Source organism: Symphalangus syndactylus, chromosome 9, assembly GCF_028878055.3.
Source record: "Symphalangus syndactylus isolate Jambi chromosome 9, NHGRI_mSymSyn1-v2.1_pri, whole genome shotgun sequence".
Taxonomy (NCBI): Eukaryota; Metazoa; Chordata; class Mammalia; order Primates; family Hylobatidae; genus Symphalangus; species Symphalangus syndactylus.
Genome location: NC_072431.2, coordinates 122,188,476 through 122,765,191, shown reverse-complemented (window position 1 = coordinate 122,765,191; position 576,716 = coordinate 122,188,476). Strand labels below are relative to the sequence as shown.

The window sequence follows — 576,716 nt, the reverse complement described above, 5'->3', positions numbered from 1 at the left end:
GCAAAGAAGCCAGTCTGAATCCTAAAACTGAAGAACTTGGAGTCCAATGTTTGAGGGCAGGAAACATCCAGCACGGGAGAAAGATTTAGGCTGGGAGGCTACACTCTTCTCTCCCTCTCTCTCTCTTCGTGTTTTTCTGCCTGTTTTATATTCATTGGCAGCTGATTAGATTTTGCCCACCAGCTTAAGGGTGGATCTGCCTACCCCAGTCCACTGACTCAAATGTTAATCTCTTTTGGCAACACCCTCACAGACACACCCAGGATCTATACTTTATATCCTTCAATCCAATCAAGTTGACACTCAGTATTAACCAACACAGTTGGGTTGCATTTATTAAAAGTTTATAGAAAAATAATCATATGTATTCTTATTTAAAATCTGGTTTCTTTCCCTCAGCATAATTATTTTATGATTTATCCATGTTGTAGCATGTATCAATATTTATTCCTTTATAAAACTGAGTTACTCTATTCTGTGACTATACCACAGTTTATCCATTTGCTTGTCTATGCAGATGTTGATGAATGGACATCTGGGGTTCTCCACTTTTTGGCTGTCATAAATAAAGCTCATCTGAACATTTGTAGGGACATATGTTTTCATATCTCTTGGGTAAATAACTAGGAACAGAATGGCTGGGTCATATGGTAGATACGTGTTAACTTTTTAGGAAACTGCCAAACTGTTTTCCGCAATTTTACGTTTCCAATAGCAGTATATTAGAGTTCCAGTTCTACAGAAGAAATTCCTCAAATAAATTAAATAGAGAATTACTATATGATCCAGCAATTCCACTTCTGGTATATACCCAAAAGAATTGAAAGTAGGAACTCAAAGAGGTGTTTATAAACCCACGTTGATAGCAGCATTATTTGCAATAGCCAAAAGGTGGAAGCAGCACAAGTGTCCATGGACAGATGAGTGGATAAACAAAATGCACACACAATGGAATATTATTCAGCCTTAAAAAGGAAGAAAATTCTCATACCTGCTAAAACATGGACGAATCCTGATAAATCAGTCACAAAAAGACAAATACTGTACGATTCCACTTACTTGAGGTTCCTAAAGTATTCAAATTCATAGAGACAGAAAGAAGAATGTTGGTTGCCAGAGGCCGAGAGGGACCAGGGAGTTGTCTAGTGGATATAGACTTTAGGTTTTGCCAGATGAAGAGAGTTCTGAAGATTTGTGGTACAACAGTGTGAATATACTTAACACTGCTGAACTGTATACTTAAAAACGATTAAGGTGGTAAGTTTTATATTATGTGTATTTCGCTACAATAAAAAATAAATACAATACAATTGCAGAATTAATAACTGGCTATCCATACAGGAGGAAAACCAAACATCCCTGAAACCAAGAAATTGGCCACTGATTTCAATTGATGGCACTTAGTTTGAAACACCAGGTTTTAACTTATTTCAGTTTACTGAAGGTAGTGCACATACCCACAAGGGTTAAGGCTGTACCAAGAGTATTAAGGAGAAAACAAACACAAATGCAACCCACAAGACTTTATAGATTAGTCCAAAAAGCAACATTAAATAATGTCTAAATGGCAATAAAGATGAAGTATTCAGAGATAAACAAAAAACAAACACTAGAACTTTGGCCACAGCCCCTCCTTTGTTGCTTTTTAAATGTTAAGCACCTCCTGGTCTTCTACTTATTTCTGTTATCTGTCTACACTCTTCTATTAGCTCCTTCTTCTCACTCTACCACACTTCATTGTCAAAGACCCTGCTGCCCACCATTCCTCCCACACGCACACACTCTACATATCCACACATGTATGTAGCTCCCACCCTGCACACTATCATGGAAGTTCCCCAGATGTGACTAGTAGTTTCATTGTTCCTTTGCAAATACTGTTCCGTCCATCAGAAATACCCTTCCCTAACCTGTCCAGTGGATGATCCAGCTTGCCTTTCTACCCACAGCGGAAACATCTCTTCTGTGAAGAGCGTCTTTTGCATGTATAACTAATGTTATATAAGAGGTCATACTTGTGGAAAGCATTTATAGAATACTAAAAAAAAGTATATACTTTTGAGTCATTATTCCATTATAGAATTTAAAGAGGAAAAGACATATAAATGAGCATAATTTTAACATATTTCTCTAACAAAGTATATGCTTTTTTTTTTTTTTTTTTTTTTTTAAGATGAGGTTTAACAACATTGCCCAGGCTGGATTCAAACTCCTGGGTTCAAGTACTCCTCCTGCCTCAGCTTCCCAAGTAGCTGCACCACTGCACCTGACTTAAGATATGTGCTTTTAAGAAGATGTTTAAAGATAACACCTCAGAAGAAAATAAGCTGTCATCCTAAATCATTGTTCCTCAATAATGTAAACAATCTATACACCATGGAAAAAGTCACTTAAAAACCTGCTAGCAGCCTCACATAACATGAGAATTAATAGAAAAAATCCTGTTAGATTAGGACTATTTAAAAGAAGAATGTTTGGAAACTAAAAAAATCAAACATGCGTTCTAGAACACGATGAAACCACCATGAAGATAAATGAAAAATCAGAAGGGCAAAGTACTAATGTAGAAAATATGCTAACGTGAATTCATTTTTCTGGACACCTCCTATTTAATAGCCTTCTTCTGAAGTCTTTCATTCAGCTCATCCACTTTGACCATAATTCTACCCTAAAAGATTTCCAATTGCCAGATTTGGAAGATGGAATTGGGGGAATGTGGCCAAATAAAGGTATACGAGGTATTTGGTTACTTTGCACCTAATGTGTTTTTGTTAAATAGTTGTTAAATTTCTTATTCCCACTGCTTTACTCTGGATTCAGCTGGTTTATCCCCAGGGCATGACTAAACTGGAGCAGTGTTCCTTGGGTGTGGTTTTCTTACTCTGGATGAACTTCAAAAGGAGCAGGACTTACCAGTGTGGGGTTGAATCTCTTTTTAATCATGACACCTTGGAGCAAAGAGACTTACCATTTCAAACAGCTAAACTTTTAGAAGAATTACCAGTTATTGTCTTTGAAGGAATGGTTAACAAGAGGATTGATGATATATTCTGGGTGTGTTGGTTGAATATTTAGGATACTGTTATTTTGAAGCTATTACAAATAGCAAATGCTTTTAAAGCCTTCAGACCTGGCCCCAAATAAAATTAGTAGGAAGTTCACTATCATTAGTTGAACAAACAATTAAGTGCCAGACATTGTACATCTCTTATTTAATCCTCCAAATTTTTGTAAGGTCAATAGCGTTACTTTATTTTTTTGAGACAGAGTCTCACTCTGTCACCCAGACTGGAGTGCAGTGGTGTGATCTTGGCTCACTGAAACCTCTGCCTCCCAGTTCAAGGAATTCTGCCTCAGCCTTTCAAGTAGTGGGGGCTACAGGTGCGTGCCACCACACTCGGATAACTTTTGCATTTTTAGTAGACAGGGTTTCACCATGTTGGCCAGGCTGGTCTCAAACTCCTGACCTCAGGTGATCCTCTCACCTCGGCCTACCAAAGTGCTGGGATTACAGGCGTGAGCCACCGCACCCGGCCTTTATTTTTGAAAGAAAGCAAAGTAAGGCTAAAGAAACTTAGGTAAGTTAACCCAATTAGTGGCAGAAGGGTAACTTTACCCAAGCCTCTCTGAGTCTCGTTCTTTTCTACTTCACTATGATGGCTCATCGTCGGTATGTCTCTTGGGGAGCCTGTGAACTTGCATATATATATATTTAAAGCTCCCATAGTAATTATAATGTTTAGTGGAGTTTGAAGAGAAGTTTTCTATTACTGAGGACATTGATTCAACTAAGATGTGAAAGATTTAATGTGCTAGTCCTGCCAGGAATACAATATAATATTTATATTTCGAAAGGCAAACACTGGGAATTGCCAGTGTTTAACATAAAGGAATTTATAATGCAACAGTAAGTTTCACTCACTGAAGAGATTTTCCTGGTGGACACCCAAAGACCCTTACAAGCTGTCCTCAAATCATACCAGAGGCAGATTTCTTTACACTTTCCTTTCCTTTTCGTGTGCTCCATTCTTAAACTATGACTTCTCAAACTCTATTAAATTTCTCTATCCACTATCAACTTTAAGAAATAAATTTAAATTTATTTGAATTTAACAGAAAAACAATAAATGAAAATTCCAAAGTTTAAATAAATATTGTTTCAAAACAAAATATTTTAGTTTCTTAAAATCCCCCTTCAGTTTTCAAATAATGAAAAGCATTAAAATTATGGAGATTTTTAAAAAATGACATTTCTTAATTGGCATAGTTCACCTTTTCAAGTAGGATACGTTCCTGTTTTTCTTTTTGTGCTCTGAGTTCAGAAAGTCTAGAAAGTCTAGCAGTTTGTGCCTTGGAGGCTCTTACAACAGATGTCCGGGTTGCAGCCAGGCCTGCCTTGGCAGTCATAATTCTCCATCATTTCTTCAGTTCAGAGAAATGATAGTTAATGACCTTTTACTGTTGTTTTAGATGATTTCTTTCTTTTTTCTTTTTTCTTTTTCTTTTTATTTTTTTTGAGATGGTGTCTCACTCTGTTGCCAGGCTGGAGTGCAATGGTGCGATCTTGGCTCACCGCAACCTCTATCTCCCGGGTTCAAGCGATTCTCCAGCCTCCCGAGTAACTGGGATTACAGGCACACGCCACAAAGCCCGGATGATTTTTGTATTTTCAGTAGAGACGGGGTTTCTCCATGTTGGCCAGGCTGGTCTCGAACTCATGACCTTAGGTGATCCACCCGTCTTGGCCTTCCAAAGTGCAGGGATTACAAACGTGAGCCCCTGTGCCTGGCCTCTTTCTTTCCTCTCATTTTCTTCTTTCACTCTGGGGCATCTTTGAGATGGATATAGAATGTCTAGACTCTATTCTTAGGTCTTGTAGCTGGTATCTCACCATTTTTGTCTCTTTATGGTAAGTGCTAGAAGTTTTCCTGCACTTTCTCATTTCCTATTATTGTTTCCTTTGGGGTCATTCTGTTTGTTCGTGTCTATCTTTTTCTTTCATGCCATTGATTTTCCTCAAATGACTAGTGATCCTGTCTACACAAATGAAGGACTCAGTTGATAGCTGAAATCACTGGGGTGCATTTTTCTCTGTAGTTGTTTTAGTTTCCCAAGTATTTTCCTCCCTCAGATAGAGTGAGTATCTCTTGTCAATAGGTCTGCAAAAAATCTGGAGATTGCTGGACCTTCTGGGTTCTCTCTCAGCCTTTCTGTGCCAAGAAGGTGGGATGTTGGCCCTAGTTCTTCCCAATCTCTTCTCCTTAGAGTGCAGATCTTGCTTCTCTACTCCATCTGGACTAAATTTTCTTTTTTCTACCAGCTTAGATGTTTTCTAGTCTCTGCCTTATGCCTCTCTGGCCCTAACTGTGTTCAGGATCCCTCGAGCTGACTCTTTCTGGATGTCAAAACTGTGTGTGCTTAGCAGCATAAACTCAAATTTAGGACTGGAGGAACTGGAACTGATCTGATGTCCCTGTATTTCTGGATTCTCTCTGCTTTCTCCACTTCTTTTCTCTTCTCTAGGCTTGATCATAAACCTCTATTGCAGCATGTGAGGGGTTAATCATGATACAAGCCACTCATTCTCACTGAGCCTGTTTTCTCCTCCATCACACTGGAAAATATCTGTGTCCGCTTCCCATGGGTTAGGTGGCAAGTATATAAATGCAATTATAGACTCTAAAGTGTTCTATAAGGGAGAAACTGACTTATGAAAGAGTTATAGAATATGCAGTCTATGCAAAGCATTTTTCTAGAGTTTTTAGGAACAAACAAAAGATATAATAAACGACTATAACCAAAGTCCACCTTCTTTAACTTTCTCCATATCAATTAACATCAACTTCCAAGTTCAGATTGTAAATCTTTTCATCACGCAGATGAAGATATTAGCTAAGCCAAATTCACTGCAGAAATTGTAGACTTAGCAAGACCATATCAGCCCTACTTAGGAAGCTAGCAAACTTGGAGCTCTAGAAAACTATGATCATGTCTATGAAAACCATACATAGAGGAGTACCTGACTTTAAGACCTGTATTTAGAGCCAGGAACAGTGGCTCATACCTGTAATCCCAGCACTTTGGGAGGCCAAGATGGGTGGACCACCTGAGGTGAGGAGTTCGAGACCAGCTTGGCCAATATGATGAAACCCTGTCTCTACTAAAAATACAAAAATTAGCTGGGCATGGTGGCAGGCACCTGTAATCCAAGCTACTTGGGTGGCTGAGGCAGGAGAATCACTTGAACTCAGGAGACAGGTTGCATTGAGCCAAGATCACACCATTGCACTCCAGCCTGGGCGAAAAAGTGAAACTCGGTCTCAAAAAGAAAAAAAAAAAGACCTGTATTTAGGAATGAGAGAAAATATTTGCAAATTACCCGTCTGACAAGGGATTAATAACAAGAATATATAAGCAGGTCAAACAACTGTATAGGAAAAATATCTAATAATCTGATCACAACTGGGCAAAAGATTTAAATAGACATTTACCAAAAGAAGACATACAAATGGCAAACAAACATATGAAAAGGTACTCAAATCATTGTTCATCAGAGAAATGGGAATCAAAACTACGATGAGATTTCACCTCATCCTGGTTAAAATGGCTTATGTCCAAAAGATAGGCAAATGCTGGCAAGGATGTGGAGAAAAGGGAACCCTTGTACACTGTTGGTGGGAATGTAAGTTAGTACAACCAGTATGGAGAACAATTTGGAGGTTCCTCAAAAAACTAAAAATTGAGCTACCATATGATCCAGCAATTCCACTGCTGGGTGTATACCTAAAAGAAAGGAAATCAGTATATCGAAGTGATATCTGCACTCCTATGTTTGTTGCAGCACTGTTTACAATAGCTAAGATTTGGAAGCAGCCTAAATGTCCATGAATGGGGATAAAGAAAATGTGGTACATATACACAGAGGAGTACTATTCAGCATAAAAAAGAATGAGATTCAGTCATTTAAACAACATGGACGGACCTGGAGATCATTATGTTAAGTGAAACAATCCAGGCACGGAAAAACAAACATCGCGTGTTCTAACGTATTTGTGAAAACTAAAAATCAAAACAATTGAACCTATGGACATAGAGAGTAGAAGGATGGCTACCAGAGGCTGGGAAGGGTAGTGGAGGGCTGGTGGGGAAGTGGAGATTGTTAATGAGTAAAAAAAAAAAAAAAAAAAATGAGAAAGAATGAGTAAGACCTACTATTTGATAGCACAACATGGTGAGTATAGTCAATAACAACTTCATCATATGTTTTAAAATAAAGAGTGTAACTGGATTGTTTGTAACTCAAAGGATGAATGCTTGAGAGGATAGATACCCCATTCTCCATGATGTGCTTCTTTCACTTTGCATGCCTGTATCAAAACATCTCATGTACCCCATAAACATATACACCTACTATGTGTCCACAAAATTTTTTTAAAAGACCTATATTTAGGCCTGTTGCATCTTATATATACTAACAGCTAACATTGATTGAGTGCAAACTATGAGCCGGATACCTGTTTAAGTGCTTTACAGTTACCACTTCATGGAATTCTTACATTAATTCCATGGGGTAGGGACAATATTTTTACAGCCCAGCAGGTTTTTCTTGCCTGCTGCACAGAAAAAAGCCAATACACTGAAACAGCGGGTATTGCAGCAGAGAAGGAGTTTCATAATCACAAGGCATCTGAATGATCTGATCTGATCTGATCTGATCTGAAATGCCAGTCTTAAGTTTCACAATAACAATGTTACCTATAGGAGGAACTGGGGAAGTTACAGATCTTTTGATCACTGGCTATGTGACTCCTGAGCAGTAAGCAATTATAAAACAGCAAGTTAGGGAACAATGATTGGTTACTGTTTAACTATGCCTATATCTTAGCAGAATTCAGACCCCTATTATAGTTCTAATATTATGACCTTACATTAGTTCCACAAATGCAGTTTCAGTCCCTAACAAGGGAAAGGTTAGTTTGGGGAAGAGACTATAATCATTCTTGCTCTAAGGTTAAAGCATAAACTAAATTATTCCTATAGTTATCCTGGCCTATGTACAAGAATAAGCAAAGGTGGTTAGCTTGTGGGGTTAGAAGCAAAATGGAGTCAGCTAATTAGGTTTCTCTCATTCTTATAATTTTTCAAGAATGGTTTCAATATTACCCTCATTATTTTGATGAGAAAGTTGAGGCATGGAGAAGCCAAGTAACTTGCCTAAGGTTTCCTACTTGATAGGGGTAATAGGGAGATGGAAACCTGGGAAGTCTGATACAGAACACTTAATTTTGACCATTATGCACACTGCTTCTCACTAGTCATGCATAAGACATATAATGCTGGAAAGACTTTCACACACTTAGCTCAAAATGTAAATTACATTTATGCTTAAATGTAATTTACATTTTTTGGGATTTAGTTATTTGTAACCTATCTTTATTATTCCTTCAATAACCTTACTCCATCTCTTAATTTAATACAAAAGCTAATGCAACCCCTCCCTTTTTGTTCATAGAATAGGGTTCAAATTTCTTTTCAAAATAATACTTAACATTTACTGAGCTCTGAACTAGTCAAGTGCTCTGTTGAGCATTCTATAAACATTATTTCATTTAATGCAACAAGCTTATGAAGGAGCTTCATAATTTTATTATTTTATTGATGAGGACATCTACTTAACATGCCCAAGTTCCAGAGATGGTTAATAGTGCTGTCAGAATCTGAAGCCTTGGTTAATCTCTAGAGCCTGTGGTAGACAGAATTTTAGATGGCCCATGTGACCTTTGCTCCCTGGTGTTATTCCCATGATTATGATATATGACATGGCCAAATAAATTTTGCAAATGTAATTTAAGTTTCTAATTAGTTAACCTTAAGAGAGAAATTACCTGAGTGGGATGAGCCTAATCACACAAGCTCTTCCAAGGCTGAGAATTTTCTTTGGCTATTGGCAGAAGTCACAGAGATTCAGCGAGGCAGAAGGACTTTGTGGATTGCTGCTCTAAAGATGAAGGGAGGCACATGGGAAGAAATGTCAATGGCCTGGAAGAACCAATGGTAACATCCAGCTGACAGACAGCACGGAAACAGGGACCTCAGACCTGCAGCCCCAAGGAGGCAGATTCTGCCATCAACCTGAAAGAACTTGGAGGAAATTCTTCCCCAGCACTTCCCAGCTGACACCTTCTCTCTGGTCTTCTGAGACCCTGAGTAGAAGAACCCAGTTGAGCCATGCTGGATTGATTGATTGATTGACTGATTTTTAGAAACAGAGTCTCACTCTGTCACCCAGGTTGAGTGCAGTAACATGATCATAGCTCACTCCAGCCTGGAACTCCTGGGCTTCCAGTATTTGTGAACTCCTTTCTCAGCTTCCAGAGTAGCTGGGACTACAGATGTGTGCCACCATATATGGCTAATTAAAAAAAATTTTTTACTCTAGGCGTGGTGGCTCACACCTATAATCCCAACACTTTGGGAGGTGGAGGCGGGCAGATCACAAGGTCAAGAGATCAAGACTATCTTGGCCAACATAGTGAAACCCCGTCTCTACTGAAAATATAAAAATTAGCTGGGCGTGGTGGCACACACCTGTACTCCCAGCTACTCAGGGGGCTAAGCCAGGGGAATCGCTTGAACCCAGGAGACAGAGGTTGCAGTAAGCTGAGATCGCGCCACTGCACTCCAGCCTGGTGACAGAGCGAGACTCCATCTCAAAAAAAAAAATTTTTTTTTTAGACATGGGGTCTCACTATATTGCCCAGGCTAGTCTCAAACTCCTGACCTCAAGCAATCCTTCTGCATCAGCTTCCCAAGTAGTTGGAATTATAAGTGTGAGCTACAGTGCCTGGTCAGACCTACAGAAATGTGAGTTAAAATATGGTTAGTGTTTTAAGACACCAAGTCTGAGGTAATTTGTCATGTAGCATAGAAAACTGATACAGAGCCCATGTGATTAACTCCAACAGTAACAGAGGCCTCTTCCTCCTTAAGACCCCATATGAGGTGGCTCTCACCTCATCTTGTTGTATGTCCATATGGCTCCTTATAGTTCTCCTGTTCTCCACTGCTGTGGCTTTTGCCTAGGTGTTGGATGCACCTCATGTCTTCTAAGCTTAGGATGGATATTGAGTTCTCTTCCTCAATCCATTCCCTCTACCTGGCCAACTCCTTTTCATCCTTTGCAATGGGTTTAAAATAGTGCTTCCTGCAAGAAAGAGTTGTTCGATGCCTCAGACTAGGTCAGGTGCTCTCGCAACACCTAGTATGTGGCCCTCTTGGCTCTTAAACCATTTATAAATATATTTGTATGAGTTCTTTTGATAATGTCTCAGTCGGTCTCCCATTTATTCTCAATATGGTCCTGTTCAGGATTCAAAACCAGTAAACAATTTTCTGAATATTTATCTTTATATTGAGTTATTTGTTTTCCTTTTTATCATAGGCCTTCTCTACTTAGACTCTAAGTTTGTTGAGGAAAGATACTATGTCAATGTGTCAACATTGTTGGCATTTAATAACCATGTTAACTAGTGAATGAGGAAACTGAGAACTATGAAATTTCCACTTGGCTGATACTAATTTCTCTCTCTCTCTCTGTCTTCTCATCACCACTCTCCTCTACCCTCCCCACCTACGCACACACAGACACACACACACACACACACTATTGCCAACTGCTACGGAGCCATCTATGAATTCATCTGTGCATTCACTCTTTGTTTTGAATTGTTTTTCTGCCAATTTAAAAAAAAACTTGCAAAAATAGTGGCTAAAAATAAATAAAATTTTTTGGAATAGTAAAACCAACAGGTTAGCTTTAAACACTTTTAGAAAAGGGGCTTAAATTATAATCATAGAAGAAGTCTTAAAGAATATAAAATATATAGTAGGTTGGAAACTGGGAAGACTGAATTGAAACTCTGGATGAGCTGAAACTATTATTAACCTCTCAGGGTCTACTTGTCAAATTAGAGTTTGAGACTAGATGTATATGAAGTCCATTTTTAAATCTAATTTCCCTAAATTGTACACCTATGAATGCTTAATTTGGCAGTACTACTTTGAAGTTACTATGTCATGGAAGTAACTGTATATGTTTAACAAAACAATCTATAAGGCTAATAATTTTAGACAACACCTCCCCTAATAGTAAAGAATAGATGAGTTTCTAGCAACAATGGCATTATGAATTTTTATTAAGCAACTGCTTTTCCTTCATCTCTACTGGCAAATTACAGATATAACTCACTAGAAATGCCATCTCAAATAATATGAATGATTACACTAAAATATTAATGCTATGTTGAAATAAAATAAATGAAAAATATGCAATACTATTTTTACATAAATGTTCATTCTTAGGGAATTTTCAATTCCTTAAGAAGTTCTATCAGTCTGGCCCATTTTTTTCATCAGTCTCAAATTACCTTACCCCATACCGCTTTCAACTGAAGCAATTCCCAATATCTCCCCATAACAAATGTTTTTCCAGTCTCTTTTGCTTAACTTTTCCTATTAATCCCAACACACTTGAATAATCTGTTTATTAGTTGCATATCTGACAGACATTTATTGATGTTCTACTTTTTGCCAGGCAAAAGAAGATAAGAACACATCAAAAGGAACTGCTTACTTAGTCATATTTATTTATTTATTTTTTCTTTTCAAAATAATTTTCTTCTTACTGCCAATAATGGCTAGGTATGGGTCTGACACTCCAGTATCATCCCTTTACAGGGCTGGTTGATTTGGCAGGTGAGTTGTTGCACAGTCCTTAGTGGATTCTGACTTCCATGCAACCATCCTGGTAAACTTGGTCATAGTCACCCTTCCTGTGAAATATGCTCTGAGACTTGTAGCTGTCTCCTGCCAGGCTATATCTGACAGTCATCAGGAAATGCATAGACTTAGAAATGTTGTTGCATTTCCAGTATTAGCCGAACTCATGAAGTTTGGTGAGCTGGACATTTCAGCCAATAATTAGATGTTGATCAGAAGATAGTAGAATAAACCCCTCTCTCAGTTCAGTGGTGTGGTTTAGGCTACTTATGGTTTCAAAAAAAGAAAAAACTCTGTAAATTATCTTGATCTAATTTGAGCAAATAAGGAGGAATTTGTTAGAAGTCATGTGAAAGTGGCTCACAGAATCTAAGAGCAGAAATGCAGCTAGGCCCAGACATTTCTGGAACCAAGGCCTGGAAAGATCATCAGGACTTTCTCCTCCTCTGATCTCTGCTTCTTTCTGAGCATCTGTTTCACTACTGGCTTTCTCTTTTTTACAGTCCACATGTTAGGGCAATGGCCTTTACAGCCAGCTCTTCAGTGCTGTGGCACAGGTCAAGCCACATGGGAACCTAACTGATTTTATCCTGTTTTCAGTTCCACTTTCTCTGTCAAGGAAATTTGACCAGCTCAGGTTGTGTCTGGTGTCTTCCTCCTGCCCAACTGATTGAGAACCATGAGGAAGCCGTGCTGTACCATATGCTTGCTAGGGATACACTTCAAATTTGTAGGGACAAAGTGTAGGGAAGTCTAGGCAGACGTACAGTAGGTGTTGACAAGGGGGACTCCTGGAGTAAGAAACTCACAAATTTCATGTAGTTAGGGAGAGAGTTAGGGAGTATCTTCGGTTAGCAAATATGCCTTGCTTAACATGCAGGCATTGCCTGTGACTTGTGCTGTGATCATCCTGATAGAGTAGGTGAGGACAAATGGAGATGGAAAAGATGAAGAGAAGAGGTGTCCAGAGCCCTAATGCAGTGGGAGGATTTGGCTGACAGAGAGGAATGAACTTGATGAGGAGAGTAAGGGTGGAAATGGGAAAAAAAGGACACGCTACATGATCTCTTCTGCGTTTCTCAGGGGTTCTTCTACCCCTAGGTGAACAGTGGCCCTTCATTTGAGCATTTCCTTTCTAAATAGTAATGTGAAAGAGTGTTTCCAGATTAGTGTGTATATGTGTGAATGTGTGTGTGTGCATGTAAGTATAAAAGTGAATATATATTTTAAGGAATTGCAAATTGCATATTACAATCAGACTACATGCTATTTTAATTTTCTATATGACAACTTGCTTGTGATCACTTTTAATTCAGTGGTTATTTTCTGTGTTGTTATTCTGTATAGATTTTTGGAGGAAATATTCTTCAAATTAATATATATTCCCTTTTATTCTTATATTTACTTATATGAAGCCTGTTAAGTTTATTTACCTCCTTTCTTATATTCACTTCAGACCCCTTTCCTAGACAGTGTGGAATTCTTTGGAAAGTGTTAAGCTTGTACTTAGCCTGTGAGAATTACTATCTCAAGTTTGCGAGGAGAAAAATGTAATTTTAAGAAGTTTAATGTTTCAACTCTTTGTTACAAATCAAAGAAACTGGAATTCAAATGCATAATACATAAGAAAATAATGTGAAATGGCTTGTGATGTTCGAACTGGAATAGTCACTGGGCTTATGTTCTATAAGGAAGTAAGTCCCTATCAGTGTTCACTGTGGCTTACTGAACATAATACTGAAAAATTATGGCTGGGTGCGGTGGCTCATGCCTGTAATCCCAGAACTTTGGGAGGCCGAGGCGGGCAGATCACGAGGTCAGGAGATTGAGACCATCCTGGCTAATATGGTGAAACCTCGTCTCTACTAAAAATACAAAAAATTAGATGGGCATGGTGGCGGGTGCCTGTAGTCCCAGGTACTCGGGAGGCTGAGGCAGGAGAGTTGGTTGAATCTGGGAGGTGGAGGTTGCAGTGAGCTGAGGTTGTGCCACTACACTCCAGCCTGGGTGACAGAGCGAGACTCTGCCTCAAAAAAAAAAAAGAAAAAGAAAAATTATGGTTAATATTTGTTCTCTCTAAAGAGAATGTATGAAAGAAGTATGAATTTGTTGGTTGGAAACGTTTTTCAGTCCAACAATCTCCTCTACACTAAAATTAAAATCTTTATTAGCTGGCCATGGTGGCGCGTGCCTGTAGTCCCATCTACTCAGGAGGCTAAGGCAGGAGAATCACTTGAACCTAGGAGGCGGAGGTTGCAGTGAGGCGAGCTCATGCCACTGCACTCCAGCCTGGGCAACAGAGTGAGACTCTGTCTCAAAAAATATGTTTTTAAATAGAGATAATTCTACAATAAAATCAATGTATATACATTGTTAAAATTTCTGAGAGTATAAAAAAAAAAGGAAGAAGGGGAAAAGAACCACATGGACCTTTTATGTTTGGGTTCAACCCAGCAAGCTTGTCACATCTGAAATTTAATAAAGGCAACAGCAAAAACCAAAAGGGGTGTGATTTGCATCATCTATGAATCACTTATTGCAAGAAACACTCCTTCAAGGAATCGTAAATTGATGGATGTAGTCTTACATTCTGTTTTCATTTTCTATTTGACAAAATGTTGTGGTTGCTCTTTTTTTCAGTGGTTGCTCTTTTTTTTATGTGTTTTTCCTGCCTCTCTATTGATTTTAGAGAAAATGGTCTTTTAGACAGCTAAGTAAATACAAAGAAATATTTGTATAGTAAAATGCTATAGTGTAATAGGATGTGAAGGCACTCCGCCTGTAAGAAATACTTATGAGTTGCCTCACTAGTGGCCAAGATGTGATTCACAGAGCTGGCTGAGCAGGCATGAGAGCTCTGGAAGCTGGTTAAAGAGAAAAACCTGGTACTCCAGCACATTTCAAGTCATGTTCTTCTGTAAATTTCAGCTATATGGTGAGTCTCCACAGAAAGCCTATATGCAAATTTCTTTATAGTCATTTATACTGTAACTTAGGCGTAAAGTTGATATAAATCAAGCATAAGTTATTTTTGTAGCAATTATAGTTTAAAATTTTTAAAATTCAGCTTCTCCTTTTATGTTGATTTAGTAATAAAACCAAAACTCAATAATTAACACACAACTTAAATAAATCTCGTGTGTAGTCATCCTTTCAAATTCAAAGACATACCAAGATGCGTGAACTTTGGATTTGGGCATATCTATACCCCTGAAGTAGCTGAACTACAGATTTTCAAACTGTCTTTTGGAAAGAGTTGACAGTAAGTGAGAGATTTTGTTGGCTAAATTTTGTCACAAAGTCATTTTCTAAACCTCTGAGTTTATAACTGCCAGAAACAAAGAGTAATCAGAAAAGTGCTGATGACAGAATAATTTACAAGAGGGGTATATGGGGGCTTTTTAAACTACAACACTGAACTGGGAATTAGGAATCCTGGGTATCTCATCAGTCCTGCCACTAATTCTCTTTGTAACCTTGGGTGAGTCACTTGACCTTTGTTGTGGCTTGACTGCCCATTGGTGCACTCAGAGAGAGAGAAAGAGAGAGGCCTTAAAATAACGAGATGGAAGGTGCTTGGAAGGTGCTAGGAAGGTACAGAGTATCACAGCCTTTCCATGACTCTCTGATTTTACTTTTCATGAAAATTATTAACATTTGGCAAAGAGTCATTACTCAACAATTTATTATCCTGTTCAAATCCAGGTAGGTTAAAAGTTTAAACTTCTTTATACCAAAAGTCAAGTCTCTTGTGCTTTATAGAAACCCCAGATACCACATGGTAAAAAAAAAAAAAAAATTAAAAAGCTCATGAAGTTCATTTGAAAAGCCTCTTTTCTGGCACATAGGCTCTGCATTATAATGAAATATTCCACTGAAACGTCTGCTCTGGCACCACGAACGGAGAAAAGTCTTGTGTTTGTATACTCTGTGAAGTTGAACAACAATTTCCAACATATGTTAGGAGAGGCTGCCCTCTTTGGAGATGGGAAAGTGGATAGCCCCAGAGGGAAAAGAAAACTGAGCGCTGAAAAGTTTTTGTTAATCTTTTACTGGTGAAACAGAGCTGGGAGCAGAGCAGCCTGTTGGCTGCAGAGAAGGCTGGAGCCAAAAGGCCCAGCCCACAGGAAATGAATGCTGTCCTCCTCAGCGAGGCTACTTAAGCAGAGAGAAAACATTTACAATACTTGTAATTACGATGGTTTTCGGCACCTAAATTGTCATAAATCACATTTATAAAAGCCATCTTCGCACCAGTCAAATTTTGAAAGCTGCAAAATATATTCAGCTGGTGGGTAGTTTGAAACGGTGGTACATATGTTTGGAATAAATACATGTTATAATTATGGTTTTTAATACTGGGAGCTTTCTTATGAGGATTTATACTCACATACTGATGATAATGGAGTACATTGTGAACATAATAAAGTGGTGATGGGTGGTATTTGTTCCAGCATTTCTGCAAAATACTACTTCCAACTCTGAGGGGTATGTTCCTATGTAAATCCCCATACATCAAGATAAAAATATACTTCTCAGTGTATTTCCTGGAGCAAACTACCTAGAGAGAAAATACCTGCATTTTCACAACCAATTCATGGATCTTAAAACATAATTATGTCTTATTGCATTGTTGATCCCAGAGCAGTATTTGAATTAAAAAGGAGTGCCAATAGAATTGGTAGAAAGTAAAAGAGCTCTATTTTATAGCCAAGAGCATGGTGGAGCGAAATCTAGTTTTAATAAAAGACTAGTATCATAATAAGCAGATGAATCTAACTGGTAATTAGAGTTTTTATTACATATGTATTACCTAACACCAAAGCCCATTCTACCAAGCAGAAAATGAAGGGGAGAGATGGGTAATGAATTATATAGTCTGGTAGGGTCAAGGAGAAATCTGAATTAACTCTTTGCACAGTTCTGATACATTGGACAACTGTACTTTGGACTGGGAACCTGGTCTGAGATATCTTTATAGTAATCTTTCATTCAATCATTTACTCATTTGACAAATACTTGCTAAGCACCCCTTGTATGCCAGACACTAGCCTAGACGCTGAGGGCAGAAAAGAGTAAGTCAAGTTTCTCCCTTAAAAGTTTCTGCCTTTGAGAGAAATAGAGCCATAAACAAATACAACAGAACAGATTATATGCACAGATAGAGATATAAATAGTAATTTTTGTCTGGGCATGCATTTTCACTGTAAACTCTATAATAGATGACATATATTATGGGTTTCTTGTTGCTGAGCACTGGTCAGAGATCGTAGCAGTCTAGGCAAGGAACTTGTTTAAAACTGAGCTTGGTGAGCAGATTCAGGGTGATATCCTACAGCTCGTAGTCTTGCTTCATTTCCATAAGCATTTTAAAAGTGTGGATCTCTGCTTATTGCTAAGGTATATATTCCACAGGATCCCTTTTCTGTTTTGAAAGTTTCTGTCTTAGTCCAGAAAATGTGATTAGACTGATGAGTTTACAGCCTACTGTGGGAATGCAGGGCCTTATCATAGGTAAAATAGGCAGTAATCGGGTACAATAGCAGAGTTTTGCTCCCTCTCTAAGTACATGTCTGTTTCTACCCTCATACCACTACCACGTCAGAAAATTCTATTGTAGAGGTTTCATTCCATTAGCTTAAATTTTCATTTTTGCTTTGTTGTAATTCACCTCTTAGTGTAATTGAACAACAGATTCTTCCTTTAGAACAAATTATAGAAATGAGATTAAGAAGAATATAGGAAGGAAGAAGGGGTTATGTTCAATGGGGAGCCTGCAAAAGTACATCAACTGGACTTCATAAGGGAGGCAGGAGATTATACTGAAGAAGCTATATGACCTAGCTAGCTGCCGGTGGCTAGGGAAGATCTTCGGGATTGGATTTTGAAGGCGTTTGATCAAGGGAGCCAATATGTATGTATGAATTCATTGACTTCAGGACACAGGATTTAACATGATGGCATGAACCCCAGGGAGTAAGACAAATTCACGGCAACCATGGCTCTTAAAAGTGTGGAGAAAGTGATGGTTAATGCTGAGTGAAAGAAAATGCCTAAATTGTGCCAAAAGATGATACAGGAAGGAATAATGAGGCTGGGGAAACTAGTCATGCTAGAATGGATATATTTTGCCAGGTCAAAAGACTTACCAGAGGATTATACTCAACAAGAGGACCCAGAGGACACACCACTTACCAAGGTCATCAGGAATGAGCTGATGAGGCAACCAGCATCACTAAATGTTTAGTGGTGACAAATCCCAGTGGGAGAATTGCAATTCAGGACCCTGGGGTTCTGGAACAAGGCCATGCCATTTGCAGCAGCAGATAATTATATGCCTTTTGATAAACATCCCCTGGTGTGTTACTGTGCCCTGGTAAAGATGAAACACTTGACCAAAGGATACTAATTGTCTGTGCACGTAGAACTGCCCAATATTGGCTGTGTTCTCTCAGACCCACCAAGTCAGGAAGTCACATTGGCCTAGCTGCAGTCAATTGTCCATTTTAAGATGGAAATGGTACAGCCTGGATGGGCTGCACAGGCAGGTGGCCTAGATCCCTTGTCACTCACCACAGTTAGAGTAACCCTCTCACTTACTCACACCTATGGCTGTATGCGGGTGGGGGGAGAGGTCCTGTACAACCAGCTGAAGGAGGAGGAGAAAGCCATAGTTTGGTTTACAGATGAGCTGACTCAGTATGTGGGTGCAAACCAGAAATGACTGGTAGCTGCATTATAGCCACATTCAGTGGTGTTCTTCAAAGACAAGGAAGAGGGAATGTCTTCTCAATAAGTGGAGCTACAGTCACTATGCCTGTTCATCCAGGTGCGGTAAGTGCTTATTTGATGTTCAGTGAATGAATGAATCACTCGATGAATGAACACAGAGCACAGGAGAAACTGAACTCCATAGATCATTTCTGGTCATGTTTCAGTTGGCAAGAAAAGGATCAAATGGTTGCAGAAGCTGGACCTCTAGAACTTCTGGTCTCCACTAGTTAGAACACTTAAGAAAGGAAATTTTTGTCCAACCTCTATTATGCTAATTCCAGACAGAGAGGACTCCATCTGGACTATCAGAATGTTTCTTTGAACATGAAGTGATTTTTGTTAGAATAAATTATAGAATAAATATTAGAAAAAGTTGAACAAAAAGGCTACATTGAAAGCCAGTGTAGGAAATATGTTGTGTGGGAATCTACTTGTCTACAACTCAGAGCAAGTATTCTAGACAACAATAGAAAGGAGATGAGAGAAAGCTCATCCATGTTAAAAAAAAAATCTACCTGCCTAAGAAATACTTTGCAAAGTAGTACAGCTATGTGGTCAATGGCACATTTATCTCAACAACACTTTAAATAACATTTTTGGTAATTAGGCACCATTTAAAAATAGTTTGCACTCGACATTTGTCAAATTCTATCCTCTTCCTTTAAAATAAATGCTGCTATAAGGAGAATGTTGACAAATATGGTCCTGTCTGACTCATTTGTAGGGAGTAAAAAGTCTGTCTTTAAATTATACCAAATCAAAATAAATAAATAAACAAAACCAAGATTCAGACTTACATATGCCACATCATAAATTATTATTATTATGCTGCTATCTTTTTAAAATGTACTTTACCCACATTAGAATAAGAAATATGCTTCTGGTATGTATTAAAGAAAAGTAATATTATAAAGTGTATTTTGCCCTATAGCAAAACCTGGTGACATTTCTTGTTGGATTATTGTCACAAACTAAAAACAAAACAAAATGACAAAAAAACCGGAAAACACTGGTTAGAGTATTCCTGAGCTCTCAGAGAAAAAGCATTCCATAGGAAGCCAGGAAATATAATTTTAGTTGCAGTATAATTTTCCAGCTGTTGCAAGTAGGCATATTTTGGCATGTTTCAGAACTAGTGAAATGTAAGGAAATATTAACCAGATGATGGTTGAATCTGTTTTTATTTTTAACTGCAGGGAGACAAGATTTACAAGCCGCCGATTCTTATCTTATTTCACAGTACCTTTGCCACAAATAAAGCCAATAACTTAGTGTCATAAAATCCTAATGACTCTCTAAGATCCTTGGGGCATGTGCATATAAAAATGACTTTCGGGGATCTGGACACATCTCCTTATTTTTCATATTACTTTTTGAGATCAAGAAAAGATAAAATGTTAAAGTGTTCTCTTTCATTCCACATTTCAAGTAAAAATCTCATTAAGTGAGCAACAGCTGAATATGAACCAAAATCACCTACAAGTCTAAAACTGATCATATTTGCAGAAAACAGCCCAAATTAGACCCATCTGAAAAAGGGTCCCATCTATTCACAGTCCCAATCAATAGGACCTTCATCCATTTCGTAATAGCTGAATATAACACCACTTGCAGAGGGTAGAGCAAACCCATTTGGCAGTTTGTTGAAGTCTCTAGTTTTCTTCTCAATGTTTTCAATTCCCATTTAAAGCATGTTTATGAAGAATTTAAAAAATATATAATATTGCAAAGGAAATCAATTACAAAAATATAGCCATCAAAATGTTAAAAAACAATTTTGTACAGTAATGTGCTTTCTTATTAATGCATTGAATAACAAGATCTAGCAGCAGGTCTAATAACTACCATAATTTCAAAATAGTAATGAGTATAAACAATATTTTTTAAATACACTAGCTGTGTTGTGTTATGAAAGTATCTGTGATTTCTCTTAGTGTCAACATCACAGCTACTGTATATGCTAATATTGCTTACCTGTATTATTTAAGAAATGTGACTTTTCAGTTAGAGGTTAGTGAAAATAATAACATATTAGTCTTTCTGTTTCAATTTACCAATGCCCTGAATTCGAGCCCTGGTATAGAGAATGGACCTAATATTTCAGTTAATTTCTCTGTGTCAGGCACTGTGTCAGGCCCTATGCGTTCACTTATTTCATCTCACAGAAGCCCTTTGAGCTGAGTAACATTGACCCCATGTTACAATGAAGGAATCTGAGATTCAGGTTTCTTGCCCAAAGTCTGGAGTTCAAACCCAGGTGTGATTGGTTCCAAATCCGACTGGTCGCATGATCTTTCTGTTTTACTATCCTATTTCCCAGTAGAAAATCTTTTTTTCTGATTAATAATCTCAGGCAAAAGCTTTAGCTCCTCTGCAGCAACTACCTAGCTCTTTGTTTTATTAAAATGAAACATGTGTGTGTTTCTTCTAAATAAGCGTGACACCTCTGTGGGAGTCCATAGATGATACATGATAAACTAGTTACGTGTTTATCAATGTCCTAACTAAACCAAGTTCCAGCTTTCTGGGCTATGGCGTTTTATTTCCTTCTTCTCTATTTCTAGTCTGTGTTATCTAAATGGAAATGAAGTTTGGCATTTCTATTCCCCCAAATGATGAACTTCCTTACCTTATGCTGACAAAAAGCTCTTTCATTTCATTCTCCTTCAATAACCAGCTCTCCATTTGCAATGTGAGTGGGCAGCTCCGCCCCATGAAGACCTCCACCTTCCCCAAGCCAGAAAGGGAGCCAAGAGCTGCAGCCCCATCCTCCCATAGTTTCCAACCTCAGCCTAGCCTGGAAGACTGTACTCCTTCTAACAAGAGGCCATTCAGTCTCCCTGGGCTCATGGGGAGGCTCCTCCTGATCAGAGGCTGCGGGTTCTAAACAGCGCCAAATTATGTGGGGTGGTTTTCCTTACTATGTACTACTGTCCACTGGGGATGGAACTGAGACCACTAAAATAATTCCACGTGGTAGTCTAGGTCTAACTCATGTTTAAGAGAAATATTTGGATACTTGGTGTATTTTAACTTCTGGATGGTAATCTTAGCAATTCCCTGATGAAGTAGTTTATGTAACTTAGAGGAATTCTAAACATGATAAATGTTTCACACACACATCTTGATGTCAAGGATAGAATTTATCCAATATAAGAGCAGACAAGTTTAATAAACCACTTAAGTGTTATAAGGCATGCTTCATACTGCAATGAATTATGTCCCTATCTGTGGTTCAATGTGTATGTTCTATCATTTTGAATATTGAATTAAAAAAACCTGTATAAATAATGTGAAAGGTCTGATTTAAAGCAACAAATGCTAATAAAATCAAATTGAAGGTTGACAGATCTTCAGTAACTCACAGATATTGCTTAAGAAAGGTATAATAGGGAGGATATTAAAGAGGGTGTCTTGGTATTTTCCTTAATAAGTCTGTTTGAAATCATGTTGAATATCCAAATTTTTCAAAGGCAAATTCATTCAATTTGTAGAACTTTAAACATCCACAATTATATCTGGTTCATGGCACCTGTTTTAATAACTAGGTTTTTCCATTCCTGTTTTCCTGAAAATATGTATTTCTAAAAAATTGATCCTTTAATTGAGTTTTCATATGACAGCACTAGAGATATTCTTTACACTTATGGAGAGTTATATTTCTGCTAGAAGTTCCTGTAAGAAAAATTATTTAAATCAAGCCATTCTGATTTTTTTTCATATTGAATCAATAGCACAGCCATGTTATACTGGTTGAGAACCTGAAGCCCAGCTTCTTAAGGAAATGATCTTAGGTAAAATTTATTTATTAGAATACCTTTAACAAATTGGGAGTTAAGAAAACATCTAATCAGAGTCAAGATTTGAGAAAAAAAATATTTCCTTGATCACAAGCAATTTTGAGAATATTTTTGAGAGACCCAGGATCATTTGATAAATTTTCAGGAAATAGATTCAGCAACATCAGTTTTGTTGCCTTCTTGTTACTATCACAAATGTCCCTGTGGCTAGCATGGGCCTTAGGGGACAAAGTGTCAGTCCTTTTACTGCCTTCAAGAAACAAAGTCTTTCTGCTCTCTGAAACTGCCACCTCAGCACCTGCTGCTTCATCTTGCACCCTGACGTTATATAAAGCATCACTACCTTTAAAATGCATGAACCAAGCCTTATTTGCATTGAACTTTTCAGCCTTTGATCCTTCATCACAATGTTGTTTCACCATGTAGAAAAGCTTCAAAGCTTTGGCTTGAGTAGTAGCCAAACTCAAAGCTAAATTAGATCCTGACTTCACAAAATCTTAAATCTTTTCCCTCTTAGCCTCAAATCTTGCAACTTTATCTGAATTAATAATGGACAGCAACCATTGCTAAACTACTTTCAGTCATTTTAAGGCCCACGTCTGTAGTATGAATACCAGTTTGAACTAGTGAGACTAATGTTTTCAAGAAATGGAACAGAATGGACACTTACAGAAAGGAGTGTTACTCTGGAAAGTAATCTCTTTGGGAAGTCATATACTTAGTTCAATAATGATCTTATTTCTCAAAACATTTTTGGAGTTATTCTTTTGGCTTTCATAGAGAGAGTACTGTTTGCAAAGGTAAACAAGTTTTATTTCTTTATAGCCAAGCAGGTAAAAGTCTCAGGCTGCAAAATCCGCTGTGCAAAAAACAAATATAACATTATTCTCTAACTGAACTTAATTTCAATCATATTCAACTCAGGCTACCTTCGGTCAATTATTTATTAAGTCTGTTCAGGAGTTTTTTTCCTTCACTGTTTTCTCCCTGCGTTGCCTCTAAGTTCTGGGGCCTTAAGTCATCATACTTTGATGTCTATCAGGAGGGGGACCTTTGTCCTCAGAAATTCTTGTTTATTTGCGATGGCTCCTATTGGCTTCCAGGCATAGTGAGCTATCCTTGCTGGTATCCTCAAGATGGCCTTGTTCTCCTCTGGACTCTTGTTTCCAGTTCATACAACTTGCAAGACTGCTAGGCTGTTTGAGGTCACCCCAGCCTTGTCTTTTGCATCCCTCTTGAGGTGAGAGGACAGGGAAGCACAGGAAATATTTGGATGCCTTTTTGTGCTGCTCTGGAGCTCTGGGAGACTTGACGGAGCTATGCCATGCCCATTCTGCTCTGACGTGCTCAGCAGGCCCCACCTTTACTTTCTCTGCCTGTGACTGGTGGAGGTATAGAGGGAGAGCAAGGGGAGGCTTGTTGCCCCCTCGGTTCCACTAAGGAAATGAGGCACAAGTCTCACTTTGTTTGGATCCCCACACTACCTGGGGAATTCAGCATTTCTTTGGGGGTATGACACACCTTCCACTTAGATCGTCATGCATCATTTTTCTAAATCTATTGCTATAGCATTAACTTTATGCTCAGAGTCTGTCAGGATTTCTACTTTTGTCTTTCTGAAACCTTTCTCTCAAACTCTTCTCTGCCATGAGTTTCAAGGCATCACAGTGTAGTGGTTAGGAGCATGGACTCTGGCTCCCCGTGTGCTGGGTTTGAATGCTGGCTCCACCATGCACTGGTTTTAGGGTCCTGGACATGAGTCTGTGCCTTGGTTTCTTCATCTGTAAAACAGGGGTGATGATAATAGTGCTTACCTCATGGAGCTGTTATAGGAATTAATGAGTCTATATTTATAAAGCACTTAGAACAGTGCCTACCCACAATCAACATTGCATATTATTAGCTGCATTTGTAAAATAAATCCATAAACCTCAAAAGCTGAATATTAGCTCTTTTTTCCTTTGGTGCCTAATGCTGCCTGAGTGGGAGAAAGGCCAGGGGTAGGAGGAAAATTTGAAGAGTGATACTGTGATGGTTAATTTTATATGTCAACTTGACTAGGCCATGAGATACCCAAATATTCAGTTAAACATTATTCTGGGTATGTCTAAAGGTGCTTCAGGGTGAGGTTAACATTTGCAGCAGTTGACTGAGTAAAGCAGATTGCCCTCCCCAAGTGTGTTTAGGCTGCATCCAATCCAGCGAAGGCCTGAATAGAGTACAAAGGTGGAATAAGAGAAAATGTGCTCTGTGTTACCATCTTCTCCTGCCCTTGCATTCAAACTTTGACTGGAGCTTGAGTCATTGGCTTTGCTGGTTCTCAGGCCTTTGGACTTGGACTGGAACTGTACCATTGGCTCTGCTGGGTCTCCAGCTTGCCCACTGCAGAAAGTGGGACTTCTTGGCCTCTCTCTCTCCATATGTGTGTATGTATATATTCCTATGGGTTCTGTTTCTCTGGAGAGCCCAGATAGATGTATAAAATAATATTTCAAAATATCGACCAGCCTCAATCATCTCAAAAATCTCTCTGCCTCTCACCCTGTATCTCCTTATTCCTCTCTCCTACCCTCCTTTTGCTTCATTTTCTTCTTTGCTCAGCTTAGTTTAGCTAACTCAGGCTAAGAGGAGTAATAAATGAAGGAAAGCCAGTCGGGCCAGACTAAGTTGGAAGTTTGAGATCACTCATGACACAGGTATCTGTAGCTTATAATGGACATGGCCTGACAGGATCTTATCCCTGAAAATTGTGGATGTCATCAGTTTATTACATAGGAGGCAATAGGTTGTGCCTAGTCAGAGTTATCACCATACCCAGCATGATAAAAATTGATTGTGTTAGGCATATATTAATTTCTGATTTTTGTATTATATATTTTTTACTAAATAGATTTATTTTCAGCAGACACTTGAGATAAATTATGTGATTTATTTAAAATAGACATTTATTACTGGCAATTTCAAAATTGCTCACATTACAAGTTTCAGGTTCATGAGATCCTATTTGTCAGAAAATATGGTATCATGTATTTTATCTTGCTTCTGTGATTTACAATGAAGACTAAAATTCAGAATCTTCAGTGTCCTAACCCTCTTTCTAGCACTTTATCTTGTTATGGTGTTCGGCATGTCACTTAATCTCTCCTGGACTCATATTCCCCATTGGTAAAATGAAACCATTAATAATATTTGCCTCCTACAGAATGGTTGTGAAGATTAGTCAGTTAATGTTTGTAAAAATTCTTTAACCATGGAAAGAGTGTTATCACTGTGCACCATTAGAAAGGGCACTGCCCACGTTTTCCTTCTATAGAATGGTCGCTCTTTAAAATGTCCTTCAAGTGAGCCTTGCAGATCAACAAATTTAGTGTCTGTGTACTCTAAGTGGCTACTTTAAAAACTGTTCGTAAAATTTTTATAAAAGAATTCTTGCAGAAAAAATTTCAAAGAGTTCCAGTATATTGTTATATTCTCCTTTTAAAGATTTTTTTTTTGTGGTGCTACACATTTATACTCACATGTACACACACACTTACACATTCATGTATTATGTAGGTGAACGGTTTTCTGTTAATATTTGTAATGTACAGTGTGGCTTTATGTAGATTAGCAATTTTAGTTATTTGCCTTACATGTGTGGTACCCAATTTTTCCAGAACCCATAAAAGGGGATTGTTAATTTGAACTTTTTTGCCTTTTTTTTTTTTTTTTAAGACTAGGACCTATAGGGACAAAATGAAATAAAACATATGTTTAGGTCTTTGATACAGGGAAAAAATGGCATGGGTGACTATTACTCTGTTCAACCTAGAATCATGTAAAAATAACAATATAGATGAAACTCTCTAAGACAGGTTTTGTACTCGGATTATCGCATTCCATTGGAAGATACTGCTAGATTTCAGTGGACAATGTACAAGAGTGTTAATTTTTTTATTCCACAGAGGTTTTTGAGTATATAGGGGAGATTGAAATGACAAACCCAATAGTTTCCCTAATTCCATTATTTACTGTTTTTCTAGTCCACTACATCGAAGCATCCATGCAGCATGTTTCCATCTACATCACATCAAATTAAATCAAGGAGGCAGCAGGGGCACATCATATTTTCCCACTGATAAACATGATTATAATTGTCCAGTGTTTATCGAAAGGAAAATTTTCAATAAAATGTCAAGTAATACTAGCAAGTGATCACAATGTCTTGAGTTTGGAAATGAGGAAATCTGGATAGAAAAAAATACTGAGCAACCACTTTACTGCTAAGTATATTTTTCAAGGTAAGAAGATAAGAAGGATTTTCAGTTTATAAATGATACTGAGAAAAGGTTGGAAGACATCCACTGCTATAAAACCTCTGGAAGGATGAGTCTGAAACAGAGAACAAGTGAAGAGTCAATGGCTTGGAATATGGATGTGGCCTAGAAGGGGGTGGTGGTAAGTGACATTCTTTCCTAGGTGACTGGCAAAGTAAGAATTACTTATTTGAACGTGGGAGTCTACAGTATGCCAACTTTTATATGTTTCCTGGAAAGTTTAAGAAATAACTGGATGAAATCCTTTCTTCATTCAACTACAAATCCCGGAGATACCAGGCAAGAATGAGGCGAGGAAAGGAAACAATATTTGAATTCTTTACTCTCTGGGAGACCACTGATCACCTTCTGAACATCCTTGCTCCTTTCCTCTCATTTTCCATCGTTCAGCTTAGATACTTGGGGAATGGAGAACCATGAGTATTATTTAAAAAAATCCTTTTCTGGCTGCTTATCCCACTTTCCCTGCGAAGTTTCTCATCCTTTCCTTCCCTCCCTCCCTTTGTTGTAGGAAAATCTGGGTTCTTGTCACACGAACAGCAAAGATTAGGCTCACAAACGCTTTGAAGGGTGGGGGGATGGAATTTATTGGGCAAAAAGGAAAAAGGAAAAGCAGTGCAGCACAAAGTGAGAGAAGGGTTCCTGTTAACAGGACCTCATCTCATAGCTTAAATCCCTGGTTCCCACACAGGAACAGGAGGGACCAGGCTCCTTCCCCCTGCAAACAGCATGAACTTCCGTGGCTCCACCCTGTTCTCCCCATGCACAGGCCAGTTGGAGGTTCTCCAGGGACCCCTTTATACTTAGGTGTCTCGCCTGCCTGCCCTGCCTGCCCTGCCTGCCTCCTTCCCTCCCTCTTTCAAAAAATCATTACTATTAGTTTGAGTACATACATACAAATATCCCAGAACCTGCCAAAATGCAGTATAAATGTTACCTAAATGTCCCATCTTGAAAGGAACTTTAGAGAATTAAACTTTAACATGGTTTTCTATCAACTGTGATTTCCTTTTTAGAGATTAGCCTACTCTTCTTACCTGAAGTTTTCATGGTATTTTTTAAACCTTGACCTTGGAAATTGATTTCTACCCTGCTTGAAATAATGTAAAACTTAAAAACCCGCTCACAAATTTTTGAAACTCAAAAATCAGGAGTTTGATCTGATTCAACTCTTCTACAATACAATAAATTTTTAGGTGAAAGACTGATAAGGAGGAAGATGTTGTTTCCAGGTTGGTCAGAACTTTAAGAGGATGTATTTACTGCATTTTTCTACCTATACTCATGTCAGATATACACACATACATGAGACTAGTAAGTGAGACCCGTCAGAAGAACTCAGAGAAAAAGAGTAGTCCTTCCCTTCAACGTGGTTTCTATCAACCAAGATTTCTTTTTCAGAGATTAGCCTACTCTTCTTACCTGAAGTTTTAAAAACATAAACAGAAGACCACACTCCCTGAAAACAATTGCCTGACACTGATTATTTTTTCCTGAAACATAAGTCTGTAGGAAAAAAACCAAAAACCAAAAAAAAAAAAAAAAAAAACAACAAAACACAACACTCTCCTCATCTCAATTCTAAAGAACAGTCTGTGCGTTGGCTCGGAATTCTGTAAGCTCAGCGTCCTCCAGGCCAGACGGAAACATGAGGCTTCAAATGTTTCTAGAGCTGGCTTGGGTCTTAAGAGTCAAATAAGTCTCTCAGAAGTGGAATAATTAAGAACAAGTACTTTGAGAGTGCATTCACATCTTTTATCACTTAGACGTAACTAACCGTTCCTTTACAGAGCCATCCTTTTTCTTTTCCTGAACGTGTAATCTGACATTCATTAGGATGAAAAAGCTTAAAATGTGTTCCTGAATGAATAGCGGTTCAGAATTCAGAAGAGGAGACAGGCTTTCACAGAAATGTGCTGATTGTTTAGTTGTAAAATAATGAGTCAAGGGAACAGGGACATATACTGTTCAGTCCAGCTCATAGCGTGTGGCTGCCAGCTCACCAAAAGAGATCGCATAGTTTGGCCCGGCAAAGGACCAGACCACAGCCAGGGACTGCAGGGGTAGTGAGGAGGGCATGCGGCTGAAACATACCAGCTCCATCTCTGCAGAGCCCAGCAGCGGGATCTGGGAGACGCTGCCGGACAAAGAGTATTCATTACCTTGCAGCCAAACCGCTCTGTGCTCCTCGGAGCCAGCCTGCTTCTGAGCAAGGCCCTTAACACCCCTTCTTGTTGAGCTGCCTCTGCTCTCCCTGGATCCTCTTGGCTTAGCACCTCTCCAGCCCCTCCCAACTGGACCACTCCTGGGACAGCATGTGCTCTGCATGGAATAACAAGGTTAAATGGACAAGGCTGAATGGCCCTGTGATGGGGAGTGCCTTCAAGCCACATGACGGAAATGAAACAGGAGCCATAATGACCATGACTGGAGGAGAATCAGATTCTGGCCTGGCCTGGTTCCGTGAGATACCTCAAATCATCCTTTCTATAGCATCCTTTAAATGTGGGTAGAGAGAAGGAGAGAGTTAAGTGTGGGTGCAGTCATCCTCAGGATGGTTGATCTCTAAATCTATTCTCGGGCAAAAGTTTAGAGAAAAGCTGAATCACTCAGCCCAGAGGAGGCCTGAGGAGGCATAAAGAAGTCTTGGAAATCCCCTGAAAAAAAGGATCAGGTAGAGTTTGATTTTTGTCTTTGTTGTCAAATTTTTGGCTCAGTCACAGTTGCAGCAGTATGAGAGGTTCCAGGCAGAAAGGAGCAGCCAGTTATTAGGAGGTGGAATTTTACACATGGTAAAACCTGGTGTGGAAGCTAGAAAAAGGAGAGCAGGCAAGTCTAAGGAAGTGCTCCGGTCGGGGAAATCAGAGGGGAGCCCCAGCATGGGCCAGTGGGTCACCGTTCTCAGCAAACGGGGGTATGAAACTCAGAAAGTGGTTAGGTGTACAAAATCACCTTAGTGAACTAACCTGCAGGCAGGCAGCCTCAGTGAGGCTGCTGAAGAGCTTGAGTATTGGAAGGCAAGGCAAGGCAAAGCAGTTGCTCAAAGCAGACTCCAGGAAGCTATAAATGCTGTAACAGAAAAACAAAGTGGCAAGTCACAGACCCTGCAAGCTTTGATAAACCAGGTGATCGGCAAGAACTAAAAGCTGGAAACTGATGTCAGGTCCAGATTTAGGGAGTGACTGGGAGTGACGCCCAAGGCAAGCTAAGCTGCAGACTTTTGGTGGTTCTTCCAAACAGGAAGATCTTGATCCGGAGGCAACTTTCACTCCAGCTAGGAAGCCTCCTAGACAAGATAAGACTATTCCTTTTTTTTTTGTTTTTTTTTTTTTAACAACAAATATGCTATGCAAATAAGTTTTGGGAAATGATACATTATTCTCTATAACCTCTTACCTGGACTATTGCAGCAGCTTCTTATCTTGTCTCCCTGCATTTGTTCTTCCTTCCTGAAAGCCCTTTGCTCATACAGCTGCCAAAGCCATTCTTCTAAAATACAAGTCTGGTCATATCTCTCTGTCTAAATCTTTCCACTGGCTGACTATTGTCATAATTTCCCAAAGTGCTTTGGTGAATACAAGTTCTGTGAAAAGCATGTGAAATAATTAGCCAAAGAAGGGTATGTAGTCAAATAAGTTGGGAACTCTATAGGTTGTATTCTTTTTCTTAGAGATTTCCAATGGAGATATGCATTTTAAAGGCTCTGAGAAGTCCCATAACAACTTGTTGAATGGTAAATGTTTCAACAATTTGTTGAAAGTAATTAAAACCCAATACTTTAGAAGCAGTTTTAACCATGGGGCACCTTCTTTTTTTTCTTTTTTTCCCATAAAGTTTATTAACATTGATTGGAAATACTCTGAGAAATACTGAACTATGGTGGGGGGTGGGGGATCCATCTTGCTTAGCATGAAGTATATACAGGTCTTTTTGATCTGGCCTCTCCCTGTCTGTCTATGCTGTTCATCTCTCATCCATCTTCTTCTTGGGTTTTATACTCTGGAAAAACAAAGCAGACTATTGTTCTCACACATATCACTATGTTTCAAATGTTTATTCTTTTTAACAAAAACATTTTCTTTGCATCTTCTCTAACCCCTATGAGTAAAATGTTTCTTATTCTTCAAAATCCTGTTCAGATATCACCTCCATAGGAAGCTGTCTCTCTGCTTTAGAGCAAGAGTCAACAAACTTTTTCTGTAAAGAGCCAGATAGTGAGTATTTTAAGCCTTGAGACTCACACAGTCTCTGTTGCAACCCCTCAACTCTGCCATTGTAAAGCTAGAGCAGCTACACACAATCCATACATAAACGGGCATGGCTGTGTTCCAATAAAACTTTGTTTACACACAAAGGCAGCAGGCTTGATTTGGGCATGGCCTGTAGATTATTGATCTTTGCTTTAGAGTTACGCTTTATACATTTATCACTGAGGCAAAAGTTAAGTCTCTAGATATGAAAAATCCAAGGCTTCTAGGTGAGAGCAGTATATGGATGTAGTTAGTTAGACTGGACAGAAGGTTGGTGATACAGGTGAATCTGCCTAATGTAGCATATGATACTGCTTAGAGTTATTTTATTTTTAATTAATTTATTTATTTATTTTTGCGACAGCGTCTCACTCTGTCACCCAGGCTGGAGTGCAGTAGCGCAGCGATAGCTCACTGCAGCTTTGACCTCCCTGGCTCAAGTGATCCTTCCACCTCAGTCTCCCGAATATCTAGGACTACAGGTGCACACCACCACACCCAGCTAATGTATTTTTGTGTGTGAATACAGGGTTTTGCCATGTTGTCCAGGCTAATCTCAAACTCCTGGGCTTGAGTGATCCACCCACCTCCACCTCCCAAAGTGCTGGGATTACAAGTGTGAGCCACAGTGCCCAGCCTAGAGTTGTGATTTTAGATTCTTGTCATCCCAGTTAACTGAAAGAACTGCCCGCTAAAGGTAAGGTAAAATTAGAGACTCTTCTGTAATGTTGGTTTAGGAATCAGCCCTTGAAAAATATTGCTAAAGGCAAAAATGTCTATTAAAAGTTGGCTGAGATACTATTTTAAGGGAAAAATTATGTCTAAAGTGCTAAGCCTTTATTAGCTCCTTAAAGAGAAGCTCTACTCTTCTGAACTGCTGTCTGGAAAATAAAGTGAACTAGAACTGGTACATTAGCAAGAGAGAAATGTAATGGGCCCAGTGAAACGTATTGCCCCATCTGGGCCACAATGCAGGACTGGCTGATGGGGATTGTCAGTGTTTGGGGGACAAGAACGGGGGTGAATCAGAAAGCTGGAAGAGAGGTGGATAACTTTCCTGGAATGGAAGTGAACAGAAGGCATGACCAGGGGCTGTTCCTGGGGAAAATAGTAGGTAGGAATCTCTGGTTAAGTAAATGCAGGAGGTGAAATTCATTAGATGTCTGAGATTAAAACCTGACAGGAACAAACAGGCCATAGTAGGGTTTAGACAGAGGGGATTGCAAGGCATTGCATCAGAAGGCTGAATCCCTTTGAATGGCAAGAGTTTCAACTCCACAAAATGCTCCTTTTTGCCTTCTAGTCCTAACTTTCTGTATTGCCTGGTAATGGTGAAAATTGTGAATGGCTAGCTATACATTAAATGTTCAGGCTCCCTGTCCATGGTATCCATGGTATAGAATTATTACGGAAACCTAATTTCCCAGCCTTTCTTGCTCATAGGTGGAGATATGAGAGTAAGTTCAGACCAATGGAATGTAGGTGGAAATGAATTACATCTCTTGGGCCTGACCCATAAAATCTCCCACTGGCTCCTCCACTGTTTCTCTACTGCATCTGCTGACTAGATTTGGGCAACTTCAGATATCATGTGTTAAAGGCAGCAAAGATTCTATAAAACTCAAGTCTTTGATGGATTCTGTGGAACAGAAAGAATCCCCTATCTATTCAAACACGTAAAACTACCAGCATAAACTTCTATTGTGTTAAGCCATTGAGATTTCAGAGTTTATCTATTATGGGAGGTAGCATCTACTTGAAATGTACAAGCAGAAAATGAGCATTGCTGTAATAATTAAAGGAGCTCCACTCTATAAAGCAATTCTAGGTAAGAACATGGAGTCCACTGAACCAGAAAACATAAGAAAGACACATTTTCAAATATGCCATCGTTTCCGATTTTGAATAAGTGTCACTTGCTTTTACAAATCACGTTTTGGAAATAAATTTTTACGTGTGTCACCATCTCTACTGTCAAATGAATCAACTGAAATATGATACTTCTTCTAGAAGCATTAGGAAACAAACACCCAGAGGAATAAAAGTTTTAAAAAACGTAAAACCAAACAAACATGAGGAACATAGATGCCTCATTGCTCAAACCCAAAAAATAAAGTTAAGCCATTTATTTCCAGGTAGAAAATATCAGGAATAAGCCATTTGAACAATATGAGAACACAATTTGCCAGACCAATTATATTGTCTAAGGGGCTGTTATCAGCAGGTTGATTTAGAAAACTACTCAATTTGCTTACCTACCTGCCAAAAATGTCGTGGTGAAACTCATTTGAAAAGTAATTTAAATTTTTTTATTAAAAAATTTTATCTCTATTTTTTCTTCGTAAAGGGGTCATTGGAACAGCGTGATTCTTGAGGAAAGGTTTTCCTAGGTAAGACTATGTTTGTATCTTTATCATGAAGAAAAAAAAAAACAGAATTGTTCATAAACAATCTATGTGATATAAAATTCAGTTTGATCATTAAAGACAAGCTGTTCAGTTATAAATAATCAATCTTAGCTTATTAGGCCACTCTAGATAAACACAACTTTGAAATGTCAATTACATAGGTTTCCTAAGATATCCATCATTATAATGACACTAAAAATTATGATCATTTTCCAGGATTGAAACAGCGTAGTGTGGTGGTTAAGAATATAATCACTTTTGTTCCTCAGGACACCTTTACAGAAGCGAAAAGGCAAAAGAGAGTAATAAATGATAATTATGGCAAAGGACTATTTAAGATATATATTTTCTTTTTTTTTTTTTTTTTTTTTTGAGATGGAGTTTCGCTCTTGTTGCCTAGGCTGGAGTGCAGTGGTGTGATCTCAGCTCACTGCAAACTCTGCCTCCTGAGTTCAGGTGATTCTCCTGCCTCAGCCTCCTGAGTAGTTGGGATTACAGGCGTGCACCACCATGCCCAGCTAATTTTTTGTATTTTTAGTAGAGACGGGGTTTCACCATGTTGGCCAGGCTGGTCTTGAACTCTTGACCTCAGGTGATCCACCTGCCTCAGCCTCCCAAAGTGCTGGGATTACAGGCATGAGCCACCGTGCCCAGCCAGGATATATATTTTCTAATAAAGGATTTGGTACAAACAATTTATTTGGGATATATAAAGACTTTTAAAACTCAGCAAAAGATGAACAACCCAGTAGAAAAATGGGCAAAAGAGGCCGGGCACAGTGACTCACGCCTGCAATCCCAGCACTTTGGGAGGCCAAGGTGGGCAGATCACGAGGTCAGGAGATTGAGACTATCCTGGCTAACATGGTGAAACCCCGTCTCTACTAAATATACAAAAACAAAATTAGATGAGTGTAGCAGTGGGTGCCTGTAGTCCCAGCTACTTAAGAGGCTGAGGTGGGAGAATGGTGTGAACCCAGGAGGTGGAGCTTGCAGTGAGCCAAGATCGTGCCATTGCACTTCAGCCTGGGTGACAGAGTGAGACTCCATCTCAAAAAAAAAAAAAAAAAAAGAAAGAAAAAGAAAAATGGACAAAAGATTAAAACAAGGCTGGGTGCGGTGGCTCATGCCTATAATCCCAGCATTTTGGGAGGCCGAGGGCAGGAGGATCACTTGTGTCTAGGAGTTCGAGACCAGCCTGGGCAACACAGTGAGACCCTGTCTCCACAAAAAGACACAAAAATTAGCTGGGCATGGTGGTGCATGCCTGTAGGTTGGTAAGGTGGGAGGATTGCTTGTGCCTGGGAGTCAGCTCCTTGGGAGGCTGAGGTGGGAGGATTGCTTGTGTCTGGGAGGCTGAGGTGGGAGGATTGCTTGTGCCTGGGAGGTCAAGGCCGCAGTGAGCCATGATTGCACCACTATATTTAGCCCGGGTGACAGAATGAGACCCTGTCTTAAAAACAAAGCAAAGTGATTTGCTTAACATTGCTGGTTATCAGAGAGATGTAAATCTAAATCACAATATTATTATGCATCCAGCAGAATGGCCAAAAATAAAAAGGCAAACAATAGCAAGTGTTGACGAAGATGTGAAATAACTGGACCTCTCATATGCTGCTAGTAAAAGTGTAAATTTGTATAAACACTTTGAAAACAATTTGATGTTTTATAATAACATGAACATACGCATGCCCTATGACCCAGCAATTATACTTTGAGACATACGTAATATGCTCAACAGAAAAATGTACATGTGTGCACCAAAATACATGAATAAGAATCTTTATGGTAGAATTATTTTTCATAGCCCCAAACTGGAAACTACTCAAATTTTCTTCAGCAGTAGAATGAATTGTGGTCTAGTCATATATTACAGTACTATGCAACACTAACAATAACATGGCTAATTCTTTACACGTGGCAGGTTAACTTTTAAAATCATAATGTTGAGTAAAAGAAGCCAGACCCAAAAGAAAAAATACTGTGTAATTCAATTTATAAAAAAAATGAAATTAACCTGTGGTGTTAGGAGTCAGGATAGGACTTTTTTTCTGGGAGGGGGTAAAAACTAGCAGGGGCACAAATGGGGGTTCTGGGGGCTGTCATGCCCCATTTCTTGATCTGGGTGCCAAGTGGGCTTACTTTATGAAATTTATGAAAATTAACTTAGCCCCACACTTAGGATTTGTGCACTTTTCTCCATGTTGATTAGAAAAGAAGGAAAGAGACTTTAGTGTCAAATTGCCTGGTTTCATATTGTAGCTTTACTCCTTACTAATCAATGTCCTTGGGAAATTTATTTTACCTTTCTTTGTCTCGGGTTACTAATCTGTGAAATGGGGATTATATGATTACCTTCGTTTTAGACTATTAGAAGGATAAATGTGACCATGTACCCAAAGCTCACAGAAAAGTATTGGGCACATGTTTAGCATGCAGTAAGTGTCAATTGTTGTAATAATTATCATTAACTCTCAAGAAGACTGGTTGATAAATATTATCTTACAATGTCACTTGTTCCAAGGTAAGAATAATTAGAATAACACAGGAAACCATTCAACATTTTTATTTTGCATTAGTGTTTTTTAACTCCTTGACCTTCAAAAATAGGGAGTTTCTCAAAACCAACATGGACAACTCCCAAAGCAAAAAGAAAATTCATTTGAAAACTATGGTGTAGTCTGTCTCAACTAATATAAATATTATTGCCACACAAAGGACATCTGTAAGTAGGTAAAGTGCCTGAGAAGAAAAAAAAAGATCAGGTTTCAATTACGTAAGGCATGAATTTTTATTTTAAAAGGGTCAGTAATACAATGCTCATACCTCAAGATGGAAGGAATTAGTCAATTTATCCTTTTGTACAATGGGGCGTGATTTTTTATTACGTAGATTTTAAAATTCATTAATAACATTTTAAATTTGTACCCTTCTGGTATACTAAGTTTTTTACGCCAGTATATAATCTAATATTTATAAGATCTCTACTATATTTTTGTATTAACCCCTGATCTCATTTGTACACAAATTCATCCTATATTTGCTTTTGTATAAAAAATTGGTTTAGAAAATTAAAACCCCAAACACCAATATTAGGTTAGGAAAGTCAGACCATAACTTGGACTTTTTGTAATATTAGTACTTGATTTAGGGCTTTGAAATACTGGTGTCCATATTTAAAATTAGGAAATTTAGTGTTATATTTCTATACTAACCATGAGAAACTTAGAGTAAAAAAAATCTCTTAGGCTTCGTGTACTTCCATCTTCCATCATATGCACTGTGTGATAACTGTGTTTGCTTCAAGAGTTTATAGTCTGGCCGGGCGCGGTGGCTCATGCTTGTAATCCCAGCACTTTGGGAGGCCGAGGCGGGCGGATCACGAGGTCAGGAGATCGAGACCACGGTGAAACCCCGTCTCTACTAAAAAATACAAAAAAATTAGCTGGGCGTGGTGGCGGGCGCCTGTAGTCCCAGCTAGTCGGGAGGCTGAGGCAGGAGAATGGCGTGAACCCGGGAGGCGGAGCTTGCAGTGAGCCGAGATCGCGCCACTGCACTCCAGCCTGGGCGACAGAGCCAGACTAAGTCTCAAAAAAAAAAAAAAAAAGAGTTTATAGTCTGTTACTATTTTTCACTTTCTGTCAATTTTTATTTTCTAAGTGGAAAACCTCAAGAGGAAGGGATCATGTCTGTATTATCAATTGTTATATTACCAGTGGTTAGAACAGTGCCTGGAACATAGTAAGTGTTGAGTAGATATTTCTGGTAAAAGTGAATTAGTGTGAGAATGGGAACCATTCGGCCAAAATTGTTAAAGGGCACATGGCTCAAAAATAATAAATTGAAAATATAAAATGAAAATAATCAGGATTTTGAGTTAAGATTGATTTGTATAGTCTGGTGCTTTAATCATAGGAAAAACAAGGAAATTACTTCAAACGGTTCACAGATGTGGGATTTTCTTCCTACTCTGATCTCTTTAATGTGACCCGAATAAGAGACTTGATGTGAAATAATCCACCAAAGGACCTTGGCTCACCAAAGAGAAGAGTGAAAGGCACCTTTTGTCTTTTATTCCAAGTCTGGAGGTGTCATTGTGGACAGACATAGGAAGGATGGCTTCACAAAGAGTGTTTCCCCAGGGTAGGCTGTGACAGCGTGGGGCAGGGAGTGGCCGGGAGGCCCTCAGTGAGGCTCTTTCAGAACTGCCTGTCATTTCCTATGTCAAGAAAATGTGGGCATGCTCACCAGAAGGATTTTCTGAACAAGGGCTATAATAAAAGAAAGTTTTTTGAAATTATAATGTCTTGATATTATCTAATTCTAGGATATTGTGTCTAATCAAGGATTTCTGGTAGATTTTAAAAGATAACTTTGGAATTATATTATCACAGTGTTTCTGGTGTCCCAGGTAGTTCCAGTTTTTCCAACAACATAACAAAGTTACTTACGACCACTCAGGTCCTCTCCTCTCTTTCCCCATTTCCCACTCCACTTTGGAGAGAGAATCAAACACCTATCAGAAATATGCAAAAATAGTGCAAAGTGTTGCCATTTCTTTAAATTTGTTGATATTTATCCTTTTTCCCTGGAATTTATCTTGCCCTTCCATTATTTTTATTGAGGCATAAAATACATAACATAAAATTCATCCTCCCAACAATTTCCAAGTGTACAGTACAATAGTTAACATCATGCACTGTATTATATAACAGATCCCCAAAGCCCCCCATCCTGTGGGACTGAAATTCTATATCCACCAAACAGCTCCACTCCCCTCCCCAGCCTCTGGCAGCTGCTAACATCTTTTTTTGTGGGAAGTAAGAAAAAAGAAAAATTAACTAGCAATGAATTTTTAAATTTTTTTTTTTTTTTGAGATGGAGTTTTGCTCTTGTTGCCCAGGCTGGAGTGCAATGGTGCGATCTCAGCTCACTGCAACCTCTGCCCCCTGGGTTCAAGCGATTCTCCTGCCTCAGCTTCCCAAGTGGCTGGGATTACAGGCGCCCACCACCATGCCTGGCTAATTTTTCGTATTTTTTAGTAGAGATGGGGTTTCACCATGTTGGCCAGGCTGGTCTTGAACTCCTAACATCAGGTGATCCACCCTCCTTGGCCTCCCAAAGTGCTGGGATTACAGGGATGAGCCACCATGCCCAGCCTAAAATTCTGTATACATTTTCTCAATTATGAACATAATATATGCTGGTTTTGATAGTTCAAATAATACAGATGTATATAAAGAAATGTTAATAATCTGTCTTATACTCCTCTCATCTAAGCCCCTTGAAATGGACTCAGTTAACAGCTTAATATGTAAATATCTTTCATATATTTCTCTATGCTCATAGAAAAAAGTTTATTAAATATATAGGGGCTTTCCTATTTCTTAAAAAAAGAAATAACCCTATTTACATTTCTCTGCAACATTTTTTCATTTAATGTAACATGGAAATCTTTCCAGGTTGATATACAAGACCATAAGTTAATATTTTAATAGACATGTAATACTACAAGTATGAAGCTATTGTGATTTATTCAACTGTTCCCCTATTAATGGATATCCAGGTTGGTACCAGATTTTTGGTCACTGCCAATGATGCCATAATAACTGCACAGACACACCCATGCCACACACACCCAGTTTCATGTATTAGTCCTTTCAGTGTTTCAAGATAGATTCCCATTGTTACATTGCTGGATCAAAAGTTGCACACACTTTTAGTTTAATAGATCATGTTGAGTTACCTTGCAGACGGCTGCAGCAATTCACAAACACATCAGAAATTCCTAAAAGTGTTGCTGATCATTAAAGAATAAGAAATGAAAAAATATTAGCCAGGCGTGGTAGTACACGCCTATAGTCCCAGTGCCTCAGGAGGCTGAGGTGAGAGGATCACTTGAGCTTGAGAGGTGGAAGCTGCAGTGACCCATGATCGCACCACTGCACTCCAGCTTGGGTGACAAACTGAGACCCCGTGTCAAAAAAAAAAAAAGTAAAAAAAGATATACCACTATTATTCATGTTTAAATTGCGAGATATATATATACAAAAGAGAATTTATAATGCAAATGTACCATTAAAGGAGTTATTATTTTCAGAACTGTGTGCTCCCACCCAACTTGAAAAATAGTTCAGATTCTAAATGAGCTTCAGCACCATCTCCCAACCTCCCTGATGGAGTTAACACTACTCTGATTTATTTTCTTTTCTCTTATACTTCTTCATACATTTTACCGTATATGTATGTATCTGTACATAGCATGTCATTTAGTTTTGCACATTTTGAGTTTTATACACATGGAATAATTTTGTATGCATTCTGTGACTTGCTTATTTTACCTGACATTATCTTTGTGGTATTCATGCGATGTGTGTAACTATAGTTCATGGGTTTTCACTGTTGTATTATGTATGAACGCAACCTATCTCAAATTGGTGGACATTTGGGATGTTTATACATTTTTGCTATTGCAAACAGTAGCACCACGCACATTCTTGCCTATTTCCTGGTGCTCAATGTCCAAAAAGTTTTCTATGGCAATAGTTCTCAAACTTTTTGGTCTCAGGGACACTTTATACATTTAACAATTATTAAAGACTCCAAAGAGCTTTTGTTTATGTCAGTTTATTAGGTTGGCACAAAAGTAATTGCGGTTTTTTTGCCATTACCTTTAATTTAAAAATATTTATTAATTCATTAAAAACATAAACACATAACATGTGAACATAAATATTTGTAATTTAAAAACAATCCGTATTTTCCAGAATAAAAATACTTAATGAGAAGAGTGGCATTGTTACAAGTTTTTGTGGATCTTTTTAATGTCTGGCTTAATTGAAGACAGCCGGTTTCTGTTATCAGCTTCTGCATCAGTCCTTTGTTGTTTTGGTTGAGATGTAGGGAGAAAATCTGATCTCACACAGACACGAAATTGGAAAAGGGAGGAACATTTGAATAGCCTTTCCATATAAGTGTGGATATTCTTGTCTGTCCAAAACTTGATAAATGGTAACTTCTTAAAGGCTAGATACATTATAGAATTTGAAATAATATGAATGAGTATTTATACTCTTTTATGTTGAAATCCATTGATCTGTCTTGTACTTTGAATGAACATTTTACCCATGCTTGATTTCGTAACATCTTATGTTGGTCAAAATATTGGTTAACTGAGTAGTTATGCAAGTCTTCTCAATGTTGACGTAATTCTTTATACAATATCAAAAACCACATTTATTAGTGTTATTACCAATCTCAATAGCAGGGCCAGGACTGGGGGAGGCAACTGAAGGTGCAGAATTAAGGAGGAACACACTCTCAGGGTCGTGTAAGTACTAACCCTGTGCTTGTGTGACCCTGTAAGTGAGGCCTCCTTTAGAATGACCTTCCTCCCCAAGAGTGAAACATCTTTAAATTTTGTGCCCAGACATCTCTCTTGCTTTACTCCTAGGCCTGGCCCCACTCGGCAGAAATATCTTTAAGAATGGGGAAGCTGTCATGGTCACAGTGGTACGCATTTCAAAAATTCTAAAATTGTCTTAAATACTTGAATTTTATCGTTGACAACAAATAGTTGTTTACCTTAAAATGACAGGCTCACTTTGTTCATTTTTGATAAAATGTCTTCCAAATACCCAAGTCTGAAGATAATAGTTTGTCTGTGAGTCACACTTTCGAGAAAAAATGGTGTTCTATGAAAGCAAAAAACAAAAAGTGGCTAGTTCAGCTTGCAACTCAAATAATTTCACAAGTAATTTTCCTGGAGATGATTATCATGCTTCTTATTTATACACATGCTAAGAAAGTGTTTTATGCATATTTTCCATCTTGTCATACAGACTATTAAAAAAGATCTGCTCAAAGGTCAAGTTTAAAAATATTAATAATATTTACTTCATCAAGGGTATTCTTAAGTGAAATTGCCTTTGGTTTTTAACTTCAAGTGTGAGGTTGGTGAAGAATACAATAACTGATAGTACAATTTCGTGCCACTGCAAATGTCAACATAGTTGTTCCAGGCTAGATGAAGGGATTTTAAAAGTTATTTGACACTTTGGGTATTTTAGCACAACCGGTCTCTACTCCCTAGCATGCACATAAAATAAGATGTTCGACGTTTGGTTGGTGCCAATACTGGACAGATACAAGCAAAACAGTCACATTTGTAGATTCATCAATTTATATGACAAAAGTACACTTTGACAAAGAGTAACCCAATCTTCATATTTCTAACTGAACGATTAATTCAATGAGTTACTGTTTCAGAAGAAGGTGGCAGTGTCATGAATCAATTTTCAAGTTTTTATCCAGCAGGCGTTCAGCAATTCAACTGTTCCAGGATTTATTTGTTCTCAGTTATTGTGTGGACTCCAGCTCGTGTTGTATGATGACTTTCCCTGTAAGATACCTCAGGAGCTTTTTAATTTCTGGTTCAAAATGCTTTGTCAAACAGTTTTTGGCTTTCAAAGTGTTTCATTTATTTTTCTTTACACTCTGATCGATTGGTCTTAAAATGAGGCTGCAACCAGCCGGGCACAGTGGCTCATGCCTGTAATCCCAGCACTTTGGGAGGCTGAGGCAAGTAGATCACGAGGTCAGGAGATCGAGACCATCCTGGCTAACACACGGTGAAACCCCATCTCTACTTAAAAATACAAAAAAATTAGCTGGGCGTGGTGGTGGGCACCTGTAGTCCCAGCTACTTGGGAGGCTGAAGCAGGAGAATGGTGTGAACCTGGGAGGCAGAGCTTGCAGTGAGCTGAGATTGTGCCACTGCACTCCAGCCTGGGGGACAGAGTGAGACTCCATTTCAGAAACAAACAAACAGGCCACAACCTAACTTGCACCAAAATAGTATTTTAAAATATTCTATTGCCTAATACATAAAGAGGTAAACAATTACCACCTGTACAGTGGAGGGAAGGGAAGATAGTTTCATTATATATATTTTTTCTTTCTTTCTTTTTTTTTTTTTTTTTTACAGTTTCTCTGTTTCTTTGGTGTAGATATTCTCCTTTCTATGAGTAAGACAGCTCTCTGATATGACAGTCTCATATTTTTCAGCATTTCAAGTCATAGGTGGTGCAAATGTGGATTAAATAAACAAGCCCTTTAATTTGTGTTTTTATTTTTATTTATTTTTATTTTTTATTTTATTTATTATTATTATTATTTTTTGAGATGGAGTCTCGCCCTGTCGCCCAGGCTGGAGTGCAGTGGCGCAATCTCGGCTCACTGCAAGCTCCGCCTCCCAGGTTCACGCCATTCTCCTGCCTCAGCCTCCCGAGTAGCTGGGACTACAGGCGCCCACCACGACGCCCGGCTAATTTTTTGTATTTTTAGTAGAGACGGGGTTTCACCGTGTTAGCCAGGATGGTCTCGATCTCCTGACCTTGTGATCCGCCCGCCTCGGCCTCCCAAAGTGCTGGGATTACAGGCGTGAGCCACCGCACTCGGCAATTTCTGTTTTTAAAAAAATGCTGGTAAAATACACATATTGTAAAATTTGCCATCTGAACCATTTTTAAGCATTTGCATTAGTAGGATTAAGTAAATTCACATTGTTGTGCAACCATCACCACCATCTGTTTTCAGAACTCTTTTCATTTTGTAAAACTGAAACCTGTTAAGCAATAATTTCCCACTCTCCCTCCTCCCAGCCCATAGCAAACCCCCATTCCACTTTCTGTCTCTATGAATTTGACTACTGTAGGTATTTCATAAGTGGAATTATACAGTATTTGTGCTTTTGCGACTGGCTTATTTTACTTAGCTTAATGTCCTTGAGGTTCATCGATATTATCACATGTGTCAGAATTTCTTCTTTTTAAAGCAGAATAGTCTTCCATTGTATGTATGTACTGCATTTGTTTGTCAATTTATCTGTCAATGAACATTTTGGTTGCTTCCGTCTTTTGGCCATCATGAATAATGTTGCCATGAACATAGGTGTAGAAATATCTCTTTGAGCTCCTGCTTTCAAGTCTTTTGGGCATATACCCGGACGTGGAATTGCTGCCTCAAATGGTATTCATATTTTTAAGTTTTTGAGAAACCACCATACTGTTTTCTGTAGTAGCTGCAATATTTTACATTCTCAGCTGCAGTGCACAGAGATCAGTCTTTTCATACCATTGCCAACATTGGTTCTTTTTTTCTTTTTATTTTGATAGTAACCATCCTAATGGGTGTGGCGTGGTATCTCATTGTGGTTTTGATTATCATTTTCCTGATGATTGGTGATTTTGAGTATCCAAGTGCTTGTTGGTCTGTCTACTTTAGAGAAATATCTGTTAAATTCCTTTCAATTGGACAGATACTGAAATTGACAATTTTTAAGTGACAGTGGAAAACATCACTTTTTAAACTGGATTGTTTATTATTGTTGACTAATTCCCCTTTTTAAATCCAGTGATCCATAATAAATATTGTAACATTTGGAAATAGTAACACTTTCACATAAAATTAAAACCTATAAAAAAAGCTTTCAAAAACAATTTTACATGCTTTTATGAAACAAGACAACAAAATATCCTTATTATTGTTATCTGCATAGGCACTAGGATAATTTTGGAATTTAAAAATAACAATTTATTGGATGATAGAGGATAACAAGGTTTTAGAGATTATAACAGATATAACTGAAGCTAGCTGGTAAGAGTGCAGTAGAATTTTGGGCATGAAATTGAGTTAATCTCTGACACTCTATACTTTATATCCTAACTGGCTACATTAGAAAAATTAGAGGACACATAAATATCCAATCACAAATTCCATTAGTTGTGACAGCAAGCATGTTTTTACACATCATGAAACCACTCAAAACACCAATGTACATTCATGAGAAAATGACAGTCAAAAATATAGTATTATTACAAAAATAATTCTGACCTTTACAGACCCCCTAAAAGTGTCTTAGTGTCCTTCAGGTTTCCCTGGAACACATCATGAGAACCACTTTTCTTTTTCTTTTTTTTTTTTTTTTTGAGGTAGAGTCTCGCTCTGTCACTCAGGCTGGAGGGCAGTGGCGTGAACTCGGCTCACTGCAAGCTCTCCTCCTCCCGGGTTTACGCCATTCTCCTGCCTCAGCCTGCTGAGTAGTTGGGACTACAGGCACCTGCTACCACACCTGGCTAATTTTTTTTTGTATTTTTAGTAGAGACGGGGTTTCACCATCTTAGCCAGGATGGTCTCGATCTCCTGAGCTCATGATCCACCTGCCTCGGCCTCCCAAAGTGCTGTGATTACAGGTGTGAGCCACCGTGCCCAGCCGAGAACCACTTTTTTAGGTTATCTACCTAGAAATGGAATTTCTATGTTGTTATGTTATATACCTCTTCAGCATCATTACAAGATGCCAACATTTTTTCCAAAGTAGTTTTACCAATTTATAATCTGAAGAGCAGCATAATATTGTTTATATTTGCTTATATTGTTATTTTGTGTTATTCTGTGTTACTCTGGGTCTTCTCAGAAGCAGATGTCAAGAAAAGATTATAAATTCAAGATATATTGGGTAACATCTGTGAAACATAATGGAGAAGAAACAGGAGAAAGCGGGGAGAACTTTTGCACCGTGATGCAGGACAGGCACCTCAGAAGGAGAGTGGGAAGGAAAGAGGATTGAGTAGGAAAAGCCTTAAATTTCAGCACCATTCTAAGAAAGCTTCAGCAAGACTGTTGGGTAATCCTTGAGCCAGTGACCAGTTAAGAGTTCTGCACATCACGGTAATGAACTTGCATTAGTGCCTCCATGGTGCTTTTAATCATCGGCTGGCTGCCACCTGGGAAAACTAGGCTTTTGTGGATCCAGAGGGCCACCAATTGGCATCATGAGTCATTTATGCTCCCCACAGATGAGATCTGACCATTTCATGGCCTCCAACCCTTGGTCAAGTTGAGGATCAGATTATATGATATTGTCTGTTTGCACTTCATATTCTGTAAATTTCCTATGCATTTTCTTTTCCCAGATTTCTATTAGATTGACTTTTTTCTTTCAAATTCATAAGGGCTTTGTGTATAAAAATACAAACTCCGTATTTTGTCATATATACCACAAATATTTTCTCTCAGCTTACCATTTATCTTTAGATTTTGTGTGTGCGGCATATTTTTTTGTTTTACAACTTCTTTAACATTTTGGGCTGTTTAAAAATATTTCCCTAACTTTTCCCCCTAAATCATGCATTATACAAAATATTCTCTTAAATTTTCTTCCAATGTCTTACACTTTTGTTTACATTTATATCTGTAATTCATTTGGATTTTTTTTTTTTTTGGTGTGTGTATACCCAATAAAGTAGGAGCTTGAATTTGTTTTCTTCTAGCTGGATAGCCAGCATATGAGTATTACTTGTTAAAATATCACTCTTTTCCCATGGTATTGGAATGCCATCTTTATTCTGGTTAAGCTGAGATTCCCTAGGAACATGTAATTTTGATATCCTTTAGTACAAATATTCATTTCAGTGCCTGGAAGAGAACAAAACATTCAGCTCTTTCTGAGAAAACAAATGATACTAGGTTGATACTTGTGTGAAGCAAGTGCCAATTCAAGTGTTAGTATAAGATTACCAGGCTTAATATAGGTACTGTTTCTATTTCTTTAAAAAGAAAGTAAAAGTGCTGCATCCAAGTGGTATCACAATGATGATTTTAATGGTGAATTTGACTATATGGTTTTTTAGAAAAGAAGGGAAGAATTGTAGCCAAAATATATGGGATGATGTAAGTTCTCGGCTAAAGAAAGTTTTTAACATGTTTGCTACTTCAAAAATGTAAATATTCTAATAATTAGTTTATGAAAAATTAGATAACTATAGTAATATATAAATTCCCTCCTTACTGAAACAGTGATCTGAGTTCTGATCATGGGTTTATTATTTACTAGTCATATAACTTCATGCAAATGTTATCTTTTTTTTTTTTGAGGCAGAATCTTGCTCTGTTGCCAGGCTGGAGTGCAGTGGCATGATCTCGACTCACTGCAACCTCTGCCTCCCTGGTTCAAGCCATTCTTCTGCCTCAGCCCCCCGAGTAGCTGGGACTACAGGCGCACACCACCACACCCAGCTAATTTTTGTAGTTTTAGTAGAGACAGGGTTTCACCATGTTGGCCAGGATGGTCTTGATCTCCTGACCTCGTGATCCACCCACCTTGTCCTCCCAAAGTGCTGGGATTATAGGTGTGAGCCACTGCTCCCGGCCAAATTTTAGCTTTTCTAAAACTCAAATTTGAATAGTCAATTGTGATGAATGGTAACTGTAATGTCATCAATAAAATCTCCCTGTGCTAAATCTTTTGATCCTAAGTGCTTAGATGATATACTTTATCATGCCATTTATAAATTCTTAGACTTCTGAGACAGTGATGAATAAAATATGCTACCTCCTACATCAATCTGCAGAGGCAAGTAAATGCTGACAACACTACCTACCCGATACTAATTTTGGATATCAGTCTCTAAATGTTTTCCCCAAATTTTGGCTATTACTGGAGAAGCAATTTTCTCACCAGTGGAATGATCACTCTTGAAAGCAATGCACACTTAATTAACTGAGTGTGAAGGAGCAACCTTTTCAAGGAAATCCCTAGGGATGGGTTATTTTCCTAACAAGTAGAGATCAGGTAATGGTGGTTTCTCAACTCACTGGGAGACTCTTGGCCAAATGAAAACTTGGAAGTTGCGGTTTGCAAGGGTGTGTGCAAATATCAGCATAATAGATCCTCATCTGAGTATCTGAACATAGCATGACTACCAGTATAATTGTTTTATGGGTGAAAATACAAAGATATATATCTTAGCAACAAACAGGAGCTCGGGGAAAATCAGGCTAAACCCTGAAACGGCACAACCCTGAATGTTGATGTCATTCCTAAAAAGCATTTTAGTATTCTCTTTAAAGCTACACACAAATGCTGCCTGAAAGTTTCATGAATGCAACTCTCTCTCATGTGCTCCTGGCCTGTTATTGAACTAATGCCACAGCTTAGCCTAAGTACCTTTGAATGTTTGAAGAAAATAGGGATTTTCTAGTATTAGAAAGGAGAACTTAGCCCTTTGAAAGTGGTAATGACTATCATTTCAAACTTCATTATTTCCATGCTTTATTCACTGTTAATTTTCAATCCAAACCATGCCATGGTAAATGGAGAACAAAATTCAAAATCAGACTCTTTTTTTTTTCAGGGCTATGTGTTTTGGGGATCTAACATAAAATGGTATTTACATGTTGTATTATGCCGGTGACATACATTGTCTCACAGGGATCATTTTTCCTGGCTATTCTTTTCATTTTTGGTGTTTCTTACAAAATTTTTCAGGTAAAGATCATTTATGTATGGAAACTTGACTTTGTAGCCGCCTCAATTTTAGGTAGAGTAAATGTATATTTCTGCCAATCAAAACATTCTCTTCTCATCACTTAAATACTTTGCAATTTTCTATAAGCAGCTTCATATGTACCCTTACTTTGTGATTTAGCAAAATTTGCACATAGCAATTAGACCTGACAGGCCATATTTATATAATAAAGTGTTACTTAGCACTTACAATAATATCAGAGAGTAGGAGAGAGGAGTGTTAAACTAACCTCTGAAAAAATGAGGTTGGCAAAATATTTGGAAATTTTATTGTTAATATGTTTGGCTGCTCCAGTATTTGTAATAGAGGTTCCATTTGAGCTCCTATTTTTCCTGCACTTTAAGGAAAGCACAAAGAACTCCAGGCATTCTCACCTCTTTTGGAATTTTATTGAGAGGACTCCTTGAAGTCAGGAAGGGTCAATGCTCCATGTTCTATACCATTGAGAGGACTATGCACAGAGATTAGTCAATATGTTTTCTCCTTTACTCCATATCTGCTTTCAATCACTACCTCTGTTTTTAACATGGAAAATTTTTTGTCTGGCTTTAGAAAAGAAGACTGGCTCAGGTGTGGACAGTCACTCTTCCACAGGTTTATTAATCCCAGACTAGAGTGTATTCTGGGCCCTGAGGTTATATGTTATATGAAGTTATATGCCCATGAGGTTATATGTTGTAACTGACATAAAGAAGGGCTTTCTATCTCTTGCCTAAGGCTTTTTTCTCTTAGTAAGTACCCTTTCCAAAGGAAATATAATTCTGAATCCTCTAAAGCCTTGCAAAATAATGTGTTTCTACTAAAGTATTTTTTAAAGATACTGCAAAGGGACAGAATTACATCTTACAGCACTAAGTAAAGTAAAACTTCCTAAAAATTCATATTATATTGTTGTCTCCTTAAAGGTTCATTGTCTTAGAGGTAGCTTGTTAGCTCTTTTCCATATCTTTCTGAAAACTCTGGCTAGTACATAGTCTCTGTTGACTCTCTTTGTAGATTTTTCCCTCCTGGGGTGGCTTGATGCCCTTTCCTGTGTGTATTACTCTGCAAATCTACTCCCTGCTTCTGGTGGCTTCAATTCTGCAGCTCTACCCATTATTACAATTATTAAAACAGAGGCCCTAGCCCTGTAGTATGTCAAATAACAAAGAATATTTTCTTCTTGGTAGCAGAAAGGGGGCAAATTATCTATTTTAAAAGTTTTGTCCGTGTCATATATGTTGCTGGGTATGTGTATATATATAATGAAACCTACAGTAGATGCCTTCTGGAAGATGACCTCTTATGTACTCAAGATAGCCCAGCAGATCAGGAATGAACCAGCACTAGGAAAGTTAATACCTACAGTTTACCAATCATGATCAGAAATTATACAGAAGTGTAGCAAGTTAACAGAAAACTCTGATATTATCTGGAAACACTGAAATCCATACCAGATTTTCAGATGTATAATGAAAGCATTAAAATTTGGGAGAAACCAGAAAAAAATGTACACTTTAGGTAAAAATGAGGCAATAATTGGAATTTTGCACTTGGCTTCATTGGCTGCCAACACTCCGAATGGTGCACAATGAAATCTATAAAATGTGTTGCCAAATCTCTGGTCAGTTAAAACTGCTTCGTTTCATTCTTCTCTGGTACAAATGTCTTAATTTTGGTCATGTGATGTTATTTGTCTCATCTGGTTTCTTGGAGACTGAAGGTCTCTTGTTAACTGTAGTAATAATTTCCCCCAGTGTCTTTGCAGCAAAGACACTGGGGGAAATGATCCAGCAAAAACACCCACTGAGGTCACCGTGGAGGTGATGACTGGTGACTGGAGGCCCCACTGAAGGTTCAAGAATAAGGAATGTGGAGCTCTTTTAAGATTGAAAACTAACTGGCAGACTGGCTGGGAAGGAAGGGTATGGGATGCGGTAGAGGGTGCTTTGGAATCACACGAGACAGTGTGGCCTTAGGCAAATTTTACCGATCCTCTCTGAGCTAGTTTCTTCTTTATTTTATTTTATTTTATTTTTAAGAGAGAGAGTTTCACTCTGTCACCCAGGCTGGAGTTTAGTGGCGCGATCGCAGGTCACTGCGGTCTTGAACTCCTGGGCTCAAGAGATCCTCCTGCCACAGCCTCCTAAGTAGTTAGTTCTACAGGCACGCAATACAATGCCTGGCTAATTTTTAAAATAATGTTTTTGTAGAGACAGGGTCTTGCTATGTTGCCCAGGATGGCCTGGAACTCTTGGCCTCAAGTGATTCTCCCACCTTGGCCTTCCAAAGTGCTGGGATTACAGGCATAAGCCACTGTGCCTGGCCCAGTTTCCTCCTCTCTAAACTCGGAATTTTAATGTCAAAGCTCCTCTGCCTGTGAACTTGCAATTGAACACATTTGATTGCTTCTAAGATGTCCCCACTTTCCCCCCTCATTTTAACATCTCTGAAATGGAGTGTGTTTTATAGTCAATAGTTGCCTACAATAACTGTTGCTTGAATGCAGTTATCATTGCCTGTATGTGTGTAAACATCGAAACTGTAAAATTGCCGAAGAAGGCTTGGAAGAAAATTGCAAGTGTAGAGAACGGTGGAACATTCTTTTCACTTTTAGAAACTGAATGATGATACGGAGGGGGTGAAGAGGTAATGAATCAGAAGTATGTAGCAGTATCTCCAAAGCTGTAGTCAAAGTCAGCTAACTCTACATAATTGCAAGGCAGACTTAAGAACTCAGAACCAGTGGTTTGATTCTTTTATGGGTTCTTTCAAGAAATGCATCACCAACACTGTTGATGTATAGAGGATAGTATTGCTTTGAAAAACATGGGCAACAAGAATTCTTAGTGAGTAATTCAGAAAACTCAGCCTCTGAATGTGCAGCAGGTTTAGGACACTTTAACCAGTCTATTTCACTTATATTGTCCTCTGTATGTGTGCAGAAGAGTGATATATGGTTTAAAAAGGCTAAGACTGAAGGAGCTGTTTCAGTAAGTATAAGATGAACATTGTAAGTGACAAAGTGTAGTGTTTCTATTTAATTAGAAATACTTTTTGCTTTTTTATTCTTAAAATATTCCTATTTGAAGAATGTCTTAATAGCAAGTATCTTAAAATTTTAAAATGTCTTAATAACAAGTTGCCTTAGATTCAGCATATTGCAGTATATGAATCCAAATCTTCCTGTAAAAGCCAAAGCTCATTCATGCTGCCTAACACCAAGAGATGATGTTAGTGGACACTTGTAGAATAACTCTCTTGGTTCTATAGCCAAAAGAGATTGGAAAATACACTGTGGAACCTATTCATAATTAGAAGAGCTTTGTAGCTTCTTCATAGGGTTAATATGAGAATTATAAGCAATTTGTAAAAAGATCCTTCTCCGGTTTCTGTACAAAATATATTCTCAATAAATAATAGTCACTGTTATTAATAATAATAGGCTTATATTTATATGTGTACAAGCAAAACAAAGCGACTTGGGTGAATAAACCAATTATACACTTGTGTGATTCACGTTTAGTTTTAGGATGGTAAAGTGACTTACCCAAACCATATAGTTTGCTATGCTAGAACCAGGACTAGTATTGAATTCTGTCTCTTTTTAAAAAATAAATTTTATTGTGTATATTGAAGGTAAACAGCATGATATTGTGGGATACACATAGATAGCAAAAAGGTTACTGTAGTAAAGCAAATTAACATATCCACAATGTTGAATAGTTCTCCTCTTTCGGTTTTTGTGGCAGGAGCAACTAAAATCTAATTTAGCGTGAATCCCAAATGTAGCATAATTTTATTACCTGTAGTCCTCATGTTGTTCATTAGATGTCTAGACTTGCTCATCATCCTACACGTCTATTACTTTGTAACCTCAGACCTACATCTCCCCATTTCCTCCCCACCCACCTTCTGCTCCTGTTCTCTATCTCTGTATATTTGATTTTTTTTTAAGATTCCACATATAAGTGAGATCATGTAATATTTTTCTTTCTGCATATGGCTTACTTCACTTAGCCATGTTCTTCAGGCTCATCCATGTTCTGGCAAATGGCAAGATCTCATTCTTTTTAACGGCTGGGTAATATTCCATTAAGTATGTGTACGTATACATGTATGTGTATATATATATGTGTGTGTGTATATATATGTGTGTGTGTATATATGTGTGTGTGTGTATATATATGTGTGTGTGTATATATATGTGTGTGTGTGTATGTGTGTATATATATATATATGTATATCGTAGTGTCAGTTTTTTCCCCATCTGTCTGTTGACAGACACTTAGGTTATTTCCGTCTTGGCTGTTGTGAATAACACTGCAATGAACTTGGGAATGTGCATATCATTACAAGGTAGTGACTTCATTTCCTTTGGGTATACGCCCAGAAAAGGGATTGCAGGATCCTAGGGTAGCACTATTTGTAATTTCTTTCAAAACCTTCATACTACTTTCTAAAATGGCTGTACCAATCTACCTCCTCACCAACAATGTTAAGTGTTCCCTTCTCTCCATAACCTCAACAACATTTGTTATCTTTTGACTTTTTGATAATAGCCATCTTAACTGGTGTGAGGTGGTATCCCACAGTGTTTTTGATTTGCTTTTCTCTGATGATTAATGATCTTCAGTGCCTTTTCTTATAACTGTTGGACATTTTTTTCTTCTTTGGAGAAATGTCTATTTAGCTCTTTTGCTCATTTTTTAATTTCTACAATTGAGTTATATGAGTTCTTTATAAATTTTGGATATTAACCCCTTGTCAGATATACATGGTTTGCAAATATGTTGTCCTAATCCAGTCTGCCATTTCATTTCATTGTTTCCTTTGCTGTGCAGAAGCTCTTACTTTGAGCTCTCTTGATTCCATTTATTTTCATGTTTGTTCATTTGCTAGTGTCTACTGTCTGCAGGCCACCTCACTGGGTCTGTGGGTGATACAAAAATGTCTATAGTGCAGTCACATTTCATGTGCATTTACCTTACCCCAAATCAACTAAGGCCCTGGGAAATGTGGGAGAGAACACAAGGGAACAGTTTAAACAGAGCAGCTAGTTCTGCCTACCTTCCTACCAATAAGCACAAGTCCAGAGTGAGTGTGGGATGGGAGTTGTGAATATTTCTTTCCCTCAATAGTCTCAGTTCTCAAGTGCTTTTCATGATGTGACCATCTCACATCACTGCAGATGATCACCATATTTAAACATACACATTTTCCACACAAGATAGCCCTTAAACGCAAAGTCAGCTACCCCACTGAGTCTTCAACATGAAGACAACAATGTGTTCTAATGCAAGGAGAACAACCAACTACTTTGGGCTTACCAAGAGATATAGATTAAGTGCACTTATGTTTGCTTGCTAGTATGCTTGCATATATAGTTTATACAGTGCTTCATAGGCCAAGATATTTAAGAAATTTGCAAAGATAACCTTGAATGTATTTTTAATATCTCAGAGCTTGAAGTGAAGGAAGAATACAATAATGGGTTTGTGGATGGGGAATTGGCAAGATGGACCAAAGAGGTGAAAGACTGAAGCAGGGGAACCAGTTAGGAAACTCTCACAATACTTCACACAAATGACAGCAGGAGTTTCAACCAGGACAGTGGCAAAGGAACAATGGAGAAGATATAAAGAAGGCAGAAACAACCAGTAGGCAATGACTAGCGAAGGAATCGTCTAGAGAAGGAGGGGTTAAAACTTACTTTGAGTTTTCTAGTCTGGTGAATTAGGACAATGATTAGGATAAAAATGACAACTTCCACAGGGAACATACAACATGGATCATTTTATCAGTTTGAGGGAAGGTTGGGCAGCCCAAATTATGGGGTCTGTTTTGGATATATTGAGTTGGAAGTATTTGAGTGACATCCTGGTGAAGCTGTCCAGCAGGCAGAAAATATGAGACTTGTATTTAGGAGGATTTAGGGCTCCATATTTTGATCTAATGAAAATACAACATGCCTTTACTAGGCTGAGATATATAAAATGCGATAGTATTGAATTTTCATGTCCCAAATTACACTGGCTCCAGCCCTACTGACTCACTGCCCAACCACAACTCCACTTTGTCTTATTCTTTGTTCCCCAGAAAGTAAAGCCCGAGACAAAACCTTGTGAGGACTTCTTTGTTAGGGACCACAACCCCAGGTAACAGAAGTGAGGCGATGGGGGAGTGAGGCCGGAAAGGTAAGGAGACCCCACGAGGGTGCGCTACTGAGCTTGCCACTCTGAAGGGAGACTGATTACCCCATCTTCTAAGAATCCGTATAAAAATTAGTTCCCAGGAGAATGCAGTGCGAGGAATTGGGATGAATCTGTTCCCTGGCTCTATTTCACATAGGTCAAAGGTTTGCGATATGGAGTATCTTCCTTGTACTTACAGGTGACGCGTGCATAGGTACTGTGGGGTCCCACAGCTTCTAAAGCCCCGTGTCAATAAGGAAGCTCTGGGGCAGAAGGCAACATGTGGCAGATGTGGCATGGGGTGAGGGACTGTTGCGTTTCACTCACAGACTCATGGCTGGTCACCACAGCAATGTCTGGGTGGGAACAAGTTGCTTAAGGCTACGAAGATTGGGAAGGTCAAGCTTACCTGAGGGGCGAATCTCCAATGTGCCCTGGTAAATTCCGAGTCCCCAAAAGGATGCCTGCTATGGGGCCACAAAGCAGCTTTCCCACTTCATCTAGCTTGCTCCCTCCGGTGCGGCTTCCCCAGCTGCTGCTGCTGCCCTGGGTTGAGCAAGGAGACAGCACTGCATCTGCTGATGGCGGTCCCCAGGAAACAGAGATTTTCTGACGCTGCCACAGTCTTCTCTTTGGGGTGCCAGAATTGTTCTGGGACAATGTGGAGGATGGAAAACAGGGCAGGGGAGAAGAAGCCAACCTCTAACCTCCCACCACATTTCGTCACCAGCCCCTGAAAACTTTGCTCTCACTGGCTCCATGAAGTCCCCAGGGAAGCTTATTTTTCTTTTCTTTTCTCTTTTCTCTTCTCTTCTTTTCTTTTTCTCTCTTTTTTTTTTTTTGAGACGGAGTCTCACTCTGCCACCCAGGCTGCAGTGCAGGGGCATGATCTTGGCTTGCTGCAACCTCCACTTCCCAGGCTCAAACGATTCCCCTGCCTCAGCATCCTGAGTAGCTGGGACTACAGGTGTGTGCCACCACGCCCTGCTAATTTTTGTGTTTTTAGTAGAGATGGGGTTTTACCCTGTTGGTCAGGCTGGTCTTGAACTTCTGGCCTTAGCTGATCTGCCTGCCTTGGCCTCCCAAAGTGCTGGGATTACAGGTGTGAGCGACTGCACCTGGCCAGAAAGCTTATTTTTCTATTTCTTTTCTTTTCTTTTTTTCTTTCTTTCTTTCCTTTTTTTTTTTTTTTGAAATGGAGTCTCGAAAATCTGTCTCTCAGGCTAGAGTGCAGTGGCACAATCTTGGCTCACTGCAACCTCCGCCTCCTGGGCTTAAGCGATTCTCATACCTCAGCCTCCCAAGTAGCTGGGATTACAGGTGCCCACCACCACACCCTGCTAATTTTTGTTTTTTTTTTTTAGTAGAGACAGGGTTTCACCATATTGGCCAGGCTGGTCTTGAACTCCTGACCTCAGGTGATCTGCGTGCCTTGGCCTCCCAAAGTGTCAGGATTACACGTGTGAGCCACCACACCCAGTCTTGAAAAGCTTATTTTTCAATGGACCCTTCCATTTCTCATCTTCTTCAAACCATCCCTCTCCCTCTACATGTCTTTATTCAGGATTCCTGCAGGTGATCCAACAGAGAAGCCGATTATGAGAAGCAGGGGATGCCTGTTAGGGAGCCACAGTGAGGTGCTGTGGTTGCACCAGTGTGAACCTGGTCAACGTCTGTGAGCACATGGTCATCATATCATTGGCTGGAGGAGAGAGTGGAATTGAGAGGATCTGAGGGGGACAAAAAAGAGGTGCCTGACCCAGTGAGATTTCCCCAATCGAGCAGGGAAGAGAGATGAGGCCCAAGACCTGCAAACACTTGGGAGGCTGAAGAAAGACAGAAGGGGCTGAGAAGAGACCAGTGAAAAGGCATCAGAGAGGTAGGAGAAAAATACAACGGTAGTAAATATAACCGCTAAAGCCGTAACAACAACTCTAGCAGTAGTAGGGATAGTCATAGCAGTGAGCACTGTATAAATGTGGGCTCTGCGGCAGGCACTGTTCTAAGGTCTTTATATATGTTAACTCGTTTAATACAGCTGTATGAGGTGGGCACAGTTATTTCCAGTTGCACATGGAGTCACCAAGTTATGAGACATTAAGGTTCACAACTCAGGATTTGAGTCCAGAGCCTCTACTCCTAACCACATCACCCTGTGGACCCAAAGAATATAAGGTACCCCTGAGGCAAGGGAGGACGAGAGTCACAAGGAGGGAACAGGCAAGGGGATCTCTGCTTCCTAGGGAGAGAATGAAGACTAAAGAAAGGAGGAAAGGCCATGTGATGTGTGAACAAGAAGAAATCAGTCACTTTGGAAAATGTAGTGTGAATTGGGTGGTGAGAACTCAGACTGCAAAGGGCTGAGGACCGTGTGGGGCCCAGGTCAGTTTCTGAAGTCCTTTGCTAGTGAAGGGAAGTCAGTGTCCTGTTTTAGTGTAATACTCTCAAGTCCTGGTTTCCTAATGGAAGAGAGGGATCCGGTATCTGGGGAAGGAGAGTGTCATCAGCAGGACCTTAAATGTTACTACGCTTGAGTTGACACAGTTCTCTGAGGTCCAGAAAATGTCCTCAGGTGGTGTCTCTCATGCTAAATACCATTTAAAAAAGTGAAGAAGCAACACAGGGCTCATTAGAGACTGAGGAAGCCTTTGAAGACAGGAATAATGAGCATATTTTTACTCTCATTCTTTGCCATTTCTGGTTTCCCACAAAATGGCAGAAAGGGACACGTTCTCTTGCCAACCTTCTACTTTCCCTCCTCCTGCCTCATTATCTGGGCCCAGTCATTATACTACATTTTCTGTGTGTTTGGATAGAAAAGCCAGCTCTTCAAACCATAACATTGGCAGCAATTTTCTTCCTACAGTTTGTAAAAATTAAATCACAAATCAAAAGAATATGAGCCAAACATGCCGCAGCCATTTGGAGTTACATAAAAGGGAAGCCATCAACACCTCCCTATCTTGGCTGATGAATGTATCTGATATTTCAGACTTATTTCTTGGTTCTTTCATGACCACAAGACCAAAACTAATCAGTCCAATTAGACAAACTTCCAGATTATAGCTCTGAAGTCAACTCAACAAGTAACATATCCAACAATATAATTTGCCAAGTGTAATTTGCAGGATGCAGGGGTGGGGTGGGGTCAGGGGGAGGCAGTTCCTGATTTATCACAGCAGCTAAAGCCATATTCTAGTCTGAATACAAAATAGACAAAGAATGAGAAAGTTAGATTGGGGCACTGAAACTACTGATCGTCGTGTTTTTCCGATATTAAAAAATAAAAAGAAAAGAAAAGCTGAGGTTAAGAACACCATCCAGTAAAAGCCCTCAAAACAGTTACAAAAATATGTAAAACACATTCCAAAGGAATTAAATGTAAAAAAAAAATCAAACTCAAAGAGAACTAGAAGAATATATAGATATTTTTCTGATTATAATGGTAGGATGGTCTTTCCTAGCATGCAAAGAAAAAAAAGCCCATGAAGATTAAGAGATTTTACCACATGAATATTTAGTTTTTCTGTACCCCACAAAAACCACCATAAACAAAATCAGGCCTAAGACAAATACTTGTAACCCATATGCTAGAAAAATGATTTATATTCTCAGCTTTATTTTTAACTGATTTTATTGGGATATAATTTACCACTCCATTCACCCATTTAAAATGGACAGTTAATGGTTTTTAGATATTCACATAATTGTTCACACATTACCACAATTAAGTGTATAATATTTTTATCGCTTCAAAAAGAAACTTTTGTACCCACTAAAAGTCACTCCCCATTTTCTCCCAACCCCCTAGCCCTGGGGGGTTTCTATTTTCCATCTCTGTATATTTGCCTAGTGAGAATATTTTATGTAAACGGAATCATACAAAAAATGCTCTTTTTGTGCCTGGCTTCTTTGATACTAGGAGGGAATATACAACTTTCCTGTAGAGTAATTTAGGCATATGCATAGTTTCAAAGTTATTTATAGTGGTTATGCGGTAATTCTTATTTCAGGAATTTGTCTTAAGGAAATAACAAGAGATGTACATAATAATTTATGTACAAAGAGGTTAATAAAGCATTATTTGTAATAGAGAAAAATGGAAAGAATTCAAATGATCAATAATGGCAAAACAGATAGATCCATATCCATACAATGGAATGCTACACCATCATAGATAATTAATTGCTACAAATGTGCAAGGTCATAGGAATATGCTCATAATATATTATTAAGTCTATCTACCTATTTGTCCATTCATCCTCAGTATTTTATTGCTGGATAGGGAAATGTAAATCTGAGTGATTTGTTCTGTTCTTTATACCCCTTTGTTTTCTCCAATTTTAAAATTTAATTAACATGTATGACTTTTATAACAAAAAGCCGTCATTAGAACAACTCACTGAACTTTCGAATCACCTCATCTAGCTCATTGTCTAACACTTTGGCATTCCTTGTATCAGTTAGATTCTCTGATAGAAAACAGTTACATTATAGAAAGGCATGCAACTCAAACTGGCTTAAGCAAAAAAAAGTCGATTGATTGTCATGACTGAAAAATTCACTGGCAGTAATGGTTTCAGGCATAGCTGGATCCAGGGGCTAAAATGTATCATCAGGAATCCATCTTTCTCTTTCAGCTCTTTGTTTTTGTTTTCCTCTATTTGGTTTTATTCTTAGAGGGGCCTTTTTTTTTTTTTTTTTTTTATGGGTTGTTCCTAATAGCTTAGAAACTGCATAAGAGGGAAAAAATTTTTCCTTTAATAATTTCAGCAAAAGTCTCAGAATTTAATCTGACTGGACCAGCTTGGGTCATGTGCTTATCCTGGAATCATTACTGTGGCCAAGTGGATAAGATGACCTGGATAGCTCTCCACCCGCAAATTATCTGTTAATTCTTTTAGCCAGGGAACAGTTTCACCTTAACTTTATGAACAGAGAGAGGTGAAAGAATGGTTCTCCGAAAGAAAATCAGCATGCTATTGCCAGAAAAGAGAATGAGTGCTTTGCAGCAAAAAAAAAAAAAGTCTTTAATTTCTCTGATCTGTAATACATGGTATCCCTACATCTCCAGTGTCTGAAGCAGTTAGCTCCATTGAGTTCACCTGGGTTCATTTGCGTTCTTCCTTACACCAATCCAATATCTACCTCCTGCTAAGTCCACCTGATATGGTTTGGTTCTGTGTCCCTACCCAAATCTCATCTCAAATTGCAATCCCCACATATCAGGGGAGGGATCTGGTGGGAGGTTGTTGGATCATGGGGGGTGGTTCTCCCACGCTGTTCTCATGATAGTGAGTGAGTTCTCATGAGATCTGATGGTTTAAAAGTGTGTGCCTTTCTTTGCTGTCTCTCTCTTGCTGTCATTAAGATGTGCCTTGCTTTCCCTTTGCCTTCTGCCAGGATTGTAAGTTTCCTGAAGCCTTCCCAGCCATGCAGCACTGTGAGTCAATTAAACCTCTTTTCTTCATAAATTACCCAGTCTCAAGTAGTTCTTCACAGCAATGTGAAAATGGACTAATACACTACTCTCTGCCACTCTCAGTAATTTCTTTGGTCCATATGAATAAAAAAAGATGTACCCACCATCTCTTCTTGGAAATTAAACTGACAGTGGGTTTTGTTTCGCTTACACCCACCTCCAGGAGCTGATTACCACTCCTTAATAAATCTCTGCTTCTAGTGAAGCTTCTCTAGTCCTCGAAACAGACAGCCTTGTTGCGAAGTGGCCTGAGGCCCTGACCCTGCCCACAGTTGGAGGGAGATAAGAATGGGGAGCCCGTGAGAGGATATAGTGTGGGAGCGGGATGAAGGTTTTGCATCTTGGGAAAGGAGGGAGTCTGTAGCCTGAGCTAAAGGCAGAGCAGTATCCTGGCCATTCTAGCTCAGGTTCTGGAGGAAATAGCCAGCAACATCTTCAGCAGCTGGAGGGGAAATGACAAGAAAAAGAAGCAAGCAGTGTCTTTGACTACCTCCCATCCCAATTCATTGTTACTCAAAGTATCATCTTCAGCCCAGCAGTGATCTCACCATGAACCTCTAATCAAAAAAGAAAGTTGTTTCTAAACATCTTTAAGAGTGAACATTCCCATAAGCCTTTATTTATGCTTATGAATAAGTGCTACTTATTGACAAATTCTAATTAAGTATTACTAAAATATGATAAGAGAATGAGCTATTAAGGAAAAATATCCCACATTATTTTTGTTTATTTTATTTTATTTTTTGGTTTGGGGTTTGGTGTTATTTTGGGGTTTGTTTTTCTCCAGCTGTAGGCTAACCCAAGAAGAATAAAGCGTCTGCTTCCCTGACATACTGCTCCCCCAAAAACAGACTGCCAATATGATTCCAAGGTTCTTAGCACACTGTGTATTACCTCACTCCTCCTACAGGTAAGTAGAAGTTCAGGGCCACTAAAGAGATTAATAAGGGCTGTTGGGAGCTGGAAAAGTCAGAATGGACTGAACTAAAGTGAGAAGGCAGAGGCTGAGAAAGAGACAGTCTTGGGGATTTGTGAGCCCAGCAGAAGCTCAGGTTAAATTTGTTTACTCATGAGATGCCTGCATGGTACACTTCATGAGACTGGAAGGCAAGGCTGCCTAGGAGCTACATGAGACTTGGGTGTCTATGTTAGACCTGAAGGACTGGAGACACCTGCCTTCATTCAAAATGGACTAGGCTGCCTTAGACAGTGTACATCTCAGCAGTGACAATGATGGACCAAAGACCCTCTGTATAAGTTCAAAGACTCTCATTGGACCCTACAAGTAGAGTGAGCCTGCTCTCCTGTAATGATTTCGGGCATCTCATTAACCTGGAAAGTAGGGACTTAGAGGTCCTCATTTTAAAAGTGATAAAATTTTTCTTGTACGGAGTGCTGTGGCTTGGATTCACATCATCCTATTTGGCAGTCATAAATCAAAATTATTAGTGTTTGCAGAAGACTAGTTTGGCATTTCACTTATAAGTTTAGTGGACACAATAATCTGGCTTTTACTCAGTGAGATACTAGGAATTCCTGCCAGAATCATCAGTTTTGATTGGAGTTTTCCATGGTTTTCAACTACGAATATTCTAGCTTTTTAGTTACAAGTTATTATTAGTTTTGCTTCATCTTTATCATTTTAATTTGCTGTGGTTTGCCCAGTTAGCCTGTGATAGTATATATTTTCATCAACAGAGTTTTACCCTATAACTTCCTGATATATAGATTTTTAGATATCTGTTGATAGCTTGAATATCATTCAGTCCCTACTGTTCATATAATCAATGGCACCCCCCATCAGCTTCTAAAGTGGTATTTTATTCTAATCATCATTTTTTTTTTTTCTGCTAGAAACTTTGAATGAGTGGGGTAAGTGAACTAAGGGGTTCTCTGCTTAGCTAGTGGGCCTTGATCGTAGTTTGGCAATTGCTACTCAGAGGCTATAACATCCCTGTAGCCTCTGAGGCCCATGGCTTCCTCCCCACTTATTCTTTTCCTTGCCTTTTATCTTTGGAAGCTCTAGGAACAAGAGATGAAATCCTAGTTTATCACTTTCATTGTTGGAACCATATATTTTGCAGTTGTCATATGAAGATACAAAGAAGTACTTGATGATTTAGATACACTAAAAAAGAGTTTTGATGTGTCGGCAGCAAAAATACAGTAAACTAAACTACCTTTGATGATAATTTATATAAGATTTCATTTCTTCCTTGCAAGTAGGCTGTTTTCTAGTATTGATGTTAAATTAGATTTTTGTGGTAGTGTTTTAAAATTAGGAAAAAGACTTTTTAATACTTAAACATTCAGAAACTAGTGTCATCAATGCCATTGTGCCCACCATTCACAATGAATAAATGTTAACATTTTATAATATTCCCTTCATTTATATTTGTAAAACTGAAATATTACTGATCCGGCTGGAGCCTCTTTGTACCTGGTCCTATTTTCCTCCTTCTCCAGAGACAACCGTGCTCATAATTTTGGTTTGTATCTAACTTCTAGTATATGCTTCCATACTTTGACTACACAGGTATTTATCCCTAAACAAGTGTTGCTATTGTATGTTTTTAAACTTACTTAAATGGTACCATAATGTATACATCAGTGTGTAACTTTGATTTTTCATTTAGTATTATGATTTTGAGATTTATCTTTACATTCATTTCATCTAGTTTACTCATTCTAGGAGAGAAGGACACATGTAGAGTATTTCTTTAAATAAATATTCTCCTATGCATGGGCCAATTAAAATGTACAGTATAAGTTATCAGCTTAGCTATTGTCTCTTGCTGGAAGCTTTTTCTGTTTCTGCCTTTCTCTCACCATTAGATTGTGGTAGAGGCCCTTCCTCTTCCTGGTCGCCTGTGCTCATGTGTATTATAGACTCCATCACATGTTGTTGAAAAATGTCCTCCTTTGCCTTAGACTGTGGACTCATCAACATCAAGGACCTGTAATCTGTTCATAACGTTCATGGCATAGCCCCCAGCTCAGCACTGTGCAGGAGACAAGGTTGGCACATTTTGATGAACAGATGAATGGATGATTCTATGCCATGGAGTAAGCTATGTCAGTGATTTACTGATGTAGCTTAAAATCAAAGTCCCAAGTAAGTACTTCTTCTTTTTTTTGAGACAGAGTCTTGCTCTGTCACCCAGGCTGGAGTGCAGTGGCATGATCTCGGCTCACTGTAACCTCCACCTCCTAGGTTCAAGTGATTCTCCTGCCTCAGCCTCCCGAGTAGCTGAGACTATAGGTGCGTGCCACCATGCCCGGCTAATTTTTGTATTTTTAGTAGAGATGGGGTTTCGCCATGTTGGCCAGGCTAGTCTCGAACTCCTGACCTCAGGTGATCCACCACATCAGCCTCCCAAAGTGCAGGGATTTCAGGTGTGAGCCACCATGCCCAGCCTAATTTTTATTTTTTTTAATCTTACTTTAAGTTCCGGGATACCTATGCAGAACGTGCAGGTTTGATACATAGGTATACATGTGCCATTGTGGTTTACTGCACCTGTTGACCCATCCTCTAATTTCCCTTTCCTTGTCACTACCCCCAACAGGGCCTGGTGTGTATTGTTCCCCTCCCTGTGTCCATGTGTTCTCATTGTTCACCTCCCACTTAAGAGTGAGAATATGTGGTGTTTGGTTTTCTGTTCCTGTGCTAGTTGTTGAGGATGATGGCTTCCACCTTCATCCATGTCCCTGCAAAGTACATAATCTCATTCCTTTTTATGGCTGTGCAGTATTCCATAGTATATATGTACCACATTTTCTTTATCCAGCCTATCATTGATGGGCATTTGAGTTGGTCCCATGACTTTGCTATTGTAAATAGGGCTGCAGTGAGCGTACGTGTGCATGTGTCTTTATAGTAGAATGATTTATATTCCTTTGTGTATATACCCAGTAATGGGATGGCTGGGTCAAATGGTAGTTCTGGTTATAGGTCCTTGAGGAATCACCATACTGTCTTCCACAATGGTTGAACTAATTTACATTCCCACCGACACGGTGAAACCATTCCGATTTCTCCACAGCCTCACCAGCATCCATTGTTTCTTGACTTTTTAATAATCACCATTCTGACTGGCATGAGATGGTATCTACTTATAGTTTTGATTTGCATTTCTCTAATGATCAGTGATTTTGAGCTTTTTTTCATATGTTTTTTGGCCATGTAAATGTCTTCTTTTGAGAAGTGTCTGTTCATATCCTTTGCCCACTTTTTGATGGGGTTGTTTTTTCTTGTAAATTTGTTTAAGTTCCTTGGAAATTCTGGATATTAGACCTTTGTCAGATGGGTAGATGGCAAAAGTTTTCTCCCATTCTGTAGGTTGCCTATTCACTGTGATGATAGTTTCTTTTGCTGTGCAGAGAAGCTCTTTAATTTAATTAAATCCCATTTGTCAGTTTTGGCTTTTGTTGCATTTGCTTTTGGAGTTTGTCATGAAATCTTCGCCCATGTTTATGTCCTGAATGGTATTGCCTAGGCTTTTTTTCTAGGGTTTTTATGGTTTTGGGTTTTACATTTAGGTCTTTAATCCACCTGAGTTAAATTTTGTATAAGGTTTAAGGAAGGGATTCAGTTTCAGTTTCCTGTGTATGGCCAACCAGTTTTCCCAGCACCATTTATTGAATAGGAGATCCTTTCCCCGTTGCTTGTTTTTGTCAGATTTGTTGAAGATCCGATGGTTGTAGATATGTGGTATTATTTCTGAGGGCTCTGTTCTGTTCCATTGGTCAATATGTCTGTTTTGGTACCAGTACATGTGGTTTTGGTTACTGTAGCCTTGTAGCATAGTTTGAAGTCAGGTAGCATGATACCTCCAGCTTTGTTCTTCTTGCTTAGAATTGTCTTGGTTGTAGGGTGTCTTCTTTGGAATCAGAGATCTTGTTCAAAAATCTTAGTTCTATATCTGCTGTGACTTTTTGTAAGTAACTTAATATTTCTGAGCCTTGTGACAGGAATGAGAAAAGACACTCCTCATAGGGTTGGTAGAAATATTAAATAACATAAAGCATGTGGAGTTTATATGTTAATGAGAGTGAACATTGTTACCTGTATGATTATTGTCATAGATGGTGGAAAAGGGGTTCGTAAATAAGCAGAGAAACTTCATTCCTGAGCGAAGTCCCAATGGGGAGCTGTAGTGATGCTACAAGTCCATTTTTTGTTATTGCTTTCTTTCTTTTTTTTTTTTTTTTCCTTGAGATGGAGTCTCACTCTATCACCCAGGCTGGAGTGCAATGGTGTGATCTCGGCTCACTGCAACCTCCACCTCCCAGGTTCAAAAAATTCTCCCGCATCAGCCTTCTGAGTAGCTGGGATTACAGGCGCCCACCACCACACCCAGCTAATTTTTTGTATTTTTAGTAGAGATGGGGTTCCACCATGTTGGCCAGGCTGGTCTCGAACTCCTGGCCTCAGGTGATCCTCCTGCCTCTGCCTCCCACAGTGCTGGGATTATAGGCGTGAGCCACTGCGCCTGGCCCGGTTATTGCTTTCAACTATACTGGACCATAGGATGTTGATTTTTTTTGACTTTATATGCATATGACTGGTCTCCAGACTCTGACCCAAAGCTATCCCTAGATGGAAATCTGGGGATATATGGCCTCTAGCCTGGGGAATCCTATGCTGCTTTGGAGATCAGCTGATTGGCAGTGACTCACGGAGGGAGGCAACAGATGAGGGAGGTGGGGTGGGATGAAAATACCTGAGACTCCAGGTGTGTGATCTCTGTTTGTCCCCCACCCATCACCACCACCAATCAGAGAACTTTACCTAGACCTCCCAGGTTTGCTTCTTTGGGTTTCCTCTCTTGTCCAGACCAGTTTTTCACTTTATTCCCTTAACAGCCCATCTAGAATTTCCCCCAACAATAAAAACTATTATTAACAATTTATTTGGGCTGTATAATTTTACTGAGAATGCATATGCCTATAACTAATTTAGCTAGACTTGTGCATAATTATTCCCTAAGCCATCTCTGACTGAGTTGAAACACAGTAATAGTGCCCTCCTGTGCTTGGCACCATCCTAATTCTGTAAGTCTATTTACCCATTTAATTCTGATCACCTCCCTAAGAGGCCAGCACTGTTGTCACCACAGTTTTACTAACAGGGAAACCAAAGCAGAGCAACACAAAGTACTGTGACCAAAGTCCTGTTATTAGTCAGCAACAGAGCTGAAATTTGAACCTGGCAATCTAGGACCAAAGTATGTGCTCTTAATGCAAATTAATGCCCTACTGCACCTATAGAGAAGTCAACCAATACCTGTATACTTGGTGTTTAAGGACAAAGGTAAATTTTATGTGGGTCAAAAAAGCCACTTTCTGGCCTGTACTATGAGCAGGTTTTAGCTATACCCTAAATAACTTATTTTGTCTGAATCTTTCATTTGGTGCCTAGAGTAAAAGAAAAAGAAGATCCTGGCTGAGCACAGTGGCTCACACCTATACTCCCAGCACTTTGGGAGGCCCAGGCAGGCGGATCACCTGAGGTCAGGGGTTCGAGACCAGCCTGGTCAACATGGCGAAATCTTGTCTCTACTAAAAATACAAAAATTAGCTGGGCATGGTGGTGGCGTGTGCCTGTAATCCCAGCTACCCAGGAGGCTGAGACAGGAGAATTGCTGGAACCTGGTGGGGCGGAGGCTGTAGTGAGCCGAGATTGACCACTGCACTTCAGCCTGGGCAACAGAGCAAAAAAAAAAAAAAAAAAAAAAAAAAAAAAAAAAAAAAAAAATCCTAAGTAGGTCAAGTAGGTCAATATGTGACTGGCTTGTTTTGGTATTCCTGTAGCTCTCAGTTTTCTAAGATGACTCCTTGGCTTCAGCAATTTTCTGGCACAGTGTGAGGGCATGTACTCAGTCCAGCAATTTGATAGAAAGAGAGAGGACAATGAGAACACAGGTAAAGTTAAATATCAAGTGGAGTGAAAGTTGTAGCAACAAAGTGATCAGACCTAAAAGTGTAGAGTAGGTACAGAATTTATATGCCTTTTGAAATCACAGATATATATATATATATATATATATATTTTTTTTTTTTTTTTTTTTTGAGACAAAGTCTCACTCTTTGCCCAGGCTGGATTGCAGTGGTGCCATCTCGGCTCACTGCAAGCTCCACCTCCCAGGTTCACGCCATTCTCCTGCCTCAGTCTCCTGAGTAGCTGGGACTACAGGTGCCCGCCGCCACGCCCGGCTAATTTCTTTGTATTTTTTAGTAGAGACAGGGTTTCACCGTGTTAGCCAGGATGGTCTCGATCTCCTAACCTCGTGATCCACCCGCCTTGGACTCCCAAAGTGCTGGGATTACAGGCGTGAGCCACAGCGCCTGGCCGAAAACATTTACATTTTAAAAAATTTAGTAGCAATTAAAATAAAGACCTCAAGAAAAGATTAAAAAGTGAGTGTTAAGCAGATTCGGGGAGGTTGCCCATGGCTACCACTTTATCAATGTTCTTTGGAGTCTCCAATGGCTTGCTTGATCATTTAACTAATGTCTTCTCATCTCTTTTCCAAATAGTCACCCTGAACACATTAACACCAATAATGGTGAGGCCCAGCTGATTCAAACTCTATATATTATAGAGCAGGATATTTTGTTAAGGTAACCAGTAATAAATCAATTTTTAAAAGCCATTTTAGTTATCTGCAAAAATAAGTGGTTTTAGGTTTCAGGTATCAGTTTTTCAACATACACATTATCTTCTTAAATATAATTTTATCTTGGGAACTTTTAAAGTAAAATTTGTAAGGCTGGAATTACCCAATCGCAAGAGAATCCATTAAAGCAAAGAAAGGGAAAAGCAAATCACGTTCTCTCAATATCTGGCCCAGTTAGGTTGCCAGTTATTGATTTAGTCTGGGATATACTAGCATTAAATCTTCCTCATTATGCAAGTCCTGTATATCCTCTTAGCTTCTCTACCTATCCTTTAATCTCTGGGGGCAAACCTAAGTGCAACATGCACAAACCATTTTAATATGTCTTGTGTCACTGGGAATACATTTATTCAGAAAATTCCCCCCACCATTATTAGTTGGTTTGGTTTGGAAGGGAATCCTCTTAATAATTAAAGCATCCCATTGTTCACACAGTGACCTGAACCGAAAGCCATTCTAGATCACAATGATTGTGTTTGTGACTTCTTCTTTGGAGCAATAAGAAGAACACTAAGAATGTTCTCCTTTGGAACAGCCTACATTTTTGAAATCCCCACTGTGAATTATGCATAATAACCTAGGTCAGAGTGACTCCTTCAAGTCTTCTAGGGCTTGCTACTCAAAATATGGTCTGTGGACCAGCCCCATCAAAAATGCCAAATCTCAGGCCCCACCCTCAACAGACCAGATCAGAATCTGCCTTTTACAAGAGAATCACTTGAACCTGGGACGGGGAGGTTGCAGTGAACCAAGATCACGCCACTGCACTCCAGCCTGGGTAAAAGAGTGAGACTCCACCTCAAAAAAAAAAAAAAAAAAAAAAAAAAAAAAAAAAAAAAGGATCTGCTTTTTAATGATCTCCAAGTGACTGGTATGTGCATTAAAGTTTCAGAAGCTCTGCTCTAGTAAGTGGGTACAGAGGATAAGATCAGTAATTCGGAGCTAATGCAACTGGACAAAGAAGGTATCTTCCTGCAACTCACCCATACAAAAATAAAGGAATTATTCGTAGGCAATGCTTATACAAGTTATTAGTTTCCAAACAAATTGCATTCTTGAGCTGCAGTTGTGTTTATTTCTGGACAGAATAGCATGAAGGTGTTAAAGAGGATGAAATGATAAGGTAGTGGGTTAATTTGACTGGAGGAGGTTCAATCTGACCAGGTGTGAGGATAAAATCAAGTCTTATCTTTAGCACACTGATCTACTGGCTTTGGTCTTTATCTGTCACTTTTATTCATCATTTTCTTAACTCCCATTGACAACTCACAGATCACCAGACATGATTAGCTGTTAATTGTTTTGGCAAGATGCTTAATATTACCACTTTGACTGTTAGTAGCATTGATCTAGGAACAATTTTTATTTCTTCTTAAAGCGTTTCCATGTCATTTTGTAGACTTTCTTTGTCTAGGTCATCATAATAAGGAATAAGGCAAAAGAAAGATATCTGTGAATAATTTGGTTTTGTAAATATACTTCATATGTTACATGTGGGCATTGACTTGAAAATATTCCAGAAAAATCGTTTAAGTTGCTAGATTTATGATCATTAATATAATTCTGTCTACTGGACTATAAGCATAATAGTTATAGGGACTATATTTTCTGGATCCAAAATTAAAACAATATATAACCAAGAGCAAAGTATTTAAAATTATAAGTGTCCTTAGAAATTTCATGAGTAGGTTAATTATTATTCACTAATACAAAAATGATTCTATAAAAATTTACACATGACAGGATCACAGTTGATTTAAATGAAACTCTTTATTTTGGGGTTACATCTCTAATCTTTTTGGGGACACTAAATAATGTATGTTATGGCTTACGTTATTAAGACTTTTAATTGAAGTATAGTGCACATGGAGAAAGGTACATATTATCCTGAGTATATCACTTCATACGTGTTCACAGAACAAACACACTCATCAAAAAACGGAATAGAATCAGAACCATGGAAGCCTTTCTTGTGCCCCCTTGTGTTTTTTCTGCTTTTCCTCCTATGCAGGTAACTTCTATCATGCCCTTTAACAGTACAATTTAGTCAGTTTTGTACTTTTATATAAACAAAATCATACAGCATATTCTTTTTTGTATATAGCTTTTTAATTTCAATATTGTTTTTGAGATATATCAAATTGCTGTATAGAATTCTACTGTGTGAATATACTACACTATGCCTTTTAGTTGATGGCTATGAAGGCAGTTTTAGTTTTGGGATATTACAATCAATGCTGTTCTGAACATTCTAGTACATATTTTTGGGTGAACATAGATAGGTATTTTTGTTAGGTGTCTGTCTGACAGTGGAGTTTCTGGATACGCAGTGTTTCACTTTAGTAGATTCCACCAGCTAAAGGGGTTATATCAATTTACATATCAGTGTATGAGAAATCAAGTTTTCCCACATCCTCTCCAGAAGTTATTATTTTCTGACTTATAAAAAACTTTAGCCATTCTGCATGTCTAGTGATATCACATTTAGATTTTGATTTGACTTTTGATATGGCTTACATTTAACTGAGGTTCAAGGAGACTCATGTTGAATCTCTATTATAAATCCCTGGTTGTGGTGCTGCAATTGCTGGTCGATTGGGATAAAACTAGGCATGATTTGTGAAATCTAAAATGTTTATTTGCTTAAAAAAAATCTACTCTATGAAGTTTTACTTGAAATTTTTATTATTGACACTTACCCTTCAAGCTCTTACGCAGCTGTGGACCTCTTACCTGAGGTAGATAATTATGCAGCCTGTAGAAATTACTTAAGTCATAACTGAATATATTTAATTTGATTAACTCATCACCATTATTTATCATGATGGTGAGAAGATCCTTGAAAAGTAGTATGCATGATTTTATTGAAGAGTGTTAGTTAATGGAACAGGGAAAGTGGTAGGTGTATGAGTGGGCAAGGAAGTGCAGAAGTGTCAAGCTCATGGTACTAAATAAATATGTGGAGTCTTTGGGAGGTTGGGATGGCCAAGGGGCCTCCCATCATGGGGGACAAAGAGTAACCCAAGAATGTATTATTGCTTTACTAGTCTAGACCATAAACAAATTAGACTTTTACCCCTGATTGGCCCTGACTGCAATAGACAGGTGCAGATTCTTTTGTATAAAGAGAAAATAGCCGTATACTCCTAGACAGCAAATGTTCATCAACTTCAAATTACACCTCAAATGCTGCTGGTTGTCTGGACCATTGATGGATGAGCTAGGTCTTTCCAGGTCTAATGCTGAGTAATGCAAATTAGATTCTCTTGAGTTATGCCTAGTGCAGCTGTAAGGCACAAAATAGTTGCCAGGGACATATCTCCATGCCAGATTCTTGCCAATGTTGTTAATAGTATTGTACCCTGTACATGTGCAAGCACTCTTAGTTTTATTAATGACGATACTATACTTTTGCCCTTTCTTTCACCTTTTAATTTTTGAATAGAGAATAACTTTGGTTTCATCCTGTTTGGAAAGTAAATACTAAACTGAAAGGCGTGCCCACAGCGCATTCTCCTACTAGGCAAGCAGCGAGTGGGATCAGCTCATTTAAACAGCTCTGCTGTTTCTTGTGGATTTGCATGCTATGGGGAATGTAGGATGTAGAGAAGAGACAGAAAAATGCCTAGGTCTCCTAGCAAGAGAAGAAAGCATCTTCATGGGCAGGAATTCCATTTCTGTGTTTCTTAGGGTTTGTGGCTGGCCATCAGTTCAACTCAGCCCCTGTCCCCTGATCCAGCAACATTTCTGTAACTACCCTCTAGAAGTCATGCAAAGAGAAGTGATGACCACAGAAGCCATGCTAATCACTTGTTATGAGTGAGCATATAGCAGAAAAAGGGAGAAGATTATTCTCCCTTCTACAGTAAGAACAGAAAGATGGCTCTAGATTGAGTTGCTCTCGTGCTATGGCATGTTAGTTTGCAAGCTATATACGAAAGTATCTGTTAAAATATATGTTACACTGTGATAGCTCTGATAGATTTTTTATGTATGTTTATCATGTGCTTCAAAAGCTCTGTTTAACCACATCAATTCAATCCAAGTAGTCTCCCCCAAAACATGGGATTACTGGCAAAAATGTGTAATGTTTTGTAGGTAGTATTACAAAGATGTACTCAATTTGCTTCCCTCAAATCTTGTCCTACATACTTTATTTAGGTTTCATTTATAATCTTAGAAAGATATTGTGTTGTCAAAAAAAATTCTCAGCTGTCTATGGTATACAAACATGTAAAAAGAAACAGTGCTCTAGTAGAACCTCAGGTGGAACCAATAGCACTGAGACCCACCTAGTCATGCTAACCACTAGAGGGCAATATTGGCCATGTACTTTGGGCTCTAACTCCACTGAGGAGAGCAGTGTAGCGATAGAACTCAATACATACAAATAGTCTTTGTTGAACATCTTATATGTGCTGGAATATTGGCTTGTGATGCCCTTGTACATGAATAAGACTTCATTCTTAATCTTGAGGAATACATGTTAAAAAAGAAGAGATTATAATCACATATCCATTATGATGAAACCATGTATTTCAAATTTTGTTTCCATACTAATTGATAGATGATGCACCAATTCAATGCTGTTATCATTAAACAGAGATACAAATATTGCCACATGAAAACTATTCAAAGCATAAATGGAATTAATTTGGAGGACAGAATGATCTGTTTTTATTATTCACTATAGAATGATCTAATTTAAATAAACATATCTTGCTGATTTTTTAATAGGTCAATGATTTATCTTGTAGTATAGATAGACCATCTATTTTCTGTTAGTAGGACTCATAATTTTCATTAGTTTTACCAGTGAAAAGATGAGAGTAAGTTCTTACTGAATTATCTATCGTTCGTCTCCAGAATTAAGTATTATTTTGTAATTTAAATAAAATATCAGCTTAACTGGTTATTTCATAGGTTAAATGAATGCTGAAGTCATTCAGGGTAAAGCCACAATCTTACTACTTTATTGGCTCTTCCATTAGCATAAAAATGGTATGTCAGGAATATCAGGTATTAAACACCTCCTAGATACTTTGTAAAATTTCATCAAGTGTAAGTTCTTAATTTTTAACAAATAGCAGACACAATCTTGGTATATTAATGTGATGTCAAAAAATTAACCATTTCAGATTAAGACAACATTTGTTTTGTGTTTTTCTTAAACATTAAAGATAAAAACATGTAGTACCATTAAAGCTGACAGCTTTTCAGTCAACATTGATTAAATTAAGCCCCGTTTGGAGAATAGGAAATGAAGAAACCAGACTAGAGCAAATAAAAAAGTCTCAATTAACAACATTACAGTTGTGACATGTGGACAAAAGCCAGATTAAGCAGATGCTATCATCAATTCATTTGTTGCCATGTTTGCAACGTGGCAACTGGCTTCAGAGACAGAAGATATTCTGGAAGTGGTGCATCCTGGGATGCCGTTTTTTGTTTACTCCACAAATGATCATCAGTCATAATGATGCAGTGCTATTGGTCCTCACATCAGGAACTGTCAAAGGAAATCAAGGGAGACCAAAGCATTAGTTCTTATTCTTTAAAAAAAAGAAAAATCTCAAATATTTCTCGATTTTCCCTAAAGGAAAACAAACTCTCCTTTTCCCTAAAAAACAGAATCTATAAGCATTTTTAATATATTTAGGAACTTATTTATGACATGTATACCTTAGGTAGCTCAACAGACCAAAATTCCATCAAGTGAAGAGATAAGCGTGCATTACATGGCTTCTTTATTTAATTACAAAATACAAAAGCCCATTAGCAGAATAGCCTGTTGGCCTGGAGAGAGGATGCTGGCCTGCAATGTGGTGGACCTGCAGTTTTCTCTCCTGCTCTGGCTTGCCAAGTTGGCGGGGGCTTGGAGAGGAGTCACTGTGTGCAGAGTCAACATCAAGAAGGAAATGTATGATGATGCTGAACTCTGACCACTTCATTGTCTTCACATTAGGGAAATAAGCATTAAATTCCCACAAAATATGGTTATAAAAGGCCTTTTGTAAATGTTTTATTTATAATTTGAATTTGAACCAAATATCTCTAGAAAACATATTAATGAAATTATAAATATAAACCTATATTCTAGTGTGGATTCTGTTACCAGCTATGCAATGAGGGAGAAATCATTTTAAATAACTTGAAATGTCTGGTTTTTGTATTTGCTTTGTATTGGTAACTGACCTGACTTAACAGTAGGAAGTGTATGTGGATCAAGTGACACTAAGTATGTGAACAACACCATGTACATTGGAAAGCAGAAGTCCTTGTTCTGGCATTCATGGCTGGTTGTAAGGCCTTCCCTGAAGTGACATTAGAAGTAGATGTGAGTGCCCTTATGTTTACTAGGAGGGCTTACATCTACTTCTCAAAAGTGTTTTTGACCCTGAAAAAGATTTGAAGAAAAATCACTGCTGTAGATGTGAAATATTTGTAAGTTATCTTATTTTCACTATTATTCCATTAAGTGATTCATTTTAAAATCTCTTAACTCTTTTGTTATTTCAGAGTTGAGTAGTAATTTTAATTTCACCATTGATAATTCGTTCCCCAGTTTACACAGATGCATCCTTCTAAAATGCAAAGAGAAGACAAATCAATGCTCTTGATGGGAGACTATCATACTTTCAGGTCGAGACATTTTTTAATGTAATTTTTTAAAGCCTGTAATACCAGATGTTCACTGGGAGGAGGAAAAAAGGCTTGGGAGTAGACAGAAGTGCCTCAGAGAGTGGGGATAGCCCCTCTCCAAGGAGAGCATTTGACAAGGAGAGAAGAAGGGGCATCCCCATTGGCTGGATATCTATCAGGCTTTCTTTTATTTTTATTTTTATTTTTTTGAGACAGTCTTGCTCTGTCGCCCAGGCTGGAGTGCAGTGGTAGCCATCTTGGCTCACTGCAACCTCCGCCTCCTGGGTTCAAGAGATCCTCCTGCCTCAGCCCCCTGAGTAGCTGGGATTACAGGTGCCTGCCACCACATGCGGCTAATTTTTGAATTTTTAGTAGAGACAGGGTTTCACCATGTTTGCCATGCTGGTCTACAACTCCTGATCTGAGGTGATCCACCTTGCTCGGCCTCCCAAAGTGGAGGGGTTACAGGCGTGAGCCACTACACCTGGCCCTTTCTTTTATTCTTTAGTCTTATTCTGTTTATTTGAAACAAAAAATTAACACTGTTTTTAAATGATAAAATAGTACCTGTTTATGGGAATTTCTCAGATAACACAGCCTTGCAGAGTGAAAAATCCTTCATCACACAGTCCTCAACTCTGCAAATGGTAACTTTTATTAAATGCAAAACAATTTGTAACATTCTAAGTTACAAATTGGATATTATTTATATCTAGAGTTATTTTTGGATATTATTTGTTCTATAAGTATTTATGGAGTGCTAACTGTACCTAGCTCTCTGCTTGACTCAGGGGCAAGAAAAGTGAACAAGATGGGTGCAGCTACTGTCATCATAGATGTGCCAATCATCAGGGGCCACAGAAAAGCAAGTAGGTGAGACTCCGTCTCCAAAAAAAAAAGAAAAGCAAATAGGCAATGACAATGCTGTTAAAGAATACTATGAGAGGCTGGGCACGGTGGCTCACGCCTGTAACCAGCCCTTTGGGAGGCGGAGGCAGGCGGATCACCTGAGGTCGGGAGTTCGAGACCAGCTTGACCAACATGGAGAAACCCCGTCTCTACTAAAAATACAAAAGTAGCTGGGTGTGGTGGCGCATCCCTGTAATCCCAGCTACTCGGGAGGCTGAGGCAGGAGAATCGCTTGAACCCGGGAGGAGGAGAATGCAGTAAGCCGAGATCGTGCCATTGCACTCCAGCTTGGGCAACAAGAGCGAAACTCCGTCTCAAAAAAAAAAAAAAAAAAGAATACTGTGAGAAATTACAGGAGGACCATCTGAATGGGAAGTGAAGCTAAGCTGAAATTTAGAGCAGGAGTTGGATGGCCAGTTGGTAGTGGCAGGGGAAGGTAGCAGAGCAGTCATATTTTATTATAGGACATGTACATAAGTAATTTACTCATATAATCAATTTTAGCAAATCTTGTTTTGTAGTCTTTCTGTAAACATCTTACCTGCTCTGTTCAATCACTGGCTGATGTGATGGTTGTTTTATAAAATTTTCTCCACCTACACAAAATCCAAATTCTATTCCCTTTCAGTGGCACCAACCACAGTACCAACTCACCTGTCAAAGCTCCCTAATCATTCAAATTCACATCCACATTCACCAAGTAAAACAGAATTGAATTAGAGATAGTCATAGACTTGTTCTCTATTTCATATGCACAGATTTATTCTTCTCAAATAGACTTCAAGCATATTAGGAGCAAGAAATATGTATTCTTCTATACTGTGTAGCACAGTATTACTCAATATTTTGTACTGGAACCCACAGAAAAAAATACAAATTATGTTGAGATTCAGTATGTACACATGTAATGCACTCTGATATTTTCTATTCAATTTGATTTCATTTTATTTGTAAACAAAATGCTGGTTGAGACCCACCGAAATGATTTTATGACCCTAAATTGATTTCCTTATGGGTTTCAACCTACAGTTTGAAAAATACTTAGGTAGAATTTATAGTACAAGTTGGGCACAGTTTTAGGGGTCAATTAAAAAAAACACTTGCTAATTGATCTGTTTAATCAGAATGTTTCTTTCAGCCACATAGGAGGGAAGACCTTTGAACTTATAACTTATGTTACCTGGCACAAGGAAGATAGGAAAATTAAAGGGAGCAGGACCATTCTTCCCGGGATTGTGATTTTTATCAGTCTAAGATCGAATTCCTTTTTGTTGTTGTTTGAGACAGGATTGCACTCTGCTGCCCAGACTGGAGTGCAGTGGCGTGATTGTAGCTCACTACAGCCTCAACCTCCCAGGCTCAGATGATCCTCCGATCTCAGCCTTCCCTGTAGCTGGGACCACAGGCATGTGCCACCATGCCCACCTAATGTATTTTTCTTTATGAAGACAGGGTTTTGCCATATTGTTCAGGCTAATCTCAAACTCCTGGGCTCAAGTGATCCACCCGCCTCTGCCTCCCAAAGTGCTGGGATTATAGGCGCAAGCCACGGCACCTGGCGAGATCTAATTCTTTTTATCCCTATCATGGAGTAAAACACAAGGAGCAAAATGGGGAGGTGAAACAGTTGTTGTCATGAGTCACATCTTCACAGCATCATTTCTTTTGTATTGCTTGAAGTGTTTTGCTGGAGAACAGTCAAATGTAGATGACATGACATTATTGGTTATTCTGTTTTATTTTCTGAGTATATAACAAAAATGTCCAGAGCTTGGGGAACATAAAAAGGAAATGATTAATTCTGTGAGAGTTGTGGATAGGTGTGGAGGCTGCGGAACAAGAATGGTGGTGGTTTAGGAAGGCTTCACAGAATAAATGAGGAACTTGTTGATGTGAAGGAAGGGAAGCAGGCATTGTAGAGACAACAGTATTAGCAAAATCACCATATAGGGTAGTACCAGGAGGATAAGATGTTGTGACTGATAGAAAAAGAGCCAAAAAAGAGAATAATCAATGATAATGTCTTCTACAATTAAGTGACTTGATGACAGGAAAAAGGAACTCAGAAAGAACAGGGCTGAGAAGTTTGAGGAAGATAACGCATTTGTCTTTAGACATGCCAATGTCAGGGTTGATTTAAAGTAAACTATTTGGGGAAAAATTTACAAAATCAATAAAAAATGAAATACAGTGAAAATTATATAATCTGTTTTAAAATTGTGCTACTGCAAATTATTTTCTATACCGTTTCATGAAATTACTTATGAAGCTAGTTCAAACTGGCTGGAATAAGACTATTGTCACTGGTATTAAAAATTGGCTTTGGCCGAGCGCAGTGGCTCACTCCTGTAATCCCAGCACTTTGGGAGGCCGAGGCGGCAGATCACAAGGTCAGGAGATCGAGACCATCCTGGCTAATATGGTGAAACCCCATCTCTACTAAAAAATAAAAAAAATTAGCCGGGCCTGGTGGCGGGCGCCTATAGTCCAGCTACTCTGGAGGCTGAGGCAGGAGAATGACGTGAACCTGGGAGGCGGAGCTTGCAGTGAGCCAAGATCACACCACTGCACTCCAGCCTGGGCAACAGAGCGAGACTCCATCTCAAAAAAAAAAAAAAATGGGCTTCAAGGATTTAACATCAGTAATGATAAAAGGCAATGTATTAGATATAGGGAGTTGTCTAAAGGTGTGGTTGCTACAAAGGCTAGCCTTGTTTAACACATTATTAATGAGCTAGAAGAGGAATTTAACATATGATATATGGGAAGATCAGAAGAAGAAAAATGGATCGATGGGGATAAATTTAAATTATATTTGAAAGATGAATATATTTGTGGTTAATGAAAAAACACAAATATTCAGTGGCTAGGGGAAAAATCTGTAAGGTTACAAGAACAAAAGAGGTATAGTGTGCAGATAGGCACCAAATTAAACTTATTCACAATAAGACGTAACAAAACTGAATGTAGTCCATTCCATTACAAAGCGTTGTTTTTTCTTTTTTTTCAAAACATTGTGGTAATAGTTTTTTTCCCCACAGCCTTTGGGAATCTTAGTCTATGTCATATGGAATATTAGTAACAATTGGTAAGGGATATGAAATAACAGGTAACAAAAACCTGGTCAGCTAGGCTGATTAGGAGTTTTCATATCTTTGAAAAATTATACAAAAGGCACCATTTTACATCATAATGGTGTGGCTCTGAAATGAAAATAAAATATAATTGAATCTTGAAAACTAAGGCTCTTCCTTTTTTTTCTAGCATTTTAGATAGCCGTACGGGTCCAGTGAAATGTTGCTAAAGATGAGGACTATTGTTTGTGGAAGTAAATTTTCCTCTCTGAACATGTGCAAGAGGAATTATTTCTAGAAGTATTTAAAGAAATCTGTTTCATTTAAAATTAATCTTGGGGTATAAACTAAATGGATGGCCTTTTTTCATCTTTGCTCTATTTTCCTTTTTATGCGTATCTTTTTCTGATTACAAAGTAGTGTTTATTGTAAAAAATGATTTTAAAAAAGCACAAATAAGTGATTTAAATTATTCATAATATATCATCATTTAGGGCCACCCGGAGTTAACCTTTTAGTGTTTATTCATCCAGTCTGCTTTCTATGCCCATAGAAACAAAATAAAATTGAGAACACATTTCAAATAGTGTTTTGTAAGCTTCTTTTTCATTTAATAATAAATGATGAAAAATTTCCATGCTGTTAAATTGTCTCCTATAACATGATTTTAATGGCTACATAGTGTTCCATCACATGAACGTGCCATATTTTATTTAATAGCATTTTATTTTGCATATGAGTTGTTTATGATTTTTAGCTGTTACAAATAGCAGTGATGATCATTCTTTTATATAAACCTATGTTCACCTGATTTATTATAACTAAAGGATATAATATAATTCCTAGGAGTGGAACTGTTGGATTAAAGAGTATTAATGCTTTTTTAATAGCATTGAATATGTATTCCCAATATTCCTTCCATAAAAGTTGTACCGGGCATGAAGTGCCTATTTACCTCTTCCCCTGCCTAGAAGGCTACTCAAGGATGATATGTTTACACACAGATAACACAATAATAATGTGTTTTATGTGTTTAGTGTTTGCCTTTTTCCAAAGTATTTTCTAATTTGATTCTAATGAAAACTTACACAAAGTATATTACACATCATGGCCAATCCTGGAAAGCTAGTTAATGTTTTTTGTAGGGAAGAACAATATTTAAGTGAAAGAAATTTCCATATTTGACCTACCTAGAAAATTTATGCGTCTGAGCCAGGGTCATGTAGTTACAGGGTTACAAATTTGTGATAGAAGTGAAGCCCAAGAATATTAAGTGATGCTAAGAGAAATCAAAGGTCTGGTGTAGGAAGTACACTGACGGGTCAGATCATCAGCACGTACCTGGCAAAGGTCAAAGTAATGCAGGAAAACATAACTCAGGGAGTTAATCAGAAATTAAAATATACAAGGTACATCTACAGAAAGCATAATATAGGATGGCAGAAGTGAACTGGACATTTCGGAACCACATTCTGGAATGGACTTGGAATGCTCAGGAATTGGAACATCTGGATTTGAGTCCTTGTTCGGCTCCTTATTTATTAAGTGATCATGTTTTTCTATAAGCCTCATCTTTCTCATCTGCAAAATGGGTATCATCATAATAATAACACAGGCTGCAAGTATTGCTCTGAGGATTAAATGAGATAATTTGGTGATACTTTATATGTTTTAAATTACTATAGAAAGATCAGTTATCATTGGGATGAAGGGAAATTCAGTGAAGGAGGTAAAAAATCTGGGATGAAGGATGAGTTCATGTCCTTTGCAGGGACATGGATGAAGCTGGAAACCATCATTCTCAGCAAACTAACACAGGAACAGAAAACCAAACACCTCGTGTTCTCACTCAAAAGTGGGAGTTGAACAGTGGTAATATATGGACACAGGGAGGGGAACATTACACACCAGGGCCTGTTGAGGGGTGGGGGGCAAGGAGAGGGATACCATTAGGAGAAATACCTAATGTAGATGATGGGTTGATGGGGGCAGCAAACCACCATGGCACGCATATACCTATGTATCAAACCTGCATGTTCTGTACATGTATCCCAGAACTTAAAGTATAATAAAAAAAAAATCTGGGATGTCAGAAGTTAGGAGACACATCAGACAGCACCTAAAGGACTTCAGAAAGGCAAGGAAAAGCTCCTATGTCATCATTTCTATTTTTTTATTTTTAAAATAATGCCTATAAAATGTATTATTTTGTGATTACAGAAGTCCTACATGCCTACTACATAACATTTAGGAAATTTGGAAAAGCCCCCCAAAAAACATTATAAACCACCTTTGCTTTCGCCACCCAGTGACAACTGTGTAAAATGCTTAGTTCAGATTCCAATTCTGTCTTTTACTAACAATATGACCTTGATTAAATTACTTAGCCTCATTTTTCTCACATATAAAAGGGAGACAATAATAGTTATAATGGTTAACACTTATTGTACACTAAACATTGCTAGTCCCGCAATCAGTAATTCATTTAATTTTTTTTTTTTTGAAACAGAATCTCACTCTCTTGCCCAGGCTGGAGTGCAGTGGTGTGATCTTGGCTTACTGCAACCTCCGCCTCCCAAGTTTAAGCGATTCTCATTCCTCAGCCTCCTGAGTAGCTGGGACTACAGGCACGAACCACCACGCCTGGCTAATTTTTTGTATTTTTAGTAGAGATGGGATTTTGCCGTGTTGCTCAGGCTGGTCTCAAACTCCTGAGCTCAGGCAATCCGCCCCCGTCGGCCTCCCAAAGTGCTGGGATTACAGGCTTGAGCCACCGCACCAGCCAGTAATTCGTTTAATACTTCCATTGACCCTATGAAGTAGACCCTTAGAATTATCCCCGTTTTACAGAAGAGGAAGCTGAGGCTTAGAAAGGTTCAGTAATTTCCCCGAAGTTACACAACTTGTAGGATCATCAGGAAATAAAATGGGGGCATAATTACTTGACATTAACAATCATGTGCAACCCAAGTGCATGGACAGGACATGAGTATGGAAATACATATAACCATTTGACCATGGCTAAGAAAAGTTTTGGAAAGTGTGCATAGAGTAGACTTAAGAAATTATGGTCTCTAAGTAATGCCACAGTGTTTCCTGATGAACTAAAGTATAGTAAATACATGTTATGTAAGCAAGGAGTACCCCTCCTACACATACATGGTAAAAATCACTCACTGAAAGATTGAAAGCAGGCTGGGCACAGTGGCTCAGGCCCGTAATCCCAGCACTTTGGGAGGCAGTGACGGGCAGATTACCTGAGTTCAGGAGTTCGAGACCAGCCTGGCCAACACGGTGAAACCCCATCTCTCCTGAAAATACAAACATTAGCTGGGTGTGGTGGCACATGCCTCTAATCCCAGCTCTTGGGAGGCTGAGGCAGGAGAATCACTTGTACCCAGGAGGAGGAGGTTGCAATGAGCCGAAATTGCACCATTGCATTCTAGCTGGCTACAAGAGCAAAACTCCATCTCAAAAAAAAAAACAAGAAAGGTTGAAAGCAACAGAGTTTTCTAGGAACTTGTACTCCTAGAACCCTTCTGTATTAGTCAAGATTCTCCAGAGAAACAAAACCAGTGGGAGATTCTCTCCCCTTCCCTCCCCTCCCCTCCCCTCCCCTCCCTTCCCCTCCCCTCCCTTTCCCCCTCCCCATTTTTTCTTTCTTTCCTTTCTTCTCTTTCTTTCCTTCCTTTTTTTCCTTCCTTCCTCCCTCCCCCCTTCCTTCCCTCCCTCCCTCCCTCTCTTCCTTCCTTCTCTCCCTCCCTTCCTTCCTTCCTTCCTTCCTTCCTTCCTTCCTTCCTTCCTTCCTTCCCTTTCCTCTCTCTTTCTCTTTGTCTCATCTATTTGATCTGGCTCAGTGATTATGAAGGCTGAGAAGTCTCATGATCCACTCTGCAAGCTGAAGACCCACGAAAGACAATGTTCTAGTTTGAAGGCCTGAAAGCTGGAGAGCTGATAGTGTAAATCCCAGTCCAAGTCTGAAGGCCTGAGAGCCAGGAGCACCAAGGGCAGGTGAAGATCGATGTTCAGGCTCAAGCAGTCAGGCAGAGAGCCAGCTAATCCTCCCTTTCTCCATATTTGTGTTCTATTCAGGCCCTCAAGGGAATAGATGATGCCCAACCACAAGGGGCAGGGCAATCAATCTGCTTTCCTCAGTCCACTGATTTAAATGCTGATCTCTTCTGGAAGCATAGAAACACCCTCACAGACATACTCAAGGTAATGTGTAACAGATATCTGGGCATCTTGCAATCCGGTTGAGTGGACACATAAAATTAACTGTCACACCTCCCCAGCACAGTGAGCCAGAAAACCACTTCTCAAATGATCAGAGTTAAAGCATGAGATAAAACTTGTTTGCCTTTCTGGTGAAGATACCATGCATCATAACATTTCAACTTATTAGGGCAAGAACTGGCAAATGTTTTCTGTAAGGGGCCAGATAATGGGTCTTAATAGGGTTCCATTCAGATCTCTTCTACTTCACATGTTATAAATTGGCATTTCCATCAGCCTGATGCATTCTGCTGTGTTTCTTAGAGATGTTATCTCATGCTTTCAGTCATGTGGGCAGTGCTCTTCCTTTCTATCTACAGCTGATATATATCAAGGATGTTTTCCTATTTTCATATTCCTTCAGTGACTTCTATATGATTTTGGGGGTGGAGGAGCAGTTGAATGCAGTTTAAAATTTAGGTTTAGTCTACCACTTTTCTAAGGAATCTGAAGAATGATTTTAAGTTTGAGGCTGGGTGAACTACTAGCAGAGCCTATCCAAGCATTCCCTATATCCCCTTTTTCATAGTTTTCTGTCAACCTCTGCTTGAAAGAAACGACCTGCTTCCCAGTGGGTGGTTAAATCTAGATCCAGGCTAACCTAGAAAAAAACACAGGATTAGGAATGAGACATGATTTCCAGTCTCAAGTCTGTCATCAATTATTTATATGACCTCAGGCAAGTCACAATCTCTCTAGGCCAGGTTTCTCATCTATATATTAAGAGGTTTGGTCTAGATTGATGGTTTTCAAACCAAGATCCTGTGCAACATGCATCTGTTACCAGTGTAACTGGGGTTTTTGGAACTTGATATGGGGTAATGGCCTGGCTTTTCCTAACTCTCAAAAAAATAAGGTACTGCAGAGACTTTTTTTTTCTCAATTTAAGGCCCTTTACCCATAAATCTTTTTTTAAATTTATGACTATTTGGACTAGCAGATGAAAAGTGTATGTGATCTCCTGACCTCGTGATCCACTCACCTGGCTGACACGGTGAAACCCCGTCTCTACTAAAAATACAAAAAATTAGCTGGGCGTGGTGGCAGGCGCCTGTAGTCCCAGCTACTTGGGAGGCTGAGGCAGGAGAATGGCATGAACCCGGGAGGCGGAGCTTGCAGTGAGCCGAGATCGTGCCACTGCACTCCAGCCTGGGTGACAGAGCGAGACTCTGTCTCAAAAAAAAAAAAAGTGTATGTGGAAAACTAGTAAATGATTCTCACTTGAAATATTTGGAAACAACCATTCAGTTTTGAGGAAGTATTTGCTTGTGATAGTGACTTTTTTTTTTTAATTTTTAAAATTTTATTTATTTATTTATTTTGAGTTGGAATTTTGCTCTGTTGCCCAGGCTGGAGTTCAATGGCGTGATCTTGGTTCACTGCAACCTCCACCTCCTGGGTTCAAGTGATTCTCCTTCCTCAGCCTCCTGAATAGCTGGGATTACAGGCACCCACCACTGCACTCAGCTAATTTTTGTATTTTTAGTAGAGACAGGGTTTTGCCACGTTGGCCGGGCTGGTCTTGAACTTCTGACCTCAGGTGATCCACTTGCCTCAGCCTCCCAAAGGGTAGTGACTTTTATATTGTACACATAGAGTCATGTTATGTTTAAGTGAAATTGGTCTCAGTTCACATGGTATTCAAATATATCAATATTGTATTCTGAAAAGGTGCTTCCCATGTGAGCAAGTGAGAGAACTGCTGTTCATATGTGTATTTTGGGACTTAGTATTCAATACATACAATATAGCTACATTTTCTTCTGGCAAAATTATTTTCAATTCACATGAAATTAAATATATCAGCACTTCATAATATATAGAAAAGAATGCCATGGATTTGCAGGTGCTTCCCATCTGGACAACTTTGAGGATGATGAAATGTTGTATAAGGTTTCTCCCAGATCTTGGAAGCTCTTCATTTTAAAGAGTGTCTCCTTAAGTTATGCTTTCTTCTCACCCTCCCTTGCCCTTTTTTATTTGTGTGTTTTTTCAACCAAACATCAGCTCCTTCAGTATCCTGCTGTTATCTGTTCTCTACACATCCAACCCGGGAGAGTTGTTTTGCTAAGAGCATAGCACCAATGGGAAGAACTGCCTGTTTTCCAGAACATCAGTGCTGTTATACCATTCTGCCATTTAGCCCTAGGCTTAGGCCTTGCAGTTTGATTGACAATCCCAAACAATGTGTCAGTGTAGGTTTCACACAAACAGGTTGAAAATCAATCCATAATGGGACTTGTTTTTTTGAGGTCTAAATGGGAGACAAAGATAAAGACTAGATGTCCTGGAGGTACCTTCGGGGCTTATCTCTGCCTTATGATCTTTGACAGCAGTGGGATACTACCTTGTTGTGGTGGTTTTGTACCTTGTTAACTTGGTTAGGTTGGAATTATTTTCCCCTGAATCTCTTTGCCTGTGTGTACTGGGTTAGGGTTGGGGACAAGAGAAATTTGCACAAGATTTGGGAGGCAGCCGTTATATTCCAAAGGCTGGTGCCTGGCGCCGGGAGCTCCTGCAGCTTGTGCATGCGGTCACTGGTCTGCTGACTCCCATGTGTCCTCTCTGTTTCCTGTGTCACATCTAGTATATCTTCCCAACTGCTGGGCCTACTGACTGACAGTGGCTTCAGGCAGATACAGAGGCCACATCCTTCCATAGATTCAGCAGCTCCCACAATTATGTAGGTTCTAATTCCTATAATAAACTCCTAATTCCATAGTGATCCTGCTTGCCCAACGGAACTCTGTGTGATACACTTGCCAATGGCACTGTTTGCTGTTGCAACTTTCCTTTACTGTAAAGAGGTGTGGAGTGGAGGAAGGAACACATACATGCCTTTTCTTTAGTTGATTCTGTTTCTCTGAAGAGCACTGCTGGTTGATAATAACTCAGAGCAGCACTATTTTAAGGAGACATGGAATGGATAAAATGCATAAAAAGATGGAAAGAAAACACATCCACTGAAAGGTCATCTCTGCCTCTGGCATCAAATTTATGGCTCGCCTCCACTGATTTTCAAGATGTTGCTTGAGTTTGGTTTTATAATTTCTGTGGTCCCTTAAACCTCAGAAACCAGTGTATGTTATAGATAAGTCAATGTTTATTTGCACAACTCACTCTATTACTCTATCCTAAATGGGACTCTGCTTCTTACCTGTGCTATCAGGAAAGAGTTGAAGTTTTGATGCAAGGTTCATGGAGGTCATTACTGCTTTTCCAAGCAAACAACCACAGAAAACAGGACTCTCTCCTCAAGTCCCCGTCACCACCCTGAAAATAGGTCAGGGCTGTGACTCTCTACCTACATGGGAAACCAGAGACCAAATACCAAAAGTGATTTACTTTCAAGGAAGCCTAGAGTCTAGAGATTCCTTTTATTATTATTATTTTTTTTATTTTTTAGCTTTTAGGATTAGTGCTAATGTGTTACTCTGACACTTCCAGTTGTGAGGTCCTGAAGTCAACCTCCTTGTGTCAGATCAGTGTTTTACAAAGTTCACTCATTTGTGTACCCACCTTCATAATTTTATACACTGGGACTATTTATTAATTTAATAATGTTTACTTAAATATATTTACCATATTTTTTGAATCTTATGTACTATATACTGTAAGATGCACCCTTATCTTTTTTTTACCTCCAAAACAGAAAAAAAAAAACCTGCCAACAAAATTATAACACAATGCCTTCTTATCCTAGGAGTTTTACTTTTCACTTACTGAAAAGGCTCACTGGCCAGGTGTGGTGGCTCACGCTTATAATCCTAGCACTTTGGGAGGCCAAGGCTGGTGGATCACCTGAGGTCAGGAGTTTGAGACCAGCCTGGCCAACATGGCAAAACCCTGTCTCTACTAAAAATACAAAAATTAGCACGCACCTGTAATCCCAGCCACTCGGGAGGCTGGGGTAGGAGAATCGCTTGAACCCAGGAGGCAGAGGTTGCAGTGAGCTGAGATTGTGCCACTGCACTCCAGCCTTGGAGACAGAGTGAGACTCCATCTCAAAAAAAAAAAAAAAAAAAAAAAAAGCCTCACTTAGACTTCTCCTTAGCCCTGGATGAGTTTCTGAACTATTTCCCAGTCAATTTTTTAAAAGTCTTTTTGGTTCTGCGTTGAAAGCTATGAATGTTAATAGAGTCATGGCCTACTGCTTTGCACCAGTCTTGTCCAGTGTAAAATCCCTGAGTTTTTAGTCCAGGGACTCCTGGTCTTGGGTTCAGGAGAGAGGTGAACGGGACAAGGAAACTGTATGGACTGGACCCAGGAGGGTTGGGGAGGGGAGTTGCTGAGTACATTTTTTTGTTGTTGTTGCTTGGGTCTGCTCTGTGGGGCAGCCAGAGACAGTGAAAGCCCAAAGATTATTAGACATTTCTTGATTTCAGAGATATCAAAATATGGATGGGAAAAGTTCAACTGAGACTGAACAGTATCACTTCTTAAAAAAGAAACTTTATATTGCCATCCAAACTAGAAAGCCAGTATAGCTTGCCAGAAGTATAAATGGAAAATAATACAATAAAATATATGATATTACATTCTAGCTGGATTCTATGACTATGGAGGGCTCTCCACCTGAGGCAGGCTCCAAAAGGGGAAATTTGTCAGTGTTGGATAGGTTTTAAATCATATTAATATCTAACAGAGACTTTCTTCTTTATTGAATCAGAAGGATTGGAGAGTGTTAATTAATGCTAGGTCCAGGAACCATCTAAAACCATGTTAGTAGATACCACCAATAGTTATACTTTGGAAAACATGGTGTAAGTAAGTACTGCCCTTTTTTTTTTCTTTTTAAACAGAGTTTCCCTCTTGTGGCCCAGGCTGGAGTGCAGTGGTACAATCTCGGCTCACTTCAACCTCTGCCTCCTGAGTTCAAGTGATTCTCCTGCCTCAGCCTCCCAAGTAGCTGGGATTGCAGGTGCTTGCCACCACACCTGGCTAATTTTTGCATTTTTAGTGGAGCCGGAGTTTCACCATGTTGGCCAGGCTGGTCTTGAACTCCTGACCTCAGGTGATCAACCTACCTCACCCTCCCAAAGTGTTGGGATTACAGGCGTGAGCCACCATGCCCAGCCTGACCTTGATGTATTTTGCTTTTTTATCTGCTGGCAAGAATGCAAATAAGTAGATCAGGAAAGGCCAAACTAAAGGTGTAAGTCAGGTATAAGCAAGGAAGGGTGGATAAACAGAGATAAGTCAGAATTGAAAAACAAATAAACAAAAACCGAGTCTTTCCATAAAGTCAGAATTGGCAGAACAATCTGCCAATCTGAATGTTCAGAGGCACTGTTTCATAAGTTTTCTATCGCTTCCTAACAAATTACCACAAGCTTAGGAGTTGAAGACAACACCTGTCTGTTAGCTCCGTTCTGTGGTTCTGTGGGTCAGAAGTCCTGCAAGTTTCCATAGAGTTTTTTGTTTAGGGTCTCTCACAAGGTGCGAATCTTGCTGAGCACTTATCTGAACTCTCCAGGGAAGAATTTGCTTCCAGGCTCATTGAAGCTGTTGTTGGTATTCAGTTCTTTGTGATTGTGGGATTGAAATCGCTATTTTCTTCCTGGCCATGGGCTGGGGGTCAAGTTCAGTTCCCAGAGGCCTCTCCTTCTCTGATCCTTGCACAGGGCCCCTCCATCTTCAGTGCTAGCAATGGCATGTCGAATGCTTAAGCTTTGAAGTCCTCTGATTTTTCCTTCTGCCACTTGTCAGAAAATTCTCTACTTTTGAAGGACTCGTGTGATTAAATCAGGATTTTCCATCTGCAAAATCCCTGTACAATAGTACCTAGATTGGTGTTTGATTGAGTAATGAGAGTCAGGATTCTTGGTGGGCCATCTTTAGAGTTCTGCCAACCACAGTTTTCCTCCAGAATCAACCTTGATTGTACAGAAATGAAATGGAGACCCTTGAGAACTTTCAGTAGTAATTCCAGAGAGAATTAAAGGACCTTAAACTAAAGTCTGCCTTCTAGTGGATCATGTTACATTAAGACTCCAGAGTAAATCTCCAACCATAATAAATACAGAAGAGTTAACCTTCTGTGTATTTTTTCCTGAATGCAAGCCATTTCATGGTAATCCATAAGTGAATTTCACTTAAATATAACAATTTGACAAAAAGATAAAATGTCTAACCTCGAAACACTGAGATACACTTAAACGCGAATAGAGGTTTTATTTTACTTACTGAATTTTGTTGTTAAATCTTAAACAGGAAACAATTTTATAATCAAGTTAATTCTCTCATCCTTTTAAAACTAATGTATGGGTTGAAAATACTGATATTTAAATATGTGAACTACATACACACATACGCACTTTTATCTGATTCTGCTTAAAAGTTAGAACCATCAACTGCTGACTCCCACTTTATTATTCAGAACTCAATCACTGTAGGAAGGCAGATAAGTTCAAAGATACAACAGGATTCTGGAGCCAAAATACACTAACTTCTTCCTACTGAAAGGAGACAGTTGTGTCCCACTGAGATGATGGAGTTCAGGCTGCAGTGAAAGTTCAGGCGGGCTGGCTGTAGCACCTCCCCGCTCTGCAGCGTGCAGCTTCTATCTGGCGCTCTCCGGAGCTGGGAATTTACCACAAACACCACCTTGGGGAACAGTGTTAACAGCTGAGAAACTGCAGAAACAAGCTGCTTCTCAGCGACTCCCAGATACTATCAGAATGCTAGAAAATAATTAAAATCCTAATTAAGTAGTTTCTCATCTGGCTCATTTGAAGATGCTCCAAAATGGTCAGATTTAAGGCCTGGTAAACAGCTGAAGTGTTAAATTTGCTTGGTAGTTAAAACCTTTGTTAGAGGTCAGGTTTACATAAAGAATGTGAAATGGAGAATGAGACAGTATCTGCATAATTCAAATGCAAAACAATTTTGCTTGAGTTATTTGTATCTTTCAAGCACAAACCTATCTTTTATTTTACTTTTTTGGCATCAATACTGGTTCCTTCTTGTTTTTAGCATAGTATTGTGCAAAGAATAAATTTCATATTATAAATAATATAGAAAATATGGGAGACAGGTTGAAAAAATCCTAAGAATACAATGAGATTTTAAATAATAATTAAACCTGTTTAAATTTTTCTAGTTTTGACTTTTATTACATATAGAATTACAAAGTTGTATATGTTTTACTACCTGGTATTAGTTTTATGCAAAAAAGCTCATATAAAATATATAAAATCTATGTACATTTATAAATGAAATTTAATTTTGGCTTTGTATTTTGGAAGATAATTTTCTTCTGATTACCTTCTCTCAGGTTTATTTTACTTTCCTCTTGTATGGATCTAATAAGGACCAAACATTACTGTGTTTTCCAGAGATACAGTTTGTCAGGAGACATCTGTTAAAATTATAGCATAAAGATGCATCCAAGTCTACACATACTAAACCTTTGAGCTCTGTGTGTGGGTGTGTGTGTACACATACTGTACAGATTACTCAGTAGTCATTTGTTATGTTATTATTTTAAAATTGCTATTTAGAAGTGACATGCGACTGGGCACGGTGGCTCACACCTGTAATTCCAACACTTTGGGAGGCCAAGGCAGATCACTTGAGATTAGGAGTTTGAGACCAGCCTGACCAACATGGTGAAACCCTGTCTGTACTAGAAATATAAAAATTAGCTGGGCATGGTGGCGCGCGCTTGTAATTCCAGCTATTTGGGAAGCTGAGGCAGCAGAATTGTTTGAACCCCGGAGGCGGAGGTTGCAGTGAGCTGGGATCGTGCCATTGCACTCCAGCCTGGGTGACAAGAGCGCAACTCTGTCTCAAAAAAAAAAAAAAAAAAAAGTGATATGCACATACCAGTACCCAAATTTTTAAGTATATTGATATCATAATTAATGTTAGCTTCGGGCAAATTTTTAAATAGAAGTATGTGTCCCCTATGATTCCCACCCTTTTCAGACTTCAAACCCACCCTTTTGCATGTTTTGCTGCTGCCAGACTTTGCATCTGGGACTCTTATTATTTCATTACCTGCTTTCCTCTGTTTCTTCCTCCCAATCTTCCTCTCTCATCCAAACCTTTTGATTGGAGAAAAGTGTGGCGCTTGAAAGTGTTAACTTTGGAACTGGACTGCCTGGTTTGAATCCACCCTGTGCCACTTACAAGCCATATGATATTGGGCAAGTCACTTAATCTCTTGTGCTTGTTTTCTCAATAGGAAAATGGGAATAATATTAGCATTTACCTTATAGGATTATTTTGAGGAGTGAATGAATTAAAGCACATAAATAGAATGCCTTTAATAATTATATTATTTCCATTACACTATTATTTCTGGAACCTGATCTACCTTAAACAAAACCTCCTACTTCCTTAGCCTTGACATATCCTTTGCCTGTTGGCCCCAGTTGAAACTTAAATTTTTTTCTAAGGACAATTCTAATAACCCAAGCAAAGGTGGCCTTTCTCCCAAATCTAGCTTTCCTCAGTCACTTCCAATCTAGTATTCTTGACCTATAAGCAAAATTTCCTCTTCATTTGAAGCTTCTATCAGTATTTGCCTTCATCTACCTTCTTTCTACTTAGGCTTCCACATTTATTGAGAATTTGACACTTAGGTCATAGTTTTCCTTTCTTCTGCAAGTCAACATACTAGCTAATTTCAGTGTCCATGCAGAAGACCCAGCCAACACTCCAGTTTCCCAATACAGTCCGCCCCCTCTTATCTGTGGTTCACTTTCCATTGTTTCGGTTACCCATGGTCTACTGACATCCAAAAATGTTAAATAGAAAATTCTAGAAATAAGTTTTAAATTGTGCACCGTTCTGAGTACGAAGATGAAATATTGCGCCATCTCGCTCTGTCCTACCCAGGACATGAATCATCAGTTGGTCCAGCATATTGTTGCTGTATACACTCCTCACTCAGTTGTCATTGTCTTGGTTATCAGATTGACTGCCACAGTGTCACAGTGCTTGTGTTCCAGTAACCCTTATTTTACTTCGTAATGGCTCCAAAGTACAAGAGTTGTGATGCTGGCATATTGTTATAATTATCTTCTTTTATTATTAGCTATTATTAGCTATTGTTGTTAATCTCTTACTGTGCCCAATTTATACATTAAGCTTTATCACAGGTATGTACGTATAGAAAAAAACATACGATATACGGGGTTTTGTATCATTCATGGTTTCAGGCATCCACTGTGGGTCTTGGAATATATCCCCTGGGGCTTAGAAGGGACTAATATAATTGCTCTCCTTATTCTGATGACCTTCACCTTCTTAACCCTCCAGTCCCACCCTAGACAGTATTCTCCTAGGTCTGCTGTATCTCAGAAATCATATACTTAGATATCATATTGTTTGACCACAATGATGGTCAATGGAAAATGCTGAATGAACGACTGCTCTACTTAGACTGTAAGTTAGATTCTTTACAATAAGGCGTGGGTCTCTTTTTTTTTTTTCTTAGAGTTTTGCTCTGTTGCCCAGGATGGAGTGCAGTGGTGTGCTCTCAGCTCACTGCAGCCTCCACCTCCCGATTCAAGAGATTCTCCTGCCTCAGCCTCCCAAATAGCTGGGATTACAGGTGACTGCCACCATGCCTAGCTAATTTCTGTATTTTTAGTAGAAATGGGGCTTCACCATGTTGGCCAGGCTCGTCTCAAACTCCTGACCTCTGGTGATCCACCCACCTCACCCTCCCAAAGTGCTGGGATTATAGGCGTGAGCCACCGTGCCCGGCCAAGGCTTGGGTCTTATGCTTGCTTATATGTCTTCCCCACAAATCACATAATAGGAGATTTAGGTCCTGTTTGATTGGCTTATTTATTGAAATCTTTCCAAACCTACTAGAGTAAACTGATACCTATTCTCTTTCTTTTTCTTAATGGAATTGGAAATAGAAGTTCTTATTACAGGCAGTCCATATTTAGTAATAGAGACTATTATGTCACCTGAATATAGGTGTGGGCAATACTTTCTGAAGAACTGAACTATATTTTCATGGAAATATTCTGATCTCCTTTACTAACTGTCACTGCAGAATTTCCAGACCAGTTAGATTACTTTCAGATAATTCTTGTAGCTAGTCACAATTCTAGGAGAAATTTATTGGAAGGGATAAAGGCCAAAGAGATTATATGCTTGAAGACTATTGTTACAGAATATTGTAGATTAAACGTAAGAAATCTTATGTACATTTGTAAAGTTACACACCAACAGCGTCTTAGTTTTCAGAATCCGAATTGTAGGACCATATCCTTACCTGTATTTTTTGTTCTTATAATAAATTTTTGTATTGCAAAAGCAATACATGATTATTTTTTAAATATTTGAAAAAAAGAAAAGCAATGAGGAGAAAGAAATACCACCTGTGATTCCACATCGTATTATAACAATATAAATATCTGACCGGGCGCGGTGGCTCACGCCTGTAATCCCAACACTTTGGGAGGCCGAGGCAGGTGGATCACGAGGTCAGGAGTTCGAGACCAGCCTGGCCAACAAAGTGAAATCCCATCTCTACTAAAAATAAAAAAATCAGCTGGGCACGGTGGCAGGTGCCTGTAATCCCAGCTACTCAGGAGGCTGAGGCAGGAGAATTGCTTGAACCCAGGAGGCGGAGGTTGCAGTGAGCAGAGATTGCGCCACTGCACTATAGCCTGGGTGACGAAGCGAGACTCCGTCTCAAAAAAATATATATATATATCTTTCAATGTAATAGCATAAATGTCTTTTGCTGGGTACTTATTAATATATAATACAAGCAGATATGCATGTTCTCTTTTACAAACAAGGAATTATTAATACTTCGCATGGTATTTTGTAACCCTTTTCCTACTTAATAATATACAGTCAGCTCTCCATATTCTATGGGTTCCACATAGGTGGATTCAATCAACCGCAGATAAAAAAATCTTTGGAAAGGCCAAGGGCAATAGCTCACACCTGTAACCCCAGCACTTTGGGAGGCCGAGGTGGCTGGATTGCCTGAGTGCAGGAGTTCGAGACTAGCCTGGGCAACATGGTGAAACCCCATCTCTACTAAAAATACAAAAATTAGCTGGGCATGGTGGCAGGCACCTGTAGTCCCAGCTACTCAGGAGGCTGAGGTGAGAGGATTACTAGAACATGGGAGGTCGAGGCTGCAGTGAGCCATGATCATGCCACTGTGCTCCAGGCTGGGCATCAGAGCAAGAACTTGTCTTGGAAAAAAAATTGGGTCTGTAGTAAACATGTACAAACATTTTTATCTTGTCATTATTCCCTAAACAATATGGTATAACAACTGTTTACATAGCATTATATTGTATTTGGTATTATATGTAATATAGAGATGATTTAAAGTATACAGATGTGCAGAGTATATAGGCAAATACCACATCATTTTATATCAGGGACTGGGACATCCACAGATTTTGATATTGCAGGAGTTCCTGCAATCAATCCCTCATGGATAGTGAGGGACAGCTATATATTTCATTTCCTTCCATGTTAATAAACAATATAGTTTTCTATAACATAATTTTTAATGAGCCTGTGGTATTCCACTGAATAGATGTAATATACCTTAACCAAACTACTATTGTTGAACACAAAGGTTGTTTCAAGAATGCTATATTGAAGTCTTTTAAAACTTCTTTTACTATTTCTTTGGGCTACATTCCTAAGTTAATTCCTACATCAAATTGCATATACTTTAAAATATTTTCTCTTAAACATTACACAAAGAATACATGCTAGTTGTTTAAAAAAATCCAATTCAGGGAGGCCGAGGTGGGCGGATCATGAGGTCAGGAGATTGAGACCATCCTGGCTAACACGGTGAAACACCATCTCCACTAAAAATGCAAAAACATTAGCCAGGCGTCGTGGTGGGCACCTATAGTCCCAGCTACTCGGGAGGCTGAGGCAGGAGAATGGCATGAACCTGGGAGGTGGAGCTTGCAATGAGCCGAGATCGCACCACTGCACTCCAGCCTGGGCGACAGACCGAGACTCGGTCTCAAAAGAAAACAAAAAAACAATAATTTCAATTCAACAATGTATATATTCAATGTGTATTTGTCTAGTCACACTCTCCATATTAAATATTGCTGGAGTGAAATTTTACAAAAATGGAATATTTTTCTTAGACTAATTCCTAATGGCATGTTGCCGAATCTCAGGATACGCATTTCTAAAAGCTCTTGACATACACTGCCAAATTGTCCTCAAGGAAGGATGTATGCTTTTGGCCGTGTAGGAGAGTCCTGCTTTCTTATGATACAGTCCAGCACCAGATATTATCATTACAAAAATCTGTCAGTTTGGTAAGTGAAAAATTGTAACTCTTTTTACAATTTTTCACTTAACCAAATTACAGTTTGGGAAGTGAAGTTGCAGTTCGCAAGTGAGTTGCAGTTTTGAGACTGGGTGCAGTGGCTCATGTCTGTAACCCCAGCTCTTTGGGAGGCCGGAGGATGGCTTGAGGCCAGGAGTTCAAGGTTACAGTGAGCTCTGACTGTGCCACTGCATTCCAGCCTGGGCAACAGAACGAGACCCTGTCTAAATAAAAAATAAATAAATAAAACAAAATTTGCATTTTTGATTTATGATGATGTTAAATGCCTTAAAATAATGATTGGTTTTACTTCATTTAAGTTTTCATATACTTCGTTTCTTTTTCTATTGACTCATGCTTCAGGAACTGGCTAGTTGTTCAACTAAACTATTTCACTTTCCTCAGAAGCACACAGCTAGACCACATTTCCCAGCCTTCCATGCACTTATAAATCTGGCGTCAAACTGTCATAAACCTCTGTAGGTTACAAATCCTCTGCAAGTCTAACCAGGCTAAAATAAAAGCATCAGTAGATTGTGTTCTTTTCTGAAGTCTATAGAGGAGAATCTGTTTCTGTGTTCATTCCAATTGTTGGGAGAATTCAGTTCCTTGTGGTTGTAGAATTAAATCCTGTTTTTTGCTGGCTCTGAGGTGAGGACTGTTTCTAGCTCCTCAAGGCCTCTTGCATTTCTTGGCTTCAAAGCCAGCGGTGGGTCTAGTCCCTCTTACGCTATGAATTTCTCCTGCTTTATCTTTCTGACTTGTGATTCTACCTTCCTCTTTTATTTTAAGGACTTCACTGGTGCCATTCAGGGACAATTTCCCTACTTTAAGGTCTACTACTTAGCAATCTTTATTTTATCTGCAACCTGATTTACTTTTGCAATGCAAGGTACCATATTTATAGGCATACACACTAAGCCAAAGATAATAAGGGCCAACATTCACTGACCATAACACTCTCTTTTTCGATGTTTCGAATACGATGTTTAGGACAGACGTGGTTGATATTCGTATTCCTTAAGTTTAGACCAGTGATTGGCACAAGTAGTGTAAATAAGGCTCTACTGATAATACAGGAACAAAATTTTCATCCAATAACCTGATTAAACTGTACCACTAAGCCTCCATTCCAATATCCTTATATTTGAGTGCCTGTTCCAGGTGGCTTTAAATATTTCTGTGAAGAAGATTTTGGCATAAATAAATAACATCTATCTTCTGAAACATACCATTAACCTTTTTCATAATGCCATTTTCCCTTATTTTGTATGTTATTTTCTACACTGACCTTATTCTTCTTAATAACTCCTTTCATTTTCCTTCTGCAAGCCTTCCGTGGATGTGGAAAATACAACCACTGCCAAGTGGGAATTGAGGTATAGAATATTTATGTGATTCTCAAAGATAAGCACCTTGTATAGACAAGACTATAATGACTGCACAACTAATTCTTTGTGGGTATCCTCATCATGGAACCAAATCTCTCTCTTTTTCTCTTATTGCTGTAAAATAAATGTAACACAAAATTTGCCATTTTACCCATTTTAACTGTGCAATTCAATGACATTAACTGCATTCACACTGTTGTGCAACTTTTTCACCAGTTTCCAAACTTTTCCGTCACCCCAACATCACTCTACCCTTAATCTCTTTTTGAAAATCTCTTTAGTTAACTAATTTCAATATTTACTTATTTTGTGAAATTTAAATATTTCTACTCCTAAGAAAAATCAATGCCATTTTGTTGTTAATTCAGAGTAACCTCAGCTGGGTGTGGTGGCTCACGGCTATAATCCCAAAGCTTTGAGGGGCTGAGGCAAGAGGGTCACTTGAGGCCAGGAGTTCCAGACCAGCCTGGGCAACACAGCAAAACCCTGTCTGTACAAAAAATTTGAAAATTAGTTAGGTGTGGTGGTATGTGCCTGTATTCATAGCTACTCAGGAGGCTGAGGCAGGATTGCTTGAACCCAAAAGCTTGAGGTTACAGTGAGCTAAGATTGAGTCACTGCACTCCAGCAGGGTGACAGAGCCAGATGCTGCCTCTAAAAAACCCAACTGTAATAATAATAATAATAATAATGATAATAATAATAATCTTTAGCAATTTAAATATGGAGATGATAAAATTTATTTTTTCCCAGATTCTTCTGTACCCCAGGTAATTTTTTCATTAATATTCTTGAATAGACACATAATATTCTCTAGGCAAATTCTTAGAAAACAACTATTTTTAGCTAAACGAACACAACAGAAAACAGTATGTATAAGGCTTTTAAATATATTTCTAACACTAATGGCCAGAGTACTTTTAAAAAATCATTTGATAAGTAGATTTAGAACACGTTTGCCTGGCTATCACCCACAATATAAGTACAAGTGACATAAACCTCAATATAACTTCATTTATTAAAGACAAATTTCAATAAAAGTATGTTCTACTTACATGACATTTAACGGATTTAAATTACAAAATTGCTGTAAGAATCTCATTATAAGCTTGTCTTTCCCATATGAAGGCTCCATGATTTTCTCAAAAAAGATCTGGTGAAATTAGAAATGCTAATTGTACGTAATTATTATAAATACAGTACTACAATTACTAGTGTAAAAGTAATTTGTGGTAGAATGATTAATTATAAATAATTTGAACTAGAAAATTATTTCCTACCTAGTAATTTGAGAATTCAGTAATAAGATCTCATCTCATTGTTTCTTTTTCAGAAAAATTTGACTGTAAATATTTTTCTACACATATGCAAACGTGTGCACATACAAGGTAATGAATCTGAATCTTTGGATTAATCGTAGTTTGAGTAGTATAATGTCTCTTTGTGTTTTATCCTTTTAGAATAGTGTATTATTATTATTTATTTTGATACTTCTTGAAAGAAGATCGAACTTAGATTTTACTTTTAGAACGATGATCCTGGCCGGGCGCGGTGGCTCACACCTGTAATCCCAGCACTTTGGTAGGTCAAGGCAGGTGGATCACCTGAGATCAGGAGTTCACGACCAGCCTGGCCAACATGGGGAAACCCCATCTCTACTAAAAATACAAAAAATTAGCCAGGTGTGGTGGCACATGCCTGTAACCCCAGCTACTCAGGAGGCTGAGGCAGGAGAATCGCTTGAACCTGGGAGGTGGAGGTTGCAGTGAGCCGAGATCGCACCATTGCATTCCAGCCTGAGCAACAAGAGTGAAATTTGGTCTCAAAAAAAAAAAAAGTTTTAAGAAAGATGATTCTTACGACTAGTTTAACAAAAACAATTTCTTTACATGTCTAGAATACATTTGAAACTTGAAAGTATTTAAATGGTATGATTTTGTAACTTTTCTGTTATAAAGGCTTCTTCTTGGGGTTCTATTTATAAAAACGTGGTTGTTAAGGTTTTTTGCTTTTAAGTTTAATTTTTATGTTTTTTGTATATTTTTCATTAACTTACCCAGGCTTGTTTATTTTTTTAAGGTCACCTTTGAATGGCATTACAGTGATCATTATTAAGTAATTCAAATGGGGTATAATACAATAGGTTGTAATTATTATTATTTGCACTACAATTCTGGTTAGTTTACATTTAATACATGAATTATGACATCTTTTGCAAGGGATTTGATATGTTATAAATTCCAATATGTTAAATATAACAGTATAATTCCCTTGTAGTATTATTAATATTTCTAAATCATGAAAACATGATTTTTGACTCAATAATTTGTCAAATTTACTAAGGTTAAAAAAACTTAAAGAGAATCAGAAGAGAAAATGGGTTTCTCTTCACAAACTGATCTTCACCCAATATACCCCAATATACTAAATAACTTACACAGTTTATTTTAGTGAACTGAGTTCTACTATCTGTTACTCTGGAGTAATAGTCACATTTAATTTGGTTTATTAAAGCGCACTTTAGTTTTAGTTTACTTACTGATGGCTCTTGAAACAAGATATTAGTTGATTCATTTGAATGAATCTGATTAAAAAGCTATGATTTAGAAATGCAAGTGAGAGAGTCTTTTTTCCCCCTAATATGTAGACTTTATTAATGTCAGAAATCATTGTGGAAGGATGTGATGCCATGAAAGGAACATTTAACATGTAACTTAGCAGAAGAATAGAAGTAGTTTTATCTGCAACAAAATGTTCTTATTTATTTACCTAACTAAATACACAGTGGATAGCTTTCCATGACAGTCGGTGATCACAGTATAAAATTCAAGAATTCACAGATATTTGGAATAGGTAAATTTGATAAAAGCCTTTTTTGTTTTAACCATATGCCTCCTGAATTGTGTTATCTCAATATATTTTCTATCATGATTTTGAAGCTATCTTCCTATGAAAAATATTTTAGTCCAAATATGTAATAACCAAAGATTAACAAGCATAAAAGAAAATGTCAAGACAACTTTCTGATCAATATTAAATAAAATATTTAGAGAAACCACAAAGAGACTGGAAATGGAAATTATTAGAACTTGTACAGGTTGGAATCAGAGAGAGAATTAGAATAGTCAGTTTTGGGATAATATGAAATTTGTACTCCATAAACAGCAGAGAATCAGGATAGGGTGTTGACGTTTTCCCACCTACCTCCCACTGCCATTTTCTTGTACTGCTGTTAACATTCATGTAAATTTTGTAATCCTTCCTTAATCTTCACCTGTTAATGGAGAAAATGTTTGTTGCTTTTATAATGTTAAAGAATTATAAAAACATTCTCCAATTCTGCCTTCTTCTCACTCTTAATTTAGGGAGATAATATCAAAACCTTGAGGAAAAATCAAGGAAATCTGTTTTCTTTTTTTAAATTCAATATTATTGACAGGGATTAGATTTAAAATTGTTTTCAGGGAGACCTCAACATTGTGGACAGTGGATTACTAGTAAATCAAATTCATTTACTAGTTTGGGTTACACGATGTTAAAAGTATGGATATTTAGTTGTTATCTGTAACAAAGTGTATGTATATCTGGAAAAAAATCTTTGAGTATATTGAACAATGAAAAGGTAAAGTTGTTTCTTAAAATAATGGACAAGCTTCATTTCATAAAGTATGAGGAGATGGAATCTGGTGGCATTAAAGAAGAAAAACCCATTTCATTCCAAATGCAGCTAACATTTGAAACATAAACTGGCTCCCTCTCTCCACAGATGCCTCCTTGGAGTCGGAGGATGCGACATAAATGGGGGTTTTGGTGTTAGGAGATGATGGATGAGGGTCTCTTCTGGTTGCCAGAGGATCTGTGACCAGCACAAAAACTGCTTGGTCTGGGTTAATTAATTGCAGGAACAGTTTATTCAGATGCAGGGCAAGCACCTTGGCTAAAATCTCAGCATCTGTGTTGATTAAAGATCTGAGGCTGAAGAAAGCACATAGTTGGGGGTCTTAGATAGGTTTGGGAGCCATATGGGCTTCTTTTAATGAGGGAGGGCTTTTGCAATCCAAGTCTCAAAGCTGTGTTGTTCGTATCAGCATTAATGGAATATCTCCTGCCCAGCACCAAGTCACTTCACAGTACTATCAAGGCAATATTTTTTCCCTGGTTATTTGTTTCAATATTTTATTCAGAATCTCACCATTATTTTTCATTTCCTACTGACCTGGTGATAAAACACGGTGCAAAATCTTGCTGGCTTTGTTTAAGTCCAGGGCAGACTGAACAAAAATTTATTTCTTTTAAAGGTCATTGTCAATGAAATGTCCACAAGGCTATTATGACACCTTTAGGATGTGAGTTGTAGAATGTGTATTCTCTGGAATTTTATCTTGCGGATATTATGTCTGTAATCAGTTTTTCTTGGCTTTGACTTTCTTTTTATTATAGCCATGGAAATTGACTCAGAGGTTCAAATGAAAAGGGAATAATCATAAAAATGGAAAAATATAAGCTGCATCAAAAACTAAACTTCTTTAGGCTGCTACTTTGGACATTATAATTTGGACATTCATAATTTGGTAATATTATGGTCCCATTCCTTACAAAACTGTGGAGTTTATCGAAGGATCTCTCAGAATTATAAATTTACACTACCCAAGGATCATAAGTCAGTTGCAAGTTTAGGCACTCACTTAGGGAAACAAAACTTGGGTCTTGAGCAGTAATTTTTCTCAGGTACTTTGTTCCTTTTACACAGTTTGATATTCAGAGATTCAAGTCAACTGCCTGTCTTAGAGTCTATTCATTTGGGTCGTGAGCGTGACTCACATTTTATCCTGCTTTTGTTATTTTTAAACTTTTAAATTATAAAATATATCATAAATATGTGGAGACATATAATGTACAGGTAGATTTTAAAAATAACAATAAAGTAAGCATCTGTTTCCCCCTCATCTTAAGAATTAGTACATCAGTTCTTCCTGGTGCTCTTTCAAATCTCTCTTCCAACTCCCCTCAAAGGTAACCACATTATACATTTACTTGATACTTTCCCTTCTTTTGCTTTTAAATTTTTAACCTACATATGTTTCTACGCTATATATAAGTTGAAGTTATATTGCATGTTTTGTTCTGCAACTTGTCCGTTTTGCTCACTATTATACTCCAGCAGTTCATCCATGTGGATGTGTACAGTTGTGGTTCATTTATTTACAATGGTGTTGAGGAATTCATTAAATGAATATACCATAATTTATGAATTCATTCTACAGATGAAGTTTCTTTGCATGGTTTTAATTTTTGCTATTAGAAAGAGAGAAGATAAGAACATGTCTTCTGGTACAAGTGGGCAAGAATTTCCGTAGATAGACCAAGGAGTGGAATTACTGGATCATGAAGTATGCATGCACCAAATTCAAATTTCTAGTTATGCCTAGTTGTTTCCCAATGTGAATTTCACCAATTTCCACACTCACCAGCAATGTATGAGAGTTCCTGAGGCTTCTAAGTCTTTCCTAATGTTTGGTATGGTGTGTGCCTGCATGTATATATATATACCCACACATATATATTTTTTATATATATATATAATTTGTAATCCTGTTGTTATGCTGTATTGTTATAATTTTAATTAGAATTTTGCTAGTTAGTAATAAGATGCAGCACATTTTTATATATTTATTGGTCATCTGTCATCTTCTGTGAAGTGTCTGCCACTTTTCTATTGGGTTGTTGATCATTTTCTTTCTTATTCTTTACAGTCTCTATATTAATCCATTGTTACTAAGACAAATATCTTCTCCTGGTTTGTGCTAATCTTTTCACTGCCCTTTTTGTGCCTATTGATGAATAGGAGTGCTGAATATCTTAAAAGTTTCATCTTGAGTTAATTTTAGATTCACATACAGTTATAGGAAATAATACACAGGGATACATATACCCTTCACTCAGTTTCCCACAATGGTACCACATGGCTTAACAATATCACAACTAGGAAATTGACATTGATATAATTCATCATCAAGTTTATTCAGATGTCACCAGTTTTGCACACACTCATTCGTGTGTGTGTGTGTATTTAGTTCTATGCAAATTTTTTTTTTTTTTTTGAGACAAAGTCTCGCTCTGTCACCCAGGCTGGAGTGCAGTGGTGCGATCTCAGCTCACTGCAAGCTCTGCCTCCTGGGTTCACGCCATTCACCTGCCTCAGTCTCCCAAGTAGCTGGGACTACAGGCACCCTCCACCACGCCCGGCTAAATTTTTGTATTTTTAGTAGAGACGGGGTTTCACCGTGTTAGCCAGGATGATCTCGATCTCCTGACCTCGTGATCCACCTGCCTCGGCCTCCCAAAGTGCTGGGATTACAGGCATGAGCCACCGCACCCAGCCAGTTCTATGCAAATTTTATCACCTGCTGTAGCTTGGTATAACTACCACTGTGTTCAAGATAAAGAACTGTTCCATCACAACAGGGCTCCCTCGTCTTTTTAAAAATTTTATGTACAACGATCTAACATGGTTTCTTTCATTGGGTAGGTGGCTTGGATATTCCATTTAAGGAAGGTCACTTTGTCCAGCTTCATAAAACCTATGTCCTTTGCATCCTGATAGAAACACTGGTGGCACATATTGAGGCCCTATTTCTGGATCAGACCAGGCTGGTTTGAGCAGACCAGAGTGAGAGTCCTGGCCAAATTTTTGCAGGTGGCTCCAGTAGAGCTCAACTTCTTTATTGCCATGTTCACCACCTTTCTTCCACCATCCCTAACTCCTGGTAACCACTCATCTTGTATCCATGTCTACAGCTTTGTCATTTCAAGAACATTATGTAGAGCCATACAGTGTGTAACTTCTTGAGATTGCCTTTTTTTTTTTTTTAACTCAGCGTGATTCCCTTGATATCCATCTAAGTTGCATATGTCAACAGTTTGTTCTTCTTTGTTGCTGAGTATAAGTCCAAGACGTCGATGTGCCATGGTTTGTTTACCTGTTGGAGAACATTTGAATGTTTCTGGGTTTTGGCTATTACAAAGTTTAGTAAGAATCTGAATTGCAAGCAAAGTTTTGTGAGAACACTTAATAGACTTTATTTTATTTATTTATTTTTTTGAGACGGAGTCTTGCTCTGTCACCCAGGCTGGAGTGCAGTGGCATGATCTCAGCTCACTGCAAGCTCCCCCTCCTGGGTTCACGCCATTCTCCTGCCTCAGCCTCCCAAGTAGCTGGGACTACAGGCGCCCGCCACCACGCCCGGCTAATTGTTTTCTATTTTTAGTAGAGATGGGGTTTCACCATGTTAGTCGGAATGGTCTCGATCTCCTGACCTCATGATCTGCCCGTCTCGGCCCCCAAAGTGCTGGGATTACGGGCGTGAGACACTGTGCCTGGCCTAGACTTTATTTTTTAAAGAAGTTTTCGTTTTACAGAAAAATGTGCAGAAAGTACAATGAGTTCCCATATTTCCCTCCTCCCCCTATAGTTTCCTCTTTTATTGACATCTTACACTACTGTCCTACATTTGCTATAATTGATGAGCCAATATCGATAACAGTAATATTAACTAACATTATAGTTTACATTAGAGTTCACTCTTGGTGTTGTATATTCTATGGGTTTTGACCTATGTGTCACGATATGTTTCCACTATTATATTAGCATAGAGAACAGCATCACTCTTCTAAAACGTCCCAGTGATGGACTTATTCGTCTCTTTTCCCACTTCCCCTGAACCACTTATCTTTTTATTGTCTCTGTAGTTTTGGCTTTTCCAGAATGTCGTATAGTTGGAATCAGAAAAGATGTAGCTCTTCAGATTAGCTTCTTTTATTTAGCAATATGCATATAAGCTTCCTTCGTGACTTTTTCTGATTTGATAGTCCTTTATTTTTCTTGCTGAATAATGTTCCATTGTATGAATTGTACCAAAGTTTATTTATCCTTCATCAACTGGAGGAGATCTTGGTTGCTTCCAGGTTTTGGAAATTATAAATACCACTGCTGTAAACACTCATGTGCAAGTTTTTGTGTGAATTTAAGGTTTTCACTCATTTGGGTAAATGCCAAGTAGCACAGTTGCTGAGTCCAATGGTAAGGATATATACATTTTTGTAAGAAACTACCAAACTGTCTTCCAAATTGGCTTTACTGAACCCAAGTTTTTATTTCTCTGAGACAGGTTCTCAAGAGTACAATTGCTGTGTCATATGGCAAGTACATGTTTATTTTGATAAGAAACTACCATATTGTTTTCCAAAGCAGTTGTATCACTTCACATTCCCACTTGAGTAAACCAGTTTTTCCAGCTCTTCAGCAGCATTTAATGTTATCACCATTTTTTGTTTTACCCATTCTTATAAATTTGCACTGATATCTCATTATGATTTTAATTTGCATTTCTCTAGTGACGAATGATGCTGAGCATTATTTCATGTGTTTATTTGTCTAACAACTCTACTTCATCTAGGTACCCAAGATTTTCTATACCTTTTTTCTTAAAGTTTTATAGTTTTATTTTTACTTTATTATTATTATTATTATTTTGAGATGGAGTTTTGCTCTTGTTACCCAGGTTGGAGTGCAATGATGCAATCTCAGATCACTGCAACCTCCGCCTCCCAGGTTGAAGTGATGCTCCTGCCTCAGCTTCCCAAGTAGCTGGGATTACAGGAATGCACCACCACACCCGGCTAATTTTGTCTTTTTAGTAGAGACTGGGTTTCACCATGTTGGTCAGGCCGGTCTTGAACTCCTGACCTCTGGTGATCCACCCATCTCAGCCTCCCAAAGTTCTGGGATTATAGACATGAGCCACCATGCCTGGTCATTTTATCTTTACTTTTAACTCTATCATTTACTCTAGGTTTTATTTAAGGTATGAGGTTTAGGTTGAGTTTTTTCACTCACCATGGATATCCTATTGCTCCACTACCACTTGTTGAAAAGGCTATGCTGGATTTTAATGTAGAAAAAAGTATAATTTTTTTTGTGGTTAGTGGTTTTAACATTTTACTAAACATCATGGTAAAAAACAAACAAACAAAAACTCCTATATTTTCAGCTAAGTATCTTAAAGGTTTTTTAAAAAATTAATGAGATAAAACATATGTACAATAAAATGCATACATTTTAAGAGTACTGTTAGATGAGTTTGACAAATGAATATTCCTATGTAACCATCACTACAGTAAAGGTATTGATCATTCGTATCATCCCCAAAACTTCACTGTCCCATTTGCAGTTAACCCTCTGCCCACCCTCAATCCAAGATCAACTACTCTTATTTCTGTAACTATAACTTAGTTTTTCCCACTTTATGTCTGATTTCTTTTGCTCAGCATAAAGTTTTTGAGATTCATTCATGTTGCTGCATGTATCAGTAGTTCATTTAATTACCAAGCAGCTTTCTATTTTAAAGAAACACCAACATTTATATTTCCATTGATACATTAATGGACATTTGGATCACTTCCAATTTGGGGTTATTGTTAATAAAGGTGCTATAAACATTTGAATACAAATCTTTGGGTGAATCTATGTTGTTTTAAATAGTTTTTTTCCATTTTATTTAAAAAGAAGTTCCAAGTAACACTAAACAAAGTTAAAAAAAATCAGCTCTTGCAGGCCAAACGAGGGAGAGTGATACTTACGAAGGTATAAATAATATGGACTCCAGAGATGACCCAAGCAGACAGTAAGCACCTGCCCACAGCAGGGAATTCTATTCAAGGGTTCTTATCTTTCTGTGGCAGGGTTGCCTTTGGCAGTCTGGAGAAATCTATGGACCCCCTTCAGAATAATGTTTTGCTTTTTTCCTATGTTTGTATTTCTCAGGCTGGGTAAACATGCACAAATGAAAATAGTGGATCATGTAGTAGATGTATTTAACTTGACATATGAAACTTTTAAAAATTTCCAAAGTAGTTGTACCATTTTACATTTCACCCAAAAATATAAAAAAGTTACCTCACGTGCTTGCTGGTGTGGTTAGTCTTTTTAATTTTAACCATTCTAGGAGGTGTATAGTGGCATCTCATTGTGTATGTTTTCTAAAACAGACTTTTATTTTTAGAGCAGTTTACTGCAAAATTAAGCAGAAAGCAAAGAGAATTCTCCTATAAGCCCCCTGACTTACACACTCACAGCCTCCCCCACTATCAACATCCCACACCAAAGTAGTATACTTGCTACAATAGATGAACCTACGTTAATACATCACAGTTACTCACAGTCCATACATGACATCATGGTTCACTCTTTTTGTTCGACCATCTATGGTTTTAACAAATGTACAATGACATGTATCTTTCATAGTAATATCACATCAGTAGTTTCACTGTCCTAACAATATTCTGTACTCTGTCTATTCATGCTGTCCTCCAATCTAACCCCTGGAAACTACTGATCTTTCTACTGTCTCTATAGTTTTGTCATTTCCAATGTCATATACTTAAAATCATATAATATGTAGCCTTTTTAGATTGGCCTCTTACGTTTATAATGCACTTAAATGTCTTATCTGACATTTAGGATAACTGTCCTAATAAATGTCCTAAAGTTTGAATAAATATCCATGTCTTTTCATAGCTTAATAGCTCATTTCTTTTTATATCTAAATAATATTCCCTTCTATGGGTGTACCACAGTTTAGTTATCCATTCACCAACTGACGGACATCTTGGTTGCTTCCAGGGTTTGGCAATTGTATTAGATTGTTTGCATCACAGTCTATGTGATGCAAATCATTTATGCACAAATAAGGTTTATGCACATATCTATGCATCACATCGCTATAAAGAAATAGCTGAGGCTGGGTAATTAATAAAGAAAAGAGGTTTAATTGGTTCATTGTTCTGCAGGCTGCACAAGCATGGCACCAACATCTGCTCAGCTTCTCATGAGGGCCTCAGGAAGCTTACAATTGTGGTGAAAGGCCAAGAGGGGGCAGGCATGTCACATGGTGAAAGCAGGAGCAAGGGGCACGGGGAGGTCCCAGACTTTTAAACAACCAGATCTCCTGTGAACTATCTGAGCAAGAGCTCACTTATCACCAGAGGGATGGTGCTAAACCATTCATGGAAGATCCGCCTCCATAATCCAGTTACCTCCCACCAGGCCCCACCTCTAGCAATGGAAATCACATTTTAACCTGAGATTTGGAGGAGACAAACATCCAAACTATATTAGCAATTATGACTAAAACTGCTATAAACATTTGAGTACAGGTTTTTGTGTCGATTTAAGTGTTCAACTCATTTGGAAAGATACCAAGGAGTGCGATTACTTGATCATATGGTAACAGTATGTTTCATTTTGTAAGAAACTGCCAGACTGTATTCCAAAATAGCTGTACCACTTTGCATTCCCATTAGCAGTTAATGAGAGTTCCTGTTGCTCCACAACTTGAAAGCTCTTAGTGTTGTCACTGTTTTGGATTTGGCCATTCTAATAGGTGTGTAGTTATAGCCTGTTTTAATTTGAAATTCTCTAATGACATATGTTGTTGATCATCTTTTCATAAGCTCACCTGCCATTTATTTTCTTTTTTCTTTTTTTTTGAGATGAATTCTCACTCTTCCTGTCACCCAGGCTTGAGTGCAGTGGCACCATCTCAGCTAACTTCAACCTCTGCCTCCAGGGTCCAAGCAATTTTTCTGCCTCAGCCTCCAAGTAGCTGGCGATCACAGAGGTGTGCCACCATGCCTGGCTAATTTTTGTATTTTTAGTAGAGGTGGGATTTCACCATGTTGGCCAGGCTGGTCTTGAACTCCTGACCTCAAGTGATCCACCTGCTTTGGCCTCCCAAAGTGCTGGGATTACAGGCATGAGCCACTGCGTCCAGCCTCACCTGTCATTTCTATATCTTCTTTAGTGCATGTCTGTTCAGATCTTTTGCACGTTTTTTAATTGGGTTGTTGATTTTCTTATTGATGAGCTTAAAGAGTTACTTGTATATTTTGAGTAACAGTGCCTTATCACATATGTTCTTGCAAATATTTTCTCCTGGTCTGTGGCTTGTCTTCTTATTCTCTTAACTGTCTTCCACAGAGAAGTTTTTAACTTTAGTGAAGTCTAGCTTATCAATTATTTCTTTCATGGATTGTGCCTTTGGTGTTGAATTTAAAAAGTCTTCACCATACCCAAGGTCATCTAAATTTTCTCCTATGTTATCTTCTAGGAGTTTTATATTTTTGCGTATTACATTTATATCAATAATTAATTTGGAGTTAATTTTTGCTGAAAAGACTAACTTTTCTCCATTGTATTACCTTTGCTTCTTTGTCAAAGATTAACTGACTATATTTATGTGTGTCTATTTCTGGGTTCTCTATTGTTTTCCATTGATCTGTTTGTCTATTCTTTCACCAATGCCACACTGTGTTGATTATCATAAGTTTACAGGAGTTTTTGAAATCAGGTAGTGTTGTCAGTCCTATGACTCTGTCTCCTTGACTAATGCTTTGGCTATTCTGGGTCTTTGCTTCTCCATGTAAACTTTAGAATCAGTATGTCGATATCCACAAAATAACTTGCTGTGAGTTTGATTAAGATTTATTGTGTTTGTAATTTGCATAGATGTCTAATAATATTGAGCATCTTTTCATGAGTGTATTGCCATTAGTATTTCCCTTTGATAAATTATCCTCAAAATTGTTGCCTATTTTTAGATTGAGTTATTTGATTTCTTACTGAGTTTAGAGAATACTCTTTTCTGTCTTGAAGTACTTTTTTGGTACATTTAGTCAGGTTTTCCAGAGAAACAGAAGCAGTAGAGAGATAAAGAGAGGTGTGGAAAGAAATTGATTATGAGAGATTGACTCGTGCAATTATGGAGGCTAAGTAGTCCCATGATTTGCCATCTGCAAATTGAAAGCCCAGGAAAGCCAGTGGTATAGTTCCAGTTCAAACCCAAGGCCTGAAAACAAGGCACATCGACATCTCAGAGCAGGAGAAAATGGATGTTCCAGCTCAACCACAGAGCAAATTCACCCTTCTTCCAGTTTTTTGTTCTCTTCAGGCCCTCAATGGATAGGCTGATGCCTATCAAAAATGACGATGGCAATCTTCTTTACTCTGTCTACCCATTCAAAGGCTAATCTCTTCGAGAAACAGCCTCCCAGACACACCCAGAAATAATGTGTCATGTTGTGAATCCCTTAACCAAGTCAAGTTGACATACTAATAAAATTAAGTGTTACAGTTAGATATGTGATTTGCAAATATTTTCTCCCAGTCTCTAGCTTGTCTTTTCATTCACTTAATAGTGTTAGACTAAAAGTTTTAAATTTTAGTTTAATTTACCAATTATCTAGTAATGGATAGTGCTTTTTTTTTTTATCATATTTAAGGACTTTTTTTTTTTTTTGAGACGGAGTCTGGCTCTGTCACCCAGGCTGGAGTGCAGTGGCGCGATCTCAGCTCACTGCAAGCTCCGCCTCCCGGGTTCACACCATTCTCCTGCCTCAGCCTCTCCGAGTAGCTGGGACTACAGGCGCCCGCCACCACGCCCGGCTAATTTTTTGTATTTTTAGTAGAGACAGGGTTTCACCGTGGTCTCGATCTCCTGACCTCGTGATCCACCCGCCTCAGCCTCCCAAAGTGCTGGAATTACAAGCGTGAGCCACTGCGCCCGGCCTATTTAAGGACTTTTTGCCTAACAGAAGGTCACAATTATTTTCTCCTAAAAGATTTATGGTTTTATATTTTATATTTAATTCTATGGTAGTTTTTCAGTTAATTTTTTATATCATATGAGGTATTGGTTGAGTTTCTTTTTTTTTTTAAAGTGTATCTTTGATGAGCAACATTTATTGAAACGACCATTCTTTTTTCACTGAACTGACTGTTCATCTTTATCAAAAGTTGATTAATGGTCTGATGTAGTGGCTCATGCCTGTAATCCCAGTGCTTTGGGAGGCCAAAACAGGAGGATTGCTTGAGGCCAGGAGTTTGAGACCTGTCTGGGCAACATAGAAATACCCTGTCTCTACAAAAAATTTAAAAATTAGCTGGACATTGTGGCATGTGCCTGTAATCCTCGCTACTTAGTAGGATCACTTGAGCCCAGGAGTTTGAGGTTACAGTGAGCTATAATCATACCAATGCACTTCAGCCTGGGAAACAGAGTAAAACCCTGTTTCTTAAAAAAAACAAAAATCCATATTTACATAAGCCTATTCTGGATATCTTTTCTGTTCCTTTGATCCATGGTCTGTGTTTTCTCCATTATGACACTGTCTCCATTATTGTAGCTTTGCATTAAGACTTAAAATCAGGGAGTGTGAGCCTTCCAATTTTGTTCTATTTTTCATAATTATTTTGTTTGTTTGGTCTCCTTTGCCTTTTATATAAAGTTTAGAATCAGCTTTTCTATACCCACAAAAATGTCCTACTGAGATATTGCTATGGTTTAAATGTTCCCTCCCAAACTCATGTTGAAATTTAATTGCCATTATGATGATATTAATAGATGGAATCTTGGCTGAGCACAGTGGCTCACGCCTGTAATCCCAGCACTTTGGGAGGCCAAGGCGGGCAGATCAGAGGTCAGGAGATCGAGACCACCCTGGCTAACATGGTGAAACCCCGTCTCTACTAAAAATACAAAAATTAGCTGGGCGTGGTGGCGGGCGCCTGTAGTCCCAGCTACTTGGGAGGCTGGGGCAGGAGAATCACTTGAACCCAGAAGGCGGAGGTTGCAGTGAGCTGAGATCATGCCACTGCACTCCAGCCTGGCGACACAGCGAGATTCTCTCTCTCAAAAAAAAAAAAAAAAAAAAAAAGATAGAATGTTTACCAGTGATGACGTCATGAGAGTTTTGCCCTCATGAATGGATTAATGTTATGAGCATTCATTCCCCCTTTTCTCTCTCTGTCTTGTGCATGCACTTCTGTGCTATGTGGTGCTTTCCATCATGTTATGATGCAGCAAGAAGGTGAACTCCCTAGCCTTCAGAACCATTACCCAAATAAAGGACCATTTTCTAATTTTATTTGTTTATTTATTTAGAGATAGGGTCTCACTTTGTCGCTCAGGCTGGAGTGCAGTGGCATGATCATGGCTCACTGCAGCCTCTACCCTCCTCTCCTCACCAGGCTCAAGTAATCCTGCCACCTCAGCTTCCCAAGTAGCTGGACCACAGGTGCATACTACCACACCCGGCTGATTTATTTTTATTTATACTTTTTGTAGAGACTAGGTCTCCCTATGTTGCCCAGGCTGGTCTCAAACTTCTGGGCTCAAGTGATTCTCCCACCTCAGCCTACCAAAGTGCTGAGATTATAGGCATGAGCCACCAGGTCATCCAGCCTTTTCTCTTTAAATTACCCAGTTTGTGGTATTCTGTCATAGCAGCAGAAAGTGGCCTGAGACCAACATTGACCAGGACTGTGTTAAATCTGTAAAGTTTGGGCATTGTTGACAGAGTAAGTAAACTGAATCTTTTAAATCATGGGCATGGTATTTTTTATTGGTTCGTTTAGATCTTAGAATTCTTCAATTAGCATTTTATAGTTCTTAGCACTTACCTTGTACATATTTTTTAAGATTCTTACGTAAGCATTAATTTTTTTCAACTATCTTTAATGGTATTGTTGTAAAATTCTGGTTTTCAATTGTCTGTTGCTAATATATAGTTACAGAATGGATTTGTATATGTTTTGTTGTCTTTAGAAAATTTTGGCCGGGCACTGTGGCTCATGACTGTAATCCCAGCAATTTGGGAGGCCAAGGCGGGCAGATCACCTGAGGTTGGGAGTTTGAGACCAGCCTGATCAACATGGAGAAACTCTGTCTCTATTAAAATACAAAATCAGCCGGGCATGATGGTGCATGCCTGTAATCCCAGCTACTGAGAAGGCTGAGGCAGGAGAGTCATTTGAACCTGGGAGGCGGAGGTTGCGGTGAGCCAAGATCATGCCATTGCACTCCAGCCCGGGCAATAACAGGGAAAGTCCGCCTCAAAAAAAAAAAAAAGAAAAGAAAAAATTCCCCCAGCTTCATTTACAAATAATTAGCTAATTAAAGTTGTATATATTTAAAGTGAATAACATGTTTTCATATAAGTATACATTGTGAAATAATTACTGCTATTCAACTAATTAACATATCAGTCACCTTGAGTAATTACTTCTTTATGGTGAGAAATTTCTTTGGTGAGAATATTTAAGATTGATTGTCTTAGAATTTCATTTAAAAATTTAATAACAATTTGGTCAGGCGCGGTGGCTCACGCCTGTAATCCCAGCACTTTGGGAGGCCGAGGTGGGCGGATCACGAGGTCAGGAGATCGAGACCATCCTGGTTAACACGGTGAAACCCCGTCTCTACTAAAAATACAAAAAAATTAGCCAGGCGCAGTGGCGGGCGCTTGTAGTCCCAGCTACTCGGGGGGCTGAGGCAGGAGAATGGCGTGAACCCAGGAGGCGAGCTTGCAGTGAGCCGAGATCGCGCCACTGCACTCTGGGCTGGGCGAAAGAGCGAGACCCTGTCTCAAAAAAAAAAATTAAATAACAATTTATTTCACTTTAAAAAAATTAAATGTTTTTCTCGTATTATTTTATAATAAGAAAAAAGAAATGAAGAAAGATCTTGTAGCATTTCAAGTATACAGTATAATATAGTTTTTTAACTGTAGACACTATTCTGTTAGATTTCCAGAACTTGTTAATCCTGCATAACTGAATCTTTGTACCCTTTGACCAACATCTCCTTGTTTCTCCTAACTCCTAGCCTCTGGCAACTGTCATTCTGTTCTCTACTTTTGAGTTCTGCTTTTTGAGATTCCACATGTAAATAAAATAATGCAGTATTTGTTTTTATGTGTCTGGTTTGTTTTCCTTTATGTAGTGTCCTCCAGTTTCATTCATGTTGTTGAAAATGACAGGATTTCCTTGTTTTCATTTATTTTATTTTTTAAACTTTTGTTTTAGGTTCAGGGTTACATGTGCAGGTTTGTTATAGTGGTAAATTGCGTGTTGCAGAGGTTTGGTGTATAGATTATTTCATCACCCAGGTGATAAGCACAGTACCTGATACATAGTTTTTCTATCGTCACCCTCCTCCCACCCTCACCCTTAAGTAGGCCCTGGTATCTATTGTTCCCTTCTTTGTGTCCATGTGTACTCAATGTTTAGCTCCTACTTATAAGTGAGAACATGCAATATTTGAGAAACAAACAATATTTCTTTCTTTGTTAGTTCATTCAGGATAATGGCCTCCAGCTCCATGCATTTTGCTGCAAAGGACCTTATTTTTTCTGGCTGTGTAGTATTCCATGGTGTATATGCACCACATTTTCTTTATCCAGTCTACTGTTGATGGACATTTAGATTAATTTCCTTATTGTTGCTATTGTGAATAGTGCTGTGATGAACATATATGCATGCCTATATCTTTATGGTAGAATGATTCATATTCCTTTGGGTAGATACCCAGTAATGGAATTGCTGAGTTGAATGCTACTTATGTTTTAAGTTCTTTGAGAAATTGCTACATTGCTTTCACAGCGGCTGAATTAATTTACACTCTCACCAGCAATGTATAAGCATTCTCTTTTCTCTACAACCTTGCCAGCGACTGTTATTTTTTGACCTTTTAATAATAGCCATTTTGTCTGGTGTGAGATGGTATATCATTGTGGTTGTGATTTATATTACTCTAATGATTAGTGATGTTGAGCATTTTTTATATGCTCTTTGGCCATATGTATGTCTTCTTTAGAAAAGTGTCTGTTCATATCCTTTGCCTACTTTTTAATGGGCTTGTTTGATTTTTTTTACCTGTTAATTTAATTTTTTAAATAGATTTCGGATATTAGACCTTTGTCGGCTGCATAGTTTGCAAATATTTTCTACCATTAGTAGGTCGTCTGTTTACTCTATTGATAGTTTCTTTGGCTGTGCAGAAGCTCTTTAGTTTAGTTAGGTCCTATTTGTCAATTTTTGTTTTTGTTGCAATTGAATTATTTTCTTTGTCATGAAATGTTTGCTAGGACCTATGTCTAGAATGGTATTTCCTAGGGTTTTTATAGTTTTAGGTTTTATATCTGAGCGTTTAATCCTTCTTGAGTTGATTTTTGTATATGGTAAAAGGAAGGGGTCCAGTTTTGATCTTCTGCATATGGCTAGCCAGTTATCCCAACACCATTTATTGAACAGTGGGCAGTTTCCCCATTGCTTGTTTTTGTCGACTTTGTCAAAGATTAGATGGTTTGTAGGTGTGTAGTTTTATTTTTGGGCTTTCTATTCTATTCCATTGGTCTGTGTGTCTGTTTTTGTACCAGTATCATGCTGTTTTGATTACTGTAGTCTTGTAGTATAGTTTGAAGTTGGATAATGTGATGCTTCCAGCTTCTGCTTGCTTAGGGTTGCTTTGGCTGATTGGGGTCTTTTTTGGTCCCATGTGAATTTTAGAATTTTTTTTCTCATTCTATGAAAAATGTCATTGGTAGTTTGATAGGAATTGCATTGAATCATAGATCGCTTTGGGTAATTTGACCATTTTAACAATATTGATTCTTCCTATGCATGAGCATGGAATATTTTTCTTTTTTTTTTTTTTTTTTTTTTTTTGAGACGGAGTCTCGCTCTGTCGCCCAGGCTGGAGTGCAGTGGCGCAATCTCGGCTCACTGCAAGCTCCGCCTCCCGGGTTCATGCCATTCTCCTGCCTCAGCCTCTCCAAGTAGCTGGGACTACAGGCACCCGCCACTACGCCCGGCTAATTTTTTTGTATTTTTAGTAGAGACGGGGTTTCACCGTGGTCTCGATCTCCTGACCTCGTGATCCGCCCGCCTTGGCCTCCCAAAGTGCTGGGATTACAAGCGTGAGCATGGAATATTTTTCTATTTGTTTTTTTCATCTCTGATTTTTTTCAGCAGTGTTTTATAATTTTTGTTGTAGAGCTCTTTCACTTCCCTGGTTAGCTGTATTCCTAGATACTCTATTTATTTATTTTTTTCTGGCTATTGTGAATGGGATTGCATTCTGGATTTGGCTTTCAGCTTGGACGTCGTTGGTGTATAGAAATGCTACTGATTTTTGCATATTGATTTTGTATCCTGAAACTTTGCTAAAGTTGTTTATCAGATCTAGAAGTTTGGGGGCGGATATTGTGGGGATTTCTAGTGTAAAGTCATATTGTCTGCAAACAGAGATAGTTTGACTTCTGCTTTGCCTATCTGGATGCCTTTTATGTCTTTCTTTTGCCTGATTTCTCTGGTTAGGACTTCCAGTACTATTTTGAATAGGAGTGGTGAAAGTGGGCATCCATATGTTGTTTCATATTCAAGGGGAATGCTTCCTGCTTTTATCCATTCGGGATGTTGCTGGCTGTGGGTTTGTCATAAATGGCTCTTATTATTTTGAAGTATCTTGCTTTAATGCCTAGTTTATTTTTTACATGAAGGGACGTTGAATTTTATTGAAAGCCTTTTCTGCGTCTACAGAGATGATCAGGTGGTTTTTGTTTTTATTTCTGTTTATGTGATGAATCAAATTTATTAACTTGCATGTATTGAACCAACCTTGCATCCCAGAGATAAAGCCTACCTGATTGTGGTGGATTTAACTTTTTGATGTGCTGCTGGATTCAGTTTGCTAGTATTTTGTTGAGGATTTTTGCATCTGTGTTCATCAAGGATATTGGCCTGAAGCTTTCTTTTCTTGTTGTGTCTCTACTAGGTTGTGGTATCAGGATGATGCTGGCCTCATCTTCTTTTTAAAGGCTAAATAGTATTCCATTATGTGTGTGTGTGTGTGTGTGTATGTGTGCATGTGTGGGGTGTGTGTGCATGTATACATTCTCACATTTTAAAAATTCATTCACCCCTTGATGGACATTTAGGTCGAGTCCATATGTTGGCTATTGTGAATAATGCTGCAATGATTGCAGTGATTATGGGAATGCATACATTTCTTTAACATACTAATTTCAGTTCCTTTGAATATATGCCAAGTAATGGGATTGTTGGATCATATGTAGTTTGATTTTTAATTTTTTGAGGATGCTCCATATAGTTCTCCATAATGGCTGTATCAATTTATATTCCCACCAACAGTAAATAAGGGTTCACTTTTCTTCACATTCCTGCCAACACTTATCTTTTTTTGAAAATAACCATTGTAAAATGTGTGCAGTGATATCTCATTGTGGTTTTGACTTGCATTTCCCTGATGATTAGTAATGTTGATAATTTTTTTCATGTACCTGTTGGCTATCTGTATATCTTCTTTGGAGAAATGTGTATTCAGTTCCTTTGTCTATTTAAAAAACTGAGTTATTTTCTTGCCAGTGATTTGTTTGACTTTCGAATATATTTTGGATAATAGCCCTTGTCAGATATATACTTTGCAAATATTTTCTCCTATTCCGTAGGTTGTTTATTCATTCTGTTTATTGTTTCCTTTGGTATACAGAAGCATTTTAGTTTGATGTAATTCCATTTGTCTATATTTGTTTTTGCTGCATGTGCTTTTGGGATCATCTTCAAAAAGTCTTTGCCCAAACCAATGTTAAGAAGCTTATTATATTTTGTTCTTCTAGCAGTTTTATAATTTCAGGTCTATATTTTATTAATATTGAGTTGATTTTTTTTTTTTTTTTTTTGAGATGGAGTCTCGCTCTGTTGCCAGGCTGGAGTGCAGTGGCACCATCTCGGCTCACAGCAACCTCTACCTCTGGGGTTCAAGCGATTCTCCTGCCTCAGCCTCCCGAGTAGCTGGGACTACAGGTGCACGCCACCATGCCAAGCTAATTTTTGTATTTTTAGTAGAGATGGAGTTTCACCATGTTGGCCAGGATGGTCTCAATCTCTTGACCTTGTGATCTGCCCACCTTGGCTTCCCAAAGTGCTGGGATTACAGGCATGAGCGACCACACCTGGCCTTGAGTTGATTTTTATATAGAGTGTGAGATAGGGTCCAATTTCATTCCTCTGCATGGGAATATACAATTTTTTCTAGTACCATTTTTTGAAAGACTATCCTTTTCATTGTTTGTTTTTGGCAACTTTATCAAAGATCAACTGACTGTAAATGAGTAGATTTATTTCCTGGGCTCTCTATTCTGTTTCATTGGTCTATATGCCTGTGTTTCTGCCAGGTTCATGCTATTTTGATTATTATAGGTTTGTAGTATGTTTTGAAATCACATAATGTGATGCCTCCAGTTTTGTTCTTCTTGCTCAAGGTTGTATTAGCTCTTTGGGGTGTTCTGTGCTTCCATATAAACTTGACCATTTTTTCCAGTTCTGTTAAAAATGCCATTGGAATTTTGATAGAGATTGCATTGAATTTGTAAATTCCTTTGGGTAGTATGGACATTTTAACAACATTATTTCTTCTAATTAATGAACATGAGATATCTTTCAAGTTATTTGTGTCTACTTCAAATTCATCAATTCATTTTTCAAATAGTTTTCAATTGTAGGTCTTTCACTTTCTTGGTTAAATATTTTCTTAGTTTATTCTTTTGATACTATTGTAAATAGGATGATTTCCTTAATTTCTTTTTCAGAGAGTTTGTTAGTGTATAGAAACAACTGATTTTTTAATGTTGATTTTGTATACTTAATTTTACCAAATTTGCTTATTACTTCTCACAGTTTTTTCCTGGAGGAAATCTTTAGGGTTTTCTGTATGTAAAATCATGCCATCTGTAAAGAGACAATTTTACTTTTTCGTTTTCCAAATTGGGTGGGTTTTATTTCTTTTTTTGCCTAATTGCTCCGGCTCAGACTTCCAGTAGTATATTGATTAGAAATGGCAAGATTAAGTGTCCTTTTGTTGTTCCTAATCTTAGAGGAAAAGCTTTGAGCTTTTTAACATTGATATGATATTAGCTGTGGGCTTGTATATGTGAGCTTTATAATGTTAAATTTCATTTCTTCTATACCCAATTTGTTGAGAGGTTTTTATCATGAAAGTATACTGAATTTTGTCAAATGCTTTTTCTGCATCTATATCAATGATCATATGGTTTGTATTCTTCAATCTGTTAAAGTGGTATATCATTTTTTAAATTTTTTGAAACATCTTTGCATCCCAGAGATAAATCCCACTTGATCATGGTGTGTGATTCTTTTAGGAAAAGACAAAAGATTTATATGATCTGAAAAGAAACCAGGGTATCATAGTGTATGATTCTTTTAATGTGCTGGTAAATTTATTTTGGTACTATTTTATTGAGGGATTTTGCCTATATGTGTTTTTTGTGGTTTTATAAATTTGACAATCAGAAGTTAGCTCTCATCTACACTGACTGTAGATTTTTACGAGTGGTAACAGGTACATAGGTAACCAAAGTATAGAGCTTGTTTGGTGAAACTTCATCTTCAGTATATTTTCTGGACAAGCACACAGTGATATGATATGGGAAATTTCTTATTCCTTCTTATTTCTTATTCAGTGCATACATCTCAAGTCTCTATCTCCATCATAGCATATTTCTGGATCATTTTGTGTGCCCAAGGGCCACACTTTTTGAAGTGAAATCCATAGATGTACTTGTAAATATTGGTTGTATTTTCTTGGGTAGGTACCTCAATAATGGCAGAATAGCTCTTCTTTGTCTTGCTACCTTTGTAGGACCCAAGTTGGAAAGAGAAGTATGAGGGATTGTTTCATCTATATTCATCAAGGCTATTTTACAATAATTATTTTTTCTTGTAGTGCTTTTGTCTGGGTTTGGCCCTGTAAAATGTTGGCCTTGTAAAATGAGTTCCAAAGTGTTCTTCCTATTTAATTGTCTGGGAGAGTTTGAGAAGGATTGGCATTAATTCTTCTTTAAATGGTTGGTGGAATTCACCAGTGAAGCCATTTGGTCCTGGGCTTTTCTTTGTGGGGATGTTTTTGATTACTGATTCAATCTCTTAACTTTAGTCTCTTCAGATTTTGTATTTCTTCATATCTCAGTCTTGGTAGGTTGTATGTATGTAGGAATTAATCTCTTTCCTCTAGATTATCTTTTTTTGGGCATATAGCTGTTCACAGTGTGCTCTTATGGTACTTTGTATTTCGGTAGTATTGATTGTAATGTCCCCTCTTTCATATCTGATGTTATTTATTTGTCCTTTTTCTTGGTCTATCTAAAGATGTTTTTTAGATCTTTTTATCTTCCCACAAAACGAACTCTTAGTTTCACTGGTTTTTTCTATTTACTTCTAGTCCCCATTTCATTTATTTTTTTCTCTGAACTTTATTATTTCTTCCTTCTGCTAACTTTGGATTAGCTTGTTCTTTTTCTAGTTCCTTGAGGTGTAAGATTAGGTTGTTTATTTGAGTTCTTTCTTCCTCTTTGTAAATGGTTATTGCTATAAACTTTCCTCTTAGAACTGCTTTTGCCGCATTTCATAAGTTTCATTCTGCTGTGCTTCCATTTTTGTTAGTCTGAAGATTCTATTTTTGTTTCCTTTTTGATTTCTTTTTTGACTCATTGGTTGTTTAGAAGTGTGTGGTTTAATTTCCACATATTTGTAAATTTTCCAATTTTCTTCCTTTGACTGATTTCTAGTTCCATACCATTGTGTTTGGAAAACATGATTTCCAACTTCTTAAATTTGATAAGACTTGTTTTGTAGCCTAACACATGATCTATTCCAAAGAATGTCTGTGTGTGCTTGAAAAGAATGTGTTTTCTGTTGCTATTGGATGGAGTGTTCTACATGTCTGTTAGGTCCATTTGGTCTATAGTGTTGTTAAAATCTGCTGTTTCATTATTCAATTTCTGTCTGGACACTCTGCCTATCACTGAAAGTGGGGTATTGAAGTTCCCTGTTATTGTTTTATTGCTCTCTATTCCTCCCTTCAAATATGTTAATATTGTTTTATATATTTAGTTACTTCAACATTGGGTACATATGTGTTTACAATTGTTATATCTTCTTAATCAATTGACTCCTTTATTATTATATAATGACCTTGTCTTCTGTAGCAGTTTTTGACTTAAGGTCTAGTTTGCTTGTTGTAAGCATTAACTATTCCTGCTTTCATTTAGTTATCACTTGCATAGAATATCTTTGTTAATGAATTCTTTTCTATTTTATGTGTATCTTTAAAGCTAAAGTGAGCCTCTTGTAGGCAGCAAATCATTTGATCTTGTATTTTTAATCCATTCAGCCACTGGCTTTTGATTGGAGAAATTAACATTTACAACTCAGGTAATTATTGATAGGTGTAAAGACTTATTACTGCTATGTTGTTAATTGTTTACTGTTTTACAGTTTTTGTTCTTTTTCTCCTCTCTTGCTGTCCTTGTGATTTGATGATTTTTTTTTTATAGTAGTATGCTTTGATTTCTTTATCTTTTGTGAATCTACTACAAGATTTTCCTTTTGGTTACCACGGCACTTACATAAAACATCCTCTACTTATAACAGTCTATTTTAAGCTAACAACTTCAAATGCATACAAAAACTTTTGCTTTAACTTCTCCTCCCCCTTCATTTTTTGTTATTGATGTCACTAATTATAGTTTTTACACTGAGTATCTATGAAGACATTATTATATTTCTAGTTATTTTAATTCTTTTGTTCTTTAACTCTTATACTAGAGTTAAAAGTGATTTATGAACCACTACTGCAGTGTTGGAATTTTCTAAACTTTACTATACTTTAAATTTTACAGTGAGTTGTATACTTTTACAGTATTAGTTAGCATCCCTGTATTTCAACTTGAATAACTTTCTTTAACATTTTTGTAAGGCTAATCTAGTGATGGTAAACTCCCTCAGATTTTGTTTGTCCGGGAAAGTCCTTATCTCACCTTTATTTCTGAAGGATAGCCTTTTCAGGTATAGTATTCTTAGTTCACAGTGTTTTTCTTTTATCAATTTGAATATATCATTCCACTCTCTTTTGGCCTGCAAGATGTCTCCTAAGAAATCTACTGATAGTATTATTATGGGGAAGGTATACTTTTGTAACTAGTTTCTTTTCTCTTATTCCTCTCAAAATTCTCTGTTTTTGACTTTCAAGAATTTGATTATAATGTGTGTCAGTGAACATTTCTTTATGTTTAATCTGTTTGAGGTTTTTCAGGTTTCATGGATCTGGATGTTTCATTTCCCACTCCAGATTGGGATAGTTTGCTGTCATTATTTTAAATAAGCTTTCTACCCCATCTCTTGTTCTTCTTTTTCTGTTACTTCCATAGTGTGTGTATTGGTTCTGCTGATGATGCCCCATTAAGTTCTGTAGACATTCTTTAATCTTTTTCATTCCTTTTTCTTTTTGTTCCTCTGACTGGGTAATTTCAAAGGACTCAGTTTCAAGTTCACTAATTCTTTCTTCTGCTTGATCCAGTCTGCTATGGAAGTTCATTTGTATTCTTCAACTCCAGAATTTCAGTTTGGTTCTTTCTTACGGTTTTTATCTTTTTGTTGAACTTCTCAATTTCTTCATATAGTGTTTTCTTAGTGTTATTGAGTTGCCTATCTATGCACCCCTTTACCTCATGTGGACCCCCATTTGTTTAAGGTCGGTTACTGGTGCTTTATTTTATTCCATTTGTGTTGTCATGTTTCCCTAATTATTTCTGATCCTTGTGGCGTTGAATTGGTGTCTTTGCATTTGAGAAAGCAGCCACTTCAAGTCTTTGTAGATTGGCTCTTTATACAAGGTCATTCACCAGTCAGCCCATCCTGAGATTCTGGGCAAGCCTGTTCTTTGGGTCCGCTGGTGGGTGTGTCTGGCACCTGAGTCCACAGGGGCTAGTCTGGTTTCTGAGTCTATGGAGGCAGGCCTGGAGCTAGGTCCACTGTGGGGGGAGCTTGTGCGTGTATGAGTAGGCCTGATGCTTGGGGCTATGGAGGCCAGCCTGACACTAGAGCCTGGAGGCTGGGTTGATGCTATGGTCTGTAGAAATGTCAGGTGCTCCCTTGACTCTCCTTTCCCCATGTGGGAAGTATAAGCATACCTCATTGTATTGTATCTCACTTCATTGTGCTTCATCGATATTATAGTTTTTACAGATTGAAGGTTTGTGGGAACCCTGCATCAGGCAAATCTATTGGCACCATTTTTTCCAACATCACATGCTTACTTTGTGTCTGTGTCAGAATTTTTTAGCAATAAAGTTTTTTTGTTTTTAAATAGGGAATGTACATTGTTTTTTAGACATAAAGCTATTGCATACTTAATATACTACAGTATAATGTAAACATAACTTTTATATTAACTGGGAAACCTAAAAACTTGTGTGATTTATTTTATTGTGATATTTGTTTTATTGCAGTGGTCTGGAACTGAACTTGCAATTTCTCCAAGATATGTCGATATCTGTCTCCATGCTGTGCTGCGTGGGCTTTGGGAGGGGTGATGTGGATAATTTGAAATTATCCTTGCTGCCTCTTTAATGCGTATTTTTATATTTATATGCTCCACTCAAGTGTGTGGTCTCTCAACTGCCTTCTTTTTGTTCTTTAGCTTTTATGAAGCTATTTTCAAGTGTGAGTAGTTGTTCAAATTCATGTTTCTTGAGGGAACAAGTGACTTGTTTGTAAGTTGACTTGTATATCTTTTTATAGCTGAGATTTTATCCTGTGATCTTACAAACTCAGGAATTTTTTGGAGATTCTTTGCAGTTTTCTAAGTAGAATAACCATATTATATTTATTATTATTTTCCTTCTTACTTTGGTTTTAATTTGCTCTTTTTTTACTTGTTTTCTGAGATAGAAACTTAGGTTATTGATTTGATACCCTTATTCGTTTATAACATATGCATCTGATTGTATAAGTTTTTCTCTAAGCACTGCTTTAGTGCATCCCACAAATTTTGATATGTTGTATATTTTTTCTTTACTTTAATATATTTTCTTATTTTCTTTTGACTTCATCTTTGACCAATGAAATATTCAGAAATGTGTAATTTCTAAATATTTGGGAGATTTTCTAAATATTTCTCTGTTACTGCTTTCTAGTTCAACTCCACTGTGGTTAGAGAACACACTTTGAATGTTTTAAATCTGTTAAGATTTGTTTTATGACTTAAGACACAGTTGGTATTTGTGAATGTTTCATGTGCACTTGTAAACAATGTTTATTCTGCTTTCATTAGGTCAAGTGGTCTAAAAATGGCGTTTAAGTTAATTTGGTTGATAGTGATTTTCAGGTATTATATATCCTTCCTGATTCCTGCCTAGTTATTCTAATGATTACTGACAGAAGACTGTTGAAATCTCCAATTATACTATTATTTTTGTATTTCTACGTTTACCTCTATAATTTTTGCTTTAGTATTGTCACAATATTTTGTTAGGTGCATACCAATTTAGTATAGCTATGTATTTTTGGTAGACTGGCACTTTTAACCATTATACAATGTCCCTCTTCGTCCTTGGCAACTTTCCTTCATGGGAATTCTACTTGTTTTGATATTAATACGACAATTCTAGCATTCTTTTGGTTAGTATTTGCATGGTATATCCTTTTCTATTATTTAGCTTTTAGCCAAGCTGTGTGTTTTTATTTAAAATGAGTTTCCTGTGACTAAAAATCTTCTAATCTTATTAGATTATCTAATAACCTAATTATCTCTCTATTGGCTGAACTTAGTCATGGGATAGAACCTACTTTCAGGGAAGGTTGCATATTATAGTCCTTTATCTGGCCATATTGCCTCCACACTTAAATGCAAACGTACACCTATACACACATTCACATATATCTGTGTTTTGTTTCTAAAGAAAAGGTGAGAGTGGGTGTTTGTATAAGCATCTAGCTATTTCTGCTTTAATATGCTTTTGGTATTTGTAAACTGTCTTTACCTATAAAATAAGGACATTTCTAACCATTATTTCCCTTCTAGAATAATTAATTTATCTGATCATTTTATTTAACATTTTAAGTGTCTTGTTAATTTTTTGTTCAAGTTATTCAATATGTATTGAATATGAAAACACATCATTCCTAGTAAATTACAGAGAGATAATTTTGTCTTTGTTTAAAAAAAAAAGCTTGCTTTCTCAAGCGGGGCTTAATATTTCAAATTTCATAGCAGCCATTTATTGTCAGCAACTTAAAGACTGTTTCTGTTTTAAGAATACATTTTTCTTCGAAATAAAGTCAGAAATTGGAGCATCAGCCATATTACATATCTCCCCATGCAGTATAAATTAATTTCCAGACTTTTAGGGACAAACTTTCATCCTAGAAGACCAGAGTGTCAGCAGTGAGCTAGGGAGAGCAGTGGGCTGTTACATGACGCCACTGTTCGAAGTGTCAGGTCACATGTAGCACTTTACGAGTTCCCCCTTTCCTGACTGAAACAAGCTATTTTAATACATTTCTAAAAAAGCCAAAAAATACAAAATACTCTTTTAATACAACATGCATATATGTTTACTACAACTAAATATATTATGCATCTTCCTGCCAACCAGCATCCAATGTGGTGAAATGAAAAACAATAAATCTGGGCTGGGTGTGGTGGCTCACGCCTGTAATCCCAGCACTTTGGGAGGCCAAGGTGGGTGGATCACCAGAGGTTGGGAATTTGAGACCAGCCTGACCAATGTGGAGAAACCCCGTCTCTACTAAAGATAAAACATTAGCCGGGCGTGGTGGCGCATGCCTGTAATCCCAGCTACTCGGGAGGTTGAGGCAGGAGAATTGCCTGAACCCGGGAGGTGGAGGTTGCAGGGAGCCGAGATGGCACCATTGCACTCCAGCCTGGGCAACAAGAGGGAAACTCCTACTCCAAAAAAAAAAAAAAAAAAAAAAACAGTAAATATTATATATCAGCCTTTGTGATATTTATTCCTTCTGTTTAGTTATTTGCCTCTAGATTGAAGCATTCAAAACAGAAAATTATATTCAGAGTAAAAACTCTTAGCTGGATGATGGAACCTATCATTTTAAGTTTTTCCTATATTTCCTAGAAATACCTATATTAGGTATATTTTTTCCAATATTACTTCTTATCTTTACCTTAGTTCCCCTTCATTTTTGATTGTCATTGTACTCTCAGCTACACCTGAAAATTTCTCTGATTTTTCCCAAGTTGGGAAATTAATCCACTTTAAATTCCATTAAAGTTTGAAACTCTTTTTCCATTGTCTTCTTGTTTTATTTGTATATTTTAATTTACTGTAATTTTAAAATGTTTCTTTCTAGTTTTGACAAATGTCATACTTTTCCTTGGAAAATTAACATCTACCAAAAAATTACTTCTTAAGGTACATTTTTATATCATATATATATATATATATATATGGTTCTTAATAGTAAAGAAAGATATTTGGTTAATAACAGATTTACACATTTTCTAAAACTGCTCTAAACAAATGTATAAATATGAACTAAGTATAGTGATTTAGATGGGGGGGATGTTTACAAGAAGAAGGCAAGAAATAGGCTGGGCGCAGTGGCTCACGCCTGTAATCCCAGCATTTTGGGAGCCTAAGGTGGGTGGATCAGGAGGTCAAGAGATGGAGATCATCCTGGCCAACATGGCAAAACCCTTTCTCTATTCAAAATACAAAAATTAGCTGGGAATGGTGGCGTGCACCTGTAGTCCCAGCTGCTTGGGAGGCTGAGGCAGGAGAATCACTTGAACCTAGGAGGTGGAGGTTGCAGTGAGCCGAGATCACTGCACTTCAGCCTGGTGACAGAGCGAGAATCCGTCTCAAAAAAAAAAAAAAAAAGATGCAAGAAATAAACCCCAAACAGTCATAAACAGTCATTTCCAAGACTCACAGGTTATTACCAAAATCAATGTGTAAAAAGAAATTCTTGTTTCCATTTTAAATTATGCCATTTTATATATTTTCTTCATACATAGAGATAAAATGCACAAAATAAAGATACAGTATGTAAATCTGAAATAAATTTTCTGTTCTGAAGATGTAGAATGATTATTAAAGGTAAGTGAGATGCTTGAAATTTCATAACCTGGAATGAGAGATAAGCAAAAAAATAAGTGGTTGACAGAGGACTACTTACAGCTATGGCCTCAGCCTCTTAATATTATTTTCAGTTAATAAAATTCAGACAGAGGCAGAAATTTTTAATTTAGACCATAGAAACGAATCAAGTGGCATAAAACAAATGTCATACAAAATAATTATTGAATGTCATGGCAAGTAAAAATTTTATGAGGCTCTGAATTGACTCTGACTTAAATAAACACAGGAGGATATAAAAAAGGAAAGTCCAAGAGAAAGTGATCAGCACGTAATTATTATAAAAGAAGGGCAGACTTTCAAATAATTGCCATGCCATGAAGTAATTTCCATTATTTTACAAACATTTAATTAGTATTTTCCCTAACATGACAATAGGCCTATAATGACTGCCTTATACACTGTTATTTTGTTTGGGCTAGACAGTAATTATGAGAGGTAAAATTTCACCCAACATGATAAAAGTTTATTCAGCTCAAATTAAATAACAATGCTGTTAAAGACTTGCTTCTGGAAAATGCCAAAGCCGAGAATGTCTAGACAAATCTTGAAAGAACACGTAATTTTCTGTAATTTTGCACATGCACAGCAGAGGGCACTAATATAATTATAGTAGTTAGTCCTTATGGGAGTAATTATCTGTGAGTCTGGGATTCACCGGAAGTAGTAAACTAGAAAGTTTTTCTCATCTTTATCAATGAATAGTTTCCTCCTATCTAAATAGGGAAATTCTGTGCATGAAATTTACTTAATTTTTATAGCTGAAGGGCCATAATAATAGAGAGTTAATGTTGATTATTCCCTAAGAAATCAACAACACAATGAGTGATCTTTGAGCATCGTAAACCAGCTTCCTCAGAAGGCCAATAACACTCTATCAACCTTTCTCCCTCTTCCTCTTGCTCTCACATAGCTACACTCACCTAGCTATATTTTCTCCCAAAACACCATCCCAGAAATCTGAAAGTGGAAAAACTTTTGGCTATGTTAGCAGCTTTTTATGATACAGTTGAAGCACTGTTTGTAATGATCTCCACGAGGTGATGGAAACTTTGAGACAAGTGGAAAAGAAAAAGACCAACGATTTGCTGTTACAAAAGAATGAGAAAGCTAACCAAAGTCATACTCAAAAATGTTGTTTCATCACAAAGTGGGAGAACAGATGGTCAAAACAGTTTCTCATTTTCCAGGTTAAATTAATAGAAAAATTGCTACCCTATGCAAAGCATAGAGTGTGTATAATAGAGAAAATTATCACTTGATTTATTAATTTAAGTGTGTTAGATGCATGGTAATACAGATGTGACCATAGCAAGTGCCTTGCTTTCCAGAACTGAAAGTCTAGTGGTAGAGAGCAGACATACTAACACATACTCACTTATAAATTAGGTAAAATGTGGTGAGTCCTGAGAGTGCGGGGAATAAAGTATGACTCTGGGAACCTCTAGGAGCCAGAAAGGGCCTGCAGAAACAATGACATTTAAATTGGGCTTTAAAGAATGGGTAGGCATTTTATTAGCTAAAGAAGTGGTGGAAAAGTCTACCAGGACGGTAGAAATTGCTCGTGCCAAGGCTTAGAGGCATGAAAGGCTAATCCCAAAATAAACACATCTCTAGTTTTCAAGGGGACACCCAACTGGAAGCCACGATTGTATATTAGGTAGAAAGTAATTTTATTATGCTATTAAAGTAATTCACTGTGGATGTTTAAGAAATTTAAAAGGGGAGTTAGCTTTGAATTTTAACAGAAGACTTTGTTATTCCCGGAGTGTCTTTAATTGTATGTGGGTATATGGAAGTAGGGAGAGTATTTGTTTCAGTGCTTGCTTCTTACTACAGCATTTTCCTATTTTGAGAAGCTGACAGGAGTCAGGAACTTGGCAGCTTGTTTCTGAAAGATTGTTGCTCTTGATTCTAGAAATCTCTGATTACTATCACTTAGCTGGTGTTGTGGTACATTGACTCTGGGAAACATTTTATTTTATAACCAGAAATTGTAGAGGTAATATACATTATTTTTGTTTGTTTTTTATTCTGGTTACTGCATTACTGTTGAAAAATTAGTTATGGTCAGTTATATGGTCAGAAGCAAGTGTCCTAAGAAGATGAAAATGAGAACTATTTTGAGATCAAGAATTACTATGGAGCCAATTACACATATGATTATGGCCTGTGCATATTTAAGAGCCTATAAAAATATTTGAGACCTGAAAAATAATTTATTGGCCTTAAAATACTAAAAAATGGCAAAATAAAAAGTAATATATATCTAATTAAGTGTACCTAAATACGACTAACCGCTTAGCTTCATCTTAACCCTTTCCTAGCTATCTAAAACATTTTAATGTGGGATCTAATGCATTTTGTATGTTTGATGTGGTTTTGAGTAAGGCCTCTAAAATTAAATGGTCTTCAAGCTCTTCATATTTATATATCTCTGCTCATTCTATTCATTGCATCCATATCATTTTACATTTCCATACTGTTCCAGGAAACCTAAATTACAAGTATCTACCCAATTGTTTCTAGGGAGACAGCAGGAGACCGCTCCTGTCACAGAAGCCACAGGCCCCAACACTTGGCCTTGATCCCATTTCATTTTTGTTAGTGGGGGCTGGTTAACAGTAACCCAGTTCCCTATGACACTGCTTAGCCCAGGAATCATGTCTGGTTCTGGGAGGTCAAAGAACCAAAAAATGTCAATGAATAATATTTCAGTTTACAGATAAATTTTAAGTTATTTCATAGTAGATATGTATCAGTTGCCAGCTTACATGTTACCTACAGTATGTTTCTTTTAAATTTGCTTTCTAAAGCTTAGAATTCAATGAAACATATTACATGTTATTTGTAATAGAAACGTGTTACAAATCGTTAGTAATTTTTTAGTTTGACCCATAAAATCTCATGGATACATAACATATCTGTATTAGTCAGAGTTCTCTAAAGGGACAGAACAAATAGGAGATCTATCTATCTATATCTATATCTATATCTATATCTGTATCTATAGATATATCTATATCTGTATCTATAGATATATCTATATGTATATCTATATCTATATCTGTATCTGTATCTATATCTATATATCTATATCTATATCTATATATCTATATCTATAACTATATATATATCTATATATCTATATCTATATCTATTCTGTATCTATATCTATATCTATAGATATATCTATATCTATATCTATAGATATCTATATCTATAGATATCTATATCTATATCTATATCTATATCATCTATATCTATATCTATATCTATATCTATATCTCTATATCTATATCTATATCTATATCTCTATCTCTCTCTATCTCTATCTCTATATCTATATATCTATATCTATATCTATATATCTATATCTATATCGATATATCTATATAGATATATCTATATCTATATCTATATATCTATATCTATATCGATATATCTATATAGATATATCTATATCTATATCTATATATCGATATAGATATATCTATATCTCTACATCTATATCTATATCTATATCTATATCTCTATCTATATCTATAGATATATCTATATCTATATCTCTATCTATATCTATAGATATATCTATATCTATATCTCTATCTATATCTATATCTCTATCTATAGATATATCTATATCTATATCTCTATCTCTATAGATATATCTATATCTCTATCTCTATAGATATATCTATATCTCTATCTCTATCTCTATCTCTATCTATATCTATTATCTATAGATATATCTATAAATCTAGATAGATATACATATATCTATAAATAATAGCTATAGATATATATCTCAATATCTATAATAGATATATATTATAGATATATAAATTATAGATATCTATTATTTATAGATATATATCTATTATAGATATCTATTATTTATAGTAGATATTATTTATAGTAGATAAATTATAGATATCTATCTATAAATCATTATATATCTATAAATTATAGATAGATATCTATAAATAATAGATATAGATATAGATATAGATAGATATAGATATATAAAGTGGAGTTCATTAAGTATTAACTCACATGATCACAAGGTCCCATACTAGGCTGTCTGCAAGCTGAGGAGCAAGAAAAGCCAGTCTGGGTCTCAAAACTGAAGAACTTGGAGTTCGATATTCCAGAGCAGGAAGCATCCAGCACAGGAGAAAGATGAGACTGGCAAGCTGGGCCCATCTAGTCTTTTCACATTTTTCTGCCTGCTTTATATTCTGGCCATGCTGGCAGCTGATTAGGTAGTGCCCACCCAGAGTAAGGGTGGGTTTGCCTTTCCCAGCCCACTGACTCAAATGTTTTTGTTTTTTTTTTTAAGAATCTTGATATCTTTATTCAAGATGATTCTGAACATTCAGATTAATACATTCATCTACTTTAAGTCCTAGTTCCTCTTTTATAATTTGGAATTTTTTTTTTTTTTTACCTACATTTCTTTTTTTTTTTTTTATTATACTTTAGGTTTTTGGGTACATGTGCACAATGTGCAGGTTTGTTACATATGTATCCATGTGTCATGTTAGTTTTGCTGCACCCATTAACTCGTCATTTAGCATTAGGTGTATCTCCTAATGCTGTCCCTCCCCCCTCCCCCCCACCCCACAACAGTCCCTGGAGTGTGATGTTCCCCTTCCTATGTCCATGAGTTCTCATTGTTCAATTCCCACCTATGAGTGAGAACATGCAGTGTTTTGTTTTTTGTCCTTGCGATAGTTTATTGAGAATGATGTTTTCCAGTTTCATCCGTGTCCCTACAAAGGACGTGAACTCATCATTTTTTATGGCTGCATAGTATTCCATGGTGTATATGTGCCACATTTTCTTAATCCAGTCTATCGTTGTTGGACATTTGGGTTGGTTCCAAGGCTTTGCTATTGTGAATAGTGCCACAATAAACATACGTGTGCGTGTGTCTTTATAGCAGCATGATTTATAGTCCTTTGAGTATATACCCAGTAATGGGATTCCTGGGTCAAATGGTATTTCTAGTTCTAGATCCCTGAGGAATCGCCACACTGACTTCCACAATGGTTGAACTAGTTTACAGTCCCACCAACAGTGTAAAAGTGTTCCTCAAATGTTAATCTCCTTTGGCAACACCCTTACAAACACACCCAGGATCAATACTTTGCATCCTTCAAACCAATCAAGTTGACACTCAGTATTAACCTTCACAATACCTAATTTATTTTAACCACAATTTCACCATTGTTTAAAATATAATTTCTCCCAAAATAATTAAAAGCAGAGGCTGAAACATCTACTTAAACACCAATGTTCATAGCAGCATTATATACAATAGGCAAAAGATGAAAACAACCCAAATGTCCATCAGTAGGTGAGTAGACAGAGAAAATGTAGTGTATAAGGTAACGGAATGTTATTCAACCTTATAAAAGATTGAAATTCTGATGCACGCCACAACATGGATGAGCTTTGAAAATATTATGCCAATTGAAATATATCATACATCAAAAGACAAATATTTCATGATTCTTCAAACACGAGGTACCTGGAATAGACAAATTCAAAGGGGCAGTAAGTGTAAAACAGTAGGGGTTGGAGAAAGGGGGTAATGGGGAGTTAATGTTTAATGGATAGAGAGTTTCTATTTGGAATGATGAAAAAGTTCTGGAAATTGATCCTGGTGATGGTTGCGCAATATTGTGGATATACCTAATGCTACTGAGTTGCACACTTAAAAACGGTTAAAACTGTGAATTTTGTATTAGATATGTATCCTACCACAGTAAAAAAAAATTAGTTTCCAAAAAATAAACTCTTTCTTGATTTCCATCTCCAAAAACCAGGAGCCTAGCTTCCCAAATATGGAACAGGGAAAGATGCTTCCAGCAATTGCAGTGATAGTAGGGTTTGGTATGAAATAGAATTTTACATTTTTCTGATTCTGTATGTTTAAAGAAAATGTTATAATTTACACCAGAATTAGAGTTCATACTTTATAAGCTTAGCATCCAGAGCCATGCCCCATGCTAGCCCTACAGTCTCCTTTCCCAGTGCCCTCTGCTTCTCTCCCCGACATCACTAACACTGTAAGAAAGAGTGGTTGCTCCTACCTGATTAAGTGGGAAGGGCAGGAAAAATGGAGTAATGGGAAAGCAAGGCTATGGCCAGGACAACGTGTGAGCTGTTATTTGAAGGAGCGAACTGCCCCTGCTTTTGTTGTTTATTTAGTGTTGGAAAGATGGAGGCAAAATCATGAATTAGAATTTTAAGTAAAATTTATTTGACTGTGTGTGTTTGATACTGTTGGTTGCCAATTGTAGCACACTTTAGGCTATCTTGCTAATATGGCCACTCCTCCTCTTTCTTATTAAGAGAATACTAATTTTTGTTCTAATGGGATCATAATGTGTTCACTTAAAAAAAAACTTGCTTTTCCATCTCTCTTTCAATTAGGTGTGGCCTGATAATGTAGTTTGGTTAATGAGATATAAGTGGAAATCTAGAGAATTTGGGGAAAGCTTTTGCTTTTATGATATGAGTACATGCCCTTCCTCTTCCCCTTTGTCTAGCCAGGCATGAAGGTGTAATCCTAACGTTATAACAACTTGTTTTCATTAAGATGGAAGTCATTTGCTCAGTTCAGTGGAGTAGGAATTTAGAAGGAGCCAGCCGGTGTTCTTTGTGATGTTGAGTAGTGTGGATTCCCTAAATCTGGGCATCTTGTAAGGTGAGAAAATAAACACCTATGTGTTTAAGCTACTAGTAAGTAGAAGTGGCATGCATCTATTGGGGAAGGGCAGAAATTCCAGATGGAAGGAACAGAATCCCAGAGATTGGAAGTAATGGCTATGTAGGGTAGAGGGTAGGGCTGTAAAGTAAGTGGTTTATTTTGGTTGCAGCATAGAGTATGGAAGAGAAAGTAGGTGGAAATAATATTAAGAAACAGTGTTGAGTCAGAAAGTAGTAGAAGGCCTGACATACTACGTTAAATAATTGGATTTTGTTATGAAGGCAACAAGGAACCACAGAAGGTCTCTGTATTAGTCGTTCTTATGCTGCTGTGAAGAAATACCTGAGACTGGATAATTTATAAAGAAAAGATGTTCAATTGACTCACAGTTCTGCATGGCTGGGAAGGCCTCAGGAAACTTACAAGCATGGCACAAGGCACCTCTTCATGGAGGGGCAGGAGAGAGAATGAGTGCTAGCAGGGGAACTGCCAGATGCTTATAAAACCATCAAATCTCATGAGAACTCACTCGCTATCACAAGAACAGCATGGGAGAAACTGCCCCCATGATTCAATTACCTCCCCCCAGGTCCCTCCCACAACACGTGGGGATTATGGGAACTATAATTCAAGATGAGATTTGGGTGGGGACACAGCCAAACTGGATCAGTCTGTGTTTTGCAGAGTGCCATGCTGAGAGCTATGCTTAGTTAAGCAAGGATTGGCTGTAGTAGTTCAGTTGGGTGAGAACAAGACTATTTTACTAATCTAGGTTAGAATGAATGAAGGTCTGAACTGGGGCAGGGGTAGTAGGAATAGATGGGAAGTGTGAGTAGTGGGTAATATATTTAAGGCAAAGTGGACAGATACTGATATGTGGAGTGAATGGAGGGAAACTTGCCTACTTCTGACTTTCATATTTTGATAATTGAATAGAAAATATACAGGTTGGCTTGGCATCCTGATTTCTTTCTTTTAGAATAAAATGGGAAACAGATATTATAGTTGAAGATTTCTTTCTAAAGACGGAAACCCTGATATACCTTTTTTGTTGTTTTTTTTTTGTTTTTTGTTTTTTGTTTTTTTTGAGAGGGAGTCTCGCTCTGTCGCCCAGCCTGGAGTGCAGTGGCGCGATCTCAGCTCACTGCAAGTTCTGCCTCCCAGGTTCTGCCTCCTGAGTAGCTGGGACTACAGGCACCCACCACCACGCCTGGCTAATTTTTTGTATTTTTAGTAGAGACAGGGTTTCACAGTGTTAGCCAGGATGGTCTCCATCTCCTGACCTTGTGATCCGCCCGCCTCAGCCTCCCAAAGTGCTGGGATTACAGGCGTGAGCCACCGTGCCCGGCCGATGTATGGCCTTTATTTGTCTTCCTCCTGGTTTCAAAATTACCTTGGTCAAGATTTTAATGAAACAAATCCTTTGGAACATAGACTACAAGAGGTTAGAGATGTTTTCTTCACTGCTGTTTCTCCAGCACCTAGAAGAGTCCCTGGCACATAGTAGGCCTTCAAAAAGTGTTTGTTGAATAAATTAATGGATGGATTATTCATTATCTTTGGAAATTTCTTAGAAATGCAGTTGTTTTTTATTTAATGATATTAGTGATTTTTAGATCAGAAAAGGACTCTAAGGATTGCCTGACCTAGTCTGTTCATTTTAAACAAAAGGAACTGGATTCACAGGGAATTATGGTACACAGATGTCGTAGTTTTGCTTGTGTATATGTGTTACATTTCTAGGGACCAGTAAACCAAAAAGAGAAAATAATCAATACCTATGTGCCCATTTTGTTTAGGACCATCTTCAAATTAATAAGTACATATTTCTTAGCTTCTGTATTTCTAATACTGTTGAAAATGCGATAAGATATTTTAAAAGGATACTGAGACCTGATTCTTATCTTCAAAGAAATTACAGTTTAGTTAGGGAGGTAAGATTAAGGCATATGAAATATCTAGAATGCAATCAAGAACTATAATTGGGTAGGAATGGGTAGGTGAGTTCAGGAAAGGGAGAGATTAATGTGTCTTACAAACTGTTCTGTAAAAATTGTAAAAATATATTTATATAAGAACATAAAATGATGACATTTATCAAATAACCAGCTAGCACAGTAGCTAGCTTAATAGGAATTTCATTATAGCTAATATTTATTGAGCATCTACTATGAAACAGGGAAACAATAAAACAGTATTTACTGACATTGTTGCTTTTGATCCATAATGCACCATGAAGCTTGTTTTAATCCTTATTCTTAGGTTAGGTAATGTTCAAAATGTTAAATAATAGATAAGTCATGAATCCATGCTTCAAATTCAGATTTAGACTCCTACCTGCTACTACGTCACACTGCCTCAATAGCTTTAAAAAGGATAAATGTAACCTTCTACATTTATATATTTAGTATGAAGCACCTCATCATTTTGGGGTACAAATATGGTCATTTATCCTTATGATAATCAAAGTAAATATTCAAGACCCCACCAGCACAATTAACATGATGTTCATTCTCTGTTTTGAAGCTTCCCCCTTATGTTGTCTAGAGTCTAATTCTGACTAAAGAGGCTCATTATGATTCCAACAGTAAGAGGAGAAGAGGTCTGGTGATGTTCCTATTTTGAAAGTTCTGATTTCCAACTGTCATTGCTTCCGTGGCAGCTTTGTCTGTGGCTGAGAACTGACCCTGCACAGTTGGATGCGACTTTCTTGTCTGAAGTAGTAATGGCACCCTTACTGGTACAGAACCCTACACAGGTCACATCCATTCCCTTTAAGGGGAGATTATCCCACACTCTCCAGCTGCATGCTGGACCAAGTGCAGTTACCCTCGAACTTCCAAGTTTACAGCTCTTTGGTTTACATTCAACTGCTCAGCCATTGTCCTCAAACAGATATGGGGGAAGTTAATTGACAAACAAGTAAGCAACTTAACACCAACATAGAGAATGTAATAAGTGCTAAAAAGGAAAGAAAAGGGTGATGTGACGGAGACTGGGCAGGTACTACTTTCATTAAGTCAGTTAAAGGGGGCTCTCTGAAGAGGTAGAATGTGAGCTGAAATCTGTAAGATGAGAAGGAACCAACTATTCAGAAAGTCTAGGGTGTGAATGGAAAATACAAAACACCAGAGGTACAAAGTTGCTTGGTATGTTCGGTGACAAGAGTCAACTTGAATTTCCAGTGTAAGTCATGCACTATGATCAAAACTGGCCCTCACTCTATAAGCTCTTTCAGTCAAGTACTCCATCTGGGCTACTAACCCAGACTTTCCCTTCTCTCATGGGCCCATTTTTACCACTCGGCCTCAGTCAGGACCATCTCAATTCATTAGATCTAAAACAATGTTTAGACTAAGCACGGTGGCTCACATCTGTCCCAGCACTTTGAGAGGCCAAGGCAGAAGGATTGCTTGAATCCAGGAGTTCAAGAGCAGCCTGAGTAACATGTCGAGACTTCATCTCTATAAAAAATCCAAGAGTTAGCCAGGTGTGGTGGCATGTGCCTGTGGTTCCAGCTACTCAGGAGGCTGAGATGGGAGGATTGCTTGAGCCTGGGAGGTTGTGGCTGCAGTAAGCCATGATTGCACTACACCACTGCACTCCAGCCTGGGTGACAGAGTGAGACCCTGTCTCAACAACAACAACAACAACAAATAAAACAATGTTAAATCTCCAAGAAGAAGAGGACTTGATGTCTTTCCTTAAAAACACTCTGGGTCTCATGCATATTTATCTAACTACTATATAACAGTGAGTTCTACACACCTTACCGGACATATGCTGATGACTTCCAAATATATTTTGACATCAGAATCTCTTCCAAGAAGTTCATGTTTGTGTGTTATTTTGCCTACTCAACATCCCTAGTTAGAAGTTCAAATTCAAATTCAAATTCAACAGTTCAAATTCAGTATATCTCACAGGAAACTTTTTTTTTTTTTGAGACAGGGTCTTGCTGTATAACCCTGGCTGGAGTGCAGTGGCTCAATCTCAGCTCACTGCAACCTCCACCTCCTGGGTTCAAGTGATTCTTTTGCCTCAGCCTCTTGAGTAACTGGGACTATAGGCACATGCCACCATACCCAGCTAGTTTTAGTATTTTTAGTACAGACAGGGTTTCACCATGTTGTCCAGGCTGGTCTTGAACTCATGACCTTAGGTGATCTGCCAGTGCCGGCCTCCCAGGGTGCTGGGATTACAGGCGTGAGCCACTGTGCCTGGCCTCAAAGGGAACTTTTGATTCCCTGCTTCTAATCCTGTTTATCCAATAGTCTTCACCATCTCAATTTATGGTACCTCCCACTATTCACGTTCCCAAACCAAACTCTGGCAGTCAGACCGGATACTTCCTTTGCCCTCTTCTTTCACACCCAATCCATCAATAAGTCCCATCAGCTTAACCTTTGTAATCCATCCTGAATACCACCATATCTCTCTTTTCCCCTGCAAACACCCTGGTCCAAGCCATCATTACCTCTTGCTTAGACTGGTCTTCCTGCTTCTATTCTCCATCCCTCAACCCCAGAATCCATTCTCTCCACAGCAGAGTGGTTTTTCATTAATATGGTGAAATAATATCTCTCCTCTGCTTAAAATCTTTCACTCATTTCCGATTAGTCTTAGAATAAAGTCCAAACACATTCCTTCATCCTACACCATATTTCCTTTCACCCTTTCTAATTCTAGCCATAGTTACCTTTTTTCTGTTTTTAGAACATACCAAGGAACTTTGTACCTCTGGTATTTTGTATTTTCCATCCACACCCTAGACTTTCTGAATAGTTGGTTCCTTTTCAACTTTCAGATTTCAGCTCACATTCTACCTCTTCAGAGGCCTCCCCCTTAATTGACTTAATGAAAGTAGTACCTGCCCAGATAGTTTCCGTCACTTCACCATTTTCTTGCCTTTTTAGCACTTATTACATTCTCTATGTTGTTGTTTGTTAAGTTGCTTACTTGTTTGTCAATTAACTTTCCCCACATGAGTTCATGAAGGTAGGAACTGGTTGGCCTTGGCTTTTCTGTACCTCCAGTGTTAAGCTCCTAGCACATATTAGGTATGCCACACATAATTTTGTTAACTACTGACTAAATAAATAATTGCATGACATCTTTTGTGCATCCTAGAAGCACAAAAGCATGGGATATTTTTTGACAGCTTAACTCAGTGATTCTCAATTCTGGGTGCATGTTAGACTCATCTGGGGAACTCTTTTTTTGTTGTTTCTTTGTTTTTTTTTTTGAGATGAAGTCTCGCTCTGTCACCCAGGCTGGAGTGCAGTGGTGCAATCTCGGCTCACTGCAAGCTCCGCCTCCCAGGTTCACGCCATTCTCCTGCCTCAGCCTCCCAAGTAGCTAGGACTGCAGATGCTGGCCACCACACCTGGCTAATTTTTTTTGTATTTTTAGTAGAGATGGGGTTTCACCGTGTTAGCCAGGATGGTCTCGATCTCCTGACCTTGTGATCTGCCCGCCTCGGCCTCCCAAAATGCTGGGATTACAGGCCTGAGCCACTGTGCCTGGCCTCATCTGGGGAACTCTTAAAAATAAAATAGCAATGCTGGGTCCCACACAACATCCATTGAAACATAATCTCTGGAGATGGGGCCCAGGTAACATTCTTTTAAAAGCTCCTTTATGTGATTCTTATCTACAACCATCACAAGGGAACCAGGAGTAACCATCATTCCTTTTTCTTTAAACCCCAGGTCAGCTTCTTTATCTTATTTAAGTCTTTCTGCATGATTTATATTTGGGATTTTCTTGTGGATAACAAAACTTGTTCCTTTGCCATGTGGGTATTTTATCCACTTGGGGATCAGCTTCTTTGAGATTGCAGGATAATAGGCATTTCTTGGGAAATGGCATGTAAGAATGTGTTATCCCTCACAATCTATAAAGCGCTACAGTGTTCAGATTTCACTCAACCTTTTGATTTACATTCATACCTTCAATGTCCTTGTTGTCTGATAGTCTCCCAGATATTTCCATGGTGTGCTTCCCAGTCAGTTGAGGTGCTTGCTTAGATATTCTTTATTAGAAATGCTTTTCTTGACTAGTCTACCTAAAATGGCACCTTACCACTGTTATTACTCACTGTTCTTCCTTGCATTTTAAAGTATATAACATCACTAGTTAACAATATATTTATCTGTTTATGATATGTTTTCTCCTAGTAGAGTATAAGCTCTGCCACAGCAAGAATTGTGACTGTTTTGTTCATTGCTGTATTCCTAGAAGTGTTCAATAAATAGTTGTTAAAAGAGTTAAGGAATGAGTAAAGAACAGTGTTCTGGCAAGGGGTCCCCAGATTGACTGCATTTATCCTTTTGTGCCTTTTTCTCTTCCCAAGGAATTTGCTGTAGAAGTTTGCTACATCAGAAAACATTGTTTGGGAAAAAGAAATTTTGGTGGCACCAGGAATCTTTTTTTTTTTTTGAGACCGAGTCTCGCTCGCTCTGTCACCCAGACTGGAGTACCGTGGTGCGATCTCGGCTCACTGCAAGCTCCGCCTCCCGGGTTTACGCCATTCTCCTGCCTCAGCCTCCCGAGTAGCTGGGACTTCAGGCGCCCACCCCGACGCCTGGCTAATATTTTGTATTTTTAGTAGAGATGGGGTTTCACCGTGTTAGCCAGGATGGTCTCCATCTCCTGACCTCGTGATCCACCCACGTCGACCTCCCAAAGTGCTGGGATTACAGGCGTGAGCCACCGTGCCCGGCCACCAAGAACCGGTGTTTCTTAACGATTTCATTTCCCACCAACAGTAGTTAGCATACTGCTACTATGTGATCAATTTATCTCAAATATTAATTTTGATATCCGATACTCCACAAAAACATTCTCTGTTCATAGCAAAGCACTGTCTACTAAAGTGAGATATTAGTAACTACCATGAGGAATGTCCATTAATTGCTGAAGGCAAGAATTTCTGTGGCTTATAAAAAGCTAGCTGATAGACATTTATCAAGTGCTTCCTGTGTTAGGGCATTTTGATAGGTATCATCAGTGATAAAAAACAATCATTTTCTTCCATGTAGGATCTTATAATCTCTAAATATATATAAATATAGAGCTACCAATCACATGTAAATGAAATGTGAGAAGAATTATACAATTATAAAAGGGATGCAAAATATAAAATTAATGCAAAAGAAATCGAGTACCTATTATCTTGGAATATATAATATTTAGGATAATCAGAATTACCTAGTGTAGTCTAGACCTTCTGGAAACTGGGTTTAATGAAGAATATGAAGATGATAAAGAAAGTACATAGACACATTCCCTTTGGTGCCTGTAGAGGGGTTTCTGTTTAAAAGCCTGACTCTTTGCCTAACTCTTGCCTGAATTCTGTTCCCTCTACTTTGTAGTGTGTGATTCACTATTTTTTCTATTTTGTGGGCTTGTTGTAAATTAATGTCCAACCAGCTTCCATGAGAACAACATAAGAGTTGTTGCTTTGAATCATTTATTGTCTATAATAGGATGCAATTTGGGCCACATCCCAATTGTTGCTTATTAGACTACCTTGGCCTCTTGAACTAGATATATCACGTTTGCCCCTCTAGATTGTTTCCTGATGTTTCCCACCCTGCTCTACGTCCTGGTGGGCTGACCTGTAAGAACTGGTTGGGTTCAGCAAGTGGGGAGCACAGGAGGAGGTGGGTATGAGGGAAGAAGGTGGATCATTTGTTCCCCTGGCTCCGAATTTCCAGAGTCTGTGCCTCTCACCAGACAGCTATGTGTACCCAGCCCTTCTGTGTCCTAGTACCATTAGCTGCACTTTCTCTCAACCCTTCAAGCCTAGGGTGCCAACATTTCCCATCCTTTAAGAAGCCTCAGGGTGGCCGGGCGCAGTGGCTCACCCGTGTAATCCCAGCACTTTGGGAGGCCGAGGCGGGCGGATCATGAGGTCAGTAGATCGAAACCACGGTGATACCCCGTCTCTACTAAAAATACAAAAAAAAAAAAAAAAAAAAAGCCGGGCGTGGTGGTGGGTGCCTGTAGTCCCAGCTACTCGGGAGGCTGAGGCAGGAGAATGGCATGAACCCGGGAGGTGGAGCTTGCAATGAGCTGAGATCGCGCCACTGCACTCCAGCCTGGGCGACAGAGCGAGACTCCGTCTCAGAAAAAAATAAGAAGCCTCAGGGTATGGTGTGTTTCCCTCAGTCCTACTCTTACCTTTGTAATTAGTCCTTGTTTCAACTATTCCTTGAAGTACTCAATGAGTTGCCATTAACTTCGTGTTGTACTCTGATTGATCACCTCACCAAGCAGAAAGGGAACTGACCCTCTGATGGTAAGATGACATGTATGTTCTCATCCTTGCGACTGGAATCAGTGCCTCTGTGTGCGTTACTTAAACACATTCAGTAGAAGTGGGATTTTGCCATTCGATATTGCTGCGATCTCCTAGGCCATTTGATAAAATTTATCTCCTATTGCTAACATGGAAGATGAGGATAAAACAGTCAACTACCAGTAGGGACTAAGAAAATCAGAAAGTTTGGAATTGGCTGCTGCTATTAAAAAGTTTGGAATTGGCTGCTGCTATGTGTCATAAGTGGGTATGTGACACATCAGGATGATGTCGGGTTGGGGAAAAGTGCTTTTTCTCTGGTTATAGAAGCCCCTTGACTAAGGCAAAGAAGTGGTGGTGACTGAAGAGATGGCATTCTGGATCTTCAACAGGCAAAACGCTTGTGTGTGTGTGCGTGTAAGTGTGTGAGACCACCGTAATGTGGAATAAGTAAGAATCTTCAAGACAGAAATGTCAAACCAGGTCATTAGCAGTGGAAAAAGAAGGCCTTCATGTTTAGGTTAAAATCAGGGGAGAAAAAGGGCTGGAAGAACTGAAGTACTTTTGCAATACTGCCTTGACGATAAACAATATTCTAAAAATACCTAGGACCATGGGTATATAATCCGATCTATTAGGGAGGAGGAAATTTAAATATAAATGAGAAGGCTGAAAACGTAGGGTGTTGCCTCACTCTGGTCAGGTGTTGAAATGAAGAGCTGAAACTATGCAACCCTGTGTTTTGTGGAACCAGCTGAACTTCTCAGGGAACCTGGGACTATATCCCAAACTTTTCTGAACTAAATAAACTGATACAAGTTATTCAAATCTAAGGCTTACAGGTTACTTCCCCCGTGCCCCCACCGAACAACACACACACTTAGAGTTGGGGTTCAGTGGAGATAATTTTTGCTTATAATTAGAAAAAACGACAGATGTTTGAACAGTTTTGGACAGTTTGACAATCTTTGGAGATGAAAATGGAAAATGAAATTCTGTCATAGCTCTGTTGGGTCATAATTTTTGAACAGGAACTGATGATGTCTCCTTGTATACCTATAATTGTGACCTAGAGCATTCTCAGGACTGATCAGGGGATCAATAGTTGCCTGGAATTGCTCAATCAAAATTGCAGTAATTGAAAGCACAAAACAATCCTCTTTATTTACTTCTACTAACTTCTGGATTGAGATTTGTCCACACTAGGCCGTCATGATGCATCTACTACTGATTCAAGCATCATATTGGCACATTCTAGCTTATGGATTTTTCTTTTGATGCTGAAGCAAGTGATTCTTGATTTAAATCTCTAGGACATGGCAAACACTAAAAACTGAGATAAATTCCTAAAATGATATGAAAAGAAAACTAAGATGTTTGAGGTCTTACCAATACCTAATAATGTTTTAAAACTGAATTAAATTATGCTGACCAAATAAAGATTACACAAAATTGGTAAAGCAGAAACACACGGATTTTAAAATTCTGCATTCTTTCTGGAAACAAACATAAAGGCTGAGAAACTGCTAATACATTTTTTCTCTTTTAAAACAGAAGTTAAAAATAAATTTTAAAAATTAAAGTAAAAGAGGCAATTTAAGTACCATATTAATTTGCACATTTCTTTCATTATTTCCCAATATTTCAACTATACAATGAGGATATTGAGAGAATTATGCATTTCTCTATTCTAATATACTTAATCCTCAGCAGACTTCATTATGTATTTCTTCAGAACAGACACTATCACTTTTAAATATTTGGACAAAGAGTTGAACAGGAAAAACACCTTGGTTTGCATGTTTTTATTCACATAGCAGTGCAGATATGTAACTTATCCTTCCGAGTCATCAGTGTTTGTATTTCACATTTCATCCATTTCTGTCATTTCAGCAAATAACTAATACAAGAAAGAACCCCTTATGCATACTTCTAGAAATGTGGACATTTCTTTTCTTAAAAATTGTCTGCCAATAAAGAACTTTTATAACTCTACAACAAAGACAAATAACCCAATTAAAAAATAGTCAAAGAACTTGAATGAATAGATATTTCTCCAAAGAAGAGAAACAAATGTCCAACAAATACATGAAAATATGCTCATTGTCATTAGTCATGGGGAAAAATACAAATGAAGACCACAAGGAGACAGCACTTTACACCCACTAGACTGGCCATAAAAAACAAACAACACTGCATGTTCTCACTCATAGGTGGGAACTGAACAATAAGAACACTTGGACACAGGGTGGAGAACATCACACACTGGGGCCTGTCGTCGGGTAAGGGGAGTGGGGAGGGACAGCATTAGGAGATATACCTAATGTAAATGACGAGTTACTGGGTGCAGCACACCAACATGGCACATGTATACCTATGTAACAAACCCGCACGTTGTGCACATGTACCCTAGAACTTAAAGTATAATTTTAAAAAAGCAAACAAACCACACAAAACAAAAACAAAAAATAAGTGTCGGTGAGGATGATGAGAAATTAGAATGCTAATACGTTGCTTATGGGAAGGTAAAATGACACAACCACTGTAGAAAAGAGTTTGGTGATTCCTCAGTAAATTAAACATATGACCTAGGCATTCTACTCATAGGTATATAAACAAAAAATTGAACATAAATATTTAGACAAAAACCTGTACATGAATGTTTATAGCAGCTCTATTCACAATAGGCAAAAGGCAGAAAGAACCCAAAGGTCCATTAACAGATGAATGGATAAATAATATGTAGGATATCTATACAATGGTATATTTTCAACTATAAAATAGAATGAAGTACTAATACATGCCATAACATAGATGAACCTTGAAAACATTATGCTAATAAAAGAAACCAGACACAAAAGGCCACATATTATATGGTTCCATTGATATGAAATATCCAAAACAGGCAAAACCATAGAGACATAAAGGGAATTAATGGTTGCTTGGGGCTTGGGGGTGGTGAGAATGTGGAGAGACTAAGGTGGGTATGTGGTTTCCACCCCCGGTGATGAAAATATTCTGGAACTAGATAGTGGTGGTTGCCTAACATGGTGAATGTAGTTAATGCTGCTGAATTGTTCTTTATTTGTAGCCATTTTATTTATTTATTTATTTTTTGAGACAGTCTTGCTTTATCACCCAGGCTGGAGTGCAGTAGTGTGATCTTGGCTCACTGCAACCTCTGCCTCCCGTGTTGCAATGATTCTCCTGCCGTGTCCTCTCTAGTAGTTGGGATTACCGGCATGCACCACCACTCCCTGCTAATTTTTGTATTTTTAGCAGAGATAGGGTTTCACTATGTTTTCCAGGCTGGTCTCGAACTCCTGGTCTCAAGTGATCCACCAGCCTCGGCCTCCCAAAGTGCTGGGATTGCAGGTGTGAGCTACCATGCCTGGCCTATTTGTAGCCATTTAAAATGGCTACGATGGTAAATTTTATGTTGTGTTTTTTGTGTATTTTGCTCCAATAAAGACAAAATTTAAAAAAATGCCTAGTCAAAGAGTCAGGATATTATCCTTTTGGGAGGTCACATATACATATTTATACCACTGCTTTTCAAAAGAATCTTTTTATGATCAGGTGAAATGATGTCCTTTTGAGTGAATGACATACACCAATTAAAAATGTGCATTAATACTGATTTGGGGCCAAACATGTAACTTATGTGGTTAGACTTCCCAGTCTTAGGTCTAGTGAAATCTCACAGGCTATTAAGACCAAATGTTGTATTTCAAGTCACAGGTGTGGAGACAGGGTAGTGATCAAAGTACAGGTTTTCGGAGTTAAGTGGAATTCAGTGAATTGAAAGCCTAGCTTTTCTGATACCAGACATGGAACTTCAGAGAAGTTACAGTAACCTCCCAAGTCTGTTTCCTCACTAGTAAAAATGGAGATCCATAGTAATCTAATTGAAGGTGACATATGTATTAAGTGAGTTCATATATGAAAAGTGCTTAGCACTGGACTCAGCATATGGTAAATGCTCAGTAGGTTAGCTAGTTCTAAGACAGGCTTATAAACATACTTTTTCTAATGTACCCTTTAATAAATTTTTGTGAGGAATTCACCTTCAGTTTGAAGGAAGTCCACTTATCTTGCTTGCTTTGGCAGGATTCTAATTGGGAGGGTGTCTTTTGGCATCCTGACTAGATTCTCATGCAGAGATGGTGATATTTTGATTAAATGAAGTTAACAGTAAAGTGGTCATCTCTCTATTTCTACTCTCAACCCCCATCTCAGCTTTCCCCAAGTATTCTGGAACCCTTTCTGAAGAAGAGGGCAGTTCTAACTTTCAGGGATGTTCTGGTGCCAGCTCAATATGCATCTCCTTATTAATCTTATCAATAGTAACAAAGTATTTGGAGGGCAAAGAAAGATAAGATTACTACCTATTTGAAGTTTATAAAGACAGCCAGACGAAAAAGAAAAAAAAAGAGAACAAAAGATAAAGTAGGTCTTGTTTCTTCAACCACGCTCCAAATTACTGATTTCAAACTGCTCCAAGGACCCAAACTGTTCAGCAATGTGGGCTACACTTCCTCTGATATCCAGCCAATGCATAAGAAGCTGACATAAAAACTCAAAGGAAATCATGACTCTTGCAAAACATAAGACCAAGGGTGTACAAAGGAACATCATTCAAGTTGGAAACCTGCTTGATAGTCGCAGATCAGCATAAGGCTTTCCACATCTCCTTGACATTAGTCAGCTGGATGTCAGCTGTACTAAAGCAGTTTTGCCAAGGGGTGTGAAGAAAACACTTAAGTGTAAAACGTATTCCTTGATCCTCAAGGAGCTTACAACAGGGCTGGAGAGATTAGCCGTGTAACTGACACTCCAGGGCGGTCAATGAAACGTGACACACGAGTTGGCAGGCGCCTTGAAGGAGAGGGATTTCACAGTTAAGGATCATTTGGGGCTGGGGGCTTGTCAAGGAAGGCTTTAAGAGGTGGGATGTCAGTGGCAGGCAGGGCTTTAGGTGGGCGGGAAATCCAGGCGATCCTGGCCAAGGACTCAGGCATAGGACGTCGGGATGGCCTGCCCCGCGGACTGGCCTCACCCTTTCGGGCCACGGCGCGTGCGTACCCCAACGCTCGAGCTGGGCGCACTGCCCGCGGGAAGCCGGCCAGGACGAGAGAACACTGGACACCGCGGGCCAAGGCGGGAAAAGACTCGCGCATGCGCGGTTCGGCGTTCCGGGCTCGCCGGGTTGGCGAAAGGGAGGTGGAGTTTCCAACAGGGAACTTGACCCGTTAGCAGCAGCAGTCATGGCGGCGCGTTCGCCTCCCTCACCGCACCCTCCGCCCCCAGCGCGACAGTTGGGCCCCAGGTCCCCACGTGTTGGGCGGGGAGCTGAGGTACACGCAGTGCGCAGCGAGGCCTCGGGTTTTGCCGGCGCAGCGCGGGAGGTTGTCGCGGACAAAAGTGATAAAATCTGGCTGGGCGAAGAAGGGTCAGGGGGCCGGCGAGGGCCTGCGGGGGCAGCTCCGGCTCATGCTCCCCTCCTCAGCGCGCCCATGGGGTCCAGACGGCTAGAGGGCATCTCGGTAGAGGAGGCGATGGTGACCCGGACGCAGCTGCTGGAGGAAGAGTTGAGCAGCCTAAAGGAGGAGTTGGCCCTGTGTCAGGTATCGAGGACTCTAGCAGCCGGCCTTTCCCCACCACAGCGGGGCCGGGACCCGTGGGGAGGCGCGCCCTTCTCCCTCTGCCTTGGGACCTACCCAGCCCCGCCCAGCGACGCTCCCTGGCGGATGCACACCCTGTTTCGCCCGCGGCCGGGGGCTGGAGGGACGCGGCTGCGCCCCGCTCCCCGACCCCGGGCCCCTGCCCGTTCCCGAACAGCGGCCAGACAGAATTCGCCTCCGCGCCCGGGTTTGGTTTTGGTCACCTGGATACTCGCAGTCGCATCCTCTCCCCTTCCCCCAAAGCGCAAATTCTTGGTGGTGACTGTAGCTGATACCTGCCGGGGGCCCAGGAGTGACATGCGGTCCACTAGTTGAAATGAACAGGAAAGTGTAAACACTTTTGTTAAAGTAAAATCCATCGATGAAGGAGCCTGTTTTAAAAATTTCAAACCCACACTTGGCTTTGTTTTTACCCAAACTTAAGTTGTAAACACAGACGAGTAACGTTTAGAAAGTCTCAGAGTCGGGAACTTACAACAGATGATGGTTGGTACTTGTTTATTAACCAGCTATAGTAATTTCGCGGTCCTTGAGTGAGAAATCCCATTTTCATGTGATCTTGCCAGTGAAAAACATTTGCTAAATCAATTGCATTAACATTACTTTCCTGTTTGTGGATGGACTTGACTATACTCATGTTCAAAGAGATTGAATTTTCCTTTAGTTTTGCATCCTTACCATCATCTCTTCTTGTTTTACCAGAACCTTTAGATAGGGTTGGGAGATTGGATGTGGGAAACTCACTGAACAGTAGATCTTTAAGTCACTCTGTCTTCAAGGTGGAAACCAATTAGGAACTGCTGAACATCAAAGTAACTTTGTGAACAGTATCATCAGTTTAATAACACAGTTCATGAAATTCATTCTCTGTCGCCTAGGCTGGAGTGCAGTGATGCAGTCTCGGCTCACTGCAAGCTCCGCCTCCCAGGATCACGCCATTCACCTGCCTCAGCCTCCCGAGTAGCTGGGACTACAGGTGTCCGCCACCACGCCCGGCTAATTTTTTGTATTTTTAGTAGAGATGGGGTTTCACCGTGTTAGCCAGGACAGTCTCAATCTCCTGACGTCGTGATCTGCCCGCCTTGGCCTTCCAAAGTGCTGGGATTACAGAAATTCATTCTCTCATAGTTTGTTCTGTTGGATTCTTTTGCCCATCTTATAGGTCCTTGCTGAGTGAAGGATGTAAAAACGGGACCATCTTCAAATTGAATGTACTTTTGGTTAAACAAGGTTGGGACATTTTATGTGGTGCCCTCTTTTCGTTTTACCATTTTTCTGTTCTTCGTTGGATAAGGAGCAAAGGGATAAATAAATGACAACAATGAATTGAAGCATTTGTCATCTGCAGACCTCACCCTTTGGGGAGTTTTAAGATGTGAACCCATGATAAAGGCCTTTGATACTCTGAGTCCTAATCTAAGACACTCTTTGGCATATTTTCCACACTCTTTCCTCCCACTTCTGCCTCCCCACATAGTTGGGCCTTTAGCTGGCTATAGAGCTAAGATACTTTTTTATGACCGACTTGGTTAAGGAAGTCAGTCTATTGGAAACAGCCTGATGAACCTCTTCGCACAAATACATTCTTTAAAAATGTGGCTCCAAACATGGTGTTGACTTTTGTGACCTGGGACATATATAGACCAGGAAAATGATTGACCTACTCTTGGCAAATGTAAGAATACAGAGATGGTCATAATAGTCTAGAATGATGATCTCTTAGATTTTGTAATATTAATACTCTTATATAATTGTAGGCAGTATCCCGCGCCATAAAAATATTAGTCAAATCAGACTCCTGCTCTTGGGGAATCTTGGGGGAAAATAGTAATTGAACTCCCAATTGTTTTGTAGAAAAGCATTTAGGTGATTAAATATTCACTTTTATATCTTTTAAAGTATATTCTCCCACTTATTTATTCAGCTGGAAATCACAGTACCCAAGAATACATAGCATTAAAACTACTGAAAATTACAACTCGAAGTAAAATTTTGTATCTCAACCTAGTAAGTACACACATATACATACATATATTTTCAGAAAGAATACATACCCTAACACTGTGTGGGCCGATATTTTTTCAGTTCTATTCCTTTAAAAAATGCTGTCCAGATCTAAATTAATTTCAGAACCCAGCAATGCTTGAAACATACAGTTTAGGAAAAAGAACACTGCTAATTAGTCCATGGTCGTAAGTAGTAGCTTCATTTGATTTGTTTTGCTTTCACATTCAACTTATGGGAATTCAATGATGTGTGCTTGGTGAAGTTTGAGTAATTCCCCATACCATTCTGCGTCGTTGGAATGCCTCAGAATAAGCATGTGATAGAAAGCAATCAAATGTTTCTCTTAATTTCAGCATCTCATCCCACTCTAAGTGATTGTATTATCTAATTAAACTTTAAAAAAATATGGCCCCCTGATTAGCAAGTGAACTATAAATAATGCTTATCTGAAGAAAAAGTGATTAATTTCAATGAGGGAAGAAAAGCTGTCTGTATTGGACTTACTGAGGGTAGTAGGTTAGCTTCCAAATGTAGCTTTTTCCTAAGGAATTTTTCAAGGGTGTTCCAAAGGGTAATTTTGCATCCATGACATTTAATGCCCTATTTCACTAATTCAGAACCTAACTCCACTACACTTTTAATTTTGATTATATATTTCAAGAATGTGTTCTGTTTGTGATAAAGGATGCTAGGGCATGTGTATTTGTACATTTATCACCATTTATAGAGTGAGATGAGAAAAAAGTGTTATGTTTACATAGAAAGAGTAATACGTTTATAAGCATTTATAAAGCTTATTTTTTGGTATCAGGCAAAAATATTGACTACACCTATAAGCCAGTTTTAGGAAAAAAATTAGGGTATTTAAATGAAATGTGAAATTAGTTTCATCATTAAAGCTCATCAACTTTAATGATGAAACCAACTTATGAAGCAGGCGATGTTGGAATCGTATGTGATCAGAGAAGTCAGCCAGTTATATTTTATGTTAGAAATTTAGATGTGTTGAAACTTCATTTATTCACAAAGAAAAACAAATTTGAGAACTTACTGTGTAATTCCACCAGTTGTTTGTAGTTGTATTCTACTTAGCGAATCTTTTTGTGAAATTATTTTTCATGCTAATAATTTACTAAGTGGCTACTTGGTGCCATATTTTGTAAGTAAACCCTTGACATCGTTTGCCCTGAGCTCTGATGACCAAATATTTGTTTAGATTTAGGAAACAGTTTCAAGTGTTTGTTGAGTTCATTCCTCCAGTAGAGGTCGATTGAGGGCTTAATATATTGCCAACACTAAATTATTTTTTGTGGGACTAGGTACCCAGTGAAAAATGGCAATTTGGGATGTCTGTGTTTGTATAGATGGTATCTATTTCCATGTCAGTTGATGAAAGACAAAACCAATCCACCTCCAGGGAAATTTAGACCTAGTATTTAATATTTCGTCAACTGTTTCCTAGCCCAAGTTTAATAAACTTTGTGAAAATGATTAGGAATTTTTATTTTTAATTTTTAAAAATTATTATTTGATTCTGTTTGGAAGTTCTGTAGTGAGAAAAAAGAATTTTTTTTTTTATTTTTTAGATGCAGTCTTGCTTTGTCACCCAGGCTGGGGTGCAATGGTGCAATCTGGGCTCACTGCAACCTCTGCCTCCCTGGTTCAAGCTATTCTCCTGCCTCAGCCTCCTGAGTAGCTGGGATTACAGGTGCGTGCCACCACGCCTGGCTAATTTTTGTATTTTTAGTAGAGACGGGGTTTCACTGTGTTTGTCAGGCTGGTCTCGAACTCCTGACCTTGTGATCTGCCTGCCTTGGCCCCCCAAAGTGCTGGGATTACAGGTGTGAGCCACTGCGCCTGGCCTGAGAATAAAGAATTTTATAATGACGGTAGTTTGGGAGGCTGAGATGGGCGGATCACTTGAGGTTGGGAGTTTGAGACCAGCCTGGCCAACATGGTGAAACCCAGTCTCTACTAAAATACAAAAATTAGCAGAGTATGGCAGCATGCACCATTAATCCGAGCTACATGGGAAGCTGAGGCAGGAGAATTGCTTGAACTTGGGAGGCGAATGTTGCAGTGCGCCGAGGTTGCGCCACTGCACTCCAGCCTGGGCAACAGAGTGAGACTTTGTCTCAAAAAAAAAAAAAAAAGGAATTTTATAGTGAGTAATCTTAGGTTTTTATTTTTTGTTTTCATTTTATCTGTGACAGTCTCCCTCTGTCACCCATACTGGAGTACAGCGGTGCAATCATGGGTCATTGCAGCATTGACCTACTGGGCTCAAAGGATCCACCCACCTCAGCCTCCAGAGTAGCTAGGACTACAGGTGTGTGCCACCACGCTAGGCTAATTTTTGTATTTTTTGTAGAGATAGGGTCTCTGTCTCCCTGTGTTGCCCAGGTTGGTCTCAAACTTCTGGACTTAAGCCATTTGTCCATCTCAGCCTTATAGGGGTGAGCTACCGCACCTGGCCAAGGTTATTATTTTTGTTATTTAAAAAGAACATCTTTAAGTGTCTGAAGGAAGGGAAATATAAAGAGAATATGAGTGATTGATAATAGTTTCCTTGTATTAATGTCTGGAACAGTTTGGAAACTAGTTCTGTGTTTTTTTTAGGGGGGGGACTTTATTTTTTGTATATGAAAGTTTTTTTAGTAATTCTAGGTGTAATCCAAATTGAACATAGTATAGCATTTAAATAACTGAAAAACTCACAAAACTCATACATAACATAGTTCCACAATCCACTTGTAACATTTTATTGTTCATAAAGGAATTTACTGTTTTTCATATCACCAGACTTACTGTACAGCATGGTGTTATGGTTAATAACAATAGATCGTGTACTTGAAAATTGCTAAGAGAATAGATTTTAAGTGCTCTCTTCACAAAAAAATGGTGGGTGTATGAGGTAATGGTTGTGTTTTTTTCTTTGTTTTTTTGAGATAGGGTCTTGGTCTATCGCCCAGGTTGTATGGTGGCATGATCATGGCTCATTGTAGCCTTGACCTCCTGGGCTCAGCAATCGTCCCACCCTCAGTCTCCTGAGAACTACAGGCGTATTCCACTATGGCTAGCTAATTTTTAAGTTTTTTGTGGCGATGGGGGTCTCACTATGTTGCCCAGGCCAATCTCAAACTCCTGGACTCAGATGATCCCCTCCCATCTTGGCCTCCCAAAGTGCTGGGATTGCAGATGTGACCCACTGTGCTTGCCCTAATGGTTATGTTAATTAGCTTGATTTAGCCATTCTAAAATGTATACATAAAACATTATGTTGTATGCAATAAATATATGCAATTTTTATCTGTCGATTAAAAAATATTAAAAAACAAAAATTCCAGAAGAAGAAATGGGTAAATATGTTTCTAATCTTGAAATAGAGAAGGCTTTTCTAACTGGTACATAAAATCCATAAGCCATAATTGAAAAGATGGATACATTTGAGTATGTAAAATTAATAACTTGCTTTTTCAAAAAAATCATCCTAAATAAGCAACAACAGACTGGGAAGAATATTTCTAACAATGGGTAGGCACGTCTAATTTTAAGATTTCCTTCAAGTTTCCAACAGCACTTATATTTCATTGACAGAACTTAGTCATATAACCCATAAGGCAAGAGAGGTTGGTCTGTTACTTGGGCAGAATTGTTTCTGTAACTAAAAAGAGAGAATGGATGATGGAGACAGAAATTGAGATATCTGCCACACAAGTAAAACCAAATCACTAAACATACAGGATTATTAAATGAAGTGTGCTGTGAAAAAAAATTGTAACTGGAAAAGGGGTTACTAGAGAGTTGGGGGTATTGGTGGCTATGATAGTAGTCAGGGAAGAATTCACTTGAGCTATTATTTAAGCAAAGAATTGAATGAAGTGAGGGAATACTCTATGTGAAAATGTGATGGATGATGCAGTATGTGCATTGGTCCTGGCTCAAGTAGAGCAAGTAGAATAAGAAAGTCTGTGTGAACAAGGAGGAAAGTGACAGATGAGGTTGGGGATGTGTATATGGGCCAGGCCATATGGAGTCTTGTAGCCTTGACACAGAGTTTGGATTAGTTTCCTAATTTGATGGAAACTCAATGGAGAGTTTTGAGTTGTAAGGCTATGAGACCATGATAGATAGCTGGGCAAGAGATGGAATTGACTTGGACTAGGGTGATAGTGGTAGAAGTGGTGAGAGTGGTCAGAATTTGCCTATAATGTAGATAAGGACAGTAGGGTTTATTGATGATTTGGATATGAAGTGTGAGGAGAAAAGAATAACCAAGATTGGCCTGGCACGGTGGCTCATGCCTGTAATCCCAGCACTTTGGGAGGCCGAGGCAGGTAGATCATGAGGTCAGGAGTTTGAGACCAGCCTGGCCAATATGGTGAAACGCTGTCTCTACTAAAAATACAAAAATTAGCTGGGCGTAGTGGTGCGTGCCTGTAGTCCCAGCTACTCAGGAGGCTGAGGCAGAAGAATCACTTGAACCTGGGAGGCAGAGGTTGCAGTGAGCCGAGATTGCGCCACTGCACTCCAGCCTGGGCGACAGGGCAAGACTCTGTCTCAAAAAAAAAAAAAAAAAATAAGATTGACTCCTGAGTTTTAGATCAACCTAACCCTAACACCCGGCCCACGGGTGGGCCGCATGCAGCCCAGGATGGCTTTGAATGCGGCCTAACACAAATTCTTAAACTTTCTTAAAACATTATGAGGTTTATTTTGCAATTTTTTTTTTAGCTCATTAACTATTGTTAGTGTTAGTGTATTTTATATGTGGCCCAAGATAATTCTTCTTCTTCCACTGTGGCCCAGGGAAGCCAAAAGATTGGACACCACTGTTTTAGATCTTTGAATAAATGAATAGATGGCAGTATCAGTTTCTGGGGGGGAGAAGGGCAGATTTGTGAAAGGGTAAGGAACCAATAATTTTATTTTGGACAAGTTAAATTTAAGATATCTATTAGGTTTTCAAGTGGAATTATTGAATATGCAGTTGGAGATACAAGTCTGGACCTAAGAGTAGAGGAAATGGCTCTAGATAGAAATGTGCGAGTCTCAGTGTAGAGTTGGTATTTAAAATCATGGGCTTGATGTGAGGTCACCTAGGGCAGTGGTTCTCAACCCAGAGTGCCCAGATTCACTCGAGGCACTTTTAAAACATACTGATGCTTGGCTCTAACCTAAGGCCAATTAATCAGAATCTCTAATTCATCCCTGTTTTTTAAAAGCTCCCAAAAGAGATTCCTGTCAGCCAAGGTTAATAACAACTAACCTAGGTAATAAGGACTGAAACTACCCATTGTCGTTTGGATTTGGCAATATAGAGGACCTTGAATAATGATTTTAGCATAGTGGTGGTTAGGAAAATCTTACTAGGAAGCATTATAGAGTGAATGGGAGGCAGGAAATAGACATAGTAATTACAGGCAACTGTTTCAAGGAGTTTTGATAAAAGGGGAGCTGAAAATGGGCAGCAGGGAGGGAATTTTCCTATTAGAGCAAATTTAACTAGATATTTAGCATTTCAACAGTTGCATCCCAAAATATAGGTGATAGAAATAGTAAAAGTGAATGTGGATTATCTGTGTAATAACTTTTTAAAATAAAGCTTTACCCCATTCCTTTAAAGAGAATCAGTTGATGTAGCTATACAACTAGGGATCAAGTAATTGTTTTTTCATTTTAAAATTTAATGTAGTATCTTATTTCACTATCACTACAGCAATGCATCTAAATTCTCTTTTATTTCTTTAAGGCTGATAAAGAATTTGTATGGTCTTTGTGGAAACGTCTCCAGGTTACAAACCCAGATCTCACACATGTGGTCAGTTTGGTTGTGGAAAGGTGAGCTCTCAAATTATTTTTTCATGAGTATTTGGTGTGTTGAGTTTGTTTCTCTTCATTATTAAAGTTAGTACTTATCATTAATCTCCTAAAGAGATTCATTTAATTTCTAAATAAATGTGGAGCTGAAAATTACAATTGTTGGGTTTATTATGAAGGGTGCCAGTTCACCAAGTACAGGTAGGCCCTGTTCCTGTTCATATTCTGACATATTTGGAGAGTGTGTAGCTAAGAGATAAAACTATGTCTTAAATACTGTGTGTGTGTGTCTTGGGCTGTTACAGTTCAACCTTAAAAATTGGCGAAGTCCCTGTTGTTTGACTTTTTACTCCACAGACTGCCTCTATAGGGAACTTACTAGACGTGACTCAGTTTTCCCCTAAGAGAATTGCAGTGTGTAATTGAAAGCCTGAGATGACCTTGCCAGTGTAGAGTAAGTGTTCTGGAATAGGTTAAAGGATTTTACTTAGTGCTCCATATTATCCTGTAGGAACTGCCCAGTCATTTAACTGTAGATTGTTGGGCCTCTCCTTGGTTATTAGAAACAGTGGAATGATGCTGGGTTCTCCCTATCAAACATTTGGTATACAGTATTCCCGTGACACTTAGCACAGTAATTAAAACATTTGCTTTCATAATAAATGGATTTCATTATACTTCTTAAATGAGAAGCTAAGCATATGGATACCTTTTCCTTTTTTAAAAATTGGAATCATGATCCTAAAATCTGAATATCATTTTTTATTACTTGAATTATGTTCACCCTTGTAGTCTCTAGTCCTGGGATCATTCCAGTGTTGTCTGAGATTTGACTTGTTAAAAATCTGTGATACATGCCTGAGTATGTCTAATTTTACCATCTTTGGTTATTATGAACACTTAAAATAGTATAATCAGTTTCTTCTCATGTTGCTTGTATGTCTAATTCATCAATCATTTTTTTTCCTTCTGATGATCAGAATTAAGTCTTTTGTTGAAGTACCCTTGTTACTTCCTCAATCATTTTTGAGATGAATGTGATCACTCTCAGACTCCCTCTGTTTTTTTAGTAGAATAAGCCTTCTAGAGAAGCCTTGGGACTTCAATTGTCATTTCCATGATTCTTTATTCTCCTCTCCTTTTATTTGTTATTTTTTAAAACTTTCTAAACCTATCCATAATTTTTACTTTTCTCTTGGTTAAACAGAAGCAGATATTAAATTATTGTTAGGTCATTTTCCTCATTCTTTACAATGTCCATTTTTCATATTTATAATATACAAAGTATATATTCATATAACATACAATCTATAAATAAACATACATATGTATATTAGAGGTAGGTGTTCAAAAGTCTTTTGTTGATAAGGTGTAATGAGAAATTTTGGAGATTACTGCTTTATAACTATGCCTCTCAAAATTTAGTGTGCACAAGTTATACTTGGAGAATTTATTAAAATGAAGATCTCTGGACCTTTCACCTGATCTACTGAATCTCTAGGGATGGGATCTAGGTTTAAAATAAAGTTTAAAATAACATTTCCAGGTAATTCTGATGTCTGTAGATTACACTGTGAGATACTTTGGATTTTGAGTTTATTTTTGAAATTGGAAACGATAAGTGGCATTTATAATTTTATGACTATGTAAATATTTCCTAGAGAACCATGTAGTATGTTCACATCCATTGAGAAGTGAAAATGATACACTGAATATTCAACCTATGTCTGTTAAAAAGAATATTCTAAATATCAAGGTCAAATAGATGATCTTTCTGTGTAGTCCATTAGTTATCCAAATTATGATCCATTTAGGTCTGTTTAATTTTTAAACCGTGGACTTCCTGGACAGCATTTCCCCCCTGGAATTTCTCATTGCCTTTCTCTTTACTTTTTCTTATAAGGAATGTCTATGTTCTTTGTCAGACATTTGTATAACAGGCTGAGAACATTTTTCGTTGTCCTCTTTGGCTTATGGTATGGATTTGGTCAAATTACTTTCTAAACTTACTCACGTTTGTCATCATAGGTTTTCTTTTCGTTGTACAGCTGAACTTAGTACACGGTTTCTGCCAGATTGTCCTTTTCTTTTTTGTCGGATTATTTTCAAGTATTTTTTTTCTCAGAAAGGATGGACAGGTGGTACATTTTCTGACTCCTTAAATGACTGAAAATGTCTTTCTTTTGCCCTTAGGCTTAGTTGGCACTTCAGCTGAACATAATGTTTTATGTCCATGTATTTTTGCCTTGGATTTTTGAAAGCATAGTTCTGTTATCTAAATTGAGCATACAGTAACGCTACCAAGGAGCCCATCAGTGTAATTCTTGTTTCTTCCTAGATACTTGCTTGAAGCTTATAGGATTTTCTCTTTAGGTGCGCTATTGTAAAATCTCAATATCATCTGTTTATTTGGGTCCTTTGAAAATTTATCCTTCTTAGGCTTTGGTGGGCCTTTCCATTTCAAGAGTAAGATTTTCTTTTGATTGATAAAATGTTCTCATATTTTTTCTTCATTGTGTTCTTTGTTTTAGCACTCTGTTAGAGGTTGGATCTTACGGATTTGACCTTCTTTTCTCTTTTCTCTCTTATCTCATGTTTTCCATCTTTTTATCTTTTGTTGTATCTCCTCAGTGGCCTTTGTACTTTTTGTTCCATCAATAAGTGGAATTCTTCTGTTGCTCTATGCTATGATCTGAATGTTGGTGTCCCCCCAAAATTCATATGTTGAATCCTGATACCCAATGTGATAATATTGATGAGGCCTTTTGGAAGTGATTACATCATGAGGGCTCGGCCCTCATAAATGGGATTAGTGCCCTTATAAAGGGGTTTAAGGAGCCTCCCTTCTCTTCTGCCATGTGGGGATACAGAAGGTGTCATTTACGTGGAACAGACCCTCACCAGACACTGAATCTGCTGGTGCCTTGATCTTGGACTTTTCGGCCTCCAGAGCTGTGAGCAATACATTTCTGTTGTTTATAAATTACCCAATCTAAGGTATTTTGTTATAGCAGCCCAAATGGATGAAGATTCTCTTTGATTATTTGAATTTTAAAATTTTAGAAATCAAATTTTTACTTCTAAAAATTACTTATTTTTTAATTTTTTCATTTTTCAAAGTAGCTTTCTTTAATAGAATAATTTTTTAATCTTTCTGATTATAATTTTTGAGTTCTTTTCTGTTTCTTGCATTATCTTTGTTTTCTCTTGGGTAACTTCTGTTTGTTCTTCCTAGTCTTTCTCTTTTTTAAATTAAAAAAAATTTCCTTGTCTTTCTCTTTGATGCTGTTGATTTTCTTCAAGTGTATAATGAACCTTCACTGCCTTGCTTTATATAGATATGTTGCTCATATGGGTTTGCTTTGTGTTTTTTGTATATCTGTTTACCAGAAGGTTTCTTCTTTGAATGTAACGATTGCCTATGGGCTTTTTGTAAGGCTTGGGGAAGGGCCTATCCACAGGCTTTCCTGAAAGGTGTGTAGTAGATAGACTTCATTGTAGTGAATGAGAGTTAGGTCCCTTAAGTCAGGCCATTTTCTAATTCTGTTGCTTGCCCAACACTGTGAGTAGGGATCTTTGCTGGACAAATGGTTTTGAATGCAGTTTTTGGCCATTTGATGTAGGCAAATGCTGCAGGTACCTGTTCTGAACATAGATGATTGGGAGGCTCAGCTTTTTTTGGTGAATGGTTTCTTAATTAATTGTTTTGATTCCTGTGGGCTTCTGCTCTCTGTACTTACTAGTTAGGTACTTATAGCCTTTCTGGGGCCTCTTCTATGAAAAGCAGCATCCTCTTCTGTAGACTTCTATTTAGGTTTTGGATTATAATTTTTCTCCCTCAATTTATTTGTCTCTATGAGTCTATGCTTCTGTTTTTAAGATATTTGTCAAATTTATAGTTCATTTATGGCTGTTTCTCTTGTTTCCCATGCTGATAAGGATTTATTTAATGTGGTTTGACTTGGGATTGTCAGTGTCATGTTGTTAGCTCATCCTTTCAGAAAGAAGTATAATATCATTTTTAGGGTTATAGTATATTCTATTATTTGGATATAGCATATTTGTATTTAACCACTGTAATTTTGTTGTACATTAGGGCTATTTTTAAAAATAGTATAATAATGCCGTGATGAATGGCTTTTTGGATAAAGTTTGCCCTGTATATTGGTTTCAACCAGTTGTGCTACCGACCTAGTGAATAGAGGCTGAGATTGCTAAACATCTTGAAATGGAAAGAATAATCCTGCCCAATTAAAGAATTATACTACTCTACTTCATATGCCAGTAGTACCCATTTGGACTGTCTGTGTAGTTGTGTTTTGTGTATATGCTTTACTTTTTATTATGGAAAAATTTTAATTAGATGCAAAGACAGAGAGAATACATTATCGAACACTCATGTGTACCCATCACTCACCTTGAACAGTTATCAACACACGGACGACCTTGTTTCATCTATAAACCTCTATTCTCTCCTTCTACCACTAATGGATTTTGAAGCAAATCCTAGATATCATGCTATTTTACCTACAATTACTTTAGTGTTTACAGACAATTTTAGTTATTAACAGTAATGTTCTGTAAAGTCACTACAAATACTTAATTAGCTAACACTGAACTATTTCTCCTAGAGGAAGTAAGGGGTTAGGTTCCTGTGAGCCTCTGGTCACGACAGTTTTGTCAACTGATCAACACATGGCCTCATTTTATGTGTGTTTCTGTTTAAAGGTACTTCATTTATTGTTGATTCATTGATGTTGAACTCTTGGCCAACAGCACTGTAACTCATGCCTGAACAAAGCTTATCTAACACATTGTTTTCTCCCTATGGCGTGTCACAACCTTCTTATACTTAGGAACACTAGCCAGCACTTCAGCACTGTGCTTGATGGTCATTTGAAGGACTGAAGTCATCAAAAACAAGCACCAAAATGTGACAAATGTGGTACTAAATAAACCGTGAAAAGGAAACTTGTGTTTATAGTATAAGAGCTGAAGCAGAATGTCACCTTATTGGACATCAGTTGGAAACATGTGCATTGTGTGACTCAAATTTTTTGCCACTTTGTGTGTACCTGCAAGTGACTACAATAGTGCCACAATTATTTTTTTATTTTTATTTTTATTATTTTTATTATTATACTTTAAGTTCTGGGTTACATGGGCAGAACGTGCAGTTTGTTATGTAGGTATACATGTGCCCTGGTGGTTTGCTGCACCCATCAACCTGTCACCTACATTAGGTATTTCTTCTAATGTTATCCTTCCCATAGCCCCCACCTCCGACAGGACCCAGTGTGTGGTGTTCCCCTCCCTGTGTCCATGTGTTCTCACTGTTCAACTCCCACTTATGAGTGAGAACATGCAGTGTTTGGTTTTCTGATCTTGTGATAGTTTGCTGAGAATGATGGTTTCCAGCTTCATCTATGTCCCTGCAAAGGACATAAACTCATCCTTTTTTATGGCTGCATAGTATTCCATGGTGTATATGTGCCACATTTTCTTTATCCAGTCTGTCATTGATGGACATTTGGGTTGGTTCCAAGTCTTTGCTATTGTGAATACTGCTGCAGTGAACATATGTGTGCATGAGTCTTTATTGTAGAATGATTTATAATCCTTTGGGTATATGCCCAGTAATGGGATTTGCTGGGCCAAATGGTATTTCTAGTTCTAGATCCTTGAGGAATCACCACACTGTCTTCCACAATGGTTGAACTAATTTGCACCCCCACCAACAGTGTAAAAGTGTTTCTGTTTCTCCAGATTCTCTCCAGCACCTGTTATTTCCTGACTTTTTAAAATTTTCTTTCTTTCTTTCTTTCTTTTTTTTTTTTTTTTTTTTTTTTGGAGACCGAGTCTCGCTCTGTTGCCCAGGCTGGAGTGCAGTGGTGTAATCTCGGCTCACTGCAAGCTCTGCCTCCCAGGTTCATGCCATTCTCCTGCCTCAGCCCCCTGAGTAGCTGGGACTACAGGTGCCCGCCACCATGCCTGGCTAATTTTTTGTATTTTTAGTAGAGACGGGGCATCACCATGTTAGCCAGGATGGTCTCGATCTCCTGACCTTGTGATCTGCCCTCCTTGGCCTCGCAAAGTGCTGGGATTACAGGCATGAGCCACTGCGCACGGCCCTGTTTCCTGACTTTTTAATGATCACAATTCTAACTGGCATGAGATGGTATCTCGTTGTGGTTTTAATTTGCATTTCTCTAATGACCAATGATGATGAGCATTTTTTCATATGTCTCTTGGCCGCATAAATGTTTTCTTGTGAGAAGTGTCTGTTCATATCCTTTGCCGATTTCTTGATGGAATTGTTTTTTTTCTTGTAAATTTAAGTTCTTTGTAGATTCTGGATATTAGCCCTTTGTCAGATGGATAGATTGCAAAAATTTTCTCCCATTCTGTAGGTTGCCTGTTCACTCTGATGATAGTTTCTTTTGCTGTGCAGAAGCTCTTTAGTTTAATTAGATCCCATTTGTCTATTTTGGCTTTTGTGGCCATTGCTTTTGGTGTTTTGGACATAAAGTCTTTGCCCATGCCTATGTCCTGAATGGTATTACCCAGGTTTTCTTCTAAGATTTTTATGGTCCTAGATCTTATGTGTAAGTCTTTGATATATCTTGAGTTTACTTTTGTAAAAGGTGTAAGGAAGGGGTCCAGTTTCAGTTGTCTGCATATGGCTAGCCAGTTTTCCCAACACCATTTATTAAATAGGGAATCTTTTCCGCATTGCTTGTGTGTGTCAGGTTTGTCAAAGATCAGATGGTTGTAGCTGTGTGGTGTTATTTATGAGGCCTCCATTCTGTTCCATTGGTCTATATATCTGTTTTTGTACCAGTGCCATGCTGTTTTGGTTACTGTAGCCTTGTAGTATAGTTTAAAGTCAGGTAGCATGATGCCTCCAGCTTTATTCTTCTTGCCCAGGATTGTCTTGGCTATGTGGGCTCTTTTTTGGTTCCATATGAACTTTAAAGTAGTTTTTTCCAATTCTGTGAAGAAAGTCAGTGGTAGCTTGATGGGGACAGCATTGAATCTATAAATTACTTTGGGCAGTGTGGCCATATTCACAATATTGATTCTTCCTATCCATGAGCATGGAATTTTTTTCCATTTATTTGTGTCCTCTCTTACTTCCTTGAGCAGTGGTTTGTAGTTCTCCTTGAATAGGTCCTTCACATCCTTTGTAAGTTGTATTCCTAGGTGTTTTATTCTCTTAGTAGCAGTTGTGAATGGGAGTTCACTCATGGTTTGGCTGTTTGTCTGTTATTGGCGTATAGGAATGCTTGTGATTTTTGCACATTGATTTTGTATCCTGAGACTTTACTGAAGTTGCTTATCAGCTTAAGGAGGATTTGGGCTGAGACCATGGGGTTTTCTTTTTTTTTTTTGAGACGGAGTCTTGCTCTGTCGCCCAGGCTGGAGTGCAGTGGCGCAATCTCGGCTCACTGCAAGCTCCGCCTCCCGGGTTCACGCCATTCTCCTGCCTCAGCCTCTCCGAGTAGCTGGGACTACAGGCGTCCGCCACCACGCCCGGCTAATTTTTTGTATTTTTAGTAGAGACGGGGTTTCACCTTGGTCTCGATCTCCTGACCTCGTGATCCGCCCGCCTCGGCCTCCCAAAGTGCTGGGATTACAAGCGTGAGCCACCGCGCCCGGCCTGGCCGGGGTTTTCTAAATGTACAATCATGTCATCTGCAAACAGAGACAAATTGACTTCCTCTCTTCCTATTTGGATACCCTTTATTGCTTTCTCTTGCCTGATTGCCCTGGCTAGAACTTCCAATATTATGTTGCATAGGAGTGGTGAGAGAGGGCATCCTTGTCTAATGCTGGTTTTCAAAGGGAATGCTTTGAGTTTTTGCCCTATCAGTATGGTATTGGCTATGGATTTCTCATAAGTAGCTCTTATTATTTTGAAATATGTTCCATTGATACCTAGTTTATTGAGAGTTTTTAGCGTGAGTGGGTGTTGAATTTTATCGAAGGCCTTTTCTGCATCTATTGAGATAATCATGTAGTTTTTGTCATTGGTTCTGTTTACGTGATGGTTTTGTTTATGTGATTACATTTATTGATTTGCATATGTTGAACCAGCCTTGCATCCCAGGGATGAAGCCAACTTGATCATGGTGGATAAGCTTTTTGATGTGCTGCTGGATTTGGTTTGCCAGTATTTTATTGAGGATTTTCGCATCGATGTTCATCAGGGATATTGGCCTGAAATTTTCTTTTTTTTGTTGTGTCTCTGCCAGGTTTTGGTATCAGGATGATGCTGGCCTCATAAAATGAGTTAGGGAGGAGTCCCTCATTTTCTGTTGTTTGGAATAGTTTCAGAAGGAATGGTACCAGCTCCTGTTTGTACCTCTGGTAGAATTCGGCTGTGAATCCATCTAGTCCTTGACTTTTTTTGGTTGGTAGGCTATTAATTACTGTCTCAATTTCAGAACTTTTTATTGGTCTATTCCAGTATTCGACTTCTTCCTGGCTTGGAATTGGGAGGGTGTATGTGTCCAGGAATTTATCCATTTCTTCTAGATTTTCTAGTTTATTTGCATAGAGGTGTTTATAGTATTCTCTGATGGTAGTTTTGTGTTTCTGTGGGATCAGTGGTGATATCCCCTGTATCATTTTTTATGGCATCTATTTGATTCTTCTCGCTTTTCTCCTTTATTAATCTGGCTAGCAGTCTATCTGTTTTGTTGATGTTTTCACAAAACCAGCTCCTGCATTCATTGAGTTTTTGAAGGTTTTTTTGTGTCTCTATTTCCTTCAGTTCTGCTCTGATGTTAGTTATTTCATGTCTTCTGCTAGCTTTTGAATTTGTTTGCTGTTGCTTCTCTAGTCCTTTTAATTGTGATGTTAGTGTGTCAATTTTAGATCTTTCTTGCTTTCTCTTGTGGGCATTTAGTACTATAAATTTCCCCTAAACACTGGCTTAGCTGTGTCCCACAGATTTGGGTACGTTGTCTCTTTGTTCTCATTGGTTTGAAAGAACATCTTTATTTCTGCCTTCATTTCGTTATTTACCCAGTAGTCATTCAGGAGCAGGTTGTTCAGTCTCCATGTATTTGTGCAGTTTTGAGTGAGTTTCTTAATCCTGAGTTCTAATTTGGTTGTACTGTGGTCTGAGAGACTGTTTATTTTGATTTCTGTTCTTTCGCATTTGCTGAGTAGCGTTTTACTTCCAATTATGTGGTCAATTTTAGAATAAATGTGATGTGGTGCTCAGAAGAATGTATATTCTGTTGATTTGAGGTGGAGAGTTCTGTAGATGTCTATTAGGTCCCCCGGTCCAGAGCTGAGTTCAAGTCCTGAATATCCTTGTTAATTTTCTGTTTCATTGATCTGTCTGATATTGACAGTGGGGTGTCAGACTTACCCACTATTATTGTGTGGAAGTCTAAGTCTCTTTGTAGGTGTCTAAGAACTTGTTTTATGAATCTGGGTGTTCCTGTATTGGGTGCATATATATTTAGGATAGTTCACTCTTGCTGTATTGATCCCTTTACCATCATGTAATGCCCTTCTTTGTCTCTTCTGATCTTTGTTGGTTTGAGATCTGTTTTATCAGAGATGAGGATTGCAACTCCTGCTTTTTTTTTGCTTTCCATTTGCTTGGTAAATATTCTTCCGTCCCTGTATTTTGAGTCTATGTGTGTCTTTGCACGTGAGATGGTTCTCCTGAATACAGCACATTGATGGGTCTTGACTCTTTATCCAATTTGGCAATCTGTGTCTTTTAATTGGGGCATTTAGCCCGTTTACATTTAAGGTTAATATTTTTATATGTGAATTTGATCCTGTCATGATGCTAGCTGGTTGTTTTGCCCATTAGTTAATGCAGTTTCTTCATAGTGTCGATGTTCTTTACAATTTGGTATGTTTTTGCAGTGGCTGATACCGGTTGTTCCTTTCCATGTGTAGTGCTTCTTTCAGGAGCTCTTGTAAGGCAGGTCTGGTGGTGACAAAATCCCTCAGCATTTGCTTGTCTGTAAAGGACTTTATTTCTCCTTCGCTTGTGAAGCTTAGTTTGGATGGATATGAAATTCTGGTTTGAAAATTGTTTTCTTTAAGAACATTGAATATTGGCCTTAACTCTCTTCTGGCTTGTAGGGTTTCTCCAGAGGGAGATCTGCTGTTAGTCTGATGGGCTTCCCTTTGTGGGTAACCCAATCTTTCTCTCTTACTGCCCTTAACATTTTTTCTTTCATTTCAACCTTGGTGAATCTGATGATTATGTCTCTTGGGGTTGCTCTTCTCGAGGAGTATCTTTGTGGTGTTCTCTGTATTTCCCAAATTTGAATGTTGTCCTGTCTTGCTAGGTTGGAGAAGTTTTCCTGGATAATATCCTGAAGAGTGTTTTCCAACTTGGTTCCATTCTGTCCGTCACTTTCAGGTACACCAATCAAATGTAGATTTGGTCTTTTCACGTAGTCCCATATTTCTTGGAGGCTTTGTTTTTCCTTTTTATTCTTTTTTCTCTAATCTTGTCTTCTCTGTTTATTTCATTAAGTGGATCTTCAGTCAATGATATATTTTCTTCCACTTGATCGATTCAGCTATTGATACTTGTGTAGTCTTCACAAAGTTCTCGTGCTGTGTTTTTCAGCTCTGTCAGGTCATTTGTGTTCTTCTCTACATTGGTTATTCTAGTTAGCCATTTGACGGACCTTTTTTCAAGGTTCTTAGCTTCCTTGCATTAGGTTAGAACATGGTCCTTTAGCTCAGAGTTGTTTGTTATTACCCACCTTCTGAATCCTACTTCTATCAGTTCGTCAAACTCATTCTCTGTCCAGCTTTGTTCCCTTGCTGGCGAGGAACTGTCATCCTTTGGAAGAGGAGAAGTATTCTGGTTTTTAGAATTTTCAGCCTTTTTGCGCTGTTTTTTCCCCATCTTTGTGGGTTTATCTTCCTTTGGTCTTTGATGTTGGTAACCTTCAGATGGGGTCTTTGAGTGGATGTGCTAATCCTTTCTGTTTGTTTCTTTTCCTTCTGACAGTCAGGCCCCTCTTTTGCAGGTGTGTTGGAGTTTGCTAGAGGTCCACTTCTGACCCTGTTTGCTTGGGTATCACCAGTAGAGGCTGCAGAGCAGCAAAGATTGCTGCCTGTTCTTTCCTCTGGAAGCTTCGACCCAGTGGGGCACCTGCCAGATGCCACCCAGAACTCTCCTGTATGAGGTGTCTGTTGGCCCCAACTGGGAGATATTGACAGGTGAAGCCAACTGGGCTTCTGGGTTGGGTGGGTACTTGGAGAACTTTTCTGTCTAGCTAAAGGATTGTAAAGACACCAATCAGTGCTCTGTGTCTAGCTAAAGGTTTGTAAACGTACCAATCAGCACTCTGTTAAAACAGACCAGTCAGCACTCTGTAAAATGGACCAATCAGCACTTTGTAAAATGGACCAATTAGCAAGACGTGGGTGGGGCCAAATAAGGGAATAAAAGGTGGCCACCTGAGCCAGCAAGGGCAACCTGCTCCGGTCCCCTTCTATACTGTGGAAGGTTTGTTCTTTCGCTCTTCACAATAAATCTTGCTGCTGCTTACTCTTTGGGTCTGCACTACCTTTATGAGCTGTAACACTCACTGCGAAGGTCTGCAGCTTCACTCCTGAAGTCAGCGAGACCACGAACCACTGGGAGGAACAAACAACTCTGGACGTGCCACCTTTAGGAGCTGTAACACTCACTGTGAAGGTCTGTGGCTTCACTCCTGAAGTCAGCGAGACCATGAACCCACTGGAAGGAAGAAACTCTGGACACATCTGAACATCTGAAGGAACAAACTCCGGACACACCATCTTTAAGAACTGTAACACTCACCGCGAGGGTCCGTGGCTTCATTCTTGAAGTCGGCGAGACCAAGAACCCACCGGAAGGAACCAATTCCGGACACAGTATCTCCCAGTCAGTATACATGGGAGTCAGGGACCCACTTGAGGAGGCAGACTGACCGTTATCAGAGCTCGAACGCTCTGCTCTCTTTAGAGCTGTCAGACAGGGACGTTTAAGTCTGCTATAAGCCCCTGACTGGGGCTGCTGCCTTTTTTTACAGAGATGCCCTGTCCAGAGAGGAGCAATCTGGCAGTCTGGCCACAGCAGTTTTGCTGAGCTGCAGTGGGCTCTGCTCAGTTCGAACTTCCTAGCAGCTTTGTTTACACTGTGACCGTAAAACTGTCTACTCAAGCCTCAGCAATGGCGGATGCCCTTCCTCCACCAACCTTGACTGTCCCAGGTGGATTTTAGATTGCTTCTGCGCTGGCAGCAAGAATTTAAAGCCAGTAGATCTTAGTTTCTTGGGCTCCGTGGGGGTGGGACCCGCTGAGCCAGACCACTTGGCTTCATGGCTTCTCTCGCTTGTGTTCTGGGCGCCACTAGGGTATGGAAAAAAAAAAAAAACCTCCTGCAGCTAGTTTGGTGTCTGCCCAATTGGCTGCCCAGTTTTGTGCTTGAAACCCAGGGCCCTGGTGGGGTAGGCACTTGGGGGATTCTCCTGGTTTGCGGGGTGTAAAGACCGTGGGACAAGCATGGTATCTGTGCCGGAGTTCCTCGGACTCAATCCTTCATGGCTTCCCTTGGGAGGGGAGAAAATTCCCCCACCCCTTGTGCTTCCCAGGTGAGGTGGTGCCCCACCCTGCTTTGGCTAGCCCTCCGTTGGCTGCACCCACTGTTCAGTGAGTACCAGTGAGATGAACCAGGTACCTCAGTTGGAAATGCAGAAATCACCCACCTTCTGTGTTGATCTCGCTGAGCTGCAGACCAGTGCTGTTCCTATTTGGCCGTCTTGAATCTCAGTAGTGCCACAATTATTGAGTTTCGTGTTAACAAATAAATTTTATTGAGTAAGCCAGTTTACAAATTCTGAATCCATGAATAAGGACTATCTCTAAAAGATAAGGGGTCTTTTAACAGAATCATCGTATCATCATCATGCTTTGAATTCTATAATTATTCTCTTTTATAATTAAATATCTAGTCCGTTTTCACATTTCTCGGATTGTCTAATACCTTTTTTAAAAAAGGTTGGTTTGTTCCTAGGAGGATCAAACATACATAGTCTACCTGCTGAATATATAGGCTTATTTTTTTTCCTCTTCCATCTTTCTCTTACTCTTTTTTTTCCTTGCAATTTATTTTTGGAATAAATTGGGTTATTTATTCTGTAGAGTTCCCCAAATCTGGCTTATTGTAGTAGTCTGTACCCTATAGTTGCCATAAATAGGAGCTTATTCAGATTCATTTTTGATATTTTGGCAAAAATAATCCTTTTAGAGATTACTATTTACAAGGCTTACCGTGGAGATTTTACAGGTTCAGTTCCAGACCACTGCAATAAAGCAAATACTGCAATAAAGCAAATATTACAATAAAGCAAGTCACACAAACTTTTTAGTTTCCTATTGCATATAAAAATTATATTCAGAATGATTTATAATTGAAATAATAAAATAGAATTGAAATCACTCTATATTAGCTAGCCTATGGACTTAATCCCTTGGGAAGCAATGTAATTGTGTAAAGTAGCAATTAATGTTGCTAGGTACAAAGTTGTATTTAAATTTGTAATTATGTAGAATTGATATCACACTATGTAGAAAGATACTGGAGGCTGAAGTGGATGCCACAACAAAGAATATTAGTAATAACACTGTCTACTGTCTCCTGGATAGAAAATAAAGAAGAGAAGGAGAATGCAGCAAAACACATTAGGGTCTTGGTTGAGTGTTAGCGTTGTTCATTGAGCAACTTCAGCCAGCGTGTTTTGAGAAGGCTCTTTTTCTGATACCATTTGGCTTGAATCCCCATGCTTCAGTCATAGTGTCATGACTTACCATGTTTCAAAACCATAGCCTAATATATTTGCTGATAACAATCAATGCATACCAAATGTTAGTAATGATTTATCTTTTTCCATTAGAGAGGCTTCAGGATTATCCTTTGCTAATACCATTACTTTTTACTAAAATTTCATGTACTTTCCTGAGAAGATGTCTGAAGAATGAGAAGGTTGAAGCAAGGTGAAGGTAGAGAAAGGGGGTGGGGTAAGAGGAAGAAAGAAGAGAAAAGAGCATTTCCTCAATGTGAAAGTTAATTTTAATTGTCAATTTGAATGTGCCATCGGATGCCCAGATATTTGGATTAACATTAATTTTGGATGTGTTTGTGACAGTGCTTCTGGAAGAGATTAGCGTTTGAATTGATGAACTGAGTAAAGCAGACTGCCCTCTCCAATGTGGGTGGCCATGATCCAGTCATTTGAGGCCTGAATAGAACATGAAGGCTGAGGAAAGTTGAATTTGCTCTCTGCTGTGATAATATGTCTTTGCCAAGCATGCCAGACATGTATGTCATATTTTTTACTTAGTACTTATTTGTGAATAAGTGTAAGAAAATGATCGCTTATTAGTAGTGCATAAATTTAGATTCAGGAAGGATAGTGATACAAAGCACAGGTTGTCCACATGGGTAGCTGAGATAGTGACACCTTTGCTTCCTGAGGGATCAGTGTTCACAAACATTGTTTTAAGCACAAAATTATTAAAAAATATTAATTAAAACTACCTTCAGGCTATGTATGTAAGATATATGTTAAACAGAAATCAATTTTGTGTTTAAGCTTGGCTCCCATTGCCCAGATAGCTCATTTATGTATATGAAAATATTCTGAAATCCAAAATTTGAAACACTCCTGATCCCAACCATGTCAGATAAGGCATACTCAACCTGTATCTTTTCTGTCTATTGAGATGATCATGTGATTTTTCTTTTGTATTCTATTGATGTGACGTAGTACATAAATTGATTTTCATATGTTAACTCAACCTTGCATTTCTAGGATAAATTCTTGGTCATGGTATATAATTATTTTTATATGTTGCTGAATTTGGCTTGCTGGTATGTTGGTGAGGACTTTTACATATCTGTTTATAAGAGGTACCAGTCCATAGTTTTCTTGTAATGTCTTTGCTTTTTATATGAGGATAATAGCCTTGTAAAATGATTTGGGAAGTGTTTCCTTATATTTTATGAAGAATTTTTGAAGAATTGGTATTAATTCTTTTTTAAATATTTGGTAGAATTCAGTAGTAAATCCATTCAGGTCTAGGCTTTTCTTTGTGGGTAATTTTATAGTTATGAGTTCATTTTCTTTACTTGTTATAGGTTGATTCAGATTTTCTATTTTTTCTTGAGTCAGTTTTGGTAGTTTGTGTCTTTCCAAGAATTTTCACATTTCTTCTAGGTTATCTAATTTGCTGGGTATAGTTGTTCATAGTATTTCTTACATTTTTATATTTTTCTAAAGATTGTTAATATCCCCCGTTTTATTTCTGATTCTGGTAATTTTAGGCTTCTCTTTATCATGATCAGTCTAGCTAAAGGTTTGTCAATTTTGTTGATCTTTTTGAAGAACCAGCTTTTGGCTGTATTGTTTTTTCTCTTCTGTTTTTCTTTTCTCTATTGTATTAATTTCTCCACTAATTTTTATTATTTCCTTCATTCTGCTTGCGTTAGGTTTAGTTTGCTTTTATTTTTATTGACTTGAGACTTTTCCACTTCGTTGATATAGGCATTTATAGCTATTCCCTTCCATCTTAGCACTGCTTTAGCTGCATTTCGTAAGTTTTTATATTTTGTTTTTATTTTCGCTAATCTCAGAGTGATGTCCTCTTTGACCTGTTGCTTATTTAGAAGTGTGTTGTTTAATTTCCACTTATTTGTGAGCTTCTCAGTTTTCCAATTTTGATTCTGATTTCCAATTTTGTTCCATTGCATTAAAATGTATTGACATTTGTTTTATGGCCAAGCATATGGTCTATCCTGACTAGAACTTCTAAGCTTGAACTTTTCTACACTGTGTTGCAAATAAAGTCAGTTTCTTTGGAAAGAGATTAGGCCTTGTTTTACATACTGCTTTTCCTTTCAAGCAAAGTCTCTGAGTCAGGCCTCTGGAGCTGAGGATGTGAACAATATTATGCTTCTCTTTGAGTGACCCCCCAACTCTAGGAGCTGATTGCTTAGTGGAAGGGAGGCAGCAGCCTAAGGTTCTCTTGGCTTGCCTCTCCTGGCATGACACCCGTGCATCACAAGCTGGGGTCTCAATATGCTACACCCAAAGTAGAGCCTATATTCCATAATTTGGAGCTGGACAGAAGAAAGGAGTACCCACTGCTCAATTGCACTTGAGTTGGACTTAGCCTCAGCAGCAGTTAGCTGGGAGCAGGATGAGAATTGTTGATATCCTGTTCTTCATGGGAAGAAAACCCTCCAACTGGGAACAGGAGGAAGAGGGTGCCCTGTGTTCTTGGCTGCAGCTGTCTGCAACGGAGTCTACACCGTGTTGAGCTGGAAAGGTGGAAGGAGGCAGTGGTTTTGGTTTAGATACCACAAACATTGCCTTTCATACTGATTGATAGATTTTCTTGGATAGATGTTTCTTCATTTGCTGTTTGATCTTAGGACCATTTTTAGAGGCTTTAGGTGATTGTTGTTAATAATTTTCATCAGTTTCACTGGAGAGTGGGTCAGGAGAGCTCTTCAGTCATCATCTCTCAATGTTTGTTGTTTTAAACTGCTAAATTTTGGGGTAATTTGTTATACTTCAATAGATAAATACTGGATCAAAAGATACAATGGCAATTGTGATAGAGATTGTGAAATCACTGACTTTAGAAGTTGTACCAACTTACACTTCGACCAGAAAATATAAGACGGTACTTATTTTCTCTACATTCCTGGCCATCATATTGTTTTTAAACTTTTTAATTTTTTTATCTGAAATGTAAAAAATGACATCCCGAAGTAGTTTTCACTTGCATTTCTCTTATTATTTGTAAGTGAACTCTAAGGGCCATTTTATATCCTTTTCTGTGGGATTTTCCTTTTATATATCTTTGTATATCCATTGTTGTGCCATGTCTAATTCATGTCCTATGGTGCCCTTCAAACTCGCTATATTATGTAAAGAACTTATTGGCTTCTTCTTTTAGTTATTTTACTACCTAATTTTCTCACTATCACAGGCATGCCATTTTCTTCCTTTTCTTTAAATTTCACATCTTGAGGGTAATCTTTGATACCTTTTGGACTCTTTGAACAGAAAATCAATGCCCAAGTTCAGTCACTTCCTCTTTTGCAGTGTCACTCAAATTTAGTAATTCCTCTGTGTCCTTAACTTTCAAATCCTCTATCTTGGTTCTCAGTAGCTCAGCTCTGAACATCTTATTGATTTCTTTTCCAAACATCAGTTCTGTTTTACATCTTTACTTTGAGACAAAGGAAGATATAAGCCACCAAAGAAAATAATTTGTAAAATTCAAGTTAAAGGTAGCCAAGGAAAAGTCTAGGACTTTCTTAATGGATATCTGGAGGAAAAATGTAACCTTTAAGCTTGGATGCCTAGAGGATACCTCACGTTGCAAAGAAACCTGGCTGTGAGATTTAGACATGCATGGTCATCATTAAAACAGATATTTCCACCACATTTACCCATTCATCAGGTATCAATTGAATGTCATTTGATTGTCAGACACTCTGAAAAAATTAGAGAAAGAGATAGCTCTGCATTTAGCTATTAAAGAATACTCTCTAATAGGAAAGACATTTGTAGAAAGAGATAATTTATAATAAGAATTTGGTAAATACTATAATGATATTCATATTAATGTAATTATTTGATCTCTGGAAAAAGTTAAATAAGTTCTCACTCTCACTAATTCTAAGTAATTAGAAGTTTGTGTTGTTGAAAATCAAATTTTGATTTCCTTAGTAGAATAATATCATACTAGAAAATATTTTTATAATATGATTTTATTCTTATAAATTTGTAGAAAATATTATTTTCTATGATATGTAGATATTTAAGTTTACCTGTCACTTTTTGAGTTTATTATAAATTACTACTGGAAAAGGACATTTTGAATATATCATTTGTTTATTAGCTCTACAAATCTAATTTCCTTGCTATTACATATAAACTCTCACTTTAGATTATTGGTATCATAAGAGTACAGCCACTGTATTTTATCTTTAAATGCATAAGGAAACATAATCTCAGGAGGCAGGAGTAATAAACATTGAAGAAACAGTAACATGGAGTTTCATAGAAATATTAATACATTAGGAGCCATAAGAGCTTGAACTGTTCAACTTTTCTTTGAATAACTGCAAATGTGTGCCAAACTCCAGTATCGTTGCCTTAGACACAAATTTCATCCTGGCTTTAAAAATTAATATTAGTAATACATTATTTTTTCCATAAAGAACTTTGAATTTGGAGTAAAGCAACAGCAACTGCTATTATTTGCCTGCTAAAATTATATTGTGAATAATTTTGCAGACTTAGCCAACAATGTGCTGTCCTGCATTTCGTGTAACTGTAGGTACTGCAGCTTGTAATCCACCTACTATTACAAATAATCTCAGGAAGTGAATTGCTGTGTTTCTTTTCTTTTTTCTTTTTTTTTTTTTTTTTTGAGACGGAGTCTCTTGCTCTGTCACCGAGGCTGGAGTGCAGTGGCGCGATCTCGGCTCACTGCAAGCTCCGCCCTCCGGGTTCACGCCATTCTCCTGCCTCAGCCTCCTGAGTAGCTGGGACTACAGGCGCCCACCACCGCGCCCGGCTAATTTTTTTGTATTTTTAGTAGAGACGGGGTTTCACCGTGGTCTCGATCTCCTGACCTCGTGATCCACCCACCTCGGCCTCCCAAAGTGCTGGGATTACAGGCGTGAGCCACCGCGCCTGGCCGAATTACTGTGTTTCTTTGCTGCTGCAGGTCCATCCAGAGTTGAGCTATTAATCTGTTTCCTCCAGTCCTTTTTTTTCATTACATTTGCTTCTATGGTTAATCTTTTTTGTGTTACTTTCTGTTTTTTCTTTTCTATCAATAGTTATTTGACATCTATTTGTCTTAGGGCAGTGATCTCAGTATCGTCTGTCTGAAGACCTGTGCTAATAAGGAGAATGTGCCAGAATGTATATCAACCTTGTGCCCTCTTCACTGAGAAAGCTTTGATACTTGTCTTTCTTTATTTCTTTTTTCTTTATTTTTGAGACAGAGTCTCGCTCTGTCACTGAGGCTGGAGTGCAGTGGCACGATCTCGGCTCACTGCAAACTCCGCCTGCTGTGTTCACGCCATTCTCCTGCCTCAGCCTCCCGAGTAACTGGGACTGCAGGTGCCCACCACCGTGCCCGGCTAATTTTTTGTATTTTTAGTAGAGACAGGGTTTCACTGTGTTAGCCAGGATGATCTCCATCTCCTGACCTCAGGATCTGCCTGCCTTGGCCTCCCAAAGTGTTGGGATTACAGGCGTGAGCCACCGCACCCAGCCTTGTCTTGCTTTCTTTTATGGCCAACTAGTAACAACCAATTAACAGTCCTGCATTTTGAATAGCATTGCCTTAAGTTCCTATGCTTTGTTACACACTACCTTCACTAGAGATACACTAAGCTTTGTTGGTAGAAGAGAATACTGTATGAAGAGAACTGGAATAGTGGTCTTCAGGGAATCACCAAATGCTCTTGAGGACCTCATTAAACATATAGGTGGTATAATTAATTATTTTTCCATCTGGATGTTTCCTTGAGTTGTTGCATTTGCTTTACTTTTATTGCACCTGAGGATGGAGGGAGTGAAGTGGTTTGGTGGGCAGGAGGGTGCACAGACTATGGGGCATAGAACAGTTACCATAAAGTCAGTCAGTGGAAACATTTCTAACTGGGCAGGGTAAAGCTCTTTTTATTTTGGTTTCAATGGATGGAGTGACTTCTCGCATTAATTACTGATTTGGAATTAGATTGGAGGATGCTAACTGTATTTTTAGGTAGACTTCTGGTTTTGATGAGGTATTAGTCTGTTCTTACACTGCTAATATAGATGTACCTGAGACTGGGTAATTTATAAAGAAAAAGAGGTGTAATTGATTCACAATTCCACATGTCTTGGGAGACCTCACAATCATGGCAGAAGGCGAACAAGGAGCAAAGTCACTTCTTACATGGTGGCAGACAAAAGAGCATGTGCAGTGGAACTAGCTTTTACAAAACCATCAGATCTTGTGAGACTTGTTCACTATCATAAGAATGGGGTTGGGGGGGTAAGATTCCTCCCTGTGATTGAGTTACCCCCACACTGGGTCCCTCCCACCACATGTGGGGATTATGGGAGCTACAATTCAAGATGAGATTTCGGTGGGGACACAGCCAAACCATATTACATGATATATGAATGTACTAATGCATTGTTTTATTGTTATGATAATTATGCTCTTCCCTCCATTTTCAGAAATTATTCTAGAAATGAGAGTATAATAAAGTACAAGTTGATACTGCGTTTTTGTGATTCATTAGATATCATTAGCAAATCATGCATAGATAGATTCTGCTTATTCAATAGTCTCTTGAATATTGCTTTAACAGCATTTATATTTCATTGTAATTATTTCTGTGTGTCAGTTTGTTGCCTTTTCCACTGAACAGTGGGAGGACCATATTGTGCATATTTTCCACAGTGCTTATTACAGTCCCTGGCACAAAGGCACTGAATAAATGAATGAATAACTGAACAAGCAGATGCATGATATTATAACACAAGGTAGTGGAAACTAGTATCTTGAAGATAAGAATAAATAAGTGTATTTGCATATTAAAAAACGTTGATCTGGCTGGGCACAGTGACTCATGCCTGTAATCCTAGCACTTTGGGCGGCTGAGGCATGTGGATTGCTTGAGCTCAGGAGTTCAAAACCAGCCTGGCCAACACAGTGAAACCCTGTCTCTACAAAAAATACAAAAATTAGTTGGGTGTGGTGGTGGACATCTATAGTTCCAGCTACTTGGGAGGCTGAGGTGGGAGGATAGCTTGAGCCCAGGAGGTGTAGGTTGCAGTGAGCTGAATTCATGCCACTGCACTCCAGCCTGGGCAACAGAGCAAGACTCTGTCTGAAAAAAAAAAAAAAAAATGGCCAGAAGCGGTGGCTCACCCCTGTAATCCCAGCACTTTGGAAGGCTGAGGCTGGCGGATCACTTGGGGCCAGGAGTTCAAGACCAGCCTGTCCAACATGGTGAAAACCCATCTCTACTAAAAATACAAACATTAAACTGGCATGGTGGCACATGCCTGTAATCCTAGCTCCTCGGGAGGCTGAGGCAGGAGAATCACTTGAACCCGAAAGGCAGAGGTTGCAGTGAGCCAAGGTTGCCTGACTGCACTCCAGCCTGGGCAGCAGAGTGAGACTCTGTCTCAAAAAAAAAAAAAAAAAGTTGATCTATTGAAACGATCTTTCATTCTTTCAAAAAAAAAAAAAACAAACATTTGTTAGCTTTAATCGAATATGTATAAGACCAAGTCTGGATTTAACATCAAATTTATAGAACTCCTTATTTTTATCTTTTTTTTTTTTTTTGAGGTGGAGTCTAGCTTTGTTGCCCAGGCTGGAGTGGAGTGACGCCATCTCGGCTCACTGCAACCTCTGCCTCCCTGGTTCAAGGGATTCTCCTGCCTCAGGAGAATCCCAGCCTCCCGAGTAGCTGGGATTACAGGCGTGCTCCACAACAGCCAGCTAATTTTTGTATTTTTTGTAGAGACAGGGTTTCACTATGTTGGCCAGGCTCGTGTCGAATTCCTGACCTCAGGTGATCCGCCTGCCTTAGCCTCCCAAAGTGCTGGGATTACTGGTGTGAGCCACTGTGTCCAGCCAAGAACTCCTTATTTTTTTATTTTTATTTTTTTTATTATTATTATGCTTTAAGTTTTCGGGAACATGTGCACAATGTGCAGGTTTGTTACATATGTATCCATGTGCCATGTTGGTGTGCTGCACCCATTAACTTGTCATTTAGCATTAGGTATATCTCCTAATGCTATCCGTCCCTCCTCCCTCCACCCCACAACAGTCCCCGGAGTGTGATATTCCCCTTCCTGTGTCCATGTATTGTTCACTTCCCACCTATGAGTGAGAACATGCGGTGTTTGGTTTTTTGTCCTTGTGACAGTTTGCTGAGAATGATGGTTTCCAGTTTCATCCATGTCCCTATAAAGGACATGAACTCTTCATTTTTTATGGTTGCATAGTATTCCATGGTGTATATGTGCCACATTTTCTTAATCCAGTCTATCACTGTTGGACATTTGGCTTGGTTCCAAGTCTTTGCTATTGTGAACAGTGCCACAATAAACATACGTGTGCATATGTCTTTATAGCAGCATGATTTATAATCCTTTGGGTATATAAACAGTAATGGGATGGCTGGGTCAAATGGTATTTCTAGTTTGAGATCCCTGAGGAATCGCCACACTGACTTCCACGATGGTTGAACTAGTTTACAGTCCCACCAACAGTGTGGAAGTGTTCCTATTTCTCCACATCCTCTCCAGCACCTGTTGTTTCCTGACTTTTTAATGATGGCCATTCTAACTGGTGTGAGATGGTATCTCATTGTGGTTTTTATTAGCATTTCTCTGATGGCCAGTGATGATGAGCATTTTTTCATGTGTTTTTTGGCTACATAAATGTCTTCTTTTGAGAGGTGTCTGTTCATATCCTTTGCCTACTTTTTGATGGGGTTGTTTTTTTCTTGTAAATTTGTTTGAGTTCATTGTAGATTCTGGATATTAGCCCTTTGTCAGATGAGTAGGTTGTGAAAGTTTTCTCCCATTTTGTAGGTTGCCTGTTCACTCTGATGGTAGTTTCTTTTGCTGTGCAGAAGCTCTTTAGTTTAATTAGATCCCACTTGTCAATTTTGGCTTTTGTTGCCATTGCTTTTGGTGTTTTAGACATGAAGTCCTTGCCCATGCCTATGTCCTGAATGGTAATGCCTACGTTTTCTTCTAGGGTTTTTATGGTTTTAGGTCTAACATGTGAGTCTTTAATCCATCTTGAATTAATTTTTGTATAAGGTGTAAGGAAGGGATCCAGTTTCAGCTTTCTCCATATGGCTAGCCAGTTTTCCCAGCACCATTTATTAAATAGGGAATCCTTTCCCCATTTCTTGTTTTTGTCAAGTTTGTCAAAGATCAGATGGTTGTAGATATGTGGCATTATTTCTGAGGGCTCTGTTCTGTTCCATTGGTCTATATCTCTGTTTTGGTACCAGTACCATGCTGTTTTGGTTACTGTAGCCTTGTAGTATAGTTTGAAGTCAGGTAGTGTGATGCCTCCGGCTTTGTTCTTTTGGTTTAGGATTGACTTGGCGATGCAGGCTCTTTTTTGGTTCCATATGAACTTTAAAGTAGTTTTTTCCAATTCTGTGAAGAAAGTCATTGGTAGCTTGATGGGGATGGCATTGAATCTGTAAATTACTTTGGGCAGTATGGCCATTTTCACGATATTGATTCTTCCTACCCATGAGCATGGAATGTTCTTCCATTTGTATCCTCTTTTATTTCATTGAGCAGTGGTTTGTAGTTCTCCTTGAAGAGGTCCTTCACATCCCTTGTAAGTTGGATTCCTAGGTATTTTATTCTCTTTGAAGCAATTGTGAATGGGAATTCACTCATGATTTGGCTGTCTGTTTGTCTGTTATTGGTGTATAAGAATGCTTGTGATTTTTGCATATTGATTCTGTATCCTGAGACTTTGTTGAAGTTGCTAATCAGCTTAAGGAGATTTTGGGCTGAGACAATGGGGTTTTCTAGATATACAATCATGTCATCTGCAAACAGGGACAATTTGACTTCCTCTTTTCCTAATTGAATACCATTTATTTCCTTCTCCTGCCTAATTGCCCTGCCCAGAACTTCCAAGACTATGTTGAATAGGAGTGGTGAGAGAGGGCATCCCTGTCTTGTGCCAGTTTTCAAAGGGAATGCTTCCAGTTTTTGCCCATTCAGTATGATATTGGCTGTGGGTTTGTCATCGATCGCTGTTATCATTTTGAGATACATCCCATCAATACCTAATTTATTGAGAGTTTTTAGCATGAAGTGTTGTTGAATTTTGTCAGAGGCCTTTTCTGCATCTATTGAGATAATCATGTGGCTTTTGTCTTTTGTTTATATGCTGGATTACATTTATTGATTTGCATATGTTGAACCAGCCTTGCATCCCAGGGATGAAGCCTACTTGATCTTGGTGGATAAGGTTTTTGATGTGCTGCTGGATTCGGTTTGCCAGTATTTCATTGAGGATTTTTGCATCGATGTTCATCAAGGATATTGGTTTAAAATTCTTTGTTTTGGTTGTGTCTCTGCCCGGCTTTGGTATCAGGATGATGCTGGCCTCATAAAATGAGTGAGGGAGGATTCCCTCTTTTTCTATTGATTGGAATAGTTTCAGAAGGAATGGTACCAGCTCCTCCTTGTACCTCTGGTAGAATTAGGCTGTGAATCCATCTGGTCCTGGAGTTTTTTTGGTTGGTAAGCTATTGATTATTGCCACAATTTCAGAGCCTGTTATTGGTCTATTCAGAGATTCAACTTCTTCCTGGTTTAGTCTTGGGAGGGTGTATGTGTCGAGGAATTTACCCATTTCTTCTAGATTTTCTAGTTTATTTGCATAGAGGTGTTTGCAGTATTCTCTGATGGTAGTTTGTATTTCTGTGGGATTGGTGGTGATATCGCCTTTATCATTTTTTATTGCATCTATTTGATTCTTCTCTCTGTTCTTCTTTATTAGTCTCACTAGCGGTCTATTGATTTTGTTGATCTTTTCAAAAAACGAGCTCCTGTATTCATTAATTTTTTGAAGGGTTTTTTGTGTCTCTATCTCCTTCAATTCTGCTCTGATTTTAGTTATTTCTTGCCTTCTGCTAGCTTTTGAATGTGTTTGCTCTTGCTTTTCTAGTTCTTTTAATTGTGATGTTAGGGTGTCAATTTTGGATCTTTCCTGCTTTCTCTTGTGGGCATTTAGTGCTATAAATTTCCCTCTACACACTACTTTGAATGTGTCCCAGAGATTCTGGTATGTTGTGTCTTTGTTCTCGTTGGTTTCAAAGAATATCTTTATTTCTGCCTTCATTTCGTTAGGTACCCAGTAGTCATTCAGGAGCAGGTTGTTCAGTTTTCCTGTAGTTGAGCGGTTTTGAGTGAGTTTCTTAATCCTGAGTTGTAGTTTGATTTTACTGTGGTCTGAGAGACAGTTTGTTATAATTTCTGTTCTTTTACATTTGCTGAGGAGTGCTTTACTTCCAGCTCTGTGGTCAATTTTGGAGTAGGTGTGGTGTGATGCTGAAAAGAATGTATATTCTGTTGATTTGGGGTGGAGAGTTCTGTAGATGTCTATTAGGTCCACTTGGTGCAGAGCTGAGTTCAATTCCTGGGTATCCTTGTTAACTTTCTGTCTCGTTGATCTGTCTAATGTTGACAGTGGGGTGTTAATGTCTCCCATTACTATTGTGTGGGAGTCTAAGTCTCTTTGTAGGTCACTCAGGACTTGCTTTATGAATCTGGGTGCTCCTGTATTGGGTGCATATATATTTAGGATAGTTAGCTCTTGTTGAATTGATCCCTTTACCATTATGTAGTGGCCTTCTTTGTCTCTTTTGATCTTTGTTGGTTTAAAGTCTGTTTTATCAGAGACTAGGATTGCAACCCCTGCCTTTTTTTGTTTTCCATTTGCTTGGTAGGTCTTCCTCCATCCCTTTATTTTGAGCCTATGTGTGTCTCTGCACGTGAGATGGGTTTCCTGAATACAGCACACTGATGGGTCTTGACTCTTTATCCAATTTGCCAGTCTGTGTCTTTTAATTGGAGCATTTAGTCCATTTACATTTAAAGTTAATATTGTTATGTGTGTATTTGGTCCTGTCATTATGATGTTAGCTGGTTATTTTGCTCATTAGTTGATGCAGTTTCTTCGTAGCCTTGATGGTCTTTACATTTTGCATGTTTTTGCAGTGTCTGGTACCAGTTGTTCCTTTCCATGTTTAGTGCTTCCTTCAGGAGCTCTTTTAGGCCAGGCCCGGTAGTGACAAAATCTCTCAGCATTTGCTTGTGTGTAAAGGATTTTATTTCTCCTTCGCTTATGAAGCTTAGTTTGCCTGGATATGAAATTCTGGGTTGAAAATTCTTTTCTTTAAGAATGTTGAATATTGGCCCCCACTCTCTTCTGGCTTGTGGAGTTTCTGCCGAGAGATCCGCTGTTAGTCTGATGGGCTTCCCTTTGTGTGTAACCCGACCTTTCTCTCTGGCTTCCCTTAACATTTTTTCCTACATTTCAAATTTTGTGAATCTGACAGTTACGTGTCTTGGAGTTGCTCTTCTCGAGGAGTATCTTTGTGGCGTTCTCTGTGTTTCCTGAATCTGAATGTTGGCCTGCCTTGTTAGATTGGGGAAGTTCTCCTGGATAATATCCTGCAGAGTGTTTTCCAGCTTGGTTCCATTCTCCCCGTCACTTTCAGGTCCACCAATCAGACGTAGGTTTGGTCTTTTCACATAGTCCCATATTTCTTGGAGGCTTCGTTTGTTTCGTTTTGTTCTTTTTTCTCTAAACTTCCCTTTTCGCTTCATTTCGTTCATTTCATCTTCCATCACTGATACCCTTTCTTCCGGTTGATCTCATCGGCTCCTGAGGCTTCTGCATTCTTCTCGTAGTTCTCGAGCCTTGGCTTTCAGCTCCATCAGCTCCTTTAAGGACTTCTCTGCATTGGTTATTCTAGTTATCCTTTCGTCTAATTTTTTTTCAAAGTTTTTAACTTCTTTGCCATTGGTTTGAATTTCCTCCTGTAGCTTGGAGGAGTTTGATCATCTGAAGCCTTCTTCTCTCAACTCGTCAAAGTCATTCTCCCTCCAGCTTTGTTCCATTGCTGGTGAGGAGCTGCGTTCCTTTGGAGGAGGAGAGGTGCTCTGCTTTTTAGAGTTTCCAGTTTTTCTGCTCTGTGTTTTACTCATCTTTGTGGTTTTATCTACTTTTGGTCTTTGATGATGGCGACGTACAGATGCGTTTTTGGTGTGGATGTCCTTTCTGTTTGTTAGTTTTCCTTCTACCAACAGGACCCTCAGCTGCAGGTCTGTTGGAGTTTGCTAGAGGTCCACTCCAGACCCTGTTTGCCTGGGTATCAGCAGCGGTGGCTGCAGAACAGCGGTGGCTGTAGAACAGCAGATCTTGGTGACCTGCAAATGCTGCTGCCTGATCGTTCTTCTGGAAGTTTTGTCTCAGAGGAGTACCCAGCCGTGTGAGGTGTCAGTCTGCCCCTACTGGGGGGTGCCTCCCAGTTAGGCTGCTCGGGGGCCAGAGACCCACTTGAGGAGGCAGTCTGCCCGTTCTCAGATCTCCAGCTGCGTGCTGGGAGAACCACTACTCTCTTCAAAGCTGTCAGACAGGGACATTTAAGTCTGCAGAGGTTACTGTGGTATTTTTGTCCCCAGAGGTGGAGCCTACCGAGGCAGGCAGGCCTCCTTGAGCTGTGGTGGGCTCCACCCAGTTCGAGCTTCCCGGCTGCTTTGTTTACCTAAGCAAGCCTGGGCAATGGCAGGCGCCCCTCCCTGAGCCTTGCTGCCGCCCTGCAGTTTGATCTCAGACTGCTGTGCTAGCAATCAGCGAGACTCTGTGGGCATAGGACCCTCCGATCCAGGTGCGGGATATAATCTCCTGGGGTGCCTTTTTTTTTTTTAAATTTTTTTATTATTATCCTTTGGTTTTAGGGTACATGTGCACAGTGTGCAGGTTTGTTACATATGTATCCATGTGCCATGTTGGTTTGCTGCACGCATTAACTTGTCATTTAGCATTAGGTATATCTCCTAATGCTGTCCCTCCCCCTCCCCCCACCCCACAACAGTCCCCGGAGTGTGATGTTCCCCTTCCTGTGTCCATGAGTTCTCATTGTTCAATTCTCACCTATGAGTGAGAACTTGCGGTGTTTGGTTTTTTGTCCTTGCGACAGTTTACTGAGAATGATGGTTTCCAGTTTCATCCGTGTCCCTACAAAGGACATGAACTCATCATTTTTTATGGCTGCATAGTATTCCATGGTGTATATGTGCCACATTTTCTTAATCCAGTCTGTCGTTGATGGACATTTGGGTTGGTTCCAAGTCTTTGCTATTGTGAATAGTGCCGCAATAAACATACGTGTGTGTGTGTCTTTATAGCAGCATGATTTATAGTCCTTTGGGTATATACCCAGTAATGGGATGGCTGGGTCAAATGGTATTTCTAGTTCAAATTTACAAGAAAAAAACAAACAACCCCATCAAAAAGTGGGCGAAGGACCTGAACAGACACTTCTCAAAAGAAGACATTTATGCAGCCAAAAAACACATGCAAAATTGCTCATCATCACTGGCCATCAGAGAAATGCAAATCAGAACCACAATGAGATACCACCTCACACCAGTTAGAATGGCCATCATTAAAAAGTCAGGAAACAACAGGTGCTGGAGAAGATGTGGAGAAATAGGAACACTTTTACACTGTTGTTGGGAGTGTAAACTAGTTCAACCATTGTGGAAGTCAGTGTGGTGTGCCGTTTTTTAAGCTCGTTGGAAAAGTGCAGTATTAGGGTGGGAGTGATCCGATTTTCCAGGTGCCGTCTGTCACCACTTTCTTTGACTAGGAAAGGGAACTCCCTGACCCCTTGTGCTTCCCGAGTGAGGCAATGCCTCGCCCTGCTTCGGCTCGTGCACAGTGCGCTGCACCCACTGTCTTGCACCCACTGTCTGGCACTCCCTAGTGAGATGAACCCGGTACCTCAGATGGAAATGCAGAAATCACCCATCTTCTGCGTCGCTCACTCTGGGAACTATAGACCGGAGCTGTTCCTGTTGGGCCATCTTGGCTCCACCCCTCCAAACTCCTTATTTTTATGTAGGACTTTAACCTCTCTACTAGAAAAAAAGTCCAGATTCTTAGAACATTTTTCTTTTTTTTGAGACAGAGTCTCACTCTCTCGCCCAAGCTCAAGTGCAGTGGTGCAGTCTCGGCTCACTGCAACCTCTGCCACCCGGGTTCAAGCGATTCTCCTACCTCAGCCTCCCAAGTAACTGGTATTACAGGTGCCTGCTATCATGCCTGGCTAATTTTTTTTGTATTTTTATTAGAGATGGGGCTTCACCATGTTGGCCAGGCTGGTCTTGAACTCTTGACCTCGTGATCCATCCACCTTGGCCTCCCAAAGTGCTGGGATTACAGACGTGACCCATCGCGCCTGGACTCTTAGAAATTTTCCTAAGTGATTTTGTTAAAATAATTAATTTCAACCTTTGATCCCATGTATTAAGGAGAGAGTACCACATTTTTTTTCATGTAAAGTGAAAATTTGAAACTATGACAGTAGGAATTTAGGTTAAATGTGATGGGTTAAGCATAAGTATTTATCTTTACCTCCTCCCCAAATCCCACTAAAATGACTAGTAGAATTTTAAAAGTGTAGAAGCACCTAAAGAGAAGTAGAGAAAAGGTGACAGTGGATGACAGTTATGAGTAAATTCTAGAATGATGTAAGGTGAATTGATAAGTGGTAACTGACTTAGCAGAATGGGGAAAGTTGAAATACATAGAATGTAGAAATTTCTAATAATAGGTGACATCAGTGACCTGTGATGGTTGGAGTGAAGAATGAGGCTACAAAATGGGAAAATTGAATTAAAGTCTATATAAGAAGCATGTAGACTCTCTGGTCCTCCTTCTCTCATTAAGTCAGGAGGCAGGAAGTTTATTTCCTTGAAAAATTGAAATAAGTATCTTCTGGACTTAGGGACCTCAGGCATATCAAGGTACAGGATTAGCTATTATGAAAACTGGGGGAATAAGTGAATGCCTATTCTACTGAATAATGGGACACTAACTGAATTATTCAGCCTCAGAGTTGCTGGAAGCAGAGTCCTGAACTATCCAGGCATAAGACAAAATAATTCTTCTCTGGAGAAACTAAGCATCCCTAGAGAAACAACAGAGACACACTGACAGGTCCTAACAAAATGACACTTCCCCCACACTGTTAACTATAGAGACTTTTGGGCAAGCCCTCCACCCCCATCCTAGGCCAAGTAAAACTATCAAACATCATTTTTAGTTCCTCATTCTTAAACATGAATGTGAAACAAATAATCATAAGACATTTGAGTAAAACTTTTAATATGAAGGATAAGAAACCAGAAGTAACAGAAAAATGGAGTTCAGAGAAGACAGAGATATGCTGAATAAAACAAAGGAAAAAACTCCTATGATTAATATTGTAAGACATGTAAGGGACAATTTGGTGTATGTGAAACATGAACAGGTGACAAAAAAAAGAGAAAGAGTACTTGGAAATTAAATAAATATAACAATAAATGATTATCAAAATAAAAAATTAACTAGAGGGGCTAGAAGACGAGGTTGAATAAATCTTCCAAAAATTATAATGGAGACAAAGGAGTAGTAAATAGGAGCAAAAGGAAAAGAATAAGAATCAATATAGGTGCTGTAACAGTGATTAATAGAAATTTCAGTAGCAGAGAACAGAGAAAAATGGACATGTTAAAGGAAGTAATTCAAGAAAATTTTCAAATTCAGGCTGAAGAGTTTTGGATTGAAAACATCCATTGATTGTCTGGCACAAAGAACTATTGCAAGGCACATTATTATGCAATTTTAGAATGTTGGAGATAGTGAGAAGATCATAAAACCTCTTAGAGGGGAAAAAATACAGCCACATACATAGAGTTAGCAATTAGAATGACAGTGATTATCTCAACTGCTAGAAGCTAGAAGACATGGAGCATGCTTTCATAATTCTGGGAGATAAGTTATTTTCAACCTATAATTCTATAACCAGCCAGGTATTAATCAAGTTTAAAGTAATAATAAAGACGTTTTCCATAATACATGGTCTCACATCTCCCATGTACATATTATTAGGAGGCCAGTAGAAGATGCGTACCACCAAAACGAAGAATATACCAAAAAAGGTAAAAAGTTTGGATTGAGAAAATGTGAGATATAACACATGAATAATATAAAGATATTCCAAGGTGAAGATAAAAGAAGATGGAGAAGACTTGGTAGCAGTAGTTCTCAATGAAGCAGGACTACAATAGTTCTTTAAGAAGGATGACTCTGAAAAAATTAGCACTGATAGATTGTAATATTTTTGAGAAAGATATTTCATAATTTCTGAGAATTTTAGAAAGGATTAGTGATAAGTAAACAGAAAACTGCACAAATAAAAGTGACATAAATTTTGTTTTTTAAAAAAGGAAAAAGAGCTTTATTAACATTTCTCTCCATTACATTAATTAACACAACTACTAAATCGTCACTTCCTTTTAGGATTCCAAATATGATGCCATATTGATTGTAAGGGGTATGTGTAAGTTTCTTGAGAGTTCCTACTCTAGATGAGTTACCTTTAAAAAAATTCTTTTCAGTATCCTGTTCTTTCTCATCTCTCAGTTTTGCCTCTTATCTTTCACATGAGGAATTAGAAAAGCTGTCTTTACTGATTTTCTTTCGAGATCCACACACAATTCAAGGACCAAAAGGTCAGCATAAATTTATGCTTCTCTTAGCAAGCATGTGTTTAATGTCAGAAGGAAGGGAAGGTGCATAGGCTGTTAAGGCCTGATAGAACCTAAAAGGAAGAATGTACCAAAGGTATTTGTAGGGGCACTAGAAAGCAAGCAAGACGTTTTCTGCTCTGATGTTAACAGTTGTCAGTAAGTGAAAAATTCTGCAATGAGGTATAACATATGTATCTTCACAGTGACATTAATTCAGTCAGCTCAACAGTGAGGTTGTTAATAACAGAGTGATGCAATTTTTAAGTGTTCAGAGAAACAAAACGTTATATATGAAAGGAAATGTCATCATAGTACACCATGTCGCTTAGCTGTGAACCATACATAATAAGTATGTTAAAAAACTAGGGCCGGGCGCGGTGGCTCAAGCCTGTAATCCCAGCACTTTGGGAGGCCGAGGCGGGCGGATCACGAGGTCAGGAGATCGAGACCATCCTAGCTAACACGGTGAAACCCCGTCTCTACTAAAAAATACAAAAAAAATTAGCCGGGCATGTTGGCGGGTGCCTGTAGTCCCAGCTACTGGGGAGGCTGAGGCAGGAGAATGGCGTGAACCCGGGAGGCGGAGCTTACAGTGAGCCGAGATGCGCCACTGCACTCCAGCCTGGGGGACAGAGCGAGACTCCGTCTCAAAAAAAAAAAAAAAAAAAAAAAACTAGACTAAAAATCAGGATTTACACCTGCCATGTAAACACTGGTCAGACGGCACAGCCCCCAGAAGTGCTGGGGTAGTGTACCCTGAGGAAAACTCACAGAGAGGGGCTCCCTGGCAAGTGTGTAGGTACTCCATTGTCCTCTTCCCTCTGGCGCAGTATAAAGGAGTCTGACAAGATTACACATGTCAGACTCTGGGAAAATTACCCCGTCACTTCTGGTCTGATGAGAGACTGGGAGACACATTATAAAATGTATATAATAGTTTTTGCTATTCAAATATGTTATTTCCTGAGTGTGACTAGTAAAAAGTTATATAATAAGGCATGTTGAGTTATTGGAATCCTCTTTTGATTCTATGTGTTGGTTAGCAGATAGCAAATATTATAATAGCAAAAGATACTAGCCTTCTCAAACATACAAAAGAAAATCTATCTAAATGTGTTTAGATCCAAGGGCTATCAATGTTGGGAGGAAATGGGTAAGAAGGAAAAATATTATGTTCCTGTCTTTCTTGATGTTAGCAAAGAAAGTAAAAAAAAAAAAGTTATGTCCCCAAATTTAAGAAATAAGTAATATATGACCTAACAAATACATTTATGGATGGTACTTGGGACTGCTTTTTTGGTGGTGGTGGTTGTTTTTTGGTTATGTCTTAATAACTGTGTTTACTTTGAAAAAATAACGTGTAACTTGGATGATATTAAGAATTAAATAAAAATACGTGACTATTCATGCTGATTCTGTACATGATCTTTGATTAATTTGAAAGTTGCATATAAGTTAGCATAGCAGATTTTTAGGCTATTTATTATTTTGAAACTCTTAAGTTTACTTGTTGAATAAATGTCCTGTATAGCAACATTTATTAACCACAGGTATCTATTTATTTTGTTATACTTTATATACCATTTATGATAAAGACCTTTTTTTTCAGTTTTGGTTTATTTGAAACCATAGATGGCTCTTTTGAATAAGGATTATGAATAAGAATGGGTTATAGTAGAGTAGGGTGATGAATTGTGAAGTTTTGTGTTGGTTCTAGTGAAGGTGATAGTTTTACCAAAAGACCAGGTCAGCAACAAATTACAGGGGCAGGAGTTATGGAAAGTTTGTTCAGTGCCATAGTCTGGCATCCATTTTTTACCTTTTAATTGAATAGATTAACAGTCTTTTTATTTTTTAAGTGACTGCATCTTGCTTTGTCACCCAGGATGGAGTACAGTGGTGTGATCATAGCTCACTGCAGCCTCGAATCTCTGGGCTCAACTGATTCTCCTGCCTCCGCCTCCCAAGTAGCTAGGACTACAGGTGTGCACCCAACATGTTTGTCTAATTTTTAAAAAATTTTTTACACATGGGGTCTTGCTGTTTTGCCAGGCTGGTATTGAACTCCTGGGTTCAAGCATCCTCTTGCCTCAGCCTTAGAAAGTACTGGGGTTATAGGTCTGAGCCACCACACTTGGCCTTAGAATCTTGGGTAATCCTAAACCTGATAGAACATAATGACAGCCTTGTGAATATTTGGGGTCTCTTTTGATTGCTCCAGATGTCCTTGGTACATTCTTTTGAATTGTTGAATATGGTTCTCACTCTGGTTCTATGAATTGAAATCAAATATTAAACTGGAGATTACAAAATCATTGACAAGACCAATGTCAAGGAGCTTTTCCCTATTTTTTTTCTAGTTTTGTGATTTCAAGTCTTAGGATTAAGCCTTTAATCCATTTTGAGTTGATTTTTGTGTATGGCATAAGATAAGGGTCCAATTTTATTCTTCCACCTGTAGCTATCTAGTTTTCTCGGTACCATTTATTGAAGAGACTTTCCTTTGCACATTATGTGTTCTTGGCACCTTTGCTGAAAGCTAGTTGACCATTTGTGTATGGATTTATTTCAGGTTCTCTATTCTGTTCAGTTGGTCTGTTTATCTGTGTTTATGCCAGTACCATGCTGTTTTGATTACTATAGCTTTGTAATCTGATTTGAAATCAGAAAGTGTGATGCTTCAGCTTTGTTCTTATTGCTGAAGATTGCTTTAGCTACTCATGATCTTTTGGGGTTCCATATGAATTTTATGACTTTTTTCACTTGTATGAAAAATGCCATTGGAATTTTGATAGGGATTGCATTGAGTCTTTAGATTGTTTTGGGTAACATGTATATTTTAGCAATAACCATCCTTTGAATCCATGAGCTATTTTTCTAGTTATTTGTGTCTTTAATTTCTTTCATCAATGTTTTATAGTTTTCAGTTATAGATCTTTCATGTATTTGGTTAGATGTATTTCTAAGTATTTATTTTTGATTCTGTGTTAATGGGATTGTTTTATTAATTTCTTTTTCAGAGAGTCTGTTTTAGTGTTTTAGAAACACAACTGATTTTCGTATGCTGATTTTGTATTCTGAAACTTTACTAAATTTGTTTACTAGTTTCGAACAGTTTTTTGTTTTGGAAGGAGTCTTTAATTTTCTTTATATAAGATTGTGTTATATAAAGACAGTGGCAGTTTTACTTCTTCCTTTCTAATTTGGATGGCCTTTCTTTCTTTTTCTTGCTTAATTGCTTTGGGTAGGACTTCCAGTAGTATATTGAATAAAAGCGGCAAGAATAGGTTCTCCTGATGGTGTTCCATAAGTACTGTAGGCTTTCTTTACTTTTACATTCCTTTTTACATTCTTTCTGTTTCTCTAACTGGGTAATTTCAGATTATCTGTTTTTGAGTTCACAGATTCTTCTGCTTGATTAAATCTGATGTTGACACTATTTCATTTTGCATTTCATTGTTAAATTCCTCAGCTTCGGAATTTCTGTTTCTTTTTAATGATTTTTATCTGTTTTCATTCTTTTGTTCATGTATTGTTTTCTTTAATATCATTTAGTCATCCATCTGTGTTCTCTTGTAGCTCAGTGGGCTTCCTTGAAACAATTAGACTCATTTTCCTCATTACAATGTTTTGGTCAATGATGGGCTACATATCTGATGGTAGTCCCATAAGATTGTAATACCGTATTTTTACTGTACTTTTTCTATGTTTAGAAATGTTTACATGCACGAATACTTACCATTGTGTTACAGTTGCCTATAGTATTCAGTACAGTAACATGCTGTACAGGTTTGTAGCTTAAGAGTTATAGACTGTACCATATAGCCTAGGTGTGTAGTAGTCTATATCATTTAGGTTTATGTGAGTACACTCTATGATATTTGCACAAAGACAGAATCACCTAATGATGCATTTCTCAGAGAATCCTTGTTGTTAAGTTACACGTGACTGTATTTTGAATTCTTTGACAATTCAAATATCTGCATTTCTTTGGGATTGGTTGCTGGAAAATTGTCATTTTGTTTTTTGGTGACATCTTGTTTTTGATTTTTCTGTGTTTGTTGCCTTGCATTGATATCTGTGCATTTGATGGAGCAGTCACTTCTAGACTTTACACACTGATTTCAGTGGCCAAAGACTTTCACCTACAGATGGGTACAAGAGTGCTGGCTTGATGAGGTGCCATGGTTCCAGCTTTGGTGAGGATACAGTGGTATAGTCTCCATGCAGTTTCAGCTGAAGTCAGTATCTGCTAAGATTGTAGGAGTCCTCAGCAGCCAAGGCTGTGTGTGTTACAAGGTGTCTGCAGGGGGAGTGAGGGCTTTTGGGTTCTTTGATGGCCAAGGCTGCTGAGGTCTTCCTGATCTCTTTTTCTCTTGTGCAGTAAGTTGTGGTTGAGGGTATCCCTCTTGGTGCTGGGTCTAGCTTAGCACAGTGCCTATGGAGTGGCAATGGAGCTGATGTTTGGAGCTCCAGCATGTGTGGAGGGAGGGATGGTGACTCCAGGGTCTGGGGTAGCAGTGGTTCTAGTGTCCAGGGCACAGGCACCCCCACCAGTTTGGTAATGGCGTATGCAGTATGGGTGCTCGTGGAATAGCTAGGGAGCCAGGGTCCAAAGTGTGGTTACGTGCAAAGTTATAGGTAGCTCCAGGGTCCAGGACATTGTTACCCTCCCTGTGGTGGTGGCTCCAGTGTCCTAGGTGCAAGCACATTAGAGTAGCCATGGAGCCAGGGTCCATAGTGCAGTTGTGTGCAGAGTGAACCGTGGCTTTAAGATCTGGGCACAGGCTAGCCTGCTGTGTTGGTGGCTTCAATGTTTGAGGCATGGATACTCATGGATTGGCCATTGAGCTGGGGTTTGGAGTGCAGGTGAATAGTGCAGCTGTAGTTCTGGGATCTGTTGCATATGTGAGGTTGCGGGGGGTGGCAGCTTCTTCTAGGGGGTGGTTATTATGGCTGCTGTTTATCTCAGTGGTGAAAGCTGCTGGTGTCCTCTGAGGGGCACGTTGCTGGAGTTCGTACCTATGAACACTAAGGAGACAAAATGCAGGGAGTCTGTGACTGCTTTTGGGACTGTTAAGCTCCTTAGCAGTAATGGCTGCAAGAGTAATCTGCAGAGTACGCTGTTGGGGACCATGGTAGCACCTGCTGTGTGGCTGATACTGATTTCCCTACACTTCTTCTTTGTTCCTAGTTGTCCCCAGACATTTTAGGTATTATGGAATACCCCATCCATCCTTTCTGTGCAGTTATTCACCAATTTTTCCTCCATTTTTGTTGTGTAGATTCTTAATTAGACTCTTGAGACCTCTTTGGGCTATTTTGCTTATGGATAGCTTTCTAGTTATTTTTGGGGGAGGAAGATGAAGGCTGGTGTTTCTTACTCTGTCATCTTGCTGTATACTCCCTTTAAATAATATATTTTTCATAATTGTAACAAGTTTTAATGCCTAACATTTTTCTATTGTCATTTTTATTTCCTGGATATTATTCTAAAATTGCCTAATTTAAAAAAAGGGAAATTTTACTTAGAAACGGCTGAACTTAGTAAAATACACAGTAGGTCAAATATAAACTTCTAAGTTTCAGTGCACTTTATTGCTAAGTCTCCTTATAAGTGTATACACATTCCTCCATAAACTATTTGATCTGACAAGCCTTTAATCAAGGCCTCCAACATGATTAATATCATATTTATTTATGCTGATGTTTCATCTTTGATATCATATACTATAAGGGAATCACTCCGGGAAACCTGAGGGAAAAGCTTTTTGAATTTTGGAAAAAATAATGGTTATATCCTGTTGGAAAATTTCTACAAATTTTTGTGGAGAAAAGGAAAGTTAATGGCTTCAGCATCAGTGAAGACCAGCCATATTAATTTCAAAGAAGTCACTGTCAAAAAGAACTAATGGTACATCTTTTATCATTTAGTGGAAAGCCAGAAATGTTGAGTACTACCTAAACATTATGAGTATGAAGTTATAGCTATAGTGATGAATAATAATATCTAATATTTGTATATTACTTTAATTTTAGTGTAAAATATCTCATTGGAAATTTCATGTATTCTAACCTGATAGATGAATAGTAAACAAATTAGGGTGTAAATTTTCTTAATCACCAGTGTTATGAAGACAGATTTGTCCTTTAACATAATAACTTTATGAAATACATGTGCATATGCATATTTAATTTTAAAAATAGTTTCTACCATTTGATACCCTGATGCCTTTTATTTTAAGGAAACAATTTATATAAAACTTGTTTTCTTGTTTCTGCCATAGTCTGAAAATAGGGGTATTGTAGAAGCGTGGACAGATGCTTATCACTCTTGAGCTCATAAGGGTTAATCTGTGGCTGAAATTATGGTATTAAAAGTTTTCAACATTCTTATTCCTGATTTTTTTTTCTTAAATTGGAATTGTAACAGTGATTCACAGTAATTAAATCAGAAATTTGCTTTCTTCTCATCAAAACAAAGAAACATTGTTGGAGAAGACTAGTGGAAGACTTAAAGGGTGTTTTCAATTGATTTTAGGGTCAGCGATTTTTTAAGGAAATAGTAGGTAGCCATTTTTTAAAAATTAAACTTTTCATTTTGAGATAATTGTAGATTCACATGCAGCTACAGGAAATAATACAGAGATTTGGCACACCCTTGAACCATTTCTTTCCAATGATAGCATCTTGCAAAACTATAGTACAGTATGAAGCCAGGATATTGACATTTATACATTCAATGCAGAACAATTCTGTCACCATAAGGACCCATTTTATAATCCCACTCACTTATCTCTTTATGCCCCACCACCCTACCCTGTTTGTAACTCCTGGCAGCTGCTAATTTGTTCTCCATTTTTGTAATTTTATCATTTCTAAAATGTTGTATAAATGGAATCAGACAGCATGTAACTTTTTAGTATAGGCTTTTCATTCAGCATAATTCTCTGGTGAGTCTTTCTAATTTTTGTATATATCAGTAGTTCATTTATTTTTATTGCTGAAGAGTGTTGCATAGTATGGATGTACCGTAGTTTAACCATTCATTTGTTGAAGGATATCTGGGTTGTTTCCAGTTTTTGACTATTATGAATTAGTTGCTATGAATATTTGTGTACATACTTTTTTGTTGTAAACCTAAGTTTTTATTTATCTGGGATAAATGGCCAGGAGTGTAATTGCTGGGCCATATGATTGTTATAGACTTAGTTTGTTAAGAAATTGCTGGCTGGGTGTGGTGGCTTATGCCTGTAGTCTCAGCACTTTGGGAGGCCGAGGTGGGTGGATCACCTGAAGTCAGGAGTTTGAAACCAGCCTGACCAATATGGTGAAACCCCATCTCTACCAAAAATACAAAAATTAGCCGGACGTGGTGGCGGGTGCCTGTAGTCCCAGCTACTCGGGAGGCTGAGATAGGAGAATTGCTTAAACCCGAGAGGCAGAGGTTGCAGTGAGCCAAGATCGTGCCACTGCACTCCAGCCTGGGCAACAGCGCAAGACTCTGTCTCAGAAAAAAAAAAAAAAGAAAGAAATTGCCAAACCGTTTGTCAGAGTGTCTATACCATTTTACATTTTATCCAGCAATGTGTGAGTGATTTGGTTTATCTGCTTCTTCACCAGTATTTGGTGTCACTGTTTTCTTTTAGCCATTCTGCTGATGTATAGTTATACCTCATTGAAGTTTTAATTTGCATTTCTCATGGTTAATGATGTTGAACAGCTTTTCCTGTATTCATTTGCCATCTGAATGTCCTCTTCAATGAGGACATGTCTTTTGCCCATTTCCTATTTGGATTTTAGAAAATTACTGTTGAGTTTTGAAAGTTCTTTTCATATCCCAGATACTGGTCTTTTGTCAACTATGTGGTTTGCAAATATTGTCTCCCAGTCTAGCTTGTGTTTTATCCTCTTAACAGGGTCTTTTGTAGAACAAAATTTAAAATTTTGATGAAGTCCAATTTTAATTTTTTCTTCAATGAGTGTGTTTTTGGTGTCAAATTGAGATTTTGTTTTTGCCTAGCCCTAGAGACTCAAGATTTTCTCTTATTTTTTTCCTAAAAGTTTTATAGTTTTATGTTTCGTACTTGAGTTCACAATCCATTTTGAGTTAATATTTGTTTAAGAAGAGATTTAAGGAGGTCAAGTTTCTTTTCCTTTTTTGCCTGTGAATGTCTAATTCTTCTAGCTCAATTTGTTAAAAGTACCGTCCTCTTCCCATTGAACTATTTTGCATATTTATCTAAAATCACTTGGGTATATTTGCATGGGTGTATTTCTTGGTTCTTTATTCTGTTCTATTGATCTATGTGTCTGTTTTCTGTCAATACTACACCATCTTGATTACTATAGCTATATAATGCATCTTAAAATCTGCTGGAATGATTTCTCCTGCTCCTTTTCAAAATTGTTTTAGCTATTTTAGTCCTGTGCTTTTCCATGAAGTTTAGAAGACTCTTGTCTCTATTTTTAAAAAATCTTGTTCAGGTTTTGAGTTGAACCTAGATATCAGTCTGGGGGAGAATTGGCATGTTTGTTGACTCCTAATCCATGGACATAAGATATCTCTCCATTTATTTAGATCTTCTTTGATTGCTTTCACTACCATTTTGTAGTTTTCAGCATGCAAGTCCTATATATCTTTTGTTAGATTTACACCTATGTATTTAAACTTTCTGGTATGATGGTAAATGATACTGTATTTTTGTGTTTAATGTCCATGTTTGCATTACTAGTATATAGAATAAGGATTTCCGTGTGGACTTATTATTTCTAAGATTTTTTTTTTTTAATGATCCCTTGATTTTTCTACATAATCATGTTAATTGTAAGCAAGTGGAGTTTTATTTCTTCCTTTCTAATCTGTGTGCCTTTTATTTTATTTTATTTTCCCTTATTGTGCTGGCTATATTTTCCAGTACTATGCTGAGTAAGAGTGTTGAGAGTGACCATCCTTGCCCTGCTCCTATTTTAGAGAGAAATCACTTTCACTAAATGGTCCCTGCAAGTTTTTTGTAAATTTTGTTTATCAAGTTGAGGAAATTTTCTGTTCCTAGATTGTTGATAATTTTTTTTTTTGTCATGAATGGGCATTTGATTCCATCAAATGCTTGTACTGCATCACTTGATATGACCAGGAGATTTTTCTTCTTCAGACTGTTGATATGGTGGAATACATGGATTTATTTTTGAATACTGAACCAGCTTTGCCTACTGGAATAAATTTCACTTGGTCATGGTGTACAATTATACATTGCTAAATACTATTTGCTAATGTTTTGTTAAGGATTGATTGCATCGCTAATCATGAGGGATATCGGTGTATAGCTTTCTTTTATTGTACTATCTTTGGTTTTTATATTAGAGATAAGTAGCTTCATAAAATGAATCAGGAACTGCTGCTTTCTCTTCTGTTTTCTGGAACAAATCCTGTAGAGTTGATGTTATTCTTCTTCAAATGTTTGATGGAATTCTTTAGTAAATTATCTGCACCTGGAGAGTTCTTTTCTGGGAGTTTTCAAATTGCCGTTTTGCTTTCCTTAATAGTTATAGGATTGTTCAGTTATCTATTTCATATTGGTGAACTTTGGTAGTTTGTGCATCTTGAGGAATTGGTCAGTTTTTCTAAGTTGTCAAATTTATGTGTATAGCATTGTTCACAGTTTTTTGTTGTTATGGTTTTATGTCTGCAGTGTCTATTGATAATCCTGTTTCTTGATATTGATAACAGATGTGTCTTTTCCCTATTTTTTCCCTTGTCAGTCTTGCTAGAAGTTTTTGAAAAGTGTTGCGCTTCCAAAAAGTCCTTAGTTTCATTGATTTTCTCTATTATATTTCTGTTTTCTATTATGTTGATTTCTGCTTTTTATTATTTCCTTTTTGTTGTTGTCTCTGTCAATAATTTTCAGTTTCTTGGCTGGGCGCGGTGGCTCACGCCTGTGATCGCAGCACTTTGGGAGGCCGAGGCAGGCAGATCATGAGGTCAGGAGACCGAGACTATCCTGGCTAACATGGTGAAACCCCGTCTCTACTAAAAATACAAAAAATTAGCCAGGCATGGTGGTGGGCGCCTGTAGTCCCAGCTGCTCGGGAGGCTGAGGTAGGAGAATGGCATGAACCTGGGAGGTGAAGCTTGCAGTGAGCTGAGATCATGCCACTGCACTCCAGCCTGGGCGACAGAGCGAGACTCCATCTCAAAAAAAAAAAAAAATTATTTTCAGTTTCTTGAAGTGGAAGTGTTTCCAGAATTGGTGGGTTCTTGGTCTCACTGACTTCAAGAAAGAAGCTGCGGACGCTTGTGGCGAGTGTCACAGTTCTTAAAGGCGGTGTGTCCAGAGTTTGTTCCTTCTGATGGTCGGATGTGTTCAGAGTTTCTTCCTTCTAGTGGGTTCGCGGTCTCGCTGGCTCAGGAGTGAAGCTGCAGACCTTTGCGGTGAGTGTTACAGCTCTTAAGGCGGCACGTCTGGAGTTGTTTGTTCCTCCTGGTGGCTTTGTGGTCTCCATGGCTTCAAGAGTGAAGCTGCAGACCTTCGTGGTGAGTGCCACAGCTCATAAAGGCAGTGTGGACCCAAAGAGCGAGCAGCAGCAAGATTTATTGCAAAGAGCGAAAGAACAAAGCTTCCACAGTGTGGAAGGGGACCCGAGTGGGTTGCCACTGCCGGCTCGGGCAGACTGCTTTTATTCGCTTATCTGGCCCCACCCACATCCTGCTGATTGGTCCATTTTGACAGGGTGCTGATTGCTGCATTTATAATCCCTGAGCTAGACACAAAAGTTCTCCACATCCCCACTAGATTAGCTAGATACAGTGTCAACTGGTGCATTCACAAACCCTGAGGTAGACACAGGGTGCTGATTGGTGTGTTTACAAACGTTGAGCTAGATACAGAGTGCTGATTGGTATATTTACAATCCCTTAGCTAGACATAAAGGTTCTCCAAGTCCCCACCAGATTAACTAGATACAGAGTGTCCATAGGTGCATTCACAAACCCTGAGCTAGACACAGGGTGCTGATTGGTGTGTTTACAAACCTTGAGCTAGATACAGAGTGCTGATTGGTATATTTACAATCCCTTAGCTAGACAGAAAGGCTCTCCAAGTTCTCACCAAACTCAGGAGCCTAGCTGGCTTCCCCCTGTGGATCCTACACTGGGGCCGCAGGTGGAGCTGCCTGCCAGTCCCGCGCCATGTGCCTGCATTCCTCAGCCCTTGGGCGGTCGATGGGACTGGGAGCCGTGGAGTAGGGAGCAGCGCTTATTGGAGAGGCTGGGGGTGCGCAGGAGCCCATAGCAGGGCGGGGGGCTGGGGGACTCAGGCATGGCGGGCTGCAGGTCCTGAGCTGTGCCCCGCAGGGAGGCAGCTAAGGCCCTGCCAGAAATGGAGCACAGCAGCCAGCTGCTGGCCCAGGTGCTAAGCCCCTCACTGCATGTGGCCAGCTGTGTGGCCGGCAACTCCAAGTGCGGGGCCCACTGAGCCCACGCCCACCCGGAACTCGCGCTGGCCCACAAGGGCTGTGCGCAGCCCAGGTTCCCGCCCGTGCCTCTCCCTCCACACCTCCCTGCAAGCTGAGGGAGTCAGCTTCAGCCTTGGCCAGCCCAGCAAGGGGCTCCCACATTGCAGCGGCAGGCTGAAGGGCTCCTCAAGCGTGGCCAGAGTGGGCACCAAGGCCGAGGAGGCGCTGAGAGCGAGCGAGGGCTCTGAGGGCTGCCAGCATGCTGTCACCTCTCAGAAGTGTAGATTATTGATTTGAGATTTTTCCTGTTTTGTAATGTACATGTTTAATTTTATAAATTTTTCTCTCAGCTGCTTTAACTTCATCCCCCATATTTTGATATGCTGCCTTTTTATTTTTATTCAGTTCTATGTATTTTTAACTTTCCTGTGAGACTCTCTGTATGACCAAGGATTATGTAGAAATGTGTTATTTAATTTTCAAGTGTTTGGCGATTTTTCCTTTGCTTAATTTTTAGTTTGATTTCATATGGTCAGAGAATGTACTCTGTGATTTAAATTCTTTTAAATTTGACAAGGTTTGTTTTATGGCCCAAAGTATGGTTTATCTTTGTATAAATCTATGGGCATTTGAAAATAATATATATTTTGCTGATGTTGGTGGTTTGTTCTATAAATATTGATTAGATCCTATAGGTTGATTTTGTTGCTGAGCTCTTCTGTACCTCTGATAATATACTGTCTAGTTCTATACATTGTTGAGAGAGGCATTTTGAAGTTGCCAAACATAATTATTGATTTATCTATTACTCTTTTCAGTTCTATCAGTTTTTTTTCTGTGTATTATTTTGAGCTCTAAAGTTTGGTACGTACACATTTAGGATCACTAAGTCTTCTTGGTAGATTCTTTTATCAGTGTAATGTCCCTTGCTTTCCATAGTAATTTTCTTTGCTCTGAAGTACACTTTATTCAATGTTAATATAACCACTGTTCTTTTTTTTGAAGAATGATTACATATCTGTTTTCCTTCCTTTTACTTTCAACTTACCTATATTGCCATATTTGAAATGAGTTTCTTTTAGTTACTATATAGTTGCATCACATTTTAAAATCTACTTTGTTGAGCACTTTTAATTTGTATATTTTAGATTATTTATATTCATCTTGATTATTGATATGTTAGCATTTACGTGTGTCATTTTGCATTTTTTTCTGTTTGCTATCTCTGTTTTTTTTTTTTTTCTGCCTTCCTGTTGGCTATTGGAACACATTTTAGAATTTCATTTTGACTTATCTGTATTGGTTTTGGTGGTATCTCTTTGTATATATCTTTAGTGGTTGCTCTAATTATTATATTATATATACATAACTTAGCACAGTGTACTGGTATCAATATTTTACTATTTTAAGTGACATTTATAATAGAAACCTTTCTATTTTCCTTTTCTCTCCCCCATATAATATAGTTACCATGAATATGTTTTGACCCACATTTAGAACCACATAAGATATTATTATACTTTTTGTTTCAGCCGTCAAACCTAATTTAGAAAACTGAAGAAGACAAGGAAAGTCTATTGTATTTATGCAGATTTTTGCCCTTACTCTTTTCCTTCTTGCTTCTTGATGTTCCAGGATCCGTCCATTTAAAATTTCTTTTCTATTTAGAAAACTTACTTTAGCTATTCTTTTTTGTTTGTTCTCATGACAACCAATTCCTAGATTTCCCCCTCCTATTTTTTAAGAGTGTCTTGATTTCCTTTAATTCCTAAAAATTATTTTCACTGGTTATATTATAGAATTGTGCATTGATTCTTTTTTTTCTTTCGGTGTTTGAAAAATGCCGTGCCCCTTCCTTCTGGTTTTGGTGGTTTCCAGCAAGAAATCTGCTGTCATCTGAATCATTGTTTGTTTTTAGGTAATAATGGTATTTCTGTGACACTATCTTGAAGATTTTTTCTTAGTTTTTAGATTTTGGAAGTTTTTGTATGATATGACTTGGTATAGATTTATTTGAGATTATTGTGTTCGGGTTTGCTCAGCTTCATGAATCTGTATGATTATGTCTTTTGCCAAACTTGATAAATTTTTAGTCACTGTTTCTTTGTGTATTTATTCACCACTGCCTTCTTTCTCTTCTACCTAGGCTCAGGTGTTGTAAATATTAGATCTTTGACAGCCTTCTGAGGTGGTGTTCATTTTGTCTATTTTCCATGTTGTTCATATTTGGTAAATTCTGTCATTCTCTTTTGCTTTTCACTGATTGTTTCCTGTCCTCTCCAGTTGCCTGTTGAGCCCATCTATTGAATTGGGTTTTGTACTTTGCAGGCATAATATTTGCATTTGTTTTTTCTTTGTATCTTCTGTCTCTTTGCTTAGACTTTCTGTTTCTTTGCTGAGGCTTCCAATTTGTTCCTTTTACCTTCATAACTGCTCATTGAAGCATTTTCATTATGGCTGCTTTGAAATTGTTGTCACATAATTCTGACTTCTCTGTCATCTTGGTGTTGGCATCTGTGGATTTTTTGACAATTCGAGATATTCCTGGTTCTTGGTATAACAAGTGATTTTCTGATTGAATCTGGATGCCTTGGGTATTACGTTATGAACTCTGTATCTTATTTAAACCTTCTATTTTCTCTGGCTTTCACTGATGACATTCTATCAGAGGAAGAGTTAGCCCCTCCTATTTACTGCCAGAAGAGTTTAGAAGTTTAGGTTCCCCTCTGGTCTCTGAAGACACCTGAGGAATATGATGCTCTTTTTTATTGCTGGATGGGTGTATTCTCACCCTTTATTAGGCTTTCACTAATGCCACTCTAGGTGGAAGGGGCAGGAATGTCTCCCATGTGGCTTCCACTGTCATCACGGGAGGAAGGGAGCCTTGTTATTGCTGGGCAGAGGTGAAAATTCTGACTCTTCCCTGGCCTTCTCTGACACAGTTCCAATGGGGAGCAGGGGCTGGAGGAGTGGATAACCTCATTATAGTATCGTGAATATGAAAGTCCTGGCTCTCCACTTGTCCTTCTCTGAAATTCTTCTGGCAGCAATTAGGGGAGGCTGGGGAGCCTCATTATATAGACTTGCAAAGATTGAAGTCCAGGCTCCTCTCGTGGCCTTTGCTAGCACGAGTGGTGGTAGGGCCACATTTTTTTTCCTTTGCTACTTGTCAGGAGTAGAGTGGTTAATGTCTAAAAGTTTTTTTGTTTACTAGGCTACCCATTTCCTGGTCGTTAGGGTAGAGAGCAGACTTTTGTTGGGGCTTTTTTCTTTCTGTACTTACTGGTGTTTCTAGGTTGCCAACTTTTTCTGTTCCATATCTGCTGTGCATGAGGCAAAAGGAAAACCCAGGGAACTTATTGCTGTTTAATAACAAGATCCCAAGGTCTCTAGTCAATCTGCCTTTTTTCCCCCCACTTCAGAGTTTTCTCATGTTTATTTTATATGTAATATTCAGGGTTTTTAGTTGTGTTCTGAGGGAGGAATCAGGAAAATACTTCTAATCCATTTTCCTGGGAATGGAAGCTGACCATGCTTTAGAAAATTTATTTTGTCATTGTATTTGGTGAGTTAATTGAAGTAGGTAACTTGACATTGTTGACATTTACTCTTCAGAGTAAGATTTAAAAAGTTTGATAGATGACGAGTTTACCCTAGAGGGAAGGTGGGAAATACCTGATCCTTGTGCCACTTCTCTTACCCTTATATGCTGTAGCAGTCTTTACTTACTGTTCTCCATTCTTCTTCCTGTTGAGTCCTGAATTAAAACAGCATTCCAGATAGCACATTGCTAGAGTTTTGCAGGGAAGAGAAAACTTATTTGCCATACTTGCCATGGAGCTGTATTCAGTTGGGCATAATTAGTCATGTGAATTCTAGTGGGAGGGGCCCAGTTGAGATAGATTCTAGTGCATGCAGAATTGATGCAGTTTCTCATGAAAACAAGTGAAACAGTTTATTAGTTGTTACTGGAGGTCTGTGTCTCCAAAGTGTGGTATCTGCATCTGTGTGTAGATAATAGTATGATAGAATCTGTATTTACTAATGATTCTAGTAGTTAAGTGTGGACTTCAAGTTTTGTCATAAGGAATTACCATTTACATATTTTTTTTGAGGGGAGATAAATTTATAATTAGTAACCCAAAATGTTTTAAAATTCATCCATAAATCTAAACCATCTTATAGACATGAATGGGACATATCCACTCTGTCATCTGGAATATCACAGAATAATTCTCATTCTTTTAACAAATTTGTCATTTTATAAGGCTATTCAGGAGAATAAACCTAGGAGAAAAGAGTGTCCACAAAAACTCATTGAGTAGGATTGCAGTCTTATATGTAGACTTCTGAAAAACTATCTTGTTGCATTAAAAATTACTTTATGAACACTTTTTTCTGTTTGTTTTTTTTTTGTAAAAAAGGAGAAGAATATAAATGTTTAAATAGAATTGCAAGCAATAAAAACTGTAGTTATGGTAACTTTAAAATGTTCACGTGAAACGCTAATAATAATCTTTGGCCATTCGGTAAGACTGATAAAGTCTTGCCTATTCCTTTCAATGCCTTTGGTTAATTTTTATGTTATCATCAAAAATAAATGTTTCAAAGGCAAATGAACTAGATATAATTATATATAAACAATGCTGAGATCAATAGTATTTAAAGTAGTTGGGAAGTATACTAAACATGAAATACACTTCTGCATCCACTTATTTGAAAATACCTGGAGGCCTTTTCTTATCCCAAAGGCATTTCTAATTTGCATAGTAAAGATAATATTATTTATATTTTCCTTTAATATTCAGATATAGTTATATTCACCAGATAAGAAATGTACCTACCCTGTGAAAGGTAGTATCTAAATTTGTTCTTAAGAACCAGTCAAGTGTAAAGTAAGTAACTTCTGGTTGAAGTGGAAAATAGTGAGCTTTTTGAAGTTTCACATTGAGGTCATGAGATAACCTGATTTATGATAGCATATGAGAAGCAACAAATAATCCGAAATGTTCATCCTACACTGTAGATTAAACTGAGTTTTTATAGATATAACTAATTTTGAGAAAGATTTTTGTGAAATAGCTTTAAAGTATTTGGTGATTTTTACCAACAAACGGACTTATTCGAATCATAAATGAATTTAATTATTTGAAAATTATCAAGCATATATATGTATAAAAAATTCTTGCTGTTTTGGAATTTGAATTTTCAAATTATGTAAATGTGAATATTTGTTATAACATATATAGCACATTTTTGTAGTACTATTTCAACAAATTTCAAGCGTTTTTATTTTACTAGTTAAAATCAGAAGCAATTTTATTTTAACGTGCAATACGTATGATAACTAGCTATTTCAAAATTATACATTATGCATAAGATGTTACTTTTCAAGAATGAACATTAATGTAGGGAAGAAATACTATGAAAAGATAAAACCAGGCACTCTTCCACTTGAGAATGTGGATAGATGTGAGGTAGGAATTTGCTTTTAGAATTATGAATTGTATTGGGGGAGAAGTGGAGAGTTATTACTATGATCATGACTACAGTTGCCATTGCCATTATGAATTGGCTTCATTAGGGTTCAATCCAGCCATTTTAGCAGAACTCCTACTAGCATAATTGCTATTGCAGGATTAATTCGTTAAAATAACAATAGTAACACTCACACAATAACCATATTCAGAAAATTAACCCCTTTGAAATAAACATGTCTTTATTCAAAACCTGATAAGGATTAAGAGGATCACTTAGGCAAAAATTTGAAATGGTAGAGGAAAGTATCCATAAATTATTACTGTATTTTTCTAAAGGATTGTAGGTTTGAGTGAATTATGATAAAAGCAAATCTGGTATTAAAACTAAACTCACAGTGTATCTTTTGGATATCCTCTAATTAAGTCTTAGAACTTTATAAAAGCTTTAGCCAATAACATTTAATTTATCTACTCTTGAAGTCCGAATAGAATATTCTAGCCAAATGCTCCTTTGTTAGAGATTCTTGAAGTTAAGCTGGTATGAATGTTTTCATTTTATTGGAAAATAGAATTCTTTTGGAATTCTAGAGATGAAATTTTCTGTTGAAACCTGTCTTCTGGCAAAACATTCAAACACATTTACAATTTATATTCCAAGGTGAAGTGTGTATTCTTTAATTTCCAAGGAGGTTATCAATTTTATTGCAATAGATAATATGTCTAAAACATGATTAAATCAAAAGAAAATCAAAAGTCATTCAACTTCTGGTACATGTTCATGATTTTGCCAGAAACTGGATGGCTCCAAACAAACATGACATTTACTTTCAAAGGGTTTATTAAAAGATAATACATTCCTAACTAGCATATTGGCGCAGCATTGTTTCTAAGATACATCACTATTTGTCACAGCAAACGTTTTCTTTTTAATTGTCATTTGGCTCAGATCTTTCTGTGATTGCTTTTAAATATATGCTAATTCTTTTAGTTTACTTTTTTTTTCTTCTAGTTTACTTTTCCCTGTTAATATCTCTTGGTTTGTGAGTTTGTGAGTGACGGGTGGGATCTACTATAAGGGTTCCTGAGAGCACTGAAGAGGTTTCAGAGACCAAGGAGGTGAGGGAGATGCAAAACACATGGAAAGATCTTTCCTATCTATGCCTTGCACATTTCACTCTGTTAGAAAGGCTTTTCTCTCCTTCCTTTGCTTTTTGAAGTGTTTCCCATATGTGTGTGTGTGTGTGTGTGTGTGTGTGTGTCAGGGTCCTGCTCTGTTGCCCAGGCTGGAGTGCAGTGGTGAGCTCATACCTTACTGTAGCCTCTACCTCCTGGGCTCAAGTGATGCTTCCACCTCAGCCTCCCGAGTAGCTGGGACTATAGGTGTGCACCAACACACCTGGCTAATTTTTAAATTTTTTGTAGAGGCAGGTCTCGCTATGTTGCTTAGGTTGGTCTTGAACTCTTGAGCTCAAGTTATCCTCCTGCCTTGGCCTCCCAGAGTGCCAGGATTACAGGTATGAGCCACCGTGTCAGCCCCTCTCATTGTTTAGTTATCAGAATAAGCTGAGGATAATTTATTTCATCTTGGACTTTGTTTATAATTTTCTTATAGGATTTTCCATATTCTGCCACGTGTTCATGCACACTGAGTACAGATGAATTCCTTGAAAAGGATATTCATCTTTGAATCACTGGTAATAGTACATCATTCATGTTATGTAGTGTCTGTTCAGTGCTTTTTTAAGAGTTGCTCTCAGCATGTCTCTTTAGAAACTGGGTAGTTGTCATGTTAAAAGAATCTCAGCAACAAAATAGGATTCATGTTGGTAGGCATTAGGAAGTATTGGGAGCATATGGTAGAATTCATCTTGATTTTCTCAGTTGAGGACATTTGTTAACTCTAAGGTTATCAATCTGTTGTTCAAAAATATTTATTGAATATCTACATTGCATATGATTTTGGATTAGAAATCCTTGCCAGGCCACCTTGCTCACTGTAGTTTAATAGTAGGTGCTCACTTCTCTATCTCAAGGTTGTAGCTGTTACTAGTTTTTTTTCCTTGTTCTTGTGATTCTTAGTTTATAGCACACTTTTAGCTGCTAATCATGTGTATATATTTAGGTTCTGTTACCATTTATAAGGCACACTAAGCAAACATTACGTTATTTAATTTAGATACTTATTGCCTGAAATGTTTCAGAATATCATTTGATCCTCCATATATGGATAGTTCTGATGAGTAGTTTCTTTTTCATATTTAATATAAATATTACTATCCTTTCTATATAATGTTTGAGTCATACATTTTCTACCCTTCCAGACTACCTACTTAATTTTTTATATGCAAAACCGAATTTGATGGAATAAGATTCCTATGTGAGATTTTTGGATGGAGTTGCAAATTGTTTTAGTTTTAGAGTTGTGTCTCTGATGTCTGGATTGTTTGGTTCTTGATAATATTATATATATTAATACTTTACCTTGACCAGCAACATGATTTCTGACCCCTGATCTACCTGCATTTTCAGAAAGATTTTGTCATAAGATGGAATGAGCCCATATATGGAATTAAAAACATGTTTGAATTTTGGCTTTGTTACTTATTAGCTTTCATTTTGGGTAAGTTACATAACTTCTAATTATTATAAATTTCCTAATCTGCAAAGACAAATATCTGCTTTATCTACTTTCTGTATTAATAGGAGCTAATTTGAAAATGTCAAACTCTTTTGTAAGTTATTACATACTCTATAAGTTTAAGTGGCTGCCAATATTCCTTCTACCTGGTTCATTTGATAGCAATCTTAGTTTATTCCTGCGCTTTCATGTTTTTAAGGATGAGAAAATGAGAGTGTCAGAGGAGGGTTTAATTTTTTTTATATGAAGAAGTAGTAATGGGGTCATTATAGAAAATTTGGGAAAATAATCGTAGACCTACTATCTAGGGATAAATCACTTCTCTAATAGTTGCCATATTTTCCCCTAGTATTTTTTCTGTGCAAATAAATTATTTACTTTTGTTTTATAAAAGTTGGATCCTGTTTTTGTATTGTGCTAATATGACTAGCACTTTCTTATTTTCCCCCTGCTTTGAAAACTTTATTTTTCAATGCCTGTGTAGTATTTCACTTTACGAATTTAACATAATTTATTATTATGTTATTGTTTTGATATTTATAGAGTGTCATATTTTTACTGTTAGAAATATTGCAACGATGAATGTATTTGAACATAAGTCTTTGCTTGAAAATCTCGAGTCCAATATTAGAACTTTAAAAGAACCTATATAATATGTAACCAGAAGCAGTTTATGAGACCTTTTGTGGCATCCTCTCCAGCTTTGTGTGAGTTTTATCATGAAATATTTAGAGTGTGTGAAAATGTATAAGGAATAATTTAATATTTGGATACTCTCTACTTTGCTCAATAATTATATATACACTATATATATACACCATATATATATATACACACCATATATATGTATATATATAAATTGTAGTTTCCTTTGAATTCTTTCCCACTCCATGCTTTTCCTCTGCAAACTTTCATACCTGAAGATAGAAAGAATTAACAAAGTGTAATGTCAGTTTTTTTTTTTTTTTTTTTGAGACGGAGTCTCGCTTTGTCGTCGCCCAGGCTGGAGTGCAGTGGCGCAATCTCGGCTCACTGCAAGCTCCGCCTCCCGGGTTCACGCCATTCTCCTGCCTCAGCCTCTCCGAGTAGCTGGGACTACAGGCGCCCGCCACCACGCCCGGCTAATTTTTTTTTGTATTTTTAGTAGAGACGGGGTTTCACCGTGGTCTCGATCTCCTGACCTCGTGATCCGCCCGCCTCGGCCTCCCAAAGTGCTGGGATTACAAGCGTGAGCCACCGCGCCCGGCGAGTTTTAAATAAACAACTTGCTAGATTTTTAAAAAGAATTCTGAAGGATTATTTCTATAAAATATAAATGTCTCATTAATGTTTGTGAGAGAAGGCATGGAAAAAAATCACATGTTTAGATTTGTTGTTTGTATTTCTGTGTGAAATTCTGAAGATTAGCCCAGTTCTACCATGAGGGTATATCATGGAACATATTTTTCATATTGAAGGCAAAGATAGTTTTCAAAAACTATAACCCTTACATTTATATTGACAACATCTGTAGACCGTAAAAAAGCCCATTGTCTTTTTCTGGCATTCTTTGCAAAAGACTTATTTTACTGATAAGAATTGCTAGTGACCCAAATGAATATAATATTGTTTAGGCAATATTGTTTGAGAAAGACTATGATCCTCATTTATAAAGCAGTATTTCAGTGAAAGGATCTTAGGCAATGGGAAGCAAATAATTCAACTCTAGTTTGAATAATTTTTATTCAGTGGTTTCAAGTTTTCTGATATTTTCTTCTGTACTGTTTAATCTGCTGTTCATCCCTTCTAGTATATGTTTCATATAAGATTCTATATTTTTTCATATCTAGAAGTTCCATTAAAAATATGTATTCACTTTCTTTCCATTATGTTCATGTTTTCTTTTAAATTATTGAGTATCTTTTAAATATTTATAAAAACTGTTTCAAGGTTTTTGAATTCCTTAATTTCATTATCTGAGTCATTGACTTTTTTTTCCCTCCAGATTATGGATTATGTGTTTCTACTTCTTTGCATACCTAGTAATTTTTGGTTTGATACTCGACATTATAAATTTTATCTTACTCATTGTTTGATTTTTGTTTTATTTCTTTAAGGAATTATGGATTTTTTTTCTTCCATGCAGTTAAGTTACTTGTTAATCAATTTGAGCTTTTTGGGACTTAGTTTTTTTTTTTTTTTTTTTGAGTTGGAGCATCCCTCTGTTGCCCAAGCTGGAGTGCAGTGGCACGATCTCGGCTCACTGCAAGCTCCGCCTCCCAGGTTCACGCCATTCTCCTGCCTCAGCTTCTGGAGTAGCTGGGACTACAGGTGCCCGCCACCACACTGGCTAATTTTTTTGTATTTTTGTAGAGCCGGGGTTTCACCATGTTAGCCAGGAATGTCTCAATCTCCTGACCTCATGATCTGCCTTCCTCAGCCTCCCAAAATTCTGGGATTACAGGCCTGAGCCACCGTGCCCGGCCGGGACTTAGTTTTAAACTTCATTAGTGCAGGCTTAGAGCAATAGAACAGCTTTTTTTCTAATCTAGGGTGAATTTAATCCCACTATTAGGCTTTTTGTTGTTGTTGTTTTTGTTTTTTTTTTGAAACACATTCTCGCTCTGTCACCCAGGCTGGAGTGCAGTGGCGTGATCTTGGTTCACTGCAACCTCCGCCTCCCGGGTTCAGGCGATACTCCTGTCTCAGCCTCCTGAGTAGCTGGGATTACAGGTGCCCACCATCACACTTGACTAATTTTTTTTGTATTTTTAGTAGAGACGGGGTTTCCTTATGTTGGCCAGGCTGGTCTCGAACTCCTAACCGCAAGCTGTCCTCCCGCCTCAGCCTCCCAAAGTGTTGGGATTACAGATGTGAGCCACCGTGCCTGGGTTCAGTATTAAGATATGATCGTTCTGGGGACTCTACTTAATTTCTTGACTATTACGAGGTCTTTTCCCTCTGACTGATGGGAACACAAACTATTGTAAGCCCTCTGTTACATCTAGGAATTTTTCAGTGTGCTGTTTTCCAATGACTCCTTTCCTTTGTCTGGAGTAGCTTTAATCTCAGGCGTGGACTGATTAATACTCAGAACTTCCGGAACTCTCTCTCTCAATACAGCTCCATCCTCTAGTATACTGCCTGGCAAATTCTACCTGCCTTGACCTTCCTTACTCCAGTCTATGTCTGCACAACTTAATGAGACCCAGAGCTGTTTGAGTCTCTTCTTCCTTTGCTGTAGCTGGAACACTGTCTCTATCTAGTAAGCTGGGGGCAGTCATAGAACTTACTTCATTAATTATCTTTCTTCAGGGATCACAGCCCTTTGTTCCCTGTTGTACAGTGTCTGATAAGAATTTGTATATTTTGTACAGTTTTCAAGGTTTTTTAAGGCAGCAGGATAAATCAGGTTCCTGTTACTCCCTTATGACTAGAAGTTAATTCAGCTTTGTATGCTGAGGAATGGCTCAGAACTTTCAGATAATTTAATACATATATTGCATTGTGAACAGATAGTAAATGACTTTAAATTGTAATTGTGCCATGAAAGGATTTTTTTATCTTGTGAGTTTATAATTTTCACATGGCTATTAAAATTTTTCATTTAAATTACCAGATATAAAAAGTTTAGCACATTTTTGTTGTTGTTATAGTGAGAGTTTCAAATATCTGCCTCCTAATGAAGTTGATTGACAGATATAGGTAGTGATCTTTATATCTGGAATTTCTTAGTGGTCAAAAATTTATGCAAAAACATCTCTTTTTAAACTTGAAGGTATGTGACTTATTTCTCATTAACCGAGTTGTCATATTCTTATGCCCTTTGATTTTAGACTTGAAGAGGAAAGTATGAGTCTGATGAAATGCTGAAAATGGTACAGGAAGAAGTGAGATTAGGAAGAGTGAGGCTGTAGGAGAGTTATAATTACAGCAATTAAGAACTACTAGGGAGTTGAAAGACTTTTTGGTAAAGACCTCTGTTACCATAAATGTTGCAATTAATAACTATTCACATATTATAATTCATAGTCATTTATATAATGGATCTGTTTTCTTTAACTCAGGGATTCCTAAATATTTTCAGTTCATAATGCCCTTACTACCTCTAATTTTTTCATGATGCCTCAAGGCAAAGAGAAATACCTAATAGTTCCGTGGATTAAATATTTATGTCCTAACAACTTAGTAGCCATTAAAAGTATATGTATAAATTAAAAGAAAAAAATTATTTTCTTCTTAAACAGCCATAACTATTTACTAATAGGATATGTGAGCCTTTTGGATACTGGACAGCTTATCATACTTTGAAATCACATTGGACACTGCCAACCTCATTTCCTGTTTTATGTTGCTTTTTGCTCTGTGTTTGCTTTTTATCACAGCAGTTGTTAAATACCCAGCTTCACGATGCCATGCAAGGAATGTAATGCAATCTAACATTGAAATCCTAAACTTCCTTTTGCTAGTAGTCTGTGCAGTGTCCAATCGATGTCAAGTATTGCTGTTTTTCTCAAACCCTTACAGTGTTTCACAGTGCCCCTGTGTGTCTGCTACAGCACCCCTGGGAAACTGGACACACATTCTGGGTACTGTGGTATTAACTAATTTTCTTCTATTGTTTATCACTGTTTTATATGGCATTCTGGCATGATTAAGGTCCTAACTAATTTCTGTATTTTGGAATAGAGAATCTTTTTTGATACAGTTTCTTAAGAACCTGAGTTAGTAATGGTGAAATTAAGGAATAATATATGACATTTTTCTTGATGGAAAAATGCTTACAGCAGAGGCTTCATGGAAAATTATTGAATAAGTTGGTTTTGTGTAATTTTACAAAAAATCTGAAAATATGAAGAGAAATAGTGAGTAAATATTGAAATATGACATTTAATAGGATAAAAATGAAGGAAGATGAGGTGGGATGAATAAACAGAAAAGAATAACATGAATTTTATTGTGAGGATGTGTAAGAGAAAGTTATTAAAACTATCTGTGCTATTATTGGGTTTCTTGGCATCAATTATTGTCTTGTAATGGACTAAGGATGTTGCTGATTGATCCTTACAGATATCTGCCCACTGAACTGTACTAAGCTGTTTTTTTGACTCAAAATGATTTTTTAGAATGATACATTTTACAAAGAAGTATATTCTATACCTTGTGGGAAAATATTCCTATATATTATTATAAGTGTACATTTGTGATTCCATGTGTTCATAGTTTAACGAATTATAGAACAATCATAATGTTAATTAATGGCTAATATATATTGAGTATTTATTATGGGCCATACACAGTTCTTAGTGCTTTCCATATACTGACTGAATTCTTGCAGTAGCCCTCTGAGGTAGGCCCTATTCTTTTTTTTTTTTTTTTAAGACGGAGTCTCGCTCTGTCACCCAGGCTGGAGTTCAGTGGCGCCATCTCGGCTAACTGCAAACTCTGCCTCCTGGGTTCAAGCGATTCACCTGCCTCAGCCTCCTGAGTAGCTGGGATTACAGGCGCCCGCCACCGTGCCTGGCTAATTTTTGTATTTTTAGTAGAGACGGAGTTTCACCACATTGGCCAAGCTGGTCTTGAATTCCCGACCTCGTGATCCACCCACCTCAGCCTCCCGAAGTGCTGGGATTAGAGGCGTGAGCCACCATGCCCGGCTGAGGTAGGCCCTATTCTTATTTTCATTTAACAGATGAAGGAAGTGAGGTACAGAGAACATGAGTAACTTGCTCAAACTCACAGAGCTAATGAATGGTGGAGTCAGAATTTGAAATCTTGCAGTATGGTTCCAGAGCCCCTTGTTTGTAATATACTACCTAAGGGGAGAATTAGCATTTACCTAAGTGTCAACAACGAAACAGTAGTCAGGAAAAAGAAGACAACAAGTGAATGCAATTTAAATTTATTGTAAGATCCTAGACTTATTAAAATCTTCTATTAATAAATTTATTCAAGGAAAAGAAGCTGTAGTAGTTTGTTTTCAGGCTGCTGATAAAGACGTACCTGAGAATGGGAAGAAAAAGCGGTTTAGTTGGACTTACAGTTCTACATGGCTGGGGAGGCCTCAGAATCATGGCGGGAGGCAAAAGGCACTTCTTACTTGGTGGCAGCAAGAGAAAATGAGGAAGATGAAAACGTGGAAACCCCTGATAAAAGCATCAGATCTTGTGAGACATATTCACTACTGTAAGAATAGTATGGGGGAAACTGCCTCCATGATTCAGTTATCTCACCGGCTCCCTCCTACAACCTGTGGGAATTATGGGAGTACAATTCAAGATGAGATTTGGGTAGGGACACAAGGCCAAACCATATCATTCCACTCCTGGCCCCTCCGCATGTCATGTCCTCACATTTCAAAACCAGTCATGCCTTCCCAACAGTCCCCCAAAGTCTTAATTCATTTCAGCATTAACCCAAAAGTCCACAGTCCAAAGTCTCATCTGGGACAAGACAAGTCTCTTCCACCTATGAGCCTGTAAAATCAAAAGCAAGCTAGTTACTTCCCAGATACAATGGGGGTACAGGTATTGGGTAAATGTAGCCATTCCAAATGAAAGAAATTGGTCAAAACAAAGGGGTTACAGGGCCCATGCAAACTGAAATCCAGTGGAGCAGTCAAATCTTAAACCTCCAGAATTATCTCCTTTGACTCCAGGTCTCACATCCAGGTCACGTTGATCAATGAGGTGGGTTCCCATGGTCTTGGGCAGCTCCACCCCTGTGGCTTTGCAGGGTACAGCCTCCCTCCCAGCTGCCTTCACGGGGTGGCATTGAGTGTCAGCGGCTTTTCCAGGCAAATGGTGCAAGCTGTTGGTAGATTACCATTCTGGCATTTGGAGGATGGTGCCCCTCTTCTCACAGCTCCACTAGGCATCGCTCTAGTAGGTGCTCTGTATGGGGGCTCCGATTCCACATTTCCCTTCTGTGCTGCCCTAGCAGAGGTTCTCCATGAGCGCCTGCCCTGCAACAAACTTCTGCCTAGGCATCCAGGCATTTCCATATATCTTCTGAAATCTAGGCGGAAGTTTCCAAACCCTAATTCTTGACTTCTATGCACTTGCAGGCTCAACACCACATGGAAGCTGCCAAGGCTTGGGGCTTGCACTCTCTGAAGTCATGGCTCAAACTTTACGTTGACTGCTTTCAGTCATGGCTGGAGCAGCTGGGACACAGGGCACCAAGTCCCGAGGCTGCACACAGTACAGGGACCCTGGGCCCAGCCCACAAAACCATTTTCTCCTAGGCCTCTGGGCCTGTGATGGGAGGGGCTGCTGTGAAAACCTCTGACGTGCCCTGGAGACATTTTCCCCGTTGTCTTAGGGATTAACATTCAGCTACTAGTTATTTTTGCAAATTTCTGCAGCCAGTTTGAATTTCTCCTCAGAAAATGGGTTTTTCTTTTGTATCACATTGTTAGGCTGCACATTTTTCTAACTTTTATTCTCTGCTTCCTTTATAAACCTGAATGCCTTTAAGAGTACCCAAGTCACCTCTTGAATGCTTTGCTGCTTAGAAATTTCTCCCGCCAGATACCCTAAATCATCTCTCTCAAGTTCAAAGTTCTGTAAATCTCTAGGGCAGGGGCAAAATGCCACCAGTTTCTTTGCTAAAACCTAACAAGGGTCACCTTTGTTCTAGTTCCCAACAAGTTCCTCATCTCCATCGGAGACCACCTCAGCCTGGACTTTATTATCCATATCACTATGAGCATTTTGGTCAAAGCCATTCAACAAGTCTCTAGGAAGTTCCAAACATTCCCATATTTTCCTGTCTTCTTCTGAGCTCTCCAGACTGTTACAACCTTTGTTACCCAGTTCAAAGTCACTTCCATATTTTCAGGTATCTTTTAATCAACCCCCACTCTACTGGTACCAATATACTGTATTGTCTGTTTTCACACTGCTGATAAAGACATATCTGAGACTGGGAAGAAAAAGAAGTTTAATTGGACTTAAACAGTTTTACATGGCTGGGGAGGCCTCAGAATCATGACAGAAGGCAAAAAGCCCTTCTTATGTGGCAGCGACAAGAGAAAATGAGGAAGATGCAAAAGCGGAAACCCCTGATAAAACCATCAGATCTCGTGAGACTTATTCACTACCATGAGAACAGTATGGGGGAAACTGCCCCCATGATTCAAATGGTCTCCCACCGGGTCCCTCCTATAAAATGTGGGAATTATGGGAGTACAGCTGAAGATGAGATTTGGGTGGGGACACAGCCAAACCATATCAGAAGCTAAACAGAAAACTTTGAAACTTTAAAGATAAAGTAATATGTTACTTTGTGTTATTTTATTTCATTTATGTCATGATGAATTCAAGATTAAATTGGAAGGTGTTTCATGATGAGCTCAAGGAATTGGATTATAAAGCAAGTACTTACTGAAAGCTAAGTCAGTTTGAGAGTCATACTAATGATTTGGGGAGGAAGCAGAACCATGCTTAATAATAATTTGACCTATAATACTGCTGGAAATGAAAGATATTTGGTTAGTGGGTCAGCAGTGTTATCTTTTCCTTGTGTCTTTTGCTTCTTGATGAAGACTATTGTTTTTTTCCTTTTTGATAGACTTTCTCATCTTAGAACAAATACCAAAACATTCAATTATTATCTGGTTTTATTGTCTTGAGTCTCCTTGGAGCTTGTTTTTATGAGTTTTTAAGTTCTAGGTTTATGTAGATTATAGTACTGTTTGTATACTTATAGGTACTTAATAAATACTTCTCAATTAATTCAAAATTATTTACTGAATGGCTAATATGTGCCCAGCATTCTGCTAGTAGCGTGCCTGGAGAGAGAATCAGGAAGGAAAAAAGATAGCCCTTTTTGTGAAGGTGGTATTGGTAAAAAATGTAATCATTAACTTAAGAGTGGTCTTCCTTGACATCCCTTATTGACTAAAGAAACTCTCTTCCCTGCATTTATTCTGTCTCCACTTCCTGGTTTTATTTGTAGTACTTATTAAATTAAAAGGGTACTTTTTCTGTGATGAAAATTTTACTGTGCATGGTAATTTATTATAGCTTTACATGAAATCAGAACTTTTGGTGATCGACATAAGGTTAAATTTTATTGTAAGGAATTTTGAAAATGATAGTAAAGATGGTTAGGAGCACAGAATTAAAAGTCATATAGATCAGAGTTTTTTATTATTTTTTTTTTACTTTTTTGAGATGGAGTCTTACTCTGTCACCCAGGCTGGAGTGCAGTGGCGCCATCTTAGCTCACTGTAACCTCTGCCTCCCAGGTTCAAGCGGTTCTCCTGGCTCAGCCTCCTGATTAGCTGGGATTACAGGCGCCTGCCACCACGCCTGGCTTATTTTTCTATTTTTAGTAGGGACAGGGTTTCATCATGTTGGTCAGGCTAGTCTCGAACTCTTGACCTCAGGTGATCCACCTGCCTCGGCCTCCCAAAATGCAGGGATTACAGGCATGAGCCACCTGGCCCGGCCTAGATCAGAGTTTATATCCTTAAATATTTCTGATTTCCTTATTCTTTAGACCTCAGTTTTCACATCTTTAAAAGGATTTTATAAAGGGATTTTTAAAGGATTAGAGAATATATACATAAAAATTTAGTCTAAAGCTTCTCTAGTAGTAGGTACTCAAAAATGGCAATGATACTTTAAAAGTTATCTTGACTGGTCAGAACTTTATTAGGAGATATGTGAGGAATGACATTTATTTTTAACCACTGAAGATTTTAAAAAATAAGACTTATGTGAATATTTTCTTCACTGAGTTGTGGATTCACTTAAGATTTTTAATTTTAAATTAAATTAATATTTTTAATATTTATATATTTTATATTTTATAATAATACATTTTAATATTATTTTTAATATTAAATATTTTTAATTTTTAATTTATGTGGGTACATAGTAGGTCTGTTTATCTATGGGATATATGAGATATTTGGATGCAGGCATACAATGCATAATGATCCCATCAGAGTAAATGGGATGTACCCTACCTCAAGCATTTATACTTTCTTTGTGTTACAGACAATCCCATTATATTATTTTAGTTATTTTAAAGTGTACAATAAATTATTGTTTAGTCACCCTGTTGTGTTATCAAATGTTAGATCTTATTCAGTCTATCAAAGTGTATAGTTATGCCCATTAACCCCCTCCCTTCCACTACCTTTCCCAGTCTCTGGTAATCATCATTCTGTTCTCTGTCTCCATGAGTTCAATTGTTTTAATGTTTAGCTCCCCTAAATATATGAGCAAATTACTTACACTCACTGTACCTCAGTTCCTAAATCTGTTAAATAAAAAAAATAATAGGGCCTACTTCACAGGGCTATTGTATAATAAGAATTCAGTCAGTATATGGAAAATGGGGTATTTAGTTATTTTCATATATTGACTGTTCTAATTTACATGTTCACCAACAGTATACAAGAGTTCCCTTTTCTCCACATCCTTGCCAGCATTTGTAATTGCCTGACTTCTGGATAAAAGCCATTTGACTGGAGTGAGATGATATCTCATTGTCATTTTGATTTGCATTTCTCTGATGATCAATGATGTTGAACATCTATTTATGTATTTATTTATTATACTTTAAGTTCTAGGGTACATGTGCACAGCGTGCAGGTTTGTTACATATGTATACATGTGCCATGTTGGTGGAGCACCTTTTTATATACCTGTTTGCCATTAGTATGTCTTCTTTTGAGAAATATATATTCAGATCTTTTGTTCATTTTAAAATTGGATTATTACATTTTTTCCTATACAGTTGTTTGAGTTTCTTATACTCGAGTTATTAATCCATTGTCAGATGAGTAGTTTGCAGATATTGTCTCCTATTCTGTGGCTTGTCTGCTCACTTTATTGATTGCTTCCTTTGCTATGCAAAAGCTTTTTAACTTGATTTGATCCCATGTATCCATTTTTGCTTTGGTTGCCTGTGCTTATTGAGTATTACTCAAGAAATCTTTGCTCAGTCCAATGTCCTGGAGAGTTCCCCCAGTGTTTTCTTTTAGTAGCTTCATAGTTTGAGGTCTGAGATTTAAGTGTTTAATCTATTGTGATTTGATTTTTGAGTATGGTGAGGAATGAGGGTCTAGTTTCATTATTCTGCATATGTATATCCAGTTTTCTCAGCACCATTTATTGAAGAGACTGTCTTTTCCCCAATGTATATTCCTGTTGTCTTTGTTGACAATGAGTTCACTGTAGATGTATGACTATATTTCTGAGTTCTCTATTCTGTTCCATTGGTCTATGTGTCTATTTTTATGCTAGTGCCATGTTTTGGTTACTATAGCTTTGTAGTATAATTTGGAGTCAGGTAATATGATCCATCCAGTTTAGTTCTTTTTGCTCAGGATATCTTTGGCTATTTTGGGTCTTTGGTGGTTCCATATAAAATTTAGAATTTTTTTTTTCTATTTTTGTGAAGAATATCCTTGGTATTTTGATAGGGATTGCATTGAATCTGTAGATGGCTTTGGGTAGTATGGACATTTTAATAATATTGATTCTTCCAATCCAAGAACATGGAATGTCTTTTCTTTTTGCCTTTTTTTTTTTTGTATTTTTCTTCAGTTTCTTTCATCAATGTTCTATAGTTTTAATTGTAGAGATCTTTCACTTCTTTGGTTAAGTGAATTCCTAGGTATTTACTTTTATTTGTAGCCATTGTACATGGGATTACTTTCTTGATTTTTTTTAAAGGTTATTTGCTGTTGGCATATAGAAATGCTACGGAGTTTTGTATGTTACTTTTTTTTTTAAGTTCTGGGATACACGTGCAGAATATGCAGGTTTGTTACATAGTTATACATGTCTCTCTCCCCTTGCCCCCCACTCCCCAACAGGCCCCCGTGTGTGATGTTCCCCTTCCTGTGTTCACGTGTTCTCATTGTTCAACTCCCACTTATGAGTGAGAACGTGTGGTGGTTGGTTTTCTATTTCTGTTTTAGTTTGTTGAGGATGATAGCTTCCAGCTTCATTCATGTCCCTGCAAAGGACATGAACTCATTTTTTTTTGTGGCTTCATAGTATTCTATGGTGTATATGTGCCACATTTTCTATATCCAGTGTATCATTGATGTGCATTTGAGTTGGTTCCAAGTCTTTGCTGTTGTAAATAATGCTACAGTAAACATACATGTGCATGTGTCTTTTTAGTAGAATGATTTATAATCATTTGGGTATATACCCAGTAATGGGATTGCTGAGTCAAATGGTATTTCTGGTTCTAGATCCATGAGGAATTGCCACACTGTCTTCCACAGTGGTTGAACTAATTTATACTTCCGCCAACAGCGTAAAAGCGTGTCTATTTCACTGAAGCCTCGCCAGCATCTGTTGTTTCCTGACTTTTTTTTTTTTTGAGACAGAGTCTTGCCCTGTTGTCCAGGCTGGAGTGCAGTGGCACAGTCTCGGCTCACTGCAACCTCTGCCTCCCGGGTTCAAGCAATTCTCCTGCCTCAGCCTCCCGAGTAGCTGGGACTACAGGCATGTGCCACCACACCCGGCTAATTTTTTGTGTTTTTAATAGAGACTAGGTTTCACTGTGTTAGCCAGGATGGTCTCAATCTCCTGAACTCCTGATTCACCCGCCTCGGCCTCCCAAAGTGCTGGGATTACAGGTGTAAGCCACCATGCCCAGCCTCCTGACTTTTTAAAATAATCCCCATTCTAACTGGCATGAGGTGGTATCTCATTGTGGTTTCGTTTGCATTTCTCTAATGACCAGAGATGATGAGCTTTTTTTCATATGTTTGTTGGCCACATAAATGTCTTCTTTTGAGAAGTGTCTTGTCATATCCTTTGCCCAGTTTTTGATGGGGTTGTTTTTTTCTTGTAAATTTGTTTTAAGTTTCTTGTGGATGGTGGATATTAGACTTTTGTCAGATGACTAGATTGCAAAAATGTTCTCCCATTCTGTAGGTTGCCTGTTCATTCTGATGATAATTTCTTTTCCTGTGCATAAGCTCTTTAGTTTAATTAGATCTCATTTGTCAATTTTGGCTTTTGTTGCAATTCCTTTTGGTGTGTGGTCATGAAGTCTTTGCCCTTGCCTATGTCCTGAATAGTATTGCCTTGGTTTTCTTCCAGGGTTTTTATGGTTTTGGGTTTTACATTTAAGTTCTTAATCCATCTTGAGTTAATTTTTGTATAAAGTGTAAGGAATGGGGCCAGTTTCTGTTTTCTGCATATGGCTAGCGAGTTTTCCTGACACCATTTATTAAATAGGGAATCCTTTTCCCATTGCTTGTTTTTGTCAGGTTTGGCAAAGATCAGATGGCTGTAGATGTGTGGTGCTACTTCTGAGGCCTCCATTCTGTTCCATTGGTCTACATATATGTTTTGGTACCCGTACCATGCTGTTTTGGTTACTGTAGCCTTGTAGTATAGTTTGAAGTCAGGTAGGGTGATGCCTCCAACTTTGTTCTTTTTGCTTAGGATTGTCTTTGCTATAAGGGCTCTTTTGGTTTCATGTGAAATTTAAAGTAGTTTTTTCTAATTGTGCTAAGAAAGTCAGTGGTAGTTTGCTGGGAACAACATTGAATCTATAAATTACTTTGGGCAGTATGGCCATTTTTACGATATTGTTTCTTCCTATCCATGAGCATGGAATTTTTTTCCATTTGTTTATGTCCTCTCTTATTTCATTAAGCAGTGGTTTGTAGTTGTCCTTGAAGAGGTCCTTCATATCGCTTGTAACGTGTATTCCTAGTTATTTTATTTTCTTTGTAGCAATTGTGAATGATAGTTCAGTCATGATTTGGCCCTCTGCTTGTCTATTATTGGCATATAGGAATGCTTGTGATTTTTGCACATTGATTTATATCCTGAGACTTTGCTGAAGTTGCTTACCAGCTTAAGGAGTTTTGGGGCTGAGCTGATGGGGTTTTCTAAACATACAATCATATCATCTGCAGAGACAATTTGACTTCCTCTCTTCCTATGTGAACACCCTTTATTTATTTCTTTTGCCTGATTGCCCTGGCCAGATCTTCCAATACTATGTTGAATAGCAGTGGTGAGAGAGGGCATCCTTGTCTTGTGGTGGTTTTCAAAGGGAATGTTTCCAGCTTTTGCCCATTCAGTAAGATATTGGCTATGGATTTGTCATAAATAGCTCTTGTTATTTTGCAATATGTTCCATCAATACCTAGTTTATTGAGAGTTTTTAACATGAAGGGATGTTGAATTTTATTGAAGGCCTTTTCTGCATCTATTGAGATAATCATGTGATTTTTGTCATTGGTTCTGTTTATGTGATGGATTACGTTTATTGATTTGTGTTTGTGGAACCAGCGTTGCATCGTAGGGATGAAGCCGTCTTGATCGTGGTGGATAAGCTTTTTTGATGTACTGCTGTATTCAGTTTGCCAGCATTTTATTGAGGATTTTCGTATCGATGTTCATTAGGGACATTGGCCTGAAATTTTCCTTTTATTGTTGTGTCTCTGCCAGGGTATCAGGATGATGCTGGCCTCATAAGATGAGTTAGGGAGGAGTCCCTCTTTTTCTGTTGTTTGCAATAGTGTCAGAAGGAATGGTACCAGCTCCTCTTTGTACCTCTGGTAGAATTCGGCTGTGAATCCATCTGGTCCTGGGCTTTTTTTTGGTTGGTAGGCTATTAATTGCTGCCTCAATTGCAGAACCTGTTATTGGTCTGTTCAGGGATTCGACTTCTTTCTGATTTAGTCTTGGGAGGGTGTATGTGTGCAGGAATTTATCCATTTCCTCTAGATTTTCTAGTTTATTTGCATAGAGATGTTTATGGTATTCTCTGATTGTAGTTTGTATTTCTGTGGGATCAGTGGTGATATCCCCTTTATAATTTTTTATTGTGTCTATTTTATTCTTCTCTCTTTTGTTCTTTATTATTAGTCTAGCTAGTGATCTATTTTGTCAGTCTTTTAAAAAAACCAGCTCCTGGATTCATTGATTTTTTTTTTGAAGGGTTTTTCAGGTCTCTGTCTCCTTCAGTTCTGCTCTGATCTTAGTTATTTCTTGTCTTCTGCTAGCTTTTGAATTTGTTTGCTCTTGCTTCTGTAGTTCTTTTAATTGTGATGTTAGGGTGTCGATTTTAGATCTTTCCAGCTTTCTGATGTGGGCGTTTAGTGCTATAAATTTCCTTCTTAACACTGCTTTAGCTGTGTCCAGAGATTCTGGTATGTTGTCTCTTTGTGGTCATTGGTTTCACAGAACTTACTTATTTCTGTCTTAATTTTGTTATTTACCCAGTAGTCATTCAGGAACAGGTTGTTCAATTTCCATGTAGCTGTGAGGTTTTGAATGAGTTTCTTAATCCTGAGTTCTAATTTGATTGCACTGTGGTCTGAGAGACTGTTTATTATGATTTCTGTTTGTTTGCATTTGCTGAGGAGTGTTTTACTTCCAATTATGTGGTCAATTTTAGAATAAATGTGATGTGGTGCTGAGAAGAATGTATATTCTGTTGATTTGGGGTGGAGGGTTCTGTAGATGTCTGTTAGTTCCCCTTGGTCCAGAGCTGAGTTCAAGTCCTGAATATCCTTGTTAATTTTCTGTCTCATTGATCTGTCTAATATTGACAATGGGGTGTTAAACTCACTCATTATTATTGTGTGGGAGTCTAAGTCTCTTTGTAGGTGTCCAAGAACTTGTTTTATGAATCTGGGTGTTCCTGTATTGGGTGCATATATATTTAGGATAGGTAGCTCTTCTTGTTGCATTGATCCCTTTACCATTATGTAATTCCCTTCTTTGTCTTTTTTGATCTTTGTTTGTTTAAAGTCTGTTTTATCAGAGCCTAGGATTGCAACCTCTGCTTTTTTTTTTTGCTTTCCATTTGCTAGGTAAGTATTCCTTCATCCCTTTATTTTGAGCCAATGTGTGTATTTGACCATGTGATGGGTCTCTTGAATGCAGCACACTGATGGGTCTTGACTCTAACCAATTTCCCAGTCTGTGTCTTTTCACTGAGGCATTTAGCTCATTTACATTTAAGGTTCATATTTTTATGTGTGAATTTGATCCTGTCATCATGATGCTAGCTGGTTACTTTGTGCGTTGGGTGATGCAGTTTCTTCATAGTGTCATTGATCTTTATATTTTGGTGTGTTTTTGCAGTGGCTGGTACTGGTTTTTCCTTTCCATCTTTAGTGCTTCCTTCAGGAGCTCTTGTAAGGCAGGCCTGGTGGTGACAGAGTCCCTCAGCATTTGCCTGTCTGGAAAGGATTTTATTTCTCCTTCACTTAGGAAGCTTAGTTTGGCTGGATATGAAATTCTGGGTTGAAAATTCTTTTCTATAAGAATGTTGAATATTGACCTCCACTGTGTTCTGGCTTGTAAGGTTTCTGCAGAGAGATCTACTGTTAGTCTGATAGGCTGTCCTTTGTAGGTGACCTGACCTTTCTCTCTGGCTGCACTTAACATTTTTTCCTTCATTTCAGCCTTGGAGGATCTGACAGTTGTGTGTCTTGTGGTTGCTCTTCTTGAGGAGTGTCTTTGTGGTGTTCTGTATTTCCTGAATTTGAATGTTGGCCTGTCTTGCTAGGTTGGGGATGTTCTCCTGGATAATATCCTGAAGTGTGTTTTTCACCTTGGTTTCATTCTGTCACTTTCCAGTACACCAATCATTCGTAGGTTTGGTCTTTTCACATAGTGCCCTGTTTCTTGGAGGCTTTGTTTGTTCCTTTTAATTCTTTTTTGTTTTGTTTTTGTTTGTTTGTTTTTTGAGACAGAGTCTCACTCTGTCGCCAAGGCTAGAGTGCAGTGGTGCGATCTCGGCTCACTGCAAGCTCCGCCTCCCGGGGGTCACGTCATTCTCCTGCCTCAGCCTCCTGAGTAGCTGGGACTACAGGCGCCCGCCACCACACCCGGCTAATTTTTTGTATTTTTTAGTAGAGACGGGGTATCACCATGTTAGCTAGGATGGTCTCGATCTCTGGACCTCGTGATCCACCTGCCTTGGCCTTCCAAAGTGCTGGGATTACAGGCTTGAGCCACCGTGCCCAGCCAAGATTAATTCTTTTTTCTCTAATCTTGTCTTAACGCTTTCTTTCAGTAAGGTGATCTTCAATCTCTGATATTCTGTCTTCTGCCTGATCGATTCGGCTATTGATACTTGTGTTTGCTTCATGAAGTTCTCGTGCTGTGTTTTTCAGCCCCATCAGGTCATTTATGTTCCTCTCTAAACTGGTTATTCTAGTTAGCAGTTTTTGTAACCTTTTATCCAGGTTCTTAGCTTCTTTGCATTGGGTTAGAACATGCTTCTTTAGCTCAGAGGAGTTTGCTATTACCCACCTTCTGAAGCTATTTCTGTCAATTTGTCAATCTCATTCTCCATCCAGTTTTGTGCCCCTGGAGGTGAGGAGTTGTGATCATGGAATTTTCAGCATTTCTGCCCTGTTTTTTCCTCATCTTCGTGGATTTATCTTCCTTTGATTTTTGAGGTTGATGAACTTTGGATGGGTTTTTTTTTTTTTTTTTTTTTTTTTTTTTTTTTTTTTTTTACGTGGGGGTCTTTTTTGTTGATGTTGATGTCGTTGCTTTCTGTTTGTTAGTTTTTCCTCTAACAGGCCCCTCTTCTGCAGGTCTCCTGCAGCTTGCCGGAGGTCTATTCGAGACCCTATTTGGCTGGGTATCACCAGCTGAGGCTGGAGAACAGCAGTGATTGCTGCCCGCTCTTTCCTCTGGAAGCTTCATCCCAGAGGGGCACCAGGCTGATGCCAGCAGGAGCTCTCCTGTGTGAGGTGTCTGTCAACCATGTTGGGAGGTTTCTCCCAGTCAGGAGGCATGGGGGTTAGGGACCTAGTTGAGGAGGCAGTCTGTCCCTTTGCCGAACTAGTGCACTTTGCTGGGAGAATCACTATTGTCAGGATCAGCTGCTCGCTTCAGAGTTGGCAGGCAGGAAAGATTAAGCCCGCTAAAGCTGAGCCCACAGCCGCCCCTCCCCGCAGGTGCTCTGTTGCAGGGAGATGAGAGTTTTATCTGTAATCCCTTGACTGGGACTGCTGCCTTTCCTTCACAAATGCCCTGCCCAGTGAGGAGAAATCTAGAGTAGCAGTCTGGCCACAACCACTTTGATGTGCTGTGGTGAATTCCGTCCAGACCAAACCTCCCAGCCTCCTTAGCGCTGTCAGGGAAAAACTGCCTAGGAAAGCCTCATTCATTGCAGGTGCCTCTCCCCTCACCAAGCTCGATCATCCCAGGTCGACTTCAGACTGCTGTGCTGGCAGTAAGAATTTCAAGCCGGTGGTTCTTAGCTTGCTGGGCTCCGTGGGAGTGGACCAGCAAGCTGGGCTCCGTGGGAGTGAGACCACTTGGCTCCCTGGCTTCAGCCCCCTTGTTCTGTGCGGGAAATGTAAGAGGGGAGAAGAAAGGGCACACACACAAATACCTTTAAGGGTAAACAAGCTTTATCCCATGTAAATGGCAATGCAGATATAATAAGCAAATGATATAATAAGCAAATAAACATGATAAGCAAATTGATATAATAAGCAAATGATATAATAAGCAAATTGCACTGGGAACAGGAGAAGGGAAAAGACATATATATATTTATGCTTACCAGACTGGAGGATTCACCAGCAGACTGGGAAGCAACAGCCTGGGCTCCAGAGTCGGACACCGCACTCACCAGACCATGATGTCTTTATGAGGCCTGAAATTCCTATTATGACTTGGGTCATGAGTTCCCCTAAAACACAGCAGTTCTGATGAAGGAAGCAGTGGGAGCAGCCAGCTGGCTGAACTAGTAGTGGTCCTCTGAGCTATTCAGGAGGAGGCCAGAGGGATTTGTCACGTGTATACCAACTCTTGGTCAGTAGCAAATGGCCTTACTACTTGGATGCCCCAATGGCAACAAAACTAATGGTTAATCGGGAGTAAAGAGGTTTGGGGAAAACAATACTGGGAAGATATCTGAATCCTGCTGTATACTACCATTATCACTGTTTTCCATGTTGATGCTCATGGATCTCTGCTTTTTCTTGATGGACTATTTAATCAGCAGGCAGATCAACAGGCCAAAATTCCACCGTAACTGCAAACTTAAATGCAGATGAATGGATTACAACATGTTCAAGCCTTGCAATGAGAGGCATTATAATGTATGATGGTATAATTAATGAGAATAACCTGTCTGCTAGTAGTAAGTACATGGGTCATTATGTCTGAGGCTGAGAATGAGTTCATCAACTGGGTAGCCACCACTGCAGCAGGAGCCAACTGCTGTCAGTGCTGGGTATGCCTCAAGTTGCCAGAGGCTGCCAGGAATGGGCTACCTTGGAGAATCGTCCCTGCTAACATTTCTGGATGGATATGCCGATACCAATGGGGGTGGGGTAATAACACTTGTAATCCAACCTGGACTTTTTTTTAACCAAACCAAACAGTCTATTTTTGCCTAAGTCCTAACTAAACACAGCACCATTGTTACTTAAATTACACATTACAGCAATAAGCTACATGTAGAAAAGCTCTTAATGATAGTATCACTGGACTTATGTTATCAGATGAATTTGCTCAGCTGCGTACTGTTGTGTTGGAAAATCGGATGACATTAAATATGCTTACCACAGCCCAAGGAGGGGTTTGTGCCTTACTGCATACTGAATGTTATGTGATATACCTAACAAATCTCACAATATTACTCTCCTTGCAAAGCCATGGTGGGTGTGGTTTTTATTAATTGTGCTTTTAATTCTCCTGTGCTTATCCTCTATCTGTAATCTATATCAACTGTGCCTTCCCCATGTATCTGTAAGGGTATTTTCCTACAATTGAGTATCAAATTGAGGCTGAATGTGGAGGTAAAGTTAAATATTAAATTTGAACTCAATTGACCATGGACACAAACAGTGGTCACCAAGTCCTGGAATGGGTTGTGTGAGTGAGCCCCTTTAGGTGTTCATCCAGTGTTGTTTCAGAGAAATCTCTATTTCAATCTATTCCTATATGTTAGTCATTGAAAAACAATAGACAGTCACAAAAACAAGTTGACCTTTTTGTGCTCCTTGAGCCCAGTTGCAAAGGACCCTCATGACTGGGCCTCATGCCAAACAGCTTGTTAAAAAAGAGCTAGGGTCCCAGACTGCACTGACGCTTCATGAGACCTCTCCTCGTCTGTGCACTGATGAGTGGTGGACTCTCGAGCCCAGGCTGCTGCTTCCCAGTCTGGTGGTGAATCCTCCATAGTCTGATGAGTGCGGTGTCTGACTCTGGAGCCCAGGCTATTGCTTCCCAGTCTGATGGTGAATCCTCCATAGTCTGGTGAGTATAAATGTGTGTATCTATTTTCCCTTCTCCTGTTTCCATTGCAATTTGCTTATTATATCAATTTGCTTATTATATTAATTTGCTTATTATATCATTTGCTTATTATATCTGCATTGCCATTTATGTGAGATAAAGCTTGTTTACCCTTAAAGGTATTGTGTGTGTGCCTTTTCTTCTTCTCTTGCGCGTTTCCCGCACAGAACACCCCTTGCCAGGGTAGTGAACCGTTTTGTCTCACTGGGGTTGCAGGCCCTACTGGGTATGAAAAAAACTCCTGCAGCTAGCTCGGTGTCTGCCCAAACAGCAGCTCAGTTTTGTGCTTGAGACCCAGGTCCCTGGTGGTGTTGGCACACGAGGGAATCTTCTGTTGTGCAGATTGCAAAAACCGTGGGAAAATTGTAGTACCTGGGCCTGGTAGCACAGTCCCTTATGGCTTCCCTTGGCTGGGGGAGGGAGGCCCCCCAGTTCCTTGTACTTCCTGGGTGAGATGGTACCCCACCCTGCTTCTGCTCACCCTCTGTGCTTTGTACCTACTGCCTAACCAGTCCCAGTGAGATGAACTGTGTCCCTCAGTTGGAAATGCAGAAATTGCCCACCTTCTGTGTTGGTCTCGCTGGGAGCTGCAGACCAGATCTGTTCCTATTTGGCTATCTTGGCCCCTCCCTTGTATGCTGACTTTGTATCATGCAACTTTACTGAATTTATCAGTTCTAACAATTTTCTTGTGGAGTCTTTAGGTTTTTCCAAATATAAGATGATATTTTCTCCAAACAAGGTGAATTTGACCTCTTCCTTTCCAGTTTGGATGCTCTTTATCTCATGCTCTTGTCTGATTGCTCTAGCTAGGACTTCCAATACTATGTTGAATAACAGAGGTGAAAGTGGACATCCTTGTCATGTTCCACATCTTAGAGGAAAGACAGTTTTTCCACATTCAATATTAATACTAGCTTTTGGTTTGTCATTTATGCCTTTTATTGTATTGAGATTTGTTTCTTTTATACCCAGTTTTTTGAGGGTTTTTATCCTGAAGCAATGTTCAATTTTATGAACTGCTTTTTCACCATCGATAGAAATGATCATGTGGTTTTTGTGCTTTATTATGTTGACAGGATATATCCCATTGACTGATTTGCATATGTTGAACTATTCTTGCTTCCCCAGGATAAATCCCACTGGGTCATAATGAATGACCTTTTTCATGTGTTGTTGAATTTGGTTTGGTACTATTTTGTTGAGGATTCTTGCATCAATGTTCATCAGGGATATTGGCCAGTGGTTTCCTTTATTTGATGTGTCTTTGTCTGGTTTTGGTATCAGGGTAAGACTAGCCTTGTTGAATGAATTTGGAAGTATTCCCTCCTTCTCTGTTTTTCAAACTACTTTAAATATGATTGGTATTAGTTCTTTAAATGTTTGGTAGAGTTCAGCATTGAAGCCATTGGGTGCTGGGCTCTTCTGTGCTGGAAGACTTTTTTTGTTATGGCTTCGATCTCATTACTTGTTACTGGTCTGTTCAGGTTTTGGATTTCTTCATGATTCAATTTTGGTAGGTTGTATGTGTCAAGGAATTCATCTATTTGTTCTAGATTTTCCAATTTATTGGCATATAGTTGCTCATAGTAGCTGCTACTAATCCTTTGAATTTCTGTGGTATTGGTTGTAATGTCTCCTTTTTCTTTTTTTTTTATTTCATCTTTTTACTTTTGTTATTTGTTTTTTTATTTTTATTTTTATTTTATTATTATTATACTTTAAGTTTTAGGGTACATGTGCACAATGTGCAGGTTTGTTACATATGTATCCATGTGCCATGTTGGTGTGCTGCACCCATTAACTTGTCATTTAGCATTAGGTATATCTCCTAATGCTATCCCTCCCCCCTCCCCCCACCCCACAACAGTCCCCAGAGTGTGATGTTCCCCTTCCTATGTCCATGTGTTCTCATTGTTCCGTTCCCACCTATGAGTGAGAACATGCAGTGTTTGGTTTTTTGTCCTTGTGATAGTTTACTGAGAATGATGATTTCCAGTTTCATCCATGTCCCTACAAAGGACGTGAACTCATCATTTTTTATGGCTGCATAGTATTCCATGGTGTATATGTGCCACATTTTCCTAATCCAATCTATCGTTGTTGGACATTTGGGTTGGTTCCAAGTCTTTGCTATTGTGAATAGTGCCACAATAAACGTATGTGTGCATGTGTCTTTATAGCAGCATGATTTGTAGTCCTTTGGGTATATACCCAGTAATGGGATGGCTGGGTCATATGGTATTTCTAGTTCTAGATCCCTGAGGAATCACCACACTGACTTCCACAATGGTTGAACTAGTTTACAGTCCCACCAACAGTGTCAAAGTGTTCCTATTTCTCCACATCCTCTCCAGCATCTGTTGTTTCCTGACTTTTTAATGATGGCCATTCTAACTGGTGTGAGATGGTATCTCATTGTGGTTTTGATTTGCATTTCTCTGATGGCCAGTGATGATGAGCATTTCTTCATGTGTTTTTTGCCTACATAAATGTCTTCTTTTGAGAAGTGTCTGTTCATATCCTTTGCCTACTTTTTGATGGGGTTGTTTTTTTCTTGTAAATTTGTTTGAGTTCATTGTAGATTCTGGTTATTAGCCCTTTGTCAGATGAGTAGGTTGTGAAAGTTTTCTCCCATTGTGTAGGTTGCCTGTTCACTCTGATGGTAGTTTCTTTTGCTGTGCAGAAGCTCTTTAGTTTAATTAGATCCCACTTGTCAATTTTGGCTTTTGTTGCCATTGCTTTTGGTGTTTTAGACATGAAGTCCTTGCCCATGCCTATGTCCTGAATGGTAATGCCTAGGTTTTCTTCTAGGGTTTTTATGGTTTTAGGTCTAACATGTAAGTCTTTAATCCATCTTGAATTAATTTTTGTATAAGGTGTAAGGAAAGGATCCAGTTTCAGCTTTCTCCATATGGCTAGCCGGTTTTCCCAGCACCATTTATTAAATAGGGAATCCTTTCCCCATTTCTTGTTTTTGTCAGGTTTGTCAAAGATCAGATAGTTGTAGACATGCGGCGTTATTTCTCAGGGCTCTGTTCTGTTCCATTGATCTATATCTCTGTTTTGGTACCAGTACCATGCTGTTTTGGTTACTGTAGCCGTGTAGTATAGTTTGAAGTCAGGTAGTGTGATGCCTCCGGCTTTGTTCTTTTGGCTTAGGATTGACTTGGCGATGTGGGCTCTTTTTTGGTTCCTTATGAACTTTAAAGTAGTTTTTCCAATTCTGTGAAGAAAGTCATTGGTAGCTTGATGGGGATGGCATTGAATCTATAAATTACCTTGGGCAGTATGGCCATTTTCACGATATTGATTCTTCCTATCCGTGAGCATGGAATGTTCTTCCATTTGTTTGTATCCTCTTTTATTTCACTGAGCAGTGGTTTGTAGTTCTCCTTGAAGAGGTCCTTCACGTCCCTTGTAAGTTGGATTCTTAGGTATTTTATTCTCTTTGAAGCAATTGTGAATGGGAGTTCACTCATGATTTGGCTGTCTGTCTGTTATTGGTGTATAAGAATGCTTGTGATTTTTGTAGATTGATTTTGTATCCTGAGACTTTGCTGAAGTTGCTTATCAGCTTAAGGAGATTTTGGGCTGAAACAATGGGGTTTTCTATATATACAATCATGTCATCTGCAAACAGGGACAATTTGACTTCGTCTTTTCCTAATTGAATACCCTTTATTTCTTTCTCCTGCCCGATTTCCCTGACCAGAATTTCCAAGAGTATGTTGAATAGGAGTGGTGAGAGAGGGCATCCCTGTCTTGTTCCAGTTTTTGCCCCTTCAGTATGATATTGGCTGTGGGTTTGTCATAGATAGCTCTTATTATTTTGAGATATGTCCCATCAATACCTAATTTATTGAGAGTTTTTAGCATGAAGGGCTGTTGAATTTTGTCAAAGGCCGTTTCTGCATCTATTGAGATAATCATGTGGTTTTTGTCTTTGGTTCTGTGTATATGCTGGATTATGTTTAATAATTTGCGTATGTTGAACCAGCCTTGCATCCCAGGGATGAAGCCCACTTGATCATGGTGGATAAGCTTTTTGATGTGCTGCTGGATTCGGTTTGCCAGTATTTTATTGAGGATTTTTGCGTGGATGCTCATCAGGGATATTGGTCCGAAATTCTCTTTTTTGGTTGTGTCTCTGCCAGGCGTTGGTATCAGGGTGATGCTGGCCTCATAAAATTTGTGATGGAGGATTCCCTGTTTTTCTGTTGATTGGAATAGTTTCAGAAGGAATGGTACCAGCTCCTCCTTGTACCTCTGGTAGAATTCGGCTGTGAATCCATCTGGTCCTGGACTTTTTTTGGTTGGTAGGCTATTCATTATTGCCTCAATTTCAGAGCCTGTGATTAGTCTATTCAGGGATTCCACTTCTTCGCGTTTAGTCTTGGGAGGGTGTATGTGTCGAGGAATTTATCCATTTCTTCTAGATTTTCTAGTTTATTGCATAGAGGTGTTTATAGTATTCTCTGATGGTAGTTTGTATTTCTGTGGGATCGGTGGTGATATCCCCTTTATCATTTTTTATTGCGTCTATTTGATTCTTCTCTCTGTTCTTCTTTATTAGTCTTGTTAGCGGTCTATCAATTTTGTTGATCTTTTCAAAAAACCAGCTCCTGGACTCATTGATGTTTTGAAGTGTTTTTCGTATCTCTATCTCCTTCAGTTCTGCTCTGATCTTAGTTATTTCTTGCCTTCTGCTAGCTTTTGAATGTGTTTGCTCTTGCTTCTCTAGATGTTAGGGTGTCAATTTTAGATCTTCCCTGCTTTCTCTTGTGGGCATTTAGTGCTGTAAATTTCCCTCTACACACTGCTTTGAATGTGTCCCCGAGATTCCGGTATGTTGTGTCTTTGTTCTTGTTGGTTTCAAAGAACATCGTTATTTCTGCCTTCATTTCGTTATGTACCCAGTAGTCATTCAGGAGCAGGTTGTTCAGTTTCCATGTAGTTGAGCGGTTTTGAGTGAGTTTCTTAATCCTGAGTTGTAGTTTGATTTTACTGTGGTCCGAGAGACAGTTTGTTATAATTTCTGTTCTTTTACATTTGCTGAGGAGTGCTTTACTTCCAACCATGTGGTCAATTTTGGAATAAGTGCAATGTGGTGCTGAGAAGCATGTATATTCTGTTGATTTGGGGTGGAGATTTCTGTAGATGTCTATTAGGTCTGCTTGGTGCAGAGCTGAGTTCAATTCCTGGATATCCTTGTTAACTTTCTGACTTGTTGATATGTCTAATGTTGACAGTGGGGTGTTAATGTCTCCCATTATTATTGTGTGGGAGTCTAAGTCTCTTTGTAGGTCTCTAAGGACTTGCTTTATGAATCTGGGTGCTCCTGTATTGGGTGCATATACATTTTGGATAGTTAGCTCTTCTTGTTGAATTGATCCCTTTACCATTATGTAGTGGCCTTCTTTGTCTCTTTTGATCTTTGTTGATATAAAGTCTGTTTTATCAGAGACCAGGATTGCAACCCCTGCCTTTTTTTGTTTTCCATTTGCTTGGTAGATCTTCCTCCATCCCTTTATTTTGAGTGTATTTGTATCTTTGCACGTGATATGGGTCTCCAGAATACGACACCCTGATGGGTCTTGACTCTTTATCCAATTTGCCAGTCTGTGTCTTTTAATTGGAGCATTTAGCCTATTTACATTTAAAGTTAATATTGTTATGTGTGAATTTGATCCTGTCATTATGATGTTAGCTGGTTATTTTGCTCGTTAGTTGATGCATTTTCTTCCTAGCCTTGCTGGTCTTTACAATTTGGCATGTTTTTGCAGTGGCTGGTACTGGTTGTTCCTTTCCATGTTTAGTGCTTCCTTCAGGAGCTCTTTTAGGCCAGGCCTGGTGGTGACAAAATCTCTCAGCATTTGCTTGTGTGTAAAGGATTTTATTTCTCCTTCACTTATGAAGCTTAGTTTGGCTGGATATGAAATTCTGGGTTGAAAAATTCTTTTCTTTAAGAATGTTGAATATTGGCCCCCACTCTCTTCTGGCTTGTAGAGTTTCTGCCGAGAGATCCGCTGTTAGTCTGATGGGCTTCCGTTTGTGTGTAACCCGACCTTTCTCTCTGGCAGCTCTTAATATTTTTTCCTTCATTTCAACTTTGGTGAATCTGACAATTATGTGTCTTGTAGTTGCTCTTCTCAAGGAGTATCTTTGTGGCATTCTCTGTATTTCCTGAATTTGAATGTTGGCCTGTCTCGCTAGGCTGGGGAAGTTCTCCTGGATAATATCCCGCAGAGTGTTTTCCAACTTGTTTCCATTCTCCCCATCATTTTCAGGTACACCAATGAGACGTAGATTTGGTCTTTTCACATAGTCCCATATTTCTTGTAGGCTTTGTTTGTTTCTTTTTACTCTTTTTTTCTCTAAACTTCCCTTCTCGCTTCATTTCATTCATTTGAGCTTCAGTCACTGATACCCTTTCTTCCACTTGATCAAATTGGCTGCTGAAACTTGTGCATTCGTCACGTAGTCCTTGTGCTGTGGTTTTCATCTCCATCACGTCATTTAAGGACTTCTCTACACTGGTTATTCTAGTTAGCCATTTATCTAATCTTTTTTTAAGGTTTTTAGCTTCTTTATGATGGGTTCAAACTTCCTCCTTTAGCTCAGAGAAGTTTGATTGTCTGAAGCCTTCTTCTCTCAACTCATCAAAGTCATTCTCCATCCAGCTTTGTTCTGTTGCTGTTGAGGAGCTGCATTCCTTTGGAGGGGGAGAGTTGCTCTGATTTTTAGAATTTTCAGCTTTTCTGCTGTTTTTTCCCCATCTTTGTGGTTTTATCTACCTTTTGTCTTTGATGATGGTGATGTACAGTTGGGGTTTTGGTGTGGACGTCCTTTCTGTTTGTTATTTCTCCTTCTAACAGTCAGGACCCTTAGCTGCAGGTCTGTTGGAGTTTGCTGGAGGTCCACTCCAGATCCTGTTTGCCTGGGTGTCAGCAGCAGAGGCTGCAGAACAGCGAATATTGCTGAACAGCAAATTTGCTGCCTGATCGTTCCTCTGGAAGCTTCATTTCAGAGGGGTATCCGGCTGTGTGAGGTGTCAGTCTGCCCCTACCAGGTGGTGCCTCCCATTTAGGCTACTCGGGGGTCAGGGACCCACTTGAGGAGGCAGTTTGACCGTTCTCAGATCTCAGACTCCGTGTTGGGAGAACCACTACTCTCTTCAAAGCTGTCAGACAGGGACATTTAAGTCTTCAGAGATTTCTGCTGCCTTTTGTTTGGCTATACCCTGCCCCCAGGGGGTGGAGTCTACAGAGCTTGGCAGGCCTCCTTGAACTGCGGTGGGCTCCACCAAGTTCGACCTTCTTGGCTGCTTTGTTTACCTACTCAAGCCTCAACAATGGCAGGCACCCCTCCTCCAGCCTTGCTGCTACCTTGCAGTTGGATCTCAGACTGCTGTGCTAGCAATGAGCGAGGCTCCGTGGGTGGGTGTGGGACCCTCTGAGCCAGGCGTGGGATATAATCTCTTGGTGTGCCGTTTGCTAAGACCATTGGAAAAGCGTGGTATTAGGGTGGGAGTGACCCGATTTTCCAGGTGCCGTTTGTCACAGCTTCCCTTTGCTAGGAAAGGGAATTCCCTGACCCCTTATGCTTCCCGGGTGAGGCGATGCCTTGCCCTGCTTTCGGCTCATGTTTGGTGGGCTGCACCCACTGTCCTGCACCCACTATACGATACGCCCCAGTGAGATGAACCCATTACCTCAGTTGGAAATGCAGAAATCACCCGTCTTCTGAGTCGCTCACGCTTGGAGCTGTAGACTGGAGCTGTTCCCATTCGACCAACTTGGAACTGCCCCCCAAGCTATTTTTAATAATTAGTGGTTAAGAACACAAGTTATTGAGTCAGGCAACTGGATTTGTAATCCTGGCTTGCTAGTTGTGTAAATTTTGGAGATGTGGTTTGCTTTCTTTTTAATATACTGTACTTTTTTTATAGACTTGTTAATACTTTTTGCTTGTGCTCACTTTCTATTTTCAGTTGTTTTCCTCCTCCTTGTGTTTGGTAATGAAAACTCAATTCTGGAAAATTAGAATGGTAAAAGGGAATAAAGTCAAGATAATTTTTAGATTTTACTGACATGTTTTTATTGGCCTATTTATTAAGGTTTTACTGACACGTTTATCAAGGATGTGCGTGCTATATCCTTGGTACACTTGTGTTCAAAGATTTAATTTCATAGTAAAGGAGAGATTATCTTATTTTTATTTCTATTTCTTATTTTATTTCAATTTTTAGAGTTAAAGTTTAGGTGTTTGCATGTTTGATAAGGAGACTGTTTCTATAAGGTTATGTTATATTCTCTCACCACTGGGACCACCTCCCTCCTGCTTCTTTCCACTCCAAAGCACATGGGTTACACAGCTGCTATATGGTTGTACCCTGTCCCATGTGTGTTAAGCCAACATTGGCTGCACAGGGGTTGCAGTTTGGAGCATGGTAGTAGCATGGCTGTTTGGAGACCCCAGAACTGTAGCTGCCAGAATTATGCCATCTGGTAGCAATGCTGCCAGGCAGTTCCACCCAAGGCATAAATATGTTTTTGCTGAGCACTTTTCCTGTTGCAACAGCCATGATTGCCTAGGCAGGGATGTGGATGGATGGTCATGGGAACTAACTGAATGGTGTTTAATTGGAACCACTCTTATGTCCAAGGTGAGAGTACTTGCAATAAAGCATGAATAATCACATTCAAACTTTTACAATAGATGCAGGAAGCTTAACCAAATAGTCTTTTAACTTTTATGAAGATTTTTAAATTAAATAATTGTGAGATTGTAGTGAGGAATAGTTACTTTAAAAATTTAATCTTTATACACATGGCAGAAGGTGGTACAGAAACATAGCTTTTGTTTTTAAGGTAAAATAATCGTGATCACCTTTATTTGGTGAGAGTTTATTTCTATTTTCTTAAAAATTCCCAGAACATTGAACATAACTCAACATTCCGTGGAGAAGAAAGTATTATGCAGCTTGCATGTGTGCATATCTGCATATAGGAGCACAAAATATTGACATGATAATTGTAGTCAAGCCTGAGTGAACAGTGGCCTGTGGGAATTCAGCTGGTGTTGTACCAACTGGATGGCTGCTCAGGACACAGTTTGAAATGCAAGGTGCAAGTTAGCACTTTATTCAGCACAGGCAGGCATCATTTAAAAATCCTTGGGGGCAACCCTGGTGATGTGCAGATGTTAAAACAGTCTGTTCTGAAGTGCTGATTTTTGAACACTGGAAGAAACTTCTAGATTCTGGGTGAAAAATATTTGCACAATCATATAATGCACAATCATAAAAGGCATGTAATGCACAATCTTTTCCTTCTCTTTTATGTTATTTTACGTAATAAATGTTGAGTATATGCAGAAATATCTGGACAAATAGTTAAAAGAGACGAAATATAAGAAAATCAGGAAATAGTCACTTAATTTCTAAGTATAAAACAGAAAAAGGTTTTGTTTTGAGTTTCAGCTTTGTATATTTAGAAATGGTGTTGAATGAGTATCTGATACATAAAGAGTATCTGATCTTATTTAGTAATATATTTAATATAAGCAGATGTGTTCTTTTGAATTGTTGCTTCTTTGTTTAAAGAGTTCATCTGTACTCCATAATTTACAGATTCAGATTCACATCTTAACCTGATGAATCTTAGCCTTCTGCATTGTAGTCTGATTGAATAAGGAAAAAAATGTCAATCATTTGTCATTTGCCAACTTCTCCAGCACAAGTTTTGGCTTTCAAATATAATTTTAAACATGTATTTTATACTGGAAATTAAATATAATAGTTCTAAATTCTGGATTATAGAATAAAAAATCAGTTTTGTATAAAAATAAAGTAGATATATTAACTACACTTGAGCCTTTAAAACATTTTATATCAAAGTTTTTACATGTATTAGGATCTGTTGAATTATTTTTATTCCACATATGAAAGTTTTCTTTTTTTAAATAGTTGCTTTTACTGTGGAGTAAAATGTGTTTCTACAATATTTTTGCAACCTCTTTTTCAAGTTTTATTATTGGTATATTGTTTATAGATGCCATTCCAGTAATTCACTATGCATATTCTTAATAAGAAAATACTTTTAAAATAGTTCATGAATAAATGGATAATTTGATGATGGCATAACTTTGATTTCTCTAAACTTCTATTAAGTCTTACTGTTTTAGAATCTTAATGTTTACTAGAAATTGGGAATTGTTTAAATTGCAAGCCATCGATAGGTACAAAATCTGCATTTTAATAGATTCTCTACTCAAATGAAAGAAAACGTTAGTCCAATAAATAGCTTTTTTTGGTGTATTATTTATGCCTGTAAATCAAAAATAACCAACTTCAGTAAGTTTAGCTTTTTTATTTTGTTTATAAATTCAGACCAATATCACTACCTCATTTATAGTTAAATGTTTTTTTAGACTCTAATATTTCATTTTGACATCTCATTAAAAGTGGGCTCAAACCCAGAAAATATGATCCTGTGTAGTGTATAATATATGGCATGGTCTATAACGTAATAAAATTTTGTTTCTTAATGATTCAGAATAATTTCTCAGATTTTTGAGTTTAGAAAAGTGGCTGAAAGTTAGCGTGGTAATTCATGTGGCTAAGTACAGCATTGTTAAATGTTTAAATGGGAAGTACTCTTGGGAAAAATGATTGGTGCTTAAAACTTGTACAGATTTGACAGCCTCTCTTCGCTTCATTTTTCATCCTAAAGAAGTCTGCAAATATTCTTCGCTCACATCATTATTGCACATCAGTGGTTCTAATTAGCTAAACAGGAGTTTGTCTCAGTCATTGATCATCATCAGCTCCTGGCAGTGTCTTTTTTTTTTTTTTTTTTAAGGAACCTTTTTTTTTTTTAGGTCTTGTAAGTACATAGAAGTACATGTATTAATTGAATTGACCAGATTGGTTGGTGACATATTATAAACTTGAAACAATATTTAAAAATTTTATTTTTTCAAGTAGAAAATATTGTATTCCTGTTACAGCGCCATTTTTTCTTGGGAGTATTTTCCTGTTATGAAAATGTTAGACATCTCATACCACCAGGAGGAGCTGCTAGACAAATTGCCATATTTTGAGTTTTGATTATCTTTCAATTTCACAATTATAACATATTAGTCAATTTTGGAGGTTTTTGGTTATAAGATATACCATTCAGGTATATTTTTGAAGTTTTTATTTTATATGGCACTTTATGACACATTTTTTCAATATTATGTCACTCAGATTAATCTATTGGGAACTGTTATTGTTATTTTGGTGACTCTCACACTTTAGTGTGCATCAGAATCGCTTGAGATCTTGTGTTTTAGTCAGTTCTGGCTGCTAAAACAGAATCCTGAGTGGCTTAAATAACAAACATTTATTCTCTTGGTTCCAGGAGCTGGGAAGTACAAAATTAAAATGCCAGCCAATGTGGTTTCTGGTGAGGGCTCTTTGCAGATGGCTGCCTTTTTGTTGTATCTTCATATGACAGAGAGAGATCCTCTCTCTAGTGTCCCCTCTCATTAAGGTGCTATTCCCATTCATGAAGGAGTAATCTTCATGACCCTAATTGCCTTCACAGGCCCTACCTCCAAATACTATGACATTGGTTATTAGGGCCTCAATATATGAATTTTGAGGAGCCACAAACCTTTAGTCCATAGCACCTTGTTAAACACAGATTGCTGGGCCCCCACTCAGAGTTCTTGATTCAGTCCATCTGGACTGGGCTGAAGAACATGCATTTCTAACCTAGGTGATGATGATGCTAGTGCTCTGGCAACCTAACCACTAGTTAGACTGTGAGTATGTGTACATACTTGTGTCATAGGAGATAATTAGCCTAGTATCAAGCTCATTTGGAAGCTGTAATAATGCTTTTGTTTGGGTTTGGTGGCACATAATCTAATATTATCCGTATCTCATTTAAAAGGACCACCAGAATTCATTCGGACATTAGTGGGGATCTTAAGCTTATTATAGAAGAGGGGATTATAAAGACTAACTGTACAGTTTTTTTTTAAAACATTTAAGTTTAGGTGTACGTGTGCAGGTTTGTAATATAGTTAAATGTTTTTTAGGTAAACTTTAAAGGTAAACTTGTGTCATGGGAGTTTGTTATACAAATTATTTTATCACCCAGGTATTAAGCCTAGTACCCATCAGTTATTTTTCCTGATCTTCTACCTCGTCCCACCCTGCACTCTCTGATAGGACCCAATGTGTGTTGTTCCCCTCTGTGCAGCCATGGGTTCTCATCATTTAGCTCCCGCTTATAGGCGAGAACATGTTGCACATGCAATATTTGATTTTTTCTACCTGCATTAGTTTTCTGAGGATAATAACCTTCAGCTCCTTCCATGTCCCTGCAAAGGACATGATCTTGTTCTTTTTTATGGCTTTGTAGTATTCCACAGTGTATATGTACCACATTTTCTTTATCCAGTCCGTCATTGATGGGCATTTATGTTGATTCCATGTCTTTGCTATTGTAAATAGTGCTACAGTGAATATATGGGTGCATATGTCTTTATATGGAATGATTTATATTCCTTTGTAACCTCATAAATGAAACTAACTCCTGGACAGTTAAAAATAGATTCATGGTATATCTGGAAAAGAACTTACAAAGGAACTATCTGACTGTAGTTAATGCTTTGACTTTCATGATCTGGGTCTTTGTCCCTGAGTAAACCCTATCATGCCCTAACTTTTGGGATCTGGTTATTTTCCTCCTAATGTATATACCTCTAATAGATTTAGTATTCTTTTGCAGTACTTCTGATTTTATAATGGTAAGTTAAACATTCAAGTGATAATTTGAGATAATATATTAGTGACAAATTATAGGTAAAGTGCATATATTTTAACATAAAATAGTTGTATAAATCAATAAAAACACTAAAATATAAAATGGAAGATATATTGACAGGCAACTCCAAAACATAAAATAAAAAGGGGCAGAAATTCATCAATTTCTGAAAGTACATTATATTTTATTATTAATGTAAGAAACAAAAGAAGGCCTAGTTGTACATAATGGATTGCAATTATGTATTAAATGTGCTATTAATGTATAGTAAGTAGAAAACAAAATAATAAAGCAAGATAAAGTACAAATGGTAAAAATAAATCATTGTAATATACGTGTTTGCAAAATTTCCTATGTGGTTTATTTCAGTTCTCCACCTTTTGTGTGCCTGCATCCAAAGGGCTAAACTTGGCTTGAGAAAGACCCTGAACCATGATGACAATGATCTTGTATAAATTTATGACCACTAATTTTAAGTGGTCCTCAGTACTGCCTGGTCATCATCCTATTTTTTCCTGGCCCACTTACTATCTCAGTATCCTAGAATGTTTTGTTTCTCTCTTCTCAACTTCCAACACTTCTTTTCCCATTCTTACTTTCAGCTGTTGGATACCGTTGCTTTCATATACCATTGAGAAAGTGGAAACTCTTAGAAGGGAACTTTTATTCCTTCCCATAACTGTATCTACCAACATATCTGAATCTGTTCTCATATTCTCTCTTTTTATTTCTTGGAAGAACTGTTTATATTTACCTAAGGCCAAACAAACTGTATGTACGCTTCAAGCCTCAAGGAGTCAAAGATGTTGGACTGCATTTCTCTTTTCTGTCCTGCATTATCAGTGTCTCTCACTGCCCTGGATCATTCCTGTCCGCATACACACAGGCTGTCTTATCTCCCATGTTTAAAACAAAAACAAAAACAAACTCTTGTGATCTCATATTTCCCTTGAACTATTTTGCCATTTCTCTGCTCCTTTCTGTGCAAAATTCCTCTGAAGAGTACTTTTCAGTATTTCTGTGTTTTTCTTTCTCACTTGAACTCACTCTAATTAGGCTTTGTAATCACCATCCTCCTAAAATAGTTCTTGTCAAGATATCACTACTGACCTTAATTGATATGATTAGGCTCTATGTCTCCACCCAAATCTCATCTTCAGTTGTACTCCCTTAATTCTCAGTGTGTTATGGAAAGGACCTAGTGGGCAATAATTTGAACCATGGGGGCGGTTTCCCCTGTACTGTTCTCGTGGTAGTGAATATCATGGTATATGAAAGCAAGGGAGATCTGATGGTTTTATCAGGGGTTTCTGCTTTTGCATCTTCTTCATTTTCTCTTGCCGCTGCCATGTGTAAGAAGTACCTTTCACCTCCCGCCGTGATTCTGAGGCCTCCCCAGCCATGTCGAACTGTAAGTCCAAGTAAACCTCTTTTTCTTCCCAGTCTCGGGTATGTCTTTATCAGCAGTGTGAAAATAGACTAATACATTAATATTGCTAAATCCAGCAGTCATTCCTCAGTCTTTAGTGTGTTTGCAGCATTTGATATACTTGATCATTCCTTTCTACTAAATTCTATTCACTTAGCTCTTTCTCTTGATTCTCTTAAATTACTGGCTCATCCTTCTTAGTTTCATGTGATGTTTTTTCCTTACCTTACCAATCTATAAATGTTGAAATGCTCCAGGACTGAATCCTCATACTTCTTTATGCAAAATCACTCCCTAGGCGAACTTATCTACCCTTATGGTCTTAAAAATACAGTAGTCTGCCTTATCCATGGGGGATATGTTCCAAGCCTCCCACCGGATACCTGAAACCTGGATAGCACTGAACCCTATGTACACTATGTTTTTTCCTACACAGTAATAGGCAGGTAGTGTTTATAGCATGGATACTTTCAACAAAGAGATGATTCATGTCCTACGTGAGTTGGGAGTTGGACAGTGCAAGTTTTTTCATGCATTCAGAATAGCACTGCAATTTAAAGCTTATGGATTGTTTATTTCTGGAATTTATCATTTAATATTTTTGGATCACAGTTGACTGCTGGTAACTGAAGCCATGGAAAGTGAAACTGAGGGTAAGGGGGAACTACTGTATTTGGATGACTCCTAAAGTTGTATCTCCAGCCTTAACTTTTTTACTGATTCCAGACTTTTTAATCCAACTGCCTACTCCTCTTAGATGTTGATTAGGCATCCCAAACTTATTATGTCCACATTTGAAATCCTTGTGTCCACCAAACTTCTTCTCTGTGTCTCAGATAATGTCTACTCCATTCTTCCAGTTGTGTAGGCAAAAGCTTGGGAGACATTCCTGACTTTTCTATCAAGAAATCCTGTTAGCTCTACCTTAAAAATATCCAAAATTTAATCACTTCTCAATACCACTGCATCTGCCTATCTCGTACAATTCACCTTTCTTTTTTACCTGGCTGTTTCATTTGCTTTCTAACTTGTCTTTTTGCTTTCTCCCTTGACCCTTAAGGTCTGTCCTCAACCCACCAGCCATTGATACTCTTAGAATGTTATATGTTATTTCTCTGCTCATTACCTTCCCATTTTACTTCAGATCCAAATTTCACAGGGCCTAGAAGGCCACATATTATTTTATCCCCAGTGATTTCTCTGTTCTTAGCTACCATTTCCTTATCTACTTTACTATAAATATATGTACTTCTGTGCTGTTATTTGAATATACCAATTGCTCTTGCTCTTGTGTCTTTGCTCTTGCTACTAGTTCCATGACTTGACTTGGAAAACTCTTCCCTAGGGTCTTCATGACTCTTCCTTCCTTCCTTTAGATCTCTCCTCAAATATAATATTACTTTTAAGGAGAGTTACATATTAACTATTCTATATAAAATAACAACAACCTTTGTTTCACTCTCAACTTCTCTAGGACTGGGAATTCCTTTCTTCGTTACCCTAATTTATTGTCCTTATTATACTGATAGCAATTTGACATACTATGTATTATTTATCTTCATTATCTATGTACTAAAATGTTAATTCCATGAAGGCAGCACCTTGGTTTATTTTGTTCCCTCCAATATCTCTAGTCCCTAGTCCAATGACTGTCATATAATAAATGTGCAATAAATACTTGAATGAGTGATGGATTAATGTATTAGATGTGGCTTTCTTTTATTTATTCTGGTAGGTATTCCTTCAATCCGAGAACTTTATTTAATTCTAAAATATTCTCAGCAGTTACCTCCTGAAATATTGCTTTATTTTTCATCCCATAGTTATTACTTCTGGAATGTTGTAGGCATATGTTAGAGTTTCCCAAAGAAACTTGTCTCAACTGTGTTTTCATGTTTTTAATCTCACTATTTTCCTGTGTAGTGTTCTGGATGAATCCCTCATTACTATCCCTCGTTTCACTAATCTCTTTTTGTGTCTAGTTTTGAGCTTAGTCCATTTAGTTGTTTTTTACTTCAGTGATTATAATTTTTTATCTTCAAGATTTTAATAGCTTCTTTACATCTACCTGATTGTGTTTCATCTCTCATCTTTACTTTTAACATTAGTTATTCTTTTGTCTTTACAGACCTTTAACTTACTTATTTTAGTCTTTTTCATTGTATTTGGTTATTTTTATTTTTTCTAGAGGATTCCGTCTTTTGACTTGAACTAGTATGTCAGTGTATGTGGGTTCATGTATTTTGAATTTTTTTGTTTGGGGTCATATCTCAAGACGGAAGATTGCTGTTACTGTTACTGTTTACTTCCTCCTCTTTCTCCACCACCACGTCCTTATCTAATGCCTATCTTTTTTTCTAGAAATTTTATAGTTGCCTTTAAATTGTCAATCTCACCCAAGTCTCTTTCCTGAAATAGGTTTTATAGAGGTTTTGCTATACCTAGCCTCAGCTGCAGGGTGTTTTGGCTCAACTCTTGATTGGGGAGCTACATCTATAAACTTTTGCCTTTCTAGACTCTAATATAAGCCTTGGTTGTAGGCAAGGATGGGCGGAAGCGTTTTTCCAGCTTCATTTCATGAGTTAGCATTCCCATCCCACACAATGAGCCTGGTTGTGCTTCTGCATACTGGGTAAGGCACTCGTATTCCCTATTAACCCCAGAAGTCAAGCTCCTTTCCACCTCAGCCTGCATCTGGCTCTGGGGGAACAGCAAACAGTAGCTTCATCCCCATTTATAGTTTTTTATTTTTGTTTAATTTGTGATTCTCAGAGATATAGATTTGTCTGTTTAATTTTTTATGTTTTTCTATGAATACCATATATTTTATTTGTGACCTTTTTAAAAAATGTAAGTCAGTGTCCAATAAATTTCCCCTTATTTATAATATAAATTGACTGGTGTCAGCCTGATTATACAATCTCTTCAGACCTTTGTTCCTTCGTTTCCCTTTTCCTCCTTTTCTTTATAAACCTATATTTGTTTAAAAGCTGTATTTGTTTTAGAAGACAGTCATTCTTTACAAGTATTGTGATTTTCTGTTTCCCAGAGAACTATGCTTTGATTGTACAACTACCACTTAGTTTGGTTAATAGTATTCTCAGAGACTAGAAATGTATAGGAAGGTGTCAGAAATAAAAAAATTCTAGTTATAGGGTATCGACTATAAGTAAATCTCTGTCACTCTCTCTTTTGAGACTGTTACTTAAAAAATGGTAAATTTTATCCTTAATATAATTGTGTATATGAAAGCTTAAATTAACAAGAACATGTTTACTTAATTTTAATTATTTTCAAAGCGATGACATTATGGTTATTGCAATCAAGGTTAAACCATGTTTTATGTAATTTTTATCATACACCTAAATCTGGAAATGAAACTGTTCTTTTAATATGAAGTTGTCTTAGTTTTCAGCAGTTGTTAGTTGCTGTCTCTTGCCATGTGGTTTCTGATTAATTCCGAAAGAGCTGTCAACTCAAGATGCTTTAATTTTCTATATTTTAAAGTGATATTAATATTTGGGATATGAAAATTTAAAATATTAGCTACCAATTATGACTAATAAACTATACTTTTTTGTATCTAGAGAAAAACAGAAATCTGAAGCTAAAGACAGAAAAGTTCTAGAAATTCTGCAAGTCAAGGATGCCAAAATACAAGAATTTGAACAGGTTGGTGTTACAATAAAAATATTTAAAATTAACTATATTTGTTTTGGGTAGTAGATCTTCAAAATTATTTTTATTTTTTTGCAATAGTGTTTATTGAGAATATCAGGGTCCTTATGTTAAAGCATTACTATTTTGAAGTCACTAGTAAGATTATTCATCATTAATACTTTGCTTGTACCCTTTTGTTTTCTGAATTAATAGGCTATAACTCTTTATCTAATGTTAGTTTTATAATAGTATCTAGCTATTATTCTTTATTTTGTTGAATTTTGCCATTATTAGCAGTTATCATTTACTTCTAAAACTTGTAAATTTTCAGATGGTTTTATTTGTAGAAAAGATAAAAATTGGGATCATATTTACACTTAAAACTTGTATTTTTATATTAGTACTATATTAGGCTGTTCTTCCACTGTTACAAATAAATACTTGAAACTGGGTGATTAATAAGAAAGAGGTTTCATTGGCTTATGGTTCTGCAGACAGTACAGGATGCATAGCAACATCTGCTTCTGGGGAGGCCTCAAGGAGCTTTACTCATGTCAGAAGGCAAAGCATGTGACACTTCACGTGGTTATAGCAGGAGCAAGAGAGAGAGACGGCATGGTGAGGGAGGTGCCACACACTTTTTTTAAAAAAAATTTTTTATATATATATATTTTTTATTATACTTTAAGTTCTAGGGTACATGTGCACAATGTGCAGGTTTGTTACATACGTATACTTGTGCCATAGTGTGGCGATTCCTGAGGGATCTAGAACTAGAATAACCATTTGACCCAGCATCCCATTACTGGGTATATGCCACACACTTAAACAACGAGAGCTCATGAAAACTCACTCCCTATGCAAAATCAGCATCAAGCCATGAGGGATCCACCCTTGTGACCCAAACACCCCTCACCAGCCCCCACTTTCAGCTTTGGGGATTACAATTCAATGTGAGATTTGGGCAGGGACAGATATTCAAACTATATCAAGTACAGTCCTGTCTTTTATGTATAATCAGTAAATTATACAATTACATATAATTATATGTATATGTAATATGTAAAATTATGTGTGATTATATAATCAGTATATAATCACTGCAAAAGTGCACGTGGTCATGCTTCCTAGAACAATTTTCAAGATACAAACATCTCAAAAAGAAGTGAAAGAAATTTAAGAGTGGCTAATATCGTTATATAATGTTTAAATTCATTTTATACTCAAGCTCATTATGGAGTAAATAAATTATAATTTTTCTTAGGAGGTACCTTTTTGGCAACCGTGTTCTTTTGACTTTTGAATTTATTTTCCTTTCTAACCAATTAAAGGTTCATGAGAACTTTGATCTAGGATCAGTTATTGTTACAAAGTTGTTTTATGAAAAGACTAAAAGTTCCGTTCCCTACACTTCTATCTGTTCTTTCTAAAAAGGAATGTTGATTCCAATAAACATATAAATTTGAAATTTATACCTTTTCCAAAGTTGAGTTTTTCTTATAGAAAATGTCATAATTGGTACTATAAGGATAAAATGTTAAGAGTAACATTTTAGGAAATTTGTTCTGGAAAGAAACAGTTGTATTTACCACACAAGTGTCAAACAACATTAAAATGTACTCTAAAATAGGTAAATGTTGTCATGTGCCTGGTGTATTAATTGGATTAGGCTAAGCTGCTTAACAAGTACAACCTTATGACCCAGACATGGCAGACATCATTTGTATTTACATTTTACTGGAAAAAAATTTGGCCACACCAAGATTCAGGCGATTTGAGAAAATGTAGGTACAAGTTTAGCAGTCTCTTCCTCAATTACACCTCTATTCTGTTAGAGAAGGAAAATCTTTAGTATCCTTAGGCATTAAGTTTGCAATGCTTTAGTGAATGCTCTTCGGTTTACCAGCTTTGGATAACCATAGCACACCCTTAGAAAACGTTGCCTTTTGTAAATGAAAATATATTTTCCCCTTTTCTTTGCTAAATTCTTTGTCTACTTCTGCATCCTTGAGTAGGGATTATTTCATTATTTATCTTTTGAGTGGAATCACATAGCTTATATATAACATATTAAACTCTCATAATAGAAATTATTTGCTTTGTAGGGACCCAAATTTCTTAGGATTAATCATTTCATTTTTGTGCAATGATGATTATAACTTTCTACAAGGTGTATTTTCAGTTTGGTTCAACAAAATATTGTATTAAATGTATATATTATCCTGTGATGGTGTTGTAGAATGTTCAGAGTTACATTTCTTGCCTTTAATGCTTTTTAAATCTCTTTGATGATTAGGTGAGTATAGAAGTAAGGTGGAAATTGCCATATTCTCCTACACTACTTTGTAGTTTCTATGATGACAGAGTCTATTTCTCTCTCATCCACTCTTTAGTCTCATACAGATGACTATATACCTAGTATCTAATTATTAATAGTTATTTCATAGTCAGGTCCACTGACATGGACCTGAATTATTAGGCTGGCAGGAATTAAAGGTATGTAAATGGAACCATAAGGACTTGATAGTAATTTTGAAAATGACTCTTAGGTTTTCAGCTTGGAGAAACCAGGAGAACAGTGGCATTGTTATCAAAAATAGGCTTATTTTCAGGAAGTATAAATTGTTTTGAAGGTAAGGTTTTGAGCTTCTCTTAGAAAGTTTGTGTTTGAGATGCTGATAGGAATTCCATTTAGAGATTTTTAGCAAACTGTTGGAAGCATGAATCTGATACTTGGGAGGGAGTTTTGACTTGGAGATGTGGGTATTTAATAGTTTAGTTAGAGGGAAGACTTAAAGCAGGGAGAATTTTGAGAACAAGATATTTACTGATACTTTTAATGAGGAAGGAAAAATTTTAGTGAAAGAGGTGAAAAGATTTTATAGAAGTAAGGAGAAAGTACAATGCAGTATCTCATGAATTGAGAAAAGAGTTTCAAGAAGCAAAAGATTGTCATTGTTGTAAAATGCTACAAAAAATGGAGTGGGTTTTTGAAAAAGACATTACATTTAGCAGTCATGAAGTTTTAAAATGAATTTTAGAAAGCAATACAAGAGGGATGGCATATGAAATTTCAAGAGATCATTGAATTCTGACAAAGTAATGGAAAGGAATGAAGAAATGTGACATTACGGGGTGGGGAGATAGAGGGATGGAGTGATTGATTGACTGATTTATTTTAAGTGATAGCTCACGCAGTCGTGGGCTGGCAAGTAACTCTGCAGGGCAGCCCGACAGAATGGAGACCTAGGGAACAGTTTATGTTACATTGCAAATCCTAAGGTAGCCTGGAGGTAGAATTTCTTCCTCCTCTGGGGATCATAGTATTTTCTTGGGGCCTTCAACTGATTGGATGAGGCCAGCCCACATTATGAAGGGTAATCTGCTTTTCTCAAAGTCCATTAATTTAAATGTTAACCACATCTAAAGAATACTTTCACAATAACATCTAGACTGGTGTTAGATAAGAACGTGTGTACCATGGTTAGCGTAGCCAAACTGACATATAAAATTAACCAAATGGGTAAAAATAGCTGGGGTAAATAGGTTTTATGTTTATCTGGCTAGAGATTAGGCTGTCTCCACTGTACGCTGTGGTATGAGTTAGAGGCAAAACTCTGGTATCCGTGTCTTTTATTTGAATTTTTGTAGATATTTTACAAATATCCTTGATGTGCATAATTCAGTTTTCTTAAGAAGAAAAACCTTAGACAAATTAAATTCAATGGAGTTTAATTAAGCAGAAAAAAAATTCATGAATTGGGTAACACTCAGGACCAAAAGTGGTTCAGAGAGCTCTGCTCCACAGTGCGGGCTGGGACTATGTACAGCCAGACAATGGAAGTGACACACAGAAATAGCCAGATTGGTTACAGTTTGGTGTTTGCCTTCTTTGGACATGTTTTGGCAATTTGCACTTGTGATTGGCTGAATGCTTGGCTGCCGTGATTGGCTGAGACTCGGCTACTATACAGAAATATACTCTCAAGTAGGGTTGTGTTTACATATTGTTAGGTTACATACAGTTACCTACAGAGGCAATTTAATTTAATAGTTGCTATTTAAACTGCTTTGTTTGGTCAAACCTATTAATTATACAATAGCCCCATTGATGTGGTGGTGGGGTGTTGGGGGAGGAGAGGAAGCGGTCTGTAGTGTTATGTTTGGGTTTCAGTCTTGGTGAGCTGTGCTTCTGGACTGTGACCTTCAAAAGTGCTTCTTAGTTTTTTGTTTGTTTGTTTCCCCCCTCCCCTTACCCCCTTAGGAGAGACAGGAAGTGTAGAAGGTGCTAGAGTTGGGTATTTCCCTTCTCCAAGTTGGTTAGTTAGGCTCAGGTAAAACCCCATGAGTCTGGGCTCTGGTAAAATAGTTTTTCTTGATGGCAGGCCTTGGTAAGAAGAAAAGAATACTCTTGAGTGTGTTTAAAGATGGTTACTTTCTCCCTCCACTTACTGGAAACAGGAAGGAATTATTGTGTGATCTTCCCTGTGACAACATGACAGGGGTCCAGTAGGTTAAACTTATGAAAATGTGTCACCTCTTACTGTTTTTTGGTTCCTCTGAGTGCTGTTTGCCCCCTTCCCCGGACCATGACTGGGCCATCCTTGAGTTTTAAACTCTCAGACTTGTCCATATTGATCTTCCAAAAATTCATTAATTACAGAATAAGTTTTTCCACCCTGGTGCTGGCTCCTGTGGAAGTTTTTTCTCCTGGGCGTCTGTACCATTAAGTTGTTATTCTCTCTATTTTCCTGTCTGTCTCTTCAATTTTGGGAGCATTGGTTTGCTGGATAGTCTCAATTCTCTGATGGATCTGAAAAGAGTTGTTGATTTTCAGTTTGTTCAGCTTTTTTTCTTATTGTGTAAATGAGAAAGATGACTGCCAAGTTCCTTACATGCCGGACTGGAAACCAGAAACCCTGTCCATTGAATTGTTGTTGTTCCACCGAAAAATATTAAATAGCTCCTAATTTTCAAGATTTATAGCTATGAGATAGAGTAAGAATTAGAATGACAAATCCTTTAGCTTATTTAACTGTTACTTCTGTAGCTAGTGAAATTACTAGAAAGTTACACACACACACACACAGTCTTTTTTTAGCTGGTTGCAGAAAAACTTTCATAGAGTGCAATCTAATAATTATTAGTATAAAGAATTGCCTTTTTTTGGGTAAAACTATGTTTTAGCTTTGTCACTGTTATAAAATAATGTAATACATTTCCCTTCTAGTATTGTGCTTTGATAGCATGACTTATGATAACCTAGTATATTGTATTTAATTAGATGATAATTGCTCTTTAACATTGTATTTCATTTTTTCCTTACCTTTTAGGAAGCTCAGAAGTTTTGTTTCATAATTGCAATTACTTCTTTTATCCCTTCCTTTTTCTCCACTTATCATTGCTTTAGTTATTGTGGTTTAATTACTGCTTTGTTTTTTGTTAAAAGTTTCATGTCCATTTTGAAAATAGGTCAGCATAAATAATAAATTAACTGTGCTCGAGTATTGCCTAATAGAGTTTGGGCCTTATGCCCCTTCCCCACCCCCACCCATTTTTATCCCTGCTTCATACTCACTATTATTCTCTTGTTACTCAGTAGACTTCTGTTGACCATTATTTGAATTATTCATTCATTTCATGGCTTATCTGTAATAAATTATTCGTTCCAGACGTTCTCTCTCTTGTCATCCCTTATTGCTTTATGGTTCCTCTGAATTCTGTTTGCTGTTTTAATATTAACTCAAGCCAGGCTATTAAGAATTTACCTGCCTCTATTCAGAAAGGTTTGTTGAAAAATATTAATAAAGCTTAATTTTAAAATGAACTTTAACTGTATATGTCTGTGCTTTCATTATTTATAGAGGGTATATTTTATTAGGAAAATATGTTGATTTATACAAACTTTTACACTTTTAGAGTTTAATTATCAGTGCTCTTGTGTTGGGAGAGAATCTTTGTCTAACTTATTTTCTTTAATGATTTTGTGATATAAGAAACTATATTATGCAATTTAATATTAAACTAATTATCGGAATATAGTAATTTTGGTTAACCAATTTTTTTATCTTATTATGCTTTTTAATTTACAGATTGAGTCTGTGTTTGTCCTTTTGAATTACTATTATAAGTTCACTCAAATGCCAAAATCTAAATTATTAAATAATTCTCATCAAAGGACTCTCTATTGGTATCATTTATATTGTCAGTGCCTGTTAAGTTTAGTTTACTTTAATGGGAAAACTTTTTTAAAACTTGTCATTCGGTTCTTCCTAGAGATAGACAATGATATGCTCAAATTTTGTGATTTCTCCTTCAAAAGATAGACTTATGGGTATTTTACAAACAGTTTTAATGCTTATATTATTGAATTTATTATTTAGTGTCAATCTCATCTGTAAACACTTAACAGTCTAGTTTAGGAGATATGAGTAGATAGATTATTAGCAACACTAGGTAGTTTGTTGTGTATCAAATGTATAATATAGATAATACAAAAATTTAGAAATAGCAAGAATTACAAAATACTGGGATAGTAAGTGAAGCTTTTATTGAGGAGGTGGAAGTTGAGTCTTAAAGGGGCATGAGACTTAGCTGAGAGTAGAAAAATTGATTGTAAATTGTGGAGGAGCCATTTTTATGCATCTATTTTTATGTTATTTGATTGATGTCAGGCACATTTTGATATGGCCTAATTAAAATAGAAAAGTTAAAAACTGAGATGCTATTTGTACTTACTGGATTAAAAAATATTTCCAACCCTGAGAGTTAAGTGTTGGTGGGGAGGTAGAATAATGAAAACTCTTGAAATGCAAATAGTCTTTGACTTAGCAATTTCACCTCTAAGTGGATATAATCCAGAGAAGTGTTCTTCAAACTTTTGTTAGTATGATCCCCACACTGAAGTACATTTTACTTCATGACCCATTATACACACATGAAATAAAAGTTTTGTATAATAAGTTATTTTTACTACATATAATTAAGGTAAACATATGAGAATGTTTATATCAAATGTGAATTTACTAATATTTAAATACAATAAAAATCTTAAACATGATAAAAATTTAGAAAATAATTTATGAAGCATGTCTGTTTTGTAAGTTTATTCCTATAACCATAGTTTCATTGCTAAGAATGTGTGCCTATTACCTTGATATTTTCTATTGTATTATAATCCGTTTAAAAAAATGCCACTTATTGTAACTAAATCGATTTAATGACCCATTACTAGATTGCAGTCTGTAGTTTGAAAAACACTGCTTGGGAGAAATTCTTGGTCATGAATATTTGCAGTCATGCTGAAGACTGTTCATAGCAGTATTGTTTGTAGACCCCTTTACCTCAAATGGGAAACAGCTGAAATACACACTGATAAAAGATGGATAAATATAGCATAGTTATCTGATGGACTAATACGGTACATCAAGGAATTGATCTACAGTTACATTCATTATTATGAATAAATTTTGGAACATATGTTGAGCAAAAATAGCAAGCTACATAATATGTGTAATATGATTTAAGTTCAGAAGTAAGCAAAACTATACAGCATATTAAATAGGGACATATATCTGTCTTTGAACTATAAAGAAAAGCAAGGCAAAGATAAGAATCAGGGTTTCAGGATAATGCTTACCCTTGGAGGGAATAGGAGATACTAGAGGATAAAGGGTCATATATGAGATATCAAAGATAATGGTATAGTTGTGTTTCCTAGCTGAATGTTGGTACATACAGGGCCACTCCTTTTACTTATTTTTTTAAAAAATTATTTACACATTGATCACAGATTATTTTTGTATGTATTCAGTGTCTAAATTATTTTTTAACTATAAAATAAAATCGATAATTAATATTACACTTTTAAAAATTAGAGTATTGGGGTTGGGCACGGTGGCTCACACCTGTAATCTCAGCGGGGCCGAGCTGGGAAGATTGGTTGAGTCCAGGAGTTTGAGAAGGTAACATAGTGAGACCTCATTTCGACGAAGAAAATTAAAAATTAGCTGGATTGGTGGCACATACCTATGGTCCTTGCTACTTGTGAAGCTGAGGTGGGAGGATCCCTTGAGTCCAGGAGTTCGAGGCTGCAGTGAGCCATGATTGTGCCACTGCACTCCAGAGTGGGTGACATGACAGAGCGAGACCCTGTCTCTCAAAAAAAAACTAAATAAAATAGAATATTGGATATATTTTCACTTTATTCCTAAAAATCCACTTTTCATCATAATCCTGGATCTTCCTCTCATTTTCAGTTTATTCCCAAGTCCTTTGGAGACAATTTGATAAGGAGGAAATATGAGAGTATTAAATAAATTGATATTTAGGGATCAGCACCAATGATCAGAAATGGAATAAAGGTCAACTGAGCGTATTATTTTAAAAAAAAGGTGTTTCTATCCTGTTGGGTCTCTTTCTTGGTTGACAGACAGAAGATGTTATTGAGTCTGACTTGGAGGCTTCCAGTAATTGTGTCAGGCTAGATACTATGTGTTTAATAAATACTAGTTGAAAGAATGGATGGATTGATAAAAGTTGAAGAAGTTTAGGAAAGAGTATCAGGATATGGATTTCATTTTTAGCAAGTTAGTTTGAGGTAGTAGACAATCCAAAAGGGGAGGTCTTGCATAGCTGGAAATATGAGATTGGTGATTGGGAAGGTGAGGGCTGGATTATAGATTATATAGTCTTTCAGACAGAGGAAAGATAAGCAGCCAAGAGAGGCGCTACATTTTCTGAGAGAAAAGATGTACAGAGAAACGAGGAAAGCTAAAAATTGAGTCTGGGGTACATCCACCTCGTAGGTGTAATTTAGGTATCTCACAGGTTAGAAGAATGTTCGGTTAAAAATTTTGGCATCCTTAACGTTCTAAATATTCTGTCTACAGAGCAAGATATTATTAGTGCTAAAACAAACTTGCCATTTTAAAAATTTTAAAGTGATTTATGCTTTTACAAAATCATAGTTTTTCAGAAAAATTCCTTCTAAATGACATTCAAGTAAAAGAATAAGGAATTATGTTAGCTATAAATATATTTTCTTTAATTAGAATGGTTTGTAAAATCTTGTTTTTCTCTTGTTACACACCTAAATTCTGAAAATTTGCTGAGTGTGATTTAATATTTAGTGTCTAGTTTTTATGTGTTCTTCAACATAAATAGGCCCTGTACTTGCACATTTTAGTTAAAAATTCATGGGCATGTTACAGGAGGTGAGAATTGTGGTGACAGACATTATTGTGAAAGCTAGTTAATCATAACATTAGCAAATCAAAATGTAAAACCTTTAAAATAAAATATTGTTTTTTTTTTTTTTAGAAATAAAAGCTCACCAGTAATTTAAATTTTTTCCACAGAGAGAATCAGTACTGAAACAGGAAATAAATGACCTTGTAAAACGGAAAATTGCAGTAGATGAAGAAAATACTTTCTTAAGGAAAGAATTCAGTGACTTGGAGAAGAAATTTAAAGATAAAAGTCAAGAAATTAAGGTGTGTTGACTTGTACATAGTTTTGTGGGACTGTTGCTTTGAAGTTCTGCTTTAAGCTTTGTTAGCCTTTGTGGCACACAAAGTGACAGGTTTGGAGGAAAAATTGCCTTAGGCCCTCCTGTACCATACAGTTTTCTCACATGCAAAAACTCTGATAAGGATGCTTTAAAGCCAGAACTCCAAGCTTTATAACTTTTAGATAAATAGTTAATGATGGCAATGGATCTAAGAAAGTAGGAGTGTGAATATGTGGCTTCTTGTAATTAGATTCTGATGGGACTGGCATTATTAATTGATAAAACCCAGGTCTGGGAGGATATGTCTGTATGGGTCTCAAAAATAGCTGGGGACAGCATCAAAGGCAGCTTGATCAATTAATGGGCTCTTTGCAAATGTGTACTCATCAAAGCTGTCATCCAGTGAAAAAATATGACCTATCCACCTGCATGAAAAGAGGCCAATAAAAGTACACAGGTGACCTTGGCTATCAAATATAGAAGAAGCTTCTGTGAGGGTAAAACTGCACAGTTTGTATTTGCTGATTAGTTCTCACCATTTTTGGGGTTTTTTGTTTTGTTTTGTTTTGTTTTGTTTATTTGCCCTTGTGGTACTGTTCTACAGGACACTAAGGAGTGTGTACAGAACAAAGAAGAGCAAAACAGACTAGTTATAAAAAATCTGGAGGAGGAAAACAAGAAATTAAGTACCCGCTGCACTGACCTGCTAAATGACCTGGAGAAACTGAGGAAGCAGGAAGCACATTTGAGAAAAGAAAAATATAGCACCGACGCAAAAATAAAGGTATACAATAGGAATGGAATCCATACTCCTCTTTTGGATCTAACTTTTTCTAGGAAGTTTAATACATGTTATTTTCTTTAATAAGTTATATATTCATATTCACCAGTGGGGACTAGCATTAATTTATATTCTTTCACTTAAGACCCATAGCTTTTTAAAAATTGATGTTGCAAAGCAGGAAACTGACTTCAAATGGTTATCCTAAAATGTAATCATTAAAAAATAAAGGCTATTGCATTTTGAAATAAAATGTGTTTTCAAATAACATATTTAGAATCATCGGTTTTAACTTTTGCACTCAAGGCTTAAGCTTACAAAGATAGCTATAATTTATTGCAATATAGTTTTTAAGACTATTTTCTAGATCCTTTAAAATATAAAGTGTAAAAAATACTAAGCAGTTAAACAATACAAATATGTGGTTCTATGGTGGTGCTTTCTTTGACTTTAAAGGTGCTTTCTTTGACTTTAAAGGGCCTTATTTATGGGAAAATTTTATTTTTATAGAAGATAAAAGTTACAATCAATCTTTATAATCATATACCCTTTTTTAAAGGCTAACCAAGTGAGGCAGTGGTTTCTTACAATTTTATTAGTATTTTTCAAAATAATACTTTTTTATGGCATTCTCTTTGTCTTTAGAGGTTTTTGCTAATTTCTTTTCTTATTAAATTATATATTTTTTTAACTATAGATTTTGTCGAAAAGGGCAGACACAGATTTTAGTACTAGTAAATATGGTGGTCTCTCCAGGTATATGCCCCTAAAAAGAAACACACACACACACACACACACACACAGACACACACACACACACACGGCTATTCAACAGTTATAAGCAGTTGACCATATGTATCTGCAGGTTCTGCATCAGTGGATCAAGCTATTCAGAAAAAAAAAAACAACACAATTAAAAGTAACAATGCAATAATAAAAGCAATACAAGTAAAAGATGCAGTATAACAACTGTTTACATTGTATTCAGTATTTTAAGTAATCTAGACATGATTTAAAGTATATGGGAACGGGTGTAGGGTATTCGCAAATACTATGCCATTTTATATAAGAGACTTAAAGCATCCATGGATTTTGGTATCTGGAGAGCCCTGGATTCAATCCTCCAGGAATACTGAGGGACAATGGTAATATGTATGGACGTATGAGTGCGTATATGCATGTGTGCAAGAATATTTAAGTTAGGGGAGAAGGATATATCTTTCTCGATGTATAAACCTGTTGTAGATTATTTATGGAAATATTTCTATTAGTGCACAATCATGGGGTGACTGAGCCATTGAGAGAACTGAATTCTGGTGGATTTATTTTCTTAATTTTTTTTTGAGACGGAGTCTTGCTCTGTCACCCAGGCTGGAGTGCAGTGGCGCAATCTCGGCTCACTGCAAGCTCCGCCTCGGGTTCACGCCATTCTCCTGCCTCAGCCTCTCCGAGTAGCTGGGACTACAGGCGCCTGCCACAACGCCCGGCTAATTTTTTTGTATTTTTAATAGAGACGGGGTTTCACCGTGGTCTCGATCTCCTGACCTTGTGATCCGCCCGCCTCGGCCTCCCAAAGTGCTGGGATTACAAGGGTGGGCCACCACGCCTGGCCTATTTTCTTAATTTTTATATCAGTTTCTGCTTCTGTGCAAGCGTTAAACAAATTGGAAGTGTGATAAGGGTAAATCAGTACTTGTGTTAATTCACAGCTACATGATTATTTGGTGATAATTTCTATTTCCTTATTTATTCTATTTGAATAATCAGTTCTGGAATTTGCTATGACTTGTAGTTGTGTTACATTTTTTTCTCGTGGGGTTATTGTCTTTTTCTTATTGCTTTTTGGGCATTCATTATTTATTTTGGATACTAATACTTTGTATCTTATAAATACCTTCTGTTCTACAAACCTTGAATAAAGAAAACTGGAATTTCAAAAGTTTGTGAATTTTGGTAGTCATTTTATTATTTTCCTCTCAAATGTTTAAAGGTTTTATATGACAAAGTTTTCCCCACCCTAAAGTCTTGAATCTATTTATAATTTATTTTTGGATATGATGGTCCACATCATTTACTCAGTACCCACGGAAGCAGCAAGATTGTTCACTGATCTTCTCCCAGCTTTCTCCCATGAAGCATGGTCGTAAAAGAGTTCTCATAGCTACCTTCCTGGAAAGTAGATCTTATGACCCTCATTCAGAGAGGTTCTGTCTTGTACCTAGAGTCCAAGAAGAATCTCAACAAACAGTCCTTTCTAATAAGTTTGTTTTACCACAGGATCATATGCCTTTGTCCTCCAGTCACAGTTTTGCATGACTGTCTATAAAAATAGAGTTTTCCCTGGGTCTTCGGGTCTTCATTTCCGACATCTACTGTGTCATGTAAAACTTTGGTTAAATAAATGTTATATTTTTCTCTAAGTAATTTGTCTTTTATTACCAGGATGTCAGCCATGAACCTTGCCATGGGTAAGGAAAAGATATTACTTTTTGTTTCCTACATGTACATATATTTTCATTTCTCTTGGGTATATACTTAGCAGTGAGATTATTGGGTCATATGGTAACTGTTTTTAAGCTTTTGAGGAACTGCCAGACTATTTTCCAAAGCAGCTGTGCCAGTTTACATTCAGACACTGAGGGTTTTGATTTTTTGATGTTCTCGTCAACACTTGTAATTGTTTGCCCTTTTTGTTAAAGCCACCTCAGGAATGTGAAGTGATATCTCATTATGGTTTTTTGTTTGTTCGTTTGTTTGAGACAGAGTCTTGCTCTGTTGCTCAGGCTGGAATACAGTGGCGTGATCTCGGCTCACTGCAACCTCTGCCTTCCTGGGTTCAAGCTATTCTCCTCCCGAGAAGAGACAAATTACTACAGGCGCGTGCCACCACATGCAGATAATTTGTGTGTTTTTAGTAGAGATGGGGTTTTGCCATGTTGGCCAGGCAGGTCTCGAATCATTGTGGTTTTGATTTGCATTTTCCTGATGGCAAATGATGGTGAGCATCTTTTCATGTATTACTATCTTTGGAGAAATGTCTATTCAGATCTTTTGTGTACATACTGGATCCACGTTCTTTATCAGGATATATACATTGAAACTATTTTTTCTTAAATTCTTTGTTACTTTTTACTCTCTTGATGGTGTTCTTAAAAATATCAGGTTTTAATTTTGATAATATTTTATTTATCTACTTTTTTTTTGGTGTTACCCATGCTTTTGATGTCATATCTAAAACCATTGCTAATCCAAGGTCATGAAAATTGACACCTTTGTTTTGTTCTAGGAGTTTTATAGTTTTATGTCTTTCATTTAATTATTTGATACATTTTGAGTTAACTTTTGAATATGGTATGAGATACAGGCCTAACGTCATGCTTTTGTATGTGTTATTTAGTTGTTTCAGCACCATTTGTTGAAGAAAATTCTTTTTTCCCCACTGAATTGTCTGGATACCATTATTGAATATCAGTTGACTGTAAATATAAGGGTTCATTTTTGGACCTCAGTTCTGTTTATTTGATGTATACATCTGTCCTCCTGCCTATGCCACATTCTCTTGGTTGTTGCAGATTTGTAGCAAGTTTTGAAATTGGGGTATATTTGTCCTCCATATTTTTTATTTTTCTAGATTAGCTATTCTGGGTCTGTTATATTTTCATATGAATTTTAGAATTATCTTTTTTCTTCTGGCCAAAAAGGCCATCAGAGAGTTTAATAGAGATTGCCTTGAATCAGTAGATCAGTTTGGGGAGTATTATCATCTCAAAAATATTAAGAATCTTCTGATCCATCAACGTGATGTTTTCCATTTATTTTGGTCTTCTTCAATTTTTTCAGTTGTTTTGTAGCTTTCAGGGTATAAATTTGCACTTCTTTGGGTAAATGTATTCCTGAATATTTTATTATTTTTGATGCTATTGTAATCAGAACTGTTTTAAATTTTCTCTTCAGATCATTCATTTATAATGTATAGATACACAATTGAGTTTTGTATACTGATCTCGTATCCTGCAACCTTTCTGAATAGGTTAACTAATTCTGATTTTTTTTTTTTAGTAAATTCCTTAAGACTTTCTACGTATCATATCATGACAGCTGCAAGTAGACATAGTTTCACTTCTTCCTTTCTAAGCTGAGTGCTTTTAATTTCATTTTATTTCATACTTCCCTGCTGGAAACCCTGGTATAGTGTTAAATAGAGAAAGAGTGGATATCCGTGTCTTTTCAAATACCTATTTGCCATTTGTTTGTCTTTTGAGAAATGTGTATTCACATCTTTTGTCCCTTTTAAAATCAGATAATTAGATTTTTTTTTCACATAGAGTTGTTTGAGCTCCTTATATATTCTGGTTATTAGTCCTTTGTCAGATGGATAGTTTGCACATATTGTCCCATTCTGTTCACTTTGTTGATTGCCTTCTTTGCTGTGCAGAAGCTTTTTAAGTTGATATGATCCCATGTGTACATTTTTACTTTGGTTTCCTGTCCCTGTGGAGTGTTACTCAAGAAATCTTTGTCCAGTCCAATGTCCTGTAGAGTTCCTGCAATGTTTTCTATTTTTTTTTTTGCTTTGAGGCGGAGTCTCGCTCTGTCGCCCAGGCTGGAGTGCAGTGGCAAGATCTCTGCTCACTGCAAGCTCTGCCTCCCGGGTTCACGCCATTCTCATGCCTCAACCTCCCTAGTAGCTGGGACTACAGGCGCCCGGTACCATGCCGGGCTAATTTTTTGTATTTTTAGTAGAGACGGGGTTTCACTGTATTAGCCAGGATGGTCTCGATTTCCTGACCTCGTGATCTGCCCACCTTGGCCTCCCAAAGTGCTGGGATTACAGGCGTGAGCCATGGCGCCCGGCCTGCAGTGTGTTCTTTTAGTAGCTTCACAGTTTGAGGTCTGTGACTTAAGTCTTTAATCCATTGTGATTTGAATTTTGTACATGGCAACAGATAGGGGTCTAGTTTCATTCTTCTGCATATGTATATCCATTTCCCAGCACAGTTAACTGAAGGCACTGTCTTCCCAAACATATTTTCTTGGCACTTCTGTTAACAGTGAGTTCACTGTAGATGTATCACTGTATTTCTGAGTTCTCTATTCTGCTCCATTGGTCTATGTGTCTGTTTTTATGACAGTACCATGTCATTTTGGTTATTATAGCTTTGTAATCTAATTTGAAGTCAGGTAATGTGATTCCTCCAGTTTTGTTCTTTTTGCTCGGGATAGCTTTGGCTACTCTGGGTCTTTTGTGAGTCCGTGTAATTTTCAGATTAAAAAAAATTCTGCGAAGAATGTCATTAGTGTTTTGATAGGGATTGCATAGAATCTGTAGATGGCTTTAGGCAGTATGGACATTTTAACAATATTGATTCTTCCAATCCATGAGCAAGGTATTTCTTTCCATTTTTTTTTTGTATCCTATCTTTAATTTCTCTCATCAGTGTTTTATCGTTTTCATTGTAGAGATCTTTAACTACTTTGGTTAATTCCTAGGTATATGATTTTATTTGTAGCCATCATAAGTAGGATTACTTTCTTAATTTTTTTCAGATTGTTTGCTGTTGGCCTATAGCAATGATACTGATTTTTGTATGTTAATTTTGTATCATGCAACTTTACTGAATTTATTTATTCATTCTAATAGGTTTTTGGTGGACTCTTCAGGTTTTTCCAAATACAAGATTATATCATCGGCAAACAAGGATGATTTGACTATTTCCTTTCCAACTTGGATGTCCTTTCTTTCTCTTGTCTGATTGCTCTAGGGCTTCCAGTACTGTGCTGAATAACAGTGGTGAAAGTGGATATTCTTGTCATGTTTCAGATTTTAGCATCAAGCTTTCAGCTTTTCTACATTCAGTATGATACTAGCTTCCAGGCTGTCATTTATGGCTTTTATTGTTTTGAGGTGTGTTCCTTCTATATCCAGTTTTTTTGAGAATTTTTATCATGACACAGTGTTGAATTTTATCAAATGCTTTTTCACCATCAATTGAAATGATCATGTGTTTTTTTTTTTTTGTTTTGTCTTTGAGATGGAGTCCCACTGTGTCACCCAGGCTGGAGTGCAGTGGCATGATCTTGTCTCACTGCAACCTCCACCTCCTGGATTCAAGTGATTCTTGGATCAGCCTCCTGAGTAACTGGGATTACTGGCATGCACCACCACACCTGGCTAATGTTTCTATTTTTAGTAGAGACAGGGTTTTGCCATGTTGGCCAGGCTGGTCTCAAACTCCTGACCTCGGGTGATCTGCCCACTTCAGCCTCCCAAAATGCTGGGATTACAGGCGTGAGCCACCACACCTGGCTAGGTTTTGTCTTTTATTCTGTTGATATGATGTATCTCATGATGTATCCCAATGATTGATTTGCATATATTAAACCATCCTTGCATCCCTAAGATAAATTCCACTTGGTCATGATGAATGATGTTTTTGATTTGGTGCTAATATTTTATTGAGGATTTTTGGTATCAGTGTTCTTCAGGAATATTGGCCTGTAGTTTCCTTTTTTTGATGTGTCTTTGTCTGGCTTTAGTATCAGGGTAATACTGGCCTTGTAGAATGAGTTTGGAAGTATTCCCTTCTCTATTCTTCAGAATAGTTTGAGCAGGATTGGTGTTAGTTCTTATTTAAATGTTTGGTGGAATGCAATGGTGAAGCTGGGAGATGTCTTTTCTGGTAGACTTTTTAATAAGGCTTCAATCTCATTACTTGTTACTGATCTGTTCAGGTTTTGGATTTATTCATGGTTCTGTCTTAGTAGGTTTTATGTGTCTATGAATTTGTCTATTCTAGATTTTTGAATTTATTAGCGTATAGTTGCTCATAGTAGCCATTAATAATCCTTTAAATTTCTGCAGTATCTGTTGTAATGTCTGCTTTTTCATCTCTGATTTTATTTATTTGGGTTTCTTTTTTTCTGAGTTAATCTGGCTAATGTTTTGTCCACTTAGTTTATCTTTCAAAAAACCCAGTTTCTTTTCATTGTTCTTTTGTATTGTGTATTTCAATTTCATTGATTTCTGCTCTGATCTTTATTATTTCTTTTCTTCTAATTTTACATTTTGTTTGCTCTTGCTTTTCTAGTTCTTTAGGGTGCGTTGTTAGGTTGTTTATTTGTTAGGTGCTTTTTTGATGTAGATTCTTACACATAAAATTTGCTTTTAGTACTACTTTCACTGTAGCCCATAGGTTTTGGTATAGTGTGTTTCCATTATCATTTGCTTCTGGGAATTTTTCACCTTTCTTCTTAATTTCTTCATTGACCTACTGGTTATTCAGGAGCATATTGTTTAATTTCCATGTGATGTGTCATTTCCAAAATTTTTCTTGTTACTTATTTCTAGTTTTATTCCACTGTGGTCAGAGAAGATGCTTGGTATAATTTTAGTTTTTTGAATTGTTTACACTTGTTTTATGGTGAGCATACGGCCTATCCTTGAGAATGAGCTACATGCTAAGGAGAGGAATGTGTATTTCGCAGTCACTGGAGGAAATATGGTGTAAATATCTATTAGGTACATTTGTTCTGTAGTGCAGATGAGTCTGTTGTTTCTTTGTTGATTTTTGGTCTGGATTACCTATCCAATGCTGAAGGTGGGGTGTTGAAGCCTCCAGCTGTTACTGTATTGAGGCCTATCTCTCTTTAGCTATAATAATATTTTCTTCATATATCTTGATGCTCCAGTGTTGGGTGCATATATATTTATATTTGTTGTATTCTTTTGCTGAACTGACCTCTTTATCATTATATAATGATCTTCTTTATTTCTTTTTATAGTTGTTGTCTTGAAATCTATTTTATCTGATGGAGGTATAGCTACTCCTGCTCCTTTTTGGTTTTCAATTGCATGGAATATTTTTTTCACCCTTTTATTTTCGATCTGTGTGTATTTTTATAGGTTAGGTTTTTTTTTTTTTTTTTTTTTTTTGACACATGATCTTGCTCTGTCACCCAGACTGGAGTGCAGTGGCACGATCATGGCTCACTTCAGCCTCCACCTCCTAGGCTCAAGCAATCCTCCCACCTCAGCCTCTTGAGTAGCTGAGACTACAGGCATATACCACCACATCTGGCTAATTTTTTGCTTTTTAATTTTTTGTAGAGATGAGGTCTTGCTATATTGCCCAGACTGTTCTCAAACTCCTGGGCTCAAGTGACCCTCCTGCCTCTGCCTTCCAAAGTGCTGGGGTTATAGGTATGCACCACCATGCCTGGTCCCCTGAAGTTTCTTGTAGGCAACAGATCATTGAGTCTTGCTTTTTAAAAATATATATATGGGGAGAGTTTGTTCCATTTGCCTTCTGCATTATTAGTGAGCGTTTGTTTCATTTACCTGTAGTATTATTATTGATAAGTAAGGACTTACTCCTCCCATTTATTATTTGCTTCCTGGTTGTTTTGTGGTCTTCTCTTCCATGTTTTCTTCCTTCTGTTTTTCTTTTAGTAAAGGTGATTTTCTCTGGTGGTGTGATTTAATTTCTTCTTTATTTTTTTTTGTATCTATTGTATGTGTCTTTATTTGAGGTTACCATGAGGCTTGCATGTACTGTTTTATCACCCATTATTTTAAACTGATTACATCTTAACACTGATTGCATATACAATTTAACAAACATTCAAAGATAAAACTAATATAAACTCTAATCTTCATCCTGTTTTGTAACATTTTATTCTTTTTATTTATATCTTATTCTACTGTATTATGTCTTGAAAGTTGTCACAGTTATTTTGATAGGTTTACCTTTTATTGCTTTTAATCAAGATATGAGTTTACACTACAATTACACTTTTATAATACTCTGTATTTGTCTATATACTTACTATTGCCAGTGAGCTTTGTTCCTTTGTATGACGTCTTATTGCTTACTAATGTTGTTTTTTATTTTCTTTCAAATTGAAGAATCTTTTTAGTGTTCCTTGTAGGACAGATTTGGTGTTGATGTAATCCCTCAGCTTTTGTTTGTCTGGGAAAGTCTTTGTTTGAAGGATATTTTTGATGGATATACTATTCTATGTTAAAAGTTTTTTTTTTTTTTTCTTCAGCACTTTAAATATGTCGTGACACTCTCTCCTGGCCTGTAAAGTTTCCACTGTGCAATCTGCTGCCAGATGTGTTAGAGGTCCATTGTATGTTATTTGTGTTTTTTTTTTTTTTTTTTTTTCTGCTTTCAGTATCCTTTCTTTATCCTTGGACTTTGGGATTTTGATTATTAAATACCTTGAGGTGGTTTTCTTTGGGTTACATCTACTTCATGGTCTATAACCTTTTTGTTCTTGGATATTGATATCTTTCCCTAGGTTTGAGATGTTCTCTGATATTATCCCTTTGAATATATTTTCTAGCGTGACCTCTCTGTACCTCTCTTTTAGGCAAGTAATTCTTAGATTTGCCCTTTTCATATTATTTTCTCAATCTTGTGTGTGTGCTTCATTCTTTTTACTCATTTTTGTTTTGTCTCCTCTAACTATGTATTTTCAAACAACCCGTCTTCAATCTAACTAGTTCTTCTGCATGATAATTTCTGCTTTTAAGAGACTGATGCATTCTTTAATATGTCAGTTACATTTTTCAGTTCCAGAATTTCTGCTTTATTCTTTTTAATAACTTCAATTTCTTTTAAAAATATATCTGTAGGATTCTGAATTCCTTATCTGTGTTATCTTGACTCCACTTCCTCAAAGCAGCTATTTTGAATTATCTGTCTGAAAGATCACATATCTGTGTCTCTCCACGATTTGCCCTTGGTTATTCATTTAGTTCATTTGGTAAGGTCATGTTTTCTTGAATGGTTTGATGCTTGTGGATATTCATCGGTATCCAGGCATTGAAGAGTTAGGTATCTATTGCATTCTTTACAGTCTGGGATTGTTCGTACTCATCTTTCTCAGGAGGGCTTTCCTAGTATTTGAAGGGACTTGGATGTTGTGATCTATGTCTTTGGTCATTGTAGCCTTATCTGCATTAGAGGGCACCGTAAGCCCCTAACACTGTGCCTCTTGTAGACTCATAGAAATACTGCCTTGGTGCTCTTGTGTGATATCCGGGAGAATTTCCTGGATTACTGGGCAGAGACTCTTGTTCTCTTCCCTTACTTTCCCTGAAACATGGAATCTTTCTCTATATGAGCTTCCTGGATTTAGTGGATGGGTTACACAAGCACCCCTGTGACCACCAACATTGGAAAGGAGCTGGGTCATACTTGAAGCTAGTGCAGCACTGGATCTCACCAAGGCCCATGGATACCATGGTGTGGTTATTGCCTGTGTTTATTCAAGGACTAAGGACTCCACAATCAGCAATTCGTTAATCCAGCCAGACATGTGTCCTTCCCTTCAGTATGGCAAGTTTGCCCTGGCCATGTGTAGAGAAGCCATCCGGGAGTCAGGGCCTGGAGTCGGGAAAAGTAGGAATCTACATGGTCCTCTATTCCATTATGGTTGAGCTGGCAACCAAGCATCAATACAAAGTCCTTCCCACTCTTCTCTCCCCTTTCTTCAAGCCGAGAAGTCTCTCCACACGTCCATCACCCAAGGGCTCTTTAGTCAGCAGGAGATGAATCCTGTTGGGACCAGGTCTTTCCCTCAGAGGAGTGTGTTTTTTTCTGGTCCAGGGCATGGTTAGAAATGTTCTTCAGGAGCTAGGCCCTGGAATAGGTGCCTCAGGGCACTCCCTGGTGCCTTATTGTAATTTGGCTCAGCTGGTGTCTAAGTTGCAAGACTAAGTCCTCTTAATTGTCTCCTCTCCTCTAGCAGAAGGTACGAGTGTCTCCTGGAGCTGTGAGCTGCACTGCCTTTGCTTAGATGATGGGTGATACAAGTATTCCCTGTGCTGCCCTGGGTGGTATGCACCTCACGTCCACTGGCTCTGAGTCTAGCACACCACCAAGACTGCCTGGGAATTGCAATCCTTGTGGCCTAGACTGCCTTTCAAGTTTATTTAGGACCTCAGATCACCTTAGCTCATTGTGACAGGGCTTGCCTGAACTCAGATTCCAACTGCTGGGTTGGGAGATTTGCTTCTGGCTAGGGCTGGTCTACATGTTCCCTCCATGGTGCCAGCTGAGTTCTGCCCCATGTTGCTTTCTACTATGACAGAGTAGCACTGAGTTGTAGTGCAAAGTTCCACAGTCCCTGTGCTCTGCCTCTCCCAAGAACACAATTTCTGTCGCTGCACCATGTAGCTACCGTCGGGGGATAGGGAAGGGGTTGTGTGTGTTACTTGAGACTGTCTGTCCTTCCTTCTTTAGTGCCTCTTTCTTTAATATGATGTTAAACCCGGGTACTGTGATTGCTCACCTGAGTTTTGGTTCTTAAGAAGGTACTTTTTTGTGTGTGGATAGTTGTTCAGTATGGTGTTTGTGCATGGAGGATGATTGCTTGAGGCTTCTATTTAGCCATCTTGCGCCACTTTCTCCCATCAGGTGTTTTTCATTATGAAGGGAATATTGGATTTTGCCAAATACTTTTACTTTTTTTTTTTTTTTTTTTTGCGTCTATTGAAATGATCATGTGGTTTCTCTGTTCTTTCTTTCTTTTTTCTTTTTTCTTTTTTTTTTTTTTTTTGAGACAGGGTCTCACTCTGTCACCCAGGCTAGAGTGTGGCAGGATGACTCAGCTCACTGCAACCTCTGCTTCCCAGGCTCAAACAATCCTCCACCCTCAACCTTGGAAGCAGCTGGGACTACAGGCGTCAGCCACCATGCCTGGCTAATTATTTGTAGAGACAGGGTTTTGCCATGTTACTTTGGTTGGTCTCGAACTCCTTAGCTCAAAGCGATTCACCTGCCTCAACCTCCCAAAATGTTGGGATTACATAGGCGTGAGCCACTGCACCCAGCCTTGTCTTTCACTGTACTGGTGTGGTGTATTCTACTAATTGATTTTTTTGATGTTAAACCAACCTTACATTATTGAGATACCTTTATTTTACACTTGCTTTGGTATCAGGATTATGTTGTCCTTACAGAATGAGTTAGGATGTATTTACATCCTCTTCTAGTTGTTATAACAGTTTTAGAGGGTTTGGTATTCTTTTTCAGATGTTGGGTAGAATTCACCAGTGAAGCTACCTGTCCCTGAATTTTTCTTTGTTGGGAGGTTTTGATAACTGATTCAGTCTCTTCATTTGTTATATTGGTTAAGACTTTTCTTGAGTCAGTTTAGGTAATCCAGGTGTTTCTAGCAATCTGTCCATTTTATCTAAATTATTCAATTTGATGGAAAATTGTTTATAATTTATAAATATTATTTTATTTATAATTATAAATATTTTATTTATAATTATATTTAATAATTTATTATATAAATATAGAATATATAAACAAATGGAATCAAAATATGTCACTATAAAAAAATCAACTAAGAAAATCAATAATAGAAGAAATGAAGGACAAAATTGCTGTTTTATATATATAAAGAAAAAATAATAAAATGGCAGCTTCCTTATTAATACTTACTCTATCTAATAATCCATTTTATAAGGTATTTAGCATCATGCAAACCTGAACGGACCAGTAATGAGTAGCAAGATTGAGTCAGTAACAAAAAGTCTGCAAAGAAAAGCCCAGAATCAGATGGATTCATTGTAATATATCTAATAATTCTTTTTATTATCTTATAATCTTTTTTTTTTTATAGTTAATAGTAGTGTTCTATGTCATTTTGGATTTTAGTTATTTGCGTCTTATTTTTCTTTAGTAGTCTAGCTAAGGGTTTGCAAAATTGAACATTCTTTTAAGGAAATAAACTTCTGCTTTGATTCTCAATTGTTTTTCCATCCCTTCTCCTTTTAAAATTTCAACTCTAATATTTATTATTTATTTTCTTCTATCTTTGAGTTTAGTTTGCTATTCTGTTTCTAGGTTCTTAAGTTACTAGGTTCTCAAGATACAAACTTAGGATATTAATGAGATACATCTTTTTAAAACGTAAAGGCTTATGGCTATAAATTTCCTTCTGAGCAACTGCATTTGCTACATGCTATAGTTTTGTTGTGTTGTGTTTCTTTAATTTCATCTCTAAATATTTTCTAATTCTCTTGTGATTTCTTCTTTGATCCATTGGTTCTTTGAGTGTTTTGTTTTGTTTTGTTTTGTTTTGTTTTGTTTTGTTTTGTTTTTGAGATGGAGTCTTGCTCTGTCACCCAGGCTGGAGTGCAGTGGTGCTATCTTGGCTCACTGCAAGCTCTACCTCCCAGGTTCACACCATTCTCCTTCTTCAGCCTCCTGAGTAGCTGGGACTATAGGTGCCTGCCACCACACTGGGCTAATTTTTTTGTATTTTTAGTAGAGACGGGGTTTCACCAGGTTAGCCAGGATGGTCTTGATCTTCTGACCTCATGATCTGCCTTCTTCAGTCCCCCAAAGTGCTGGGATTACAGGCATGAGCTGCCACGTCCAGCTGAGTGTGTTTTTAAATTTCCACATACTTGTGTATTTTCCTTTTTTCCTTCTGCTGTGGATTTCTAGCTTCATTCCATTTTATTTAGAGAAGATCCTTTGTGTTACATTACTGTTTTAAAATTTTTTGTCTGTTATTTTATGGCTTAACTTATGGTGTGTCCTGGTGAATGTTTCATATGTGCTTGAGTAGCATGTTTATTCAGCTGTTTTGGGATACAGTATTTTGTATATGCCTTCTAGGTGTATCTAGTATGTAATGTTGTTTAAGCCATCTTTATCCTTAATAACCTTCCATGTAGATGCTTTTTCAGTTATTTAATGTGGAATATTGAATTTTCAACTATTATTGTAAATTTTTCTGTTTATCAATTCTTTAATTGTTTGCTCTCTATATTTTGGGGCTCTGTTGTTTGGTGCCTACATGTTTATTATTGTTATAACTTCTCAATAAGTTGATTATTAGATTTTTTGTCTCTTGTAACCATTTTTGCCTTAAAGACTTTTCTTTCTGATATGACTCTGTCTACCCCAGCTCTCTTCTGGTTACTATTTGCATGGAATATCTTTTTCTATCATGTTCCTTTTAACTTGTTTGTACCTTTGGATTTAAAGTGAGTCTTTTGTAGATAATATATCATTGTAGAATGTTTTCTTTATACCTTATGCCAATCACTTTTTTTCTGACTGGAGAATTTAATTCATTTATATTTAGAGAAATTATTAATGAGGAAGAACTAACTTCTGCCATTTTTTCTTTTTACAGCTTTTTATGTCTCTCATTTCCTCCGTTATTGCTTTCCTTAGTTGATTTTTTCTAGTGACACATTTCGATTTTATTTGTTTAGTATATATGTTATTGATAATTTCTTTGTGTTTACCATGTAGATTGCACATCTTTCTAAATTTATAGCAATAACATTTGAATTGATACAAAGTGTTTTTGATAGTATACAAAACTCTTTTCCTCTACAGCTTTGTCCATCCATTTTATGTTATTGTTATCACAAATTATATCTTATACATGTGTACTTAATGTATAAAAAGTTTATACATTATTTATATAGTTTTTATGTAGTTTATATAGTTTTTATGTGTTTGTTTTTGAAATCATGTAGGAAATAAAAAGGATAATTAGAAGCCAAATAGGTAATACTGGCTTTTACATTTGCTCACCTATTTACCTTTACTAGAAGTCTTTATTTCTTCATATGGATTTGAGTTACTGCCTTTCATCCTTTCATTTCAATCTGAAGGATTCCATTTTGCATTGCTTGTAGTGCAGGTGAAGTGGTAATGACTTCTCTCAATTTTTATTTGTAAATGTCTTAATTTCTCCCCTTTTAAGGACAGTTTTTGCTGGATAGAAGATTCAAGGTTAATATTTGTTTTTTCCTTATTACATTAAATATGTTATCTCAGTGCCTCTGTACTTCATGGTTTCTGGCAAGAAATCAGCTTTTACTCTCATTAAGGATCCCATGTATGTGATGAGTCACTTCTTTCTTGCTACTTTGAAGATTGTCTCTTTTTTGTAGGCTGAATTTCACGAGTTTGACTATAATGTATCTCAACATGAGTCTATTTTGTTGATCTTACTTGGAGTTTATTGAGGTTTTCGGATTTGTAGATTCATATCTTTCATCACATTTTGGAAGTTTTGGGCCATCATTTATTCAAATAGTATTTCTACCATTTTCTTGGTCCCTTCTCCTGTAGGGATTCCCATAATATGTATGTTGGTCTGCTTGACGGTGTCCCACTGATCACTTTTTTTCTTTTTTCTCTCTTTATGCTCTTCAGACTCAATGATTTTAATTGTTCTATCTTCTAGTTATCTAATTACTTTTTGTGCTGAAATCTGCTGCTGAACCCTCTAGTGAATATTTTATTTCAGTTGTATTTTTCAGCTCCAGAATTACTTTTGTGTGTGTATTTTGTTCCTTTTTTTCCCTTTCATTGATATGTAATAATCTACCTATTTATGGGCTTTATGTGAGTTTTTGTTACATGCATGTAATTTGTAATGATGAAGTCAGGGTATTTGGGGTCTCCATCACCTTGAGTTTTTATCAATTTTATGTGTTGGTATCATTTATAGTCTCTTTCAGTTGCTTTGAAATATACGTGACGTTGTTCCCAAGTATAGGAACCTGAGTGTGCTGTCAAACACTAGAACTTATTTCTTCCATCTAACTGCATATTAGTTCCAATAACCAACCTTTATACATCCCTACTCTCCCACTTTCCCTTCCCGGTATATGGTATCTATCACTGTATTCCCAGTCACCATGAGATAAGGTTTTTAGCTTACAGATGTGAGTAAAAATATGCAGTATTTGTCTTTCTCTGCCTGACTTATTTAATGTAGTGACCTTCAGTTCCATCCATGCTACTTCAAATGGTATGATTTCATTCTTTTTTATGTCTAAGTAGTATTCCATTTTTATATATACACCACATTTTCTTTATGCATTAGTTTGGTTTGTTTGTGGATACTTAGGTTGATGCCATATCTTTGCTATTATGAATAATGCCACAATAAATGTTCAGTTGCAGCCACCTATCTCTTTGATATACTGATTTATTTTCCTTTGGATAGATACCCAGTAGTGGGATTGCGGGATTGTATGGTAGTTCTGTTTGTTTTTTTGAGAAATTTCCATACTGTTTTTCTTAGTTGTTACACTAATTTTCATTTTCACCAACAGTGTATAAGAGTTCTGTTATATACACTGTTGCATCCTCACATCTGTTATTTTCTGTGCCTTTAATAACAGTCATTCAAACTAGGATGATGTGACATCTCATTATGGTTTTGATTTGCATTTTCCTGATGATTAATGATGCTGAGCATTTTTCATATACCTGTTGGCCATGTGTATATCTTCTTTTGAGAAATGTCCATTTTTGCACATGTTAAAATGTGACTTTTTAAAAACTGTTGAGTTCTTTGAGTTCCTTGTAGATTCTAGTTACTAGTCCCCTGTTGACTGAGTAATCTGCAAATATTTTAACTCATTCAAAAGGTTTCTTGCTACTTTGAAGACTGTCTCTTTTTTGTAGGCTGAATTTCAACCTATTTTTTCTTTTGCTGTGCAGAAGGTTTTTATTTAATATAGTTCCATTTGTCTATTTTTATTTTTGTTGCTTGTGCTTTTGAGTTCTTAGGCATAAAATCTTTGCCTAGACCAATGTCTTGGAGAGTTTTCTCTATGTTTTCTTCTAGTATTTTTATATTTCCATGTATTACAATTAAGCCTTTAATCCATCTTAAGTTTATTTGTTGTATGGTGAGAGATGTGTCCAGTTTCATTCTTTTACTCATGGTTATCTAGTTTTTCTAGCACCATTTATTGAAGTGGTGCTATCCTATTCTATCGCCAATGTATATTCTTGGTAGCTTTGTTGAAGATCAGTCAGCTGTGAATTGGTGGATTTACTTCTGGGTTCTATGTTTTGTTTCATTGGTCTATGTGTCTATATTTATGCCAATACCATGCTGTTTCAGTTAGTATATCCTTCTAATATGTTTTGAAGTCAGATAGTCTCACACCTCCAGCTTGGTTCTTTTGCTCAGGATTGCTTTGGGTATTCAGGCTCTTTTTTGGTTCCATATCAATTTTAGAATTGTTTTTTCTATTTCTGTGAAAAATAATGTTGGTAGTAATAGAGATTGCATTGAATCTAGATTGCTTTGGGCAGTTTTGTCATTTTAATAATATTAATTCATCTGACCCATGAGCGTGATATGTTTTTCTTGTTTGTGTCCTCTTCAATTTCTTTCATCAGTGTTTTGTTTGTTTGTTTTGTAAGAGATCTTAACCCTCCTTGGTTAAATTCAATCCCAGATATTTATTTGTGTTTTTTGTCGCTTTTGGAAGTAGAATTGCTTTTTTGATTTCTTCTTCAGCTATTTCATTACTAATGTATGGAAATGCTACTTATTTTGTACATGATTTTGTATCCTGCAACTTTACTGAATTTATCAGTTCTGAGAGTTTTTCTGGTAGAGTCATCAAAAAAAGAAAAAGATATAAGATCATGTTGTTTGCAAAGAGGGACAGTTTGACTTTCTCTTTTTCAAATTGGATGTCTTTTCTATTTTTTTTTTTTTTTTTTTTCTTTTGCCTGATTGCTCTGACTTGGACTTCCAGTACTGTGTTGACTAGAGGTGGTAAAACTGGGCATTCTTGTCTTGTTTAAATTATTGGAGGAGAGGTCTTTAATTTTTCCCCATTTAATATGATGTTAGCTATGGGTTTGTTATATATGATCTTTATTATTTGGAGGCATGTTCTTTGTTTGCCTGGTTTGTTGACAGTTTCTATAATGAAGGTGTGTTGAATTTTATCATGATTTTTCTGTATTAATTGAGATGATCAGATTATTTTTGTCCTTCAGTTCATTGATGTGAGGTGTTAACATTTGTTGATTTGTATATATTGAATCATCCCTGCATCCCTGGGACAAATCCCAGTTGAACATATTTGTATTATGATGTTGACCATCTTTTCATATGCTTCTTGGCCACTTGTATGTCATCTTTGGAGATGTATCTATTGAATTCTTTTTGTTGCCTTTTTAATGTGTTGATTGTGTCCTTTGGTGAATAGAAGTTTTCAATTTTGAGGTAGTACCATCTGTATGTTTTTGGCATAGTCCCAATTTTATGTTTCTGCTTTTGTTGCCTGTGCTTTTGGTGTCATTTGCAAGAAATCATTGCCAAATCCAAAATCATGATGCGTTTCTGCTACGTTGGGAGTTTTCTAGTTTTAGCTTTTATATTTTGGTCTTTAATCTATTTTGAGGTTTTTTTTTTCTTTTGTGTATATGGTGTAAGGGCCCAAATTCATTCATTTGTGAGCACATATCTAGTTTTTCCGGCAACATTTGTTGAAAAGGCTGCCCTTTAGTCATCAGTCGGTCTTGGTACCTTTGTGAGAAGTGATTTGAGCACATATAGAAATGTTTATTTCTAGGCTATTTTTCATTGGTTTGTATGAATGTATGTATGTCAGTACAATACTGTTTTCATTACTGTAGCTTTGTAATACATTTTGAAATGAAGAAATATGAGTTCTCCAATATTGTTGTTGTTTCTATTTCTGCATTACTTTGCTGAGGATAATAGCTTCCAGCTGCATCCATATTGCTGAAAAGGATATAATTTTTTTAACTGCTACATAGTATTCTATAGTGTATATGTATTATATTTTCTTTATCCAGTCTGCTATTGATGGTCACCTAGGTTGATTCCATGTCTTTGCTATTCTGTTGTGATGCATATACAAATACATGTGTGTTTTTGGTAGAACAATTTATTTTTCTTTGGCTACTGAGTAATCCCAGTAATGGGGTTGCTGGGTCAAATGGTAGTTCTATTTTTATTTTTATTTCTTTGAGAAATCTCCAAACTGCTTTCCACAGTGGCTGAACTAATTTTCAAACCTACCAACAATGTATAAACATTGCCTTTTCTCCACAGCTTCTCCAACATCTGTTATTTTTGACTGTTTAGTAAAAGCCATTATGATTGGTGTGAGATGGTATCTCATTGTATTTCTGATTTGCATTTCTCTGATGATTAGTGATTTTGAGCATTTCTTTCATGATTGTTGGCTGTTTGTATGTCTTCTTTTGACAAGTGTCTGTTCATGTTCTTTGCCCACTTTTTAATGGGATCATTTGTTTTTTTGCTTGTTGACTTAAGTTTCTTATGGATTCTGGATGTTAAACATGGATGTTAGAAGCCTGTTAGATGCATAATTTGTCAATATTTTCTCCCATTCTGTAGGTTGACTGTTTACTCTGATGATAGTTTCTTTTGCTATGCAGAAGCTCTTTAGTTTAATTAGATCCCATTTGTCAATTTTTGTTGCAGTTGCTTTTGGTGTCTTCATCATAAAATCTTTGCCAGTTCCTGTGTCCAGAATGGTATTGCCTAGGTTGTCTTCAAAGGTTTTTATAGTTTTTGTTTTCATATTTAAGTCTTTAATCCATCTTGAGTTGATTTTTGTGTGTGGTGTAAGGAAGTGGTCCAGTTTCAATCTTCTGCATTTGGCCAGCCAGTTATCTCAGCACCATTTATTGAATAGGGAGTCTTTTCCCCATTTCATGTTTTTGTCAGCTTTGTTAAAGATCAGGTAATTGTAGGTGTGCAACTTTATTTCTGCGTTCTCTAGTCTGTTCCATTGGTCTCTGTGTCTGTTTTTGTACCAATAATACCATGCTATTTTGGTTACTGTAGCCCTGTAGTATAGTTTGAAGTTGGATAATGTGATGCCTCTGGCTTTGTTCATTTTGCTTAGGATTGCTTTGTCTAATTGGGCTTTTTGGTTCCATATAAATTTTGGAATAGTTTTTATAATTCTGTCAAAAATGACATTGGTAGTTTGGTAAGAATAGCATCGAATCTGTAGATTCCTTTGTGGAGTAGGGCCATCTTAATGATATTGATTCTTCCAATCCATGAGCATGGCATGTTTTTCAATTGGTTTTTGTCATCTATGATTTCTCTCAGCAGTGTTTTGTACTTCTCCTTGTAAAGATCTTTCACCTTCTTGGTTAGATGTATTCCTGGGCATTTTGTTATTTTTTGTGGCTATTGTAAATGGGATTGTGTTTGATTTCTTTGCAGCTTGAACATTGTCGGCATTTAGAAATGCTACTGATTTTTGTGCATTGATTTTATATCCTGAAACTTTACTGAAATTGTGTATTCCCTAGGAGCTTTTTGGTGGAATTTGTAAGGTTTTCTATGTATAGAATCATATCATCAGTGACAAGGGGTAACATGACTTCTTTTCCTATTTGTATGTCTTTTATTTTTTTCTCTTGACTGATTGCTCTGGCTAGGACTTCTAGTACTATGTTGAATAGGAGTGGTAAGAGTGGGCATGGGTTCTAATTAAACTAAAGAGCTTCTGCACAGCAGAAGAAACTAGCATCAGAGTGAACAGTCAACCTATAGAATGAAAGAAAATTTTTGCAGTCTACCATTCTGACAAACGTATCCAGAATCTACAAGGAACTAAAGCAAATTTACAAGAAAAAAACAACCCCATCAAAAAGTAGGTGAAGGACATGAACAGACACTTCTCCTTCAAAAGTGGACATTATGATGCCAAACAAACATATGCAAAAAGCTTATCATAAGTAGTCATTAGAGAAATGCATATCAAAACCACAATGAGATACCATCTCACGCCAGTTAGAACGGCGATTATTAAAAAGTTGGGAAACAACAGATGCTGGCAATGCTATGGAGAAATAGGAACGCTTTTACACTGATGGTGGGAGTGCAAATAAGTTCAACCATTGTGGAGGACAGTGTGGTGATTCCTCAAGGATCTAGAACCAGGAACACCGTTTGACCCAGCAATACCATTACTGGGTATATACTCAAAGGGTTATAAATCATTCTACTATAAAGACACATGCACACGTATGTTTACTGCAGCACTATTTACAATAGCAAAGACTTGGAACCAACCTAAATGCCCTTCAGTGATAGACTGGATAAAGAAAATGTGGCACATATACACCATGGAATACTATGCAGCCATAAAAGAGAATGAGTTCACATCCTTTGCAGGGACATGGATGAAGCTGGAAGCTATCATCCCCAGCAAACTAACACAGGAACAGAAAACCAACACTGCATGTTCTCACTCATAAGTGGGAGTTGAACAGTGAGAACACATGAACACAGGAAGGGGAGCATCATACACTGAGGCCTGTTGTGGGGTAGGGGGAAAGGGGAGGGAGAGCATTATGACAGATACCTAATGCATATTTTGGGGTTAAAACCTAGATGATGGGTTGATGAGTGCAGCAAACACCATGGCACATGTATACCCATGCAACAAACCTTCACATTCTGCACATGTATCCGAGAACTTAAAAAAAAAAAAAAGAGTAGGTATCTCTGTATTGTTCCAGTTCTTAAGGGGAATGCTTCCAGCTTTTGCCAGTATGATCAGTATGATGTTGGCTGTGGGTTTGTCATAGATGGCTTGTAGTATTTTGGGGTGTGTTCCTTCAATACCTAGTTTGTCAAGAGTTTTTATCATGAAGGGATGTTGGATTTTATCAAAAGGTTTTCTGTGTCTATTGAGATGATCATATGGTTTTGTTTTAATTCTATTTTATAATTATTTGAGTTTTAAAATCTAATTTATCTAAAGGTTTATCAATTTTTAAAGATTCCAAATCCAACTCTTATTTAAAATTTTTTTTCTATTGTTATTTAATTAATCACTACTCTAATCCTTCTTATTTCCTTTCTTCTGCTAACGTTTGGTTCAATTTGTTCTTCTAGTTGTTTCCAACGTGTAAATTTAGGTTGTTGAGATTTATCTTCCTTTTTAATGTACTACACACTTACATCTATAAACTTGCCTCCTACCATTCCTTTTTCTGCATCCCATAAGTTTTGATTTTGGTATGTTTTCTCATTTTTATTTGTCTGAAGGTATTTTCTAATTTCTTTCTTTCATGATCTCTTCTTTGGTCAATTGGTTGTTTAAGAATGTTTTGCATAATTTCCACGTGGATGAAAAATTTTCAGTTTTCCTTCTGTAATTGATTTCTGCTTTTATTACATTGTGATCAGAAAAAATACTTTATATAATTTTAGTATTTTAAAATTTGTTGAGCCTTGTTTTATGGTCCATCATGGAGAATGTTTCATGTGCCATTAAGATGAATGTATATTCTGTTGTTGTTGAGTGGAATATTCTGTATTATTCTTTTAGTTCCATTTGTTCTATAGTGTTGTTCTACTCCTCTATTTCATTATTTATTTTGGTTCTAGACCACCACAATAAAGGGAATATTGTAATAAAGTGAGTCACACAAGTGTTTTTGGTTTTTGACTTCATATAATTATATTGTACATTCGTTGTAAGATTTATTTCTGGTTATTTTATGTTTCTTGTTGGTATTATAAATGTTTAGTTATATAGAAAATCATCTGAGTTTTGCACAGTCGTCTTTTATAATCTTGCTCAACTCTAGCTCTAAGTGTTTACACTTTGTTTTTGTTTGTTGGTGGAAGCTCATATTGGCTGCTAATAAGAATGGTTTACTCTTTCTGTTAATATTTATATATTTAATGTCTTTTCTCTTTCCCTTCTCTTAGTATATTACCTAAAATCCCCAGGACAATTTTAATATAAAACAAGTTTGTCTTTGATTTTTTAATGAACATTTCACCATTAATTATCATATTTGCTGATTTTTGGCATTCATATTACCAAAGTAAGAAAATTATTCTGTATTCCTATTTTGTTGTTAGTTTTTTGTTTTTGTTTTTAAATCGTAAGGTGTTGGATTGTTTTGGTGATTTTTCTGACTCTGTTGGCATGTTCATATTGTTTTTCCTTTAATCTCTTAATGTGGTAAATTATATTAATAGATTTTCTAACGTTAAGCCATCTTTATATTTCTGAAACCAAGTAATCTCAATAAATTACCCAAATCTTCCTTTAATACTAGTATAGCTTATTTTGGATTTTTGCATCTATATGCCTAAGTGATATTGCCTTGAAATGTTCCTTTTTATGTCCTTCCCTTTATAACTTGGATAACAGGTCATTTCATAGAATGAGTTGAGAACATCCTTTTTAAATTCTGTGTAACGTTTCCCACAAGATGGGGGTTATTCATTTATTGAAATGTTTATAAACCTTTCCTTTAAACCTTTAGGACCAGATAAGGTGTTTTTGTGAGTCAGCTTTACATAATTGATTAAATGTGTTGATATTTGTAACCTTTTAAATTATCCTTTTGAAATTTTCTATTTTTTCTTTTTTTGAATTTTTAAATTTAGAATGTGTAATATAGTCACATGGCTCAAAACTGAACAATATATAGTGGGAAACAATGAAAAGTTTTACCTTAATTTTGTGTGAATATCAAGGGCATTTCCTTCAGAAAGGAGTTCTATTTTTTTTTTTTTTTTTGCTCTGTCGTCCAGGCTGGAGTGCAGTGGCGCAATCTCGGCTCACTGCAAGCTCTGCCTCCCAGGTTCACACCATTCTCTCGCCTCAGCCTCCCGAGTAGCTGGGACTACAGGTGCCCGCCACCACGCCCAGCTAATTTTTTGTATTTTTAGTAGAGATGGGGTTTCACCGTGTTAGCCAGGGTGGTCTCGATCTCCTGACCTCGTGATCTGCCCGCCTCGGCCTCCCAAAGTGCTGGGATTACAGGCATGAGCCACCGTGCCCGGCCCTATTTTTGTTTTTTACCTTGGGAGCATGACTTGTGGGGGCCCACCATAAGTCATGCTCCAGATTTGGGGTTCACTGACCTTCCAAAAATGGAAACCCAGGCTGGAATTCTGTGTGAGGGCTAGCTTTAGGACCACCTGTACTGAGGGGTGCATTTTCCTATTTCGTTTTCTTTCTTTCTTTGCTTAGTATTACAAATGAAGTTGTGTTACTTATTCTTGATTCCATTGTAGTAATTTAGGTTTTTCATGAAAAATTGTTCTAGATTTTTATACTTACTGGAAAACTTGTTCTAGTATTTTCTAATGATTAAAATACATATATTATATCCACCAGAAGCTGACATTTGGATTTCTGTTTTCAGCCTATCTTTCTTGTAGTCAGCTTTATCATGATGAATGGACCCACCATTCACCTCTTTGCTCTCAGGCCATATCCCTACGAGAGATCTTTAATTCCTGTTTTTATCTTGCAACTCCACAGACACTTATCAACAGGTCCTGTCATTTTTACCTTCAGAATATATTTTAAATTTGACTCTTCACCACCTCTGTTATTACTTATCAAGCCACCATCAGCTTTGGCTGGATTATTTCAATAATTTTTTATTTGGTTCCTCTGTGTCTACTCTTAACGTAAAATAGTTTTTTCACTTTAGCTGCCTGGTTGTTCCATTTTTGCTTCATAATATTTGTCTATATTCTGCATATTTATAGTTCTTTTCAATTGGTTCCCATATTTGCATTTCACTAGGATAGTGTCCCCTCCCTCCCTCCCTTCCTTCCTTCCTCTCTCTTTCCTTTCCTTTCCCTTCCTTCCTTCCTTCCTTCCTTCCTTCCTTCCTTCCTTCCTTCCTTCCTTCCTTCCTTCCTTCCTTCTTTCTTCCTTTCCCTCCCTCCCTTCCTTCCTTCCTTTCTTTCCTTTGGTGCAATCTCAGCTCGCTGCAACCTCAGCCTCCCAGGTTCAAGCAATTCTCTTGCCTCAGCCTCCCGAGTAGCTGGGACTACAGGTCCGTGCCACCATGCCCAACTAATTTTTGCACTTTTAGTAGAGACGCGGTTTCACCATGTTGGCTAGGATAGTCTCGATCTATTGACCTCATGATCCGCCCGCCTCAGCCTCCCAAAGTGCTGGGATTACAGGCGTGAGTGCCTGGCCGGATAATGTTTATTTCTGATTGTTCACTTCATTGACTCTGTTTTTGAAGGTTAGATTTTGAAGGGTTTGTCTTGATAGGAATGTTTTACCATCCTCTATTTCTACCCTGGTGTTCGTTTATCCCTTTTAAGATATTTTGAGGTTCCTGGTACTTTTGGGTACCTCAGTCAGGAGCTAGATCTTCTTTCCAGCCTGAGGCATCTTGTCCCTCCCTGATATTTGGCAGAAATCAGATTGAATCTTGAGATGAGCAGCTTTACACAGACCCTATCTGTGGTGTGTTAAAAAATTTCTTCTGTGTCTCCAGACCACAGTCACAATCTGTTTCTGGCTTCTTTTTAAGAGTATGAGAACCCTTCTGTAGTCCCCAGTTTCATTGTCTGAGTTTGGATTCTTTCCCCTGGTAAGCGTAACAATGCATTTAGTCCTAACTGTCAGTAGTTGAACATCTGCCACCTCTGTATATGTTGGGCACAAAGATAGAGTAAGTTTTTAAAAAGGCTTGCTTTCCCTCCCTGCCTCCTTCTGCCCTTCTTTTCTCCCCTCTGTCTTCCTCTCCTTCCTCCATCTAGTTGTCTACCTTTGTTATCCATCATTGTCTCTTTTTTTTTTTTTTTACAGATAAATAGGAATTTCTAGTGCTTTACCTAAAACTCGGTGTTTATGTTTGGAAATAATGAATGTATGGTGTTTCTGTTGGCATACTTTATTTAGATATATATTTAGTTCTTTGCAAAAATAATTAAAATTAATTTTATAATACATTCTTTGAGACATCTAATTTTAAAATCCTTTCACAATGAAAAAAGATTAGAGAATGATCAGGAGGAAAAGATCAACTTTCAAGAACTTTAGGTAAATTTCACTACAGTCAAGAGAATTGAACACGATCTGAGTCTCAAACTTTGAAAAACTGTTCTGATGTCTTTGAAGCACTGTCCTTTCTTCTTGAAATGTATCTGTGTATGTGCACTTCAAACAGAGAAAAGAGGGAAATAAGTAAATGTCTATAATTTGTTGTGATTAATATTGAAGTAAATGAGTTCATTTTTGTTCAGCTAATGTATTACTTTATTGCACAATAATTTAATAACTACATTTTTTATCCATATCTTCTAGTTTATTTGCTTCAAATTCTTAACTTTTACACCAAGAGGCCATGATATTTTTAAGTTTCTGAAAAAAAAAAAATCTGTGACTGGTATAAAAGTTATTGTTTGTGTTAAAATTATTTTAAGTAAGTGAAAAACTTAAAACGATATTAGTTTTTCTCTGTCATTTTGTAGAATAATTAAATATAACAGATGTTTTGTTACATGTAGTATTATGTTTGATTTTTTCTTTTTATTTATTTTTTTTAATTTTTATTGTTATTATGTTTGATTATTGATATAAGCACTCTAATTTTAGGCCTTTGAAGACAATTTAATTGAAGCAAGGAAAGAAGTTGAAGTATCACAGAGTAAATATAATGCTCTATCATTACAGTTGAGTAATAAACAGACTGAACTTATCCAGAAGGATATGGATATTACCCTGGTCAGGCAAGTATATTCAATTTTTAATTTAACATCATAGAAATGTCATTAGTCATTCAGAATGATAGCATTTATACTTATTACTAACACCCTAAAATAATAACTATGTTTTCTATGGTTATGTATGTTTGCTCATTGAGAATCTGGAGTTATTTACACTAATTTGAAAAATTGCTTAGAAGAATGAGTGGGTCTACAGGATTGGACGAGCATGGTCAAGGGGTACCCTAGTTTCAGTTTTTAACAAGGGCATTGCAATGCTTTCATTCATTGTTTTCTTCTAACATTTCTAGCCATGTGTTATATGATGCTCATATTGTTACAGTGAACAATAATAACTGAGAAACAAATTTTGACTTTTAATTTTATTATATTCTGTATAGTTTGTTTTAAAGCAGTCTTTCTATATCGACATAATTGATTTTATAATACTCTTCATAAAGTTGGATTACTTGAAAAAGTAAGCATGGTACACTTGTATTTCTAAGTGTTTTTTAAAGATGTTAAAACTATTAATTTACTTTGTAATTACCTTTTCCAGAAAATAGTATGAGAGAGAATAAATTAAGACAGAAGTTTTCCTTGGTTCATAGATCAATATCTATCTATCTATCTATCTATCCATCCATCCACACGCATGAATGGACATGCATGCATATTTGTATGTATGTGTTTATTTATTTTGGTAGCACCAGAGCATGGGATTGAAGGTATGCTTCTAGAGGTATATAATAGACTTTGATTGTATAATTTATTTTAATTTAAAACTAAGTGATAAATAAATGATGGATACGCCACTGCCATTCTGGTACACACTGGGTGGAGTTCTTTGGTAAAACTTGTCTGGGAATTTTCCTTCATGTTAGTGGGCATTAGTAAGGGGGTCAAGTTAGTGCTGTTTATGAGGTAGTTTTTATAGTTCCATTAGGTAAAATACAGTTTTGTAAATTTAAATATGCCATTGTGAATTTAGTTTGGATAAGAAACTGTTTACCATTATTGAAGCCAGTAAAATTAAAATCAATTAGGAAATTAACAGATTCTTTGTATCATATTTTAAAAACTTTCTCATCATAATGGTGAGGAAAAGTATAAACTTTATAGATGATAGACTGGTTGACATATCAACTCATGTTATAATTATTTTTAAAGCAATAATGAAGTCAGAAAAGTAACTCTAAATAGGAATAGAATCTTAGATTTGGATGAAATTTAAACATTATTATTTATTCTTATCCTCTTCCCAGTAAGATAGCATAGCATTTAGTCTTTCCTTGAAAACTTAGTTTAAAAGTTTCTGATGCTTTTCAAGACTGCTATTTTCGTTTTATATTGTTTAAATTTTTGAACATTGTTTTACATGTACTTAGTTGAAATTTGTCTTTTTATAGTTCCCACCCATGTATTGTAGTTTTATTATCTGGAGGATCTCAGAAACAATCTAATCCCTATTCTGTAACATAGCTCAGTGGTCTTAGACGGTTATCAATGACAACATTTTTTCACTAATTGATCAACTACTCCTATTTCTTACATAAACTCTCCGTGTACATATTTCACAGATGTTATCATGTTTTGGGTTACCTTTCTGACTGTTTTCCATATTGTCAATCTTCTTCTTAAAATATAACATCTAGAATTGCATAAAATATTTCAACAAAGACCTTTCCATTTTAGAGTATGATGGTGCTAGGCTATTAGAACAAACATACTGTTCATTCTAGGATACAGTGCAGTGTTAAGGACATGGGATGTAACAACTATGTTTTCTTCTACATTTTGCATGAATTTGTATATTTAAATTTAGTGTATTGCAAGAGCTGTAAGTTATTATAAATAAAGCAAGAACATCCTTGCATGCACTTTTTCTTATACCGTAGTAAAAGAATAATAGCTAGTAGGCCATGTGTAATTCTAAGAGTTTGATTATAAGGACTCATAGAGGCATATGGCCTATGTGAATTAATGCAGGAACAAAAAACAAATACCTCATGTTCTCACTTATAAGTGGGAGCTAAACATTGAGCACCCATCGACATAAACATAGGAGCAGTAGACACTGTGGACTACTAGACGGTGAAGCGAGTGAGGGTGCATGGGTGGAAAAATTTACATGTTGGGTACTATATTTACCACCTGGGTAACAGGATCCATAACCCAAATGTCAGCATCAAGCAATATAGCCAGATAATGGTACCACACATGTACCCTCTGTATCTAAAATAAAAGTTGAAATTTTGAAAAAAAGGACTCACGGGAGAAGAATAATAGCACAGTGTTGGTAGTTTGGAGCAGTGGACTTTGTCTTGAATCCTCATTATAGGGTAGTAGTTGAGATGTCTACAGTGTGTCTCCTAAGTTAGCTTGTATGAGGATTACTGTTGGATATACTGTGTGTCTTGTTTCTTTCATCATTATTTCATTGGGAGAGGGTGGTTATGATATACCAGTCCCAGTTTATTGAATCTTTATGTTGTAATCAAGACATATAAAGCCATAATTGTGGAAAAAGTGGTCTAGGCACTTTCTTATTTGGATACACTTTTCCTCACTGATAAATGATGGAGCTACTGTTTCTGTATGGATTTCCTTCTTTGAAGTTCATAGTCATTTATATTTTATTGAATATTTGATCCATGTCACCCATTGTGCTAAAGGATATTTTTGTGAACTCTACCTCAAATGATTTTTGCCTAGGTTACAGTATAAATAAGTATATACAGTCATTCCTTGGTATCTGTGGGGGATTGGTTTCAGGCCTCAGTATGGATACCAAAATCTATAGATGCTCAAGCCCTTTATATAAAATGGCAGTATTTGCACATAACTTAGGTGCATCCTCTTGTATACTTCAAATCTTTAGATTACTTATATTAATAGTATCAAATACAATGTAAATGCTATATAAATAGTTGTTATACTGTATTTTTTGTTTGTATTGTTATATTTTTAAAATTATTGTTTTTGATCTATTGTTGGTTGAATTTGTGGAGGCAGAAACCACAGATATGGAAGTCCAACTCTATGCGTATATAATGATGTACATGCCTGTAATCTATATAGAGCATATGAATATATTTACCTAGCCATTGCATTAAAAAGGATAACCAGTCAAATTGCCTAACCAAAACTTTTACCTGAATAGGTAATGGTTGTACAATTGAGGTGAGAATTTTTGTTAGAAATTGAGTCAAGACAGTGCAGTCATAATTTTGGTTCAGAAAATCTTCAGACAGAATCCTGAAATTGGATTAATACATCTGGATTGCTGGTTTTCTCAGTTGCTTAGCAGAAGCAAGTGAGTTTTCTTTGGAGAATGATAAAATAATCTGGCCTTAAATTATATCTAAAGTTTTATAAAATAGGGTCTAGCACATGGTCAGAAATAACAAGTATGTAGTAAGGAAAGAAGAATAAAAAGATATAAGACCTAGAAATGAAAGCAGAAATCCTAGTTATTTGGTAAAACATGATTAATTCACATAGAGAACCCAAAATAATTTATATATAGTTTAAACTAAAAAGTTTATCATGCTTGGTGGATACATGGTCAGTATATAAAACTTAATTGCATTTTTTATACCAGCAAAACATATTAGGAAATGAACTTTAGAATTTACAATATTACTGGAGGTATGAAGAGCAAATATAATGAAAAATGTGTATTACCTCTATTCAGAGAATTCTACAAATGTTGAGAAAAATAGAAGGTGTAATATATTCAGGGAAATAACAAAGTTCATGGTTTGGAAGACTCACTATGATAAAGATACCAGTTCTGTCTGAATAGATATTAGATTCAGAAAATACTGACCATGGATTATCAACAACAGGAAACCATTACCACCCTTAGCCAGAAGGGACAAGAATTAGTATCCTGTGACAGAAGCTGCCCAATAAGACCAATAACCTTAGACAGAGGATCACAGGCACTATCAAACTGTGGCTCAGCAGAGAGTGAGCTGGGTAAATAAATATCCGGACCTCTTTCTCCTTTACCCTGGAATCACCAGCTAGTGCCTCCAACTGATGAAATTCAGTCACAGCCAGAGAACAAGGAGCAGTATAACTAGTCTGTAGAGAGGCTGGGCTCTTAGGCTAAGCAGAGTAGAGATGATGAAGATTGGCCCATTCTCAGTTACTACTCTTTTTCATAACTTTTCTGGCCATTATTCCCTGTTAGTTTTTGCATATGAACTTTAGAGTAAACTTGCTTATTTTTTCTTTGGTATGTTATTAGCACATAAAATTTACAATAATCTAAGAAGAATTGACATCTTTATGATGTTCAGTCTTCTTGTCCCAGAGTGGTGTGTCATTCCATTTGTTTCAGTCTGCCTCTGTGTCTTTCCTCATACAGATTTTGAACATTTCTCATTAAATTTATTCCTAGCTCTTTCATATTTCTTGTTACTAGTTTAAATGTAATTTTTCCTTCCCATGTAGTTTTCAAATGATTTTTCTTTTATTGCATATAGTTTTACTGTACAGCTTTTTTGGTGGATAAAAATAAGTTGTTTTGTTTTTACTGTGAACTGTGCTATAGTTATTTCAGTATAAATGATAAACGTGAATTATATACAAATAAATACATGCAGTACAGAAAACTACGAAGAAGGTAAGAGAAAAAAACGTTGGACTAAAAATGCATCCCTAGAGAAATAACAGCCATAAAATTTTGTGAGCATTGTTCTAGATTTTTCTCAGTCCCTATTTATAAATTGAAGATTGGGTAGACAGACGTTTTTAAATAAAAGGGACTATATTGCACATGTTCTTTTGGTAACTAATAATTTTAGGGTTTTTTTTCATATGATGAAACAATAAGGCTGTCTGATGTGAAATTGAGGAGATTATTACATCTTAGATAATTATTTTTTCTCTATAAGGAACACTATCTTTCTAAAACTAAGAACAAACTGATATGAAAAACCTTGGCGATTCATGTTATTTTTTTTTTAAAACTACATTTCATCTCTAGTTGATTTTGGCACTCTGCTCTGTATACTCTGGAAATGAGCACATAAATTCAACCATTTTGACTCCCCCCAATTTGTATCTTAAGAATTACAGCATTTATCTTCTCTTGTATAACCACCGTGAACACAGATGTTTAGGCATAATTCTATATAGTACTTCAGTGTTCATCACTAAACTTTTTACTCTTGATTTGTTCATTCCATCCTGTTTGTTTTGATTCATCTCATGGGCCCATTTTTACCAGGGCCCTCCCTATTGCTACCATATGCTTTTCTGCCCCGTTGGCATCCAATTTAGCCATGTGACTTATTTTGGCCAGTGAAATGAGAGTCTTTGCAAATGTTTTAAAGGAGACATTGTTTGATTTGCCTTTGCTTTTCACCTTTTTCCAGGAGAATAGCCTATTTCCACTACAGTCTGATGCTCCAGTTTGGTTCTTAGAATAGAGAAAAGCAAATGTAATGTGAACAAGCCATAGATCTTTGTTTTTGGAAGGTGTCAGGTTTTTTGTTTTGTTTTGTTTTCTGCAGAATTATGTAGAGCAGCTGCTCGAAACCCTCTGTTAGTGTTTCCTATCAAACCTGGTCTTTAAAGGGATATTCCTAATTTAATCATATGGCCTACTCAACTCCTGAGACAGCATCACTGCTATGGTTTGAATATTTGTCCCATCCAAAGTTCATGTTGAAATTTAGTCCTCAGTGTGGCAGAAGTGGGACATTGGGCCTTTAAGAGGCCGTTGGGTCATGAGGACTCTGCCCTCATGAATGAATTAATCCAATTCTCATGAATGAATTAATCCACTCAGGTATTAATGGGTTATTATGGGAATGCGACTGTTGGCCTTATAAGAGGAAGAGAGACCTGAGCTAGTATGCTCAGCCTTTTCACCGTGTGATATCTGGCACTGCCTCAGGACTCTGCATAGAGTCCCCACGAGGAAGAAGGCCCTCAGCAGATGGAACCCTTCAACCTTGGACTTCTGTAAGAATAATTGTAAGAAATAAGTTCCTTTTTCTTTATAAATTACCCAGTTTTAGGGATTCTGTTATAAGTAACAAAAATGGACTAAAACAATCACTAGTAACTGAAAGATTATTAGATTTATATTTCAGCAGTACAATATATTCTACAGAACTTAACATCCTTCATGAGGTGGGAAGAAGTATTGCTGGTTCTCAGTATCTTCTCTTTCAGCTAACCTAGATTTTCCTTAATTCCCTTTGATCTGTATCTAGAGGAACTTCTCAAGTTCGAACCTAACAATTTTATGTTCCATAACTTTGATTTTGCTTATAACTACTCTCATTATGCATTTAAAGCTATGGTGGCATTTTTTTTCTTTGTATCTATCCTTTTTTATTATCTTTTTCATTTCATTCATTCAACAACTGTTTTCACATAGCCTAGTAAACAGAGCCTGAGTCAGGGATTACATACTGATTACTTGGGAGATTCACTTCCAGTATAGAGTGGGCAAAAGAACAAGAATCTGAGGCAGGGAAGGATAAAAAGTAATTCGAGGTAATGCATTGTTGTTCTGGCCATTGCTTCATGATAAACCATGAAGACATCAGGTCACTGACTTAGCCACCCAAGAACTGAGAAACCGTGCCCTAGAGCAAGCCGTCAGATGGAAGAAGATAAATTATCTCTCTGGTTTCCTTTTGTGTTTTGTCTTCCAGTTTGTTGTTCATACCATCCCCTGTATAGTAGCATTGTTTATCCCAGTCTGGAAATGGTAAACGGAGAAAAAGACTCTAGGCATGCAGCTGGTTATCCTCACTTGATGGAGTCATTTGAACTGTATATATTTGGCAGGCTGATGTAGCAATTAGTAGGCTGAGGCAGAGAAATGGACTTAAAATTCTAGTAGCTAGCTGAGGTTGAATCTCAAAAGATGCATAAGATGTGTCCCATACAACAATAAATATTTAATAAGAGACAGGAACTGTCCTAGGTGCTCTGTTTATAGCAGTCAACAAAAAAAGTTCCTGCCCTCACAGAGATGTCCTTACATCTTGGCTTTCTATTGGTATTTCACAGTGGCATAATGGCTTATTTTTTTGTACTTTTTCTTCACTTTTCTTCTAAGTTCTTATGTTACTCCTACTGAGAGGTGTAGTCTTCCTCTGAGTATTCACAATTACATTTCATTTTTCTTAATTTTATTACCCCCATTCCTTTTAGTTGTCCTGTTTTTCTTTTTTTAAAAAATTTAATTTTGTTTCAAGTTCCAGGATACACTTGCAGGATGTGCAGGTTTGTTACATAGGTAAATATGTGCCATGGTGGTTTGCAGCACCTATCAATCTATCACCTAGGTATTAAGCCCCACATATATTAGCTATTTATCCTGATGTTCTACCTCCCCCCTGCACACCACCCTCCCCACTGACAGGCCCCAGTGTGTACTGTTCCCCTACCTGTATCCGTGTCTTCTCATTGTTCAGCTCCCACTACATGCAGTGTTTGGTTTTGTGTTCCTGCGTTAGTTTGCTGACGATAATGGCTTCCAGCTCCATCCATGTCCCTGCAAAGGACATGATCTCGTTCCTTTTTATGGCTGCATCATATTCCATGTTGTATATGTACCACGTTTTCTTTATCCAGTCTATCTTTGATGGGCATTTGGGTTGATTCAATGTCTTTGCTATTGTGAATAGTGCTGCAATGAACATAACACGTGTATGTATCTTTATAATAGAATGATTTATATTATTTTGGGTATATATACCCAGTAATGGGATTGCTGGGTCAAATGGTGTTTCTGGTTCTAGGTCTTTGAGGAATCGCCACACTGTCTTCCACAATGGTTGCACTAATATACATTTCCACCAACAGTGTAAAAGCGTTCCTATTTCTCCACAGCCTTGCCAGAATCTGTTGTTCCTTGACTTTTTTTTTTTTTTTGAGACCGAGTCTCGCTCTGTTGCCAGGCTGGAGTGCAGTGGAGTGATCTCAGCTCACTGCAACTTATGCCTCCCCAGTTCAAGCAATTCTACTGCCTCAGCCTCCCGAGTAGCTGGGACTACAGGTGTGTGCCACCATGCCCAGCTAGTTTTTGTATTTTTAGTAGAGATAAGGTTTCACCATGTTGGCCAGGATGGTCTCGATCTCTTGACCTTGTGATCTACCCACCTCAGCCTCCCAAAGTGCTGGGATTACAGGAGTGAGACACCGTGCCTGGCTGATTTCTTAATAATATCCATTCTGACTGGTGTGAGATGGTATCTTATTGTGGTTTTGATTTGCATTTCTCTGATGATCAGTGATGTTGAGCTTTTTTTGATATGTTTGTTGGCATCATAAATGTCTTCTTTTGAGAAGTGTCTGTTCATATCCTTTGCCCACTTTTTGATGGGGTTGTTTTTTTCTTGTAAATTTGTTTAAGTTCCTTGCAGATTCTGGATATTAGGCCTTTGTCAGATGGATAGATTGCAAAAATTTTCTCCCATTCTGTAGGTTGCCTGTTCACTTGATGCTAGTTTCTTTTGTTGTGCAGACGCTCTTTAGTTTAATTAGATAGCATTTGTCCATTTTTGCTTTTGTTGCAATTGCTTTTGATGTTTTTGTCATGAAATCTTTGCCCGGGCCTGTATCCTGAATGGTTTGCCTAGATTTCCATCTAAGATTTTTATACTTTTGGGTTTTACATTTAATGAGTCTTTAACCTATCTTGAATTAATTTTTGTATAAGACATAAGGAAGGGGTCCAGTTTCAGTTTTCTGCTTATGGCTAGCCAGTTTTCCCAGCAGCATGGAATCGCCACACTGTCTTCCACAATGGTTTTCCCAGCAGCATTTATTAAATAGAGAATCCTTTCCCCATGTCAGGTTTGTCAAAGATCAGATGGTTGTAGATGTGCGGTCTTATTTCTGAGATCTCTGTTCTGTTCTATTGGTTCATGTGTCTGTTTTTGTACCAGTACCATGTTGTTTTGATTACTGTTGCCCTGTAGTATCGTTTGAAGTCGGGTAAGTGTGATGCCACTGGCTTTGTTTTTTTTGCTTAGGATTGTCTTGGCTATACAGGCTCTTTTTTGGTTCCATATGAATTTTAACTTAGTTTTTTCTAAGTCTGTGAAGAATGTTAATGGTAGTTTAATGGGAATAGCATTGAATCTGTAAATTACTTTGGGCAGTATGGCCATTTTCATGATATTGATTCTTTCTATCCATGAGCATGGAATGATTTTTCATTTGTTTTTGCTCTCTCTTATTTCCTAGAGCATTGGTTTGTAGTTCTCCTTGAAGAGGTCCTTCACTCCTTCACTTCTCTTGTTAGCTGTATTCCTAGGCATTTTCTTCTTTTCGTAGCATTTGTGAATGGGAGTTCGTTCATGATTGGGCTCTCTGCTTGTCTATTGTTGGTGTATGGGAATGCTTGTGATTTTTGTATCCTGAGACTTTGCTGAAGTTGCATATCAGCTTAGAAAGCTTTTGGGCTGTGACGATGGGGTTTTCTAGATATAGAATCATGTCATCTGCAAACAGAGACAGTTTTACTTCCTCTCTTCCCATCTGAATACCCATTGTTTCTTTGTCTTGCCTGACTGCCCTGGCCAGACCTTCCAATACTATGTTGAATAGAAGTGGTGAGAGAGAGCATCCTTGTCTTGTGCTAGTTTTCAAGGGAAATGCTTCCAGCTTTTGCCCATTCAGTATGATATTGGCTGTGGGTTTGTCATAAATGGCTCTTATTATTTTGAGGTATGTTCCATCAATACCTAGTTTATTGAGCGTTTTTAACATGAAGGGATGTTGAATTTTATCGAAGGCCTTTTCTGTGTCTATTGAGATAATCATGTGTTTTTTGTCTTTAGTTCTGTTTATGTGATGAATTAGATTGATTGATTTGTGTATGTTGAACCAGCCTTGCATCCTGGGGATGAAACTGACTTGATCATGGTGGATAAGCTTTTTGAATGTGCTGCTGTATTCAGTTTGTCAGTATTTTATTGAGGATTTTGTTTGTTTGTTTGTTTGTTTGAGACAGAGTTTCGCTCTTGTTGCCCAGGCTGGAGTGCAATGGCGTGACCTTGGCTCACTGCAACCTCCACCTCCCAGGTTCAAGCACTTCTCCTGCCTTAGCCTCCGGAGTAGCTGAGATTACAGGCGCTTCCAGTATACCGCGCTAATTTTTGAGGATTTTGCATCCATGTTCAGGGATATTGGCCTGAAGTTTTCATTTTTGTTGTTGTATCTCTCAGGGTTTGGTATCAGGATGATACTGACCTCATAAAATGAATTAGGGAGCAGACCCTCCTTTTCAATTGTTTGGAATAGTTTCAGAAGGAATGGTACTAGCTCCTCTTTCACCTCTGATAGAATTCAGCTGTAAATCCATCAGTCATGGGCTCTTTTTTGGCTGGTAGGGTATTTGTTACTGCCCCTTCAGAACTTGTTATTGGTCTATTCAGGGATTCAACTTCTCCTTGGTTCGGTTTTGGGAGGGTGTATGTGTCTAGGAATTTATCTGTTTCTTCTGGATTTTCTAGTTTATTTGCATAGCGGTATTTATAGTATTATCTGAAGGTTGTTTGTATTTCTATGGGGTCAGTGGTGATATCCCCTTTGTCAGTTTTTTGGTGTATCTATTTGATTCTTTTTTCTTATTAGTCTAGCTTGCAATCTATCCATTTTATTATTTTTTTCAACAAACCGGCTTCTGGGTTCATTGATTTTTTTTGGAAGGGTTTTTCATGTCTGTATCTCCTTCAGTTCTGTTCTGATCTTGGTTATTTCTTTTCCTCTGCTAGTGTTGTGGTTTATTTGCTCTTGGTTCTCTATTTCTTTTAGTTTTGATGTTAGGGTGTCAACTTGAGATTTTTCTAGTTTTTTGATGTGGGCAGTTAGTGCTATAAATTTCCCTCTTAACACTGCTTTAGCTGGATCCCAGAGACTCTGTGTGTTGTCTCTTTGTTATCATTGGTTTCAAAGAACAATTGATTTCTGCCTCAATTTCACTATTTACCCAGGGGTCATTCAGGAACAGGTTGTTCAATTTCCATGTAGTTCTGTGGTTTGAGTGGGTTTCTTTATCTTGAGTTATAATTTGATTCTGCTGTTTTCTGAGAGACTGTTCTGATTTCAGAGAGACTGTTCTGATTTGTATTTGCTGAGGAGTGTTTTACTCCCAAGTACATGATCGATTTTAGAGTAAGTGCTATGTGTCACCAAGAAGAATATATATTCCGTTGTTTTTCGGTGGAGAGTTCTGTAGATATTTATCAGGTCCACTTGATCCAGAGCTGAGTTCCCGTCCTGAATATCCTTGTTAATTTTGTCTTGGTGATCTGTCTGATATTGACAGTGGGGTGTTAAAAGTCTCCCACTATTATTGTGTGGGAGTGTGTCTTTGTAGGTCTCTAAGAACTTGTTTTATGAATCTGTGTGCTCATGTATTAGGTGTATATATATTTAGGATACTTAGCAGTTCTCATTGAATTGAACCCTTTACCATTATGTGATGCCCCTCTTTGTCTTTTTTGATCCCTGTTGGTTTAAAGTCTATTTTGTCAGAAACTAGGATTGCAGCCCCTGCTTTTTTCTGTTTTCCATTTGCTTGGTATATTTTCCTCCATTCCTTTATTTTGAGCCTATGTGTGTCTTTGCACATGAGGTGGGTCTCTTAAATCCAGCACATTGATGAGTCTTGACTCTTTATCCAGCTTACCATTCTGTGTCTTTTAATTGGGGCATTTAGCCCATTTACATTTAAGGTTAATATTGTTGTCTGTGAATTTGATCCTGTTATGATGGTAGCTGGTTATTTTTCAGACTTGGTGATGTAGTTGCTTTATAGTGTCATTGGTCTTTGTACTTCAGTGTGTTTTTGCAGTGGCTAGTAGTGGTTTTTCCTTTCTATATTTAGTGCTTCCTTCAGGAGCTCTTGCAAGGTAGGCCTGGTGGTGACTAATTCCCTCAGCATTTGCTTCTCTGAAAAGGATTTTATTTTTCCTTAGCTTATGAAGCTTAGTTTGATTGAATATGAAATTCTGGGTTGGAAATCCTTTTCTTTAAGAATATTGAATATTGGCCCCCAATCTCTTCTTGCTTTAGGGTTTCTGCTGAGAAGTTTGCTGTTAGTCTAATGGTTTTCCCTTTGTAGGTGACCTCCCCTTTCTCTCTGGCTGCTGTTAACATTTTTTTCCCTTCATTTTGACCTTGGTGAATTTGATGATTATGTGTCTTAGGGCTGATCTTCTCATGGAGTATCTTACTGGGGTTCTTTGGATTTCATGAATTTGAATGTTGGCCTGTCTTATTAGGTTAGGGAGGTTTTCCTAGATGATATCCTGAAGTATGTTTTCCACCTTGGTTCTATTCTCCCTATCTCTTTCAGGTATCCCAGTCAGTCATAGGTTCGGTCTTTTTACATAATCCCAAAGTTCATGGAGGTTTTGTTTGTTTCTTTTCATTCTTTTTTCTCTCATCTTGTCTGCCTGTCTTATTTCAGCAAGATAGTCTTTAAGCTCTGAAATTCTTTCCTCTGCTTGGTCAATTTGGCTGTTGATACTTGTAGTTGCATTGCGATGTTCTCAGGTTGTGTTTTTCAACTCCATTAGGTTATGTTCCTTTCAAACTATTCTGGTTAACAGCTCCTGTAATGTTTTATCATGGTTCTTAGCTTCTTTGTATTGGGTTAGAACATGCTCCTTTAGCTCAGCTAAGTTCGTTGTTACCCACCTTCTGAGGCCTACTTGTGTCGGTTCATCCATCTCCACCTCCGCCCAGTTCTGTGCTCTTCCTGGAGAGGTATTATGATCATATGGAGAAGAGGCACTTTGGCTTTTTGAGTTTTCATTGTTTTTTCCTTGATTCTTTCTCATCTTAGTGAGTTTATCTAGTTTTGATCTTTCAGTTTACGAGGACCTTTTTGTTATGCTGTTATTGTTGCTTTCTGTTTGTTTTTCTTTTAACATTCAGGCCCCTCTTCTGTAGGGCTGCTGTGGTTTGCTGGGGGTCACTCCAGACCCTATTCACTTGGGTCCCTTCTGCACCAGCAGGTATAACCAGTGGAAGATGCAGAATAGCAAAGATGGCTGCCTGCTACTTCCTCTGGCTGGGATCTTCATCCCAGAGGGGCACCAACCTGATGCCAACAGGAATGCTCCTGTATAAGGTGTCTGGCGACCCCTGTTGGGGGTCTCACCCAGTCCGGAGGCAGGGGATCTGGGACCTGCTTAATGATGCATTCTAGCTGCCCCTTGGCGGAGCAGGTACTCTGTGCTGTGGGGAATCCCCATCCTCTGGACTGCCTGGATTCCTCAGAGCTGGCAGGGGGAAAGTCTAAGTCTACTATTCTGTGAATACTGTGGCTGCCTCTCCCACTAGAGGCTCAGTCCCAGGGACATCAGAGTTCTGTCCCTAAACCCCTGGCTGCAGTTGCTGAAATTCCTGCAGGAAGGCCCCACCCAGTGAGGAATGATGGGTTAGGGTTCCACCTAAAGAGGCAGTCGGGCCATGATCTGCAATAGCCATAGCCATTGTGAGTGCTGTGGGGAATTCCATCTGGGTCCAAACCATCTAGTCTTCCTGGCACTAGCAGGGGAAAATTGGCAGACTGGAGCTGCAGTGATGGCTGCCACCCCTTGCCCCTATTCCCCAGGAACTCAGGCATCTTAGGCAGCAGGCAGGGCAGTGATGATGGCCACCCCTTCCACGAGGAAGTCGGTAGCCATAGGTAGTCGCTAACCCATTGGCTGCTGAGAGGCCACCAAGAGGCTGCCGAGAATCTGGACAGCTCTGCACTTGGGACCCAAGGCCCTGGTGGCATGGGCTCATGGGGGGCTCTCCTGATTTGTGGGTAGCATGGATCCATGGAAAAAGCATGGTTTCTCAGGCAGGGTAGTGTGTCCAGAATTGGTGGGTTCTTGGTCTCACTGACTTCAAGAATGAAGCCGCGGACCTTTGTGGTGAGTGTTACAATTCTTAAAGGCGGCGTGTCCAGAGTTTGTTCCTTCTGATGTTCAGATGTGTTCGGAATTTCTTCCTTTTGGTGGATTCGTGGTCTCGCTGGCTTCACGAGTGAAGCTGCAGACCTTCGCAGTGAGTGTTACAGCTCATAAAGGCAGTGTGGACTCAGAGTGAGCAGCAGCAAGACTTATTACGGAGCAAAAGAACAAAGCTTCCACAGTGTGGAAGGGGACCCGAGGGGGTTGCCACTGCTGGCTCCGGCAGCCTGCTTTTATTCTCTTATCTGGCCCCACCCACATCCTGCTGATTGGTCCATTTTACAGAGAGCCGATTGGTCTGTTTTACAGAGAGCTGATTGTTTTACAGGGTGCTGATTGGTGTGTTTACAATCCCTGAGCTGGACACAAAAGTTCTCCAAGTCCCCACTAGATTAGCTAAATACGAGTGCTGATTGGTGCATCCACAAACCCTGAGCTAGACACAGGGTGCTGATTGGTGTGTTCACAAACCTTGAGCTAGATACAGAGTGCTGATTGGTGTATTTACAATCCCTTAGCTAGACATAAAGGTTCTCCAAGTACCCTCTAGACTCAGGAGCCCAGCTGGCTTCACCCAGTGGATCTCCCACCGGGGCCGCAGGTGGAGCTGCCTGCCAGTCCCGCGCTCTGGGCCAGCACTCCTCAGCCCTTGGGCGGTCGATGGGACCAGGTGCTGTGGAGCAGAGGGCTGCGCTCTTGGGGGAGGCTTGGGCTGCACAGGAGCCCACGGCGGGGGTAGTGGGGGGAGGGTGGGGGGTAGTGGGGGGAGGGCAGGGGAGGCTCAGGCTTGTGGGCTGCAGGTCCTGAGCCCTGCCCCATGGGGAGGCAGCTAAGGCCCGGCAAGAAATCCAGAGCAGCGCCAGTGGGCCAGCACTGCTGGGGGACCTGGCACACTCTCCGCGGCTGCTGGCCTGGGTGCTAAGCCCCTCACTGCCCAGGCGGCGGGGCTGGCCAGCAGCTCCGAGTGTGGGGCCGCCAAGCCCACTCCCACCCGGAACTCTAGCTGGCCCGCAATCGCTGCAGGCAGCCTCAGTTCCCGCCCATGCCTCTCCCTCCACACCTCCCCGCAAGCTGAGGGAGCTGGCTCCGGCCTCGGCCAGCCCAGAAAGGGGCTCCCACAGTGCAGCGGCGGGCTGAAGTGCTCCTCACGCACGGCCAGAGTGGGCGCCGAGGCCGAGGGGGCGCTGAGAGTGAAAGGGATGCTGACAAACTCAAACCACACCGAGTACGGCCAAGAGATCTTTATTGGAGAGGTTGAGGTCAGGTCGCGCAGGAGAGAGAGAGAGCTGTTGGGTGGAGTAATTTATAGTCCCCAGGGCTATGTGGGCACTGATGATTGGATGGGGGGCGGGCCTGAAGGGAGGAGTAGGAGGTGCCTTCTTTTATTGGGTCTCATTTGGCAGGCCGACGTAGTGCTGGGTGAAGAACCCGCAACCAGCGCCATCTTTTGGCGCCTTGCGTCACCTAACATTCCTCCCTTTTGTTTCTCTTAGAGGTGGGTGGAGGGGCGTATCTCATCTGGCCACTTCCTGCTGAGTGGGGGCGTTGAGGGGGAGTAAAGGGAGGACTGTTAGGGGCATCTATCAGTAGAATAAGCCCGAGTAGTGTGGCGGCGTATGTAAACACCTCTTGGGGTATGAAGTCCGTGAAGGTTCCTCTAACATTGTGATCCATTTGAAGGGTAGCGATGGATTGGCTATGAGCCAGCTTTCAGCACAGAGATTGTGGAGAAATTTATGGAATCGGTTGGCGGTTGTCATGACTGGCTTGGGTTAGCAGGTTGTGAGCCTGTCTGTGGAATCTGTCCTGTCCTGCTGGTGGCTAAAAGTTGGTAGTTTCTGAGGAGAAGCTGGTTAAATGTTTGGTTAGATATGGAAGAGATTTGGTTTTTCATAAACTTAATGAGGCAGGGGAATAGTGCGCAGAAAGCGAGGATACCCATTAGGGGGCCTAAAAAGGGAAGGAGCCAAGCTAAGAGGGGGGTTTTGAGGGTTTCCCAAAGGGAGGGAGTAGTGCTAGCATTCATTAGTTTACCTTTTATCTGATGTAGGTTTTTAATGCTAGTTTCTATTACTTGGGACTCATTAATATAATAACAACAGTTCTCCTGTAAGAAGATGCAAGTACTGCCTTTTTCGGCTGTGAGTAGGTTGATGGCGTGGCGGTTTTGAAGGGTGACACCAGCTAGAGATGTGATTTGTCGTTGGAGGGCGGCTAGAGACTGAGCCGTTTCCTCAATGGCCGTCTGCATCTGGGTTTGGAAATCTGAAAATTGGGATACATTGTATCCTAAAGAGGTGACTCTTAGTCCTGTACCTATGAGAGAGGTTGTTAGAGAGATTCCAAGCATGATAGGTAGGAAGATTGCTCTCTTTTTCCGACGGTCCTCAGGAGAGTTGGGCTTAGGGTGATCAAACTGATAGGCTTGAAGGCCTTCAGAGAAGAAGAGCAATGTGAATTGAGGGACTAGTGTGGTGGGTATGCAGGGGCCAGGGATAGAGGAATTAATGGATTTGTATAAGGAGCCATTACACCAAAAAAAGAGGCTGTCTGGAGCTGGAAAGTTGGGGAGGGGTGACAGTTTGTTTGCATGTTACATTGTGGGGCGATGGGGGGTGGTAGCTGGTGTTGTAACAGGTAGGGATAGGGATGCTGAGGTTGGCAAGGAGGGGGACATGGGAGATTACAAAGCCAGTGGTCAGGGGGGAGGAGTTGCTTGTGTTTATGGAGCTAGATAGCGGAACCGCAGCAAGAGGGGGTTTGTTGATGTTTGCGCATAAGAAACAATCGGAAGTGGGGACCTGAGAGGTGTTTAATAGTAGTAATCCCTGATTGAGGAACAGAAGCCAGGAAGCCTGTAAGGAGGTTGTGTCGGCCTGTGGATGTAGCTGGGATTGTAGTTCAGTCTCTCCTTGAGAAATATGTGTGTTAATTTCGGCTAGAACCTGTTGGGAGTCAGTTTTTAGGGTACAGGTGATGGTTATAGTTTGTGCTGGATAAGACCAGGCGTTGCTTGGGTATATTCCCCCTGTGGCTGCCTGGCCCCAGATTGTGTTGGCTGGGTCGGTGATGTGAATTGCTCGAGATGAGGCATTGTTTTTGGTCACATAATATATGAATGGGGTCTGTCTGTCTGTTTTTTTGGTGATCCAATTCATAACACAGTTGGTCCAGGGACACCTATAGTTTTGGGGCCATTCAGTTTTACAGACGCTGCGGGATTGTTGGTGTGGAAAGCAAATGGCAAAGTGGAACATGTGGAAATAAGGGTCCTAACCACTATCTATCATGGTGAGTTTAGGGAGGGGAAGGTCTACTGAGGATGCGTCGATGGAGCATCGGGTGTAACTGATGACATTGGTGTGTGACCTCCGGTTAGCGTTGTAGGTTTCTTTGAGGGTGAACAGGTAGTAGGGTTGTGAAGGGGGCCTGTTGGTGGAGGAGGGTCTGTAGAAGAAGATGTAAGAGGCGGAGAGCCAGAAGAGCGGGCTCGGAGCAGGCATGAGGGCGGCAGTTTATGCCTTAGGAATACTAGGAAGGGAGGGTGTTTTAGAAATGCGAGCTTTGAGAGGGTTGTGGGGTATGGGCGTGCCTGGCTTTAGAGGGGTTTGTGGGTTCGTGTTTAAGGAGAGACAGTCAGGAGGGTGGCGGGATTGAGGGGTGCACATGTTTGGAAAGTTACAGCGGAATCGTGCAGGAAGGAAACTAGGAGAGACAGTACGCAGCAAGGGAGAAGGGTTTGTAGGCTTTTGTAGGTCAGGAGTTCCTTGAGTTGATGGGGGGAGGTAATGACAACAGCTGCCCTAAACGTTAATTTCTTTGACTCTTGAAGTAGTAGGTAGGCTGCAGCCAGGGCCCGAAGGCAGGGGGCCCACCCTCGCACGGTGGGGTCTAGTCGGCCGGCAGGGATGCAGAGCCTCCCATGGTGAGACAGGAAGGGGTATATGTATACGGCGGCTGGCTGAATAGGGCATCCCCTATTAGCCGATGGCTGTGTTGCGAGTCAGAGCCTTCGAGCCGGTTGTCACCAAAACGAAAGAACTGATGGGCCTCTCTAAGGCCGAGGGCCGTGGGTTACCTGGTACCAGGATTTTTTGAGCGAGAGAAGGGAGGAAACCCAGGCCGGACGAGTGAGGAGGGAAAGGAGAAAACTCAGTTCCCTGCGGGCCGAGTTCGCTCTCAGAATTGTTTGGATAGGTATGCAACTGCCGCAAAGGTGGGTCCGTGCATCTGACCTAGGACTCCAAGAGCCAAGCCATTGTGCTTGTGTACCTATAGAATGAAAGGTTGTTGTAAGTCTGGAAGATGTAGGGCTGGGGCTTTGAGTAGTGCCTGTTGGAGTGACAGGAAGGGCTGCTTGACTGTGGCCTCTACAGGCTCGGATGGGGTACCTCGGGAGAAATATAGGGGCTTTGCTAATAAAGAGTAGTTGGGGATCCAAGTTCTAAAGTAACCTGCTAGTCCTAAGAAGGAGAGTATCTCCTGTTTGGTTTTTGGGATGGGAAGACTTCTAATGAAGCACTTTTGGTCTAGGGTGATGGCCTTTGAGTCATGGGCAAGGAGGACTCCTAGATAGGTGACTTGAGTGAGGGAGAGCTGGACCTTTTGGGGGGATACTCGGTAGCCTTGGTCAGCAACGAAGTTGAGAAGAGAGGTGGTGTCAGTTTGTGAGACAGTTAGAGAGGGACTGCATAGGAGGAGGTCATTAACGTATTATAGGAGGGTGGACTGGGGAAAGTGTAATTTTTGTAGGTCTGAGGCAAGAGTTTGACCAAAGATATGGGGGCTATTTCTGAACCATTGGGGAAGCACTGTCCACGTGAGCTGTTGTGACTGTTTAGTGTCTGGGTCAGTCCAAGTGAAGGCGAACAGGTCTTGTGACTGAGGGGAGAGGGGAATGGTGAAAAAGCCATCTTTAAGATCTATGACTGAGAAATGTGTGGCACTAGGAGGAATAGAGGATAAGAGCTGAGGTCTTGGATAGGCGGAACGTACCGTTGGGTTTTTTTACTGCTAGAGTAGGGGTGTTAAATGGAGAATGGGTTGGCCTGAGGAACCCTTTTCTTAAGAGGTCTAAAATAATTGGTTGTAATCCTTTCAGGCTGGAGACAGGGAGAGGATATTGGGGTTGGCTGGGGAAGAGGTATGGGTTTTTAAGGAATATTTGTACGGGAGGACAGAGTGCTAACGAGGGGGTGGTGGTGTCCCACACTATAGGGTTGACGCTGGCTGGGAGCGAAGGCCGAGTAGGAGCAGGAGTTTGATCTATGGAACTCGCCACCAAGGCAATGAGTGAGGTGGATTGCGGGAGGGTGATTGGGTTGAAGGTGATGGAGGTTTTAAATTTAGAGAGAATGTCTCTTCTTAACAAAGGGAGTGGGCATTGTGGCATGACTAGGAATTGATGGGAAAAGATGTGGCCGGAGAAAGTGCAGGAGAGGGGAGGAGTGGCTCTTGGACGTATGGTTTGGCCTCTGACCCCGACTATGGGAGATCCAAAGAGGGAAGTGGTGCCCCAAAATTTCCTTAAAACAGAAAGTAGCTCCGGTGTCTAGGAGAAAGGTGATGGGACGTCCATCCACTGTTAAAGAGACCCTGGGCTCCTGTGTGGTGATGATTTGTGTCGGGAAGGAAGTCCCAAGGTCCCGTCAGTCTTGAATGGCCAATCCTAGAAGATCGGGAGTTGGGATGGTGGCCGGCCCGGCCCCCCTTTGGGAGCCGGGGCAGTCTACACCCCAATGGCCAGATTGGTGGCATTTAGGACATGGCTGGTTGGGCGGCCTGGGATTTGGGCACTCTTGGACCCAGTGCCCTTCCTTTCCGCATTTGAAACAGGGCCCTGGGGGCTGACGTTGGGATGGATGGGCAGACGACAACCTATGGCCGTGTGATCGAGGGGAGGCTTGAAGGGCTTGTGCCAGTAACTGGTACTTTTGCCTCTTTGCCTTCGCATCTCGATTGTGATACACCTTAAATGCCGTTGCTAAGATCTCGGTTTGAGGGGTGAGGGGGCCTTTGTCCAGTTTTTTTAGTTTACCTTTGATATCAGGAAAACTCTGCCTACCGTCTGGGGTTTCGGGATCTATGTTGGTGTATTGTTGGAGTGCCTGTGTAAGGCGGTCTAGAAAAGCAGATGGGTTTTCATTTTTATCCTGTATGACTTCATGAAGTTTTTCAAAGTTAACTGACTTTTGAGCTGCCCTCCGTAGACCGGCTATGATGCAAGTAGCGAAATGGTCTCAGGCTGATACTCCATTTTGGGTGTTATAATCCCAATTGGGCTCATGCTCAGGTACTGCCTGTGCTCCTAGCGGTACGGCTGGGGTTGTTTGATGAACCTCATTTGCATAAGTTCGAGCTTGTTCCTAGACTCGCCTATGCTCCTTGGGGAGGAGGGTGTTAGAGAGAATCATACAGATGTCATGGAAGGTAAGGCTATAAGCTTGGATGAAGTATTGGAATTCTTTGATATATAAAGCAGAATTGGAAGTGTAGGAGCCTAGGCGTTTTTCTATTTGCGAAAAGTCAGCCATAGAAAAGGGGACGTGGACTCGGACAATACCTTCAGCTCCTGCCACCTCTCTAAGGGGGGCAAGGGGGGGGTGTGACTTTGAGCGAGTGGTGGGGGTGCTGAAGGCCGGGGCTGATGGGATAGGCGGTTGAGGGTGTGTGTGGGGGGGCAGCGGGAGGCTGGGCGACTTCCGGTTGGGTGGCGGCCGGAGGGCGCGGTGGACGGTGGTGGTATGGGGGGGTTCGTCGGCTGGGTCGAAGTCAGGGACAGAGGGAGAGGTTGGTTTAAGAGCAGCAAGGAGTTGCTGCGGTTTGCAAGGGAGACAAAGGTTAGGTCTATCCCATAGGAGAAAGAATCCATGGATATATGGGATCTCTACCCATTTTCCTGTTCGCTCGCAATAATTGTAGAGATCCTGGAGAAATGTTAGGATCGAGAGACCCATAAGTGAGCCATTTGCTTTGATTGTCTAGGGGATATGTGGGCCAGTTTTGCTATTTGGGGTCTACCGTGGCCTTAGGGGCTTGAGGCGAGATGCTTTGTGGGGTCTCTTGCCTGCCTAGAGAGGTGGACCCCGGAGGGGAAGACTTACCAAGATGAGGCCGGTGTTGGGCGGGCAGCTTGGCGAACAGGAGAATGGGTGAAGGCCGGTCGGGGGTTTGGGTTGAGTCTAAGAAGAGATTGGGATCCCACTAAAAGTGGGGAGTCCCGATCCGAGTCACGGCACCAAATGAAAGGGATACCGGCAAACTCAAACCACACCGAGTACGGCCAAGAGATCTCTATTGGAGAAGTTGAGGTCAGGTCGCGCAGGAGACAGAGAGAGAGAGCTGTTGGGTGGAGTAATTTATAGCCCCCAGGGCTATGTGGGCACTGATGATTGGATGGGGGGTGGGCCTGAAGGGAGGAGTAGGAGGTGCCTTCTTTTATTGGGTCTCATTTGGCGGGCCGACGTAGTGCTGGGTGAAGAAGAACCCGGAACCAGCGCCATCTTTTGGCACCTTGTGTCACCTAACAGAGAGTGAGGGAGGGCTGCCAGCACACTGTCACCTCTCAGTAGGTCAATCACTCACCATTTCCCTTGGCTGGTGGTAGGAGCTCCTGTTACCCTGTGTGGCTCCCAGGTGGGCCGTCGCACCACCCTGCTTTTCCTTGCTCTCTCTGGCTTGTGCCAGCTGCCTAGTCAGTCCCAATGAGAGAACTTGGATACCTCAGTTGCCAGTGCAGGATTCACTCATTGTTTTCCTTCTTCTTGGTGGGGGGGCCTCCGACCACAGCTGTTTCTAGTCGGCCATCTTGGCACGCCCTGTTTTTGTTTACTTATTTTCAAATGAGGAAAGGTCTAGACAAATTCAGTGCTTTCCGCTGGTTCAGATGTGTGAGTTTTGTGAACTTTGCTTGCTTTTTGTATTTGCAACATTGGTGTACATACCATCACTTGTACTTTTCTGAGGGTTGTGTGGGGAGATAGAAATAAACATATCTACATAGTATAAGATTATGCTTCAATTCCACTTATTGAGAGAATGCCCGGAAAATAGAATGAGGTGGTAGAGAAAAATGTGCTTTTTCCCAGGTTGATTTTTAATTTGCAAAGCATCATAATAGTATGAGCATCTCCCTACTCTTCAGTGAGAGAGAGAGAGAGAGTGTGTGTGTGTGTGTGTGTGTGTGTGTGTGTGTGTGTGTTTTAGACGGAGTCTGACTCTCTCACCCAGATTGGAGTGGGGTGGTGCGATCTCGGCTCAGGTTCAAGTGATTCCTCTGCCTCAGCCTCCTGAGTAGCTGGAACTACAGGTGCATGCTACCACGCCCAGCTAATTTTTGTAATTTTAGTAGAGATGGGGTTTCACTATTGGTCAGGCTGGTCTCGAACTCCTGACCTCAGGCGATCCACCTACCTCAGGCGATCCACCTGCCTCGGCCTCCAAAGTGCTGGGATTACAGGTGTGAGCCTTCGCACCCTGCCTAGTGTGTTTCTTATGACTAAAGATACATATATTTTGTTGTACATTGTCCTTAAATGCAGACCAGCTACGGATTCGGGCTTTATTAAGAAATACCAGATGTCTTATAACATGCGAATATAAATAAATTTGCTGTGTTTTAACACTGTATTGAAAGATGATATGTTTTATCTTCATCATGTCTCCTTTCTAAATGTGACATTTTTTTCAGCCTCCTGGCTAACATAACTATGATGGAATTTTCTCCTGCCCTGTTGAGTATTTCCTTTGATAATTTTTGCTAATGTTATTAGTGAAAAATGACAGTAATCATCATGCATGATTACTGTGGGTCTTTTTTCCCCTCCTCTTGTATTACATTTCCTGAAGGCATGGTGCCATTGTTGGTTCTCTTCTCTCCCCTTCCCCGTTTTTGACTGCTATTTTCTGCATGTTTCAGTTTTTTGAATTGTTACAGGAAAATGGTGTATATCCATGTATCTGTGTGGATGCAGGGGTTGTAGTTGTGGTTTGAGAACATTAATGTTCTAAATCTCTAAGGAGCAGAACTCCTTGCTCCCATAATAATTTTCATCCATGTTCAACAGCTATCTCCATATCTCTTTTATTCCTTCTTTCTTTTAAGACTTATGCGAATGAATGACTAGTTTAAAGTTATAGGTAAAAAAAAGTTCCATTAAGAAATACAATCTTCAAAATATTATATAAGTACAGTCAGCCTTTCATATCCATGGATTCCATATCCATAGATTCAACCAATCACAGATTGAAAATATCAGGCGAAGAAAAATGAGTGGTTGCATCTGTACTGAACGTGTACAGACTTTTTTCTTGTCATTATTCCCTAAACAATACAGTATAACGTTATTTGCATAGCATGTACTTTGTGTTAGGTATTATAAGTAATCTAGAGATGACAAAGTATTTGGATGTGCATAGATTATATGCAAAACTGCATCATTTTATATAAGGGACTTGAGCATCTGTAAATTTTTATGTTCAAAGTGGGTCTTGAAACCATTCTCCCATAGATACTAAGAGACTACTGTTTATGGTATATTTTGATGTAATAGTGCTTTATAAATATTTCTCTGTTCAAGTTAAATATGCAAAAGAATTCCCAGTTTATGTAATCTGTATCCCACAGGATTCACAACCACAGCAATCTGGAAACCTCTATCTCAAAGGTGTAGTTCTCCTAGGCTTTTAGTGCCATCGTTACCACCACCTGTTCATTTGTCCTCCTGCTTATCAGTTTCATCCTGGGTAGGTTCGAAGGACTGGATTTTTCTTGTGACTTTCTGACTTTTTTTACCTCATCAGTTCCTTCAAGCTGAGTTAGAGGAGTCAAAAGAATCCGGCCCAGGACCCTGGGGTTACAAACTAGAACTGGCAGTTGTGCTTTAAGGAACTTTGGTTTGAAAACAAGTTTGCCCTTTGGGATTCTTTTTAATATATTTAAAGTTCTGTATAGTAATATAAAATGAAAGGTTGACGTACTCTTTGTTCAAAACTGTCTAATAACTATAGTTGACCTTACCACTTGTTAATTATTGAAACTGAAGTGTTTACTTAATTTAAATAAAAGGTTGTACTATGTATATCTATGGTTTTTATTACTATAAAGCTACAAGAGAAAATTAATATGTATCTGGCTTTGAAAGTCATAGTCGTCGTATCAATAGTTTCTGTGTGTATGTGATAAATATTAAATACGTCATTATTTCTTTTATTAATAAGTTTGCCTGCAGTACAAATAATAGATGAAAAATAGGATGCCAATCTGTAACCTTAGATGAACACAATTATTTAACTGGGATGATCTTTGTCCATACTTTTCTCTATTTATTGCTTGCTTTGCACAGGAAGGAACTGCAGGAGCTGCAGAATCGTTACAAACAGAACAGTACACATACAGCCCAGCAAGCAGAGCTGATCCAGCAGCTTCAGGTTCTCAATATGGACACACAAAAAGTACTGAGAAATCAGGAAGATGTTCACACAGCTGAAAGTATATCGTATCAAAAAGTATGCTTTTATTCTGTAATAAAGATGTAAATTTTATGTATGAACTTATGAACATATATAGAATTCAGATTTTTTCATATTTCAGCATTTCATTATTACTTCCTTTTACATATGTTTACTCAAAATTTAGAAGTGAAGGATGGTTCAATTTGGTAACATTTAAAATTTTTTGAATTTTCTTTATGGTAATTAGAGCTGAATCACTTAAAATATAGATACAAATTTACGCTATAGGGTATTATTTTGATAAATTGGCATTCAGACAGCTTCTGTGAAACATACTAGGAGTATAGTCTCAAAACTGGAGAGGATTTGGGGAATGGAATTCCTCGGCCTGCTATTACAAGAAATTATTTTGTCAAGTATGGCAGACTTTCATGGTAAAATTTGTACATTATTGTTGGGCACATCTTCACAAATACAAAGGGGATTGCTGAGGAGGTCTTTAGGATCAATATTTTCCAGGATTTTTCTCTGTTTATTTTGTGTATTTCTGTTCAGTAGTCTTTTATTTTACAGTTGTTTTAGGAGCCTTTCAAGAAGGTTTACCCAAGTATTTAGGTGTGCTAACTGACTCACCAGCAATAATTTAATCTGCTAATTGAAAAAAAAAATACCTTTATTGGCCGGGTGTGGTGGCTCACGCCTGTAATCCCAGCACTTTGGGAGGCCGAGGCAGGCGAATCACAAGGTCAAGAGATCGAGACCATCCTGGCCAACATGATGAATTCCTGTTTCTACTGAAAATACAAAAAGTTAGCTGGGCATGGTGGTTCATGCCTGTAGTGCCAGCTACTTGGCAGGCTGAGGCAGGAGAATCACTTGAACCTGGGAGGCGGAGGTTGCAGTGAGCCAAGATCGCGCCATTGCACTCCAGCCTGGTGACAGGGCGAGGCAATGTCTCAAAAAAAAAAAAAAAAAAAACTTTACTGAGTTCTTCATATGTTTTGTGTAGTGTGCTAAATTATTTAAATAAATAATGTAGTTTATATAGTGTTATTCTCATTTAATGATAGTAGTTGAGGCAAGTGAGGCTTAGAGAGGTTAAATAATACAGTTCATAGTATCCCTCTAGAATTACTGGATTTTTACTTTTGATCTTACTTTTCTAAAAAATCACTGTGAAAATCCAATATCTATAATTAACGTGAAGTAAATTACCTTAAAACTTAAACACATCTTTTTAAATGATGCTTTGTAACAGTGGTTTTCAGTGTGTATTCTGTGTTCCCTTTGTGTTTCCCCAAGGACCTAGATGATAGCAAGCAGGAAGATACAGTCTTCCACTTCAGCTAGAGCAGTGCTGCCTTTTTGTTTTATGGGGTGGCATTGCCCACTGTGTTTTTTGTTTCTAAACCAGGTTCCGTTGCTAAAATGGTACTGTACTTTATTAATACTTGTTAATTGTTATTAATACTGATTAATTGTTTTCTCTTTTTCCCCCATTGATGACTTTCTGTTGCTTGAAACATTTTTTTTCTGTTGCTTGTAACATTTTTTTTTTTCCCCTCTTGGCTTCCATGGTACTATAATTGGATGGTTTTCGTCCTTCAGTTTCTAGCTGTCCCTTTTTAATTTCTTTCTGGTCCTACCCAGTCTCCATGTTCTGTAAAGTGTTAAAATGTCCCAGGCCTCAATCTTAGGATCTCTCCCTTTTTTTTCTGTTTATACTCACACCCTAGGTGATTTTATCTAATCACCTTGACTTTCAAAATTATACTGCAGGTTGAATATCCCTTATCTGAAATGCTTGGAACCTGAAACCTGAAGTGTTTCACATTTTGAGCTTTTGGGATTTTGGAATATTTGCATTACATTTACTGGCCGAGCATCCCAAATCTGAAAAATTGAAATCTGAAATGCTCCAATGAGCATTTCCTTTGAGCATCATACTGGTGCTCAAAAATGTTTTGGATTTTGGAGCATTTCAGATTTTTTGATTTGGATACTCTATCTGTGTCTGTAGGCTGATGATTCCCAAATTTGTAAATTTGTTTATCTACCTTGGATCTCTTCGGTGTACTCTAGGAAAGTGTATATCTAATTGCCTACTTAATATCTCTTCACTTGGATGCTAATGGGCATCTCGTACTGAACGTGTTCAAAACAAAGCTATTGCCTTTTATGTTTTCAGTACAGGTGCAGAATTCGACGACTTCCCACCACCCTTGCTGTCACCATTCTGTCCAGGCCACTATCATGTATTACCTGGATTATTGCAGTAACTTGCCAGTTTCTTTGTTCTGATCTTAAGCCTTTTGACATAGGTGCCAGGATATTATTGCCAAAACTTTGTGAGTCAAATCAGATCACTGCTCTCTTCAAGTCCCTCCAGTGGTTTCCCAGACCATTAAAAATAAAAAACCTAAGTTCTTAATACAACCTATGGGACCCTGCATGTTCCGACTCTACATTATCTCTCTGATCTCATCTTTGCCTTCTCTTCTTATTCACTCCAGCAACACAAACCATGTTTTTATTCCTTGAACATAACAGGTATTTAACCTTTCAAGGTGTACTTTCTTCCAGTGCCTGAAAGCTTTCCTGCCCAGTTATCTGCATAGATACCATTTTACTTCCTTTATTCTACAACTCTTAAACAGTTTAAAATTAGTTGATAGCAGACATTAAATGGTAGAAGTAAGAAAAGAATGATGTATGTTGTAATAGTAGTAGAGGGAAATATGGGAGCATAACTGGGGCCTGTTCCAAGACTAAGGATAAAGAAAACTCTCCTTGATGGTGTCATACCAGTAATACTTTGCTGAGAAGTTATCAAAGGGACAGATTAATTTCTGATAACTTTTCCAAATGAACTCTAGTTCAAACCATAAATTCCCTAGTGTATGTCTTTACTAAATTTGGAGAAGTAGAGCTTATATGCCCCTATTTGACAAACTCGACGTAACCTAAATTGTGATCTGGGGTACATTTTGAAACCTTAAACACTTTTCTTCTGGGATTATGTTTATCCCTTCCAAGAATCATTACAGAAAATGAGAGATGTAAATGATGGGGGTATGTTGTGTTTGTGAATAGTATTGAGGCAGAATAAAAATAGAACAAACTGAGATGTGCTAACCTAAAATAATTGGCTTACTTTTCCTTGTGTTTAGTCTGTTTTTTGTCATTTCTTTCTCTAGATTGGATTTCATTTTTCTTTTATTTTTGTTTCTCAGACATTACCTTGGGAAGCGTGGGAGTAGGGGGCTTCACTGATACTTAAGTTGATTCCCACTTTGAAATTGTACCTCCCACTGTAATATTTTAATTTTGAAGTTGTTTTAGATGCTTGTAGTTGTTCATACAGTTTTCATTAGTATCCTCAACTAGACTCAATTTGAAAATATTCTCATTATTTATTCTTTATAAATTTTGTCTACAGTTAGTAGACGTTAAAATTGTTTTGGTGGCTATATATATTTTAAAAAACAAAGTCTTTTATAATTCCATCTCCCAGAGGCAAATACTGTGAACATTTTGAATATTTCAGTTTTAAAAATTCATCTTAACATATCTGTTAGCACACTAATATTTTTCACTTTAACATTATCTTTTAAAAAATCGTAACATATAACTATTTTAGATGGTCATATAATTTATTTTTCTAGTGTTGGTTATATATGTTATTTGTTTTACTATTGTAAATAAAGCTGCAATAAACATTTTGTCAGTTCAGATTATTACTATTCATTATAGTGTATTGACTACACATACGTGCGCGCGCACACACACACACACACACACGCGCACACACACACACACACACACACACTGACCTGTCCACCCAGGGAAGACTTCCTTTTATGAAGCTATAACATCGTATTAACCATATGCAATTCACTTTTTGTTTTGTTTTGTTTTTTGTTTTGACAGTGTCTCACTCTGTCGCCTAGGCTGGAGTGCAGTGGCCCGATCTCGACTCACTGCAACCTCCGCCTCCCAGGTTCAAGCAATTCCCCCACCTCAGCCTCCCCAGTAGCTGGGACTACAGGCACATGCCACCACACTCAGCTAGTTTTTGTACTTTTCGATAGAGACTGAGTTACGCTATGTTGACCAGGCTGGTCTCGAATTCCTTACCTCAGATGATCCACCCGCTTCAGCCTCCCAAAGTGCTGGGATTATAGGTGTGAGCCACTGCGCCTGGCCCAATTCACTTTTAATTAGTTTGTACATAACATATCCTTTTAAAATTATCCCATAATAAGAATGTATGGGGGTCATGGATTCTAAGGGGACCTGCCTACCACATGATTAGTAAACGTTGAGTTACTGAACCTTGAGACATTGCATGCTATGATGTCCCACTTTGGATAATGCAATTTAAAAATCATAATTATATTTTAAAACTTTATGGCAATGTTTCTATTTGAATTTAAATATTACTCTAGTCCATTTAATGTTTGACTTTGGGTGGATGAATGGTTCTGCAGTGGTGAAAATGTGGAGAAACAAAATACAAGTGAGAAGTCCTTCCAGTTAGATCACAGTTATAAAGACAGATGTAAAATTGTACTATAAGCCAGGGAGAATCTGAGTTTCCATTTACACAAATTATTTTAGAAATGTATTATGTAAATCGAGATAAAAATGCAAGCTGCTCCTAGTAACCATATAATAATAATAGTTAACATTTTTTAGCTTATTGTGTATCGGGCACCGGCAATAGGGCTTTTGCCTTAATGTTTAAGCCTCACACCAACCTGATGTGGTATTGTTATTTTTATCCCTGTTTGTAGATCAGGTAACTGAAGCTTAGAGTGTTGTCTAAAGTCAAACAGCTACCTGTGTAGAATTCAGATCTAGGTAATCTTGGGTCCAGAATGCAATTCTTAAACTTTATTATAAAGCCCACAGTATAGTTCAGTTTTAAATGGAAAGGTGAGGTCTTATCCTTAAAAGCCTCAGTAAACAGATTCTACAAACTTGCATTATCCATTCTCATCCAAATTTTTTCAACACTTAATAATTTCTAATGTTAGAATATTTATCCTGATATCTAAGTTAAATGTTATTCAGAAGATTTCATTGCATTCTTTTTGGTGACCAGAGTGTAGCAGTTACCTTTCTATGTGAAAAGGGCTTCCATCATTTTTCTCTAGCCATTGTTTCTCCTGATTGTATCATTTGGTTTCTTTTATCTTGCTATTACATCACGCTTTTTAACTTTTTGAGCTTCTGAAGATTTTTTACTAACGCTTTTTTTTCTCCTCAAAAATGTAGTAGTTGTGTAGTGCAGGATTTTAACATTTGGGAATGATCACATTGCCTTATTTGTCAGGTGTGTTATTGTTCAGACTTTAGTGTTCATTTATATCAGATTATTCATTCTTATTCTAGAGCATTATGTGTATTGTCTTTATTCCTTGTCTACACATATTTTTAGATTGTTTTCTAATTTGAATAATAATCCTTGCAATAATGAGATGAAATTATTTACTCAAAATTTCAAACATATTTTCACATAGATTCATTTTAATATTTTTGAATAATAATTGGGATTTAGCTCTAAGACTCAGGTGAGTTGAATTAAAAATATTACACTAACAATTTATCTTCAATTCTTATTAAACTTCTTTCAGAATCAGATCTTAGTTTACTGTTTCTAATGGAAGTTTGTTTCCTCTGTTCTCTTTCTCTCAATTCTTCACCCCTTTTTCTTGCCCTTACATTACCCATTCTTTCTCTCATTTATTAAGTAGATCTGTATCATAATATCTGTTTAATTATCTGAAAAGATGAAAACAGTTGTCCCAAGTGGTAGGATGTGGGAATTGAGGAGGGGAGACAAAGGTGAAGAAAGAAAATTGAAAAAAGTTTTGAGCACAGAGGTGAGTCATATTGTGCCAGAGCTCTCCATAACAAACCATCAGTCTCATATACAAGGCTACCAATCATATAGTGTAGAAGGCCTTTCTAGGAGAAAAACACCTATCAAGATAAATAAAAGTAATCTGATGTGTTCTCTTCCTCTGAGCATATAGCCATTCATATAATTTTTAATATTTTTATATCTGCACATCATTTATATATGTGTATGATTTAAATATAGGGAATTATATCAGCGTTTATGATTTCTAGACCATCAAACATGGTTGGGGTACTAACATGTATTTTATAACTTCTTGGTCTATTTAGTGACAATATTACTCAAACTGTTAACTAGGAAAATAAGGAGTTAGCATATTACATGTTAAATTAGTGTTGTCATTTTTGGCTATAAATAGTACATTTTTCACTTGAAGAATTTATTGTTTCAGTCAGTGTTGCAAATACAGTTGGCATTCTGTGTCCACAGGGCATATCCCCATTCACAGATTCAACCAACTATGAATTGAAAATATTTGGGAAAAAAATGAAAAATAGCAATACAACAATAAAAATTAATATGAAAAAGAGTATAACAACTATTTACATAGTGTTTGCATTGTAAACACTGGGTAGATTCCATCTTATTCTTATAAGTAATCCAGAGATGGTTTAAAGTATACAGGAGGATGTACATAGATGATAAGCAAATACTGTGCCATTTTATATAAGAGACTTGTGCATTTGTAGATTTTTTTTAATTCACTTGGGTCCTGGAAACAATCTTGTGGATAATGAGGGAATGCTGTAGTATATTTACTAGATTTGGATGATTTCAATTCTTAAATTAGTATCATTGGATAACAGAGCATATACATTTTCAAAATTGTTAAGATATATAAAATATCATTTAGTTCTTTAACACTAATAAAATATTCAAAAAGGAGCTCTTCAGTCTAAGCCCCTGAAAATTAAAGGAGTTGGAAGTTGAGGTCTTATTTCTAACTTGCTTTCTGTCCCCTGGAGATCCTTTTAACCTTTTTCACTTTAATTTCTTCAACAGAAAATAGCATGAAGAAGGCTGGGCGCGGTGGCTCACGCTTGTAATCCCAGCACTTTGGGAGGCCGAGGCGGGAGGATCACGAAGTCAGGAGATCGAGACCACGGTGAAACCCCGTCTCTACTAAAAATACAAAAAAATTAGCTGGGTGTAGTGGCGGGCGCCTGTAGTCCCAGCTACTCGGAGAGGCTGAGGCAGGAGAATGGCGTGAACCCGGGAGGCGGAGCTTGCAGTGAGCCCAGATCGCGCCACTGCACTCCAGCCTGGGCGACAGAGCAAGACTCCATCTCAAAAAAAAAAAAAAAATAATAAAATAAATAGAAAATAGCATGAAGAATAGTAAGGATAATATATTGCTTATGAATTATAATGATTGATACTTCTAAATCATATAATGTAATACGTGGTGACATTTTTATAGGCCAGAACCTTACAAAAAAATTCTGATCCATTCGAGCTTTTTGGATTATTAGAGGAAAGAAGTTATAGAGAAAAGAGACTCTCTGAAAACTGTTGTAAGGAATCTTACTGCTAATAGGGAAAAAGATAACTCAGTATGCCTAAAGCAATGCAGATGAATGAATTTCTCATATTGCCTAATTACTCACTTGAGCACTTTTTTTTTTTTTTTTTAAACTCTACTCTTATTAATGGAATGAGAATAAGATGGAATCTACCCAGGGCACTGGAACATCCTAAGCTTTTGGCTTCTTGCAGGATCTCCTAGAGAATTAAACATTTTATTACCCTGAGGTCCTGTCACCAAAAAACACTTTAGAAATAAAACTAGATTTAACCTTGTTGAAGGCTGTTTTAATCAAGTTTACTGCTGGACTGAGGCCTAGAGTTAAAAATGGCTGGAGGACTATCTTTGCTTCCTGTACTCTAAGTTCACAACTGAGTGATCACATTACTATTAAATACATGAAATCCAGTCAGCCAACAAGGAAAACAGGCAAGTAGGAGATGTATATTTGGAGTAAGCTAAGGAATCAGATAAGAGTTTGTCCCAAAACCTAGAGCAAAGCTGATCTAATTTGTTCTGGGCTTTCTCAGTTCTTTCTTTTTTTTTTAAAAATTATTATTATACTTTAAGCTCTAGGGTACATGTGCGCAATGTGCAGGTTTGTTACGTATGTATCCTAGTGCCATGTTGGTGTGCTGCACCCATTAACTCATCATTTAGCATTAGGTATATCTCCTAATGCTGTCCCTCCCCCATTCCCCCACCCCACAACAGTCCCCAGAGTGTGATGTTCCCCTTCCTGTGTCCACGTGTTCTCATTGTTCAATTCCCACCTATGAGCGAGAACATGCGGTGTTTGGTTTTTTGTCCTTGCGATAGTTTACTGAGAATGATGGTTTCCAGTTTCATCCATGTCCCTACAAAGGACATGAACTCATCATTTTTTATGGGTCCATACTATTCCATGGTGTATATGTGCCACATTTTCTTAATCCAGTCTATCGTTGTTGGACATTTGGGTTGGTTCCAACTCTTTGCTATTGTGAATAGTGCCACAATAAACATACGTGTGCATGTGTCTTTATAGCAGCATGATTTATAGTCCTTTGGGTATATACCCAGTAATGGGATGGCTGGGTGAAATGGTATTTCTAGTTCTAGATCCCTGAGGAATCACCACACTGACTTCCACAATGGCTGAACTAGTTTACAGTCCCACCAACAGTGTAAAAGTGTTCCTATTTCTCCACATCCTCTCCAGCACCTGTTGTTTCCTGACTTTTTAATGATGGCCATTCTAACTGGTGTGAGATAGTATCTCATTGTGATTTTGATTTGCATTTCTCTGATGGCCAGTGATGATGAGGATTTTTGCATGTGTTTTTTGGCTGCATAAATGTCTTCTTTTGAGAAGTGTCTGTTCATGTCCTTCGCCCACTTTTTGATGGGGTTGTTTGTTTTTTTCTGGTAAATTTGTTTGAGTTCATTGTAGATTCTGGATATTAGCCCTTTGTCAGATGAGTAGGTTGCGAAAATTTTCTCCCATTTTGTAGGTTGCCTGTTCACTCTGATGGTAGTTTCTTTTGCTGTGCAGAAGCTCTTGAGTTTAATTAGATCCCATTTGTCAATTTTGGCTTTTGTTGCCGTTGCTTTTGGTGTTTTAGACATGAAGTCCTTGCCCGTGCCTATGTCCTAAACGGTAATGTCTAGGTTTTCTTCTAGGGTTTTTATGGTTTTAGATCTAACATGTAAGTCTTTAATCCATCTTGAATTAATTTTTGTATAAGGTGTAAGGAAGGGATCCAGTTTCAGCTTTCTACATATGGTTAGCCGGTTTTCCGGTGCTGGGCTTTCTCAGTTCTTTTTCACCTGCTGCTTGGAAGGATGGATATTCAGTGCAAGACATAGGGTTTTTCCCAGTGTGGTCTTACCCACCTAGTCATATCACATCAAGTCAGGGCAACTTCTGAATAGGAATGCAACTGCTTAAACTGCATGTCAGAGAGAGCAAAGTAGAGAACACGAAGAAAGTGCTATTAGTCATCTTCTTTTTTTTTTTTTTTTTGAGTTTGAGTCTCGCCCTTTTGCCCAGGCTAGAGTGCAATGGCGTGATCTCAGCTCACTGCAACCTCTGCCTCCTGGGTTCGAGCGATTCTCCTGCCTCAGCTTCCCAAGTAGCTGGGATTACAGGCATGTGCCACCACGCCCGGCTAATTTTGTATTTTTAGTAGAGACAGGGTTTCTCCATGTTAATCAGGCTGGTCTTGAGCTCCTGTCATCAGGTGATCCACCAGCCTGGGTCTCCCAAAGTGCTGGGATTACGGGTGTGAGCCAATGTGCCCGACCAGTCCTCTATTTTATGAAGCAAGGCAGAAATTAGACGAGAGGAGATAAATTAAGATAGAGCCTTCTTCCATGAATGAATCGGCCTAAAGCCTTATATTTGTGGAAGAAGGTCCCAAGATGTGACACCCAAGAGTGGGGTATACCACATCCTTGGCACTAGTGGCCAGTAAATTGGTCCTCAATCCTGACCATACCCTAGCATCATGCCTGTACCTTGGTCATTAGGACAGAAGGTATGTAGTTTTCTTTCTCAGCACTTATCAGTGTCCATGAGATTCTCAAATATTTGAAATATGTGAATTCTTTAATAATATTTTCTATTATTTACCTCAGAGGTATTAATTTGTACTGATTGAGTAAATGTTGGCTAGTGTAAATAATGCACCGGAGATTAGAAAGTGGTTAAATATTCATTGAAAAAATGACTATGCAGTGAAGAGAAGACCCTCACTCATCATAGCTTCAACTTTCCCTAGCCAGGGAAAGTTTGTCCACGGTTTGCTTTTTTCTTTTCTACCCTAAACCCAGTTATGAGAGCAGCAGCACAGTACAAGTAGGCACTCTGAACTCTTCATTGTCCTTTCAAGCTGTCAGGTTCCTACTCTTTCTTCCCTCCTAGAATATCTGATGGTATCAGCTGTGGAAAGGACATTGGACATGCTCCTTGGTATAATGGGAAGGGAAAGTATAAATTGATCTAAATTTTTTTATAAATCATATAGGCAATACTTTCTTTTAAAAAATTGCGTAGACTTTGGCAATAAAGTGAAGTGGATTATTTTAAATATCTCCACAATAAAATCAATAGATAATTTTATTTTTTTTAAGACAGTGTCTCCCCATGTCACCTAGACTGGAGTGCAGTGGCACAATCTCAGCTCACTGCAGCCTCGACCTCCTGGGCTCAAGTGTTCCTCCCACCTCACCCTTCCAAGTAGCTGGGACTACAGGTGCATGCTACCACGCCCGGGTAATTTTTTGTATTTTTGGTAGAGACGGGGATTCGTCATATTGCCCAGGCTGGTCTCGAACTCCTGAGCTCAGGTGATCTGCCCCTCTTGGCATCCCAAAGTGCTGGGATTACAGGCGTGAGCCACCTTCCCAGCCAGAGATACATTTTTTTGTTTTATAAAAGATCAAAGGTATATTGAGCTAATTATATGCCAGTGGAGTGGAACTTTGGAGGGTCTTATTTTTGTGACAAATTATGTTTCAGGAGATGTATTAATGAAAGGTTTTACAAGCCTTTTTAAATTTTAAATTTTAAATTTAAAAAACGGAGGTAAACACGCATACAGAAATGTACACAAATCCTAGGTTTCTAGATGAACTAAAGCTTTACAATCTTTTATATATGTAAGTTTCTTCCCACGAGGCAAGGCAAACTGATGGAAGTGTTCTGTATCTTTAAGTAAATGAGCAAACCTAAAAACTTACCGTAGCTCTATATAATTTTGAGATTTTTACACTTGAGGGTTTTGCTCTTATTGTAAGATTTTACTGTTAGCCTTTAAAACCACACACACACACACACACACACACACACACATTTTCGCTCTTAGGTCACTTTTCTAGTGTCAGCCACAGATATACATACAGATTCTGTATGTAAATCAACTACCACAGATTGGATTATATCTCATTAAATCACAATTATACATTAGGATCAAGTTCACAAGTTCTGGAGGCATACCATTGTTAACCCTATATTACGCTCTGTATGATAGCACTTATATATCGTGTTATCTCATAGTTTGAATAAACTTTTAAATTTATTTAATGCATATTGCCTTGACTTAAAAAGGTTTTAAAGTTATTAATAAGTCTTTAAAATATTGCTTCTATTTTTTCACACTGTTTAAGGTTTTCAGTAACTCCCTGTTGTCTACAGAACAAGTCCATCCTCTTAATAATGTAAAGAGCCTTTACATTCTTTCTACAGCCTTACTTCTTGACTTTGTCTCTTACTATTCCTCTGTTCCTCCTAGCAGTAGATACTACATTGTACTTAATAAGAATGTAGAATTCAACATTAATTAACTGTTAATGAAGTACTCCTGATTTTGTTTTGTTTCAAATGTATGTATTAAATCCAATTAAACTGATATACCTTATGCTCCTTTCTGTCCTTTCCTATCACTGTACATAATTTTTTTCACATTTCTTCTATCTTTAGAATGACTTTTTGTTTTTGGTCAATTCCAATTATATTGTCATGGTTCAGTTCAGGTCCTTTTTCATAATTCCCTCCATGATTAATACAGCTAGCTTAAAGTATTTTCTTCCTCAGAAATTTGGCATTCTTTTCCTATATTACACTGGCTAAAAATACATATTGCGTTTTTAACATATTTTCTAGTTATTAATATCAAATTTTAAATGTTAAAAAATTAAATATTAAAAATATTATTATATAATTTAGTTAATTTTTTTGTGTTTATATCTTCTTTCTCTCTCAGATTATTAAAATAACCTGAGGGCAAGAACTGTGTTTATACCGTTCATATATATATATATATATATATACACACACACACACACACACAGACACATAGTTTTATTGATTATTAATATAATTTGGATATATTTTTTGAAACAGCTTTACAATGAGTTACATATTTGTTTTGAAACCACAAAATCAAATGAAGCTATGCTCCGGCAAAGTGTTATTAATCTTCAGGATCAGCTATTACAAAAAGAGCAAGAAAATGCTAAGTTAAAAGAAAAACTTCAGGAATCACAGGGAGCACCTCTTCCTTTACCTCAAGAAAGTGATCCAGACTACTCATCACAGGTGAGAGACATTTTCTAAGACTGTTATTCAGTGTAATATTAAATTAAATCATCTCCTACAATTGACTAAAGCATAAAAATTTAAATATATTTGCATTTATTGGAGTATAAGAAGTATGCAGATAGTTTTGCATTATACTGTTTTTATACCGTTTGTAGGCATGAATATTACATACAATACAAATTTATATAGAAGTGCATGTAGAAGTACAGGGTCTAGCAAATATAGTTATCATGATGAAACATTTGGCTGATATACATTATTGAAAAGCAAATTAATAGGTCATGCCCATTTTGAGACTTTTTAACTGAATGAGCTAATGGAATAGAAAGTATCTAACAGTAAGTTTCATAAAGTACTTGCCATACTCAATATCCAGTAGTCCTAATTCTGCCACTACCTTGATACATGATTTTGGACAGGTCATATAACCTTTCTTACTATTTCTTGTGGTAAATGAAGATAGTATAAATGTGTAGATAAATATGTAGGATCTGGTTGCAGAGCTTAGCATATAGAAAATTTTAAGTGGTACCTTTTTAGATAATCTTCAGGGCAACTTTCAACTCTAAACATCTTTAAAAAAATCTCTGTGAATTTATTTAAGTGTTTTTAAGGCACTCATAGCTTTTCTTTGAATTTTATACTGTATTAATTCAGTAATGGATTGTAATTTTTGAACGTAGCACATTTGTCTTGCTAATTAACCTTATGACAAAAATTTTTAAAATTGTACTGTACTGTATGCATTTTTTGGACTTCAGGTACACAATATTGGATCAATGATAAAATTTGTGTTATGACATACTATTGTATGCATATGACAATTTAATTTAATGGCTTTGTTTAGTTCTTTATTATAATAAACACCCTTGGTTTAACCAACTTATGCAAAGACTAGATCGTTACAAATGGCTTACATCTACTTGTATGTGCTTTGATTCTCTTACAAGAGATAACCACCGAACTTCTTATCATTTTGATTTTTTTAAACAATTTTATCATATACAAATTTATGAGGAAACAGTTTATTGTTTAGTCATTCAAAAAAATGATATAATTTGTTGTTTATGGGGTTAGGCAATTTTGACTCCTCATTATGTTACTAAGATTTATCCACATCTTTTGATATAGGTGTTTGTTTTCACTGTTTAAAAATTTCTATTATATGTGAGTATATCATGACTATTTTTACATGTATCTCTAGATGAGAACTTTGATTATTTCCATTTTTGCTCTTCTGGATAATATTACTGTTGACATTTTCGCACATGTTTCTTGAGGTACACGTTCATGCATCTTTGTGGGTTATATATCTAGGAGTAGAAATCCTGGATTATAAAGTGTGAAAATGTTACTTTTAGACGATACTGATCACCTGTTTTTCAAAGTGGTTTTATCAGTGTTACTACCACCAACAATATGAAAGAAATCTGTTTGTTTCCTGTCCTACTCAACACTTGGTGTTATCAGACTTCTTAATTCATTACCAATTGAATGAGTATAAAATAATATTTTATTTTGGTTTTTATGTGCATATCACTGATTAGCCAGTGTGTGTCTTCTTTTGTGAACTATCTGTTTATGTCTTTTTTGTTCAATCTTCTATTGGATTTTTTCTTACTGATTTTCAAAAGCTCTTTATATATTCTTAATATTAATCCCTAGTAAGTTAATATATGGCAGATATCTCACTGTGTACTTTTCTTTTGATTTTCTTCAAGGTGTTGTTTGATGAACAGAAATTAAATTGCTTTTTTTTTTTTTGAGACAGAGTTTTGCTCTTGTTGCCCACGCTGGAGTGCCATGGTGCGATCTCGGCTCATTGGAACCTCCACCTCCTGGATTCAAGCAATTCTCCTGCCTCAGCCTCCCGAGTAGCTGGGATTATAGGAGCCTGCCACCACACCTGGCTAATTTTTTGTATTTTTAGTATAGACAGGGTTTCACCATGTTAGTCAAACTGGTGTTGAACTCCTGACCTCAGGTGATCCACCCGCCATGGCCTTCCAAAGTGCTGGGATTACAGGCGTGAGCCACCGTGCCTGGCCACTTCTTAATTTTAATTTAGGCAAATTAATCATTTATAGTTATTGGTTTGGTATTTCATTTAAGAAATCTTCCTGTTCCCCCAAAGACAGAAAGATTCCCATTCAAAATCCCAGGAGGGTTTTTCTGTTTTTTTAAGGCAAAAGATCCCAATCAAACTCCCAGGAGGCTTTTTCTGTTATTTTAAGAAATTGACGGCTGGGTGCGGTGGCTCACGCCTGTAATCCCAGCACTTTGAGAGGCCAAGGCAGGCGAATCATGAGGTCAAGAGATAGAGAACATCCGGGCCAACCTGGTGAAAACCCTTTCTCTACTAGAAATACAAAAATTAGCTGGGCATGGTGGCGCGTACCTGTAGTCCCAGCTACTCGAAAGGCTGAGGCAGGAGAATTGCTTCAACCTGAGAGGCGGAGGTTGCAGTAGCCAAGATTGCGCCACTGCTCTCCAGCCTGGCAACAGAGCGACACTCCATATCAAGAAGAAAAAAGAAAAAAAAGAAACTGACAAATCAGTTCTAAAATTTGTAGGGAAATGCAAAGAAGCTAGAAGAGCAAAATCAAGTTTCATAAAGAAGTTGGAGGACTTACGCTCCCTGATTTGAGACTTATTTATTGAGCTAAAATATCAAGATGGTATGCTATTAGTATAATAATTGACAAAATAATCAATAGAACAGAGTCTAGATATATGCCTGTTCATATATGTAGTTTTATAGTAACTTTTGAAATGAGGATAATGTAAGTTACTTCATTCTTTTTCAAGAATATTCTGTATGTTCTTGCTCCTTTGCTTTTTTGTAGTAATTTTACTATAAGTTCCTCAATTTCTACAAATAAGCATTCGTTTAGAAATGTTTCTGATTTTCCTTTGGATTTTCTATTTGGTGAGTTTAAGTGTCTTGTTTACTTTTGAAATATTTTTGTGTATGTGTATATGTGTGTTTCCTGTTTTATTGTTACTAACTTCTAATCTACTTCCATTGTGGTCACAGGTAGTACTTGATAAGATTACTGTATTTATATGTATATATATATATTTATTTATTTATTTGTTATTTATTTATTTATTTATTTTTGAGACAGAGTCTCGCTCTGTCACTCAGGCTGGAGTGCAGTGGCGCAGTCTCGGCTCACTGCAAGCTCCGCCTCCTGGGTTCACGCCATTCTCCTGCCTCAGCCTCCTGAGTAGCTGGGACTACAGGCGCCTGCCACCAAGCCCGGCTAATTTTTTTTTTTTTTTTTTTTTGTATTTTTAGTATAGACGGGGTTTCACCGTGTTAGCCAGGACAATCTCGATCTCCTGGCCTTGTTATCCACCCGCCTCTGCCTCCCAAAGTGCTGGGATTACAGGCGTGAGCCACCGTGCCTGGCCTGTATTTTGATATTTATTGAGACTTGTCAAGCCAAGCATATTGTTTTGGTGAAAGTACTATATGTACCTGAGAATAATTTGTATTTTGCAACTACTGGGCAGAGTGCTCCTTAAATATCAATATTAATTATGTCATTGCACTTGATAGTATTCAGATCTTTTATGTCTTTAATGATTGTGTTTAGTTTTTCTATCAATTGCTTTAGAAAGGAGTGTTAAAATGTCTCATATAATTGTAGATTTTTGTTTCTCCTTTGAGTTTTCTCAATTTTTGCTTCATGGGTTTTAAAGCCGTTTTATTAGTTGTATACATATTTATGATTGTTATGTCTTTCTCATAAATGGAACCCTTTCTCATTATAAAATGTCATTTTTAACTATAATATTTTGTTGGCTTGAAATGTACCTTTATTATGTCAGTATAGCCAATTCTTCCCTTTAGTGGTTATATTTTACATAGTATAACTTTGTCATTCTTTTAATTTCAGCACATAGGTTACTGTATATTTAAAGCGTATATATTTGGATCCTGTTGTTTATAATCCATTCTGACAATTTCTTCCTTTTCATTGTAGTGTTAATCCATTGAATTGTAACATAATTATAATATGATTGAGTTTAGGTGTACCATATTATCATTTGTTTTCTGTTTATCCTGTTTTTCATTCCCGCCTGTCTTTTTCTTCCTTCCTTTTGGATTAATTAACTGGCTTTTTTTTAATCTAAAAGTTTTATTCTTCTATCCTCTAGACCCACAGTTTCTGATGGTAATTCAGTGGAACTCATTTCATTGTTCACTTAAATGTAATGTGTCAGTTTTCTCCGGCTTTTCTTTTTTCCCCAAGATTTTACTTTTGACTATAAACATTTAAACTGTGATGTTCCCAAGCTTGATTTTCATTATGGTCATCCATCTTATGGTTTGCTGAGCTTCTTGATTTTCATAATTTTTAAACCAAATTGGAAAAAAATTTTGATGTTATTTTCACGAATATTTTTGTTTCCTGTTCTTTCTTTTCTCCTTTTGAGATTACCATTTCCCTTACGTTAGACTTTTCAATGTTGGTCGACGGATTAGTAAAGCTCTGTAAATTTTTATTTATTTTTTGATACAGAGTCTTGCTGTGTTGCCCAGGCTGGAGTGCAGTGGCATGATCTCTGCTCACTGCAATCTCTGCCTCCTGGGTTCAAGTGATTCCCCTGCCTCAGCCTTCCAAGTGGCATTCAGCACACGTCTGGCTGGTCTCAAACTCCTGACCTTAGGTGATCTGCCTGCCTTGGCCTCCTGAAGTGCTAGGATTACAGGCGTGAGCCGCTGTGCCTGGCCAGCTCTGTTAATTATTTAAAAATTGTTTTATATCTATATTATTCAGATTAGATAGTTTCTATTACTTTATATTCAGTTTAACTGAAATTTCTGTTATGCCCAACTTGCTCTTAAGTCGTTTATGTGAATTATTCTGCAAATATAAGTCCTTGTTATAGTAGTTAAAATAGCTCCTTTAAAATCCGTATTTTCCTTATCTATTGGGACTTCTTTGGTTTGATCACTATTGTTTTCCCTTTTCTTTTGAATATGGGTCATATATTGTTTCTTCTAACTTGGAATTATATGGTGTATATTGTAAAATATATGTTATAGAGACCCTGGTTTCTGTTGTGTTACTCATGGAAGTGTTGAAATAAATGTATGAATCAGAATTTTAATTAGGTCAGATTTAAATTTTAGGGAATTTAAAGCCCTGCTTCCCATCAGGTGGGTGGCAGTGAATTGCTTTTCAGTTATCTTAACCTTATTCAGATTGCTTAGAGGTCTGCTTAGTGCATGAACAGTTCAGTTATGAGTTCATAGTTTTGACTCTCTCTTTTCTGGAACTTTTCCCCTCAATCTGTAGCTGCGGTGGTATGGCTGAACTTTGTCCTCTAGTTCTTCAAGCCATTAATTAGTTCTTGCAAGTTTCTGTTGGAATTTTAGTCTCCTAATGTTATTTCTGTTGTGGGCCTTGCTAAGGTAAAAATTCATCAAAATGGGTAACTTAGCCAATGCTGTTCCATTTTCCAACTATCAGTTCTTATCTAGATTCTGCCTACATTTGATCATTCTCTGTTGCCTTCAGGTAGTTGTTTATAATTTGCTTGGAGTTTAAATGGTCGTGTGTGGTAGATTTATTCTGATAGGATCTACTCTGTCGTTATTGTAAATGGAACTTCCCAATCTTTGACTTTTTAAAGACTATTTTAACTGATTTTTTAAATCATTTTCTATACAATGCAGTGAACTTAATAGACTATAACTCGTTTATCTTATCACCAATTATTGTTATTGTCTTACATTTTAATTGTGCATCTATTTTACCCTATAAAATATTATTGTTGTAAAAAATCAATTTCATTTAGAATTTTTACACTTTTTAATCCCTTTATTCTTTTCTGCAATTCTGTATTTCCCACTAGGATCTTTTGCCTTTTGCCTTAAGCATTCCTTTTAGTATTTATTTTAGTGGGCATCATCTCACAGTGAATTCTTTCATTTTGTATTTTTTGGTTAATGTCTTTCTTTTGCCTTTATTTCTGAAGAGTATTTTTTAGATGGATAGAACTGTTGATTTGCACCATCTTTTCTGTCTTTATTTTAAAGATGATATACGTTGTTTTCTGTATTTTGTGTTGAGAAGGCATGTCTCTTATTGTTGCAACTTTAACAGTAGTGTGTCCTTTTTGTGTTTACTTTTTATAGTTTCTCTTTATTTTTGGTTTCCAGCAGTTTTTATATGATTTTAATGTGGTAGTGTTTCTCCTTTTCCTGGTGGTTCAGTTTTTAAAGCTTTTGTCAGCCATGGCCTGTGGTTTTGGTTTTCTTCATTCTTAGAAAATTTGTGGTAAAAATGTCTTCAAGTATGACTTCTACACATTCTTTCTCTCCTGTCCTTGTGAGATTCCAGTTACACACATATTAGACCTTTTCACTGTATTCCATATATATTTTGAGCTCTTTTTTCTATCTTCAAAGATTTTTTTCTGTTTGCTTGAACCTTTATGTTTCCTTAAGTTCACACATTCTCTTTTCTGTTGTGGTTACTCTGATGTTTTACCCATCTATGTTGAATTCTTGAATAGAGTATGTATCCTACTTTTATGGGTAGCATATTCTATAAATGTCATTTAGGTCAAGTTTCTTGATATCATTGTTTAGGTCTTTATCTGTATAGATTTTCTCTACCTGTTCTATCAATTACTAAGAGAGATGTTGAATTTTTCCAACCATACTTGTAGGTTTGTCTATTTCTCCTTTCTGTTCTATTCTGTTTTTTTCAGGTCTAATTGGCTTGTAATGTTCTTCCAGTCTTCTGTTTCCATGCTGATCTTCTGTCTAGTTTTTTTCCCCATTATTATTGTTTAATTGTCTTTTTTTCTCTTTAATTCTGTCAGGTTTTGCTTCATGTATTTTGGGGTTCTTTTGTTAAGTGCATGTATTTTTATAATTGTTATCTCTTTTTGGTTCTTTTATCATTATAAAATGTCCTTTATCTTTAGTGGCAATTTTTGTCTTAAAGTCTATTGTGTCTGATGTTAATATAGCCACCACAGCTTCCTTTTGGTAACTGTTTGCATGTTATATCGTTTTGCATGCTTTGCATTCAATATATGTGCCTTTTAATCTGAAACATTTCTCTTGTAGACACCATATAGTTGAATTATGATTTTAAAATTAATTCTGTCTTAAACTCCACCTTTAATTTGAGGGCTTAATGTATGCTCTTTAACTTAGGATGGGGCTATGTCCTGATAAACCTGTTTTAAGTTGAAAATATTGCAAGTTGAAAGTGCATTTTTGACATAATATTTTCAGCTTATAATGGGTTTATCTGGTTATAGCCATATCATAAGTCAAGGAGTATACTGAATGTGTATTGCTTTCACACCATTGTAAAGTTGAAAAATCATAAGGTAAACCATTTTAAGTCAAGGGCTGTCTGTATTGGTAAGGTGAGATATAAATCTGCCATTTTGCTATTTTTAGTGTGTGTTATGTCTGTTTTGTTCCTCTTTTCCTCCATTACTGCCTTTTCTTGTAATATTTTCTAGTGTGATATTTTAATCCCTTTGTTTTTCTTTTACTATGTATTTTTCAGTTATTTCCTTAGTGCTTACCCTGGGGGGGATTATAACTAACAATTTACAGCAATCTCATAGAAATTCATATGAACTTAATGTCAATACATAACATTGCTCCTGTGTATGTTTGTTTCTCCCCCTGCCCTTTATGCTGTTATTGTCACAAATTACATCTGTATACCTTGTATGCCTATCAGTACAGATTTATAATTTTTTAAATGCAATTGTCTTAAACCAGACAGAAGAAAAAAGTGTTTTTTTTCTTAATGTTGAGAAGATATCATGTCATTATCATTGGGTTTGCATAATTTTTGGTGAGATATCTGATGTAATTTTATTATTGTTCCTTTGTATATGTCATGCATATGTGGAGTTTGAAAATCATGTGAATGAATAATAGATGGATACTGTTTATTAGCATGTTTCTCTGAATAAGAATCTTTGTGTAGCTAGTGAGGTGACCTCAAAATAAGTACATTTTATGGACTGTTTAAATAATGGCTCTTATGTTATATGGAAGATAGATACAGACAGGTAAATAGATAAATAGAAAATTTGAAAGTATATTTTTGTGTAAAATTTATAGTAAAATGCAGGAATCATACTGTTAACTACAACTCTCCATTAATTAATATATCTAAATATATATTCCACAAATATTTATTGATATTCTACTATGTGTTAGGTGCTATTCTTGGTGATGAAGAGCTGTTAGGGAACAAAACAAGGCCTTTGTGCTCATGGAGCATACATTCAGGTCAGAGGGTCACCATCTGATAAGCACATGACACACGGTAATAAGTGCTATGGAGAAAAATAATACAGCATGAGATGGAGCGTGATGGAAAGTGATAGGGCTTTTTTGTGTATAGTGGCAGAAGAAATCATTCTGATTAGGTGACATTTGAAAAGAAATATAGAAGAAGTGAATCATTTATATATCTGATGAAGAGCATTCTAAGCAGAGAGAACAAATGCAAAGCTCATGAAGCAGGAGCTTGCCTAGCAAGGAGGCGAGTGTGGCTAGATTGAGAGCTATGGGCAGAGGAGTGAAATGTGATCTCAGAGAGGTAAATGTGAGACAGGTCTCCTTGGGCCTTGTTAAGTTGCTATAAGGATATAGATTTTACTCTGAGTGAAATGGAAAGCCATTGGTGTGTTTTTTGTAGAAGAGCAACATGGAACCTACTGGGGTGTCTTATTCAGAAGAGTGGTGAGATCTAACGAATTTTTTTTTCTTTTTTTTTTTTTTTGAGACGGAGTCTCACTGTCGCCCAAGCTGGAGTCCAGTGGCAGGATCTCAGCTCACTGCAAGCTCCGCCTCCCGGGTTCATGCCAGTCTCCTGCCTCAGCCTCCTGAGTAGCTGGGACTACAGGTGCCCGCCACCACGCCCAGCTAATTTTTTTTTGCATTTTTAGTAGAGATGGGGTTTCACCATGTTAGCCAAGATGGTCTTGGTCTCCTGACCTCATGATCTGCCCGCCTCGGCCTCCCAAAGTGCTGGGATTACAGGCATGAGCCACCGCGCCGGGCCCTAAGTGAATATTTTTAAAAGATCACTCTGGATGCATTGCAGCAAACAATATAGGAAGGCAAGGAAGAGAGGAGGGAGACAAATTTAAGAGGCAGTTGTAATAGTCCAGGCAGAACTCAGTGGGTACTTAGACTATGTTATCAAAAGTAGTTAGAGCCTGTAAATAATTCAAAGTTAGAATGCATAAACTTTGATATTGACTTATATGTGAAATATGGGAGAAAAGGAGGAATTAAAAATGAATTCATGCTTTTCAGATCTAACCACCTGGACAAATGAATTTGCTATTTTTTGAGGCAAGAAAGATTATTCTCACAGCTTTCCTAGCAGTAGGAGGACACTGAAGTTAGATAGAGGAGAGATGTGGAAGCCCAGAATTAGGGAAGTAGTAATGAAGAGAAATGTGTGACTCAACATTTCTACCCATTAGTAACATATACTTTATCATGTCAATACTTTCTTTTTAGGATTCAGTCCAACTAGACTCACCTCTTCATCCATCCTTTATTCCATCCATCCATCCATCCATCCATCCATCCATCCATCCATCCGTCCATCCATCCATCAAGCATTCATTTATTCAGTTATGTAGGCAATATTTATTAAAATCTCATTGTATTTTTACAGGGGATACAAAACTGAACAACACTATTTATGTTTCTATGAATCTTATAGATAAGGATGCAGGTAGAAAATAGTTACAAAATGTGTTGAAATTGAAGTATGAAACAAATAGGAACCTGTGGAAAGAAGCTTTTCAAGGGGCATGTTTACGGAGGGGAAGGGATTACCAAAGCTTTCACAGAGAAAACAATGTATGTCATTTTGTTAAGGGCTTTTGTTTTCTTGTCAGAAGCACACTAGCATAGGCCCAGAGGTGAGAAAGTTTGTGGTGTATCCTAGAGAGTGAGGATAGTCTGGGTAAGTACTTCTTGTAATCTACATCCAAGCATCCTAGGGTGGGAGTAGTTATTATTCTAATTCAGTACGTCTGGGCTAGGGCCTGAGATTCTGCATTTCTGTCATGTTCCAGGTCAGGCTGTCGGAGCTGGTCTAGTGATTATACTTTAATGATTAATAGGAGACTAAGTGGAAAGTGAAATATACAGTCAAGGGGAAATGGTAGGAAGGTTTAATTTCATTTCTTTCTGTCTCTAAATTTTTAAATACTTCTAGTGGGACTTTTTTGTGCAGGATTTTGGGGATGTTATTTACAGAGTAATGGATAAAAACACAGATTCTGGAGTCTGAATGCATGGATTTGGAACATAGACTTGATCACTTAATTGTGTGACCTTGGGCAAGTTACTTCTCTGTCAACTCAGTTTCAACATTTATAAAATGGGTATTATAATAGTACTTACCTCATTAGAGTTTCATTAAGATTACACAAGACAATGAATGGTGGGCATTTAGAGTAATAAATGTTAGCTCTTAATTTATTATACAGGGAAGACACTTGTTAGTAAATTTGAGATTTTTTTTTCTTATATTGGTGGGGATTTATCTTTCCTTTCTCCTATCTCAACTTGTAATCCAAATTATTGGTGAGCTGACAGTCTTTGCCATAGAAAAGGGCAAAGCTAATTGGTTCATAGGGGATTGAAACCTGTGACCCTTGATTTCTAAGCATCCTGCTCGTAACTAGCTGAATTCTGAATGACTGCCTATTCTTATCTCAAAGCGATTGTTTATCTTTTTCATGCAGAAATAATGTTTTTTGCCTTAGAGGAATATCTTGCAGTAGAGGACAAGAGAGAAAGCCAGGGTTTACTATATTTATCTGTGAATGAGATACATGCCATGTGGCTAATGGCAAGACCACAAGATGAGTTGCAAATTTTAACCAGTCTTGTTGATTTTTATTTCATTTCATAGTTACTCTCTATTCCTTGCTTTCCTCAATTGAAGAGAATTTTCTTTAGCTGTTTTCCCTTATGTTCATACTTTCTTTTTATAATTTTTATAACAAAATATTTGCAACCTCTAGAAGAATAAATGTAATGTCTGTATACTCACCAGCAACTGTCACAAATAATCTTGATTATATCTATGTACTCTTTCCTGATTCCATCTTTCTTTTTTTTTCCATGAAGATAACTACCATGTTGGATTTTTTGTTTATGGATTCCTGCCTCTTAAAACTATGTTTTCTTAAATAATATATTGTTTAGTATCGCTTTTATTTAAACCTTAAAAATATCATCTGCAAATACCAGCTCTGCTGATACGTGGAAGTTTTGACTTCCACGTATAAGTCCTTAATCTATGTGGGATTTATTTATGTGTTTGCTATAAAGAAGGGAATTCAATTTAATTTTTAAAAAATCTGGATATCTCTTTTTCTCAGCATATCTATTGTGTTAATAATCACTTTTTTTCAGTGATGTACAGTGCCACCTCTGACATTTATTATTGCATGCATATATGGGTGGGGGAATTTTGTAGGGGAATTTATTGTTGTTGAGTGTTCCCGTAATTCTTTCCTCCTCTGTGCAATAGTCTATTGTATGATTAAACTACAATTTATTTATGGAATAGCCTGGTTGTGTTCCCCACACCAACTCATACCTGAAGTCTAATCTGTAATGTGAAGGTGTTTGGAAGTGGGACACTGGGAGGCTCTGCTCTCATGAATGGGATTAGCACCTTTATAAAATAAGAGGCCTGAGAGAGACCCCTCACCCCTTCCACCATGTGAGGATATGGCAAGCCAATTCTCTCTGTGAACCAAAAGGCAAACCCCCCTGGACACCAAATCTACCGTGCTTTGATCTTGGACTTTCTAGTCTCTGGAACTGTGAGGAATAAATTTCTGTCGTTTAAAAGATAACCATTTTATAATATTTTGTTATAGGAACCCAAATAGACTAAACAATCTACTCTTTGTCAGTGAACTTTTTTGTGTTTTTTGGTTTTTCAGCTATAAGAATTTTTACATACTGCTGCTGTGATCTTTGTAGTACATGTCTTTTGACACACCTGTGCAAGACTTTCTCTAGGACTTACTGCTAAGGATGAAAATTGTCTGACAGATATGCAAATATTCAAGTTTATAAGAAAATGCCAAATCGTTTGCCAAATTATAGACTTCTTAGCTTTATTTTTAAAGAGATAAAATATCTCATTCTAGTTTCATTTTGTATTTCTTTGATTTCTAATGAGTTTGAGTTTCTTATGTTTATATGTGAAATATTTATGTCTCATGTCCATTTTTCTGTTGGGATGTTTGTCTTTTTCTTGAAGTTATTTATTTTGGATACAAATTTTTGGTTGGTTTTTATATTATTTGACATAATGTCACCTTCTGAAAAACATTGACCTCAAATCTCTGTGGCTTAAAGTGATTTATTTTTTATTTACGTGACAGTCCAATATGGGTATTACTTGGGCTCCCAACTTCCAAGCAATGATTTACAGACCCAAGCTCCTTTTATCTTTTGGATCTACTATTTTTAAACATGGCTCCCAAAGTTATGGGTCATCTCTACTCCAGCCAGCCAGAAGAGAGAAAGAGCATACAAAATCACATTTAGGAAGTTTTATGAATCTGGCTTAGAAATGGTGCATATCACTTTTCCCAGCATATCATTGGCCGGAACTCAATTCTCTGCCCACTTGGTATGTAATTGCAAAGAAGATGGGGAAATATGTACTCATTTCCCAAAAGAGGAAACGAGTTTAGACATTAGCCAACAGTCTCAACTGTCAGTTAGTTAAAAGTGTTGCAAATATCTTCTTTTCTGTGGCTTTTCCTTTTCATTTGTTCTATAGTGTCTTGAAAAATGAAGTTATTAATTTTAATATAGTTAAATTTTTCAATATTCTGTCTTACAGTTGGTGCTACAGTATCTTATTTAAGAAGTCTCAACTCATTCTAACATCATAAAGATATTTTCCTATATTTTCATCTAAAGTATTATAGTTTTGACTTCCATGTGTAAGTCCTTAATCTATGTGGGCTTTATGTGTTTGCTATAAAGAAGGGATTTCAATTTAATTTTTTAAAAACCTGGATATCTGTATTTCTCAGCATATCTATTGTGTTAATAATCACTTTTTTTCAGTGATGTACAGTGCCACCTCTGACATTTATTATTGCATGCATATATGGGTCCATATCTATATGGGTTAATTTCTGGGCTCGCTATTTATTTGCACTGTGTAATTTTTAAATCTTTGAAACAGCAACAGTGTGTTTATTATTATAGCTTCATAATGAGTCCTGATAACTGATGGGATAAATCTTATTCTTTTTCCAATATTTTGGACATTGTTGATTATTTCAATATAATGTTGTAACCAGCTATCAAGTTTCCTCAAAAACCCTTTGGGGATTAATTTGAACAGAACTGACGTCTTTACCATTTTAAATGTTTCTATAGATAAAAATAATCTGTCTCCATTAATTTATGTCTTAATATATTTAAATAAAACTTTGCAGTTTTATCCATAGGGTCTTCCATATTTTTAATTAGATTTATTTCTGAGCAACTTGTGTTTTGTTGGTATTTTAGCTGTCTGCATTTTATTACATTTTCTGTTTTTTGTGTGTAGAAATGCAATTGATTTTTAAATATTTATCTTATATCTAGCCACCCTGTTAATCTCCTATTAATTCTATTTTTAGATTCATCTGGGTTTTTTTGGGTAGACAGTCATATCATCTATAAACGTTGGCAGTTTTGTTTCTTCCTTAAAAATTCTAATATATTCTACCAATCATTATACATTTTACCAGATGAAAATTAAGCAGAAGTGGTTACAGTGAGTGGCCTTATCTTGTTCCTAATTTTAAAGGGAATTCTAATATTTCATCATTGGGAATTAAGTTAACCATAGTTTCTCATAGATACCTTTTAATCATGTTAATGAGCTTAATAAACTAATGTCATCAATGGGTCATAAATTTTATAAAATGTTTTATCTTTTCATACCTCGGCTTTTCCATCCTTTTAAAATTCCACTTAATTCATTTTACTGTTATTTTGTTTGCTTGTTTTTAATCTCTGTCTCCATTAAGGGGTAAGATTGGTCTTGTGTTTAGCTTTCTGGTACTGTCTTTATTTTGTTTTGGTAACAAAAATAGCCTTACACAATGAGTTATTGAGCGAAAGAAAAAATTAGAAAATTGGACTGTAAAGCTGATAAAATTCCTTAGAATGTAGTGCAGAGACACAGCATGATGGAAACTATGAAAGAAGTGAGTAGACATGGAGGAGAGAATGAGAAGTTCAAACCATATCTAATTGTAAAAGGTAAAATGGAGAATAGAGGGGTGGCAGTAGACATTGTGCTGTATATTTCTTTTTTTTTTTCAAATCTGTGTTCAGTTTTACTTTAAATCTACAAGCTTCTTGTTTATTTCTTGAGTTTCTTTTTAAAAACCACTCATAACTAGCATGAGAGTATGATAATTTTATAAGAATTAACCTGGAAATCAGGGATCTTTTGGTGTCTCACATAAATAGGGAGAAAAGACATAATGGGCTTAGTTCTAGTGAATTCAAGGCAGATAGTTGTGCCAGGGTATTTGGAAATAAAGAGTGCTATACCTAGGGCTACTTCTTGATGTCTCTAGATCAAGGTGAAGAGATCTAGGGAAAGTAGGTCTTAGCCTCTGTGCCTCTCCTTCAGCCCCATATGAGGGTGAGTAATCTAAGGAGAGGCATGATCTTAGACCCAGAGTGTGCTTTCACTCTTTTTTTTTTTTTTTTTTTTTTTTTTTGAGACGGAGTCTCGCTCTGTTGCTCAGGCTGGAGTGCAGTGGCGCAATCTGGGCTCACTGCAAGCTCCGCCTCCCGGGTTCACGCCATTCTCCTGCCTCAGCCTCTCCGAGTAGCTGGGACTACAGGCGCCCGCCACCATGCCCGGCTAATTTTTTGTATTTTTAGTAGAGACGGGGTTTCACCGTGGTCTCGATCTCCTGACCTCGTGATCCGCCCGCCTTGGCCTCCCAAAGTGCTGGGATTACAAGCGTGAGCCACCGCGCCCGGCTGAGTGTGCTTTCACTCTTAAACCCTGCATGTGGCTCTGTGTCTTTGTAAAAAGCGTATACAAAGTAAATGTAGAATATAAATTCTATATAATTGGAATCATATGGTTTATAAATTTGAATCCTGCTTGGGCAATTATCATTTCATTACAATATAATTTAACATTTGAAACTTTTTTTGACTGCTTCATATTCTAACATAGAAATCCATTTTTTTTTACCTAAACATTTCCCTACTCTCAGACATTTTACATATTTCAATTTATTTTTTTCTATTTATCTTATTCCAATGCCTTTGTTTGTTTGTTTGTTTGTTTGTTTGAGATGGAGTTTCACTCTTGTAGCCCAGGCTGCAGTGCAATGACGTGATCTTGGTGCACTGCAACCTCCGCCTCCTGGGTTCAAGCGATTCTCCTCCCTCAGCCTCCCAAGTAGGTGGGATTACAGGCACGAGCCTCCACACCTGGCTAGTTTTTGTATTTTTGGTAGACACGGGGTTTCACCATGTTGACCAGGCTGGTCTCGAACTCCTGATCTCAGGTGATCCACCCGCCTCGGCCTCCCAAAGTGCTGGGATTACAGGACGCAGGCTACCGCGTCTGGCCTCATTTATATATATTTATTCTCATCCCTGATGGTTTCCTCAGGATGAATTATTAAAAGTAGAATTACTTTGTCAAAGATTATGAACCTAAGGCTTTTGAATATATATTCCCTGCCAAGCTGCATTCCAGCAAGATTATACCAAGTTATCTTCTCACAGTATGTGAGATTGCCCACATTTTATGTTCTTGCAAGTATTTATTATAATTTAAAAACAGTCTTTTGTTTTTCAAAACAAATTTATTCCTTTATTATCTCTTTGAAAACTAGTGAGGTTTTTCACTTTCACTTTTATGTAGTTTTCTTTTGTAAATGTTCTGTCAACTTGTATTTTTATCTTGTTTTCTTACAGATACACATGACTCTTTAAATATATGTTAGGGAATGAGCACTATATAATATTTGTCACAGTATATAATTTGCCCACTTTGTTAATGCTTTCTAGACCTTGTAGATTCAGTTCCAAGATAATTGAGACCTTTTTTTGAAGACTTTTTCTTACAATTGAGCTCCACGTACCTCTCTGCATTAGCAGATATTAAACTTAATTGTTTTCCTTGTGTATCTCCGTCTCTGGACTCTGAGCTCCTTGAGGGCAAGGAGAGTTGATGCCTTATCCTTTTCTCCCCACTGCCTTCTCCAGTGATTGACAGTCTTAAGTTCAATAAATGCTTTTTGAATGAACACATGAAAATTCTTTGACATAACAATTGTAGGAAGTAGGAAGTAAGAACAGTAAACAGTTAACATTTGGAAGGGAGTATCTAATTGTGATGTGGAGAAAAAATGTCAGTAGTAGTTAGCTTTGTTTTCTTGCCAGAGGATCTGATATTGATAGTGACTATTTGGCACTAACCAAAGTATAGTATTTTGGTTTTTCAGGTGGTAGTGAGAAGATCTGATTGTAGTGCCTTTACCTGGGCTCGGAATGCTGGTAACTTTTGTCATACTTTAGTTGGAAAATATTATGTCAGAGTTAATAATTGGTTTGCTTTTGTTTGGTTTTTATGATTTTTACTTTATTATTGTTTCTGTTACATTTTTTTCTCATTTTCAGCATGGAAGAATATCAATCTTACACTTTTTCTAGGTATCTTATTGTACAGGATCAAAATAACTTTCAATATATTAGGTCAAGGTGCCACAAAGATAGTACTTTTATATTATGCTTATCATCTTATTTTCATACTTAACTAGTTTTGAGTTTATATGTGTAAACTTAATTTGAAAAGTTGACTTGATTTATTCTACAGCATTATTTTAAATGAAAACTGCCTTGTAATTTGTTGCCTGATTTAATTATATTCAGTAATTTATATTTTTGATTCAGTTGTATATGTAGATATGGCCACACAAATATATGGGAAATGATTTTTGGTAGTTTGATATTTAATCAATTTTCAGGAGAGAACAACTTAACAGTAAAATATAATGTTATGATATGATTTTTAGCCTTAATAAATGAAAGACATTTTTATTTAAAAGAAAAATTTGAAGTCTTTATCTTTTGTAAGTCTTAACTATAAACTTTTTTTCTAAAGGCCATTGTGTATTATATTCACAAAATTTGAACTTGTTATCATTCAACTCTACTATCCTGCATGAAAAATAAACCATTTCTGCTATAAAAAGAAGGCTGCCAATAGATATTCTGATATTTCAAGCTTACCTTAAGTTCCAAGCAGAGTGAAACAGCCCAAGATATTAAAATCTAGAAATTTAGCATATCTAATGGAAACTGCAACTCAACTTTAACTACTCTATAGTGGCACTTCTCTTGCCGCTATAAAAAAACTTCAGAATGTTTAGTGATTTTTTTTCCTACTATTATTCAAAATTACAATACCCTTACTGAAATCTGAATGGCTTTTAGTGGATTAATTAAACTGTAGCTGGTTTGCCATCTGGGTGCAGCTTGTTTAGCTGCCTTTCCACAGAAAAATTTCTCATGGAGTAAAGAGTATTTTTTGTTAGAATACAGCTGCTAGGCTTTACTTTCTAAAAAAACAAATAGTTTATGCTTTCATACATGAGATTTGTGATGAAAATTAATTTGTAAAATATAAAACCTATGATTGCCTTTTAAAATAATACAACACAAGCTTTTTAATATCTTTATGAATTTGTAAAAAATATATTGTATGTCTTGATAACTTGTAATATTAAATAGAATCCTAGGTTTAGGCTAAATATGAAAAAATAGGTAAGAGGGAATTAACTAAATCTGATTTTTATGGCTCAAGTGGTTTCATTAAATTAGAGTGCTCTGTGTTGTTCATTAATGAACTTGTGCCATATGCTTTAACTGTTCTGGTCAATAGCTGATAAAGGCTTGTGGATTTGCTTTTTTTTCATATAAAGCTGGATAAAAATATCCATGTGATGGGCTTTTATCAAAGGAGTTACTTTGAATTCAGTAACTACTACTGAGGCAATATGGCTCGCAATTTGCAACCCAAAGGTAGTCATACATTATTGGAATACAGCCTACTGCGCTTCACATTACACAGATGTGAAGGCCTGATTATAGCTGCTTCATAATTAACAGTGATCCGATTTGTTTTGTGGCATAAATGGTGCATGTGTAGAACATTAGCCATGGCACTCTCATTCAAATTCAACTCAAGGGCTCAGCGGCAGGCGGGTCACGAGCTTCAGGGAGTAGAAGCACAAGCTCCTCCATATGTTCTTGCTGCATCTTACTATGGCTATGAGTGCAAGATAAGTTCCCCAAAGAACCTAATCGTGTTCTGTAATTACAGCACGGCTTTCTGCTGGCTAGAAATGAGGGAGAAGCTAAAACACTCCCTCATCAGATAATTTGTAAATTACTTTACATGGCGGATGCCTAACTCAGTTGGTTTTCAACTGCTGAAATTATAAATAATTGTAACAGATGTGGCAATATGGCTGGTCTCCAATAAATGAGGCCCTTGATAATTTGGCCAACCCTTTGACAGGCCAATTTAATAAAATGTGAACAAAATCTTCTTGCTAATAATTTATCATCCTTTTTCCCAGTAGAATAAATTTAATTACCCTAGCAGTTAACAAGGTCACACCCAGATGCCAAACTCGGCTACAGTTTTGATAATGCAATCAGGAATTGAGAGGTGATGACAGCGTTGTTGTTTTTTTCATTACCTGGCTTCACATAAACACAGGTGGCGTAGCTTTCTTGTCAGTTTTTAATAATTACAGGCTATTATGGAATGCATAGTTAGCAGATTGAAAACCACACTTTAGTGAATTTGTTTGAATATGATTGAGGTTTTAATGTATAGAGATGATAATGTATAACAAGCATAGTCCCTTGCTTACACCATTAATGCACAAATTTTGGGTTTTTTACTGGTGACATAAGTGTTAAGTGTTTATAAAACTTAGAGTATGTATTACAATAAGTAATGGATTATACCCCAAAGTCACATATTTAGAGATACACCATAAAAAAGTTTAATTCTATGAATTTTAGAAATTCATTTTAGGATACCACTAACAGAAACATTTTAAATATCCAGATTTGCAAATTCTGGCAGAATGTGAGGCTTATAACATATTTTGGAAAAAATCTGAATGTGTTTTATTTTGCTATTTAAGATAAAAAGAAATTTGTAGAAAAATCAGTCTTTTCATTCTAGCTTTTAAGTACAGTCAGGATTAGTTTACTGTTAGGATTGAAATCTATAGGTAATTTGTATATTGTGGAGTTATTCTAAACACTCTTGTGTGACATGTAAATATTACTAATTTTTGTCAGTACAGTGTGATATTTACATGTCGTAGAATAACTACTTAGCTTGTGGTTGCTCAATTTTGTACCAAAGATGCTACTGTCATTTACTGGATATATGTATAAACCAGTAATTGTCATCTACTGGATATAAGTATAATTGAGTTGTAACCCACTCGGTGTTAAGTTTTATGTAGTATATGGAAGAAGTTAAAGTTTTGGAATTAATTTTTTTCCATTTTATTTTGCTGTTAACAACTTGACTGTATCATATAAGTATTTAGATACTAAAGGAAAGCTAAATTTGACTGACTTGTTTATTACTGAATTTTGCTATAATGTGATAGTGTTATAAGCGGAGATGGTGATAGTGTATTTTTTACTCAAATGTAGTCAATAATTTAATTTTATTTTGTGAATTACAAATGCTATCTGAAAATATTTGGTTAAAAGTGAGTAGATGGTAGAAATGCAAATATTTATATTTTTTTAAAAAGTGCTAGATGAATTTGTTCATATTAGACATTTTATTACTCAATATAGTGGTCTTTCTAAAAATGAGGTGTAAGTTTAAACTAGTACACTTAGTTTTATTTGTGAATTTTTATTGTAACACTATTTTGATTTACAATATTATGTTAAATTGATATTATTTTTCTTTTTCTTTTTTTTACAAGAATATATGACTATTATTAAAGTCGTTTATTTTCAGGATATAGATGATTCAGCTAACAATGTTTACTTTGTTAATTGGTAATAGACATATTGCTGCATTTCTGAAATCAATTTTAAATATAAAGTTAATCTCTGAATATGGGCATTTCATGAGAAGAAAAGTGTGTGTGCCTGTGTGTGTGTGTGCCTGTGTGTGTGTATATATCTACACAGACACTTACATACTCTGTTGTATTCCCAGAGGATTTGAATTAGTTTTCAGAGAACAGTCATTCAAGTAGTTTTTCTGATATGTACATATATGTTAGATATTTTATATACACATGTAACAGATTTTATTACACACACACGCACACACACACTTGACCCGTACTTGATTTTCCGTGACATATTGTTTTAAGAAAAAGTATTTCTTTTGCTGAGGTATCATGTGCTTTTAAAAATGTTTTTGTTTTGCTATAGGCTTTGTTATGTGTTAACAGGTCTGGAATTCATAAATTTCTTAAAACAAGTGAGATAATGTATGTAGAATGCTTAGCCAGAGGTAGGAACTAAATACTTTTTTGCTAAATGCTAATTATTGTCATCATTGAAATGTGTAGGAAAAAAATATATTTAATTATAATTTGCTAATAAAACAATTTAAGTTACAATTTTTGTAATTATTATAGCTGTGAAACAATTTTCTTTGTATTAGGCAATATTCAGTCGGCCCCCACTGTAATAATGCCCTACAATATTTCTCGGACTTAATGCAACATGACTATGTATTTAAGTTGTATAATTTAAAAAATAGTAATTTTTATAACACCTAAAGGCCCTTCCCCCATGCCTTCTATTCTATTTAATATATATCTTCTACAGAACTTTTCAATTAAAATTAGCTCTGTGAGTCAGTGTGAAAAGTCAAGTTATGTATTAACAATGGCAATTTAAAAAAGATTATTTCCACCTGGGAGCTTTTAGCCATGTAGTCAGTCCACGAATGATTTTTCATCAGATTAATTATGGTATAGCACTATACCATTGTATTCCAAGAATGTAAACTAAAAGGGAGCAAAATACTTTTAATATTAGAGAAAAAAATTTATTTATAAAATGTGAATAATTGTTAGGAAGGAAAGTTAACTTTTCAAAGATACTAGGATTTTAAGAGTAATAGAATGAACTTCCACAGAGAGGGGATTGGTTAACTTGATTTTGCTATGCATGTAAAGCAGCCCTTAAAAAGGTTAAATATATGTAAGGATATATGGAGATCTATGATGATATACATGTATATCATATATTTTATTATATATACATATAATAGTTATATGTGTATATGTTTGAGATTGTTAAGTTTTTAAAAAGCAAGTAAAAAAGTACAGTATGGCTGGGGACAAAAGAGTAGCTTTACAAGTGGAGTAATCTGACAAAACTCTACTTCAGCCAGGTGATCAAACTGAATATCAACAGTCATAAATCATGTTGATAGCATATACCCTTGATATGATGTGATGAAAATGGCACTTTACCTCTATGATCTTCCTTCTCAAAACTCATAACCCCAGTCTAATCATGAGAAAAACATCAGACAAATCCCAAAGGAGGGGCATCCCACAGAAAACTGTCAAGGTCATGAAAGACAGGGAAAGTCTGAGAAAACAGCCAAAAGGAGCTCTAGGAGATATTGCAACTAAATGTAATGTATCCTAGATGGGATCCTGAAACAGAAAAAGGACATTAGGAAAAAACTAAGGAAATATGAATAGACTGTGTCCTTCAGTTACTAATAATGTATGAATATTGGTTCAGTAATTGTAACAAATGTACCATACTAATTTAAGATGTTAATAATAGAGGAAGCTGAGTGGGTGGGGGTAGGAGGTCAGGGAGAACTCTGCATCATATCTGCGTAGTTTTTCTGTACATAAAAAAACTGTTGTAAAAAATAAAGTCTATTAATTTTTAAAAAGTATGTTAAATGACAAAAATATAGTAGTTAACTTTTTTTTTTTTTTGAGATGGAGTCTCACTCTTGCCCAGGCTGGAGGGCAGTGGCGCGATCTTGGGTCGCTGCAAGCTCCGCCTCCCAGGTTCACGCCATTCTCCTGCCTCAGCCTCCCGAGTAGCTGGGACTACAGGCGCCCGCCACAGTGAGATGGGGTTTCACCATGTTAGCCAGGATGGTCTCGATTTCCTGACCTCGTGATCCGCTTGCCTCGGCCTCCCAAAGTGCTGGGATTACAGGCGTGAGCCACCGCACCCAGCGGTTTCCTTTTTTTTTTTTTTAAAGTCTGGAAGATATATCACAAACTTACTAGTAGGAAATTTGAGGGATGAGATTGTGAAGAGACTTTTATTTATATTTCCCCTACCTATACTGAAATTTTTACATTGAACTTGTAGTCATTTTATTTGCAAAAAAATAAATATTTCTATTTTGAAAAGCATTTAGGCCGGGCGCAATGGCTTACGCCTGTAATCCCAACACTTTGGGAGGCCGAGGCAGGCGGATCACCTTAGATCAGGAGTTCGAGACCAGCCTGATCAACATGGTGAAACCCCTTCTCTACTAAAAATACAAAATTAGCCGGGCATGGTGGCGGATGTCTGTAATCCTAGCTACTCAGGAGGCTGAGACAGGAGAATTGCTTGAATTCAGGAGGCAGAGGTTGCAGTGAGCTGGGAGTGCACCATTGCACTCCAGCCTGGGCAACAAGAGTGAAACTCCGTCTCAAAAAAAAAAAAGAAAAAGCATTTAGTGACATGTCTATTGTAAAATCTTTAAGGAAATTCAGTTAAGTACAAAGAAAATAATTCATATTACAGTCCCTCCACTTAGAAATCACACTGTAACATTTCAGGGTTGTTTTTGTACCTTATGCATGTTTGGTGAAATCCACTTCTACATAGTATAATATACCCTTTTGTACCCTACTTTTCTCAATTTATCATAGATGTCTTTCCATTTTAGCCTTCAGCATAATTAGAAGTAAATTAAAAGTTTCGTACGTTTTTATGGGCTTTGATGCATCTTTCATAATTTCTCTAGAAAACTGATAGCAGATTATACTTCCACCCACTACCAAATTCTCAAAGTAACCCATAAACTGGGTCCAACCAACATTTGAAAATTTGGACACTCTCCTTAGAAATCCTAATTCTTTGCTTTTCTTTAAAAATCAGTAAATCTAGCAACAGTGGGGCACATTCTTCCCTGAAAACAATTGGCTGGAGTTGAGCAGCAACTGCCCTGAATTCCCTCCTTACTACTCAGCAGTGAGGCTGAGTGTTGACTCTTCATTTTGCTCATATTTAATACTTAAAAAAATAGTTTCATTAGGAGAAATGTAAAACACTTCTTGTCAACATGTCTCTAACAAAAGTGATAAAAGGCAAGAGAGAGACAAACCACACTTAAAGAAAATGGGAACATGAATAAGTTACTTTGTGGAGGGGAGGGACATATCTACTTGGTTAATATGTATGCAAAATGCCTCTGTTGGATGAATCTTAGAGCTATTACTTTAAAACACACCAGACACATATTTATTTATCTGCATTATCTTCCTGGCTTCTATTCACTCTTTAATAGTATTTTAATTTTGAAGTTCTCTGATTGTTTGTTGAGGAATTTTGAAGGAATGCTGCCTAAATATCCTTTATTGTTATCAAAAATAATATCATTAATATAATATCAATAGGAATATTAGAAATGAATCTATTATAGTGACAGTATCCACTGTTGGAGCATTGTTAATGTCTTATATTTGAGTTATTTATCATAGCTTCTTGACTGAATATTAATTTTATAATATTCCTAGCTATAGCATTATAATCCATTGATGACTTAAGAAGTTCATTTATTGACGAACACAGGTTTGTTTATTGGATATACCAGTAAACTAAAATTATGTTTTTCTTGTTTTGTTCTAAGTTTTTGTTTGACCTTAAACAAATTATTTAAAATTTATTTTGTATATGATAGTATGTTAATAGATCATTTATAATTTTATTAATGGAAACCTAGACAAGAGCAGGTAGCCTTTGAAATTGTTTAGCTTGGCAGCCCAACCAAAGGAAATATTTCTAAACCTCAGAAGTTTGATTATAAAACAGGAGAAAAAATCAAAAATAAAAGTTGTACAATGATTAAAATGGGGATAAAAGAATGGGGCAAAATCATTTAGACTTCCTGGAAGAGAAATGCTTAAAATGTTTTAATTTGATGTTCAAAGCAAGATAATGAAGTAAGTAATATATTGTAAGTATGGTAACAGTACAATGTAAACGGTACTTTGAGGAATATAATCATGGTAGAATAAAGGTTGGAAACAAATGAGGTGATTTAAATATGAGAAAAGTGTAATAGTATAAATCAAATATGGTCCCTCTCATTATACAAATTGCAGGTTAGAATTAGGAAAATTTTGCCTATCCTCTCAGAAAAAAGCAGGCACAATTGGAAAAGGATGATGTTTCCCATTGTTGGCTCAAAAAAGTTAGCCGTATATATTTTTCTCATAGTACTTAGAAATATCATTTAGGAAGGATGGGGCCCTTCATCAGTTTAAGTGCAAATATTTTCAGGGCTACTAGATCCTTATTGATAATGTTAGAATCATAAGATTTGACATTTGTTTGCCTGTAAGTCAACAAAAACTGTTTTCATGTGATTCTGTGTTTTTGTTTTTGTAAATGTAGTTGTTAATTTGAAACAGCGAATTTGCATGGGTTTTAATGGCCTCGAATACATTCAGTGGAGATGGTGGTCAAATTTTGCAGATTTCCAGTTTTCATGAACAGGTTTCCTACAAGATTAGTTTTCCTGTGACTTCTGTTGTTAAAATGTGGAGCTTACCATTAGCAGTTTATCTGAAACATGAATAAATTTCAAAGGAGAATGCTGTAAACTATATTGACTTAAAATTGTCAGGGTTCTTTGAGGAGTTGTTATTAAATTAGGATACAGTAAAAGCTAATTGTACTTATAATGCTGTTGTTTTCCTTTTCCCAGGTTTATATTCTATGGTATTGTATGACTCTTGATGACCAGATGGTGGATTGAATATTTTGTGAGGCAATACATATGTGTATAATCAGAAATTTGAAATGACTCATTTATAGATGAGTGGTGTGTATCATGCAGCCATGCTTTAAATTTTTTTCCTTGAAATCTATATGACAGCATTATTTATGAAAATACTTGCATATAGACTCTTGGTTATTTTATTGGAAAATCCTATTCTATGGAATGAAAAGGTTCAGCTCCTGCTAGTTTATTATTAAAATAAAAATTTCCTTCTCTGAATATTTACAATTTCTATGATATAGTGTTACATATAACTATTTACTATATTTATAAATAATCTAAGATACAAACATACATATCTATTTACAAGTATACTCTTTAAAATAGGTACCTCATTGCCCATCCTTATCAAGCTTTGAAACGTTAATGGTTTCACAGAAGTCTGAAATTGAGTATTTACAGGAGAAACTAAAGATAGCAAATGAAAAACTGTCAGAAAACATACCTGCCAACAAGGGTTTCCCCCGAAACAGCATCAAGACAAGTGCTGAAGGAAAACATAAGGTAGGGACATTATGTCATTTTGTGAATTTGCCAGGATGAGGCTGGAAAGACAAGAGATGAAGTTAAAAAACAAATGGCAGCATTTACTTCTCTGCTAATATTTCGGGAAGCTTTTGAAAAATATTATGTACCAAACTCTTGTTAAATAGGTTTTAGGAGTAAGGAGTTTTCCCTTTTTAAAGACTGAATTATATTCCCAAATTAGTTAATTAAATATATTATTAGTGCTATACCCATTTTGTCAGTAAATTAACATTCTTATATTAAAACTTTGGTAAGTATTCCTCATTTCTCTAATATATTAATCTATCTGATTAAAAATTTATTTTTAAATGGTATTTACTCACTTTTCTAATGTGAATTAAAAGAAAAATATATCTAATATGTCTTTCAATCAGATATGTTTAAAATACTGTCTGTGTGGAAAATAAAATAGTAAATGAATTTTAACACTAACTTCTGCACTTGTTATATATTTTTATAGATTAAAGGGATAGCAGTAAGAGAAAAATAAGCAAATTTTACATAGCATGTTTCTCATTTATTAATGTCTCAATTTTTTTTAGTATTCATTACATATTTGTGTTATGCTGTAAAAGATTCTACAGAATGTTGACTAATATAAAAATTCTAAAATATCATGTGTACATATGTTATTTCTAGATAAATTGAAATAACATTTTCCTCAAAGTAAGAGTTTTAGCATATTTTTCACACGCTTGTTACTTCAGCCATAAAGGAATAATAGTTTTTATAATAGGAAGCCATGTTGTTAAGATAATTGTTTTTGTTTCTTTCCATTTTTTCTTATGGGTAGGACAAACTGTCTTAATAAAGGAAGTATTTAAAATTTGAACCATGTTTCTGTGGTACTGTTATTCATGCTCTCTAAAATTATTAGTAATTTTCAGAAAATGAGATTTATTTATTAAAACATAACTGCATTATACATTTCTTGCCATTTTGAAGTAGTTTCACAAGCACTGAGCTTTATTTAAATGAAAGAAAACATTCATAAAATTGAAATACAGCATTACTGGGCCTAATTTGGTTGCTTGCTCGATTGCTGAAATTTAAAAATGTACGACTTTGACTTTTGTCTGCTTTTAATAAAAGTCAAGAAAAAAAGAGGGGTATTTTGACCAAAATTTTCTTTCTTTTTGTAAGGCCATGCAGTAAAGATGAGCACTGTGTTGCCCAGCTTAATAGTTGCTTTCACATATTCTTTCTCCAGATTAGTATATGAAGCTGTACATAATATAAACATATTCTTGTCTCTAGTTAGCCACATTATAGTTAATGACCATATGGTCATTATGGTATAAGATCTACTGTCTGTTGTATTTATATTCCTCAAGCATATTGTTCCTTCAACTTCACAGTGTGTTAAACTATTTCAAAGGGAAAAAAATCCTTTCCCTCTTGTTTCTGGTTGTCCTATCAAGTGTAACCTTGGACCCTTATAGAGCAATTAGACCAGCCTCTATCCCCTCCTTTGTAATGAGGTTTCTTGCATTTCTGAGTCTATAACCCTTTAGTCTTCCCTAATGGGACATCATTATTCTGAAAGAAACAATGTAAATGTAAATGAATATTCTCATTAACGAGTCACAGAGAAACCTTTAGCGGTAGCACTGTGGTAATTCCGCTTGTTATTTCTCTGGTATTCCATGCAGGATTTTTTTTTTTTATAATTCATTATTAGTATTCAAAATTACTTGTTCTTTAATTTTGCATGTCTTTCATAATCCAGTGTTCCAACTAGTTCAACCATGTCCTTGTTTTATTCTCGAGGAACCACCTGTGAAACGTTCAAGGTCTTTGTCCCCAAAGAGCTCTTTCACAGACTCAGAAGAGCTACGAAAGCTGAGAAAAGCTGAAAGAAAGATTGAAAACTTAGAGAAGGCGCTGCAACTAAAGGTGGACGTTAAATCATTTTTTAGTAGTAACCTTGCAAAGATAAAAATATACCAAAGTAAACATACAGTTCACAGATTACTAGTTGTCCTTTTTCTTTCCTGAATTTAGTTACCTGTATAAAAGTGTATAATCAGTTCATCTTGTTACTAAGATTTCTGAGGATTATAAAATAATATAAAATATTTGCTACTTGAAAAGTAAATGTTTAATTACTACTTTCAAGTTATTTGGTAATATTTTGTCTTAAAATTGGGAATAAATTTCTTAACACTTTCTCAAAGGCAAAAAATAGAATTGTAGCAAGTAAAAAAGAGAATTTCTTCTTCTTTATATATGATAAACATATGAAAATAAAAGTGAGTTTAAAAGCATATTAACCTAGCTCAGATCACTTACAATTATCCTTTATAGAAAAATTACATTTAGTCAAAATGAAATATATATATATATATTTTCATTTCAGCTGAATTTGTCTCAGAACATGTGACATTTGAATGAGCACTCTACTCATTTTTTTTTTTTTTTGAGACAGAATCTCGCTCTCTTGCCCAGGCCGGAGTGCAGTGGCGCTATCTCGGCTCACTGCAAGCTCAGCCTCCCGGGTTCATGCCATTTTCCTGCATCAGCCTCCCGAGTAGATGGGACTACAGGCGCCCACCACCGCGCCGGCTAATTTTTTGTATTTTTTTAGTAGAGACGGGGTTTCACTGTGCTGGGATTACAGGCGTGAGCCACCACGCCCGGCCCACTCTACTCCTGTTTAAGAAACATATATGTTATCGACCTGTCTTTGAGAGCTTATATTAATACTTCCTAATTCATACTTTGTGAAATCTCTTTTTCAATATGCAAGTTGTTCATACATATTGAACCCATTTTGTGTGACTACATTGAGGGTTTTTTTTCTCTTTCATTCTTCATTCACAATTACCTGAAGCTGTGCCCTATTTGAAGTTTAATCATATAATTCTGAAATAGTTTTATGACATTCTGTAAATCTAGTGCTTTGCACGTGATTAGAATGCAGTACACATGAAGCTCAGATTCTTTGTCATATAATATAGATTACTCTTAAGGAGAAAAATGTTCGGTTTAGATTATGTGTATTCTAAAACAAAATAGGGTTTATGGGTATAGTTAACAAAAGCTATAATTAATAATTTTAGTTTGCCCTAAGTTTAAACATTAAGTTTTAATTTATGTTTATTCATTCAGAGTTAAACTGTTCTAAAACATGAAAATTATAATGTGTTTCTACCAAAAATAAAATGTCCAAATTACCTCAGCTAGCATTTAGCCTACTTGAAATTTATAAGGTATAAGGAACTTAGATAAACACCTAAGGTATTCTCTTATTCATTTGTTTCCTCAATAGTAATTACTGAGCATTGCAATTAGCTAAGCATCATACTAGTACTTGTCTAACAGGAGATTGTTAGATGAGTTGCTATCCTTCAAGACCCTTTCTCTAGTTAAGAGGATAAGTAAGTACTTACACTCTTGTGATAATTGTAAATGTGTGGTTAAGCACAGGATATTATGGGCATTTTTGAGGAGCAAGTCTATCATCTTCCTCTTTTTGCATATTTTTTTTTTCCCTTGAGACAGAGTCTTACTCTGTTGCCTAGGCTAGAGTGCAGTGGCATGATCTCGGCTCACTGCACCCTCTGTCTCCCAGGTTCAAGCGATTCTTCTGCTTCAGACCCCCAAGTAGCTGGGATTACAGGCGTGTGCCACCACTCCCGGCTAGTTTTTGTGTTTTTAGCAGAGACAGAGTTTTACCATGTTGGCCAGGCTGATCTCAAACTCTCGACCTCAAATGATCCTCCTGCCTCAGCCTCCCAAAGTGCTGGGATTACAGGCGTGAGCCACTGCTCCTGGCCCTTTTGCATAATTCTTGAAATTTGTTTCCTGGGTTCTCCAGAGAAACAGAGCCAATAGAATACACACACACACACACACACACACGGAACGATTATTTACTGTATTTATATAATTCCTTATAGTAAATTAGTTTTATATGAGACTTCCTATAAGGAATTGGCTTACATGATTATGGAGGCTCAGAAGTATAAGATCTGCAGTTGCTCAGGGAATGCTATGCAGCCCTAAGAAAGAATGAAATCCTGTCCTTTGCAGCAACATGAGTGCAGCTGGAGGTCATTGTCCTATGTGAACTAATGTAGAAACAGAAAACTAAATATCGCATATTATCATTTATAAGTGGGGGCTAAACCTGAGTACACATGGACATAAAGATGGGAACAGTAGACACTAAAGAACTGGAAAAGGAGGGGAGCAAGGGCTATAAACCTTCTTATTGGGTACTGTGTTCACTATCTGGGTGATGGCATCAATAGAAGCCCAAACCTCAGCATCCTGCAATATACCCTTGTAACAAACCTGCACATGTGCTCCCTGAATCTAAAATTAAAAAAAAAAAAAAAAAAAGATTTTCAGTCGGCAAGCTAGAGAGCCAGGAGACCTGATGGTATAGTTCCAGTTTGAGCCCAAAGACTATAGAACCAGGAAAACTGATGGTGTAAGTTCAAGTTCAAGTCAGAAGGCAAGAGAAGACTGATGTCCCAGCTTGAAGGCAGGCAGAGAGAAAGGAATCTTTCTTACTCAGCTTTTATTCTGTTGAGGCTTTCAACAGATTAAATGACGTCCGTCCATATTGGGGTTCATGCTTTTAGTTCACCTTATTCTCATCAAGGAACCTTTGTTCAAACCTGAAGATTAGATAAAAAATTATTGGCTGGGCACGGTTGCTCACGTCTGTAATCCCAGCACTTTGGGAGGCCGAGCCGGGTGGATCACGAGTTCAAGAGATCGAGACCATCATGGTTAACATGGTGAAACCCTGTCTCTACTAAAAATACAAAAATTAGCTGGGAGTGGTTGTGCATGCCTGTAATCCCAGCTACTCAGGGGGCTGAGGCAGGAGAATTGCTTGAACCTAGAAGGCAGAGGTTGCAGTGAGTCAAGATCGTGCCATTGCACTCCAGCCTGGTAACAGAGTGAGACTCTGTTTCAAAAATTATTTATGTTTTTAATCAATTCAGAATTAGAATTGCAAATATCTTTGAGGAAAAGGTCAGTTGATAAAATTTTTCCCGTTTTCTATTTCCTAATGTTTCATTCATTCATACTTGTGCGTACGCAAAAAGAGCCTTGCCAGGCACGATGGCTCAGGCCTGTAATTGTAGCACTTTGGGAGGCTGAGGTGTGTGCATTACTTGAGGCCAGGAGTTCAAGACCAGCCTGGACAACATGGCAAAACCCTGTCTCTACTAAAAATACACAAAAAAATGAGCTGGGTGTGGTAGTGCACACCTGTAATCCCAGCTACTCAGTAGGCTGAGGGATGAGAATCACTTGAACCCAGGAGGCAGAGGTTGCAGTAAGCTGAGATCCCACCACTACATTCCAGCGATTCTCTGTCTCAAAAAAAAAAAAAAAAAGTTAGAGCCTCTAGTTTAGCTAGTTTAATTACAAAATCCAAAGGAAGTACTTAGTAAATGTTTTATTGAATGATCTAATGAACTGATCTCATTCAGCACCTGCCTGTGGAATATTTTTGTGTATATCCTGTAGGAAAATATATTAATTAGTGATATAAAATACATTTTTCAGGCCATACACTTGACTTGTTGTAAGATCTTTGGTGGTAATAGTTCCCAAATAAAGTACTATTATTTTGCCTTTGCTTACTGTTTGTCAAAGTTTGGATCATAATCCAAACTACAGTTAACCTGTGTTTGTTAGAAGGTTATAGAGAAAGTATTTGGATATTTTGAAAAATATTTATTTTAAGATATCCAACTTTTGATGGATGACTTAAGCTGGCATTTATTCTGGTGCCATTAAAATGAAGAAATGTTTTTCTTTGAACTGTATCTATCTATCTTGTATTTACACTTTCATAAAACTTTACTGTCTATTGCTGAAGTAAGATAAAGGAACAATAGTCTCTAGGACTAATTTAATGCATGATTTACACTTTGACAGCAGCGTCCCCAAACGTGAATCTTTGGATGAAACTGCATTTTAGAAGATTTTTTCTTATGAATTATGTCTATCAAATGATTTGCAAATAATATCTAGTTGAGTTTTATTTTTAATAGTTTAGATTTTGATAATTTTATAAGACTTATGTAAACACTCTACTGTTAGATATAATAAATTAAGAAGCAAGTAAAATTAAAGCAGAAGGCTTATCTATAAAACTTTTTTTTAAAAAAATTATACTTTAAGTTCTGGGATACATGTGCAGAACGTGCAGATTTGTTACATAGGTATACACGTGCCATGGTGGTTTGCTGCACCCATCAACCTGTCACCTACATTAGGTATTTCTCTAAATGCTGGGTCAAATGGTATTTCTGGTTCTAGATCCTTGAGGAATCGCCACACTGTCTTCCACTATGGTTGAACTAATTTACACTCCTGCCAACAGTGTAAAAGTGTTTCTGTTTCTACACATCCTCTCTAGCATCTGTTGTTTCCTGACTTTTTAATGATCACCATTCTAGCTGGCATGAGATGGTATCTCATTGTAGTTTTGATTTCCGTAATGACCAGTGATAATGAGCTTTTTTTCATGTTTGTTGGCTACATAAATGTCTGCTTTTGAGAAGTGTCTGTTCATATCCTTAACCCACTTTTTGATGGGGTTGTTTGTTTTTTTCTTGTAAATTTGTTTAAGTTCTTTGTAGATTCTGGATATTAGCCCTTTGTCAGATGGATAGATTGCAAAAATTTTTTCCCATTCTGTAGGTTGCCTGTTCACTCTGATGATAGTTTCTTTTGCTGTGCAAAAGCTCTTTAGTTTTATTAGATCCCATTTGTCAATTTTGGCTTTTGTTGCCATTGCTTTTGGCGTTTTAGTCATGAAGTCTTTGCCCATGCCTGTGTCCTGAATGGTATTGCATAGGATAAAACTATTTTTTCTATAATTAATACTTAGTGGAAAGAGCCACTTATTGAAATTACTATAGGAAAATCAAAATTATTTGGTAATATTGAACATTTTACACTACAGCTTTGGGAATCAGAAGGGGCAGCATTCACTGCTTTTATTAATTAAAGTGCCTAGTACAGAGTCTGGCACATCATGAATGATATATGGAGCTCAGGAGATTTTTATTGAGTCTTAGTCTTTGGTTTAATGGTGTAATATAGTTAGTTTCTATGGACAATTGGGGAAAACACATGAATTCAATGACTAATGGTAGTTGAGGCAGTACTGAAAAATCCTTAAAATAGTGTCAATACATATAAGAATCTCAGTTTGTTCCATGAATTTAACAGAGGATCATTGTGAAAGTAATTGAGAAAATTTGTACGTCCTATTCTATTTATTTTCACATCTTGGTCAATCTTTGAGGTTCTATTTACTCAGTTTCTGATGACTCTAACAAAGAACTTTAGTCATTCCCCAAACACTGAGTTTATATATAATAATTTTTAAGAAAGTCATTGTAAAATAAGCGTTTGAGGGAAGAACTTTGATTCAATGAAGAATAATTATAGAAAGCTATCATAGAAGTCTTTAAGATGCACATTTTAGTTTAAGTTTCTTTTGAAATTATGTTTTGACGTGAATCTCTTCCAATATGGTCTGTTAATTTCCTTCCTTCCTTCCTTCCTTCGTTTTCTTTCTTTTTCTTTCTTTCTTTTCTTTTTTTTTTTTTTGACAGAGTCTCTCTCTGTCGCCCAAGCTGGAGTGCAGTGCAGGGGCGCCATCTTTGCTCACTGCAACCTCTGCCTCCTGGGTTCAAGTGATTCTCCTGCCTCAGCCTCCTTAGTAGCTGAGATTACAGGCACCTGCTATCACTCCTGGCTAATTTTTTTTTTTTTTTTTTTTTTTTTTAGAGATGGGGTTTCACTATACTGGCCAGTCCGGTCTCAAACTCCTGACCTCAAGTGATCTGCCTGGCTCGGCCTCCCAAAGTGCTGAGATTACAGGCATGAACCACTGTGCCCAGCCTATTAATTTCTTGTAATTAAATTATTTTATTAATAAATTTCTAATCTATCTTGCTGAAATCACTAATATTGTTTTCTAGGTTTTAAGGAATCTCAATAAACATAATTAAGTCATGTTCATATATGAGAAGGTACCAACATTAATAATTTTTAATCTCCTATTTTGCTAACTTAAATTATTTATTTCACATACATAACATTAGAAAGCTTTTTGTTCAAAGACATTAGATAGTATTTGGATTGTTTACCAAATTAATATGAAAAATTCAAGTTCAAGACTAAATTATTCTCTATGTCTTAGCAGAAGAGATATAAATAGCTTCTATTTTGAAGATGGATAACCTGAGATAACTGAATTTAAGTAACTAGATCAAAGTAAAATTTAGTTAACTTTGAGCAGCTAGATTTGAACTCTTATCAACACAACATCCAAATATAATAGACTCTTCATGTATGGTTCTTAAATTGAAATGAACAAAATTGAACTCAATAACCTGAGTTTTTTACTTTTACTTCATATATTAAACTATCCTACTTTAGCAAATTTGCATTATGTGTGATTTGTGTATCTTCTAAAACTACTTAGAAAACATTTATCTTGAATGCCTTTGTCAACTGAATCCATTCTTCTGATTTTTCATCAAGCACTTTCATTTCTTTATGGCATATAGAACACTTCTTCTTACAAACAAGACTCAAATACTTCTTAATAACTACTTAAGAGAACTATCCTAGTAGAAACATAGTGAAAGTAGAATCACAGACTACCCATACTGCTGAGACAGCTAGAATTGCAGTAAAATAATGCAGACTCTATAAAATATTATCTCACTGTTTAGATGAGAGGTCAAGAAAACAGTTACTTGGTTTCTAAAAGATAAGGGCATCACTGTTAGCGTGTGAGAAAAGGAGACTGAAAGAAGCTAACTTTTGCTTTGTGTCCTTAATAGGGCTGGGGCCCCACCACCTGGGTTAACTTATTTCATCAAAATTTAAACCTCTTTTTTCTTTTCCATATTTTGCAGGAAAAAACTTGAATTAATTTCAATGGTGTTCTTAAGATAATGCCACTAACAGGAGCAAGCTCCAAGAATGGAATTCATATCTTTCTGATTACCATATGCCTACTCATCTCACCTCACTATAATATTAGAGAGTATCTGTTGCCTCTACCAAATAAGTATACAAGTTCATTCATACAGAAATATGATAAGAGTTATTAAAATATTTGAAATTCTCATGAGGGAAGAAACTGGAGAAGTTACTTATTTTACTTTGAGAAGCACAGTTTAGAGTTGTGCATATATCTTCTGAGGACTAAGAATTTGGTCTTTATAAATTCATTTTATGTATATCTAAAAATGAAAATTGATCTCATGTGCTATATATTAGATGTAGTTGACTGTGGCTTATGCCTGTAATTCCAGCATTTTGGGAGGCTGAGGCAGAAGGATCATTTGATACCAGGAGTTCGAGACCAGCCTCGGCAACAGAGTGAGACCCTGTCTCTACAAAAATAAAATAAAAAATTAGCTGGGTGTGATACTGCACGCCTGTAGTCCTAGCTACTTGGGAGGCTGACATGGGAAGATTGCCTGAGCTCAGGAGTTTGAGACTGCAGTGAGCTTTGAACTCCAGCCTGGGCCACAGAGGGAAGCCCTGTTTCCAGAAAAATAAAAATAAATGAAGTAGTTGACTATAATTGTCTAACCTAGGTATTGACACAACAAAGTAATGTTTGGATGGCTTGTTTTATAACCTCTTTAAGAGTTGTAAGCCTAGCTTTCCCATTCCAGTTCTTCATGGTACAACCCCAGAAGGTTAAACTATGCTCCTTCTAACATAGGGTCCAGTCTCATTTTTTCCTTATGTGTAATCCTTGTGCCTTAGTAAATATTAATTATGAATTCATGTGCTAAATAATTGTTCTTACTCTGATTAATGTCCTTATACTAATTATATTTGCACTTTAATAAAATAATCATGGTTTATGTATAGATAAAACCTTATACTGAAAATGAAAATAATTCAAAGTATGTAAGATAGGCTTATGAATGTATACTAATGAACAACAGGGAAAAGAGTGAAATTATCTTAATGATAAAATTTTGAAATTATGTGAGCAGCTTAAAAATGCATTGACTGAGTTGAATTTATCAAGCAAATGTATTCTGTGACTAGAGAAATTCTTTTTTCTGCTTAAATACATATTACAGATTCATTCATGTTTACACACTATTTTCTTTCAAATTTCATATTTAGATGGGTAACTTTTTATTTGAAACATATTAATACTTTCTTCAAACTTATATATACTTGCTTTTTTGTGTTCTGCAGAGCCAAGAAAATGATGAGCTAAGAGATGCCCATGAAAAACGCAAGGAACGGCTACAGATGTTACAGACCAACTACAGAGCAGTAAAAGAGCAATTAAAACAGTGGGAAGAAGGCAGTGGCATGTGAGTTACATAGCTCATAAAGGCATTTCCCTAAATATTAAATGGAATGGAGTAGCATTATATAGGTGTCTTAATGGCTTTTGTTTGGTTTTAAAGAAATTATTTGGTAGTCAAATCTTTATTGTGAATTTTTAAATGGAGACTATAACAAATTAAAACAGAGGAATGTGTTGGTAATAACTATAGATTTTCCTCACATTTGCAGATATCATTAGCAGTCAATGATTATGAATTATTGTACACATTTTTAATATCAATGGAATAACTTAATAAAATTATGTAATTTAAAGCAAAAATGGTTAATATCCATGTGATTGAAAAACTTGCTTTTAAATAAATAAAATACTGGTGTTAAAATGTTTATAACTCCAAAAGTATTTAAATTTTAATGGAAAGACTAGAGAAATATGAAATTCACATATATAGTTAACTATCTTAAAACTACTTCAACCTAGTATGCAATTTGAAGATCTTTACTATCCATCAGTTTGTTCTCTAGCTTATCTGAATGAATTGGCAGTCTCAGTTCAATTGCTCTGAACAGGTGTTCAGATCTTGGTTAGTTGTAAGTGGCTCCCCTGTTAACAGTATCAACAGAGGGCAAAGGACTGAATGAGTACAGAAAATCTACTACCTTCTCATCTTTTGAGATGGATCCTTTAGGGCAATGTTGATGATACACATTGGTCTGTTCTGTAGAGAAATACTGTTTCTAAATTGGCCGGTACAGCACTTTTACAAAATAAAAATGAAGAATTTGTTTTATGTTCAGAAAATGAAAATGTAAAGGGCATTTGGCATCACTTTTAGATAATTGTCACATCTAATTTTTTTCTTTGATGAGTGGAAGTATTTCATATCACTTGTCAGTAAAGCAGTGATAAAGCAGTTTGTCCTAGATTTATCCTCTGTTCACCTAACTTTTAACTAATCATTAGAAGAGTGGAATCTACTTTCTGACATATTCACTGGTAATAGTTTTTTTAAAAGATAAAGGTATCTATACCACATTCATCTTGGTTAGCAGCAAATTCCAGATGAGTTGGTTGCATAAAGATTTTTTTGTGTGCGGGGGGTGGGCACCGTTAAAATTCTACAGTGTCTATTTTTATTAATACTAGACTGAATGGGAGCAATAGACCTTAGAATATCATGTGTCTGCTTAAAAGTTTGCTTTCCACAGTAGCAATTTAGCTTCAAAAAATTATGATAGAGGGTTTTGATTTCTACATGCTTAGGTTTTAGGAAATTCATTCAATAAATGGTGAACTCGGGTTAGAAATTTGGTCAATAGATATTTTTAAATTTTAAGGAATATATAAAATAATTTTTATTGCACTTCAGACATGTTAATTGAAAAAGCAACTTTGTTTTAAAAATAGGACTGAAATCAGGAAAATAAAGAGAGCAGATCCCCAACAACTTCGACAAGAAGATTCTGATGCTGTGTGGAATGAACTGGCATATTTCAAAAGGGAAAATCAGGAGCTAATGATTCAAAAGTGAGTTTCATTTTTAACAATATGGACTTGGATAAAATACTTGGGAGAAATTTTTTTATGGCTTAAAGGCTATTAAAGAAACACTTTATAAAATTTGAAATAATCTGATTTTTGCCAATAAAAGAAAAAAAGACTAGGTTTTAAATATATATATATATATATATATATATATATATATATATATAATGCAATAACAAGTTGCACAGTTGCTAGCTCTAACAGAAACTGTATAATATGATCTAGGGATTGTGTTAATTAGTGTGGCTCTCATCTGTTGGAGGTGTCACTCTTCATTAGCCTGTATTTTAGACACTGCCGTGCTTCATTTTTGGAATGAGGTGGAGAGGGGATAACCTAGCCAGCCATCCTTGTTTGATCTCCTAGATACATACGCAATGCAGAATGCCTGAGCTCTCTTGGTTCCCTGCCCTGTCCTGCTAATCCCAGCTGAGCTCATTATGGTGTAGCCTTGCTGCTACTCTTGGAGCTGGAGCTGTCCAAGCTAATTACTGGTAGCAGCAGAAATGCCTGTTAAGGGTCTGGTGTGGATCTGCTAACATGGTCCTTGGTAGTGACCTGCAGAAGACATGAGGGAATTGCCTTCTTTCTTGCTGTGCACTGCCTGTCCTTTGGGCTTACTGCTGATTTTTCCACATAGGTGTTTTAGCTACCCTAAGTATAAAACTTGATGAAGGATACTCGTATTTTAGAAAACATACAGTTGGTCGCTTGATCTTATAATTCACAGGCTATTATATTCAGCCTGGCAAAGAAAGAACATTTATTTATTTATTTTTAAGACTAAAAGGAGTTAGACCAATATAATTAACCTCTTCTGCTACTTAACTATTTCTTCATTTAGAGTTAATTTCTGACACTCAGGCATACAGTTTTTTAAAGCCTAGGTGTCTTTCAGATTGCTAGAATTTAGCCTCATGACATAATGTAATTAAATGTCACCGAATTGTCTTAGCTGTAAATGAGAAGCTTATTTTATATACTACACGATAACATGTATAACTTTTATTTACAGCCTTTTCCATGTAATGATAAACTTTTGAGGAAATGACCAGACCATATGAGATTTAAATGTTGTATACTCCCATTTACCTCTTAAAATGCAGTATACTCTATTAGTTCTAAATATTTGATGCTATAATGAAGTCTCTTATCTTGAAAACTGTTTTATAGAGTCATAGATTTGTCCCAGAGGCATTTCCTAATAATTTCAGTAGCTTTATTGAAATATAACTCACAAGTCATACAATTCACTTATATAAAATATATAATTCACTGGTATATTCAGAGTTGCACTATCCATCATCACAATCTATTTTAGAACAGTTTTATCACCCCCCCCACTCTCCTCACCAAAGCCCATACGACTTTGTTGTCACTCCCCAGCCCTCCCATCCATCCTGCCCAGCCCTAGGAAACTACTAATCTTCTTCCCGTGTTTATAGATTTGCCTATTCTAGACATTTCATATAAATGGCATCATTTAGTACATGGTCCTAGACTACCTTCTTTCGCTTAGCGTAACGTTTTCAAGTTTCATCCATGTTGTAAATGTATCAATGCTTTTATCTGATGATCTTTAATGACCTTTCTGTCTCTAAAAGAGAAAGTAATTTTGAAGAAAGTGAATTAGTTGAGAGACCTAATCTAACTATTCAAGAAAATTTAGGAAGGATTACGTATAAATGATTCATTTGGAGTTTATTTTATTTGTTAATGAAATGGAACTAAAGAAAAAGTAATGAGGCCTTTTTAAAATTAGAGAACTCAGAATCCTGATCTGTTCACTCAGCAATATTTGCATTTTACAGATAGCTCCTTGAATTAAATGCCGTGTCATTATTAAAGTGTGGAACTTTTCCCTGAAATATGTTGATATTCATTAACGTGATAAGCAATTTGTGAAATAGTTATTTTTTAGATCAGTCTTAATTTAGTAACAGGTAATGAAAAATTTTTTAAAAGAATGCCAAAGAATGGAATAAACTTTAACGTAAGCTTTTTGGGGGAGGGTTGCATTATTTTGCAAAACATTTGTTCAGGTAACATGTTTGAGTGCTGTGTGATAGTCAGTCTGTTAGGTCAATGAACTGAGAATACCAGACAGACTTTCTACTCTCAGGGAACTTGGAAACATGTTTAGTATTAAACATTCTTAATGAAATGTGATGTTAAAAATAAATGTCAAAAATATTAAAAACTAATGTCAAAAAGTGTCATGATAAAACAATAAGGCATTAAATATCAGTGCTATAGTCATTCAAGTTTGTTTTGAGGACAGAAATTTTTTAACGTTGTATGTAGTATGTTGAATGCTTAATGTGCAGTTTTATGAGTTATAATATATATGTAAATTTGAGTAACTACCACCACAATCGGTATACAAAATAGTTCTATCATCTCAAAAAATTTCCTCATCCTGCCCCTTTGTAGTCAGATCTTCCCACTGCCACTAATACCCGATTTGTTCTCCTTCCCTATAACTTTGCCTTTTTCAGACTGTCATATGCATAGAATCATACAGGCTATTAACTTTCTGAGACTGGCTTCTTTCCGCATAACGTCTTTGAGATTCTTTTGGGTTGGTTAATCTAATATGTTCCTTTTTATTGCTAAATGATATTCCATTTTATGGATGGACCACCTTATCCATCTATTGAAGAACATTTGGGTTTTTTCTAGTTTTTTGCAATTATGAATACAGCTGCTATAGACAGGTTTTTGTGTGAACATAACTTTTTTATTTTTTAAGGGAAATGCTCAGGAGTTGCACTGCATTCTGTAGATTGCCCTTTCATTCTCATACCTGTGCCTTTTGAATGGCAAAAGTTTTTGATTTTTATGAAATCCAGTTTCAAACCATATCATTTTTAAATTTTACATTGCTAGTGTATGGATATTTTGCATGCTGACGTTTTACCTTGCATTATTGATAGTTAAAGCTAAGTCTGCCATGTTATTATTTATTTTCTGTTTGTTTCCTCTGTTTCCCATTTAATTCCTTCATATGGGTTACTTAAGCTTTTTTTTAGAATTTCATTTTATTTTTTCTATAGAGTTTTTGACTATATCTCTTTGAGTAGTTTTTTTTTTTTTTTTAGTGTTTGCTCTTGGTATTATATTGTACATACATACCTTATTACAGTCTACTGGTGTCAACATTTTATTACTTTAAGTGGAATCTAGAAACCTTATTTTCATTTACATACCTTTACCCTTCTCCATTATAATACAGTTATCTCGAATATTTTCTCTAATTACACTGAGAACCTCATCACAAGACGTGATAGGTTTTGCTTCAACTGTGAAACATAATTATAAACCGCAAAACATGGGTAGTCTCTTATGTTTACCCATAAGAGATAAATAATTTATGTATGGGTAAACATAATAGAGGTATTATTTATCCTTTCTACTGTCCTCATTGCTAACCTTCCAAGTTTCTTCTTTTATAATTTTCTTTCAGTTTGAAGAACTTCCTTTAGAATTATTAAAATCAGTTGGCTGGCAAGAAATTCGCTGTTTTCTTTTAAAATATCTGGATTTCTCCTTCATTATTTGTATTATTCTGTTTTCACAGTATAAAGAAATACATAAAACTGGATAATTTATAAAGGAAAGACATTTAATTGACTCACAGTTCCACACGGCTGGGGAGGCCTCAGGAAACTTACAATCATGGTGGAAGGTGAGGGGGAAGCAAGGACTTTCTTCACATGGTGGCAGAAGAGAGGAGTGAGAAGTGAAGGGGGAAGAGTCCCATATAAAACCATCAGATCTCACTAGCATGAGAACACACCAGCATGAGATCTCACTGGCATGAGAACAGCATGAGAACTGCCCCCATGATCCAATCATGAGGAACACATGAGAACACACTAGCATGAGAACACAAGAGCATGAGATCTCACTAGCATGAGAACAGCATGAGAACTGCCCCTGTGATCCAATCACCTCCCACTAGGTTTCTCCCTGAACACATGGGGATTATGGGAATTACAATTCAAGATGAGATTTGGGTGGGGACACAGCTAGACCATATCACTACTGAATGGTATTTTCACCGTATGTAGAATTATAACTTAGCAATTGTTTTTCTTCAGCACTTGAAAGATTTGCTACTTCCTTTTGGCCTCTATTGTTTCTGATGCAACATGCACTGTTGAATCTTTGTTCCACTATAGGTAATGCATCATTCTGTTTACTTGCTTTCAACCATTTTTCCTTTTTCTTTACTCTTCAGAAGTTGGTCATAACATGTCTTGGCATGGATTTGTTTGGGTTTATCCTATTTGGGTTTCTGTTTCTTGAATCCCTAGGTTTGTGACTTTTGTCAAATTTGGGAAATTTTTGTCATTATTTCTTTAAATCCTTTTTAAACCCTACATTTCTTTTCCTTTGATAATTCTAATCACATGAATGCTAGATCTTTTATGATTGTCCTACAGGTCACTGAGGGTCTCTTCAATTTATTTTTCAGCCTTTCAGCCTAATTTTGTCTCTGTTATTCAGATTTGGTAATTTCTATTGTGTCGTGTCTTCAAGTTTACTGATTGTCTCTTCTCTCATGAGCTCATGCAGCAAGTTTTTAATTTTGGCTATTGTAATTTTTAGTTCTAAAATTTCCATTGGGTTCTTCTTTATGTATAATTGTTTATTTGCTTAGAGTTTCTATTTAATTTATTTTAAGAGTGTTCTTTAGTGGTTCACTGGAGCATTTTAATCATGGCTGCTTTAAAGTTCTTGTCAAGTAATTCTGATGTGTTATATCATGGTGGTGGCATCCTTTGAATATAATTTCATCTTTGATTATAGATTTTCCTTGTACTTTGTATGATGAATTATTTTTTAATTGTCTCCTGGACATTTGGACTACAGATGTTTCTCAACATACCTTGGGTTATGTCCAGGTAATCCATCATAAGTTGAAAATATCATAGGTCAAAAATGTTGCTGGGCATGGTGGCTCAGGCCTGTAATCCCAGCACTTTGGGAGGCTTAGGCGGGCAGATCACTTGAGGTCAGGGGTTCGAGACCAGCCTAGACAACATGGTGAAACCCCTTCTCTACTAAAAATACAAAGATTAGCCAGGCATGGTGGCGCATGCCTGTAATCTCAGCTACTCAGGAGGCTGAGTCAGGAGAATCACTTGAACCCGGGAGGTGGAGGTTGCAGTGAACTGAGATCATGCCATTGCACTCCAACCTGGGTCTGGGCGACAGAGTAAGACTCTGTCTCAAAAAAAAAAAAAGAAAGAAAGGAAAAAGAAAATTCATTGAATACATATAAACTACCAGACATCATAGCTTAGCCTAGACTACCTTAAAATGCTCAGAACACTTACATTAGTTTACAGTTGGGCAAAACTATCTAACACAAAACCCGTTTTATTTTATTTATTTATATATATTTTTTGAGACAGAGTCTCACTCTGTCACTCAGGCTGGAGTGCAATGGTACCATCTTGGCTCACTGCAACCCCTGCCTCCTGGGTTCAAGGTATTCTTCTGCCTCAGCTTCCCGAGTAGCTGGGGCTATAGATGCTAGCCACCACTTCTGGCTATTTTTTATATTTTTGTAGAAACGGGGTTTCACCATGTTGGTCAGTCTGGTATTGAACTCCTGACCTCAAGTGATCTGCCTGCCTCCACCTCCCAAAGTGCTGGGATTACAGGCATGAGCCACTGCGCCCGGCCAAAACCCATTTTATGATAATGCACTGAGTGTGTCGTATGTCACTTATCGCCAGCCTGGGAAAAGATCAGAATTCAAAATTTGAAGTACGTTAAAATTGCGAAAGCTTTACACCATCATAAAGTTGAAAAATCGTAAAGAGAAGCCTTGTAAGTCAGTGATTATCTGTATTACATTTTGAGACTGTGGATCTTATTTAAATCTTTTATTTTAGCAGGACTCTGATGGTATCATGTCTGAGGGAGAAGGTCACGTCAATACTACTAGGAAAAGATGGGAGCCTTACTCCCCCCTTTTACCTCTTAACTTTTCCTCTGCTGATACTGCATTGAGAGAGTTTGAAGGGGTTCCTGCTTAGTGTTGGTGAAAGTACAGGCTTCTCACTCTGCTTTCTTTTTTTTTTTTTTTTTTTGAGACGGAGTCTTGCTCTGTCGCCCAGGTGGAGTGCAGTGGAGTGATTTTGGCTCACTGCAGCCTCTGCCTCCTGGGTTCAAGTAAATCTCCTGCCACAGCCTCCCGAGTAGCTGGGATTATAGGCATGCATCACCACGCCTGGCAAATTTTTGTATTTTCCGTAGAGGTGGGGTTTCACCATGTTGTCCAGACTGGTCTTGAGCTCTGACCTCAAGTAATCCACTTGCCTTGGCCTCCCAAAGTGCTGGGATTACAGGTGTGAGCCACCATGCCTGGCCCTCACTCTGCTTTCATCGACAGAGCATGGCTGCTTTTTGTTTTGTTTTTCCCCCCAATTGATTATGGCTGGAGTAGGGTGGGCATGGTGAGCAGAGTTTTTGTTTTACTGGTCCTCACCTTTCCTGGTCCTTTGGCTAGAGACAGTAGGCTTTACTTGAAGCGTTTTTTGTTTCTGTTCATTGGCACTTCTAGGTGGTGAGTTTCTCTGGGAACTAGTTTGGGGTATGTAGGAAGAAAGAAGAAAACTCAAGGAACTCACCACTGTGAGTCACTTCTCTAATGTTGTTCCACTACTCTTGAGCTCCCTTCCCTACTTTTCAAAGTCTCATGTTTGTTTTATTATTTTCTGGTTTTTTATAATTAATTAGCAGGAGGAATAGAGATAAATACATCTACTCCTTGTTGGGAAACAGAAGTTTCAGCTTGTTTTTCTATGGGCCAGGCAGTCTTACTTTTGAGTCATTCATTAATATCTAGTTTCATACTCAGTCTTAACTATTTAAGTAATAAGATGTACCCCTTTTTCTGCAGTAATAAGTTTCTTTTAAATGTAAGGTTAGAATCTACAAAAAAGGTATACTATTAATACTACCTTTCAACTGAATTTAAATAGTACTTCCAAATCGAATTTTAAAAGTTAACTTTTAAAGACTTTTATAAAACATTGTATGGCAATTGTACATCAATTTACAAAATACGGTTAAAAATATAATGCTACCACTGACTGAGATTATAGAGTTTCTACCACTGAGTATGGTCAGAAATATTAGTTGCTGCTATCGCATAGGAATCTGAGGACTTAAACTTACATGGAATATAGTTCCTATAATATTTCATTTATATTTATAAGATATATCTATCATATCATAACTATATTTTAATAAAAAGGCCAAGAACTTAGTAATCTGTGAACTGATAAATTGGCTGGTTCCTTCAGTATTTAATGAGCATTCTTGTGTTCATTTATTCATTCATTCAATATTTAAACAATATAATTCAGAGCCAGGGACTAACTAGGGGCTGAACATACAGTAAAGATTAATAGTTTCAAGCTCTAGGAAGGCTTAATTTAAATAGGGGTATCTGCCATTTGCTAGTGAGGTGAAACCACTTTTTGGAAGCTAGATAGTAAGAGGCAAGCTTTCAGAAACGCCTGCAGGCTTAGTCAGTTTTCTCACTCAGTTGAAGTTGTTGCCTTACCAGTGCTAAATTAGGTGAACTACCAATCACAGTCCAACATATGTTAACATTCTCCCAAGTAAAAGTATTAGTAAGAAAATATTTGTGTATATTCTTTCAGAATGGTGATATAAAACTATAATAAGGGGCTCAAGTGCAGCAGAAAATTAAGCTTCTCTAATCCAGCAAATTTTATATTACACATTGTCAACCACAGTTGCATGTTCTTGCTAGGAATCCTGGGTGTACTGACATTCGTTGTGTGTTTTCTGTGTCCTTGGCTAAGTACATCAGAAATGTGCAGTGGTTTAGTAATAGGTCTTTCTATACTAATCTGTAGCCTATGTAAAATGCTTTAGCTGGGTACTTTTTTAGGCACAGGTAAACAAAGAGAAATAATGTTACCCCTTTTATCAGGTCCTCATAGCTTAGCAGAGAAGACAAGCAAAAGTGTGATTAAAAGCAATAATAAGAGAATATTAGGGACACAAGGCAGGGAAAGCTGTATTCTACTTGTGAGTGGAAACAGAGCTAAAGCAAATCTCTTGCTGATATAACAAAATGCCATAGACTGAGTGGCTTAATAGACATGTATTTCTCATAGTTTTGGAGGCTGAGAAATTCAAGATCGTGGTGCCGATGGATTAGGTTCCTGATGAGGGCTCTCTTCCTGGCTTGTAGATGGCTGCTTTCTCAGTGTATTGTCACATTTCAGATTTCTCATCTTAAAAAGCCACTCAGTCCATCATGAGGACCCCTTTCTATCCCTAATTGCTACTCAAAGTCCCCGTCTCCAACTATCATCACATTAGGGGTTAGAGTTTCAGCTGAGTTCAAATCTGATGTATGAACACAGTTATAGCTGACCGACATATGTCATATATAACACATACGTCACATACAGATTTTGAGAGGACGTAATTAAGATCATAGCAATCAATATTTTAGACTATGATTTGTTAAGGATAATTAAATCAAGGACAGAAAAATCTAGGTAAATTGTTAAATAAGCAAGAGGTAACTAAAGGATACTTGTTCAAATTCTTGCCAGTATATGAAAAAGCTGGTCACGCTCTTTAAAACAAATTTTTTCTTCAACACTGGCACCGTCTCTTCTGGTTTTATCTCTGTACCTCTGGCCACCTATTCACATTCTCTGTTGCCAGCTTTTCCCCCTGAAATCAGCTGTTTACTGTTGCAGTATTTTTGAACTTTGTCATAGGCATTCTCTGTACTTTATTTGCATATTTGCCTATGACAGTCTCATCTATCATCCCATGATTTTAGTCATTTCTTGCCAGTTGACTTTCAGACCTGTATATCTAGCATAGACCCCTCTTTCTGAACTGCAACTAAGTATATCCAAATGTCTACACAACATCTCCTTTTGGATGTCTCACTGAGATTCAACATGTTTGAAACCACATTCACGATCTCCAAATTTATTCCCGTCCATTATTCTAAATCTTAGTAAATGGTATTATAATCTATCAGTTTCCTCAAACCAGAAACCTAGGGTGTTATAAGTTTATGTATTATTTTTTTTCTGACCTCCCCTCATTGAAGTCCATACTAAGCCTTAATATTTCACATCACAAACATCCTTAGGATGTATCTTATTTCTTTCCATCCTCACTGTTATGCCCTTATTCATACCACCACCATTTCTTCCTTGGTCAACTAGGATAAACTCATAAACATCTGCATCCACCCTTATCTCATCATATCTATTTTCAACAGTGCTGCAGATTAACCTTTTAAACTATAGTTCTGAGAATGTCTCTCATCTGTTTAAAAACTTTTAGTATCTTTCCATTGCTCTTTAAACAAATCTGAGTTCGTTATATAAAACACTTGACTATCAGGCCCCCCCTTTTATTTTTTTACAATTTCTGCTTTCCCTTTTGTTTCATGTCTAAAAATAAGTATGAGAATGCAAAATATTTGCACAGAATTACTAATGTTTTCCTAGTTGATACTGAGAATTCTGGGTAGCAAGTTTGTCAATGAAGGCAGTTGAGCTGGAGTCAGTAGTAAAGGGGTTTTGAATTCATAATACAAAAACTTTTTTATTTTATAGAAGTAGGAAATTTTACCCCCATGTATTATAAGTAGATATATCTTCTTTATTTCAATGATCTTTTGGTCATTTTTCCTTAATGATAAAATGTAAGCTACGGATCAGTGGCATAGCTCGGATTGGAGTACTTCTCTTTGGGGTTAAATATTAAATATATGTTGGCCATTGTTTTAAAGGATATCCTATAAAATCAATAATAATTGCTTAAGTAGCTAAAATAAAAATATTATGCTAGGAAAGTTCAGCCATTATTTTTTTCCTCTGCAAAGCAAGTCTCCCAGTCTTCTCAAGCTAGAATATATACATATATATATATATATTCTTTTTTTTTTGGTAGGTAGAAATGAGGATTTTAGGAACTGCATTTGTCTGAGATGGAAATAAAATGCTTAGCAAAAAATGTCTGCCAATGATGACGTATTTTGAAAACAAATGTATTTTCAGGTAACCATTAACAATATATAAATTTCACATTAGTTGTATTTTAAAGCATACAATTTAGTGGCATTTAGTGCATTCACGATGTTGTTTAGCAGTGAACTTTAATTCAAAAGCATTTTCATCACCACTGAAGGAGACCCCATGCCCATTAACCAGTCAGTCTCTGTCTCCCCATTTGTCCCTTCTTCCAATTGCTGGCAACCGCTAATCTGCTTTCTGTTTCTATGGATTTACCTATTTTGAATATTTCATATAAATAGAATCATACAACATGTGACCTTTGTGTCTGGCTTCTTTCACTTAGCATAATATTTTCAAGATTCATCCACATTGAAGCCTGTGTCAGAAGTTCATTACTTTTTTATGGCTGAATGATATCCCTTTGTATATGTATACCACAATTTGTTTCTCCATTAATCCCTTGGTGGACATTTGGGTTCCTTCCACATTTTGGCTACTCTGAATAGTGCTGCTTATGAACATTTGTATACAAGGGATTGTTTTAATACCTGTTTTCAATTCTTTTGGGTATAAACCTATGAGTGGAATTGCTGGGCCATATGCTAATCTATGTTTGTCTTTTATTTTTTGTAGAGTTGGGGTCTCACTTTGTTGCCTAGGCTAGTCTTGAACTCCTGGCCTCAAGCGATCCTCCCATGTCAGCCTCCCAGAGTACTGGGATTATAGGCATTAGTGATAGTACCCTGCTTTATGTTTAATTTTTTAAGGAACTGCCAAACTTTTTTTTTTTTTTTTTTTTTACAGTGGCTACACAATTTTATATTGTTTGCAGTCTATGAGGGTTCTTATTTCCCCACATCCTCACCAACACTTGTTATGGTCTGTTTTTGTTTTTTATTATGGGCAAAATTGTGGGTTTTGATTTGCATTTTCTTAATGAGTAATGATGCTGACCATCTTTGCATGTGTTTCTTTGGCCAATTGTTTATCATCTTTGGAGAAATGTCTGTTCGTGTCCTTTACCTATTTTGAAAACTGGGTTGCTTATCTTTTTTTGTTGTAATAGTTTTTTCAATATCCCTGATGAGCATCCACGCAAAAATCCTCAATAAAATACTGGCAAACTGAATCCAGCAGCACATCAAAAAGCTTATCCACCATGATCAAGTGGGCTTCATCCCTGGGATGCAAGGCTGGTTCAACATACGCAAATTATTAAACATAATCCAGCATATACACAGAACCAAAGACAAAAACCACATGATTATCTCAATAGATGCAGAAAAGGCCTTTGACAAAATTCAACAACCCTTCATGCTAAAAACCCTCAATAAATTAGGTATTGATGGGATGTATCTCAAAATAATAAGAGCTATCTATGACAAACCCACAGCCAATATCATACTGAATGGGCAAAAACTGGAAGCATTCCCTCTGAAAACTGGCACAAGACAGGGATGCCCTCTCTCACCGCTCCTATTCAACATAGTGCTGGAAGTTCTAGCCAGAGCAATCAGGCAAGAGAAGGAAATAAAGGGTATTCAATTAGGAAAAGAGGAAGTCAAACTGTCCCTGTTTGCAGATGACATGATTGTATATCTAGAAAATCCCTTTGTCTCAGCCCAAAATCTCCTTAAGCTGATTAGCAACTTCAGCAAAGTCTCAGGATACAAAATCAATGTACAAAAATCACAAGCATTCTTGTACACCAATCACAGACAAACAGAGAGCCAAATCATGAGTGAACTCCCATTCACAATTGCTTCAAAGAGAATAAAATACCTGGGAATCCAACTTACAAGGGATGTGAAGGACCTCTTCAAGGAGAACTACAAACCACTGCTCAATGAAATAAAAGAGGATACAAACAAATGGAAGAACATTCCATGCTCATGGGTTGGAAGAATCAATATCGTGAAAATGGCCATACTGCCCAAAGTAATTTATAGATTCAATGCCATCCCCATCAAGCTACCAATGACTTTCTTCACAGAATTGGAAAAAACTACTTTAAAGTTCATATGGAACCAAAAAAGAGCCCGCATCGCCAAGTCAATCCTAAGCCAAAAGAACAAAGCTGGAGGCATCACGCTACCTGACTTCAAACTATACTACAAGGCTACAGTAACCAAAACAGCATGGTACTGGTACCACAACAGAGATATAGATCAATGGAACAGAACAGAGCCCTCAGAAATGATGCCGCATATCTACAACTATCTGATCTTTGACAAACCTGACAAAAACAAGAAATGGGGAAAGGATTCCCTATTTAATAAATGGTGCTGGGAAAGCTGGCTAGCCATATGTAGAAAGCTGAAACTGGATCCCTTCCTTACACCTTATACAAAAATTAATTCAAGATGGATTAAAGACTTAAATGTTAGACCTAAAACCATTAAAATCCTACAAGAAAACCTAGGCAATACCATTCAGGACATAGGCGTGGGCAAGGGCTTCATGTCTAAAACACCAAAAGCAATGGCAACAAAAGCCAAAATTGACAAATGGGATCTCATTAAACTAAAGATTCTTATGTTTTTAAAGGTAGTGAAACAGGATACATGAATAAGGATGTTCACTGCAGCAATTTGGTAATAGTGAACAATTAGAAGCAATCTAAATGTCTCTTAGTGATAGATACAAATACATTGTGATATATTGATATAATGTGATACTCTACTGCATTTAACATGTATAAACTAGATCTAAACTTATCAAAATAGAAATGCTTAAAAAGCAAAAGTTGATTTAAAAGAAGAAAGTTGAATAATAGTATATATACTATGATATAATTTCTAAGTGTAAAATTTTTAGAAATCACAAAATGATACTATATATTTTTGTGGATGTATATGTAGACATACACATTTGTAAAAATATAGTGACACATAACTACACACATATGTAGACATACACGTGTGTGTGTACTATGTATACACTATACACATACATATATACTATGTATGGATCAGAAAGATAAACACCAAATTTAAGATACTGATTATTTCCAGGGAGGGAAGAAGGTAGATTATTTTATGGGGCAATACTATTTATAAATTCATTTTTTCTCAAAAATAAAAGTGATGAATTAAATATGGCATAATGTGAATGTTTTAAAATCTAGTTGTCACATTAATGTTGATTATATTATTCTCCATACTTTTTTAATGTTTGAAATATGCTTTCTACTTTTTAAAGTATGTACTAAAAAAGTAATAATTCTAGTTCTAGTTAGAAACACTGAAAGGAATCTTGTATATGAGCACATATACAAGAATGCTCACTACAGCATTGTTTGTAATTATGAAAATTTGGAGACAACCAAAATACCAGATGATGTAGCTACATAGCTAAAAATCCAAAAAAACCTATTTAATAGAATATTTTAGCCAACTCCAAACCCAAAAGTCAGTTATAGATTGATTATAGTCTAAATGTGAAGGGTTAAGCAGTAAAGCTTTTAGAGGAAAACGTAGGAGAACATCTTTGTGACTTTGTAGTAGGCCAATATTTATTCCCCTCCCCTCCCCTCCCCTCCCCTCCCCTCCCCTCCCCTCCCCTCTCTTTTCGAAACAAGGTCTTACTTTGTCACCCCACTGGAGTGCAGTGGCACAGTCTCAGCTCACTGCAGCCTCAACTTCCTGGGTTCAAGTGATTCTCCCACCTCAGCCCCCCAAGTAGTTGGGACTACAGGCGCATGCTACCTCGCCTGGCTAATTTTTTGTATTTGTGTAGAGATAGGGTTATGCCATGTTGCCCAGGCTGGTCTCAAACTCTTGAGCTCAAGCAATCCATTTGCTTTCGCCTCCTAAAGTGCTAGGATTACAGGTGTGAGCTACTGCACCTGGCCAATTTCTTAAACCAGGCATAAAAAGCACTAAATAGAAATGAAAAATTGATAAATTGGCCTATGTTAAAACCAAGAACTTAATGTTCATTAAAAAATACCATTAAACGAATTAAAAGGCTACTTTCCGAGTATGAAAAGATATTTTCAGTATATATGTCCAGGAAAGGAGTAGTACTCAGAATATATGAAGAATTCCTGTGACTAAATAAGAAAAGGACAGTCAACCCAATAGAAAAATGAGCAAAACACTTGAACAGATATTTCACATGAGAGGACATCCAGGCCGCGCACGGTGGCTCACACCTGTAATCCCAGCACTTTGGGAGGCCGAGGCGGGTGGATCACGAGGTCCGGAGATCAAGACCATCCTGGCTAACACGGTGAAAGCCCGTCTATACTAAAAATCAAAAAAAAAAAAAAACTAGCCGAGTGTAGTGGCGGGCGCCTATAGTCCCAGCTACTCAGGAGGCTGATGCAGGAGAATGGCGTGAACCCGGGAGACGGAACTTGCAGTGAGCCAAGATCTCACCACTGCACTCCAGCCTGGGCGACAGAGTGAGACTGTCTCAAAAAATAAATAAATAATAAATAAATAGAAAAGAGGACATACGGACATACTAATGGACAATAAGCATATGAAAAAGTGTTCATCTTGATGTGTCTTCTTTTTCTAGATTTTTAAATTGGAAGCTTGCATCATTATGAATATTTCTTTTTTTCCAATTTAAGTATTGTATGTTGCAATATAGATATCCATCTAAGGATTGCTTTTGCTGTGCCTTATAAATTTTCAAGTGTATTTTAAATTTTTCTAAGTTCAAAATATTTCCTAGTTCCTCTTGGATTCTTCTTTGAAAGTAGAACTGTTTAGAAGGATTATAGAAAAACGTTATTCAATGAAACTTGTTAAAGTTTGGTAAAGAAGACTATTTAGGACCATCATCATAGATAGGGACCACTACAGTCGGATTTTGCGGTTGGGGAGAAAATTGGACTCAATTCCTCATACCGCATGGGTAAGTGGGAATTTATAGCTAAGGTAGAGGTCGGTGGATTGGAAAATAGTAAGAGGAAACATCAGGGGTAAGGGAGATTCTGGCTAAACTGACCTTATTAGGATTTTGACTGAAGACAGGCCAGGGTGATCAGATACAGCCTAGGGGGTGGTGGAGGATGAGGAACCCAAGTAGATATTGGCTTTGATTTATATATTGAGGTGGAAGGGATTCTTGCTAAACTGACTTAGTAGAGTTCTTTGCTAAAACTGGATTTTACAAGGAAGTGCACAGATGGGCTTAGGAGAAGTTTCAGGAGAGTGATTAAAGATTGGTTAAGTAGAACCTCTTTGTCAGAAATAGGTTCTTTAGTTTCAACTATTTTGGGATTTTGCAGACGTCCTTCTGGTATTTATTTTTAATTTTATTATTCTATTGTGGTCATAGAAGATGCTTTGCATGATTTTAAAATGCTTTTAGCTTTATTGAGAATTGTTTTATAGCCCAGCATGTGGTCTTACCTTGGTGAATGTTCCATGGCACTTGAAAAGAATGTTTGTTTTGCTCTTGTTGGGTAGAGTGTTTTATAAAACATTCAGTTAGGTCAGGTTTTTTGATAGTGTTTTTCAAATATTCTGTATCCTTACTTATTTCTGTCCACTTTTTCCATCAATTACTGAGAGAAGTGTGTTAAAATCTCAGTTTAAATATCTTCAGTTTTTTTTCCATATATATATTTTTATTATTATTATACTTTAAGTTTTAGGGTACATGTGCACAACGTGCAGGTTTGTTGCATATGTATACATGTGCCATGTTGGTGTGCTGCACCCATTAACTTGTCATTTAGCATTAGGTGTATCTCCTAATGCTATCCTTCCCCTCTCCCCCCACCCCACAACAGTCCATGGTGTGTGATGTTCCCCTTCCTGTGTCCATGTGTTCTCATTGTTCATTTAAAACACTTTTTTAGCACAGGTTTAGAGTATCATTTACTAGAGGCTTGTTTATCTCTACTCATTAGAATGACCCGTCTGTGTTCTCTATTGAATGCCTCTTATGTTCAACTAAGATTCTCTCTTCTCTGACTGGTCACAACTCAAATGTATCACAATCCTGTGTGAGAAATATTCTGGGAATATTCTGTTTATAGCTCCTGTTGTTCTTTGCCTGCAAAAAAAGAAAAAATGATTAGCCACATACTCAAAGGAATTCTTATGCAGATTTCTTTAGCTCTTTTCCACTGTAGATTCCTCCTCCCTGGGTCATATGCCTCACAAATTCTGGCTGTTTTAGACTTCCTAAACTGCAGTCTCTTGTTTCAACTCAGTGAGACTGTCACGTTCTTCTTGGGACCCCTCTCCCTGTCTGGAAAGTGCTTCCAGGCAGAAATCGAGCCATCATTAAGGGCTCTCTCTGTTTATTTGCTTTCTCTCAGGGATTACAGTTCTGTGCTGCCTATTGTCCAGTGGCCAAATACAGTTATTTCCTATCATTTTGTCCAGTAAGAAATAGATTTTAAATTGTGGTCCTCATACCAGAGTATAAGAAACACCAGTGTAAGTCGATAGTAAAACAGAGTCAGTAGATAGCCAGTGCTCATCCTGGTCAGGAGTACCAGGGCTCTGCCTCTGTCAGCTCCTCCCCCAAACACCCAGTAAGATATGGTTTGCTGGTGCTTAGTTTGACTCAAGAACAAGGTGGTCCCTGATGTCTGTAAATATTTATTAAAAGTAGGGACTGTGTGTGTTCTTTCCAAAAGAAACAAGCTGTAAGTATAAAATATCTTTTAAGAAGCAAGAAATAACTTTTCCAACAACTGCAGCACTACCTTCTGTTGGGTTAGTGATCTGAGAGCCAAGGAAAACTAAGTTGAAGTAAGTTACACCTGCTTTTTCTTTGTGGGGCCATCTTGCTTCAGTATGTTCCACATTGTTAAATAAAAAAAATGAGGAACCTAATCCAAGCTTCATCATTATGTGGTTGAGTGTATGTGTGTGTATGTGTATGTGTGCCTCCTATCAATCTGTAATGGACCTGGGAAGCTGCCAATATATATCATAGGATCCCAGTTTTTAAAATCGTTATGTATGTGAATTGATGTTTATAATATGCCAACAAAAACTGAGAGTATACACGTCAAAGTGTAAACATTATTTTTTTTCCAAGAAGTATACTGAGTGAGGGGAAGGAGAGGCTACCTAATTTTTACTTTAAATAACTTTTTATTGTTTGAATAATTATAACAATAATCACAACAACTTATGTTGTTGAGTACATAAAAGTCTAGAACTAATATATTTTCCTGGCAAATCATTCTTTGATCATCGTGTAATGACTATCTTTATTTTTAATTTTTTTCTTGTACGTTTTATTTTCTTATGCTCCTTTTTTTAAAATTATACTTTAAGTTCTGAGATACATGTGCAGAATATACAGGTTTATTACATAGGTATACACATGCCATGGTGGTTTGCTGCACCCATCAACCCATCATCTACATTAAGTATTTCTCCTAATGCTATCCCTCCCCTAGTCCCCTGTACCCCAACAGGCCCCAGTGTGTGATGTTTCCCTCTCTGTGTCCATGTGTTCTCATTGTTCAACTCCCACTTATGAGTGAGAAAATGCGGTATTTGGTTTTCTGTTCTTGCGTTAGTTTGCTGAGAATGATGGTTTCCAGCTTCATCCATGTCCCTGCAAAGGACATGAACTCATCCTTTTTTATGGCTGCATAGTATTCCATGGTGTATATGTGCCACATTTTCTTCATCCAGTCTATTATTCATGGGCATTTGGGTTGGTTCCAAGCCTTTGCTATTGTGAACAAACATATATGTGCATGGGTCTTTGCAGCAGGATGATTTATAATCCTTTGGGTATATACCCAGTAATGGGATTGCTGGGTCAAATGGTATTTCTGGTTCTAGATCCTTGAGGAATTGCCACACTGTCTTCCACAATGGTTGAACTAATTTACACTTCCACCAACAGTGTAAGAGCATTCCTGTTTCTCCACATCCTCTCCAGCATCTCTTGTTTCCCGACTTTTTAATGATCGCCGTTCTAACTGGTGTGAGATGGTATCTCATTGTGGTTTTGACTTATGTTCCTTTTTAAAAATGACTTTCTTGCCTTTGATTTGATACAGTTTTTTTTTCATTTCTCTTCTGACCTCCTCTAATTTTTATTTTTTATATTTATTTTTCATTCTTTAAATAATTATTCTTGAAATTATAAGATACATCATTTATTTGACAAAGTCTAAAGTTCATCACTAGCTGTATTCTCCTACAATACAAGGACCTTGAAATGTTTCACTCTGATATCTTTGATGATTCAATATCGTTTTGTTGTTGAGAATGGTAGTTCTACCTTATTTTAGCTCATTCAGATATTGTTATGATTTCTTTAGATAATAAATATTTATTTAATTCCTTGTATATGTCTGTTAGTATCTTTTTTCATCACTGCTTATTTTATTTTATACCTTGCTTTTGAGTTCATTTTCTTCTTAAAATATATATTTTAATGATTTTTTCATCTAGGATCTATGAGTAGTAAACCTTGGCATGTGTAAGGTATTAATTATTTTCCTTCTGGCTTTTCTTGTTGATATGAGAACTCTGCTGTTATTCCAGAGATCTTTAGTTGTTAGAAATGTTTTCTTTTTTTTTTTTTTTTTTTTTTGAGACGGAGTCTCGCTCTGTCGCCCAGGCTGGAGTGCAGTGGCGCAGTCTCGGCTCACTGCAAGCTCCGCCTCCCGGGTTCACGCCATTCTCCCGTCTTAGCCTCTCCGAGTAGCTGGGACTACAGGCGCCCGCCACCACGCCCGGCTAATTTTTTGTAGTTTTTAGTAGAGACGGGGTTTCACCGTGGTCTCGATCTCCTGACCTCGTGATCCGCCCGCCTCGGCCTCCCAAAGTGCTGGGATTACAAGCGTGAGCCACCGCGCCCGGCCAGAAATGTTTTCTTCTCAATCTGGTTGATTTAAAGATTGTCTCTATCTTTGGTGTCCTGAAGTTTCACTGTGATATTTTTTAAGTGTGAACAGAGTTTTATTTACTCTCCTTGCAATTTTTTGATGCTCTTTAAAGCTGTTAATTCATATCTTCATCAGTTCTCAAATCCTGAGCTATTAATATTTTGACTGTCATCTTCCATCTATACTCCTGCCTCCAGTCTTTCAATTCTCTCCTCGAATAATTTCTATTAAATCCTTTCTGTACTTCTTATTCCAACACATTTTGTATACCTCTACTGGTTTCCTTCCTTTACCTCTTTCTGCCATCTTCCATTTTATCAATTTTCATTAGCTTTTTCTACTTGCTGTTGAACTCATCCATTGAGTTTTAAATTTCTGGTATTATGTTATTATTATTAATTTTCATTACTTTATTTCATACTTTTAGATACATTATTTGATTATTTTTATCTATTTTCTGTTTTATAAACCCCTGTTCTTTTCTTAACATATGGTTATCACTTCTTTATCTTTTTAAAAAGATTTTAAAAACTCTAATGGTGAAAGTAATTTTGATTGTTCTGTTATCTCTATTTTATTGTTTTACGTTATCCCATTTTGGGCAGTGGGATATTTAGATTGTCATTCATGGCTTTGAACTTATTTATATACTTATTGTCTCCACGCTTGACACGAGAATTATTTTCTGTGGTGGCTTTTTCTCCCATACATTTTGTTAGTTGTGGAAGCCTCCCTTTAGGGGTGATTGTCTTCCTGAACCCTCCAGTATACTCTGGCCATATGTCCAGTTTTTGTATTATTTTTGATTGTTCATGTTTCTGTAAATTATATGGCTCAGTTTTGAACCTATTGATTTAGGCTTGGGATTCTGATATTATGTGGTTGACTCTGTCCTGTCCCCATACTAGGGCAGGAGAACTATTTTAATGAAACTCTAACCAGATAAGCTCAGATATTCAGGTTTTCATTCAGCAGATTGTTATCTCCCAGTTTCTTGTAGTTAGCTCATTTTTGTCTGTCAACCAGGTAGGGCCATGGGTCTAAATGTCCATATGATATTGTTTGGATTTGTGTCCCTGCCCAAATTTCATGTCGCATTGTAATCCCCAGTGGTGGAGGAGGGGTCTGGTGAGAGGTGACTTGATCATGTGGGCGGACTTCCGCCTTGCTGTTCTGTTGATAGTGAGTTCTCATAAGATCTGGTTGTTTAAAAGTGTGTAGCACCTCCCTCTGCGCTCTTTTCCTCCTGCTCCAGCCACGTAAGACCTGCCTGCTTCCCGTTCCCCTTCTGCCATGAATGTAAGTTTCATGAGGCCTCCTCAGCCATGCTTCCTGTACAGTCTGTGGAACTGTGAGTCAATTGAACCTCTTTTCTTTATAAATTACCTAGTCTCAGGAGGTTTTTTTAATAGCAAAGTGAGAATAGACTAATACACCATCCCTACTCAGGTCTCACGTTCTGAGGTCCCCATGGGCAGTATTTGGTTCTGGTCAAATACTCAGCATGGTAGCTCAGTTCTGTTTTATGGGGAAGTCTTTTTGCCTTTATTTGGCATCTAGGAATTTACCATTCTTGTTTTCAGTGTTATGTATTAACATTTTTCATTACTATTTTGCCTAGAATATCTGTGTGTTAGGACGTGGTTGAGCATGGCGGGTGTTGTGGCTCATGCCTGTGATCCCAGCATTTTGGGAGGACAAGATGAGTAGGTCGCTTGAGTCCAGGAGTTCAGCCTATGCAACTTGGTAAAACCCTGACTGTACAAAAAATTAGCTGGGCATGGTGGCACACACCTGTAGTCCCAGCTACTTAGGAGGCTAAGGTGGGAGGATCACCTGAGCCTGGGAGTTAGGGGCTGCAGTAAGCCATGATTGTGCCACTGCACTTCAGCCTGGGTGACAGAGTGAGACTTTGTCTAAAAACAACCAAGAAGTGGTTGAGCAATTCAATACATAATTTTTAAAATTATATAGTCTGTATTTTAAGTGTTTAGCATGTTTATTGAGATAAAGTTAACAGAAATAACTTACTTAAAACATTTGATTTTCCAGATCCTCAGTAAATTCAATTGTAATTTTTAGGATTTGTGCATATTATTACCATTTTTTATTTTATGGAGACAAGGGCTCAATCTTTTGCCCAGGCTGTAGTGCAGCAGTGAAATTATAGCTTACTGTAACCTTGAAGTCTTGGGCTGAATTAATCGTACTGCCTCAGCATCCCAAGTAGCTAGGACTACAGGTGCGCATAACCATGATGGGCTAGTGGTTATTGTTGTTGTTATTATTATTATTATTGTAAAGACAGGGTCTCTCTGTGTTGCCCAGGCTGGTCTTGAACTTCTGGTCTCAAGTGATCCTCTTGCCTTGGCTTTCTAAAATGCTGGAATTATAGGTATGAGCCACCATGCCCAGCCTGTGAATATTATTGATTTATTTTTGCTTTCATTTTACTGTTCTCCATTTTATGTACTTTAAAATACCTTTACTGACTTTGTTTGATATATTATTTAGAAATATATTTAAATATATATATTTGATATATTCTTTTAGTAAAACAATATGGTTTTAAGTAAATGTTTATTGCTTTTTCATAGGATGAATCTTGAAGAAGAATTAGATGAACTTAAAGTACATATATCTATTGATAAGGCAGCAATAGAAGAACTGAATAGATGTGTGGCAGAGAGAAGAGAAGGTAAATTTTCGGAAAATAAATACTTAACAGAGGAATTTTAAAATTGTCTAATTCTTGATATTTTAGTTTCAGTTTCTTTTAAGAATCTTACTCTTTTTATTTCTTTTCCAACACTTTATTCGTTGATAACTCACTAACATTTTCATCCTGAGAAAATTAAATAAATAGAACATCTAAAAGTTAGCTTTATAATTTATTAAAAAATCTAGGGGAGAAGGTACAGCAAGATGGCCAGATAGAAGACTTTACCCTGTGGGAACTCCAAATTTAAGAACTATCTACACACACAAAAAAACACATACATAAGAATCAGAAATCAGGTGAGCACTCACAGTACCTGGTTTTAACTTCAAATGGCTGAAAGAGGCACTGAAGAGGGTAGCAAAGACAGTCTTAAATTACCAATGCCACCCTTCCCTGATCTCCTGACAGTGGCCATGTGACACGGAGAGAGAATTGTGCACTTAGGGGAGGGAGAATGCAGTGACTGTTGAACTTTGTGTTGAACTCGGTCTTGCCCTGTCATAGCAGAGAGCAAAACCGGCCGAATGCGTCTGATACCTGCCCACAGAAAGAGCATTTAGACCAGACCTGTCCAGAGGACAATCACACATCCCATTGGTTGGAACCTGAGTTCTGGCAAGCCTCGTCACCACAGGACTCTGGGGCTCTATATAAACTTAAAAGACTGTCTAGGCCACAATGACTTCAACTCCTAGGCAAGCCCTAGTGCTGAGTTGGGCTCAGAGCCAGTGGACTTGGGTGGTATGTGACCTACTGAGACACCAGCCAGGGTAGCTCATGGGGTATTTGTGCCACTGCTCTCCCAACCCTTGGCAGCACAGCTCATGGCTCTGAAAGGAACCCCTTCTGTCTGCTTGTGGAGGAGAGAAGAAAGAGTAAAGAGGTCTTTGTCTTGCATCTTGGACACCAGCTCAGCCACAGTAGGATAGGGCACTAGTTAGATTTATGAGACCCTTATTCTAGGCCCTAGCTTCTGGATTACATTTCCAGACACATCCTGGGCTAGAAGTGAACCTGGTGCCTTCAAGGCAAGGATGCAGTCCTGGCAGGATCTATCACCTACTGACTGAAGAGCCCTTGGGCCCTCAATAACCAGCAGCAATACCCAGATGGTAGACTGTGGGTCTTGGCTGAGACTCTGAGATGTGCTGGATTCAGGTGAAACCCAGTGCATCCCCAGCTGTGGTGGCTGTGGTGAGAAGCACCTGCATGAGAAAAGCAGAGGGAAAAGTAAAGGGTAATTTTTCTTGCACCTTAGGTACCAGCTCATTCACAATGAGGTAGAACACCAAGCAGCTTGTGGGGTCATTGATTCCAGGCCTTGGCTCTTAGTTGGCATTTCTAGACCTGCCCTGGGCCAGAGGGAAGCCTATTGTCCTGAAAGGTGAGTCCCAGGCCTGGCAGCATTTGCAACAAGCTGACTGAAGAGCCCTTGGGCTTTAAGAAACATTGGCAGTGGCCTGGTAGTACTCCCTGTAGGACTGTGGTGGTGGTGACCACAGGCAGAGACTCCTTTGCCTGTGGAAAGGGAAGGGAAGAGTGGGAAGGACTGTGTCTGGTGGTTTGAGTGCCAGGTCAGCTGCAGTGGACTAGAACACCAGGTGGATTTCTAAGGTTTTTTACTTTACTCCCTGGCTCCTAGATAGCCACCCAGGGCTGGAGGGATCCTGCTCTCTCTGGACCACCCAGGGCTGGAGGGATCCTGCTACCCTGAAGGGAATGACACAAGTCTGACTGGCTTCACAATCTGCTCTTTGCAGAGCCCTAGGGCCTTGAGCAAACATAGGTGGTAGCCAGATAGTGGTTACAGTGGGCCTTGGGTGAGACTCAGGGATATACTGGTGTCAATTCTGACCCCCAGCATAGTCCCAGTCGTGGTGGCCACAGGGGTGCATTTGTCACTCCATCCCCAGCTCCAGAAGGCTCAGCAAAGAGAGATAGACTCTTTGTTTGGGAGCAAGGAAAGAAAACAAGGGTCTCTGCCTGGTAATCCAGAGAATTCTTCAGGATCTTATCCAAGACTGCCCAGGCAGTAGTTCTAGAAGTCGGCAAGAACCCCAGTGTTACTGGGCTTGGGGTGCCCACTAATGCAGATATGGACTAGATCATAACACCCAAGTCCTTTCAAATAACCTGGAAGTCTTGGGCTGAATCAATCCTACTGCCTTAGCATCTTTGTACCCATCTTCTCGAGAAGGTTGAGTACAAACAAGTCCAGACTGCAAAGACAAAAATAAATATCTAACCTTTGTATTCCCAGACACCAGAAAACATCCACAAGGGTCAATACTATCCAAGTGATAGATTACGCTTTGTGTCCCCACCCCAGACTCATCTTGAATTATAATCCCCATAATCTCCACATGTCAAAAGAGAGACCAGGTGGAGGTAATTGAATCATGGGGGTGGTTTCCCCCATGCTGCTCTCATGATAGTGAGTGAGTTCTCATGAAATCTGATGGTTTTGTAAGGGGCTTTTTCCCCGTTCGCTTGGCACTTCTCCTTCCTGCTGCCTTGTGAAGAAGGTGCCTTGCTTCCCCTTCACCTTCCACCATGATTATTAGTTTCCAGAGGCCTCCCCAGCCATGCTGAGCTGTGAGTCAATTAAATCTCTTTCTTTTATTACTCAGTCTTGAGCAGTTCCTTATAGAAGTATGGAAACAGGATAATACACCAAGAAAACATGACTTCATCAAACAAACTAAGTAAGGCACCTGGGATCAAATACTGTAGAAACAGATATGTAGCCTTTCAGACAGAGAATTCCAAATAACTGTTTTGAGGAAACTCAAAGAAATTCAAGATAACATGGAGAAGGATTTCAGAATTCTATCAGAGAAATTTAACAAAGTGATTGAAAAAATAAAGAATCAAGCAGAAATTCTGGAATGAAAAATGCATTGGAGTCATCTCATAGCAGAATTGATCAAGTGGAAGAAGGAATTAGTGAGCTTGAAGACAGGCTATTTGAAAATACGTAGTCAGGGCGGGTGTGGTGGCTCATGCCTGTAATCCCAGCACTTTAGCAGGCTGAGGTAGGAGGATCACCTAATGTCAGGAATTCGAGACCAGCCTGGCCAATATGGTGGAACGCTGTCTCTACTAAAAATACAAACATTAGCCAGGCATGGTGGCACATGGTTGTGATCCCAGCTACTTGGGAGGCTGAGGCAGGGGAATCACTTGACCCCGGGAGGCAGAGGTTGCTGTGAATCGAGATCGCGCCACTGCACTGGAGCCTGGTGACAAAGTGAGACTCCATCTCGAGGAAAAAAAAAAGAAAATACACAGTCAGAGGAGACAAAAGAATAAAAAACAATGAAGCATGCCTACAAGATTAATACAATAGCCTCAAAAGGGAAAATCTAGGAGTTATTGGCCTTAAGAGGAGTTAGTGAAAAAGACAGGAGTACAAAGTTTATTCAAAGGGAAAATAACAGAGAACTTTTCAAACCTTGCAAAAGATAACAATATTCAACTATGAGAGAGTTGTAGAACACCAAGCAGGTTTAACTCAAGAAAGGCAACCTGAAGGCATTTAACAAACTCCCAAGGATCAAGGATAAAGAAGGGATCCTAAAAGCAGCAAGAGAAAAGAAACAAATAACATACAATGGAGCTTCAATATGCTGGCAGCAGACTTTTCAGTGGAAACTTTAGAGGCTAGGAGATAGTGGCATGACATACTTAAAGTGCTGAAGGAAAAAACAACAAACTTTTGCCCTGGAATAATATATCCTGCAAAAATATCCTTCAAACATGGAGGAGAAATGCTTTGACAGACAAATAAAAGCTGGAGATTTCATCAACATCATACCTATCCTACAAGAAGTCATAAATGGAGTACTTAAATCAGAAAAAGGATATTAATGAGTAATAAATCATCTGAAGGTACAAAAGTCATTGGCAATATAAGTACACAGAATGACATACAATATTGTAATACCGTAACAGTGGTATACAAACTACTCTTAAGTAGAAAGACTTAAAGATGAGCCAATCAAAAAATAACTATAAAAACTTTTCAAGACATAGTATAATAAGATATAAACAACAGAAAGTTAAAAAGAGGCTGGACAAAGTTATATAATTTTTATCAGTTTTCTTTTTGCTTATTTGTTTATGCAAGCAGTGTTGTTAATCCAGTTAAAATAATGGGTTATAAGATAGTATTTGCGACATTCATTGTAACCTCAAATCAAAAACCATACAGTGGCTACACAAAAAATAAAAAGGAAGAAATAAAATTTTCCTTTTATTTTAGGAGAAAAGGTAAGAGAAAATTACCTTCACTACAAGGAAAACAAGAAGGAATGAAGGAAGGAAAAGAAGACCACAAAATAACCAGGAAACCAATAACAAAATGGCAGGAGTGAGTTCTTACTTTTTGGTAATCACATTGAATGTGAATGGACTAAACTCTGTAATCAAAATACATAGAGTAGCTGAAAGGATGTAAAAATCAGAGCCACTCTCTGTTGTATACAAGAAATGCTTCATCTATAAAGAGACTTATAGACTGAAAATAAACAAATGGAAAAAGATACTCCATGCCAGTACAAACCAAAGAAGAGCAGGAGTAGCTATACTTGTATCAGACCAAACAGATTTCAAGCAAAAACTGTAAGAGACAAAGGTCATTATATAATGATAAAGGTGTCAATTTAGTAAGAGGATATCACAGTTGTAAATACATATTCACCCAACACTGTAGTACCCAGATATATAAAGCAAATATTATTAGAGCTAAAGAGAAATATAGGCCTTAATTCAATGATAGCTGGAGGCTTTAGTATCCCACTTTCAGCATTGGACAGATCTTCCAGACAGAAAATCAACAAAGAAACATTAGAATTAATTTGTACTGTAGACCAAATGGAGCTAATATTTACAGAACATTTCATCCAATGGCTGCAGAATACACATTCTTCTCCCCAGCACCTGGATCATTCTCGAGGATAGACAGTGTGTTAGGCCACAAAACAAGTCTTAAAACATTCAAAAAAATTGAAATAATATCAAGCATCTTCCCTGACAACAATGGAATAGCACTAGTAATCAATAACATGAAAAATTTTGGAAGCTCTGCAGTCATATGGAAATTAAACAGTGTGCTCCTGAATGACCCATGTGTCAATGAAGAAATTAGGAGGAAATTTAAAAATTTATTGAAACAAATGATAATGGAAGCACAACATACTGGAACCTATGGGATACAGCAAAAGCAATACTAAGAGGGAAGTTTATAGCTTTAAATGCCTACATCAAAGAAGAAGAAAAAATTCAAATAATGATGCATCTTGAAAAGCTAGAAAAGCTAGAGCTATTCAAACCCAAAATTAGTAAAAGAAAAGAAATAATAAAGATCAGAGCAGAGATAAATAAAATTAAAATGAATAAAACAATATGAAAAAATCATTAAAACAAAAAGTTGGTTTATCAAAAAGCTAACCAAAATTTACAAACCTTTAACCAGACTAAGAAAAAGAGAACACAAATAAATATCAGATGTGGAAAAGCAGACATTACAACAGATACTGCAGAAATTTAAAGCATTGTTAGTGGCTGCTATTACCAACTATATGCCAAATACGTATCATCTATATGCCAAAAAATTGGAAAATCTAGAAGAAATGGATAAATTCTTATACACATACAACCTACTAAGATTATTGAACCACGAAGAAATCCAAAACCTGAACGGAACGATAATAAGTAAAGAGATTGATGCCATAATACAGAGTCTCCCAGCAAAGAAACAACCAGGACCTGGTGACTTCACTGCTGAACTCTACCAGACATTTAAGGAAGAACTAATTCCAATCCTACTCAAACTATTCCAAAAGGTAGAAGAGGAGGGAATACTTTGAAACTCATTCTACAAGGCCAGTATTACCTTGATACCAAAACCAGACAAAGACACATCAAAAAAAGGAAACTATAGTTCAATATCCCTGATGAACATTGATGCAAAAAAACCTCTGCAAGATACTAGCAAGCTGAATTCAACAACACATTAAAAAATCAGTTATCATGACCAAGTGGGATTTATCCAAGGGTTGCAAGGATGGTTGAACATTTGGACATTAATCAATGTGATACATATTATCAACAGAATGAAGGACAGAAACCATAGGATCATTTTACTTAGTCCTGAAAAAGCATTCAGTAAAATTCAACATTATTTCATGAGAAAATCTCTTAAAAAGCTGGTTTTATTGGAAAAAACATACATCAGGATAATAAAAGGCATATAGGACAGAGCTATCGCTGGCATCATAATGAATCAGGAAAAACTGAAAGCTTTTCCTTTAAGATTTGGAACATGACCATGATGCCTACTTTCACCACTGTTATTCAACATAGTACTGGATGTCCTAGTTAGGGCAGTCACACAAGAGAAAGAAAGAAAGGGCATCCAAATTAGGAAGAAGTTAAATTATCTTTTATTTGCCAATGATATGATTTCGTATTTGGAAAAACTTAAGATTCCATAAAAAAACTGTTAGGATGAACAAATTCAGTAAAGTTGGATGATACAAAATCAACATACAAAAATCAGTATCATTTCTATATGCCAACAGCAAACAATCTGAAAAAGAAATCAAGAAAGCTAATTCCATTTACAGCAGCTACACCTAAAATTCAGTACCTAGGATTTAACCAGAGAAGTGAAGAATCTTCCTACAATAAAAACTGTAGAATATTGGTGAAAGAAATTGAAGGAGACACACAAAAAATGGAAAGACATCCCCTCTTAATGGATTGTAAAAACCAATATTGTTAAAATGACCATATTACCTAAAGCAATCTACAGATTTAATGCAAGCACTGTAAAAGTACCAATGACATTCTTCGCAGAAATAGAAAAAACAATCCTAAAATTTATATAGAATAAAAGAGACCCAGAATAGCCAAAGCTATTGTAAGCAAAAAGAACAAAACTAGAGGAATCACGTTTCTTAAATTAAATTGTACTATAAAGCTACAGTAACTAAAACAGCATGAAAATTGACACATAGACCAATGGAACCTAACAGACAACCCAGAAATATATTCATACCTCTATATAAACTAATTGTTGACACAGTTGCCAAGAACATACATTGGGAAAAGGACAGTCTCTTCATTAAATACTGCTGGGAAAACTAGATATTCATGTGCATAAGAATGAAACTAGTCCCGTCTCTTGCCATGTACAAAAATCAAACACAATGGATTAAACACTTAAATCTCAGACCTCAAACTATAAAACTACTAAAAGAAAACATTGGGGAAAGTCTCCAAGAAGTTGGACTGAGCAAGGATCTTTTGAGTAATATCCTACAAGCACAGGCAACCAAAGAGAAATGGACACATGGGATTACATCAAGCTAAAAAGCTTCTGGACAGCAAGGGAACAATCAACAAATCAAAGAGACAACCCACAGAGTGGGAGACAATATTTGCAAACTACCCATCTAACAAGGGATTAATAACCAGAATATATAAGCAGCTAAACACTACTCTGTAGGAAAAAATTTAATAATCCAATTAAAAAATGGGCCAAAGCTATGAGTAGACATTTCTCAAAAGAAGACATACCATTTGCAAATAGATACATGAAAATGCTCAACATTATTGATCGTTAGAGAATACAAATCAAAACTAAAATGAAATATCTCATCCAAGCCTGAATGGCTCTTATCCACAAGACAGGCAATAACAAATGCTGGGGAAGATGTGGGTAAAAAGGGAACACTCATACATTGTTGGTAGGAATGTAAATTAGTACAACTACTGTGGAGAACAGTTTGGAATTGACTCAAACAATTAGAAATAGGCTGGGTGCAGTGGCTTATACCTATAATCCCACACTTTGGGAGGCTGAGGTGGGTGGATTACTTGAGGTCAGGAGTTTGAGACCAGCCTGGCCAACATGGTGAAACTCCATCTCTCCTAAAAATACAAAATGAGAAGGGTGAGGTGGCACACACACCTGTAATCCCAGTTACTTGGGAGGCTGAGACAAGAGAATCGCTTGAACCAGGAGTTGGAGGTTGCAGTGAGCCGAGATTGCGCCACTGCACTCCAGCCTGGGTGACAGAAGTGAGACTCCATCTCAGGAAAAAAAAAAAAAAAATGGAAGTAGAGCTGTGATATGATCTAGCTATCACACTGCTAGGTATATACCCAAAGGAAAGGAAATCAGCATATTGAAGAGATATCTGCATTCCCATGTTTATTGCAACATTATTCATAATAGCCAAAATTTGGAAGCAACCCAAATGTTCATCAACAGACGAATGGATAAAACGAATGTGGTACATACACACAATGGTGTACTATTCAGCCATAAAAGAATTGAAATCTTGTCATTTGCAACAACATGGATGAAATTGAAGGTCATTGTGTGAAGTGAAATAAGCCAGGTACAGAAAGACAGACTTCACATGTTCTTACTTACTGGTGGGAGCTAAAAATTAAAACAATTGAACTCATGGAGCTAGAGAGTAGAAGGATGGTCACCAGAGCCTGGGAAGGGTAGTTGGAGGAAGTGGGAATAATTAATGGATTACAAAAAAAATAGTTGGAAAGAAAAAATAAGACCTGGTGTTTGCTAGCATGACAGGGTGACTGTATTAAAAAATAATTTAATTGTTGGATGGTTTGTAATGTAAAAGTTAAGTGCTTGAGGTGATGGATGCCCCATTTACCCTGATATGATTATTATGCATTGCCTGTGTGTATCACATGTCATCTACCCTATAGATACATCTACTGTGTACCCACACACAAAAATTCTAGAGATTATTTTATAAGGATAAATGATACTCATTTTTATTATTCATTGATAAAGTTTTCCTAGTTTTGTTTGTTTACAGTTTTGTAGGTACTATAGCATTATGCTCAATATCAATAATTTGTTAATATTTTGGTTAGGCATTACATTTTTTGGGAAATTATTTAGCTCTCATCTTTTTTCCTGGAATCAAAATCTTAGAGTTAGAAGGAAACTTGGAGATCTTCAGATCTGCAACCTCCCTGACAGCTAGCCTAAATATGACCAGTAACGGGGAATGTCTCACTGCTCAAATTGCAAGAGGATTATCTCTTTATTAAAGCCAAGATAACTATATTTCGTATATAACTTCAGTACCTCATTAGAAAAATTAAAGGTTGATATGACAGTATTTTTTGTTGTTTAACCTGCTACATTCTAACCACTGTACTTTTAGGTTTTGACAATTTATACTTAATAATTAGTTTTCATATACCCTTCACTTGGCTTTTGTCGCAGTTACTCTTGTTGCTCCAATTGCCTGCACTCAGGTTACTGGTGACTTGTTAAGGCCAGTATTTGAACCCCTCAATTTAACACCTTTAATTTTCATCATCTTTCAAGCTTATCTCTTTATCAGCTTCTGAATCACATTGTCTCATTTTATGTCCTACTCCTTGCTGTTATCTTCCTGTCTCTTTCAGTGGAACATTTTTTCATTTACTTCTTAATAATTAGGGTTTGCTAAGACTTTATCCTTGGTTTACTTTTCAAAATTAATGACTTCATGGTTTTTTGAAAAATTATACGTACGTTCGAGCAGTAAGAAAGAATAAAAAGATGAAAGCAAAGAAAAAACTAGTTCACAACATATTAGAGATAAAAATTTTTAATATTATCATATAACTGTCTCTTTTTTTTTCGTTTTCTTTTATAAATTTTTTTTTTTTTTTTGAGATGGAGTCTCGCTCTGTCCCCGAGGCTAGAGTGCAGTGGCGCGATCTCGTCTCACTGCAAGCTCTGCCTCCCGGGTTCACGCCATTCTCCTGCCTCAGCCTCCCAAGTAGCTGGGACTGCAGGCGTCCGCCACCTCACCCGGCCAATTTTTTGTATTTTTAGTAGAGATGGGGTTTCACCATGTTAGCCAGGATGGTCTTGATCTCCTGACCTCGTAATCCACCCACCTTGGCCTCCCAAAGTGCTGGGATTACAGGCGTGAGCCAACGCACCTGGCCATAACCATCTCTTAATGGCCAGATACGGAGAAGTCTAGATGGGTAGACTAATTATATAAAAAGAGTGTCATATTTTTGAAAAAGGGATTTACATTTATTTTATTTATTTGGAGCCAACTAAATGAAGAGAAACAGAAGTAAAGGTAAATGAGCTGTTAAACTTTAAATAAATATTTTCTCTGCTTCAAAAGAATTAATTTCTTTAAGATTAAAAAAAGATTGCAAAAAGAAATTAACACCTTGCTATGCAAGATGGAAAACCCAGCATTTTTACAAAACTTTTTTGTAAAAGTTTTTTGTTTCCTCCACATCTTGAGTTTTGTTCATTAAATTTCTTTTTAAAAATTTTACCAGTCTATAACTTTATATATCACAAGAATAATTTCCTCACCTTTAAAGTCTCGTCTCTCTATATAACGAATTCGGTACTCATCACATTTTTAAAAGCCGTGGCTTTTCTATTTATGAATTCTTTATTTTCATGTGTTTCTTGGTTAGCCAGATAAAATTCAAAGTATTACCAGGCGCGGTGGCTCACGTCTGTAATCCTAGCACTTTGCAGGCCACGGCAGGTGGATCCCCTGAGGTCAGGAGTTCGAGACCAGCCTGGCCAACATGGCAAAACTCTCTACTAAAAATACAAAAATTAGCTGGACGTAGTGGTGCGTGCCTGTAATCCCAGCTACCTGGCAGGCTGAGACAGGATAATTCCTTGAACCCAGGGGGCAGAGGTTGCAGTGAGCCAAGATTGTGTCATTGCACTGCAACCTGGGCGCCACTTCACTCCAGCCTGGGTGAAAGATCAAGACTCTGTGTCAAAAAAAAAAAAAAAAAAAAAAAAAAAAGGCGTTTTTTCAAGAAGGAATGAAAGTAGCCATATTTGTAAGAACCTAGATGTTTGAGAATATGATTCAACAGGGATTAAATGGGCTGGGTATAATTTTATTGGGTTATACCTTTTTTTCCTCAGAACTTTCTAGATGTTACTCATTTATAGAATCGGTGGTTGCTGTGAGGATGTGTTACAGAGAGGTGTCTGAATTCCCCAACCTCCCCTGTATCACCCCCTGCGGTGGATGTGACTTGCCTTCGCTAAGTGGATGCCTGAAAATTTGCTTTTTTCAACTTGATATTCAAAAACTTAAATAGAATATGTCAATATAATTTGTTCTAGATCACATTTTCCTGAAATACCTATGCATTTATTATTTGTCAATTAAAATATTACTTTGTTCCAAGGATTTCTCTTTTGCGTATATTTTTTCATACTTTTCTATTCCATTTTTTATACTCTAAATCAAGGAAGTTGTCTTTATGTTAGATTATTTTTTGTCTGGCCTTCATATCTATTTTCTTAACAATTCTTTAATCTTCTGTCCTTTTCTTCTGTATTCAGTTTATCTCAAGACTTTCCTTCATCAGTAATTCAGTTTTTAGCCGTTTTATCTTTCTTTTGTTCTTTTTTTGAGACGGAGTCTTGCTGTGTCACCAGGCTGGAATGCAGTGGCACAATCTTGGCTCATTGCAACCTCCGACTCCCTGGTTCAAGCAATTCTCCTGCCTCAGTCTCCCACGTAGCTAGGACTACAGGCATACACCACCATGCCAAGCTAATTTTTGTATTTTTTTAGTAGAGATGGGGTTTTACCATGTTGGCCAGGATGGTCTCGGTCTCCTGATCTTGTGATCCATCTGCCTTGACCTCCCAAAGTGCTGGGATTACAGGTGGGAGCCACCGCGCCTGGCCTTCTTTTGTTCTTTCTTACATTTCTATTTAATCTGTAATAATGTTCTTTGTTATTGTTGTTGTTTTCAATTTATTGTCTCAATTCTTCAAATTCTTACTTTATTTTATTTTTGGATGTTTTATTATTTCTTTTCTGAGCTTGTATTTTATTAAATTCAGGTTTTTGGTAAGTTCTTTTCTTCCTTTGTGGCTTTTCTTTTTCAATTTGGATTCAAAATCTGTATTTTGTTAAATGTACACTTTGCTCCACCAACTACAGAGTGTTTTCTATTGTAGAAGGGGTGACCCAGGGTTTCAAATTGTTGTCTGGCTTCAGCAGAGAGTGTTGGATCTAACCAGGCCTGGTAGTTTTCAGTGTTTTTTGCTGAGAACCATTTCTGCTGCTCTTCATTCCTTTCTGTAGATCCATATTTCCATCTGGTGTTATCTTCTTTCTGCCTGAAGGACTTCCTTTAATATTTCTTAAGAGTGCACATCTGCTGGTAGTGAAATTCTTTCAGCTGTCATACACCTGAAAAATATCCCTATTTTTCTTCATTTTGAAAGGTATTTTCAATAAGTATAGAGTGCTACATTGACAGATTTTTTTTTCTTTAGCAGTTAATTACTCCACTATCTTCTGGTGTGAATTGTTTCTGATAAGAATTCTGCTGTCATTCTTACTTTGTTCACGTTAGTATAATGTGCCCCCCTTTTTTCCCCTCGGCTAGTCAGAGCATAAACTACCACTGCACCTGTATGAGCTTTGCAGTTTGTTTCCTCTACGTTTTCTCTAATCCTTTTGGATTTTTTTTTTTTCTCTTAAACTTGGGTAGTTTCCTCAAATGCATGTGCTGATTAGTACTTGGCTGAAGACTTAAGGTTCTCAGGTCTGTACATCTTCAGAGCTCTTCCTGTATCTGAGTAGATCTCTCCTCTACGACACTTTGCCCTGCAAACTCTAGCTCCCTTGACCTCCCTGGAACCCAGAGTATGTCTCCTTAATTTAGGAAGATTACTGGACTCCATTTAGGTTTCCTGTTTCTGTGCTGTAGCTTGGAAGCTCTCTGTAAGCGGTAAGCTGGGGTAATCATAGAACTCACCTTATTTGTTGCCCTCTCTCAGGGATGATATTGTCTGATGCCCAATATCTGAAAACCATTTTTCATACATTTTGTCTAGTTTTTAGTTGCTCCATATAGAAGGGAAAATCTGGTCCCTCTAACTTTTCTTTTTATTGAACATGTTTTCTCTGGATTAAATCCCAAAACTTTTTCCATGTTCCAAATGTATATTTCCTATTTTCTGACACCTGTTTCCTTCTGGCTGCTTTTACAAGTATCTTAAAAGTTTTTTTTTTTTTTTTTTTGAGACGGAGTCTCGCTCTGTCACCCAGGCTGGAGTGCAGTGGCGCGATCTCGGCTCACTGCAAGCTCCGCCTCCCGGGTTCACGCCATTCTCCTGCCTCAGCCTCTCCGAGTAGCTAAGACTACAGGCGCCCACCACCACGCGCGGCTAATTTTTTTGTATTTTTAGTAGAGAGGGGTTTCACCGTGGTGTCGATGTCCTGACCTCGTGATCTGCCCGCCTCGGCCTCCCAAAGTGCTGGGATTACAAGCGTGAGCCACCGCGCCCGGCCAACAAGTATCTTAAAAATTAAGCATGTCATCCAAAAAAACTCATTGCCTTTTCCCTCAAATGAATTCAGTCTCCTCTAGGCTTCCCAAATGAATACCTTAAGCCCCTACCATGTTAAATTTCTCTTTACTGAAAATTGCAATTTATGGTATAATGGGTCTTGAATACAATCCCACAATACCTCTGTCAAGAGCTTAGCTGAACTGGAGAGAGCCGAAATGCCATGTGTATGAATAGCTGCTCTAAGAGAACAAACCAAAATGAAAGTTACAGCCACCTTTAATTAATTATTGAGATAGTTTAAGCAAGAAGCTAAAGGGGAGAAAGTGCCAGCTCCCCATATTTTATTTTCCCCCATTGGTCGAGTGGATCAACATAGAAATGAGGGTTGTCTCATTGCCAGTGGATCCTCAAACAAAAGTTTCTTGCCATTTGATAGACCTGAGGCATGGTGGGAGGGTGTGGGAGGATGGTTGGGAGAGGAAAAGTATAAAGTCAGAATGAGGACAAATATCTTCATGTTTACTGCCTCCTCCCAGTCTCCTAAGGAAGTTTCTGCAGAGACACCTAAGCAAGCCTCAGCCAAAGGCCCCCAATAAAAATGCCTCCATATCGAGACACCTATGGTAGAGATACAGATACATGTGTAACAGTGTGATTGGCCAGGGAAACTAGTGTCCTTGACCAGGGGAACCTGTGTCCTTGAGTGTAACTCCCTTCAGAGACTGCAGTCCATTGACGTACAACAAATCTGGTTGGGGAGGGCAGCTTTCCCCCATGAGGTGCACCAGGTAAAACCTTTGTAATTACCTATGGCCAAGCCTGACAAATCACATGTAAGGTTTGGCCAGGAGCTAGATTCCTCAGTCTTTACTGAGTCACAAGTGCATGAATATGTTCACAAAACCATTTCTTACCATGTTCGTCATTGAAAGTTGAGGGCTTGTGTATCAGACAATGCAAGAAACAAGCAAATGGGGAAACTCATTCATAAACAGTAACAAGCATTTATTTATTGAATATAGGTCTGCGTGTTGGCTGAAACAGCTCTTACTGCTGCAGCTTTTCTCGTCCAGCTCTGTTTCAGGCTGCAAGTGAAGTCCACTTCTGCTCCATGTGTCTGATTCTTGAACACAATGCAACAAGTGTAAACATGAAGAGCTTCTTTTGCCTATGTTTGGAACTGGCACACTGTAACCTCCACCCAAGATTTCTTTGGCTAAAGCAAGTCTTCTTATTAAATACAGCCAACAACAATTCATACTGTCAGTGTTAGTTTCTGTGGAGGATTGGGGGAGTATTTTTAGGCCTTTACCCAGAGTCTACTAGGCCTTGCATTATTCCTTTCAGAAATTATTAGCAACAGGCATGACAGCCAAATCCTGAGCCATGATTTAATGTCAACATCTGAGATTTGGCCTTTATGCTGCCAGTGATTTAGTGTCCACTCCTTTGATATGGTGACAAACAATTTCATTTTCCAACTCTAAAAGTACTGGAACTTAAACACTTCCCATATTTTAATGGCCAGTGCCTTTCTGAGCTCGGATCTTTCTTAGAGTAGCTAGTCAAGTGCAGCCAGCAATAACCAAACTCATACTATCAGCGTTCTGCACTGACACCTCCTCACTCAGTGTAAAATTTATTAAGTTATTAGGTACATTTTTTGCCTTCCAGGTTATGCCAGGTGGCAGTTTTCCAAATGTTTTGTAACTACATAACATGGGTCACCATTTTCTCAGCATCCTGTAACATATATTTTGCCACCCACCACCCAGTCCCAAAATCAGTGCCACATAATTTAGTCTTTAATCATAGCAGCACTCCACTTAAAATTACCAATTTCTGTATCCCATCAGCTTTTGCTGCAGAATAAACAACCACAAAGTCTCACTAGCATGCAGTAATAAACATTTATTTCTTGCTCATGAGTCTATCAGCTGGGATAACTGTGCTGCAGGCTGCAGGTCTGTTGGTTGGCTGGAGTGCTTCGCCTTGAGGCAATATTGGATTTAGGTCTGCTCCATATTTCTTAATCCCAGTACCAGGCTGAAGGGGCAGTGACTACCTGAACATGTTCTTTTCAAGGTAGATGTTGGAAATTTCCAAGGACTGATCAGAAGCATACAAGTTCTTGAGTTATAGGCTCATAACAAGTATGCTGTCATTTATACCCATGTTTCCCTAGTCCAAGCAAATCACATGGCCAAACTCAACATTAATGGAGCAGGGATCTGTACTGCATCCATGAAGGTATCCATGAAAGGAGTAAGCATTTGCTGAGTGATAATCTACCATAGTATGGTATAAAATCATAAGCCAGTGAGCAAAAGTATGCTGGAGCTGTTAGTATATGTTGCGAGCATATGGCTTTCTAGACAGTCTGACGCAATCCAGAAATAAAGCATCTAGAATGGAGTAAATGGATTGCAAATTTCAGATTGTCCTTATTAAATATTAATTTAAAAAAGCACAGACTCTCATAATAGCTGGGCAGCATACAATTTAAGTTCCAGATTTCTGGCAAGTAACTCAAGTTTACTTACTATTAAGAATAGATTGTGTTGGATACATACCAAAAAGAACATGAGCAAAAAAATCAAGCCTTTGGAAATGGTCATCCTATGTTAACTTAGAGCCAAATCAAGGGAACATCTTGGGGACAAAAGGGAAAACCTTTTAGGCATATTCAGGTTTTCTCCAATAAAGTCAAAAACTTTTCAACAACAATAAAAATGTTAAAATATTTACTTCTTGGAATGATTAATATTAACTAATTCTTTGTGACCATAATTTAATGCACAGTCATTAATCTATTGAGCATATACCTAGTACCTAAACATTTAAAACAAGAATTGTTCTAAAACCCATGCAGTATATTTTATAAATAAAGGAAGGTCAGACTGCAGTTTCGTTTTATACTACTTATAATTGCTATCCAATCTAGCATAAGGGCATTCCTTCCAGCCCTATTCTTGGTGTGTTAATATTTCTGGTCTTATTCTCTTATTTAGTGACTTCCTGCTAATAACAAAATAAAACCCAAATTCGTTTATCCCACTGAAAATTAGCCCCTGCCTACCTCATTAGCCTTATCTTTCATATGTTTAGCATTATTTTTTCCTCCCTGGAACTGAAAAATCAGCAAAATAAAACCCCAAAAGTGCTTTACTGTTTAATACCTCTGGACCAGCGTACACAGTACTGTATTCCTTTCTTGTTGGTTCCATGTAGAAAAGACCTCCTCATCTTTAACAATAGAACTGGGGTGTGACCTCCTATCTAAAGTCTTTTTCTGTTCTCCTTTTTTGTATCCTCAACATATATATATATATAAAATATTATATAAGACATATGCATTGTATGTATATGTATATACACACACAAATATATCTATATAAATGATTTACACAGTTTTTGGTTGCTTCTGTTATGCTTAAAGTCATGCTTCTTTGTAGTTGTTACCAACATGGCACTGTGGCTCACACTGTAATCCCAAGATTTTGAGAGGCTGAGGCAGGTGAATCGTTTGAATCCAGGAATTCGAGACCAGCCTGGGCAACCCTGTCTCTACCAAAAAAAAAAAAAAAAGTTGGGTGTGGTGGCACACACGTGTACTCCCAGCTACTTGGGGCGCTGAGGCTGGAGGATCACTTGAGCCCTGGAGGCGGAGGTTACAGTGAGCCGAGATCGTGCCACTGCACTCCAACCTGGGTGATACAGCAGGACCCTGTTTTAAAAAAAAAAAAAAATGGGAATTTTAAAATTAAAAAAATTATTTTTAAAACAAGCCAAAGGAATATTAGGAATATAGAGAAATATTAAAGTAAATTGAAACAAAAGTTAATTGCAAGAAGTAATTCGTAACATGAAATTTTGCTTTTTTTTTTTTTTTTTGAGGTGGAGCCTTGTTCTGTCACCCAGTCTGGTGTGCAGTGGCGCGATCTTGGCCCACTGCAAGCTCTGCCTCCTGGGTTGACGCCATTCTCCTGCCTCAGCCTCCCGAGTAGCTGGGACTACAGGCGCCCGCCACCATGGCCGGCCAATTTTTTTGTATTTTTAGTAGAGATGGGGTTTCACCGTGTTAGCCAGGATGGTCTCGATCTCCTGACCTCGTGATCCGCCTGTCTCGGCCTCCTAAAGTACTGGGATTACAGGCATGAGCCACCTTGCCTGGCCCGTAACATGAAATTTATATGAAATCAGAAACACAATTACAATGTTAAACTTCACAAAGCTAATTCATTTAAATATAAAGATCGAAATTAAAATATAATGAAGCACTTGGAAGTAGAAAATAAACAGTCTAAAATATTTTAAAAGTATGGGCTTAAGGAATAGCATAAAATAAAAAGAGGGTGTTACACATGGCTTTCAAGCTAGCTAGAGGAATTAAAGATAGCATGTTCAAATTCCCCTGATTCATCCAGCGAGCTAATAGGATCGAGTCCATCAAGTCCCCAGCTTAAAGACATTTTATTTTTAAGGCAAGGAAGCCTATTTATTGGGTGTAATTTACAATAAATAAAATGAAAAAAAAAAAACTACTTATCCTTCCGTTTTGTTACCTCTTGTCCTAGAAAGGTAACTTCCTTTTTAGAATATTTGTGGCTGGTAACAAAAATGGGCTACTTGTCTTTGAACTTTCACTGATTGAATAGATTCTTCCCAGGCCTCCTGCCCAGGTAAACTCAAAGGGGATGGTCTAGGTCTCCAGAAAGAGGTGCCAGGTATAACAGTCATATCAAATGATTGAAATTCTCTCCTACTCATCAGAAACAGGATTTATTTCTTGCCATTTCATTCATCAGAAATGGGACTTCAGTTTTCATTGTCTTATGGTTACTTCTCAGAGGAGATGGGTTCTAATTATAGTTGGCTGATCTGACTTTATTTTGCCTAAGACAACAATTTTTAATTTACACAAAACCAAAAACTTTTTCATGGCAGGTCTTGCTGATTATTGCCTATTTATCCCCAATTCACTTATCTGAAACAGTGTTCAGAGTTATTTTTACTCATAATACTTCTGACACCAATTATATAGGTTTTTTTCTTCCACCCAACAACTGACTCATTGCTTCTCCAAACTCCAATTGGGCAATTCAGTTCAATTCTAGCTACTTAGAATTAGTGCTGACCCTACAGATTAAGGACTGTGTTCCACAGGACTGCCCCCATTTCAGATCCCAGTCACAAGTCCCAGGTTTCCACCTGTGTTTCTGACCAACTGAGTTTAAATTGGGGGTTCCCAGGAGCCCTTCCTCAGATTTGTTAATTTGCTAGAATGGCTCAAAAAAGTTTTCCATTTCCTATTGCTTGTTTATTATAAAGGATACAACTCAGGAACAGCCAAATAGATGAGTTGCATAGTTCATGGTATGGAGGAAGAAACAGGAAGCTTTCATGTCCTTTCTGAGCATGCCACCTTCAGCACCTCAATGTGTTTACCAACTTGGAATTTCTCCAAACTCCACAGTTTTTTATGGAGCTTCCACTAAGTAGCCATCATTGATTCAATCATTGGCCATTGGTGATTGAATTCAGTCTCCATTTCCTCTCCCCTCTGCAGAGGCCTGGTGGTGGGGTTGGATGTTAAAACCATCTAATTACATGGTTGCCTCCTCTTGCAGCCAGTCCTCGTCTTGAACATATCTAGGGGCTCACCAGGAATCATCTGATTAAGCATAAACTCTGGTATGGTTGAAAGGAGCTTGTTATGCTTTGCTTGTAATAACAAAGGATGATCCTATTACTTAAGAAATTCCCAAGGTTTTAGAAACTATGTTTCAGGAATTGGGGACAAAATCCAAATACGGTGGGCCCTCTGTATCCACGGGTTCCACATCCCTGGATTCAACCAACTGCAGATCAAAAATATTTGAAAAAAAATTGTATCTGTATTGAACATGTATAGACTTTTTATCTTGTTATTCCCTAAACAATATAACAATATTTACATAGCATTTACATTGTATTAGTTATCATAAGTAATATAGAGATTATTTGAAGTATACAGGAGGATGTGCCTAGGTTATTTGCAAATGCTACATCAGGGACTTGAGCATGGTTGGATTTAGGTATCCCACGAAGGTCCCTGGAACAGGAATGACTGTATATGTTTCTTATTGTATCACAAGTACCTTCTGAAGTAAAACCTACCCACTATGATTCTCATTTTCTTTTCCTAAAAGTGAAATAAAAATAGCAATATTCTTTAGGAAATTGCCCATACAATAAGTTGCTAACTATTTTCCTTTCTTAATCCCTCAAATTGATATAATCACAAACAGACCTTTAAGAAACTTTGTGTATGAAGCTTCATATTAAGATCAGGAAAAAACAATGATAATAGATTTTTCAAATCATTTGTTAAATTAATTAAAAGAAAGAATCTAAAAGGAGAGTACAAAGTAAAAGATTGCAGAAAACTTTATATTAATTATTTAAGCCAAGAGGATTAAAAGAAAAAATATAGAAAATAGAATATAATAAGCTCTTAAATAACTATGAATAAGCAAAATTAAAGTTAATGAGAAAAAGAAAAAATGGAGAGAAGAAACTCCTGAGAAAGAATATAAATTAGAATGAATGTTTGTACTAGTAAAAGTAAAGCATTTAAAACTAAAATATTGAAAATAAATCCCAGTAAAGTGAAGCATATGCTCACATCTACATAGGAAAGAAATAGGAGTGTATATTTCTAACTAGGTCTTCTTGGTTTATTTCCCAAATCCTGAGATCCTTGAAGAGAAAGAGAATCAAGGGCCAGAAAATTGGATCCTTGTTTCTTTCCACGGCATGAGCTTAGCTTCTTGAGCGTTCTGTATAAACCGGTGAAAGGGAGAAACAAACTTCAGCAGATAAGTACAGGTGAACATGGTTAGCCAATCTACCAGTGGACCTTGCACACATCCAGGAGCAAACAAGCAGCAGACAAATTCATTTTAAATCAGTCTTCACCATTTATTTTATTGGAAGTATTTAGCTATTTTTGGCATCCCATGCTCTTTGAATATAGAACTATTATTTTTAAGATGAAATATTTCACTCAGAAGTATAACAGATATTTAAATGACTAGAAAGGATGAATTGTATTTGCATATTATTTCTGTACTGCTGAAAGATTGTTGTAAATGAATTCAGCACCATGGTATTAGGGGACTAGAAGAAGAAACTTGGGAACTGATAGATTATTATCAAGGTAAAGGTACTTATTCCCCAGGTGGCAAATTCTACATATCCTAGCTTTTATTATCCTTAGGATACTGTTCTATTTATTTCATAAGTACAGAAGTTTTAATTGGGTATGTCATTTTTCAAAGACAAAAGAAATGCCTAATTCACTCTAACAAACTTGTTAGTCACTGTTTATACCAGGAGGATTTCTACTCTACAGAGAATAATATTGTTTTCTTTTTCCTTTGTTGAGAAATCAAAGTTTTACACTGACCTACAGCAGCCAAGCATACTTTAAAGCAAAATAATCTCAGGCTAACACAGATATATATCCTTTTAGTTATATATATTCTTTTTTGTCCCCTTTTTATTCCTTAAGAAATGTTATATTCCAGAGGTAATTCACTAAGAAAATATTAGTAAAATTTGTCATAGTAATTTATCTGATAAGAAAAAAGTTATTTATAGGATTTGATATATATTGATTTTAGTATTAACTGAAGTTTTATGACTTTGTTTTTTCTTTAAGGTTGTTAAGTTACTTGTAGGTTTTGGCTTGGTTGAAAAGATTTTGGTAGTCAAATGTATAGCTAGTGTAGGAATGATTTGTAGCTATAACCTCACCCATATACCTAGCTTTCTATTTGTTATGAAGTCATAGTATTTCTAGAAGAGTGATTTATATGGTTTACCTTGCCCAGTGCGTGATCTTTCACTTGAAAAAAAGGTTGTGGTAGGGGGTGTTACGATTTCAATCCACCCTAATTCTGTTACTGTTTGCTTTGTTCAGCAATCACTGTGATCCTCCTGGCAGGGAACACGATCCAGAGAACAAAACTAGTAGTGACTGTGTAGATAAAAAGGCAATGAATTCTGCTTTTAAGGCAAAGGGGGAATAGTCTACAAAAGAATGAAAATAGGAATAAAAGTGTAGCATTGTTAACCTGAAGATCTATTGTACTTTTGAAAAATCTTACACTGCAAAAAAAAAAAAAAAAGGTGGCACTACAAAGATACATAATTATGTTGCTAAAAATCTTTAAAAGGGTCATTGTTTAGTTACTGGCCAAATACTTGACAAGAAAATAGCCTAGATTATTCACAACTGAAAAACCATAGAACCCTTTTTCTTAAAATGACAGGACAGTATTTCAGCAGTACACGTGGTATTATAATATATTATTTATTCTCTACCAGAACAGCTCTTTAGATCCGGTGAAGATGATGAGGTCAAGAGGAGTACTCCAGAGAAGAATGGAAAAGAAATGTTGGAGCAGACATTACAGAAGGTAGTCTAATCTTTAAGATATTGAGCTGAGCAAGTTAAATCTGAATTTTAACATAAAGGATTATATTTTAAAACGGGGGCTTATAAATGTAAACCTTGTGTGAATCCTTAATTTAAATTCATAATTCAAAATCATTGGCTTGCCAAAATGGGGTAAAAAAATCTATGTTAGTGAAATAAATGTGTAAACACTTGTGCTTCCATTGACGTAGATTAACATTATTTTCAAAAGGTGAAATGGAGAGAATGAAAAAAATAGAAATTATAGAAATGTAGACTATATGTGCTTGTTAGTTATAACTTAGTTTAAAATATATTTTAATAGGATTGTGCTGTACTTCCACAAATATAGATTTATAATATTTGATCTAAAATACTGAGCATAGTTATAGTTTTACCACAGTAAAATGGTAATGTGTTTATAGTTTTAATGTTAAAGATGAAAATATACGTGACTCATCTCATTTTAGATAAAAATTTATATCAATATGATTTAGTACAGCATTTTAGGTTTTAATAAGACCATCCATGTGAACCTTAGTCATAGTATAACATGTCTATCATTAATAGTAAAATTCTGTTTTAAAATATTAATATTTACCTTTATAATTTTATACTTAATTTGTATTTTTATAAATAAATCATTGTTATCAAGTTCAATTAAGTGGATCTAATTATTAACACTTTGTTATAAAGAAAATAATCTTTAAATAGTTTGTTCTTGTAAGTGATTGTCATTTGGCTACGTTAGATTGATTTTAGTTTTTTACAGAACCTTAATACTTAGATAATGCTGAAAATGTACAAATGTATAAACAAAAATATTAACATAGTTACTTATATTTTGTTGCATCTCCGAATTGACTTGTAGGAAATCTAGTGATTTACAGCAGATAATGTGATTGTTCATACTTCTAACACTAGTCAGGTCACAAAGGCTGTCATCTCATTATTACTGACTGACACATATCAAGTTAACATAGTAACACAGAGAAATAGAAATGCTTACATTCATTTATCTTTAGGTAAAATGATTAATTGAATTAATCTATGCACTACCAGCTAGGATGTCATACAGTTCACACTAGCTTATCATCTTTTTTTCAGAACAATATTTTTATTTGCCAGGTTTTATATAATTTTTGTATCTATGGATATGTAATACTATGCTACTATTTCTTGCCTTAGGGTAGAAACCCTGAAGAAAGCCATTATTTCATTCCATCTGCCATAAATGAATGCTACAATAGTAGATCCAGAGATCCATTTTAAGACCTGAACAACCAATATAAATTATTTTCATTGTACCGTATGTCAAGTTAGTATACTATTTTTTATATTTACCTAATGTAGTTTTATCAATCACAAGTTAATTCCTCATGTTTCAGTTTCATTACTTTAAAAGGTTATATATGAAACACTCTCAAAATAAATTTAAAAAATAGTAATAAGATGAAAACAATATTTGTATATAGTAGAAATGAAACATATGAGCAGATTATTTTGAAAATAATGTATTAACATTTCACATTGTTATTGGCAGAATTGTGTTCTATCCCCCACATTTATATATATTAAGAGTCCTAAGCTGTATTATCTCAGAATGTGGCTGTATTTGGAGATAGGGTCCTTAAAGAGGTAATTAAGTTAAAATAAGGCTATTAGGGTAAGCCCTAATTCAACATGACTGGTGTCTTTATTTAAAAAAAGGAAATTAGAATACAGACAAATACAGAGGGAAGTCCATGTGAAGACACAGGGAAAAGATAGCCATTTACAAGCCAAGGAGAAAGGCCTCAGAAGAAACCAACCCTGCTGACACCTGGATCTTGGACTTCTAGACTCCAGGAATGTGAGAAAATAAATTTCTGTTGTTTAAGTCACCTACTCTGTTATACTTTATTATGGCAAACCTAGCAAACTAATATACCTGTTTCATAGCTTCATAATGTCAGGCATTTTATTTCAGTTTTGAAAAGAGCCTTTTTTTTTTTTTTTTTTTTTTTTTTTTTTGAGACAGAGTCTTGCTGTGTCGCCCAGGCTGGAGTACAGTGGGCAGTGTTGGCTCACTGCAACCTCAACATCCCAGGTTCAAGTGATTCTCATGCCTCAGTCTCCCAAGTAACTGGGACTACAGGTGTGCGCCACCATGCCTGGCTAATTTTTGTGTTTTTTGTAGAGATGAGGTTTCACCATGTTGGCCAGGCTGGTCTCGAACTCCTGGGTTCAAGTAATCCGCCTGTCTCAGCCTCCCAAAGTGCTAGGATTACAGGCATGAGCCACCACACCTGGCCTGAAAAGAGCCATCTATTTGGTATATGATTTTACATGTTCAGTACTATAAGAAAATATGGGCTTGAGCTGAATTATAACCCACAAATTGAATACTTTTAACAGTTCCCCAGACTTTCATTCTCAAATATGTATTAAAATTTACTTTTCTATTTTTGAAGGATTAAAATCAGTTTAACAATTTTTGAGAGTATACCTTGAATAACACTTTAACAAGTGCTTTGGATTTTCCCTTTTCAAAATGTTTAGAAGTAGTGTCTCTGTTTTATTTGTCCTCCATTTTAAACTTAAATAACTTTGACCAGTTCTCATGATAAAACATACATTCATATTAGGCAGTTAACAGACCTTAAAACCACAGACATCTTCAATTGGTATGTGTATAGGGGCGGAAAGTTGTGGCATCATTCCTCACCCATCATAAGGGCCACAGTTGACACTCCTATAATAAAAGGCAGGTTAACACGAGAAATACATAACATTTATTTAATCAAAGTTTTATGTGCCACAGGAGGCTTCAAAAACAAAGACCCAGAGAAAACTGTCTATTTATGTGCTTAGGTTCGACAAAGAAAGGATAGCCATGTAGAAATATATCTGCACAAAAGGTATGTCTATGGTAATGGCCTAAGGAGGGGCAAACCAAGCAAGGCCTGTCTGCTCAGATTCTTCCTGCCCTCTATGTAGACTTCTTCCTCCCCGGGTATAGGACAGGACTCCTCTGCAATGAAAGTCTTCAAGGGAGAACTGAAAAGGGAGAAAGTGACCTTTCTTGGTTTTATGGCTTGCTTTTGGGGAGAGGAGTTCTAGTTTGTATGACCTGCCTTCAGGAAGAGGAATTATGTTTGATATGACTTACTTTAGGGGAGAAAAAGGGGTGGGTTACAGGAGGGCAGGAGATCTTGCTTCTGAGGCACTTCCAGTGACCTTCAATTCAAGGTACTTGGCAAGCCAAAGTGGCATACTTTGGTGTGTTGTATTCTGAGCCCCAATGTATGTAAAATTTTAAGGAGTTGTCCCCAAACTTAAATGGATTTCAGTCAACAGAAAAAAAATGCTAATTTCCAGAATTGGAATCTCAAATTTAAGATGTTTATTATATTTGTTTATAACATAATTTAATTGAAATATACAGCTGATTTAATGGCTAATTCAGACTATTGAGCACAAGTAATTATATTTTAGTTACAGCAGTTTTATTGGGTAGATGTTAAGGTGAATGATAATAGAAACAGTAATAATGATAATGATAATAAATTGTTTACTACTTACTGTCTGTCAGGAATTATAGTTTAGGATCACATTTAATACTCTTAACAAAACTGCAAGGTGTAGGTATTACTATCCTCATTTCACAGATGAGGAAACTAAAGGTAAAATAACTTAAATATTTTACCAGCTAAAGCAAGTAGAGTTGGAAGTGAGATATAGACCTGATTCAAAATTCTATTTCCCCTAAAGCACACTGCTTCTTATTAATATTTTTGTATCACCAAAGTCACTGTTTAAAAAAAAAGTGGACCAATCAAGGCAACACAATGAGACCCCATCTCTACAAAAAATAAAAAATTAGCCAAGTGTGATGGTGCATGCCTCTGGTCCCAGCTCCTTGGGAGGCTAAGGTGGGAGGATCACTTGAGCCCGGGAGGTCAAGGCTGAAAAACCATGATCGAGCCACTGCACTCCAGCCTGGGCAATAAAGTGAGATCTTGACTAAAAGAAAGTGTACTTACTTACTTGCATCAAATATGTATTTAAAAAATAGAGTATATTTTACTCACTCCCCTTTGGAATCTAATATGCAGAAGTATTTTAAAATACATTTATGAAAAGTATGCTGATTTGGGCAGTGATTAAAACTCCTTCAATAAAATATAGAGGTAGAGTGCTTTGGAAAAAGTAAAAAGGATTCTGGCATAGATTTTTTTCTTGAACACTGTATTTTTTGTCATATTAATCAGCTCCGCAATAAAGTGTTTACACTGAGAAGGAACAATACGATCTCTTTCACAGAAATATGCAGAAGTCTACAATAGTTTGAGACAAAATTTTTCAGATACCTTTATTCCAGGTCATGAGTAGGTCCTTTAAGGACATAGGTCCAATAGTAGGTTAATATATCATACCATGGAATAGAAGTGATTAAAATTAGGTGAGATTCTTCATACTGTGTTGAGAAATACCCATGCCCCAGGATAGTGCCCTAGTCACTTAGTAAATTAATGTTGATTTAAATGAAAGAGGTTGAACATTAAAAAAAAAAGGTAATATAGAAGGATGTGTAAATCAGACATGACTGAAATTCATGTTTAGGAAACAATTTACATCTTCACTATTATAAGTAAAGTTTAGTAAACTGGAAAGTGTTAAGAATATGTATGTTTTATCCTGTGTATTTCTGGAATATTATTAGTTTGAATCGTTGGTTGTTGTCTTAGTCTCTTCAGTCGGCTATAAAAAATACTAAAACTGAGAGGATTATAAACAATAGAAATTTGTTGTCCAAGATCCAAGCGTCCAAGATCTAAGATTCAGCGTCTTGTGAGGACTGTCTTTCTGGTTCATAGATGGTGCCTTCTTGCTGTGTCCTCACATGGTCTAAGGAGCTAGCTAGCTTCTGGGGTCCCTTATAATACCACTAATCCCATTCATGAGGGCCCCACCCTCATGATCCAATCACCTTCCAAAGGCCCCACCTCATCATGCCATCAAACTAGTGATCAGGTTTCCACATATGAATTTTCTGAGGGACACAAGTATTCAGACCATCGGAGTTGTCAGTATATCAAACATGTTTCTCTTTGAAGAATTTTGTTTTAAAAGTAAAAATGAGTTCATATACTTTTTCAGTCATTTAGATTGTTTTGCTTGTCTCCAGTTTTTTCTTGACTCCAAATCTTTGTTCATTTTCCATACATGTCTGAGTAATTTTTCTTTCTCATATGCCTTGTTGAATAGTGGGAGGGGCACAAAATCCTAAATTTGGATGCCAGTTGAATCCCAGAAAAGTTTACCTCTGTGAAATTTAAGTTTTCAGAACCTCTCTTTCCTGTCTGGAAAGATAATTGTTGGTTCTACATACCTCATGTTTTGTGATAGTCAGAAGAGAACATGTTGATCATGTTTTTGAAACTATTTTGTAAATAGTAAAATGTACTTTACAAATAATAATGCTTATTGTTAATAAGATCTAAATGTAAGTCAACTCCTCCATGAAATGTTTGAACTTATGAATTAGAATTAATTGCCCAGACTTATGATACTTAGGTTATATCCTTTATTAGGTTTATGTATGCAAATGTCTGTCTTTTCAAATAATTTTGAAGTTCCTTAAGATTAAGAAATGTGTGTTACCATTGCTATGTCCTACAACACAAGCATTGTTTATTGAAATAAATGGGAAAATTTTAATTTATATGCAGTCTTGAAATCATTGTAATTTAAAATTGTTAGACTTTATTATTTGGTAAACTGTTCCCTTATCACATAAACTGAGGACCACATGACTACTAAAATTACATTTTTCTAATTTAGAAAAAAAGCAGCCTCAGTAGATTACTTTGTATTGTCATTCCTTTTTCATATGATTGTTGAATATTGAAAAAAAGTTATTTATTAATACAGTTTATGTATCTACTTTTAGACTTTTTATGTATATTATTTTTCTCTGAAATATTTTTTCCACAATGAATAGAATATATAGCCAAGGCACTTATGATCTCAGAAGACACTGCAGTTTATTAGCATACTTAGTTCTGTCGCTGTGTAGAATTTTACCTTCTTTTACCATCTGTCCTTTATTCAACAGATATATTATTGCATTTTTGAATGTATTCATCTGCACTGCCTTAGAATTATCTAGAAATTAAGTACTTTATATTTATTTTGTCCTTGTGCTAAATGTAATTTTTATTTCATAAGTTAGAAATGATAATAAAGTATAGTAGATTATGGTTTTGGATTCTTAAAAGAATAAACTCTTCCCTTTAGGTCATTGAGTTGGAAAATCGGCTGAAATCTTTTGAGAAAAGGTCGAGAAAATTAAAAGAAGGGAATAAAAAATTAATGAAAGAAAATGATTTTCTGAAATCCCTCTTAAAACAGCAACAAGAAGATACAGAGACCAGAGAAAAAGAGCTAGAACAGATAATAAAGGGGAGTAAAGATGTAGAAAAAGAGAATACTCAACTTCAAGTAAAAATCAGTGAGCTGGAGAGAGAAGTCACTTCCCTGAGGAGACAAGTGGCAGAAGCTAATGCACTGAGAAATGAAAATGAAGAGCTGATCAACCCAATGGAGAAATCACACCAGTCAGCAGACAAAGCTAAATCCGAGATGGCCACCACGGAAGTGAGATCTGGACGATATGATTGTAAGACAACTATGACCAAGGTTAAATTTAAAGCCGCCAAGAAAAATTGCTCCGTGGGTCGTCACCACACTGTTCTCAATCACTCCATCAAGGTTATGAGCAATGTGTTTGAGAACCTCAGCAAGGACGGCTGGGAGGATGTGAGTGAAAGCAGGTAAGGCTCTCATTAACTTAGCTCTGTGGTGGGGACACTGTGCATATGTAAAGCACTAGCAAATGGAGATTGAATTTCAACTACTGTCGATTTGGTATTCAGAAAAAATACTGTCAGATCCTTTGAAATATCTTGGGAGGTCTTGTTCTGAGCTTATTGACTGAAATTTGCATGCAAAATTAGCCACAACTGCATGAGTATTTGAATAGGTGCCAGGAAACCCAAAAGAAAGCAATGCTTGATTTCTTCCAGTGATGCTATTTTCATGCAGTCATGAGGCTTGAAATTGACAGTTTGGCAGGTTGATTTAATTTGCTGGCCCTTTGCATATTCACCACTGACAGCTAAGGATTCCCAGGCAAGCCTACTAAGTCGGTTTAGTTATCTTGTGACATGCCAACCTGGGAGGAGAAACAATTTTCCCCCTTAATTTAGTTAGATAAATTTTGAATGACCCATTTCAGCTTGTTACCAGATGTCTACAAGCTGTTTAACATCCTTTAAATTAAGAACCATCTTCACTAATTATTTTATGTATGTATTATGCAAAGTCATTGTATTAACTTTAATTGAATGGTGGTTAAAAATTAGTTCTTTAAAGTTATAGCTCTAAAGATTCCTAGTCTTAAGATATGTACCCCTAGTGAACAGCAACAGGAGGATACTAAAAATCTATAATGCTTCTTTCTCTTACCCCTGGCTATACATTCATGTATACACTTGAAACACATCAGTAAAACTGTCAGAGGCATGTGAACCAGAGCAACTCCATCTTAAATAGGAGCTGGGTAAAATGAGGCTGGAACCTACTGGGCTGCATTTCCAGATGGTTAAGGCATTCTAAGTCACAGGATGAGATGGGAGGTCAGCACAAAACGAAGGTCATGAAGACCTTGCTGATAAAACAGGTTACGGTAGAGGAGCTGGCCAAAACCCACCAAAACCAAGGTGGCCACAAAAGTGATCTCTGGTTGTCTTCACTACTACGCTCGCACCAGCGCCATGACAGTTTACAAATACCATGGCAACATCAGCAAGTTACCCTATGTGGTCTAAAAAGGGGAAGCATGAATGATACACCCCTAGGTTAGCATATTGTCAAGAAATAACCATAAAAATGGGCAACCAGCACCCCTCGGGGGTACTCTGTCTATGGAGTAGCCATTCTTTTATTCCTTTACTTTCTTAAAAAACTTGCTTTCCCTTTGCACTGTGGACTCGCCCTGAATTCTTTCTTGTGCGAGGTCCAAGAACCCTCTCTTGGGGTCTGGATCAGGACCCTTTCTTGTAACAAAACCACAAAGACAAATGAATGATAGAACACCTCTTTTTTACATCTAGACAGTAGGGAAGTTCAGTGTTGCCATAATTGCTAACAAATTCCCCAATTTGCCATAATTTAAAAAATTCTGCCTTGTTTTATAATGACGTATGTCCTTGATTTTCCCTAGTTTTTTTATTTTGTTTTGTTTTTAAATCCCTCATAGTGATTGTGTTTTAGATTTGGGATGCTTCCGGATACTTTTCCTAATCACAGACATAGAACTGAAAATTACCTTAAAATGTGGTCCCCAAACTTGTTTGCATATTAGAAGCACCTGGAGGTTTTATAAAAATTCCAAAGGTTAGGTCACACCCGAGGCGAATTAAATTATAACTTTTGGAGTGGGATACAGGCCTAAGTATTTTTTCAAGTTTCCCTGTTGAATCCAATGTGCAGACAAGTTTGAAAAACACTGTTTTTAAACATCATCTACTCAAGCCCCTTGTCCTCAGGTAGTTAAAGAAAGTCAAAAAACATATTCATGAAGGAAATGCCGAAGGACCAAATCCTCATTCCCATTTCGGTGTTACTGAGGTTCTTCTTTCCTTCTCTCATTAGCAATTAGAGGTAAAAACTTACTTCACACCCACTAAGCATTATCTTCATATCTTATTATTCCTCTATATCTTCAAGGAAATTCTAGTGCTAGCTACTAATTCTATCTTAACCACTTGGTACTACCATAGTATTCAAAATAAAGTGGTGCCATTTACTTATGTGCAAATATGTATGTATGAATAAATAAGCAATAGGTAATTCACTAATATACTCTTTTAATTTTATCATACTAGTGTTACCAGAAAGAGGTCCCAATTCAGACCCCAAGAGAGGGTTCTTGGATCTCACGCAAGAAAGAATTTGAGGCAAGTCCACAGAGTAAAGTGAAAGCAAATTTATTAAGAAAGTAAAGGAATAAAAGAATGGCTACTCCATAGGCAGAGCAGCCCTGAAGGGCTGCGGTTGCCCATTTTTATGGTTATTTCCTGACTATATGCTAAACAAGGAGTGGATTATTCATGCCTCCCCTTTTTAGACCATATAGGGTAACTTCCTGACGTTGCCATGGCATTGGTAAACTGTCATGGCACTGGTGGGAGAATAGCAGCGAGGATGACCAGAGGTCTCTCTGATCACTGTCTTGGTTTTGGTGGGTTTTCACTGGCTTCTTTACTGCAGGCTGTTTCATCAGCAAGGTCTTTATGACCCGTATCTTGTGCCAACCTGCTATCTCATCCTGTGACTTAGATTTCCTAACTTACTGGGAATGCCTCACGGCAGATCTGAGCCCTATTTTACCCAGCCCCTATTCAAGATGGAGTTGCTCTGTTTCAAACACCTCTGACGTTAATGCATGTGCACAAGGTCACATACTTTGAGAGACATATCATACAATATCTCTTAAAATATAGGATTGTCATTTGTGTTATTTAGCTGTAAAACTCAATTTTACACTGTGATTAGTGTTACATTTCCTGCCTGACAGAATACCTTCAAGCGTCACTCAGCTGCAAAGAATTCTCAAACGGCTAGAAATTCTTGCAATAGAGCTTTAGGGACTTCAGAAGATTCTTTCTTTTAGATTTTTGTAGACAAAAATATAAGAGTTACTTGGATATTGAAAAAAATAGAACTTAGTATGTATATATATAATTTTGTATATATAAAATACTGTATTGTATGATTATCAGCTTATCAGTATTTATTTCCCATAGTTGAATAGTATTTACAAGAGCATGCCTTTTTCAGTGATGGGTTTTATCAGGAGGAGTTGTTTATATCTTCAAGAAGAAAAATACAATTTCAGTATTCCAAGCAAATTAAAGAAAGAGAAGTGAAGTTTGTAGTGTTATTGAATAAAAGGGGCTCGTTGCCTTATGCTAGAAGTCAATACTATGACACTGGGTTTTTGAGAAAAGAAAAGCTTTATATTGCAAGTTGACTCACAAGGAGACAGGAGTGTCAAGCTCAAATCTGTCTCCCAGGCTGGCTTCAAAGCAGTATTTTTAGAAAGTGAGGGGGGAGGGGCAATTCTGAGATTAATAGGTGATTGGTGAAAGGAAAGGGGAGATCTGCAAAGTCCCTGAGTGGTTATCTCTTCATGCTATCATAAGTTGCATGTGCAATTCTGGGATAGTATGAAACATGCAGTAGAATTTCAGGCTGTGACATCAGTAAGCTCGTTCTGTGCAGACTCCAGTCAGCCACATTGGTTCCAACTGATTTCAGCGAGTTCTTTTACCTCATAAGCAGAGGGCATTTCATTAAGTTGTTTCTTTTTTATTTGCTGCCTGCAAACTCAAGAATTTCTGTTTATCATTGGTTTCTTTAACTCCTTGAGGCATGGTTTCAGAAGCAGAGAAATAAGAATGTATTGAGGAGATTATAAAGGGTTGCAAAATGTGCCATACCAAAATAAGCAATTTTGGCATAAGAATTATTTCAAACTGAAGCCAGTTCAGAAAAAGCAATTACAAGAAAAGCTCTCTTATCTCCTGCTAAAAGCAGTACATACATTTACAAAGGTATTCCTTCTTCCCTCTCTGCCAAAAAGGGATAAAAGCTAATCACTGGAGACAACTTGAGTCCCTAATGAGCCTGGAGATAGCACCAGAGGAAGCTACGTTAACACATTTTATCAACTAGCCTTCATCTACCATTAATTTTCCACATATTTGCCTTCCTACAATTTGCTGCCCCTTGGGACGCAAGACCTTTCCTTTCCCTTATCACTTCTTTAAATAGTTGTTGTTCTTTGCTGAAGATGCTATATAAACTGGAGTTCTAAGCCACCTCTTTGAGCCACTCACTTCCACATAGTCCCATGTATTATATGTGTGATACACGTTAATAAACTTACTCGTTTTTCACTTGTTAATCTGTCTTTTGTTACAGGGGTCTCAAATGAGAACTTAGAGGGAAAATCATTTTTTTCCATCCCTACAGTCATACTTTCTACATCTATTTTCTCTTATCATTAAGTTATTTATTTAATTGCCTGGTCACATTTCCCAAACACAGCATAAACTTTCATGATTCTGTGTGTTGAGCCTGTCTGACTTCATGTCTGTCCCTACTAGTGCATTTTTTTCTCATTCAAAATTATTTTACAAGGAACTGATGCTCTTTGACTTTTCTTCTTCTTTTTGCTTCAGGAATATGGTGTTTTGATCCCTTTAAAGTTTTCAACCTTAGTGCTAAAGCCCTTTCCATCTTCCTTCCATTTTATAAAGCAGCATATTCACTCACATTACCACCTTTTGTAAACAGATGATAACAACTGATGGGGTTCAGGACATACTCCTCCCAAAATATAGTTGAAGGAATTTGAAAAATGGCAGATGCTAGAATGACTCTGTGACCTTCTCCCCTGAAACAGATTATAAGATCCTCACATGAGAGGTGGCTTCCTTATACCAGAGGAAAGGAACGTCCTTATCTCAAAAGACAGAGGAACACCAAGATGAATCTGAATGAACAGCTACACTAAGTGTCCCCCAGTTTACTATGCTTAGCTCATACTCTTTTGTCTTACCACATTTTTCCCATGACTTTCTATTTTTCATCAAACCTCGCATGTAACCATTTCTTCAGGTCCTCGTTTCCTTATGAAGGCTCCCTTGTCGTGTAAAACTTATATTAAATAAATTTGTTTGGTTTTCTTTTGTTAATCTGCATTTTTTACAGTGTCTCAGCCAAGAACATAAGTTAGATAAAAGAAACATGTTTTTTCTCCCCAACAGAACTCTACCATTATTTATTTATTTATTTATTTATTTTGAGATGGAGTCGTACCCTGTCACCCAGGCTGGAGTGCAATGGCGTGGTGTCGGCTCACTGCCATGTCCACCTCCCGGGTTCAAGCGATTCTTCTGCCTCAGCCTCCCGAGTAGCTGGGATTACAGGCGCACACCACAATGCCCGGCTAATTTTTTGTATCTTTAGTAGAGATGAGGTTTCACCATGTTGGCCAGGCTGGTCTCGAACTCCTGACCTTGTGATCTGCCTGCCTCGGCCTCCCAAAGTGCTGGGATTACAGGCGTGAGCCACTGTGCCTGGCCAACTCTACCATTATTTAGAGTATATGTTAGGGATTAGGAACATGGAATCTGTTACCAAACTGCTTTTATTCAAATCCTAACTCTCATCCTCTAGCTGTGTGACCATAGGCATGCTATTTGACCTGTCTATGCTTCAATTTCATTATCCATAAAACAGGCATAATGATAGGATCATATTCATAGATACGTTGTGAGAAAGAAATAGGATAGAACTTGAAATAGCACCTAAAACATATTCAGTACTCTATGTTTAGTATTATTACGAGGAATCATTTTCTTTGGCTATCTGAAACAACCCTTACCCCATCCTCAGCATATTTGTATGTATGTGTGAAATGTATATGTTAATTCATTCATTCATTCCCAATTGTGGTCAAGAATATGAAAAATTCTGCAATCAAACAGTGTAGTCTCACATAACAAAGATTTATTTTTCAAACTGTGAGTACAGGTCTTTTTTAGGCCTGCATTTTGTTGCTGTTTATAGATTCCACACACGAAGGTTCCATGAACATCTCTTCATAAACTTGTTTCAGCTAAAATTATTTGTTTTTCAAGCTTATTTTAATTCTACCTAGATTTTTTTCAGTAGAGTTAGTAGAACCATTAGTTTTATGATTGCAAAGATATTTAATCTTGGACATTTTTATACTGCTATTTTTTAATGACCTATACATTTCATTTGATCTTCACTGAAGTCCTGATTATTCTGTGTTCTCCACTAAAAATTGATCAAAAATAGGTTTGTCTGTACTTCCTGAAAATAGCAATCTTGCTTTAGGTTCCTAGCATTTTATTCCTAGGTTACTGTAGATCTAGGTTCCATATAACTTTGCATACTGTTAGTCTCTTGACACAGTATCTTAGGATAAAGTAGTGGAGTTCCTTTCATGTTGTTAAGTTTTTGATGGAGGACCAGACTATATACGTAGCAGACTGTGAAGAATAAGCGAACAAATACATTTCTTGAATCATTAAACAATATTCATTGTCTGACTACCTAATATAGTATGGTACATTAAAGCAAAATCCATATAGAGATTTTTTTTTTTAATGACGTGGAGTCATGCTCTGTTTCCCAGGCTGGAGTGCTGTGGCACATTCATGGCTCACTACATCCTCGACTTCCTGAGCTCGAGCTACCTTCTACCTCAGTCTCCTTAGGAGCTGAGACTATAGCACGTGCTACCATGCCTGGCTAATTTTTCAAATTTTTTGTAGAGATGAGATCTTGCTACATTGCCTAGGCTGGTTTTGAACTTCTGGTCTCAAGTGATTCTCCTGCCTTGGCCTCAGAAAGTATTTGGATTACAGGTGCAAGCCACTGTGCTTGGCCTAGATTAGAGGTTTAATGAAACAATGAAAATTTTAAAAGTATTACAAGAAATTACAAGATTACTTGTTTATTACTCTGGAGCATCTCTAGGAAGTATACTTAAGCAAGAGATGAAAATACAGAGCCAGATATGAAAAAGCGTTAATAGAACTTGAAACATCTATATAATAACAGATATATAAAAAGAGTTAAAAGTCAAATGACTAACCAGGAAAAGGTATTTACAACACATACAGAAGGTCAAGGACTAATATCCAGAAGATTTAAAGATCATCTACAAATTATATAAAAAGACACATCAATAGAAAATGGGCAGTGCTATGGACAGGAAATAGTAATGGCTTGAGGAGATGACTCAGTGAACCAAAGATTATGAATATGTCTGTAGCAGACAGAGATGGTATGTGGAATGCCTGACAAGCATGACAAGAACCACATATAGACACCTAAGGCTATGAGATTTCTGTTGACAACTGTTTTCTATTCAAAAAGCTAGTACTACTGGGGAGAGGCTGCAGCAATGGCAGGTATTTTATTTCCACAAATCCCCCATCAAAATAAACAAAACAAATAGGAAGGCATAGCCAAAATCTCAAGGACAGCATCTACAATAGAATTAGTGACAAACCCAAAATATGAACAGGTAGGGACAGCCATCAACAGCTGTATGACTTACACTGTATCAAGACAGAGAAAATTGGTGTCCGGAGAAAAGAAAAATGTAGTTCTTCTATGAGCTATCTATACCAAAGGACCAGAACTTCCCCACTGAACTAAGTCCCACATGGAGGGGATGACACTGTGAAAAGAAACTGAGTTATAGGGACAGTAGCCCCCTCTGTTGGTTAATTTTATGTGTCAACTTGTTACGTGTTTTTGGATGAGATTAACATTTAGATCAGTGAGCTTTGGATAAAGCACATTGTCCTCCAGAATGGAGATAAACCTCATCTAGTCTGTTGAAGGCCTGAATAGAATATAAAGAATGGCACCCGTGAGCAAGAGGGAATTCTCCAGAAAAGTGCCTTCAGATTTAATCTGCACCGTCAGCTCTCCTGGGTCTCTAGCCTGCCAGACTTCACACTAGAACTAGAAAATTGACTTTCCTGGGTTTCCACCTGCTGGCATTTGGACTGAAACTACACCATTAGTTCTCCTGAGTCTCTAGCCTACTGGGCCATACTGTAGATTTGGACTTCCTAGCCTCCACAATCACATGAACCAATTCCTAAAGATATATACATATATGCATACGTGCATACGTCCTGTTGGTTCCATTTCTCCAAAAACCCTGACTAATCCACCTCTCTACTTCCCATTCCCACTCCAAAAAAAGTAGTGAAGATTGAGATCAATGTTGAGGGAGTGCATCAAAGGAGGCATTTTTCAGTATATCAAAAACTTGGAAGGAAAATTTGGAAGATTGGTGGCAGGGAGGTCTGTGGGGAGGTTGGCGGATGGACCTTTTGGAAGAGATACACACAAAGCCCATTCTGTGAACAAAATGACCCATTGTATGGATCTTGCCTATTTCACAGCTATCTGAGGGCTTGCTTAGTGGGTTCATGAACAAAGTGGCTATGGCAACAGGTATAGCTTCTACACGGCACTGGTGTCCTGCCACTAATCTTCCAATTTTTCCTTGCAAGCTTTTGAACAAAATTGACTTTCCTTCACCAAAACTTGTCTGGTGACTGGGCTACTGGCACTGTTGAATATTCAGCCTGTTCACAAAAAAGGCCAATTGCAAATCCCAAAAAAAAAGCTTCATTCTCCAGAGGAAACCAACCAGTCTCTTAGTGTCAAGTTGATTACAGTAGGCCTCTTCCATCATGGAGGAGGCATCAATTTTTTTTTTTTTTACAATAGTTTTAAGTATTTTAGGTATGGTTTTTGTCTATTGTATTTTTACCAATATTACCATTCTTTTTTTTTTTTTTTTTTTTTTGAGTCGGAGTCTTGCTCTGTCACCCAGGCTGGAGTGCAGTGGCGCAGTCTCGGCTCACTGCAAACTCCGCCTCCCGGGTTCACGCCATTCTCCTGCCTCAGCCTCTCGGAGTAGCTGGGACTACAGGCGCCCGCCACCACGCCCGGCTAATTTTTTGTATTTTTAGTAGAGACGGGGTTTCACTGTGGTCTCGATCTCCTGACCTCGTGATCCACCCGCCTCGGCCTCCCAAAGTGCTGGGATTACAAGCGTGAGCCACCGCGCCCGGCCTACCATTCTTAGATTTACAAAATGACTTATATATCCCTATGATATTGCAGAAAACTGCCTCCTTGGATGCACTTGCTCAACCTTGATCTCAACCTTGGGAGTAGGACTGGGAGGTAGGGAGGTGGCCTAGTCAGGGTTTTCCCAGAGAAACAGACTGAAAGACACATTTTCTTCTTAGTTTAAGAGAGTCTCGCTCTGTTACCCAGACTGGAGTGCAGTGGTGTGATCCTGCCTCACTGCAACCTCTGCTTCCCGGGTTCAAGCGATTCTTGTGCTTCAGCCTCCCAAGTAGCTGGGGCTAGAGGTGTGTGCCACCACGCCCGGCTAATTTTTGTATTTTTCATAGAGATGGGGTTTCACTATTTTGGCCAGACTTGTCATAAACTCCTGACCTCAGGTGATTCACCTGCCTCAGCCTCCCAAAGTGCTGGAATTACAGGTATGAGCCACCAAGCCCAGCTAAAAGACACAGTTTATGGCAAGGAATATATGACAATGCTCTGTGTCTTCAAATTCACTGGTATTACCATATTTTTCATTATTCACAGGCAACTGGCTGTATAGGACAGTAGATGATCAGTAGGCTCCGTTATGGCACCAGCTTGAAGACAATATTGAAGTTAGGGTATATGCCTTAAACTGAGAGTTTATTATTTTATCTCCAAGAATGCATAGGTCCAGGAATAAAGTATTTTAGGTTGGAGTGGCCGCTGTAATTATTTAAACAAATCACCCACTGGAGGAGTTTTTGTTTCTCATTAGTATGATCTTGAGCTAGGGGATTTGAGAGTCCTGATGCCCAAGGTAGGAAAATTCTCTGAGGGAACACAATTATTGTCTGTAGAGGTAGACGCTGAGATTGTACCCTGGCCATTTTGGATTCCCCGTACTGAACTAAAAAGCGTCAAAAGGAGTTACGGTATTAGCCAGAGCAATTATCCCAATTATTGAGGTAAAATTAGGAGGACCATGTTTGGAAACCAGAGAATTCATTATATATCTGTTAGTACTTCTTTACCTAGTAGTCCTCCATATTTGCTGTCCTTGGCAGTGAAATTTTAAAAAGTTGTGTACAATCTTTGTTTCAAATTCCATTCATCCCTTCATCATCCCTCTGAAATAATTTTTTTTTTTTTTTTTTTGACACAGAGTCTTGCTCTGTCTCCCAGGCTGGAGTACGATGGTACGATCTTGGCTTACTGCAGGCTCCGCCTCCTGGGCTCAAACGGTTCTCCTGCCTCAGCCTCCTGAGTAGCTGGGAGTACAGGTGTGCGCCACCACCCCAGGCTAATTTTTGTATTTTTAGTAGAAATGGGGTTTCACCACGTTAGCGAGGCTGGTCTCGAACTCCTGATGTCAGGCAGTCTGCCCACCTCGGCCTCCCAAAGTGCTGGGATTACAGATGTGAGCCACCGTGCCCAGCCTAAAACAATTATTTTGAGGGTTACTACCACTTTGCCGAATTCAGAGGCTGATTCTCAGTCCCCACCTTATTTGACCTCTCAGCAGCATTTGACACAGTTGATTTCTACCTCTTGTTATTATAGTTTGCCACACCATACTCTTTATTTTCTTCTCACTGATATTTAACCTCAGTGTCATTTATTAGTTTTGTGACATTCCCTCTCAGTCTCTCACTTTTTAAGAGCTTCAGTCATTGGACATTGTCTTCAGTCGTTGGACATTTTGTGTTGCTATAACAACACACAAAAAAATACCACAGACTGAATAACTTATAATGAAAGGAAATTTATTTCTTACAGTTCTGGAAGCTGAGAAGTCCCAGGTTGAGAACGCCACATTTGGTGAGGGTCTTCTGGCTGTGTCATCATGGCCGAAGGTGGAAGGGCAAGGAGCCTGATAGAGCAAGAGAGGGCCAAATTTGCTTTTAAACAAGCCTGTTCTTATAACAAACTCACCCCCATGATAACATTAAATCATTCATGAGGCCTCGTGATCTAATCACCTCTTATTAGATTCCACCTCCCAACACTGTTGCATTGAGGATTATGTTTCCAAGATGTGAACTTTGGAGGACACATTAAAAGCTACACTCATTGTTTTGTGATCTCATAGTATTTATTAACATCATTGTTACCACCTATATTCCAGCCACCCCAAAATGTATGTATCCATTCTAGAGCTCACTTCTGAATTTTATTTTATTTTATTATTATTATTTTTTTAGGTGGAGTTTTGCTCTTGTTGCCCTGGCTGGAGTGCAATGGCGCGATCTCAACTCACTGCAACCTCTGTCCCCTGGGTTCAAGCGATTCTCCAGAGTAGCTGGGTTTACAGGCATGCGCCGCCACACCCAGCTAATTTTGTATTTTTAGAAGAGATGGGGTTTCTCCATGTTGGTCAGGCTCTGAATTTTAGACATGTAAAGTTAACTGTCAACTTACCATCATACTTGGATATCAAATAGCCTAATACAATCTCCTGGGCTTTACCCCACCAAGTCTGTTTCAGCTGCTGTCTTCCTCTTTCTCACTAATGATAATTCTATCTTTACAGTTGCACTGACCAAAAGCTTGATACCATCTTTGATTCCAGTCTTTCTGTCAGTCATTACATCTACTCTGTCAGGAAATCTTGGTGGATTTCTTTAGAAAAATATCCAGAAGTTGACCATTTCTTATCACTTTTCTTTGTCATCACTCTTATATCTATCATCAGTTGCCTGGAATATGAAAAGAACTTTCCTAACCACCCTCCCTGCTTTCAACCTTGTCTTTAGTCCATATTTACTGTGTTCTACCCACACTGGACTGATTGTTGCTCCCTGAAAGCAGGAACTTCTAACTTAGGGATTTTAGTTTGATGATGTCTTCTGCCTGGAATGTATTTAGCCAGATATCTAAAATAACCAACTCCCTCTCCTCTAAGTTTTGCTTCAGTATTACTAATGATCAATCTATTTCAGATTTCAGCCTGCCACCATTTTACCTCCCATAATTTGGATTCCTTCCTCTTATCTTGCTCATTTTTTCCCCAGTGGCCTTTAATAATTTATAACATACTATATCATATTTCAAATTTATTGTGCTTATTGTTTTCTTCGTGGATAGACTGTAAATTTATTCATGGATAGACTGTAAAGAATTTGTTCATCAATTCTTTCACATGCATAGGGCATAGTAGCCATTCAATAAATGTTTTTTGAATAATGAATGAATAAAGAATTATAAAGAGAAGGAAGCACTCTGCCCCATCACTAAGACACATCCCCCTCCTTCTGCCCCTGCCCACCCCCCACCAAGGGCTCTCCAATCAAATCTTAAACAGTTTGTTTTGAGAGTGTCTTATTATGAAATATGCTGCTTTTTATGACACTTTTCATACTATTTTGGCCATTACATATTGAATTTCTGCTAAGTTTTGGCCAAACAAAAAAGAGGAATAGAACATAAAAAGAGGTAAACAATTATAGTAGAACACATAAGCAAATAGATTATAGTATTCTGATTCAGAAATAATGAATTCTAGGATACTGAAATAACTTGCAGATTTGATCAATTGCTGTTGGTATTTTGAAGGAGAACCCAAATGGTATGAGAATATGGGAAACAGAAAAGTGTAGTTGTGATATTAAAAACACAAAGAAGGGTAATTCTATAGTTGGTGTTTTTGAAATAAATCCTAAATAAGGTTCTAGGACATTATAAAAGAATACTTTGTGGATGTTTCTTAGTAGTGATTTCTCAAAGCCAGTATGGGTTCTTCAAGGGAAATTCTTATCAGACTAACCAGTAACCTTTTAAAATAGAATTACACTAAATACAGAACATCTGAATTCTATCAAAGCGTGTTTATCAAACTGTGATTAACATGATGTTGAAAGGGATGTAAAATACGTCACACAATAGAATCAAGATCCCCAAAGATCTCAATAGACTGGGGATATAGTTACACAAATGCCTACAGTATAGTTTATTTGGCTATAAAATACCAGTTGCACTGTGCAATGGGAGAAATATGTGGCTTTAATAGTTGTCTGGGTGGTTTTGTTAAATCTTATTTGAAATACTTTAGGTGGTTTTGTTAAATCTTACTTGAGTCTGTAGTATGATGTACACGCCAGAGAAGCTTACACACTTTTAGTCTGCATCTACCAAGAGTTTTACTCAGTACCTCTCATAGTGTCCCAGGAAGATGAAACTGAATTCTGGACATGATGCTCCATCATGATAAGCTGAAACACATTCAAGACTGACCAGGGAGGCCTTGTGTGGTGGCTCACACCTGTAATCCCAGCACTTTGGGAGGCTGAGGCAGGTGGATTACCTGAAGTCAGGAGTTCGAGACCAGCCTGACCAACATGGTGAAACCCCATCTCTCCTAAAAATACAAAAAATTAGCCAGGCATCGTGGTGGGCACCTGTAATCCCAGCTACTCGGGAGACTGAGGCAGGAGAATTGCTTGAACCCTGGAGGTGGAGGTCGCAGTGAGCGAAGATCGCGCCACTGCACTCCAGCCTGGGTACAACAGAGTGAGACTGTCTCCAAAAAAAAAAGACTGACCAAGGAGATAAGGCATCTCAAAAGTATGTGTTAGGAACAGTTGAACAAGCTAGGGATGTTATTCTTCATGGTGTTTCAAGCAGCATATAACAATGTCTAAATAGTTAAAAGCTCATCCCTGTGGGAAAGGGACTTACTTAAATGTTCCACACAACCTCAACACTTCCTATCTCCTACTCTTGTTTATTTTTGTTTATTTTTTTCTCTTTAACACATCACTATTAACATACTATGTATTTTACTACTTATTCTTGTTTCCTGTCCCTCTACCCTGACCAGGATAAAGGTTACATGAGGGAAGGGATTTTTTTTTCTACTTTGTTCACTACTACCTTAGCCTTTATGCCCACAAAAGTGCCTGGGCCTGGCTGGGTGCAGTGGCTTACACCTGTAATCCCAGCACTTTGGGAGGCTGAGACAGACAGATCACGAGGTCAGGAGATCGAGACCATCCTGGCTAACACAGTGAAACCCTGTCTCTACTAAAAATACGAAAAATCAGCCAGGCGTGGTGGCGGGCGCCTGTAGTCCCAGCTACTTGGGAGGCTGAGGCAGGAGAATGGCATGAACCTGGGAGGTGGAGGTTGTAGAGAGCCACTGTACTCCAGCCTGGGCGACAGAGTAAGACTCTGTCTTAAAAAAAAAAAAAGAAAAAGTGCCTGGGTCCATAGTTGGTGCTTAAGAAGTATTTTATTCAATGATAAATAGCCATAAGGGGTGAAACTAGAATCAGTGGATGAAAGCTTCAGAGATTCAAATTTTGTTTCAGGTGAAGGAAAAACTTTGTTAGAAATATTAAACCTTTCTGGCCTTGTTGGGAAAGTAGTGCATGCTCCAACCCTGGAAGTGTTACAGCAATTGCTTCCTGAATTAACGCTTGGTAGAAGTACTATAGAAATGATGTTAGTAGGGATTTGAAATTAGATAATCTGTTTTCTTGATGGGATTCTATAATTTTGTACAATATATTTAGACTCATTTTCCCTTTCACATTGAGAACCAGTAAATGCCCATGTTAAACTTGCAGCTTTATATACAATCTATGGTAAAATATTATTTGGTCTTGAACTTAAGACAAGTACATGTAACAACTTGTGTTCTTGGGTTTTATGTCCCTACTTTTTTTCTAAAAAGCAGTGATTCTGAAGCACAGACCTCTCAAACTTTGGGAACAATTATTGTAGAAACATCCCAGAAAATAAGTCCTACAGAAGATGGAAAAGACCAGAAAGAAAGTGATCCAAGAGAAGACAGCCAAACACAAGGAAAAGAAGTAGTACAGACATATTTAAATATAGATGGCAAGACCCCAAAGGTAAATGACACAATTTTGCTTAATTGTATGCTATGTTTTAAATTTTATCTTATGCTTTATAACTTAAGTAAATAAATGTTAGTATTGATTTAATTTGAATTCTTAAAAGTTAAGTCTTCTTTGAAATATACAGTGAAAATATTCACTTTTAAATAATTTTCAAGTACTTGTTTGTTACAGTCTTTTTCATAGATGAAAATAAATACTATTCTTATAAATCTTAAGGTATTTATATCTCAGCAAAAATGTGGTTAATAAGCTCATTATTGTTTTCAGGTATATGAAATATTCCAAGTGATGAAACTTCTTTTTGTATATTAGTCTTTGCAATGATAAAGTCATTTAGCCTGACCAAATCTTTAAATTACTTATTTCTAACCAACCTCTCAATGTATTTTACATTTTGAAAAATTGAAGTTCTAATACAACTTATTCAGTAATTCCTACTGCTGATACGTCATGGCACCAAATGTTTACCTATTTAACATAAATCAGTGAAAAATTAAGGAAAGTTCATTTTTATTTTGTCGTAAAAATTAGGTTGTCTTTGAATTAACCTCTAAGATTCTTTTAAAACATAATTCAAAAACATTTATTTTTTGAGCTCTTGCCAGCACTTTGGAGGAAAGGTCTTCTTTAGTTACTACCAGAATAAAGTTCAGACCAAGAATATATGCTAAATGCCTGCTGATTGATTGATAAATAGATTTTATAGAAATTTTTGCTGCTCTTCATTGATACTTGATAGGTTAATCTTTCTCATTTCAGCTACTTTTTTGTGTATGTTGAGGTATATCATTGTGAGTTTAAGTTTCTGTGATTACTAATACAATGTTGAGTACTTTCTCATGGTTATTGGCCATTTGGAATTTTTTAGTAAATTGCCTCTTCAAGTCTCTGCCCATTTTCTAAATGAGTTGTCTGTATTTTTCTTATTGGCTGAGAAATTTTTATATATGCTATATATGAGCCTTTTGTTGGTTATGTATTGTTGATATCTTTTCCTACTCCATGGTGTGCCTTTTTACTCTTCTTACTGGAGTCTTCTGAAGAATATTAACATCTCAATTCTAATGTGGCCAAACTTAACCAATTTTTTGTTTATGAATAGTACATTTTGTGTTCTGTATAATGCATTGCTTACTGCAATGTAGATATATCCTATACTACCTTACATGTTATCTTTTCCTATATTTTTCTATTTCCTGTATTTTTCTGTTTTGATTTTCACATCAATGTCTAGCATTGATTTTTTCATGTGATGTAAGATAGGGATTAAGTTTACTAATTTTTCCCCAATATTTGTCATGAACTTTTTCCTTACTTTATTCAAAGGTGCCACCTTTATTGTAAATCCAATGTATGTAAGCATAGGGATATTTCTCTAGGCTTTTTCTTCTATTCCTTCAGTAAATGTATCAGTATCATGCTGTCTTAGTTACATTTTAGTAGTCTTGATTGCTTGTTGAACAAGTTTCCCACCTTCTTGTTCATCAAGAGTCTCTTCTTGGTCCTTTACTCTTCAAAATGAATTTAAAATCAGCTTAAGTTCTACAAAAACTTTTTTTTGGGATTTTGATAGTGACTCTATTAACCTAAATTAATTTAAAACAAGAAGAAGACACTGAAAGGTAGAGAGAAGGCAGCAAACCAGCTAGCTGCCTCAGCACTCAAGGAACAACATGGTGGTGAGTTCTCTGGGTTTTCATTTTGCTTCATGTATCCTGGCCTGGATACCTGAAATCCCCAACCTAGAAACCTCAGTAGGTCAAACAATACATGCCCCGGATAAAACCCTTCTTTTAGCCAAAGGACCTGGAAAAGGCCAGCCTAGCAAGACAGAAAAGCTTACATAGTAAGTGTCCCACTCCAGGCAAACACCAGAGAAAAAATTGCAACCCTGTTTCCAGCCCCATCTGTAAAGCCCTAATGGGAACCTAGACTTTCACTCTTACCTGGCAATAAGTAGGCACTCTTCACCTCTCCTCCTCCTATCAGGGTGATGCCAGAGAAGACCAAGTGTGGAGCTAGTGATAATGACCTCCTCCTGGGATCCCCAACCCCTGGGCTGCAGACCAATACCTGTTGTGGCCTGCTAGGAACTGGCTTACACAGCAGAAGGTGAGAGGTGGGTGAGCCATTGTTACGGCCTGAGCTCTGCCTCCCGTTAGACCAGTGGAGGCATTAGACTCTCACATGAGCATGAACCCTGCTGTGAACTGCGCATGCAAGGGATCTTGGTTGCCGCTCCTTATGAGAATCTAATGCCTGATGATCTGAGGTAGAACAGTTTCATCCCCAAACCATCTCCACCTCCCTGACCCACTCCACCGCCTATCCATGCAAAAATTTTCTTCCACAAAACTGGTTTTTGGTGCCAAAAAGGTTAAGAACCACTGACTCCCTCCTTTCCATGTCATTGGAGATCACATAGGGAACCTGGATATCCATCTCCATTCAGCTTTGAAATGCCTTTCCCTTCTGAACAAGATAATTTCAGAGGCCAAGTGCAGAGATGGGGAATTTAATTACTACTTATACCTAACAAGCCCCTATCCCCTCCCCATGATGTCAATGGAAGCCCAGTGGGGAACATTAACGAGGTCTCCCTCCATTATCCAGCCATGATGGTATCAGCAGATGCCTACTGGGTAGCCTGAAGTTCTGCCCTCCCCAAGCAGTAGTAAGGTGGCCCTCTCCAACCAGGTTGTCAACTAAGACTGGATTCCCACTTCCAACTGGCAGTAATTAGATGGTGTGCTCCTTGCCCCATCAGTGTGGTGTCAGATGAGGCCTGTTCAAGTAAGATTCAAGTAAGATACAGAACATTGAAGTTCTAATACTTGAAATATAATAGCCAAAATGTCCAGGATACAATTGAAAATCACACCTCATACCAAGATCCAGGAAAACCTCAATTATATCAACAGAAGCCAACAGCAAGACGACAGATGTTGGAGTTACAGACAGTCCCCAACTCACTACAATGGTTTGAGTTAAAATTTTTCTACTTTATTTTGGTGTGAAATTGATACATGTTTAGTAGAAATTGTACTTTGAATACCCATGCAATGGTTCTTTTTATCACTTTCAGGGCAGTATTCAATAAATAAATTACATGACATATTCAATACATTATTATAAAATAAGCTTTGTGTTAGATGATTTCACCCAGCTGTAGGCTAATGTAAGTGTTCTGAGTAGGCTAGGGTAAGCTATGATGATGTTTGGTAGGTCAGATGTATTAAATGCATCTTTGATTTATAATGTTTTCAACTTAATGAGTTTATCAGGATGTAATAATGGATACTCATTGTATGTCAGGAGGCACCTGTATATGACAAGTATATTAAAGTTGCTGCCATCAAAATGCTTTAGCAAGCAATTATGGACAGGCCTAAAACAAAACAAAATAGGCCTAAATAGATTATCTCAATAAAGAATTAGAAAGTCTCAGCAAATAAGTAGAAAATATAAAAATACCCAAATCTAAATTTTAGAACTGAAAAATTAAATAACTATGTTTGCCCCACAGATGGTGGCATTAATCCTTATCACCCAAAATTGATTCAGATGTCAAGACTGATGGCACCATACACCCACCATTATTATTCACATAATGGAACAGAGAATCTAGAAATGGATCCACACAAGTATGAACAACTGAGTTTTGACCAAGGTGGAAAGGAAGGATAATCCTTTCAAAAAATGGTGCTGGAGCAATTGGATATTTCTACGCAAAAAATAAAGGAACCTATACCTACACTTTACACTTTATGCAAAAATTAATTTGAGGTGGCTCACATATAAATGTAGAATATTAAACCATAAAACTTTCAGAAACAAATATAAGAGAAAATCTTCAAGTCTTAGAGCTGAATGAAGAGTTTTTAGACATGATACCAAAAGCACGATCCATAAAAGAAAACATCAGTAAATTAGACTTCATTAAAATTAAGAACTTTTGCTCCTCAAAAGACACTATATAGAAGATGAAAAGACAAGCCACAGAGTGAGAGGAATATTTAAAAACCATGTGTCTGACAAAAGTCTCGTAGCTTGAATATATAAAGAACACTCAAAACTCAACAGGAAGAAATTAAACAATCCAGTTACAAAATAGGCAAAAGATATGAGCAAACATTTTACCAAAAAAGGATTTACGGATGGCAAATTAGCACATACAAAGATTTTCAACATCACTATTAGGGAACAGCTAAAGTAAAAATTAGTGAAAATACCAAGTGCTGACCAAGGGGACAGGGAAACTGGATCTCTCATATATTGTTCATGTGAATATAAAATTCTATATTACAGCACTCTGAAAAAGTTTGTCAGTTTCTTAAAAACTAAACTTACCATACAACCCAGCTATCACACCCTTAGACACACCCCACAGACATGAAAATATATGTTTACCAAAAAAACTTGTACATGAATGATCATAGAACCTTTATTTGTAATAGCTGAAAACTGGGAACAACCAAAATTCTCTTCAATAGCTGAACAGCTAAACAAACTGTGGTACGTCTGTAACACAGGAAACTTCTCAGCAATAAAAAGAAGCTAACTATTGACGTATACAATGTCGTAGCTTTCTGACCTGAAATTTCTCATCTTGGATTGAGAACTAGGCTTTCTTTCTTGCCTTCTGCATTCTGTGTTGCTATTTAAGTGGAATTTCAAGGTCACAAGGGATTGTCAGTTGTTCTACATTTTGCTGGCCACTTTGTTGGTCACTTTTGTATGGTCTCTGAATTTCTGCTTTCACTTCATTTTTGACCTCTGACATTTCCCTTGTATTTTTTGCCATGTTAGAAATACACTTTAAGTGTGTTTGTTTCATAGTATGAGAGTTTTCTTGAGTTTGTATTCAGTAATAGTACTAGAAACAGAAGCCCACTTCTTTGTAATTTAATGTTAGCTACTGTTAATTTGATACCAAATCTGGTGACTGATATTAGTACTTCAATTGGTAGTTGTAGTTTGGATCTTTTTTTTAACAGTGCTCAGTGCGTGGCTGATACTTAAATACTAATTAAATCTTAATAAAGCAATTAAAAATTTATATTGCCAGTTCTGAAGATAAGTTTAAATGAAGCATTTCAAAAATATTTTGAGAAATGAAACATTGTTAGGGTTTTATAATTTCTGAAACTAATCATTTCAAAGGAAAACCTTATTTTAGATATAGGCTTCTGGTATATGTGTTAATCAGTTTCATGACTTTCAGGCAATTTGTTGCTGGTTTGAGATCTTTTAAAAAGTTATTTTTAAAATAAGAAATAATTTTCGAGATTGAATATATCTATGTTTCCCAGCCAATAAATTCTTAAACAAGGCGGGGCACTGTGGCTCACGCCCATAATCCCAACACTTTGGGAGGCTGAGGCGAGTGGCTCACTGGATACCAGGAGTTTGAAAGCAGCCTGGACAGCATGGTGAAACCCCATCTCTACCAAAAATTCAAAAATTAGCTGGGGGTGGTGGTCCCTGTAGTCCCAGGTACTTGGGAGGCTGAGGCATGAGAATCACTTGAACCCGGGAGGCGGAGATTGCGGTGAACTGAGATTGTGCCACTGCACTCCAGCCTGAGTGACAAAGCCAGACTCTGTCTCAAAAGAAAAAAAAACTTAAGACCACATGTTTTACTACTAATATATACATTTTTAAATTGGTGAAACATTTTGAAACCAAAAGTCAACAAGCCTTCATTTTATTCAGCCTCAGTGTATTAGAATGCCATGAGGAAAACATACAGCTTCAGGAGGTTATTTTATTATTGTCAGCATTATTTTTAGCTTTATTTGTCAGAAGGCTATTAGCTTCATTTGTCAGCATATAATAGAGTATTTGAGAAAAGGGCCTATATTTTCAGAGAATAAGTTATTAATTATTCACATTTTACTTTTGTTAGTTACCATATTTACTCCTAAGTTTTTAAGCTATCCCTAGATTAAATTTCTACTTCTTTGGAGTTGATTTTCTATCTGTATCTTCTGCCTGCTAGTTAAAATTCAGTGTATACAATAAGTTCATTTGTAAGTTCTTGATATCAGTTGTAGAATTTTATCATCTAGAGTTTAAAAAATATTTTTTTCAATTTTTTTTGTAAGAGACAGTCTTGCTCTGTTGCCCAGGCTAGTCTCAAACTCCTGGTCCCAAGCAGTCCTCCTGCCTTGGCCTCCCATAGACTTAAAAAAAAATTCTGCATAAACAATTGTATTTTTAAGTAAAGAGATGTTACTTATATCGGTTCTCTTGATGTTGTTATTGAAGAATAATACAATTTTTATGAAACCTTCAAATTTAGAACTATTTTCGTGATAAGAATGCCAAAAAACCAACTTTTCAAAAGAAGAATTGTAAGAAGCAAAAGAGTTCACATACAGCAGTTCCTACTAGAGGTAAGAATGTATATGAAATTAACAATATGTCTTTTAAAATTTAAATCTAATTTTTTAAATATTATGAACAATATTACTTTTATGTAGTCAACAGAGAAAAGTACAAAAATATAACTGCCCAGAAATCAAGTAGCAATATTATTTTATTACGAGAACGGATTATATCCTTGCAACAACAAAACAGTGTACTTCAGAATGCCAAGAAAACAGCAGAATTGTCTGTTAAAGAATATAAAGAAGTTAATGAAAAGCTCCTCCAACAACAGCAAGTATCCGATCAACGATTTCAGACAAGCAGGCAGACAATAAAGGTAAAGAGAATTTTAAGACTGAATAGTAGTATACTATATTGTAAAAGTGCATATTTTGTTTTACATGTATTGTTTAGTTTATATTTGTATTAGGCAGGTCTATGAGTTTTAAAAAATCCCAGGCACTGTTTACTAGTGTAATTAATTACTGGACTTCTTTAATAAGGCCCATATTAAAGGATAACATACATGAGGGAAGGAACTCTGAATCAAAAAGACACTTTACTAGCGTTCCTGTTCCACTTAGTTTTTCTCATCTTTGAAATATTTTTACATATTCTGTATTGTGTTACATCTTAGTTTTTAAAAACAGTCTTCATACATACATATAGCTTACCTGTTTGCCTATGTTTGAAACTTTGTGTTTATGATAAGTTACATTATTAAACTAGTATATTCATCAGTTATTCTTTGCAAATACTAGTATAAAATGTGAAGATTTTAATATAAGTATCTATTTTAATGTATTCCAGTAATCTATCTATGGTTCTTTTTACTCAGGCAAATAGTCAACATTATACCTTACTCCTGGTAAGGTAATTTTAAACCACAAGTTTAACTTACACTTTGAGATGAACTTAAAGCAAATGAAAAAGAAAAGATTTTTTGTTCTTTAGGTCTCCATTCTTTACGCTATTTGCTTGTGTAATGAATGATTTCTTAGAAAATTATTTTGCACATAAAAATTTATTTCATTATATTAGAAAACAATCTTTAAATCACTGTCACACATAATTTTAAGTTACAGTTAAATTCTCTAATTCTGGTATCTAGTGCTTTGATTCAAACAATACATATAAACATTTTAATGGTGAAGGATTAGTGTTACGCCAGTTAAGAATTGTGTTCTGACTTTATTCCCAGAGTAGCCTTATACCCAAACCTTAACTACATTCCAACTTACACCAGAAGTTTCTAGATTTTACAGGCTTGGCTGTTGGAAATGTGGCAGTGGGATACCAGATAAGACTGAGCTCTATGTTAGAATTTAGACACAGCCACTGTTACCACAACCACTGTATAGGAACCACATTTCCCAAAATGATTTCATCCCATATACATTTTACTGGCTAGAATTTTCTTTTCCTCTCTTTAATATCCTCTCTTTCTTCCCTTTCGTTTTCCTTTCTCCTACGCTTCCTTTCTTTCTTCTCTAGTTAAATGACATTGTTTTATATCTCACCGTGATATTATAAACTATCTGTATTCCTAAGTTTTTTTTGTGCAAATAGCAAAGTGACATGAAAGAACATTTTTTAAAAGAAAGAAAAAATTCTCAACTTTAATTGTTCAATCTTATTTTACAAAAAACGTTTGAACTTTTCAGTGTTCTCTTAAATAATATACTAGACCACTGGCTTTTTATAAGAGTAAATTCTGATATTGTCAGAGGAAAATTATAAAAGATTAGAGTTGTTGCAAAAACTATTTTCCTCATTCTCCTTGGAAAAGGATTTTCTTCATTGAGAGTTTGAAAAGTAGTGGTATAGTTATTTCTTGGGAGTTCCTTAAATTGCATACACTAAGAGAAAAATAAAAATAGTACACTAGGGATTCAACTAAAAATCTGTGTTGGACTTACTTTTTTTTCTTTTTCGCAATCAATTTTAATGTCCTTTCTTATAATTTTTGAGGTGCCATACTTGGTAGTATCAAGTAAGAAATCCACATTTTAGCACAGATTTCAACTACTTGTAAAGAGAAAATTAGGAGGTATAAAAAAACACCTCAGTTACTGCATGGTTCATGTGCATTTTAGAGAGAGTATGGTATAGATGATCAAATGAGTTACTTTAATCTGAATTTCTCCCTGAAGTTACCCTCAATTCTAGCTATTTCGAATCTCAGCTATTCCAAGGTAAATGTCTTACTTTTGCTACTATGTTATAGGTATAACATATATTTCATTGTTATATGTGATTTTATTTTTTAATACAGATTTTCTTTAGATGATAGAAAGGTCCAAGAACATCTAATATTCAAAAAAGTACTTCAGGAAAGAATAAGAATCAGAATTTAGAAATTTTCCATCTCAAAAATCACTATTAACTCAAATAAATGTAACTAGTGATTAGAATTAGATTTAATTTGAATATTCTGTACATATGGAGAAATAACTGATGTGGCAACTAAACTTAGAATTCTCTACTGATAAAGTAACTCCCCAAATATTACATAGATACAGACAAATTCTCTTTAGTTAATACATGAGTATAGTCTTTGTGGGCTCTAACATAATAACCAAAGCTTGGGATGGAAGATGTCAAGATCCCAGATTCTCATCTACTGAGAAATTTTTCAGGTTACCAACTTGAGGATTTGGGTAGTATCTGTTGATTTCTGTGATATTTTTAATAATGGAACTTAGGAAAACAGATTAAGTTCAGTCTTTCTTTTCCTGCCTATTTGTGGTAGAATTCCTATATGCTCGGTAAATATTCTAATTTAATTATTTTATATCTGTATCTTGTGATTTTAAAACCCTCAATATTGTTTTTTTTTTATTCTAAAGTATTGAATCAGGCATCAATAGGTTTTGAACTTACAGGTCTTGAATTTATTGTGCATTAATAATTAACATTTAAGACAAATTTCAATGTTTGGGCAGCCTCCATACTAAAGATATTACTTTATATTCAGGAAAACTTTTCAAAGACTTTCAACTTTTTCATATGTAATTAAAAGTACCATTGCTCGTTAGGAGGTTGATAAGAGGAACACAAAGTATTCTTTGGTATTTTTTTTCCCTATCAGTTTCATTGCAATGTGTTTTAAACCATTATAGAATTTCCTCAAAAAAGCTTAGAAGAAGAAATTTGAACTGTATAGGCCAAACCACTAAAGTTTTGGAAGAAAATTTTAACCAAGATAATAGATTTTTTACATGTTTAGACTGAGCTGTCATCACTTTAACTGGAATTTTTTTTTTTTTAACATTTTGCCTACTCTAAAGATATGTATTACGTATACATAGTATTTTACAACTATGAGCTAAATAGTATACTAGGTAAATGGCAAATATTTGTGATTCTCAAAAGCAGGTACTGTAAATATCATTGTAAAATATTCTAAAACTATTTTGAAATGCACTATAGTCCTATACTAAGCATTATTCTATAGATGGAATATATAAATAGCCATCAGCTATTTTCAAGAATAAGTATAAATCTTTGGCATTTGTTGAAAGTATGTATCTGTTGCCACAGGTGTAAAGATATGAGTAAAAAACATGCTAGCCCCATTCTTCAGAGCTCCCTTTTAATATGAGGAAAATGTTATACACACGCAATGTTTAATTTTATAGATTTATTTGTGCTTCTCAGGTCATACACTATTTAATTTAGACAAAAAGTAGGAAAATAATGATATTTTCTCAGACTAGGCATTCAAACATGAGAAATTAACTTTGTTTTCTATAACAGATTTTTGGAAAGTTAGAAGATACAGAGAAATAGAAAGCATATATAAGAAATACCCTTATACCCTTCAGAAATTAATATATATTCTTCCACTGTATATTTTAAAGATAGAAAATGTGATAAATAAATAAAAATTAAATTTTTATTTAATCATTATCTCCAGCCCCATCCTCTTCTACCTGTCTCTGGAGACACTTTCAGGTGTTCATACTAATTTTCCAATAATTTAAAAAATTGTTGCACACATATGTACATTGATAAATAATATATAGCATCATTTTTATTGTAGTATAGATTGTTTGTTTTTGAGATGGAGTCTCACTCTGTCACCTAGGCTGGAGTGCAGTGGCGCAATCTTGGCTCACTGCAACCTCCCCCTCCCGGGTTTACGCAATTCTTCTGGCTCAGCCTCCCGAGTAGCTGGGACTATAGGCATGCAACACCACGCCTGGCTAACTTTTGTATTTTCGGTAGAGTCGGGATTTCACCATGTTGGCTAGGGTGGTCTTGAACTCCTAACCTCATGTGATCTACCCACGTCAGCCTCCCAAAGTGTAGCCATTGGGTCCTGGGCTTTTCTTTGCTGGGAGATTTTTTATTAGGGCTTTGTTTTTGTTACTTGCTGTTGGTCTGTTCAGGTTTTGGATTTCTTCATGGTTCAATCTTGGTAGATTGTATATGTCTAGGAATTTGTCTATTTGTTCTAGATTTTCCAGATTATTGGCATATAGCTGGTGATAGTAGCCACTAACAATGCTTTAAATTTATGCAGTATCTGTTGTAATATCTGCTTTTTCACCTCTGATATTATTTGTCTTCTCTTTTTCTTGGTCTGGTTAAAGGTTTGTACGTTTTGTTTTACTTTTTGAGAAACCAACTTTTTGTTTTATTGATTTTTTTCATATTGTTTTATTCATTTTAATTTCATTTATTTCTGCTCTGATCTTTATTATTTCTTTTCTTCTACTAATTTTGGGTTTGGTTTGCTCTAGTTTTTCTAGTTCTTCAAGTTGCATCATTAGGTTGTTTATCTGAAATTTTTCTTCTCTTTTGATGTAAGCACTTTTAGATATAAACTTCCCTCTTAGTATTGCTTTTGCTATATTCCATAGGTCTTGGTATGTTGTGCTTCCATTATTTGTTTCAAGAAATTATTGAATTTTCCTCTTAATTTCTTGTTTCTTAATTTCTTCACTTGTCATTCAGGAACATATTGTGTGATTTCCATGTGTTTCTATAGTTTCCAAAGTTCCTCTTGTTACTGATTTCTACTTTAATTCCATTGTGATCAGAGAAAATAATTGATACAATTTCAACTTATTTCAAATTTTTAAGATTTGTTTTGTGGCCTAACATATAGTCTATTCTTGAGACTCATCCATATGCTAAGGAGAAGAATGTGTATTCTGCAGCTGTTTGATGAAGTGTTCTGTAAATATCTATGAGGTCCATTTGGTTTATAATGTAGATTAAGTCTGATGTTTCTTTGTTGATTTTCTATCTGGATGATCTGTCCATTGCTGAAAGTAGGATATTGAGATCTCCAGCTATTATTGTATTGTCATATTGAAGTCTGGCTCTCTCTTTAGTGCTAACAGTATTTGCTTTATGTATCTGAGTACTCCGGTGCTGGATATATAGGTATTTATAATTGTTATATCCTCTTGCTAAATTGGCCCCTTTATCTTTATATAATGACCTTTTCTTTCTCTGTTTGTTTTTTTTGTCTCAAATTTTAAAAATATGATATAAGTATAGCTAGTCATGTTCTTTTTTGGTTTCTACTTCATGGAGTATCTTTTTCCATCCCTTTATTTGCAGTCCATGTGCATCTTTATAGGTGAAATGAGTTTCTTGTAGGTAGTGTATCATTGGGTCTTGTTTTTTAATCCTTTCAGCTACTATGTATCTTTTGTTTGGAGAGTTTAGTGCATTTTCATTCAGTATTATTGTTCATAGTTGAGTACCTGCTACTGCCATTTTGTTATTTATTTTCTGGTGTTTTGTGGTCCTCTCTTTCTTTCATCCTTCCTATTTTCCTTTGTGTAAAAGTGATTTTTCTGGTAGTAGTTTTTAATTTCATGCTTTAGTGTGTGTGTATATATCTGTTGTAGGTTTTATGATTTCAGGTTACCATGAGGTTTGCAAGTAATGCTTTGTAACCAATTATTTGAGACTGATAACAACTAAACTCTGATTATAAAAACAATAGACAACCAAAGAGAAACCTAATATACACTCTCCATTTTAACTTGATCCAATCCCCACTTTTACAGTTTTTGTTTCTATTTATATCTTTTTTGTTTACACATCACAATTACACTGTTATTCTGTATTTGTGTATGTACATACTATTACCAGTGAGTTTTTTTACCCTTAGATGATTTCTTACTGCTTATCTACATCCTGTTCTTTCAGGTTATAGAACTCCCTTTAGCATTTCTTGTAGGAAAGGTCTGATGTTGGCAAAATTCTCAGCTTTTGTTTGTGTGGGAAAGTCTTTATTTCATCTTAGTGTTTGAAGGATATTTTTGCTGTGTATAATACACTAGGATGAACGTTCTTTTCTTTAGCACTTTGAATATGTCTTGTCACTCTCTCCTGGCCTGTAAGGTTTCCACTGAGAAGTCTGCTGTATTAGAGCTCTTTTATATGTTATTTATTTTCTTTTTCTGCTCTTAGGATCCTTTCTTTATCCTTGACTTTTGGAATTTTGATTATTAAGTGCCTTGAGGTAGTCTTCTTTGGGTTAAATCTCTTATTTGGTTTAATTCTATGACCCTCTGATACCTGAATATTAGTATCTTTCTCTAGGTTAGGAAAGTTCTCCGTTATTATTTCTTTGAGTAAATTTTCTATCCTCATCTCTCCCTGTCCCTCCTATTTGAGGCAATAACTCTTATATTTGCTCTTTTGGGGGCTCTTTTCTAGATCCTATAGGCAAGTTTTATTCTTTTTTTTTCTTTTATTCTCCCCTGTGTATTTTTAAATAGCCCATCTTTAAGCTCACTAGTCTTTCTTCTCCTTGATCAAGTCTGCTGTTGAGACACTCTAATGTGTTTTTCAGTTTGTCAGTTGAATCGTTCAGCTCCAAAATATCTGATTGGTTTTTAAAAATTATTTCAATATTTTTGTTAAATATCTCTGATAGGATTCTGAATTTTTTCTCTGTGTTTTCTTGGTTCATTGAGCTTCCTTAAAACAGTGATTTTGAATTCAGTGTCTGAAATGTCACATATCTCTGTCACCCTGGGATTGGTTACTGGTTCCTTATTTAGTTCATTTATTGAGGTCATGTTTTCCTGAGTGTTTTTGATGCTTGTGGATGTTTGCTGGTGTCTGGGCATGAAAGTGTTAGGTATTTATCCTAATCTTTGGATTCTGGGCTTTTTTGTACTCATCCGTCTTGTGAAGGCTTTCTAGATATTCAAAAAGTCTTGGGTCACTGAAGCCACATCTCCGCTAGGGGATACCCTGATCCCAGTAACACTGTGATTCTTGCAGACTTGTACCGCCTTGGTGGGCTTAGGTAAGATCCAGGAGAATTCCCTGGATTGCCAGACAGAGACTCTCATTCTCTTCCCTCACTTTGCCCCAAACAAAAGGAGTCTCTCCTTCCGTGCTGGGCTGCCTGGAGTTGGGAGAGGGGTGACTCAGTCACTCTGATGTCCACCACTGCTGAGGCTGTGCTAGGTCACCCCTGAAGCTAGCAACATAGTGGTTATTGCGCAAGGCCTTTGGCAACTAGTACCTGGCTGCCACTGATGTTTATTTGAGGTCCGAGGGCTCTTTAGTCAGCAGGTAGTGAATTGTGCCAGAACTGGGTTCTTCTTTGCAGTGCAGCATGTTCTCTTCTGGCCCAGGGTGGGTCTAGAAATGCCATATAGGAGCTAGGGCCTGGAATCTGGGGCTTCAGAGATCTGCTTGGTGATTTATTTTACTGTGGCAGAGCTTCTACCCAAATTGCAAGACAAAGTACTCTTTACTCTTCCTTCTCCTTTCTGCAGTCAGAAAGAGACTCTCACTGAGCTTCCCTGTCTGGAGTAAAGGGAGGGGTGATGTAAACACTCTCTTGACCACCACAACTGATGTCTCAGTGGGTTGTGTGCACTTCAGTTCAGCTGGCTCCAAGCCCAGCACAGCACCCAGACTTGCCCAAGGAGAGCAGATTTTATTATTGCCTTTCGTATTTATTCAATACTGCAGGACACTTTAGTTAGCTGGTAGTGGAGCTTGCTGGAAGTCAGTTTCCTACCAGTGGGGTGGAGGACTCCTCCACCCAGTGGAGGCGGGGATAGTTTAAATGCACCTTCTCTGGGCACCAGCAGAATTCTGCCTTGTGTTGTGTTCCACTGTGACAGGACTTTGCACACAGATTCTCTCTCGGCTCAGTGTAGCACTGCTGGGGAATGAAGGAAGGGTGATGTAGGCAATGCAAGACTCTCTTTTCTACCGTCTTCAGTGCCTGTTTCTTTGCTATGGTGTTAAAACCAGCTTTTAACCTGGTTTGCCTGATTGCTTACCTGAATTTTGGTTCTAAGGAAGGTGCTTTCTTGCCTGGATAGTTGTTCAATTTGATGCTTCTGAGGGAAGAAAATCACTGGAGTTCTGTTTGGCCATCTTGCTCTGCTTCCCTCCCTCAATATCATTTATTATTAAACTTAATTCGTTAGAATATATTTAAGGTAAATTTTCTTAAAATTAGTTTCTGATTAAAACAATGTGTTTTTTCTCCTTATATATTAAAATCTGTATTGCAAAAGTGAACATCAAGGGATAGAAATAGGGTAAGGCAGACTATATTGACTTACTCTTCCAGTTTGAATGATCAGATTTTTGACTTAAAGGTGTTACTCATAATTTAATTGAAACATATGAAAATGAGTCCCAAATCTTAAGGGTAACAGGATGTAAATGCTCTCTTTTTTTGTTCCAATAATATTACTTAAGTGTATTATGGCTGTGGATACCTCCTTCTAGTAACATATGTGTCATCCTAAAGACTCAAACAGTATTAGCTCACAGAGACAAACTACCAGAATCTATATTATCAAAGAAAATGTGGCCATTACCCATAGCACACTTTTTAGAAAGTCTGTTGAATGCTTTATAGTAGGCACTAAATATGTATAAAACTTCAGCTGACAGATTTTGCTGTGGTTTCAATATGTCCTCCAAGTTTTATGTGTTGGAAACTTAATCCCCAAATTCTTATGTTGATTAGAGATAGGGTAATTAGGATTACATAAGGTCATCAGCAGGGTCCCTATGATGGAACTGGTGGCTTTATAACAGGAGGAAGAGAAACCTGAGCTGACTGGCACACTCTTGCCCTTTCACCATGTAATGCCTTCTGCCGTGTCATGACCTGGCAATAAGGCCTTCACCAGATGCCAGAACCATGCTCTTAGACTTCCTAGCCTCCCAAACCATGAGCTAAATAAAACTCTATTCTTATAAATTGGCTAGTTTGTGGTATTCTGTTATAGAAATAGACAGCAAACTAAGACAGGTATCACATGAAATTTTTGTGGAGTTATACATTCTGTATAGTGTATCTTCTAAAAAGCTCTCTCCTGAAATAATATCTATATTTAGCAAAAACAGAGTAATCTTTATCATTCATTTATATATGAATGGATGAGTTATTTTATTGATTATCTCTCAGTATTTGTTTAAATAACAAAATTGGTTTCAAGAGTTGTATTATTGCTACAGACTGAATTGTGTTCCTCCAAAATTCATGTTGAAACCCTAACTTCTGGTATGATGGTGTTGGGAGATGGGGCCTTTGGAAGGTAGTTAGATTTGAAGAGGTCATGTGGGCCCTCATCATGTGGTTAGTGTCCTAATAATAATAATAAGAGACACCAGAGTCCACTCTCTCTTCCATAATAGGACACAATGAGACACCTGGCATCTGCAAGCCAGGAAGTGATCCGCCGCTAGAACCTGACTATGCTGGCACCCTGATCTTAGATGGCTAGCCCTCTAGAACTGTGAGAAAGTAAATTTCTGTTCTTTTTTTTTTTTTTAATTTCTGTTCTTTTAGCCACCCAGTATGGTGGTTTGTTTTGACAGCCCAAGCAAACTAATATAGATTTTGGTGCCAAGAATGGGGTGCTGCAGTAACACATCAAATGTGGAAGTGGCTTTGGAATTGGGTAATAGCTAGAAGATTTTTGAGGTGCATGCTAGAAATATGTAGGTTAAGGGTGATTCTAATGAGGTTTCACATGGAAATGAGGAACACGCTACTGGAAACTAGAGGAAAAGCAATCCTTGTGATAAAATATTTTTTTTTTTAAAAACTTGGATTGGCTGAATTATGTTCTAGTGTTTTGTAGAAGATAGAACTTGTGAGTGATGAAATTGGTTGAAATTTCTAAGCAAGCATTACAGGAATGGCTTGATTTCTCCTGATTGCTTGGTTAAATGTAAAGGAGAGAGATAAATTGAATAGAAATTGTTAAGCATAACTATACCACAGCTTGGAAGATACGGAGATTTTTCAGCCTACTGATAGTACAAATAATGAGAAAGGTTGTTTTGAAAAGAACATTAAGAGTGTGGCTGTACAATCATTTGATGAGGAGATTTGTGTGAATGTGAACCAGGGACCTAATCCTTCTCAGCAGAAATCAGGAACAGAGATTAGACTATGCCAGGAGCAGCCAGCTGGGTCTAAAGGAAATGAAGAAATAGACAATGAAGGAAAGCTGTCAAACTTCTTGGATTTTCAGGATGGGCCAATAGATCTATTTAACTATAAACCTGCACAATCTTTCAAGAAAAGAGAAGGACCCCAAAAGCAATTCACATATTGCTACGTTGCCACTCCCATCACGGGCCCAGAGTGCAAAGGCTCAGGGATTAGGGCTACCTCCATGTTGGTTTTAAAGAGAAAGAAAGTGTATAACTTCTAAATTGTAGTAAGAAATAGAATTTTTAAAAGTGTAAAAAGTAGACTAATATCCATTAATCTAAAACTATTTACTGTTTCTGTCTTGTTTCGATATTCTTCCTACATCTTACATATTGTCATCTGAGAGAGCTAAAGTCCAAAATTTTTGTCACATTATATTTATATCCATATGTACATGTATATAATATATATACATTTTATATATGTAATAATTTTATTTGAGTTATTAGAATCTTTTTTTCATGAACTCTTGTTCTTTTCTTGGACTTTAATTTCTTCTTTTGTATCTTTAATCATTTTAAACAAACATATATTCTTTCAAGTCTCATGTTCTTGAGGTTCTAATCTTCCTGTTTATTTTTTCTGCTTACTCTCAGCCAGGATGGGATGTTTCTACATGTGTTTACAATTTTAATTTGCAGCTCAGCTTTAGTGGATATGTTTTTCTCTGTGGTAATTCCTTGAACCCTGTCTTTGGGGAGCATTCATCCAGACTACACTAGTTAATATTTATGTTAATTCTCAGGATAGTAAGATTCCTGACCTAGACTGAAAAATTCAGATTTCAACCCACATGGAGCTAAAGTCACAGATACAAACATTCCCAGTAGAGATAACTGAGAATTTTTGTACTCTGCCCTGGTCCCAATCAGAGATATATTTCTTTATTACCTTTCTATCCTAGCAATATTTTTTAGTCTACCCTTGAACTGAAGTTGCAGCACTCCAGAGGATTCTCAAATTTGGCCTCTCCGAGCCCAAGGTCAAAGTTTCAGCTCCTGCTCCCACAATTCCTGAAGTTGCTGGCCCTGGTGATTTCCATGCAGCAGGTGCTACCAAACCTCCAGTCACATGCCCCCTGCTCTGCTGCTGGCTGCTCTCTGTAGGTGACTATGATCCCAGCCCTTGAGTCGCTTCTTCTTTTTTTTTAGATTTTTCAGCAATACATCGAAAAGAATACTTGATATCATATATTTTCTATGTGCTACAGAGGGTTTTCAGATTATATTGTCTTCCAGACTGCCAATCTTTAGATAGTTTTAAAAAAAATTAACTGTATTTCCTGTCAAATATGATATCAAAGATTGAACAAAATATTTAAAATTTCATGAGTAAAGAGTACAGTGGGTGTATTTTAGCCTGTAAATCTCACATGAACTTTCAGTGGCTGTTTTCTTTTTCTTCTAAATTAATTACTAGAAGAACAAAGACAAATCATACTAATACATATAGGCATGACAGTTCAATAGTATTCCAATTCCTTTTCCCACTTAATATTTTCTTAACTTCATGATTTTGTGTATTTGGTGGCTAAGGCAATTAAAACTACCAACATTTAAGGATTGATCATTGAGAATATTATTGCCCTTAGTTGGAGTAGTAGCCAGTGTTGGGGCTGTCAGCGGTGGAATTATCACATCTGTACCATAGTAGTCATCTTTCCTCTTGTCTCAGATTTCCAAATTTGGCTGCATAGTAACCCCTTAAGATCATTCTTTCATTCATCAAGCATTGCTTGGGTATCTTCTGTGTGCTAGGGTCCATGAAGGATAGTGGGAACACAACAGTGAGCTAGACACAGGTATGGTTTTACTCTCTTGGAGCTTATTTGTGGTAAGAGACAGAATATAATAACCATGCAACAGAATAAGTAAAATAATTAAAGATTACAGATAGTACATTGTAATTAAGGATGAAGGGAGAGAAAGGTTGGCTTTAGATCACCGTTGTTCAAGGAATGGCATTTCTGAGAAGGTGACATTGACACAAAGGCCCAAAGGATGAGAGGTAGTATAACAAAATTAGCAGAATCACTTCCAGGTTTATTAGGAGTCCTCTTGCACTTTTCAACTTCATGAGTACACTGCCCTGCAGTACAGAAGAAGGATAATAAATATTAATGGGGAAAAGTTACTCCAGACAGATTATGATAATAATAATAGTGAGAATAGCTAACCTTATGTGCTTACTACGTACAGGGCATTTTCTAAGTATTTTGTGTGCATTCGTTCATTTAATTTTCACAACTTCCCTGTGAGATTAGATACTGTTTTTATCTCCATTTTACAGAAATTAACTTGTGTAAGTTCATATGCCTACTGAATGACTCAGCTACTGTATGCCTTCTCAAAAGTTTGTTTTGATTTGTTGTATTTATTTTTTGAAAAAGCTAATTTTGTTTTTCGGTAATGAGATTAGGTTATATTTGCACAGTGGAAGCTTTTGCAAACTTAGTATTTTTCTTATTTGATCTTCATAAACTGTGACGTAATTATTCTCATTCAAAAACTAATTCAGTTGAGATCCAGAGAGTTTAGTTAACTTGTCCATATTTATTTCACTAGTATGTTTTAGATCTTTTGCTCAAATTCTGGTGTTCTGACTCTAACTAGTAGGCCTTCTTTACTATGCAGTGTTTCAAGTAAATGCATTCTCAAGGTCACAATAATACACAATTATAGGAAGGAAAGTTATTTTAGTGTTCTAAAATCAGAATAGCATATATATTAAATGATTAAGAATTTTAATCATTGGATGATCTTTGTTACTTACTTTTTTAAAAAATTATATTTATTTATTAATTTATTCCAGCTCATTCCTTGAAAGATTTGAGGCAGTTAGTGTTTATTATCATGAGTTATTTTTATAGTTTCTTTGAAAATACAGAAATGCTCTAGAAATATCATCAGATATTACATATTTGGCTTTGTATATTTATATAGATGTTTTAAATAAAAATACCACTTTATAGTAATAATTAAAAACAAATCTGTGTAAAACTCATTATATGAGCCAACTGTGGAAGTAGTCAATAAAAATATACATAAGCAGATTCATAGTAGCCACACCTTATTTATCTGAGCTTGTCTTATCTCAACAATACTAATATATAAGACTTCTTAGCTATAACAGAAGTTCCTGGAGACTTCTTAGCTGTAACAGAAGTTCCCTGTGATAGATTCAAGAATTGTTAATGGAAGCTATTGTAGACTGTGGCAACAGTTGTATGACTATATTCACTACAGCTGTAATTGTTGCTTAAAGTACCCATGGGAACATTCTTCAATTAATCATCTTCAGAACAAGGGATATCATACACTGGAATATATAAATAAAGTATTTGAGTATGTATTTATATTTCATATCAAATTAAATTTAAGGCACTTAGAAATATAACATTTTTATGACGCTTTAAATTTGCAAAGCATTTTCACATACTTTCACAATTTGAGAAATACAGAATATCCATGAGTTAATTGGATAAGAATTTTTATCCTGTTTTTATACAGAAAAAAAAGAGACTGCATGGGTAAATGACTTATCCATGGGTCATGGTTAGTAAATGGTAAGTCTAAAACTTGAACCTTGTGTTCTGACCATAGAGTCATCTCTCTCTAATCATCCTGCACAGATTTTTAAGAAAATAAAAATACCGACATATTTTACATTTTACCCCTTTTACGTATAGTAGAATTTTTTCAAAATTATATTAAAAATATAATAATTTGAGTCCAAAAATTTTAGATTCACATATAGTTATGGTTAGCCAAGCAAAGGAATTTTAATGCTCTTACTAGTTTCATTTGAATGGACATTTAATATTTGGCAAAAAATTTCAACTTCAGAATATGGCTTCTGTGATTTCCATAGCTAAACACTGTGAACACATTTTCTGAAAACTTACCATATTGTATTTGAATTGATTGTTCATCTGTCTGAAGAAAGTATGAAGTTATTGACATCCATACTTGTATATTTAATCTTTATTTCTAGTCTGATTCTATAACTTTTAAATATAACTAATATAAAATAAATGATCTCATCAGGTGTGTGATTTTATACATCTCCTAAAATTCTCCCTAGACTCCTTCCGAGAATCATATTCCTATTCCCGTCCGTGTTATCATAGCTGGCTTAAGATTTCCTATAATAAACTACTCTTTTCAATTGTCACCCATTAGTAATTAATATCATTAATATTGCCAAAATTACCTTTTAAATCATGCTGTTTGAAAACTCTCTAGAATTGTGTCACACTCTTTATTTACCCATTTCAAAATTATTGATACATAATAGTTGTTCATATTTATGGGGTACATGTGATATTTTGTTACATGCATACAATGTGAATTGTATGCATTGTGTGGGTAATTGTAATATCCATTATCTCAAAAATTTATTTCTTTGTGTTGAGAACATTCTAGATCTTCTCTTACAGCTATTTTGAAACATACAATAAATTATTGCTAACTGTAGTTGCCCTACTCTACTACTGAACACTAGAACTTATTCCTTCTATCTAACTGTATTTTTGTACACATTAACCAAGTTCTGTTCACCCCGACGCCTGCCACCCTTTGTAGCCTCTGGTAACCACCATTCTATTCACTACCTTCAAGTGGTCAATTTTATTTAGCACCTGCATGTGAGTGAGAATATGTGATATTTGTATTTCTGTGCCTGGCTTATTTTATTTATCATAATGTCCTTCAGTTACTCCCATCTTGTTGGAAATGACAGGATTTTATTCCTTTCTCATGGCTAAATAGTATTCTATTGTGTATATATATCACATTTTCTTTATCCATTCGTCTGTTGTTGGATAACTGGATTGATTCCATATCTTGGTTGTTGTGAATAATGCTGCAGTAAACATGGGAATGGAGGTATTTTTGACATACTGATTTCATTTCCTTTAGCTGTTTACCCGGTAATGGGATTCTTGGATCATATGGTAGTTCTATTTCTGTTTTTTTGAAGAAACTCCATACTGTTTTCCATAGTGGCTGTACTAATTTGCATCTCCATCAATAGTGTATGAAAATTCCCTTTTCTCTACATCCTCACCCTCCAGCATCTGTTAATTTTTGTCTTTTTGATAATAGCCATTTTGACTGGGGTGAGATGATACCTCATTGTGGTTTTGATTTGCATATCACTGATGATTAATGACATTGAACATTTTTTCTTATACCTTTTGGCCACTTATGTCTTTTTTTAGAGAAATGTCTGTTCAAATCTTTTGTCCATTTTTAATTGGATTATTTGGTTTTGCTATTGTTTGAGTTCTTTGTATATTATTGTTGCTAATCCCCTTTCAGATGGATACTTTGCAAATATTTTTTCTCATTATTTAGGTTGTCTCTTTGTTGATTGTTTCCATTACTGTGCAGAAGCATTTTAGCTTGACATAATCCCATTTGTCTATTTTTGCTTTTGTTACCTGTGCTTTTGAGATCTTACTCAAAAAATATTGGCCCAAACCAATGCCCTGAAGTGTTTTTTCCCAGTGTTTCTTCCTAGTAGTTTCACAGTTGTGGGTTTCGTATTAAAGACTTTAATCCATTTTGATTTATTTACCCATTCCTGAGACTTCAGTGAGCCATTAATTAACAGTCCTAGGAACATTGTTTAATGTGTAGAAGATTAAGATCTGTACCCAGCTACATCACTTACTAGGTATAACACCTGAAGGAAGCAACACATTTTCTAAGTGATTAATTCCTTATCTTTAAAAAGATAAAGGATCAAACAAACATATTTCATAAACTAGGAAGCATCTTATTAAAGCACTTCTCTGCATGCTTAGGGATACTGATAACTCTTCTGCAAAAGTATTCCTCTACATTCTGTGTAAATAGTAGAATTGCTGCCTTTTTGTTTTCCATATTAAATCATTAGTTTTAAGGTAAAGTTATTTTCGTCCTTATGGTGATCTTTTATCAATGTGAGAGACCCAGTACTTTGAAACATGAATGAAATTAGGTAAATCCAAACCTGGAGAAATCAGGTGAAATAGCAGACCACTAGAGACAAAAAGTAAAATTTATCAAGGCACTAAAAAAAACCAAAAAACAAAAAACAAAAACCTTCAATGGAATGAATGAATGACAGCTTAAACTGTCAGCCAACATGCTACAAAATATTTGTAAAGCACAAGAAATTACAAGTGGCCTGATGTATTTGAAAAGAACCATAGAGAGTGTTTAGAAGTGAAATCATACAATAAGTAAAATTAAAAGTTCACTGACTATAATTACATACAGGAGAAGAGCTTCAGAATTAGTTAATTGGATGACGGAAATGACTAGATGATAGATAGAATAATTTATTCAGAATATGGTATAGAGACAAAGGAATGAAAAACACAGAAGATATATGAGTTATGAAGGGAAAAAGAGGGTCTGTCATTAATTAGGACTCCTGAAGGCTGGGAGATTAAATGGTGAAAATATTTTTTCAAGAGAAGTTAGAATGGCAACTGACTTCTCAAAAGCAATAGTAGAAACCATAAGACAGTGGAACAGATCTTCAATGTGTGCTGAAATAAAATGCATCAGTATAAATTCTATTCTCTATTTTAACAGAGATTTAAAATTAGGATCAGGCCAAGTGTGGTGGCTCATGCCTGTAATCTTAGCACTTTGGAAGGCAGAGGTGGGCAGATCACCTGAGGTCATGAGTTTGAGACCAGCCTGACCAACATAGTGAAACCCCGTCTCTATTAAAAATACAAACAATTAGCCGGGCATGGTGGCATGCGCCTGTAATCCTAGCTACTCAGGAGGCTGAGGCAGGAGAATCGCTTGAGCCCAGGAGGCAGAGGTTGCAGTGAGCTGAGATCATGCCATGTACTGCAGCCTGGGTGACAGAGCAAGACTCTGTCTCAAAAAAAAAGATTAGGATCAGAAAAAAAATGTCTAACCTCCAAATCTAACATTATTCTCCACTAAATTTCTCACTAAAGGAAGCTGTTTGATTAGAGTAAAAGTGATCTGAGATATAATAAAATTGAAGAGTAAAAATAGTGACAAATAGCTTGACTTATAACTGTCTTTAAAGTTAAGCTTTAAGTATGATGCTTACTGTACATTTTGATAGAAACATATCAAGTTAAGAAAGTTTTCTTCTAGTTTTAGCTTTTTTTTTTTTTTTTTCTGAAGTGGAGTCTCGCTCTGTCGCCCAAGCTGGAGTGCAGTGGCGCGATCTTGGCTCACTGCAGCCTCCGCCTCCTGAGTTCAAGTGATTCTCCTGCCTCGGCCTCCTGAGTAGCTAGGATTACAGGCGCCTGCCACCATGCCTGGCTAATTTTTGTATTTTTTAGTAGAGAGGGGTTTCACCATGTTGGCCAGGCTGGTCTCAAACTCCTGACCCTCAGGTGATCCACCCATCTTGGCCTCCCAAAGTGCTGGGATTACAGGTGTGAGCCACCGTGCCCAGCCCTATTTTTAGCTTTCTAAGAGTTTGTACTGGTTTTTTTTGTTTCTTTTTTGTTGTTGTTGTTGTTGAGACAGGGTCTTGCTCTGTTGCCCAGGCTGGAGTGCAGTGACATGATCATGACTCACTGTAATCTCAAACTGCTGGGTGTGTGTCACCATGCCCAACTATTTAAAAAATTTTTTTGTAGAGATGGGATCTCACTTTGTTGCTCAGGCTTGTCTTGAATACCTGGCCTCAAGCAGTCCTCTCACCTTGGCCTCCCAAAGTTCTGGGGTTATAGGCATGAACTACCATGCTCAGCCTGTAAGAGTTTTTAATTAGGAAAAATTGTTTAGTTAAATAACTTTCTGAAATTTATGGAGATGATAATAAGAGTTTTCCCCAATTTGTTGATATAGTGAATTACATTAATAGGTTTCCTTAGGCTGATCTATTCTTATATTCTGGGAGTAAACTCTACTTAATGATATTGTTCTCTTATTAGATTATATAACTGCAAAATCTGTAGTGATAGTCCTTGTTTCGTTTCTGATAAGAGGATTTGTGTCTTCTCTCTTTTTATTTTTCTTATTCTTGCTAGAGACAACAATTTTATTGATTTTTCAAGAGTCAGCTTTTTGTTTCATTGATTTTCTTTGTTTTTCTGTTGTCAGTTTTGTTTATTTCTGCTCTTTATTAGTTCCTTTTTTTCTGCTTGCTTTGGGTTTATTTTGGTCTTTTTCTAACTGCTTGCTATAAGATCTTAGAATTCTCTTTTCTGATGTAACTGTTTAGTGCTATAAATTTTCCTTCCATCACTGCTTTAGCTGCATCCCGTGTTCTTTTAATATACTATATTTTACATTTCATTACGTTCTTGCTTTTTAAATCTTCTCTGAACCTTCCTCTTTGACTTGTGTATTATTTAAAAATATATTGTTTAATTTATGAGTGTTTGCAGATTTTCCTATTCCTTTTTTGTTACCAAATTTTAGTTTTATTCCATTATGACCAGAGGCTAGTCTATGTATATTTCCAAATTTGTTGAGGTTGGTTTTATGGTCTAGATATGGTCTATCTTGTTGAATATTTCATGGGAACTTGAACAAAATTATGATTTCAGCTGCTGTTGAATAGAGTGTTTTATAGTATTTGAGAGGAATTATCTTTAATTAAGGTATGTACTTTTTTTAAGTATAGTGCTATAGCACACTTAATAGATTGTCTGTGAAGCCTCTCTTCATTCCTGAAGGATATAGAACTTGCAGACAACAGTTCTTTAAGAAAAAAAAAGTTGTTGTTGTTGTTTTGAAAAACAATTGTGCCACTTTTCTTTTGGCCTCCATAGTTTCAGTTAAGAAATCTACTGTCATTCAAATTAGCATATCCCTATAAGTAATGCATTATTTCTGTCTGGCTACTTTCAAGATTTTTTTGTCTTTAGTTATTAAAAGTTGGCTTTTAAAAGTAGTCCATTACTTAAATTTTGACTTCTCCAAAAACAAGTTATTAAGAATGTATTCTATATTGCAAAGATAATATTTTTTCTTCCTGACTGTAGGAGACTAGAAAAACTGTCTTTAAATAATCAATTACTCTTGGCTTATTTCTGCCCCGCTTTGCCTCGGTTCTGGAGCTTAGTGCCTAGAGTTCTACTAGGAATATTCAGTGGTTTTTCTTTGGTTGTTGTTTGTTTCTAAGAGATATTTCTGGAAAGAGAGGCATTCATTCTGGTCTCATCTGCTTTATAGTTTCTACAAAGCCCTTACTGTTCCAATAATGCTTTCTGGACTTGTGTTATTTTTATGAATTTATTTTTATACTGCATTTGCATTCCAGTGGTGTAACTACCCCTCCAAAAATGGTACCTTTTAAACTTTTATTTAAGATAATGCACTGTCACAATGGCTGTTAAGACTATGATTAAAAGATGGTAGGAGGAGCATTTTGAAATATGAAGTGGAATTTGACCTTAGACTATGAAAGGTAGTGAGAGTACTCAAAGAGTGGCTCTCTTTTTTTTTTCCTTTGAGACGGAGTTTTGCTCTTGTTGCCCAGGGTGGAGTGCAATGGCGCGATCTCGGCTCACTGCAACCTCTGCCCACCCCAGATTCAAGAGATTCTCCTGCTTCAGCCTCCTGAGTAACTGGGATTACAGGTGCATGCAAACACGTCCGGCTAATTTTTGTATTTTTAGTAGAGACAGGGTTTCACCACGTTGGCCAGGCTGGTCTAAAACACCTGACTTCAGGTGATCCTACCCGTCTTGGCCTCCCCAAGTGCTAGGATTACACGTGTCAGCCATCGTGCCCAGCCAGGGTAGCTCCTTTTTTATGGGCATACTTCCCATCTGACCTGTCGAGGTAACAAATTCCCTAGCCCTCGTCCACCCAGCTGATATTTCCAGATCTTTATATCAGAATGTGGCTGTGCCTCTAGGCTAGGGGATATAAGAGAAACAAATAAATGTATTTCCTTATTCTTGTCCAAGTGGTGGTCTAGCCTCCTTTTGTGATATTTGTTTACCTTTTACATTATAAACAATTTAAAAGCAAGAATATGCTTTACCTAATTTTGTATGTTCTATAGTGCCCACACCATAATTTGATAAACATTACATATTTTCTCCATATTCATAAAAAACATTATAAATACATACTGTTGTTTAGTTTATGATTAAACATCATTATCTTCTCTGATTTCTTGATGAATTATTGATTCCCCTACCGTCTGAATCAGATCCAGCTAAATTCTGCAGTAGCACATTTTGCTGCAGAAACATTTTTGGCAATGGCAATCTTAAAGCAGTTTCCTTTTTAGAATTTGAGTTTTCAAGTTTCTTTCATATGTTGTCCAGTTACATTAACCAAATAATCTTAAATTAGTTTAATCAAGCCTCAAATAAAAGACTTTTGCCAAGTGTCAGAATTTGGAATTAAAAACAACAGAGCACAGCCCATTCAACAAATGCCTTGTGTTTTCTAGTTAATCTAGCATATAAACATTGAGCATGAAAACTACTAAATCTGAAAAGACCTTTAGCAAACTCTTTAACACTAAAAGGGCCTTATTTCATGGATCTTCATTTTAAAAATTTATGTATTTGGAGTTATGTGATTGTTGTTGTATCCAAACTTATATTTGTGTTTGGTTTATATTTATTTACAGAATTCTTATTTGAAAGATTAAAGGTATTAAACTGTACCAGAGTCATTTTTTTTCCTGTCAGGAATTGCAGAATTTTAAATAGCCTAATTTCCGTTTTTGTGATCTGTGTTCACACCTCTAGTAATAATGAAGTAGAAAACTACTCTTTTTGTACCTTATTGCTAATCTCCAGAGTTTTCTTTTACCTTACCCCAGTAGTTTGTGTAGTACACATTCCTTGTAGGGTGTTCAGTTTATATACGTCAGATTCTCTAGGGCCATGGCTTTTGCCAGATGAAGCACTTTTGATTTTGAGGCTGATGAAACACAGTGCGGTTATTGATCTGTGCGTGACATAGCCTGTCTCTCTCCTAGCAGAGTGTAGCAACATTTATCCAGGAATTTGCGAAATGTCACTCGGATCATGTTCGCAAGGTAAACTTGCAAAACCCAGGATCAGAGCTGAGAATCCATGTGGAATTGGACGTGACTGTCTTATTCCTATGTCCTGTCTTCTATTCTAGATGAAGCAAGTGGTATTTCTTAACAGAATATCTGTGTCCTATTTAGACTTTGTAGGAAATTATTATTACCACTTCGAACACTGTATACTATAAAATTATACTTCTTATACTCTGTTTTCAGATTCATTTCTTATCTTACCAAAGAAAATATTAATATGAGAATATGTGACCTGAATAGCATCAGTTAGAAATTTCTTTTCTGTTTAAAATAAAGCAGTGTTATAATATATTGCACAATTTTGTATTTCTGATAGTGTCCTCATTTTTTACGTCAACATACTTTCAGGTAGGTATGTCTCATCAATACCAATATTTCAGGAAGTGAAAAATTATAGCATATTTATCACTATTGAATTGATATGCTATTTAACTGTGCATCTATTTTAGAGTTTGGTTTTAAATGACTAGACTATTGGTATGCACATGGATAGGTATGTTTGTTACAATTCAATTTAGTTGAATGTACCTAAAACATGTAAAGCGCTATAATAATGGGATATTCAACAATGAAGTAAATATGATCCTTGTCCCCTATAATAACAGAGTTGAACATATGTATAATAATAAAAGGAAATTGTGAGATACAGAGATATATATGTATATGTGTGCGTGTGTATATATACCATGGATGTTTAAATGCATGTGGAGAGAGAGAGTTATTCGTTCCTGTCATTCTTGAGTAAGGCTTTTGAAGGAGTGGTATTTGGGCTTAACCTTAAGGTTTCATATGATTTTGGAAGTTGTGTGCATTGAGCAAAGTCATTAGAAGAAAGGATAGCTTGAAAAGACATCTAGCTGACATAGCAGTTTGTTGAGAATAGTGAATAATCTGGTTTGGCTGTGGTTCTCAACCCTGACCACTTATTATCCTCACCTGGGGAACTTTGAAAAATACTTGTGCCAAGGCCTGACCCTAGACCAATTAAATCTGAATATCTAAGAGGCCCTGTACCTTGGTAGTTTTTTAAAGCTCTCAGGTGATTCTGATGTAGAATAAGAACTGAGACTAAGGCTGGAGAGACTAGAGATGGAATGCAAGCAACTAGATAAATTATTGTTTATACATCAAGGCAAAAGATGATTAGGAAGAGATCTAGACAACATTAATAGAAACAGAAAGTTTTTTAAAAAAACAAGAGACTTTGCAGTGTTATAACCCCAAAAGTTTGATGACTAATTGCGTATGGGAAAGTGAAGAAAAAAGAGGTATTTAAGACATTTTTCAGGTTTTTAACAAAGTGAGTAGAAAGTTGATGATAGAAGAATTATATTTGTGACAACGTAATGTACTAAATATTGTGGTGAGAAAATACCAAGAAAGTTGAATAAAATATTAAAAGGGGCCTCATAAATGCATACTAGAACTCACACACACACAAAAAGAAACTAAATCCTTAGGATCTAAAATCAACAACAGCTTATCATTTGTAGCCAAATGGTAATTTGTTAGTGAACTGGAAATATCAAGTAAGTAGTAGGATATATTAGTTTAACATTTAGGGGATAGGCCTGGGCTAGACATATAAATTTTGCAGCCATGTGTATGTAGATGGCATTTAAAAATGAAGCTGAATGAAATCACCAAGGACGTGGAGATAGGTACAAAAGAGATAAGGTCCAAGATCTGAGCTCTAGGCCCTCCAATATTTAGAGGTTGGACAGATGAGAAAGGACCAGAAAGGAGAGCCAGTGAAAGGGAAAAGCAAGAGAAAAGAGTATCTTAGAAGCCAAATGATTAAAGTATATCAAGAAGGGAATGATATACTTTACCATTCTCTATGCCAACTGCTGCTTATTAGAATGAGTTCATGGGAGGAATTGAGGAATGGGAACAGAAAGAGAGGAATTGGAGGATATAATTAAATATGCATACATTTTAGAGTTATTTTGAGGAGATTTGCTGGAAAAGGGAGCAGAGAGCCTCTAAAATATAAACACCTAATAACTTAGGCTCAAAATAAATAATTCATGTATTGATAATATCAGTACTTTTAAGTAATGCTGATAAAAAGTCATTAAAGATATACATTATTTTAACAGAACAATAAAAAGTCTTTCTCTAAGTATTTATCAAAAATGTTCACATAACTAGGCCACAAAACAACCATTCCATAAATTTCAAAGGATTTGTATCATATAAATAATATTATCTAACACAAGTGAAGTAGAAAATACCTTAAAAAGTTAACTTAAAAATATTTGATGCGAATTTATAGAGGCATTTCTAAAAACTAATGGGTCAAAGAAGAAAAAAAATGAAAATGAAAAATACTTCAGATTGAATCACAATGAAATAATACATATGGAAACTTTTAGAATGTGACTAAGGTGGTACTCAGATGGAAATTTATATCCTTAAATACTTGTAGTAAGACTAGAAGTCTAAAAATCACAGAGCTAAGCATTTTATTTAAGAATGAGAAATTGAATAAACCCAGTGTTGTAGACTAAATATATGTGTTCCCCCATAATTCATAACCCCCAATGTGATCATTTCAAAAGTAGAGCCTTTGAGAATTAGTTAGGGTTACATTAGTTCATGAGGGTGGGGCCCCCATGATGGGATTAATACCCTTATAAAAAGAGGAAGAAACAGGAGATCTCTCTGCTCTCTGCCATATGCAGATAGATGAGAAGATGGCCATCTGCCAACTTGGAAGAATGGCCTCACCAGACACCAGATCTACCCACAACTTAATCTTGGACTTACCACCATCCAGATCATAATAAATAAATGTTTGTTATTTAAGCCATCCAGTCTATGATAATTTATTATAGCTTATAGCAGCCCAAACTAAGACACCCAAAGAAAATAGAAATATTAAAATAAGGGCAAAGTTGATATTGTAGAAAGTAAAAATGCAGCAGACATGATCAACAAATCCAAAAGCTGGATCATTGAGACTAATAAGTTGACAAACATTAACAAGTGTTGATAAGGATATAGAGAAATTGTAACCTTCATACAATGCTATGGGAATGTAAAATGGCACAGGCATTTTGGGAAATGGTTTGACAGATCCTCGCAAAGTGAAACATGGAGTTACCAAATAACCTACCAGTTCCACTCTCAGGTATACATTCAAGAGAACTGAAAACACAGCCGGGCGCGGTGGCTCAAGCCTGTAATCCCAGCACTTTGGGAGGCCGAGGTGGGCGGATCATGAGGTCAGGAGATCGAGACCATCCTGGATAACACGGTGAAACCTCTTCTCTACTAAAATTAAATACAAAAAAAAAAAAAAAATAAGCCATGCGTAGTGGCGGGCGTCTGTAGTCCCAGCTACTCGGGAGGCTGAGGCAGGAGAATGGCATGAACCTGGGAGGCGGAACTTGAAGTGAGCCGAGATCGCGCCATTGCACTCCAGCCTGGGCGACAAAGCGAGACTCCGTCTCAAAAAAAAAAAAAACTGAAAACATAAGTTCACGTAAAAAACTTGTACATTCATTTATAGAAGTGTTATTCATAGTAGCCCAAAAGGGGACACAACCTATGAGTCCATCAACTTATGAATGGAGAAAAAACTGTGGTGTACCTATACAGTGGATTATCATTCATTAATAAAAAGGAATAACATACTAACATATGTTACAATATGGATGAACCTTGAAAGCATATTGCCGAGTGGAAGAAGCTAATAATAAAAGACCATATACAGTATGATTCTATTTATATAAAATGTCCAGAAAAGGCAAAATCCATAGACAGAAATTGGATTCAGTGGTTGACTAGAGCCAGCGATGGGAAAGGAGTTTCTGCAAATGGGCATGAGGTTCTTTTTTTTTTTTTTTTTTTTGAGACGGAGTCTTGCTCTGTCACCCAGGCTGGAGTGCAGTGGCGCAATCTCAGCTCACTGCAAGCTCCGCCTCCCGGGTTCACGCCATTCTCCTGCCTCAGCCTCTCCGAGTAGCTGGGACTACAGGCGCCCGCCACCACGCCCGGCTAATTTTTTTGTATTTTTAGTAGAGACGGGGTTTCACTGTGGTCTTGATCTCCTGACCTCGTGATCCGCCCGCCTCGGCCTCCCAAAGTGCTGGGATTACAAGCGTGAGCCACCGCGCCCAGCCGGGCATGAGGTTCTTTAGAAGTACTCTACAGTTAGTCTGTGGTGATAATTGCACAACTCTGTAAATATACTAAATGTCCTTAAATAAAGAAGTGTACACCTTAAAAAGATAAAACATGCCAACCAAGAATATTATGTCTGGCAAAACTTTCTTCAAAAATGAAAGTGAAAGAGACTTTCCCAGACAAACAAAAGTAGAGGGACTTCATCACCACTAGACCTTTCTTAGAAGAAATACTAAACTGAGTTCTTCAAGTTGAAACAAAAAGACACTAAACAGCAGTACTTAAAAGCATGTGAAAGTATAAAGGTCACTGGTAAAGGTAAATAGTGGTGTGTAATCACTTTTTATTCTGGCATAGAAATTACAATAATAGGTATTAAAAAACATAACAAAATATGATAATGAATACATAATATAAAAAGATGTAATTTGTTTCACCAAATTTCATGTGAGGAGAGAAGTAAAAGTATGAATATTTTGTATGTGATTGAAGTTACGTTATCAGCTTAAAAGATTGTTATAAACAATATATTTTATGTAAGCTCCATGGTGATCGCAAAGAAAATACCTGTAGAAGATACACAGAGAAAGTGAGAAAGGAGTCAAAACGTGTCACTGCAAAAAAAAAAAAAAAAAAAAAAAAATCAATGAAATACAATGAAAGATAGCAACAGAGGAAAAGAGAGACAAAAGAGCTATAAGAAAACAACAAGGTAGCAATAGGAAATTTTTTTCACCATCAATAATTAAATATAAATGGATTACATTCCCCAGTCAAGTGATGGAGAGTTGCCGAATGAATTAAAAAAACAGAATCCAACTATATCCTGTCTCCGTGAGACTCACTTTAGTTTTAATGACACAGGCTTATAGTGAAGGGATGGAAAACTATATTCCATACAAAGGGTAAGCAAAGGAGAGAAGGGGTGGCTATACCAATATCAGATAATAAATCAAAAACCATTATAAGAGACAAAGACATTCACCTGAAAGAAGGGCCTATTCACCAAGAAGAAAAAACAATTATAAATATTTATGCACCAAACCTCAGAACTCCTGTATGTATAGGAAGCAAACTTTGACAGCTGAAGGGAGAAATAGGCAGCAACACAATAATAGGAGGCGTAAATACTCCACTTTCAACTATGGATAGAACAAGATTAATACGGAATAAGAGGACTTGAACAAAACTGTGGACCAATTGAACCTAACGGATGTGTAGAGAATACTCTACCCAACAACAGCAGAATATATGTTCTTCTCAAGTGCACATGAAATATTTTCCAGGGTAGACTACATGTTAGGCCAAAAACATACCTTAAATTTAAGAAGGCTGAAATAATACAAAGTATCTTTTCTGATCATAATGGTATGAAACTAAAGATCAATAGCAGAAGAGCAACTGTAAAATCCACAAATGTGTAGAAATTAAACAAAACATTCTTTTTTTTTGGAGACGGAGTCTCACTCTGTCACCCAGGCTGGAGTGCAGTGGCATGATCTCAGCTCACTGCAACCTCCACCTTCTGGGTTCAGGTGATTCTCCTGCCTCAGCCTCTGAGTAGCTGGGATTACAGGTGCGAACCACCGTGCCTGGCTAATTTTTTGGAGAGACAAGGTTTCGCCATGTCTTTTGGAGAGACTAGGTTTCGCCATGTTGGCCAGGCTGGTCTTGAACTCCTGACCTCAAGTGATTTACTCACCTTGGCCTCTTAAAGTGCTGGGATTACAGGCGTAAGCCACCACACCCAGCTAAACCAAACAGTCTTAAACAACCAATGGGTTAAAGATGTCACAAAGAAAATTAGAAAATACCTCAAGACAGATGAAAATGAAAACATAACACCTGAATTTATGGACTGCAAGCATAAGCAGTTGTGAGAGGGAAGTTTATGTACTGTACACTTGAAAATTTGTTAAGAAGGTAGATCTCATGTGTTTTTTTACCACAATAAAAAAGGTAAAATTTTTTTTTATAAAATTAAATATCCGTTCAAGATAAAAATTATCTTAGCAAACTAGGACTAGCAGGAAACTTTCTTATTCTGTTAAAAGGTGTCTACCAAAAACCTGAAACAGTTCTGTTAAAAGGTGTCTACCAAAAACCTGAACTAGCCATCATACTTAATGGTGGAAGTTAGACGTATTCTTTTTGAAATCAGGAAGAATACTTCTATGCTTGCTATCATTGTTTGTCTTTGATGTTGTACTTGAGTTCCTAACCAGCACATTAATATAAGAGACAGAAGTGAAAGTTAAATGTATTAGAAATGAAGAAACAAAACCATCATTAGTTCCCATACATTATGCTTGTCTCCAAAGAATCTCAAGGCAAATTACTATAATTAATAAGAGATTTCAGCAAGATTGCTGGATCAGTAATATACTAAGATAATAGGACTCATATTCACCAGCAATCAACAGAATATGCAATTTAAAAGAAAAAATATTGTTTAAATAATAGCAGGTATTGTGTGGTATCTAGGAAGGGAAGTTGTATTACAATTTCAGGGATTGTTAAAATGTGAAATAGTGTCTTTAAATTGCTATATGGTTGGGGAGTCTATATGTGTCTATATTCTAAAAGTATAAAGAAAGGTAAGGGAAAAATAAACACCAAAGTTATTCAGGATAGTGATTATTTCTGGTGGATCAGGAGAGACGTTCATAGCTTCAACTGTATTGGTAATATATTGTCTTAGTTGACTGGTTAATACATGGGCATTCATTGTATTTTTCTTTATATACCTATGGTATATTGAAATATTTCATTAAAAATGAAGAAGGAAATCTACTGATGTCATTAGCCCAAAGAAAGAATGCTGGAGGTGGAACAAATCTTCACAGCAAGATCTTAAGTTTGGGGGAACTATCTGCTATATGGGCAAAGAGGAGTTAGAGAAGGAGATCCAAAAGAACTGTACAGAGAATGTGGAGTAAAAATTGAGTACTTTAATAAAGAAACAAGGGAGAGAAAGTTTTTAACAAGACAAAGAGAAGCTTTGGTCAACAGTGTCAGATCCCATAGAGGAACTGATAATAGAAAACTGAGAAGAGACTCTTGGACTTTACTAAGAAGACTGTATTAACAAGAATCTCTTGATAGCAAGTGATAGAAACAGACTTCAAACTAATATAAGAAAAAAACACAAAATCTAAGGATAAACTGTAGATCATAGGCTTGGTAAAGGTACAGAAAATTGGAAACAGACACTCTAATGTTTTTAATGCTTCTATCTCACATCTCTTCATTCCAGACCAGACCATCTTTCTCCATGCAGCTCTGGCCATGCGTATTGGCCATGTGGTAAGCCCACATTCTTATAGCTCCACCTCAGAGAAGGAAAGAACTACTCATTCTCATCTTCTAGTCTTCCTCTAATTTACAAGATAGTTAAATTTGCTGAGCTGCAGGAATACAAATACTTTGTATGTCATTTTGAGTTAGGATTTAGGTTTATTTCATTATATGTTAATTGTCACTTACATGAATAATTGACAGGAATTTCAGAGTCATGCAGGATACAGAGTAGTTTCTATTGGGCAGGACTGATTTATACATTGCAGTACTTATGTATTCTTTGCTGTCACCCACTTCAGTTGCCAATCATTGTGGCACTCAAAAGTGCCTCAACAAATTTCCAAAATACACATCCGGATAGTATGTACTATTTGAGAACTACTGATTTAGAAGAAAATCAGATCAACTGGCTCAATTAATAAAAATGAAAGAACACCCAGACTTACCCTCTTACTAAAGATCTACATGAATCATTGTCCTTGATGTGGCATAACTGCCTGAGAGTCAGGTTATTTATTTGACTTTATTTATTGAGTGACCTACTTTGTTAGGTCAAGCCTTTTTACTTGAAAGAATATGATAAACAGAAAACAATTCTGAATAGAAAATGAAGGGAAGGATGATGGTGGAAGTTCTGATGTGGGATTTTGTGTGTTGGAAAAAATAGCTTTTCAGTGAAATCTATGAGAAATGCCTTGAATAATATAGTATAGGTCAAAACTTTGCAAATCTCTTTTTTCTATATAAAAGAAATTTCTACTCTATGCTATGAAAGACTTTTTTTGGTAATTTTTACATATGTTAGTCCTTAGTTTTTTAAAATCCCATTTTAAATGTTATCAGTAACTTTTTATTTTATTAAATCCAAAGATTTTTAAAAGTCCTTTCTAAAAATGTCCATTTTTCACTCTCTTGAATCTTATGAAATTTATACAGGGAATAGAAAAAAACATTATTGCTTCTCTTGAGAATTTTTGTAGGTTATATTTATAAATGATCAACATCATATGAATACTTAGTACTGCTGCTGTTAAATTTGTAATGAGTTGTAGGGTTTTGAAATTCCCTGACTGGCTTTCATCCAAACACTTTATTTGCAAGGCTTAGATACGGTACAACCAACGAGAGACATACAGTTAACTACTGACCCTATCATGAAAATATTTCAGTTTTTAAGTATTAAGATGTTATTCATATTTAGGATATATTTAAGAAACATATATCTTTCGCTAGCTTGAATATATGAATTTGGAGCTGCAAATGATGATCTTTAGCCTTTGACTCCATAACCCCCAAAGTTGGTAATATTTAATTTAGATTAATGTGATAATGTAGTTTTCCTAAGAACTGATTCAAATGTAATTTAATGTTTATATTCATGCTTTTCAGAGGCTTACTGAGAAATTCTTTATCTTATAAAATTTAAATTTCAGAAATATATCATGGTCTATTATAAATTTTTAGAAGTCAAAAATTATTCTAAGGAATACTGATGCCTCTCTTTTGAAGCTTATGTAGGAATTAAGTATTATGAGCAATTTAATACTATACATGGATATTCATTTCCTCTGGCTAGTCTACAAAGGCCTTTTTGAACAATAAAATACCATAAAATAAGAAGTAATACTATTGTAATAGCACACCACAAGGACAAGAAAACAATCAAATAAAAGTACTGAAATCTGATTTTTAGGAAAACCAAGTTTAATCAGAAGTGAATCAGCAGTCTTCATGAGATTTCCGCAGATATTTGATAGTCTGTTTCTGATAACTCAGTCATGATAATTGTACTTGAAAAGTTATGGCCTCTTTTCGTGTGTATGTCTTTAAAATTTACGAACGGGGTATTTCACATAGACTGCAAAGAATCTGTCATCCGCATTTACTCTGAGAGAAATTGCATGGTGGGCAACTCACTGCCATCAGGGTCCCAGAGCTTCTCCCGCCGCGGTGTCAGCTACAGGAACCTTATCCCAGCTCAAAACTAGATGCTATCACATATCCTGTTGCCTGTCTGCACTCCCATAGGAAAGTAGTAGTTAAGTTCCAACAGAGCCATGTTGCCAAGCCTAAAGACAATCCTGGTGCCATAAAACTGGCAGATGCATTCAGCCAGCTCACGAATACGCTTTGGGGCCCTCCCCATAGTTGAGGTTGCAGAGGTTTCCTGTGTTGAGAAAAAAGTGTTTGGAAAAGTTCTCCCAAACTGCCCTGGCTTGGCTTTAAACGTGTTGGGGTATACAGATGCAGGCCGCTGGCCCAGCGTGCTTCTGCACCTAGGTGGTCGCCTGCACTCTGCTCCGGTGCTGTGCATGCTGAATCCTTGGACACTTGTTGGTCCCCCAAGGTGAAACTATCAGCAGGACTCACAGTTTATCACCATGGGTGCCAACATCCCACCTCAGAGAAATGCTGAAAAAACTGAATCAAATATGAGTGGTTTATTCAACTGAAGTTCAAAATCTTTGTGAAGCTTTTATCCCTTGTCGTGTAGCCTGTCAGTTCCTGGTTAACTTTCAGCAAAACACATTTTCTTGGTAAGATGGAAGAATTCTGAAAATCGATGACCATGGCATGTGAAAGAGATGATATAAGTGAATGTCTGCCTTACTTTCAAACAGCAAATGATGCTGTCCTGAAGTGGCAGCCCAGGTCTCGCCACATGCCTTTCCAATTGATGGTGTGGCTGGTCTTTCATATGGGAAGACTGTACTTGGCTGATCATCTTCTGTTCATCTCCGGAAGTGAACTCCAAGGGAACTGTTCAGTAACTTTATGTAAGTTTACAGGTAAATTCCTTTTGAAGTTTCTGGGCCATGGTTTGAGGAAAGGCCATGGGAAATTTCTTTTGTTCCATGGGAAAAATGAAAAGTCACCTTTTCTGCATAACCTAGAAGATTAGGGAGTTTGAGGCCAAGTACCATACTCCCTTCATTGTTTCCAACCATGGTGTTTTAACTGCCCATTAATTTCCTTAATTCAGTTACTTCAAAGGTAACATCTAACCCATTTGGAAATGCATTGTCACCTTGATATGTATCACTCAAAATATCCACTTGTCTAAAAAATTCCTGGATGAAGAAATTTTTCACGGGCTTCATGAGAGTTCCACATTACTTCAATGAGGTTTTTAGCCTTAAAAAAACTCCAGTTTTACAAATGGTGATATTATCTTTATTTAGTCCATCCAAGCCCATCGAAATGGGCATGTTGAACAGCCAAATCTTTGTTTTTAAGAATTTACTGTTTAGCTTCATTTTCACCTTCAGCAAATTCAGTTTCATTTTCTGATGCTCCAAAGCCAGATCCTTTTGGTGGAAGAGGCTCCAAACTCTGGGTGTACAATGTCCTCATGCTTCCTTCTCCTGCTGCCACCTCAGAGAGCTCCCCAGGCCTGACCAAGCCTTGGTTATCAGGGCAGGAGGCTGCCATTCTTTACTTAGATACAGATAATGCTGTTAACATCACCCTGAAACATCAAGTATTATTTTTGTTGATCTGGCATGTTTATTTTTTTTCTTGGTTCTTTGAGCGGACATTCACTTAAATCATCTTAAATTGGGGTGGATTCTTTTCTTCTTGCCGCCACTCAACTCCAGTAACAAAAAAATATTGACAAAGAAGGTGAAGGAAGAATATAATTAAAGTGGTAAATAGTAAATAGGACATGTGAGGAACAGCTATTTCTATGTTGAATTAACTGAATTTAAGCCGGAGAAGGAGAGTAAAAAAGAGGAGATCAGAAAGACATTGCACAGTTTCTCCTTTAGGACATCAAATAGCACTACCATCTTCTTTCTTTCCTGTTGAGGAAAGGAGTCAGAATGGGTATGCATTGCAACCTCATAGTCATTAGTATGCATGTCATATGTAAGTCTCGTGTTTAGGAGGGCTACGACTGAACTCATAATATTACCATATAAACATTGAGAAATTATGTTGGTAGTGAGGGTGATGAATTATTCTGGATACACTTTTGGTTTCCATTATCTGTCCCAGTATTTAGTACCTGGTATTTAGTTTTCAAGAGAGCTTTTCTTCTCGTAACTTAAACGGAAGGTTTGAAATAACAACAAACCAACAGTCAAACTCTTTTTTCTGTGAATAGACAAATATTTATTTTTCCCATGAATACTTGAAAGCCAAATATATTAGTTAGCTTTCTAAATTTCACATATAACGTGTTTTTACTATCCATTATTTTCCCCATACTTGTGGGAACAGAAGTTTAAGTGATGTGGTTCAACAAATCCAATTAAAATGCATTCGTTTAGTTATTCAGATTATTTTGAAAGCAACTACCTTGCTAATATCACATAGGTTAAAATTTGCTATAAAGGCATATAATGTTAAAACTATTCATATAAATTAAAAGTACTTGTTAAATGTTTTGAGTATTTTTGGCCTTTCAGAATTAAAAGTATTAGTAAACTGTTTTGAATAATTTGACACTTGAAATAATAGTGTTGATTTTCATTTTGAGAAATATTTAAACATAGTTACAAAATAATTATTTAATTGGACATTAGCTAGAACTTGTGTTACAAAGTATAAGGGCATTGAATTAATTTAACTCCTTGTAAATGTTATTGAGAGTAGCGTATCTCTTATCCTTATGCAGATACCCATATTTCTCTGATAGAACCTAATTGGAACACATCAAGACAGATTGGCATTTTCAGACCCATAAAAAAACTGCTTTGTTAATTGCAAACCATATTTAGTATGACCTTATAACAAAGTAGCACCTTAAGTGTCATGCTTTGTCTTTAATGTGCACACTGGAGCTGGGTTCATCTGTAGCAGACAACTACACTTCATGAAAAGAGTTTTTTTTTCTTGATAGGCAATTAGCAGTAATTAGGAAGATCCACCTCAATAAGATGTCAACATGAGATTGTTTAAAAAAGTTGAATGTCAGTGACTTAAAAAAGAAAGTTCTTCTGACACCTATGTATGGCATGTGAAACATGAAATGTTAATTTAACTTTTCTGCTTATTATTCATGCACAATATTATTTTGTCATTCAGACTCTGCACTGACAGAGTGTAAGGGTGTTAAAATAGTGTTGCTGGAATAAAAAGAGGATTAATCTACCATTGGCCAATTAGCCAAAAGGTACTTAATGGTCTCTAAAGGCTACTGAAGTCTAACTACTAGCAAAAGCATTGGTGAAAAGTCCTCTATATTACCTTCATTTGCTTGACATTTTGTGAAACATAGTGTAGCCCTTTCATAACTGCAGTTGTCAGAAAATAGTATATAAATGAGTGATGCAGTAACTCAGTGGATTTTTCAGAAGAAATTTTGTTACATAAATAATTACATCTCTGTCTAAGATTTTTTTTTGGTTATTGGTTTTTAATTTTTAATTCTTTCTCTTGGTGATCTCAAGTATCATAACAAAAGAAAATTAATGTTTTAAATTTAAAAGTCTTACTTTTAGATTACTAAACTTGGAAGTTATTAATCTGAACTATTTACCTTTTTAAATAAGTTTTGTATGGAAAATATTTGTTAGTGACATAGAAAATGATGGCATTGTCTTGAAAACTCATACATTTTAATTGACTGTGAATTTAGTCCTATACCTGGACAACATACAGAATTTTATTTCTTTCAGTTTTATCCCCTTTAAAAGTATAATATTCTCAATAAAAGAACATTGATTCTATTCATAGGAGGGAGAATATCATTAAGATTATGGTGACTTTCTAGGGAGTTCTTGCCTGTAGAATTTACATATATCCTGTTCAATTAGAATTTTCTCTCCAGTCTCATTTATTTACATTCTGGTAACAGAATTTATGTTGTAATTTTTTAGAAACACAATAATAAGATTTTAAAATTGCTGCCTCTACTTAATTATGAATCAGAATAATCAGATTATGAGAATGTAAATGAACTTATTTCTGTATTCAACATGAAATAGTCTTAAGTCAGTCCTAAGCAGAATTTAAGATGAGAGATTTTGGAGAAGTTATTGGAAACAGATCGTTCTCGTTTAATGATTGCTTTTTTCTACTTGGATTGTCAAGCCCTTTGTCTTTCAAAAGGAGAAAGAAAACTTGGAGAGTACATTATTGTTATAGATGGGAACCGAGCCTCACTTTTTACTCTGGTTACTGATTGGCCTTTTTCAATATTGAGCGTCTCACCGTTGCTCCAGCATGGACTGCAAAGTGTTCTTTGGCCACCAGCTGTTTCCTGCATGGGCCTCCAAGAAACCCTGATCCAGTGTCTCTGGCATTCCACCTCATGTTTGGCTGGATTTTCTAGAATTTTGTGTCTTTATGTTTCAGACTCCACTATCCCCACTAGGAATATTTCCAAATTTTTTAAATGGTTCATTACTTTAAATTTTTAATCCAGTGGTAAAAAACAAATGGGAAAGACTGAACTGTGTCTTTGAATGCTGTAGGATGGATATTGTCCAGAAAAAAACTGTAGGTCAGAATCACTTTCATTTTAGAAGTGAAGAGCTATACCCGATCCCATTCATTTCCCTTGGAGCACTGCTTCTAAACTAGTTGGATACCCAACAGCATTTTCTTTACGTGTGCTACGACTAGCAACATGTCCGTTGAATAGGCAGATATTGAATATTTTATTCTTTAGAGACATCAAGATCAGAGAGTATCTAAAAATATATTGTTTTGGGAGTAATTAGGGAAATGATTTTCTCAGCTTTTTTTCTAAGCCCTTTATTTCTCATTATTGGGCCTAAAGAATATTTTCCAAGGGCCTTGTTTTATTTGTTCTGGTAGTTCATTCCTGAACATTAAAATGTTTACCAGGTCTCCCTGTTGGAGAAGGGATGCCTGATGTCCTCAGACTGCTCCCAGTTTACTGACCAGTGATTTGGCAACAACCTTCTCTTGAGTAAAAGTTGGAAAGCAGAGTGGTCATAGATCTAAGCTAGGACATTCAATGCTGTACTTAGCTTCTAGATCACGTTTTACAGAACAAACCAGGGGAATACGGGGAGGGAAACAAGCTCTAGCCAGCATTTACCAGACAGGAATTGAAGATAGCAGCAGTTGCCTCAGCTTCCTGTTTTGTTTCTTCATAGCACTTACTATAGTTTATTGTTACATATTTCTGGATTATAGACCAGTAGCTACCTAAAGGCAAGGATTATTTATAACTTTTTTCTTACTGAAAACAGAGAACTACTATAGTGCCAACTACATAGTGTGTGTAAAAAGAATAAATGATAGATATTGAATCAGGTTCTGAATCTAGGTACGCCATATCTAAATCTCCCAGCAAATGTCAAGTTGGGGCCACGAATAAAAGCAGTTTGTGAATGAAGTCCCGTATAAGAAAACAAGGGAAAATAGGCCAGGGGAGACTAATTTACCCTATTCATGGGATTCTGCAGTTACAGTTGAGAGCAGCAAACAAAAGCTTCTGGCCAGAGGCTTTTTGCTTGTCAACTAAACTACAAAATGCAGATCTGGTAGAGGCAATTTATATTTCTAGCGTAGAAAATGGAGCATACAAATAAACTGAAAAAGAAAAAAAAAAATTAAAAAGAAAATGGGGGTCAGGCACAGTGTCTCATGACTATAATCCAAGCATTTTGGGAGGCCGAGGTGGGAGGATTGCTTGAGGCCAGGAGTTCAAGACCAGGCTGGGCAACACAGCAAGATCCCATATCTACAAAAGAATTTAAAAATTAGCTGGGTATGATGGTGCATACCTGTAGTCCCTGCTACTCGGTAGGCTGAGGCAGGAGGATCCCTTGAGCCCAAGAATTTGAGGCTGTAGTGGGGTATGATTGAGCCACTGCACTCTAGCCTGGGCAATAGAGCAAGACCTCATCTGAAAAGAAAATGGGACAATTTGTAAAGCAATTGAAAAAATGAATACAAAATTATGGATAAAGAAAACAAAATTAATCCAGAGTGAGAATATTATATCAACTCTACACACTGTGGGGTTTAGGATACTTTCTTGAGATGGGACAGAGTGGCAGCAAGAGAACAAGAATAAGTTCTAGAAAGGTGCTGATTAAAAAAATATCAGGACCCATATTAATTTTCTATGCTACAAAACAAATTACCACAAGTTTAGCAGCTGAGAAACAATATATGCATTCGTTACCTCACAGTGTCATTGGGTCAGGAGTCTGTTACAGCCTAGTGAGGTGCTCTGTTCAGAATGTGGCAAGGTTGCAATCAGTGTGTCAGCCAGGCTGCCTTTTTTGAAAAATTCAGTTACTTGTGGGTATAGGACTGAGGTCTGTGCCTTGCTGTCTGAGAGCCAAGGATCATTCTCAACTCATTGAGGCCTCCCTTAGGTCTTGACTTGTAGCTCCTCTCATAACATGGCAATTTACTTCTTTAAAGCCAGCGGGGGAATCTCCCTGACCTCAGGGAATGCCTCTGGCCTTCTTTGAAAGGGCTCATCTGATTAGGTCAGGACCAGCCAAGAAAAGCTCGCTTTTGATTAGCTCTCAGAAACTTGATTAGGGACCCTGACCCTAATTACATCTACAGAATCCTCTTTGCATATAACATAATGTAATCATGGAAATGATAGCATATCATATTTCTGGGTCCCATACAAGGGGAGGGTATTGTGCCAGAGCATGAGTCATCTGAGAATTGTGTCTACCACAGGATAGTATACTGAAGAGTAAGTTTTTCAGTACATTCTTATTTCTTCTTACAGTCGCTTAGAGAGTTCTTTCCTTTTCAGGGATTTATGCTTCCTCAATGTTAAATTTAAATAAATTATTAATAGATAGTGTCTAGTTTAAAAATTTTATAGTGTTAAGTTCTATTTTATAACCTTTGGTTAGAAATAATTGACTACACGTAAATCAATACAAATCTCAGTACTTATTCTTATTGAAGTCAACTTTTAAATTGAAATAGATGTTTAGGAGACTGTGGACAGATTGCACTGATGCAGATATAGAGTCAGAGGAGCATATCTGCCTTCAATACCTGTGTAGTAGTGTAGAAGGGATCCTAGATTGATTCTAGTCAAACAAGTAATTATGACTTAAGACAAACTAAAGTTTCTTTCATGAGAGAAATTACCAGGTTATTATGTATATACATGTTAAAGTTTTATTAATCTAGCTCCTCAGCCTTTAACACACTTCTCAGACACTATATAGTAGCCTTTACTGCAAGATAACAATGCTGACAATAATGCTGCACGTTGAACATCTACTACGTGCAATCACAGACATTTTGAGATTCTGTCCTCAAGATCACCTTTGTTAGGTAGACAAGCACCATCTCTTTTTAAACGAGGAAACAAAGCCATGTGTTTGTGCAAGCTCACTCAGCTGGTAAGCAGTAGACCCAGAGAATTCGAATCTAGAAATTATGACTCTTCCATGTGTGTTTTGTTTTCACTTGTTCTTAACATAACGTGACTTAAATGCTTATAAATATTTGCTTGAAGATGGAAAGGTAACAGTAGAGAAATAGGAATCGTGCTGCTAATAAACAAGAAAAATCACAATTTTAAGAGTAATCTTAATTTGTTGGTAGATTTTATAGCACAGTCTCTTTCTAACAAGGTCACCCGCAAAAGTTGTCTCACAGCCTAGAGCACTTGTAAGCAAAAGAAAGTTATTTATACATTTTTTTCTCATCTATAGCTTTCTCATGTAAGAAGTAGAATTTTTAAACTGAGAGAAGTTAGTAATAGAGCTCCAGTTATTTGTCCACAATGCTAAGGAGAACCAAAGGTTTCCAAACTGATGGAATGTGTGATTTGCATATTTCCTCTGTTTCAACAGATGCTGCATAGCATTTCTATGCATATATAACTAACCCTGGAAATATGTTTTCAAGATTGTAGATTTTAAATATTGTTTAATCAAGCATTATATTTTAATAAGGTACAAGTCATTTAGTTTACTGCCTGCATAATTTCAGTATTTCTTCATTTAATACATTTTTATATTGTTAAGTTGAAGTTGAAAGTTACATATGCATGTCTTTTAGAAGAATATATTTATTGACTTGGTCTTTCCTCAGTGGAGGTACATTTATACTGTCAGGATCTGCCAGGTAGAAAGATTAGACAGAAATCTGGTGGCACACAAGTATAACAAATGAGAGAAGCCACCTAAGTATTCCAGTAAGAAGAAAAGAACAAAGAAGCCTTCATGAAGGAGGAATACTGAGCTGCCCTTTAAAGATGAGACAGATTTCAGCAGAAAGAAACACCACGTGCAGAGTCATCCATGTAAAAATGGCAGGCAGGTTTGGGGAGTGGCAGGCAGGTTTGGGGAGTGGCAGGCAGGTTTGGGGAGTGGCAGGCAGGTTTGGGGAGTGGCAGGCAGGTTTGGGGAGTGGCAGGCAGGTTTGGGGAGTGGCAGGCAGGTTTGGGGAGTGGCAGGCAGGTTTGGGGAGTGGCAGGCAGGTTTGGGGAGTGGCAGGCAGGTTTGGGGAGTGGCAGGCAGGTTTGGGGAGTGGCAGGCAGGTTTGGGGAGTGGCAGGCAGGTTTGGGGATGGCAGGCAGGTTTGGGGAGTGGCAGGCAGGTTTGGGGAGTGGCAGGCAGGTTTGGGGAGTGGCAGGCAGGTTTGGGAATGGCAGGCAGGTTTGGGGAGTGGCAGGCAGGTTTGGGAATGGCAGGCAGGTTTGGGGAGTGGCAGGCAGGTTTGGGGAGTGGCAGGCAGGTTTGGGGAGTGGCAGGCAGGTTTGGGAGTGGCAGGCAGGTTTGGGGAGTGGCAGGCAGGTTTGGGGAGTGGCAGGCAGGTTTGGGGAGTGGCAGGCAGGTTTGGGGAGTGGCAGGCAGGTTTGGGGAGTGGCAGGCAGGTTTGGGGATGGCAGGCAGGTTTGGGGAGTGGCAGGCAGGTTTGGGGAATGGCAGGCAGGTTTGGGGAATGGCAGGCAGGTTTGGGGATGGCAGGCAGGTTTGGGGAGTGGCAGGCAGGTTTGGGGAATGGCAGGCAGGTTTGAGGAATGGCAGGCAGGTTTGGGGAATGGCAGGCAGGTTTGGGGATGGCAGGCAGGTTTGGGGATGGCAGGCAGGTTTGGGGATGGCAGGCAGGTTTGGGGAGTGGCAGGCAGGTTTGGGGAGTGGCAGGCAGGTTTGGGGAGTGGCAGGCAGGTTTGGGGAGTGGCAGGCAGGTTTGGGGATGGCAGGCAGGTTTGGGGAGTGGCAGGCAGGTTTGGGGAGTGGCAGGCAGGTTTGGGGAGTGGCAGGCAGGTTTGGGGAGTGGCAGGCAGGTTTGGGGATGGCAGGCAGGTTTGGGGAGTGGCAGGCAGGTTTGGGGAGGGGCAGGCAGGTTTGGGGAGTGGCAGGCAGGTTTGGGGATGGCAGGCAGGTTTGGGGATGGCAGGCAGGTTTGGGGAGTGGCAGGCAGGTTTGGGGAGTGGCAGGCAGGTTTGGGGAGTGGCAGGCAGGTTTGGGGATGGCAGGCAGGTTTGGGGAGTGGCAGGCAGGTTTGGGGAGTGGCAGGCAGGTTTGGGGAGTGGCAGGCAGGTTTCGGGAGTGGCAGGCAGGTTTGGGGATGGCAGGCAGGTTTGGGGAATGGCAGGCAGGTGTGGCTTCATGTGATGCCTGACTGCAACACAGTTTAAAGCCTAATCTTAGAGAGCCTTGTTATCCACAAACATTTGAGCTTTATTCTGTTGGAATGAAGAACCCATGAAGGGCTTTGATTAAGGGAATAACTGGTCAGTGTTGTTTTAGAAAGTTGTATAAAAGGTAGAATGAAGGTAGGGAAAGGTTGAGGGGAGAGAGAGGGTTATTGTAAGTCTTAATGAGATAATGAGGGTTTGCATTAAGAGAGTGGCTGAAAGGAATGAAAATGAGAAACACTATGTAATTTGTAGAACCTGACAATTGATTGGATGAATAAATAGGGAGGGAGATGGATTCAAGCTTGAATATTAGCCAGGAAGATTTCCAGGTTTAAGGAGATTAAGAGTTTAATTTTAGATATTAATTATTAGGTTCTTTTGGGGCAACTCATGAACAAATTTCATGGAACAAATTTCATAAACAATTTCCTAAAAATCTATAGAACCATACTTTTAGATTATAAAGCTAAAATATAGCCAAATAGTTTTTTTACCACAGCATACTTTTTATGTTACCAAAACGTAGTTTAATCTCAAGTATATCAAGTTCTAGTTTTGAATCCATGATCTGAAATATTCATATTTAATAATATGCACTTACATATACAAATACATATATAATTATGGTATAGTTTCTAGAAATTGTGTTTTAAATATAGTGTTAATACTTAAGTAACATATTTCATGTTTATCTTACTGTACACTTTAGCTACATCTTTTTCTATTTCTAATTGGAATTTTAGCAAAGAAAGATTTTTTCCCCCTCTGAGAGATTCAGTATCATTTTGTCTAATTGTACCTTATGTTAAGGTACCACATTATAAGCTTCTTTGGAATAATAAAATACTAATGCAAATACTCTCTTAAGCAGCTCTGAGTTGTTATGCCATTATAGTTTGGTGACATTCTGCTCACTATAGATTGGTGAATGAGAAAGGCTAACGTTAAGATGGGTTTCTTTTACACTCCTTCATAAAAACATTACATTATGTCATTTAGCAAAATGTTTATGCTATTAAAAATTCAAAATGTAAGGAGTTTAGTGCATTTCTACCTCAATATTAGAAACAGGACTTTTCAACGATCAATCAAAGTGCATAAAACTGAGTGAGTTTGTTTGCACGCTATTTATTTGAACTAAATCTCTAACAAGCCTCGTCTGCTAATTGGACTTAACATTTATGTTGCTAAATGAGAAGCATTTTGGCTGCTATATAGGATGGTAAGACCTACCCAGTGGAATAAACAGCTAACATCTGTTATCTTGTCCTGCTCCAGCTTGGCTTTTCCCAGTTAAGTACTACCTCAGCTCTGAAGTCAAGGTTATAAAATATGTGAATCTCTGGCTCACCCATGTATGTGTGAAGGTAAAGAAATAGTGCATCATCAGTCAGGACCAGCCAACCAAAAGATATTGAGTGCAGCTGGCTCACTTTGTTTTAACTTTGCAAGCCCTACTACTATAAGCAAAATCTAATAGAGGTTAAGATTTTTGTAAAGTTTGTATAATAACTGTAATTAATTTCAATTCTCTTTATATTTTCCTAGCTGTAGAATTTTATGCTGTTAATTGTTAGATTAAATGTAGTTACTTTAAAAATATATTTATATTTATTTTCTTTTTTTAAAAAAAGAAGCTAAATTTGGATTTGGCTGGGCTTCGGAAAGAAAAAGAAGATTTACTAAAGAAATTGGAGTCCTCATCTGAAATCACAAGTTTGACAGAAGAAAATTCCCAAGTAACATTTCCACGGATACAAGTTACATCACTTGGTCCTTCAAGGAGCATGGATTTGGAAATGAAGCAATTGCAGTGTAAACTGAAGGTGATTATAAAGTTTATTAAGCATGAAAACATATATTATGCTTGAATCCTGCAAGACATATTTATATGAACACTACTTTATTCTCATAAAGGTAAATTATGGTATAGATAATCCAAAAATTATTAATATTGCCTTCATCATTAATTTTTAGCCTGGTAGATTCTTCTCTGGTAATGAATCCTACCATTCTCTGAAAAAGACAAGATATCATGAAATCCTAATTTAGGAGCTGATGTAAACTGGCCAATATCTGCTACTCTAATACTTCTTTCTGCCCCCATGCCTCTCTCCAGCTGAACAGAATCCTTTCAGACATGCAATGCATCAACATAAGCAGAATTGCTTTTCTCTACATACTTGCAGCAAGTTAAACTTGAGAACGAAACCAACCCACTTTTGCTCTCTGCTTCTTCTCCCTCCCACTTATCTCCTCCTTCTCTGTCTCCAACCAACAACCAACTTAAAACAGTAGGAAGTATGTAGAGAAAAAGCAATGAGAGAAAAAAAAAAAAAAAGAATCTAAGACCAAGCGAAACTGTCAGCAACTTAAAAGTAAGGCTGTCCTTAGTTTAAATAGAATTATCTTGTAAGAAATAGGATTTATGAGTGGGTTTTAATTGGAAAGTTCTTTTTCATGCTTCTTAAGCCCATTTATTCCTCACATATTTAATTATTTTCTTCAGTGGGGATTGCTAGCTAGAAGCTAAAAAGGACAGTATATATGGGACCACTGCTATTATGTGAGTCACTAGAAAGAAAATCCTGATTGTAATTGCACAGAATACATTAGAAATGGAATAATCATCCCTGTTAGGAGGGTATTGGAATACTATGTTGAATTGTCAAATAGACTCATCATTGTTTTCAATCCCAAATACTATATGTGCACCCTTCAATAATATATCTTTTAGTGCAGATTTACTCATAGGATAAATAGGATAAAATTTAAAATGAATGAGTTTATTATTGCTTGGAAATAATTTGCTTTATTAATAGTAACCAAATATACAAACTAGCATTGGGATTCTTCTTGAATACCGTCTTCTTTAGTCAATTTTTATGTGTAAAACTTGGGTCAGTCACAACATTTTATAATCTTAAATAACTTATAAAATATTAGAAATGTGAAGGAAAAAGTGTTGTGCAGTTTTGGAGCATGAATCTTAAAATATGTCTCTGAAAATGTGGGATAAAATGTGTAAACTGAACATTTCAGTGTTAAGATTTCATATAGAGAAGATAAAATCATTGAGATATTCCTTGATCTTATCTATCCCATAGACTTTAATTCTTACTTCTGTGATTCTTCATGTATTTAAGTCCTCATGATTCTGATATAACTTTGTTTTTCACCAAGATTAAATAGAATGCTAGGTCCAGTATTGTCTAATCTGACTTCTGAAAGACATAAATAGTTTTAAGTTGATTTATACATAAATCATAATTTATGATTTTTACATAAACAGTTTTTAGTTGATTTATATTTTACTTATTTTACCTACTACAAATGATCTAATAATTTTTGGTAATAATGGATCCATATGAGTGTCTGTAAGTTCTTTGCATTATGGTTTTCCATGGTATAAGTTTTTACCCCACATACAAATCCCTCTTGCTTTGGAGGAATGTGCGAGTCAGAAAGAGAACTAGAGCAATTATTTTGAAGTGATTGTCCATAATCTAACACAGAGTCTTGGGACACTGACCAAACTGTATAGGGACAAAAAGGATACGTTTTTACTTTTGTCTTGTTTCATGTTTTCATATAGAAATTTCCTAGAAGACCAAGTACCTTTAAGTACATAATATTGTCTACTACTAAAACTTTTTGTTTTGATGCTGGTTTGTAGAGATTCTATAACAAAATACCACAGACTGGTTATCTTAAATAGCAAACGTGTATATTATTCTCACAGTTCTGAAGTCTGGAAGTCTAAGATCAAGGTGTCAACAGGTTTCATTTCTTTTGTGGCCTCTCTCCTTGGTTTGTAGATGGCTGTCTTCTCCCTGTGTCTTTACATGGTCTTCCTTCTATGTGTCTGTGTCCTAATTTCCCTTTTTATAAAGACACCACTCAGACTGAATTAGGTTGCACCCTAATAACCTCATTTTACCTGAATTATCTGTTTAAAGGCCTTATCTCCAAATACAGTCACATTCTAAAGTATTGAGGGTTCGGTGAGAACTTCAACATACTAATTTGTTTAGGGGAAATAGAATTTAGCACATAACAGATATCAAACTGCTAATATAGTGATTTTCTAATAAGTAACTTATTTTCTACTTAAGGTTTTTAGACTTAATTGAGAAAATTGGCTAGATTCAAATATACTAAAGGTTTATATACATCTTTTCTATACTATCCAGTTAATATTAGACTTTTCCGTGTAATTTTATATATACTTTTCTGATGTCTCTGGTTCATTTACAGTTGAGAAAACTGAGACACAGAAAGAATAAGTTACTTGTCCGAGATCACACAGGTACTGTATATAGAGCCGAGATTAGAACTCAAACCATCTGGCTCCATAGTCCATGCTCCTAATTATGATACTATGCAAATTTTTAAAAAATATTCAATAAACTTAGTATAGGAAAGCTGTAATAGGGATGACTTTTTACCATTGTGACATTTTTGATGTATGTGTTTTACATCATACATCAAAGGATGTATTACAAGGAAATTACCAGATTTTAAGTCATGTTACAGATAGATATCGTATAGTAGGGAATGGAAAAGGCACAAAGGACCTGGGTTTCGATCACTTTTTGGCCATTAACTTCTCGTCAACCTGGTCAAGGAAATTACTTAACTTCTCTAGAGGTCTAAAGCAGGGATACCTTTCGACCCATCTGATAAAAATTTTTGAGGATCAAATGAAATAGCTGTTAGATTTAGAGATCTTGGCCAAAGTGTATCTCAACCTGCCATTGTTTTATTTATTATAAATTGCTTTTCTCTCAATTCTCCAAGTCAGAGTTAACAGCATTTTCAGCCACATAAAATACAGCCTTAAGTCTAAAAACAGAAAAGAATCAACCAGTTATCTTAATATCTACTTAATTCATTCCATTGAAGATACTGTCAGGCTTTATTTACTGCCTGTATCTTTTATTTTAAATACAATTCTAAGTTTATTTTACTTCTCAGCAGAAAATACCTTCAGTGCAGCACACTAGAAGTATGCATATTAAGGGGTAGGATGATTGTTTTTAGGCAGGAATAATGACACAGAAGCAAAAAATTACAACCAACAGATTGACAGAGGAAAAAAAGGCAATATGAAAATGTTAAGGTAAATACAAAATTAGAAAAGCACAGCCTGGGACCGTTTAGAGGAGGGATAAGTAGACAGTTATATCACAGTAGTCCCTAAAGCCATCACTATATTATAGTGTAGTGATAATATAATACATATTAGTATATCATATATAATTTATAGTGATAATATTTATAATATAATATCACTATATAACATATCACTATTAGCTTAGCATAATCATGGATGTCCATATTTCTAACTGAATGAACAATCATCAGAGAAAGAATTGAAAATTAATGATTAAAGCAAACGCTTCAATTATTTGATAAATTGACTAGTGTGACTAGTGTGGAACATGTTATTCAGGCAGTGCTGGAAATAAGACACAATACACCACTGTAAACATGCAAAATATGGTAGAAATTTTGTTTGCATTACACACACATTTGATCAAAACATAACATTCAAAAGAGTTACCATGTTGAGGTAGCTATGGGTTTTTAAGAAAAATTAATGTTTCATGTAAAAATTAAAATTATTTCAAATGTTTTATTTGTATGTTATACCTATGAGATATTTAAAGTCAGTCTGATGAGTTATGTTTACCTTGGGTAATTAATAGTTTAATCTTTTCAAATTCAAATTATTTTTAGCATGAGTCAAACATCCCAACATAGGACTAGTTCTAATAGAAAAAATTTATTGTAGTTTAGAATTATTGGCTAAATAACTACTCCAAATATTTAAAAAGCTATTTTATTATATTTATATTCATTTAATACTTTTAAAACTTAGCAAATGGATTAATGTGAGTATGTCAACACTATCTTGAGTGTGGAAAAATTAAAATACTAAGTGATGTCTTAGATCACACATTTAGTTGGAACTAGAGTCAAAATTGAAAGGTGTTCTAACACTCTAGTTACCACCTCTGGTTCCTAGGCTGTACTGACAACAAATACCAAAGAACAAATATGTTTTGCTTTGAAAAACTAATAATTATTTATAAATAATGTAATAAGTAGCATTATTAATAACTTCAAGTAAAGAAGGATTGAGTATTCATGAGGTTTTCTATCAGTTATCATTATTCTCTAACAAACTATCCCAAAACATCGTGGCTTAAAACAACAGTTTATTATTTTTTAAGATTTTGTGGGTTGACTGGGAAGTTCTTTTGCTGGTCTCTCCTGGGCTACCTCATATCCCTGGATTTTTTCAAACCAAAGATTTCCCTAGTTGGAAGATACAAAATAGCCTCGCTCATGGATCGGACAATTGGTCTACTACCTGTCAGCTGGAGTACATTGGTACACTTGACATGATACATCAACTGTATTCGTAGCAAGGTGATCCTGGAGCAGAATTTCAAGAAGGGAAAGAGAGAAGCCACAAAGCTTTAAGGCCTGGGAACTGAAATTTACACAATTCATTTCTGCTCCATTCTTTTGGACAAAGCAAGTCACAAGCCAGACTACATTCAGTGGGTTGGGAAATGGATTGCCCTGCTTGATGAGCAGCAAAGCATTTGTGACCATATTTCGTCTAAGATGTTAGTAAATCCAGTATTTGTTTTAAGTGATCTTCTTAAATCATTAAAATTCTTAATTATTCACATATTTACATTATACCAGGACAATTCATATTTCCTGTAAATGTATTTTGGATACATACTCTTTGCAATTCTTAAATGATTGTATTCCTCTATAGTTTGGCATGTTATATAAAAGTTTTAGTATTATTATTTCTATTACAGCATATAAAATAAAGCATTTACAATATTAAAATATTCATTTTAATTATTGTTTACCATAATTATTGTAGATGTATTCTTTAGAATGGCACTTATTTTTATGCTGCTTTAGACCAAGGCTGAAAGGTATATTTAAATTTATTTGTATTTTTAATCTAGAATGCAACTAATGAACTCACCAAACAGTCATCAAATGTGAAGTCTTTGAAATTTGAACTCCTAGCAAAAGAAGAACACATAAAGGAAATGCATGAAAAGTATGGTCTTTTTATTTCTATCCATTGTATTTGGTGCCACCTAGTGGCAGCCAACTCTATTGAACGTGCCCCAAGAAACTGCTAATGTTAATGATTTCCTTCCCTAGTTCATATTTAAACCTACATAAGATGAAAGTTTAAGGAATACTATGTATAGCATGATTAATGGCAAGCTATTTAATTTTTTAATTAGAATAAGGATGAAGTTAAATTTCCCTTATTAAACATTTAATTTTGAATGAATACAAATTAATGGCTTCGAGACTATAAATGAAAAACTTTACAACATGGCAGTTATTTGACCCCCCAAATATATGATTAGTATTTGTATTGGATTTAATGCCTAAGCTTATAAAACTAAGGTAGAAAAAGGAAAGTTTTGTTTGTGTTTAAAATAACTGGAGGTTATGAAAATTTGTACTCGTGTTTATCAGTAAAAAGATTTTAAATGCTCTATCTCACTAAATCAAAATTATTTTCTTTCTGTGTCTTTCAAAGCTACACTATTGCTTAGAAATAGTAAGATGTTTAGATAGAATTCCAGTTGTCACTGATACATTTAAGATATATGTATCTCACAAACACACCTGTAGACCTCATTATAAGTGAAGAGCACTTAGAAGTGATATGAATAGATAAAAGTATTAGACAAAAAGTTTGGTTAATTTTTTAACTGGTAATATTTTGAAGTTTATTTATTAATTAAGAGTAAGTCTTGCTTATTGTTTAACAGGACTCTAGATTAACACTCTTTGAATCCTGGCTTCCCTACCTACTAGGCCTATGCCTAAATTTAATAATATTAAATTAGGTTCTTATGAGGAATAAATGAGTTAATACATGTAAAGCACTTGTAACAGTGACTGGAACATTGTAAGCCTTCGATACATGTTAGCTATTGTCATTCTTATTTTAGTAGTAGCAGCAGCAGCAGCAGTAGTAGTGGTTCTCACAGCATCTACCATTTTATACTTAATATTTCATCAACTTATGCTAAACAGATGTGTGGATTGAATCTCAAATTATATTAAATTAGAAGATATTATGGCTAATTTAGTTTCATTACAAGAGTTTACATTTGTTTATTGAAGTATAAGATTTTTTTGTTATCATTGTTATGCTTTTGATTATCTTTATATAGCACTTTGATTTTTCACAGCAATGTAAAAATGTAATTTAAATGAAATAGTTCTAAGTTTTCATGTGTTATTAATTTTTCTCATTTCTTATATTTTTTGTTTCAATACATATATGTAATTGTATAATTACCAAGTCACAACTATAGATTTTACAAGTGCTCAAAATATTAAAAGAACAATATTTTATGCAATGCAATTCATTTTACTAATTTACAGTGTCAATATCACGTAGCATTTAAAAACTAACAGTAGATATAATTTGGGATAAAATGTAAGATATCACCACTGTTAAGGTATTTTCTGTCACTCTTGATGTCACCTTTTTTTCTTTTTTCAAGGATGTCTCGAATGGAGAGGGATATAACTACGAAAAGACATTTGATAGAGGACTTGAAATTTCGACAGAAAGTAAATTTGGAAAGTAACGAGAGTTTTAGTGAAATGTTAGAAAATCTTGATAAAAAGGTATCAATTTTTATCTTTACTGACACTAACAATATCACTTCCTGTTGTATTTACTCTCTTACCACAAATATTTAATCCTAGTAAATGTATAGAAAATATTGATAGGATATATATTTACTGTTACAAAGTAACACTCTTGGCTCTGAAAATACATTATTTATTTTAAAATTCAATTCTCTAAAACCTCATACATAATATGGCCACACATTCTGTTTCTATTTATAAATATCCCATGAGAAGATTAAAAATCCTCAATATTTCTAGGATACATAATTACATTTTTTTCAGTATTTTATTTAAAACTGTAATTTATGATAGAATCAAGCTTATATTTCTTAGTGAAAACTTGATTACCAATAACTGTCAGAAGTTCTTTAAAAATGTACTTTCTTCTTGGATCCCCTTAATGAATTTTACATGGGAAGGGAGTTGTGCATGCAAAGGGAGTTGTCGTTAAAGTAGTTATGTAACATATGACCCGAAGTAGAAGGTTTTTTTTTTTTTTTAAAGGTGCTATTTTCACAACTCCTAAAGCACCCTGTGCTTTGGCATTCACTAAATGTTATCCGCACCTGAGAGAACATCTCCCTTACTTTCCTTGTTGAAAATGAAAATTTAAGTTATCTGTTAGGTCAAATGGATTTAAGAAAGAAACTTTTACATGAGCATGACGAATCCATATGGATTTTCTTTCTCTTCTCTTCCACACACCCGTGCAAGTTAAAATCACTTCCTGTAGGCTTTTTCAATGTTATCCTTTCAATTTTGCTATTTTTTAACTTCAATAATAATTTCATACATAGCTTTGGAATCTTTATATAAATAACATATATCTTTAGTGGCATTAAACTGAAAAACTACTTTTTCTGTTACGCTTTGAGATACATATACATATTATAATCTTATAAATAGGCAATATATATATATGTATCTCCTATTACTTGTTTTATTTCATCCGAAAAAGAGTATGTAATAGTTATTTTAGAGAATACAATGGAAAGTTATCTATAACTTGGCTTGTTTCAGAGTCAAAACAATCATCTCTTGTCTTAGGAAGTTTAGGTTAATAATTAATGGATATGTAGTGAACATTAATATTGTGTTATTGGGTGCAAGAATGTACATACCAGTATTCATTTAGTTTGTGTGCAATTTTGGTTTTTGTGACTGATTTAAGGATTGTTACTTTCATTCATAATATGAGTTCTGTAAGTATAGTACTTGAATTTGATAGCGTTATGAGAAAATAAATGGAAGTAGACTCATTCACTCATTTAGTTTCTGTTGGAACAAACACAGTATATTACTAGAATGCCTTCCACAATAATAATTACCTTTATGCTTTTAATGTAGGTAAAGACATTAACTGAAGAATGTTCCAACAAGAAGGTATCAATTGATTCACTAAAGCAAAGACTTAATGTTGCTGTAAAAGAAAAGTCACAGTATGAACAGATGTATCAGAAATCTAAAGAGGAGTTAGAAAAAAAGGTATGCTTTTAAAAAGGGCATTTTAGCTTAGAGATGGAATATAATGGTGTTTGTTTCATTTTTAACATTGTTGGTTTTTTTCTTCCCAGAAACACAAGCTACTTAAACACTTCAGATAAGTGCAAAGAGGATTTGTATCTCTACCTGAAACACTAAACATTTGTTTAACATTAAAGATATTTCTGTATTAGAGAAAACAGGTTGTGTTTGTCTTGATAGTTCTTAAGAAATGAAAACTATTATTGAACACTGGTATTTATACAAGTAGATATAAATTTTGTAGGCCCACTTAAACTTTCAAACTAAATGTTTCCATGTTATGTAGAGGATCTTTTGGGCTAAAATAGCTTCCATGCTTTTAATTATTTATAATCTTTAAAAATCACAAACTAATTTAGTTGATAAGTATATGAGAATATGTAGTTAGGATGTTTTATTGAAAATTAATGAAAAGAATCATAAATTTTACCCAAATAATAAATACATAGAGAGAATAATAAAATATTTTCCTTATTTGATATGTATAACTAACTCTTCCAAATCTGTTTATAAAATATCTTTTATTTTATGACTGCTGATCTTTTGCAGGATCTCAAGCTTACTCTCCTAGTATCAAGAATAAGTGAGACTGAATCTGCAATGGCAGAAATTGAAACAGCAGCATCTAAGCAGCTTCAAGGATTAGCATTGCAAAGTGAACAGGTCCTAGAAGGTGCACAGAAGACATTGCTGTTAGCCAATGAAAAAGTAGAAGAGTTCACCAAATTTGTGAAGGTTTGAATTACTTGTTGTTTACTAACTTGTACTTTACTTTAGGCAGAGTGGGCAGTAGCCCACTTGAGATGATTTGGGGAATAAAGTTTCTTTCTGCTTTCCTAACACACAAAGAAAGCATCTTCTCCTACCCTATTTATCATATTGCTAATAATTCCTCCATAAAGAATTTATTTTTATAGTTTGAATTTAAAATCTTCTACGATCTTATTAATACTTCTTTCTTAATGTCAATTTAGTTATGAAATTGTAGTAGTCAAGTCATCTGGACAGGTTTTAAGTTGAAAGGATTAAGCCGTTCCCACCCTACTGTCCTTTTGAAAATCATTCAAGCAGGAACAACCAGAAACTTGCTCAGTGTTCAGTGATGCTAAGAGACATCTGAAGCCCAGGCCACAAACTATCAAGACATGGAATAGACAGAGGAATGGCACATGACAAACAGAACAAAGAGAAGACAAACTCAAGTATCTACAGAGGTGTACCATCTAGAAATTATCTAAAAGCTGAAGAGCCCTAGAAAGCCTTCATTCCCCTAGACATAGAAGTTAATAACATTTTATGCCACTATTAAGAGTACTCCATGTAGAGGAAATTCCTTACTTTGCTTCTTTGGAAATCATAGATACCTTGGGAGTTTTCTCATTTTAAAAATATCTACAAAATGAATTGATAAAACATTTTATCTCCTCTATCTCTTTTAATGAATATTTCAACTGGTGTGAAGTCAAGCCAATAATGCCTGCCTCTGAGGACCCTAAATGATTGCAAAGTATTAATTTTATTAAATGTAATTTACCTTTTCCAGATTCAAAACATTAGTTTTTGTAAATGCTTGTTGAATAGTTTCACTGTTTAACTTATAGTGAACACTTTCATTAAATATTGTGACTTATACACTGCTGGTGGGAATGTAAATTAGTTCAGCCACTGTGGAAAGCAGTTTGGAAATTCTCAAAAAGTGAAAAACAGAACTACCATTTGACCCAGCAATCCCATTATTGGGTACATAACCAAAATAATATAAATCCTTCTGCCATAAAGACACATGCATGCGTATGTTCAGTATGTTCATTGCGGCACTGTTAACAATAGCAAAGATATGGAAGCAACTTAAATGCCCATCAACAATAGACTGGATTAAGAAATTGCGGTACATATACACCATAGGATACTACACAGCCATAGAAAAGGATGAGATCAAGTCATTTGCAGCAACTTGAATGGAGCTGGAGGCCATTATCCTAAGTGACACGAAGAAAAAACCAACACCACATGTTCTCACTTATAAGTGGAACCTAAACATTGAGTACACATGGACACAAAGAAGGGAACAATAGACATCGGGGCCTACTTGAGGGTGAGGGTGGGAGGAGGATGAGAACTGAAAAACTACCTATTGGGTACGATGTTTATTACCTGGGTGATGAAATAATATGTACATCAATCTCCTGCAACACAAAATTTATCTACAGAACCAACCTGCACATGTATCCCTGAAACTAAAATTAAAGTTATATGTATAGAGTCATTATTTTACTCATGATGTACAACCATTTTATTATGAGTATTACCTTCATAAATCTTGGTTTTTCTTTTATATTCAACTTAGCATTTTGTTTGTGGAGCTTTTGGCAAAGATATAAAATATGAAATATATAATTATGAGATTTATTCAAAATGCTAATCATTGTTTTTCCTTGAAATATTCTTTGAATGTGGCACTTTAAAAAAGAAGGATGAATGAGAATCAGAAGTTTTCAAAATAGAAAAATTAATTTCATGACTGTATATCTGATTATCATATACTTGAAGTTTCATGACTTCCATGATAAGGTAATGGGTATATTTCTCCATAAAAAGTAGTTTAGCAAAAATTATCTTTAAGAAACTTTTTCTTTATATCCAGTGATATAAACAGTACTTAATGATGAAGTGGGTATCTAAACTCTAATTATTCAAGGGTAATGTTAGTCCTTCGTATTTTTCACCAACAATGATACTGAGTAGATGTCTTAATAGATGAATTCAGGATTGTTTTGGTTTCATGACTTTTTAATTTGAATAATGTTTCAAAGATTATATAGTAGGGAAAGATGATAAATATTGACAGACTGTCTTCGGTACTCTCTCAGAATTTTTACACTTTGTTTCAGTTTGGTATTTAAATTACCTGCATCAGAATCCTGTTTCTATTGCATTTAAATATAATACACAATATTGGGCCCCAAATCTATTGAATCAAAATTCTGTTTGGAGTGGAGCCTAATCTGCGTTTTACAAGTTAACTAAGTGATTATTATACATAATAAAGTTTTAGAAGCACTTCCTTACATTGTTTTTAAGAATTGAATTCAAATAACAATACATATCAGTTTGGCATTTAGTAAGACCATTTATAACTCATGACTTCCAATGGCAATTTGACATTTGTTTTTCTTAACCGTGTCTTAGTGCCAACATATAGTTGCTATTGGTACCATGTCTGCTGTATAACCTATTTTTCAAATATAGGGCCACCAGCAAATTAATGCCAAAACCATATATTGATGGCAGAGACTGGATATTTGGGTCTTAAGAAAGGCATGATTATCATCTTTCTTTTCCTTGCATATATGGCCCTAGGTCTAGGCGGAAATGCTTAGGACCCACCATCTGAAGCAGCATATCATCAATGACTCCCTAACTACTACCACATTAGGTGCATTAGATCAATGCTTCCTCCTTTTTAAATACTTAAGACCTTCCATAGCTGGGTGTTAGTCTGCTGAAGTCTGATCTTCTTTCCCACTACTCTTTCACCCATATTGTGCTTACTCCTGCCTTTGCTCAAGTTTTCTTTTCACCCAAATGCCTTCCCCTCTTTGTTCTCTCCTTCACATTTAACTCTGGGCCTTCCTCTGTCATGAATCTGTCCTTTAACTCTGTAGTTAAGAGGATAGAGCTCAACTCTGCCATTTACTGGCTCTTTGACTTCAGGATTGTGACTGAATCCTTGTGTCTCAGTTTCCTCATCTGTAGAATGAGTTTAATAATGGAACATAAGCAAAGTGAGAATTTACATAAGTTACAATAGCTAAAGATCAGAACAGTGGCTAATTGCTATCTTAGTATCAACTATTATTATCAGCAGTAGTAAGAGCAGTAGTAGTATGGCTCTGACTCATCTCCTGAACATTTATTATATGTACATTAACACAGTTGTAAACTTGTATTTTTCTTTCTGTTTCAAGTAGATTAAAGCCAACTTGAGGAAAGGAACGTTGTCATTTGTTGTCTTCAGGGTACTGTTACATAACAGGGCTCATTAAATTCTTGAGGAATTGATTTATATCTGCTTCAAGAATGGTACTGGACATATAGTCACTGCTCAAATGGAAAACTCTGTTAACAGTGAGAACTATGCGCATTCCTTAATGAGCATAGTTAAGGAATGCACATAGTACCTACATGGAACATTATGATCACCAGGACTCATTCTATGCAGAGCTTATTAGGGTATCATGTACACAAAAGTACTTAATAAATATTATTAGTAGTATTAATAGTAATAATGTTTGTTCTGGCCCCGTTGTGGAATCTATGTTCCCTTTAGTCTTTTCATTTATTCATAGGGCGCAACCAGATTATGGAAGAGGTGGAGTGGCCATCTGTTCTAGATCTAGTCTTGAATATGGAATTTGGCCCTGGGGTGAAATCAAGTACTTTGAGCATCTGGGCTGGATATATGTGGCAGAGCTGAGGCTTTGAATTCTCCTAATAACTGAATAAAACACACAAGGGAAATTTCTAGAAGTATTTGCTCAGTTTGACTCAGCCCTGATACAGGCTTTTAATGTGCCTGAATGTGAGAGTCATATGCCAAGCTCCATCCTTTCAGTGGATTTTGTTAGCTATGAAATAAATACCAGCCAAAAAACAATATTTAGCTGGAAGCATAAATGGTTTCATTATCAATATGTACTTGCTTTGGTAAGATTTAGTAAGATGCTTTTGGTATATAAATTTCTTGCTTCTTTAGTGAATACATTTGTGGAGCATTAGAATTTTAATTTTACACATACAATTGTTAATACCTTGGCACTGTTAATTAAGATTTATAAACAGGTCTATGATACAATTCAACTTGAATTAACTCTTTTCACCCTGTCATTATACTGAGAAAGGAAATGACAGCTGTGTTTAGAGAAAAGTTTCATAATAAAAATACATTTCCTTATTTGGAAAACTTTATGTAAATTATATCTCAATAAAGCTGTTTAAAAACCTGTTTTTTAAAAATTCATTTTTTAACCATGAAGGCAATAGTGACTCCAGAGTATTTCAGCCACAAATTTTTGCCTTCCTCACAGTGTAATCTTACTGAAAAAAGTCCAAGCAATCCATAATGATTCGATGAAACTAAAAATTATATGTATCACAGACAAAGACTCATGATAAAGAGAGGAAAACTAAATCTAATAAGACAGAAGTGGCCGGGCGCGGTGGCTCACGCTTGTAATCCCAGCACTTTGGGAGGCCGAGGCGGGCGGATCACGAGGTCAGGAGATCGAGACCACGGTGAAACCCCGTCTCTACTAAAAATACAAAAAATTAGCCGGGCGTGGTGGCGGGCGCCTGTAGTCCCAGCTACTCAGAGAGGCTGAGGCAGGAGAATGGCGTGAACCCGGGAGGCGGAGCTTGCAGTGAGCCGAGATTGCGCCACTGCACTCCAGCCTGGGTGACAGAGCGAGACTCCGTCTCAAAAAAAAAAAAAAAAAAAAAAAAAAAAGACAGAAGTGGGATCGTTTACTATATTTTCTACAAACATTATTGGTGGCTGGTTACAATAAATTATAGTAACTGAAAAGTAAAGTAAATTAAGTTGATATGTATATCTAAAAACCATTCATATTTTGACAATATCCTCAGATATTGGGATAATTCCTAGCTCATGATATCCCAAGAATTGCAAGAAGGCTGACATCAGTTTTTGGAAATTCAGTTGACATTTATTGAATGCTTACTTTGTGCCATGCAGTGTTTTTACTTGCCTTGATAATAAGTGTTAGCTGTGGATCTTTATTCAACTGATATGAATAGAGTGACACTTTCTAAAACTTACAGTGTTTTTAGCAAATGATAATTTAAAGGGTTTTTGAAAACCCTTTGGGGGGCTTTAGAGTTGCTCAGAGAGCAACTGAGCAGATTTTGAACTGGTAATAGAAGGCAATTTTGTAACAGATAAGAGAGAAGTAAAGATAAAAGCCAGATGGAAGTAGCACCCAGTGTTGAAAACAGGCTGATTTGTTTATTTTAAAAAAGAGGAAAGTAATGCTGAGACCCAACACGCAAATACAAGGCAAGTGTGATCTTATAAAAATGAAAAGTTAGCTTTGATATATGGGTGGAAGGTAAAACATTTCAGTGAACCTAGCACAGTGAAGGCTCTACTGTATCTGGAAGATACACTTTGGAAGGGAAGATGATCATTCATGCATTATGAAGTATATTTCAACCAAACAACATAGTATTTTCTAATAATCAATGCATCGGAATTGAAGGTATATGGAATATATCATGTAGTAACAACACTACTCATTATGTAGGCCACCGAGCATTGCTTATACTTCATTTAGGTACCTCTTTAATGACACTTACATGGTACATGAGGGTTGATCTTGGAATTCCTGTATTATTCATCCCTATTTAGAAATTCTGTTGGGATGAGTAAGATGTAGGAATGAATATTCAAATAGATCTCAGAAGCCAATTGGAACGTATTAGATTCACCCACCCAAATTATTTGTATCTCATTTTAGAATGCTAGTCATACAGCTTAGCAGCCGGATTATTATCTTTCTCCCCAACACAATTCTGTTATGACTTATGGTGACTTCATATCCATGTAAGCCATTCAATCCCCTATTGGATATTCCCTTTCTATTCTTCAGCATCCTCACTTCCAATGATTATTCCCATCATCATACCACTGATCTATGGTTCTCAACTTTGGATCACCACCTACCTTAGGGAGCATTTGGAAATGTATGTGGGTGCTTTGTATTACGCCGACTGGTAGATGCTACTAGCATTCAATACCCAGGAGCCAGGGTGGTTAAAAGTTCTGCAGTGGGAAGAAAAATCTCATACAGTGAAAAATTGTCATTTTTCCCAAATGCCAAAAATGTTCCCACTAACAAACACTACCCTTGGCCTTGTCATTACAAATAACTGAATTCCAAAATCTCCATTTCCAGCATTTTATTCTTTGACCGCTATTTCTTTTTGTGCATATAGTGCAACAATTTTTGACCTGATTATAACTCAAATTCACTGGCCTTACCACTTTTTCACTAATTACTACCACCCTCCTTCCCATTGTGCCCTTAATTCCCTCCTCATGCAGCATGGATTCTATGTTGTATCATAGTCACTTTCTTGCATATATCCTCAACTTCCTCATATGTCCCTTTGTCATATTCATGTGGAAAAAACTCAAACCTACTTTATTTTGAATCTCTGCCTACTTCCCACCTGAACCCAAGAAAGTGAATGTGATTAAATAAAAACATAACCATGCTGATTCATCTTTATTTAAACAGATAACCAGGAACTTCAGGTGCGCTGTCAGCACTATGTGATAATCCTATTATATAGTTCCCAGCGCATTCAGGCTCCACATTTCCCGGTCATTCTGCTATCTTCTCAAACCTCCAGCATCCTCTGCTCAGCCACTCAATCTCAGCTGCTTCTTTCACTGAGAAAACAGAAGCAACCCAGAGATAATTTCCTCCTTTTTTCATTACCTTTATTTTTCACATTCCTCCCAAATCTGTACCCACATACTGTCCCTTTCCTCGTATTACTGGGAATGAACCATCTGCATGCCCGTCTAAAGCTAATACCTCACTTTGCACACTGGATTTTTATCTCCCCATATTCCCAAGGACTTTGGCCCCGTAGTTTCAACCCTACACTTTGTATCACCAATATTCCTTCTATATTGGATCACTTTCATTAGCAAACACACACCATTTACCAAAAAAAAAAAAAAAAAAAAAACCCTTCATTTGACTCTGTATCTCCTCTAACTGCTGACTCATTTGTCTCCTCTTTTATGTAGCAAAACACCTCAAAAGTGATAACTATTCTCTACCCACTTATCTTCCATTCTGTTTTGAACCTTCTCCAATTAGGCTTTCAATCTTATTACCCCTCCAAAGTAGTTTATTCAAAGTCACCAGTAACCTCCATATTGCCCAATCTGTGATCAGTTCTCAGTCTTATCTTATTTGAAGCCTTGGGAGCATTTGATATCGTTGATCACTCCTTCCTCCTTGAAGCACTTTTTTAAAGCCTCCCTTTTGATGTACTACACTGTACTGGTTTTCCTCATCACACCTAGCCAGTCTTCTCTGACTTCTTTGCTAGTTCTCATTCTCTTCCTGACAGACATAAGTGTTGGAGTTTCCTAGGGTTCAGTCTTTATACCTTTCCTCTTCATTATCTATACTCACTCTCTAGGCAGTCTCTACCAACGCTGTAATTTAAGATGCCATATTCTGACCTATGACTCCCTAATATATATCTGTTCTCATCCTGTCCTTGAAACTATGGATTTTTAAATCTTCCTGCCTAGTTGTGATTTTCACTTGGATGTCTAATAGGCATCTCAAACTTAACATGTACAAAAAAGTTGAAAAAAAATTATTTTGCTTCTCCTAGCTTTTTTTCTCTATCTCAGAAAAATATTTTCACTAGTCATCCAGATGGTTAGGCTCCAAATCTGTAATCATCTTTGGCTCTTCCCTTTCTCTCACATTGCATTTCTAATACTTCAAGTCTTGTCTGCTCCTGTTTGAAAATAGACCCAGGATTCTGCTACCTGTCACCACTGCTATGGTTACTATCACTTCTTGCCTGTACTTATGCATTAGTCTGCCCTTTCACCTCTTGATCCAAAGCAGTCTTTTCTCCATCTGTTGGCAGAATGATCCTTTTAAAATGGAAAACACGGCCAGGCACAGTGGCTCACGCCTGTAATCCCAGCACTTTGGGAGGCCGAGGTGGGCGGATCACTTGAAGTCAGGAGTTCGAGACCAGCCTGGCCAACATGGTGAAACCCTGTCTCTACTAGAAATACAAAAATTAGCCAGGCATGGTGGCAAGTGCCTGTAATCCCTGCTACTTTGGAGGCTGAGGCAGGAGAATTGCTTGAACCTGGGAGGCGGAGGTCGCAGTGAGCCAAGATCGCACCACTGCACTGTAGCCTGGGTGACAGAGTGAGACTCTGCCTCAAAAAAAAAAGGGAAAATATCCAATCACTCCCTTGCTCTAGTCTCCTGGCATGACTTCTATTACTCAAGAAAATGGAAAACCTTGACTGCCCATAAAGGACTCCATGATTAATTTTATTGTTACTTCTGCAACTTCACTTTCTACTACATTTTACCTCACTATTCCACTTTAGCCTTTCTTTCTGACTGACTTTCTTGCTCTTTTTTAAACAGTGCAGGCCCTCTTCTCTCTCAAGGTCTTTGTCGTCTTCTTCCGTATATTCAAGTAGTTTATCTTGTCACTTCTTGAGGTCTCTTTGCCCTGTCAAATTTCAAACATATGAAACAATGGAAAACAAAGAAGCTAGTAAAACCTGTAAGCTGGTTAAATCTAAATCATTGTTGACCTTAATGATTACAGTATTAGAAATGGGGGTAATGGGTTGGTTGGAAGAGTTGAGTTTCCTTTCTGCTTTGGTGGAACAATATGGAGTACGAGAAACTCTAGATATTGATTCAAAATATATTAAATATATATTTGAAATATTTAAAGATGGCCATAAGAGTAAAAATATTTAATTTGTAGAGAATATGATGGATAAAAGAAATAAAGAAAGCTCCATCAATCTAACACAAGCCAGGAAATAAAAAAGAAGGGAGAGAGGGAATGAACAGGGAAAGAAAGAAGGGAGGGAGGGAGGGAACAATAAGAAAAATAGTAAATAAAGAAGATAGGGGCTGGGAACGGTGGCTCACGTCTGTAATCCCAGCACTTCGGGAGGCCGAGGCAGGTGGATCATGAGGTCGGGAGATCAAGACCATACTGACTAACATGGTGAAATCCCGTCTCTAGTAAGACTACAAAAAAATTAGCTGGGCATGGTGGTGGGCGCCTGTAGTCCCAGCTACTTGGGAGGCCGAGGCAGGAGAATGGCGTGAACCTGGGAGATGGAGCTTGCAGTGAGCCAAGATTGCGCCACTGCACTCCAGCCTGGGCAGCAGAGCAAGACTCCGTCTCCAGAAAAAAAAAGAAGATAGATTGTAGCTGTTCCTTAAATACAGGCAAACCTCATTTTATTGTGTTTGCTCTATTGCACTTCTCAGATACTGTGTTTTTTACAAATTGAAGATTTGTGGCAGCTCTACCTCAAGCAAATCTGTCAGCTCTATTTTTCTTTCCAACAAGGTGTGCTCACTTTGTGTCTCTCTGTCATATTTTGGTAACTATTGCAATATTTCAAACTTGTTCATTATTATTCTATCTGTTATGGTGTTCTGTGATCATTAATCTTTGATGTTATTATTTTAATTGTTTTGAGGTGCCATGAGCTGAACCCATATTAGTTAGGCAGCGAACTTGATAGATAAATATTACGTGTGTTCTGACTGTTCGGCCCAACTGTCTTTTCCCCCATCTCACTCCCTCTCCCTGCGCCTCCTATTTCCTGAGACTCAACAATATTGCAGTTAGGCCAACTAATAATTCTATAGTGGCCTCTAAGTGTTCAAATGAAAGGAAGAATCACATATCTTTCACTTTGAATCAAAAGCTAGAAATCAGAATCTAGAAAAACTTAGTGAGGAAGGCATGTCAAAACCTGAGATAGGCTGAAACTAGGCCTTTTGCACCAAACAAACAACTCATGAATGCAAAGGAAAAGCTACTGGAGGAAGTAAAAAATGCTACTTCATGAATACACAAATGATAAGAAAGTGAAACAGCCTTATTGCTGATACACAGAAAGTTTTAGTGGTCTGGATAAAAGATTAAACCAGTCACAACAGTTTCTTAAGCCAAAGCTTAATCCAGAGCAAGGCCCTGACTGTTTTCAGTTCTTCAAAGGATGAGAGAGGTGAGGAAGCAGGAGAAAACCTTGAAGCTACCTGAGGTTTAAGGAAGGAAGCACCTACATAACCTAAGAATACAAGGTAAAGCAGCAAGTGCTGATGTAGAAGCTGCAGCAAGTTATCCAAAAGATCTAGGTAAGTTCACTGATGAAAATGACTCCATATTTTCTATGTAGACAAAACAGCCTTCTATTGGAAGAAGTTGGCATCTAGGAGAAAGCTAGAAAGGAGAAGTCAATGCCTGGCTTCAAAGCTTCAAAGAACAGGCTGAGTCTCTTGTTAGGGGCTAATGCAGCTAGGGACTTTAAGTTGAAGGAGATGCTCATTTCACATTCCGAAAATCCTAGGACCCTTAAGAATTATGCTAAATCTACTGTGCCTGTGCTCTATAAATGGAACAACAAAGCCTAAATGACAACACGTGTATTTACAGCATGGTTTACTGAATATTTTAGGCCCACTGTTGAGACCTACTGCTTAGAAAAAAAGATTCCTTTCAAAATATTGCTCATTGACAATGCACCTAGTCACCCAAGAGCTTTGATGGAGATGTACGTTGAGATTAATGCTGTTTTCATGCCTGCTAATATAGTATCCATTCTTCAGCTCATGATTCAAGGAGTAATTTCAACTTTAAAGTTGAAGACTTTAAAGTCTTATTATTTAAGAAAAACATTTCACAAGGCATAGCTTCTGTAGACAGTGATTCCTCTGATGGAGCTGGCCAAAGTAAATGGGAAACCTTCTGGAAAAGACTCACCATTCTAGATGCCATTTAAGAATATTAGTGATTCATGGGAGGAGGTCAAAATAGCAGCATTAGCAGGAGTTTGGAGAAGTTTATTCCAACTTTCATGGATAACTTTGAGGGGTTCAAGACATTAGTGGAGGAAGAAACTGCAGATGTGGTAGAAATAGCAAGTGAACTAAAATTAGAAATGGAGCCCAATATGTGACTGAATTGCTGCAATCTCATGATAAAATCTGAATGGATGAGGAGTTGCCTCTTAGGGACGAGCAGAGAAAGCGGTTTCCTGAGACGAAATCTCCTCCTGGTGAAAATGCTGTGAACACTGTAGAAATGACAACAAAAGTGTTAGAATATTCCATAAACTTAGTTGATAAAGCAGTGTCAGGGTTTGAGAGGATTGACTCCAGTTTTGAAAGAAGTTGTGCTGTGGTAAAATGCTACCGAACGGCATCACATGCTCTAGAGAAATCTTTCGTGAAAGGAAGAATCAATTAATATGGCAAGTTTCGTTGTTGTCTTAAAGAAATTGCCACAGCCAGCCCAGCCTTCAGCAACCATCACCCTAATTTGTCAGCAGTTATCAACCTTGAGGCAAGACTCTCCACTAGTAAAGTTATTACAATGTGCTGAAGGCTCAGATGATCATTAGCATTTTTAATAATAAAGTATTTTTAATTAAGATATGTACATTTCTTAGACATAATGCTATTGAATGCTTATAAACATAACTTTTACATTCACTGGGAAACCAAAAACATTGTATGACTCACTTTATTGTGATATTTGCTTTATTGTGGTGGTCTGAAATGGAACCCATGATATGTCTGAAGTAAGCCTGTATTTTGGCTATTAACCTCTATCAGATATGTGATTTGCAAATATTTGTCTTCCATTTTGTAGGTTGCCTTTTCACAGTTGTTTACTGTACAGAAGCCTTTTAGTTTGATATAATCCTACTTATTTATTTTTTGATTATGTTGTCTTTGCTTTTGATGTCATTTCTAAAAAATCATTGCCCAGACCAGTGTCATAGAGATTTTTAAAAATGTTTTCTTGTAGGAGTTTTTGTTTTTTTTTAAGAGATGGGGTCTCACTCTGTTTCCCAGGCTGGACTCCCGACTCCTGGACTCAAGCGTCTTCTAGAAATTTTATGCTTTCAGGTCCAATACTTAAGTCTTTGATCCATCTTGAGCTGATTTTTGTCTGTGGTGTAAGAGAGGAGTCTGATTTCAATTTTTTTGCATTTGGATATCCAGTTATCCAGCACCATTTATTGGAGAGACTGTCCTTTCACCATTATGTATCACCCTGTTGACTATATGTGTGGATTTATTATTGGGTTCTCTATTCTGTTCTATTGGTCTATATGTCTATCTTTATGCCAGTATCATACTCTTTTGATTATTGTAGGCTTGTTGTATGTTAAAAAATAGGTTAAGGACTTTAATACAGACTTCCCTAAAACACACAAATGACCAACAGAAACAAACTCAATGTCACTTATCAGGGAAATGCGAATCAATGCCACAGTGAGATAACACATCAAATTTGTCAGGATGGCAGCTATTTAAAAAAAGATAATAAGTGTGAGTGAGGATGTGGTGTAATTGGACCCTTTGTACACTGTTGATGGGAATGCAAAGTGGTGCAGCTTCTATGGAAAACAGTGTGGAGATTCCTCAAAATGTTAAAAAGAGAACCACCATTGGACTTAGCAATCCCACTTCTGGGTATTTATCCAAAAGAAGTGAAATCATGATACTGAATGGATGTTAGGACTCCTTGTTCATTGCAGGACTAGTCACAACAGCCAAGATGTAGAAACAATCTAAATGTCCATCAAGAGATGAATGAATAAAGGAAATGTTGTATAAACAACAATTGATTACTACCCTTAAACAAAGAAGGAAATTCTGCAGTATGCAACAACATGGATAAACTTTGACGGCATTATGCTCAGTGAAAAAAAGCCAGTTACTGAAAGACAAGTGCTGCGTGGTTCCACTTCTCTGAGTGTTTACGATAGTCAAATTTTATAGAGTCAAAGAGTGGAATGGTGTTTGGAAGGGATTGGGGAGACTGAGAAATGGGGAATTTTTAATTAATAGGCATAAAGTTTCAAGCAAGATGAATAAGCTCTAGAGATTTGTGTACAACATTGTATGTATAGTCAACAATGATGTACACTTAAAATTTTGTTAAGAGAGTAGGTCTGATGCTAAGCATTCTTACCACAATAAAATAAGAATAAAATAAAAATTCATGAAGGAAATAGTTGACTCTAGAGAGAGAAAAAGAAGATAGAAGAATAACATGACCGGTATAAATCCAAATATACCAATAACGACAATATAAATAATAGAGCTGAAATGTATCTTTTGAACAAAGAGGAAAGAAGACAGACTATGATAGAAAAAAAGATGCACTTAAAATATAGTTATCCAAAAGCTTTAAACGAATTAAAAAATATGGTATCCTGGGACTAGCTTGTACAAGAGCCAGTTTTGTGTGTCTCTTCCCAACTCCTTATTCATGTTGGTTGCTTGAAATCAATCATGATGCGTATATTTATTTCACAGAAATTGGCCAGGCATGGTGGGCTCGTGCTTGTAATCCCAACACTTTGCAAGGCCAAGACAGGATGATCACTTGAGCCTAGGAGTTCAAGGCTATAGTAAGCTATGATTACACCACTGCATTTCAGCCCGGGTGACAGAGCAAGACCCCATCTCTAAAAAACAACAAAAAAAATATCCGTACCAAAAAATCAACAAACATTACAAGTCGTGCTCTTCCCCCAACATCCAAAGAACTGATTTACCAGCACACAACTAAATATACATCAGATAAATGCTAAGAAAAAGAAGATATAGCAATATTATTCCAAGACAAAATTAATGGCAAAAAACATTAGGAATGACAAGAATGGATAGTTTGTAAAGAAAATGTAGAAATTATGAATGTTTATGTATCTGAAAACATGTTAAGCAAAATTTGATGGAAATTCAAAAGAGAAATTGATGAATCCTTAGGTGTATTTACTGTCCTGCAGTATATTTAGTATGTACTATACTCAGAAATCAATAATTAAAGTAGAGAAAACATAAGGCTCCTTTCTTTTCAAAGCCATGTGGAACATTCACAGAAACTACTTACATCTTAAGCTACAAAATTTAACAAATTCAAAAACAGAAAAATTGTTTTAGCTATCTGCCTTGAATATGGTGTAATATAACTGTGATTTAACAAAATAAGTGGCCAAAATTTATCCACTTAAAAATTGTAAACCCTTCTATCTGATTTAGGGTTAAGGAAGAAATAAAAAGTAAGTTCACAAACTGTTTCAAATTAAACAGCAGTGAGAATATTAAAACCTTTGTAATTCAGCCAAAATGTAACTTTGAATTTTAGATATTAGAAAAATAATACAAAGGAAATGTAATCAAGGAGAAGTACATAGGAATCTTAAGCTATGTGTATAATACACAAAAACAAATTTGTCAAGTCCTTGCCTAGACAGGGAGCCAAGCTGACAATCTTGCCAGAGCACAGCCTCTGGCCCTGCCCACCTTGAGACCTTGAACAGCAACCTTCCGAGCCCCAGATCCCAGCTTACATACCCACCCAGGCAGGGAGCCACACCACAGTCCCTACCCAACTATGGGGCACAGTCTGGATCCCACCAACCAAGAAGCCTAGTTAGCAACCCCACCTGGCTATAGAGCTCAGCCCACAGCCCTGCCCATTTGCTAAGCACAGCCTATGGCCATGCCTGGGCAGAGAGCCAACCCATTGACCCTGCCAGACCTCAGAGTACAGTCAGTTACCTCACCTGATCATGGAGTGCAGCCTTTAGCCCCAACAACTATGGGGTACAGCTGACAGCCCCATCCAACCAGGGAGCTTGGCTAGCAATGGAGTGCAGCTTTTAGCCCCAACAACTATGGGGCACAGCTGACAGCCCCATCCAACCAGGGAGCTCAAGTGCAGAGCACATCAACAGCCTCACCTGGTCAAGGAACCCAGCCTGTAGCCCCACTTAATCGTGGAACCCAGCTTGCAGCCAGCCTGACCTGGGAGTCCTGTAACAACACTGACCAACCACACAGCAAAGCCAGTGGTCCTGTCCAGACAGGGAACCAAGCCAATGACCCCACCCAACTGCAGAGTACATCTTGCAGCCCTGCTTCATCATGCAGCCCAATGTGCAGCCCTGCCTGAGCAAGGAGTCCAACCAGCAGCAATATTTGACCAGAGAGCCTATCCTGGATGCCCCCCAACTGTGGATGATTATGAAGCCTACCTGTAGCCCAATTGCAAAGCCTAACACACGGCAGCACATGGCCAATGAGCATAGCCTGTGATCCTGCCCAACAGGAAGCAATGCTAGAGCCCAGCCAGCAGCCCTGTCTGACTGCAGAGCCCAACCAGTGGCCCCAGCTGACCTTAGCAGTATGGGCAGCAGCCCTGCCCAGCTAGAGAACCTGACAGCAAGTACTGCCTGCCTACCCATGGATGTTGTCTGCTGGCCTGTTCAGATCCAAAGGTAGGACTGACTGGTGAAGGACTATTCCTACTGAAGAAAACCTGTAAAGGCTGGAAGAAGTGGCTGCTTCCTTAGATGTACAGACACCAATGCAAGGATACAGGGATTATGAAGAATCATGGAAAAATGACATAATCAAAGGAAAATAATAAAGCTCAAATAATTAACCCTAAGTAAATGAATATATAGAAACTGACAACAAATTCAGATTAGTCCTCTTCAAGTTCAGTCAACTATAAGAAAACATGATGGACAACTAAACGGAATTAGGAAGACAACACATGATCAAACTGAGAGGTATTATAATAAGAAAGGAAAAGTAAATTAGAGGTATAAATATTTAAGAAAGGAGATAAAGTTATCAGTCTTTGCAGTTAGTTATTTGAATTCCTAGAAAAAGTAATCAACTGAAAAACTCCTATAAAAATAAGAAAATATATGTAAAATAAAATAAAATGCCCAGAAATTAACTAGATCTATAAAGAGAAAACTTTAAAACAATCCTTTGAAACACAGATAAAGACCTAAACAAGTGGAAAGGAATACCATGTTCTTTGATTAGGAAGACTCAGCATTCCAAAATGTCAACATGATCCAAATAAAACGTAACATGATTGAAATAAAATTACCACAGTAAGATATTTTTAAGGGGCGGAGAATCTACACAAGCTGGATGTGAAATTCATATGGAAAACCAAACAAACAAGAACACCAAGAAAAATCTGATAAAGAAGGGTAATAAGAGAGAGAGATAGCTTTACCCAATGTTAAAATTTGTTATAAAGCCTCATTAGTTAAAATATACTCAAATATAAAACTTAACTAATAAAAAGAGATGGAACAGAATAGAAAGTTCAGACACTGGCATAAACATTTATGAAATCACTTGGAGAAAGATGGACTATTTGCTAAGTGGTGATGGGACAAGTGAGTACGATTTTATTTAATAATCTTGTAAATGATTACAAATGGATAAAAAATTTAACTGAAAAATAAAAAAGTAGCAAAAAAAGTATTTTTATATACCTTATTGTGGAGAATGCTTTTTAAAGTATCCCACTAAATTCAAAAGCGAGAAAGGAAAAGATTCATTAATTTGAGAACATACAAAATTAAAAATATTTTTCTCTGTCATCAAACGGTACTGTTAAAAGAAAAAGAACAAATAATGAAATAATTGAAATATATACAATAGGCAAATATAATTTCCCTAATACATGAAGAACTCCTATAAATCCCTAAGAAAAACCAAAAAATGACAAAGAAAATATAATTATTTCTTAAGGCTGATGCACAACTTTGTTTATAATGAGAGAAATGAAACTTTAAAATACAGTGAAAACACAAGCTACTCTGAAATAACTATTGGTATTTTGCTATTTGTGTGGAGAAACATACTTTTATACATTCTTTGTGGAGATATATGTTAGTACTCTCTTGGATGGAGAACAGGGATAGAATTAAGTAACAGCTGTCAAAATTATAGTTATACACACCCTTTGATCCAGCAGTTTCAATTCTAGCCATATATCCTGGAGATGCAAAATTAATGTCTGAGCACCATTATTTATTGTAACATTGCTTGTGCTAACAAAAGATTGCAAACAGCCCAAACATCTAACTAATCTGCCCTCCACTCACAAAGCCATGTACAGAGGCACTCTGTCCAACCAAATTAAGGAGTAACTTTTTGTTACCCACACGTAGGTGTGGTATGGGCTAGCTTTTACTGATTTCTCAAAGAGGCAACTTAAAGGCTTGTGAAGCAGTTCTTGATTTTTTAATGATTTTTCTTCAATCCTTTACTGTTGTCTTGCCCACACATAATTTACCACACATAATTGAACTTTGACCCAATTTGTCCTTCTCAACTTCTTCCAAAGCATTTGTAATCTACTATGGATAAAATAGAAACAGTTCTTTCTGCAGTAATCTTTCTTTGGTTTATGTAACCATTAAATGAATTATGCAACTAACCTGTTACAAATAATATATGCACACTGAGGAATAATTAGAACCTTACTCTTAGTGTTAGGTCAACTAGTGGAAGTTGTTGTGCTGATTAAAAATAGCCTGCCTGTTCTAAGCATTCACCAAGCAAGATACCAGTTGGTGTATCTGAAAGAGGGATGGGGGAGCTTTGCTTAATCCAGCAAGTTGGTTAAGTATTCATTAAAGAGAACTTTTATTGCATGCTGACATTAGGTAAAGAGCAATCCACTATATTCCAGAAAAATTAAAACCAGAGTAATCCTAGTAAAAAAATGATTTGTTAATATCTTCATATTTTTATGTTATTACTGCTTTGTCTTCGTTATGACTTTCATGTAAGCTCAATTTCTTTCCAATATGTTACAGGCTTTGGCCAAAGAGTTACAAAATGATGTCCATGTGGTAAGGCAACAAATAAGAGAGCTTAAAAAAACGAAGAAAAACAGGGACGCCTGTAAAACCTCAACCCATAAAGCCCAGACCTTGGCAGCTTCTATCCTGAACATTTCACGGTCAGATTTAGAGGAAATATTAGACACAGAAGATGAAATGGTAAGATCATTTAAATATTTATTAGTAAAGGGTTTATTACACATTGGACTTAAGTACATATTTTTATTTGTTTTATACCTCTTAGAATTTCATCTTTAAGATAGTATTAATGATGGTAAGATTGTTAAAGTGCCAATGAAAGATACACATCAAGTATTAACCAACTCAAAAAGCCTTTAAAGAAATTTAACTGTATAATATAGAAGTAAACTAGTACTTACAACCTTTCAAATTACTTGTTATTCAATTCATTTATTCTTTCCTATCTCCTCCATTTTCTTTAATTTAATCATATTATATATCATGTAAACCAGTATACTTAATTAAGCTAGCTTAAGTGGATTTAGTTAAGCTGAGTCTCCATTGATTTGAAGTTTTTTTTCCCCTTGTGAGATTTTTTTAAAAAGTTCCAAATCTATTGGCTTTCATAGCTAAATTCAAAATTATTATTCACCAATATACGCTTTGAAAATATATTGTTGAAAAATATTTATTGCTTAAAATTGAGTAAAATACTTCTGTCTGAGTGAATTTATATGCATACAGGTATAGTCTTTAATAGCATTTCAGCACCTCCTGGGAAAGACACTGCATTTTTTACATAGCCACTGCCTCATAAACAGCAGAATCTCATACCACGCAGTCTTTTGTGAAACATGTGTAGGATGCTCATTCCTATCCTGCTATGGCTCTGAGCTTTAATTCATGAATGTTAGATTTTTATCCTTTGGAATGCTCAAAGATGATGGCACTAGCAGCTTCTCAACAAATGTTTGTTCAGTGATAGACTTAGGTGTCTGTATGAGATCCTCATCTGGCCCCCTCATCAGCTTCTGAAAGATCTTCTGGAATAGGGCAAATCTACAATATGTAAAGATTTTTGAACTACCAAGAATCCTTAGATAATAGTTAAAAGGAATCCTACAGGTATTATTTTCATCCAGTGGGTGAATTCCCAGTTTCTGTTTTCAGCAGCTATGTCAAAACGTCTGCAACTTTCTATCAAATTCTAAACTTTGAAGTATAAGAACAATATCACATATAGTACCAAATGTAAGACACATGGGAGTAATATTACTTCTGGCAAGGGTGTTAACTAAGCCTTATTATAGGCATTTAATTAAAATATGTTGATTGATGAGAAACCTAACAAAAATGTAAGGGTAAGGCCTCTACTGTTGCCTAGAAATTTTAAAACACACAGATTTAGCACAGTGTCTCATGCGAGTATGGCTGTGTGCATGTATGTGTTTACATATACACACATGCACTGATGCTAACACATGTACATATTCTGGAACACAGAGCCACCATGTTTTTTAAGACCAGGTAATCTCTAAAATGATGCACTCTCTGGGCTAACAAATTAGCAAAAAAAAAAAAAACCCTCCTTGAATGAGCAAATCAGAAAAGTTGTCCTCTTTGAATATGTGAATTAGAAAAGGATCTCTCTTGATAGCCCCAAAGACTAGATGGTGCATGTCTGTGAATAAATGGCACCTCTGCCTCTGGGCAGGTGGAGTCTGAAGACAGAGTACACAGCACTGTAACATGCATGTCACACAATCTTAAATCAAGTTCCTCCTGAAAGAATAAGAGATATAAACACACTGTTCTAAGAGGGATAGGTACATTTTGATATATTTACTAGATTTCATTATAGACCGGAGCTTATTTAGACTGATTCTGTAACCTTCCAGAGGTCCAAGAATTTGCCCAAGCAGAGCCCAGATCACCTGATTTATGTTCTTTACACTATATCGAACTGTAGTAAATTCACATCAGAAACTGTGATAGCCTATCTGAAGTGCCTAGTATGATGCTTGCCATACAGTAAATTTCAACAAATAATAGTTTCTCACGCCCTTCCCTTCTTGGAAAGTCAATTTTTTTTTCGTAAACTGAATTACAATTTCAAGTGAATCACCAACTGTACATATGAATACATTTCTATTCCAGAAATATTCTGTCATGATAATTGATGGGTTGAAAATACTTTGTGACCTACAGCACTTTAAGTTGGAGTGTCCCTTGCCTATCAGTAGATTATTGGATAGTTTGAATCAACAAGCATTTAAATATACCAGAGTCATGCCATGTTCTATTCTGTTTGTAATGAACAATTACTCCTTAGTTATCTGCTGACAAGTCAGATTTTGGATTATTAGGTTTTGTGTTATCTCACGAGAGTCACCTGTAAATGATTCTTTTATATAACACCATCTTATTTTTCACTTTAATTGCTTTTACTCCCATATTAGCCCCTACTTTGAGCTCCACTGTGAAGGTAGAAATTAAATATTTCTGAATTACTGTGAAATATATAAATATAGCTATATCTTCCATAGTATCTATAAATTAAATTTTAAAGAGCATGGATTTAAATATTTCTACTTTGAGATGACAGACTGTTCTTTGTTGGATCTAATTCTACTGATATTACTCCAGATTTATTCAGTATCTAACAGTGTAAACAAGTTCATATAAATTTCGTTAACACCAGTGTTTTTATTTTTTTTCTTTAGGAAATTGAAAAAACAAAAATTGATGCTGAAAATGACAAGGAATGGATGTTGTACATTCAGAAACTTCTTGAAGGACAGGTATTTCATTTTTCTGTTTCATATATTAAGCTTCCGAATAAGAATTCCAAGCCTTACATTTTCACCAGATGTCTAACTTTTTGTAAACACTTCCCCATTGTTTACTTCTGTTAGGTAAAGAAGTATTCCAATAGGTAGAAAAGAAAGTTAACCCTCTATTTGTACTTTTGGACTTAACAAATGAAACAAATGCCTTGGGATGAAGCCAACATGGGTCTTAGCAAGTGCATTAATTAAATTATTGAGTCAACCTCTGTGCTTGCTAGGCTGAAAAGGATCCATTCTCTCAGACCTCTTAGGAAAAGAGATTCTTTATTATGTGTCTTTAAAGTTAGTAGTTGATATGGACACCTGAGGAGTTCATGGGTTTCAGTGACCTTTTACTATGGACCTGTTTCCAGTCAATTCATGTTTTCCTCACAGCCAGACAGCTGTTTATTACTGTGTCTTCCCGCATTCTCTACAATATTTTCTACTGAGACCTCGAGCAGCTTGTTAGTGGGAAGTAAATATTGATTTGGCATCCTGTCAATGCAGAAAGAATGAAAAAATTTCCACCAGAGGCCCCTCAAACATTTTCCTATCGACATTTTCTGGGCCGAGTGGAAAGCTGCATAGAGGATGACAAGGCCAAGACGAGTTGAAATCCCTGAGGGGTCTATTGAGACTGCTGCTGTGACCTGTGTGATACTTTTTCTTCCCTTTCAAGTATTTTTTTAATACACATATAGTCTGCTGGGATGCGCCCCTCTTGTAAGTGATCAAGGGCAGTTTATTGGCAGGTGAGAGCCCTGCTTTTCTAGTCATAGCCAGCTTTTGTTTTGACATCACTGACAGCATGTAATGTATTCTAAAACTTTTTCATTGTAGTTCTTTTGGCTCAACCTAATTGTTTATTTTTTAAATGGACTGGAATAAATAAAAGCCAAAACATGTTTGTCAAAATACCCCAAAAATTGTCTTGTGATTTTTGGAAAGTCATTGTAAATGCTTCTGTGTAAAGGTTAAAAATAGAAACTGATATTAAATGCAATTATTTTACATTTATATTAACAAGTATCAGTTTCTGTGTTTTTAGTAAAGTCGAGAATAAGTAAATACTATATAAACTATTCATGTTAGTATCAGTTTGATATATTTTTGAAACATTGTCTGGAATCACTTTAATAACAATAGGTGATTAAAAATCATTTGCTTAAAGTTGTTTAAGTGTAGATGTGCAGGTGCTAGACAAAGCCTTTTACACTGACTACTTGCTTTTGAGAACAGAGGCCATTTCTTAATCATGTGGTACTCCCAGAACCTAGCTCAGTGGCTGGCACATCAAAGAATCAATAATGATTGTAATGAGGTTTTTCTTTTCAACTTGAAAATGATAAAAATAAACTTTTAAATGACTTTTTAAAGTGTTCACTTTGTAAATATGGCCTGTATTTATTTGAATTAGAAATTTTATCAAAATTATGGCTATAAAAATAATAATAATAAATCTGTACGTGTAAAGCTTTGTTAAATTTTACTAAAACTGTACTGACACTAGACCTGAGTTTTTTTGGTTAACACGTGGAGAGGTATATACATACATTCTACATTAGCTGAATGTATGCTTATTCTGTCCAGTAAGTATAAAAAAATTCTGTTGAAAATGGCATCAGACTGCTTAATACTGCAGCTTGATATAGTGCCTTTTTGTGCCACTGAGCCTGGACTCTGGAATATAATTGCCAGGCTGTATTGATTTAATTGCCCAGGTTTATTTGTGGACTCCTAATTATTGACTGGAGGTAAATTTAATGGAGCAGCCTTTATGAACACTGGGAAACCGCTGCTGTTGCTGTTATACATAATGAACTGCATCATGTGCCTTTAGATCATTTTTCAAGCTAATTTTATTCCACTGTGACAGTATGATAACATTTAAAAAGTCAAAGACTTTTTATTTTTATTACTGACATAGGTGGTTTTGCTGATGTCTTTGAATTTTGTGAGTGAAAAAATAGGTACTTCATTGGTTGCACTTGAATGTCGCTTTATAATTACACCCAAGAGAAAAATCTATAAAACAGAAAACATCTTTTTTTTTAGCCTACTTTTCTTCTCTCTCAATCCGAGCAATTATATTTGTCCTGAATTTTAGAAAAGGTTTTCTTTGCCCACCAGTTTTTTTTCAGAGTCTGAGTTACGCTCAGGATTGTATGGGCAAACGTGTAAATATGTTCATTCATACATTTTGTTTAGTTTATGGCTTATTGCTCCTTGGATATGAGCTTACATCATCTTCACATTGTGGAATAACTGAAGACATTTTCTAAAAATTACTAATGAGTCCAATATTTTTTTTTATTCAAATATTTTGATAAAGTTATTGGAAAACCTCTCTTAAGTATGTCCTCTCTGTGTGTTGGGTGCTGTATGTGATCGAATCCTGAGATTATCAGGGTGAATCTGGCCCTGTGATTTTGTCTTTTGTTTGATTGGGCCACAGAATTGCTTTCTGTTAAAAAAAAATAATTTTTTTTCTGCTTTTGTTTGATAGAATATCATATTGATAAAATATTCACCACAAAATAAAAAGCTGTTCTTCCATGTGGTAATGTGGAACTAATAATAATATGATACCTACTGCTGTTGTTAGCTACAAGTGCATGAGAACTAAAAGGTCTAAAATTTTAACTTATATATATTGTGATGCTATTGGTAATTTTTTATATTTGACATTTATCTGCACCTTACCTTTGTCCCCAGAGATTTCTAGTAATAAGAACCACGCTGAAAAAATCTTACTAAGTCTACTTTTATCTTTCTATGGCATAGCTGCCTTTAATTTCTTTGAACATTTTTATATGTATAAATCTCTCTTTTCACATTGATATATTTTTTAAAACTTATAATTTATGGCAGAGACAAACAAGCAAATTGATAATTAAAGTAGGATGGGAGAAACCACCGAAATTAGTTTGTCTGTAGTTTAGGGAGTGGGAGAAAAGATAGAAATAGGAAAAGTAGGCTGGGACCAAATTATAAAAGCTTTTGAGCAGGATCGGGATGCAATCAGAGTTGTGCTTTAGAAAGATGCTTAAGAGCAACATTGTAGGATGGTTGGAGAGAGGAGACTGGGAGCAAAAAGGTGTTCTAGGTAAGGGGCAGTGAGAGTCTGGATGTGGCCTGGCCATAGTATTAGAAAGGCTGGAGACAGATTGTGATCTGCATTATAATGAGTGAATAGATAGCAGTAATGAGATTAGATGAAAGGGGTCTGGGTGGAAACCAAAAGATGGGTGAGTTTAATATACTACATGAGGAGAGAAAGATAATGATATCTTTGGAGGTTTAGGGAACAAAAAAGGTAAGGCAGTTTTAGTTAAACAAAAGAAGTAAAGCCAGGCATAAAATGTTATAAACTTTATGATTCCATTCATACAAAATGTAAAAATAGGCAAATTTATAGACAGTATGTCTGTGGTTGCCAGAGGCTGGGGGGATATACAGAGTGACTGCTTACGGATAGAATTTCTCTGAGGATGATGAAAATGCTCTGGAATTACTAGTGATGGCTACACAATTTTGCGAATGTACTAAAAACCAATGATTTATACACTTTAAAATGGTGAGTTTTGCTATGTGAATTATATCTCCACTTAAAACAGTTAACTCCTTGATAATGGAAAATATTACAAAAAGAAAAAAAAAGAATACATTTAAAAGTAAATTTAATAAATTGCTTATTTCACATGTGTTGTGCCCCCCACCAATAGCAGAGATTTCTTTAAATGCAATTGAACTTGAATTCTGTCTAGTGGCTGTAAATATGAGTAAATGATATAAATATTTTTATTTCAAACTCAGTAGTTTCTTTTCAGTTGGCACATAAGGAGATGTCCTACCTTTATACTCTAATTGGTCTTACCTGTTCACATATCCAAACAAGGAGTCAGTTTTTTAAACTTTGCCCACTAACAGACAGTGTTTATCTGTTCTGCCCATTCTGATCCCCCAAATTAAAATTATAATAAAGGTCATTTTTAGGCCTTTATGATACCTACAACAGTCCTTTGTACTTGTGACTTTATAAAGGCAATGAAAATAATTAGTGGAAATTAAGCTGAGCCTGTGCTCTGGAATCATTAAAAAATATATATATGAGTACCTTCTACATGCCAGGTATTGTTTCAGGTTTGGAGAATATGGCAGTGAATAAAAGAGATAAAAATTCACTACTCTTATAGAATTTACACTTCTGGGGATGGAGGACAATAAATAGTTAAAATGTATAAACTATGAAATTTACTAGGTAGTTAACTGGAGTAGAATTATGGGTAGATATATTAAAATATGTATATATGTATAAAACAAATAATACATAGTTATAACCAGAGTGTGGATCTTTACTAAGATTCTATAAATACCCTTAGACATGAATGGCTAGAAAATGTGTCCTTGATTTATGGTGTGTTGCTTTATTCTTTGTTATTTGCTAATCCTTTTTTAGGTTTCATTTTGTCCATTTTAGTCCACTTTGTGTAGATCATTTTCTTCTATTGGAACTATATAAAAAATTCTGCCTTTTTGCCATCAGTTTTTGAGAATTTAAAGTACAGACTTTGATCAGTGGCTTTTCTTTACCTTTAGATATCCCCGTTCCTATTAGTTGCTTCAGATCTTGCAAATGCTGAAATTTAAAATGGCTAACTTTCCCCAGTGTCCTCTCTGCAAAATATGCTTACCTTCTATAGAATGCCTTGCAGTGTGGCAGTGGGAAGGGTTTTATAAATCTCCCTGGCTTTTGTAAATAGAATATACTACTAGCCTGAAGGTTAACTGAAAGTTTCTCCTTGCAACTCTGAAGCCATTTACTCTGTGGTTATTTCCTGTGTTGCACTTATAACAAATGCATTCACAAACTGACATACCCACACACTCACTCTGTCTCATCCATATAAGCCTACACACTCAGTAACCCACACAGAATTAATCCTCACATTTAGATGAAGTAGCAAGAGTTTAAAATTCTCTACTCACAGCCTTGCTGTTTTTTTTTTTTTTAATTTAACAAAGTAAGCCTACTTTCGTATCACTAGAATGTGATTACAGTTAAAAGGATCCTTTTTTTTATTATTGTATTTTAAGTTTTAGGGTACATGTGCACAATGTGCAGGTTTGTTACATATGTATCCATGTGCCATGTTGGTGTGCTGCACCCATTAACTCGTCATTTAGCATTAGGTGTATCTCCTAATGCTGTCCCTCCCCCCTCCCCCCGTCCCACAACAGTCCCCAGAGTGTGATGTTCCTGTTCCTGTGTCCATGTGTTCTCATTGTTCAATTCCTACCTATGAGTGAGAACATGCGGTGTTTGGTTTTTTGTCCTTGCGATAGTTTACTGAGAATGATGATTTCCAGTTTCATCCATGTCCCTACAAAGGACATGAACTCATCGTTTTTTATGGCTGCATAGTATTCCATGGTGTATATGTGCCACATTTTCTTAATCCAGTCTATCATTGTTGGACATTTGGGTTGGTTCCAAGTCTTTGCTATTGTGAATAGTGCCGCAATAAACATAACCTGTGCATGTGTCTTTAAAATAATTAAATTTATTTGAATCTACAATATCAGTTTTTTCTTGTAACTCTTTTTTCTTTTTTCTCATTTTATTGTTTTCTTCATATAGTTTTATCTCCTCTAATATATATTCTTGTGCTGTAAGAAAACAAAGAAGTTTATAACCAGTATTCTAAAATTAAGTCTCAACCAAATATAAAAAGATTTCTGTCTGGAAATTCTTTATTAACAGCTAATTCAATTGCTGTATATATTTGAAGTTAGCAGTACTATTTATTCAACAAACTTTTATCGAGTTCTGATAGTATGTAAAAGTGCTAGTCAGCATGGGAAATAAATTCCGGGACAATTCATGTCTTTAAAAAGCTTAAACTCTAAAGTAGGAAATTAATAAGTGTTAGGATGCAGAGAAAATTGTACACTTGTATGTTGCTAATGATAATGTAGAAAGGTGCTGTTATTGTGGAAAACGCTATGGCAGTTCCTCCACACATTAAGCATAGAGTTACCATATTATCCAGTAATTCTGCCTTGGGGTATATCTCCAAAAGAATTGAAAGCAGGAACTCAAACAGATATTCGTACACCAATGCTCATGACAGCATTGTTGACAATAGCCAAATGATGGAAATGATCCAAATGCCCACTGATGAATGAACGGATAAACTAAATGTGGTTTATGCGTACAGTTTATTATTCAGCCTTAAAAAGGCATGAAGTACTGAAACATGCTACAATATGGATGAACCTTGAAGATGTTATGCTAAGTGAAATAAGTCAAACACAAAAGGACAAATACTCTGATTCCACTTATTTGAGATTAGTCAAGTTCATAGAGGTAGAAAGTAGAATGGTGGTTGTCAAGGGCTGGTGAAACGAGGGGAATGGGGAGTTATTGTTTAATATATGTGGAATTTCAGTTTGGAAAGATGAAAAAGTCCTAGAGATAGAGGTGGTGATGGTTACACAACAACATGAATGTAATTAATGCCACTGAGTAAGTGACTTAAAAATGATTCAAATGATAAAATGTTCATCATTTCTATAACATAAAACAATTTTAAAAAATCTAAAGTAGGATTTATAGTCACTATATGTGGGGACACAGGTAATATTCATTTCCATTATGATTTCCAAAACATTAGGAAGCTCTTATTAATATAAGAGCCAAATTAATGTAGTCAAATATAGTATGGAACAGTTTTGCCTTCTAGATAGACAAGTTCCTTGAGAGCACAGTGAGTAATCTTTTACCCCCTATACCATGCTAAGGGAAAGCAAAAAGTCAGTAAATTGTGCCCTAAAAATATGGATTACCCGGAGAAGCATTAAAATGACTCTTACTCTTGCACCTTGAAAAGCCCATCCTATGTCACCTCATTCTGTTTTTTGTGATTTTCGAGGGATATTAGCAAGAACATTTTTCATCTAGATTTAGAACTAGACTTTTCCTTGGCTGCAGAAAATAGAACAAGATACATGAAGCACAATGGGTAATAAAATCAAAACCCCATACTTAAAATGTTTGCATTGTAAAATATCTAAGCCAACCACTCTTCCAGAGCACGAGCTCTGCCTTGTGGAATAATAGGAAACTCAGTTACTGCTGAAGAAATCCATTTTTGGCATCACGTGCCTGAGATTCATTCAGTTTTTCCTTATATTGACCAGAACTCTCTCCACACAGTAAACTTACAATGGCTTATAGTCAGAAGACCTGGGGTTGCGTTCTCTCTCACCCTAGCATGAGAAGAAGTTAGCTCCAGGCAAGTAACTAAAGCCTCTTTAATTCAATATCTTCAACTATAAGATAGAAAAAATACCACCTGACAGATTTGGAATGATAAAATAACGCATGCCAAAATGCATTGTCCCTTGTAAGAGTGTTTTGTCACCCTTAAAAACAATAATAGCTGTTTGAGGCCTGGCGAAAATATATGGAAAATTACTCAAACTTAGTAGCTAGTGATTTCTTATGTTTAATTATTTTTAATTTATTTTGAAAGCATATCTTTTTGCTAGATTTGTTACTAGTCTCCCCAGAAGATGCCTAACCCATTGCCTACTATAGAATAAATACAGTCATCACTGCATGAGGACATTTTGGCCAATGACAGACCACACTATACAATGGTGTCCCCATAAGATGATGATGAAGCTGAAAATGTTGTTTTAATTAACTTTTATTTTAGGTTCAGGAGTACATGTGCAGGTTATTATATAGGTAAACTCATGTCGTGGGGGTTTGTTGTATAGATTATTTCATCAACCAGGTACTAAGCCTAGTACCTAATAGTTATTTTTTTCTGATCCTGTCCCTCCTCCCACCCTCTATCCTTAAATAGGCCCCAGGGTCTGTTGTTCCCCTTCTTTGTGTCCATATGTTCTCATCATTTAGCTTCCACTTATAAGTGAGAATAGGCAGTATTTGGTTTTCTGTTCCTGTGTTAGTTTGCTAAGGATATAATGGAGCTGAAAAATTCTTATCAACAAGTGACACTGTAACCATCCTAAGGTTGTAGCACAACACATTACTCTTGTTTGTGGTGATGCTGATGTAAACCTGCTGTGCTGCCACCCATAGAAAAGTACAGCATATACAATTATGTACCGCACATAATAATAATGATAATAAATGTCTGTTACTAGTTTATGTATTTACTATACCATACTTTTTTTTTTTTTTTTTTGGTCATAGAGTCTCACTCTATCTCCCAGGCTGGAGTGCAATGGGGCAATCTTGGCTCACCAAAACCTCCACCTGACAGGCTCAAGCAGTTCTGCCTCAGCCTCCTGAGTAGCTGGGACTACAGGTGCATGCCACCATGCCCGGCTAATTTTTTTTTTTATCTTTTGCCGAGATTGGGTTTCGCCATGTTGCTCAGGCCGGTCTCCAACTCCTGAGCTCAGGTGATCTGCCTGCCTCAGCCTCTCAAAGTGCTGGGATTACAGATGTGAGCCACTGTGCCCAGCCTACTATGCCATACATTTTATCATTATTTTAGAGTGTCCTCTTCTACTTATTTAAAAAAAAAAAACTTAACTGTAAAACAGCCTAAGGCAGGTCCTTCAGGAGGTATTCCAGAAGAAGGCATTGTTGACATAGAAGGTGACAGCTCCGTGTGTGTTATTGTCCCTGAAGGCCTTCCAGTGGGACAAGATGTGGAGGTGGAAGACAGGGATAGTGATGACCCTGACCCTATGTAGGCCCAGGGTAATGTGTGTGTTTGTGTCTTATTCTTTAATTAAAACGTTTAAAAATAAAAAAATAGAAAATTATTTATCTCCTTACAGAATAAGGATATAAAAATGTTTTTATACAGCTGTACAGTATGTTTATGTTTTAAGCTAAGTATTCTTCCAAGAGTCAAAAATTAAAGCTTACAAAGTAAAGTTACAGTAAGCTAAGGTTAATTTATTATTGAAGAAAGAAAAAGGCTTTTTAATACACTTAGTGAAGCCTAAGTATACAGTGTTTATAAAATCTACAGTAGTGTACAGTAGCATATAGTAATGTCCTAGGCCTTCACATTTACTCACCACTCACTCACTGACTCGCCCAGAGCAACTTCCAGTCCCACAGGCTCCATTCATGGTAAGTGTCCTATTCAGGGGTACCATTTTATAAATTCTTCTATACCATATTTTTACTATGCCTTTCCTGTGTTTAGATATACTAATACTTATGATTGTGTTACATTTGCCTACAATATTTAGTACAGTAACGTGCAGTAACAGGTTTCTACCCTAGGAGCAATAGGCCATAGCGTATTGCCTAGGTGTGTAACAGGCTATACCATCTAGGTTTGGACAGCGACAAAATTGCCTAACAATGTATTTCTCAAAATGCATCCCTATTGCTAAGTGATGCATAACTGTATTTGTTGAGTGCTTTCCTTGAGGAGGTATAATTCACTATCCACATTCATCCAGATTCTGGAGCAACATATTTAAATCAACATTGAGTGACACAGTGATGAATAAGAGACTGAATAATTCATTTCTCTTTTGGATCCTTCCCCATCCCTTTATTTTTCCTACCTGTACTATTAAGTGTTCTCTTAGTCATTTCAGGCTGTTATCACAGAATACCATAGACTGGGAAACATTTATTTTTCACATTTCTGGGGTCTGGGAAGTCCAAGATCAGGCATTAGCCATAGGAGCATTCTTCCTGTTTTGTAGATTGTGGTCTTCTCATTGTATTCTCACATAGCAGAGAGAGCAAGAGGGCGAGTAAGCTCTCCTGTCTCTTTTTATAAGGGTACTAATCCCGTTCAGGATGCTTCCATCCTCATGACCTAATTACCTCCCGAAGCCCTTATCTCTTCATACCATCAATTGCGGTTTAGGATTTCAACATACAAATTTTGGGGGAACACAAGCATTTAGTTAATAATAAGGGTCTACCTGCTAAATACTTTTTATATCAGTTAAGCCTTCTTTTCCTGAACTCGAAGTTTGTATCCATGTGATAAACATTGGTATTCACACCTAGCCCTATTGAGCCCCCAAATTATTTCTTTAATGTCTACATAAAAAGGGACTCCTTGTTACAGTGGACTGTAGACTCTTAAAGCATTATCTCTAGCGTGTATATCTCACCTAGTCATGAAGGAGTATACAAGGAATGGACATATCCCCTTAAAGTATATATACTACACAGTTCCTGGCATTTGAGAACAAAGTCAGTCATATTAGGATAGTCCGAATACCAGTATTAAGATGTATTTGTCATTATGTGTGCTGGCTTCCTGAGAAGACAACCAGGACTTCAAAAAGGTCTTGCAGGGGGTTGGAGAAGGCGGGATAAAGTAGTAATGTGTCAGGCTTTGTGTAAGACCACTGTCTAAACAATTCAGAGGGGTCCAAACTGATGTCCAAGGGAGCTTAGGGAATTCCATTCCTTTTTGTGCTGGTATGATTGTGCAAAGCATTATCTTAAAGGTGAAGGCACAGCAGTAGTCTCTGATCTATGAGAATATTGGTCATCAGTTAGGGAAAAATGACTTGACAGGAGTGGAAAATGAGAGAGGGGAAGAAACTCCCAGCTGCTGAGGAACCAGTGACAAGGGGTGAGCTCTATCTAGGCAAGTTTTGGGGCTGAGAATTACAGTGTCACACAGGAACCGGACAAGAAGCCTACTCACAGCCTAGAGGTGCTTCTGGGTTTGAAGGAAAGTCTATAGCTAACTTAAATTTCTCTTCTATCTTAGATAACTTACCATAGCCCTAAAGAACTTGCTGGCAGTTCATTTTACTAAATCCTGAAGTAACTTACCAAGCATCTCCCCAACCCCAAGGACTTTATAAATAGAATAGATCACCCATTTGCTTTAAGTGTTACGGAAGCACTCCTTGAGGCTTTTTTCTTCATTCTGTCTTACAACTTCTAGAGTAAGGTTCAAAATTAAGGAGAAAAAAACTATAGCCTTCAACAGAGTTTGAAAGCAGCAGGCACAGCCTTCTCTGTCCATTTTTAGCAGAACTCCAAGAGTTCTTTATATCTGTTAGAATATGCAGCAGAAATAGAAACAACCATTTAGGAGATGTGACTCAAAATTCAGCGCCAAATTTAAACTATAAATACATTGTTCTTTCTGATAGCATTCTTGATTATTTTAACTAGTTCAGTCTTTAACTGCAAGATAATAGAGTGGATGCCAACCACTCAGATTTGTGTGTGTGCTTGTATGTATGTATATGTATGTAAATAAATGCATATACCAAATGTTGCACCTTTAATTTTATAATAAACTACATTATCCTATCTTACTAAGGTCTCCTTAAGTCAGATTTTAAGAGCAGATATAATTCATAAAATTTTATATTCTTCACTTTCAATATGACTCTAGATAAAAGTCAAATTTTATCTTACAAGAAATATCTTTTTGGTCATACTCTTCAAACAGAAAACAAGAATAAAAATGGCCAAATTGTTAATTTTATCCTTTATACTTAAAAATTATCCTTATTTCCATTTTTTCTTTCGATACAAAAGAATTTCAATTTTATATTAAGAGTATATTGCCATTAATGCTGATGTAGTAAGTTATTTTTATGTTTTGCAATCATTTAAGCTTTGCTATTTTTCTAAGATAGTTCTCAAGCATCTGCAGTCATCATTCATATCATTTATATGTCACCTCTAAAGTAAGCCACAATTTGTAAGTGTGAGTAATAAATTTAAGATTGTGATAGTTGCATACCAGTTCCTAAAGGTAAACTTCTGTAGGTGTTTATATGTCAGAGAAGCTAAAAATCTGTGTGAAATCAGGGGAGATCCCTCCAGTAATGGAAATCACTCTTTGCAGCAGGAACAGCCAGAATGACTAGGAAGATCTGCCTTAACACTACCTATAGACCGAGGCAAACTTTGTCAGATATCCCCGTTAAATTTCTATGCCAAGAAATTTCACTCTATGAAATCTTCACCTGTCCATTTTTCTCTTTATGCTGAAGAGTTCAAACATGTGTAACTCTGCACTGATATGCCCAGGAGTATAATTTCTCCTTCTTTATCCAAGAGAGAAAAAGAAATCATGCAGACTCTCTGGACTTTGTAATCCCTGGCAAATACCATCTGAGATGAAACCCACAGCAGCATCATGTTGGTTTGTTGTTTCAGATGTATTTGATAGGGTGCAAGAAGATCTTTGCTGTGGTCAGTCAGATTGCCACTTCTATCCAACTGTAAAATCCTATTAGTAAAAAGGCAGCTATGCCTGTCTGTACCTCAGAGATTTCTAAGGGAGACATAGCCCATTCCAGAATGCATATAAAGATAATATAATTAACTATAAACTCCTTGTATGAAATAAATATGCATTTAATCTGGACTTCAAAGTAGAAGGTTTGGGTCTCTTGTTCTTAGTGTTTTTAAAACATTTTGTACTTAAAAAAATATGGCAAACAAATGAGCAGACCATGTGAATTTTTAAAGTGCTTTCCGAGGCATATTGTATTTTAAGTACAGTTTCAATCCTAACTCTAACCAACCTAGAGCTACATGCTGAGAACTGATGTTCATGTGGTACTGTAAGATTTTGAAGAGCTTTCTTGAATCACTGAAGATTAAATTATGTTCCCTCTGACTTTCAGGTTAACTATAATTTATGATGTTTAAGAATTAGCGTGATATAAATAATAACTCTCAATTAACCAAAATAGCCAGTTAACTTGAAAATTCCACTCTTAGCCATTTTTATAAACAAAATCTTTTGGTAATTCATTCTAGACTAAGCAGAATTGTTTTGTGTACAATCTATGGAAAATGTTTGCTAAATAAATGAATAGTATAAACTTGGTAAGAGAGGTAATTTTTAAAACCAAAAGTGTTAGTGCATTCATTATTTGAACACATATTGAATCTGTTCCATAAACCAAGAACTATTTGTAAAGCAGGAAGGAACAGCTACTTAAATTTTTTTAAATTGACAGTTACTTTAAATTGTTGTATTTATTTGAAAACAGTAAGTATATTTTACGAAATGTTTTGTAGTTCTGACCTTTTCTTAGTCTTCCTCTAAATTTGTTTCAGTTATTAACTATTTTATCATATTTTCTGTTACAAAATTACCTTAATTATGACTGAGCCTTATGTATTTAAAAAATAATTTTTGGAAGACCTCTTTGAAAGCTGAATTTACAGTTAGCAATAAACCATAAGATATAAACAGCAAGTAGAGTGAGCACTGGGTTTAGAGGAAAATATTGTCAATTGGTTCATAGAAAGGGAAAATAGAAAAATTGAATTAAAATAAAAAATTTAAATCTCACACTAGTAAGATATATGAAATTTTGTCTAAAATTATGTAATGACAAATAATATGATTCTTCTGAACTATTATAGACAAATAGGTTCCTGCAAGGGCAGTAGATGTACGTATACTATGCATTTTGATTTAAGGGTTGACTCCTTTTTGAAATCCAAAATATGTTAGCCTCTATAAAAAGCTTAAAGGAAGCTTATAATCTAATAAAACAGGATTGGCATACAGTTGTGTTTAACTTTGAGGCTTTTAGTTTTATTGGGAGCCAGAGCAAGAGAATAAAGGGAGTTGGTAATAAATTCGTAAATGGACTTCCCATTCCACATTGGAGGGTTTCTGGAAGAGTTATTTGAGCTTGACTTTTTAAAGGTAATGTCCATGTTGAAAATTGTTCAGATTACAAGATAATAAGAGTAGATTTAGATTTAAATTTGAAAATGAAATTTGCAAACAGTATAATTAATGCCAACACATTGTGGACTGGTGAAAGGTCTGTCACATTGTTACACAGGAAATGATATAACCAGCATGTTCCCCAAACTGTGTTTCATGGACCACTATTTTAGCCTGATAAATAGACCATGAGAACAGGATGGACAAGTGAATTTAGAAATAGGATATTATATTGCCCTCTTGGAGAAACCAGTGCCTGTTAGCCTTTTAAAGATTCTTAAGAGGTAGAAGTTTGGTTTGTTTCCCAAATGTATTTGATTAGAGAACAATTTTAGAAAATGAAACACTTCTGCTTTGTTTCCACCAGTAAGGGATGGGAAATTACTCCCTTCTTGTATCTTCCTTTTAGATAGGAATGCATGTAGTACTGAGTGACATCATTTAAATGAAAGTTGCCTAGTAGTCTTGTCATTTTTTTGTGCATTTCTTTCACACCTAAAATTAATGCTCTCGAGGTTTAAATTTTTATTTGTAAAACTGGCATCTTTGTCCAATGTAATTCTTTTTTACATCCAAGAAAAGCAATTTGTCAAAATTAAAGCATACTGCTTTTATCATTATCCTCCATAAGAGAACTGATCATATTCTTTTTTCTTATTTCTAAGATATGCTTTTCCCACTTCTTCACATTCCTGAAATTGGGATGCATATGCAGTATGAGTGTGTTTGATGTGGTGGGTTTTTCCCTCTAGAAAAGCTGTTTTAAAGTCAATGTATATGTCTTCTATTCATCTGTATCTTAAAACTGAAGAAATGTGCTCTTTTGATATCTTATACTTTCTTTAGTGGTAAGTTTCAAGTAAGACAAATATGTGAAGCTCCTGTGTTTCTAGGGAACAGACACAGACTCAGACTACCTTAAGGAGAAGGCAGATTACTATAAACATAAGAAGGGACTTAAACTAGAATGCTCTTTGGGTCTGAAGCAGTTTTCTGGATCAGCTGTGGTCTCTATTTCTCTTTCATGGCTAATGTGGTCTATTTTTTTTTGCCTGTCTGCTCTTTAGTTCTACTACCACAGCCAGTCTTTTCTCTTTTCTCCAGTCCAAATTTAGCAAAGAGCCATTCTGATTGGTTTAATTATAGACACCTTAGTGGAGCATAGCTGAGGACACAGACAAAGGCCGTCAGGCCATCTTGGGTCAGATGCCGACAGTGATACTGTTAGTGGTCCATCCTAGCACAAAAATGGGCCTGATGCTACTGCCCTGCAGGGAAGGGGGCTGGGCATGCTAAGCATTCCCATTAATATATTCAGGGAAACAGAAGTAGTCTATCCCTGGTTGATCTAAAGGACAAGTCCAAGAAATGACTTAACTTCTTAATTATGACAGACCTCTTATGTGAGGCTATGTAGCTGAGAATAAGGATAAGAGAAATTTCTAGGATTCAGAAGTAACTGGGGCTGCATTTCAGATTGTCTTTTACTTACCACCTATAACTGTATAACTGTATTGGATGAGTTGGAGTTCTACAGGCAACTCACTGAAGCAGAGGGAACAATAAAACTTGACCAGAAAAGTTATATAAATTATGAAATTTAAAAATGTAGTCTACATTTCATAAACTCAGCAGTTTGCAACATGTGTATTACACTTTGATATGCCAAACAACTTTTCTATAACAACTTAATCAATGGGTATACTTTTGCCATTTTTTCCTCTGAAGTTTTTACTCTACAATTCTTGAGATGTTCGGCTCTATCGCAGACATGTGGATTGATGGTTCTCTCTCATTCTTTTGTGAGTGATGAACATACAGTACTACTTCTGTGGGCCTGTGTGCCCTAGAGATGACTGTAACCTGCTATTGATCAGCTGATTGAAGATAAATGGCTTAGCTGCTTGTATTGCAGATTACATCATTAACATGGTCAGTAAACCATGAATTGTTCAATAAGGCGTTTATCTTTTTTCATTTTACTTCTGCTCTTTTATCATTTTTATTAGAAAAGACAAAATTACCCACACTAACCAGCAAGATCAGTAGAAAAGAGATCCAGTAGGTACCATTATGGCTGCAAAGTTGCAGACATCTAACTTCTAATGGTTTAATGATATTTAGTATGTTTTTGAACTGAAGAAAATATGGAGTTTTAATAATCTTTTTTGTGTTTCTTTTACAGCTTCCTTTTGCCTCATATTTACTAGAAGCAGTACTGGAAAAAATAAATGAAAAAAAGAAACTAGTTGAAGGATATTTCACAATTATGAAAGATATTAGATGATATTAAAATGGAGAGCTTTATTGCAAATGTGAAAGCTTTTTATGTGGTGTGATTGGAATATATGCATTGCAATCCTGACACAGTATCTGCTCCAACTATCAATAGTCAGGTTCAATACCAAAATAAGAAGTCTCTGAAAATAATTAATTGCTGAACAAGTGAAACTAATTAAGTACATAGCCATTTAAAAGGAAATAGTGTAGTATTTGATTGTCGAATACAAATATTGCCACAAATCAGTGCAAACTTAAAAATGATTTTCCTTCTAGTGCATTAAAAGAAACTGAACAGGCTTGGGACACACAAACTGGCCTGAGCATAAGAAGAAAAAGTATCAACTAAGGATTTAATGTTTTAAGTTTCATGAAGAAACTAGACTTTTTACATAAAACTGCTATAGATTGCCATAAGTGGTCCAGGGAGCAACAGATTTGTAGTATGAGCAAATATAAAATGAAGCATCATAACTTGAGCATTTATTGAAATAAATTGTGTGGTCCAATTGAATCTGTTCTCATTGATGTGCTGGTTTATGTAGAAGGTACTGTGTATTTCTACAACTATTTGGCAAAAACAAAAACATTTTCTTCTCTCTCTTAACTTCATAATACTATACGTTGTGTAGTCATATAAATTTGCAGGGGACCACAAACCCAGTGTATAAAATTGGCTCTATTTAGCAGAACTACTACTGTGGTCAACTAATTAAAGTTACATTCTTAACCAGGATGTCATCCTTACTTAGATTCCTGAACATTCCCACCTCATTTCACCTCTTCACCGTGTTCCTGCCATACTCTTTTTGGTTCCTCTAATTCACCAAACTGGTGCCTGCCTCCCACATTTGCCCTTGGTCTTCTCTCTTTCTAGAATACTCTGCACTCAACTTTCCTCATGGCTGGCTCCTTCTTATCATTCAGGTCCACCTTCCCCGGTCCCTCAGAGACACGTTCTCTGACCAGCTTACTATTTTATTTCCTCATAGCACAAAATTATCTATCTGTTCATGTATTTGTTTTCTTGTTTGTTTTCTTCTTTTCCCTCTTTAGTAAGTAGGTTCCATGAGATTAAGGCAAGGGTTGGCAGATTATAGCCTGCAGGATGAATCTGGCCTGCCACCTGTTTTGTATGGCCCACAAGCTAAGAATGTTTTTGTCTTATTAAATGGTTTTAAAAAAATCAAAAGGAGAATAATATTTTGTAGCATGTGAAAATTATATAAAATTCAAATTTTGGTGTTCGTCAATAAAGTTTTATTGGAACACAGTGGTGCTCATTCATTTCTGTACTGTTTATGGCTGCTTTCACACTACATGAGTGTAGTTGAGTAGTAGTTAACAGAAGAGACTGTGCTTCTCTACTGCTTGGAATGCTAGAAATAAAAATGACACAGTTACAACCTGACAGAACTTTAGGTGACACAAATGCTGCCTTACTGCAATTTAAAAAAAAATACCAGTACACACTTTCCATGTCAAAACAGGAAAAGAAGAAAGAAATGACCATCAAATGTCACACACTTAAGGCACAATGAAGTGCGGAGTTTGTTACTGAATTGGATGGCGAAGCATTGTGTTTATTATGTGATGACACTATATACCCAAAGAATGCAATTAAAACATTACCATACTAAGCATTCATCACAATATTCCCAACTCACAGGAAAGCACGAGTAATAAAAAATTACAAACTTAAAATGTAATACCTCATTGCAGCAGAATTTTGTTACAAAAATAAAAATGAGACTGCTAGTATGACCTTGATACCAAGACTAAACAAAGACAGTGTACAAAAAAAGAAAATGTGGTAGACTGAGAAATGGCCCCTGAAGATGTTCACTCCTTAGTCCCCGAAACCTGTGAATGTGTTACCTTATATGTCAAAAGGAAATTTGCAAATATGATTAAGTCAAGGATCTTGAATGGGAAGATTATCTTGGATTACCGATGTGAGCCTGATGAAACCACAAGTGCTCTTATGAGAGGGAGGCAGGAAGAGTCAGAGAGAGAGAATAATGTTACCAGAGAGGTGGAAAGAGCAATTCGAAGATGCTGCAGTACTGGCTTAAAATATGGAGGAACGGGCCATGAGCCAAAGAATGTGGATGGCCCTTGGAGACCAGAAAAGGCAAGGAAACAGATTCTTCCTAGAGCCTTGGGAAAAGCTCAGTCCTGTCAGCACCTTGACTTTACCCCAGTGAAACTGATTTTGGACATCTAGAACTGTAAGATAATACATTTTATCTAACTTAAGCCACTAAGTTTGTGGTACTTTGTGACTGCAATAATAGAAAACAAATAGAATTTGCCAGAAATCTGTTTAGAAGTTTTGCATCTGTGTTCATGAAGGATATTGGTCAGAAGATACACAATCAAGGCTGGTTCAATATTCAGAAATCAATCAGTGTAAACCACCATATTAACAGGCTAAAAATACCACACGATCATAAAATTTGATATAGAAAAAGCATGTGACAAAAATTGGCACTCATTTATTTAAAAAAAAACTCAGAAAACTAGAAATAAGAACTTCTTAATTTGATAAGACCATCTTTTAAAAGCCTACAGCTAACATTGTATGTAATGATGAAGACCAAACACTTCCCCCTATAATCAGGAAGAAGGCAAAGATTTCAACTCTCGCCACTCTCTCTCAACATAACGTGGGAAATTCTAGCCAGCCTAATAAGGCAAGAAAAGGAAATAAAAGGCATCCAGATTGGAAAGGAAAAAGAAAAATAACTACTCAAAACAAAAACAAAAAACTTTACAGAATTAATGAGTCCAGCAAGATCTCAAGATACAAAATCAACGTGGAAAAATTGTGTTTCTATACACTAGTAAGCTAGTGAAAAAATGTGGAAAATGAGATTAAAAATACAATATAATTTATGATTTCCTGAAAAAGAGAAATACTCAGGTATAAAACCTGCAAAACATGCGTAGTACTTGTGTATGAAGATTATAAAACACTAGCAAAAGAAATCAAAAAGATCTAATAAATTAGGAGACATAGTGAGAGCATGGGTGAGGATACTCATCTTAAAGATGCCAGCTGTCTCCAAATTTATATAGGGATTTAACACAATTCCTACCAACATCACAGCAAGAGATTTAGGAAATAGAGAACATTTTTCTAAAATGTATATGGGAACTCAGAAACTAGAATAGCTTTTAAGTAAAACTAAGAAGCATAATAGTGGGAGACATCACTTTACCCAGTTTCAAGATGTATTAAGTAGCTGCACTAACCAGGAGTGTGTGGTGCTGGCAGGTGGAGGGCTGGACAAATAAATCAATGAAAAAGAATAGAGAACCAAGAAGTACACCTAGGCAAATATGCCCAACTGATTTGAGACAAAGGTTCAAAAGCAATTCAATAGAGGCATAATCGCCTTTTTGACAAATGGTCCTGAAGTAGTTGGGCATCTTGGGTTAAAAAAAAAAATCTTGACCTAAACCTCACACATCACACATGCAGACATAAATTACATCAAAATGGGTCAACATTTAAATGTAAAATGTAGAATATAACATGAGAGAAAATCTTCAGGACCTCAGATTTGGTGAAGAATTTCTAGCCATGACACCAGAAGCATGATGCAAAAAAGAAAAATTGGTAAATTTTACTTCATCAAAATTAAAAACTTTTGCCTTGGGAAAAGACAAGCTACAGACTGGGAGAAAACATTTGCAAATCACTGACAAAGGATTCATATCTAAAATAAAAATTCTCAAAACAGTAAACAACAACAAGACAACCCTCTGTGAGTAACATTTATATCCTGGGAGATTATGAAATAAGCTTGGGGCTATGGCTGCTATAAGTGAAAGTTGTCACGTTTATGTGTGTTTCAGAATATGGGACAGTGGAAAGAGTGAATTTCACTCTTCAACACTAGCCCTTACTCATCTATTGAAAGTTTTGCCTATTTTAATTTCTTCTCCAAATTATGCAGGATTCTTCCCAGTAGCAAAAATGACCTTTGGATTTAGAGGGTTGAAAGTGAAAATTACTATAATAAATTTGTAGCCACAATGAGAAAAGCTTAATGTTCTCAAATAACTGTAAAACCAAACAAAATGTACCAGAAAACATTTGAGAGAGTCTTTTATTGGCCTATGTTCAGAAGAGTTCATGAGATACATGGGCAGAAGAGTTGCCATTTTTTTCTCTTAAAAAATTTTTAATTGATACGTAATTTTACATATGTATGGGGTAAAATAGAATGTTTCAATGCATGTGTACATTGGGTAATAATTAAATCAGGATAATTATATCTGTCACCTCAAACATTTATTGCTTATTTGTCATAAGAACATTCAAAATCTTGTCTTTATTTTATTTTAGATTCAGGGGGTACGTGTGTAGGTTTACTAAATGAATACATTGCATGATCCTGAGCTTTGAGTTTCCAATAATCTCATCACCCAAGTAGCAAACAGTAACTGATATGTAGTTTTTCAACCCTTTCTCCCTCTTTTTCCCCACTTTTGGAGTCCCCAGTGCTTATTGTTTCCATCTTTGTGTTTGTGTGTACTCAATGTTTATCTCCCACTTTTAAATGACAACATGAGGTATTTTGTTTTCTGTTTCTGTATTAATTTGCTTAGGTCAATGACTTCCAGCTCCATTCCCGCTGTTCCACAGGATATGCTTTTGTTCTTTTATATGGCTGCATAGTATTCCATGGTGTATATATCTTCCACATTTTCTTTATCCAATCCACCATTGATAGGCACTTGGGTTCATTCCATGTCTTGCTATTGTGAAGAATGCTGCAATGGACATACAAATGTAGGTATCATTTTAATAGAATGATTTACTTTCCTTTGCATATATAACTACTAATTGGGTTACTGGGTCAAATAGTAATTATGTTTTTAGTTCGAAGAGTTGCTATTTTTAATTCCTACATTCTCATGCACGTAACTGCCTTTGGTATTAACACAAATTTATATAAGTGGCTCAATATAATGGATAAAAATGACTTTTTTGTTGCCTGTGACATGAAATCTTTCATCAAAAAGATGAATTTTTAAAAAAGCCTCTTTTAATTTTTAAATACACAGACATATTTGATTAGAAATTTTTTTCTGCTCACCAAGGAATGGTAGACACCACAAACACTATTGCACATAGTCCAATCCTCAGTTTCCTTCTTTCTTCAACACACACAGTCCACAAAACCACAGTTTTGACTTCAGCTCCTTCCAACACTTTTTGCCACATTCAACTTTCCTTTCACCTAGGAAATGATCATTAGGGTAATTTAAAAGAAGGTGGTGCCCCTACCTTCTGTACTGTTACATTTTGTGTTAGAGAAAATGTTGCTCTTTGTTAATGCTGACCCTAGCACGAAGGCCTCAAAGTCACCAGAGAGAAGTATTAGAGACTTCCCTGGGTTCATGCTCCACCCTGTAGGTCAGAATTGTTTTAGCATACAACCCTCTCTGTTCTTCCTTAGTGCACTAATCGTGACACTCTCCTCATGAATTCAGTGATGGACCCAAGCCAGAAAAAGAAAAGCATAGTCAAGACATTTTTATTTTCCAGATTTTTCTTTATTTTTATATGATGTTTTATTTCAGAATAATTTAACATTCACAAGAAGTTGCAAAAGTAGTAAGCAGAGTTTTCGAATACACTTCACCCAGATTTCCTGAATGGTAACACCTTACATAACCACAGTACACTGTCCAAACCAGGAAGATGGCATTGGTACAATATTTTTAACTCAAATATAGACCATAGATGGATTTAAGTTTTTACATTCACTTCATTGGAGTATTTTTAGGACATTTTGTCACATGTATAGATTATACAAGCATTACCACAATTGAGATACAGAACTGTTCCATCAGCACAAAGAATATTCCTCATGTTACCCCTTAGTACTCACACCCTCCCTTTAACTCTAATCCCTGGCAGCCACTGACCTGTTCATCATCACTATAATTTTGTCACTGAGAATGTTATATAAATGGAATTATGGAATGTATAGCCTTTTGACATTGGCTTCTTTCACAGAGCATAATGTCCTTGAAATCCATCTAAATCATTGTGTATATCAATAGCCCACTTATTTTTAATTGTTTAGTAGCATCTCATTATATGGATATACCACAATTGGTTTATTCATTTACCTGTCAAAGGACACGTGCAATTACACACCACTCTTGATGGTCAGGGACTGGGAAAGAATATGATTAAAAAATTGGTTACAAGGAAATCTGAGAAGAGGTTTACAGATGGACCTCTCTGAATGAGCAAATAATGTGAAGATATTTACATCCCATGTCATGCTCACCAAAGGGAGACCTCAGCGAGGAGGATTTTAATAATCAAATCGATAGGATAGGATAACCTGCTCTGTAGATGCCCATCAGCTTCTTTCTCCACCCCTGTCTTTGCCCAGTGGGCTCCTGAGTAAAGTGGCCATGGTGGCAGGGATAGAAGTTATGGTATATGCTCAGAAACATGAATTTTCACTCACCAAGGCTGACCTAGCTATGGCCACTACTGAGTGCCCAATCTTTCAACAGCACAGACCAACACTCAGCCATTTCCTGGTGGTGATCATATGGCATCATTTCCTGGGGGTGATCAGCCAGCTACCTAGTGGCATGTTGATTACGTTGGACCACTGCCATCATGGAAGGGGCCAGGTTTTGTTCTTACTAGAATAGACACTTACTCTGGATGTGGATTTGCCCTATTTGCGCAAAATGCTTCTGCCAAAACTACCATCTGTGGACTTAAAAGAATGCCTTATCCACCACCATGGCGTTGCACACAGCATTGTTTGTGATCAAGGAAGTTACTTCACACAAATAAAGTGTGGCAATGGGCCTGTGCTCATGAAATTCATGTTCGTCACCATCCTAAATCAGCTGGTTTGATAGAATAGTGGAATGGCCTTTTGAAGACTGTTACAGTGCCAGCTAGGAGTAAAACTTTGCAAGGTAGGGCAAAGTTCCCCAGAAGGCTGTATACACTTGGAATCAGTGTTTAATATATGGTGCCATTTCTCCCATAGGCAGGGTTCATGGATCCAGAAATCAGGGGGTGGAATTGGGAGTGGCACCACTCATCATTATCCCTAGTGACCTATTAGCAAAATGTTTGCTTCCTGTTCTTGTGACCTTATGCTTTCCTATCCTAGAGGTCTTAGTTCCAAAGAGAGAGATGCTTCCACCGGGAGACACAACATTGATTTCATTGAACTGGTAATTAAAACTGCTTCCTGGCTGCTTTGACTTCCTCATGCTTCCAAAGCAACAGACAAAGAAGGGGGTTACATTGCTGGCTGGGGTGAGTGATCCTGACTACCAAGGGGAAATTGGACTACTACTCTACAATGGAGGTAAGGAAGAATATATCTGGAATACAGGTGATCCTTTATGGTATCTCTTAGTATTACTATGCCATGTGGTTAAAGTCAATGAAAAACTACCACAACCCAATTCGTTCAGAACTACTAATGGCCCAGACACTTCAGGATTGAAGGTTTGGGTTTCCCACCAAGAAAAGAACTACAACCAGCTGAGGTGTTTGGTGAGGGGAAAGGGAATAGGGAATAAGTAGTTGAAGAAAGTTGGTAGAAATACCACAAAACCACAGTGACCATATGACCATAGTGACCACATGACCAATTACATAAATGAGAAATACATTTATCTGAGTATTTCCTCTATATTTTGAAATGAATATGTTTGTGCATGTGTGTTCAGTTGACAAGGGTGGACTTAATGATGAATTTTATGTGTCAACCTGATTGGGTCATGGTGCTCAGATACGTGGTCAGACATTCTGGATGTTTCTGTGAGCATATTTTTGGACGAGATTAACATTTAAGTCAGTAGACTTTCAGTAAAGGAGATTGCCCTCCATAACGTGGGATGGGCCTCATTCAGTTAGTTGAGTACAACAAAAAGACTATCCTGCCCCAAGCAAGAGAGAAATCTGCTAGCAGTTTGCCTTTGAACTTGGATTACAACATTGGCTCTTTCTGGGTCTCCAGCCTGCCTGCCCACTCTGCAGATTTTGGACTTGCTAGGCTCCATAATTCCATGAGCAAACTCCTCAAAATAAATCTGTCTCTTTCCCCATATCGGTTCTGTTTTCCTAGACAACCCTAATACACCAAGTTTTGGCTATTGCGTATAAAGCTATCATGAATATTCAAGTACAGGTTTTTGTATGAACATAAGTTTTCACTTCTCTAGAGGAATTACCCACAAATATGATTGCTGGGTCATATAGTAAATGTGTGTTTAAATTTATAAGAAACTGCAAAAGTGTTTTCTAGGGTAGCTATAGCACTCTGCAGCCCCACCAACCATGCCTGAGAGATGAAGTTGGTCTGCATCTTCTCCAGGACTTGGTACTGTTAATATTGTTAGTTTTAACTATTCTAATGGGTATGTAGTAGAGATATGTTTCTTTCTGAGTTCTATTCCAGCTCCACCATTCTCACCCCAACATTTGTCATCATTTTTTTGTTTTTCTGTCTCCAAAACCTGCTTATGTGGTCTTTTTAGAAAGCATGGGATGATGAGGACAGGTTGATGGGAATTGGATGGGACATATATAACTCTTCTCCAGAACTATTACCTGGACAATCACCTCCCAGCAATCATCATGGGTTTTACAAGGAACTTTGAAAAAGCAGGTGTCATGATCTATCGCTGCATAATAAATTTCTCTAAAACCTAGTGGCTTAAAACAACATTTATTTGGGCCAGTGTCTGTGGGTCAAGAATCTGGGTCCTCTGACACTGGATCTCTCACAAGGCTGCAGTCATCACAAGGCTTGACTCAGAAGGATTCACTTCCTAGCTCTTCCATATGGCTGTTGGCAGGATTCAGTTTCACAGAGTTCAGTTGTTCTCAGTTGGACTTAGGGCTGCCTTACTAGCTATTGGTTGGAGTCTGTCCTCAGTCCTTTGCCACATGAGTCTCTTCAATATGGCAACTTGCTTTATCTCTCTCTTTCTCTCACACACACACATGCGCGTGCACCCACACACACACACACCGGGAGGGGATTACACAAGAGTGTGAATAACAGGTGGTGGGAATTATTAGGAGCCATTTCATGAGCTGCCCACCATAGCAGGTGTTTAGGTTTGGCGCCCTAAATAAAGGGGAGGGTACTGGAGAAATTGCCTTGGAGCTGTCTGCAAGGTGAGCATAGAGTGGACTTAGAATAAATATTTATTTGTGAAGGTTTAGGTGAGGAAGACAGATGGAGCTTATGGGTTGCAAAATTACAAATACCTCTTGGTACCACCATAGGATATACATGAAAAGAACCCTGCCTAGAGTGAGGTCTGTCACATAAAGATGCTCAACAGGTGAAATTATGGAGGTATTTAATACCATTTCTAGACTTGAGTTCAAGAGGTTGGGACAGCACAATTATTCTTCCACAGGAAATGAAATAAAACCAGCGTCAGAAATCTACAAATTTAAAAGGCCAACGAAGTCCATTCTATGGACCTTTCTCAGATTTGAACTGTAGAAACAATGTTGAAAGCAGGAAGCGGGCAGTGTAAAGCATTAGAGATTCAAAGCCGAAGTAGAATAAGCCCTGGCCCCTGAAATCTACATAACCATATCAGTAGCCTTAGGAGGGCTTTTATCAATTTAAACTGAAGCTAAAGAATACTTTTCATAAAAAAGAATGACATCATTTCCTTTGCAGCAACATGGATGCAGTTGGAGGCCATTATCCTAAGTGAATTGCTGCAGGAACAGAAAGTCATATACCACATGTTCTCACTTAATAGTGGAAGCTAAACAATGGTCCACATGGACGTAAAGATGGAAACAGTCGACTACAAAATAGGGGAGAGAGTAAAGGGGCAAGTGTTGGAGAAACTACCTGTTGCATACTATGTTGACTAGAAGAGCAAACCCCAGCGTTACATAATACACCCATGTAACAAACTTGCACAAGTACCCCCCAAATCTATAATTAAGAAAAGAAGAGAGTTCAAAAAAGAATACTTTTCAAAACATGTATTTTCACAGCATATTCATACTCCTAAAAAGAAATACCAGGATCTGATAAGATTAGTTACCTCTGGAGAGAGGACTGGGGGCTCTGTTCTAGGAGACACACAGGACTTTTATAGTCTATCATTTTTTTGTTTTTGTTTTTTTTGAGTTGGAGTCTTGCTCTGTAACCCAGGCTGGAGTGCGGTGGCGCGATCTCAGCTCACTGCAAGCTCCGCCTCCCAGGTTCACATCATTGTCCTGCCTCAGCCTCCTGAGTAGCTGGGACTACAGGCACCCACCACTACGCCCAGCTAATTTTTTGTATTTTTAGTAGAGATAGGGGTTTCACCGTGTTAGCCAGAATGGTCTCAATCTCCTGACCTCGTGATCCGCCCGCCTTGGCCTCCCAAAGTGCTGGGATTACAGGCGTGAGCCACCGCGCCCGGCCTAGTCTATCATTTTATACTGGTTGAATATGTTCCCATGGACATAAATTAAAAGAAAAATAAAAGGAAACTATTTTTAACTTAATAACAATTTTGACTCTTCTAAACCATCTGTGAGGCAAAGAGAAATAGGATGGAAAAGGCAAATTATCTGGAAAATAATGAAAATGATAATACTTTCTTTTTTTATCAAAAAACGTATGGGACATAGCTAAAGCTGTATTTAAAAGAGAATTAATAGCTCCAAACGTGTTCATGTTAAAAATGAACTGAAAAAACTAAATATAGAACTTAAGAAATATAAAAAATCATGCTGGGCACAGTGGCTCACGCATGTAATCCCAGCATTTTGGGAGGCCGAGGCGGGCAGCTCATTTGAGCCTAGGAGTTCAAGACCAGCCTGAGAAAAATGGCGAAACCCCTTCTGTACAAAAAATACAAAAAACTAGCCTGGTGTGGTGGCAGGCACCTGTAGTCCCAGCTATGCAGGAGGTTGAAGCGGGAGGATAGATTGAGCCCAGGAGGTCGAGGCTGCAGTGAGCTGTGATTGTGCCACCACACTCCAGCCTGGGCAAGAGAATGCGACCCTGTCTTTAAAAAACAAACAAATCATAAATAAATAAAATCAAACCTAAATAGAATAGGAGGAAAGAATTCATAAAAGTGAAATTATTTTAAAAGAAAAACAACTAAAAAGAGATATAAAAAGCTGATCTTTACAATTAAACTAACTCTGGTAAGCCTAGTTAAAGATAAAAGAGAAAAGTGAAAACATGCAACATTAGTAATTAGAAAAGATGCAAAAGGCATTTTAAAATTGTAAAAGAATATGTACAGGTCAATTTTAAGGTAATATATGATTTGCCAGCCAAATATAAATAACCCAGATTCACTTAAGAAGTGGTAGAAAGTCAGCCAGGCACAGTGGCTCACACCCGTAATCCCAGCATTTTGGGAGGCTGAGGTGGGAGGATCGCTTGAGCCCAGGAGTTTGAGACCAGCTTGGGCAACATAGTGAGACCTCATCTCTGCAAATAAGTAAAAAAAAAAAAAAAAAAAATGGGCGTAATGACACATGCCTGTAGTCCCAGCTACTGGGGAGGCTAAGATGGGAGGAACGCTTGAGCCTGGGGAGTTGAGGGTGCAGTGAGCTGAGACTGCATCGCCATGCTCCAGCCCGAGAGACAGAGGAAGATGCTATCTCAAACAAAACAAAAGAAGTGTAGAAAGTCAAATAAACCATCACCCATAACAGAAATTAGAACATAGATAAAGATCTGCCATTTAGAAAAGCATCAGGAGCAGATGACTTTATCATTAACATCGATCTGGCCTCAAAACACAGACAATTCCTTTTCTTGTAACTACACGCAGAAGAAGATGAAAGGATCCCATAAGTGATAGTATGAAGCAAGGATAGGCTAAATAACAAAATCAGATAAAAATACCTTACCTAAAAAAGGAACTATAAATCAATATTTACTAATAAAAATATAAGTATTCTAAGTAAAAATAGAAATGTTAGTTTATTCAAATAACAGCATACTTGGCCAAGTAGATTTTATTCCAAGTATACTGGGTTTTGAAGGGAAGCCCGGCCTAGATCAGCTGATTGTCAGCCAAGCCATAGACTCCTAAGCAATGTTAATGCTGATTGTGGCATGCCACTGAGATTTTGTAGTTGTTTGGCGTACAGAATTATTGTGACCGTAACTCTAGTTAACTGTTATAGTTAGCTCCTCTGGACCATGTGCCTTTATGACCTTTTCCACTTGTTCCTTCATATTCTTTTGTGGGAACTAAAGCCATCATTTTGAGGATAGAAGCCATGTGCTAGGATAAAGGAAAAGAAAGCTAGAAGGAACCTGGGTCCTAAATTACCACAGGGCTACCATGTAGCACTGGACTACCTACATTCAGATGTTTTTATGTCTATTCCATTGTCATTTTTGGTACTCTGGCATATGAAGTCAAACCAAATCCTGACTTATATACAAATGGTCTGTACATTGTCAAATCCTATGGCCAGTTTTCAGCCTTTCTCCTACTTCATCCATCAGCAACATTTGGCCCTGCTGGTCATGCTTTCTTGAAAGCCTATCTTCACTTTGTTTCTTGTACCCCACTCTTTCATGAATCTTCTTTTAATTCATTGGCTACTCCTTCTCAGCCTCAATTTCTAGATAGCCCTCATCTTCCTTAATTCTAAGTGTTGGGGGTACTACCTGGCTCACTTTTAAGAATCTTTTTTTTAATAAATACTCAGTCTGTAGTTGATCTTAACTAATCCCATGACCTTAAGTACAATCTATAAACTGTCAACTCCCAACCTCATTTTCCAGCCCTGACCTCTCCCCGATCTCATCTTACTGCTTATTCAACATCTCTACTTGATGGTCTAATAGGTATCCCAAATGTCACATGTCCAAAGCTGAATTTGTGCTGCATTCTCACCACTCTCCCCTGGTCAGTAAGTGGCAACCCTAAACTTTCATTTTGTTAGGCCAAAAAATCTCAGCATCATCCTGTCTCCTGTTTTTACTCATACTCCCTTCAATATATCAGGAAATTCTACTGACTCTACCCTCAGAATGTATCCAGCACCCAACAGCTCATCACTACCTTCCCCATTTCCAGTTCAGACCATCAACTGAACTACTGCATCACTTTAGTTGGTCTCCCTGCCTCAGCTGTTGCTCTATAATACAGCATATTCACCACCCAGCTTTCATTTAAAACACGTGAGACCATGTCATTCCTCTGCTCACAATCTTCAAGTCACTTCCCATCTTACTCAAAGTAACAGAAGAGTCTTTCCTTCAGCCTTCAAGGCCTGCATGACCTGGCCACCAGTTCTCTATCACACTTCATCTTCTTCCTGTCCTTATATTCACTCCACATCACTACAGTGGCTGCATCAAACACACTCAAACTGTGCCCAACTCAGGACCTTTGCACTGCAGTTCTCTGTCTGGAACTCTATCTCCCTGGCAGCCACATGATTTTATCCCTCCTTTCATTCAAACCTTTACTCAAAGTCACCTCTTAAAAGAGACTTACCCTGACTACATTCTCCACAGCAACATATTTCACATTGCACTCTCTACCATCTACCCTGCCTTATCTTTCTTCTTAGTGGTACCATGTTGCACATATCTGTGTATCACCCATCTCTTCTGTAGACCATAAGTCATATAACAGTGTGGGGGAGAAAAAGGAATAACTTTCCTCACCCATTGCAAGGGTTGTGGCTGACGCTCTAGTAACAAAAGATTAACAAGAGAAAAGCATAACAAATTTATTCAACCCGTGTTTTATGTGATATGGGAACCTTCAGACATGAAGACCCAAAGACCCAGGAAAAAGGGTATAACTTTATGCCCTTAGGTTCAATGAAGAAGGAACAGTTGAGGAGAAATGTGACTGGACAAAGGGGGAGTCTGACCTGATGGCAACACACTACGGAAAACTCAACCATCCCTATTTGTTTAGATTCTTCTTGGCCTCCCTGGATAATATGCCTTTACTTTGGGTATAGGGTGGGACACCTGTCACATCAGGGTCTTATGGCCTACTTTCATGGAAGGCAAGTCAGAGAACCCCTTTATGGCCAGCTCTCACATAGACACGTGGAAGGTCAGAGAGTGGCCTTTCCATTTCTGCTGTTTTCTCAGTTTCCAAGGTGCCATATTTTGAGGTAGCATTTTCTGAGCCTCAACAACAGCAAGAACTTGATCTAGATTTTGTCTGTTTGTTTTGTTGTTATAGATATAATTTAGTGCCTATAACAGTGCCTGACACATAGTAGGGATCAAATAAATATTCATTGAGGAAAGGAATCTATCTCGAGCACAATCTTTCCATCTCCTGGAATGCAGTGGGCACTGCAATAAATGTTACATTCATAAAGTAACGGGATCAAAAGGTATGTTGAGTTGAATCGTGTCCCCCAAAAGATATGTTGAAGTCCTAGCCCTCCTGTATCTTATTTGGAAATAAGGTCTTGGCTGGGTGCGGTGGCTCACGCCTGTAATCCCAGCACTTTGGGAGGCCAAGACGGGTGGATCACGAGGTCAGGAGATGGAGACCATCCTGGCTAACACGGTGAAACCCCGTCTCTACTAAAAATACAAAAAAAGTTAGCCGGGCATGGTGGTGGGCGCCTGTAGTCCCAACTACTCAGGAGGCTGAGGCAGGAGAATGGCATGAACCCAGGAGGCGGAGCTTGCAGTGAACCAAGATCACGCCCCTGCACTCCAGCCTGGGCAACGGAGTGAGACTCCATCTCAAAAAAAAAAAAAAAAAAAAAAAAAAGATAAAAATAAATAAAAATAAAAATAAATGAAAAAAAGAAATAAAGTCTTTGCAGATGTATTCAAGTTAAGAAAAGACTGGATTAGCATGAGCCCACATTCAATTCCTAGTGTCCTTAGCAGGAGAGAGAGATTGGGAGACACAAAGATACACACAGAGGGAAGAGGACCATGTGCAGATGGAGGTATAGTTTGGAGCTAGGCTGCCTCGGCTGAAGGAAGGCCAAGGACTGCCAGCCACCACCAGGAGCTAGAACAGACCCATGGGACATTCTCTCCAGCAAGGCCATCAGAGGGAACATGGCCCTGAGGGTACCTTGGTCTTGGATCTCCAGCCTCTAGAACTGTGAAGGAATACATTTATGTTCTTTAAGTCATTCAGCTTGTGGTCATTGGTTATGGCAGACCTGGGAAGGTAATACAAAGGGTGGGGAGAACTAGGCTTTCAGCATGATCAGTTACCTGATCTCATTAAATGTCAGAATTAGAACTCAGGCCTTCTGACTCTGTGCTTCTCAGCTTTATTTCCTTTAACCCCCGTATCAAGGAGCCTCTTTAGGCTTTTTCTCTTCCCTAATCACCTCCTACCCCCATCCCCATGAAGTTTTTTCCTTTTTCTTTTTCTTTTTTCTTTTTCTTTTTTGAGACAGAGTCTTGCTTTGTCACCCAGGCTGGAGTGTAGTGGCATGATCTGATCTCAGCTCATTGCAACCTCCACCTCCTGGGTTCAAGTGATTTTCCTGCCTCAGCCTCCCGAGTAGCTAGGATTACAGATGTGCACCACCACACCCAGCTAATTTTTGTATTTTTAGTAGAGATGGGGTTTCACCATGTTGGCCAGGCTGGTCTTGAACTCCTGACCTTGTGATCTGCCTGCCTTGCCCTCCCAAAGTGCTGGGATTACAGGCGTGAGCCACCGTGCCTGGCCTCCATAAAGTTTTAATACCACAGATATGCAGTATACTGTTTATGTTCTGTGGCCCTTTGAAGGGCCATAGACCATTAGAATATCTAAGTTTTGAGATTTTGCCACTCTTCCCAAGAATTCCAAATTTTTACCTCTTGGCAGAGGGAAGTGTGGCATTGATAATGCATGCTTTCAACTGAAATATTGTCTGATAATGGCCATAAATGGAATATTTATTTTTCTGTTATCAGAAAAAGAAATGTAGGTACAGCTCATGAATATATATGTCAGCTCTCCCTCTGTCCTATGATGGGATTATACTTCTATACTTCTATACCTCCTCAGAAGTGACTTGTTCTAGGCAATGAAATGTGAGTGTAAGTACCATGTATCACCTTCCAGTAGAAGCTCTGAGACATTGCATAATTCCCTACCTTCTCCTTCCTGCCCCTGTAATTATGGAAACACAGGGTACGATGGAGCCTCTGGGAGCTAGGACCCCAAGTGAGAGTGATGAACAAAGCTTCTCTGATGGCTCCCTATGCACCACATCTATGAATGAGAAATAAGCTTCTGCTGTGAAAAGCCACTGAGACTTGTTTGTTTAGTTTTTAAGACAGGGTTTCTGTCACCCAGGCTTGAGTACAGTGGTACGATCATGGCTCACTGAACCTCTGCCTCCCGGGCTCAAGGGATCCTCCTACCTCAGCCCCCTGAGTAGCTGGGACTACAGGTGTGTGCCACTAGGCCTAGTTATTTATGTATTTATTTATTTTTTAAAGAGAGGGCTTCATTGTGTTTCCCAGACTGGTCTCAAACTCTTGGGCTGAGGGATTCTGCCCACCTCAGCTTCTCAAAGTGCTGGGATTACAGGCGTGAACCACTGCCCCAGCCACCACTGAGATTTGAGTGTTTTGTGTTTTTTTTTTAATCAAAGAAAAACATATCCCATCCTCACAAACACAGTATTGCATGAGGGAAAAAGTCAGATGCATAAAAGTAACTGTTCTTTTCTCCTTAATTCTAATTTAACATAGTACTCACAAGGGAAAATAAAAACTCCAATAATGTTCTAAAATGTAATTAAATAGAACATTTCTGAGCGTCTTGTTTAAAACTTAACTTCTCACTCGCTTATTATATATTAAATTCTGAAACATAAATAAAACAAAGGTTCACTGCTCTAGAACTCTAAGTTAGAACTTCAATTCAAATATAGATTGATCTGTTGTAAATACATGGGATGCAGGGAGACTTGCCAGGGCTGAGGGCTCAAAGCTTTTTTTACACTTTCTTTGCAAGATATATGGTGCTGGATCATGGACTTCATCACCGATGAAAAATAAAATTATGTGTTTATTGGATTTGTGTGACCTTTTCTTCCAACAATCTCAGGGCACCAAACTTTTAGCACATCCATTCCTTAAGTAATTTTAACATGCAGAGAGGATGAGAAGGTCAAACAGTTACAAGAAGTCTGCTAGCCAATGTCAGCGGAATGCATTAGGTGTCAGTAGAGTTTCTATTTCAAATATTAACAAACAGGACATAAAGCTACAGTATAGCTGGGGTGAAGCAAGAGGCATGCCGGGAAATGTGCTAAATAACCCTCAGGAATTGGGCAGTGCAGCCAGCCTTCTCAGAGAGTACAGGAGAGGAAGAAGTAAAAGGCAATGTTTTTAAAACCGAAAGCTAGGATTTTTATCACGAAAGATGCCTCACACTGGAGCCTTACCCTCATTCAAATATTTGTTTTGCTTGTGTAAATTCAGTCATTTGTAAAGGTAGAAAACTCTCTTTTCCATTTGCTTCGTTAATTACTGTTTGCCTCCTTTCACTGAACAAATTTTGCAGGATTTTATGAAGTGTTTTCTTTGTCTGATCTTCTGTAATAGCCACCTATAGTTTTTGATACTGGAAGTGGATTCAATCCAGAAAACAGAGCCACTGCAAGTGTTACAGGAGCCAAAGGATTTAATAAAGGAATTAGGGTTATACATATGTGGGAGAGCTACTGGGAGGGTGGGGCTGAACAGCAGGTAGAGGATCTGAGAAACAGTCCCTTAATAACTTCTGCCTAAAGAGCTGGAGCAGGAAGGGAAGCTGTTCTGGCCACCATGTCCTCCTGAGAATAACAGCTTAGCTTTTCAAATCCCATGCAAGTTCCTCTCAGTGGCAAAATCCAACCCTGAATTGTATGGAAAGGGCATTCTGAAAAACATGGCTCCGCACTTGGAGGTGAGAGGTGGTACTGCTCAGATGACCAAATGCAATCCAGCATAGTTAATTACACATGAAAAGGGAACTCTATTTATTGAAGTTGAGTCTGTTTATTTTAACTGATAATTGAGTTGCAAGCTAAAATTATGAATTCAGTTCAGTATGTTGCTCTGTTAAGAGCAAAATATCAGCTGATGTATTTTTAATTTTTCATGAAATGATTTTCGTCACAGTTGAGATGTGTGTTTGCAACAAAGAAAAGCTCTAATGCTAGTGGTCAGGGCAGCATCCCCCACCCTGCCTTGATGCCTTGGTGATGGAGGCTAGACTATGGCAATGTTCTGAGTAGCCTATTTTGTCTTCATCAAGAAAGTAATCGAAGCTGCCTCTTCTTCTGGTTCTGAAACATAATTCAGGTCTGAAGCATGAAAAATTCTGTGGACTGTTACTTGCACTAGAATTGAAAACTGGCTTGTAATAGGAGTCTATAAATGAATAAATGAGCATTTAAACTGTTTATCTGTAAGTAATCTAACTAGAGAAGGCACGAGATAATTATCAAAGTGTTGTTTTAAAACGAAGAAGAAAATCCACAGGCTTTGGTTAAAGATTCTGTAGTATTTAGGATTTGATTCCCAAACCCTCAGGGTTCCCAGAAGACAGAAAAGAGGCCCCTTGTGGTTTAGAAAAGCTAGAGAGAGAGAAAGAGAGAGAGAGAGAGAGAGAGAGGAAATGGAACATAAAGAATGGTAAAGGCAGCTACAAAGGAACTAATAGAGCCGTCTTAGGTGTAAGTAAGAAAAGAGAACACTCCTGTGATCAGGTTCTGTAACAAGCTGAACAGAAATGTGATTTAGCTGGTTTTAGAAAAGGACGACTAGCAAGAGACTTGCTCAGTTGAATAATTCTTTTTTTTCCCCCGAATTCACTCTTGAGTATGTCTGGTGTGGATAATACTTGTTTAATTTAATAGCCTAGCTTTTAGCCATTTTTACATAGAGAAACCTATTCCTTGAACAAAAGCCAGACTGTATTTTTTCAGCTTATTTCATATTTAGGATCGCCCTTTTCTCCTAGATGGTGTGGAACTCTACTATCACCAGGTGGCAATTCACAACTTTGCAGGTGAGAGACAAAGGTGAAAGGAAACTCTGTTCCTTTCAAGTGCTAACAGCATTGCAGTTATGATCATTTTTGACATTACAAGCCATAATTGCCAGGACAAAATGCATTTTGGAGTTTGGGCTGCTTCAACAAGTCCTGAAAAATTAATTACTAACAGTTTCCTTCAGACTTGCTCTAAAAAATTGCAAATGCTGATTTATTTATAGCTATAGCATTTCAAAGATTTTATTTTTTCCCTTAAAATTGCTGTCAATATTGGGAAAACCTGAGTATAATTCTGCCTGTATTATTTTTTATCATACTGGGTTGTAGAATCATGACCTGTTAGCTCAAATAGGAATTAGCAACTACTGTTTACAATGAGACACCCCCACCCCACCTCTATGCATTTTCTGCTATACTTTGCTATGATAGTCTCAGTTTCCAGTCTCCTGTCTCCTATGTCATAGGACTACCTAGCTCCCAGGGATTTTGTAAGGACTAAGGAGGTAATAGTACATGGACATGGCTAGTACAGTGTCTGCCACATAGTAAATGCCGAATAGGATGACTACCAATTGATGAGCTGCGTATCAGGCATTGTGACAACCGGCTTCATTCCTCAAACAGCCCCATAAGGAAAAGGAGGCTTAGCCACTAACTCACCCAAGATTCCACAGCAAATACCTGGCTGACCTGGAAATTAAACCTCAGGACTTTCAAACCCTTTACTGCTATGCCATCCTGACCTTGATTCTTCACACCAAATATGAAATCCCATCATACCTCAGGCAGCCTTTTCATCACTTCGGGGGCTGGGCTCCTATGGGAGAAAGATTCTTGTGGTTTTACAATATTTAGTTTTTGAAACTACAGTACAGCATTGCCAAGCCCTAAAGCTTGAGATTGACACAGAGAAGCAGACTTGGCTGGCACACAACCAAAAGTTGGGCTGCCTTCCCTGCAAGGTACAAAGATATTCAGGCCATCTAACTTTCTGTATGACACACATGAGAATAAACTAAAAAAACCCACTTTTTTAAAATTTTAAAAATACTTTTATTCCAAGGCTTGATGCACAAACGTGTATCCAACGTTGCCCCTGTCCACCTTGATTTTCCATTAATCTACATGATGCCCACTTACAAAATTCTCTTGATTCCTGTCTAATTCTCCAAGTACCATTAAATTCTGGTTCTCTCTTCCTGGTTCCTATGATTTCCAGAGAGTTACTGTCTTCTAATTTGGTGCCCAGCTCTTTGGGCTCCAAAAAACTCCATTTCCAAAATCACCGAGTAAAAGGTACGAATGGCCCTCTGGGTATGTGGATAGGTTGGAAACCTTTAGAATGCAGATGCCTAGAATATGTTAAGAGGCCCCCAGTTTCATCACCACCAGAGAACACCTTTATGACCAATGTTGACACTCCACTATCTGGATACTGCCTCATCTAAAAAAGCCTTATAACCATAATATTCGTCCTAGAACTTGAACAGGGGTTTTAGGTAACTTCTGATGGACTTATACGTATGTTTTTTGTTTTTGAGATGGAGCCTCACTCTGTGGCCCAGGCTGGAGTGCAGTGGTGCGATCTCAGCTCACTGCAACCTCCGCGTCCTGGTTCAAGCGATTCTGCTGCCTTAGCCCACTGAGTAGCTGGGATTACACGTGTCCACCACCACACCTGTCTAATTTTTGTATTTTTAGTAGAGACGGGGTTTCATCATGTTGACCAGGCTCATCTCGATCTCCTGACCTCAAGTGATCCTCCTCCCTCAGCCTCCCAAAGTGCTGGGATTACAGGTGTGAGCCACCATGCCCAGCCCATGTGTATTTCTTCAAGGTGCCTTACCTAGTGAAAATAAATATAGATAAAATTCTACCTTGATTTTTCACCGTGGAAAAATAAATTGGAAGATTATCTTATGGATTATTTGCTTTGTTTTTATGTAATGGTAGAACTGTATGAACTTCTATATTGCTGAGACTTCTAGAAATTTTACACTACTATCTCAGGAAGTAGAATAGCTGGTATCTTTTGAAACTCTTAAGAGGGACCCCATAAAGAAGCTTGGTCCTATAACAGAGGAATCAATTAAAGCTTTTGCACTAAGGAGCACTCATCAATTGAACATATTCCTCCATTACAGGGTTGACCCCTGTGGATCTGTAGAAATCTCTTTGGTCAAAAAACATTAAGAGCAGTTTTCACTAATAAATCCCTTGCTTTTTCCTCTTAGAACGTCCCTTTACTCTTATGTCAAATGTGTGAAATGTTTTCTAAAACGGGAAAGGTTCAAAAGTGACTATTTGTAAATTGACTACCTGTGTATGAGCTTTCTGTATATACCAGTTAATGGTGATTTGATATTTAATCAGAGTTTTCCAGAGAAGCAGAACTCATATTCTGTATGTGTTTATATGTATGTGCATACATATGTATTTTATTTATTTGTTTGTTATTTAGTTACTATAAGGGATTGGCTCATGGGATTATGGAGGCTGAGAATTCCCAAGATCTGCCATTGGTAATAGAGACCCAGGATAACTGATGATGTACTACCAGTCTAAAAGCCTATATTTCAGTTTGAGTCTAAAGGCAGGAGAAGACTGATGTCCCAGCTCAAGGCTGTCAGTCACGGGGAGTTTCCTCTTAGCCTTTTTGTTGTATTAGGGCTTCCGTCAATTGAATAAGGCCTTCCTGTAATTAGAGAGGGCAGTCTGCTTTATTCAGTCTACATATTCAAATGTTCAAATGTTAATCTCATCCAGAAACATTCTCATAGACACACCCAGAATACTGTTTGACCAAGTGTCTAGGTACTGGATGTCCCATTCAAGTTGACACATAAACTTAACAATTACAATGTTCCATTGCTCATAACATTGAATGCAGCTTAAACTTTCATTCTTAGCTTATATTAAGGCTGTTAAGAACTTGACTATTTGTTGTAAACTTTAAATCCTGCTCTTTGTTAATTATGATTCAGTAGCTCTATCAAAACACATTTTAAGTGTGCTTTAGGCAAGTTTTTAAGAGTAAAACCTTGGCTTGTATCATACATATATTTCCAAGTTTAGGCTCTAGAGAGTTACAAAGAAAAAGAAAAGCAGCCCCTGACACTTAGGAGATGGCTTCTTACTGTCCGCTTGTCCTGTTGTTGCTAGGAGCTAGCCTTGGTATTTTCCTCTTAAACAATTTCACAGAATATCAAAATCAGTTAAGACCACTCTGTGACCATCAGAAATAAAGACAAAAACAAGACCACTCTCAAATCAGGTTTGAACATACACAATAACATAGACATTGTTGGACATTTTACTAATTTGTTTCATTTCATAAAGAGCCTTGTATGGAAAATGAGGCTCAGCTGCTAACTTGCCCAACATCCCTCAGCCAAAACATTACCCAAACCACAAAAATGACCAAAATATCCCTCTAGCCTGATTAATATGCGGGACTATTGTAAACTTTAAAACTTAACTGGTAAAAAAAATCTTTCAGTCATTTTTGAGGTACTGCAGGAATATTAAGTACATGTAAACAGTAAACATTTTCTAAAAGAAAGGTAAAATTACTAAATTATGTTTCTTTTTATGGGTACTGGAAAGTGTTTTTATATAATAACTTGTTTTTATAGCTATGAGATAGAAAAGATTTTAACTTCAAAATAAAAGGGAATATTGGCATGATTCAGAGTTTTAAAAAATTAGTTTCCCATATAAAAATGTTTTTAGCATAACATTTTGATTTGTCCAAGGCCAGTGTTATTTCTTATAATTCAAACTTTCCTACATTGGTTTGTGAGTTAAATGATCTACCTATGTTTCTGTAGCTTGTTTAAAATTAAAAATTACATATGTAATTGTATTCAACTAAATAGAATGATAATAAATATCCTTTTAAAAGACCTAATTTTATGAAAATGTATAATACTGTAAATAAAAAATATGTTAGCTAAATTGAAATTACCAGATCCTTCACTAAATTTAAGGTCATAGAGAAATGACTGAATTCATTATGAAAAGATCTTTGAAGGTCTAAACAATTTCTAAACTTTTTAAAGACATACAAAACACTGGTTATGAAACATAATTTTACTCTTATTTCTTAAAATAACAATACATTAACAAAGCATACAAATGTCTTTGGACATTTTTATTTTTATTTATTTTTCTATTTTTATTTTTATTTCTTTTGAGACGGAGTCTTGCTCTGTCACCCAGGCTGAAGTGCAGTGGCGCGATCTGGGCTCACTGCAAGCTCCGCCTCCCAGGTTCACGCAATTCTCCTGCCTCAGCCTCCCGAGTAGCTGGGACTACAGGCGCCCACCACCACGCCCAGCTAATTTTTTGTATTTTTAGTAGAGACGGGGTTTCACCGTGTTATCCAGAGTGTTCTCTATCTCCTGACCTCGTGAGTGATCCGCCCGCCTCGGCCTCCCAAAGTGCTGGGATTACAGGCGTGAGCCACCGTGCCCGGCCTGGACATTTTTGTATACATCACTTCCTTACTCAAAATAGCCAAAATGATTTGAAATAAGTGCTCATAGAGCAATAAATAAAATTAATTAGGTTTGTCTAAAATTCTCTAAACTGTAATTAAGTAAATTACTATAAGAGACTTTGTCTACTAGACTTAGTACAAAAAAACTGACAAATTATAAAGTTTAACTTCTTTTGATAAATAACATAAGTTGAATATGCTAACATAAATATCTTTGAATTACTGAATACTTCCAAGTTAAAAGGAACATCTCATGCTAAACATCTCAGGGCACGAAGACGGATAAGACTGATACGATAAATGTGCACCAAAATATTTTCCAGAATTCTAAATTCACAAATATTTTTCTCTTTTACTCATAAAAGGTCTGGACATACTGTAATGGGAATCCTTTGAAACCTATTGCTTCTTTCACTCTTTCATTAGCCCCAATAGCCAAGTCATACGTATATTCTCTAAGAGCTTTAAGAACAATAGTAAAACATGCAAAAAAATCAATTAATTTAGCTCTAGAGTTTCCACTCAATAATGATTATCATGCTTTACAAACTCTTTAACAAAAATGCTTACCATTTTTCAGTTAAGTCACCTAATCTCTCTTTTTTTTTTGAGGCGGAGTCTTGCTGTGTCACCCAGGCTGGATTTTGAGGCGGAGTCTCTCTCTGTTGCCCAGGCTGGAGTTCAGTGGTGCAATCTCAGCTCACTGCAACCTCTGCCTCCTGGGTCCAAGTGATTCTCCTGCCTCAGCTGCCCAAGTAGCCGGGATTATAGGCGTGCATCACATGCCCAGCTAAGCTAATTTTTGTATTTTTAGTAGAGATGGGGTTTCACCACTTTGGCCGGGCTGGTCTTGAACTCCTGACCTCAATTGATCCGCCTACCTCAGCCTCCCAAAGTCCTGGGATTACAGGTGTGAGCCATCGTGCCTGGCCACCTAACTTCTTATAAAAAGCTGTTGCTTTTCCCTTGACACATCACTGTCCGTTACTGTGACACTCCAAATTCAGCCACCCGCCCTCCTTTACCTGAAAAAGAAAGAAATCTCATTGTTCATACCCTGCACAGCCTTTCTACTGATTTGATTATCTTTGTTAATTCTCCGTACTTGAAAAACTAAAACTTTTCAAGCAGGCTATACTATCAGAGACTTAAATTTATCCTTAAACAGATAGAAGCTCTCACTGTGCTCTAGTTGATAAAGTTGTTTCCCATGGAGTACACACTGACAATTCTGATTCTGCAATACATGTGTACTGGGACGGAAGAATTCAGTACATTGATGGCAGATGGTGGGAGCTAGGATTCTTACTGGTGGAGTGGGTACTTACAGATAAGCAAGGGGAGGAGAGGAGAGTGATGTGTGTGGTGATGAATTAGAGTTGGCGATATCAGCATGAACTCAGCTGAGAGAGCCTGGAGGTAAAGGCCCTGGAGTAGCAACAAACACACCTAGCACTCAGATCTTGGTTTCCAATAAAAGGAACCAGGGCTCTTGGGAGAAATGGCTGATTCTGGAATTGGGGCAGGCAATATACAAGATGAGCCTGAAATGTTGTGTAGTGCCAGAAGGTAAGACGGTGCTCAAGTAAAAACAAAACACAACAGAAAATCCTGCGTTGATGGGGGTGTGTCAAAGAGATACAACAGCCAGGGGAAAACAGCCCCCAGTTGCTAAAACTGGAATAATTTGATCAACAAAATAAATATTTTGTAGCCCACATTACAAAATAAAGATTCATGAGTCCATACTGACACAAATAATAGATTGAATAAATACCTGAATATATGAAGAATAGACAAGTCTCCCAAGTAGAAGAAAATAAAGATAGAAGAAACATAGGTATGTTTCCAAGTAATTTGTGTAGAAACTCTGCCCTCAAAAGGGCTGGGGGAAACCCCCTACTCCTTATGTGTGGGCTGCATGTAGTGACTTTTTCCTGAAGAACACATTATAGAAAGTAGGGGGGAAGTAGCCGCTGTACCGTGGAGAAACCTGACAAACACTACCTCAGCCAGCTGATCAAGATTAACAACAGTGATAGGTCTCGTTGCTAATACTGTGTGTACCTTCACATGCTGTGACGAAAATGGAGCTTTAGCTCTGTGGTCTTTCTTCCCCCTAATCCATAATCCCAGCTTGATTATGAAGAAGACATTAGACAAAACGCCAGTGAAGAAGCATCCTACAAAATACTCGACCAGAGCTCCTCAAAACTGTTATGCTCATCAGAAACGTCTGAGAAACTGTCCCACCCGAAAGGACACTGAGGGGATATGACAACTACATGTAATATGGTATCCGGATGAGATTCTGGAACAGAAGAAGGATATTCGGTAAAAATAAGGAAATCTGAATAAACTATGGATGTTGGTTAATAAAAATACATCAGCATTGGTTCATTCATGGTAACAAATGCTCTGTACATTGAAAAATCCAGAGCAAAGCCCTACTTCCTTAAGCCTGGAATGCTGTAGTAAGTCCTTTCTGACACATTCTTAGTGAGATGTCCCATGAAGTGTGTTCTCTCTCAATGCCACGTATAATAACACAACTCCAGGTGCATTTATAGTGCCCTTTGGCAATGGCAAAGCCATGATTCAGTCAAATCCATGATGACCCTTAACATGCTGACAGTGGTGAGTTTTAGATTTATGTTTTCTGAGAAGAAATCCTGTTTTTGGCTTAGCGGTGTTGTTCTTATTTTTATTTTTTAAACTTTTATTCAAAATATCATGCTCTTTTTTAATAGTATAGATTCTCAAAAAGGCTAAGTATTTCTCTAATTGACCTCAAGATGGCAGGCTTGAATAAAAGATATTTCCATTTTAAAGTTCTGGGCTTCTCAAAAATTCTCTTTGAATTTGGAATTACAAATGAATGTTATTTTCCTCACTCTTTGTAGACTTTTTTTTTTAAAGTATCTGTTTCCTTTATATTTGTTTTCTTAATTATCTCCTAAAGGGTCACGACATTTTATTCGATTTTTTTTCTTAGAACGTCAAAGACTGTCATAAGAATCTGGAGATTATCTTCATTCTTTAAAAAAATGACGATGAATGGAAGAGGTACATTTAGGCAAATGTTGTCCTAGGATGAGATCAGTGATACACACTCCTACACTGCCTCATGAGAATGCTAAATTACTATTATTTTTTCTTTTTTAAAAAAATTTTTTTAAGTTCTGGGATACATTTGCAGCATGTGCAGGTTTGTTACATAGATATACATGTGCCATGGTGGTTTGCTGCACCTATCAACCCATCATCATCTAGGTTTTAAGCCCCGCATGCATCAGGTATTTATCCTAATGCTATCCCTCCCTTGCCCCCCACCCCCCTACAGGCCCCGGCGTGTGGTGTTTGCCTCCCTGTGTCCTTGTGTTCTCATTGTTCACCTCCCACTTATGAGTGAGAACATGTGGTGTTTGGTTTTCTGTTCCTATGTTAGTTTGCTGAGAGTGACGGTTTCCAGCTTCATCCATGTCCCAGCAGAGGACGTGAACTCAGAGAATGCTAAATTATTATTACACTTTAATTGCAAAAAGCCTTGCAATAATCTAAGTTACCATCATGCATCTACGATCATTTTATCCTGCAGTTTTGGGGGATGAATTTTATGTACTATACCAGCAAGTCAATGAAAAAAACAAGCTAATGTGAGAACTCTAACCAGTGGTTCTATAACATCGTCGTGTCTAAAATTCTCCCATAGTAAGTAAAACAATATTTTGATTCGATTTGGTCTTTAAAGACTATATCACATATTCCTTCCTTCTTTCTCCTAATTTTATTAGAAAAAGCAATATAGCATGGTAGTTAAGTACATAGGCTTTAGAGCCAGGCAAACTCAAGTTCAGGTCTAATTCAGCCTCTTATTGGCTGCTGCCTTCTTCTTGGCCAGGATGCTACTTAACCTCTCTGAATCTCACCTGAAAAGTGGGTATAATATTTCTCATAGCATTTATGAATGGAAAGCACTTAGCACAGTTGAATAAATGACAGGCATTATTATTATTTGGGGAGAAAGAAGGAAGGGTGAAGTGAGGAGTATCACCAAACAATACTATAACTTGTGAATTACAACTCCAAGGAGATTAATAAAACTATATGGATTTTTAAACTGTGATAATCCGTGAAAGCTCAGAAGACCCACCTTTCCATAATGATCCCACTAAGGATTTGCTGTGAAGTTCAAAGCAAATTATCTAATGACTTCAGGACTCAGTTTCCTTATCTATTTTCACAGCATGTCCATGACCACAGATGTGGGTCAACGGCCAGAAGGAATTTCCTGAACGTTCTGTTCTGTATAAGACCCCTCAGACCCTCAGTCAGTTCTGAGATTAGGGTGAGGGTTGGGTCATAGGAAACCCCAATAGTAAGCCTGATTAACAGCCTCACCAGCCCCACAGGACTGGGGCTCAGAAAAGCTTCAATTTAATTTAGAACAAATATAGTATTTACACATCTAATGATAACAAATTCACACTCATTCATAAACACAGACACAGATTTTTTGTTTTTTGAGACAGAGTCTTCCACTGTCGCCTGGGCGGGAGTGCAGTGGCGCGATCTTGGCTCACTGCAAGCTCCACCTCCCGGGTTCAAGTGATTCTCCTGCCTCAGCCTCCCAAGTAGCTGGGATTACAGGCATCCGCCACCACGCCCAGCCAATTTTTTTGTATTTTTAGTAGAGAGGGGGTTTCACTATGTTGGCCAGGTTGGTCTCGAACTCCTAACATCATGATCCACCTGCCTCTGTCTCCCAAAGTGCTGGGATTACAGGCGTGAGCCACTGCACCCGGCCACAGATTTCTCTTATATTCATTATAGAGCCTTGAGGCCTTACAGGAGTAAAGAAAGATATTGGTTTGTTGAGTGTACTTGGTGACTCAGCTTAGCTGATGGGACATGTGCTGAAAAATGAGGAAGATACTTCTAAACCCAACCTGGACCTTTGGGTGACAAAAATTGACATAGGATTTACAGGAATCTAAGGAAATACCTAAATACCATTGAGATCTACCTGTTATTTTTTACTTGAAGTACGTGCTTTTGGTGAATAGAATACATTCTCTATCCCTATCAGATCTCTCACCAGAGATGTCAACTAGTGACCAACTGATGGACTGGTGGTTAATTGCCTCTGTGAACCCCCAGAGCAGAAAATGCTAAGAAATAGCCAAGAGCAGTGTAGCCAGAGGAGGACAATTAGACCTTTGTTTTAGAAATTTGCCTGAGTAGTTTTCACTGGGAATTAGGGGGACTTTCTCTTTTCCAAATAGTATCCATTTTGAAATACTCAAAACAGGGCTGAATACTCAAAGCAACCCCTCGGATTACCCAATCCTTACTCTCAAGTTTGTTGTGTTCCAGGTTTTTCGCTGTTGCCTTAATTTTTAGGCTCACTATTCTGAATACCACATTTTCAACCCAGGAAGACAGTGAGAATTCACTGAACAGTGAGCAACGCAAGCCATTTTTACTAAAAGTGAAAGAGAAGTCAAGAAGGCACCACCAGGGTGCTGTTCTTTTCAGATAAAATACACGTGTCAATAACAGCAGTGGACACCGGGGGGCAGTAACACACAACATAGGCAGCCATTTTTTTCTTTAAATTTTATAATTAAATTGCATAAATTAAATAATGGTTTTCCAAGTTTCCACTTTGAAAAAAGAATTTCCCAAATAGTGTCTGCTGATCAGGAGATACCATGTAGAGATACATGACTCAGAATGTTGTCTTTTGGATCTTAATCAGAAGATCTGATTCTGTTTGTGAATCCAGTAATATTGCCATTTTACATCTTTGACTTGAAATTAGGACAGACTATCTTTATAAATTGGCTGTTACTATTTTGTCTCATCTCATGGCAGAATGACCAAAAGCTGTATATAACTTTTTTTCTTGTTTTGTTTCTTTATTTGAGATGCAGTCTCACTCACCTCGCCCAGGCTGGAGTGCAACGGCGCGATCTCGGCTCACTGCAACCTCTGCCTCCTGGGCTCAAGTGATTCTCCTGCTCAGCCTCCTAAGTAGCTGGGATTACAGGTGCACGCCACCACATCCAGCTAATTTTTGTATTTAGTAGAGTCGAGATTTCACCGTGTGGTCCAAGCTGGGGTCACATATAATTTCCTATATTCACGTTTGTAAGTCAGCCCTTCCTAGTTTGAGAGGACAAACTGGGCCCTGGGGTTGTGTGCAGTCTTTCCCTGGCCATGGTGATGGGCTGGAGTGCAGGGGCAGGGGAATGGAACTTCTGCTTAACAATGGTTTTAGGGCCGCGGTCATCTTGAGGCAGCTGTGGCAAAGGCACCCTGGAGAGGAGAGGTGAAGAGACCTGGAGGCACCAGGCAGGGGTTTGAGAACAGGTGGAGAGCAGGTAACCCTGGAGCTCACCTTCCTCGGGGCTGGGACAAGAGAAAGGCCACATGTGCCCCTGTGCAGAGCCAGCTCCCGTGGGACACACAAAGGCATCCACGCCCTAGGAGTTTCAGCTTTTCTCAAGTGCCACTGCCAGCCTCATCACTCTGCCAGCTGCTCCTGCTTAACTTGTCAGACTCTAGGGACCGGTGGCAAGAAGATCATTGAAGACCAACCAGGAAAGGAAAATACTAAGGCTTCAAATTTTGGAAAGCTACTGGCCATACTTTTATGGAGCACAGAAGAAAAACAAATCCTCAGGTATCTGATGCTGTTTAGAAATAAGTATAAACTGCAGTTCATCCTTAAAAATAGCTAAATAATAACAGCTGACTGTATATAGCGCTTAAGGGGGTTGGCCACGGTTCTAAAGTCATTTAATTCTTATAAAGACCTCATGGAGCATGTGCCATAATTATCCCAGTTGGGGAATCTGTGGTGCACAGAGGCTAAATGACTCAGCTGAGGACACTTGAGCTTTTAAGAATTGGAGCTGGGATTTGAACTCAGGCAATCTGGTACCAGAGGTTACACTCTGAAACATTACGCTCTGATGCTGGCAAAATGAGAAATGCAAAGTTTCCTCCTGTAAATGAAAGCAAAGCAAACCCTTACTCTGAATTTCTGTAACTGGATTTGGAGTTAAGTTACTTGAATGCATATATGATAAATTGTCTGAATGAAAAATGCTGTTTTACATGGATACCTAACTCATTTAAAACTTGTAATGTGATTTTCGCCTTTAATTATTCTAATTCCACTTCCTGGTTACAGATACTTAAAAAAAAAAAAAGCTTTTATACCCCTCTACTAGAAATCAAGCATCCCTGGAGAGAAATCACGTCTTTTTCATGACCTTTTTTAGCACTTGGCATATTTATCATGGGGTCTAACTCAGAGAAGCTATTCTATAAATATTTATTAGCTGCTTGAACAGCTTTAATAACCATTCGTGCTTTAATAAATATTCATTATGGGTGAAAAGTATATCTACCAGAAGATCTTGTTTTACTATGTATCATAATAGGAAAATAAATTTATGAGTTTCTAAAAGATGGAAAAATTTATGAGCTAAAATATATCTTAATCACTAATGTATTTTTAGGAATCATTGATAGTTTCTTAAACTGTTAATGCACCCAAGAGGAAAGGGAGAAATGATGAAATTATGAAAATAACAAACTCAGGATTCTTAAGAGAAGACAGCTAAGACTGTATGATAGATAATAGGCTAGGCATTTTTATAATTACTTTTTTTAGCTTCTCGGAAATGCCAAAAGGCTATTATATTGTTCCCATTTTCCAGATGAGGAAGCTGAGAGTTAGGGAAGTAACTTCCTTTCCAACTAGTCAGGATTTGAATATGTCTGGTTTCAAAATCCATACCCTTTCTATTATACATTATATCAATCAAGAATTCATTCTATAGCAATAGAATTTGTTGATGGTGGTTTAAAACTGTGGGATTTATTTTCTTACATGAAAGGTAGTGTGGAGACACCTGGATGTTGACAATGGCCCAGTGGCCGGGTGATGTCAGGGCAATGATACTGTGATGTTCTCAGCCTTTCCTCATGGTTGCAAGACTCAAGGGAGGAAGATAAGAAGGGGAAGTAGGCAACACCTGCACCCAAATCCAAAAACTTTCTTAGGAACCTCATAGCAGATTTCATTTATATCCCATTGTCCATAACAGGGTTAGGGAGGAGGATGATAAAGAGTTGGACAAGCCAATGATCAGTGTCTACACAATCAGGTTGTGATGTTAGTAGATTCCTTTGATGTTGTCTCTGTAGGGTAATGGTTAAATGATCAAGCAGTTCCTCTGAGCTCATCTCCAGCGGGTACATTCTGGGTCAGCAGAACTGAGTTTTCAAGTGCATCTGGGGTATCTGGTCACTTTTGCTTCTGCCAACATAGTCTTGTCCAGTGTCAGAGAGAGGACATGCTGTTAAGTGCTGCCACTTTTCATGTACTTCCTACAAGTACCATGTCTATAGCTCTGTGCTGTAAAACTGGGGCACTGGGTTTTTCTACTTTCTGATTTTTGGGTTTCAAATAGAAAGAGCATCAGACAAGGAGTCAGAAGGCTCGGATTCGAGTCCAGCTTTGTTACCCATGGAGTGACCTGGAATAAATCCCTTAAGCCCCAGGGACTTTTATCTTTTTCATCTTCACAGGGTGGTGATAATATTCTTGGCTGTTTGTTAGGGTTGCAGAATGTACTAGTAAGCACTCCAAAATCACCGAAGTCTTATATAAATGAAGGTGTCATTACTGTTATTAGGTCCAAAGGGGCCCTCTGGATCCAAGCATTGCAATGACCATCTTGGATGGTGAGGCTGTAAGATCGCAAAGTCTGGAGCCTCTGTCATTCTTATTTCCATTTCCTGAAAACTAGCACAATGCCTGCACTTAGTGGCAGCTTATTAAATGCTTATTCAATGAGGGAGTGAGTAGGTGAATGACTGTATGCATTTTTAAAAATGAATGAAGCCCAATCCTATGACAACTGAATTCTGGCCCTTTGGCTCTGCCTGTGCTCTTGCATGTCTATCTGCCTGCTGGAGGTACTGCCTGAATGGCCTTCACACAGCATCCAAAAGTGATTTTACCTCCAAGGTACAGTAGCTCTCATCTTCTGCTCAAAGCTGTAAGACTTCCTATTCCTGCCACCAGCACCTCTCTTCTCCAGTCCCTGGGCATGCAGTTCCAGATTTATATTTGTCTCTGTTTCCTCTCATTCTCAACATCCTATCATTTGGCAAACCTCTGAACAGTATTGTACTTCTGCAATATTCAGGTGTGAGACAGACTCCAGCCACCACACAGTATTGCAAAGAGCTGCTCCTGATCGTGAGACCCTCTCCTCTTTCATAAGGTATTGATGCAGCTGTGGCAAAGTCTGATTTTGGTTACAGGGATGGCTTAGTCGGGCTCTTGCTCTGAGGCAGAGACTGGGCTGGATGCTCTCAGACAGTCCTAGCCTGTCTTAGGGACCCTGCCTGTGTGGCCTTGATGCTTCATGATCAGGCATTGCCAGCAGCAGACTTGAGTCTACATTTTCTCAACCTAAGAGGCGTGGGTTAGACAATGATACCATGTGTTCAGATAAGGCACTGAAGAATTATATGCTCAGTTTGGATTGGGGATTCCTTTTCACTTTCACCATTTGTAAAATAATCATTTTTATTGAGATTTAATTCACATACCATTTAATCCACTCATTTAAAATGGATAATTCAGACTTTTAGCATGTTCACAATGTTGTACAACCATCACTACAATAAATTTTAGAACACTTAAATCACTTTACCCCCTCCCACCAAAAAAAAAAAAAATCCGTACCCATTAGCAGTCATTCCCCCTCTCTCTTCCTGTTCCCCAGCACCCCTGCCCTTAGCCCTAGGAAACCACTAATCTACTTTCGGTCTCTATGTATTCATCTTCTCTGGACATGTAATATAAATGGAATTTTATCCTATGTGTTTTTTTGTGACTGGCTTCTTTCACTTGGCATGATGTTTTCAAGTTTCGTCCTTGTTGTGATGTGTATTACTAATTCATTCCTTTTGATGCTGAATAATATTCCATTGTATGGACATGGCACATTTTATTTATCCATTCATTATTGATGGATATTTGTGTTGTTTCTATTTTGGGGCAATGATGAATAATAATGCCGCTTTAACCATTGGTGTATAAATTTCAAGTGGACATGTTTTTATTTCTCTCGGGTAGATATCTATAAGTAGAACTGCTGGATCATATAGTAATTCTATGTTTAACCTTTTGATGAACGGTCAGACTGTTTTCCAATGCAGATGTAACATAGTGTAACTGTTTTTAACTCAGGGACAGTTTTAGCATCAGAATAGAGATGGGCATTTAAAGTGAGAGTGATAAGTGGCTAAGATTTTAACATGTCAAAAGAAACACAATGTTATTTTATTTTAAAGTACTGTGCATTTATAACTTGTGTCCAAGTCTCTATTAGCAAATCTTCCAGGAGACAGGATTGCATTGTGCCATCTAGCTTGTCCATGGCAGAGGTAACACACCTGGTTAAATATCCTTGCCTTTAAAGTCACCTTCGCTGGAATGTGGTCTTGAACCAGAGTCTTTCTCTGCCGCCCCTTGTGCCCTTTGTCAGGTATGTTCAGCCTCAGCCTAGTGGCTGGTGAGGTCCTTGTGTATCATTCCATTCCTGGAGTCCATGCTCAGCAAAATCTTTTGCCCATGGATCTTTTTCTATAGTGGGTGGCTATGGTAGAGAATTATATTACAGAGGCAACATCGTGATCTGCCAGTAGAATGCGACAGAGAAAGAGAGAGAGGAAGAGAAAGAGCGTTGCTAGGAATAGGGCCTTATCCCTACGGTGGTTAAGGAAGGTGGAGGAGAAGAAAAATCTGTTTTCGTGACTTTAAGATTTTAGATGGTATGTTCTAGAATTCTGAATACATAAAATGTAAATGCTATAACTCTGGGTTTAATTCTGTTGGCTTGCCTTCATAATTTAAGAAAATAATATGGAAAGATAAGACAGAAAAATATATCATTGTCAGCTGAGTGTAACCTTTTTTAGACTATATATCTCACCTCTGATATACTGAAATTACATGAATTTCTTATTTTAGCAAAGAGGAGAGAAAGTGTTTTTCTAACAGATTTAAATGTCTCTTTAAAATAGTACTGGTAGTCACTCCCTATCTATTTCTTCTTTAAAAGAGTTAGGATTCAATGGACACAGTTTTAGGAAACTAGTAAGTTTTAAAACATACAGAATGTTAGAAGTAGAGGAGAGACAGCTAAGGAAATTGAAGCCCAGATAAATCAAACATGGTGCCCAAAGTCTCCTGGTCAGCGGCAGCTCTGGAACCACAGCCAGAGCGTTAACCCTCAGGCTGGGGCTCCTTACCTGTACACACTGCCTCAGTCTGCCCTGGCTCTCCTGCACATGGAGGGCAGCAAGGAAGGATCCTGCTAGCCGGGCACACCTGAGCTCCTGTGCCCACACGTGCTGGGACTCAGTGGCAGCCATTAATAGTACAGGGTGGTGGGGTAAGAAGTTCTAGCTCTCATATCTGATCCTCAATCTTGGCCACTACTGTCACAAACAATGCCATTGTGTGAATTATAACAACCCAACATTCCTGAGCATGGTTAAGCCCCTCACCAGGGCTTGAGAGTGGCCCATGGGCGCCAGCTCAGCCCCACTTGTACCTTTGCCTGGGAGGTCTCCTGCAGGGCCTAACCCACAGAATCTTGTAGGATGATCCCATTACTCTTCAAAGCAGGTCACTTTCCTCATCCACAAAATGATCAATCACATCAACCACATGAATAATAAGACTCCTTTAGTAAGGATTTGTGATGATTGAATGAGACCATGTCGGTAAAAGTGCTCTATAAATCAGAAAAGATCACCAAAAGATAATTATCATAAATGTTTGTGGAGGCCCACGCACATGCACACATGTACACACACACACAAACACATGGCTTTTGTCATTTTTAAATACTTACAAAAGTTTTTCAAGTTCTTTAACCTAGTAAATGGGCCTTTGTAACCAGTGAAAATGCCCTTGGTTCTTGGTACCAGAGAGAATCTCAGCAGATATCTCACTGAAACATAAAGAACAAAATGAAGGGTATCCCCTGAGCTAGTGTTTCTCAAACTTGGCTGCATATTAGAATAGCTTGGAGAATTTTAAGAGTGCCCAGGTCTTACCCCAGAAATTCTGATTCATTTATTTGATAGATTTAGGGAGTGGGAAGAGGCAACAATTTATAGTTTTAAAGCTCCCAGGTGATGGTAATGCACATCCAGGATGGAAAGAAACGATTTTATACCCACCGTCCCTTAATCATCTTCCTTCCTAGTTCCTCCCCAGGCTTTGTGAGGCCAGACAATGTTGCAATTGACTCTCAAGCTCAGGTGTCCTCTGATGTTGCTGGAAGCCCAGTGGCCTGATCTGACAAACTTAGACCCACAATCAAATAAGGAGCCAGGGGCCACTTTGGATCCTAACCATCCATATCTGAAGAGATCATTGAAGTGACTGTATTCGTTTGCTAGGGCTGCCATAAAAAAATCCGACAGACTGAGTGGCTTAAACCACAGAAACTTATTTTCCCACGGTTCTGGAGGCTGAATGTCCAAGATCAGGTTTCTTCTGAGGCCCTTCTCCTTGCCTTGCAGATGGCTACCCTCCTGCTGCTTCTTCACATGGTCAGCCCTCTGGGCTCGCACACCCTAGGCATCTCTTTTTCTATGTCCAAATTTTCTTGCTTTCTTTTTTTTTTGAGACCAGGTCTTGCTCTGTAGCCCAGGCTGGAGTGCAGTCATGTGATCTCAGCTCACTGCAACTTCTGCCTCCCCGGCTCAAGTGATTCTCCTGCCTCAGCCTCCCAAGTAGCTGGGACTACATGTGCACCACCATGCCCAGCTAATGTTTGTATTTTTAGTAGAGACAGGGTTTCACCATGTTGCCCAGGCTGGTCTCGAACTCCTGGCCTCAAGTGATCCACCCACCCTGGCTTCTGAAAGTGCTGGGATTACAGGCATGAGCCGCCACATCCAGCCCAAATTTTCTCTTCCTATAAGAACACCACCTAACAGCCTAATTTTAACTTAATTACCTCTTTAAGGGTAATTAAGTTAATTAATTAACTTATAGTCACCTGCTAAGATACTGGAGGTTAGGGCTTCAGTATATGAATTTGAGGGGGAAACATTTAGCACATAACAGTGGCCTCAATAAAGAAACTGATGGTGTATCTGGGACAAGGGAACCCCATGTTGGCCCCCTGCACTTGCACCCAGGACTGGGATCGAAAACAGTTATGTGCTCAGGGAGACCATTAAAGTCTAACAAGCTCTTGTATTCTTTGAGGAACCTAATATTTCTTTTGTGATAAGTAAGTATTCTTTCATTTTAAAATTATCACATGTCCCTTTTTAAAATGTTTTGGTGGTTGGTGTTTTTAACTTTTGTTCTGGCAAATGATTAAGAGGAAAAGTCAATGCTTGTTTTTGGTATGAGAGCAAATAAGTTCATTCAAACCCTAAGACCAGAACCTAAGGTTTGCAGTATGCACTTTTGATCATGGCAAAGTTTAGAGTTAGAGGCATCATGCCCACTGAACTCCCATTCTTAGATGAATTCTAGGAACTAATAACAAGGCCAATATTTTTGATGAGTATCAATACAAAAATCCTCAGTAAAATACGGGCAAACCAAATCCAGCAGCACATCAAAAAGTATATCCACCATGATCAAGTTGGCTTCATCCCCAGGGTGCAAGGCCGGTTTAGTGTACACAAATCAATAAATGTAATTCTTCACATAAACAGAACTAAAGACAAAACCCACGTGATTATCTCAATAGGTGCAGAAAAGGCCTTCAATAAAATTCAACATCCCTTTATGTTAAAAACTCTCAATAAACTAGGTATTGATAGAACATACCTAAAAATAATAAGAGCCATTTATGACAAACCCACAGCCAATATCACACTAAATGGGCAAAAGCTGGGAGCGTTCCTCTTGCAAACCAGCACAAGAGGTGCACTCTCTTACCATTCCTATTCAACATGATATTGGAAGTTCTGACCTGGACAATGAAGCAAGAGAAAGAAATAAAGCGTATTCAAATAGGAAGAGAGGAAGTTAAACTGTCTCTGTTTGCAGATTACATGATTCTATACCTAGACAACCCCAATATCTCAGCCCAAAAGCTTCTTAAGCTGATAAGCAACTTCAGCAAAGTCTCAGGATACAAAATCAATATTCAAAAATCACAAGCATTGCTATACACCAACAATAGACAAGCAAAGAGCCAAATCATGAATGAACTCCTGTTCACAATTGCTACAGAGAATAAAATACCTAGGAATACAGCTAAGAAGGGATGTGAAGGACCTCTTCAAGGAGAACTACAAACCACTGCTCAAGGAAATAAGAAAGGACAAAAACAAATGAAAAATATTCCATGCTCGTGGATAGGAAGAATCAATATCATGAAAATGGCCATCCTTCCCAAAGTAATTGGTAGATTCAGTGATATTCCTATTAAACTACCATTGACATTCTTCACAGGTTTAGAAAAAAAAGTATTTAAAAATTCATGTGGAACCAAAAAAGAGCCTGTATAGCCAAGACAACCCTAAGCAAAAAGAACAAAGCTGGAGGCACCATGCTACCTGACTTCAAACTATACTACAAAGCTATAGTAATCAAAGCAGCGTGGTACTAGTACCAAAACAGATATTTAGACCAATGAAACAGAACAGAGGCCTCAGAAATAACACCACACATCTACAACCATCTGATCTTTGACAAACCTGACAAAACCAAGCAATGGGGAAAGGATTCCCTACTTAATAAATGGTGCTGGGAGAGCTGGCTGGTCATATGCAGAAAATTGAAACTGGGCCCCTTCCTTTTACATTGTACAAAAATTAACCCAAGATAGATTAAAACCTTAAATGTAAAACCCAAAACTATGAAAACCTTAGAAGAAACCTAGAAGATAATCTAGGCAATACCATTCAGGACGTAGGCATGGGCAAAGATTTCATGACTAAAGCATCAAAAGCAATTGCAACAAAAGCAAAATTGACAAATGGGACCTAACTAAACTAAAGAGCTTCTACACAACAGAGAAACTATCATCAGAGTGAACAGACAACCTACAGAATGGGAGAAAATTTTTGCAATCTATCCATCTGATAAAGGCCTAATATCCAGAATCCACAAGGCACTAAACAAATTTACAAGAAAAAAAAAAGCAAACAACCCCATCAAAAAGTAGGCAAAGGACATAAACAGACACTTCTCAAAAGTTGGCCAGGTGTGGTGGCTCATGCCTGTAATCCCAGCACTTTGGGGGGCCGAGCAGGCGGATCACCAGGTCAGGAGATCAAGACCATCCTGGCTAACACAGTGAAACCCCGTCTCTACTAAAAATACAAAAAAATTAGCTGGGCATAGTGGTGTGCACCTGTAGTCCCAGCTACTCGGGAGGCTGAGGCAGGAGAATGGCGTGAACCTGGGAGGTGGAGCTTGCAGTGAGCCGAGATTGCGCCACTGCACTCCAGCCTGGGCAACAGAGCCAGACTCTGTCTCAAAAAAAAAAAAAAAAAAAAAAAAAAAAAAAGAATACATTTATGCGGCCAACAAACATATGAAGAAAAACTCAACGTCACTGATCATTAGAGAAATGCAAATCAAAACCACAATGAGATACTATCAGACCAGTCAGAATGGAGATTATTAAAAAGTCAAGAAACAACAGATGCTGGCGAGGCTGTGGAGAAATAGAAATGCTTCTACACTGTTGGTGGGAATGTAAATTAGTTTAACCATTGTAGATGACAGTGTGGTGATTCCTCTAAGGCCTAGAACCTGAAATACCATTTGACCCAGCAATCTCATCACTGGATATATGCCCAAAGGAATAGAAACCACTCTATTATAAAGATTCATGCATGCTTACATTCATTGCAGCACTATTCACAATAGCAAAGACATGGAATCAACCCAAATGCCCATCAGTGACAGACGGGATAAATAAAATGTGGTACGTCTACATCATGGAATACTATGCACCATAAAAAGAAATGAGATCATGTCCTTTGCAGGGACATGGATGGAGCCATTATCCTCAACAAACTAACAGAAGAACAGAAAACCAAACACCGAATGTTCTCACTTGTAAGTGGGAGCTAAACAATGAGAACACATGGACACAGGGAGGAGAACAACACACAATGTTGTCTGTTAGGGGAGGGGTCAGGGGGATGGGAGACCATCAGGAAGAATAGCTAATGTATGCTGGACTTAATACTTAGGTGATGGGCTGATAAGTGCAGCAAACCACCGTTGCACACATTTACTTATGCAACAAACCTGCACATCCTACACATGCATCCTGGAACTTAAAATAAAATACAGATTAATGTGAGTAAAATGCTTAGCACAGTGCTTGGCATGTTAGAAATGCTTGATAAACATTATTTTTATAATTAATATGCAAAGTGCTTTATAATAACTTCATTCTAGTTCAGGAGTGCTGTGAAAATTATTTATAAGAATGAGCTGATGTTATTTAACATAGGACCCATAAAATAGAGCAGAAGTTCACCTCTGTAATCTACCTAAATATTCACACAGAAGAGCATTAGCTAAAACATTTGAACATGAGTTAGCTGGGAGTTGAGATGGTTAATCATTCTCCCCAATGATCTGTAATGATCGCTAAGAACCACCTCTAAAGGCTGGAGGCCTAGGGTACTTACAAGATAGGTGGGGAGATCCTATACTCAGAAAGAGAGGATGGATCCCCACCAGAGTAGAGGGTTTAACACCTGGACCCAAGAGTCACAGCAGTTTACCCATCATGACTACAGCCAGATTCCCTGCCTGTAAACTGAGCAACTGTAGGGCTTTTAATCATTCTTTCAACAAGTATTTAATGAGCACTTACTATTTTCCAGTGGGGATATGATAGCTCAAACCCCTGGGCCCAGTCTTCATGGAACTCACAGTCTAGGGGTCCATCCTTGGAAAACTTCAAGTTAAGCAAGAGCAGTCAGAGTTTCCTATCCTCCTCCCTTTAAAATAACTTTTTACATCCAGGGAAATGATCTTTTTATAAAAATATGCCCCAACTCTCTGGTTTTGTCTTTAGTTTGCTTTTAAATAAACTTGGATCATGGAATGAAAGATAAGGAAACTTAATAGGCTGTTGAAGCGAAAACTCTCAGAAGAGGTTGTTTCGACCAGACTTTCCTTTCTGATAAATCGTTGGAGCTGCCTAAACTGAATCCCATCAATCCTCTGTTCTCTGCCAGCCCTTTGTCTTAGTCCACTTGGGCTGCTATAACAGGAATGGCATACACTACGTGGCTTATAAACAATAGAAATTTATTGCTCTCAGTTCTGGAGGCTGGGAAGTCCAAAATTAAGGCACCTGAAGTTGCCGTGTCTGGTGAGGGCATGCTTTCTGCTTCATAGATGGCATCTTCTAACAATGTCCTCACAGAGTGGAAGGGGCTAGCTTTCTGGGTTCTCTTATAAAGGCAATAATCTCATTCACGAGGGTGGAGCCTCATGACCTAAACCCCTCCCAAAAGCCCTCATCTTGTAATACTGTCACATTGGGGATCAAGTTTCAACTTAGGAATTTTGGAGGAACATAAACATTCAGATCATAACCTCCTTCGTTCCCCACATTCTCTGCAATTTCTTCCCTGGCTCATTGCCAACTGCCCTACCATCCTTGACTACCTGTGACGGTTAATTTTAGGTGTCAATTTGACTGGACTAAGGGATGCACAGATAGCTGATAAAACATAAATTCTGGGTGTGTCTGTGAGGGGGTTTCTGGAAGAAATTAGCCTTAAACTCAGTAGACTGAGTAAAGCAGATCACCCCCACCAGTGGGAATGGGCATCCTGCAATCCATTGAGGGCCTAAATATTAATAGAAGAAAAAGGCAAAGGAGGGGCGAATTCACTTTCTCTGTTGGAGCTGGGACATCTATCTTCTCCTGCCCTCAGATATCAGAACCCTTAGTTCTCAGATCTTTGGACCTGAACTGAATTATACCACTGGCTTTTCTAGTTCTCCATCTTGCAGAGAGCAGATCATGGTACTTAGCCTCCATAATCACATAGGAAAATTCCTATAAATAATAAGCGTGTGTGTGGGTGTGTGTTTGTATGCGTGCACATGTGTATGTGTGTGTATATGATGGTTTCTTTGGAGAATCCTATTACTCAAGACTGCCTTTTCTTCATCAAATATGTTGATGCAGGTAGGATGAAGTGTCAGCAAACCAGCATATTCTAATTTACTCTTTCACTTTAAAAAACAAAACCAAATAATCATGGCTAGAAACCCTCCTTGACCCTTTGCATTTCTGCCTTATTTCTCTGTTTTCATCCATAATCAAAATTCTCAAGAGTTGTCTGCATACCCTGTCTTCGGTTTTGCATGACTCATTCACCCTTCAACCTCCTCCAACCTGGCTTCTACTCCCTCAGCTCCACCCACGACATTTGCTGAAGCCATAAATTACCTTCAGGTAATCAAATAAGGTCATTTGGTATTTTTCTTTTTAATGAAATATAATGAACGCATAGAACAGTACAAAAAGCATAAGCATACAGCTTGATGATGTTTTTGAAAGTGATCACATTCATTGGACCATCACTAAGGGCAAGAAGTAGGACTTTTTCAGCACCTTATAAACATCTATATGCCCCTCCCTAAGGTCACTGCTATTCTGACCTATCAACAGATCCTTATTTTCTGTTTTTGAACTTTATAGAAATGAGAATTTATAGTATGTGCTTTTTTTGTGTGTTTGGCTTTTTACACTCAGCGTTATATTTGGGATATTCAGGATTTAGTCTTATAAACAATGAATATAAAAATATATCGTGATTTATTAATACAAACTTACTCTTGACAAATGTGATTGTTTTCTGTTTTTGGCTATTAGGAATATTGTTGCAATGAACATCCTTATGCCTGCTTTTTATGTACATATATATTTCTGTTAGTTATATAACAGTGAGTAGAATTGCTGGGTCTCAAGGAATGTAGATGGAGGCTGCTAGTTTTCAAAGTGATTGTACCAGTTTACACTCTTACCAGCAATATATAAGAGTTCCAATTGCTGGCCAGGCGCGGTGGCTCACGTGTGTAATCCCCAGCACTTTGGGAGGTCGAGATGGGCGGATCATGAGGTCAGGAGATAGAGACCATTCTGGTTAACACGGTGAAACCCCGGCTGTACTAAAAATACAAAAAAATCAGCAGGGTGTGGTGGTGGGCGCCTGTAGTCCCAGCTACTCGGGAGGCTGAGGCAGGAGAATGGCGTGAACCCGGGAGGCGGAGCTTGCAGTGAGCCCAGATTGTGCCACTGCACTTCAGCCTGGGCAACAAAGCAAGACACCATCTCAAAAAAAAAAAAAGAAGAGTTCCAATTGCTACAGATTCTCACGAACATGTTATTTTTACACTTTTTAATTTTGCCATTCTGTAATTTTTAGTGGTATCTAATTGTGTTTTTATTCCTCTAATAAATAGTAAGGTTGAACAACCTTTCAAAAACTTAAGAACCATTTGTGTATGTTCATAGTTGATGTGCCCATTCAAGTCTTTTGCCCATTTTTAAAAGCTTTATTGAGATATAATTGATATACAAAATTTGTACATATTTAATATATACTTTTCAATTAGTTTGGACAAATGCATATATCCATGATATCACCACAACAAGGTACTAGATCATGTATCTATGATATCACCACAATGGTACTAGATATATCCATCACCTCTAAAAATTTCTGTGTGTTCGTGTGTGTGTGTGTGTGTGTGTATTAAGAATACGTAACATGAGATCTATTAACGTATTTTAAAGTGTGCAATACTGTATTGTTACCTATAGGTACTATATTGTACAGCAGATAATAAGTTCTAGAGAACTTATTATCTTGCATATTTTAAATTTTGTCTATTTTTTGAAATTGGGATTTACATGCTTTTCTCATTTATTTTTAAGATATTTTACCTTTTCTGAATATGACCTTCCTTAGTATATGAATTTCAAAATCTTCAACTTTGTGGCTGTCTTTTCTGTTAATAATTTCTTTTTGTGTATATGTTATGTCCCTCTGTTTAAATCTTCAATTTTTCTCAGCAGTATTGATAGCTTTATTTTGGAGTTTTTTGCACATCTTTTATTACATTTATTCCTGTGCGTTTGATGGTTGTTGATGATAGTAAACACAACATCTTCTTTTCTTCTAGAATTTCACTGTTTATTGCTGGTGTACAAAACTAAGATTATTTTTATCTATTAACCTTTCATCACCCATATTCCTAAATTTACTTATTAATTCCAACGAACATTAATTTATCTGAAGGTTATTTTTTGTTTCCTAGGTATACAATAATTTTATATGTAAAAAATTAAAGTTTCATTTCATATTTTCCAATATTTATTACCCTTTATATTTTCATCTTGCCTTTTGTATTGGCCAGCAGTACCTCCAATAAAATTTTAAATAAATGTTGTAACAGCAGAAATTCGTCTTATTCTCATTCTCAAGAAAAACATTTTTAATAACTGATATTTGCTTTGTAATTTTTGTAGATATAGTTTATCAGATTTAAAAGTTGTCACCTATTCATAGTTAGCTAATAATTTCTTGTTGCTAATAATTTTCCATCATAAATGTTAAACCCTATTTTTCTGTATTCATTAAAACAATTATTTTTTTACCTTTTTGTCTCTTAATATGGTTAATTGATTTTTTTTTAATGTTAAACCAACCTCGTTTCCTAGAACAAACCCAATTTGGTGGTCATATATTATTATTTTTATTTATTGCTAGATTTTATTTGTTAATATATTGTTTAGGACTTTTTGCATCTATGTTCACGAGAGAAATGAAACTGTAATTTCCCCTTCTTACCAGGTTTTGACATTCAGGTCATCCCAGCCTCATAATACTTGTTGGGAAATGTCTCCCCAACCCCCTAATTGTGTTTATATATGTATTTATTTATTCGTTCAGAGACAGAGTCTCACTCTGTCATGCAGATTGGAGTGTAGTGGCGTGATCGTGGCTCACTCACTGCAGCCTCAATCTCCCTGGCCCAAGTGATCATCCCCCATTAGCCTCCTGAGTAGCTGGGACCACAGGCACATGCCACCATGCCTGGCTAATTTCCCTTCCCTTCCCTTCCCTTCCCTTCCCTTCCCTTCCCTTCCCTTCCCTTCCCTTCCCTTCCCTTCCCTTCCCTTCCCCTCCCTTCCCTTCCCTTCCCTTCCCTTCCCTTCCCTTCCCTTCCCTTCCCTTCCCTTCCCCTCCCCTCCCCTCCCTTCTCCTCCCTCTCTCTTTCTCCTTTTCTTTATTTTCTTTCCTTTCTTTCTCTCTCTCTTTCTCTCTTTCTTTTCTTTCTTTTCTTTCTTTCTTTCTTTCTTTCTTTCTTTCTTTCTTTTTTCTTTCTTTTTCTTTCTTTCTTCTTTCTTTCTTCCTTCCTTCCTTCCTTCCTTCCTTCCTTCCTTCCTTCCTTTCTTTCTTCCTTCCTTCCTTTCTTCTCTTTCTCTTTCTTTCTGTAAATACAGGGTCTCACTATGTTACCCAGGCTGGTCTGGAACTCCTGAGCTCAAGTGATCTTCCTGCCTTGGCCTCCCAAAGTGCTGGCATTACAGTCATGAGTTAGTGCAGCCAGGCCTCTTGATTAAAAAAAAATAAAAATTCAGAAGAATTTGTGTAAGATCTTTTGGAATAGCTTACCAGTGATACAATAGAAACTTGAAGTTTTCTCAGAGAGAAGATTTTAACCAAAGATTCAATTTCCTTAAAAGATATAGTACTCTTCATATCATTAGTCAATGGTGAAATGTGGGATGTAATGACTTCATCAGGTTAGAGTTTAGAAGTTCACTCTGGCCTCATTGCAGAGGATAGATTGAAGGCAGACAACACTGGACAGAGGCCAGTCAGGAAACTGACAATAGTTACTCGTTGGCATCAGTACTAGGCAATGGCAGAGAGTTGAAGAAGCAGGAAGAGGTGAAAATAAATACTTATATATTTTTTAAAGAAATGACTTAGAAAAGACAGTAGTAAGATAAGGATGGTTTATTTTAAAAGTCCGAGTTTATTGTGTATTTTCTTTACTTTTATAAGCAGAATCAGAGAGCTGGTACCATTTCAGTAGATTCGTGGCCTGCCTGAAAACTATGACCTTGGAGCATCATTTACTCAAAATGCTAATCCAAAAACAGGACATCAAAACCAATCACTCTTCACCTCGTGGAAATGAATACCCCAAGGTAATATGGTATTTTTATTATTATTTCTTGATTGGCATATAGATGTTGTGAGGGTGGATCTTACACCCATGCTGTATCCTTCCTGTCTCTCCGTTCCATTCTGTAGGTTTCCTCTGGACACTTTCCACACATCCTCATTTGGCCCCTGCTCATGAGCAAGTTGAATTAGGAGGTGGTGCCTGGCAGTTCCTCCTCTAATTATCCAGGGAAAACAGAAAAAGAGGAAAACAGGAGACAGGAAGTAAAGCTTAGAACAGAGACATAACCATTAACCAGCAAGGGCTAATAGGTGAGTCCATAGAAAAGATAACACAGGAGGCAAGGAGAGCATGGTAAGCCATGGTAGGGGTGACGGAAAGATATTGAAGATTGAACTCCACCAGTGTGGGATAATCTCTGTATGTGGACCGTGTTGTGTCTCGGGTTCAGGTTGTTCAAGCAGCCTAGTGAGCCAGATGGTCCCCTCCTTAGTGTCTGGTTTTGTCAGGTTGTAACTTGGCTTTTCAGTTCCCTAATATCTCACATTATCTCCTCTTCCTCCTAGGCCTTAATCATGTTTTATGTTTTTACCTCCCAATTGGTTGATATTGAATTCTCATTAAATAAAATGTGGTCTTTACTCTTGAGTTAAAATTCTGATGGGGGAAGAATGTATACACGGAAATAATGTCACAACTATTTATGTTAATTACAGGAAATACAGAGCAAGATCAACTGCCTGAACCTAGAAGGTTCAGGCAGTTGAGATATTCAGGAGAAGGGAGTTTCCTTAGGATATTGCCCCATGGACACACGTGCTCACTGTGGCACAGAAACACCTGCAGATTTTTCTTTCACGTAAGACTCAGAGGCAAAGTTACTGTAATCAAGAATATGTTGTTAAGAAGGCCTGGTATTAATACTGTCATTGGTAAGCATTTTGTAACTTATATAAAGCAGACCTTGGGTTTTCAGGACACTTCATCTGCTAATTGTCAACAAAATACAGCTGAGGTTGCAATGTGTCAGCAAGAATGTCAAGGAGGAAGTCAGAGGGTCAACTCAGCTGGGGCTTGGCCCAATTTACCCTAGGTGGTGTTCTTAAAGATTCCATGGTTCATTCCGCTTGGCAGCTTAAAGAGCCACTGAGGTTCAGAACTAAAAATGTGTGGGCCAGGAAGAAGGCAGTGAATGACTGGGACAAACTTGCCAGCGTCTCCCAGGGGCACCGGTTCAGATAACTGGAAGTCTGGAAGCTCTCTCATACGCAGCCAGTCCCGTAAGCAGCTCTTGGCAAGATTAAAAAAAAAAGAAAGAAAGAAAAAAAAGAAAAGAGCTTCCCACTTGTGTTTCTTAACTGTAACTTTGCCTAAGAATCACGTGGTGCTTGTCAAAGTGCATATTCCTGAGCCCTACTCACAGGCACTTACACGCTCCTTTCGGGGGCTGGGCCCAGAGATCAGCATTTTTACAGGCACACCAGGTATTCCAGAAAAAGATGGTCTGTGGAGCATGTTTTCAGGAATGCTGCCTTAAAGCCTTCCATGTGTCCCAGCTGTCTAATCACTGTATGAGGGTCCATGATTTAATCTATTTTCAAAGAAAGGGGTCTGGAAGTCGTTTTTCTCCTCCCACATTCAATCTGTCATCTCCTTCTGCCACTGTGTTCTAACATTTCCCTTACGTTTGGGCCCTCTCCTCAAGCTCCTCACCGAAAAGCACTGTCTAAGCTGGATGCATTTCACACGAGAGCTTCTGTGGTTGCAACTGCTTAAGTTAAACCAGCCTCCACGAGGGAGGGTGTCCAGCAGAGAGGTGCTCCTGAGGGATTAGGGCAACAACCTAACTCGGGCCTCAGTTACTGCAGAATTCAATTTGCCAGAGGTGCCAACGTGAAGACCAAAGGTTGAGTCTTACACAGGTCTCCCTCTTTTGTTTCTTTAAACCTTGAACTTTTTGCCAATATTTCTAAATGGGGGAATTTCTCATAGACATCCAGATTTCCGGCTGTTCTTAGAATATCAGATCTGGCTAGTTTGGCCAGTTTCCCTAAGGGCAACAGTCAGCTGGGTTGAGGAGAGGCTGCCCTCTTGAGACGCTGTGCCAGCCTCACCAAGCAGAGGTACGTATTTTCTGAAGATAAGGAAGCTAACACGTTAAGGCCTGATCTTTCAAGGCCCTTGACCCAATTTTGTATTTGCAATTCTGTGTTGTTTTCTTAAAGAGGCCTCCACAATTGAATACATTTCTGACTCCAGGAAACCTGGATCTGCTCCTGCAGCTCTGCTCTATGGACTCCCCACGTTGAGGTCAAGGGCGGCTGCCATTTATCGTAAGACTTGCCAGTGGATTTTCTTTAAGTAGAGAAACATTTCTCTGAACTCGTGGGTCTGCAGAAACAAACAAAAGAAGGCCTAGATTTCATGAAGAAGGGGAGAGACCCTGTCTCTTCGTGAATGTGATCTGGCCTACATCCCTGGGCTTTGATTTCGTGATCCCTGGCTGCATCGAGGTCTCCATCTACAATTCATGATTCGCTAAATTCTATGGAGGTGGAACAACCTTTTTGTGCATAGTCCTGCTTGCTTTCTTCTCCATTTCTTAAAATACATATTTAAATCCCATCAATTTAATCTTCATTTGGTAAAGTGAGGCTGGGAATCACCATGGTGAAGAAAAAGAAAAAGTAGAATCTGCCTATAGAAAGAGAATGAGTTGTACATCTTGCTCTTTTGGAATGGGATGTCCTGTGGGAAAGGACTGGATCATTTCTGTAATTTTTAATGCAACTGTTTGCAGGCATAAATGCTCTCTGAGAGCTCAATAGATATTCACTGATAATAAGACATGTGTCAAACAGATTAAAGCATATGTTCTTCAGTTTACTTCTAGGGTGTTTTTTTGTATTGGTCACTGCTTGAACAGATCCTTCTATTCCACCATATTAGAGCTCTGTGGAAATACAAATATTTTTGTTGTAACAACATGGTGTAATATTGGGAATTCAGTCATTGCCTTTTCCGTCCCAAGATACTTTTTGCTTTACTTTGATATTTCTTGTGTTGTTCACAATGCTGGTTTAAAGCCTCATTTTTCACTCTCGGGATCGTTAAGGACTTGGTGATGTTTTCTGGGAATATATTTATTGCTCAGGCGCCATGTCTCTGCTTCTCCCCTGGAAAGGAGGAAAAGTGGCATACATTATAGATCATCTGGCAGGGAGTCTTCCCGAATGATTTATTTGAAGCTTATTTTAACATTCTCCACTTGTACAGACTGTTAGTCTTCTCTTCTTTCTAGATAACGTCTTATTAAAAGGAAACACCTGTTTAAACATGTAAAAATAAGACTAAATCTAGACAAAAGGAGTTTTTGGTGAATATGGCATTTGCCATGTATACTTTCCAATTTTTCCCGCGTGGAAGTGGGCTGGGGGATGTGAGTTATTACTCTGGGTCAGACCACTAGCTACTTTTTCTACAAAATAATTGGATGAAAGCCAGTGTCCACCAGGCCAGTGTGGTTTGTGGGTCATGGCTATAGAACTAGGAAGAGGTTGATTATTTTAAAGATATCATTAATAACATGAGCCTAATTTTTCAGTAGTTTTCCATCTAGTTATATTTTGCCTACTTAAATGTCAATCAAATTTTTTTTTCTATTTATTCTGGCCCTCTCTGTGTAGCCCAGTTTTGAATCATTTCTAGTCCTAAGATCGCATTAAGATGATTCCAGAAGACTTGTGCCTTCAGATAGCTGAAAGAATCAAACAGAAATCCCGAAAATCATATTACAAGAAAGGAAAATGATAGGCCAATTACTCTTAGGAACTTAGATGCAAAAATCCTAAGCAAAATATTAGCAAATCTAATCCATCAATACATAAAATGTAAATATACAATACGATCAAGTTGTAGTTTTCCCAGGAATGCAATGTTATTCAGATATTTGAAAATCACTCAACCACACAATAAAGGAGAACAAAATTTGACTATATCAATAGATGCAGCAAAAATATTTGATGAAATTCCACTATGTTAATAATAAACTCTTAGCAAACTAGTAGTAGATAGAAATTTCTTAAATAGAATAAAAGCTACCAAGAAAACAGGATAATAAACAGAGTACTTAATGAGAAAATATTGAAAACGCCTTTCTGAGATTAAAAAAATAAAGGATGCTTGCTATTTCCATTGTTACAGTGCCGCAAGTCAAGAAAAAGAAATAAAACGTTAGAAAGGGAACAGTAATTGCCATTCATGCACCCCTTTTGCATACTAAATGTTTGCATTCATAGAAATCCAAAAGAATCCTTAGATCAACTATTACAATTAGCAAATGGATTTATCAAGGCCATTGCATAAAATCTCAGTATATAAATTATATTTTTATATACTAGCTCAAACAAATAATGAAAATTTGAACGTAACTAAAAGCAGAGCTGAGAAAAGGTAAACCAGAATGCAGCATGGAGAAATAAAAGGGTGAAAAATACAAAGGGGAAGATAAAATACCTACAGAATAGAGAGAAAAAGATCTAAGCTATGAGTAATTTTAGTCCTAGAGAGAACGTGACAGAAACAGTACTAATTGAACAGATCATGGCTAAAAAATTTCCAACACTGGTGAAAGAAATCAAGACACAGACTAAAAAGTCCTACAAACTATAAATAAGATAAATAAAAAGAAATCCATACCTATGCATCACAATTAAATGGCTGTAAACAAATAACAAAGAGAAAAATCTTAAATGCAGCCAGGGGGTGGAGTGAAGGAGGAGTGAAGACAAATTACGAAAATTAGAGTGAACTGATTTGTACGAAAAATAATGGCAGCCTGAAGATAATGAGAAAATATCTTTAAAGTACTTTAAAAAACTACCAACCTAAAATTCTGTTTTCATCCTCAAAAAAAGCAATTGAAATGAAGACATTTTCAGATGAGCAAAAACAGCGGATTTATCACCAGCAAACCTATTCTTACGGAAACACCAAAGGATATTGTTTAGGCAGAATAAAAACGTTCACAGATGGAAGGTGGGAGACCTAGGAAAAATGAAGAGCAATAGAAGGGGAAATTTATGAATAAATCTACATGAATATTGGCTGTATGAAACAATAATAAAAGCGTCTTATAGACGTAAGTCGGAAGTTGGGTAAATGGAGTTAAATTATGCTAGAGTCCTTGCATTGTCCAAGAGAACAGCATCAATAAACATGACAGTTAAAAATATGTTTTGCAATATCAAGGGTAATTATTAAAAGAATAGAAAAGGATTTATTTGTAACTTTGAACCTAATATTAGAAAAAATGAAATAATAAACATTGAGTCCATCTAAAACAAGTTAAGAAAATCAAGAAAAAGAAACATAAATCAGGTAGAGCAAATGAAAAATACACAGTAAGATTATAGTCTTAGACACAAGTACATTAGTAATTAAATAAATATAAATAAACTAAATGCTTCAATTAGAGAAAAAGCATTTCAGAATGGATTGAAGAGATTTTATGAGGTTTGTAAAAGACATACTGAAAATATAAGAATTATAAGAATTATAGAAAGGTGGAAATGCAAAAATTAAACAAAATAAAGCTAAACACACAGAACATTTACAAAACTTCACCATATGCTGGTCTCTGAAGCAAATCTCTAGTATCAAAAGATTCAAATTAAACAGAGTATTTTCTAGATCCACAATTCAATTAAGGTAGAAATCAATTACAAAGAGATATCTACAAAATTTTCATATACTTGGAAATTAAGCAGTATTCTTTTAGGTAACTCACAGGTCAAAGCAGAAATCATAAAAGAAATTTAGAAAATACTTTGAACCTGTGGGATACTGCTCAAACTATGCTTAGAAAGAAGTTTATAACTTTAGATGTGATGGATGTCTGAAATATCAATTTGCTAACCATTTATTTCAATAAGTTAGTAAATAATATCAAGTCAAATTTAAAGTAAAAGGAGGGAAATAATAAAGATAAGAGAAATTAATGATATAGAAACAAATAAAAAATAGAGAAACTTAATAAGCCAAATATTGCTTATTTGAAGAAACTAATAAATCTGAGAAACACCTGCTGAAACTGAACAAGAAAAGGAAAGAGAAGTAAAAAATAATCAATGTCAGGAATGAAGAGAGCAACATCATTATAGACACTAAAAATATGAAAATATAATTAACAACTTTATGCCAATATATTTGAAAATTTAGACAAAATTTAGAAATTCCTTGAAAATAGAACAGATATGATATAAAGGGAAATAAAATAGTTCTGCAAATAGTGAAGATAGTAAATCTATAAATTAAAAATCTACCTCATTGCAGTGAGCTGAGATTGCACCACCACATTCCAGCCTAGGTGACAGAGTAAGACTCCATCTCAAAAAAGCAAAGACAAAAACAAAGTGTACCTCAAAGAAAATTTTGGGCCTTGATGCCATTAGTACTGAATTCTACCATTCATTTTAGGAAGAAATAACGCTGATATTATGTGAACTCTTAAAGGGAATAAGACAAGAAAAAACACATCCAACATAATTTATGAACCCAGTATAATTTAGATACCAAAACCTATAAAGACACAATGAAAAAGGAAAATTATAGGTCAGTAATAAAATTACATTTTAATTTGTTTTAGAGACATGATCTCATTCTGTCACTCAGGCTGGAGCGGAGTGGTCTATTCCCACTCACTGCAACCTCAAACTCCTGGGCTTAGGCAATCCTCCTGCCTCAACCTTCTCAGTACCCTGGGATATAGGCACATGCCACCATGCCTGTACAAAAAATTGTCTCTACAATTTTTTGTAGAGACAGGGACTTGCTTTGTTGCCCAGGATGAACTCCTAGCTTCAAGCACTGCTCCTGCCTCAGCCTCCCAAATTGCTGGGATTACAGATGTGAGTCATCATGCCCAGCCTAGGCCAGTCTCATCGTTCAATAAAGACAAATAGACTAATGGAGCAGAGAAAAATTCCCTGTGACATATGTAACTGATAAAGGAGTTGATTCTGGACTGTATCTAGATTGTCTACAAATCAATAGGAAAAGACAACCCAATAGGAATATGGGCAATAGATTTGAATGGCTACTTCGCAATAGAGGATTTTCAGATGGTCAGTAAAAGTATGAAAAGATACCTACACATTCATCAACAAGCAGAGGAATACAAAATTAAATCATACTGAGATATGACTACACACCTGCCAGCATGGCCAATCAAAAAGACTGACAATACCAAGTTCCAGTGAGGATACGGAAAAAAGAGACAGTCAAACACTGGTGTTTGATGAAAGTGTAAATAAGGGCAGCCATTTTGTAAAACTGACATTATATCCTGGCACTTGGCATTATATCCTAAAGTTGAACGTACACTATCCTGTGACTGAGAAATTCTACTCCTGGGTAAATACCCAACAGGTGTGCTTGCACATGTGTGCCAAAAGTGTTGCATACAAGAAAGTTTCAGCAGAATTATCATAATAGTCCCAAACCCAAAGCAGCACAAGTGTTCATCAATGACAGAGTAGAAAAATAAATTCCTACAGAGGAATCCTCTGTATAGCAGGGGCCATGGAATTTGAGCTGGTAAAATAATAAATCTCAAAGTTGGCCGGGCGCGGTGGCTCACGCCTGTAATCCCAGCACTTTGGGAGGCCGAGGCGGGCGGATCACGAGGTCAGGAGATCGAGACCATCCTGGCTAACATGGTGAAACTCTGTCTCTGCTAAAAATACAAAAAAATTAGCCAGGCTTGGTGGTGGGCGCCTGTAGTCCCAGCTACTCGGGAGGCTGAGGCAGGAGAATGGCGTGAACCTGGGAGGCGGAGCTTGCAGTGAGCCGAGATCACGCCACTGCACTCCAGCCTGGTCGACAGAGCTAGACTGTCTAAAAAACAAAAATAATAATAATAATAATAAAAATTTCAAAGTCGTTCATTCCATGCTGTAGACGAGCTTGGGTGGATAGAAATCATATCAATACGGAGATGATCCACAGCAGCAACTGCTCTTCACAAGAGCCATCTAGTGAAAATCTCTAAAGCACATGTGATCCACCCCAACAGGACCACCTCAACTCCTATTCTTGATCATGCAGGACCACCAGAAAGCTTCATTCTTGTATTTCATCAGTTTAGCCCCTGGCAGAATTTTCTTTTCTAACTTGCATTTATTGCTTTTCTCTCTCCAAGAGGACAAGCCTCTGTCCTTGCACCCAGCTCTGAGGTGGGCGAAGAGACCTTAGAAACACAAAGAGCAAAGTTTGAATTCCAGCTGCATCTCTTACCAAATTGTAACCATGGGAAAAATTACTTATCTGTCCAAATTTCAATATCCTTATCCATAAAATGGGTATAATAACATACATATATAGCATACAGTTATATGAAGATGAAGTAATGTCTACAAAATTTCATGCAAAGAAAGGTGCTCCAATGGTAGCTATTTGTAGCTTATGTTGATTCTGACTAGCTTCCATTTCAGCATACAATGATTTGAATGCTTATGTCTCCAAAATTCATGTTGAAACTTATTCCCCAATGCAATAGTGTTGAGTAGTGAGGCCTTTATGAGATGATTAGCTCATGAGGGGCTTCACTCATGTACAGGATTACTTCCCTTATAAAAGAGGTTTTGCATAGTGCTCACCCCTTTTGCCCTTCTGCTCTTCCACCATGTGAGAACATAGCATTTGTCCCCTCTAGAAGATGCAGCAACAGCCACCATCTTGGAAACAGACAGCAAACCCTCACCGGACTCCAAATCTGCTAGCACCTTGATCTTGGACCTGGCAGCCTCCAGATATGTGAGAAATAAATTTCTATTACATATAAATTACCCTGTCTATAGTATTTTGTTATAGCAGCAGGAGTGGACTAAGACAATGTGTTTTGACATTAACTCAGACCTTGTCTTTTCTCCTCACTACTATGGCTAAGAACCCCAAGAGTGAATCAACTGGTTCAAACTAAGCATAACTGCACCAGAGGAACTGGGCAAATACTCAGCTGACTGCTCGGGAAAGGCATTTGTGTGTCACCTGAGTGAAGGCTGATTTCCATGGACAGCAGCCAGAGGGACAAAGAGGGAGGAAGAAAGAGAGCAGGGAGGATATCCAGGCAAAGAGAATGAGATGACCCTCTGGATTATCTTTTGAAAACTGGACTCTGATCTTGGGGCCAGAAAATACTATTATGTGAGTGTTGATAGCCTTTCTGTACCTTGCTAGCCAGCCGGAATTTTCTTTACCTTCTTTCTTCCATCCTCTAAAAAGGGAGCTCTATTTTCACTAGCTCAGTTATGAGGCCTCTGTGATGCAGAATCAGGCAATGTACACAGAAACACAAACTGGATTCTGGGAAAGGCAAAAGAATGGACCAGATGGAAAAGGACGGTAAAGGGAGACAACAGGCTGGGCACTGGGGGAGAATTTTATTTGGCACTGAGAATTGGAGAAGGGAAGGAATTTGGGGGAAGAAACTGATGACCACTTTGGAGAACATTGTAAGTGGCAGAGACAATCAAATAACCACAAAGTGGCAAATCTGCCTTGGAATTTAATTTGGAACCAGTTCCGTTGGACCTGGAGTTCGTGCTACCAACCTTCATGCCCTCCTGTGACAGCAAGAGAGAGCCAGGAGCTTTTCAAAGAGATGACCAGGGTTATATGTTACAGATCTGCATGGAGGGCATTTTTAGACACACAAATCCAGGCATGATTGTGCTGAAAAGGAAGAAGGGGGAAGGAAGCAACTAGAATTGCATTTTTCATCAACATTGCCTTGGGTCCACTTTACATGGGTGACTACTGAATATGTTGACTAGTGTTCCATGAAATATTTAGTATGTATTAACTTTGTCTTTGTTTCAAGACTTCCCGATTTACTCTTACATGTTAAATTATTGAACATTTGAATTATAGAATTATCTGAACACAAGTCTTTATCTCTGAGGATTTGTTCTACAAAATAGCCTCTGTGTACCAAATCTTTGTTACATATAAGCCAGCAATAGATCTGGAGTTAGCTTAATGCAATATACCTAAAAGTCATAGATATACAAATAATTTTGCTGGGATATTACCTTAAGCTTAAGATATAACCATAACCACAGTCATACATTATCTTTTATATGATAATTGTTTTGATTATATAGATTCCCACCAGAGGGAATTTAGATAATACCATAAATATAAACAGGATAAAAATCACCCATAAATCTTACCACTCAGAGATAATCATTATTCATATTTTAAAATATTTTCAGCTACTCTTTTTTTTTAATGCCTATGCAGACAGTTATTATTATATAATTGAAATTATTGTGGCTTTTTACTTTTATATACTGCTGTTATTAATTAATACTAAATGCTGACAATTTTAAGATATGAAGAAATGTTCTTTAGAAATTTAATTTATAATGGCTATGCTCTATTCCCCACATGTGGATACATCATAATTTATTTGAACCTTCCTTAATGTTGGAGTTTTAGGTTGTTTTCATTATTTTCCTATTATATAATGTTGTGATAACTATCTTGATACAGTACTAATATTTGCCTGAACTTTTGCTTTTATAACAACTTGATTGAGATCTAATTCACACATCATACAACTCACCCATTTAATGTGTACAATTCAATATTTATTAGTATATCCACAGCCTGGGGCATCTTTTGCCAACATCCATTTTAGAACATTTTCATTATCCCCAAAAGAAACTACACCCCCTTTAGTCATCAACCCCCAGTTCTTCCATATGCCCCACCTGCACCGTAGACAACCACGAATCTATTTTATCTCTCTAAAGATTTGCCTAATTTGGACATTTTAAATAAATGAACTCATATGATACATAGTCCTTCATGACAGTCATCTTTCATTTCACATAATTTCAATGGTGATCCATGTGGTAGCATTTATCAGTACTTCATTCTTTTATTGCCAAATAGTATATGACCTGCATGGCTATACCACACGTTACATATCCATTCATCAGTTGGTGGATATTTGGGTTGTTTCTGCTTTTCAGCTATTACAAAATAATGTTTCTATGAACATTCATTTACAAGTTAGTGCGGACATATGTTTTTATTTCTCTTGGATATATAACTAGGAGTGGAAATGCTGGGTCCTGTGGTAACTCCATGTTTAATCATTTTAGGAATTGCCAGACTGTTTTTCAAAGTGTCTGTGCCATTTTATATTCCTGCTAGAAATGTATAAAGGTTTCAATTTCTCTACATCCTCACCAACATTTGTTATTATCCATTTTTAAAAATTATAACCATCCATTTGGGTATGAAGTATCATCTTGTGGTTTTGATTTTCATTGTCCTAATGGCTAATTGCCTGAATTTCTATTTAATTAAGATACTTTTTGGATATAAAGTTACTGAATTAAGAGTACAATTTTTAAAAAGTTAATATGTAGGCCAGGCGCGGTGGCTCAAGCTTGTAATCCCAGCACTTTGGGAGGCTGAGGCGGGCGGATCACGAGGTCAGGAGATCGAGACCACGGTGAAACCCCGTCTCTACTAAAAATACAAAAAAAATTAGCCGGGCGTGGTGGTGGGCGCCTGTAGTCCCAGCTAGTCAGAGAGGCTGAGGCAGGAGAATGGCGTGAACCCGGGAGGCGGAGCTTGCAGTGAGCAGAGATTGCGCCACTGCACTCCAGCCTGGGTGACAGAGCGAGACTCCGTCTCAAAAAAAAAAAAAAAAAAAAAAAAGTTAATATGTAGTGCCAAACTGATTTTCACTAATTGTGTGAATTTTACTCTGCCTGGAAGTATGTAGGTCACTAGTTCCATAGGATTTTCATCAAAATAAATATTTAAATGGGTATCACTTTAACACCCTTTCTTATGACCCTGGGTCTTTTCATATACATAATAATTATTTATGTAACTCCAGTGAGCTACCCATATCCTTTGTCCATTTTCCTATGGGGTCTTAGTTTTTACTTTTTCTTGAGTTATATACATTTCTTCTATTAGTCATATTTTTCATGAAGTATTTTAGTGTACATTTGTTTTGGAAATATTTCTTAAAATAGCCTATATTCATCTTGAATAATTTTTGTTAAATAAGGAAAGTTTTTTTTTTTTTTTTTTTTTTTTTTGAGACCCAGGCTGGAGTGCAGTGGCATGATCTCGGCTCACTGCAAGCTCTGCCTCCCAGGTTCATGCCATTCTCCTGCCTCAGCCTCCCAAGTAGCTGGGCCTACTGGCGCCTGCCACCACGCCTGGCTAATTTTTTTGTATTTTTAGTAGAGACGGGGTTTCACCGTGTTAGCCAGGATCTCGATCTCCTGACCTCGTGATCCGCCCGCCTTGGCCTCCCAAAAGTGCTGGGATTACAGGCCTGAGCCACTGCGCCCGGCCTAAATAAGGAAAGCTATAAAGTAAATTATCACTATAAAACATCTGAAAAGGTAAATATTTCAGAGTCTTTGTGAAAACCAATCAGACCAATCATTTCCAAAGGATTAAAAAAGGTTTAGAAAATGTAAAAATTCGTATTTGTTTACACAATACAACATATTAGGCAAGTGGAGACTGAGGCACAGCACTTTGATTACATGAGACACATCCATCTTCTCCCTGAATCTAATTGAAAATTAAAATATACTTATGTTCAATGAAATACAGGAAATCAGAAATGGTAGTTATTTGGGTATTGATCCTTTTCATTTAGTTTCTTTGGCACTTTAATTATATTTATGGAAATAACTGGAGTTTTAAAAAGTATGTTGTTCAGTGTCAATTTCTCAATGTTTACTTGTATTTAAAAAACTGTCATGATAAAATTGAGAGCTGAGCAGCCTATCACTTTTTGGTTTGCGAAATTCTTAAACAGAAATCGCCGAAGTATAACAAGCATTCTCCAGCTAATTGTGCTTCCAGAAGGTTAAGCATGAGAGGTGAGTTGTGTGAACACTGAACACCTTTCCCCCAGTTCTGCTTAAAAGTCAGAATTGCTCATAAGTGGATTACAAATAGCTCTAGTTTTCTTTTACGAAGATCTGTGAACCCCAAATGCTTACTGTTGAGTAGTTCTGAGTTTATAGTCTTTTGAATTTAAGCACTGACTTTTTAGGCCTAATGAGTCTCCCCTTCTACGCAGAGCTGCCTGGTTACTATGGCTGAAGCCAGAGGGGGCACAGCGTAATGCGGGATGGCTGACAGATACCATGTTCTTCTCTCTAAACTATGTGCTTCAGTGGCTGAATTTTGATCCATTCAATAGGAAGAAACTGCCTGTATTATGCTTAAATGTACCAGATAAGGAATGGAGAAGAGAAGTATGAGAAAATGTCCTACGTTGATGTATATAAACATCATTGGTCTGGGGACACACATTGTGTGATGGGAGTAATTTATCTGTTCTTGTTACTTTTTCTCAGCAGTGGCATTAAATAAGGAAATGTGCCAAGTGTCCCAGTGCTGCTGTCATTGGGAAGGTATTGTAACAAAATGCTAAGGAGTAAGATATATATACTTTAAGTTCTAGGGTACATGTGCACAACGTGAAGGTTTGTTACATATGTATACATGTGTCATGTTGGTGTGCTGTACCCATTAACTCATCATTTACATTAGGTATATCTCTTAGTGCTATACCTCCCCCCGCCTCCCACCCCACGACAGGCCCCACTGTGTGATGTTCCCCACCCTGTGTCCAAGTGTTCTCATTGTTCAATTCCCACCTATGAGTGAGAACATGTGCTCTTAATAGGAGTTCTGTGTTGGGCCCCTATTATGGGTTGAATTGAGTCCTCCAGAAAGATATGTGGAAGTCTTAAACCTCCAGTACCCCAGAATGTGACCTTGGAAATAGGGTCACTGCAGATGCAATTAACTAAACTGGGATGAGGTTACACTAGAATTGGTTGGGCCCTTAATCCAATAAGGCTGGTTTCCTTGTAAGAGTGAAATTTAGACACAGATACATACAGAGAGTAGAAGGCCAGAAGACAGAAGCAGAAATTTAAGTGATGCATCTATTAGCCAAAGAATGCCAAAGAACACCAGTCATCACCAGAAGCTACAGGAAAGCCATGGAAGAAGTTTTTCCTCCAAGTCCTCAGGAGGAACCAACCCTGCTGACACCTTGAGTTCAGACTTCCGGCCTTCAGAGCTGTGAGAGAGTAGGGTTCTGTTGTTTCAAGCAACCCAGTTTGTGGGCGTCTGTTACAGCTGCCCTTGCAAACCAACACAGGCTCCAAATCTCTAGCCAAACTGCTTGATAATTTTGGCTCAATTTCTTTATCTGTGGGATAGAAATCGTAACAGCAGCCCAGTGTGAGGATCCAACGGACTTCTTTATAAGGGGAAAGCTTCTATGTTTGGCTACCTGGGGTTTCTGGCCTTAAGACTTGCACCCTTCCCTGTCAGCAATACTGCTACAGTTTAGAGACCAGTGGCTGTTAAACTGCAGTACACATCAGAATCACCTGGAGGGCTTGTTGAAACACAAGAGGCCTGACCTCACTTCCAGAGTTGCTCATCCGGGAGGTCTGAAGCGGGGCCTTGATAACTTGTGAGTCTAATATGTTCTCAGGCGATACTGATGCTGCAGGTCCGGAGACCACATTTCGAGTACTATGGAATTAGACACTTGGGGAAGATTTATGGGGAACAAAGTAGCAAGGCCAGCCTTAGAGGGAGTTCTGAAAGGGCGGGAGGCTTTGCATCACATGCAGATAAGCCTTATTCTTGTCATCATAATGGGTCTCAGCTACCCTGCCCTTCTCCTTTGCTGTAACACGCGGACATTTATGCTATCTTATTGGCTACAGGTTCTTTTCCAATCTTCATTCTGAACTTGGAAGTTATTTTCTTGCACATTCTGGGCTTGGACTTGAATGTCTACCTATTGTTCCATTTTGAGCTTCCCTGAGTGATGAGATTTGAGATCTGATCTAAAGTTAATTTCAGCATCCCTTTGTTTGACCTCCCCCATGAACCCTTTTCTCCATGACCTCTTCCTTCCTAACATATACTTTCTTTTTTAAAATTTCTTACATATATATATACATATATATAATTTATTATACTTTAAGTTGTGGGTTACATGTGCGGAACCTGCAGGCTTGTTATACAGGTATACATGTGCCATGGTTATTTGCTGCACCCGGCAACCCGTCATCCATAGTAGGTAGTTTTCCTAATGTTATTCCTCCCCCATCCCCCCACCCCTCAACAGGCCCCGGTGTGTGATGTTCCCCTCCTTGTGTCCATGTGTTCTCATTGTTCCACTCCCACTTATGAGTGAGAACATGCAGTGTTTGGTTTTCTGTTCTTGTGTTAGTTTGCTGAGAATGATGGTTTCCAGCTTCATCCATGTCCCTGCAAAGGACATGAACTCACCCTTTTTGATGGCTTCATAGTGTTCCGTGGTATGTATGTGCCACATTTTCTTTGTCCAGTCTATCATTGATGGGCATTTGGGTTGGTTCCAAGTCTTTGCTATTGTGAACAGTGCCACAATAAACATACATGTGCATGTGTCTTTATAGTAGAATGATTTATAATCCTTTGGGTATATACCCAGTAATGGGATGGCTGGGTCAAATGGTATTTCTGGTTCTAGATCCTTGAGGAATCGCCACACTGTCTTCCACAATGGTTGAACTAATTTACACTCCTACCAACAGTGCAAAAGCATTCCTATTTCTCCACATCCTCTCTAGCATCTGTTATTTCCCAACTTTTTAATGATCACCATTGTAACTGGCATGAGACGGTATCTCATTGTGGTTTTGATTTGCATTTCTCTAGCTTCAGAGCCTGCATTCTTAACCACTATTCTAGTCAGTATCCCGATTTGCATTTCGCTAATGACCAGTGATGATGAGCTTTTTTTCATGTGTTTGTTGGCTGCATAAATGTCTTCTTTTGAGAAGTGTCTGTTCACATCCTTTGCCCACTTTTTGATGGGGTTGTTTGTTTTTTTTTCCGGTAAATTTGTTTAAGTTCTTTGTAGATTATGGATATCAGCCCTTTGTCAGATGGATAGATTGCGAATTTTTTTTTCTCATTCTGTAGGTTGCCTGTTCATTCTGATGCTACTTTCTTTTGCAGTGCAGAAGTTCTTTACTTTAATTAGATTCCATTTGTCAATTTTGGCTTTTTTTTTCTTCTTTCTTTTTTCTTTTTCGAATCGGAGTCTCACTCTGTCACTCAGGCAGGAGTGCAGTGGCGTGATCTGAGCTTACTGCCACCTCCTTTGTATGTGACTTATTCGGGCGCTTAATCATCATACATTCACCTATGGAACCAGTTTTCATGTGGCGGTCACTCAGAGGCTTTCCCGTTGATTTGTAAACCACCCCCAACCCCCCTGCCGCCAACCCCTGCCTCACTCTGATCATGTTCAGCTAGACTTAGGAAACTAGGCCATCATTGATCCTCCAAAACACTTTAATTTATTTTAAGTTTTACTAAATTTCCCAAAGCTTTTCCATCCATTCATTCATTCATGAAATGTGGAACACCTCCTGTGGGCTCTCAGTGTATGCTCGGCATGCAGTGGTGAACAAAACCCAAGAATGCATGCCCTTGAGTTTGCAGAATAGTGAGAGAAGGGGGAGATACACATTTAAAAAAATCACATTAATACATGCAAAATCATAGCTGTGACAAGTGCATCAAAGGACAGTAGTACTTAGCTCTACAGGACCATACTGGTAAAATTTGACCCTGTTAGGAAGCTCAGAGAAGTCTTTTGAATGGAGATCTGAAGGGCATTCAGGGAATTAGCCAGGTATAAAGTAGAAAACGATCAGGCAGAGAGAATAGTGTGTGCAAAGTTTGGGCAGATGAAGGCATGTACCAGAGACCAACCTTTAGTGTGGGCATCAGGGTACATGAAAGGTGCTGGTGCTGTGTGGCTGAACAAGTAGGGAAGTGCCCAGAGCATGTAACGTTCTTAATGCTGTGTTCTCATTCTGACCAGATATGAGCCATTGGTCATCTCACTTGTTTCCACTGGCTGCCCTCCCACCTGTCATCAGACTTCCTCTACTCAAGATGTGGACTTCATCCCTCTCCACCTTCTCACCAGTGCTCTGTCTCAGGGGAATAGGTACCCCAGGGAAATAGGCATCCCTTCTCCTTTCCCAGGTGGCTTCTCCATTTGGCCTTTCTTCCTTCCCTACCGCATTCTCCAGTGACCTCGCTCAGTGAGCCTCTGAGTCTCCAG

General features: G+C 37.4%; 2 protein-coding genes and 1 pseudogene across 9 annotated transcripts; 1 reads left to right on the top strand and 2 right to left on the bottom strand.

The window, feature by feature from the left end:
- Positions 1-145,726: 145,726 nt before the first annotated feature.
- On the top strand, positions 145,727-514,998 carry CNTLN (centlein). Of its 8 annotated transcripts, none has more exons than XM_055294179.2 (26): positions 145,727-146,163; positions 153,980-154,068; positions 243,139-243,223; positions 252,571-252,705; positions 253,327-253,506; positions 279,710-279,843; positions 304,121-304,283; positions 316,566-316,760; positions 342,242-342,418; positions 344,213-344,338; positions 352,667-352,788; positions 354,171-354,290; positions 375,788-375,888; positions 397,649-397,740; positions 404,022-404,557; positions 419,152-419,332; positions 425,646-425,739; positions 425,827-426,050; positions 467,835-468,026; positions 473,202-473,299; positions 474,777-474,903; positions 476,257-476,394; positions 476,983-477,168; positions 494,930-495,115; positions 497,641-497,718; positions 513,631-514,998. In XM_055294179.2, exons 1-26 carry the CDS (start codon positions 145,804-145,806, stop codon positions 513,730-513,732), a joined length of 4,221 nt encoding a protein of 1,406 aa, XP_055150154.1. In that variant the 5' UTR covers positions 145,727-145,803; the 3' UTR covers positions 513,733-514,998. The 8 variants fall into 8 exon arrangements, with proteins under 8 accessions (XP_055150154.1, XP_055150156.1, XP_055150157.1 ...); XM_055294181.2 differs by having other exon boundaries at positions 145,755-146,163; positions 419,155-419,332; XM_055294182.2 differs by having other exon boundaries at positions 145,755-146,163; positions 279,710-279,847; positions 304,125-304,283; positions 419,155-419,332.
- LOC134731386 (ERV-BabFcenv provirus ancestral Env polyprotein-like) lies at positions 295,334-296,399 on the bottom strand. Its single transcript, XM_063609247.1, has 2 exons — positions 295,905-296,399; positions 295,334-295,626 (listed from the first exon to the last, which is right to left on the bottom strand). The coding sequence occupies exons 1-2, from the start codon at positions 296,125-296,127 to the stop codon at positions 295,550-295,552; spliced, it is 300 nt and encodes a 99-aa protein (XP_063465317.1). The 5' UTR covers positions 296,128-296,399; the 3' UTR covers positions 295,334-295,549.
- LOC129490371 (sorting and assembly machinery component 50 homolog) lies at positions 456,595-457,991 on the bottom strand (annotated as a pseudogene).
- Positions 514,999-576,716: the final 61,718 nt, after the last annotated feature.

Coding starts and splice junctions, on each gene's coding strand:
- CNTLN (XM_055294179.2), top strand. CDS start 145,804: ATGGCGGCGCGTTCGCCTCCCTCACCGCACCCTCCGCCCCCAGCGCGA. Junction 375,889..397,648: donor TGTGGCAGAGAGAAGAGAAG/GTAAATTTTCGG, acceptor ATTCTCTACCAG/AACAGCTCTTTAGATCCGGT. Junction 474,904..476,256: donor TAGAAAATCTTGATAAAAAG/GTATCAATTTTT, acceptor CTTTTAATGTAG/GTAAAGACATTAACTGAAGA.
- LOC134731386 (XM_063609247.1), bottom strand. CDS start 296,127: ATGCTTGGAATCTCTCTAACAACCTCTCTCATAGGTACAGGACTAAGA. Junction 295,627..295,904: donor ACTCACAGCCGAAAAAGGCA/GTACTTGCATCT, acceptor ACATTTAACCAG/CTTCTCCTCAGAAACTACCA.